The 573,209-nt window shown below is 39.4% G+C and overlaps 8 protein-coding genes and 2 long non-coding RNA genes across 18 annotated transcripts; 6 read left to right on the top strand and 4 right to left on the bottom strand.

Annotated features, from left to right (window-relative positions):
- The first annotated feature begins 4,838 nt into the window (after positions 1–4,838).
- LOC146432738 (tropomodulin-2) lies at positions 4,839–38,358 on the top strand. Of its 2 annotated transcripts, none has more exons than XM_085070638.1 (10): positions 4,839–5,083; positions 15,409–15,617; positions 16,697–16,853; positions 27,044–27,166; positions 28,263–28,349; positions 31,031–31,161; positions 31,780–31,887; positions 32,155–32,298; positions 32,625–32,769; positions 34,893–38,358. In XM_085070638.1, the coding sequence occupies exons 2-10, from the start codon at positions 15,492–15,494 to the stop codon at positions 34,925–34,927; spliced, it is 1,056 nt and encodes a 351-aa protein (XP_084926764.1). In that variant the 5' UTR covers positions 4,839–5,083; positions 15,409–15,491; the 3' UTR covers positions 34,928–38,358. The 2 variants fall into 2 exon arrangements, with proteins under 2 accessions (XP_084926764.1, XP_084926763.1); XM_085070637.1 differs by lacking the exon at positions 4,839–5,083 and adding an exon at positions 5,382–5,502.
- A 20,242-nt stretch (positions 38,359–58,600) lies between these two features.
- LYSMD2 (LysM domain containing 2) lies at positions 58,601–70,148 on the top strand. 2 transcript variants are annotated; one of them, XM_085070636.1, is made up of 4 exons: positions 58,601–58,937; positions 62,545–62,873; positions 63,831–63,833; positions 69,383–70,148. In XM_085070636.1, exons 1-4 carry the CDS (start codon positions 58,740–58,742, stop codon positions 69,438–69,440), a joined length of 588 nt encoding a protein of 195 aa, XP_084926762.1. In that variant the 5' UTR covers positions 58,601–58,739; the 3' UTR covers positions 69,441–70,148. The 2 variants fall into 2 exon arrangements, with proteins under 2 accessions (XP_084926762.1, XP_084926761.1); XM_085070635.1 differs by lacking the exon at positions 63,831–63,833 and having other exon boundaries at positions 58,608–58,937; positions 69,376–70,148.
- Positions 70,149–73,608: 3,460 nt separating this feature from the next.
- SCG3 (secretogranin III) lies at positions 73,609–102,199 on the bottom strand. Of its 3 annotated transcripts, none has more exons than XM_085070633.1 (12): positions 101,937–102,199; positions 101,187–101,239; positions 100,601–100,646; positions 100,291–100,506; positions 99,096–99,238; positions 97,805–97,966; positions 97,307–97,484; positions 95,216–95,332; positions 83,852–83,935; positions 83,115–83,243; positions 81,020–81,088; positions 73,609–76,939 (listed from the first exon to the last, which is right to left on the bottom strand). In XM_085070633.1, exons 1-12 carry the CDS (start codon positions 102,019–102,021, stop codon positions 76,821–76,823), a joined length of 1,401 nt encoding a protein of 466 aa, XP_084926759.1. In that variant the 5' UTR covers positions 102,022–102,199; the 3' UTR covers positions 73,609–76,820. The 3 variants fall into 3 exon arrangements, with proteins under 3 accessions (XP_084926759.1, XP_084926758.1, XP_084926760.1); XM_085070632.1 differs by having other exon boundaries at positions 81,008–81,088; positions 101,937–102,198; XM_085070634.1 differs by lacking the exons at positions 100,601–100,646; positions 101,187–101,239 and having other exon boundaries at positions 81,008–81,088; positions 101,937–102,198.
- A 4,194-nt stretch (positions 102,200–106,393) lies between these two features.
- On the top strand, positions 106,394–125,973 carry AP4E1 (adaptor related protein complex 4 subunit epsilon 1). Its single transcript, XM_085070626.1, has 21 exons — positions 106,394–106,598; positions 106,898–106,969; positions 107,837–107,960; positions 110,064–110,137; positions 110,912–111,033; positions 111,831–111,990; positions 112,484–112,650; positions 113,222–113,295; positions 115,380–115,502; positions 115,591–115,700; positions 115,969–116,108; positions 117,410–117,522; positions 117,669–117,787; positions 118,492–118,794; positions 119,103–119,217; positions 119,580–119,715; positions 120,346–120,601; positions 121,313–121,888; positions 122,326–122,510; positions 123,198–123,355; positions 123,779–125,973. The coding sequence occupies exons 1-21, from the start codon at positions 106,437–106,439 to the stop codon at positions 123,937–123,939; spliced, it is 3,450 nt and encodes a 1,149-aa protein (XP_084926752.1). The 5' UTR covers positions 106,394–106,436; the 3' UTR covers positions 123,940–125,973.
- Positions 125,974–128,129: 2,156 nt separating this feature from the next.
- On the bottom strand, positions 128,130–173,046 carry TIPE3 (TNF alpha induced protein 8 like 3). Its single transcript, XM_085070630.1, has 2 exons — positions 172,829–173,046; positions 128,130–131,161 (listed from the first exon to the last, which is right to left on the bottom strand). Exons 1-2 carry the CDS (start codon positions 173,022–173,024, stop codon positions 130,599–130,601), a joined length of 759 nt encoding a protein of 252 aa, XP_084926756.1. The 5' UTR covers positions 173,025–173,046; the 3' UTR covers positions 128,130–130,598.
- LOC146432734 (uncharacterized) lies at positions 135,558–151,938 on the top strand. 3 transcript variants are annotated; one of them, XR_014854302.1, is made up of 6 exons: positions 135,558–135,858; positions 141,584–141,746; positions 142,856–143,005; positions 143,874–143,958; positions 144,043–144,676; positions 148,447–151,938. It is a non-coding gene; the product is annotated as an uncharacterized LOC146432734 (long non-coding RNA). The 3 variants fall into 3 exon arrangements; XR_014854303.1 differs by lacking the exon at positions 148,447–151,938 and having other exon boundaries at positions 143,874–143,934; positions 144,043–146,896; XR_014854301.1 differs by lacking the exon at positions 148,447–151,938 and having other exon boundaries at positions 144,043–146,896.
- A 25,525-nt stretch (positions 173,047–198,571) lies between the features above and the next one.
- On the bottom strand, positions 198,572–218,510 carry CYP19A1 (cytochrome P450 family 19 subfamily A member 1). Of its 2 annotated transcripts, XM_085070628.1 has the most exons (11): positions 218,400–218,510; positions 216,354–216,435; positions 211,556–211,723; positions 210,449–210,599; positions 207,879–208,033; positions 207,452–207,628; positions 206,675–206,789; positions 204,678–204,792; positions 203,916–204,078; positions 202,656–202,897; positions 198,572–200,262 (listed from the first exon to the last, which is right to left on the bottom strand). In XM_085070628.1, exons 3-11 carry the CDS (start codon positions 211,698–211,700, stop codon positions 199,996–199,998), a joined length of 1,530 nt encoding a protein of 509 aa, XP_084926754.1. In that variant the 5' UTR covers positions 211,701–211,723; positions 216,354–216,435; positions 218,400–218,510; the 3' UTR covers positions 198,572–199,995. The 2 variants fall into 2 exon arrangements, with proteins under 2 accessions (XP_084926754.1, XP_084926753.1); XM_085070627.1 differs by lacking the exons at positions 216,354–216,435; positions 218,400–218,510 and having other exon boundaries at positions 211,556–212,115.
- Positions 218,511–234,578: 16,068 nt separating this feature from the next.
- GLDN (gliomedin) lies at positions 234,579–250,945 on the top strand. Its single transcript, XM_085070631.1, has 10 exons — positions 234,579–234,897; positions 238,777–238,828; positions 241,012–241,029; positions 241,666–241,773; positions 241,957–242,103; positions 242,756–242,881; positions 245,553–245,633; positions 245,716–245,841; positions 246,602–246,752; positions 249,829–250,945. Exons 1-10 carry the CDS (start codon positions 234,604–234,606, stop codon positions 250,286–250,288), a joined length of 1,563 nt encoding a protein of 520 aa, XP_084926757.1. The 5' UTR covers positions 234,579–234,603; the 3' UTR covers positions 250,289–250,945.
- A 392-nt stretch (positions 250,946–251,337) lies between these two features.
- Positions 251,338–298,806, bottom strand: DMXL2 (Dmx like 2). 2 transcript variants are annotated; one of them, XM_085070623.1, is made up of 44 exons: positions 298,634–298,806; positions 290,410–290,535; positions 289,025–289,096; positions 288,241–288,319; positions 287,456–287,612; positions 286,981–287,047; positions 286,057–286,235; positions 285,574–285,757; positions 284,433–284,607; positions 283,411–283,644; positions 283,007–283,284; positions 282,135–282,828; positions 280,373–280,494; positions 279,221–279,310; positions 277,767–277,884; positions 276,865–276,984; positions 276,174–276,401; positions 273,771–275,450; positions 273,365–273,475; positions 272,462–272,631; positions 271,807–271,904; positions 271,479–271,644; positions 270,246–270,510; positions 268,546–269,624; positions 267,275–267,466; positions 266,474–266,550; positions 266,060–266,190; positions 265,154–265,402; positions 263,393–263,574; positions 262,905–263,035; positions 262,336–262,421; positions 261,903–262,104; positions 260,640–260,757; positions 259,806–259,868; positions 259,325–259,411; positions 259,124–259,245; positions 258,373–258,511; positions 257,923–257,983; positions 257,719–257,846; positions 256,042–256,119; positions 255,371–255,462; positions 254,750–254,802; positions 253,934–254,151; positions 251,338–252,805 (listed from the first exon to the last, which is right to left on the bottom strand). In XM_085070623.1, the coding sequence occupies exons 1-44, from the start codon at positions 298,718–298,720 to the stop codon at positions 252,596–252,598; spliced, it is 9,198 nt and encodes a 3,065-aa protein (XP_084926749.1). In that variant the 5' UTR covers positions 298,721–298,806; the 3' UTR covers positions 251,338–252,595. The 2 variants fall into 2 exon arrangements, with proteins under 2 accessions (XP_084926749.1, XP_084926750.1); XM_085070624.1 differs by lacking the exon at positions 259,806–259,868.
- Positions 298,807–298,988: 182 nt separating this feature from the next.
- Positions 298,989–549,676, top strand: LOC146432729 (uncharacterized). Its single transcript, XR_014854300.1, has 10 exons — positions 298,989–299,074; positions 358,820–359,008; positions 408,879–408,983; positions 410,927–411,056; positions 499,409–499,465; positions 527,746–527,905; positions 542,912–542,952; positions 547,572–547,638; positions 548,958–549,218; positions 549,588–549,676. It is a non-coding gene; the product is annotated as an uncharacterized LOC146432729 (long non-coding RNA).
- Positions 549,677–573,209: the final 23,533 nt, after the last annotated feature.

Here is a 573,209-nt window from a genome sequence, read left to right as displayed (position 1 = left end):
TTTCGGCGCTCCACGGCCTTGCAGATCTCTCTGGTAGCTTCTCCCTTCCTTTGGCCCCTTCAGGCTGCTCGTCTTCACCTCTGCCCACATTTTGTTTCTTCTCTATTCAAAACGTGCAGCTTCCCCCTCTGGGCTGTCGGGCAGTTCACCGCGCAGAGGAGTCCCGTGCTCTGTCACTGCCTGAGGCACCCAGGGAGCAATTGCAGGGACACAGCGGCTTCTCCTGGGAAGCTCTGGGCCAGAGCTCCTTCAGCGCTCCTGTTGACACAGAGCAGGTGGAATCCAAGCGCCAATGTGCCCTATGTGCTGGTGTGTGCCTAATCAACATGGTATTTTGGGCGTTTCAGCTACCTACTAAACACCACATGTTAGTAAACAATATTCTGTATGCAATTTCTTCAAGGTTTATAATGTGAATAGAACACCTCGCCAGCAGTGGAAGTTCCACTGGTGCTGAAACAATGCACATGCACAGCGAGAGCAGATGCAGCATGGAGCTTCTCACTGCTGGTCACTGAGCTGAGCACAGCAGGAAAGGAGCAGCCAAAGCCTCCAACATAATCCTAAACTGATTAAAACATAATATATTTACTTTCTACAATGCTGATGTGGTAAAAATTATTAATGTTCATTTTTATACTCAAAGTATATGGCTTGAGACAGAAATATCCTCCTGTCTGGGGAATTCACAAGAGATATAGACAGGAAGGACATTGTCAGTAAAGTAAATCATAACAAAAAGTGATGCCTGACCCTCTATCCTATATATCTTCTTTTTTATGAGCGTGGCCACACGCAGACTGAACAAAGTGTGGGTGAGGAAATCATATTTCTTCCAGTGGCAGCAAAGAGGGACACGGTTCAGTCCTGGTTCTCTTGAGACACAGCTCTAACATTTTGAGAACTTTATGTTCTGAAGCAAAGGGTTAAGCACATCCCCATGAGCAGGCTGGCTTACACAGCTTTTGGTAGGAGGCCACAGGGGTAGCTACTACACGTGTGTGGGAATTTTCCCCTTTCCTTGTGGATAGCTGCCTTGCAGCCAGCCCAGGGCCCACCTGCCAAGGCGTGTCTGGAGACAAGCTCAAGCACCAACCATCAGACTCGCAGCATTCTCGGCCCCATCTGCAGGAGCCCACACTGCCTGATGTGCTCTGCCCACCATCTGGGACCTCCCCTCACAGGGCTTTGTTTCTCGAGTAGACAGTTAAGATAGTTTAGACATATCCTAAATGACACAATGCCCTGGAGACTGGCTGTATGAAAGAAAAAAGTGGTACAAGAAGCATGTCCAGTGCATACTGGTCAGCTCTAGAAGGTCTTTGTCTGACCTTGGACCTCAGACTCTTTAGAAAAAGAGAGAAATTCAATGCTGAAGAAGTTGTCCTGCAGATCCATTCATTGAGAAGGATCTGGACAAGAAAGGTCTTCACCATTAGCAGATCCTGTCCAGAGACCCTGCACAGTATCCCTTGGCTCCTATGTGAGGAGCAAACCACTTTAAATGGGAGAATGTGAAAAAGATGGGGAGTTGGCCAAAATCTACTTATTCTCATCCCAGGGCAGCCAGCAGAGCTGGGGTGGGTGGAGGAGGAACCACATCTCCATGGATGGAGCAGAGTCATGTTGCCTTTACTCCAGAGTGTCTCCAGGGAAGAGTGAACTAACCTGAGGCCCTTCTGAGCAGGCTGCCTGGAGCAGAGCAGGGATGCAGAGCCCTGTGAGGGGGCACAGAGGATGCTGAGGTGCTGGGGTCTGGCCCCAGGGTCAGTAGTGGTCGTCTTATATCCTGTGGGCAATGCCTTCTACCTTTCAGCCTTCTGCTGTGTTCCTGTCCCCAGTGGCACACCTGCCAAGTGGGCCCCAGACTTCAAATAGCCATCTGTTCTATGTCTCACTTTCCACACCTGCAAAATGAAGATTGAGGTTCAATTTGATTCAAATTAACTGGTACAGATAAGATACTTATCATTACTGTTACTACCAAGGCAAATGCAATGTCCAAATCTAAATGCATTTCTTCAGTATTTATAGTGCCAATGATACAGAAGAGTTCACAGAAATCAAGTTTATGTGAAATAACAGAGGACTTGAAATTTAGTGTTACTAAAGTATTACTGTACTTGGCCTTATAAAACAATGCAAGAAAATCCTATTATCTGTGCAATGCAATTAAAAAATTCCAGCCTAAATGTAGCTGGGGACTGATCAGTTGAAATACTGCTGGCCAACATTTTAAGGCCTGAGCCATCAAGGTCTTATGAATTGAGGCTAAGTACATACATTGGTTTTCCTTCAAGGCCATTTCAGAAGTGTCTCCCCAATTCAGTGATTTGACATGAAAGAAGAGTCAAATTGTATCTCTACCATAGGTCTGAAAATTTCTGGTCAGGCATTGAACCAGGGGGTTTTATATACAGGTCACTGAATTTGATCAACAGCTGGTCTTTAAGGGAAGAGATCAAAACATGCACAGCACAGTAATCAAGTCCAGATGTTGTCTAAAAGACAAGCTCCAGTTCTAGCAGGAATTAATTAAGCAAAGTCTTACAAGCTGTGTCAGAAGGAAACCAGATGAAAACAACAGCCCCTCTGCTTTTTTTATTAAAAAAAAAAATGCAACAAACATTTTGAAACAACTGACCACATTTTGGCTACAAATAGTTCAGTGAAATAAAACATGCTTTTGGTTGCCCCAGTTAATGATTTACTGGTACAACCTGCTGGCAGTAAGCCCAGCTTAGACAGAGTTGGAAAAATGCCAAACCTCTACACTGCATTCAACATAGAGCCTCCGAAACAAACTGTCACTGGGTATAGGGGAGGCTGAGCTAGGAAATACATTGTTTTGGGATCCACAGGACCCCAGCTCTCAAAGGCATCCCCCAGAGTGGAGGGAATTTTTTTTCCTGGAGTAGTTGTTCCCTTATATGTTATACCCTTAGGGTGTTTGCTCTGCCACTATTTTTTCAACAGGTCAAATACATAAATAAAAATAAAATTAAAAGCCTAGATGGGAAAAATGTTATGCAAAGGTTCTTCTAGGGAAAAAAAGAACTACTTGGGAGCCTTACCTTGCCCTCTCAGATGTGCTTGCAGGGTGCTAGCCTGGGAAATCCCACATGTGGAAATGTGGTCAGTGCAGGTGGCCACAGTCATTTGGTGTAAATGTACCACAGCAGGCTCAGCCCACAAACGGGATGTCATGCAGCCCAGATGTGGGATATAGCTCAGATTCATGAACTGTAGTGAATGTGTTTGTCTTTTAATGTTGCAGTTTGGGAAGAATGAAAGATTGTTTAGAACACACTGTACACACACAGTACATCTGCATTTAATCTGTTTAGCTTGTACGTTTTTATAAGTGTCTCATGAAAACAGGTGACCTGCACCTTTTCTTAAACACAGACTGATCATATTGCTATTTTTTTGATTGCAAATTCCATGCATGAGGTATAAGGAAGAAAGAAACATGAAACCACAGCCAAAGAAGAGCAGAATGTTGACTTCAGTCAAACTCTACGCTCCTTGCACAGGTCTTAGATTGTTACATTTTTAACAGAAAGCAATATTAAATGATTTTGTCATCAGATATAAGGCAACTGCATCATGGAAGGATTTCTTTCCCTTCATATTAACTGAGAAAGAGTTTGAACTTAGTAAATATATTTTAAGGTGTGACGGGAAATCTGAGTGAAAAAACTTGAAGGAGTTTATCAAAAACAAACACCCCAAAGCTAACTTTTGCTCTGTGTAGATAGTGTATTTTCCTTTGCCAGTATTTGTATAATTATGAGTGACTCATTCAAGCCCTGATTCTACAGACCAAGATTAAATCCCAAAAGAGGGTTTAATCCATGTCAATAATTACATCCACATTTCTGTCTCATGGTTGAATGAGTCCTGTTTGCAGGGAAGCTTCAACCCCACCACCAAACCATCAAATAGCTCTTCAGCCTGAGCCACGAAGTTACAGAGCAGCAGATTTCAAAGCAAATTTGTTTCAGCTTCCCTGATGCTTCTGGGTCCAAACAAGCAAAACCACAGCTGCACACCCTGTTTCCATTGAATGCTTCAAGGCAGGAAAGGAAAGGGAAAGACTGAAACAAATGGATCTGACTATATTCCATTTCTGTTGATCTGATAACATCTTACATGTCTGGCAAAAAAGTTGTTAACTTATGGCTGGATATCCCATTTTGTAAGAAGTTTGAGGCAAGGAGGCTCCAAGCAGGTAACTGCAGCTTTGGAGCATTTTCCTACGCTCTGCACATTACTGTGGATACAGGTGTTTTCCTTAGCAGCAGTGGCAAAACACCCATGGTAACCCTTCAGCCCCTGGTATTAGTCTGAGTTTTCTGCTGTAAGTCTTGCTACAGAGGCCGGAGGTGCCTGGCAGGGTAAGGCGTTTCCTAGTTGTACTTTTTTTTTCCATGGGAAAATTCAACTCTAGTGCAGCATCTGCTTCTTAACAAGGCAATGTCTTCTTTTCCTGCCAATGTGAAATGAAACTTAAAGATGTCCCAATCATTGGAATAGCTTTTCTGTTGCTTGTGACTCATTACTTGGTGCTCAGAACCAAGGGCCTCTGTTCAACTAAGTCACAACATCCAGTGAAAGCGTTCTGATAAATTAAATTATGGACGTGCTTATTGAAAGGGGTACACTCAAATGTTACATGTAATTTCAACCAACGGTTAACCTTACCATGGAATAATAGAACAAATATACATTGAATTGTCAAGACTAATTAACAGAAGAAAGGTAAAACATCAAAATGGTCTCAGGGGCCAGCGTCCTCCACTCCAAAACTGGCTCCCTGGGGTGAAACATCTTGGTTGATGGTGAGGGCCAGTAGACTTCTGCTGCAGGACCTGTTTGGCTGGCTCAGTTTGCAGCAGGTTTTGAGAGAAGCAAAGCGTGTTCTTTGGGATCAGCTGCCGACGCGTGTGCCCAGAGCTGAGCAGCACGTCTGCCGCGGAGCCCGAAAGGAGTGCGGACAGAGCTGCGCATGGGGCAGGGCCGGTGGCCGCGGCTGGCAGAGCATCCGAACCACAGCAGTCTATTTTCATGAGCCACACAGGTGAGGGGGAAGGCTGAGGCTGCACCATGCCCAGCCAAAAGCGGCGGGGAATATGGGGATTAGGTGGGACTTCACCTGCAGGCTTGGGGCAGACAGCAGCAGAGCGGGCTGAGGGGCAGGGAGCCAGGAGGGTGGCCTGGCCGGGGGCGGGAGGGCAGCTGCCGCTGCTGGAGCCGCTGCTGGAGCCGCAGCCGCCGGGCCGGTGCCGGTGCCCACTGGCGGCTGCCGGACTACGAGTCCCAGCGTGCCCGGCAGGGCTGGGGCCGCGCTGCGCAGCCGCCGCGCCGGGCACCCACCTGCAGCCGGCGGCGCTGGGCTCGGGGCGCGGAGGGGCGCGCAGGCGGCGGGCGGCGCCGGGCTCGGGCTCGGGCGCGGAGCGGCGCGCAGGCGGCGGCGGCCAGGCCCGGCCCCGCGGCGGGGTAAGGCGGCGGCCGGGCCGGGCGGGGCGCGGGGCAGCATCTCCCGCGCGGCTCCGCGCGGAGAGGAGCGGAGCGGGCGGCGCGGGGGCGCGGCGGGTGTGGCGGAGCATCCCCGGCGCGGGGCGCGTATGCGGGGCGGCTCCGGTCGGACCGCAGCCGCGCCCCGGGATGGCCGCGGGAGCCGTGCGGGGCTCGGCCGGGCGGCCCCGCCACGCCCGGGCTCGGCGGCGAGCGCAGCGCCTGCCCCGGCCGCCCCCGGCGCCTCCGCAGCTTTGACAAGCGGGTGCGCGTGTTTATTGCGGAGCGCTCGCATCCTCGGGGCGGGCGTGGGAGGATAGCAATTAGATGGGGCAGTGTAATAAAATGCGAAATGCAGGTGTTTGTGTCAATGAAGATGAGCTGTCCCTCCCTGGAGATCTCCTGTCCTTTGTATGTCACACATAGAGCAGCCCCGGCGGAGGGTGGCTCTGCTCTGTCGCTGGGGAGCGGGTCAGAGCAAACGAACCAATGACACGTTCAGCAACACAAGGCTGATTTAGGAAATTTAGTAGCGTTTCCAAGGTCTTGAGGAGCAAAGTGTACCCTCAAAACCTGCACAGTGGCTTTAGATATCACATACTCTCTGTTCTGTCATATTCTAATTAAAAAACTATCAGGGTGCCCTAATTCAAGGGGATTTGCTTTGATGGAAACTTTGGGGGAATTTCTTCTGCCAGAGTAAAAATCCACAGTTGAACATTGAGAAACATGTAGAGATAACTGAGGGCTATAAACAGCAAAAAATAAATAACTGGTTAGATCCATGTAACCATTCTGAGCTTAGCAGTGGCATAAACTTCTGAAAAAAACCCTAACATCATTACTAATGAAACAAATTCAGAAATTTATGAATATCAAATATAAATTTAAAAGTAATTGGATGAAGTGATTACATTTTTATACCATGAATGATAAACTGTGTAGATCTATGCCTATTTGTAGTAAATAGATACAGTCTTTCAATTCCTTATCATATGAAAGCTTTTCCTTAACTGATTATTCTGAAATTGTCCTTGAACTTCCTCTGTTCTGCCCTTCACTCTTGGAGATAGGAATGTGTAGTGGGAAAGAAACACCTGGGACCAACTGGCCTAGTACTGTAGGCATCACATCCTCTAATTCTTTGCAAGGGATACAAAGTTACTAGAAAACAGAACTCAAACCGAGGGATGCAGGGTGATGTCTCACTGAATTATACTGACAATATTACAGTCCTTTCCGTGTTATTCTGCACTCATTTGCTGTCTGACAGCCTGCCTGCCTTTGCTCTGGTGTTCTTTGCTGTGCAGATCTTAACTGGTTTCCGCCATGGATATATTTAAATTTTTACCACTGTATAAGAAAAATGAAGACAGTTATGTGACTCATTTTAGTGACTTCACCAACCTAAATTCCTAATGTGTCTTTTTTCGCATTCATCCAGCTTGATTGTATGTCTGATTTTAGCCAGTAGCCTCTTTCATCTTGATAATCTAAGTAATTTTGTTCAAAATGGTGTGCTTTGCTTTTTCATTGCATACCTTTTCTTCCCCAAATTATTATTATTTCCAGTATTTTACAACTTCTGGCAAGCAATGTTTATGCATTTCTGCTGCCAGTAATCGGTTTTAGGGATTTTTTTGGTAGCATTCCTATATTATTGAATGTCCTAGCTGGATGGCTTCTTGTGATTGAGTGTCCTTTTGACTGAGGCTGAGATTGCTGTGCAGAATTTTGTACTGAGAGGCCCCAGGTAGCATCCTGTAACCACAGGTATTTGCACGTGGTGGTTAATAGTGAGGTAAATGCCTATGTTCTGTTTGACCACAGGAAATAAGTGTAGTGGTGGCTTCTGTTTAACAGGGGAGCTTGATCATCAGTATTTGGCACCACAGAAATCTGTAGTTTTTAAATCCTTTCAAAGAGCAGCTGGGACTGAATGTCCAGCTGCTGTGCTAAAGAAGGGAAATCTGAGAACAGTGGTGACAAAAAAGTAGCACTTGGTTTGCTATCTGTTGGCAGCACAGGTGGAACAATGCTCGTGTTAATGTTACCCAGTGTCCTTTTTCTCCTATTGATGCTTCCAACATGTGGAAAACAAACACTGGTGTTGTCATTTCCAGGGCTGGTCTGATCTATCCCGTTGTAAAAATAAGAAGTCAATTTCCAGGTAATTCCTTCTCCTGTTTGTTGTTTCAGCTGCCAGGATGTGCACATCATGCGTGGTTGCTGGCTTTGGTTTGCAGATAAAATGCAAAAAATGTTGGTAGTTATGATGGCTGTGTACATTATAAGGAGAAAAAGCAGCTTAGGAAAGATGCAAAAAGAGGTTTATTTAGGAGGTACCTAGCAGTGGTCATTATTGTCCCAGTTGTGCACTCAGTATCCAGCCTTTGGGTCTCTCTGCTGTGTTTTCATTTGACATATGGTGTTTGTTTGTAATATCCACTTAAATGAACAAGACTGTCCATGGAAGGAGGGACCCATTGCCAAAGGAAAAGCTGTCCAATGCTTTTGGACATTTGGAAGATTGTTCAGTTCCTTATCTTGCCACAGACTTCCCATTTGACCTCGAGCAAGGCATTTCTTTCTCCTGACAGGGCAGTGGAGAGGCTCTTGTGTGGCTGATGGTGTTTAGGGCTCCACAGCAGTTGGTTCCATGTAAATATGATCAGCCAAGGATACCAGAACCTGGCCTTGGGCTTCCCAAGTTTGCCTCTGTGGAAAGCTGCAGGTTCTTCATAGCCCAGTGTGTGCTGTGCTTTGCATTCATGGTAGATATGCTGATTGGAAGGACCACAGTTCTTTACACAACACAAAATCTGGGACACTGAACTGGATGAAGACACCACCTTGTAAACATCACAGCTCTTCCTGTCATGTGCATGATCTGTGTCCTCCTGGGGACCACAGAGCCATGGGCTGCTGTGTCACAGGACTGGGAGTGTGTCAGCAGTGCTGACCAGAGGTACAGACCTTTGCCTGTTCCAAGTAAATCAGCACCTGCCTGCTGCAGAATCAAACCTGCACATCTGGTTAAAGGTTAAAATATCATTGGTGCCCCACTGAAGATACTGAGGCCATTTTCTTCCACTTGCTGTCAAATGGGCACTTGTGGTCTTATCTAAGGGACCATCAGTGAGCCATCACCAGTACAGCTCAGCAGGAGGAGTTTCTGTTCACGTCAGAGTGAAGCTTACAGATGACAAATTGTGGGTGGAGCTGCCACTTCATAGTCTATTTTGCCTGTATAAAAAGACTCTGTCCTCCACGATGCTCAGCCTTGCATTTCACACCGCCCTCAGTTTCAGACAGTAACTATGTTACATTTTTTATCTCATAGCTAATTACTCTTGGTCCGACTTTCGACTCATCGCTTAAGTTCTATAAACAGAAGAGCCCTACCTTCCAGTTCTACACAGTTACCAGTTGCAGTGAGCAGAAACATTGTTTCATTAGTTTATAACTAGACTTTACCCCTCTAAAAGCCAAGGGGAGTGTTCAGCTGCAGGAGACAGGGCAGACAAACAGGTCTCTGGTCTTTTCCATTTCCTATACTTGATGCATCACTGAAATGTCAGACCATCATACACACAGTCCCACCAATGTCTGCAAGTCGTAGGTTTGTTCTGTCATCCTCTTCTTGGAGATAGGAATTGAGTGATTTAAAGGTTGTTTTTTTAAGTAAGATTTAAATCATCATATGGTCACTGTATAATTAGTCATCATATTTTTTGTCGGGAAACAATTCTAATGGCTATGATCTAAAAATATAATGATACCCAGAAACAAGCTATAAATTCATCACACATTATAAAGAAATACTTCCTTTCCAGGACTCAGTTTCATGTTTTGAATGGTTGTGAGTAATACCACTAATGGTATTTTAGAAACAATCAGAAATTGGTCATTATGTAACATTATTCTGCATCAGTGGGAGAAGAATCAATGTTTCATCTTTCTTTAGTCACCAGGGAAAAACCTTTCATGTTATCTGAATCAGAGGGAGAAAATCCCTTTATGATAATGGTGCTTTCATATGGCTAATTTTGCAGTATACGTGGTGGTTATTTTTTTATAAAGGGCATGACTGAAGTCCCATTACAGTGAATTGATGTCTCACATTTTATTTGCGTAGAAGTTATCAATCCCCCATTTAAGCAGCCAGCTGTGATCTGAACTGCAGAGTAGCATAAACATTAGCAAGGTTCAGAATGCCACATCCAATTATGAAGTGGAGTTTCTGATCATTGAATGATTATCCTGAAGTTTCAGGCCTAGTCTAATATTAGGACAATGTAATTGTTAATTATTCACTGCTCTCTATATAGGACTAAACCAGTTGCTGGGAACAGAACATGAAGTAGCCCTACATTAGCTCTGGAGAAAAATAGCATTTTAAATATCCAGGGATTTTGAGGGATTCTTTGCTGCAGTGTGGCAAAGGATGGCAGCTGGGCTGGGAATAGAAGAGGCCATGCTGTGACTGTCCCAGAGCCAGCCCTGAGTCAGTGCCAAGTGCAGCTGAGCTCCCTCCCTGCCAGCCCCAGAGACACCCTCTGAAGGATCCAGTTCTGCAAGTCCTCAAACAGGTGATGTGCTCTGATCCACCAAGTGACCATGCTGTGTCATGAGTGGAAAAGGGTTAGAAATGGTGACTAAACTGGAGCAGTTCAGTACTCCTTATGTTCCGAAGTCTTTCTGAAGTTTTTTTGGGAAACAGGCAGAAAAGTTAGGAGATTCCAGAAGATGAAATACATTTCTACAGATCTCTCTTCCATTTTCTACCTATGTTTCTTTGATATGTCTACTGTATCTACATCAGGACCTGTAGCAAATACTATTCTCATCATGCACACATAAACCCCAGTTTCATAATGCTGTGTCCCTGTCACACTTGTGTTCTGTGCTGGCCCTAATGCATTTCTTCTAACCTTTCAGGGATTTCTGAACCTCCTACTGCAAAACATGTTCTCCCAGTATACATCCATCATATGTTCATGGTTAGAAAGTACATTGGTACATTGGTCTTGCTTCCTAAGTGTAAAGATTAGAAAGGAACCTTATTTATATGTCAAACAACAGAGTATTTCTGAATTATTTTTGGTTTAAGTTTGAGCTTTCAACAGCCTAGCCTTATTTTCCACAGCCAATCCCCGACAGCAGAGAGGATCCCTGTCTGGCACTGCATTCAGTGCGTTGGTGAGGACAGTCCCTTGCCTGGACAGCATGGGACAATCATCCTCCTTCTACTGAACATCTGCTTGTGTTGCACAAATACGGCTCTTAATCATAATGGCCCCAATCCTATTTATTTGGTCCAGTATCAATTTAACTTGGGATTAATTCCACCTGGTTCTTATTCTCATGTTTGGATACATGAGTCTATTTAAAGAAAGGGAAGATTTTTTTTCCACATTTACAGAGCAATTTCACAACTGTTTTTCAAAACACAAATATCCACCACTGTGGATATGGAGATAGTTTAAAATAGGTCATGGATCAGGATTTCCTTTCTAAAGATCAGTTGCCATGGTTTGCAAAAATAAGAACAATTTCTCAAATCTGATTATATAAAAAATACCTTTTTTCCCCATAAAAATGCAAAGAACTCTGTTAGATTATTTCCCATTCCTCACTTCTCTCTATACTCCATAATGCACATTGTCATGCAGCTTCATCCTTAGTTTGTACACACTATCAAACCTGGAAATTCACATCCTCTGTGTCACAGTATTCTCATCTCTACAGGACCCCAGAGACAGATGTTTCTCTAAGTGTGTAGTTTGTGTTTTAGACAGCAAGGGTGACCTGAAGTGCCTTTGAAGCTGCTGGTCCATAGGAGATTCTACAGTTCAGGTTGTTCCAACACTTCCAAAGGGGTCCAAGCAAATGCAAGTGGGACCTCTGACATTCAACCTTAACTCAGCAGAGGAGTCATTCACTCTCAGAAAGAAACATCTGTATCAGCAGTAGAAGATTACAACAGTGTTATGGTATCAGCAGAAACCACAGCCTGGCTCCTCTAGAAAGCCCTTTCAGAAGTGTATAAGCATAACAAAAAAGTACTTATGGGACGTGGCAAAGTATAGAGGGGTTATATCACAGCAGGTGTTAACTACATAGAGCAATAATGCTTTCATGTAGGCTGACTTAATGACACCCTTTTTCTCTTTGAAAACATATTTTGAATCCTGATGTTGACAGGAATGGGTGAAAAGCTGCCCCAAATAAAGCTGTATGTATTTCTTTCTTTAGAAGGAATCAGAAATGCAAATATAGCAAGCAGCTCTTTGAAGCTGACTGTGTACCCTCTGTGCTCCACAAAGATTTAAAAGTAGCACTTGGGTAGCAGAAATGCTTCTTATGGTTCTGCCCAATCCAGAATGAACACGGAACTCACCTGTTGGGCTTTGTGTTTAACAGAGGGGGCTTAGGCCCATGAGAAACTATGATGCTTCATACTGAAACTCAGTGGAGAAAAACAGATGGGATTTGTGTTCCCCCATTCCTTAACCTCCTCTTTCACTCTTCCCAGTAAGTTTGATGGGAAACTCCAGAGTTATCCATGGTTCCTCATCCTGCTTCCTTCAGTGTCCCTGATGCTGTGTAACATTCAAGAGTGTCTTGCCTCTGTGGTCAGATTGGACATCTTCCTTCTGCTGTATGACACCTGATCTGCTTTTATCTGCTCAAAATAACAGCAGCAGGGAGCTCTTGGTTAGGACTGCTTTTTTAACTAATTAAAGTTTTCATACAGTAATCATAACAAAACAAATCCGATGGATGTAGTATGCAAGAAATAAATAGTTGTGCACTCTCAGAAAGGCCACAGTAAGGAGCTGCACAGACAGCGTATGGCTCTGTTTACATACACAAAATTAACAGTATGAAATCCAATTAGGAAGGTGGAGATCACTATCATCACATTAGACAGCGGTTTCCAGAGTGTGTGAATCAAGACTTCAGCATTTCCTTCCCAGACTGACTGATGCTGAATTGCTGGATTTGTCTCTTTCCTTTAGTTTCTCATGCTGTGACTCTGGTGAAAGGTCAATAGAGAGCATAAACCCAGGACATGAGCAATGGGCGTTTCAGCCCAGCTGGCAGCAGCCTGTACAGCAGAGTGAAAGCTCCAGAAAAGCTTTGCTGCTTTCAGGGATTATGGACAAAGAAATTCCCTAAGCAGTGTCTTCTGCTTTTGTTCAGTCACAAAAGAGTAGGATTCTGTTGTGAAAGGGAAACTATCAAGGGAATTTCTGTTGCAGATATATGCAAGAAAAGCGTGATTTCAGGCTCTTCCATGCACTGCCAATCTAATAAGGGTTATTCAACACAGTCCTTCATGCCATAAGAGAAGTTAGGCTGATACATCTGTAACATCTGGGTTTGTATTTCTCTTTGGGGTATCCCTGCTGCACATGGTCAAACATCTTCTTCATAATTAAGAGGTAACAGTTAGAATATTGAGAGCTGTCACCTGTTTGAAGTGTCTCCTGTCATGTCTTCCCATTATGGCTGAGCACTTGGGCAATTCACAAAGAAATTTGGTGCACACAAATCATACCCTGCAGTGCCTCCCCAGGAGCACCTGGGTTCAGCTTTGCAGACCTTTTCACAAAAGCTCTCAGATCCATGTCCCCACTGACACCAGTGAAACAATTCCAGGCTGTAATCCTGCAGTGCTGCACATCCAAAGGAGAGGACCAGGTCCTGCACAACTGGACTGACCCTCAGCCAAGAAAACTGTCCTCAACTCCTACAAGCTGCTTTTCCTACAATATTTAATTACCCTAACCTTGGGATTACATTTCTGTCTTTTCCACAGATGTGATTAAACTCTAATAAAACAACCATTTCAACTTAAATAGTTTTAAAAAGCTGTAATCCCCTCAAAGAAAATTTTAGCTCAGTTAATGACTGCTAGCTGAAATGTTGTTTGTAATGAGTTTATCCAAAGAAACTTTGAGAAGGCACCTGATGCCTTAGTGCAGAATTTTGTACTGCAGCTCAATTTGTTTTTACAGTTTAAACAAATAAATATACTTATAATTTTTAAATAAAATGCTTTCATTATTTAACAAGTAATTTTCATAAAAAATTGCATGGATTAAACACATATTGAAATAGTGTTCTTCTTAATCACCAAGTACATGGAAACATTAGCTCTTTTGTACTATATTGTGCCAAAATATCCCCCGCACTCATGGCATATGGTGAAATTTTGGTATTGTAAGAAAATTTTGAATGGTGGTAACTTTGTGAACCATCAGATGCCGACTACCTCCCTAAAACATTGTTTAAAGAATGGTTTAAAGCTCCCAGTTTAAAGAATGGTTGAATTCTATAATGACATTTGGAATGGCTTGTTGATGATGTCATGCTAGGAGAACAGAAGCAACAAACAGAGCAGAAATAATGAAAAAAAGTGAGTGTGTAGGCAAAATATTGATTTTTCTTGGAATAGGATGTTTAGGTGTTTCAAGTCAAGGCTTATTGTGCCTTGCAGTAGTCATAGAATTCCAGATACCTCAAATTTGTGAGTCTACTGATTATTCCCTTCCCTTTCTATAGGCTGCTGATTTCTAGTCTTTTTGATAAACAGAAAAATGAGATATGTTTTAATATTTAGTATTTAAATAGTGAAACTCTTAAGTAAAGGAAATATTTACATTTGGATTTGGAATAAAAGAAAAATAAAAATCAGGCTTCCAGTTCATATGAAGAGCAACAGAACCCACATGGATTTTATCAGCTTATGACAACTAAAGACCTGGCCAAAGGAAATTAGAGTTGGGGTTGATATATAAGCCAGTGGTAGGTGCCAGTTGGCTGCTTTCCATATCAACCATAACTTTGAAATTTGTGAATGCAAAAACTCAGCTGTCAAACTGCACAGCTAACTGTGTAATTTGAAGAGTGCTGGTGCTGCTGTGGGAAACTGGGCAGACTTGGGAAGGCCTGGAGCACACTTAAAGTCCCCAGTTAATGCTGTTTCTGATAATAAATTAGTTCTCTTTCAGTCCATCCTTTTACAGGCTGATTCTGGTTCTAGAATTTGCTCTGGACACAAAAAAAGAGAGCAAGTAAAGACAGAGAGTCCTTTGTCACATTGTCATATGACAGACAATATGACAATGACTGTTGTGGTCATGCAAATGAGATCTTCTTGTTCCTGGTCAGTTGGAATCATCTGACAAGGAATCATATTCAAATTTTAAAACGAAATGAATCTGTGAAATACTAAGTCCATATTTTTTCATGACTGTTTGCAGGTCCCCCATGTAGCAGACTGAATAACAGATAATACTTTGAGCTATAACTAGCATATCCTCACTCCAAAAATTTTGATAAGTGCTATCATTTGTAGCCAAACGTGCTGAAATAAGACTAAAAACCAGTGTAACTGAAAGATGCTTAGGTAACCAGAATGTACCAAAAAGTCAGCCAAGATGATGTGATTTAGCTTTCAGCCATCAGCAAAGCTGGGATAAGATAGAATACCTCAAGATATATAAGATAGAATACCTCATTCTGATTTTTGTTTGTCAGTGTTGGCCTGTTGTCTGTGACTCTACTACTTTCCTCTGCTTTTGGCCAAAAGAGCAAACTGCTCCCATGCAAGTGAAATAAACCAGATATATTTCTATGAAAAAGGAAAAGTTCCTACTACTTTCCTTATCTATGTCTCAAAGTTTCTGTTTGCTGCTGTACCCGTCCTCGCTACTCCTTGGCTGCTGCTGCCCAGGGCGTCCCACACCCCCTGTGCTGTGCCAGGACATCTTGCTGCTTTGTTTTCATTAATAAGTGTCAATGTGACCCTCAGCACGTGGGCTTTTCAGGACTCTCAGCTAAATGGAGATCCTCATAATGCTTTATTGTTAACAGTGAGTGAGGCCACAAGGAGCTCAGCACCCCTGAATGGTTGAAATCTCGAGCAGCAGCAGCAGCAGAGCAGTGCAGCAGGAGCCATGTCTCTGCCCTTCCGAAAAGAGCTGGAGAAGTACAAGAATATCAATGAAGATGAAATACTCAGCAAACTCTCAGAGGATGAACTGAAACAGCTAGAGCATGTTCTCGATGACCTTGATCCTGAGGTTAGTGATAACTCAAACGCTGCCTGTTAGAAATGCCACATACTGCAGATTTTATATTTATATTCTGTTACAGTAGAGACAGCATACCTTAACATATGAGCAGCTCAGCTACAGACATTTTGGTTGTATTCCTGCTGTGATGTGCAACTTGCTTTTCTACAAGTCACTGTGCTCTTTGTCTATTCCACATCTATGTGGACATGAGCTTGTCTGCAGTCTAAATCTTTAATCATGTTGGCTCACTGCAACACAATGAGAAGCTTTTTATGGCTGCTGTTTGTGGGCACAGCAATAAACAAACATAACCTATGTTTATGGAGACCAGGTCTTTTGGACTTCTGAAATCTGTTGGCCATGGATCAGATTTGCTGTGCACATTCTGCCCAGTGATGAAGTGTTTCTGAAGTACTCTGGGGCACCTTCAACATGTTGACTTTACTGCACCTGCACTGCAAGGTCCACCTACCTGTATTCCTTTCTGGGATGTTGTGGACTGAAATGTGGGGGCCTTTTGTGTATTCCTAGGTTACAGGGTGCAGAGGAAATCACATGATCCCACAGCTACAGGTTGAAAGTGGGAATTATCTGCTTGCTTCCTCATACTCTGAATAGCTGAAGTCTACCTCATTCATTAGTCTCTTTAGTGCATGCCATTCATTTCTGAAGTCTGAGAGGCATCTGCCTTAGAATGAAAGGAATTTTTTTTTTTAATGAGGGAGAGAAAAATGGTCAGGAAAAAGTGTAAAGGAATAGAAGGAAATACATAGAAAATTTATCCTAGTCTATATACCTGGACTGCAAACTCTGGTTATAATATGTGTAACACAAAGGAAGCTGATCTTAGTTCTTTAGTGCTGTGATTAAAAATAAGGTTAGTAAAAACATTAATAGATAGTTAATCAAGAAGACTGAATGATATACTGGGTTTCATGGTTGCATTTAGGTAATGGGTGTTACTGCTGTCACCAAAGAGCATTATGCAAAGAATGATTTCACTTAAAAACCAACAACACTGAGATGAGATTTGGAACACTGTGTGAAGCTGCCTGCTGCCCTTTCTGTGCCTCCCTCTCTCACAGAATGCCCTGCTTCCAGCGGGATTTCGGCAAAAGGACCAGACCACCAAACCTGCCACAGGCCCCTTCGACAGGGAGCGCCTGCTCTCCTACCTGGAGAAGCAAGCGCTGGAGCACAAGGACAGAGAAGACTTCGTACCATTTACAGGGGAAAAGAAAGGTACTGTCCGTGCTCGTGGTAACACTGAATAATGGACTGCTTGGGTGCAGGCATGCACTGCTGCCTGGCTTTTTTGTGCAGTATGCTGGGACACAGTACAGGGTGAGGCTCAGGAGTAGCTCCAGAACTGCTGGAGGAGAAGATGAAGCGATGGTTTATCTGTTGTGAGTGTCTGTCTCACTGCTCTGGAGTGCCAGTGGCAGTTCCATGGCCTGTCCCAGTGGCAGATTAATGGCCTGGTGAGGGGTACAGGAGCACAGGAGCACCAGCCCAGCAAAGGGCTCAGTCAGCAGCTCCCTGGTCAGCCAGTGCCTCTGGGTGCACCCAAGCATGGACAAAGGTGCCCTCGCCAACCCAACAGGGATTTCCCTTGTTAAGCATTCAGCCCATGCAGAGGTGTTGCAGTGGGGAAGGCATTCAGGAGGAAACATATAAATGCCTTTCTGAGTAAATCATGCCTACAATTGCTGTAAGTAACAGCCCAGGGAGTACAGTTACAAAAAATAAGTATTTTTCCACTTGTTTACTAGCACATCTGGCAATGCTATTCACACAGACAGTTTCTCTGCTACCCTTGTCCTACAGCTACAGGAAAAAAAAGGGGGAAAAACAGGAAAACCTAATTCTAATAATTTAAACACTGGTAGGATAACCTTAGGGCAGGAACAGTCATAATTTAAGCAAACAATATTCCTTTAGCACCACTAGCTCCTTTTCCTTGTTTATAAGAAGTGGACAAAAATGCTGGCCGCAGGCGACCCCTTCATTCAAGAGGGAACTTCCTATGTCTGGGTCCATTTCTGCCCATGTAATGGATTTGCTATTATTTCAATGGGATTTGCTTAAGGGAAAGCAGATACTTCAAGAAACTCTAGGGCAGCATTTTTTACTTTATGTACCATTGCCAAAGATGTAAAACATTATTTATACAACATTTCATAGGCCAGGAGTTGTTACTATCATTATATTGTGTTCTCAGTCTTTGAAACAATGATTTCAGGCAAACGAGACATTTTTCAGCTCAATCTGATCAGCTAAATGTGTTATTTTACTATGCAACATATGTTTTAACCTACTTCTTCCCCCATCAAAATGTCTGCATACTGCTCTTCACAGGGCTGATTCTGAGCCCACTGACCTGCAGTGACAGGGCAGAGATGCTGCCAATAGCAGGAGTGGTCAAGCACATATTGTGCAGGAAAAAAAGCAGTTTATTGTAGTATGGATTTATTACCAATTGTTTCCAGTCTCCTACACACTGCTGTGTCAGAGCAGTACAGATTACTGCTTGCAGGTCTCTACAATTTTATAGCAAACCTTCAATCAGGTCTTACCTTACTGATATTTACTAGGACTAAGAGTTTGCATTTTTCATTGTAGTTATGTCTGAGCTCTCCAAATGAGCCTGAAACATAAGTGCACAACACCCAGCAGTGTGTGGAATTGCGTATACCCACAGGACTGGCCCTTGATCTGTACAAAATGAGTCTCTGTATTGTCTCTGACAGTGGTACTGTATGGACTGGTCTGTTTATTCCATTTCAGTATTCTTTTGATGAAGCTGAAGCAATATTATTCCTACATTTGCTTCCAGATGCCTTTTAAGTGCTTATTAGTGCTGCTTATTAGTTCCTGGTGCCTCTGGTGTGGAAATACCACTGCTTTGCAAACACAACCAACCACACATTTCACTTCCCCCTGAGCACAGAGTGAATGCAGCCCTCCTAGCATTTAAAGCTGTTCTTAATTTGGCTTTTGATTCACTGTGTTCAATTGCTTCAAAATTACAATTTGAAGAATTATCACAATTATGAAGCAATGACAGCATTTTTAGGCTAAAGGAATTATTCCCTTAATTTCCTCTGTTCTTTGTACAATGCAAATTCATGACAAAATCCTCAGTATCAGCTTTAGCAGATTAAGTCAAATGAAAACAACCATGTGTTCTGTGATTTCAGCAGTCATTTTACAATTATAGTTTAAACACAAAGAATTATACTACATTTTCTTTGAAGTCAGAGGCCAAATGCTATGAAAATACCCTTTGTTCCTTTGTTAGTTAGAAATAACTGAATTAATCCGAGATCTGATGAAGTCCAGTACCTTGACAATTGAGAACTGACGGGCTGCACAGTGTCATTTTTGTGCTGCTTTAAGGGAACTGGCTTTGAGAACAAAGTTGTTTATTCTGAGATTGGCATATCCTGAATTGGTACTTGAGTGTCAGTCCTGCTGCCCCTCTGGCTTGGCAGGAGGTGTCTTACAGAAACACCACCAGACTTCCAGCACTGGACTTCACTGCCTCCTTTTCTTGTTCTCCTTCCCCTTTGCCCTGCACTGCAAAGACTTCATGCAGAATCTGAGCCCTATAAACCATACAGCTGAAATCTCCATCTGCCAAATGTACTGAAATCTTCCCATGGATTGTATGATAATCCTGCTAATTGGTTGAAACGCGATGAATGTTGTACAAAATCCACGTGTGGCTATTTCTGGATCTTAGAATCCATGCTTGTAACTGCAGTTTTACTTATTTTGACATTCAGTTGAAAAAAAATAACAGCAGGAGGGCTGTGTTAAAATATAAATTACTTATCAATTATAAGAAGGTATTTTCCATACAAGGAAACAAAGCAATCCTGCAAAGACATTTTCAAGATCTGATACTACATGCTGGACTTAAAGTTGCTTTAATTAGAAAATAATTAATATTTTATTAGAGAGTTCTTGACCAGGAAGCAACACCAAGCAGCTGCAGAAGGCCAAGACTCAGTTGCCTGTGTTGGTCTCTATATGCTGAGCAGCCATAAGGTTTTGATTGTCCTAGAAAACAAGCCAAAACAAATTCCAGAGCTGACAGGGATATCCAGAGTGGTTAAAACACAGGAAGTGTTAAATATGATCCCAAAATGGGGGGGCTGATTTTGCAGGGAATTGTCTTGTTTTTGTAATTGTGGTTTCAAGAGGTTGGAGATATTTGGCAAAAAACAATCAAACGTATGGAATGCATTAGGGTTTTGGCTCTCTGCCATATTGCAGCTTGGAAATGTACTTCATTAATTGCTGTGCAAAAAGGTTTTGAGCCTGCATGGGGTAGATCTCAGATTTCAATGGAGACTCAAGTTTTGTCTCAACCTGGGCTGAAATGGTCACAGGCACACACCCAAAACTGGCCACTGAGAAATGTTTTCAGACTGCTTTACCCACATACTCCCTAATACAAGTCAGGTCTGGGTGCTTCATTTGAATGCCCCCTTGTGTGGTAGGAAATGATCTGGTGGCTTTCAGGAACCCTTGTGCAACACAGATGTTTGTTAGTGATGAGCAGTAGAGGTGAAGAGCTAGGACTGATAACTGGGGCCATGGTGATGGGCAGTTTGTAAGTGTTTGTTTTGTGTATTTTTGGATTACGTCCTACTTACGATAGATATTCTAGAAATCCTTACACAGAACCTGATGGTCTGTGGAAGTTACTCAGAGGGACCCACTGCACTTAACATACATAGCTGGAACAGGTGGTAATCAGCCCTCCATCACTTCCATGTGAAGCCTTTTCTCTATCATTTTCAAGCTATTGAATGATCCAGGAATAAAAAGTGGGGAACATAAGGGGCACTGCAGGCACAAAATATTCCAGAGCTCTGTCAGTGCTGCGTGTTTTCTCTACAGTCCTTACGTCTGGCCTCAGTGAAGAGCTGAGTCCTGCTGTAATACAGACAGAAACTGGTATCATCTCTGTTTCTGCTTTGTTGCAGGGCTTCTCTGAACTGCATAGTAGTAATGAAATATAATTATAGAAAGTTCTTCTGTTGTAAAGTATTATTAGATATGAAGGGTTGCTTTAAGGATTGCTGTTTCAACCCTTCACCACTGTCCCTGTTCTCTACAAGGTCTTCCGCTCCTTGCCAAACCATTTCATTTTGGATCTGATCCAGTTCTCATCAAAGTCATGGAAAAACTCCAGTGGATTGGGCTATTATTATTTGTGGCTGGAAAGGGAAGGGGAACATGCTTGTATGTGATTAAATACTAACATTTTCAGCTGATTGATTAAAGGGAAAGGGAAGAAAGTAAGGAACACTAAACCAGAGAACTTTTGTCCAAACCCATGTTTTCAGCTCTGTCAGAGAGCATCTATGTTGCATGTGGTGCTATGCCAAGCAGAGTATCAATACACAGCACCAGTAATAAGGACAGTCATTTTCAGAAGGTCAGAGTATTAGAGTAGATGCTAATGAGTTCCAATTCCACTGAGTCTAAGAGACTGCTTTCAAAAGTTAGAGTTTAGTATAGAGACACAGTATCTTGGATTGACATGGCAGTGTTTCACCCCCAGTCCTTTAAGGGTTTGTTTAAATTTTTGCCACCTTTTTCCTATTCTTTAGGGCTTAAATTTAGAGCTGATGTTTGTCTCTTAAGGCATTGAAAGCATTGCAGTTGCTGACAGTAATGCCTCTAGCCAGTGCCTTTCACTGCTTGCTTTTGTAAGACTCTCTTTTAGTTGCTCATGACTTTGCCAAACTTGCACAGTTCACAGTGAAATTTCCCATGCTGAGAGGCTGCCTAAAGTTGAATTTTTGGAAAGTGTCAGCAAAAAGGACTTAGCTGCTTCCAAGAACAAGATTAGGAGCAAACACATTGTTTTATCCATCTAGAGTAAATTTTTCCAGCTGGTTTTTTTAATGATCTGCAGTGCCTCCATGCTTTGAAGAGGGGACTTGAAATGTATGCCCTTTGGAATCCCCAGGGAAATACACTCAAGTTTGGCATCTTCAAAATATTGTGCTTTCTTGTACATCCAGTTCGTTATAGCATTCTCCAAACATTCCCCCTGCAGTGAGTGTCAGTCAGAGCTTCTCCCTGCCTGTGCAGACAGCACATGTGACAGCAGAGCAGTGCCCACAGGGACCTGGCCTGGCTGGGCTCCTGGCATGTTCTTGAAATTGCTCATCTCAGAGGCCACTGTCACACCAGGGCCAAGGGCAGGGAGAGTGCCTCCTGCTCTGCCAGAGCTCCCCTCCCTTCATAGGGGCACTCTGAAGGAGAAAGAAGAGTAAACAGCCAGCAGAGAGGCCAGGGCAGAGAGGTGGAGGGGAGTTTTGAGCAGCTGTATGAATATTTCAGGATGAAGGACTAATGTGGCAGCTCTGGGGAAAGGAGCTGTAGAGGAGAATAGTGGTAAGGAAGGGAGGGCAGAAGGAAAGAGATGGTGGGAAGGGTCAGGATTCAATGATTTTTTAAAACCAGAAGACACAGGGGATGGGGAAAGCACAGGGGACAATGAGGGAAGGAAAAGAGAAGAATGTGTTGGATGGGAGTAAAGAGGCCAGAAAGGAACATAACTAGTGTGCCATTCAGCTCTGTTCATGTTTCAAGGGTCTTTGACGTCCATGAGAACTTCAAGTGTAGTGGCACAGTTTGGTTTTCTTCCTCCTCTGCCATCATTCCACAGCAGACATAAGAGCCTTCTGATCACTTGGTGGAGAGGGTGATCCAGGAGGTAATCCAGGTGGCAATCCAGACAACTGCTTTAGGACTGCACCCTAACTTGTAATAATCTGTGTGAGAGTCTGAAGAAATTCTGAGCTCCCTTCTGTTTTAAAAAATACAGGCTGGGCTTTTGTTTATTTTTGTTTGAGGAAGCACCCTTTCCAGCAGAATTCTTTGAAGGGCATTGCTGCAGTGGCAGGATCACAGCATGCTGATCAAAGCCAAGGATACTGGTGCAACTTAAGTTCACTTTTTGTGTTTATGCACAATAGATTTAATAACTTTGAAATGCTTATCTTTGCAACCTTCCTATTCCATTGTCATAATTTCTAAGGCATAGAATATGCTGACGCTAATCCAAGAGCAACAGAACAGCAACAATTCCAATACTGCGTTTTTATTACCACTGGCGTTCAGCTTCACGCTTGCTTGAACTTGGCCTGTTTTCTTCTTCATAATGCAAATTTATTTTTGGGAAGAACTAATTTAGTTCCATTTTTATAGAATATTCGTAGGGAGGTGTTTAAGCAAGTCTCAACAGAAAAGAATAGTGTAAAATGGAAAAAGTGAATCAGGTGCCTGTGATTTATGCAAGGCAGATTTCCAGGATTATTCAATTTCACTCCCAAGGTCAGTGTAGCATTCTATAATTGAGAACAAACAGGCACTCACTGTAGTCAGTGATTCATTGAGAATTAAGAAGTACTAAGTGTAACCAGGTACTTTCCTGAAATTACAATAATCTGAGCTACAGTTTATAGGAAAAGAAAGTACACAATTGTTTCACAATTATGACAGAAAATGCATTTGTGTTATAAAATTAAGTAAATATCCTTAAAAAAATTATGTTAAATAAAAGGACATTTTTTACAGCTAATATAAATGAGCTTATTTCCCATTGCTCTGTGCTTTATTGAGTTTTGGCTTGTACAGTTTTGACTTGTACAAGATGGGAATAAATACTAAGTATATCCTAAATATAAACAAACACTAAAATAAAAATGTTGGCAATTTCTATCCATAAAATCTAATGACACAAGAGGAAAGGAATAGAGAAAACATACCAGAAATGATGTTCCAAATGCTGCAAACTATAAATGAAGGTGAAATCCTCAAAATGTTTTTTAGGCTGGACTAGCTAGTAAAATCCTGCCAACTGCACTATCCAAATTCCTTTCTTTCCCCTTCCCTATATAACAATAAACAAATAAACTTACTTCAGGAAAATACACTTGAAGCAGTTCCCTGCTCAGTTAATAAATCTTCCTATAGCTGTGCACATGGTAGTTAACTCTTACTGTATAAAGAGATGAAGTGAGAGATGTATCTCATTTCCTTGTTTACTCTGACATTGCTTTAAGGGGCATTTGCACAATGATGGCAAAGAGACCTGGCCGAACCAAGTGGCAAAATTACATCTATGGTTTCATGACTCCTCCCAGTGCAATTCTTTTTTTTATAGAGAATTTGCTTTCCTTTTACCTTGGTCCACATTTCTGTATCTCACTGTGGTCCTTTTCTCTGAATCCTCCTTCCCTCTGGTTGTCAATGGATTTTGTTTCCCGTAGCCTCTTTTGAGGAAAACATGGACCATATCATATTTCAGTATCAATAGAAGCTTTGTTTTTGCAGTGGGTGAAAAGGAGTAGGTCTGCTGTTAAACTGAGGCAGGACAACACTCTCCTCACTGTACTGCCAGTGAGTCAGAAAGTGGGTTGTATTAAGCTGCCTCAGTTGTCACCCAGCTCACCCCAGACACTTATCCCAGTTTGACCAAAGGAAAGGGAGAATTGCACTGATGTACACTTAAAATTTCACATTGAAAGAAAGCACCTGGGATTCCACACACTTTGGGTTTCTATGCTTATGTGAAAGTGAAATGATACTTTACTACAAATGAATTTTGTTTTGCAGTTAAACAAAGAATATATTATCTTTATCCAGAAGTGTGGTTATTTTTGTCTTGTTAGCACTGAAATAGCTCAAGTTATGTATAAACAGAACTTTTGTCACCATGTTTTTTGCTGGTAGAAAATTAAGATATTACCATTAAGACTTAGCACAGAACATTAGCATATTCTGGAAGCAAAAGATAACACAACCAACATTAATTACACCACATAAAATAAAGTAATAATAAAGTACTTTCTAAAAACAACGTGAATATAAAGAACACCAAGAGCAGCAGCCTTTCTTCATAAATCTCACTTTAAAATAATAAAATGTCACTATTCCTCCAAGGCTTCTTCCAAATAATAAATTTTAAGTTGGACCATTGAATCAAGGAAGCCACAATCCATATTTTATTTTGTCAGTGAATTCCATGATGCACTGGATAATGAATTTACAATGTACAGAAGTGGGACTAGGAGAGACCTCCTGAATCTTTAAACTGTCCTTAAATAATGAAGGAAAACTGGTTGATAGCTGTTTATAAACAGACACACAGTTTTGCAGTTGGTGGACAGGTAATAAATTCCTAATAACATGTTAAATACATAAGCTTTTCTAACCTTCATCTGCTATGCTGCAGCATCTCTTCAAAGTGGAATGTTCTTATCTAGATAGCAGTAAAGAGAATATTTTTAAAACACCACTGTATGCCAGCAAGGCCCACATACATTAAAGATATATATTACTGTCTTTGACATGACCTTGCCCCTTTAAATACTTCATATAACCAATAATAGAATTTTTTTTCTAAAACATTTGCCAAGAATGCTTTAAATGAAACTATCATTGGGAATCATATACACATTTAAGGAGATTTGGGCTGTCATCCAAGAATTACATATGCCTGAAACAAATGTTTAAAATTGTATTCCTATATACGTGAACTGTACAGAAAAGGTATGAGTGTGTACTGGTTTCCATTACCACTTGATTTCTTGCCATGCAAGATACTTGGCCTACACAAAGTCCTTAGAGAGAGACCAGCTATACCACATATTGTGTCCAGTTTAGTCCAAACTCAAGGTCCTGTGCCCCTTAAAATGTTATATATGAAAGTACAGACTTTGAGCAATATTTGTTAAAAGTGTGACTTTTATCTTCTTGAAGCCTTTTCTTAAAAGATTACTTACTTAAAATATCACATGGAAAATAAATCATAACATGATACTGCTTTGTCTTCCTACATAACTTTCTGTCCAGTTTTGTACTCAGAATTTGTTTAGCCTTCGTAGAAATATCTCTAAGGTAAATAATTTGAATCATATATCAATAAACCTTGCCAGAGTTTCAGAAATTTCCATTAAACTTCTTTTCTGAACTCATTCAGTGTCTTGAGTCATGGAAGTTGACAGCATAAAAATGGCTGTAGACAAACTTGTATAAAAGATATAAACGAATTGGAAATTACTACATAAAAATGATGCTTTGGGCCATAATAGGGAAAAACAAAGCCACAAAAGGATGACAGTGTTGAAAAACCAGAGCCAAAGCATTTGTAATTCAACACTAAATATCAGAATTATGTTTATGAATGGTAGCCATATCACTAATACAGTTAAAATTAAATTATTTTAGAGACATTTCAGGATGTCACAGGATATGCTTCAAGCATTTCATCTGGAGTGCACAAAGCTGCACTAAAAGAAAATTTGAAGCTGACAGTGGACCAAAACCACCTGCACCAAGGATCATCACAGCTTCATTACAACAGAATTAATTAAAACCTGCTTGAGAAGTAGTTGTTAGGGACAAGATGAGGGGAACTATCCCACAGTGGACAGCAGACCATGGGAATTCACCCAGTTCCTGCAGCAATGGCACTGCCTGTTGCATGTGGCATCTTGCAGAGCAGCACTGACTGCAGGGTTTGCTTCAGGGAAGCTGAGTGGGAGGGAAGCCCAGCAGTGCTGTGACTCAAGTGCAGCTCGAGCTCTGCCTCAAAGGGCCTCACTCCAAGCGTTTGCAGTTACATCATCAGTGCTGAGGTTAACCATCATAGCAGCCTCAAGGAGTAGTGGAACTTGTTGTGCTGTTCCTGGATTTCTCCTGCAGTTTCCTCATTTCAGCAGACAGGCCGATGACCTCAGTCTTGGGGGAATATTGCATGGAAACACAACTGCTAACCCAAAGGTATCAGCAGGATACAGAGGGAGACAAATACGTCAGGAGTCTTTCTTGGGCAACATGTGATTCAGCTCAGACTTTTCAGGCCTGCAGAGATGATCAGCATAAGTCTATTTATGTGAATGATCATCAGCAGACGCAGAGGGGAAATACTCTGGAGAGGCTGGGAATTGAACTGAGTTACTAGAAGAGAACAGGTTTGCTGAGCTTTCAGGGTCATGTATGGAAGTTCATGAACTGAAAGATTCTTGCAGTAGGATGGTTTTAACTGCTCCTAATGCCTCATTTAAATATGAGGATGAAATTTCTGCAAGTTTTTATGTAGACCTGATTCTGCCTATTTTAGGACAAAGGATCTTCAGAAAAACCCCAGCTGGGACTGCTCCTAAGAACACATTCCCTAAAATAACAATCACCAACACAGAGCAGAAATCTGCACCTTTTATTTTTAGACTTATTAAGATCCTGGTATGGAGGATAATATCAAGTAAGAAAGAGAAAAACATGCATGTGATAATATTTCCAAGCTGTTCCACTGTCACAGACCTATTCCCCTGCTGCCAGGAGGCAAAGGAGTTGTTCCAATAATTCATTACTCACTCTGGCTTTTTTTCTTCTCTTAGGAAAAATATTTATCCCTAAAGAAAAGCCCGTAGAAACCCGCACAGAAGAGAAAGTGACCCTGGATCCAGAACTAGAAGAGGCCCTGGCCAGTGCTTCAGATACTGAGCTCTATGACCTCGCAGGTTAGATAATATATAGATATATAGATATATAGATATATATCATCCAGCTACATGTCCAGCTCTTCTCTGCCCAACCTGCATCAGGAGTGTCTCATGATGACCCCTCAAGCAGCTGGTGTTTCTCAGACAGATGGCCAGGCTGTGGGACACACATTGCCCATGATGGTTGAAGTGTGACTCAACAGCTGCTGCACTTCAGACTTCTCTCTCTCCTAACAATGGATGTGTCAGACCAGAGGGGAAATGAAGCAGCTCATGTGCTTTGGGAAGGGAAGGGTGGACAGTGGACTGCAGGCTGAGCTGCTGGCACTGTAATGGATGTGACTGGTCTTATTGTATCCACATTGTTTGTAGCATACCTTGCTACCTGCTCTCAACTCTGACATCCCAAACAGCAGGATAAACTTGTTACAGAATGCAGTAGATAAAGATCCTGAATCCATGAGGAAATACGGAATCTAACCCCTTGAATGAGAAAATTGGTTGCCAGGTGATTAGACTTGGGTATCTTCACCTCTTCTAATTCTTTTCCAAGAATTTTAATATCAATGTGCTTCCATAAGAAACCGTGGTGGGAATGCCAATGCATTAAGCTCATGTACAGTAAAATTCTCAGATATACCAAACAATAGAACAAAGAATAATAAGAAGTTCAGGTTGTATATTAGGGAAGAAAAGCTATTAGGAGTGTGGCACTGAAACAAGTTACCCAAAGAGATTGTGGGATTTCCATCCCTGAAGGTTTTCAGGCTCCAGCTAGACAAAGCCATGGCTGACCTCATTAATGCTGGCAACACTCCTGCCTGTGGGAGAGGCTGGACAAGATGACCCACAGTGCTTCCTTCCAGCTGGCACTTCTGTGATGTGTATTCTCCATTGACTCACTTGTTCAAAAATCTATATTGAAAATGTCTGTATGCCCAGAATTTGGAGCCCCAAAGACTCTCCCTACAAGCAGGCATGACGCACACAGTTAACATTTTATAAAGGGGGCTTTGTTTGGGGCACTAAACTGCAATTTGTAGCAGATACTTTTCTGCAGTCTGTGTTCCTGCCATTAACATTGTAACCTCTTGTTGGTGTTTACACATTTCAGCTGTTCTTGGAGTGCACAACATGGTCAACAACCCAAAATTTGATGAAGCAGGAGCCCGCAGTAAGGATGGAAAAGGAATCGTGAGAAGTAAGCAAGCAGATTTCTCTTGTGGGGCTGCATGTCATCTTTAGGGACTTCTACACCTGTAGATCAGGTCTGTTGGTATTATTGAGTGTAATGTAACTGGGTCTAACTTTGATTGATCAAATTAATCATGAGACGTAGTTTTTTAAAAGTAAATACAATCTTAAAATTCATTATAATGACAACAGTAGTATACAAACAGATAGCAGGAAATTTGTTTTCCTAGAGAGCAGTATCTGTCTCTGCAGAGGTACTTGGAAGAGTGGGAGTATTTAAGAGGCCAAGACGTATAAAATTCCATTCCAGTTCAGTTTAGGCAGCAGGCAGAAAGCAGAGTGAGCTGTAGCTAAGAGCTGGTCTCAGTTCAGGCCAGGCCATCTTGCCCCAGGTATCTACATTTACACAACTGAAAAACTACTTGTAACCACTGGGCTCAAATGAGGCAGAACCCCTGTCAGAGTCACATCTGAGACCAGAGTCACCTCAAGGTGCATTCACAGGGAGGCAAAGACTGCATGGATGTGCTCCTGCCCCAGCTGCTCCCTCTGATCTACCACCTCCACCTGGCTCCTGTGGCAGGGTGGGTAAACAGTGCCTGTTCTATGGTTCATTAGGGACATGGGAATTGGAATTGTTCAGGAAATCCCCCAAGAGAAACAGCTGTAGTTACTGAAAACAAATCCAGAAATGTTTGCACTAAATAAACAGACCTTTGGTGAATCAGATCCTAGCTCAGCAGCCCTTACAGTGGGAGAAGGCTGGATGGAGGGAGAAATGGGTGCATCTGAATTCCAAGCTTTTCATGAGAGCTGCCAAGCCTTAATCCAGAGCTTGTCACCTCCAGGCTCTGGGATATCAAGTGGGCTAAATTTTGCTTTTTAAGGCAGAGCTGTGGAATGCCCTTTCCTAGGGAAACAGTACTAAAAATTGGTTTTTTCTTCTTCTAAGGCCATGAGAACAGCTTTACCAAGGGCTTTCCTTTCCATCTTCCATTACTAAAGGGGAGGTGGGAAAGTAGACAGGACACCATGTCACTTCATTTTTCTCAGGATTAAGCTGCTCTGCAAGCCTCCCCAGTGGGGCCCTGTGTGAGCTGCCATCTATCTCATAACAGGCAACTGCATGCATTACTAATCCTCATAGATTTCAGAATATTTTTGTTGTACTGAGTCAAAAAGTCAGCTATGTGAGTCAGCTAAACTATGCTCCAATCACAGACTTACAAACCAGAAAATCACCGTCACATCACTCTATTCTTTGGTCCAAAAGCAATACCTTTCCTTAGCCAAGTGAAATGCTTCAGTAAAAATTTGCTCACCAATGTGGCAAAACAGCCCCATGATTAAAGAAATAAGAAAAACTCATGGGAAGCAACAAGAAGTAGAAAATGAAAATTGCTCCTTACTCTAGACTGAGTACACTGTGATGTCTAACCTGAGGACAGGGTGCTTGTGTCTCTTGTGCTCCCAGTCTGACAGGGTGTTGCCACAAATGCAAAAAATGTTTTGCTTTTTTTGTTTACTTTCTATCCTTGCATCCAAGGTGAATTCTCTATATGCATTTTACCTGTAGTTTTCAATTTTTGGCTCCCTAGGAAGGCTGAAGTGTTATTCAGGGATATGTGAGGTCTCTCAGGGAATTAGTAAAAAAAAAAGTTTGGCATCAAAGGGAGCAGAGTGAAAACCAGCTCAAGGTTTGTGTATGATCACCTCTATTAAGAGTAGGAGTTCTAAAAATGGCTGTGGTTTTCTTTAGGCCCATGACATGGCATCAACTTTTATCCATTGCAATGAACAGCAGTGTGTAGTACACTGACATTTGAGCACAAGTCTTCAAAATCTCTCCCTGTCTGCAGCATAAAAGAAAAGGATTTAAACATACTTGTGGTCAGCAACATATTCCTATCTCGCTTCTAGTGGCTTGGGTGGTCAGGGTTTATAAATTAATCTCCACAATTATATGCGTGGGAATTAGAAGCACTAATTGTGTTCTAAACTATGATTTTTATGCATCTCTGAGAATATTTATAGCTCATAGCTTCCAGCACTAAATACCATAGTGCTTTGGAACATGACTACTCAAAGATTTCATAAATCTTGGTGCTGGCAGACAGACTTACTTTTCATGCTTTGATAGTTTTATTATTTAGAAAGTGCAGATGTTGCAATTTTACAAGAGTTAATTGAGTTTATAGTAAGGCTGATAGTATCAGCTGAGAGAAGGAAACTGAGGGGCCTCCTGCTCATGTTGCTTTATGTAGCACAGTCTTTTCATAGGTGCAGGACATTTTCTTACTAATGCAAGGGCAAGTTCTGAGCACACCTTTCTTTACAGATATTAAACAAAGTACAAAGCAGCCCTTGCATCCCAAACAATATATCACATCCCAAACAATAGTTTTCAAAGCTGCTTTGGCTCAAATTAATTGTACAGGGATTTTGTATATAATGGAGGAATTTGTCCATGATGGTGCTGCACATCCTCTGTGACCACAGCCTCCAGTGACAGCTCTGGGTGCACAGGAGGGGCAAAGGGCATGGCAGGGATAATGGGATAATACGCCTGCTTGCAGGTTTTGTGATTCTCATAAACCCTTCCTCGATTGCTGCAGTACAGACCTAAATGCGAATTGATCATCAACAAGCTGTGCCTCGGTTGACATTTCATGAGGTCTTGTGTTGCAGATGTGGTGAAAGGTGAAAAGGTCAAGCCCATCTTTGAGGAGCCACCTAATCCGACCAACGTGGAAGCAAGTTTACAAAGGATAAAAGCAAATGATCCTAATCTCACAGAAATTAATCTCAACAACATAAAGGTAGGTGCTGTGATTTTGTTTATGTCACCATAGGAGGATTTATTCAAATGTTTCCAGAGCCTGTGCCTTTTATCTCCAAATTTTGTCTCTCTTTACTGTTCAGAAAAAGCAGGACACTCAGGGAAGGGATGTGGAGAGGACTCTTGTAGAACCTCCAGGGGCATCAATTCCTGACACTGAATTGAAATCCAATTAAAAGCCCAAGGGGTGACTCCCTTTGGCTGCCTCTCTTCAGCAGATTGTAAAGGAAGATATCTCATGGGTCCTATGTAATCATCACTGGCCAAACTCAATTAGCCCACACAGGCAACTGGAGGAGGAGCCAGTGGGTGGAGACTGAACAACTGGAACAAAATGGGAAAGTAGCTCAGCTCTGTCATGTGCTGGCCTCAGCCTGACCCAGTTCCAGGCAGTGCTGACATTGCAGCATGGCACAGGCACCACGAGCCTCTGGGGGCCACTGTGCCCACAGCATGCTCTGGCCATGCTGACACTCTCCAAAGCATCAGGGATCTTTAAATTGCACAGACTGTGCTTGTTAATCAATCTGTTTGATAATAAGTAAAAGCAGCACTGTGACTGGCTTTCCTAATTACTGGATTTGTCTTCTTACTGTAGAATATTCCTATTCCAACACTGAAAGAATTTGCAAAAGCTCTGGAAACCAACACACATGTGAAGACATTCAGCCTTGCAGCTACTCGAAGCAATGACCCTGTAGCTATTGTAAGTTTAAACCTTACTGGGAAAAAAACCCCAAAAAACAAACAACAAATTTTAAGTAGGTCCATGTCTGCTTTAGGTTACATTCTTTATTTTCCCTTGCAGGAATTCCCTGTGGCTATGCAAAGCAAAAGTATAACCTCTTCTCATCTACCTCTATGTTCTTCTAAGCATATTTATGTTTTATTTCTTGTTGGTACTAAGCTATGTTTTGCAGATTCCCTAAAACTTTCAAGATGTTATCTCGTGTTCCTCTTTTTGACGCTTCAGGCATTTGCAGATATGTTGAAAGTGAACAAAACACTGAAGAGTCTGAATGTAGAATCCAACTTCATCACTGGGACAGGGATTTTGGCACTGATTGAGGCACTGAAAAAGAATGAATCCCTAACAGAGATTAAAATTGACAACCAGGTAAACAGAGACCATTGGGGAAGTCCATTTTTGTTTCTCCTTTATAAGGATTCCCAGAGGGTTCTCAGAGGGGATTCTGGCAAAGGCAGCTTCTGTGGCTCAGTCATTCTGTAGCTCACATCCCAAGTCAGTGTAACCAAGGACTGGAAAACTTCTTGGTAAAACTAGTCAAAGCCAAATACAGAACCCAGGGCAAAATCTCCAGCCCAGATGGAATTCTCTTTGTAATTTGCAGCCCAGTACTTAAATACAACCACGGACTTCTCTCTCATATGAAAATAAATGTTTCCTTTTCTTTTGGGGACACTTCACTACATCGCCAACAGAGGCAGCAGCTTGGGACAGCTGTAGAGATGGAGATTGCCAAGATGCTGGAGGAGAACTCCAGGATTCTCAAATTTGGATACCAGTTCACAAAACAAGGTCCAAGAACCAGGGTAGCAGCAGCTATCACTAAAAACAACGATCTGGGTAAGATGCCACTACATTTACTCATCATTTGTGTGAGCCAAACCCTCACCTTCCCAGGCACAACTCTTCCTGTCTGTACATTCAGATTGAATTTTGAGTACAATATTCAAGCTGCTCTATGTGAGGGGAGATGCAAAGCTCCTTGGGCTCTAGAGTAGACAACAGCAAAGATCTTACTGTGATTAGGACCCACTATTCTTCTCCTGCTCCTTCTGGGAAGGGGAGTTATTTCAGCCTTTTCCCTGGAGTGTCCTGGATTTCTCACTGCTCTATCAGCTGTTCTGGCCAGTAAACAAGGAGTCAAACCCATCTTGTTTTCTCAGAGGACACAGAAGTCCTGGCTTTGTTGCCCACCCCATGATGTACCAGGCCTGCCCAGCCCAGGGAACAAACCAGACCCTCCTGCCTGTGTGACCTAGTACAGCAAAGACAACAAAGCTCTGCAAGGGTCACCTGAGTGTGGCATGCTCTGCCCTGTGTGCTCACCACACAGAATATGAAGATGATGACTGGGCAGAAGAAGTTTAGAGTAAGAAGGGGGAAAAAAAATTAAGCTTTGTGATTTTAATTAGTTCTGCTTCAGAGTGGGCCATTAAACCATGGTGTCTTTATGGGTTTCAGCCTGGATTTCTCTCTGTGGGAACTAAGATAAAAGTTGAGATAAAACCTTTTTCTTTCACACATACTTTTGGGGTTTTGAAATTTTTATTTTTAGCAATACCTAAGCATTCCAACTATATACTGTTTTTCCTGAAACTAGGGATGTCCCAGAATGATATTTGAAACATCCCACCTACAAAGAGAGAAAAACCCTTTTCCCCCACTATTTTACCAGTTGCCATTAGACTTACCCCCTAATCTTTGTTTTCCTGTGTTTGTATTGTATGGTTTTGTTCAAGATTTTGTGGGACAGAATTCTTAAAGGAATTCAATAAAATAAAATAAATGAAGGAACAAAACACTGAAAGCAGACACAAATGACTGATGTTGCACTGCAGGCTTTGGAATAATGCAGTCTGTTTGCCAAGAAGGCATGATTTAAAAAAAACCTCCTCTTAGTAAAGTAATGGGATATTTAGCAATATATTGTTGTTATTGACTTTCTGTGGTGAAAAGCATTCATTAATTCATTCATCCAGTTCTACTGCTTTGTTCTCTACTTCAGCTGTTCAATATCAGAAACAGGACATGACACTTTGACATAATACTAAATTTTGTAGCACACAAACAGGAGAACCTCACAAATCTTATCTGGCCAGGTCAGAAAAGACTCAGTGCATTTTACTAGAATGTGGAGTTGCAAATGCTCCCAACTAAACCTGCTCTGTACCAGGTGTAATATCTCTTAAGTGCTGTAAAAATTCACATGGGACTGCTCATCAAAATAATCCTGGCCATAGCACAATGTTTACCACTCTGCTTTGCTAAATGGCAACTTCAATCTATGTGGTTTCCAGGGAAAAACCAGAGTTAATTAACTTATTATCAAATGGCTGATGCAGTCAAAATATGTGAAGTTTAAACAGGTAATTGAAGGTCCAATATATTTCTCTTGTTGCCAATATTCACTGATATCTGTACTTAAGCATACTTCAAATTCTTTTCTAAAAGAATATGATTATTGCTTACCTATAGTATACATCGTGCAATTACAGAAGTTATTAATTTTTGATGCCTAAAGCTTAAATAATCCAGAACTCTGTCATGCAGACTAGAGCAGACCAATATCATTTCAGCCACACAGTGGCTTTTAAAAGAACAATAAAAGCATAATAAAAATCTAAATGGAATCACTGGAAGGAAGTGCAGGAAATGGTGAATTCTTTATCATCTAATACCTTTACCTCAGAATCTGATTTTTGTGGAAAATGTATTGACGTGGTCACTTGGTGAAATTCCACAGTCTGTTTTATAGAAAAAGGCAGTTTAGATACAATTGTTTTGTTGGGCATTAAGATCTATTAATTATGGTATTTATCGACATAATGCTTCTGAGTATTTCTTGGAAGCTCCCTCCTTCTGTGCTGGTGTCATGTTACTGGGAAGGGAGAGTGTCTGTGAGAAAAGTCCTTGTGTTGTCAGGAAGGCAATAATGACTCTCTTCCCTTGCTTTGTCGGTGCAGTTCGGAAGAAGAGGGTGGAAGGGGAGCGGCAGTAGCCACAGCACTGAGGACACAAGGCAAGACTGGAGGCCACCAACTGCAGTCTCAGAGTGCTCACTGCTCAGAAGGGAAGGCACTGGAAAATGATCACAATGGGAGTTGCTGATTTCTGTTCGTGTCTCCTTATAACCTTGAAAACAGAGCCTGTTCATTTTCAATTTTCATGGTTAATTTAATTCTTATGAGAAAGGTTCATAGTTGGTTTGATTTTAATGAAGAAAATGGTTTGCAATATCTGAAGCCAATATGCAGCATCTTAACTGTGTTACTGAGCATAACATATAGTGACTCTGACCCTTATTTTAGACACTTTTTGAGATGTTAAAATATGACCTTGTGTATGGATAAGGGATTCTCTGCTGAAAATAGAAATGTTAGGGCCAAGTTCTGCAATGCCTTATGTTTGTGAATAATCCTTACTTATGTGTATAGTCCTGCTGAACTGAATCCTGCAACGGGCTGCTCCCAGGAGTAGAACTAGTGCTGCCAGTACAGGTTTGCAGGTTCACACCCTTGAGCCTCTCCTGCAGTGGGATCTGGGCAGCTGGAACCACCTTGGAGTGGCACTCATCACCCTGCTTGGGTCTCCACCCGTCCAGCTCCCAGTGCAGGATCACGCCTAGACGTATAAACATTGTCAAAGCGTACTTGTTTACATAAGCTTAGGTTAGGTGAATCATTTTGCAATGTTACACTGATGTTTTTTATCCTCACTCCACATTGTAAAGTAATATTAGTGCTGCCAATCCTGTAGACGTTGAATGTTTTGGGTTTTTTTCTAGGCCAACAAGTTTTTGTTTGCTACTAGAATGCACAGTTTACAGCTATTAATCTTAACCTAAACAAGTATTCTGAGCAATATTTGTTTTGCTTTGAGCCATGAGTTTGACTTTTTTTTAGTTCTGGTATTTATGTACATTTGTTAGCTTTATAGGACTGTTCTCAGGACCTTTTAGATGAAGATTAATTAAATACTTAATCCAGGAGAGCCACTGTGCTACCAGGAACAGACATTAAAGGGGTAGTTTTGACAGCTACATAACTGACATTTATATGCTGCAGTTGAGGTTTGTCCATGTATCACAAGGCATGTGGGTATTCATGCCAGTGTTTATCTGAATAAGGGCAGATTTAAGCACATGCACAAATGCTTTGCTAAATCATGACCTTAACTTAGATGCTGGACATAATCTTAAACCAGTGGAAAACACTCATGAAGCAGCAGCTAACCCCAATGCTCAACAGCGTTGAAATTTTAGTAAGAATTCAGTCTGATGTTTCATTTTGTTTATTTTACAGTCTAAAACGATTCTCTACCACAGTTTTATCACTGCCAACAGCTGACCAAGAGCCAGAGGTTCATTTTGGTTACACATGTGCATGCTGTAAAGAGCTAAGGGACACTCAAGTCATGTGTGCCACACACCCGAAAGCTGCAGAAACGCTCCTGGGGCCAGTGCTGTTACCTGAGGCACACTGGCCTCTCCTCTGAGAGCAGGGATGGAGCACTGCTTCCTTGGGGCAGTGCTGGAGGCCACAGCTCCTCAGGAGACTCCTGACCCAGCAGGTTCTGCTGGGGGTCACTGAGCAGCTGGCACTCAGGGGTGAGATCTGGGGAGCCCCAGGAGCAGCCAGGATGGTTGGCACACATCCCTGAGCGATGTTTTCATCTTGCTGGGGTGCAAGCTAACAGGATGAACCCTCCCTCTGTGCCTTTCATCATGGAAATGAGTAGGTCCAAGGCAATGCTCTTCCTCTTGGATACTGGTCTTTGTAGTGGGGTCCAAAGTGAATAACAGTCACTTAAATCCCACTTAAAATACTTGGCTAAAGTGGTTTGCTGAGCTGGGATATAAAGTGCAGTAGCCACAGTTTACTTCCCTGAGAGCTCCCAGTCTCTACAATTTCCTCTTTTTCCTTTCCTCAGAATAAACTGAAACCTTTGATTTGCAAGTAAAAAAATATAACACGAGAGTCTTGCTTAGGTTTTCCCTGGATCCATGCAGAATTTTTTGTGAAAAACTTTGATATCACATTTAAAAAAATTACAAGTTCTGTAATACAGTCATAACTCTGCATGGGCTTAGATAGAATACTTAAAAAACATTTAGATTACCAGGGGAGCACTGACCTTTGCACCATGAAGTTTCATGGGTGGGAAGAATCCTCATTCACAAAACTTAAAGATTATGTTACTGGTAACTTTCAGTGACAGGAATCACACTGCCCCTAATTTCTTGTTCTTGTCCTTTGATCCAACCAAGGGAATCCCAATTATCAATGAATTCTATGAAGATTTTTTTTTTAAAAGAGTGGTACGTATCTGTGTTTAAGGGAAACAAGTGCAATCCATTTCTAGGCTTAATTGCCATTGACAGTGTTGGTATTTGCATGCAGCAGTTTCACGAGGATGGGTTGGTCTGGCTGCTCCATTGTGTCTGCAACATGTCCTGTATAGCTTTGCTCAGAGCCACATGTGGGTACACAGTCAGGTGGCTCCAGCTGTGTTTTGCAGCCCCAGTTTGCACCATGGACCAAGGTACCTGGCTGGGGAAAGCCCTGTGGGCTCTCCATCCCTCACCTGCCATGCCCTTTGCACAGCTATGGTTCCTGTGGAGGGAGGATCCTCAGGCTCTCCAGGGATCATCTCAAAGCCCATCCCCACCACATGTGAGCACACAGGGCTGGAGCTGTGCACCCTATGGCCAGGACCTGGGAGTCTGGCTCCTTCCAGCATGTCTCAGAACTCCCAAGCCCTGGCCTTTTTCTCCAGGCAGCTGCTGCCAGCCCCTGCCAGGGGCTCAGTGACCAAGGATATCATTGTCCTGCCTCTTCTGTGTGCTCCATCCAAGGTCTTGGTTGTCACTGGCCTTGAGTATCACAGGTCAGAGATTGAAAAAATGTAAAGATCTGTTGGATGGAACAGCAGCACACAATGGTGATGCTTGAAGGCAGATTTTCATACTACTGTAGGGTTATTTAGCTGGTTAAAAATCTCTGCAATTAACATGAAGGGGGGCAGGATGTGACTAGTTATTTCATATCCTACTTTCAGACAACATCTGGCATTGTCAATGCTGAATGGGGAACAGGGACAGAAGAGTCCTTTTTTCTTAAGCAAACATTCAGGAGTAACTTTTGTCTATTTTTGCACATTGCTTCTCATGATGACTGCTTCAGTTTGGTTTGTATTTTTGTACAGTTTTTTCATGGAAAAGCTCAACTTTGTGCGTGTCCTAACATCCATGTGAAGTGTAGAGTGCACTGAGGACCATATGTGTACATGTATAAATGACGATGTTATCTCCGGAACAAAAGTAATTGCATGCGCACAGTGTGGTGCATATTACTCGAGAGGAAGAGAATTACCACATTATGTAACAGTGACTCCCCAGCATTGTGGTTTTTCTAAATAAACCTTCACAAAGGATTTGTGTCGCTGTTGAGCAGCTAGCAGAGTAATGAATGCATCGGTTCTCAGTGGCAAGAAGGAATGACCTTTATTGTTTTGATTTCATCACATTTATAGAGTTCTCAAAAGTCACCCAGATTGGTCAGTTAGAAGCCTTCCCCCAGGCCTGATTGGCCAGGCCTGCACTGTCCAAGTTCTGGGACACTGTTCCAAAACATCCAAACTTTATCTTTATTTACAAAAACACAAGAAAACTTCCCATGGGAAAAACTGTGCTAGCCACAGATTTGGGTTTTGTAATTTCTCATGGGTTTGTGCCTTGAGTCAAGCCTCAGCCAAGATATCAGAGCCTTGGTGCTCTGATATCAGTTGAGCAACTTTCTCCACTGCAGCTCTTGCAGCTTTCACTTTCCTGGATTACCTGCTAGGTTTCACCTTCTCAGGTGGAGAGATGTGTATTTCCTGCCCTCTGTTCTCCACACAGTGTGTCAGCAATTTCCATAAGGAACCTCATTAGAATTTGATACCAAGACACACCAATTTCTTCCACATTATACACAGCTCTAAATTTCAAGGGGCTCAAGGCATTGTAAAGTGCCTAAAGGCATGGGCTGAGTTAATGACATGGTAAATGTGGCCCTTAGAACTTGTGCTGCATGATAAAAAAATCTACAAAATACACATAACTGCACAGTGCATAAGGACCATTGAAAAGGAAATGTCAGAACATCTGAAACACAGTTTGCTTTCCACAATCCCAGAGAAGCTCACAGTTAACCCACAAAGAAATAAAACATCTTCTTTACCTATTTTAAGTCTGCCTTTACTTATGTCAGTACTTTAACTCTGAAATTTCACAGTATCTTTCTTCTTTTCCTCTTCTCAATGTAACTAAGTGGATGAGACTCTTCAAGAAAATGAGGAAATCTCATACTGAAAGAAGAGGAGCTATCTGTGTCCCAGTATGTGGTTCTGCTAGGATTTGCAGAACCTAAGTCAGAGGGGTGTTCATGGGAACTATGCAGCACAATTCCCAGATCCCCAGTCATAAGGGAATCAGAGAATACAGCTGCAGAGAAGCTCATGAGGTCATGCACTCCATTTCCTATCTCCAAGACAGGGTTTTATTTCTACATATTTCATAGCTTTCACAAAAAGAGCAGTTTTGGTCCTGCATCCCTTTCACTAGAGGAGTTGTGTTCAATTCCCTTGGGATTTTTAATATAAATGCAGTATATGCCAAAGAACACAGATACTGTATCTCACCTTATCACTCTGCACCTTTATTTTAGGAATGAGCTTCTTCCCTTGCACTCATTTTTTTCAGAATTAAAGTTTCACATACAATTGAAAAATAATGACTTTACAATGAGAGAATTGATAATATTCTTAGTCTCTGAGCATGCATCTTTATATCTTTCCTTTTCCAATCACTTCAGTCCTCTCCCAAGGCTGAGCAACAGCAGTGCAAACCCCAGTGCTTCATATTCTACAAGGAATGCCAGGTCACTTTCCTCATGAATACAATATATGGAGTGACAGCCTGAACTGCAGGAAGCTGCATTTCCCACTGCCCATCCACCCCCTGCTGCTGCCATGCAGAAGGTCCCTTGCTTGTGTTCTTTTGATGTATCTACCCAAAAGTAAAATCTCTATTTTGGATGAAACAGAAACTCTAGGGAGTTTGAATACAGCATCAAAGAATGAGGTGCAAGCTGACTAAATCTTGTGCCCTATTGCAGTAGCTCAGAGCTGTTGGCAGGTGTGTTTCTCTAGCCACAGGCAGGAGCTCTGGGCTCTCTGCCCAGCACAAGCTGCTGCCAAACCTGCAGCAGGCTGGCACCCAAATGCAGCTCGAGGAGAGCACAGACTGCTGGGGAGAGGAACCACAGGGCAAATACTCTGCTGGACATGAGGCTGTTGGACAGGAACCACGAAACCATGCAGTTCTCAAATCAACTTTTTGGATATTTTAAGAGAGGACAGCATTTGCACATTAAACCCAACAATCTCTTTCAGCCATGGCAAATGTACATCTGTCTGAATGGAGCACAATGGTCAATGGCTTTTGAGGCTTCCTATTTGAGGAAGTGGCAGAGGGGGAAAAAACCATCCGAATTGTGTTCAGCTGGTTCCCAGCCACAGCAAAGTGCTTTAAATATTCATGCTTTTCTCGTCCATTCCCATAAAGCAGATGAGCACAAACAAAAGCAGCACAAGAGGCGTCCCTTAATGAGGGTCTGTCTGCTTCTTATAACCAGCTGCCTGACTTTATTGAGGCTGACATTAGGTAGACTCATTCAATGAGCAAGGGAGGAGGAAACAAGGCACTCACATAAAGCAATATTATGTATTGTTTCACACTCAATCTTTTCTGATAAAGACTGCATTGATAATAAATTGAAGAGAATCTGGAAGCAACATTTCCTAGTTGCAGAACCGTTTATTTCCCAGGTGTCACCACAGATGCAGGTTACCTAAAAGCTGCTTAGATCTCAATCTCTGTTGGTGAACACTATAAAGAATTCCCCAGGCCTGAGAATCTTGCATTAATTCTGCCACTTGTCTAGGAAAAGGTTGTATACTCATCCTTCATCTAAATCAGCTTTAAAAGCTTTCAGATGATGATGGTAGAAAAAGAGGTCACTGTGCACTGTGACACAGTCTGGTGAACTGGTGTTGGCATTCATGGTTAGTTTGTACTCAGCATGCTGGCACCCTGCACACACTGGTGTTCATCATCCACATCAACCAGATTGCTTAGAGATCTGATGTGTTTTTGTGTTAAAACAGTTTATGGGACACTGCATTCAGGAGCAGGAAGAACAGAGCCATTGACAGCAGCTGCTGTGGAGGCTCCCCCACCCTGTGGCCAGTGGGCAACACCAGGCAGCACACACAGTCACTCTATTCCATCCCTGTATTATTTCCTGCATGCTTTTAGGCTGTCTGGGGTGAGGGAGAAAGGAAGAAAAAGAAAAAAAAAAAGTGTCATTAAATATGTCAACTTGTGGCTAGCACAGTTTTTCCCATGAGAAGTTTTCTTGTGTTTTGTAAATAAAGATAAAGTTTGGATGTTATTGGAACAGTGTCCCAGAACTTGGGCAGTGCAGGCCTGGCCAATCAGGCCTGGGGGAAGGCTTCTGACTGACCAATCTGGGTGACTTTTGAGAACTCTATAAATGTGATGAAATCAAAACAATAAAGGTCATTCCTTCTTGCCACTGAGAACCGATGCATTCATTACTCTGCTAGCTGCTCAACAGCGACATCAACTCACTTGAAAATAAGAATAAACCCTCAAAAGCATCTCCTTAAAATTTTGTTCTGCAGAACCAATTGCTCTGTGGCTGCTGATTAAAGCTTCAGTTAAGCTCTCTCTGCCTTCACACTTCAAATGTGCTGGTTGATCCATGTGAACTACTGTGACATCTTAAATGCACTACAGGGAAGTTTATGGCATCTCTTCTATGCCTGGAATAAAGTCAAGAGCACTTTTACTGAACCTGGAGCTGGTTACCTCACATTTAAGTTGCCCTCCTTTTTTGCAGAGTACTGATATCATATGCATTTGTGGAAAAAACTAGAGAGCCTGACAGAAGGGAAATGGAAGTTTGATTGTCACAAGTGGACAGAAGCACTCAGCAGCTGTGACAAACCCAGCCAGCAGGAACATAAGTGGTTATGCCACCTGCCAAGAGCTGGGGTCCCTTCCAGCACTAGAGATTCATGGGGTTTGAAAGATCATTTCCATGATGAGAAAGACTGAAGGTTTAAACAAAGATATGTGATGACATTTAAATAAAAATACATTTGCTTTCATTTCAGATACTTTCATTAAAATTAGACAGCTGTACTTAATATTTTCTAGATATTTCCTGTTCTATTTCTGTACCATGAGAAAATCCAATTTAAAATATTATTTCCCTTCATTCTTCTGAAGCTTTCAAACTGACTCCATAATTAAATGAACAAGTCATAACAAGTTACTTTTAATATTTGCACAATGGTGATTTGCACTGTTTCCAAGGAGAAACAGCATGAGCCTGCATGCTGAGAAGTCAGCAGGCACTCCAACCTGCACACAGCCTGTGCTGGAAGGGCAGCAACCCCCAGAGACATTGGCTGAGGCATCAGCTGCTCCTGTGAAGGACTCACTGGGCTGTCTGGATAGCTTGGAGTCATAATGAATCACTGCAAGAATATCCAAGGAGACCTGGTGTTAGGAGGGGACTTGCAAAAGGTTTTGTTTATCGTTTTTCCACCAGTGCACAGTCATTGTAGCATTGAGCTGTGCCACTCATAGCACTGTCATATAAGTCAAAGGCCACATGGGTACTTAAATCACCTGGTGGCACAGGTCACAGCATTGTCCATGAGTTGCTCTCAGTGCCTGCTGCTTTGAAATTGCTTGGTGCTTCGTAGTGATTCCACCGGGTCTCATTTTTCCATGAGAGGGACTATGAGGCCACCTAGTCTGCCCTCTTGTGTGTCTGACATCCTTAAATTGCATGCTAGTACCCAGCCTATCATTTAACCAGGCCAAATACTTGCATCATATAGAATAAAAGAAAATTGTCGACACCAGAACTGGGTTCCAGAGAGTAAGTGATGCAATGGTAGGAATGAATTAGCTGTGACATATGCAGATATTTTCATGTGCTGAAGGTAAAAGCAACCTGCAGAGGAAGTGAAAAGCCTGATGTCTCCATCAGCTCAGCTGGGTGGAGAGAATCCGCTCAGAGCTGGTGATTAAGTTTACCTCTGGACACATGAGCAGTTTGGCACACAAGATCTGCCAGAGATACTAAAAAAGCATTGGCACCAACATTCTGCATCCTTTTCCGGATGTTCCCATTGAGCCTAATCATTTGCTCTGCTTGGAACCTAACAAAGAAATCTCACCAGGCTAATTTACTTGAAACTGTTTAAACCCATGCCAACCTAATTAGCCCTCTGGATGACCCTTTGAATCTCCTTGCCCTGGATAAAGCTGCCCTGAATTAAAGAGAGATTTGCCCCCAGAAGGTTTTAGATACAACAAAGGTGCATAGAAGGGGTGGCTATCAACTGCACTTGCCCTGTAACTGGTACAGGTGACATTTCAGTTTTTGGACCATCTTGATATCATTAATAAATCACAGTTTTCTGCATTCTGCCAAGCAGTTTGGGTGTAAACATTAAAAAGGACTCAGAGACTATTGCACATATCCTTCACACACTACAAAGGTGGAAACTGAGGCACAGATACATTCAGTGGTTTTTTTCCCATTTACCCAACAAAATGTTGAAAACAGATGTCCCCTCGATATTCATTGTAGGAGTTCCTACAGACCCTGATGCCCTAGCCTGTCAGTGAAGATTTATCTGCTGGCCATGCATTTGTTTTCCAGTGCTCTCCAAGAGCTCATTGGGGCTGCAGTAATGCTTCTTCCCCTCTGATCTGTGAGTCACCAAAGCCATTGGGGAGCAGTGTCACCCTCTCGGCACAGGGACAGCCAGGCACCCCAGCACAGCAGAGGGGAGCATGAGGAGCATGACTCAGGCTGGAGCATCCAGGGGCAGTGATACCATGGCAACTGTGCTTCAACCACTGCGTTACTCAGACTAGGCAGCCTTTAATTAATGGCTTGATTCTCTCTCCCTCCTTTCTCCCACATTCGTAATATTTACTGCACTCCCAAGGCAAGCCACTGGAAGACTCCAAACAGACAGCAATGAGCAGAGACTACAGCTGGTCCAAACAGCATATGGGAGAAAGCCCCGAGCTCCTTGGTGAATCAGGGCTGCGTACAGCTGCTGGCTGCCTCAAGGAAGGGCAGTACCAGGGCAGGGGACACCAGCTGGATCTGCCTAGAGCCAGTGTGCTCAGCACTGGAGGAACTGAGATTCACTGCCAGCACCTGTCAGCATTAACACTGAGAAAGCTCCTCCAGCATCAGAGCAAGGAAGCAAAACATATACTCAGAATTAGAAGCTCCCAAGCATGACCTAATGCTGGTCATGGGAGGAAGAGGTCAGGGTTTGTCCCCTCTCCTCACTGTGGGATGACTGAGACCTACCATAAATAGGTCTATGTCTTATGGTAGATGGACTGGAAGCCAGTGACCTTCGGGAATCCAAAGTCCATGGACTAGAAATAAGTTCAAAACTGAACACATAGTTGGAAATGTTGAGGGGTTTTTGCTGCTTCATTATTAGGTGAAAGTCTATACTAGCAATCACTCAGGAAAAAGTTCAAAATCAGAGACAAAAAGAAATCTAAACACGCATGCTTGTAATTTTTAGCATTGACACTTGTGAAATGCTTCCCCCCTACCACACTCCTCAGATGTCATTGACTCTCCCTCAGAAGACACCTCAGGTTCAGGGCTCCTGATGAACTTGCCTTACAAGGGCAAAATGACTGAACTACCCAGAAGAAATTCCTGAGGATAAGAGGTTTAAAGAGCTGAGGACTCATTTTGGCTCAGGGAGAAGCAGGACACATTTTTTCTCTAGAACATCATTTTCTCTTTAATAAACTCTAGAGAGAAACCTGTGTAAGTACAGAGTAGAAACGTGACTAACAAAATGTTCTCTCCAATTAGAGGACAATTTCTTGTCCTGTACTTCATACCCGAGACACAGAAAGTTTTTATGCTAACAAGGTAGAACAGACCTATTTACAGGTTTTGTTTCCAGGATGACATAGGGAAGAGCAAGCCTGCATTTCAAAATGTCCAGTCCAGTTGTAATAAAGAACATGGAGCTTTGTTGTTTTGACCTAATCCAATTCACATATGCAAACTGAGAGAAGAATAATTATTTGAATTTGAATCCACTTCAGACTGACTCAAAAGATTTGTTATGTGTTACATCAAAGAATAATCAGGGTTCATGCTCTTGTCAGGAGATGAAATAGTAAAATAGGTATAAACTGATGTTGTTTGTGGTTACAGACTGGCCTGAGTCTCCTGAAACTCTGTGTGAAACAGTAATTGCCATCCAGGAGCATCTATGCTGCTCTGTGTAATGGCACAGCTGAAATAACAGCAGCCTCATCCCCAAACCAGATGTAAAAACCCAAACCAAACCCACATGCAGGGAATACTGAGGTCTCCATAAAGAAATGCTGCTACTCTGCCAAGATCTGGGTTTGTGAGGACTAGAGAGCCTGAGAATACAGACAACACAAAAGACCAACATGGAAATACTGATGTAACAGACTGTCAGTGAAGCTAAGGTAGATTTTGTGCACAGATGATATGCTAGCAATAGAGATGATGAGGAGAAATTCTTGCAAGCAAAAACATTTGCTAAGAGAACTCCCAATTAGTGGCTGCAGCTAGGAAAGTGACTAAATTACCAGAATGGCATGATGTTTTCCACTGGAAATAGGTTTTGGTGTAACCAGTTTTGGGGGAAAAAAATCACTCCTAGTCTAATCTTGATAGGCTTCACCTTTGAAATGTCATCTCTGAGTACACATTCCAGTTGATTTACTTGTGTGCTAGATTTAACATTCAACAACAGCAGCCTGCCTGTTTACAGAACCAGGTCAGGAGCTGGTCACAGGACTACAGGATGTTACAAAATGCACCTAGGGATATGATCCAAGTGAGGATGAATAATGGCATCTGCTTCTTCAGACGTGCGTCAAAAGCAGCCATCATTAAGAGGGTCGGACTGTTAATCTTAAGATTTGCAATGCTGTTAGATTTTAAGTTATTCAAGGACAGAGGGGGTTATGATTCATAAAAAGGCTTTTAAGAAGATGAGTCTAAGCCCTGCACTTCAACAGCTGATGTAGTGCTCTCACTCTGTAGCTTAGATAATCACTTGGGTCAATTAAAAGCTACAAAACTAGCGCTAAAGATGCATGTGCGTTTGTAACAGCTATTTGTAATTTACAGAACTTAGCAACCTCAGCTGAGTGGGAGGCCCCAGTGTGCCATGCACAGATCACATATCTAGCAAAAGCATAGTCACTACTGCAAAAAGATTAGAAACTAAACCAGCAGGATTATTGTTTCTATTTTGGCATTCAAAATTACAAACACACATCTGGCTCCACTGCACCTAGAAGCCCAGCTGCATTTAACTTCATGTATTCTGGTATCTCCAGTGACCTCAAGCCAAGGTCCCTCTGAAAGCCAGACTGGACCAGCCCAGGCATGACTGAGCGCCCAGGGACCTCATTCTGCAGCAGAGCAAGGAATTGTCACCTCCTGGGCCTCCACCCTCTGCTCTCCACAGAAACTCCTCTGTGTTTGCAAATGTTTTCCCCACAGAAATCCCCTATAGATGATCAGCACCGTAACAACCACTGAACTGCAACTCATAAGCAGCTGCAGTCCTACTGAGGAGAAAGATCTGCCCAAAAGAACTTGAGTTTCTTGTTTCCACTTACAGATTTAATGTAAATACCAAAGGAAAACACCAAGTCCTTTTAATTGAGAAGAAAGAAAAGGAAGTTTACTAGTTTTTAAACAAAAGCTGAAAACTGCTATTTTTTCAAAACACCAAGGCACTGGAGAACACCATATGTATTCAGGTGTGGATTATACAAAAAAATAGAAAATTGTTTACTAGAAAGTAGATTTTTTTGGGAAAAGTACTCATTTTTGGACAGAAACATTTTACCTATTTCCAAAAGGTCCACAGCTAAAAGTGCTTTTTGACTCCTACTTTGAAACAACTCTAATAGCTGCAAACAACCATTGATTTTAAAGGTCACTGCATAATCCAATCTCAGTGATTAACATTTTCCTTTTTAGTTATGACTACACTAAAATAATGATCTCAATTCACAGGATGATTAAACACCTATTAATTTATTTCAGTAAAACAGGCTGAGAAATCTTGGTATAACCAAGCTAGCTGACGTGTACTTCACACCACTTTTTCATTCAAGGATGCCAGTGAAAAAAAAAACCAACTAGTTTTTTTTTTTAACTCGGATTTTTCCTACTCAAAACTGTGAAATAAGATTCCAATTTTAGTATCTACTTCAGAGCCAGCATCTCAGATATACTGCTGAACACTACCCTGCTAATTTTAAGCATTCATTATTGCCCTAGGAGGCATATAATTGTTTACTATGAGAGTTCCCCTGCTGGTTGAGCCATTTGTACAAATGTTCACTGTGATGAGGAACTGCACTTGATATGTGAAAAGCCTGCAACTTCACAGAAATTGTGCCCTCAGATCCACTTGATATCCACAGTTAGATCTCTCTGTAAGAAACATGGTTTTAGCAGACTTCTCTTGTTTTTTCTTCGATTTCATGTATTTCTCAGCACTAACTTGGACATGAACAGACATCTCCATCAAGCAAAAGAGCAAAAAATATGTAATATTCTACTCCAAAGAAGTTGTTTCTTTCTTGCATATTTTATACTTTACATTTCATACTAAGGAATTGCATGGGTGAGCAGAAATATGCTGATAGTAAAAAATGCTGCTTTTAATGAAGGAAAATTAACCTCTTACTCTGGAAGGCAATTAAACCAGTAAGCAATGAAAGCAGATGGCAACTATGTCACATCGCTTAAGAGAGTAACAGACTCAGTACTTCTTGTTTCTCGGTTCATGCATTAAATACTGCTGTTCAGCTTGCTGAGTTTAATCTATACCACTAAATACATGGAAGTGGGGTGAGGAGGAAAGGAGTCTGGCCAGCTCTTTATGCAGCTTCATGTTGTCTCACATGATGCTGCAGAAGGGGACAGAGGCAACACATGGGTCTGAATACCCATCCCACACTGCCATCCTAATCCCTGGGGACCCATGCACAGTGAGGCCCAAATCTTGACAATAAAATATTTTTTTTCTTTACAAAGTCATTGGAGAGGCACAGACATAGCTTTACACAGACCCTGGCTCCAGAGGGCTGCTCTGACTCTACTCCTGATGTGCACTTGAAGCCCCTGAGCTTCTGCTCCCAACTATGGAGCTGTGGAGGTGAGTGTGCTTCATGTTTTGTATATACAAGGTCAGGACACAACTCCTGATCACTTTGCTCTTCTGATGGGATTCCTTTACCCCTTCTTTTGTCTCCTTCACCTTCTCTTTCCTTTTTTTATGTGGCATGCTTCTCTAGAAGCAAGGTACTGAGCAATACATAATAAACAAAGGCATCTCTTCGTGGTGCCATGTTGGTGATCCCACTGCATTTTGTGGTGGACAAATGCACCCTGGCAGCTGTAACCGGTGTAACAAACAAATATGCCTCAGGGTTTTACATGATTTTACAACAAAGTCAATCTTGAAACGAAATGCTAATTAATTCCATGATTGCTTCCTAATGAAAAACCTACCAGGGATTCCCACCAGGAAGCAGCAGCAGATTGATCCTGAGAAACTGAAGATACCATTTCAGGTTCTTCACATGGATGGAGTTAGGAAATGATTCAGAGCATCTTGAAAGTACTGCTTAACAGGAAAGAAGATGTGAGGCAAGTTCCAGCAAATTTGTGTGACTAAGAAACAGCACAGGTATTTGCATAAAATGTTTGTGCTCTTTCAGGTAATTGGCTCACTTGCCACCTTGAAAATATTTGTTCAGCTGCTACAGCTGACAGGACTCTCACAGGACAAGGTAGGTCTCACACACAGCTCTGTTCAGGTGAATTAGCTGATGGCAGCAGTTTGTTCTGCAGTTCTTCCACTCCATCAGGCTGATGGCCAGCAGTGGAGTTCATCTCAGGAAAAAAATCCTGGTGCCAAAGAATAAAGTGACAGATTGGAATGGTCTATTTTAAAAAAGAGCTGCCATGTCTAGTTAGTATCATACAGAAATTCACTGCACAGTAACAAATGGATGTTGGACTGAGCTTGGAAAATAAAGCCAAAACTATATGGAGTATTTCAGCCAGAAAAAGGAAGAAAAAAATGCTTCTCTGCACAGAATGGCTGGGAGCAAATGTTCCTATTTTACTGATTTTTCTATTTTCCTCCCTTAATTTTCTTTTGTTATCTTTTTAAGGACACAAGACAAAATTTGAAATTCAAGGGAAGAGGATTTGATGTAAGCCGCAAGCAAGTTAATGGGTTCAATTCCGGTTTCACTGGAATGGATTAAATGTATCAAAATGTATCAATGATTATTATAAACAAATGTGAAATACATGTAACCAGTACAGTCTAGCTGAAAGGGAGAGTCTGCCTCCTTGTGCTGCAGCACTGGCCTGTTAACTACTTCCATTTGCAAGTCCTGTGAAAAGCAACTACCAGGAACTTCCATTGTCCAGACCTCTATATACATACAGCCTAGGCACTGCCATTAACATCTCACCTATCACTGGTTTAATATTAGACACAACCACTGCTTCAAGCATGCCAAGTGACTAACTTCCACTCTAGAACTAGCTGCCCGTAACATCAGCTTGCAAGTCTGGAATTCATGTTTGCAAATTAGGAGCATGAACTATGTACCTGGTTTCTACCAGAATATTCTGGGCATTTCCTTTCTATATTCTTCCCTGTGGTGATAATGCCCCAGACAGTCTTCCCATACTTTACTGTGTTTTAATGGGATTTCAGAAGTGCTGGGTAAAAAAAGATGAGGTGCTAGTATAATCATTTGAAAAAAACACATTTTATGGTTAATTAAGGAGCTCTCAGCAACGAGAAGTAGAGATGTAAATCATTTATGAGAGAGCTTTTCACTACAAGAAGTCTTTAGCTAAGCCAAATCATCAAGGAAATAATTTTACTGACAATATTTGACACAGATACTTCACACAGAGGCTCTCAGAGGCCTTCATATACTCATACATGCCATATATTCATACACACATAGGCACAACTATTGCCAAGAACAATCACTCAGAGGGTGGTGAGCAAAATTAGCTGGTCATTGCAGCAAACACCTAAATAATCAGTCCTGAAGGACTCCCTAGAAGGGATTCTGCATCTGAAATTATCTGACTTTACATCTTCACTTTGAGTCCCCAAACCCTTCTGATGCTTGAAAAAACAAGTTAGTCCCTAATTAGGTGTGCTAATGCAGGAAGAAATTATGGTATTTGCATATTGTGCAGGATGATAGAAATTTACAATACATAAGAAATGCACTATCTTCTGTGTTTATGAAAAGATGAGAACATGAGAGTATTCCCAATAGGACACACTTGGTACTTGCCAGAAGAATAAATTACATACAGGTAGGATTATATATCCCTTTGCACAATTGGTCTTCAGTGAAGCATGGAAACATGGAGTGCTCTTCAAATCCCCTGGGAATGTTAAGAACAAAGTCCTCCCCAAAGACACCGCTCCCTTCACATAAAAACCCTTCCTCATTTTTGTTTTTGCTTTTTACCTTGCAGGTAAAACAAGTCACATGCTGACACAGTTTTCAGTAGCCCAGAAAAACAACCATCTGAGTAAAACCAGTACACTAAGCCATGACTTACTGGCTGAGGAGTCAGCGTCCCCATGCTTCCAGCAACACTGCTGCAAAGGCTGTGACCTCTGGCAGAGAGACACAGAATAAAGCTCAAAGCAGTAATGCCTCAAGTCGCTTTACCACAAGCCACCTTTATGCTTTTATTAACTCCTCATGTATTAAGACATTCCAGCTTAATACACTGTTGGGGTGCTTTGGAGCTCATTCAGGACCTTCATACAGGACCTTTGCTGCATGACATTCTGACATGTCTCTGACAGTTTGGCACTTTGCTAAGTGCCACACTGTCAGAGACTAACTTGAGCCTGCTCAGAATTTAGCAAAGGTAGTTATAAAGCACAGTGGGGAGACCCAGAGAGCACAGTGGAGGTACTGCTTAGACAAGCTCAGAGATCTTTACCCTGTCACAGAAAAACACTCTTCTACAAACACTTTCTGTGTTGAAACCTTGAACTCATGTAAAGAAACGGTACAACAGATTGGAAGAAATAATAATATAAATTAAATTTAGAGGGCTTGTGATCAGCTAAACGTATCAAAACATTACATTTCCTTCACAATTACAGCTCCATTTTCTTGTGAAAGCTGAGGACACCATTGGTGTCAGGCAGTTCAAGCTGCTCTGCCATAGCACTGCTTGGAAACTTCCAGTCGGCTCTTGCACAGAACAGGCTGAGCAGCTGCTCCAGCTGGCTGCTGACTCTGGAGCCTCGCTGTGCTCGGGGCTACCTGGGCACCAGGAACATTCACCTCCCAAAGGGGCATCAGGGCACAGGCCAGGCAGGAGGAACAGCTCCATCGCCAGCTGGGATCAATCAGCTGGTCGCCACTCGAGGGCAGCATTTCAGTAAAATAAAAAAGACGTAGGAACAAAAATTAAGGACACCAAACTGCTGGACTGTGTTAGCTCACCATGAGGATTTTGTTTGCAGGCTGATCTCCAAGCTTTCTGTGGCTATTTAAACAGAGTGGCAATATTAGCAGAGTATTGAAGTGTAAGCAGTGAAGGAATACGAGATCAATAGCAGGTAAATCTGAGCAGAGATTTTACAGTCACTTTAGTTTACATACGTCTTAGCTACCTAAAAGAAAAGCAGATGCACCCACATCAGAATCTCCCACCCTCCTCTGACTGAAACAATTTATCTGAGAAAGGGAAGAAGTTTTCACTCAGAGCAGCCAGCTCTCTCTGACCAGATCTCAGAAAGTTCTTGTACAACAGTGACTTTAAAAGCTAAGGAATAGCACCCAGTAACTGTCAGGATACAAAATAACAACCCACTTGGACCATCATCACCTTCTCACTTCTAATAACACCATGGCACTTCTAAGGCCAACTGCCCAAAGCAAGAAGCCTGTAATAAAAGGCATGAATGCTGCTGTTTAGTGCTCTACTTACACCAGCTAAAAATAGTCACAGGCCAAAAACATACTCCAGTTTTGGACACTGAATGACAACATGGGCTACAAGGCCAATTAGGTCAAATTAAAATATACCAACAGTAAGAAAATAAACACTGGTAAACTTTGTCTGGGAGGCAAAGAGAGCTCTCAGAATAGCAACTTGCTACACAGCTTCAAATGCACCCATGTCATTGTTTTGCCTTCTTATTCCAGAGTAGCTTTCCTTCATACAAGAAAGGCTGCTCTCACAGGAGTGTCACAAGGGCCATCACCTTCAGGCCTGGAGTGCTGTAGTCTGAGGCATCCTCTGCACTCAATAAAGACAGGTGATTTCATAAGTGACTCACAACAAAAACCTCCTTGGAGTTTCTCTTCCCCAGGCAAGAGTTAAATTTTGTTTTTCCTTGAATTCAGCAGGAAAAGGAAGACACTATTGTTGGCTTGGCACCACAAGGCTCAGCAGTGATGGCAGAGTGGGATAATGGTAAGGATCCTGCACATTCAGCTTTAGCTGTGGATAGAGGAAGCTTATGGAAAGCAGCTGTTAGCATGGACCACCCAGGCAATGTGAATAGAAACATACAGAAGCTAAATGAAAAACATGTTTAAACTCAGAAGTAGTCTGCAATGGCTAATTGGCAAGTTGACATTCATTTCACTCCAGAAACTGAAATCAAAAATCCCATCATGAGGTCCAATGATAAAGGAATAACTCAGAAGGTTCACTGTTCTTCACACATACTTACCTCCATGTTTTCAGAACTATTTCTGCCCTCCTCCCCTTCCAAAATGAGCATGATGTGCTACCATCATCCTGCAGCAGGGTTTACATGGAGAGCAACAGAGAAGTAACATAAAGCAATTGCACCTGCAAATCTCTAAGCCAGCTTGGGAGGTAAAAGGTGTGTTGCCAATGTCTCCTGTCACTAACATGCTACACAGTGCAAAAGGAAATGTACTATTGGGGCGTTATGAAGTTAGTCAACATCGAGCCATCTGCTACTCATAATCTCAGGTTGCACATCATCAGTGAGGCATGAATTTAAAAGAAGGCTCTAGCCTGGCACTTTAGTTCTAAATTGAGTACATTAAATCCAGTAGTCATTGAAGCAGAGCAGGTACTGTTCCAGGGCACCTTCCTAACAATTGCTTTTTAGTGCAGAAGAGTGTTCTTTGTAGTTTATGATGTTAAAGGATATGGATGATGATGATGATGATGCAAATGTCTCCTCCTTCTGTACTGTTGACTTCACTGCATGATAACTTATTAACCAGAAAGAGCTGTAAACAATTTGATTTCAAGGATTTTGTGTTTTCAAGGAAAAGCTGATAAACCATAAAAAGGATAAAACCAAAACAGGAGCAAAAAGAAAGCCCACAGGCCAGAGGCTGTTCCCTGAAGAGCCACTGGAGAGCTTGTCCCACATTCCTCCAAAGCACTGTCAGCAGAAACTGCCTGCCTGCCAAGTCCCTCACACTGTACTGGGTACTGCCTGTTGGCCTCATGTCCCAAGGGCTAATACAGCCATGGATTAGCTGTATTAGCTAATCTGTCCTCTCAGATGGAGATGTGCAGAACATGGTGATTCCATCTCACATATTCAGCCCACCTACTTTCAGTGAAAATAACCATGAAATGTCCTAGAACTGCCTGTCCTTTCAACATGCACAGGTAGAAAACAAGTATCTGTCAAAAGGTGCAGTTAGGCAGGAAAGGCTGACTGGTATCATTGCTCTCCAGGAGGTCACACCAAAAACCACACAGCTGGAGGAAACAGAATATATCTGTGATAGCACAAGCCAGTCCTCACCATGGGACCCAAACAGGTTTCATCCTTTCCCATGCAATGTTGCTCCTACCAGAATGGGACTTGCAATGCTCACATTACCAAGCAGCAGATGATAGACTAGTAAAGCTGGAGGCAATGAAGAATGAATAATCATGCACCACAATCTAGCTTAGAAAAATATCCAGCTTCTGCAAATGGTAGGGAAGGGAAATTAATAAAACTTCACCAGAACTTCACACAAAGCCAAAAATGCTCTAAGAATGCAAACACACAGTATTTGACATTGCAACACTGTCTTGTAACCTTAATACAGAAACCCACAGTAGCCCCTGCTAAGAGCGTTAAATATTAATAATGGCTCCCAGCTGCTACAGCTACATAATGGGCTTATTTTGATGAGGAAGATGTGCACAGCTTAAGTAATGTGCACCAGTTCAGCTGATCCTACTTTCCTTTTGAAATTCATGCAAGACCCTCTCTCCTTCCTGCAATTAATTGAAGAACCCAGGGCTACTATTCTGAAAAGGCAGGATTTGTCTCTGATCTTTGTCCTACATTACATCTTTTTTTCTGTCAGAGGTTGCAACATGAGCAGAGGTGGACGGTTTAGCTTGATACACGACTCATTACCAGAGGGCAGCCTTCTTTTCCTCTGTACTGTCCTAATTAGTGTGACTCTGCCCACACAAATAGCCCACAAGAATAGGGTTTTATATTGTTCCTGAAATGAAAACATCTCTGTCCTACATCAGCACAACTATTATAAATGGTAATGTCCCTGGCTTTCATCATCATAAACATCAAAGTTCGGAAATGCTCACTGTTTCCTTTTATCCTTTACTAAGCAAGCTTGAGTTTCTTTACTGGCAAAGTAGGTGATGAATAGCTGACCACTAACGGAGTGATTAATTAGCCAGAAGGCATTCTCTCCTCTGCTTACTTTGCCATTAAATTATATGGCCACCTTCACTAGACTGAGTTAAAACTGATCTCTATTTTAGAAGATTTCTGACTGTAGTCTGTTGACCCATATAATATTTAAAACAAATCAAGATCGCTGTGCACTTACTGATCTAGGTATGAATGGTTTTCAATGATAAAATGGCAACTAGATATCCAATACCAACTGGAATTAACACAGACTTAAATACAGTTGGTTATTTAGAAGATTCATCACAAAGCATTACTAAAAATAAAGCCTTCATCCTCGGAAATGCAGAAAGACAGAAGAGGCAGCAAGAGTTCCTAGACTTAATGATTCACTAGAATTACCATTAAGTACTGCTGCATGAGTAAATATAGAAGTATATATTTTCTGGCCTTAACCAATTCCTGTCCAAAGATTTTACGTAAGAATGCAAAACTAGTATTATCTAGGTCTGAACATGTCCCTGAGGAAAAAAATGCAGAAAGAGACTTTGTCTTTTTCAGACTCAGCTCTAAGTAAGCCTTAGGTCAGGAAGACACTCCACTAATCTTGGCTGAACTTTATGAAATTAAAACTTTCATTTCTAAAAGTGTGTTTCTAGCTCCTATAGCTGCAGCAATAACCTCCCAAAGGTGAAATGAGTAGCAGATGTAACAATGTCTGCAGCCACCCTTGGGACAATGATTCAGAGGAGTGAACTCCTCTGTCCCATGTTAGTCCAATGAGAATGTCAAGTCCAATCCTCAATGAGCAAGAAATGGTTTTGGGCAAGTACAGCTCCTTGAAACTGGAAGCTGCTGTGGGGAAAGAGATCACAAATGCAGTAATAAGGAAACAGCAAAGACAGAAGAGAACAAGGGGAAAGGAAGTGGAGTCAGCAGTGCCATGAGGCTCCCTGAACAGAGAAGGTCATGATCAGACAGTAAACCAATAGATTCAAACTAATTGCCATGTATCCCCTGCCCATCAGCAAATACCCATGGATATCAATAAGCTGCCGATTCAGAGATCAGGAGGGGGAACTGGGGAACTGAGATTCCCAAGGCTACAGCAGGGAACCTTTCTAATGTGGCAAGTTTGGTGTCCTGACATTGAATGCTCACACCCTGAGGGGCAGGAAAGCAGTGGGAACCCTTCGCTCTTTCTGCCTGCCAGAGAAGCCCCACTCCTCTGGGGTCAGCCACAGGGTAACCAACAACCAGCAGTGCCAGCACAAGGCCAGTCTGCACGACAGTCAGTCAGACAGGGCTGGCTCCAGCCACACTCAGCAGGACATTGTGGAGCTGTGAACTCCAGCCTTGACCAAGCTCACCCAGGGGGCTGACAACTAACAGCCTCTCAGGACCCAGACACCAGGGCAAGCTAATATCTCCCTTTGCTTCCACAGGATGATAGACCAATGCATGAAGATATTTCAGTAGCCCAAACACCACATTTTCACTGTTAACACAATTTTCTTCCTTAAAAATGAAGTGCCATTAGCAAGACACTTCTAGTTTCTCCTGTAACTTGCTTTGAATACAAATTAAAGATACAGGTAAAAATAGGTTGTCTAAGGGAAGCTCCTGCAAATTTCTAACTCAATTGTTGGTTTAGAGGGTATTCACTTCATGTAGAAAGAAGGCAGACAACTAATCAGACCAAATATCTTGGCAAAAGCCCAGATTCAAATGTTCCTCTGCCTATAATATGGACTTTGAGATAAGAAAAAAACATTTCCACAAATTGCTGACACAAAGAAAGGACAATCCAGCAAGTCTAGAAGAAAAAAGTCATCTATCCTTGTAAAGGTTTATTACTAAGACAATGCTTTTAATATTAAAATATCTGTGGTATCTTTTTATGATTGCAAGGAAGGGATGCTTCTGCTGTTCTGAGTTGTGACAGCTGATTTAAAGGGTATTGTGCACACCTTCCATACAAATAGAATTTAAGATACAATTAGAGGGAATAATACTGTCTAATATTAGTGTACCTGTCAAGCACATTTCCAAATTAATTGATATTGCATGTTCAGCTCATTATATCGCTAACGTTAAACAACACTTCCATTTTATTGAGCTGCAGCTGCCCTTTACTAAAAGCCACTTTAGCTGAAGTAACTGGTCTGAGTAATTCCAGCTCCAGGCAGGCATCCAGATGTTTGTAACTTCCATTAATCAGCCTTAGGAGCTGCAGCTGATCGATGGCTCCACACTGCACACACAGTAGACACTTCTAATAAATGCTGACCTGCAGTTCAGCTCTTTTGCTAGGTGGGTCATGGCTGAAGTGCTGATGCAGTTCAGCAGCTCATGCTGTTTCACAAGGAATTGAAAGCACTGAGATGTCACGATCTGGTGCTCGCTTTCTACAGCTGGTATAAACTCAATCGGACATCCCTAGGGGAGCCTCCAACTTCCCAAATATATTGTAGACCTCAGAAAAATGAAACTGAACCTTTTCTTGCCATCAGTTTATAGTCTCTTGAACTGCTCTGTCCTGTCTATGCATTGCCTATAGTTCCTCTGTTCACACTGGCTTCTCATGTGATGGTGAGGTGCTGATGTGTCATTCCTCATCAGCAACTTGTGCATCTTGCAGGGCAACTTTTGTATTTTCCTAATTTACGTCTGGAAACTCATGGCCAGATTAACAATGTTTGTGAGATCTGCCTTGTCTTTTGTACTGTATTCCTTAAAGAGACTCCAGGACCATCACTGGGGTTTTTTGTTTGTTTTTTTGGTTTTGGTTGGTTGTTTTGGTTTTTTTTCCCCAACACGTGTGTGAATTCATTCTGGGCTGAGGAATGCTGAGGTTATAACATGTATGTATGACATGTATGCCTTTTTTGCTTAGGTTTAAGATACAGCATCTATCTTTCTGGACTTCCCAGAAAAAAGAATTTGCACTACATTAGGTTTTACACACACACACTTCCCAGAATCTCAGCCCATATGTGACATACAGTTTTTATTAGAAAGCCCCAGTTCAGAAATAACGGATCAGCTTTCCAAGCCCATAGACAAGTTTCTTGGTGAGAAGTATTCAGTACACTGTAATTACAATTAATTTTAATATAACATGGTATTCCAATACCTGAAGGGAACTGACAGGGAAGATGGGGCAAGACTATTTGCAAGAGCATGTAGTGGTAGGACAATGGGGAATGAGCTCAAATTGAACGAGGGTAGGTTTAGATTAGATCTTAGAAAAAACTTTTCTACTGTGAGGGTAGAGAGGCACCGGAACAGATTCCCAGGTAAATTGTGGATGCTCCATGTCTGGAGGTGCTCAAGGCCAGATTGCATAGGGCTTTGATCAGGCTGGTCTAGTGGGAAGTGTCCTTGACCGTGGCAGGGGCTGGAACTAGGTGATCTTTAAGGTTCCTTCCAACACAGGCCATTCCAGGGATTCTATCATTCGAAGACATAAGTTATTTTCCTCGAATGAATTTTCCCATGTCTTACTGTTTCAATAAATCTGGCACAATTACACCTAGTCACTGCTTACTACACTCTCCCAGACGGTCAGCACTACTGAGAGTCCAGCTGCCAAACGGACTGGAGTCTCAACAGCCAAGGGCACTCCGTGCTCCCTCCTTCAGTAACGGAAAGCACAAACGGTGAGTTTCGGCGGAGCTCTGCGGACAGGCCCGAGCCCAGCGCATCCCCACCGCAGGTCACACGAGCTGCTGCGGCGCGGCCGTGCGGCGCTGGGCGGGCGCTCCCCGCGCATGCGGGCTCTCCGCGCCGGGCGGGGCTGCCGGGCCGAGCCGAGCCGGGGCTTCCGCCGGGGCCGGGCCCGTGTCCGGCGCGGGCCGGTGCGGGTGCCGGGGCGATGCCCGGAGCGCGGCCCGGGGCGGCGGCGCGGGGCCGCGGGCGCTGAGCGCGGCGGGAGCATGGCCGAGGCGCTGCGCCAGGAGCCGCCGGGCGGGCCCGAGTCGGAGGCCGAGCTGTCGCAGCGGCTCGCTCGCACCAAGGCCCGCTCGTACGGCAGCACGGCGAGCGTGGCCGCGCCGCTGGCCGAGCGCTACGTGGAGCACCGGCTGAGCGCCGGGGACACGCTGCAGGGCATCGCCCTCAAGTACGGCGTCACGGTAAGGGAGCACCGCCGGCGGGCCGGGAGCGGCGCTTAGAACCGGAGGATGGCCTGGGTTGGAAGAGACCTTAAGGATCATCCAGTTCCAAACCCCTGCCGTAGGCAGGGACTCCTTCCGCTAGACCGGCTTGCTCAGAGCTCCATCCATCCTTGAACGCCTGCAGGGCTGGGGCATCCACAGCTTCCGTGGGCAGCCACTACCTCCATAGCCTGGCTCCGAGCGGCGGCAATAGCTGTTGGGCCCGGAGCCGGGAGATGACAGCAAGAAGTTGTCCCATAGAGCATTTCCTACACACACAGGGCAGGTGTGGGTACGGTGTCAGTTTTAGTTTCAGTATTTAAAATGCTGACATCAGAGCTTACCGCCTGCCCGGAGGGGTCAGCACCCAGGGCTGGTGGCACTGCCAGGGACTGACACGGCCTGGGAAGTGACAGCGCTGGGTTCCCGGGATGGGCTGGGGAAGGGACACACAGCTGCTCCCACCGAATAAACCTGTGTCACACAACTGCTCACCACTGCACCCACTCCAGGTTAAAAAAGAAAATCAGTGTCATTAAACTCATCTTGAAAAGAAGTGTTAGTTTGAGCTTGACTCACAGGCTGTGATAAGAAGGAATTTCTCCCAGTAGCTTCAGGGCTAAACATTCTCCCATTGTGATCTCCCTGCCAGCCCAGAGGTGAGGCACCCATACTACTGATTTGAAAGGTGCTGCTTTTCTGCTCGCTTGCTGTGGAGAAAGAAAGTTTATTTCTGTGAAAAATGTTGAAAGACTTGTGCCAGCCTAGGACATGCAGAGTCCAATAGACTCTACCAGCAGGCCCTTCTACTATAATTCCAGACAGAGCAGAACTCACCTACCCTGCCTCATTCCCACTTATTTGGAGCCCATATTCCAATATACAGCTTCAGTAGTCCCAACATGCAGAATTGCTTGGGGCCAAGCAGCTGATGAGAGTGGCAGTGGTACAGTCAGTGTCACTTTGACATCAGCTGCAAACAGCACCCTCCAGTTGGGCTTTTTAAAGAAAAGAGCCACAGTGTAGTCTCAAACTATTAGGTTCTGACTGGAGTGGTTTCTTGTCCTTCTCTTGGTCTGCAAGATCTACTAAAGCCTTCCATCACCTTTAACAGCATTCAGCCTTCATTGTGAAAAGTGTTGAAAGTCCATTTCTCTTTTGAAAGATTACACTTTTGATTGATTCTTGTTGGCAGCAGGATTAATGGCACTGGTCCACAATTAAGTAAATTTTTGTTCCCTAAGAGGGCAAAGCATTGGATGTTACATATTTTTGTTTGTTTTTTGCAGAACTTTCCATAATGGACAGAGTCTCTGGTCTAAATGTTTTAGCCATGTTATTCTTCTTCAGAAGTGTGTTTGCTTGCTACAATAAGTGAAAAATACAGACAGATCACTAAAAGAGTAGTTTTCTAGAAAAAAAGACGGTTTTAAGCAATTTACAATTCCCTTTCAGCTAAAGTGATGTTGTGGGTGGATCAAACCTGTGCAAACAGCTTTAAGTTATGAACCATAAACTTTGTTTATAATATAAGTTTAGTAAGCTTTTGCTATGCTGACGATGTAAAATATATATGTTGGGGTTTTTTTTCCCAACATCTCATTGGTTATTTGATTTAATAAGTGTTCTGCTTAAAAAGCCAGAGCTGCATCATTATAGGCTTCAGCTGAGAGAGGTTAAACTGACATGAAATGCCTCTAAGGGCAATGACAAGTTCAGCGAAATCAGCCATTGTGTTTTTGTTTTAATGGGTTTCAGCCCAGGGTAGGAATGTATGCAAACATGTTTGCTTTTAGCAAAATGAAGAATGTTGTGTGTTCACACAATGACAAGGACTGACTTCCCCTAAAGAGTCACTCTGTTTGCTTACTGCATCATGTATTCTTGGCTGGAAGTGAGAGTTGTAATGGAAACATCAGAATTATCTTTGGCTGCCATTGCTTCCAGTATTACTGCCTTTAGAACTTTCCCCTGTGGTTTTCCTCACTGGGAGTTACTTTGCAGCAAGAGACATCATGTGCAGTGCCTGCCTTTGCATGACTTGGCATAGGCAGTTCAAGATAGATAAAAATACCATGCTGGGGGAGAGAGATCAGTGTGCTTTGTTTGGCCTCATCCTCTGCCCTTCATCCCCTCAGATACTGTCTATTAATCTTACAACTTGCATTTGTTAGATCTTCCTCTTGTATAAATTAACACTGGAATTCATGTTTATGATTCAGTGCAAGTGCTATATCTCTTATGAGGGGAGAAGGAAGAGGACTATATTCTATGTCAGTAGAAGCAGTTTTGATTAATTAGTTCATCACCAGTTTACGTGTCAGTGCAGCTTCAGTTAAAATAGTTAAATATTATTTAAAATATCAAGCATCTGCTGACGCTTTTGTTCTTTCACTGTGATGGATCTGTAGCTAACAGGCATTACTTCAGTCTTCCTAACATTAAAAAGAGAAAACTCTTGTTAAATCCTGCTCTCCATACACCTCTGAATGTACAGAGTCACACTGTGTTGTAGGAGTTTTATTGCATGTGCAAAGTAACCTGGTGAGGGCTGAGAGATGTTCTTTTTATAAGCAAGTACTTTCCTTTTCATTATTACTCAGTGCAGAGGTACAGTCTTCCAAATGCCATGAGATGGTATTTTAGGAAGAAATAACCAGAGGTAGAGTTACAGTGAAATAGGAGAGAGAATGGTAGTGCAGTGCATTATTTATCAGCTATTGGAGCATCACCTTCCAACTCCCCTGCAGCAGGATCTCAGTTTTCAGCTTCTCTATTGTATTTTTAGAGAAAAGCTCCAGCTAGTATATTAAACATTTTTTATACCCATCAAGACAGACAACTTACAGAGATTTTAAATCTTGACATTTACACTGGGGCCATTACAAGCCTTATAACTAAGTCAGGTAAAACTTCCTTTTTATGCCCTTCAGATGGTGCTGAGCTTGGGAGAGAACTTGCACTCTTCTACTCTTTGAGCCTAACTAAAAACAGTTTCCAAGCTTGAGGAGCTGGAAGAGTAGTGATCTTCTCTGACTTGTGACACTGGATATTAGCTATTCAGTTTTTGAAAGGGATTATTAAATCTAAGCATTTCACCATCTTAGCCATCTGCATCAACAGGTTGAATTCTCGTGGTAACTTTATCACTGCTTGTTTGGATTCTGCAGGATTTTTACCAGAGTTCACCTACAGGATTTCCAAGCAGTTCCAAGCCTTATTCTAATATAAATTCAAATTAACAGTACTTTTGCAATAGGATTTTTGTTCTTTGGAAAGCTGTTCATATGAGCCTGCATAGAGACTGGAAGAGACTGTTCAAGGAAAGCATCTTTAGGTAGTGCAAGACTTTGGAAAAAGCAGTATTGTGGAGTCAAGTGTACATAAAAGCTAAGATGTTAACAAGGCTAAAACAGAACATGCACTCTGAAATCACTTTGAATGCAAACAAATTCTTTCCTAAAATAATTGCTGCTGCAAAGAAGGTATAGATTTATTTTAACTAAAAGTTGTGTACTACTTCAGAAAGTTACTGCTTTATACTTTGCCAAAATCTAATAACTTACATTTTTCTTGTCTTTTTCAGATGGAACAAATAAAGAGGGCAAATAAACTGTTCACTAATGACTGTATATTTCTGAGGAAAACTCTGAATATTCCTGTTATATCAGAGAAACCATTACTGTTCAATGGACTTAATTCTCCTGAGAATGAAACTGTTGACAGCTCCCCTTCTTGTGATGAAGGACTAGTGGCATCTCAGGAAGAAAGTAGTTCTTCTCCCAGTCCTCAAGAGCCTGACAATCAGCCCACTGCACCAGAAGAATTATCTGCCAAAGATTTCCTACAGAGATTGGACTTGCAGATTAAGTTATCCAAACAAGCAGCCAGAAAACTAAAAGATGACAGTGTCAGGTAAATGCCGCTTTTGGTGTTAAGCATCATAATCTCACCCTGAAGGTGTTTTAGTCTAAGCTGACCCCCTCCTTGTGGGGTCTCTCAGACAGCAGCTGTAGCTTTAATTTGTCAACATCAAGTGCCTGCTATTCTCATGCACCAGATACAGTCAGAGCACAGCATTAGCAAGTGCCTTGCTGTGGCAGTTAGAAAGGTTGTCTCACAATCCATTGTTTAGAGAATACAAATACTATTTCATAAAAGCCAGAAGGCCAGGATTCTCCAAGATGTCTTGCTGTGTAAGTAGGCAACTATTTAAGCAAAGGCATAGTTTTTGGTAGAGTACTAAGCCAAGGCCTATGTGGAAGCTGATTGTGTACAGCAAGACACAATTCTGTTTTTCTTAAGTCCCAAATTGCCTCATTCTGTAATTATTTTCCATGATGCAGTTTCAGGTAAGCTCTCCTATCTCCTTTCCCTACTTAGTCCCCTGCTTTGTGGATCCACATATGCACACTTCATCTTTTCTTCAGTATTTCCACAGCCAGTAGCTCCCACATATTTACTCATAGAAAAAGCAGTACTTTCTGACCTCTGTGCCACAGTAGTCATCCCCTCACATGTGTAGGTATCCCATGGAGAGTACAGAAAGATGCAGAGCAGGAATGGACTTCAGTAGTATTATTTTCCATGTCCTTGGGACAAGCTTCCTCAGCTTGCTCACAATCAGTCTCTTGGGCTGGCTCTCTGCCTGTTTATTCCCTGCAGAAATCAGCTCAGTGAGCAATGCTGAGGTGGCCTTTCTCATGACAATAAAAGGTATGACTGCAGGGGACTGGTACTGCTTCTCTTACCAGAGAGCTGGAGAGAAGTTACGCCTGCAGATACATACTTTGCTTTTGTAAATTTGTTCAATGCAAAACTTCATCCATCATCTTGGTTCACTTCACATACTCTGATTTTGAGAGCAAGCAGAAGGTAACCTTGGAGGACCAAATTTATTGAGTATAGAATCCCATCATTTCTTTAAACTATGAAATTATTTCAGCAACTTTAAAACTTCATTCAATGGACAAAATTTGAAGGACAGGAGTATATTGCATTTAGCAATTGAACAAGCCCCCTTTGGAGAAATATCTCCGCATACAACTCTCCATTGCCAGGACACCTGTTTAGAGTCTCAGGGAAGGCTGGAATGCTTTCACATCTTGTTAACACACTTGTCAGTTACTTTCTTTGGAATTGATTGCATGAAAGGAAAAATAGCTGCTGGAACTCAGAACTTTCTCTGTGCAAACTTCCATTGTTATATTTGAAGCAATGTAGAGCATCTATCAAGATGTGCTGCTGCTGACTTTCAGATCATTAGATGTATGTACCTAACACAATTAGAGTACGTGTTGACCCAGCAGTTAAACTGCTTAACAGGAAACCACAGTCCCTGCCAGAGGAGGGCAATTATTTTAACATCCCTTCAACAAAATGGCATGCTAATTTACAGAAGGAGATTCACTTAAACCTTGCTGAACCATGAGCAGAACTAATACAGTGGAAGTGACACTGCACAAATAGTACACTGCTGCTACTAATACCCATTTTGTATATTGCTTTAGTTAGAGATTGGGAAATGGGGACCTGGTACCAAGTTTCCTCCCAAGAAATAATGTTTTTAGGAGGATGAGTTACTTTCCCACCTCCTATTCAGATTTAGCAGGTACTTCTGTTAATGATGTGTAGAGCTCTGATTTTTATTGGTCAGGATGCTACAGGAAGCATGAAGTGCTGAGGTGCAGCCAGTCTGCTGAGCAGGATGTTATCCAAAGCTTCTGAAGAGAAACAGCTTCCTGTGCATCTGATAGTCTTTGTAATGTTCCCTTCTACATCACTGCCCCAGGCTTTCAGTCATGGCTCACAAAAGCCATCCTTGCCTTGTTCACTCCAACACAGTTGGAAAGGACAGACCCCTTTGCAGTCTGGCAGGAAGGGGCAAAAGACCAAAGTCAATGTTTACTCTTCACAGAGAACAGGAGTAGAAAGAGACCATTGCAAAAAATCTCAGAGATATTTTTTTGGTATGTCTGGAGATACACCAGACGGGAAGGTGGCAACATTCCTTACTGAGCTCCAGCAGCTCCCCAGAAGGCACCTGTTCTCTCTCCTGTCCTGACCTTTCATGTCCCTTGCTTGGAGCAGGAAGCCTTTGGAAATTGGACAGCCATGATAATAAACAAGCTTCATGAATATGCAAGTTTTCTATTCTTAGAGTGAAAACCATTTATGAAATTGGAGTGCTGTTTCCAGCTGCTCTGGCCTGTATTTAGGTTGCCTTGTCAAAGCCTGTTTAGAATTTGATGTGCCAACAGTACTTCCACGCCTGTTTGAGAGTAACAAAAGAGCACCTGGAGTTAATCCACTACCACCAAAAGGAGCATTGGAACTCACAAAACTTCAGGCAGAAGCAGACTATCAGTTCGAGAATTTAAGGAGCCATAACTTCTCACCATACCATGAGCCTGATTTGACAGATGGTGAGAACCACATCTATTAATTTGCTCTTTGCTTTAGCCTCCTTTAAGGTGCCAAGAATGCATGTGCACACATGCACTGATTTGGATTAAACCACACACGGCAATTTCATGGTCAGAAACTGCCTTGTGCTACAAAGGCAGCTTAGAGTGAATTGCATTGTTTAGTCAGAGCTCTTGAAGAGACTCTGTGAAGTGCTCTTAAAGGAATAAAGTTTAGGTAGAAAAATTGAGGAGCACACAGTTGCAGATTAAGACTAGATATTGAACTATAATACCTGTGCAAGTAGATGAGCATTGAAGGTTATAGAATGTGATCCACTCAGTTTATGCCAACTGCCTTTCACTATTAGAGCTTATATAAGCACACAGCTAGATCTACATGAATACTACTTTTACCAGAGTCTCATTGAGCAAGAAATCATGAGTTAATGAATCATTAATCAGGCGTATTCACCCAAGATGCAGCTCAAGGCAATAAGACCTTTTTGTTTTGAGCAATGTTTTTATAGCATGAAAGAAATGCAAAATGATTAATACAGTTGTCTGTAGCATATGCTATTAAGTAACATATTTGCATATTAGGGAAGAATACTCATTATTAGTTTTATCCACAGATGAAATAAAAGCAATTGTGATAGTTTTAGGAAATATGGTGGTGCTTCACTTGGCCCAAAATGCTGTTATGCTGAAACTGAAAATAACTGAAAATAAAGTAATGCTTTTTGTATCAGTTGAATATGAGATAGTTGAACACCAGATGTCTAATGGCAAGCTCTTTATAGAGTCCTTAAGATATACTTAAGCCATTTACTGTGCTTCTGGAACAGGTCACATCTTTCTGCATTTCCTTTTAGCGTCTAATTCTGAAAACCTTGTAACTGAATAGAGTCTCTAATCACTGCTGGTTATACGAGCCAATGGAAGTGCTGTCAGCACAGGAACAGAACCTTATACTGTTGTCTGCTCGGTTGCCTTGACCTGAAACTAGGAAAGAGTATGGTCTTGAAACCTTCAGAACTAATAACTAATTGAGATAATTTGCCCAATAATTTTTCATCCTCATTGGCTGTCAGCTGAGAGAAGAGATGCCTTAATAAAGGTGGCTGTCTGGAGATTCCTTTCAGACTTCCCAAAACTTAACAACTCAGATTACTGCCTTGGTTAATTGCGGATTCTGGAAGCATCCAAGCATTTGAGTTTCCTTGCTCACAGTCAGGTGTCCTTGCTCTTACAGAAGAGGTTATTTGTGGCCTGATGCACACCATAGCTTGCAGGAGACTTCTTTCAGTTCCTGTAACCCACTGGGCAAAGTGGCGACAGCAAACGGGAAGAGACAGCACTACAGAGTGTTGTAATGCTGTGCTGTTCCTTTTCCATCCCCTGAAGCAGAATGTTGCAATGACTTACTACTTTGTTATTTTAGGCTTCTTAAAAGTGAAGTAAATTGTTTGGTCATTAAACATACACACACTGCCACGTTGGTGCTTGTTGGCCATGGACTAGGGCTACTACTGGATAATTTTATTTCACATAAAGCTCAGCTTGTTTTTAAGCCATTAGAACAGACTTGTACTTGCTATGTATTGTTCTAAGATCAACATTAGTATTATTTCCTGGTCGTTATCCTGGTTTGGGGTAGTGTTGCAGATCTCACAGAGCCTGGCACTGCAGCCTGGGACAGAAGGGCAGAATCTGTTCTTGCTGAGCAGTTCCAAGCCTTGGTCACAAGTGTATTTTGCACATTACACTGGTCACTGCTTTGCTTCAGTTCCAGCATGACAAGCTGTTTTATAGTTCTTCTGTCCCTGCCCTGTTCAGAAGCCCCTCAAAGCTGGCCATAACCCCAGTGCTGGCCTTGTGCCCTTTGCTGACAAGTGCCATCCATATCTGAGTGCACATTGCTCAAGGGAGTAGAGACAACAGTCTGAAGACCTGCTAATACAACATCATTATTTCAGCTCTTCATTTGTCTGTATTCACCCATAATCAACTGCAGATCATTTCAGTCCAGTGTTTGGCTGTTGCCATGTCAGAATGGATGTTATTCCTATATTAAGACTTTCAAGAAGAATAACTGAAAATCTGATTGTGGGAGCCTTTGATTAGAAGGGAGGTCTTTTTGCTGTAACTCTGCCACATTTTATTCTCCTAAAAGGGGAAATAAAACTAAGCAGTATAAAGTAATTTCCAGTGTAGAGCACAGACAGTGAGTTTCTCCCCCACTGGACAGTCTTAGCTCTGAAAATAGAAAAGTTCTCTTTCAACCTCACACAAGCCATCAGGACAATGCTATTTGCAATGAAGTTCTGCATGTGTGGCTAGAAAGTGATTGCCCCAGAAGGGCATATGTAGGAGCTTCAGAATATACTTCTTGAAATATTTAAGTTTGGCCAAGTAGTTAGGGTTGAATTTTACAGTCCTGCAGTCCAATCTTACAAGTTTGGTATGTTGGTACATTTCAATTCTGAAAAAAGTTTTAAAATGTGTTGTCTTGAGAGGATTGATAAGTAAAAGTGGTTTAGTACTTATTTGACTAAACATGAATTGTTTGCTTCCTTACTTTAATGTCATGCCATGTATCATGGAAAGCTTCTGCAAATTGTGGTATTTCATGGCAGTTTTGGATGCAGAACTGAGGATATAAGGAAGGATACTATTTAAATGTACACAGATCATCTGCATCTTAGGAATCCTCTTTGGTACTGGATCTGTAGCATCATGGATGGGAATAGATGTAGATTTGTAAAGAAGGTTAAAAATCTGTTCTCAGTACTACTGTAACCACACATCCCTGCAATATCTACCAGTTTCATACAAAACTTGTTTTTTTGAGGTTTCCTTTTTGACAAGATTATTTCAAGGCAAAAGATATTATGCTTTTGGTTTAAGATGATAATTTTGCTGGGAAGACAAGTGTCAGTTGTTCTGCTGTTTGGATAGTTTGTAGGGTTCTTCAATTCTGTTTTGAGGGCTTGTGTGAAATTTAAATTGTAGATAAATAATCATGTTTATTATGGAAAACTCTTAACGGTTTTGATACTGAAATATTTAATTTTTACCTTATACCATTATTAGACTCTTTGAATAACTGTACCTTTGTATGAAGGTGCATGCAGTATTAAAAGTAAACCTTTCACAGTGTAGGAACTGTAAAGTCCTGTTCTTACCAAAACACTAAAATTGGCAGGAGCTTTAAGGCTGGACTCTCAGGAACAAAACTTTGAAGCTACAGTAGTACAAAGCCATGACCTCTGGGGAACTTGGCTTGCTTCACTTATTACTGGACACTGCACTGCAATAGGTTTACATAACCCCTTTTTTTTTCAAGGCAATATTGTCAGGTAAACAGCAGGCAGACTGATTTTTCCTGAGGATGTTTTAATAGCAACATTGCTTTGCTTTATCCAGTTATTGCATTAACCGTAGCACTTGGGAGGAATTGTTTTTTCCTGAGAAAATCCGAGTGATCAGTCTCAGTGGGGATTGATGCACAGAAAGTGTACATCAGGAATGGCCTTGCGACATCAGGACACAGATTCACCCCCAGCTGTGATGGACTGCTCCTGTTCTTGCTTCATTTTTTGCTCTGTCTGTCCCCCCTGCCATTCAAAATGTTGAAACAAACCTCTAACTAAGCTTTACTCTTTTAAAAGAAGAAATTAAAAGCAACAATGCAGGAATTCCAGTATGCCCTCCACTTTGTTATCCTTTAAGTTTTTCTTACTTATTTGATCAAGAATGGTTTTTAAATACGTTCTGATGTTGTTGAACTTATACAGCTTTACTTGCTTTCAGCATTGTGTTCTTGATGTCTCAGGAGCTGCAGAGATGTGTAATTACAGTATTATACTCAAGTATTCCTGTTAGGCCAGGCAGGCATTGCCTACTTTGATCCATTAGGAAAACTGCTCACCTTCATTTTCATTACAGTTTTACTGTTGAGACATGGTTTGTTCCTGACCTGATGATTATGATCATTTTTTTCTTTTTAGAGATGAGGAGAATGAGGAAGGTCCCTATGCAACTTCTTCGTATCACCAGTAGAGGACAGATGTGATGGCCTGAAAACTTTCCATGAAATCAGTTCTTACAGAACTAAACAGTCAATAATTCAAAACCCAAGTCTTTTGGACTCATCCTCTTGATGTTCTTAAAAGAAGTCACGAATGGGTAATTGCACTGAAATTATGACCTCTTCTGCCTTCCATAGGTTAACGTCCTTATGCTATATCAATAAAAGGTTTAAGCCTTCCAAAACTAGCAATGGCCTTTTTACCCCTTCTGTGCAAACTGTAGCATGGTAGCAACTATATATCCCTGAGGTCACCTTTATGCAGGATGTTGATCTTTAGTAAAGATTTTGTAAATACTTGTTAAAGTGAAATTTGTTTTAAGTATTTAAAAGTATTAAATAAGTTTGCTTGTAAATGACAAACGATGAAAGTAATAGAAATTTACTTATTCTGCAAACATAGGCAAGTTTGCTGTGAAAGTTTCATCTACTTCAGGCTGCAGAACTTGCCTGTGAACCTTGTGTGTGTCTGTGTGTGGTTATGATGTATTCCTAGAAAGGGGAGTTCAGCTTGTTTTGATCAGTTAAAGCCTTTATGGTTAAAGAACTGTTTGCATATTGGATTTCTACTAATAAAAGGGACGAGTTACAGCAAGAGATTTTTTTGTGAGATATGACATTGGAATATCAGATGTGTGTTCTTGTGTGCAGTTATATTTTGTGTGGTTTTAATTTAATAAAATACAAAAAATACTGATGTGTATGTTCTTAATGAAGTCAGCTTGCTTCTAGCCTGTTTTTTGGGAAGAAATGCTTGCCTAGAGCTATTAGGTACTAATTTCAGGGTAAATAATGTCTTTATCCTTCCCATATAACTCACCTTTCTAAGTGTCAGAGCTATTTGCCCTAGTTGTGCAGTTGGTTAAGCTGAATAAGAGCCTCATTGGCAAGCCTTCCCTGTTCTGACAAGAGGTGCCAGTATTCAGTTCTGCAAGTGGAACCCCTCTGAAGCTCAGGGAGGCAGAGTGCAGCCTCCAATCACTGTTTGCCCTGAAATTAGGGTATTAACAACTTCTTGTTAAGTATATTTTTTCCTCAAGTATTCCATAAACTTCACAAAACTCTCATCATGAAACATTTTCTGGATCCTCACTGCAAGAGATGCAGTTTCCTATCTTTCCTATCAGCTCACCAGTAAGTATGACTGCCTCAAAGCAAAACTTTTCTGCAGTATTTTAAGAGGGAAACAATATGGGAAGTTTCAATAATTTACTAAAACCAGAAGTAAAAATTCAAAGCTCAGCAGGAATTGTTGTTTTCCTAGAGCTGGCAGGAACTCAGAGCCAGCAGGCTCATTCAAATCAACTCTAGCTTGTCCTAAAGAGAAGGTCTGCAGTGGCACACAAATTAACAAGAACAGTAAAAGCTCAGAGTGAAGAAAAGGAATGACTGATTTTTCTTGAAGAGACTGGTGAATTAGCTTTAGGTCTTGTATCTTTATTAAATTGGGATTGTATCTATTCCTTACAGGATAACTTCTGTTGCTAGTTCATTTCACTAGGACATTACAAAGCCAGAATGAACTACTTTTCCAAAGGGAATCCTAGCTTCAAGCCCAGTTATATTTTATAATTCTACAGAAAAATTTCATCCTTTTTCACCAAAGGCCTGCTGTTGTGCTATCCCTGGTGAGCAGTGAGAAGCACAGCTCCCTGGCCAGGAGCACTGCACTGCACCTCCTGTCTCCTGGGCTGGACAGACCAGCCTCTGGGAAGCCACATTTCGTTCGGGCCTTTCCAAGAGCTGGGCTATGCCTGTGGGCTGCAGGACCTGCAGGACAAACAGCATTTTCACCTTTTCACCCTGACAGAAAGCCGTACAGAAGCACGAGGCATGAAGCAACTCTGCCAGCCTGAACACTCCAGAGTCCCAAGGCTGCACAGCTGTCCCCTCAGACAGCAGCAGCACACTGCAGATGATATATGAGATTACACAGATGCCCCTGATAACCCACAGACCCTCTCCACCTGCACACAGCATGGCACTCAGTGTAAAACCCACAGAGACACCAAAGCCATCTGCGCCACACAAGCATCTTCCCTCAGGGATGCACTTAGGGCTGCCGCTGCCCAGCACAAAGGCCCTACCTTGCCAGAGCAGGCCTCTCCTCCTCTCCTGCCATTCTTCGTGCTGCCCCTAGGGCTGGGGGCCAGGGAGAAAGGCCTCAGCTCTTCCACTCCATCTTCTTTGGCTCTCCGAGCCCTGCTTAGCAGAGCCTGCAGCAGGCACTGCCCTACCCTGGGGCTGGGTGTTGGCCATGGCCCCTGGCCTGGCCGGGCTGGGGCTGAGGAGCCCTGAGGAGCCCCGAGGAGCCTTGAGGAGCCCTGAGTAGCCCTGAGTAGCCCTGAGGAGCCTTGAGGAGCCCTGAGGAGCCCTGAGGAGCTTGAGGAGCACTGAGGAGCTTGAGGAGCTCTGAGGAGCCCTGAGGAGTCCTGAGGAGCTCTGAGGAGCCCTGAAAAGCTCTGAGGAGCCCTGAGGAGCCCTGAGGAACCCTGAGGAGGCCGGGCTGGCTGGGGCTCCTGGCCTCTGTCCTGGCAGCTCCTGAGGGCAAAGAGCTGCATTTCCTTGTGTTTAATTAAAGCCTGTTCCTGGTGTTTGGGCAGATAAGATGTATTGTGTCACAATCCTTAGGGTGAAGCCAGAGACGGGCTGTCTGGGTTGTATGTAGAGGTAAAATGCTTCTAGGAATTGCTTTGCTGTGCCTCTGCCAGCTCCCTGCAGCCCTTCTCTGCCCTGTGGCCATCACCCCTGTGGGTGTCACACACAGTGACACCCCTAGGGCACCCCAGGCACCCTCGAACTGAGCAGGTGAGAGGAAGCAGTGCCTGGAAATTGTCTGTAAAGCACAGAGTGAGTCAAGTGGGGCTTTACTACTCCTGAATGTGTTCTTAAGACTCTGGAATAACTAACGTTTTAGTATCTTAATTCACATTTTCATACTATTACTTAGCAAAGTGACACATATTCCTGTATATTTCATGTATTTTTATTCATTACCATGTATATTTTGCTTCCCACTCTGCCTCTATTCTTTGTACACTTGTAATTTCATTCTTTGTTTACATAGTTTTACCAATCCTGAAAGGCAGGGTTTAGGGCTGGTATGGGGCAATGTCAGGCTGAGGCGAAGCAGATAAAATTCCATGTTTTGCAGCTATTTTGTGGTGAGGAACCTGCATGTTTGAACTTTAGTTTTTACAAATTTCTTCAGTCAAAGCTTGAAAAGTCAAAACCTGGGCAGTCTTGGACTAGGATCTTTTTAAATGAAATATGTGGGACACATCTGATAAAAAATTTACATTTGGGACTCAGTTGTAATGTGGCTGGAGGCTACTAAAGCCCTGTGAATCCAGCTAACTCAGCCACCAGGTGCTGTGGTTTCATCTAACATTCTCAGAAAGGCATCCCTCTGGCATCCCACCCCTTCCTGCATTGCAGTGAACTGCTATTGCTCCGTGGTGCAGGATAGCCTCAAAAAGCTGGGCAGTGGATAGAAAGGATGCACTCTCTTTGACACACAACAGCAGCCTTGTGCTGCTTCTTGTGGTTTAACCCCAGCTGGCAACTCAGCCCCTCACAGCCACTCACTGCTCCCACCCCCATGGGATGGGGCAGAGCATCACAAGGATGAAAGCCAGAAAACTCACAGGTTGAGATAAAGCCAGTTTAATAGGTAATGCAAAAGCTGTTCAAGCAAGCAAAGGAAAGGCAAACAAGGAATTAATTCACCATTTCCCATGGGCAGCCAGGTGTTTGGCCATCTCCAAGAAAGCAGGGCTCCATCATAAGTAATGGTTATTTGGGAAAACAAACATGATGGCTGTGAACATCCCCCTTCCTGAACATCCCCCTTCCTCCTTCCCCAGCTTTATACACTGCACATGGCACCACATGGTCTGGGACATCCCTTGGGCCAGCTGGGATCAGCTGTCCCCTGTGTCCCCTCCCAGCTTCTTGGGCACCCCCAGCCTCCTCAGTGCTGGGGTGAGGAGCAGGAAAGGCCTTGGCTCTGTGCAAGCTCTGCTCAGCAGAAACTGAAATGTCTCTGTGTTATCAACACATTTGTGTTCCCAGCACAGATCCAAAACACAGCCCTGTATTGGCTACTGTGGAGAAAATAAACTCTACCCCAGCCAAAAGCAGCACACTAATGTAGCTTGTAGTAAAGTGTTTAATAAAGTACAGTATCAGAAACAATAGTCTATTAGAAAAGCTCAAAAGGTGAATACCATATATATTGTACTTGTTACATTTTCAGTGATAATTTAGAAGTGAAGGATTTCTGAAGGATCCAGCAGAGATAGAAACAACACAGAAACCAATTTTTGTCAGTTTTGAAACAGAGATGTGCAGTTGTTGAAAAAACCTTTCTCACTAGGAAGAAAGCAAGCGCAGAGACTATGATTTACTAATTATGACTAAACACACAGCAGTGCATGTCCAGTCCTAATGTGCTCCAAGCATTCCCTGCAAAATAAGGACTGATCTGTAGTGCGGGTTGAAACTTGCGTCACTCCGTTTGATTTTATTTTAAGTAAGTCACAGCCCTTCAGAAATGCAGGGTGATTCATCAGGCTGGCTGTGTTTTACTGTCTGCTTCTGAAAGGTGTGATGTACTGATAGATACTCATTCCATGTACCAGCAATGGAACCAGCATTGGAAACATTGAAATAATGAGTTTCGTGGGCTTGGGCAGGATGGAAAGTGAATTTAGTTTGAGGAATCGTAGCTGTGATTTCTGGTTGATGTGTCAGAGGCTTGCTCTGTTCCCAGCTACCCATCAGGCCGCTCCAATGATCTCCATGTGTACCCCAAGGGATGCACAGCAGCAGGGTAAGCATTGAACAGGCCCAAGAATGTGCATACTCTGAAATACAATCAGTTCAAACTCATTGTTGGGACTTTTTTCCCCCCTAAATTGTGTCACTGATACTTCATTGAAGCTATGAAATTTGCAGAACTGAGAGGTTGACAAATATCACACCAATCTTTTTGTGGACATGTACTGTTCATAATCACTGGTCACTAGTTGATGACATCTTCTCTTTAGTACCAGACTCGTGAGAGGCCAAAGTAAGAAACTAACTTCTAATGCAAATTGAAATTATTATTACACTACTCATCATATTGACAGGAGAAGAAAATCTGGGGTCTTTTTAAAAGTAGTCATTAGGGAAGTAAAGACTTCCCTAATTTCTTTCTAATTCCCTGCACTTTTCAAGTGCAGATCCTAGGTCACTACCTCTTCCCCAGCTGTAAAGGTCTGTGGTTAGTTACCATCCTCCTGATTTCTTTCATAAATCCAAATCTGAGAAACAGTCTGCTTTTCCCATGAGATGGTCACATAAGGAAGGAAGTCACGAGCTGTTGCAGAAGGCAACTGAGATCTATAGGGACACAAAGAAATTTGGATCTTTGGGAGCATAAGCAAACAATAACAAACAAATGAGAGGGTTTAGATGAGAACAAATACACTGATTCAAAATAACATGAATTCTTTTGTCCGAATTATTTTCTCTATGGAGTTGCTAAGGGACTGTTTTTCAAAGAGGAATCTTACATTGACTACATTTTTGGATACAGTTTTTATCTAAAAAAAAAAAAAAAAAAAAAAAATCACCATTAGTGACTGATACTGCAATTCAATGATTCACATCAGGATGTGTCTGAGCAGGCAGTGATGTATTTTGTGGATGCTAGAAGACATTCACCAGCTTATGTATCATCAGTTTGCAAGGAGTTATGCTGTTACACCTCAGTGCTTTCACATTCACTTAATGTTGATTATCAGTAATGCTCAGGTGACAATTTACGTTTTGCAGGGATTCCAGACTTTACTTTAGTTGGCTGAGAAACATTGCTCAAATCTCCTCCTCTTTAATCTCCAGCTGTGAGGAAGGAAATGGCCCAAGGAGTGATTTAACACCCTCAGAACTTTGTGCTGTGCAGGCAGTGTTGCAAGTCAGTATCTCCATCCTCTAGCAGGCAAATTCCAACCTCTGCATCAGGTAACATCTTTTAATTTTATCAATCTTAGAGATATCATGAGGTGGGTTTTTTTTGTTTTTTGTTTTTTTTTAATCAGAGAAGGGATAACCTCAATTATGAATGAAGAATCTGTAGGGCTTTCTGCAAGTTTCTCTACACAAATGACTGCTGCACGTGATAGGTCTTAGGACTTACACCTTCTGGAACTCTGTCTGAAATTTACCTTTCTAAAAACTACTTTACCTTTGATCTTGCTTCATGAGTTCCTCATACATGCTATTATCCATTCACTTGAAGATAAAACACCTCATTAACCATTCTTCCAAAACTCCGTTAGTTGAGGAAGAATGAGGATAACACTTTTGTTTTCCTTTTTCATTCTTTGGGAAGTACCAAATTCTTGACTAATGCTAGCATATAAGGAAAAAAAAAAAGAAAAGAAAAGTTCTCCAAGATAATACTGCTAAGCACACAACAGAGGTCAGTAGTCCAACCACAGCCTTGATATTCAGAGATACTGAGATACAGCAGATTCTTTAAGTCCTTCTGAAAAGCAGGGCCCATGTTCCTAAAAACATCTCTAGCTGCAAACTTCCCTTTCCATACAAAATGACTTGAATTGCTTTCTTTTTTTTTCTTTAGAGAAAGCAATGGCTATTTACACTTGCTATCATGATATTCACATCAGGAATTCAACTAATTATGCATGCACCAAAGAGAATGTTCACACATGCTGAAGAAGAGAATACAGCTCTGTAATATGAAAGGCAATTGTATTGTCAAAGATTTATCAGTTAGTTAAGGACACTACAGTCCAAGTTACAGAATACTACATAAAGAAATAAAAAAGGATCAAAGAAAAAGGTATTTGTACTTAAAACTAAAATTAATGAATATAAAATAATATTAAGATTAATGAAAACTTTAATAGGTAAATTATTTTCAAATATTTTATTTAGAGAACTATGAACTATTTTCTAATAATGCCCTTTACATTGTGGTATCTATAGAAAGCTTGTTGAGTGAGAGCAAAATAATGTAGCATTAAAAGAAATTTCCATCATAAATGATTGGTTTAGCTACAAAAGTAAACCAAACAGAAACAATAAATCAAAGAGAGCATTACAGAAATATTTACCCTATCAAACAGAAATGCAGTGTTAGAATTTGGTGTTTAGGATTGATTTGTGAATGTAGGAAAATACAGTATGCAGAAAGTGAATGGAGCACTACAGCTCTTCATTTCTGTCTAGAGTTGTCAGTACAATGTAAACAGAGCATTTCTAATGATATCCTCAAATTAACAGATCATAATTCATTGAGCCAGGAGTGGGGGAAACTAGACTAGATTTCTACATTTGGCAGTCACTAACTTTTTACAGGCTGCCATAGATGCGTTTAATTACATCAGCCTCTTCCTTGTCCAGGATGCCCTTGTCCACATAAGCATCAGCTTGCTGATCAATGAAATCTCTCAGCTTTGACAGATCATAGTCTGAAAAATAAGAATTCATTTGCACAATGAGTCATTGCCATTTACTGCTTCACCTAAGAAACAATGTCATTGCACAGCTTATCCAACCAATGCACTTTATCAAACATGAAGAGAATTCCACTTTAAGTGCAACTTGTGAAAACATTAAAAAACCAAAAAGGTCTGCACAAAGTCTTTATACACACCACAATGCTTTTATATCCAAGAGGAATAATCATCTCTTGCTCTTGATTGATTGCTGTCAAATGCTAAAGCAAGAATATTTTCTGGTCCAGAGATTTGATGTTCTATCTGCACAGCAAAAGCTGTTGTGCCCTATTATTTTCATAGCTGTCAGGGAATCAAAAGAAAGTATTAAATGGACTATTTCCTATTGAAATCCCAGTAAAATTCCCACTTACTACAAACACTGTAGCGAAAATTCATGAAAGCAACTCCCTGAAAATAGATCAAAATAATACAATTATTTACCTTGATACAGAACATAATATTCTGGTTTGAAAAATACTGCAGTGAGCAGCCTTTGTGACATTGTTAGTGTCAGTTTTTGACAATCTTCCTCTGTCAATCTGCAATAGAGTGCTGAAAGATCTTTCCTCCTTTGCCAATAGATGAGTGCATCTATGCAGCCTTATTCACACCATATGCATTAAATAGACTTTTCCTATGCTGGAAAACATCACTATTTTCCATTAAAAGAATTCTACTGCAAAGCAATTTTCCAAATAACATAAAAAGGTAACCTATTGTGTATCTGTGGCAACAGATTCAGTATATTCACACATAAACACCGTAAAGTTTCAGTGAGATAATTTGCTGCATAAATGTAAAGCTTAATTTGTTAGAATCAGAAGAACATCAATGTTTTAAGGGCTCATACTAAGTCAAACGAATTAGTATCTTTCACAAGAATGAATACATTCTGAATTTTTCAGTATAAATTACTGATTCCAAAGACAGAGCCTTCAGAAGACATTAATACTGATTTTGCAATGTGCAATGTAGAACATCACACAGCAATATGTGGAAGAACCTTCTTTCAAACTGTGCATTTTAGGGTTCAAAAACTGACGACAATTGGCTAGAAATAGAAAGCTATTAAAAAGCAAATTGATGCCTGCAATTATTTTTATAACAGTATAAGGCAATTTCAAATGAGTAATACAGCAAATTGATATTCAGCGCTCCTGACTCCTGCAGAGGTGTCCTCTCCATATCTGAGTTAGCAGGAATTTTGCCATTTGTTGTACTGAGGCCAGGATTTCTTGTTACCATCATTACTTTAAAAAATGTAACCTGCTTGTCTCCATCCTGTGTGAGTAATAGGGACAAATAGTATCGAGCAATTTTGTAATTGGGATGTGAGATTTCATTCATGTTGACAGAATGAGGGTCTCCAGTGAAAGATACCAAGGAAGGGAAATGAATGAAGAACAAGTGCTAAATTAATTTAATATCCAAATTCTTCACATTAAAATCTCTTGTGCTTATTTTACTTCTAGAATATTAATTATAACTCTAAGATTGTTATGTGGAGATGTGAAGGTTTAATTACTAAACATTCTGTATGGGACTACAACCATTACAACATTATCCAATTCAGGCTAATTTGTATATCTCACAGTGATTTAAATTGATTATTTTTCCTAGAAATTGATAACTGCTAATTTCTAATACTTATTTAGAATCTATTGTAATTAGAAAAATCAGCTTTGGGTTTATATTCACTGCAACAGCTGCAGCATTACATGGAGCTGTGAAACTGCAACAGTAAATGAAGTGAGCTCTTATTTGCATATTCAGATCAAGCCATTTGCTGTTGAGATTAATGACAGAATTTACTTTCATTTCTAAATAGCTGCTGTTAGTGTTATGAAGCTCTGAACTACCTAAGTAATTGTTGAACAATCCACACGTGCTCTTTGCATGCATCAGTTCAATGCCTCAGCTCTGCAATGGTTTCAAACACCAAGCCAGGTCTGGGAGATTTGAAGGACAGGCCCACAGAGCCTGCAGATTGTAAACAGGAAAAACAAACTCTGGGTACAAATCAGCCAATCAGCCCAAAATCCAGGCTTTTGATGTGTTTATCTTTAAATCACATCAGCCACTCAAGCTTACCAGCATCCTTAATAGGCAATTGATAAACTTCAGAAAGGCAAATCAACATGTCCAGGGTCATTAGTCATTGAATGAATAATACTATCTACTGAAATTCATACAAAGTTAAGGACCCACAAACATCTGAAGAAAACCTAAACCTCTTCAAGGATATTCGGTGAGTAAACCAATTCATGAGTAGGGCTAGGAAAGTCTGGCCATTTTAATACATGAATTACTTTGAGATTCACTTTTCTGCCAGCTCCCTGGTGCCAGCTGGAAGTGGAGAAATGATTGATGAGCACACCAACAGCACCTAATCTTGCAATGAAGTCACACCGCAATGCATTCACAGTTAGATAAGCTCACCCTGAGCGTACTTCTTTTAACATCATCCCAGGGGAACTGAATTAGCATTTTACAAAAATAAAAGAGTATGAAAAGGCACAATAAAGATGATGTATCAGAAGAGTAAGAGTACTGTTCTAATTTTGTCATAACTTACACTCACTTTAAGGCCTATTTCCATTGCCAGAGGACAATAAAGATATTTTAGTCCAAATGAAAATCCATCTACACAGAAATGTGTATCTTAATGCATTCACTGGGAGATAAAATGCTATTGATCTGCAGTCACAGCCATTTTCAGACTGCAGCAGTGCAGAAGAAAGATTACTACAAAGAGGAGTCAGGGGTTGCCCAGGCAGTATGTGTGATATGCAGATATAATCACACATGACGGAAATATAATTACTATAATGAGTACATTGCTAAACTGAACCATTAATTGGAATTGGCAGGAAAACTCCCAGGCAAATATGTAGGTCTGCTGCTAACTGCCACTGCTGCCATTGTGTGGAAATGATTTGAGAGATAGGAATTTTTTTTTATGGTCTTTCCTATTACAATTTCTGTACAGGAAAATGAATGTGTTGGGCTGTAGGCACGCACTCATCTCTGAAATGTAATTCATACACACTTCAACTCACAGAGAAGATGGATAGATTACCTAGGGCTAATCTCATTTCAGATCACTCTCTGCTTGGCTGGTGCAAGAACGATCCTTCTTGCCAGGCGCCAGTTGTAGCCCAGGGATGGATCCCTTGGCTAGGAACCTTCACTTCCAGAGTGGGGGATGGCAGAGCACACAGCCATGGCAGAGAGTAGGGATAGGAGGATGGTTTTATGTAGGAACTTGAGGGCAAAAATGGTATGGATAAATAAAGATCTGTGAAAAATGAATAAGAAATCCTGCTGCTGTTCTGTCCCTGCCGCCAGCTCTCACACAGCCCTGCCTCCGAGCAAGAGGCAAATGGTGGGACAGCTGGTGAGCAAAGCCTGTGCAGCTGCTTCAGTCACTGCTCCCTTCTACACAGCTTTGCATGTGAGAGCTACAAGTCATTCGAGTTGATTTGGGCTGTAATCCAACCTATTACAGTGCTACTGACAGAAGTTTATATCTTAACTATTCCTGGTTATGCAACAAGACTCATTGCTATTGGTGCCGGCAAGACACACCGAGCTTCTCCAGACACATCCAGACATTTCAGAGGCATCTATCTCATGTACAAAGTCATAATTAAAAAAACATGATGAGCTAAGAAATGAAGCACTAGACAAAACTGACCCAGGTACCTGGTGACAGGCAGACAGACCACCATGACTGTGTGGACAGCACATGACTAACTGCCCACTGGTCAGTCTCTGTGTGTTTTGTGGCCAGTGGCCATTCAACCCAGTTTACATTAATATACCTTAGTTCACTATTTATGTTCACTGGTTTGACTGTTACATGACCTGTATTGTTTAACTCTAACACCACTAATGGTCACTATAATCCAGACAAGCACAGTTTCACATTACTATTATTTAAGTTATAATACGATGTTAAGTTATACAACACAATATAAGCTTCTTGCTTTTTCATGCATATGGTGCCCACCGATACCAAGGCCTTTTACTTCATACCTTCTTTGTTACCTTGTTTATTGTGTTTTTTCAGCCATTCTATGTTCTTCCTGATTGCTTCCAAATATGCCTCAGATTTCCCTGGAGGAAAGAATGAGAGAGAAATCAGGCACTTACATCAATGATTGATGCAGCTTCCTTAACTGGGTGAAGTTGGTCACAGCAAAGGCAGATTAAAACTATTCTTAGTTTCTGTTTTAAAACCTGAGTCCTGTCAAACTTAGTCAAGCAGAATTCCCACAGATGGCTAGCAGGTTTTGCCTGTGCAAGATTAGTCATACGCAAACTTGGGATCATGGCTGGTTTTGATCTTTATACATGACTTTTGGTGGTATCCACAGAAACTGTATATGTGGATTAAAAACAACCTGTAGCTTTTTGATCATCATTGTTCAGCAAAGAAGCAGCTGTTGAGATGGCAAGGAATGACTTAATTAGGACTGAGAGCTTTCAGTATCAAAATTCCTCCATATAATAGTATTAGCAGCGTACAGCAAACCTAAAATTGTGATATTTTGGAAAGACAAGTCGAAATATAGCTACTATATTTACTGAGAAAAAGGCTGTATTAAAATTACCATGATAACTTCTTGTAATAGCTGAATTTTTAAAGTGATGGCTATTTTTGGACCAGAAAGCACACAGGACAGAATTAGTTCAAGGATTACCTAATAGGGCCCCTAAGGAAATATTCCAGCTAATGGATTTTGAATTCTTAACTTGGCTGGAGCTTTATTGATGTAATGTTCTTACATTCGTCAGGAATAAAAACTTAGTGTGATTAGTATGTAGAAAGTTACTCCTGCCAACTATGCATGTTTGCTCCTGTTAGTAGGTGGATACAGTATTAGATATGCCCTCATTTTTGAGCTGGGAGTGCAGTAACTTTATAGTAAGCTACTCTGTGAAAGAGCAAGGGCACTGCATGATGAGACAAAGAACTCAACACCGATGCAAATTAAATTTCTAAAAAGCTATTGGGCTGAAGATAAAGGAAAAGAACCTGAACCAAACTGAAAACACAAATCTGCAAGAGATGAGCAAAATATGTTATTTATCACTTCCCACGGGTATTGAGATAACTTTTCTTTACTGTGAAATCAGACAGCCATCTTGAATTATTTTCTTCTTCCATGTTCAAATAAATAAGCTGCTGGAAAAAAATGCTACCTTCCGTCTGTGAGTGGCTGCTCACAGGGCTGAACCAGGTGCCCAAGGGACTACAATCTACTGCAGTCCTGCTTTCTGCAATTCATTACTGAGCAGGCTGAATGAAAACACTGCATTCCAAAAAGAATGAGCATTGGACAGCACTGGTGCAAACGAAGCAATTTTGTTTAACCAACTGATTACAAAAGATAGATACTTCTGCAGGATCCTTAGCAAGAAGAACTCACTGAAATCTTTGTGCACCAACAAACATTTTCCTTCAAGAGCTCAGCACAATAAGGAGGAACAATGTCCCCTGCAGATTTGTTTTGAGATAGAGTAGCTGATTTGCACCCAGGTGACTTCAACCAGCACAGTCTAATTTAGCACATGGCATTATTTGTCATGTTGAGGCATGACAAAAATAACTGTGCTATTGTGCCACATTTGATTAGGGAGACACTAACTTACTGTAATGTTTTCAAAGTTATGTAAAACAGGTTAACTACTGATAACCTTTAACCTCTGGCAGTGGGCAACGTGAATTGTGTCACTGCAGAACATTCCACTGCCTTTCAGTACCAGCTTGTCCTACCATGAACTATAGAAATCAATGGGCCTGTTTAGATTATTGAATATTCTGGCCATCTGATTTCGCTGAAGAGCCACAGATACAAAGAAACAAAATCTGTCCGCACTTCTGTGTCAAAATGCATTTCATATTGTTCTCAAAAGGGGCTATGAATTCTATGAAAGACTGCTCAGCAAGGGATATAGTGTCATATGGTTAAAATCTGGCAGAGAAGTACAGCTCTGAATCAAGCTGTTGTGTGCTGACTCCCAGTGACTACAGAATGAAGATATTTATGCTAACACAATGGAAATCAATACCAAGGAGAGAAAAAGACTCCATCCATTTGGAGCACACACAGTAGGAAAAGCAATGGCTATTCTGTACCTCCAGATTCTTCACTGTTTCCTGCTGCATTTTGTCCTTCATTTTTGGTAGAATCCTTTGAAACTTCATATTCCTTTTCCATTTTAGCTGCTTCTTCCTTTGTACTGTCTGCTTCTTCACTACTCTTGTCTAAAGAAATAACAAGAGCGAACAATTTCATATCAAATGTACCAAGAGCATTTGTCAATCACATCAATACAATCTTTGGCAAGTAAAGCATTCTGACTGATGGTTGAGGAAGAGCCTCATTGGAGCCTGCCTTAAAGTGGTTTCTAGAGGTCATCTCTACTCCAGACCTCTGGGAAAAAGGAATGTCTGTCCCTGATCTTACAAACAGTAACTGAATACAGGTGACTGCAATGCAAAGGCACATTCCTTTGTGCATTCTCTTTGTGCAGAGAAAAATTATAGGAAATTTGCATTCACTAGATCCAAAGTTGACAAAGAATGGGTTTTCTTTGTTATTTAAGTATTAAAAAGCACGAATACACCTTGCTTTTGTATATGTGTAATGTCTGGACTCCTGAAGAAAAAAACTGAATAGCCTTCTCAAAGACTGGGCAATTCAGTGAAGATTTCTCCTTTGTTGTGTGTTTAGACAACCAAGCTGTGACTACAGGTTCTTGAGGGACTTTAGCTTTAACAAGCAGTATGGCTGCTAAAGCAATTAGCATACTTTTAACTGAATAGGTTAAAAAAAAGTGTTATTCCAGAAGAGAAAATTGTAGAATAAGTACCTGCTGTTAGTTTTGTCCTGGTTTTAGTGGAAGGGTTCTCAAGCTTCTTCTTTGTCTGCTCAGCTATCATTGTATCTAAATTTTCTAGAAATCAAGGCAAAACAAAACCAAACCCCAGTTATTCTTCAATGGATAAGACACAGAATCTATATTATATTCTCCCCAACACCAGTCTGAAGGGTAAATAGAAATCTAAAAGAACAGTCTTCATTCTTGCCTCTGAAGAATTAATGCAGAGCCAATGCTAAAAGAACAAAAAAATTGCTATTTGGAATATTGATCAATCTGATTTAGAAAAATTAACAACTGAATCATGACAACAAGAGTACCAAAGAGAGCCAACATGCATAAAGCCAGTAAAAGTGTGCATCTATACTTCATATTTCAGTCACGTAAGTCACAAAATACAGATAACTATCTGTAGCAATTTATTCTGATGAAAGCAATGAAAGGCTTTAATTAACTTCACAAAGAACACATGACTATGAAATATGTGCTTCATCCTGGTGAGAAAACACTATCCCAAACTGCCTATGTGTCTGGATTTTATATGGTCTCGTTAGAAAAGAAGTCTAGTAAAAGGTTTAAAATTATATTTAGATGAAATAAACATGTAAATTGAAGAGATGAAAACAAATACTTTCAAAATTTGCTGAAGTCAAGCATTTACCTGAAAACCAACTAGACAGCTGTGGCCATGTATGCAGCTCTAGAAGACTAGAAAATGTATTTCTATGCAAATTTCAGGGCTGAATTAATCTAATTTGAAAGTAAAAGCACCTCTTCATAAAGATGGATATTTCAGATATAAACATTGTATGCTTATGTGGGAAAGAAGTCCTTTTGATACAACACTTGGTAGATATTCAAAATACAGATCACTAAGTAATCTGCCATATTTCCTCACTCATATTATGGACATGGTATAGAATTTTCCTTCCCTTTATCAGCTTTTCAAAGGTTCAGTTACACACAGATTCAGAATTTCATACATACTATCTAGTTGGTGGATATTTTTGAGAGACTTAATTTTGAAATTTGTCAAAATTTCTTTTATATGAACAGCTGAAATATTCAGTATGCAATGTGGGAACTGTGGCAGAATAGATATAAAAAAGTTAATAATATTTAATATAATATTTTCTGTATAACGCCAGTATTTTATCCATCAGCTGGGAGATTTTTTCCATCAGAAAGATACTCAGCACTGAAACGTAAAGACTAGTTTTTTAGCAAGCACATTTCTCTTTGTGAAAGATCACCACAAGCAATTGTGCCTGCCATCTGATGAGAAATCACCTAATCCTGTCTGCCTGAATCCTCTGTATTTTGCTATTTACATAAAATTAAAATGTAAGCAGTATTTGTTGGCACCCTGCCTGATTGCACCCTCTCAATTCTACACCACATCATGGTTTTTGTAAATATTTTCATTTGGTACATATCCCTTTAATGTGATTTCTGACCTTGCCCCATATGCCCTAAACAAAACAGGTCTGGGCTGTGTTACAAGCTGGATCAGACATCCTGATGAAATAAAGCACAAGCTAGAATTATAGTGGTGGTATTGATGCCTCACTAATCACTTGATCCAAAGCTTATTGAAAGGACTGTAAACATTCTTTTCAGTTGAATTTAAGATTCTATTTTTTATCCTGAATCAGTACTATACTAGTATTTCAACAGGAATATAAGGATTTCTCTGTTGCGAGAGGCACAGTTTTCAGGATAAGATTACAGTTAACAACCTAAAAACCCTTTGTAAACTCAAGTGAATAGATTATTCTCCTTCACTAATTCATGCAAATGCAAAAATGTCACCGATTTTGAAGCTTAATTCAGCATATTCTATTAAATTAGGCTTAATTTTGAGTCTAAACACAGTATTTTAAAAAATAAAAATATTTAAAAATCCAAAATATCCCACATATGTAAATACATTGATTCCTAAGTACCTTTCATGTTCTTCCTTAAAAGTGTCTGCATTTAGGCGGTAAGTTTCCATTAGCAGGAAACAAAAAGACACCACCACAAGATAGATTTATAACCTGCCAAGACATCTTTCGATTTAAATGTCCAAAAGTTTTTGTTTTGTTGATAAATATAATATTTAAAAGTTGTACACACATCCACATACAGCATGTGCTACTGAAGGCAATGGGATTTATACTCCTCCATTATTTATTCACTTCTTTAAATAGCATCAGAAATTCTACAGTTTCTCCGAGTCCTTTGATTTTGGTAACAATTTCATGTGAGATCACTATCACTCCTTTGTGAGTACAGAATTGCTTTCCAGCCACATGAAGTGTAATAAGGCAATGCTGACCACTGAAGACAGGAGCTAAAGCCAGACTGAGTATGATAAACACTGTGTTCCATTTTCAAAGCTTTGTTTACTCAGTAAGGATGCGAACAAACAAGACTGGCCTTTTAACAAGGACTACATTTTACAGAAGTGGTGAAGCTACCTTGCCAGCTGGGTGGCACATCAACATGGATCTGAACATTCATTATCAGCCACATTTCCTGAGTGACAGAGTCCATGTTTGTGGGGCTTGTCTAGTGCACCAACATATGTACCCTGGAGAGAATATTACCAGATAATCCCAATTCTTCCTGAACAGGATTTATTGCCCTTGCTCCGCTTCAAAATTAACGTTTTAACAGCTGGTATTGTTTCAAAACATGTTTGTACTTGCCATGCGTGGCTAGGCCAGGGCTGAACAGTGTTTGCTCTGAGTTACACTGATGGAGTGAATCATCCTCTCGAGTGAGATGTGCCTGGCCAGCAGCTAAGCAACCGCTGGTCTAGCGCGGGGCTAACAAGGATTGATTACTTTTCCGGTGTCGTTTCCTTAGAAACCTAATTTGCACAGAGGAAGAGTTTAGAAAGGTACTGACCTTTCCACAGAGCTGGCCACTTATTTGAAATGGCACTAATTAAAACAACAGAACAATAACTACTGAGCTAATGGAAGTGACCTCGGTTGGTAAATAGGTCAGTGCCCTGGCGGCAGCTTTGCGCGGAGCAGGATAATCTCATCATCCAACCAGACACCCGGAGTCACAAGATCTGCTTTCTGCCTTGCCTCACTTTCTAACTTGCTCTTTGATCTGGGATGACTCACTGAAGCATTCATGCTGCAGGAGGGCTTCTGTTTTGAGTAGGCATTCTGAGACATCCTAGGCCCAGTTCCTATACACTGATACATCCTCTTAAGTCCACCTGAAAAGGCAAATTCCCAGCACTTTTGAAACCCTGAAGTCCTTCAAGTTGGGCATCCAAAAATCTGAACTGCATAGAACCAGAATGTTTATCTTTACTCTGGGATAATGCACTGTGGTAACACCCTCTAAATCCATGAAAAAAGATAAAATGATAAAAACATGAGTAACTATTACAAATTAAATTACCTTGTTATTATTAGAGAGACAGAAACTAATGTATCCATCTGATAATGGAATTAGTAATGGAAGCCTGAAATGGACCTTTCTCAATAGACAGGTTCATGGTATTTTCCAGACTCTTGCAAATTTTCCTGCAAAGTGTTTTTTCTTCTACATAATTGTCTTGTACCCAGGAGGCAGTTTCACATTCTATCCTCATCAAATTGACTGAAGCTGAGATTCTATGTCATTAAACTTCCACAGAAAGACCTGCTTTGCTGTTCTGTTTCATACAGCATAAAAAGACTGTTTATTAAAGGAGAAAAGGGATCATCAAGGTACCTGAGATCACTTTTAACACTAGCTAAAAAATTAGTTTACTTAATGAGTTCATACACTCCAACTGCTTCAGCTAGAAAGCTTTGTGCTGACAACTGCTTGTGTGAGATGCACAGATTTCAGGCATTAAAAAACACAGTTCTCCCAGGGCTTTTCTGCCTCCTGCAGTAGATGATCCTTAAGAGTTTGCCAGGCAGTTTTCCATCTGTGAAAAATCTCAGGACATCTCAGCATTTGCTTGGGACTATTCTGTGGGAAGAGCATATCTAATTAATTCTTTGGACAAGTGCATATCCAAGAACTGTCAATATCTGCTGGATTTTCCCCAAGGTAGCCAAAAGCAGAGTTTGACCTTTGGTCAGCTCTATGTGTATCAAGCATATGTCACATAAACTGCTCAAACTGTGACGAACTAAAGAAATCCCTCCATTGTGGAATTACAGATGGATCTCAGCCTTGCAAATCTCCCGCTCCTCTCTAACTCCTTGCCTTACATGTCAAGATACAGTGTTTTCTTTCTGAATCTTCCTGTTTGACTAATTTGTTGTGATGGTGTGTCTGAAGCCTAAATGCTGTCATGAGGAATGACATGTCAGGTGACAAATGGCATCACTTGTAAAGGGATTACAGGCAAGATGGTCAGAGTGATTTGAAATTAAAACAGCATCAGTATCACTTGGCAATCAGGTTAAAAGCAACTCCAAAAGTAAAACACAATTAAATAGATGTGCTTTGAGGTAAACATAGCTCTGACCAAGTCTCCTTTATTACCCTTATTAAATTCCCTACCTAACAGTCTATTTCTCAGATTTATCCTTTTAATATTCTACAGGCTTTTCTTTTGCATTACTCCAGGTCTCTTAGAGCTGTGTGGTGCAGTCCTTTGCTAATCCTTTCCCATCGTGGAGCTGCTCCATGGCCTGTGCACACATTTTATGTGTTTTCACAGAATGCCCTTTTCAAGCATGATGGTTTGGGACTGAAGCAGCACAGAGCTGCCTCTCCTGCAGGAGTGGGATGGAGCTCATTTTTGAATGTTCAGTGACACCTTCTTTACCCCACACCCACATAATCATCTCAAATCACAACTTACAGTCTCAGTGTTCAACTGTCAACAGAGAGACACTGAATTCAGAAAGTGGGGGGAAGGGGGGTTTATGGAGCTATTAAATACAGTGGGAAAAAATAAAAGCAACTGCCCTCCTTTAGAAACACAAACCACTTGGTAGGATGCAAAACCTAGATTTTCAGGAACCAAGCAATATATTTGTCAAATAATACACTATAAGAAGATGAAGACTTTCATCCAGTTGGGAAAGCATAGAAGAGGCAGTGAAGGAAAATGGAAGAATAGGCAATATATTTTCAAGAAATAACTGCAAATTTGAATGGTAGGTAGTGATAAGCAAAGGAATTAACTATAAAGTACTTGTCTGGGTTCTTGAACACATGATTTGATAGTCATGTAATGTGATGGGAAAAGCAATTAGTGATACTAAAACTACAGTGTCTCACTCAAAACATATCTGAGAAGATTTAGATCCTGTGGATACTGAAAATACTATGCCTTCACACATACTGTCACTCTCAGGTGATGCCCAGTTTCCTGCAGTGTGTAGTGGTCCTGGTTCTTGAGAACTGTGAGATCAGCTGTCATAGACTTTTCAAACAATAGTAACCCATTTGTTTTACTATGCACTGAGAGTCTGACTGGGGGAAAATAGGAGATAAGAGCTCAGTGGTGGGGGGACAAAACACATTTATGTGTTTGTGCAAATGCAGAAGTAGCAGGGGACAGACTCCTGGAGGCTACAGAAAGAAAAGCTGTAACATTGCAGCAGGGTCTGCAATCAACATACTTCCTTAAATTCCAGTCTCAGCTGGGATCTTTGCACGCTCTCTGTCACTGCATCCTTTTATCTTACGTCCATGTAAATTCATCTTGGGTTTAACTATTCATATATACTTTACATAATCACTGCTGCTCCTCAGTATTCACCCCACTCTCACCATCTGAGGTGTCCCTGATTTCTACTTTTCAGTTATAGTACAGTATACTGGCATCTCTGTGACCTTAGTTCATCAGATACAAAATAAATAGCACAGAAAAGAGTTGCCTGAAATTAAATTACTCCTACTGGCAGCTGTATGCATCATTCATATCATAAATACCGGGTCAGGAAAATCACCAAAAGGAAAATTCTAATAGTAAAAAAATTGTTAAATATTTTAATGTTTATGAAGAAAATCTACAGTAGAAACAAAGAGATCTTTGAAAAGAAAGGATTTAAAAAAAGCAAAATATGGTATTATGTATGAATGGTTCCCCGTATGAAATACTGTCAGTGCCCTTTTATCACCCAGGTCAAAATGAACAGAAGGTCCTCATGATACTGTCTATATTCCACTTGTAGCCTCTGGTCCTGCTTTAGCCACACCTTCCCTCACCCCTCTGAAATCACAGTCTGCATCAGGGAGCATCAGCTTATGGTCACAGCGAGGAGAGGAAAGATGATGCCAGTGTGGGCTGTGATCTGCACTTTGCCTCACACTCTTGGCTCTCTGCCTGCTCTTGGCTAACAAAACAAATGTCAGATCAGATCTTTGGCCTGCAGCATCTGTGCTGATGAGAACTTCAGGCATTAGTCACATTATTCCAACAAGTTCTCCTCTCCCAGGAAAAGGCCAGATTGTGTCTACTGTGCACTGGCCTACAATGGGGAAATCACAGAGATTTGCCTTCATCAGAAGTGGAGCTGTGGAGGTACCAAGAACGAAAGTGAGAGGCACAACAGCTATTTCATATTCCTCAGCATGGAGAGGCAGGGACATGTCAAAAATCAACACAGGAGACTTTCTGCCTCTTCTCCTTCCCCTGACTATTTTATGCAGCCTCAGTCTGCCTAAAAGACAGTATTATAGTAAAACTATCCCACCAGTTCTCTAGGAAAGGACCAAACTAATGAGTGTTCCTATTGCTCGGCACTAGTTTCCACCAAACTATCCACCACCTTATTGCTCGTGCGTCCCGCAGCTTGGTCTTCTTTCCTGTTGTCCATGAAGAACAAATGATATGGGGGTGGAAAAGGTAAACAGAGACATCTGTTCATGCCCATTTCTAACTAACACAATCTCCTACTCAGTCACGGGGGACAGTGTGGATTCAGTGTGAGTCAGAGCCAAGGGGAGGAGGTGTTAGAGGTGGCTTTGCTTTGGTCTATGGAGGAAGGCAGTTGTGACTCAAACACTGCACACTGATCAGCTGGAATGATTTCTTTATTTCCCTCCCAAATAAAGGGGGGTTTGCTCCCCAACCAGTCTGCTGTGGGCAGTGTGTTGTACACTGTAGCTCCAGCAGTCTAAATGCTTTACTACAAGGAGGTAAAAAGCGGGATCCCTTTTAGAGAGAGCAAAGATAAAGAGTTCTTAAACTTAATTTTCTTCCCAGTCCTTTGCTACTTTTTTTTCTCCAGCTGTGGAAGATACAGAAGCCCTTTAGAAACTGAAAAAAAATTACTATCCATTATAAGATGCAATAAAATATGCATCATATGCAGTATCACGTGGAGCTTCTATGTATCTGTGAGATAGAGAAGGTACTGATGGCAAAAGTTTGTGCTACATGTGCTAGTCAATTACTGAGAACACATAACTGATTTGCATTTTAGAGTAACAGTTTATTGGGTAATATATCTTTCACTTGATTGGGGTGGCAGTGGATAAATTTGCTACAAATCTACTCTTGTACACGGTACACAGCAGGAGGACATAATTAATCTACTATGTAAAAAGAATTCATCTATACACACTGGTGCCTCTTAAGAATTTGTCTGTCATCTCTGAAAGCTCTATTTTTTTATGGCCCCAATCCTCTAATTGCAAATATTTCCTAGCATGGTTCTAAAAATCACTCATTATTTTGGTCTTATTAGTGGGAGATTTACAAATGTATCTGAACAAACTGACAGAAACCATTTGTTCCTATTTCTAAGCTGACAACAATCTTACAAAACTATAGTTTACATAATTACTATAAATAAAGCCTTTATAAGGATAGTAGTGGACAGATAACCTTTCATTTTAAAACTAGGTAGACACCCTGGCATATTCAGGAAAAGTCACTTGTCATACAAAACATTCTTTGTGTGGTATAGATGAAGCTTTTCCTTAATATTTATCTGGTCTATGATAGATGGTTTTGGTGGAAAAGCTGGAGTGAATCTCCACCATCACATTACTCAACAGAGAGAAGGAAAATGAGGGAAAGTGTGATATTACCCACAAACTAATATTCACAGTTGCACAAGTGTCTGTGCAATGCTTGTCTTGCTCTGCCCTGCTGAAATCAAAGTGAGTTTTGCTATTGGCTCAAACAGGTCTTTTTCTCTTGAAGCACCAAGGAATGTGAAGGATATTGTCCCTTCAGTTGTGCATGGAGTATCAGCTACTTACACATCAGTATCAGCTACTTATGCAATATAAAAATATTTTGTGCTGAATCAGTCACAACTTATCTGAAAGCCTCTTGCTGCTTTCCGCTGGTCACTATGTGGAAGCGTTCCAACACTTCCATTCCCCTCTGTCACTGCACCCTTGCCAACAGCAACATCATTTCAGTAACTGTCCCAAGTCCTTCCCAAAACAGCCTGTTCAGGGATAGCAGCCTGTGCTTCTGGCAGGCTGGGGCAAGTGAGGGGAGTTCAGCTGTTTGGGCAGCATCTGCTGGATGCTGACAAAAAACCCCAAGGTGGATAAGTTGATATCACAATTGGATCTAATTCACAAACAACCTGTGTTCCTGAGATCCTGTGTCATCATTTATTACCTTATGCTTTCTGTACCAACAACGTTTGTCCATTCTTTTAATTGCAAAAATTATTTTAAAGCAGCTTTTAAAAGGGCAGATGGTCTTTCTGTAAAGATTTCTGAAAGCCTTTGGACAGGCTACAAACACATCGTGAGGCTTTCACTCCACGGAAGAATTTGCTCCCTGTAACAGCATTCATAGCTAAGAAAGTAGAGTGATACAAGATGGTGGCATTTTGCCACAACAGGGTAATTATCAAATAAGATGCATTTCAGCTGAACACACATTTTGTATCAGTTTGTTACAGGCTCTCTTTAATGCTTCCAGAGCTATACTTTCTGAACACATATTATAAAATATAGGCATCACTTTTTCTCCTCTTTCATATATATGAATATATATATATGTTCTTTCTGTATTCTGTTGCAGATTACATTTAGTATATTGAAAGCTTTTAAATATATATTACATAATGTTGAATATATATATTAAAAAAATAAACTTATTCCTTTTGTTTCCATGTTTGTGCATCTGTGTTTTTCTTGCATCACACTGCAGCTAGACCCTTTGTAACTTAAAGCTAAACCTAATGACATCAGTCACTGCTGCAGCAAAATACTTTCCCCTAGAGTAAGACAATGATGATGACATAATGCTGTGGTTTCCAAATCCCAAGCCAGCTGTTACTGGTATATGCATTCAAATTCACTGTCTCTGCACCCTTGTGACAGGCAAAAAAAGCTTGTGACTTGATTCAGTAAATGATTTATTATTTTGAATGTATAATTCAGAGGCATATCTTACGCATGGCTTCAGTCACAGGGTGCGGAAAATTAATTTAGGCAGTTTCCTACTGTAATAAAATGGAGAGAAGACGTAATCCATCTGCACAGACCCAGTAGGTATTTTCCACCAACTAGCACAGAATCTGCTCACTGATTTTGGACTGAGGAAACCACAAAAAGCTGCCAAGTTTTTACATTGATTCTTCACTCTGACAGATATTCATACTAATTTCTTTATCTGCTGCAAACAAGCACACCTGGGTATCAATCCCCTAAGCCAAACTGCACCAAGATACACAATACCTATCCGATCTTACTGACTATAGAACTTTTAGATAAATAAGAGTGGCAATAAAACTGCTGCCATGCTTAAGGATAGCACAAGAAGCTAACATGCTCCTGTGTATGCTCTTCTTCAGTATTTAAGAGTATTAGCTCAATAAATGAAGGTCAGCTATAATGCAATTTCTCAACAGCAAGACTAAAAAAAGAATACCACAGAAGCAACTTGACAATCTATGAGAAAGCTTTTTCCACTACAGTAAGTTGCTTTGATGGAGCACAAAATCCATCAATGCATAAATCAGTCATTTGCAAGACAGAGTCTGGATACACCAGTTGATAGCCTTACTTTAAATCCAGACTAAATCAGACCTCTGAAACTCTTAACCTAATCCTTGCCTTCTGTACTATGTCATCATGACAATTTGTTTCCAGGGTTACAGTATCTATTTGCTCAAAAAAGCCAGTGTAAAGTCAAGTCAGTGTGAACAACTGCCCTGAATTTTAGCAGGAAAAATGCATCCCTAGTGTAATTCCATTATCTGCATGGTCTTGCATCAGGGATGAATTTAGCCTATTAAGTTTTGGCAATATCTGATCAAGCCATACTATCTTCATTGGTAGAATGACATGGAAACCACTGTGCTTAAAATCAACCATTTCTTTATGTGCATCTTTCTTTAAATGTACTGGCAGACAGAGAAATAAAGAGCTGAACTGGTGCATAAGTTGTCCAAATATTCAAAAATTCAAGGACTTCCTACAGCAAATAAAGGGATAGCCTTAGCCTTGGTCAGATATATCATTAATTCCTTAGAGAGGAGGTGCAATCATGCACTGAATGTGAGTCATGATTCACTGGATCTTTTGTAGCCAAGGAACTGACAGTCAATCCATACAGTTACAGTCGCATCAATCAATAATGTATCTGCAACACAGAAAGATCATTGCCAGTCCTCTCTCCATGACAAGCTGACTTATGAAGCTGACACATTGCCCTGATGCAAACAAAAACTTTTCAGATGATTCCAGACCAGGAACATTTCAGAAAAATGAAAGGGTTGTGCAGAGTTTGTATAGATGAACCCTTCTTCCGCAGGTGAGCTTTTTTTACTTGAAAGGCTACCAACAGTGAATGGAAGAAAGTTTGTCAAAGCCAGGAAAGGTGTATGAGACACAAACCAGGCCACTCCAAATTTCCTCTTCAGGAAATGATAACGATTTTACAAAACCTACACAGCCACAGACTCTAAAATGGATCCAGGAAAGAATGCTTCAAAATCTACTCCTATGCCAAGATGTAACACTTTTCATAGATGGAAGAAGTATTACTTGGTAGACAGCATTAGGTTCCATCTATTCCAGCTTCCTACAGGTGGAAGATTAAAGGGGCTGAAGTGCTGGATTATTTTTGGCAAATGCAAAAATAATGTCTTCTTTAATAGAAGAGAGAAAGCCCTAATCTTCCCCTGACATGATGTCATGGAAATCAATTGTGCTTCAAAGATGTGAAAGTGTAATAATACTGTAAATGCATATCTGATAAATTACCTTTCCTTCATTAGATGGAAATATTAAATCAGTATGGAACTGAACATTGCTATAGGGAATGATCAATCATTTAGAAGTGCATTAGCATTTTCAATGAACAAATCTGAAACAGGTTTCATAAGAGCAAGGAAGATGAGAAGATAATTATCACTGTTGGTAGAGGAAGAACACAGCACTAATAAAACTGTTGTATAGAGCATGTACTCTCACCAAGATAGGAAACTCCTTCTTCTGGTGTGATTGTTCCATATTTAACCATCATCTTCACAAAATCAATCAGCGTTTTCATGATAGTTATCAAGGTCTCTTTCTCTTTTGTCTCTTTTTCTGTGTGAGGGGATGAAGCAAAACTAGTCAGACTTCAGGCAACTTGGAAAAACTGTTCTGCAAAACGTGCAAACTTCATGCATAAAGAATGACCTACTCATTGAAAGAGAAAATGCTGTGCTGGATTAGCAAAGAGAACATATATATATATATATGTATATGTGTGTGTATATATATATATATGTATATGTGTATATATATATATGTGTGTATATATATGTGTATATATATATGTATATGTGTATATATATATATATGTACATATATATATATGTTTCCTTTTAAACTCTTCATGCAAAGTACAGCTGAATATACTTTAAAACATCAGGGTTTGGTTCTTCTTTGTAGCTTTTTGTCTTGAAGGGCTGTGTTATGGAATGCCAGTGGTATTAATTCTATTTTACACTGAAGAACACTAAACACACAGAGATGAAGTAACCTGGCAGTTCAAACTGATGGTCAGAGGGCAGATATAGGCAGAGTTTTCTACAGCCTCTGTAATTTTTCTTTTATTTCTTTGTGAACTATTTAGTAGATCAGTTTAGCCCTTTATGAAAAAGAGATCCTTTCTGCTACAAGATCCATGGGTTCAATGACAAAAATATAAAGTGTCTCAAATGAGATTGTTACTGGGAACAAGTCCATGACTCACATACTGGGACAACATAATACATGGCTGGGAGGATCATGACTTCAGAATAGGATATAATTTTTTTTTAATTGAAAAAATCAATTTGTGCCCACACTTATCTGCTTCTTAGCTTTTGTTTTCCCACTGTGTTTACATGCTGAACAATATTACTGCTATTTCTGCATTAGCAGTGTGAAACTCCCCCATGACACAGTCACACAAGCTCTCCCCACTCCCCAGGCTGTCACTGAAGGATCCAACAGAGCCAGGGGCACTGTCAGTCAGGGACAGCCAGAAACACACTCCCAGCCTTGGCAGAGGGCCAGCCACTCTGCAGAGCTGCTGAACAGGCTTTTTATTGCTGCCTGCAATTTAACACACAGCTGTAGCATGCAACTGAACCCCTCTCCTCCAGCTTGATGCAACCTGACAGGTGAATACATAAAGCAGGAGATGTGCAGCCAGTGGACCTGGTTCTATTTGCTTGATAACCTGTTAAACCCAAAATGCCTTCCTGCTTTGTGAGTGGAAAAAGGAGAAGAATTGGCATGCAAAACTAGCAGGGGAAAATGAAAAAGAACAGGAAGAAGAATATAAAATTTGTAGACTGGACTTGAGCAAAATACGGCCTAGGGTTTTTCATTTTAGCTCTCCACTCAGGTGCTTATGGGGACATTTTAAAGCAATATTAAGGTTTCTGTAGGACAAGGGATCTCCAGAACAACATCCCCCTGCAAAAGTCAGAGTGTGTTTGTGGCTGCAGAGAGTGGGTGTGTGCAGAAGGTGCTGACACAGGGCTGTGGCAAGGAGCCACAATCCTGCCTGCACTAACTGGAAGGCAGTGATGTCCAGCACCGGAATAGGAAGAGACGTGCAGGGCTTTCACTGCGATAAACAGGGAACCTGTGGTTTGTGGAAAGGCTGGGAGGCTCAGACTCATTTACTGGTACCATCAGTGGGAGGATTCTACTGTGGCTTACTCTGCTGGCTTCGAAAACACGGATGTTACTGGAAAGATCTCAGGAGAAAACAATTTGCCAGTTTTTCATCATGTCCTTACGGGAATGAAAAGAATTCAGGATTCCTGAATCACACAGCACAAGATGGGAAGGGCTGTCTAGGTCACACCCTTTGCACTTCTAAGTGCTGTTCTTCCCAGTGCTCTGCCATCAAAATCACTAATTGAATTAGTTTCTGCTATACATCTTACAGAACATTTTCAAACCACATGGTCTCTTGCAACTAGGGGAGTTGGGGGGATGAGAAAAGAGCAGGAGAAAACAGAGGATCTTAATTTTTTACATTTTTTTCTAAGTATTTCTATATACACATGACAAGCTCACCTGAGTTAAGACTTTTTAATAATGCATAAAAATTTGGAAAATATTGGAGGTCTTCAAAATTATCTTCAGAAGGCAGCTCATTTCTTCTTTCCAAGACATTAGATGATGACCATGTGTTATCCAATGTATCATCAACTTCTCCATTAATGAAACTATCCTGATCAGATTTGCCTGGAGTCTCCATATGATATAATATAAAAAAAAAACTGTAAGCACATTGCTTTTGTTGACAGAGTTAATAGAGCAAAAATTTCTATCACAACTTCATGCCGACATTGTCCTAATTGCAAGGTGAAGACTATACTGTTTTCTCAAAGTTACTCCGATTGGACATCTGGCTTAAACCTCAAAGTAACTCATGATTCTTTTTTCTATCTGACAGAATTTCTTTAAGAACACTTCTTTCCAGATTGAATTAATTATTCCCTAAAGAAAGCAGTCCATTGGTCTACTAGTACCATTTGGCAAGCAAGACAAAATTATTAGCTAAGAAATTACCATTCTTTCCTGTTGCTTTTCTTTTGTATCACTGTCTGCTCTGCTTGCAGGGTAATCAAAATCTTCAGACTCCTTCTCACGATCCTTTGCTTCATTTGCAATTAGCTGTTGTAAAACCTCTGCCACTTCATCTTCCAGGGTATAGGCCTGACTCTCTGTGATCTGTTAAAATATTTGTGCAGAGTACTTATAAGGATACTGTGTTTTTCTAGATCAAACATCAGTATGAAACCTGATATTGATATGAAAGTAGGTTGCTGTAAATATGTTTGCTCCAAAGCTGAGCACAGCCAAATTAGGTGTAATACCTGTGTGTGCACACATATACATGTCTACATTTATAACACACATATATATACACACACATAGAAATACACATCACATATGTGTGTATACATAAACCCCACCCATCCACACATACAGCCTCCAAACCAAACCCCTTTAGGGCTTTACAAAGTGGAGTGCAGCTTGAAAGATGGAGCTGCAAGTGTGGTACCTCCATATATGTGTGTCCATGCATGTGCATGTAGAAATACATATGCTCTGCAACACATCGATGGACAGTTGAATAATTACAACAGAATACAGTAATATAGAAAGCAGGAAAAAAGCAAACAGCTTTCTATGGTATCATCAAAATGTTTTTTCCTTGCTTCATAACAGCTGTCACTCGAACAAGAACTCTCCCATGCAGCTGTCCCCCAGCTCCCTCTGTAATCAGCAGGGTGCAATACCGAACTGAAAATCGAGTGCTCAAAAGATAAGGTAAGTAATTTAAAATATGAGGACCCCAAATGGCAATGGCTAAAGCCATTGAGACATCCAGAGGTCAGAGACAAACCCAGTCTTCCTAAAAATCAGTAACATAATATATCCTCAACTAGCCAGCAACGTGATGTGTTTGCTGACAACACTAATTAGCATTAGGTGGATAGGAATGAGCTCAGACCTTTCCCCCTTAAGTATAGAAAGAAATTAATAATGGAAAAGCACTGAGTGAAAATCAGAAGAGAAATTAAAGGAAAAAGGAGGGCAGACATGGGAGGAGTACCATCAGTGGATGTTTTTTCAACATCAGAAACATTCTGCAGTTTGGCCTATTTTGTTGCAAAGACATCACAGGAACAACAGTGTTATTGCAGAGCTTAACCAGCGTGCCCAAATAGCTCTAGAAATTTGCTTCAAGCCTGAGTCCCATTCACTTCAGACAAAGTGTTCATCTGAATTGTTTTTTGAAAGAGCAGTAAAGCAACCCACAAAACAGCTAAATGATGATTACCGAGATACTTACTAGCCCCAGATTTAGAAGTTTTGAAACAATCTTGTCAAACACTCCTCTGTCGTTTTCCTCATAAATTCTTGCAGCAATTTTTTGAACAATGTCTTCAGCAGTCAAAGGAGTGCCATCTAATTGATGGAGGCCATCTGGATCGTCTGAAAGGATTACAGTTTAACTGTGTGCTGACTGTCCTAACTCATTTGGATTAAACATCTTGTAAAATATATCTGCTCACATCTTTTTCTCTTGAGAACAAAGCTGCACTTTTTAGACACATTAGGAATATACTTTGATACACACTTTGCAAGCTGTTAAATAAGTCACAGAGAAAAGTTCTTTGTGTCTGCTTTCCACATGTGAAAAATGTTTTTCTGACTGGCTCTTTTGAAAGAGCAGAGATGAATGTTTGGAGTTTACTCTCCTGTTTATAGAAAAAATTGGTAGAATGAGAGAGCACTGCTCTCATATCCACTTATTTGCGTCTTCCTGGTTTCTACTTTGATTGTACGGCCACTTAGATCAAACTAGATCATGACAAATGACACACAATCTTGTTTGAATTTCAGCAAATTAACTTTTAATTATGTAATTGTTACCTATGGCAAATAACATCATCATGACAATGGGAAAGAGAATATGATGAGCGAGCTTTGGTCTGTGATCAGCATACTTTGATATAATTAAAAATATCCTGAGCTGAATGCTGCTTACAATTCTCAGAGGACTCACTTAAACTACAAGTCAATTAACTCCTCCTGTAGCAAAGGCAAGTGTTCTTTGGCCTTTGGTAGTTTCTTCTAGGTTTGTGATAATGAGAATTATCTAACACTGCCCATAACATTTGGAATAAATATATGTGATTTCACTGCACGTAGAAATGCTTCTTCCCGACAAACCAGAACAAATAGATTTTAATTTAAAAATATGTGCCAATTTCCTTCCATCAAATCTAAATTCCTAAAAACCATTACAAATTACACAATTAGACTTTCCTCCACAGAAGACTGTTAAAATCAAGAGCAATTCTTTGGTACTGTGTTTCAAAACCTAACTGTAATACAACAAGCTTCCACAATTGGAAATAATTGAAACTGCACTCCAGTAACATATAGAGCTCATGTTTAGTGGTGAATACAACCTTCATGAAGGCAATCAGTTCACAAGAGAAATCTAACCTAGAAGTCACTGAAAGATGATTATGGAATACCTTGGAATTTATAATCCAGCCCGCTTTTAGTGGAGTCATACTCATCCACAAGCCTGCGGTTCTTGGTGGAGTCTGCATCATCAATGGCCAGTTGCTGTTCATACAAAGAGCTTCTAATTGACTCCCTCTCCTTTTCATTCCTCTCTCTTTCTGCTACTGATTTTAGCAGGTTCAGGTCATCAACAAAGGAATAATTCCTGAACTCTGGCTTATTTTCTGGAAAATATATCAATGCAGACATAACATAAAATCTTACACCTCTTTGAATACCATTATGAATATTGCTATAAAACCAGAAAAGATATTTTACCTGTGGGAGCTATTTTCCTATTCTTGTCTGCCTCAGCTTCAGCAATCTAATATACAAAAATAAAGCAAACACAACAGCAAACAGGTAGAAGGAATAACATGTGTGATCTCTTAATTTATCAGTATCAGCAGAAGGCTTAATACTTGATTTTCACTCTTAGTAAGAAGTTTGCCTGAATAAGTAGAACAGGCATAAGCGCTTGATACTTTTGATCAGAATCAGGCATTACGAGAAGCTGCAATAGACTTTGAATTTTAAGGTAAATGCCAGTTACATTTTCCTTCTTCATTCCAAACTCATGCTATATTCTCACAGGATGTCGATACAAAGGGTGGCATATCTGTGAGCTGTTGGAGCTAACAACCTGCTTTTAAAATGTTGGACAGTGAAACTCTATATGCCAGTTGTTAAAAATTATTGAAACCTTATTTTGTATCTGACCCCATCAATAATTACTTTACTGATAAATCTGTTTTTACTCATTTGCTAGCCATTAGGGTACTCATGGATCCAGTACCTGAGAGGCTAAAAATATTTATAGGAATACCGTAACAAAAATATTGTAATTTTTTTTTATTTCACTCACCTGCTCCTCCAAAGGTCTTTCTACACTTAATTGTCTGTTGTGTATAGCTTTATCTGGAATAAACACACACACACACACACATACATATATACACTCAGTTATGTGATATGTGCAACTACAAAGAGACAGCACATTTTTTCTTAATTTATAGTTTTCTGCCATAAAACATGGTGTCTTAAATAGCATGTCAACTTCTAGTTCTTGCAAAAAAAACCCCTCAATCTTCCCAGAAGAATGAGAACACAATAAAAAAAAGTCAAACCTTTAAACAAAGCATGAGTGGGGCAGAGGGAGAGGTTCTGCAGAAGACAGAAACACAGATATAGACTCGGCAACCTCTTTCTGATCAGAAAACTCACGAATCGGGGAAAAAAGTGCTGGAAGAGAGTGACTAAAATAGCAATAATCGGATTGGCACAACCAAAAGATTAAAAATCTCTTCCATCCAGAATACCACGGGAGACAGGGAGCAAGAAAGATTTGTGCCGACACTGCTGTAGAATGGATAAAAACATTACCCAGAAAAGACTGAAAAAATTCAGAGCTTTTCCCTCTACCAGCACCTATCCCTTCACTTTAATATTATATTGTAACTTCAGTGATCGGTGTCTCGCATCAGGAATATTGTTCCTTTAGAATCTCATTGCTTTTAGCGAAGTGGAAGGAAAGTTTTCCCACCCTCAACCTCTACCCTGCAGAACTTGCCCCGTGGGCAGCCAGCGGCGAGAAGGCACGGCGGTGGGCGCTTACCTGTGCCCGCGGGTTTGGGGAAGCAGTGTCCCCGGCTCGCCAGCAGCGCCAGCAGCTGCAGCGCGACCGCCAGCCCGAGGAACATGGTGCGGCCGCGCAGCCCCGCGCCGGGGCCTCACAGGCACCTCCGCCCGGGGAGCCGCCCGGCCCGGGCGCTGTCCGGCCCGCGGTGCTGAACCTCGGGAAGCCGCTGCCCGGGGCTCGGCCCCGCGTCCCCGCGCCCGCAGAAATGGTCGAGCCCGGCCCCGCCGCCGGCCCCGGGCACGGGGAGGAGCCGGGGGCGGGCCGGCCGCGGAGCATGCGCGGCCCCTCGCTCCGCCGGCGGGGAGCAGCGCTGCGGCCGCGGGGGCTGCTCGGGAAGGGCTCGGGAGCGGCTCTGGAGCGGCTCTGGAACAGCCCCGGAGCAGCCCCGGAGCAGCCCCGGCAGAGCCGCCCTGCTCCGCCAGCCCTGCTCCGCCAGCCCTGCTCCGCCAGCCCTGGCCGCACCGTCCGGCGCCGAGCCACTGCGCCGCACACGCAGGATGAGTGCAGAGGGGAAATTGGGTCCTGCACAGGAGGAATCACTGTGAATCACTGCCATCTATTTAAACACTTTCCACGGCGCTGAATTACACGGCAAAGGCGCAGTCGTCAGAGACCCTCTTTACGACAAAGAGAGAACATGAAAAGTTTAATTATAGCACATCCTGCTCTTTAAAATTTACGAATTAAAAAAGCAGTATCACAAATGACAATGAGCACGTAAGCGATTTCTGACGTTTTCAATATTAAAATTTAGCCTTTGACACAGAACACCAACAAATCCCATGGGATCGGAGGAAGACATTTTCACCGGTTCGCGGCAGAACAAAGGATTGCAGTGGTAGCTCTTTTCAGAACTACAGAAGCAGCTTCCAAAATAAATCACAGTGTTTTTTCTTCAAAAAAGACATAATTTTGTAGTCACAAATGCATACATTCCGGGAGCAGATGAAAACACTTTAACATTAGAAATCTCAGTGCTTGCTGACTGCTAAAAATGACTAAAATCTCTTATTTGAAGAGATGAAAAGGACCAGTGCTTTCACAACTGAAAACCAGGAATACAGCTGAACTGTTTATTCCCACAAGCACTAAGAAAAATTGCCGTTTTTTCCTGTTAGCAACCACTGTATATCATAGTCAAGCCTTTCCATATAATTTGATAAAACAGTGATAAAAACAGATGCTCTAGTTTACATCAGATTCACTTCCACAAATTGGTCTTCCACATCCAGAGTAATGAAAATAACTTTCAGAAATGTACTGATAACCCCAGAATCCTATAACCAGGCTCAGACTCTTGGAGCTGAGCCGGAGTTAGGAATTTTAGGCTATTTTGGATAAAAACCTTCCAAGCACAGTTGTATGTAAGAACAAAAGAGCCTTATTTACACATTGCTTGGTGACCTACAAGGAAAACAATTATAATAAACGGATCCTTCCCACATTTTAGAAGCACAGAAGACAAGCAGCTTCCAGAAGGAAGCATAACCTCCTTCCCTGCCATCTTCAGCAGATGTGTGTGTACTGCAACAGGAACCTCAAAACTACAAAATATTGCTAATAAAGAAAAATTAAAAGATCAGTTCTTACTTCAGTGTGGCTTTATATTTTATCCCCATCTGGCATTAATTCAACAGTTCATTGCCTGTGCAATGGTCTCAGTGTCACAAAAATGTGTACTCTCTCTCCAGGTACCCTTCCAAAAATTTACTTCCATTCCACTCAAACATTTCCCACTATGCATTGTAAATGTGCATCCATTTCTAGGACTCTACACATTTGTCATTCAGTCAAAAGCACTGTACAATAGAAAAGCAGTGGATGTATTTTAAACTTGCTGAAATGAAGGTGTGTGTAAAGCAGCGAGACCAGAAAAGGAGCTCTAATTAGAGACAACAGCGTGAAGAAGGTGCAGGTCAACAATATGCCTATTTACGTGATATGTCCACATGTGTCTTTTTGTGTATAAGTATACATCTAATTGTGTTTAAATGTGTTTATTTTACAGGATATCCTTCTGTTTATGTGATAAATGTTTCTATTTCTGTGAAATCTTTTCTGTCCTATTTCCCAGATCCATTTCCTTAGTGCTAAACTGTCTCCTGCTTTGGCAAGCCTCTCTAACAAGGAATGATGAGAAGGACTATGGAGGGGCTGGGACTGATGGTGGGGAGAGAAGAGGATTCAAAACCTGCCATCACTAAAAGTTCAGACACAAACCCTTTCCCTGTTCATGGGCACTGACAGCCAGTGCTGCAGCTGTGAGCACAGAGCACACTGGCACTGCCCAGCTCAGCTTTGGCACACTGGGCCCCTTGCTCCTCACTGGTGCCCTGGTGAGCTTGTGTGACAAGTGACAGATAATACATAATCTCTGCTAACTATGACAAAATAGGTTTAATCCTCATAGAAAAATGACTGGGTAAGGGTGCTCTATTTGTTTCTCATTACACCTGCATTCATTTGGCACCATTTACAGCATCTACTACTACACACTCCTCTGCCCAGTGCAGAGCCAACATGGTGAAGAGCATAAGCTCTTCTATTTTGGATTCTATTTTGGCTCATACACAATCAACGCATTTTCTATTCTGGAACTATTTGTTTCCAGTGATGTGAAATGAGCCAGAAAGAATACCACTTGCCTATCAGATGCCAAGGAGAACTTAGAGGAATGACAATTAGTATGTTTCTTGCTGTGGTGAGAGCAGTTGATACGAAGCCTAGAGAAATAACTGAAATGCAGCCTTTCAATGTTATTTTTGCAGTTGTTTTATAACCACACTTCAAAGTTTTTCCTCTAGCTGATGAAAAAAGAAGGCAGATGAAAGCAGGAAGAAAGCACAACAACCTACCTTGCCAAGTTTATGCCTAGATGGTAGACATTCCTTACTTCTGTGTATTTGCTTTTTCTACTTTATCTCATATAATGCAAATTGTATACTAAATAACACAGTGCTTCAAAGGAAAAGAAAATTGTTGGAAGAGTTACTGGTGATCTTTATGCAAGGCATTTGGAGTATCTATAATCATCTGACAGTAAGTCATGCATTTTGCACATATGTGTGCACTATGAATAGTCCTCTTGATTTCAATGCAATCATCAAGAATTAACCATGCACAAGCCTGAAGGTTTGTGTGCTATGAATCATTTCACACACAGCATTTATTTATAAACCACCTGAAGCAAAGAGAAGGATTTAAGACCGTAATCACTAAAAATAAAAAAGTCAAAGGTAGTGAGTTTGAGCATTTATCCAAGTTCCATCAGCTTTACCAGCAGCTTTTCCTATGCTCATTAAACTTACATTTTTGCTCTGCAAAGCTTATGAGCTTTTCATGCTTCTACAACATAATGTGATGTTTTTACATAAGCAGTTCTTAACTGGGATATTCTTAACCAACTCATTTTGTAAAATGAACTTAAAACAATACCAGTCCCTATCTTTCACCTTAACTTCAAGGAAATTCCCACCTTTAATACTTTTAAAAGTATTGACCTCAGTTTGTTCCTATTTGGCTTTTCTTTTTTTCTGATAATAAATCAATTTATAGCTTCGAAATTCAGGATTTTCTGTCCAGATGTACGTAGGAGATGGTGGGATACCTTTCCATTGGAAACACATAGCTCAGAGTGGATTATTTAAGTTTCTTCTGCACCCATTCTAGGAAAAAAAAACCAAAAAAAACCCCAACCAAAAATTACCTTTGAACTGAAATACAAGGTCCCTGGTGAAAACCTTCCCAAGAGGACAAACTGCTGCCAGGGTTGCGGGAATCACCTCAGGAACAGCGCTCTGGGAGCCTCTGGGCCACAACAGGCCTCCCCATGTTCCCACCTACACTTTAGTATTTTTCGTAATTAGGAGGTTTAGATTGGACATTTGGAAGGATTTCCTCACAGCAAGGGTGGTTAGGTGTTGGGATGGGCTGCCCAGGGAGCTGGTGGAGTCACAGCCCGAGGTGTTCAAGGCAAACTGCATGTAGCACTTGGTGCCACGGTCTAGTGGACACGGTGCTGTCTGGTCACAGCTTGGGCCCAGTGGTCTCCGAGGTCTGAATCGAACGAATTCTCGGACAAGCTGCTCTTTTGCAACCCACCCTGCAATGCCTTTGTTCAGCGATGCTGCCAACGGGAGTCCCGCGGGCGGGCCGGCGCTCAGCCTGCTGCTCCCGCCGCGGGCCGAGCCGTGCCGTGCCGTACCGCGCCGCCTCAGGGAGCGCTGCTGGCCGTGGCTCCGTGCCCAGCACACCCTCAGCACGCCGAGCCCGCAGCGGCTGCCGCTCTGCCCGCGGGGCTCCAGCTCCACCTCCCGGCCCAGCCGGCCCGATGGAGCGCCTCCGCCCCGCCCGGCCCAGCGCCCCTCACGGCCGGCACCGCCTCACGGCCGGCACCGCCTCACGGCCGGCACCGCCTCCCGCCCGCCCCGGAAAGGGCCGCCCGGGCCCGTCTCTTCCGGGGGCGGCGGGGTCGGCATGAGCGACGTGGTGGAGCGGACGCTGAGCGCCCTGCCCGGGCTGCTGGGGCAGCATGACCCGGCAGCCGGCCCGGGCGGTGCCGGCGGCGCAGGCAGGGTGTCGGCCTCCTCCCGGCTCGGGAGCCTCATCCGGAGCATCACGGCGCTCACCTCCAAGCACGTACGGGCTGCGGGGCCGTGCTGCTCTCCCTGCGCGCCCCCGGGCCGGGCCGGGCTGGGGTCCCTGGGGCCGGTGTGGCTGAGCTCGGGAGCCCGTGATAACCCGGGTCGGTGGGTGGCCGCGTTGCGCTGCTCGGGGCCGGGCTGGGCCGGCTGTGCTGGGAGCAAGCGGCCCGAGTGAGGCACGCTGTGCCCGGAGGACACTGTGGGCGCTGCTCTGTTACCGTGTCTCCTCGGAGTCTGCTTGCACATTTGGCCTGTGGAATCTATGCCAGGTTGAAATAAGTTTAATTTTTCTAGGAAGAAGAAAAATTAATCCAGCAGGAGCTAACCAGTTTGAAAGCAACAGTTTCAGCGCCCACCACAACACTTGTAAGTTGTGTTCGTGCTTGCAGGCATTGGAGCAGCACTCGGTGGTGAAGGACAGCAGTGTTCTCACTCTTTCGGACAGCTGCATGTGCAGGTTATCCGCAGTATAGATAATTAATCATCAGCGTTAAATGGACCAACACATGCCGCTTTGCAGCATGGTTAAAATAGTGGGAACACTGTGATTCTGTGTGATGTGCATAAAGTGTAACAATACAGCACCCAGGCCTTGTCATTCTGTAGTTTCTGAAATAATGCAGACAGCAAAGCTGTGTGATGAGCTGATTTCACCAAATAATGCTCTTTGCAGGCTGGCATTGTTCTCACAGTTTGTTCTCTATAAGAAGCTGTGCTTTGTTGTATGCACTGTTGCCATGTCTGAGTTTCAGGAGATGATATATTGTGGTCTGAGTTAATTATTGCATATCTCAGTCCCCTGAGTGAGGATTTTTGAAGGGAAAAATAAAATTTTATCTCACACATAGTGAGAAATGACCTACTACCCTAGGTCAGGGTAGTAGTTGGTAAAATAATAATTTGTGTTAACAGTGTGATGATCTTAATGCTTCAGATAATTAATATTTTTTATGTTGGTCATAGTTAATCTGTTGATCACCTGCATGCTAATTGAAATAGGAACTATTTTAGGGGTAGTATGGGGGAGTGCTGCTTTAACAGCAGAAATTTAATATTGGTTTGCAGAAGAGGTTAATGGCAAAGAAAAAGCTACAAATACCCAGATTTTAGAAAACATTTGTGAATGGACATGTGTTTCTATGAGATAAAGCTCTCTGTTTCAGTGGAGCAGTAAAGAAGAGCACAGAACATGGCGGACTTAAAATTTTCAATAATTTGTTTCTGGTGTTTCAGAGACTGATGAAAGAATGCATGGTGAGACTCATCTATTGTGAAATGCTGGGATATGAATCTTCCTTTGGATACATCCACGCAATCAAGCTTGCACAGCAAGGGAATCTTCTGGAGAAGAGAGTTGGTATGTGCATGGAGCTGTAGCCTTTATGATGTTCTCAAACTCCTATTTGTAAAGTCTCTCAGGATTTATAATTCCTGTAAAAATACAACCTACTTAAAATGTTGCTGTTTTCTTGGTCTTATTTCATGGTCTGTTACTTCTTGAAATTATCTAAATCCTTAGCTTGTGAGGTGCTCTGTATGTGCTTGCAGCACAGAAGGCAGGGGAAATTAATTTATTTTGAGTCATCAGTTCTTTCATTATTTTGAGTTGTGGCACCAGTAAACAAATAATTTAAGAGAATATTTGTTAAACACATCAAGTGGAAAATGAATTTCTGTCAGGATCTGGTTTCTTTTCCAAGCAGTAGCACGAGATTAGATGTAGATGGTCAGACAAATATTTTCTGTTTTGGTGCTTGTAGGACTTTTTTTTATTTATTTTGGAAATAGGGAGGCCCTTATAGCACAGAGGCAGAAGTTCCTGAGACAATCTCAAAGGCTGGTTCAGATTTCTTTGTAATTTCACAGGATTAATTTCCTTTCCTGCCAGTGTGGCTATTAACCTGTTTCCAGTAGATGTAGCCTGAAGTATCTGTCAGCCTGTCTCATCTGGAGAATTTCCTTGCAGTTGCTGATTCAACTGCCTAGTGAAGACATTTCTTCTTGTTTGCAGAGCAAATGGTTTAACTCCAAGCAATACCATGTCTGCATGCACAGAAGGAAGGCAATGTCTTGCGGGATATGCTTGTTTGATATCCTTTGTTTGAATTTCATCTGGATCATCCACTCAAGTATTGGAGTTTCTGAGAGAATCCATTACAAGTGATGAGATAAAGTTGCTTTTCCCTGAGTAATGAAAGCCAGTGTGGTAGATGCTCTGGAAGGGATTAAAAATTTTTTTCTTCACCAAACTGAAGGCAGGTGATAAGCTGTTCTGAAGAAAACTTTTTGACTTCTATAAGTGTCAAGAGCCAATGTGTCTTGTTATTAATCAGATTGAGACCTTTCCATACTAGGGCTCTTTTTGAGAAAGGTTTGGTGGAGCAGCACTTCTAAAAAAAAGTTTTTAATGTAGGTTGCTTAAAATTCTGTGGACACAAAGACCCCTTAAGCTTTGATCTGATTGATGTTATCAAGATTGATGTTATCAAGAGTGTGTGTTCTGGGTTTTTTGTTGTTGCTCTGCAGTTACATTTGATATTTGAGGGTAATATTTTCTTGGTGCAATGTACCAGAGTTTGTATTGAGGAACTGTCAGTTGAGCTGGTCAAGATGAGTGACTTGTTCACCCAATGTGAACCTCAATTCATGAGAGTGACCTCTGTGTGTGTGCTGAGCTGATTGTGGCCATGGCTTCACAACCAGAGAGATCAATCTCATAGCCCAGCCAATACAGTTATTTATTTTCAGGTTGTTCATTTTGATCCCTAAGCCCTGAATGACTTAAGAATTCTTTAAGATCTGTCTCTGAAGTACAGTTCTTGCTATAAGTTGTAGCACACTCTCCCTATCCTGCACTTAAGTCCTTTAGTTTAAAAGGAAAGAAGGGTCTTGAAGAAAAAGGTTTCTGGCAGAGTTTCTTCTCTGGGGTTCTGGAATGGTTTCCTCATTGTTAAGAAATAACAAAGGAGTTCTTGGCTTAGGATGATGGATTTACTTTTCTATATTCTAAGTTGAATATAAAATTTTTTTGAAGAGAAATTTTATAATTTGGGAAAAAAGTCAAACAGATATAAGGAAGTGCACTTGTGTTGTGTAGTCTAAAAGCAATATACTTTTCTCTGTGCAGAGAAGATACTAGTTTTCTAGGAAGTGATTTGTAGTATAATGGTGCTCTTGACTGCTCTGTAGCTACAAAAGTATTGTAATGTCTGTTATTTCTCACCACTTATGAATTCCTAGCTGTTATTTGTTAAGCTTTACTGCAACTTAAATATAACTGATTTGCTTGGAAATAAGAGAGTCTTGATATTTAAAACATGAGCAACTGTTATCCAACAGGGTTTTTTGTTGGGTTTTTTGTAGTTGTTTAACTCTTCTTGCGTTACAGACAATCTTAAGGTTTCTATCTTCAGGTTGCTTATTGCTTGAAAGTAGTAATGGAGGCTGCTTTCTTTTATAGGTTACTTGGCAGTTTCTCTATTTCTACATGAAAATCATGAACTGCTACTTCTGCTTGTGAACACAGTTGTGAAGGTACAGTGTTTTAAAAAAAAAAAAGGGAAATCTTACAGGCACAGGAGAAGCTATACTCCTAAAAGAATGAGCCAGTGGGGAAGAAGACCTGTCTGGGAGAGATGAACAGAGCAAGTTAAATCAGCTGGAAATCTTAAAAATTTAATTTGTTTTGAAAAGTAATTGTGATCTTGTATTCATAAATTCATCCATCCTTTTTTGGTTTAAGGTTACAGTGAGCTATAACTACTATTTTTAATTGTATTTAGGACAGACTGAGATTTTATTCTTAGTTTTGTAGACTGTTACTTGTAATTTGCATTTGCTTCTTAGGAAGTAGGTAATATTTGAGTGTACAGATATGTAATTGGCAGTATTATTGAGCTTGCTTTTTTTTTTTAAATTCTTTTGGCTAGATCAAAAGCAGTAGAGAGAGTACTGTTGAATTCTGTGGGAAGTGACTCATCTCCCTGATCCAAATAGGGACTCAACATATTTTTGCAGTAAACAAAAATTGATTGTAGCTCTGTGTGTTAATCTTGCATACATTTAAAATACGAATGTAGTTCTAAAACATGAGAGTGAGGAGCTGCCTGTTCCCTCTTCCTGTGTAAGAGAAGGAGCTGATGAGCTCAGTGAGAGCTGACACCTCTCAAACACGAGCAGGATGCTGGCTGTGGGTGGGCTCTGTAGGTGGGGTAGGTCCAGCCTGCTTGTGGAAGATTCTGGGGTATGTCTGTGCAGAATTTTAAAGTCTAAAAAAAAATTACTGTCATATATTTATGATTGTAACAGGACTTACAGAGCACTAATCTAGTAGAGGTCTGCATGGCATTAACTGTTGTCAGCCAGATCTTTCCACGGGAGATGATTCCAGCTGTTCTTCCCCTAATAGAAGACAAGCTTCAGCATTCTAAGTATGTATTCATCTACAGAATTTCAAATGGCCTTGTACAGCTGAATGCCTTAATTTTGTAGGTAGCTTTAATAAACTGGTGTTTCTTCTCTCAGTCTTTCTAATCATCACCTTTAGAAACTAATCCTCTCCTTGTTTTTTCCTCTTGGATTCTTGTCTCATTTACTTGCAGCCTTGACTGAGTATTGAATAGGTAGCTGGTTTTTTCATTGCCAGTTTTGATAGGTAGATGTAATTGAATTTATTTGCTGGAGTCCTTTTAACAAACCTGCTTGAATAAGTGTTTGTAGAGTAGGTGGAGAAACAGATCAGGATCCTTGAACTTCACTGATACTTTTTTCATGAAGTTCCTTATAGGAACTGTAATAAAGGTGTATCTGTAGATATCCTTGAGTTGTTTGAACTGTAGTTCATAATATCCCATAAACAGAGAAAAATACTATAATTGTTGTTGATTAAGAAGAGAATTGCAGAATGAATTAATTCAGTAACTTCTACACAGGTATATTTTGGAGCTGCATATATGACCCCAGCAGATTAGTCATGGCCTATTTCATTTTTTATTTGGTGGACATTGTTTTCAATCATCAATCTGACATCAAGCCCTACTAGGCTTTAAAATTTGCTTTGTCACTTCCTCACTTAGGTGGTATTTGCAAAGTCATTTGTTACCAGTAAGTAAAACATGGGTTCTCATCTCTACAAATCATGATGCTCTGGTGGCTGGCAAGTTTTTTTTATGAAGTACTTAAAAGTATACAAGCAGCTTCATTGTGTTAAGTGTAAATCTCATTTCAGGGAAATTATCCGAAGAAAAGCTGTTCAAGCTTTGTATAAATTCTATCTCATTGCTCCTAACCAAGTTCAGCACATCCACGATAAGTTCCGGAAAGCCTTATGTGACAGGGATGCTGGAGTCATGGCTGCTTCTTTGCATATTTATCTACAGATGATTAAGGTAGGCAAAGAATTAAAAGCACAACCCAATTTGGGAGATGTTTTTATATGTTTTTTGTTTTAAATACACAGTGTGCTATTAAAAAGTTTTGCAGAAAGAGCTCACTTTTAATAGTTAGAAAAGTTAATTTACGTGATCATGTGTTACGTTTGTTTCTGCTAGCTCTCCATTTAGCTTGACAGATCCACTTCTTGACAGATCCACTTCTGAATGCTCAGCATTGCTGGGTCATTAGCTAGAAGATCTAAGTTCTACAGTGGGTTAAAGGGAAATTTCTTTGTAAATATGTTACACCCGCTGCCTTTGCAAATGTGTGACAAAAGAGCACAGGTTTAAAAATGAAGAGCTTACGGGTTGTGAGGGTTGAGAGTAGAAGTCTGATTTAAAGACATAAAGGCATCACTGCAGGTATTTTGATTTACTCAACTTGTAGAATATTTTTACTTCTGAGTTGCTGTATCAAAACATTTGAATTGTATTTTTCATTATCTAGGAAAACTCATCTGATTACAAGGACTTGACTGGGAGTTTTGTAACCATCCTGAAGCAGGTGGTAGGAGGAAAGCTCTCTGCTGACTTCAACTATCACAGTGTGCCAGCACCATGGTTACAAATTCAGCTCTTAAGAATATTGGGGCTGTTGGGAAAAGATGATCCAAGGTAACCAGATTTCTCTGCAATTAAAAAATTGAATGTGCAGAGTACAGTCATAGCCTGCACCTCACAGACTGTAAAAGGCTTTCAGTGTTGAAATTCTTGCAGATTTGTTTTTAACCAAGACAGTGAGCAGAGCAGTTTCTGCAAAAGTTTATTAGCTTCTGGATTGTCTAAACAATTGATTGTTGTGGAATATGCTTAAAATCTACTTGGACTTCTGTTACAGTGTTCCCAAATAAATGGGAAAATCTGGAGTAAAGTTATTTTAAAAAAGTGCTGCCATTTTGTGAGGACCTAGTTGTCTGTGGTCCTTTTCCTATTGATCTTTTTTATTTATGCAAGCAGTGAGGGAAGTGTTTTTATTCTTGTAATATGGTAAATGTTTCTTTTGAAAGCTGCAAGCATCTTGTTAAATGCCATTTAGGATCATGTTGTAGAGCTCTGCTGTATTAAAGCAAATTTTTGGATCTGAATAATATGTTACAGGTGTCAATAACAGTGTTTGAACTGTTTGGCAAAATAAGACTACATGCTTATTAGGGCTGCAATTAATTGTAAGTATTTTCTTAAACAGGACAAGTGAATTGATGTATGATGTTCTAGATGAATCTTTAAGAAGAGCAGAGATTAATCATAATATTACATATGGTGGGTAAGGTTATTTTATGTAATTCTCAACATTTGAAAAGCTTGAAAATGAGTAGTTGATTGTGCTAAAATACACAATACTTTTGAAAAATCTAATTATAGTCTTAACATTAAGTGTATTCCTAAGTGTTCAACTAGTAAATAGTGGCACAAGTGATACATTGCTGTACAGTACAAATTTTTTATCATTGAAGTAAAACACATCTATGTACAGGGAATTCAGTTTGACTCAAAAGCCTTTATCCTGTGTTTGCATTGACATTGCCCTTAAGTACAGAAAGTCAGCTGCTTCATGAAAGCCCTTACTGGACATTGCTTAAATTGAAATAAACAATAAAAGAAAATCCTGCTGGTATATCTCTGTGTATTAGAAATGCTTAGATCTTCTTTTCACACTGTCCTGAGAAAGGCAATGGATGGTGTGCAAGAAGGACAGTGGTAGTTCTTGGCAGCTGAGTAGGGCTTCTCCTTTCCTCTGGGCCCTGTTAATAAACATTACACATCCAGAGTTCAGTGATAGTGCTGCCTGTGAGAGGATGTCTTTGGCACATGTCTTGGTTAAAAATTTCTAAAAGATAGCAGAAGGTTCGTTTTGGTAGAAGTTCATTATCTTCTCAGTGGAGAAAGCTGGTTTTGCTGCTAGTGCAAAGCAAAAGGAATAGTTACATTGCTAACTTTTTTCTGCTAAAAAGTTGAGCAGTTAGTCTTTTTTGTTTGTCTTCTCCTCCCCAGGTCTTAATACCTCCCCAAAGTCCCAGTTCTGATGCCCTAAAACCCTACTTTAAGAGCTGTTTCACTACTAAAAAAACCTACCACCTGCAATTGTTTTTGTTAAATAAAGCCCTGCAGATGTGCCAAAGTCCCTGTGCTAATGGAATGGAAAGCAAATTGAGACTTTCTTAAAACACTGAGGGGTTAAAAAAAGAGGAACATGGCTCAAAGCTGTTGATGTCTAACACCTACATGATACATATGTTGTAAAGCATTGTGTAAGCTTCACTTCCATGGAAAGGGGAGCTTTGGGGAAGTATTCTCTTTTAGTAAATAATAAATGAGGAAGCATCTGTCAGATGTTTAGAGTATTCAGCTGATTGCTTCTGTTCTGTTAGGCAAGAACATAAGTTATTGGGAGGTGTGTTGCCTTGTAATACAAACTATTTGCACATGCCAAGAGTTAAACATTAAATTTGTTTTAAGCGCTTAAAGGGACAAAGTGGGCAGTTCATTATGATTTGTACAAGGACACAGAATTTAGGTATGTAGTTTTTGTTCATCTATGGTACTAAGCATTTTATAAAACTATAGTTGATAATCCCACACAAAAGAAAAATAATTCTGAGTGATTGCTCCTATAAAAAGTCATTGGTTATGGCATGTTTCTTGTAGGCAGTTGTGTTGTGTGCTAGTCTTTCTCAGCTTTAGTTTGTCATGGCTAAGGAAGAGAGGGGGTTGTCTAGTGGACAGTTCAGTTAGTGACTGAATTGCAAGAACAGCTGAAAAGTACATCATCATTTTAAACCCTAATTAATTTTGGAGACTAACTCAGTCTGAATCTTTGCCCAAAATTTTGCCGCAAAGGATTAATTACATTTGTGTGGTTTTCAGTTTACATCTAGATTTTTCTCAAACAGCTGTGCAAAGCTGTTGCAGTTTTGTTTGTTGTGTTCTGATTTTTTTTTTTAATAGCAAGAATGTCCTTGGGATGATTTCAGCTGTTGGTAGCTATGAAATCGTATGAATTATCAAAAAATAATTTGTCTCAAATCCTTTATAGTTGCTTATTGGCTTCCTGAAGACCACCCCACTCCACTGCCTTGAGCAGCTATAGGAGACTTAAAGGTTGGAAGAATTTAAAGACAAAAAGTTGTGTGCACAGTGGCAAGGGCTAATTAAAGCATGTATGTACTAAAGGAGATAGACTTTTTATCTTGCTTTTCCTTATGTCAGATGGTACTCTCTGGTTAGATGCAGTGGGAGTAGGACAGCACTGCCGTTCCTTGAGGCAGTCATTGACCTTGTTTGTTAAATTTTTTTGAATTATAGAAGTATTCAATACACATTAATTATGTCTTCTCTTCCTGCAGCCATCTTGTTTGAATGTGTCCAAACAATTTATACAATTCATCCCAAATCTGAATTACTTGAAAAGGCTGCCAAGTGCATTGGAAAATTTGTGTTGTCACCCAAAATTAATTTGAAATACTTAGGTAAGCATGCTTCATTTCATTACACTGTTTTTAATTTGTCCATAGTAGTAGCATTGGCTCATATCATTTGCAATCATTCACATTCCAGGTTTAAAGGCTCTGACCTATGTTATCCAGCAGGATCCCAATCTGGCACTTCAGCACCAGATGACAATAATTGAATGTCTGGACCATCCAGATCCCATTATTAAAAGGGAGGTCAGTGAATTTCTAAACGTCAAAAATTCTTCGTTGTTAAGATGTGTGATAGATTTTCTAAAGTGAGTAGTGTAAAAGGAGTGTTATGTTTCCATAATTGTGAGAGAGCAGTTACAAACAGTATTAATGTGGCAAATTCTGTAGATAATCAGTGTATTAATTTCAGAATGGTTGCTCAGTTTGGCAATATACTCAAGCTGCTGTTTGCCTGCTTCTGCTTTTGAGTCATCAGAACCAATTAATTTTTTTTTTTTGCTTTCTCTTTCAGACTTTAGAGCTTCTCTATAGGATTACAAATGGACAAAATGTAATTGTCATAGTTCAGAAGATGCTTGACTACTTAAAAGAAAGCAAAGAAGAATATGCTATCATCAACTTAGTTGGCAAAATAGCAGAACTAGCTGAAAAATATCCTTTTATTTTTCTGAACTAGCTGTGAAATATCCTTTTATTTTTCTGAAACTTTGAAATCAGAGCTCAGGCACAGGTAGCATTTATACCTATCAAAGCATCTTTCATAATCTTTGTGAAGTAGAAGTGTTAGAGCTGTGCTTTCCACCCTTTCAAATGCAAAGGAAGTATCCAAAAGAAAGCACATACAAAAATGACTACAGTGTTTTTTCTGTTTCACTGAGAGAAACTAATTGCACTCAAATTTTGGCTTTGGAGTTGAGCATTAAAACCTTGTGTTATTAAATTCAAACTTTGAAGTCTTACAGCACTGCATGGGGAGAGATGTCTCAGTGCTACATAATTTACTGTTCTGTGATTGTGGGATTGATCTTCCCTGATAGAACTCTTCATTGGTGTGTGGGTTTTAAGAATAGCATACTTTGATAGAAGTAAAGAAAATAATTTTTTTAAATGCCAAAAAAGATGGAAGTGATGACTAGGGATTTGGCTTATGATGGTTATTACTGTGAGACCTGCCATTGCCTGCCATTTTCTGTATGTGTTTTTGTCTGATAACTTGAGCTGTAAGCTCTTGCAGAGCAGAGAGCTGCCTTATCATCCAATTTGTACACTGCTTGCTATGGAGTAGTGTACCAAGCTGCTGATGTCCTGCAGTATGCAAAAATAAGGCAATAACACTCAAGCTTCTGTACTGTTTTCCATTCAGTAACTGTGTGTTTTCAGAACTTGCTTGAGAGAATGCAGAAGTTAACTTTCAACGTTAGCAAAGGCTGATCGAATGTTAGATAAAAAAAGCAATTATTATTTCTGTGGAGTACTTCAAAATGTTTTTGTAGAATTGGTAAATCAACAGCAAAGCCCTGCTGAAAATAATAGTTTATTTATCATTGATTAGGTGATGCTGGGTAAGCAAAAGATTATGCTGGGTAAGCAAAAGATTATGCTGGGTAAGCAAAAGATTATGCTGGAAGCCTCGCACAGGACAAGTGTGAACTTAAAATAGAGTGGGACATATGTGAACATACTTGTTCCTGGAGTGTGAGGTCTGCATAAACTCAACTTCTTCAACAAGGCAGTAACCTAAGACTTTTCTAACTGACCACCAGTTTTCATGACATTTACAGGAAACACTTTCTAAAACATACAGGAATATTTCCTCTTTAGTTAGATGGAGCTGTTAGTTGACCATCAGATCCCCAACTTATTGGGGAGATTAGGATGGGTGTTCCTTAGGAAACACACTAAATAAGAAAGAAAGTTATGCCTTAGCACTTCATTCCTTAACATCTGGACACGTATGCCCCTAACAATGAGTGGTTCATCCAGACAATGAATGCTGTGTTTTCAGTTGGAGGTGATGTTGTGCATTCTGATATCCCAAACAACTTTCTGAGGCTGTTGGCTGAAGGTAACTCCCTGCATGCTCTGAAGAATTAGATGTGTTTCTTAATAATTTGGATTGTTTTGTTTTGTTTTTTTTTTCTTAAAACGTACTTTGAAATATTTGGTAGGACATGTTACTTGTGTTTCAGGGAAACTGTGTTTTCTGTCTAGGATTTGATGATGGAAAAGAAGATCATCAGTTACGGATGTATGCAGTAAAGTCTTACTTAGCATTACTTGAAGAGGAAGATAAATTGTATCCACAGAAATTCCTTCAAGTTATGAGTTGGGTAAGGTAGACACATGGTCAGAATTCCATAAACAGATTTAAGGAAGCTCTCAAAGGTGATAATGTTTTAAATATATATTTATTAAATGTTTCTTTTTAGACATTTTTACTTGTTGTCAAGCTAATACGCTGAAATCTATTTTTGTGACCTCTTGCATGACTGAGGACTATTTAACTTGTGGTTTGTGGAAAAGCTGACTTGCTCCCTTTAAGGCAGGTGACTGTTGGCATGGCTTAGCAGCCACCTGAGTCTGACTGCATGCTGAGAGCTTTCTGTCTTCATTAGAATTAGCCAGATGTGGTTATGAAATGCACTTGTAGCCTTGCAAGTGACTGGCAAAGTACTGTGCTGATATTATCTGATACCTGGGGAAGCTTCAGCTTCTGCCCAAGGGAGAGGCTGCAGTATGAGGAAATGGTGTTTTGTCAGGGCCTAGTTATGTTTAGCTTTCGTTTCAAGACAGTAATTTGATTTTTTTAAAAAACTAGAAGTTGGAGTCTGACTTAAACACAAAGATCACTTCAACCTTTTGACATTTAAAGCACAAAATGGTAAAGAAGTAATTTAGAATATGTTAATGTAATAGTTTCTTGAATGTGAGGTGGATTATATTATCTTATTATTTAGGACTATATTCTAATTTCAGAACTGAAAGCACTTCTCTGTGTGACTAAATGCATATTTTGTCTGTTCTTTGTGAATAGGTGTTGGGAGAATATTTCAGTCTTGTTACAGATGTCGATCCAGAAGTTACTTTGACAAAGCTACACAACCTGTTGAAAAAGACTTTTATTACATCTGAAACTAAAGCATGGATAATGGCTGCAGTCACCAAGATAGCATCACACACCTCCTGCTCACAAACAGTGAATGAACTAATCCAAGAACTCAGCAGCTCTCTGGATACATGCCTGAGACAATATGCCTTTGAACTGAAAAATCTGTGTGAAGACAAAGCACTGATGAAAAACTTGCTTCCATTTGATGCTAGTTGCAATGACCTAGTGGTAAGACACATACCATGCGTGTTCTTCATGAACCTCTTTGTAGTTCAGGGCGCTGAGTATTTTGGTAAAAAGATGTTTTAATTCAAAGGGTTTGCCTCCTATTTAAAAACTACGGATTTTGACCATGAAATTTCCTTAGTAAATGATGGAAAAGATTCTGTCCATACAGCATCTTTACTGGTAGATATGGGAGATGTGAGACTGAAGATCCTGATTTTGCTGATAAGATGCAATATTCTTTTGGTAACATCAGGCTCACATAGAGCAAATATTTTCGTTGCCTTTTCACTCCTTTTAATTCTCTGTAGGTAGATGCTTCCTTATCTTTTCTGGATGGGTTTGTGGCTGAGGGACTTGGTCGTGGTGCAGCACCATATAAACCTCATCACCAGAGACAAGAGGAGAAACTTTCTCAGGAAAAAGGTGACACTTTACTGCATTTATTTAATACTGGTAAATTACCTGATAAATATTAACAATTTAAGTGTACAGTTAATTTATCTTCCTAAAATAATAGTACCTTAATGCACCTCTTGTCTGTAGACAAGAGCTAAGTTTGACTTGAATTTTAGTTCCACCTCTGTCTAGCTGATATATATAGACTTCTGCAGGTGAGAAAGTCTTACTGTAATCCTTTGGGGCCCATAGGATTTGAAATTAATGGGATTATTAAAGCAAAAGCCTGCGAAGTCCAGCAGTACAGGTCTATCTATTTTCAGAAAATAGATTTCTTCCTTACTTCTTTTTTATGCCTCTGTATAATTTTAAGATTGTCTGTCTTGCAGCTTTGAATTTTGAACCTTACGGATTGTCCTTTGCTTCAAGTGTGTCCTCATCTGGAGTCACTGGCAGACAATCCCCCACTGGTCTATCTCTTGGTTCTGATACATCTGGGAATAGTGCTGAGACAGGGCACAAAGAGTAAGTTAATTTGTGTTTGAAACAAAGAGCATTTAAGCTTCTTGTCAGTATTGTGTGTCTTTGTTGCTTCATTGTATGGAACCAGAAGGAATGCAGTTGAACTCAGAAACCTCTATCACATAAGAAGACCATCAGATGGGAGCATCTTTGTAATAGCTAGGAAAACAGCTGATGTGGTCAGACTCTGCCTCCGCTTTCTTCACAGACTATAGTTTGGGTGATAGTGAATGCAGTAAAATTGGGACAGGACTGCCTGATGAATACATGAACTACTTTTTCTGTCTTCATCCTTTTTCTTACAGGGTGCACTTACTTTTAATGGCATTACAATAAAGTGTCTTTTAGGATACTTCTTTCAGATAAAAGTGAGGCTAAGATTTGCAGTGTAAGATGCTCCTTTTATTTTCAGGGCACTATATATTAATTCCATATCCGTAGTTTCATACAAATTAATTACTTTGTTTATACTCTGGTAAAGTGGTATGCAGGAAACCTTTCCAGAATCTTTATATTTTACTGCTCACTCTTGTCTATCAAATAACCAAAGTAGTGAATGGTGTTTGAGTATTGGCATGTTTTTATGAACATGATGTTCTTATGGCTGATCCTGCTTTTTGTTTACCTTTTTAGGACAAATACTCTGAAACTTGAGGGAATACGCAAGCTGTGGGGAAAAGAAGGCTACCTGCCAAAGAAAGAAAGCAAAGTGGGGAAAGGAAACGAGCCACAAACAGTGCCTTGTGGCAGCTTATTAGCAGGGCAGGTGGGGGAGCCTCCTGCATTGCAGCCTGATCAAGGTGCCAGCCTCTCTGAGGAGGACAAAGAGAAGCAGCAGTTAGCATCAACTTTGTTCGTTGGGCTGGGATCGAGTGCTGGTGTCAGCCTGGTAAGTGATTCTTTTGTGACTTTACAGTTTAAAGTTTACATGTAGTCTTACTGAAAAGTATAGATACTTGTATGCAAATGGAGATCAAATTAGTGGTAAGATAACCACCCCCCCCAGTCACTGAACACCTATTGAGAATTGCTTTTGTAATGTGATAATTTATTAAAACCTGAGACAACTTGAGGAAGTAACCTCTGGAGCAGATCTGATTTGCTAACTAGAACTTGCCTCTGTTTACATGTTGTGCTTCAGGTTTTTGTGTCAGTTCTTGACCAACTGTTCCTTGATCCAGCTTTGTACCATTCATTTGGATGTAAAGCTAGAATTTGACACCCTATGTCAAGACCACTTTTAATTTATGTGTGGTAATATGTGGAACATAAAAGAATTCACTATTGGATAATATTTTTAAGACTGGCATTATGTTAGCCAGCTCAAATCTTTGGCATTTATCACTGATTAATCAGAAACTTTACCTGTGCTTAGTTTTTAATAAGAACTTTTAGTTTAAGAGAAGCTGGAGTCATTCTTGCATTATAGGCTAATTCAGTACTCTGTAAGAGATAAAGCAAAAGCCTGGATCCATTAAAATGGTTGGAATCTATTTGTCATTTGTTTGCATTCTTTGGTCCTTGCTTGATGTTTTGTGGTACTAACAGTAACACAATTAGTTGCTAGAAACTTTTTCACCCATTTTTCTTTACTTTTCAGATGGGGAAAGCAGACACAGCTACTCAGAAGTTCAAAAGGAAATCAAAGATAAATGAAACTCAACTGAGTGAGGAGGTATCAGACTTCCCAAACAGTGCTGCTTCAGTTTTTGGTCCAGTACTTGATACAGTACCTATTAACGTGGAAGACTGTGAGGAAGGTACACACACAAGGTTGAGGAAAGCTTCCCCTTGTCCTTCAGATATTGTAGAAGATAATTTAGCATTTGAAACACCTCAGTCCCTCAGGAAATCTGTGGTGGATGACAGACTTTCAGCTAGCAGGCTGTCACAGTCATCTTTGTTTGCCGATAGTAATATTGAAATTTTTCAGCCTTCTCCAAGTGCTCAGTGTGAAAGTGCCAGTGAAACACCATTGGTCCCTTCCTTACCAGAAGAACTTGAAGAGCTTCCTCACTCTGAGCTAGTGGGACTTTGTCAGAGTGATGCCTTAGCTCTGCACTTATGTAAGGTGTGGACAGATGACTCTCTGTTGCTCATTGTTTTTGTTTCAAATAAAACCACTTCTCCACTTGCTGCTGTGAGCTTAGTGTTTGAAGAAACAGAACACTTTCAGGTAAGAAACTTTGTTTCCATTGTGTTTTAAGTTCACTTGGAGCTTCTTGCTTTTTGCTTGCATTTAACTGTGCAGTGTTTAGTTTAATGTGATAGCCATGCCTTTTTCCAAGGTATTTCCTTAAAACCTGTGGCATGTTTATTTTGGGATTGAGCTACAGAATTCAGGTTCTTGGTGCAGTTATTTGGAGTTGGGAGAAGCCAATTGTCAGAGACCAATTTCACTGGTATTATGCATCATATAGAATGTTTGTAGATGTTAATGATTGATTTATCCTTCATGAGGGCTGAGAGATGGTAGCTCTGTTCACTTGTCAAATACTCCAAGAAAAATCAATGGAAATAAAATGCACTTACAGTTTTATCTCTGCATCTGAATCACTTGCACAACTTGACAGCAAGACTTAAATTCTGTGTTCCTTTTATAACATTATATAGATTTTGGAGAGTGCCACCTTCCAGTTTCCTGTAATTGAAGCTCAAAGTGTGGAACATTGCCAGAAATGCTTGAGGATGGACAAAGTCTGTACACAGGGAATTCTTTCTGGATCTGTTAATTACCAGTCAGAGATGGAAACTCTCCTTGAATTTTCAGTAGCTTTGTCATTGATGGACTTCATCAGGTAAATAAAATAAACTGCAGTTTTTAAAAATATGTACTCAACTCAGTATTAGACAAGGGTAGGATGATTTGGGTATATTCACTGTGAAAATAGAAAGCTTTATCTTGAGCAGCTAATTTTAATGTGAGATGGCTGTTAAAGATAATAAAGGGTTATTTTACATTTGCAAAAAAAGGGCAAAGCTCCAGCAAGAAGTACAAATGCAGGGAGAATATTGACAGTAGCTGTTTTTGAGGAGGCTAACAGAACTGAGAGGACAGAAGGCATGCTGCTTTAAAATATGGCATAATGTAAACAAGGGGAAACAAGTGGTTTGAGTGCAGAGACCAGAACATTGTATGAAAAGGCTGACAAGTCTTGCAGAGGAAGAAAACTCATGCTTTTCATTTTTGAACATTACATTCATTTCAGGACCCGGAAAAAGCAAGTGTCCCTTTTCCAGCAGACTTTTCTTTTGAAGTGAAATTCATAAATTAATTTTTTTAAATTTAGAAATGTAAAGCAAGGAATTGAAACATTTTTAAATGTTAAAGTGAAAAGAGGAGGGAGTTGTTTATACTTATATGTATTTACTTACTGCATGCACTATTTTCCTGTTGCTTCCAGATACAGATGTTTTTTGAGACCAAATATATTCTGACTTTATATATATTATTTGGCTAAAAAATGTGGTGAACTTCCTTTTAGGCCAATGAAAATGACCACAGAAGACTTTGGGAAGCTGTGGTTGTCCCTTTCCAATGATGTGAAACAGAATATAAAAATGTCATCTTGCCAAGATTCGCTTTCAGCAGCCCTGGATACACTGCAACAGAAGCTGAAACTCCATGTAGTTGACATTATAGGTAAGTGAAAGGATACTGTAGTGTTGCTCACAGCCTGTAATTTGTCCCAGGAAAACAAGTGCATGGAAGTGAGAATCTGACAGGTTAAGGCAGGTTATGGATTGATGTGCAATGGACTTTGTTTGCCTCGCTCAGGGGTCAGTGGGAAGGTGGTGTGAAGGTACAAGTGTTCAGCAAACTGAATTTTACAAAGGACAAGACTTGCACTGTGTAAAGGTTTGGATAGGACAAAACGGGATCAAGCTGTTTGACAAACATGATTTTGGGATTTTGGCATGACTTGTGGTGATGTGTTCCATGAGTCAGGGGTAAGAGTAGGGCAAAACAGCAGACACGGAGAGTGAAAGATGCGTTTTCTGTGAAGTCTGCTATAGCAATTATTACTTGTTAGTTGTTACTTCATTTTTTTCTGTGGCCTCTCAGGTAATGAGGGAATCCTGGCCTGCCAGCTCCTTCCATCTGTGCCCTGTCTGCTGCACTGCCGTACTCACTCAGGGATGCTGGCCCTGTGGTTCAGATCCCCTTGTGCTGCTCTTCCAGATGGTTTGCTCTATCAGTGTCAGAAGGTGATGGAGGAATCCTAATAACAATAGTGCCTGCCTTAATCTGTTTGGCGTGTGAAAACAAATCAAAGATTTATCCAGTTGCACAGATAATTACCAAAGCTAAGCTAAGATACTGCTTCTTGAAGCATTGAAAGCTTTCTTCCAGCTTGGCAATGTCCACGTGGACTTGTGGGGGAAGAATGATGACCTAAATTACACCTGCAAAAACATGCTCAGGACTGTACAGTACATTAAAGTATTGTTACCTGTGTAAGTGAAATGTATATTAATTTTGTTGTAAATGACTGAAAGTATTTATTTTTATTACGCAGCTTTTATAGATGCCAACACTTATTTCTCATGGCAACTACTTAAATATGATTTTGAAGAAAACGTATTTCCATTATGAGGTCAGACTTGATCAGTTATTTTATTTTGATAATTTTTCTAAAGCTATTTTTAAGCACTGCTGGCAACAAGACCCATATTGGTGGTTGTATAAAATGACTTATGTAGCAACAAACACATGGTTTAAAAACAGTTAAAAGATTCTAGGGAGTAAAACACTTCCCATGATCTTTGATACTTACCATGGAAGTGGTAAATCTTTTACATGATGACATCTAACCAGGTTTTGGTAGGAGTCAGGAATGTGAAATTGTGTGGAAGCACTTCCTGGGGGATTATCTAAGGCCCTTCAGGTTAGTTCCTGTTTGCAGTTCTTCCTGCCCCATGTTTCAGCCTCATTCCCTTTCCACAGGGGTCTGTGACAGTCACTGAGTGTTTTTGAATGTCAAAAGAAGTTCCATGTGGATCCAGTCTGAGGTGACTGGGCTGGGAGGACTTGGCTGTGGATGTGTTGACTCCTTGATTGTTGGGTAGTGAACATGTTCATTTTTTTTCAGTCCATCCTGTAAATTTAATCTGGCCAAAATCCCTGTCTGTAAAAACTCACAAGGGGAAAACTTCAATTTATTTTCACTTCTAATTATTTATAGCCTCAGTATGACTCATCAAATGTCTGACTTTAGAGATGTGGCTGTGTTGTGTGTGCATGGCTGGGAACTGCAGCAAGGCATGAGATTAAATCAGAGCAGCAAATGTGGAAAATGTCTGTGCACACAGGTTCCTGAAGTAACCTCACAATCTTGAAAATCCAGCAATCTTAATTTATTTAGATGCTAAATGAAAAATAGTCCTGGTTAATATGATTTATAGCTGGTCATGCTTTTTATTTAAGCATCCAAGATTGTATACACAGTTCAGACATGGTGTAAAGGGATACTATAGTGGAATTCTCTCCTTTGTGTGTTTAATAGTAACAAGGAAACTTATATTTCAACATTACTGATTCTCACCTGGTGAGCACTGGTTGTAAAGGAAAATAAAGTATTCTTTTACTTTGCGGATGTTTTGGTAAATGTTCATGAAATTGTTGTAAGAATGTTAATGTGCTGATAGCTTTTTTTTTTTTGTCAAGGTACTTGTGTTATCACAAGTATAATCATCCAAGCAAAGCTCCTTTTCTATTGTTGCTTCAGTACCCTCTTACTGAGGAATTTAAAGTGCACTGAACCTGTAAATATATTTAATGTTCTGCATACTTTAATGTTTACTTGGCACTTCAAGACAGTTTATATAAATGAAAACTGATTTATAATGGGATAATTTCCAGCAGATGATTTCCCTGCTGGTAAATCAGACTTGTGTTATGCAATTGGACTTCTGTAATCATAGGAACTCTAATACAAGTATCTGTTTGTGGCCTATGCATTTAAACCATTTCAGCAATGAGATGTTCAATGTCCTGGTGTTTGAAGAACAGCAAAGATAACAATGCCTTCAGTTGTTTATGTAATGTTCTCTGTAACCTTTTTCACTGTATGAATAGTGTATGTTAAGGTGTCAGTATTCTGATTCTAATTGCTTTGTGGTAACATCACTTAAAGGAGTTTGCAGGGAATTGTACCTGTGTCAGTCTTTGTTTTTGGATTGCCCAACAAATATTGTTCTGAATCTATCACCATATTTGCATTTCTTGCAGTTTAATAAAATTCAGTTTTATTAAAAAAATTAGTTTGATACTTGTTAAATGTTCTACTGCATGTAGCAGTGTTTCTGCATATTAAGAACTAGTTTCTATTTTAATTGTTTCTCTTTGCATCTGAACAGTGATGAAGAATGGAAAATCACAGAAGTCTTGAATCCATTAGTAATTTAAATGTCCCGTGTCTCAGTTGGAGATGGATATCAAAACAGTGAAGGACTACACTGTTTAAACAGCATTCTGTGTGCCAGCTCACATTACCCAATCCTTTTTTTGGAATACTGCCAGACTGTGATTTTGTTTTTAGGCATCACAGGAGACTTCAGTGTCTCTTGTAATTCATAGCTGACAGGAATAGCATATTTTTAAGTTCAATGCAAACATAAGAAGCCATTGCTGTAGAGCTGGGGGCTTGGGAAGTGTGACATTGGCTGAATTGAAGGTGGCTGCAGCCCTGAGCTAAGCCATGAGGCTGTTTGGTGTAACAAAGCTGCTGGTGTGTGACAGGAGTCCTGGCTGAGGTGGGGATCTCAGGCCCTGCAGAACCTCAGCAATCAGTGCTGGGAATCCCTCTGATCTCCATCCATCATCCAGAGCTGCAGAGGTAACTACAAAAGAATATTAGTCCATCTAGTTCTGTGTTGAAAATTCTGTCATGAGTATCCTCATCTGCCCTAGTGTTGCAATTACTTTCCCTTGTGACTTGGTCAGTCTTGAAGGATCAACCTGTTTTCCAGGAATGGAAATAAGGTGCAGGCTGGAAGGAGGAGAGTACAGAATGTGTTTGCCTGAAGGAGTTTAAGAGGCAACCAGAGGGCAGTCAGTCTGTGCTGACCTTGCTGAACTGGCAGGTTAACAGACTGGACCAAACCCTTAGGTTTGGAGGCCTCCGTGTTCTACTGCTGTGTGTCCTGGGCAGCTTGGAGTTCTGGACATTTGGGAGTCAACAGGAAAGAGGTTGTACTGGATCAGTATTTCAACTGTTTTGTCAGCCTCTACCTCCTTACCCCAAGTATTTTTAGGTATTTTTATTGAAAGAAACTTTGGTAGGAAAATGGGAGGAAGTGCAACACAGCAGTATGATGCAGGATGTTTTTCTGAATGCAGACTAAATCTCCTTTTGGGTTGTATTACTTTCTGCTAAGTATTCCCAAACACTCCTGATCCTATAAGGACCCAAAAGAGTAAATTTATGTAATGAATGGCACTTTATTTAGGTTTTCCTGTACATGCAAGTACAGCTCATAAATGACAGTGATGTTTTTTAAATATCAGAAAAGTGTTTCTCTCCTATATAGTCCCACCAGTAGTTTTTCAGCTTAAAATGCTGTATTACCTTTTTCTGTGTGGGTAAGACTATGCATGGTCTTTTTCTGGCATTGATTTATGTAAAAAGAAAAATAGGCCTGCTTAAGTCATCCAGTTGAAACTTGCTTTTTGCATTTCTGTTGCTGTGGTGAAAGTTAATTGTGCTTTACTGCTCGGTTGTCTTCAGAGCCAGCTATTCAATCTGTGAGAACGTTTCTCTAGCACAAACCAGATCTTGATTCAGGGGGATGTGCAGCTCTGTGGTACAGGCACATTTCATTAGGATGTCAGAAGTGGTCACTCCCATGAGACTTTCTTGAACATTAACATTTTCGTCTTTATGTAATAAAGTTGGCAGTGATGAAGCAAAGAATATTGTGTCCTGCCATGACATGATTCATAAAATTAACCTGACAGCAATGTTTTACCAGCAGGAAGGCTCAAAGCAGCACTTAGGAAGATTGCTTTAAACTTTTGATTTCAAGGTAGTTGTCAGTTTTCTCTTTGTGCCAGTATTTAATTGCTTTCAGTATAATTGCTGTGTGAGTTGTTTGCAAATCCTGAGCTTTCCCAGCCAAAACAGTTTGCCTTTTCTGGGAATAAGGATAGGAGAATATATGCTTGCTGTTAAAACATTCTGGCAGGTTCCAGCATCTCCATGTTCAGGGCAGGGCTGTGAAATCTCTCAGGGATGTGTCTTCCATCTACCTTCAATCACACTGAGCTAAACTGGGCTGAATAAATCGCAGAAAACTTGCAATAAGGTCTTTGGGAAAGTGAGATTTTGGGTTGGGGTATCTGCTCTTTTGCTGCTGACATGGGCTTGTGATTCAATAGAGGTGGTAGGATAAATAAATCGAAAGGAAACAAAAAGGGCAGTAATCACACATTTTTAATCCACAAATGTGATAATACATAATATATTTAAGGTGACCTGAACATTGCCCATATTTTAGCAATGTTATTACATACCAAGCTACAAGTACAAAAGTAAACAATGAATATACAGGATATGCAAGTATGAGAAATACTTGAAAACATTTTTCCTTAAGGCTACTCAGATTATTTTTAAATAAAACAACAGATGTTCAGCTGGTGTGTCTAAAATACCAGAAATTGAATATTGATACTTGCAACACACAAAAAGTCACAAATTACAGGATATCCCTTTCCTTGAGACATCTTGAATTTGAATAATCTCTTTTTCTGGCTTTAAAAGAAGAACCTAAATTTGTTTGCCACAAATGAAACACACAAAATCTGACATGTGCACTGGGACAGGAGCATTGGATACAATAAATACTGTTCAAAAGCATCAGTTGACAAGTACATGCTTGGAAGAAATGCAGGTAATGGTGCATGTAAATATGGCTCTGCAACTGGCTGAACCTGCAACCCCAAATGTTGCTGTTTCCTTACTGTGTTGCAAAGGAGTTGTCCATCTTCACTGCTGCTAAATATACTTTTAATGGTTACAGGAAATATGTGGGGGAAATTTACACCATTTAAAAACTGTTCTGCCAATGTCTTCCATTTTTACTGTGCTTCAGATGAGTTCTCCTGGGAACAGGTAAAAATCTATCTAGGATAACCCAAGTGAATACATGACCTGGGTATGTGTATTCTCAACTGTATAAAGGTGTGACAGTAAAAACTGTTGTGGCAAGAGATAAAATACAGTTATTCTGGGGTGAGAAAAGAGAAGGATAGTAAGATTTTTGAACAGTTTTGTCTTAACACCATAGTATTCAAGAGTTTATTCAAATGAGAAACATGTTTTTTTCTTATCCTAAAGTAATGAGTGATCAACCCTGTAAGCTTCCCTTAGGGAGGAATGGCTTTCAAATATTTTTGCTTGTCTTTGTCCATTTTCAAATACATGCATCTCTCTATTATAGCATACATGATATGGAAGGTATTTACCCCCAGATGATGGCACTGTCTGCTCTCTGTCAGCTGAAAGGAGAGGGTTCCTGATACTGCAGTGTCAGGAGATAGAGATGAGTCTGGAGGATAAGATGGAGAGGACAAGGAGAGGAGAGATTGCTGGACATGTGGTTTTTGCTCTGGTCAGTCTGCACCTACCCAGCTTCTGCAGGTGGCAGCCAGAGCATCCACTCTGCTCCTGGACTCCCTGTGTCCAACCAGGACTGCACAAAACGCACTCTTTCTTTGCAAAATGTTTTCAGTTTAAAGACATCAGTATATTTTTTTTAAAAAATAAAAAAAAAAAAGGAAAAGTCACTGAAAACATTCTGAACAAAAACTCACTCCAGAAACTCACCAGAGTCACTAAGGCTGTTCTCTTTTGACTGCTGTGGATATGCTACACTCGGAGGCACGGCAAGAATAGTGGATGGGTTCCTTTGTATCCCACCTCTGATTGACTGTAGGCACAAATGTCATGGGCACATTAGACCAAAAGTAGTACCTAGGCTGAGTATTTTGAGGATCATGGATGTAAATGTTGGCGTCTCAGTCATGCTGTTCCTCTCAAGGGCAATTTCAAAATCTTCACAAAGAGTATTTTGTTCCTTCGGGCAGAGCAGTAAGAGCAGCACCACCTTCAGCCTAAACTCACCTGATGTTACCCAATGCACAAACCCTGAGAGTGGAGGAACTGCTGTACTATTTGTCTGGTTTTCTGGTTATCTTTAAGTTTGAACCACTGAGCTGCTTTTCAAATTAAAATGAATCATTCTCTGTTGTTTGCAGGTATAAAACAAAACTCATGGAACTGTTGCTTCATAGAGCAGTTCTTTAGATTTTCTCCCACTTCGGTTTGTATGATTTGTTATTTTCCTATTAGATTTATACACCATGTAAAATCAGATATTTTCTCATACTGATTGCTGATCCTTTTGAAAGGAGTGAACTTAATCCATCACAGCCCTGCTTTCTGTCAAAGCTTTTTCATTTTGCGTGGAAATAATAAAAATATATGCACCAAGGGCCTTGGGGGTCAATTCCATGCATTGCTCTTGCCTTCATCTGTCTATTTTTACATAGCCATGCATCTGAGTTTACTTTCTTTTCGCATGTTCAGCCTTGAACACAAAGCTAGCAAGATCATGGTGAATAGAAATCTGTTTCTGAACAATAGATATCAGCAGCCTCGTTCATTCTGCTCCTTGAAAAAGACTGAATTATCTGAACATTAAAATCCATAGCTTTCTGATCTAAGTTTCCCACTTCATCATGAGCCTGTTGAGCACTTTCTGGGCCCTGCTGTGGACTGCAGTAAGACTGATGGGAAGGAAGCTTGCTTGCCTACCATGGCTTATGAAGGGTGGCCAGTTCTAGAGAGAAGTTTTTGGTTGGTTCCTCGCCTCTGAGCGCAGCCTCAAAGCACCTTCTCGTCGAGCAGTTTGTTGATGCCGTTGCAGATCTTTGTGAGGTACGGCCGGCAATCCCCGTCCAGGCTGTAGAGCGCAGATAGAAACTCCACATCAGCAAAGTGGTTGAAGACGTGGTTGATGCGGCCGTGGGAGCGCGCCGTCAGGTGCCGCCCCACCAGTTCGTGCACCAGCTCTTTGCACTCGTGCAGCAGTTCTGCCAGCACGTTCCTGTCAAACGTGTACTCCACCTCGTAGAAGCTGACGATTGTCATGGCAGTTTGGTTCAGCTTCTTCCTGAACTTGTCCACGATCTCCAGCTCTTCCTGGTTGAACTGGTTGTTTCGGTAGAGGATGCCGATTTTTATTGCCACTTTGATCAGGTCTTTCATGATTTTGTGGGCTTCCTTTTTGTTTCTGGTGTGCTCCTTTGTTACTTTGTACAGCTCATCGAAGATTTCACTGCTTGTGTCATCGATTAGCATGTTAGCCATGGTTTTGGTTGCCATCTTACTCAGGATCTTTTTCTGGGCTTGCAGTGCAAGGTTCTTGGAGCTGAAATAATCGGGACCTGGTTTGGGATAGAAAAAAGGGGAAATGTTAATTTTACTCAGTGAGTTATTTTTGCAATCAGTTAGGAAATGTGGTGCCTGCATGCTTAAGTGGGACCTTGCATGTGTCACTGACCAGAACAGATAGCCATGACTGCAGGAACACTCCCAACACACTACTGCCAGCTATTCCTGGGGCTTCACACATCCCTGTCTCAGGTCTTGCTGTCACTGAAGGCTCTTGCTTGCAAATAAAGAACAGAATATTCTGGCAGGGGATATGCATGCTGATTCTTTGATAGTCTTTTAATTTTGTAGTTCAGTATGAAAGCTTTCTTGGCAGAGAGATCTGCTGAGATGTTGTGGTTGAAATAATACATAAAATATCAGTGACAAGCGAAATGAGATAGTGACAGGCAATAGATGAACCTTCAGAGTGACACTCTGGTCATTGGGAGGCACTGTTGTTCCATGGTTAGGCTAAGCAGTGGCTCAGATAAAGGCTAATAAAGCAGCTTCACAAGCATGGCTTTATTTTGCCTTAATCTTTAGTAGTAATGCCTTTCCCTTTTGTTACTAATTTGCAAAATTACAGAATGTGATTTTTATAAAATGTTGGTGCTTCAGTGCATGTGGTTCCTGCCAGACAAAAATATCTGAGCTATCTGCTCTACATTTATCAAACAAATACTTTGGATTTTTTATCTTTTACTCATATCTGCACATTTCAGTCAGCAGAGCACCTGAGCACATGGCTACTCCTGCTGGGCTTTATCCCATGAGCTTCTGTAATTCTTGGTAGAGATTAATTTGACCTTCCTCAGTTCTTCCCATTAATGTTGGCTTCTAACTGACCCTCGGTGGACAAAGTAAAGGAAATACGGATATGAGATAATTATCCAAGTTAATAGTGGTGCAGCAAAGTCTGTGTTGGATCAAAGGGTGTATCCTTTATCCTTTTATCATTGTATCCAGGTGGTGATTGTGTGTGTACCTGGGGAGGACAGCCAGAGAGCTCTGAGTGATGGCAGAGTGGCCTCTTGGTTCTGAGACACCTTCCTTGCCTTTCCCTCACATCTCCCCTCAGTCTCTGCTCCTGCAAGGGAGGTGCCCATGTGTCCCTGCCTGCTGGGGACCTCGCTCTGCTCTCTGGGACATCAGAGCCTTGGCTGCTCCCAGGGGTAGCTAACCATGTCCTTCACCAGCTGCTGGGAAATCAAACTAAGAGATTAAAAATGACAACAAAAATCAAACCTTCCAGTGCTTATTTGATTGTGGAGCTTGAGTGAATTCTAAGTTGGTGGGGTGAGCTCTGAGGCCCTTTCCAGCCTTCAGCACATGAGGGTTGTCACTCCTCCTTGTCCTCCCTACACTCTCCCAGGAGGAAAAAGGGTTGCTGGCTTGCCAATGCTCACTTGAAGTAAGTAACACTCTGATTTTAAAGTCCTCTGTTTAAATTCTGATTTTTAAGTTGGCTGGAATATTAAAGTTGTCATCTTTGTGTGCCACAGCTGTACTGCTGAGCAATATTAAAGAGTAACATTTAATTTCAACTGAACCACCACCTGGAAAAAATAATTCAATGTGCTTAAAAGAATTGCCTGTCATTTGGAGAGAAAATTGTGGGGCTGAGCTGCTGTCTGGAGGAAATAGAAAAACTGTGATTTAATCTAGAAATGATAAAACCAGGATGAAAGCATTCTTTCACTTAGCAGTACGTGGTTATATAAATAGTATCCGTGATGAGTAATTATGTGCTTTTGACACACTGAAATGGTAGATTGTTAGTGTCTGTTTCTGTAGTAAGTGTTTGCTATTAATCAAGTGGATGCAGTTGTTCAGTATCTGGATTGATCAAAAACTGAAAATAATTGCAGTAGATTTTTAGAATGTTAATTTTGCTGAAGTTCACGACACTTCAGCCTTGTGTCCCTTTGGCCAGGTGAGAGCCCAGCTGGCTCCTGCCGTGCCCAGCTCTGCTGCAGGGACAGCTCTGCAGAGCTGCTGCAGTTCTGTGGCTCAAAGCAAAGCCAGCAGTTGGGGTGAGCAAAACCTCCTGTCCCCATCACATCCTGGAGGGCAGCTGGGACAGCAGAGCCACCAGCACCTTCTCAAGCACAGACACATCCAGCTGCCCTCCCTCCCACCTGTGTGATCTCTGAGACAAAACTGGATGCTAAATTAGCACACAAAACCTTATAATGAACGTGTGAGAAGTGAGGGTTGTCTGGCACAGTGTGATGTGTGGTCATGTACCCAAAGTCCTGTCTCTCATCCACAAAATTGAACAGTGTGACCTTCCAACACAGGTCATTTCCCGGGACACCCCTGGGTTTGGTGGCTCAGACAACGACAGCACAGCTCCCAGTGAGAGGTGCAGACTGTGAAAGGCACAGCACAGCCAGAAAGCAGCAGGCCAAGTTTAACTGAATGCTAAGGCTGGAGTGTCTTTCCATGGTGAGTCCCAAGTGTGGAATCTGCTATTTAACAGCCTGAGACTGAGCTCCAGATCGTCCTTCTAAAAGTAGAATAAAGAACTATATTATTGCCTTGCTGCTGTGGCTCCCTCCCTGCTTTGTGCTCCTGTCTCTCCAGCCTATCCTACCATGGCATCTGTGGCTCCTCAGCCACGCCAGCCCTCAGAAACCAGCAGATCCAAATCCTTTGTGCATGCTCCTTTGCCCTGATTCCGTGATCTGTGCTGCTCTCTGTGCTGCACAATCTGGACTAGCTGCTCATTAGTTTCACCCCCGTGGCTGCCATGTGCTTTATCCCAATCAGCTGTAGCAGCAGAACAGGTTCCAGTGGGCAGGGACAGAGCTTGGTGGGGCACAACTGTTGTGCACTGTGGTGTCTGTTAAACACCAAAGCTGCAGCTGCTGCCACAGTCCCTGCACCATGTCAGGAACCTGCTGCCAAGCTCAGGAGGAGGTGAAGGGCAGCATTCCTGCCTGGACACTGGGCTGGGCACTCTGCAGAGCCTCAGCCACGGCCTCCACTGCCCCAGCTCCTGCTGCTGGAGTCAGACAATGTGTGTGGGATGGGAAGAAGGCAGACAGCAGCCATCAGCCCACTTGTGCATCCAGACAACAGCGTGGGGACTCTTCACAAAGGGCTGTGCTCGCCTCTGCTAAATTCAGGGTGTGCACAGCTCTGCAGCAGTGTGTGCTGGAGAGCCAGAGAGGCTGTTTGGATTGATTGTTTGGATTCCTGCCTCCAAAATCACGTTGTGCTCAGACACCCAGGTGACGCCTTGCCTTTCAAGGATCACAAGTGGTTAGCCACATGATTACATTCAGGCTTTTGTGGGGACAGCATGTTTACCGTGGCAGCCTTTTCTTACTGCGGCACATTGCTCACTACACAAAATACATCTTCACCTCCTACATACAGCAATTCTATTTTCTGCTTTCTTTCATACAGCAAAACAAATCAGCAACGACATTTTAGATGCTATTAGCTTTCAGGAACATTACACCAAAGCTAAAAATGAAAAACCACCCTCCAAGCACACTGCTTTGTTGGGTAGTGATTAGCTTCCTTTATAGAAAATCTGACATCTTAGGTTTTGCCGAAGAAAGGGCCAGTTCTGCTTCAGATCTCCTCTCACCCTCTCTCTGTCATCTAGAGAGCTGTGTATGCTAAAAGCTGTTAAAAAAGCCCCTTGTGATGGGATTGATCCCACAGCAATCTTCCATCCTTCAGGAAATGCAACTCTTCAGCCCCGTGTTTCCCCTGCTGTGGTGCTCAGGGAGGGATGGTGAGTGCCCAGCAGTGGGCAGTGGGATGGAGAGGCTCCCAGGGAGGCCCATGGTCAGGACTCAGCACCACTCCCTACCAGAGACTGCCCAGCTCCTGGCACACAGTGCTGATCACGACAAAGATGTCTCACATCCACTAAACTTAATAACATGATTGCTTAATAACAGAGTTGCTTAATAACAGAAGTGCAGAAAAAGTTTGGCAACTCCAGTGAGCGGATGTAAGAGTTTTGTATTTTAGGAGTTTTTGAGACTAAAATGCAAGAACATCTGTAATATTCTCCAAATATTTTGATTGCAGATGGCTGTACCAAGTACAAAATGGTCAGAACGAAATGCTCAGCAATACTATTTTTATGTAAATCCCCATTCAGCCACTCTGTACAAAACACATGGCAAAACCAGTCAACCAGAAGATGCTCCCACTATGCCGAGGAGGGAGAATGGTCAACGTTTGCTGGAAGCAATTATGAGGATATGGAAAGCAGCCTCCTGAGCACACAAATCCATTTCCCTCCCAGTCAGCCACTTAGTCAAAGCTGTAATACCATTTTGCAGCCAGGATATTTTCTCCTCTGGCTAATGACTGAAAGTTGAGTTGAAGTGAACTCTGGGGGAGCGCGGCTCCACCGCAAAAATGGAGAGAGGAGTTGATCTGAAGGGTTTCTGTAGAGTTGTCCAGGGCATTTTTAATAGTATCAGCAGGCTGGTTTGGAGAAAGGAGCTTCACCTGACACTGGAGCTGTTACCCAATGCCTGCTGCAGCTTGTCCTGGGCAATCAGTTACCTCAGCCATGGGCTTCACTGGCTGCAAAGCCAGACACACCTGGAGCCTTTGCCTGATTCCCACTGCCCTGAGCACAACCCCAGCTCTGGGCAGCCAGGGCTGGCTGTGTTTTTCAGCCAATGAGTCCATGTGGGGGGGTACTGAGTAGGCTTGAAAGCATCCTGGAGAGGTGAGTTGAGCTGTTTTAAATTAAAGGTCTGAGCTAAAATCATGAAGAGGCTGCAGGTCTGCAGTGGGTTCCTGCAGCTGGGCAGGAATGGGAGGTGATGGGAACCACAAAAGGTTCCCTGCATCTGTGCTCCAGCTGTACTGAAAGGAAGCAAAGGGCTGGATCTTAACTGAACGAGATGGAAATGCACAAGAAAACAAAGATGATGAAGAGGCTGAAATATTTTTAATACTCCTGAATCTTCACTTTTAAAATGCAGCACAACAGCTTCTGCAGCAAAAGACGGGCTTTAAGGAGTCAGCAGTGCTGCTGGAAACGTGGGCATCCCTCCAGCTGCTAGCAGTTGCTCAGGCTTGTGGGAGATGGACCAAGCCAAGGGCCAGGCATGCTCTCAGAGCCTGCCACAGTGTGAGATAGCTGGGTTGTGAAAATTATTGTTGCAATATGCTGTTTTAATGACTGGTGTGAGCCAGTTTGAATGCATCTGTGTGTTTTAACCTTGTGATATACCTGTCTCTGAGCCTGGAGAGTCTGGGAATGGCAAGGAGGCAGTTGGACTGTAAAGCTCTGACAGTGGATATTTGAATGGTTAATCTAGTGTTGCTGCTCATGTTGATAATTTAGTGTTTTGCAGCTTGTTTCTTTATAACCTGAAGAGTTGCCTGTAATGGCTCCTTTTCTTGACATAAATACAAAAAATCCTAGTTGCTTAATTTGCATCATTCAGGCAAAATGTTAGAGGAAATGAGCTGCAAACGTGTGTGTTTTATTTATCCATCAAGTCTCACTTGCATGTTATATGACTGATTAGAAACATGAACCACAGGATTAAGGATTTCAAATAGCTCTAATAGCAGACAGGAAAAAAAAGTCCACTAAAACCACTTGTCCTGTAGTGTTTTAGTCCTGAGCAGCCCAGGCACGAGCTCTGAGTGTATTACTCTTGGACAGCTACAGGATCACTGCAGAAGAAACATTCAGTGTTTCCAGTAACTTTAAGCCAAGAAATCCACTAGACCAGATGGAATACATCAGCTCTCAGGGAGGGCCAATTTAAACATGTATAAGCACCGGGGGCCCAGTGCTCAAACTTTAACACTTCTAAATTGTTACTGTGAGCATAAAAGGGTTGCTCATATCCGCAGTGGAACAGGAGATTACAGACTGATAATTATATGATCCTGGGAGAATGTACCAGCACTGAAATGTCTGAAAGCAAAACCTGGACACGCTGGAAATGGCAGCAACAGCCCTGTGTGGAGGAAATATGACTGAATGGAAAAAAAGACCATTTTTCCTTTCAGTGCTTTAGATGTACAGCAACTATGCCACAAAAAAAGTGCTGTCTGGTAACCTGGGGACTGGAGATTCCAAGGGATAGTCTTATTTTTGCAGCTGATTTGTATCTGGCATTTACTTTCCTTGTACTATATTGTTGTTACATACTGGAGTTGCCTTTCAATACCTGGAGGAGGTGGTGGAAGGCTGGGGGCCCCTTCTGGAAAGAGAAGAGGAGCAGTGCAGAGTGAGCAGATCAAGAGTTGTCCTGTGGGTAATGCCTGCAGGAGCCTGTCCAGGGGAGAGGAGCTCAGCTGCAGTTTCCATCAGCTCTGATGGAGCTGCCAAGGGCCTGGCTGAGCTCTCCTCCTGCTGCCCCTGGTAGCTGGCTGGGAGCTGCACTGCTGTGCTCTTCTCCTGTGTCTGAGAGCAGTAGCTGGCAAGTGGAGTGTGGATGACAGCACTGTCCCGGGGCTGAGCCTGGCTCACAGCATGGAAACCCTCCCAGGCACTCCCTGGAATATATGGCACAGCTGGCAGCACGCTGGGGTTTTGTATGGCTGCTATTTGACATTACAAATGAGACACTGCACTTGGTCATATCCTGCACACTCGCATCCAGCTGGTGGAGAGGAAACCACTCCCTGCCAAAGGGGCTCAGGGAAATCATCTCTGCATTGTGTCCCACAAACCACAGGGCAGCAGCTGCTTTGGGCAGGACCCAGCCCTGATCCAGCCTGCCAGGGACCAGCTGGGCACATGCAAGCAGCAGTCACCTCTCTCAAAGTGGCTACTGAAGCCTTTGATTTTATTTGCCTGATAATGTAAATCAGAACCAAAGCCTAAACCAGGCTGCAGCTCAGGGAATGGTACCTTTGCAGAGTGACTTCCAAGTGTTCATTTTCAACTTTGCACCTTGCGTTTTGCAGCATGGGGAAAGCTCTGCCAAGGCAGCAAACACATCTGGGCAGCTGCTGGCAGTGAGTGTAAGTCCTGCAGAGCTTGCACAGCACCCTGAGCTACACCCAGAGTGAGCAAGGCTTTGCTCTTACCTGAAACTGCTCAGGAGTTAAAGTCTGTCTGCCAGGAGTGATAGTAGGAGAGTGTGGTGTTTGGGTTTTTAAGCTTTACTATACAACTAAAAGAGGTTTTGATAAACTGACCACTGTATTTTAGAAACAGCTTTAAAGTCTTTCAGTGTCAGTTCATTAGGTTCATGGCAAAATATTTTGAAAAGGGTGAACATCCCTATTCCAGAAAAACCTTGTTTAGCTCTGCTTGACACTGCCAGACAAAAAGCTTCCCCCCTGAGAGCAGAGTTTTGACAAGGGAGGATTGGTTACTACCCCTTGCAATGACCTATTGATCCTGTTATTGTATTTTGAGACAGGTGGTTATGGTTATATTAGTTTTGGTTTGGTTTGTTTGGGTTTTTTTTTTAATGCTAGCTTTACTCTAAAAGACTCCTTTTGATCAGAGAGGCATGGTGGCAAACCCAAAACACTGCAGCCTGATCTTACCTAAGCACGAATAGCTCACAAACCCTAGCAGCCCATGCTTTGGTGGCACTCAGGGACATCTTTTATCGCTCAGGAGTTTTTTGCCTTCAAATTGTCTGTGACTTTTTTCCCCCCAATATATGCTCTGTAGAAAATCCTGCACAGTAACTATTGAAGAGTTTAACTTCAGTCACTGAAGCATTTTGTGTTTAATGTGCTTTCCCTTTTCCACAATTACCACATTTCTTACACTGTCCTTTCAAGAAGACACTGCATGGAAAAAAGAAGCGATCATGGGGACTGTGTGGCAAAAATACCCAATTAGTCAAATAATTATTAGCTCCATAGGAAAATTATGCTTGTTTTAATGTCTGGCCATGTAATTTTCACAACAGGACAGTAACGAGTTCTTTGGTATGTGCTAAGGGGTTGTTTATTGCCTAGAAGGGACAGAGGCTCTTGGGGAGCACCAGGCACTGAATGATAAACAATTATCTTGTTAAAGAATGAAGGCTTGTGGGCTTCTTTGAAAGGATTCAGCCATCATGTTCTTCCACACTAAAGTAACAATTATCCAGGAAAGAAAGGATTTTCTTGCCCAAGTATTGTTTGTCACAGAGACTTAAAAGCCATGTGAAACCTTTCAAGATCCTGCAGCTGTCCTGTTTTATCCAGATGCAATTGTTGTAGCAGCTTCTCTTTGTCAATGATCTATAGAACTTGCTAGCAGTGTTTCCAGACTGGTAGATTCTGCTCTGAACAAAAACTTGAAAAGCTGTTTGAACATTGTGACACTTGCACAGGTCTCGGGGGCTTTCAGCCCAGTTTCATGAATGACTTGGACTCTTGATCAGGATGTGTAAGATTTTCCACATATTCTTTTATCCTCTCCTCTGGCAGGGTGAGGGAGAGAGGAAAGCTAGGGAGGCATCTGTGCCTTTGTGGGCTCAGTGCTTGGCAGTCACCACAGGCACCACTCCTGGTTACAGGGAGGGTCAGCTTTCCCTGTGCTTCTGCAGCTCAAACGCTTTCTATTCCTTCCAAAAAAGTCTCTTTAGCATGCAGGAGCTGGTCGTTCCCAGTGGGAACAAAATAATATGCTGTTAGTAAAGCAAGGCCCAGCAATATCAGCCCTAAATATTAAACAAGGCCTCTGTGCAATCTGTGTGCTTTAAATAGTTAAAGTGCGGCTATGAAACAGGCTATTGGCTACTGCTTCACCAATTTCTATTTTTGCCCCCACCCATTTCTCATCCTCTCAGGAAGAAAATTTTCAGGGTTTATTTTTGTGCCTTCAAATTGCTTGCTGTGGCACTACACTGCTCTTTCTCCGGAGATAAAATGTCCTTGCCTTTTACATAGAATAATTCTATTTTTGACTCTAATATATTAAGGATGGCATGAAAAATAACCACGTCTGTGCTCTAGGGATATACAAAATTCCATGAGAAAGCAAGCAACTGGGAACCCAAGGGTAGCTGGTCTGAAGATGCTCTGAAACTGAGATGCTATTTCTCTGTATCTTAACATGAGGCTGAAAGAGAATGGGGATGGGGAAGTATTTCTGCTAAACCAGGTCAAGGTGAATAAAGTGCAGAGAAGCCACACTAGGGTGCAGCTGCAGCAGGTGTCCAGCTGCTGCTGAGCCAGTGGCTGTGTGAGCTGAGCTCTGCCTGTCCTGGGCAGAGGATGGGGGTCAGCAGCTCCAGCCCTGCATCCCTGCAGAGCCATCCCAGCCCTGCTGCTCAGGTCCTCCCTCTGGGGGACAGGGCAGCCTGTGTGGGGTGGGAGGAGCACAGCTGTCATTCACTCTCCTTGTGTGGGTTCTGGTTTGGTTTCTAAAAACAAGCAAAGCCCCTGACGACAGCACAGGATCTTGTCTGCTTGCAGTGCTCTGAGTGCACTGACACTGCGAGGGCTGGGTGACTCCTAACAGGGAGTGTGGGAATGGGAAGGGGGTGGAGGGGAAAGACAGGCTGTTGGAGCTTGATTTAAGTTGATGGCATCTGTGTATCTGGCAAATGAGGGAGATATTTTTTATGGACAGACACTGTGTGCTATTGCTTTCCTAATTTGGTACTTGGTTGCTTGACCACTTGGTTTTGAATTAAGAAGGTGATGCATAGGAGGAGAATAAAACAATGCCAGATAACAGGTACAATTGGAAAAAAATTGGACAATTGGACTGTTGGTCCCTAAATAAAACACCAGAGGAGGTGGTAATTTCCACATTTAATTCCAGCCATGCTTCCAAACTCTGTTTATACCAGAGAACAAAGTCAAATGAGGGGAAGGTGAAGAGGACAATAATGGCAAGAAATGTCTGACAGCAGTTCACTTTCCTAAGGCAGGAGCAGACACTGCAGACTGATCACAATATATTTAAAACTGTTAATGAGAGAAGGTTTCCTTAACCTTTTGCATAGACTATTGTCTAATTTTTATTATTTGCATACGTGTTTTGGGGGAGTCAATTAAACAAAAAAAAATATTTTGGAGATGCTAATTAGTGCTTGCAGCCCTGGAAGATGAGGGCTGACAGGTTCTAACCCATTTGGACCTGCTGTTTGCCTGATGCAACATGAGGGCCTGGTAGGAGCATAAGGGAGCTTCAAGTGAGGCTTATCCTGTGATGGATTGATGTTCTTTAACAAGAATTAAAAAAAGATTAAAAAAACTCCAAACCAACAAAAAACCCCAAAACCCAACTCTCCCCCTCAAAAAACCCAAGCAAAACAAACAAAAACCCCTAGCTAAACAGAAAATCCCACTAAACCCCCAACCCAAAACTGGTGCTAGAAGAGGCTCTGCAGGTGTGTGTGTGTCAATTACTAAGGAAATAATTTTCTGAACCCTCCCTCGAGTCATGCTTGGTTATATTGTCTGTGTCACAGAATCATTACTTACAAGGAATGTGGGTGCTGCTTCTCTCTGTGTATTTATAACAGTTTTCACTCCCTCCATGAATGCAAAGGCCTGGATTTGTAAAGACATCTAATGTATCGCTGACTGCAGTCCAAAATTTTAGCTCCTATTCTGAGAATGTGCAGGAGGCAGAAAAGGACTTAAACAGATCTGGAAGAGTTGCTGCAACTTGTGAAGTCTTTTGGGGTAAGGAAAATGCTCAGGATTAATCCATGGCTCTGCCAGTGACCCTCCTTGTTCCTTCCAGAGCAAGCATCCCTTGCTCCCTCTGCCCCACATCCTCCTCCCCAGGCTGTGTCCTGCTGCAGGTGGAGAGAGCAGCAGCATTTCTGAGCCAGGTGCTGAACTGTTGCACTTCCAGCAGGTTTGGATGCAGATCTGTGCTCCAGTGTGGCAGAGAGGGTTTCAGGCTGCTGGAAGCAGTTTTCTTTCACCCAGCCCCAATTAGCTGTTGACTGTGCTGCAGCTTTACGAGCCCAGCACAATACCAGATGGGAATGTTGCTTGTGCAAGTTCTTAAAAGACCTAAGGGCATCCTTTCTTTCTGAGCAAGAGCTGCTGATAATATCAGTTTCTGAGTGGTGCCTGCTCTGGTTTCTTTTAACTCATTTGAAGTTTTTTTTTTTTTTTTTTTTTACAATTTCCTTACAGACTTCTAACAGACAATCCCATTGTGGCCTTACTGAAACAAACCCTGCTTGCTGTTTGATTATAACCCTCAGGACTGATATTGTAGAATCCACCAACAGTGAGCTAGTTCAATGGTATAGTTATAAAAGAACTAGTGGTGTTACAAGTTTCAAAGAGAAAATTTATTTTAAAATGTCATTGGCTTCTCCTTGCTGACAAGCACATGAATAAATTCCTTTTCCTTGTAGTTTAGGGGTTTTTCCCCTTCCAATACTGAAATAGATGCCCACATGAGCACTGGAGCTCTGCACACCTTTACAAGAAAAATCTAAACTCAATGTGTCAATATCCTCGATGCAGGGTGAAACCAATGCCTTGTTTTCAGTCTCAAAGTGCTAGAAACTTTCTTAGCAACAGCAAAGCTGAGACTGAAAAGACAAAAGACATGAATACTCAGAAAGAAAAGGTTTTGCTGTTTAGTGTTGTTCCCCAAAGAGGACAAAACTAGAAGAGTCTCCATTTGCTTATTGTTTTAAACAATGCTTTACTGTTTGCCTGGTTATTCTAAAGAAAAGGAAAGACATTATTACAGTTGCAGAACATAAGGCCGTGTGGAGTCCTTGAGTAACTATTTTTTCCTTTTTTTTTCCTCCCCCTGTCCCTAGAGAAAGATTAGCTGTTGGGGAGATGGCCAACCAAGATTCTGAATGGAAAACTCCTGACCAAAGGAAAAATTAATGCTGGTCAATGCAGCTGGGATTCATCACACTCTCCATCTCTTACAAGTTTTTGTGCATCTGATTGGGGATTTATTGGTAGGAACACGTTGCCTTATGCCTCAGATGTGATCTATAACCCTGTTTTCCTTTAAAATGAAGTCTGATTTGGACTTTAATATATCCTTTGGGTGAACTGCTCTGCACTGCTTGTCTACAGTGTCAGGTCAAGCATCTGATCAAGATGCACAAAACAGAAGGAATGAATATGTGATGCCTTCCAGCCCTGTGGAAAAAGAGACACAGGCTAATATACCTATCTATTCCACATGAACCTGACCACCTGCTGTGCTCTCCATACTTGTCCTCTGCAATCCTGCCATAAAGAATGACCACTCTGGAAACCTCAGTCTAGGCTAATGAAAGCTGAGCCTTACATAGTGCAAGTGAAAGGTTATTTCCTTTGGAGGGACAAAAAACCTGGGAAGGTGAAATTGCAGGTCAATTCTGTTCCTCCTTGGTTCAAAATCTGCAGAAATATTATCTGCCAAAACTTACAGTGTCTTAGTGTCTTGCACTAATGAAAGAAACAATCCCAAGTTTATATTGGGAAAAAAAAAAGGAGGAGAAGCCTGACTAGAGATGATGGTTTCCTTGTTATGGGTTTAAAGCAAACTGCTAAGCATGGCATCAATATCTTCACAGTGAGGACACTGACCCAGGCAGCATAAATAACACCTGACAGTCAGAGCTCCTGGAGAGGATAAACACTAATGAAGATAATCTGGTTTTGTAGTTTTACCTTGCTCACTGTGTGTATACATACTGCAAAACAAATCATGCCAGGAGGAATATCCTGATACCAGGGATGCTTTTGCTGTCATCAGTCTCTAATAACACTGTAACAGCAGTGGCTGTAACCACCCATGGTGCTGAAGTTCACTCTGAGTGCAACTCTTTATTTCAGGAAAGCAGAAATGGAAAAGATGCTGGAAAAGTGTTGGAATGGTCAAGACAGTTCTTAGAAGGTCTGTTTCATTATTCTGAGGCATGTGAGTAACTGCAATGTGTTGTGTGGGGGTTTCTTTTATATATATATCTATGTATGCACATATTCTCATTATATAACATTGCAGCTCGAAGGAGTCAGGATAGAATTTGCATAGGAAAAAACCAAAAATCACCGCCTTTGCATCACCTACAGAAAAGCCTGAAAGGACAAGCCTCAACAACAAACAGATAAACAGAATGTGCCATCCCTCATGGTATCAGTTCTGTGAAATCTCTGAGTACATACACGCTGAGCTGATTTGTGATGATGCCCACACGTGTACTGAGAGCATCCAGCTGGGGCTATGCAGAAATGTACCCTCTGAATGCAGAGCAACATCAGTGTCTGCAGAGACTCCACAAGAACTGGATGTGGCCCAGCCTGATAGCAAGAGAAAGAAATGCAGCACAGCCCACACGCTGCTATCACCTCGCTGTTCCAGCTGCCAGCAAAGCTGCTGCCTTTGGCTCTGGCTGTTGGTCATGGAACAGCAGACAGTGCCATGGTTCTGTGCTCAGAACAGACACCCATCCCACCCAAACAGCTGCTGCTGCTGAAGGGAATTTGGGCAGTGTTGCCCTTTCTTGATCTCGAGCATGAATTTCCAGAGTATCTGTGGTACCTGCTGAAGAAGCAGAGGCACTGGCCTGTTACTTCTCCTTCTGGAGCCACTCTGAGCACAGGCAGCATCTCAAAGCTGACCTAGAAAGTTTCCAAAGGTGAGTTTAGACCCATCTTATCTCTCCTGGATTTGACATGGTATTCAAAGACTGAACACTCTGTGGGACTTTCTCAGACCAGCAGACATCTGAAGGGGAATACTACTTAGCTTCCTCTCACTGCTTTGTAGTTTTTGGTAAATCCTTCTTTTCTAGAGAACTAATCTTGCACTTCTTAGTCCTGCTCGAGGGCTCCACTGGGTTCAGCGCTCTTTCTGCCTGAAAAAATGTGAAAAAACCCACTTCTTGCTCAGCTCTCATTGGTCCTGTAGGAAAAAAATGGATTTTTGCCTGATCTTACGTTTCCCATTCAACTTTTTATACAACAAGGAAAAGTGTTAATTCCTTTCTTGAAGAGGGACAGGAGCAGCTCTGGCATGTACTGCTGAGGGTGAGCAATCCCCAGGGAGGATTTTGTCAGGGAAGGATGGGCCAGATCGCTGGGACCCCAGTTCTGATTCCTGCTCCAATTTCCTTCAGCAGGGGCATCTAACAACCCCTATCACACACTTCTTTAGAGAAATAAGATTCCTATGCTCATGCTTTTGTAGGGTTTAGATTTCCCTGCAGCAAGGTCTAGCTGTAGTTCCTGCTCGTGCTTCTGCCGTTGCCATAGCATAACCCAGGGACATTCACATCTAAGCACACAAGGAAGGAGCAGAAAGCCTTTGATCAAATGAGACATTTCTATGCTTTTAAATGGAGATGGGAGACTTAAAAAGGAACGACTGTATATGTGTCATTCATTACTATTATTTCAAAAGCCAAAATAATCTTGAGATTCCTATGGGTTTGCACCAGAAAGCCTAGAGTGATAATCCAGTGTTTGTGCTCTGAATACAGGTATTGCTCATAGGGAATAAACTGCTGGCAGGAACACTTCAATAAACTCTATCATCAAGCTGAATGACACTCTAAAATAACTGTTTAACTTTTACTAACAGTCATTATTAATTTAATGAAGTTTCCCAGGATGCTTTAAGCCAAAAGAGAGAATGTTTGCAGTCCTCTGCATAGAAACATCACACATTACATATTCAACAGGAAAGGTCTGGAAGAGGAACCCTTTTGTTTTTCTTATTTCCTTTTAACTAATGCTAATCTGGGCTGCTCGTCTCATGCTGTTAAGCCTTACACTTCAGTATAGCTGAAATTCCCCTTGGCAAAAAACTGAGCAGCAGCTTAACCCAGTGGGCCTCACCTTAGTGGAGCTGGGTTTGCTGCCAAACAGAGCTGGCCTGCTTTTCTTTCTCGGGCTTTTTTCCCCCTTTTCCCCACCCAAGTCTATTCAAATAGTTTCCTTTGCAGCAATCTGTTCTCTTCCTCTGGGCCTGATGCTGTTGCTGAGGCATGGCATGGTGCACTTCAGGCCTGCCTTTGCTATCTGCATTTCTTCAGCTTCTGGCAGCACTGCTCCCTCCCTTCCCACAGCACTCTCGAGGTTTGTTGCAGGAGCAGCACCTCCCCATCACTCAGATGTCTGTCTTTTCTTCACTCCTAAAGCCAGAAGATGATTTGCCACTTGCTACTTTTCAGTGTTTTCTCCCCAAATATTACTCTCACGCTTACAGAGAAAGCACATGCAGCTTTACCCTTTCAGCCTGCTTAACAACCATCCCTCCATCCAATACAAAATATGCCTGTGATAAAATTGCATTTTCTTATGGCAAATGGGCTCCCCAATGAGCCTCTCAGACTCACTCCCCACTGTGAGAGCTCTCATTAAGTGCAGCCCAGTGGTGGTAGTGTAATGTTGTTTCAGTGGACATTTATTTGACATTAATATACAGAGAAATTGCTTGTGGAAAGCTTTTATCAAAGAAATAAAACTCCAGATACAAGAACTCTGTCTCTTATTTAGGGAAAGACAGCCTACAAATCCAAGCAGCGTGTTGGAGTTTGCAAGATTTCTGACAAATGGGAAGAGTGGGGTAAAAATAAGAAAATCAGCTGTCATTGTGTGTGTTCTGCTCCCATGTTCATGCTCAGGGCTGCCTGATGCATCTTCTTGGAACTCACACAAAGGATATGTCCTAAGACAGCAGCTGAAGAGAGATTTGTACCCAGTGACTTTTGGTTAAGTAAGACTATTAATGCTGTGAGCACAAGACTATAAATGTGACGAGATGCTGCAGTTTATTCAGGGCAGCACTGAGTTTCCTAATCAGGATGGTTATAATAACGATACTGCTTTGTAAACTGGTCAAAGGGAACCTGATTAATCTCATTAGTTTTATAATCTGATTGGTATGGTTTGTAAAATCCTAGGGATGCTTGACAATCCTAGAGCAATCTTCTTTATTCCAGAATAAAACTCAATCCAACACTATGAAAGGAATTTAGCATATTTCAATAGTCTAAAAGTGTACACGTGGATGTCTTAGTTTGGATGCTCCTGTAATGGCTTCTTCTAGTATCATTTAATTGCCTTCTTATTTTACAATAAATAAAAGTTCTTTACTTGACAATCAATGAAACTGCATACATTTGGAGGCAGCTTTTTCTTTCATTTTCCTTCAAAAGAGAAATTTACAAAGATTGAAACATATGGCCAAGATGTTGTGGCAAGAAAAAGTTATCTAGATACCTGCTCAGATAAACTACAGAAAACAAAATGTTGGAAGAAAATACTTGCCCTTTTATTCTTCACAAAAGTGGAGAAAATACTGCTTTGTGGAGGAGCATTTGCTGTGTGAAGATCTGCCTCTGAAATAGCTGGAGATCCTAAGGTTGCATATAAAGAAGATTTAGGACTTGATTCTCCTTCCTTTTGCATAGATAAGAATTCTTTTGCTATACTCAGAGTTTCAGGAAAGAAAGTCTTTACTGGTATCAGTGATAATGGTCTAAACTGGCCTTGTAGAATAATGATGTCATCTATGATGACACAGAGTTTGACTACTTCTCATCCAAAACTGACTTACTCTCCAGCAGGTCCTCTTTCCTAATTCTTTTAGAGAGAACTCACTATTTGAAGGGGACGTATCCCAGTCAACCACATGTATTTTTGGATGCACTTCACCACATTTCTCAGAATGCATTGTCTCTGTACAAGACCCTTGGTGTTATCCTTCTGATTTCCAAGAAAATCAGAATGCTAAAGCTACCAGGGAATAACCCTGCATTGCACAGTGGCTACAGCCTGTATTAATGTCCTGAATTTAAAAAGTATGTCTGTCTCATACTCAGGCTCTCATCCTCCTCACTGGGGACTGAACCAGCAAACAAAGAGAAGGACTATTTTCTGATTTCTTTTAGTTGTGTTTATTTTTCACTATGACAACTTTTCAAACAGAGAACAAACTGAAATCTTAATTTGTCTGCTCTTGCCTCATTCCTCCTTTTTTTTTTCCCCTCACCACAGAATAATACAAATCATCTGGAATACGGGGATATAAATTACTTGTGTCAATGACTAGACTTAGGAGTGATTTTTAATTTTTAATCTCTATTTGCTTCAGAAATGAATAGACCACAGGCATAGGTCAGCAAAGCAGTAAATTAAAAAAACAGCTTCAGAGATAGGAACAGAGAAATGTGTGCAGTGGCTGCTAAAAAAACCCTGAAGTTTTGAAATATAATAGGCTAATTGTACCAAACTCTCATGATTTATAAGGTATCTGAAACTCCTAGTTCTATGTCATTTCTTGGCTATCATTTTTATCACGGAGGCTAGTTAATGTATTTTGGTTTAATATAGGCAACTATAACCACACTCTGTTCCTCAAGTCCTGCTTGTGTAATCTTTTCCCCTTTCTTTGTCATACAAGGAAAATGGACTTCCGTCTTCAAAGGCTTACGTGGGACCTTTAAAAGATTCCGTGAAAAAAGTTTCCTCTGATTCCCTGGAGAGTTTGCAAGATCACATTGCAGCACTCTCATGAATGAGTTCCAGAGAGTAAAGCTGCTGGCTCTGCTTCCCCTAACTGAGATGTGCAGAAATGAACTGAACTATCTGAGTGCAAGTGGAGCAAAGTGATCCTTCTGAGCTCCTGTAACAGACTGTGAGGGGTTGGTAACACCAGCAAAGCCACCTCCACGGAAAAATATCAAATCCTTATCCTTTGAACAGCTGCCATAATGAGCCTTTTCTCCTCGGTTAGTCCTGACTAACCCACTGGAGTGGGAAGAAGTGAATGAAAAGACGTTTCATTCTCCACTGCCAGAGAACAGCTCTCAAAACAGTGCTTTTCAGCAGTACCCTGATTAGAATGGCTGGAGGCTCAGGGGACTCCCTGTTGCCAGCCTTGGCACCTTGCTGATTTTCAGCACTATTTGTTGCTTTTTTTAAACCCAAAGCCAGTTGAAACTAATGAAAACACGCTTCTTTAACAGCCAGGGATTTCGCAGCCAAGCCCTGCTTAAACTGACTAATGTAAATAGCTTTGTCATTTTATAGGGTATGTTCGGAGTTCAATGAGCAGACCTAACTGGGAAATTGAATTAAAAAAATATTAATTTCCCCCCTTCCGTATATCTTTCCAAACACATCCTAAATTTCTGCCAGTTCTAAGGTGACCCTGTTCATGCCATCTAATGTTTAATAGCTATATTGAATAATATCTCAAAGATGAGTCAGAGCATGGCTGAAATTTGCACTGAAGTCATAGAAAATCATAACCCCTGAATCAAAACGAATTTGTGGTCTTTCCTATATCCTCTGTCCCGAGGTATGGCAATAGCCTCTGAAACTGTTTGCTTTTCTTTAAAATAAGAAGCTAAATCCTCTGGTGTGCACCAGCAGAGCTCCACCTGCACTGACAAACTGGTATAGCTCTACACCCAGTGAGGGAGCACTCCCCTCATCCGATTTATTTTTAATAGATTGAATGAACAATAACCACTCTGCATCTAGTGAGAGTTAAGACTGGCTGAATACTATGTCTGTACCTACTTATGCAGTTGAGGATAAGGAAAACCACAAGTTATGGGCTGTCTCCACCATTCATATAAACTGGAATTATTAAGCTATTTTGATGGAAAATGCTGGCTGGTTGAAATATTGTTGGAAGTGTCTGTATTTTATTCTAAAATTCCTAGTGACTTCCTGTCAATCTCCCAGGCTGTCAGCCCTTTCTTCTAGTGTCTGCCATTTGAGTTAGCTTTGCTGCACAGATTTTGGCTGAAAAAGTGAGTTGTTCCCCTGTGCAGTAGGGAACCCAGCTTAATGCTTCTCTTCATACTAACAGAGCTGATCATGAGCTTAATCATGTAGACTTGGCGTCCTTTTGGAAAAAAATCCCAAACAAAACCATCAAAACAAACAAAAAACCCCAGCAAATGTGTGTGTGTGTGTGTGTGTGTGTGTGTGTGTTTGTGTATATATATATATGTATACATATGTATGTTTATGTGTGTATGTATGTATATGCATAGATATGCTACACACATTTTTTTTTTTCAGGAAATTTTTCATTCTCTGTGACAACATAGCACCACTAGATTTTGCAGTGCAAAGGCTGCCTTTTAATCAAGTCTAATCTTGCAAACACTTATGTAGATTTCCCTAATGATAATTTCATCTCTGTGACACCATAGGACTGGCAATACTAATTGTTTCAGCATTTATTATTACCTACTATCCAAAGTCTTTGTCATTTCATAGAACACCAAGTGCATTTTTTGTGACATCCTACTTCTAAAATATCCAACAGAAAAATTACTGTTGTCATAAAATGTTCTAAATGTATGAAGCATGAAGGGAACAACTCTATTTCTCATAAATGTTGAAGGGTTAAATCACATACTTTTGGAGCACTCTTGCTTATTAAAAAATTATTTATGAGTTGAATTGTATCACTTCTAAATATATAAAGAGTTGGGATGCCTTCCAACAATTACTAAAGAAGCCAGCCAAGTGATGCTTTCCAATTAAATCAGGCTGAGTTGTTTGTTTGTTTGTTTTTTTTTAAACTTCTCAGTGTCCTGTGTTCTTGCTTCTGATTTTTTCACGATTCAAACAGACAATGCATTAACCTCATACAATGAAGTCTCACACATCTCCTCTTTGGTATCCTTTCATGTGCTGGTGAGCAGCAGGAGTCTCTCTGTAGGTGCTCACGACATGAAAGGTGTCTTTCTTGTCCATCTAAGTGCTGCTGCTGGCGCTTCAGTTCTTGCTTTTGTTTAGAACCAGTTGTTATACAAAGCTTCAAAGCTTATAACTTCTGATAGCTTATTTATATTTGTCATGTTCAATCTTTGATAACAACCGTGTTAAAAAACCTGAGTAAAGAGTGCAGAGCTGAAAGCATTGACTTCCATGGCAGTGCCTGTGCTGTTCACATTATGCAAAGAGACAGATGAAAGTCCATGATGTCTAATTTATTAGCAGGGAAATAAAGACAAATTAATTAAAAAGAAAAATGCTGAACAAAAAAAATCACTAAGCCATAAAGTACTCCCCCTCTTGCTTTGGATGAAGCTCAGATGTTTACAGGGAGGTCATGCACCACTACTCACGTGTGGTATCACACCCGTACCAGCTCTTGAGAGAGAAAACATTCCACAATTCTCCACAGGTTTATTTCCTGAGTGAAGCATATTATAGAAAGTTACCTATCTAGGCTGAGTCCCAGACTGTAGACCTAGAGGACATACCCAGACCAGAGCAGCCCATGAACTTTTTCCAAGATGTCTGTGAAAAAGGTAATTATGAAAACCTAGTTAAGTCTTTATAAACTTAAATTTACTGTAAGCACTCTGAGCTGATGAAAAGTTATGTAATCTGCAAAATTAAACTGAAAACACTGCAGTAGACTATGGAGTGCTTATTCCTTAGGAAATCAGCCTTTCCATAGCTGGCTCTAGTCATCGCTGCTGCAGAGTTCACTTTGTTCTATGCTGAAGAAATATGTCAGCTCCAGAGTACATAGGGCCTGCCTTTATTGCTGGGGTTGGAAGTTTGCCACTCAGAGATCTAATCAGAATTGTTTATTTTTTTCCAGCACTCTGGAGTAGATAACAAGCTCGTTTGGGTATCTGGCATATTTATTTAACTCTGTTACAGGTTCAGCTAGTCACCCATGATCGTTTACAAGATTTAAATAAAGGTTTCTCCTCGATTAGTGCTGGAAAATGAAACAGCTTGTGTAACTTGGAAAAATGATTTAAAATGATGGAAATTATTCTTGTGCGAGGAAGACAGAAATAGCCCAACACAAGTGCATTCCGCAGTTGCCAGTTGAAACAGCAGCCTATTTTGTGCTGTGCCTTTTACTGATTCATTTCTAGGGTTGTTCTCTAAAAAGAATCTACAGTTAGTGGGGCTGAACTGCTGCTTTCTGTCAAGTGGAAACTGAGTGGCTGTTCCATAGCCTTTTTCCAAAAGCTTCCTTTGAAAGCTGGAACACTGGAGCACATAGATCTGCCAGAGCCTGCCACTGGGAATGCAGGAATGCAGTCCTTGCCCAGTGTCTGTAGGTCCTGCCAGCTCCTCCCTCTCTGCTGTGACAATTCACATGCTGCAAGAGTGGCTTTCGCTGCCCGTGCCATACTCAGGAGTTTCAGCCAGAGGATTTGGGAAGCCAAATCCATTTGCCACATGCCTGCATCTCCACCAGCCTTTCCAGGAGCATCCCAGAAACAACGTGCAGCAGTCCTTGGATTGCAGGTAGAGTGAGGTTTGATGCACACTCTCCCTCCCACAGGCTGGAATTACCCTGCCATGCTGCTCTGTGTGCCTCTGTTAAGGGATTGGCACTTAGACAGACCTGGCTGCTGTTTTTGATAAACATTTCTTTGGGTTGGTTTCAGAACATCAAAACTCACCATCTCATTGACTTACACACCTCACTACATTTTCACGACAACATTCAAAGAGCAACAAAACACTAAATTGCTTATTTATGCACTTTAAACACAATGTCTTTAACAGATTTCTGTGGAATGTCCACAGTGCTTTTGGAAACTGAATTCTCACGAGCCAGCAAGCTTCTGTAAAACTCTTACCAACCATGATCAACCATGGACAATCTTTCATGACTAGAATGGAAGATTTGCTTTATACTGTATTATCTGGGGGCAATAGGATATATAAAGAATCCCTGCAAAACTCTTCAAATTGCTTAAGACCAACACAAGCCCTTTGCAATATGCATACTTCAGTTCCTCATTGAAGTGTATTTTATGGGTATCTTTATTACCATATGAATTTCACAGTCTGAGCTGGGAGCGACAGATGAAGGAGTGGGAGAAAGGAAAGTCTTATCCCACTTTCACCCCCATTTCTGTTCAGTTCATTCATTTCATTATGTGCTTCTGGCTGAACAGTGTATTCTCCTCTCCTGGGCCAGGCTGCATCCACCCCTGCTTTAAGCTCTTTCCACCCCTGTGACAACAGCTGGTTGTTCAGCTCAATTCCAAAATAGCACTGGGCTGCTCCAAAAATTACCATAGCTTCTCCTTCGGGGCACAGCCAATGTGGCCTCAGTCAAACTATTTATTTACAATACATCTTAAAAGCCCTCTGACATCCCAATTAGTAGTAAAAGCAAATAAACATTGATCTCTTACAAGATGTATGAATCTTTCTACCATTAGGGAGAGGGAGGAAAATAGAGACTTTAGAGTAATGACTTTTGAATCCTAGTCTGGAAATAGCAACACTTACAAAAAGACATATATTTTTAACATATAGAGACCCAAAGTGTATTTTATACATTTTTATGATTTGAAAGATCTCAAAGCATAATGAACACAAATATCTTTTTGTTTGCAGAGTATATCCTGCTTAATAAACCATTACACAAATAATTTTGGCTCCTATAACTAACCACTAAAATGAAGGCTGTCTAACAGAGCATAGATCTAGAGGGTTATTAATGTTAACACTTAGCACCTAGATAGTCTATCAGAGTCTCTGCTCAGCAAGAACTGAGAAGTTCATTGCACTTGTCTTAGAAATGTCTTCCCATAACATCCATATTTGGAAAAGAAATAGGAAAAGACACTGAAGCAAATTATTCTTTTCCTCTCCAAGCAGAATTTAAGAAAATTGTGTATTATCTAAAATGGTAAAAAGAGAAAAAATTGCTTTCACGGCAATCAGTTTCTGAGGTCTCTAGAATTCCCTTAATTGCCTTAGTTAAAAAACAGAATTGCTGCTACCTCAAATTTGCTAAAAAGAGAATGACAGATCTGTCCTTAGCTTCAAATATCAGGCATTTGTTCATTGTTCTTTCCTAATGAAATACCAAATTTTCACTCCTGTTTGGAAATCAAGTGACAAAATCGTTTGACTACAGCTATGTACAACAAAGGCACTAATGAGAAAATTCCCTGGCAAATGACACAGACAACTTATTTCTGTTTAAGACCATGATGTTTACACCTGTTTGGGTAAATGAGAAATACAAAAGACAAGGATAATCAGCTATTTTTGTGTATACTAAACATTTTAGTACCAAATAATTTGTACCTGGTTCTTTTTTTCTAATTTTCACATTAAAAATATACCTTCAAATTTTCTGAAGAATCCCAGTAGCATCTTTTACTTCCCACCTTCTCCCAAGCTGTAAACCTTGTCCTGCTGTATATGTTTTCCACGTCAGAAAACAAATCCCTTTTGTTTTACTTTATCCAATCACATCATCTTTGGTTTTGTACCCATCAGATTTCACACTCAAGCTGAGAATTTTCATTAAGGTCTGCAAAGGGACAGATTTTGGGACACAGCTAATCATGATTCCTTTACCCATGTAGTACAAACCACTCCAAAAAATGTAAACTTTCCAAAGCTTTTTACCATTTGAACATTTTGATTTTGAGCGAATCCTCAGCTTGTCAGTTGTGTTGGTTTGTGCTTTTAAACATGATCGGTATCTCTTTCTTCTCATGGCAGGGATCCCACTTCACACATCAGCTAATTAACTACAATTTAGACTGAAGTAGGAATGATTACTCTGCTGTAATGCTGCTGTTTCTTAGCAACCACCAAAGATATGGTAAAGGATGTGAGACAGAGACCCAAATAACATCATTTCCAGATCAAGAACTTCCACCTAGACTAACCTATGAGTGGGACAGTAAATTAATGTTAAATTTCTATTCGCCTACTTCAGGGCTATGTCCCTTGCAGGCTCTTAACAGTGTGATTTTCACAGTCCATGATTGCACTTAAGCATTTAACTTCCCCAGAGCTGATGATACCTGCTAGCTACTCAAAAAAACCCTTGTAAAATCTAATTAGAAAAATATTTTCCTGCATTCTTCCCACGTAACGACTTATGTCTAGCACTAATTCCTCATTTGATGGGAGTTCTACCAAAGTAAAGCTGCAAGGTTAGACTTTGCTTCAGTGTTACACAATAAACAAAAATCTATTTTATTAGTAGTAAATTGCTAATTATGTTTTCCCCCATAATCCTAGCAAGATATTTTGAGCATTTCATTTGTATAATTGCCTTACTCTGATCTGAAGATACTTACTTTATATATTAACCAAAATTTACACTGCAAGGAAAACAATTCTGTCAAAGCTTTTCAAAAATATTGACAGAATTTTAAAAGGTCTGACAGCTGAAAGTTCAATTAAAAATCAAATTCCTTTAATACTTGATGAATCATTTTATGACTTGCTAGTTCTACTCTGTGATTGCTGCTTGCATATGATGATGTCAATAATGCAGATTTAATTTTTATGCCAGAAAAAACGGAAGATTGCTTTCTATGATCCTATTTATATTCTGATTTTGAAGACAGGAATGACTGAAGTAGAACACCAAAAAGCAGACTTTGAAGTAGTAAAGTGAGGACAAAAACCGATGGCTCAGATGAGCCATGGAGCCACATTTTGGTCTGTGCATCTGAGACACACAGCAGCACTGCTTCTCCAGTCCCTGGGAGCTGGGAAAGCTCCAGCTGGAAGGGATGAGCTCTATGGAGAGTACTGATGGTCTCATGGCTCCCTGAGGGTCACAACCCCTGCCAGGGTGCAAACCTCCAATGTGTGCACCTGCAGGGCTGCAGCTGCCCTGGCAAACCCCCTGGGGCAGGAGCAGGGGCAGAGCAGGGCGGCCAGGAGGCACCGAGGTGATCTGACTGAGCAGTGGGGCTGGCTGGGAGGCAGCCCTGGCTCAGCAGGGTGCTGCTGTTCCCACACGGCCCAGGTGACCCTGGTCAGCACAGCCAGGCCTCTGACCACCGGCACCTGGGGCTGGAAAGGCAGAGAGGCAGGCAGGGGGTGATGAGAATCCTTCTGTGAGGAGCCTGCAGGAGAAGGTGGCTGAGGAAGGGTGGAACATGGCAGACACAGCTTGCAGGTGAGTGTGCAGCTCCTGGGCCCTGCTGGCTCTGGGCCTTCCCGCTCGGGGCTGTTTGCTGTGGAGGCTGTGAGAAGTTGTTTTGGTGCTATCAAAATGTACTCGGTGGTTGTCTGGGGTTTTGGTGCTGTGGGACCAAAAACTGTGTGCTGGGCTGCAAGGAGCCTTAGTCCCACTTGGGGATTGTTTGTCCAACAGTGCTTGGGGCCTGCAGGCACAATCTGTGAGGGACAGTGGCTTTCCACTTTTCACCTAAAAAGTGTACCTTCAAATTTTCTGAAAAACCCCAGTAGAATCTTTTACTTCCCCCATTCTCCTAAGGTGTAAACCTTGTCCTGCTGTACATGTTATCCATGTCAGACAACAAATCCCTCTGAGGGACTTGGGGATGAGGGACACAGTGCTGGGGCTGCACAGGGCAGGGCTTTGTGCTCTTTTCTGTGGCTCTGCCAGCAGGTACAGGTGGAACCTGGGGTTGCTATAGTCTTGTTTCACTATCTCACAGAATTAAGAATGGATCCAACTACTTGTGTAAATTTTTGGAAAGAACCTAACCATAAAAACTTGCCATTTTAATTGTTCAGTCACACACTTATAGTGGTGTCTGGCAGGGAATTTGGTAAAGTCCTGCATGAACCAAGGAGTCAACTCCACTGGCACTGCGTGTGTAACACATCCACCAGCCTGACTATGGCTTTAAAGGACACCTCTTCACTCTGTGACTTTAGAAGTAAGGCTGGTTTGGCAAGGTTTGGATTTTTGCTTGTTTAGGTTGTGTGGTTTTCTTTTTTGTTGTGTTTGTTTTGGGCTCTTTTTTTGTTGGTTGGTTTGGTGCTTTTTTAAAGCAGAGATATTAATTAGTAGTCTGGAAGAAAGAGAGAAAACTATTGGATTAATCAGTATAAATAAGTACATTCTCCATGCTCAAGAGGAGTTCACAGAAAGGGTATTTTCTTGCAGTGCAAGTTCACATGGTCCTTGGGAATACTGTTCTATTATAATTTTAGCTTTCTGTTGAGGTGTTTTATTTTCATCTGAGAGAGCAATGAATGTGTAACTCCTTTAATATTCAAATGAATATCATCAAGGCTTGATAAGTTTATTTCTGGCAGCAGCACAGCTGAACGTGATGCCGATCGCTTTGTTATAGGTGTCTTGTTCACGCACTGCACTTGAGTAATTTCACTCTGCTGTGCTTTCCTTGCACAGCTCAGAGTGACTTTTTAGCTCCTTCCGTGAGAGGAAAAATGACTGCTCCCCTTGTCTTCCCCCAAAGCAATAAAACTTTAGAAAACTATTTTCCCCCCCTCTTTCAGTCTGTTTATATTTTTCCAGGGGAAAGTCAGAGCACTATGAAAAAAGGACTAAGGCTAACTATAACTCATAGGTTCTAACATTCCTTTTTTATTTCTGGTTAAAAATCAGATTGCTAAGACAGATGGTCTGTTTAGCCTATCTTAGGTCACTTCAGGAACAGTTCTACTTCAGTAAGACTTTTTTTCCCTGCTATATATGGCTTTGTTATTACAAGATTAAAATAAAACCCCAGATGTTTAATGTATAAAATTACACTGTCCGGTTTGACAGAAAGTGTGTCGGCTCCTCAGCACCTACACTTGGTATTAATTTGTCTCCTGGCCTCACTGCACTGCTGAGCTGTAAAACAATGTATAGTCAGTCTGCAGTCTGGGAATAGATGGTATATTTTTAATTAAAATCCACCTGCCTTTTTTCCAGATGTAATTTATACCCACTAAGTGCTTCTAGTAGGCATTAGGCAAGTTGCACCTTCAACGATCTATGGGAGATATATTTTAGTACTAATTAAGACAGGGAAGTTTGCCATTAGGTATCAATAGTGGCTTTAAGGTATGGAAGTATAAATAACATTGACAGACCTCCAGGTATAATCTGCTGATGATCTGGACTGGGTGTTTTCTCTGCTTTCAAAGCCAGCTGGCACAGAAGGTAGCTGCACCTGGCTCTAGGAGGAACATTGACTTCCAGACAGGTGAGGCCAATCCAGGCTACAGGGCAGTGCCTGCTGAAGCAATTAAGGATCAGCAATACCTGAGGTGATGCTGGGAGGAATCAATCTGAGGTGAATCAGGGGAGATGAGAATGGATTGTGAAAGTGATCTGACAGCATGGGATACACACAAGTGCTGCACCTGATCTCATGATTTAAAGCAATCTGTGGTTTTTCAGCTTGCTGCAGATTGGAGGATAAGAATATTCAAGTGTGTTTTTAAAACTTTTTTTCAGCTATCTTTATGAGTCCTGCAACTGGACTGTCTGCATTTACACTTTGGAAAGCAATGTTTGTGTGAAAAGCCACCTGCAACTTGGTGATTAGATTACTGATCAATGAACAAGGTGCAGCTGGCAAGGGCTGTTTGGCTGATGTTAGGAGGGGACAATCTACACAGATATTAACTGAAGGAATGACACCCTCCAGAAAGATTGGAGGCTCTATCTAAAAGACTATCAGTGTTTAAAATGAGATGGAGTTAAGGATTGAGTTTTGGCATGGATTATTCTATCTGTTCACATGGAAAGTGAGTCAGAGTTGGTGTAAAAAATTGTTGTTTACATCAGTGAGCTAAGCTTCAAATTGCTGTGTATTGTTTCAGCACCATAGAAACCTGGGGTTGAAGGAAAAAAGCTTTTTATCAATCATCTAATCCATTCCTTTCTCTGAGATAAGACTAGCAGGCTAGAAGAGATAGTTGTCTGATCTGTTCCTAAAGACCAACATTCCTTCTCAGTGCTTGAAACTCTGACAGAAAGATTTTCCTCATGCCAGGCTAAATCTCCCTGGCTGCAAATATGCAGAGGACCTCTTGTTGTGCCTCCAGCAGACATCAATCCCTGTGTGCATTAAGAGGGTTCAGCATTCTTCCAGTATGTGTGAGTGTGGAAAAGGTTGTCTTGCCATGATTTAATTTCTAGATTAAATAAACTGATCCTGAGAAGTGAGAGAATGAAAACAACATTATCCACTACAGCTGTTTACTAATAAATCTTCAAACTGTGTTTCTACAGGCAAGATGACTGTCAGAGCTTTATTAATGAAAAGCTATGTTTTGGCTGGACCTGATTTTGGAGTTTGTTTTATTTCAGGCCAGGTTTCATCTGGCTTTCTAGAATTTGAGGGTTAGGGCAAGGTTACCAGACCTTGTCACCTTTGAACAGGATTTATTATTTCTTCCACTAAGGCATTGCTTGAGATGAAGCAGCACAGGGCAGATGGTTTTAAAGCACAAATTCACACCCTAGGAAGCCAGCTTCCTGCAGAGAAGTCGTAACAGACAGGACTGGAAAATGTCCATATTCCTTGGCCTGCACACAAACGAGCTTGGCAGCAGGCAACCTCTTGAGAAGATTATTGTGTAGGTGGGTTATGTATGTAAAGTCCACGCAAACTCTTTCTTGAGCAAGAATTGAACCTTGGGCTGTCAAGAAAGCAGTGGCTCTACATGCTGTGGGAATTCTTTTCACTCTGATTTAAGTAGCTTTCTTATGGCTTATGCAGTGTTATATCATGGTCTGTGTATAATGGTCATGGAAAAATGTGTGCGTCCTATCACTTGATTGGGATCTTCTTTTGTGCTTGATCCCACCCTGCAAAGACCTGTATCAAAGAATACACCAGCAGCCATCAGTAGGTTAGGTTAACTCTGCCAAACTCTTTCTGGTAAATTCTCTTTGGGTGAATGGCTTTCCTCGTTTCAGTAAGAATATATTAAAGGGAAAAGCAAAACAAAGCAACACATGATAACTTCAAATTGTGGGGTCTATTTTTATTCCAAACATATTTTCACTGCCAGAAAGCTAAACAGTTGGAATCAGAAGCAAATGGAAAAATGGAGGATAAAAACATAAGTGTGTTCTCTTTAGCTCAATTGCTAAAAATACGAATTTTCTACTTTTGCTTGCAACATTCCTTTGTCTTATGATGTGCAGTAGCACTGCTTATTGAAAAAAAAAAATAATTGCAGTCATCTGTTTAGTATGACAAGAAGTCAAGTCTGGTTAAGGTAAAGTAGTGCAAAAACTGCAGTCTTTTTCATAAAAAACTTCTGAAAGTCCTTACTGAATGCATAAGTATCTTTCCCATTTAAGATGATGTGTGAACTGCAGAAGTGCAGATTTTTTTCTCTGGTATGGAAGTGCTCTCATAATATACCTATAAAAGTACCATCAGTGACCATGCCCTGCGTTGGTATTAGTATTTACAAGCTTTTCATTAAACATCTTAGGCTTCTTACTGCAAAAAGGTAATGAAAAACATTCCTGACCTAAAAGTGGTAAGGGTAAAAACAGACAAAGAAGACTGGGAATGGGAGGAGAAATAGATACAACTGAAAAACTTGCTTAAGGCTGTCATTAAGAGCCTGCTGTCAGCCCAGTACTTCATCCACCAGATTTTGAAAGGTTATCATATGGGAGGCTGCACAAAGAAATTAGCCCAGTATCTTTATAACGTCCTTAAATTTCCAATTTTATTTGCTTGGAAATTCAGGAAGGTCTTACTTAATAGAAATCTAAAGTGGCAAAGTGTATTTTGAAAGATATACAGATGCCTTTTCCAATGTACTAAATCAGTGGAAAAACTGTCAATATGGAACTGAAGGTTTAATATGAATATAGTATTATTAGTGCACATGCCTAACTGGGATATCACACAAAGAAAGGATTCCTGCCACTGTAGTTCTTTGTTTTTTCCTGTTGTTTTTTAATATGTTTGAGGGTTTTTTTATGAAGGAAGAACTTATTTGGATATTTTTTGTCTTTTTCCAAAAGAGCATGTGAAAACATAGCCAGGCTTCTTAAATACTGCCATTCTCTGTTCCTCTGCATGTCTGTCCCTGAGTACTCTGTTAGAACAGCTCTGAATTACATAAACCCCAAATCAGCTTTCCATCTGTTGAAATCTGACACATCCATGCACATCCTAGTCGCCTTCCTAAACCCCTTCACTGCAGCCATCTAACATTTCCTCTGTGATGTCTGGTCTGCCAAAATAACTGTGCTACTGCAGAATCAGTCACCCTGCTTTCAGTGGCTCAGGTAGTACTCTCCTGAGACTCATTTTTATTTGCTATAAACAAGCTGGCTTCTGGTTCCCCTTTGTCATTGTGAAAGCTGGCTGTATATATGAGTCCAAGGGAAAGTAACTGTAAATATCCATTTTGTATGTTTGTGTTAATATTAACTCTTCTATGGTCTATCTGGTTTAAAAAAAAGAGAGAAAGAAGGGAAAAAAACCAAATAAGAGTATCTAGTCCAACTCCTACCCCAATCCAGGTCTGCTGTCCTCAAGGATGGAGAAAAAGTTGCAGAAGGCCAAGATGCAGGTTTTTTCCCCTTAGCAGCAGCAGCACTGTGCAGGTCCCCTAGGGATGCAGTTTGCTGGCCATGGTGCTCCCTGGGGCAGCTCTGGAGGGCAGAGGCTGCTGTATCCCCAGCAAGTCTGCAATTCTGATGGCACAATAATGCCCTGTAGCATTCTTTCTTCCCCAGAGCTGCTATTCCACACTGTACCTCTCAAGAGTTGTGGAGTCTACACTTTTTCCAGCTTGTTCAGGTCGTGACATTTGTTAAAAATATTTAACAAATATTTTTATTACAAATATTTTTATTATAACAAATATTTTTATTACACATAGTGTTACCTACTGATGTGTGTGCACCTCCCATTCATGGTAACAGGGAATGACATTAGTAGAGTGAAAAACTTGAACCAACAGGATAAGGGACTTCCCCTCTGCACAACACTGTCCTTTACCTGCTGTTTCGGATGTTCTGTATGCTCTTGTGAAGGAAATTGCTTTTTTATTGTTTGTATTTTTGCCTCCCCGGGGATGGTGTTAAAAAACCTACTGAAGTCTGTGACTTGAAAGTCTTTAGCTTTTCTTCTATATATAGCATTTCCTTACTTAGGGAAAATGATTTTTGTCCACTTTACATACGTATAAAAAAAGCTAAGTTATATTCAATCATATGCTGTTTGTATAAAAAATGTTTTCAACTCCAAAAAATGCTAGACCAAGGCAAGTTTCAAACCAAATGAATTCAAGTAGGTAGCTGTAAAACTTCTTCAGCAACAAAATTACTGTGAGTTTTATGATCTCATGCGTATTTTTATCACTTTATCATGGTAAAGAAACCACATTGCTTTAAAAGCAAGCTAAGTGCTTATTTAAAGATTTGTTTTCAATCTCTTTAATAGCATATGAGCAGAGTTTGTATTTTAGTCAGTGATGAAGTGACTAAGCATAGGCCTTAACTGTCCCTGAAATAATCCCTACTAAGAAGTGTAACTACTGTTTTAATGCCTGTAAAAGAGAGGAAAGAAGTGAAGTATTCCAGAATTGGTTGTTTAACATAATGGCATGTGTGCTGTCTGAATTCCATCAGACGAGGCTATGAGGAAAATGGAGCTACAAATATAGAAAAGCTTCTACTGTGACAAGTATATAATTATTTTTTAAACAACCTCTTGCAGTCTGCATGGGTGATTTGGTATGTCTAGTCATGCTTTATTTCAGTGCTCAGCCAGAGGTATTTCACGTGCACACTTCTGCTTGTCATTGACTGCAGTAACTCCAAGGAAATTAAATTCTGTTATATGAAAATATGGAAAACATTGAATAATCACTCCCCCACCATCGCCCTAAATTCTCTTCCTACACGTCACTAGTCTCTTTTTTTAATACTACTGGGCTGTTGCTAAGGCACTGCTTCCCTTGTGAAGTTCTAAAAGGTAAATACCCAGAGCTCCAAACAGTGCAAGAGCAACTGTTACTCATCCTCCCTACGTGGATGGGCAAGTGTAGACACAGCTCTTGCAAATCTGAAAGCTGCACAGATATTTTGGCTGCAAAATCGTGTGGTGTGAGATTGTCCTGCTGCACCAGGCAAAAGGGGAAGCGCAGAGCTGTGCCCTCCCTGTCTGCTGGGCAGGACTGTGTGTCCTCTCCTGGAGTGGCTGGGCACACATGAGATGCTGCTGGCCAAGGACACACGAGGTGGATCTGACAGAGCCAGCGATCCAGAGGGAGATGCTGTGGTGGAAAATGGGGTCCTGGCTCTGGGAGCCTTGCTCCTCTTCCCCAGTGATGGAAGACAAAACCTGAGTGTCAGGGTGGCTGCTGATCTTCCAAAGGCAGACTTGGCCCAATTTTAGTTTGATTCAGGTCAGTAGCAGAGTAGAAAGGTGGATGTGGATGCTGTGCTGGTGTTCTGGAGAGTCTGTACATGGCAGTTCCTGTGCTTCAGACCTTTCCCTGAAGCCTCCCTTTGGGTATTTTTGTGCTCTCATGCTTGCCTCATTGGCAGAAGAAAATTGAATTCTTGTCCCAAGAAAATTCATTCTTGTCCCAAGTGGAGAAGAGTTTAGTTCACAGAAGCATCTTTTGCCTTTACTGCCTCTTCATAGCTGTTTAAAGCTTCTGATAGCTTTCTAGAGGCACCTTCTGTGAATTCTCTTCTAATATTTTTTTAATGAAAGTATATTGTCACTTTTTAAGAAATAAATACTTGTAAACTCAGGTGAGAGAGATCTGCATGCTGTGGTTCAACACGATACTCAGCAAAATCACAAGGCTCTCCTTTCCTTTATTCCATGTAATTAAGCTATGTGACCAGAAAACAGTGTCCTCCTCTGACCTCGTTTGATCAGTGACAGTCACAGACTGCTGTGTCTGGTGGCAGATGCAATTCTCCCCTGGATCTGCTATTCAAGCCCAATGGTTTGAACACACACAGGTGAGGATGTACTGTTTCTTCAAGGAGTTGTTTGTTCAGGAATGTATTCTGGAAATAGCTGGGAAGCTCTCGTTAATCTGTGAAGATGCTGTTGTGTTCTCACTTTCTAGCAAATATTTCATCTACCTGTTTCAGTATTTCAAAATCAAATTAACTTTCCTGTTCCCTATTTTCAAGCTCACTGTCAGTATTTTTTGTTTGCCAGAAGAGACAGGTTAGTTCCTGCTTCTAGAACTTTGAATTATAAAGCCAAGTCAATATCTTACTTCCCTCAATTTCCCATTTCTTGAAATATAACCTGACAGAATTTACTCCCTTTTGTAGTAGTAGAAATCATAAACCCAAGAGCATTTGAGAAGAAATGAGTTAAAGAAGAAGAATCAGATCAATACTGGAAGAATTGAGGCTTGGAGAAGAATAGCATATTGGCTGAGGCACAGAGAAATGAGAGATTAGTCATATGCTAGAAAGATGTGGGTATCTGGAGAAGGAACACAAATTGTTAGTGTAAGATATGAGGATGGATATGAAAAGAGAGAATTCAAAAGTATTCTAAAAGTTAGAAGTTGGAGGATATAGCCAAAATCTTGGCACCTGCCTTCCTGCAAGGGCCTGAGCCTCTTTGGTGCCAGGGGCAGGCAAAGTGAGGGTGCAAGGAGACTATGGACCTTCCTTCTGCACACAGCAGTGCTCTGCATGTGCCTTTTCCCAGAGCAGTTTCTGCCCCTCCCAGGGTGCAGTGACACTGCTCCTGATGGAGTGGAAACATCCATCTTTACCAGCACAAGCATGTGGCAACGTAACAGTGAAACTGGCTGCTTTCTGGCTCTTCATAACTAGGCTTTCAAACACCTAGCACAGGGTAAAATCAACAAGTTCAAGAGAAAGTTGTGCAGAAGTGAGTGATACCAACTAGTTAAGAGCCCTAGCTCACAGTTTGGCTTCAAAACAGCAGCAGATATCCTGGTCTGGAGGATAAACGGATGCCAGCTGATTAACAACTAAGGATTGGACTGCTGTAAGCCCTCCGGCATCTGATTTAATCCAACGTATGAAGTTAAATCATGGAATCGTGGAAAACATTGGTATTCATCTGTCCTTAAGACAATTTGTTCTTGGCTTTCCATCAATTCTGTATGATTTCTGTAAGGGGAAGTGCTTTGTGGAGAAATGCCAGTGGTGACTGTTCTGGATGAATGTACTGGTCTGGGGGTTTTCAGTGGTTGTTTTTTCTTGTGGTTGCTTTTGTGTTTGGTTGTGGGTTTGTTTTGTTTTGGGGGAGAGGAGTGGACAGGACTGCAGGCAAGAGTAAACTCTTGGCTGTATCTGCCCCAAGGATGCAAAGTGTTACATCCTTCCTTCTTATGCAGGATAATCTGACACTGACCTTTAAGAACTGGTATAGAAATAGACTCTTAAAAACAAATGCAGGTAAGAGAGAAGCCAGAGAAACCTCAGCTGAGGTCAGGCTAGGTTTATACAATAGAAGGTAGCTGCTGATGCAGGTGAGGTTTAATCACTGAACAGAAACTCCTCTCTTGGTTATATGGACCCTGGTATATTTAAAGGGCACCAGTTAGTCCAGGTGGGTAAGAAGGGGACATACTGGCACTGTACAAAGTTTGTGGAAGTGATCTTTACACATAGGTTTGAACCTTTTATCCCATTCTTAAACCTGTAATTCCAGTCAATGTTTTTGCTCACCAATCCTTTATCACCTTCTAATGAATCCAGTAGCTGTGCATCATAATGACTGTACTGATTAGTTTTGTATCTACTAGTAAACATTTCTCCTAACAGTGGAGATGATTAATAATGTATAAAAATAGTGAGGCACCAACTATAACTTGCTTTGAAGTGAACATGAAGGTCACTCTTGATACCTTTAGCCTATTTCCCTCTCACTTCTGGGAGCTAGAGGGAAATAAAGCACAAAACCACAAAGCTAAAATTAAATACAAGTAAACAAAAGCTACAGACATTCACCTGGCATAACATTATATGGCACAGAGCTTTTGTTGGAAAAATCATCTGAAAGATGGTTATCTTAATTTAAAAAAAAAACCATAAAAATACCCCTGACTTTGAAAAGTCTAAAAAACTTGTGTTTGTTTGATCTGCATGTGTCAGTGATTTGAACGTGTAAACTATATGCTATAAAAGTAAATGGAAAATTCTTTGGAAAGGAAACACTAACACAATAATAGTGCTAATACATTTCTTCAAAGAGAAAGAAGGAAAGAATTGTTTTTCCTGCGACACAAACTGCTTAGATAAACAGAGTTAATGCCAGAAATGAGATGTTGGTGAGGTATTCTGCTGATTTTTACTACTAGTGTTTCAGATCACCGTTCATATTAAACTAGCACTAGTAAGAAGACCTAAGAGAGTGTCTCCGTGGTGAAGTGTTTGTTTCATATCATAGATCTTCCTGCTCTATTTTGTGTTGTTACATCAACAGATGTTAGCCAAAATCTACACCTGTACAGAGGCACTGGTCAGTCTGTTCCTCTGCAGGAAGGCTGAACAGAGCCAAATGCTAAAACCTGACATAAAGCAGTATCTGTACCAAGGAGGGATTAGTGACCACTGGAAAAGGCATCGAAGTGACTCTTGCGCTTTCTCAGCCTTTTTAATTAAAGATGTTTGTCTCAAAGAGCAGAAAAACTCACTGGCTACCAGCCAGAGTCTGAGCTCAGCTTGGCTTCTCAAGATGACGTTTGAAGCTTGGGTATAAAGTCGTGGTTATTGCAACAGGTTAGTGTCAGCCTGCCATGAGTCTCCTCCAGCTTGTCAGCTCCTCCAGCTTCAAGGCCTTGAAACTGTCAGCCTTGAAATGACCTCCCACTATGGGACTGGCAGAGAGATTTCTGCAGACAAACAGCAAATAGCACACTTTTACCTGGGCAAGGCTCCAAAGCCAGGTCTCGGGCCAGGGAAGCTGCCCTGAGCAGTCCAACAGCCTGGACAGCCTCAAGCAGGGCACCAGAAGCCACAGTAATGGTGACGAACCTCTGCACCCTGCTCTGACTGCAGGGTCTCTGTCTGTAAATAAACCAGCACACAACCTGTTGTCCATGCATTGTACTGCCATCTGGATCCAGGCTGAACTCTTTCCCACACTCCAAATGTTGTTTAATTCATCGTGGCCACCGTTATCCTCTGTCTCATGCCAGGACATTTTGTGGGAGGCTATCTGGCATGGGCTGACAGAGTGCCAGGAAGTGTATTAATAGATAAACAGTTGAGAGGATTGTGTTGGGCTCACAGCCAGGTCCTGCTTAGTTTACCAGATAAGACAGTGAGGTCTCCTAGAAAGTTACAGGGTTCTCCTGCTCTCCTGGGAGCTGGCAGGGCTTGTCACCCTAAGGCTGATGCTGTGGGTAGAATGCAAGCACCAAAGGCTTCTCAGACAGGCCAGGTCTTCAGGAAAACTTTCTCATCTGTCTGGCCTACTGTTGTCCTTTTTACCTGCAATTTATAGCTTGATTGTTCTGGTACCAGCAAAATAAGGTGACTTACTCTCCCCATCATGACTTTTTAGTCTTTGCTGTAGATGAAATGAAAGGCTAAAAGATTTATTTCTTCAAAGGGGAAGTGTGAGTTTTTTGAGGCAGTGCACTCATTGCTTTGTACAGGTCATTCACTACTGCCAAAATACCACATTAAATGGAACTCAGTCTCATCCCAGACCTTTGGCAAGGCTAACAGGAATGGTCAATAATTGCTGTGTGGCAGGATATTTCTTCATATTCCTACTTCTGAACTTAATCTGCCATCACAAATTCCTTGCCCATATCCACACATTGGAAAAAGTGGAGGCTTTCTGCTCACTGGCTGCTAGCAGTACAACCATTTCAGGTTGGTGGAAGAGCTTGGTCATCATCTTGCACAAGCAGCTGAGCTTGGGCTTCCATCCAGTGCTTCATGAAGTTCATATTTCCACTTGATTTTAAGAACAGAAGCCTGAACAAATCAACTTGTTCAACTTAATTATTTATTCTGTTTGTCCAAGGTGTCTAACCAATGTGATAAAAGTGGGATTATTTATGGTCTTTACCATCATCACAGTGTGATTAGAATTTTTCCCTTTCAAAGTTTTTACTCTTTTTTTTCCCCCTGCTGGACAAGACTCCCTAACTGACAGCTGCTGTGCCAATGAGGGGTCTGCATGTGAATCAGCAGCCCAGGTGTTTCCTGGAGGGAACACTAAAGATTAAAAAAAAATCCACCCAAGCAGGCTCTTGGCTCACATCCTTGCCCTGGCTGCTGCTCTTGCAGGCAGTTGCTGCCTGCTCATCCCAGAGCCTCCCTTGCCCACTCTCTTGGCAGAGAAGCCCGGACATGTGTTTGCCTCAGTTTGCAGTGAGATCCAGAAAGCCCTGCAACAGTTTGGTGCATGGGCTCCCATGGCATGTTGGTTCATGCCTGTTGTCTGTACATCTATTTTCCAATTAGCGTTGTTTTCCCTCTGTTTTCCAGCAGAAAGGGGAGAGCCCTTTACTAGACAGTTGCTAGAAAGAACTTCATAAAAAAATCTCTTGCTTTTTAAATTTTTTCTAGTTTTCATACCTAGAACATTACCTACCACCTCTTCTGGCTTGTCTGAAGTCTAATAAATGTTATTGTAGATGTGATTTGGAGCATTCTATGTAGAATCAAAACAAGGCTTTGATAAACCAACCCCCTCCTTGTTCACACAAGTACTCCTTGGGGCAAAGTATACCTTTTATTGTGATAAATATTTTTCAAATGTGGGATACTGCAAAAGGTTAAACAATGCCTACTTGCACTGTATATCACATAAGCACGTTACTGATGCCTCAAATAATACTTGTTAAATGTCTTCATTACACTTTCTAATTCATTCTGTATTTACAAGAATATATTAGCTCTTGAATGGCATTTAACTCTGTAAAACAGTGATTAAAATATGTAAGAGGCTTCAAAGATTAACATCACAAAACTACAGACAGTTCACATAGCATGATAAATAATTTGCAGAAAAAAATACTTGCTAAACATTGCAAATCAAATAATAGTACAGCCCTAGAAAAATAATGCACGTCTGTAGAGGCTGTTTTACAACACTAAATAATGCTTAAATCCATTGGGTTTTTTTTACTAAGTATATATTTATTGTCCAGGGTAGAGCTCAGATAATTTATCAAATAATTTTAAATACATTAGCATTTTTGTGCTAAGAGCTCCAGGGTAAGATCTTGGCCCTACTGAAGATGTATTGAAGTCATAATCAGGCTCCCACTGCCCTTATGGATGCAAGCCTGCTGATAAGGTCATCCTCATTTTGTTATCCTTGGCATTATACATGTTGTAGGCTTCACACTGTCAATTCTTGGAAAAAACCCCAAAACAAAACCCCTGTCACCAGTTTAGAACTCTACTTGGAGTACAAGCTGCTCTCTTTCCTAGGCCAAATGTCTTTTGACTTATTTTGAAGGAAACCCAGAGAAGGGACCAGCAACAGTTTGTTCTCCACACTATGTTAAACTTCACGAGGATAATCTGTATTGTTTCAAAGACCATACAGGCAATTCAGCCTCTGGTTATCATATGTTCACACTGTAACATAATAGTTCCATTAAAATAAGCATGGAAATCCATGCTGTGACTTAGTGGTTTGTATAAAGGCTGAAATCAGTATCACATAAAAGCTGTATAGCCAAATTCCTGCCTATTTTGCCCAGGGAACCTAGGACAAGACACACCAAATGAAGGTCTGACACCTTTTTTCTCCCATATGCAGAATTTTCAAACCCACTGCAAAATCATTTCTGTTGGTGATGACCTGAATTTTTGTGAAATGTTACTCTGGGAGATGACATGGAGGATCATTCTTTCATGTAGCAGGATGCCCATGAAAGAGCTGAGGAAAAGGAGACCATTACTCTATTGAAGAGGTCTTTTTAAAACCCAACCTCTCAATAGGTGGACATTAAAAAATGAGAACAATGTTCTATTTTAAGATTACCTGTTCAGTTCTCAAAGCTCTTCTACAGGACAAGAAAAAGAATGTGAGTAGTCGCCTCTACAGTAAAACTAGAAAATTCACTAGGGTAGAGCTAGCAAGCATGTAACTTTTTTCCTTTGCACCACAATATATAATTTTTTCAGAATCATGATGACCTGTTTAATGTTCTTAATAGGAGTCTGTCTCATGAGTAACCTTTTCTGAAAACCAAAGCTTTTTGACCCTTTAGACAGTTCAAGTGCAAAGCAGTAATAGGTGGGTGTGGGAGACTTGTGGGAGCCAAGGCCGTGGAGCTGAGTGTTCTTAGAGGTGTGGTGGTTTTTGCTGTTTGTTTGCTTTAAAGTACAGCTAACATCTTGCACTGCTCACATACAAGGAGCTTTTTGTTTGCACCAAAGGAATATGAAGATGCTATTGTGACAACATGTTCAGAATAAATACGGAAAAAATATTTCTTCCTCCTTCGAGACTCGAGTTTTAAGTGGGCTATTAAAGGAAATGAGGCTGCTGGGATCTTGGAGCAAGATTCCAGCTGGTTCTGGGAAGCCACGTTTGTATGGCAGATGGTGGGGGTGCACTAGGTAGCCTCCTGCACAGCCATGTGAGCCCCAGGAATGGCAGGGGTGCTGTTCCATCGGGACAGAGCCAACGGCTGATAAGTACTGCCCGAGTGGTGCAAACCCTGAAATGGGCTCTGCTTTAACCACCTGTGTTGCATCATGGAGCCCTGGAGATAAAATAAACTGCATCACACTGGGCTGGAACAATCAGACAGCCTAAGCAGTGGGCAGTGGCTGCAGGGAGTGTGAACTGTGCCAGCTGAAGCCTTGGGAAGTCTGAGGAGTGATGATGAGGTGAGTAAGCCAAACACCCCAGTTGCTGTCACTTGCAATACAAAATTCTCGCTGTTCTAAAATCAGTGGCCAAAATCAAACCATTACCAGCACTTAATCCCAAATTTTCCTCCAAGACACTGTGCTTGCCCTGTGAACTGTGGGCACAGCCCTGGTCACTGGGATCTGTGGGGTGTGCACCTCCCTGATCAAGGTGGTGACTGCATCCCACACTAAAATCCCTCAGCTGCTGTGCCTGCAGCAGTGACTGACAGCCTGACTGCTGAACACCCACGTACAGAGAGAGGCTGCACTATACATATGGCAGAGTACAGAAAAAAGACCAAAGGAAATCTAGCAAAAAAAAATAAATCTATTTTTCAGAAGAGGATGGGGGACACAAAGAGCAAATAATTCTTTAGTGCAGAAAAAAAGATTGCAGCTGGTTAAGACAAAACATCCAAGTTTTCTCTCTGTTCCATTTTATTCTACTGCATAGGCATCTCCCATGTATGGCCAAAATAACAGATTTTTCTTCTCTTAAATAGTACAAAGAAGGAATATAAAAGAGGAGAGGAGACTGATGAACATCAACTCTTGGCAGCTAGCAAGTGATGACATGAAAAACACTTATGGCAATCTCTAAGCATGGTTATTTTTAATTTATTTAAAAGAAAGTCCTATTCAGAACAGGAGTAAGTTGTTGGCAGGAGCTCTATTATATTAATTTGTCTATAAATGTAATGTTTGTAACTTGCTCTTCATGCACGGCTTGGAAGATTTATTTGGACAAAAAATTGTAGCTGTTGGTGGTCTGCTAGAAAGCTCAGCCTAACAGAGCTCTGGGAATATAAGGAGCTCTGTGACCTGTTGCTAGTCATCTTTAATTCTTGAGAGCTCAAGAAAACACAAAGGAAGACGTCAAGAGTAAACACCCCTAATATTTAAAACTGAATTAGATTTAAGGTTATGCTATAAAATGTTCTGCTGGGAGACTAGACAAGATAACACATATTTATCTTATGACTTTCTACTGTTGTTTATCCCTGCTATATTAATAGGACAGGTGAACTATTTCACAAGATATATGGTGCTTTTTTGCCTTTGTAGTTAGAACGTTGTTTGACGTTGAAATCTTTCTTTTTTTGGGATGCAGGGAGGTGTTAGCTGTGATAAAGTACATGTCTAAACTGGGCTGATCAGGGTGAAAAGGTTTTTCTAGAAGATCTCATAACATAACACGGCAACTTTCTATTTGGATTTATTACAATCACTAGGACTATTTCAGGCATCATTCCAATTTCACTTACTTGCATCTGATGCCAGTTAAATGGCTTCAGAGATGATGTCTGTGACTTCCACCATGGGAAGCTGGAGGTCAAACAGGTCCTTTCTGCACCTGGTGTCAGTGACAGCCCAGCATCTGCTGCGTGCCAGCCGTGAGTGTGACACCCCTGCAGCCCAGATTGGTGTGCGTGTGTGACACCCCTGGAGCCCAGTCCTGTGTGTGTGTGAGTGTGAGACACCCCTGCTGCCCCAAGGGTCGGACACCCAGAGGTGTGCCCGGAGCAGAGGGTGACCGTGAGGTGACAGCGCATCTCTGCGCCACGTGCTGTGCTGGTAGAGCGAGCCTACCTCTGCGTATTTCACACAAGTTTGCTGTCCCTGGTTTTACCATGTGTGCAGGACAGTCTTCGGCAACGGCACATGAACCACCATTTGTTCCGCGTAAGGCACGAGAACGTGAAGGTTTGGAAAGGGCAGAAGATAGATTTTTTTCCCCCCTTCTGTCTCATCTAAGAACTATGCGGGTTGCAGCAACCAGACAGCATGGGTTTTGGTGACAAGTTAAGACTTGCAAACAAAAGCCCAGCGGCGCCCCGGAGCGGGGCTGTCCCCTTCTGTCCGTGCGCCAGGCTCCCGGAGCGACAGCGGAATAGCCACGACCAAACCCCCGAAAACTTTGCAGCCTCTGGATATAAAGCGTGAGCTTGCGCCAGCAGTGCGATTCAAGCAGCTGTCACGTTCCAGCCCCTGAGGGCAGCTCTCCCGCACCCCGGGCAGCAGCGGAGCGGGGCCGCACCCCCGAGCCCGCGGGCTCCGGACCCGAGAGCCGCCGGAGGGACGGCCGGGCCGGGGGGAGCTGCTCGGCTCTGCCGGTGCCCGCCGAGTGCCGCGATCGCGCTCCGTTGTCCCCCGAGGCTCGCAGCGCTGCCCGGAGCTGCCGCCAGCAGCGGGACCCGAGCCCTTCCCCGCCCGCCCGCAGCGCCCGCCGCCGCGCAGCCCCGCTCACCTGCGGGCGAGACCAGCTCGCCTTCGCTGAGCTCCGCGGAGTCCGAGTCCATGCTGCGGGCACCGGGGGGCAGCTCGGGCCGCCGCTGGCAGGAGCAGTGCCCGGAGCGGCGGAGCGCAGCCCGCTGCCTTCTCCTGCGCTCGCAGCCGGGCGCTGGGTCCGCGCCACCACATGCAGCCACCTCGCCGAGTGCCATTGGCTGCGGGCGGAGCGGGGCCGGGCGGGCGCGCCGAGGGCGGAGGCAGCGGGGGCGCGGCGGAGGAGCGGCTCTGCCCCGCGCTCCGGCACGAGTTGGGCTGCCCGACCCTCGCCGCCCCGCACGGCTCGGGGCTGCTCCTGAGGAAGGGCTGCTGAGCGCAAAAATGACCGAAATGACAGTCCTGTGCACTGCTATCGCATCTCCCGTCTGGCTTTTCCATCGATCTTCTTGTGGACGTCTCCCTCGAGCTTCAGTTGCCTTCTCTCTTTTGACCGGTTCTGTCTCTTTCATTATAAGTGTCCACAAAAATTAGAGCAGTGGAGGCCAGTGGGGAAGGGCCAGTTCTTGTTGAGTATTAGTGCCCAGAAGAAAAATGAAGGTCTGAATACTGTTGCTTCCTGTTTGTACATTTTTCTGAGGGAGATAGTGCAATATCTGGTAAATGGCCATGTCATTAAATGGTTTTGAACCGAAAAATTTGTAAGTTGGATTCCCCAGGCTTTGCTCCTGTCCTACAAGCTACTATAGTCATGAGCCATTCCTTAATTCAGATGGCTGAGGTCACTTGTTCAGCTCTGAGGTTAGGCAGATCATTGCTTTTGTTCCTTTCTAGTTTTTCTTGCTGTCATACACCAAAGGTGACTTGAATTCTAGCACAAAAATCTCAGGAAAATCGTAGCAAAAGGTACTTTTCTAACTGGGAATGAAATACTATCCCAAAAGACTGTGGAGGTCTAACTGACCCATGGATATGTCACATCCTAAAGCCAGCCAGTGTCTTCAGCAGTCACCTGCAGTGTACTGCCATCTCCAGCCAGAAGGTTATGCCTGTGGCTGTAGACCACAGCTTTATTCTGGAACTCTCTCCCCCAGAATCATGCACCCTTGCTGCTGGAAACAGCAATGTATGCATGTTGCTTTCAGGCTGCATCTAGCAAATTATCTATTGCATCAGATTAAGCCTGACACTCCTGACAAGTGTGAAGATGTTTCTTAACATAGAGCATGAGATTAAAAAAAAAAAAAGGTCTTTTTTTTAAACTCAAAGGGCCCTGTCAAATTCTTTCCAGTGATGGCTTATCCTGTGCAATGCTACAATACTAAAAATGAAGCCAGTTTGGCTTACGTTCCAAGGTTGTTTCTCTGCCTTCAAACCAGGTTGAGCCTGAAGAGAGAGAAGACCTCAAGCTTTCTGGCTCTGGAATGCATACATTCTATGGTCAATTTAGACAGAAAAATCTTCAACCTCTAAAGTGAAAAGTTGGTTGTTAAGTAATTTGGAACATTGCTGTCATAACCTGACCCTGTACTGTTAAGACACTTACGGGTTTTATTCCATAAAAACAAATTCTGAATTTTGTTTGTAGATGTTTACACCACATTTAAAATGATATTCCAAATACTGCTAATTGTAATCTCCAAAATTAGTATCATGTAAGGAAAAGCATCTAAACTGAAGTGATTCTGGGATTCTGTTGTGAAAAGTCAATGCAAAATTTGACTGCAGAATATTCAGGGAATCTACAGTCATGATATAAACAGCGTAGCAACAGAAACAACGTAGCAACAGAAAAATCCCAATATTAAGTCACAGAAATATTCCCAGATAACACAGCAAGCATAGAATCTGAGACCTGAAAGGATTTTAGTCTCTCTCTCTTTTTGTTGTTCTTGTTCGCTTTTAACAAGCATAAATGCAACCAAAACCACCTCCCTAATAAGAGCACAGTTTAGTAGGAAAAGTGAATTTGTATTTGAGTGCAATTAATTAATTTTCTGGACTGTCTTTAATTGCTTGAAACACTAACGATAATTTCTAATCGGGACAAATTCCGACTTTTTAATGGTAGTGGCTATAATTGGATAAGCAAAGGAACAGGGTTTTTTTAAGGAACACACAGCAGAACTGTTCCAGCTCCCTCAGTGGCAGAGGGGTCTGCCTCTACAGTGAATTTTGGGTCATACACTGGGCTGATACAGTGCAGCTGTGGATGCCTCTCCAAGGTTGTTCTGGGCACTGGCCTTACTCTATTTTCTGTGTGGCATTTTTTCTTTTCTGAGTGTATAGCTTTTGCTTTAATTGCAATTAAATGTTAAACTCTTGAATAGTTCTACATCTCTGCTGCTGATCATAGTTCAGTTAGTAGAAGGAAAAGTTATTTTTCATGATCCTCTGAAAGTCGTAGCATGGAATAGTTAAAAGGAAAACCAAGCCCCACTTATTTTAATTCTTGTCAGTTTTTTTATCCTTGTATAACCACACTAATAAATATAATGATGGAAATGGTATAACTCAATCAATATTGTATTGCGTCATGCTTATGATATACACATTGGATATTCTCATTACTCTGCTGTAATTACTTGCTATTTGACAGTAAATGCTGCCTCAAGATTACTTTCCCTTTTTATTGCTGCTAACTGTAAAGCAGTTATAAAAGTTTTCAGCTGTAACAGAATGAGCATATTGTTTCATTTCAAAACATATGGTTAGAATTCAGGATTTTCTTTCCTCTCAATGTTCTCTGCCCAGCACAGTCCCTCACTTGGTTTAACATGTGACCTGGAAAATTCCATATGCTTAGAGCTCTGAACTTCATAGTTTCCACTCGTTACAATACTGGTGCAGAGAAAACCACAAAAAGTTTATTAACAGCAATATAGGCACTTATCTAGGTGCCTATCAAATGAAACTCCACATGGAGAAGGTTGGCATTTCATGATTTATTTTTTGCATTAGGTACAAAGAGTGCAATCAAATTTTCATTGTCATGAGTGAAATCTCTGTGACTGTAGCTCTGTAACCATTTCCCTTATTTCTTCCTAAAGATTGAGATGTTTAGAATGTGGAGTGTTTTTTCTCAAGGCTCAGTTACTATATTTGTCTGTAAATCTCTACCACTCTGACATAGCAGGGGAGCTGGTAACACTGGAACTGCCCCATGGATTCCTAGTTATATGATTCTGTATCACTGTGTGGCTCCTCCATTCACATTTCAGCTGCATCTGGTCTTGATCTTCATTCCATATGGAACTGAGCTGAAACCCTCCTCTGCCCACTCATTGTGTGAGTGCTGGAGATCTGCCTATGACAGCTTTTAGGACTCAAGCTTTTGCACTGTTCTACTGGCAAATCACGCTTGTGTGTTCACCCAAATACAATTTCATTGTATTCTAAATGCTTGAGTAGCCCAGCTACCATTCCATCTATGTCTTACCTTTATCCTCACAGGTCTGCTGGGAAATAAAGGTAGTAGTATTTTTTGTTTTCAGAGAGAGGGAAATGAGGTACTGAGAAGCTGTGAGTTAAAGTCAGATGTGGAGCACAGACATGTGCTGAATCCCATGAGCTGTACCTGAACTGTTCAGTTATCCATTTCTGTTGAATAAAAGCTTGGTAAGCTGCCTCTGGTTTGCTACTCGAGCTTTCCTCCTTCAAACCTATAATAGGAACCAGTCTCTCTTTTCTTTCCATCGTTACATTTAACAGAACCCCCACTACCATCTCTGTGTTTGACTTGTCTCTTTTAGTCTGTCCAGACAGGTGGGTAGGATTATATCTTCCTCTCAGTTTTAAATGTAAAAATGTAAGGTTATATTTTTCCCTCACAAATTATTTCTTAACTTTAGTCTACCCTAGGATGTACTGTTGCTAAACTTGTTGCCTGATACTTTGTTTAACTATTTATGATATTATGTTTTTCATACTTGTTAAGGAAGCTTCCAAATGTGACCATTTTTGAGACTCTCTGGCAGTCACACTCTTCCCCAACAATATCCAAGCACCATTGCTACTGAATGTATTTAACAGAGAAGTGTCTCCCACAGGCTGATATACTCATGAAATGTACTTTTGTAGATTTTAGATTTTTTTCTCCCAATTTCTTTGTGGTGTATGGGTATATATTTCATGAAGAGAACTACCCTGCACCATTTTTGCCAAAACATGAACAATTGGTATCAGTAGATTCTCTGTCAAAAATTTTGTCATGCTGGCAGCTTAGACTTTGCTGGTGTCTGGAAGCCAATCAGCATGCATTGCATAAATACTTTTCACATGCATTGCTAGGAGGTTTTCGTTGCAATAATGCATCTACTGTGATCTGCAAGCAATCTTGTGATTTAGAGTTCAAATAATGAATATCTATGTTACTTTAATTCCTCCTCATGTGCCAGTAGATATTCAAAGATCTAGCTTTTTTGTAACACATAATGTAGGCAGTGCTTGTACATCCTGTGTTGGGAGGATAAATATGGAAGAGTTCAGTATTTTCTGTTCCCTCCCCTCTTTTTTAAGTAACTGTAAGGGATGGAGAGCATCAGTTCTGAATACCTCCCATGGCATGGGTGTATTTTTAGCCATTGGTCTTGCTGAATGATGTTCTGCCTTTGGTGCTGACTTCTTAAAGAAGAGCTGGGGAAGGAGTGAGAGGCTGAGACTGCAGCCTGGCACTGGTGTGAGCTATGCTGGGATGTTTGGAATACCAGATTTAAAAACTGAAGCTGAATTTTCATCCTTTCACCTCCATGCCTTGTAAGCTGCTCTTACAAGATTTTGATTCAAATGAAATAAAGTGAAAAAATAAAGTAGTAACTTGTCCCATTTCCTCTTAGCTTGTGGAAACAAGACTCCCATGAGAACTGAGCAGCAAAAATGTTCACGTTCATTTTTGGCCATTTTCTGTTCAGTTTTAGTAGGATTTTGCCGGTAGAATAAGGCTTCCTGTATTACACTTTAAATTGGATTGCCGGGGTATTTCATAGTTTTCTACTACTTTAGTGATATTGGGTTTTATTTTCTTAAAGGTACTTTATCATTCCTTGGTGTGAGGTGGTGATTTATTCTGTGCTTAGAAAGATATCAATCTTGTAAGTTATAGATGCAATTACCTGTAGATTGGCAAACTCTTGAATTCATAACCTTGCTTTCTAAGTGATTAAGGAAATGAAAGCTACTTTTCCAAATTGAAAAAGCACCTGTTAATTCTGTTGGTGGGAAATTGCTTTTGAGGAATTTCTGCATGGAAATTTTATTGCTTAAACCATAACCAACATTTTTTTATTTTTTATTTTTTATGAGGAGTAATTTAGGCATTATAAGTAGCTATCAGGGTATTAAAATAATTTTACTTGTAACTTTAAATTTCATTAAAGATGGGTTACTGGTAATATTAAAGGCTTAAACTGATCAACTGAAATAAATTTTTGCTTTCTCCATTCTGGAGGTGGGAAAATAAACTTTAAAGAATTTTTCTCAAGGGAATCAATGTGAAATACAGGATAAAACAGGGGATTTTCCTGTGTTTTATACCTATTCTGATGCTGTCTAGGGAAATCAAGGGGACAGCTGCAGTCTAAACCTTTTTCCTTTCTGCCACTTTCTTTGGGAATTATTTTTAATTCTTGTGGTGGTCACTGAAGTTATTTTAAAATATGCCACACATGTTACTTTCCATATATGATTGAATTATGCTCTTCATTGCAGGGGTTGATTACCTGATGGCTAAATTTAAGGTTTTGACCATGCCTAATATGCAAATTAAACACAGTTAAGCAGCAGTGCTTGGTACTGAGCTGAGTTTCAGGATGCTTTGAGGCAGTTTTCTGCTTCTAGTCTGGAAGATGGGTCATCCTCATTTTCATCCCTGATTTCAAATTGTGTGTAGGAGGACTCCACAACTTCACCATACTCTGAGAAAGCAGAGAAAATTTTGTTGCTAGGAAACCATGGAGGACCTATACTGTACTGTCTTTCCAGAATGTTTATAGGTAGCATCAGTTATTTAATTAACTTCTCTAATCCTGTTCTTTATGCAAGCACCCACTTTTTTATAGTCATGATGTTTGCTGCATGCTTCTGTATACTAGAAAGTGCATTCTCTCTGTGGTTATTTCTGTACTGCTTTGTACTTCAACATGCAAAAACCAACCTACCAAACATTTCCAATTAGGTTGTGTTTGGAAAGCTATTATTTATTCACATCATAGTGATGCCTATACATCCTGATTTATTAGAACAGGTAGATCACACTTTCCCCTAAAAGACATGTGCTGAGATCCACAGAATTGCACACCTTGTGTAGAAATTTAATAGATTGGATATTATCAGGAAAAGTCTTAAAGCATTAAATATTTTGCAGCTGCTTAGGTCTGGATACCTCTTTATATTTGGTGCTGTGACTCTGACTGTGCAGCCACAAGATGTACCTGCACATTGGAAAAATGACAGAATCAATGATGTGGATTTCAGCCCAGGAGTGATAAAGCTGTGACTGAAAGAGTGATGCAGCAGCTGGGATTGGTCTTGGGGTAGAGTTTCTGCTAAGAAGTGCAGCATCCTTTGGACTAAAGGGAATCATGATGTCTGAGAGGCAATCACACGGGCAAGAATCAATATTTTGTGGAGCAATTCACTACCATCCACAAATGGATCAGAATGCTCAAATGGCAGAATGTTAATACACTCATTTGTGGTTTCTGCAGAGCTTGATGTGATTTTTGGAACAGCATGGAAACATCATCTTCATCTGACAGTGTGTGGGCATTACTTCATGACCATTTCTAATAGCATGGCAAAAAACACTCTGCTGCCCACCTATCTATAAATAACTAAATATCATCAACCCAGGAATAAAATTGCATTTTATGGGTAGTCTTGGGAACATGCAACATAGGCAATTAGATTACATGTATTCCTACAACAATCCCACTAAAGGGAATGAAATTACTTAGAAACTTGCTGTCCAGGCCACTTTCAGGTGAATTATTTTTCTTGCACACACGGAGGGGCTCAGAGTACCCATAAATACAATATATGAAGGACTTGGGTTCAACTTGGACAATGTAAATTTGTCTTCAGATTAAATCCAGAGCCTTTATTTTGTGTAACTAAATTTTTGGGTTGTAGATCGTGGGTTCTTTTTGCAGCTAAGACAAAAGACCATCTTCTTTTAATATTGCTGTGGTCAGTACTGTGGGATGTGTCTGCCTAATAATGTCTACTCAACAATTTCATGTGAGTTCTACCTCTTTCCAGCGTAGAATGCCAGAACCATTAAGGTTGGGAAATGACCTCCGAGATCTCCAGTCTTTGGCCAAACACCACCTTACAGCTAAACTGTAGCACTAAAGTGCCACATCTGGCTGTTTCCCTGCTTCTATGACTGTTTGAGGGATCATGGTTACTCCTTCAAGAAAAAGAAATACTAATTTGCTTCCTGAAGGAAGGAAAAAAATACCTTGAATTTCTGGCTTTCATCACTTCCCCATGTCGAGGACCTAGAATAGAGAGTGGGAGTTTGGGACAGAGATGCTGTGGGGAGAGTGAGCATTGAAATTCTTGAAGTCTCAGGCTGCTTTCATTGCATTATGGACTCCCTTTGCTCTTTCAGTGCTTTATTTGTGAAGATGTGCAGAGAAAAGGACCTGGGAAAAACAAGATATGCAACGCATAATGCAGTGGTACTGCATTTAACTAGTGTAATGGGTATGGCTGCCAATCAAGCTGTAAAAAATGTACCTGGGATCATAGGATAGTCCAGGTGGGAAGGCATCTCAGGGCATTAACCAGTCAAACCTCACAGGATACAACTCCTGTCAGCAGGGCATGTTCTCTCTTGGTTTGTTATGCACCTGTAAAATATAAAAATTGAAGAATTAAATCAGAAATTGTAGGTAGGAGAGAATCAGATCCATTATCTGAAAGCAATTTAGAGCCAAAGATGAAAACCCAGCCATTACTATAACAACTGTTTCTTCCAAGGCTTTTGTCATATTAAAATTGCAATGTCTGGTGTATTTGAAAAGAATGGCAAGTAAAGATTGAGTCATGGGGGAGGCTGAACATTTCCCATTTTCAGACAAGCAGGTGGAAGTAGAGGCTCAGCATCTCCCAGGAAGTGCTGAGCACCGCAAAGGATTGGAGACTGACAGGGAAACTGAGTGTTGATATGAAGGGTGCTAGAGTGGGATGATCAGATCAGCAGCAGGCAGTGCAAAACCTGAGGAGGAGACAGCACTAGGTGTTTTGGAATGTGAGAATCCAACCCCTCTCTCCCTGTGCATGGCTAAGAGGCCCAGCTCCTCACTGAGAGCAAAAGGAAAGGAGCAGATTTGTGATGGTGTCCATGGGTGGGTTGTGTAACACCACTCAGCTCCCCATCAGCAGTGCCAGGGAGCAGCTGACTCACTGCAGAGACTCATTATGAGAGCACAAGCCCAAGGGCAGATCAGTGGCTGCAGCAGGTGTTAAAATAAAAGAGTCTGAAGAAGGATAGAAAGTCATCCCAAAGTCTGTGAACTGAAATGCTGCAGGAGATCATCAGGGTACTGAAGAAAGAGTGCTGCTTCCTTAAAGAAATACATCTCCCACCATTTTGAAGGACATTGAACCCCTATTGTGCCCCATAATTGGCAAGAAACCATGCCCAGCAAACACCAGTATTATTAAATGATACCACATATCCATAAAAAGAGTTTCAGAGCCTGGTTAGGGTCAGCCATGTGCCATGAAGTTATAAGTGTACTGAGAATTTAGAGAGAAGGATCTAAAGCAGTAGCTGATGTCATTCCAGAGATAAAAATATCTTCTCTGGAGTAAAACTGAGCCTGGCTACTCATGTTTTTACTGAAGGACAGCATTCTTTGTTCTGATGATTTCTGGGAGTTTAAGAGGACTAATAAGCAAAGTTTAACACCTGAGGAGACAAGGAGCCTGTGCTGTTGCTGTCATCTCAGAGCATCATACAGTAGGAAGGACTGAGTCCAAGATCCACAGCTGGGGTACAGTTGCAAGTAAATTTTGATACTGGACTGTTAGGAGAGGAAATACTTAGTAAACTTATAATGTAACTAGTTAAAGTTTTTAAATTAGGCATAGATTTAAGAGGTAGAAATGAAAATAAATATAAGAAGTAAAAGGATATCTACAATTATTACTACAAAATATACAGTATCACACTGTCCACTAACCAAACCTGCTATGGGATAACTGCCTCAGTTTCAGAAATGGACTTTAATTGTTTAAAGTGAGATGCTCTTGTTATTGAAAAATACTGTGTGAAAAGACAATCTTACACAGCCTTGGACAAAGCATATATGGGTTGGATTTAAGCAGTCCATTTTTTGTATCCCTCTAACATGCCATGATAAAATGAATCCTGAAATACCTTGGGTTATGACTCATCTGATATTAAGATGTGTCAGTGTTCATAAACAATGCTGTTCATCTTCGGTGTGTATGTGCATGTGTAAGAGGTGTAGGTGGAAGCTGAAGTTTTAGTTGTGATGACTCAGCCTTTATTCACTCTTATTTCTGATTTATGAAGAAATTCTCTTCTTTCCTGTGCACTTATATGGGTGAAGTTCAAGGGCTCAGTGAGGAATGTAATATGTTCATTTCCTGGAACAAGCCTGAGATTTTTATGTCTCAGATATTTGACTGTTAAGAATTCAATCTCCTGTCCCAGGCAGCAATCTGGATTTTTGGCCCTCATTTCTTCCCTGCCTTTCATTGTGATCCACTTAAGTTAATGGAGAAATTTCACCTACCTTCTTTTCTGTTGGATTTTATTTGCTATTGCTAAAGTGTTTTTGTGGGTAAAGATTTTAAAAAGAAATATGCCTTTTATGGATTTCATATTCTTAATCATTCTCATTTTGTTATCTTGCCAGACTATTTGATAAGCAGTGGTCAGTTAGAGTACAAGGCAGAATGTTTATGCAAAAATTAGGGAAAGAAAGTTTTGATTGTGATTTAGGTCTTGGTTGGTAAAGAGGTTAAATAATCTGTTCAGCTTTCCAGCATGGTGGGGTTTTTTATTTAGTTTTTAAATGAGGATTTGTATCATTATGAATTTTAGATTTTCTAATTTGTATAATCTATCAGCTGATAAAATCCCCTAGAACAAAGGATGAAAAAGGTGACTTATCTTGCAACAGGGCTAAGTTCAGCCAGTTCCCACTCTGATTTTGTACCAGTGCCTCAGGAGGCACATGCACTCAGTGCCGCCGGCAGATGGAGGGCTGGGCTAGCTGCTTGCAGCCCTTCTTGCCTGGCTGTGCCCGGCAGGCAACTCCGACTGCAAAAAACGCTGTTGCACTTTCGGTGCTTCATGCTTCTCACAAAGCAAGAACCTGGGCTTCAAAACATGGACCCTATTGTAACTATTTGAACTATCTTTTCTCCACAACTATGATTTGCTCCATTTGTGACTTTTAAACTTTTGTGGATGGTGATGATATGTAGAAATCAGGTGATCATTACAAAGACAGGACATAAATATATATATATGGGGGGAAGGGGGGGGTGGAATTTGAATACATTTCTTTTTAGCATCATGAAAACTCAAAGGTCCATATAGAAATATAACTGCCAGTCTCGCTATATGGCAATGGTGTGTTAGTGATGTGTTATGGGGTTGCAGGAGCAGTATAAGTACTTAAATATACACAGTGGTTGCAGCTTTTCCATAACTGTTGACTGCAGACATTGTTCTGGAACTTCTCAAGAGCCTTGTTGCGCCAAATGGATGCAATATTGTTGATGCAGTAATCCCTTCATTTAAGGCTATTCAACCTGAGACTTTCTCGTATGTCTTTATTTTGTTATGTGCTTACTCCTTTGAAAGGCTGAAGCCATTTCAGTTCAAAACCTGCTGGAAGCTGTGCCAGCCTAAGGAGTCACAGCAGCAGAAAGGAAAGAGGTGGCTGTGCCAAGTGGTCTTGGTATGGTATGGCATATTCTTTGCCAAGTTCTACTTTGTTCTGATCCCCTGCACTTCAGGGAATAGGGGCACCAGCAACAGAAGCAAGCTGTTTGTGATCCCCCAAGCTTTCCCCTTGTCTACTCCACAATGGATTTGCTGGACCATCTCCCTCTGTTTCTTTGGAGCTGGTCAGCCAACACAGCACGACTTTTCCCCGGCTGCCTACCATCTGCCTGTAGCCTCTCTTCTCCTTTTGTCTCTCTTTAAAAGCTCCCTCCTGAGAGGCACTGAGGGTCTGCCATGAAATCCTAAACATTCATATTTCCTGCTGATGGTTAGGAAAAATCATTGCTGGCAATCAGTTAAGAGAGTTTAGCATCTAGAGAGGAGGGATAGTGACTTGTAAAGCCAGCAATGGCAGCTCTGCTTGAGCCATGTTTCTCACAGCCTTGTAATGATGTCCTAATGAATATTTATCATTATTTGTGATACCCTATTTTCAGCAGTTGGGTATTATAGTAACAGCTGACAAAATGTTCGTTTTGGTTTGTAATGAAATTGTCTCTGTTTTAGCTGTTTATTATGGTGGGGATGTCACTCCCCTTCCATTGTGTCTGCCATTATAACACAGCTGGATTATTGGCAGGCTAGCAAGATTAAAGGCAAATCTATCTGAGTAGTTTGTTTCTCCTCAGGATGAGGATCTCTGGGTGGAAATGTTAACTCTTTGCACTGGGTATTTATCTTTTAGCAGTGGTTTTTGTTGTTGTTGTTGTTTTGTTTTGGTTTTTTTATTAAGAGAAGTCTTCCAAAACTTCCCAAGCTTTTAAGTGGCAACCACTAAAAGAAAACTCCTTCAGTAAGAAGCAATACGGAAGTGTTCACTGATAAAGTAAATTAAATTAATGTAGACTCTTACCAACTTTGTCAGTTGAAGATGACAATACTGTAAGTATTAGAGTAAGGAACACTTGTTAGGTGTGAGGTGTTTGGTGTTAGGTGTGTGCCACAAGAAAGCTGTGCATGCTGTTAGGCACAGTGCAATTAGGTGGAGCTTTATTTTGCACAATCACCAAGCCCTTGGCTCATGGTCAGGCGTTGCACATCCTTTCCTGTATCCTTTTATCAGGCCAACACAGTCATCCAGAGACTGATTCCTGTAACGTGGGCACTGCAGGCATATTGGATGGGTTTTTATGCATGTGTTCCTTCTCTCACTGCATGGAGCAAGCTGACCCTGAAGCTAGGCATCTGGGAAATCCAAAGAAAGCTGTTTTGGAAGCTAAGACCTTGATTTTTTTCCCTGCCCAATACCACTGACCCGCTGGTCCAAGTGATGCATTAATAATAAACTCTGAACCTATTTAAAGTGGAACACAGCCTTGGGTTTCAGCAACCAACGCAGTTATTCCAGATCTCATCAGTGAAAATCATTTATAATTTTACAATTACATTTAGGAATCTGGTCCAAATGTTTTTGGATTGTTTTCCCAGACTTAAGTTTTAGCACAGCCCATGTTGGTCTGGAAACCTTTTTAAGCTGTCCTTTTTTTAGCTATGAAACATACAAGAAAATGCTTATTAGGTTGAAAGACTAAACTTTTGCCAACAGAGAGAACAGCTTTAAATAAACAGTGTTTTGGGATTTCTGTCTCCTTTTTCTCAAATAATGCTGCAGTCCTGAGGATGCTCAGTTCAGGCAAATGACATTTTTTGATTAAAAAAAAATTAAAAATTGACATCCAGCTCTAAATTAATGTTGTGTGATGGATTAAACCATAAGGTTGTCTTTGCAGTGTTAATTTTGAAGCTGCAGAAAAATTTGGGCTTCGCCATAATTATATAAACTGAAGTTCATTTACATTGGAGTGCTGAAGGAATCTGGCTGATTGATTCTCCCTTTGGGAAATCTCCCTTTCACTAAAAATTGATAACAAATGGGGCTGATCTTGCTGTAGGAAAGTGTACTGCAGTTGGGTTTTCACTCTTAAAAAGAAAATGGAGTGATTTGGAGCTGCATTGTTCACAAATTCCAAGGACTTAGCAGGAGAAAGTATCTCTCCTTTGCACGGTACAGCGCAGACCATTAGGGAACAAAGTTTGTCATGCAGTTCATATCACACTACATCTGGGTTCTTCCTACATCCTCAGCTTAGCAATAGATGTTCAGCTGTTACCATAATGAGGGAGCTGTGCTGGCATTTTAATTTTTAAAAAGCACATTCTAGAATTCTTGAGTTAAAGCAGGAACATCCTTTCAAAATTGTTGTCCATGTTCTCGTAACGGAGTGTAGAAAGTGTTAATAATATAACACAGAACACAAGAACAGATGTCCCGTGGCAAAGTTGAAATTTAATTGGAAGAAATTAACACCCAGTTTGATAATGCAATGGAAACTTTGCTCTGCATGAGGGGGCTCAAGCGTGGATGCTTACAACCCCTCCCCTTCATTATTGAACAAAGGGAAAATAGGAACACAATAAAAATAGAAACTGATAAAAAAAGCTCAATCAATGTATTCATTTTTATCCTGTAGCAGAATTGCTTTTGCTGATCCATTTTCTTTGCACAGTTGCCAATGAATTGAACTCACCTTTAATCTCTGAAGCATAACTCTTAATCACGTAAATCCAATCTATAAAAGGCATGCAACTTCATCCCAGTTCTGGAACATTGCTGCTCTGATCTTCTCCCGAGCCATTATGTCAAGAAAATTTTACCCCTATGAGGTTGTTTGAACTCAACAAACTTGGAAATTTAAGGTGTTTAGATAAATGATTTCAGGTTTGACTTGTCATGTTTCAAGTATAGTTAAAGAAATGCTGTGAGTAGAGTTGAGTACCCAGTTCTGAAAAATTGCATGTGAATTTTACATGTGGTAGCTTTTTAAATTTACAGGTTTTTGCCTTCTTCACAGTTCAGAAATCTGTATACATATTTAATATCCAAACCTCCTCTTCCTTATTTGACTTGGAACTCTTGAGTCAGAAATATCCCAGGACAGTGCTTAAGAGAAGGTTCCACAATCAGCTCTTTTTATGTTGAGATCTTTGGTAACTTGTTGAGGTGTTTTTGTTTTGTTTTGTGTTTTTACACTCTTTATCATTCTAAAGAGACAATGAGCCAGTGACCACTCCCAGGTGAAGGCTGGCTTTGAAATGCAAGAAAACCTTCTCACATAAATGTTATTTAATCACATGAATGAACCAAATATATATTGCTGAATTTTTCCCACTTCAGCAATCATTTTGCTGCCCAGTAAGGACTGACAGTTGCCTTATTATTTTTGGCTTCTTTATTGAGGTGATTGTTGAATATTGCTCCTTTTTAACATTTACAGAGTCAAGGAAAGGTGATTAGTAAATATATTTACCTTTGACAGTCCAGGACATCAGAATTTTACACTTTGATTTACAGTTTATGGATTGTCTGACTCTGTTAGTCTGAGCAGCTGGCATTTCCACTGGGTTGGTAGATGGGAAGGTGCTGTGGTGACTGCATCATGATGACTGACCCAGAAGCGCATTAGGATTATTCAGAATGGAATATACAGCTTTTATTACCTCTTTTTTTCTTCTTCTTTTTTTTAAATTTTTTATAGACTTTAGAAAGATTTTTGTCTTTTAACAAGGTTTGTTAGAGTTTTACCTTTCAGTCTCTCAAAAACTGATTCTTTTTGTGACTGCCAAGGATTAGCTATTGTTTGTTTTCATCCAGAAAACAATAGATCAATTTAATCAATTCCATGCCTCTGTTTCTCCATTTCTGTTAAAACTCAATTATAGAAAAATGCAATACTCTTTTATAGCAGTTGCATTAATTAGACTTTCTCCTCCATATAATCATCCTGAGTACATAAATGATTTCAGTCTGACAATTCACTGCAGTCACGCAGATATTGTGGAGCTATGTCAGCATCATTTTGTATGTTTTACATTGTCACAAAGAAGTTTCAAATTTTACCTTTTCAGCACTTTAGAAAATTAGCCTGGAAAAAAAATACTGCCCATTATTGAAACTCTCTTTGACTGCAGGGAAAAGTACTTCAATATCATGACAGAAATACATGGACAGGTGACAGAGAGAAACTCTTGCTGGCTATACATCAGCAAGATTTCCTGTAGTCTAATCAATCAGTGTTGTGTATTTTACTGGTCTTGTCAACTGGGTTGTATAGAATTTTACATCCATTTTGAGCAACTATACCTGAGATTTATGAGAAATATAATTTATATCACATGCTGCTGTGGTGGGACAAGTGTCTGAAGTTGGATGTGAGACAAAAGATTTTTGGCCTGTCAAAGAGCAGCTTAGTTGAAAAGCAGGAGGAAGGAGAAGTTTGTGAAAACTCAAGAAGGGACAGACCAAAACCAGGCAGTCAGAAGGGATTTTAGTTTTTAGTTTGGTTTTTTTTTAGTGTCGTTTCAGTAGGAGTCATAAAAGTTCTCTTTAATTTGATAAAATAACCTTTCACAACTTGCTGTGGTGATACAATGTCTCTGAGTGCCATCTGACTTTGAGATCTGTACAAAATGTCCTATTTAATACCCAGCTCTGAGAATTATGGTGTCTGAAATGTCTGAGCAGCAAAAGGGAGAACTTGGATTAGAGGAGAGAGAGAGCCCTCCACGAGATTTCCTAGTACTGCTGAAAGACAGACATTGTCTGCCTGAGCTGAACAAAGCTATATAATTCTTTATGTCCCAGCTAGAGACTCTGGGATTTCTGTGTGTCAATATGTGTTAAATAGGAAAATATTCTGATTTCTGAGACTGGAGGCAGGCAAGACAGACAGCCTCACACTTCCAGGTAGAAAGGCAAGGACACTCTTACAAGACTTTTTCAAAGGAAAAACCATAAGCTACTACTTGGTTCCATCACAGTGGACCAATCTCATTTGATTAAGATAACATTTCTGCTTAATTTTTTTACTATTCAGAAGCATGGTGAAGCTGCTAAAATTCTAGAATAAAACCACACTCTTTCCAAAACATATTATTAAAGCTCTATTGGTTTAACATTGGCCTGGCTTGTGAGGGGGGCCTGTGTGTCCTGGGGATCCAGAGAGCAATGCATAACCACGTTATAACTCTTAATAAATGCTCCTTTAGAGAAGTCAACACGCCGAGAGGAGATGGCAGTTCGACTGCTGGCTGACAAAACCAAGAGATGAGCAATAGCAGAGCTCCTGGAATGAGCTGTGCTGTGATCTGCTCCTGCAAGCAGCGTGGCAGTCCTGGTGGAACCTTGTTCAGCCTTTCTAAGCAGCATTTGGCAGTGTAGCAAACGTCTGTAATCTGAGATGATGTTTCTCCACTGTTCCTTCACCCTGTCACTCATCAGTCTTCTTATTTTTATAAAACACACAGAGCTTGAGCTGAAGTTTGCAAAAGGGAAATCTTCTTGTGCCTTCAGTGGGCTGTGTGAAAGCCCTGTTGTGATTTCCCTTTTTTTCTTTTCCCAGTCTTGATCTCAAATCTTTATCTTTCACTCAGACCTCTATGAGCAGGATTTGATAATCATGTGGGGGTTTTTTTGTCATAACCACTAAGATCAACGATTTAGGATGAAATTACTGAACTTAACATAGCCTGCAGTACCAGGCACTATGTACCAAAAAAGAAATGCAAATTCATCTAACTTTTCATCCTTACAGGCTGAAAAAGGATCCTACATGTATTTTCTTGTGCACTGTGGCTATGGTAAATGTTGTCATCTAATGTTACTTTTTCTCTTTTAAAATGAATGTGCCTTTTTATCTTCAAAATCCATCTCAACGCACAACTCAAAATATGTTCTAGTGGTGGTTAGATTTACAGTTTGAGTTTGTGTAGCTGTATTTACAACAAATAAATCTTGTCTTGTGCATGGGCTAATTGAACTCCTGCTGCACAGAAAGGAAAAAGAAAAAACCCCAGACAAACCACCAAACAACCAAAAAACCTGAGGTACAGTGTGTAACATTACCCCATTTGAGCAATACAAAATCTGTCTTGTTCTGTTTTCTTTCTCTTCCCTCTCACATATTAGTCATCAAAATGTTTATAACTTCATATAAAACATTTTTACCTGCTTTGAGTTAGCAGCATAAAAATATCAAAAGGCATTTCACTGGTGTGAAGGAGAGGTCTATAAGATGATGTACTTCTCTATCATGGATATTGTGAGAAGATATTGCTGCAGGGGTGACTGAGAACAAAAGGCTTTCTTGTTGCTAAAGAGTAAATGTAGCATATCCTTAATAAAGGTACTGACAAAATCTCTTTTGGTTAAAATGGGAGCAGGATAAAGTCTGGCTAGGCTTTTGTATTGCCTTTTACTTTTTTAAAGAATTAAATACAGCCAAGATATCTTTGGTGATCTGCCTTAGGTGAAGCAAAAATATTACATCTTTTCATACATGTTCGGTGACCTTTTGATTTCTTTACTAGTGTTTTTGTGTAAAATTGAATGGGAATTTTTTTTACCCAAAAAGTGTTTTTGTTGAGAGTCCTGACCAGTGAAGTCTGATGGGGTTTTGCCATTGACTGTAATGGATAATTTAAAAGTGTTCAGCTTTTTATATACATACATGTACTTGATATAATCACCCCTGTAATAATCAGTCCTTTGGCATTCTTTAATAACAGCCTGACATATAGTTGTGATGGATAACTCTGTTGCTTATCAGCTGTTTATCTTGTGCACAAGCATCAGTCTAATAAAAGGTAATTATTTCAGTGAGTCATTGCTCTAGGCCCAAAGGTGATATACCCACTCGGTAAAAAAATATTGCTATTAATGAATGACACCTGAAAAGTAATTTAAATCAGTTTGCAATGTATGTTTCATTCTTGCTGTTTGTCTTCAAAAGATAATTAATTCTAAAGAGATATTGGAGGCAACCTATTCCCTAATTAATTTTAAAAAGTCCCGATGTAACTTCTTTTGTACATTTAATTTTGAAAGGACAATAGACTTGACTTTAGAGTCCAGACTTATTGACTCATATTTTTACTCCTGAGAAATAATTAAACTGATAATTGTTTGGGAATTGTACTGTCTAAGCTCAACTTTTGATGTCTATATTTCAACAGCATGGTGCTCTGTCATCTTCTAAGGGATAATAGCTGAGTTCAAGTGTTCACCCAGTTTGTTCTCAATAGAAGCAATTTCTTTTGCTCAAGAAGTTCAGTGGTTTGGATCCAGTGATCCTATTTCAGTCCTTGTGGTTTGTGGTTTCAAAGGCATTTCTCTCCCTGGTACATGATTCACCAAGAGCTGGGAGGAAGACAAAAAAGTTTTGTTTGGCGAATACGGATAGAAAGCTCAGTGCAACCAGGATTAGGAAAGTCCAATTTATTTCTTGAGCTTACTTTTGTTTAATGAGCTGTAAGCACCAAATTTGGGTCTTTGTAAGAAAGCTCCATCACATCTAATAAATTAGGAGTGTGGTTTTCTTTTCCTCAGATACAGTGTTTTTTTGTTGCTGCATGTTTTAGAAAACTGGTGGGATTGAAAGTGTTTTGAAAATTTTCTTCCTTTCCTCTTTTATTTACGTTAAGTGCAAAAGTTTTTGGGATGAGAACACACAAAGAGATTGCACTATTGTATAAGCTTTATTTTTTGAGTAAATGGGATTAACAATGTACATGTTATTCTTTGATTTCTGCATATCCATGCATGTAGTAGGTGAAACAAACCTTGTTCCTCCATTTCCATTCTAGGTTACATACAAAAGATGTGATGCATAAAATTTCTTTTAATAACTGAGCAGAAATATCATTAGCAAGGGCAGGGCAATTATTTCTCTTCATTAAACTTCTCAGTGCTTGTTTTACAGTAATCAGGAGACCATATGCTTTATAGTCTTGTGCAGTTAATGTATATCCATTTCTGCATGTTCTGTACCACCAACACCCAAAATTATACTGAAGGGGTAAAAAATACTTGTGGTCATATGGTAATTTTAGAATTGGCTCTCAAGAGGTTTTAATTAAATCTATAGTTTTCCTAGATAAATTTTCTAACTTTTATACAGAAATTAATATGTATGTTTGGCTACTGTAAGAACCTGTGAAAACTCGTCACTGAATGTAACATGAAGTTAAATCTCCAAGAGTTGAAAAGGTTTAAATATTTTTTTTCTATCCACTGGAAAGGACTTAAAGACAATATCAGATATGAGTGGTTTTTTTGTTCTCCAAGGCAATTCAGAATCTGAACACATTTTGCATGCACAAAACCAGATTGTGGCACAAAGTGCAACCTTAATATTTCAGAATTAAAATACTATAAAAAATAATAGTGGTAGTTCTCTGCAGATGAGGTAAACTATACAGTATCTCATAGGACAGACTGAAGGAAGACAATCTAGGATTTATGTTGTACATAGGTACTGCTGTTTATTGCTAATCAATTAGAAGAACATGGGGTCTTTGCTATTAATTTTAAATTATGTTTAGAACTAAATTTTCCTTGCTTTCAGGAGCAATCATAACACTTATGCTTCTAAATTCCACTGACTTTACATGACATTTCATTAGACTTGCTCAGAATACTGAAATGAACCCCTACAAACCCCACGTTGTAAGTTCTCTGAAGGCTTGGTGAATAAATGTCACACTTCAGTTTATTTTTTAACTTTTCAAACTGTGGACCAATATATAAATAGTCATGGGATTTGCAAAAGCTCCACTGCAGTAATATTCATTGAGGGTTTTTACTCTGATCCAAGTCCAGTCTGGGGTATTTTGTTTGAAAGATGATGGTGTCACAGAAACACCATGCTAATTAGTCAGCCTCTTCAGAAGTCAAGCACTGAAGTGATGTTTTGGATTGCTTTACTCTCCTATTGCTCTATTCATGTTCTGTTCCTATGCTCTGTTCTACAGAGAACTCCTTGAATTGTCAGAGGAGATTTGGGAATTTAATAATTTAATGATAAAAATCAGTGTGGAAACAGATACATGTTAGCATCTTGAACAGAAAATTTCACAAATATTTTGAACTTTAAGAAGCTCCAATATTATGCTTGAATCTGCTCAAAAATTTATGATCCATAGCTTGACAACTTTAAAGTGTAAATTGGGCTTTCGATAATTTGTAAAGTTTGGAGCTTCATTCCTGCATATCAGTGTTGCACACAGCATTATTGCCCTTCTTTCAGGAAGTGTGATGGGTTGTGGGTTAGTATGGTGGAGGTTTTGAGGGTTTTTTTTGCCAATACCTATACTTGGATTCTCCTGTTGGCAGTTGTAGCAAATTTCAGAGCCTTGGCCATCTGAAACTCGAGTTCTTCCACAGGGCTTTTTGAGCACAGTAACCAAAGATCACAGGGAGAGCCCAGGTGAGAATAATCACTAGGGAGTACAACTTCTTTGTGTCATCTGCAAAAACTTCCTTATCTTGTGAATCCCAAACCTCACCAGCTTGTGCCAATGTTTTGTTCTGCAGCATTGCAGGAAAACCTTTAACCCTCTAAGATGCAGTTCTCCAAAACAATTTATCCTTTGTTGAGTTGTGTCACAGTTTCCATGGCATATTCAGAAATGAGTAGTAATAAGAGACTAATTTCAGAGAATTTCAACAGACTTTTGTATTTGCCTGGTGACATGCAGCTATTGTGACAAAGAGCTGTAGTGTGTAGCTGGAACCGAAAATGGGGAGCTGTCATTCCTTGATATAATTTTAAGTAGCTGTTAAAAAACCAACCAACCAAAATTTGAGGTTCTTGCACTTGTTATTTAAAGTGGGATATTTGCAACAAAGGGAAACACATAGTATAGGGGCAATAATTTACTCGTAACTTGTTTAATAACAATAAGGAAGCGATAATAAATCACAACTGGCACATTTTAACAAGATGTATAGATCCTTCTTGTGTTCTTCTTGCACCTTGATTATGTGCCAACTCCCAATGCCAGTGGCTGTTCCTTCCTAGGTGGGGTGTCCCAACAAAAAAGTGTGTCCCCAGTTCTGACAAGGTGTTATTCCTGATAGGGATGTTATCATCTTCACCTGTAGGTTCTCTGGAGCCACATTTACAGTAACAGCTCACTCACCTTCCCATTTCCCTTCACTCTGAAACTTTCTGCTGTCACAGAGATTTGCTGGAGGCTGGAGACAAAGTATTGTCTGTGATAGTTCCTGCTCCACAGCCTTTGGTTCAACTGCTAATCACATGATTTATGCAGTGTTAGGCAAATGTTTACTATGTAAATAATCTTGTTTACTCACACCATCCTCATAGATGCAGACTCAAATGTATCCTGGCATCTGAGCAAAGATATTTAAAATTGATTATGGTCCCAATGTCCTGGGTTCTTGACCGATCATTGTCTGGAGTGAAGGGACTCACAAACAAATAGTTCCAGAGCTACACAGTTACATTGTTTTTTACTGTAACCTTTCCTTGGGGCAGAAGTTTACCAAATCAGCTTCATTTCAGAGACTTAATTGACACTCATAATGTGCTTTGAGATCCTTAGGTGAAATAATATAATGGATTGATAACGTTTCTGTGGAATGAATTTATCTTCTTTGCATTGTCCTTCATGTAAGAGGGAAGACAAAATCAATGAATACAGTTTCATTTATATTTATACATCTGAGCTGGTGATATTCCACTTGAAAACATTTCACATCAAACAGACAAAGATCCATTTGCAGCTGCTTTAGTATTCATTCAGTAGCTGGATCGAATTCTTTTGCAAAATTTAATTATGTGCTTTCTGAAATGGCAGTAAGTGGCAATTTTCTTAATGCAGTTAGCACCATACTTAATATTATAATAATACTGATTTATACTCTTCTCATGTCTCTCTTGAACTATTGTTTAATGCTGAAAAATATCCTCCAACATCTGTTGGAATTAAAAAAGGATGAATATAAATACAAATATGTGTATAGGTGTTGGAAGGTGCAGTTTCTGAATATAAAAATTTTGATCCATAATTACTTGCCAAGAATCTTTCAATGGCTGCTACATGGAGAATGAAATTCAACTCCATCTACATATCATTACAAGGTAAGTTTGTAAAGCATTGAGTGAAATGCTAATCAGCCCTTCTAAAATTAAAGAGGAATTAAAGGATTGAAATCCAGTGGGAGGTATTTCAGCTCCAATCAGGTGGTTTAATGGAATTGTGCACATAGTGCCAAACACATCCTATTTTGCATCTGACTTAGCTTTGACCAGCAATTATTTAAAGAATAAAGAGTTTTTATGAATATCTGCTCAATTCTTGGACTGATAAGTTGGTACCTACTGTAGAACTGTAGTGAGGCTGCAGGAGGTGTTGGGACCTGTGTAATTCATAAAAATCTTACTTAAAGACCATAACGTTTCCTTAGTGACTACTATGTCCTTAGTGTTCTACTATGGATTATGGAATAATGCCACAGAGGCACTAAATTAAATTAAGCCAGCAACAGGGAAAATATTATATTAAAATACTGTATTAAGAGAGAGTGTGTTAGTATCAATGCATCAAATTAATTGTTAGGTTGAATTATACTTAAAATACCAGCAAAGCCCTACAGTTTCTCAGAAATCATTTTGAGCCCATTTTGAAAACCTACCAAGCAAGGTTCTGCTGATCTTGATGCCAAATGATACAGAAAGATTCCACTTGACTAGAATGGGAAAATACTTTTAGCAAAAGGTGATATCAGAAAATGCTGTATGCCAGTACTAATTGGAATAATAAACAGATGGAATAATAAATAAATGGAATAATAAATAAGTGGAATAATTTATTGCCAATAAATTCTGTCCACGGGCTGGTTTTCTCTCCATCTCTACGCTTTGAATGACTCCAAGTCTTCCTGAAGCAGTGCTTAATAACTGAGCCAGACCAGGAGTCTCTTGGCTTTTAGCTCTCGACCACCAGCAGGGATTTGGCCAAACCCGAGCTGTGCTTGTGGCAGGAAGAATTCGCCATCTGCTGGGCCCTGCCAGAGCTTCATTCCAGATCCTGACAGCGGCTGTACCGAAATAAAGCTATCTGCAGCCAAAGAGGTGGCAGCAGAAACCTCTGTGCAGAGCAGAGCATCCTCTCCGTTCGTGAGGGCAGTGGGGTTTGTGAGTGACTGAGGTTCCTTTTTGATGCATTTGAAGGGAATGAGGGCTGCAGGAGAGCAGATTTGTGGAATCCAGTGCTTGCCTGTACTGTAAAATTAGAGACCTGTGTTTGGAAAAGGTGCAATTATAACAGCATGCAAACCCAGCACTTTTATAAATAGGTATCATAAATGTGAAGGCTTACAATAATGGTGGGTAGGGCTCAACACAACATCACCTAACAGTCTTAACCTCTGAGTCCTGGGTAACTGCCTGTTTAAAATTGTATGTCGGGACCAAATTCCAGTTTTAAATTACAAAGAATTTATGTCAAGCAGACTTGGCCCAAATTCTGAACTATTTACCTCTATTAAATATATTCTCTTTGCTGGAAACTGTCAATTGGAATTTTCTTTGGAGGTTAGAGTTGAATTTAATGTGCTGTTAACTGGGGCTATAACACTGGATGGTATTGGAGAATACAGAAAGTGAACAATCTATAACACAAAAATTGTTTATTAATGTTTAAAAATTACTAATAAAGGTTGTAAAATTCTAGGATAAATATTTTCACTGGGAGCAGCTCAAGATCAGGTTGCTGTCTGAAAAATCTGTCTATTTGCAGCTATGTTAAAGAGCTCTTGTGATTTAAAAAATTTTTTTAGCGTGTCATTAACTACCTTCCACTTCTCTGTCACTTAGCCAGATGTAATGATTATCACTCTGAAAGCTTTTATTTGACAGTGAAATAAAATAGGCATTGGATACAAATTGAATTTGTCATGCCATCTTGCTGTGACTAGAAAATGAGATGAAATTTACTTTGAACTGTATAGTCAGTTTAATTATTGCCTTTGTTTAATTTTTTTTTAATTTAGATACTTTTCTCACAGATAGCTGAGCCCTTTATTTGTATCATCAAGCTGATGTTTTTGGTTATATTTACAAATCCTTGTTATTGTAAGAAAAACCAAAACCTACCTCTTCTCCCTTCTTTTAAAACTTTGATAAAGTGCATTCCTAGGCAAGTAGTCTCATATGAACTTAAATTATTTTAATGATGTTTCTTTACTATTATAAAAATATCTTGGCAGTAAAAATATCCTCTGAAATCAGTGGGAATTTTGATTTTAGAACATCCCAGATTTCATCCTTGTATCTAGTGTGTTAATAATCAGTTCATGCATGCAGACACACCCATACACTTTTTAATCCTATCCTGTGATTCTCAGACTGGGAAAACATGATGAAACATGACTTTAAACTCTTTTGCATACAACTTTTATTTGATGTTTATTTTATTTTCTAACAACATCCACATCCATGTCCCGTGAGCAGCCCATAATCACAGTGATGTATAAAACATAGTCAAGTTTGTTCTGTGTTGATGCATTCAACATTAATGGAATATTCACCTGATGACAGTGGACTCGATGTGGTTTCAAAGTCTCTCCAATTTTCACAGTCCTTGGTAGTAAAACACGGTTTAAAATCAGAGCTCTGTCCTGTACAGTGGAAAGGTTGAAACTGTTGATATCCACATGGCAAGTTTGAAATGCTGCTTCCCCAGCTGTGTGAGATTCTGGGATGGGGAAATGGACCTGGCAGTGCAAATATTCATGCAAACGGAGCACTGAGGAACAGCAGTAATAAAGTCAGGGAGAGCAGGACTCAGATGAGCTGAGGGCTCAGATTAATTACAGCTCTGCTGTCCAAATGGGGACAAAACTAAATACTGTAGAAACCAGAGGACCAGAAACACAGTGTTCAAAACATATCAGAAAGAATATACTTAAAACACAATGGGAAATAGTTCTGTTGCCTTGCTGAAAAAAAGTAAAAAATGATACTGCTTTATTTTGTCCAGAGAATAATTATGGTAATCATGTTTCTGGAGTTCCAGCCTACGAATTCAACAATATGTAATACATTCAAGAAATCAGAACAACATGCATTTTTTGTCTATTTGATTTCATAAAATTATTTCAACATTTTAATAATTATTTATTAATTTCAAGCTTGTGAAAAACTTTACTTGGAGGTGGCCTATACTTATGAGGTGGGAAAATCAGAGAGTAAATTATCACTACAAAATTGGTTTTGTGCGTGAAAAAAGCAAAGATATGTATCCTGTGTATAAAGTAGTTTATTTGTAAGAAAAAGACCCTTCAGTGGATTTCTTTTCAGAGTTTTTATATGAATAAGAAATGCTTGCCCACTGAAGTGCCCTGAAATGTTTTATGATACAGAATGAGTAAAAATGGGTTTTAAACCTGGTTGGGTTTTTTTTTTGTCTTTTCTTCTCCCAGCTGCTCTAACAATTTCCTAGTTTAAAGGGTACAAAGAATGGAGAAACAGAGGTTACATTAGATATTCTGAAGATTCATGGCATTATGTCATTTCAGTAGTTAAAAAATAGAAGACCTAGAAACATAGAATCCTTTAATTTGGAAAAAACCATCAAGTCTAACCATAAAATCCTATTTCTATGTGTTTTCAACCACCCAATTTTGTCTGTATGTACAGAACATACAGCCAGGTGGTACAGGACTGCACTTCACTATTGTAATTTTTGGTATAATGCAAATGTTAAGGAAAAGGTTTTAAAAGTAACCTAGCTGCAATAAACTTCTGCTTTCAAGTTTGATTTTATTCTTTAATTACTGTAGAAAATTTATACGTTGTTTTGAGAACTACCCTAAATATGCAGCTCCTCTTCTTTGTCACAATTCCCTAATCCATTACCTGTGGTTTGGACCCATGATAATTTGTTGGGTTTCTGCTGTTTTGCTGGAATTGTGCCTGAGATCAATGGTCTGAAGGAATAGATTAATTAATTATAATTGTATTTTCAAAATAAAGACAATTTTTCTCTTACAACTCCCCCCCCCCCATTTTCCCCCCTTCTATCATAGTTTAAATGACTTGGAAGGAAAAGGTTAATATAAAGCCTATTGTACATTGGTTGGTTGTCTTTATCCAGGCACTTCATCTGGAAAATCCCTTTCTTTGTGTTACACAGTATGAAAACTCAAGCTTAATGAAAATGGAAAGTCTCTGTCAAGGAATGTTGTCATTAAGCCAGGAAGATTTTTTTTCTTCTTGACACAACTAGCAACTCCTCATTAGGCTAGTAGAGATATCAATGTCCAGATTGTTGTACAGATTTCAAGATGGGTCAATTCTGAACAAAAATGTTGAGTAGTTGCCACTTCCTCCTTTTAAGGATTAAGTATAAACCTCAGCCTGGTTTGTAGCTAAAATAAAAACCTGTGTATGCAAAACACCTCGAAAAACATTTTCTAGAAATCTGCTTGTTACTTTAGAACTTTTCTCCTTTGTCACTACAGGTGACCAGGTCAAAAAAGGAGTTAGCACAACTTAGGCAGCTTAGAGGGAATTTGACCTTCTTCACCAAACTGAGGTGAGGTGGGAAATTTCTACAGTTGATCAGGGGAGGAGGTGGGGCTGAGTGTTGCCCCACGCATGTAATACTGGTGGTTAATGTTTCATATTCATGAGCTCATTCTCCCCTGGCCTTTACTAAGATGTTTACTGGTCCCCTGCAGCAGGACACTGGGTTTTAAAAACATAGAACAGTTATCCCAATTATACTGCCATTATTATCTGGTACTCTGAAAATTACTGCTATTGGTAAAATCTGTGTGGCACTGTAAATCTTTGGTTTCTCTTAATAGGACAGCAAAACAGTAAAGAAAAATGTTTGAATGCCTTTTCATTCAAACATTTCTTTACAACTTATAGATGTTTTAAATATTTTAAATTGTTTCTTAGTCTTGAAATTAACTAATATTCATTCAGATCTTATCAAAAACATAATTAGAGCTTTTGCAGTAGTCAGAAACTGCTAGATCCAGCTTTGGGGAGGTAGGAGACAAGGGACTCATGTAGTCCTGGAATTAAATGCCCATCAGGTATGTTCTTCTGTTGGCCCTCAAAGCTCTGAACTGGCAGTGTTTGAAAGGGAAGGCATAACTTTGAACTCTATGATTTTAAAATGTAGTCAGAAATGGTATAGCATGGCATCATCTGCAACAGGACAATTTTGCACTTTTAGTCTTTCCAGCTGTGGCCTGTGGCTCTGCTGTACAGGCAGCACAAGTTGTCACCTGCAGCTGTACTCATTTAGGGGCAACAAGACATTTTACTTTATATGTTTCACTAGGAATGATGAGTGTTTGAGAAAGCCCTGTAACTTTAGTGCTGATCCATCTCATCCCCCTGGCTCTCATTTGTGTTTCTTCGGGGTGTAAAAACCATCTCCAGCAGAGGCTGCCTTTCTATGGGGTGCATGGACAAGTCATTGTTTTTCTGGATGTTGTTGAGGCCTCTTCCTTTCATGGTCTGTACTCTGCAGCGCCTCAGAAGAGTCACTAGGATTGCCTTCATCATTACCATGGCAATGAATTTCCCCACACAGCTCCGAGGGCCAAATCCAAACGGCTGGAAATAGCGTGAGGGAACCTGCAGGGGAGAGCATGAGCAATCAGCTCTGAGACAGATTGTTCTCCAGGAAAGTAGTGACAATGATGACGGAAATTGGTAGTAGATATACGCTGAAAAATTTGTAGGAACTTTTAGGAGCAATCATTCATTTCAGAGTGGAAATCCCACCCAAGCCAGGCCCAGCTATAAACACTGCCAGCAGCATGGAACAGCCTTTTGGAATGCTGAGGTGGCAGGGATTGTGCAGTTCAGCAGTTGAATTCTGTTCATGTGTTTCTCTGTTTGTCCTGGGAACTACAGGGGTTTTACCACAAGCTGTGGAATGGAGTGAAGCTTCTGATTTTCAAATGCATTGAAGCTCATTAAAAAGTTTTTCAGAAAATGTTCATTATAAAGCTCATAAATATCTGAAACACAGGCTGATGCCTTGTCTAAAGATAATCACAAAGTCACACATCTACTACATTTGTAATGAGATAGCTAATGTTCCTGAGAACTAATTTGTCATAAAATTAAATGTTTAAAATTTTATTTTTATGTCTAATAGAGAGATAACACTTATAAAATTATTGTCTTCTGTCCCGTCAGCTGAAATACAAAATGCAGGGTTCCCAGAGCTATTGAAGATTGCACAGCCAGTTTCTGTTACTTGTATTGACATTGAAGAAAATAGTTAAAAAGACAGTCTGGTTATAAATACATTATTTTTCTTCATCTGTATAACTTCCTTTTAAAAATGTGAGGTATTAACTCTGTTCTGATTTCCTATTTAACAAGAACAGAGTGGAAGAGATTGCTTTATATCAAATAATCTGGGAAAAAAAGTCCCTTTTTTCTTATTTTCAGACAGACAGAACTGTCTCCTGTTCATTTTTTTTCCAGATAAACTGAGCTGTGCTTTTTGAAAAATAATATGTAAATACAAGTGTTTATAACACAGAGCAAGTACAGCAGCTGGCAGTACAGCACAATGGCAAATGCACAGCCTGTGAAAATGGAAAAATGTTTAGATTCTAACAATGGCATCTTATCATAAATAATGCTGTGGATTGCTATTCCTTTAGAGAACTGGAGGAAAATTGTGCCTCCCAGCATAATTATGCGGCAAACAGAATGCATCAAGTCAGATAGAAAATGTGCAGTTAAATATTTGGTCAAGGGGAAATATTTTTAGTAGCAAAATATACTTGTAAATTAAGCAAGATATCATTTTTTGATAGAAATACTTGGAATGAAAATAGTGGGTGGCAAAATGGAATCTATTCACAATGAATTGTAATTTTGATAAACTTAATTACTCTCTTCTTGAATTTTCTACAAAGACTTTTTTTGAGCTGTTGTTTTTATTACACTGTGCAGAGTTTGCTCTGGTTAACTAAACAGTTCAGAAATATTAACCAGATTGATTAATGCTCCTATTTGTATGTGGCATACATGGTACCCTTAGCTTTCTGATAAGAAGTAGGAAAACCTTAAAGGCTTTCTTCTGGCTTGAACCCTCATATCTCATTTCTTTGTTTTCTTAGCTATTTCTTCAGGTGTTTTTAGTGCTGAGTCCATTTTCAGTGTATCAAAGTAGGCTGTTAGTTCTTTACAGCTGGAGTTGCTGCTGTGGGTGTTGATGTGTGCAGCTGCTAACCTGTCAGTACAGTTTCAACCTCTCCAGATGATTATTGCTGAACAAACACAGTTTCACAAAACCAATTGTTTCATCAGTGACCAGAAGAGCAGAGGTCTAAGTAAATAATCTGAAGCATAATTTGAATAGTAGGGGATTACAAGTAGGAGAAATGTTCATGTATTGCTTTTGATTCTAGTTATTCTGGTAGTTAGAATGTATCTACAATTGAAGTTCAATGCTGAATGGCAACTGAATCACTCAACATCTGCAGTATTGAGTTAGTTAAAACTCAATTTTTTCATTATGGTCTATAAAATATTTTTATTTAGAAATAATAATTAAAAAAAAAATAACGTGGCCACCAGATCTTCAGTCTCCCAGAAGTTACTGTGCTGCTCCACCTCTCCAGAGAATGCTCAGGCAGGCTCAGCTCTGTGTTGGCTGCTGGCATGGCTCTCACCCCTAAAGCCTCTATTCTGTCCAGTGTCAGGGGATACCATGTGTGTCTGACAAATCTGATCAGAGATTTTTAACCAAAACTATTATGTCTGGAAAAACTGCTTTGTGTATTATAATGATTTTTTATTTGAAAGGCAGCTTGACAGGAAAATATCTGCTCAGCTCTGATAAAAATATTAACAACTGTTATAAGCAGGTTGTGTAGCTAACTAGGCATCAAACAAAGGGAAAACAGTCCTATAGTCACACAGCCCTTGAGCAAAGTAAGAGGAAGAGACATTAACAATAAGCAATATCCAAATTTCCGTAAGAAATAAGATAGACAACTTACATTTTTCTCAAAATTTTCGAGGGAAAACTCATTTGGCTTTGGGAAGAACTCGAGCTTATGCATCCGGCCGATGTTGAGAATGATGTTTGTGCCCTTTTTCACAGGGTAGCCATCGATCACATCGTCCTGTAATGCTTTCCTCATGATCAGGTCCACCACTGGCTGGTATCTCATGCTCTCATAAATAAAATTCTCCACGATTTTTAAGTTTGGCATGTCATCACTTTGTATGTCTCTGTCACCTTGTGGAATAAAGCAGATGGTGAAGAGATTAGCTGGTTAGGAATTTAACAGCTTCCCTATACAAATATCAGAATATTTTTTGAAGATTCTCAGGTTCTGAAATTGTAGGAAGAATCCAACAGTTACTGAGGAGTTTTGTGAAGCCTTACTTAGTGAGGAAATCTGGTGTATTTTTCATCAGCATAAACCCCAGTTTATTAATTAATGATCTTCTCAAAGACAATATTCTACTGCCTTGGAGGGTAAGGCTTCAGAAAGAAATAGGGAAAAGGAATAAGTGAATACTCTCATGAGGACAGTAAAAGAAGGATTATTAAAAGTACCTTAGAAAAAAAAGTAAAAGACTTGTGATAAATTTTCCAGTGTTTAACAGACCAGAAGTAAGTCTTAAATAAGAGTGGATAAAATTAGTTTCTATATTGGTTCAGTGTCAGGCTTTGAATGAAGTCTAGAGAAGGGGAAGAATACAAATTTGGAATATCTTGGTTGATTGTGTTTTGAATAGTTAGTAATTAGTACTTAGAGGAGGCCAAATTGAAACCAAAATGTATGACAGCAGAATATAATTTTAATTTTATCTAGTCTTTCCCTTCTATAGTCACAGTGAAACTTAGAGAAGTTCTGTATTGTATGACAGAGAAGTATTGGTGATTAGAAGTATTTGAAACAAGTGCCTCTTTTTGCTATTTCAAGGTAAATGGAAAATAATTTCAATGAAACTTGAGGTGAATGCTGATTTGCACTGTGGTTGCTGAGGAGAGAATATGTCACATTCTTCCTAATAGATTATCAATTCTGATGATTCCTATTTTATTTTATTTTACAGATTGCTCATATTTTTGTTTTCATTTGCTCTTGAATATGATTCTTTACATATAATAGTAGTTCGTGTGTTTTACAGCAAACACTTCTAGTGGAAGAAAAAGTTTAAAATTTTCAGGTTTAGATAAACAAAATTAGATCACTGCTGAAGCACAATTATATTCCCCCATCACTGACTTTGCAGCTCCTGCTTACCCACAACAGTTTCAATTTCTCTCATCATCTCCTCTTCCACTGTGGGGTGCTCTGCAATCAGGATTAGCATAAAGAAGAGAGTCACAGACAGAGTATCAGGAGCAGCAATCATCATCTCCAGCACACACTGGTTCACGTTCTCAGCAGTCAGATCCCCTCTGTTCTGAAAAAAATTAGGAAATTTTGGAGAAAATATTGATTGCTGACCTCTGATGCCAACAAAGGTCCTGTAGACTGTACAAATTCTTGACAAAAATATGCTAAATAAAGTTTATTTTTTTTGTCCTTCAGAGAAAAATAGAAAGCTCATCTTTTGATGGGTGTGTATCATCTTACAGAAAAGCAGGAATGTGTGTTCTTAGCTCAGATTCTTATTAGTTTATTGCATTTCCTCACAGAGTTGTGAGCTGTCAGAGATTATTCAAGATAGGCTATACACAGCATTTGGAATCTTTGCAAACAAAAGGCAATACATTAAGTAAAACACACAGGTTAGGGAAAGAGTGCAGGACACTCAGGGATAGATGCAAGAGTTTTAGGGATGTTGTTTAAGCCATGAAATACATATGACAAGCACTGATCCAGAAATACAAATATTCCTATTGGAGTCACTGTCAGGAACTCCACAGCACCAACTCATCAGCATCCCTTTTTGATGACATGACTTTTAGGGAGGCATGTGAAGTTTAGATTGCAAATCCTGTGCTCAGGAGAAGGACAGAAAAATCAAAATTGGCCATATTTGGAGTACAGTCCCAATACCTGTGCAAAAATCAACTGGGATGCAAAATCCATGTGTTCATCCAGCTTCTCGACAGTGGAAAGCTTTTGTCGTTTCTGCTCTATTAAGATTTCCATCGCTCCTTTAAGGTCCTTGCTGAAAACAGATGAAATCCCACATGTTGATAAATATCTGCACTAAAGTATGACTAGAAACACAGAGAAAAGCAGCTAAGAATGGCAGAAATTAAGTATTCCTAAGAATGGTTGTATGGTTCTCTCAAAAGTAGTTATACCAAGACAAGGTATGTTTTCTTATTATTCTTAAATAATTGCTTCTCAATCTGAAATGAAATCTTATTCTCTTTTTATAGAATAGACTGACAAGGAAAAAAAGGTGTCTATATATATATTATCAAAGAATAGAGTTTCTAAAGATTTATCAGCATTTCCAAAGAATTTTTTTATTTCCTTGTATTTTATGCTCTATTTTATCAGGGAGTAAAATGAATTTAAGGAACATAAGGGATGATTTTTAGAAAAACTAAAAAAAATTTAGAAAAAGTGATAGAAAAATCTGTCTTGAAGGTAGAATTAATTTAAACTTTTCATATTTAAATAGTAATACTGTGTCAACAGTTTGTATTTCAGTGGTGGAAAAAGCAATGTTCAACAAATGTAATAAATTTGGGGGGATTCAATTTATTATAGATTTGAAGGCAATTCTTTTTAAAATTTCAAAAATTAAAGCTTCAAAAGCTTTTGAATGAAATCTTCAGGCTTTTCGAGTGTGTTTTTGTTACTGTTGAGATAGATAATTTGACTGTGTTTGTAGGGTAAATGCATTTAAAACTTCAATCCCTATAAAGATCTCAATATTTATCAATATTTTATGTATTAGAAATAGCAAATGGTCCTTTTTACAAAGTTTATCAGAAGAATATTAGATGTCTTCATGTTCTCTGCTGGTTCTTTGCATTGCTTTCAGTCAAGAAATCTTAACCTTTTTTTTTCTTCGCAGTAGAAATTTGTTAATAAGTCCTTTTTTGCCAGACTGCTATTGAAATATCAATATTCACTTGCAGACACTTTCTGGTAATAACTGGACCATAATTGCTGGGTATTAGCATCACAGAATAAAGCCTAAAATCAGTGCCATGACAAAACTAGCAAGCAATTAGAGAAGGTAAATCGTGTGTTGTCCTCAAGAGCTGTCAGTTAGTTTGGATGAACCTGATCTTCCCCTTCAAACCTTTGCGTTATACAGCACTGTCAAAGCAATTTATTACACGTGCTTCCTGAGGAGTGATTTCTCTCACTATATGGAAAACATATCCAAAATGAAGATAGTGATTGTCAGTTCTTTGCAAAGCCCAGCCCTCTTTTGGCAGAAGACAGAAAACAAGATCATAAAACTGGAAGACGCATTTTGTATTTTCACAAAGAGGAAGATGGTAAAATGTGTTTGTTCCTTACAGAGGAATAGAAACCTCAACCTTGAAATGGATTATCATACTAAGCACCAAGTTTTAACTCAAAAGTTGCATCAGAAATGCATGTTGAGAGAGCCAAAGAACAGACACCTGCTCACAGGTTAACTCTCCTGGGGCTGTGCCCTGAATGTAGATGAGTTTCCTTGTTTTGAGGAGCTGTTACCTACTCTGACTGTCCTCAGCTAGATAGCAAATAGAACTCCATCCATACGATGGCTTTTCTTTGTCTGAACTGAACCAGTGATCTCAATTTAGTTCCATATTTCAGTGTGCATAAACTGATAGTTTGGTGAATAAATTGGGACTGGACAGACAAAGATTTAAACTGCCCCAGTAGATCAGCTCCTTGTAGCATCAGTGACAAATCTTGTTCTGTCAGTGACAAATCTGGCTCTGTCTTGGCTCTGGGGACAGAGGACTCCAGCAGCCACCTTTGCTAGTGTCACAGTTTAGTTTCTAAAAGGCAGAGGAAAGCATCAAGGAAAATGTTCCTTCATAGAAAGAAAGACCCTTATGCAAACACTTTGTAGAACTGTTGATACTCACACTGCGTCTTCGTACTTCTTGCACAGCCAGGAAATCTTAAAAAATATGTCAGGCTTTAAGAGAAGTGCTTGCCAGGCATCAAAGTAGTTTTGAATCTTAAGCACAATGGCATTTTCTGAAAATAAATGTTAACAAAAAAAACGTCAATAGCAAAGTAACAAAAATCCCTCAGAAAAATTAATAGTAAGGTCCTGTTCCAAGTTCATAGGAATTTGATAAACAACTGCTAGGTAACATTTGTAGCACAGTGTAGGAAAGATCTTGGTCTTTGTAGAAACTCTTGGTAAATTCCACAGGGACACAGTGGTGTCAGCCAGAGCCAAAGAGTTTCCCACACGAGAGCAGAAGCAGAGCTAGGGCAGAACATTGAAATGGGGCAATTTAGACATCCTGACAATATTATTTCTGTCATAGGGTTTGAGGCTGAAGGAATCATAGAAAACATAAATTTTTAGGTGAACTTTTCAGGGCAATCATTTAGTTTGGTGGAAACATTTCAGAGTCATGAATATAATACAATACTGGTATTGGTGCATAAAAATCCCTTTAAATGGTACTATTCATTAAAGTGAGCGACGACTAATGTATACTTTTGGTCATATAAAACACTCTATTATAACTAGCACAATAAGAAATTGATTTCAATTAATTATATGGTGGTACAAGGGTCTGTTCTTGCTCTGCTTTTGAGACAAAACTGCTGAGTGATAGCAATGAATTTTCCTTTGATATGCACTTCAGATCCATCATAAGGCACAAAAATGAAGCTGTCAGTACCATCCAGAGGGACCCCAAGGAAAAGCTTGTTAGATGTGTCCAGCATGATCCTTCTCATGAGGTTCAGCACGTTGATGTTCCCTAATTCAGTGGTTACTTCCTGCAGTTTGTCCAGGTGGTCAATGGTTGACTCCACACAAATCGCGATCATCCTCACCAGCCCAGGGCCAGACAGAGCTGAAACAGAGGTGCAAAATGAGCAAAAGCTTCGAAATAAGTATTGTACCTCATTTATAACCTCTCAGTAGGTGTAACAGCGTCAATAACATGGCAAACGTTATTGTGTCAGTGACTGCTATAAAACCACCCTGGAACTCAACTGGTTTATCATCCTTCGAAAGGAAAATATAAGGATTTCAGATGAGCACAATGGCATTTCAGGCAAGATGGACTGGGTACTGCAGGGTGTCAGTGCAGACTGAATTACCTTTGGTGAAAAAGGGTCGAATTTCTTTCCAGTGTGCTGGGTTGTTGTTGAAGATGATCCCATTTTCATACATGCCAATGCACTGTAATCCCAGCTTACTCCCAAATCGAGACACGTAATGCCAGTGCTTCATTACATGGAACACACTGGAGGATCTGGGAAAGGAGGGAGGAAAAAGCCTCAAATAAAAAAACTGTTTGATAGGCTGAATATAGCATTTGTATTCTGACATTTTACAGTTGCTCCCAAGTGCTGACTTGCATTCTTAATTTAGCAGGAAGTACAATGCTTAACACGAAATGTTGTTCCTTTTACATGATTAAAAATCTTGACGATCAATGCCTTCAGAATTTATATTAGAGCAATAATGTATTCTGTTCAGATTTAAACTATTTTTCAATTAGAATGCAAATAGTTAATGGAGGATTTTAAACTGAATAGTCTGTCTGTGTAGAATGTGTAGCTATTACACTCAGGCAGTAACCAATGTCAAATATTTCAGAGGATAAGGTAAAATATTTGCTGTGTACAAAATTAGAGGTTTACTTGTGTCTAGTCAATACTATGTATGCTTTTGTAGCTCTTTGGTTATTTCCAGACACATACTGAAGCATAAATATACATGGATCACTTAAATATACATCATCATAGCATGATGGTATGTGTGGCATAAATAATAAATATTCTTAAGTAGACATGTAAGGGAAATCCATGATATGTATCATTCTTTTTACAGTCAAAAAGGTAATTTGCAGCTGCTGGCAGACGGCATTTCTGCTTTAAGATATCATTTCCTTTAGAGGGAGCCAGCATTTCAGAAATGTGGATGTGATGAAAATCTGATCAAACAGAATCCAACAAAAAGAAAGAAAATCAGAAAAAATATTTGAAATGAAACAATATGTTTCTTTCTTTACCATGTATAGTCCGCAGGCCAAATCCCACACTTCTTACATGGGTTTAGTTAATTTTTTCAGTCAAATAATGTGAATGTGACTTTCTCTATTGACTGCAAATGTGCTGGATTTTATAGTTTTGCATGACCTAGAGGTAAAGTTTGCTTTAAGGATTTTCCCATGTCAGGGCACACCATCTGTATTTCCCTGAACATGGAAAGGTGTCATTGAATTCTACAGCTGTCCCCAGAAAGGAAAAGGTGCAGCAGGCTCATTTTTCCTCTTCCCATCCCATGTATCTCCATGCAGGAGACACTTGGTAATGTTTCAAGGAAGGGTTTTGTCAGATGACCTTGGATAAGCAGGTTTTCCTTACAAAATGAAGTCCTTCAAAAGACATCAGCTATTGTAACCAAGACTGCAAATCCTTCTCTCTGCACATCAGCACCTCAGTATTAGATTTGATGCTAAAAGTTCAGATGACATGGGTTAAGAAAGATGACATTGGTTTTCTTTTACAGAAGCCAGGTTGTGTTTAGTTTCACGATGGATTTAGCAGCCGCTGAAAACTTTATTCTATATCCTTGCTTTAAAAAGAAATTAAATACTTGTTTTCTTTGTACAGTCAATGATTTAAAGCAAAATATGTCTGAAGAGAAGCAATGCACTGAGTGTAAATCTGGCATTGTTTAGCAGCACTCCTGGTTTGTTTCTGGTGAATTGGTAGCACAGACAGGGAAAGACAGCAAGAAGAGTTCACAATATTTTCAAAGCATTTATAGCATTATCAGAACATTTCACTGCATTAGTTGATTTTTGCAACACCTATGGAAGATAGGAATGTAAACAATTCCTCTGTCGTGATTACTTCATTCTACAGAGGTTAAAACAGAGATGAAGCTGACTGGCACTGCATGGCAAATTCTGTGATGAGTCTCTATGCTGCACTGTCTTTTAAAAGCTTTTACATAATGAAAGTATGAATTGATTGACATTGTTACTAAAGAGGTTCTGATTCTTTAGCAATTTCACGTGGTAAACATTTTACTGCTCTTTTTTTTTCTTTTCTTTTTCATGGCATGACTTACAATAATCCAATGTAAGAAGAAAGCAATCGTCCACTGGAGCTAATAAAATGATAGACTGCAGTTTATTATTATGTTTAATACTGTGTATAATTGAAGCCTATGAATAATCCCATTAATGGGAGTGGAATTACTCATAATACTATAATGCTGTATTTGTTTAATTAAATTGCTGAATTGGAGTAATAACCTTCAAGCATTTACTACCACTTTAAGGAGAAACTTAAGAGCACAGAAAATTAAATTTTACTTAATCTCACACTGCAGTCAGTCTAGATTCCTGAACTGAATGTAATCCTAATATGAAATGGAATAGTAAAATAGATGGTAAATTATTTGGAGGAGAGAGCCACAGTGCTTCCCTTTCCACAAAAAAATACTAAGAGAATTCATCAAAAGTGCAATAGCAGATTTTTTAAACAAATACAAAGTTAAAAAAAAGTCTGTGAATAGCAGTAAGTAAAAGGTTTTTGTTAGGACAATTTTTGAAAATAATAACTTCAGTTCTACTTTAGAAAAAAGTAACGAAGAGGTTATAAAGATGTGATAAGGCTTTTCAAGGTATTAAGCATAGAAAATAAGGATTTACTTGCTAATTATAAATGTTTCTTCACCGCTGATCCAAACTCTGACAAATTCTCCATATGTCTTATTGTAGTAGTTGCAGGCATTCCCCACTCCCATCCAGAGAAATCTGCCGTGTGAGAGGAGAGGCCCAATTCCCATACAGTATCCTGGCCCTAGGAAACAGGGGAACAGAGGGTTGGTCTCAGCAGTGCTCATGGACAAGAAAACACCTCTGAGCATCTCCTTTTGAAAGGAGACTTTCAGCAAGACAGTCACAGTCTGAGCTTCACACAAACAATGCTGGTCTGACACTGTCACAGAAATGCCATCTGTGCTGGGGAAGTCTCGCTTGATATCTAAAGGGAGCCTTTCAGTGGTGCCTCCAACAAAAGACATTCATTGCTTCCTTGTACAACTTCCACCTGCTGCTCACATTAGGAGGGACAATGGCTACATCCTGGAAAGAAGAAATTATCTTTCTGGCAAGGGTCATTTCTCAGAGTTTAATTCAGGAGTCACTGTTCTGGTTTAGGTTATTCCTGTCCAACTCTTGTGAGAGATGTGTGCACTGCTCTCCTTCATTGCAGTGCATCTGGTGAAAGATAAACTGATTCAGTCATGTCTAAACAAGCCCCAAAACATTACAGAATATAAATGCAAAGGAAATTTGATGGTCTGTTCTGGAGGGTTCTCCAATATTAAAGATGGAGAAAAAGATTGATTACCTACTAAAATCTGAATAGCTTTGTAGGTAATTGTTTAGAGTAAAAGTAATTTAGAAATATTTAAACTTTAAAAGATGTTTAAAGTTTAAAATGCACATGAAAATGGGAACATCTAGAGTTTGTAAAATAGTATTATGTCTTTCTAGCATGCACATAATAAAGCTGAAAACTGAATGTCATATACTTACATGGCCAAGAAACAATTATAAGGAAGTTCTGAGGTTAGAATAAGCCTGATTTCCTTTATCAGGAATTTTCAAAAATCGGTATTATTTAAACTGATTCATAATAAATTTTGTTGTCGTACAATCATCATTCAGCATTACCTTCTCACTTAAATTTGAGAAACAAACAGAAATTACTCTGACAGCATTTCTGTGGCACTATAGCTAAAGTTAACTTACCTGGTATTGATGAAGTTTCCTCGTGATTCCATATCAGAAAGAGAAAGCACATGAGGATGAGGATGGGCACTGTGGCCACTGGCATTGTGTCTGGGACCAGGCTGGTGATGTTGTAGTGCATTGGATTCAGGGTTTCCAGGACCATCTTTTCCAAGAGATTCTGCTTTGCTTCAGAGGGGGAGAGAGAGAGAGAGAGAGAAAGAGGGAGACAGGCAGAGGTTGTCAAAGCTCAGATGTGTTCAGCTTTTCTTGGTTCCTCTCAAGCCCTTTGTGGTTCCTACAGATGAGCAAATGAGCTCTTGCTGAAGCTTTATAGGCAGAGAGGCTGCCTGCAGGGCCTGCCAGGACAGGCTTCAGCACCAGTCAGGAGAGACATGAAGCAGACACTCGTTTTGCTTGGGAATAACAAAGGTTTGCTGACCTTGATGTTGAAGCATAGTTTTGGATACTTTGGCTGACAGACATTTTATCTCTGATATTGACTTGGCTGGCCAAACATAAGGTTTACTCCTTGCGAATCTCTAACCAAAACACAAGAAATTAAACTTTCAGCACATGTGGAAGAATTGAATGACTTCACTTGCCAGCTTTTGTCTCTCTTAGCTGTTCCCTTCCTGCATGCCTGTAGTGCCAGTATTCCTGAATTTCCAGAAAAACTATGGTAGTTTTCAATGATGTTGATAAAGTACACCAGTACTGCAGTTTTTTGTTTGAAACACGTATTACAGCTTTTTTTCTTTATTGCCACCTTTTGAGTATAACATAATGTAATATAATGTATTGCATTTCTTTATGGTTCTTCTGCTAAATTATTTGAAAAATATAATATATGCCATAGCAAACAGGATCATAGATTGTCTGTTACCTTATTTTTACTCCGACTATAACCAGAACTCAGTGCAGGAAAGAAAACCCTAAGACAGCAGACAGGTGCATAAAGAGAATAGAAGTATTCAGTCAAAGTTTTTTGGTGTGTTTTTGAATTAAAATATAAGCAGCAATTTTACCTGAGAAGGAATAAGAGTGAGAAGTCATTTAACTGTGGAAAGGTACTGCTTGAGTTTGCACAGGATTTTCTTAATAAAACATTTTAATTCTACTCTGGCAATAACTAAGAATAGATTTCCTTTTGTTTCTTCCTGCAACAATATTTCAAAATTGAAGGATCTATTTACTAACAGGAAGCCTTTGGATACAATTTGCTTTCAGCAAGCGCTTTCTTGTTTGTCTTGTGCTTTGGTCCCATTGCAGAGCAAATGAGAGCTTGCTTTGTAGTGCCCATCAGTGCTGTAATTATGGTAAACTAAGCCAAGGATGGGATAGATATTTTCTAGACAGGGAGAAGCCTGGTGCTTATGGTGGAGGTAGAAAATGTATGGAGCATAGGAAGAGAGTGTGGGGAAGGGACCAAATAGTGGCTTAAAACTTTGTAGGTGCCTGCAGTGCTCCAGCATTTCGGATGATTTCTGTGCCAGGTTTCTGGGGTTTTGTGATCCAAAATGACCAATCTGCCAGGTGACCATTTAGAAACATGCCTGCTGTTGAAACAGAGAGCAGCACTCCTCTTCTGAGAGTGTCCACAGACAGATCACATTCTGGACACATCCAGCTGTTGTTTTGTGTGTTGTGAAAAGAAGTTTTGTAATCACAAGAATTTTTATCATGGTTTTTTAAATTAGTTTAAATTTCCTTGAATGCTATTCATTACCAGAGCAAAAGCATGCCTGTGGGTTTGTGTAAATACTTTTATCAGCTTCAGTCCCTTTCACTAATATGAGTTTACAGCACTGTAGAGGGAAACAGCCATGCTTGAGCCATATAACTCCACTTTGTTGTTGCTTTCTCTCTGGATCTGCATAAACTTCATGTTTGTACTCCATTGCCACAGATAGGCTCTGATGTACATTGTCATTTCTGGTTTTTTTTTCATCTTCAAGACCTTCTGATGTGTATACAGTAATTTCACTGCCTCGTATTCACTGTGAGGAAAAGCATGGAGCTGGTTATGCATTTGGGTGCTGTGAAATAACCAATTTCATACCTCCAAAAGTGTATCTAGGAATAATATATCTGCAGGGTGAGCCCTGGCAGAGTTCAAGGTCCTGAGATGTTTGCACAGTGTACTTTGCAAGAATGAGTCTCTCCCTTTTATTTTCTAAAAATCCACCCTGAGTTTTGATCTTGCTCAGTTCTTAAATACTCACAGCTAAAGCTTATCTTTGTTTTGACAGAGGAATGGAGGCAGATTTCAGTTTTTTCAAAATACAGAGATAGCAATGGACTGGGTTTTAGACTCTTGATTTCCCCAGCTTCATAATTTTGTAATTTTTATTGAAAGAAAAGTTTTGTTTTTCTGTGATAAGTCCAATCCATCAGTGTGCAACTTGCTGTTATGTTTATAATTTTTATATAGTGGATTGTGCTGCCATTTAGATAAAATTATAAAAGGCAGAGTCTTAGGTTTGGATCCTTTTTACACTTTTGAAGTGATCTGAAAAAGTCTGATTTTAGTTAAAGAGGCTTCTCAAGACCTTAAAAAGTTGGTATTTCCTGTATTGAGAAGCTCTTTGCTTCATTTCACTGAGTATGATCCAAGCAGACTTTCAGGGATTGCATTTTGAACCACTTTTTTCATTGCAAAAACCAACTGGGACATGAAAAATTCACCTTAAAAATATTTCAACTGAACTGCTTATCCTACTTATATCCATTGCATTTTTAAAAAACTGTCCATGAGTTAAGTCTCTCCTCATAAAATCCAGCCAAAGCCATTTTAACAGACAGAAAACGTTAGAACTGGAGCTGAGCTGGAGTGGCCACTGGGCAGGAAAGGTTCCACCAGCCTGGCTCATTTTGGGCTCTCAGTAATTTTCCCTCCCTTGCAGCTGGGTGAGGTGTGCCTCAGAGCAGAGGCTTCTCATTGTTGCACGGCAGAGGAGGGATGGGGCAGAAAAGGCTTTTAAAATCCAACTCTCTAGTGGGGGAAAAGAGACTTATAATAAGAGAGTCTTTTTGTGAGAGAACAGATGGATGTGAGAGGTTGTGTGACCTGACAGCAACTATGGATCTCAACCCCTGGGGAAGCAGCTGCCAGCAGAGGGCCCTTCACATTGCTGATTCTTGAGTTTTGGCTACAAAGCACCAGGAGAAAATTCTAGGTTGTGTTAAACATTTTCTTGCTAAAGGTGATATAAGGAATGATGACAAGGTCCCCAGTAAAGAGAAAAGCCCATATGTCTGAAGGATGGCTGTATTGACACCTCTTATTCCAGTTGGAGCTTTGTACCTAAGGACTCTGTCAGTAAAAGGGCAAATTCATAAAATCATAGTATAGAATTGGAGCTGAAAATCTCTGTTAATTTTGAGAAGGAGGAGCTCATAAAACTTCTTGAAAGCTCTTGAAGTACCATTCTTACATCCTGGAGTTGTTTCCTTTGGAGTGGTTTATCTGTCAGGACAGAAAAAAATCTGCTACTTGTTATAAATTCCCAGGTATTAGTAACCAGTATTAGCAGCATCTGAAGCAACTTACCTAGGTTTAAACAGTTTGGAAAAATAGACTTATTTCACTCAAAACACCATTTTGTTTTACAAATCTGCTCCCATTGTACCACAATGTTTGCCTAAGTTGATACAGACTGAAGGCACAGCATCTCTGAAAAATAAAGTAGTAGGTTTTAACTGATTTGAAGGGGATAATTATCTCTAGGTGTACAGCATTTGCACATCCTTGACAGAGGGATTCTCTTGTTTCCTTGAAAAGCTGTGGGGTTTAAATTTGAGAACACATCAGAAGACTTTTTAAACCTTACCATTCCTTATAACGTGAGAGGTAAATTACTCTGTAAGCATCAGACTGCATTTAGTGTCACCCTGGAAATTGCCACCTGGAATTCTCATGCTGCAATTCTCTCAGGATGCAATGAGGATAGCACTGAGAGTTTTCCATCACAATTTATTGGTTATATGACGTTGCATTCCTCTTGTGACATTTTATGTCTTTGATTCATAGTACATTTTCTCAATTATTTTTCACTTTTTTATTACTTATTTTTATCACTTAATTATTTTGCACTGTGTTTTAGTGATCTGATCCTTTGATTTGATCTGATCAGACATCTCATCATAGATGGGTTTGCAATCACAATATGCAGAGCAGACATTTCAGAGTTAGGTGTCTTCATTACTCTGTTTCTAAAGCACTCTGCCTCATTTAGGACTAATTTCTACTTCTAACTCAATTCCCTGCATCTCAAAAGGAAGATAAATGTGGTAAAATGTGAAAATGAGGGGGAAAAATCCCTTTTTCAGTAATTTCTAGAGTTTGAGTAAGTGGGCTAGAATTTGTGTAGCTGTAGAGGTCAAGCATATCTAATTGCTATGGAAATGTATTCTAGCAGTGCTGAATGATTATTATAGCCTTGTAGAATAATCCTGTACCACTTGATTACTGTGAAATCTAATCTAAATAGCACTTACAACTTCATCTGTTGTTTAGGTTAGAGGAGGAGGAAAAGAGAAGCAAGAGATGACAGCTTTCAGCAGAAGCTTGGAAGGGGGAATTCAGTAATGATCATCCTGGCAATCTGAAGGGGCTCTTGACAAGGAAATGAGGAGGTAGGAGACTAACATTGTGTCAGAGGGCAAAGGAAAGAGAAATGCAGAACACATCCATGATTTTGCAGTGTTGAAAACATGTCTGTACCATGAGATAAGAAAGATTGTTACACGTGATGTGTCTGCTATTATTTGGAATTTTGTTTTTTAATTTTAGTGAGTGTTCTTACGACGGGGTTACCTTGTTTCACAGCTGGATAGGATCTCTCCCTAGAGCCTGTTTCTCGAGGGTTTTCAGTTCTCTCAGCTGCCTTTGATGGCACCTGTAAAATGCATTGCATTGTTTCAGTGCTGCTGGTGGCCACAGCTCTGTCTTCAGTGTCCACAAAACTCCATTTCTTGTCACCCCTTCTACTCAAAGTGTACAGCGAGTTCCAAGGGGCAGAGAAGTTTGGAACTGCAACCTTACAATTACTGTGGTTAATGTTGACATTCCTGCTGTCTGGAGTCAGTTTGGACAATCAGTTTTCTTAGCACCACCCAGTGCTGGCATATGACTGGAACTTAACTGGTCAGTGCAGACTAAACCCATTGCCAGGGAAGCAAATACATTAAAAATAACTTCTGTCAATGTAAGACCCCATTCGAATATTGATATTTATTTGGATTACTATAGCAAGACCAGTGCCTCTTTTTTTGTGTTTTTATTCGGTGGTTGATGTGTGATTTGGAAAAATAACTTGCCAGTTTTAGTACTTTCACAAAAGGTCACATTGTGGCTAATGAACCACCATAATGTCCATGAAAAGTACCATCCACATTAGATGGTTCAAGGGTTTAATCTGAAACAAACCTTCTCCTGAGGCACAATAGCTGTGTCAGTGCTTGTAAGCCATCCAAAAGAGCTGGGGGATTGTGCAAACTTCTGCAGCAGCAGCAGGACTGTGTTTTACTGCCTGCCTACCTCAAAGTTTCACTAGAACACCAGAAACTCTAATTAACTCAAAACTAACCAGAAAATGAGTTGTGGATAGGCAACTGAAATATCTCTGAGGTGCATTTTCTCACACTTCCTTGTTATGAGTGTGGCAGAGCAGACCTGGATGAGCAGGGTTTTCTGTAGGTAGCTGCTATTATTTCTATCACTGCTGGGCAGGTGTTTTGTTTCAGATTTGTCAGACAAAAAACTGCTCTCTCTGCCAAGGCTGTATTTCTGCTGTTGTGTTACTGCTAGCAAATACCTTGATCAATTTCAACAAAAAATTAGTTGACACAGAAGGGATGTCTCTCTAAGAAATGTGAATTAATTTTTTGACTTTTTTTCCTCTGGCTATAATTATCAAGTATTCTATCAAAGTATGTACATTAATCCTAAAGAAAAGTTTACCTGGGTTTTTGAAAACACAAGACTAAGAAATAATGCATGACTATTATCAAATAATTCTTTTTGCAAATGACTTTATTAATTAGATACACTTGTTAACTGAGATGTAGCAGCTAGACGAAAGACAGCACTTTTCCACAGCAAGCACTAGCTGAGAGGAATCAAGTCATGGTAGAATAAAAAAATTCTCTGGGTCAGTTCCAGACTTGTTATACCTGATTTTTATCCTCACTTCTTTTTTTTTACCTCACTTTTTTAACCTCACAATCCATTTTTCCCTGCTGTGACAACGACGCTTGGAAATGTCAGTTTGTCCAAAATTCACACACTTCCCAACGAATTCTACATTGCTGTGCAGCAACAGCTGGCAGTGTCTGTCCCATGCTGTGTGTTATACCTTAACTTTGTCGTGGTACACATGAACAAAAGCCACTTGAGTCAAAAGAATTAAATCAGACACCGCAGAAACACTGAACAGGTTTCTTTGTTTAATCTGAGGAGCCTGTATCTATAAAAACTGAAATGATTTAATATTTTTGATGTTATCTAAACAGCTTGAAAGGTTGCACGAAGTGAACACACTTTCTTAGGATAACTATTCTGCAAGAACACTGTGCCAGTATTTAGAAAAGAAACTTTGTAGAATACTTGCAAAATATATAACATATTACTGTTGCTTTAACACCAAGAATTTGGCCAAAGACCTGCATATTTTCTACTAAGAAAACCCCGACTCTGTTTAAATAGTGACAGCATATAATTTACACAAAGATAATTACAGTAGCAGATCAAAGCAGCTCCAGAAGGCATACTTCCCACTCAAAACAAAAATAAATCCCATTTATGTAATGTCCTACCCATACTGTTTAAAGAAAAATGCTAGAATATGAATTGAAAATTTACCTGTGTCTTCTTGTTACTTCTGGGTTTTTGCCTGTGGAGAGTGCTGTCCTGGCTGCTGATGTGCTCCTCCTAAAGATCTGGATAGGTTTTCTGGTGATCACTCTCTGTAGCATCTTTTATGCAGGTGCTTCTTGTTGCTAAGAGATCAGTTGCTTGGAGATGGAAGTTTGTTTATTGTAATAGATCAGGGGCTGTTGCTTTGAAAAGAAAATTTTGTAATTTTACCTCTACAGCTCAGTGTATTTGCTGCAAAATAGCCAATGACAGAGTTCCACATGCCTAGTGCTGATTAGAATTGTGACTGCAGAGTAAAACAGAAAATTAACAAAGTTTATGATTTGTGTTTGGTGACAAGGAAAGAGATTTGTCATTTGACTAGAGATACAACTAGCAGAAATTACACTAACTCTTTGCCTAGTGTATCTAAAGGTGTTTTCAATTTCCAACAGCAAGGAAGTCCAAAAGTTTTATGCTAAAATTGGGATGTATAAAGTTATCAATAGCATTGTGTAGGATAATGTCCTTCACTGGCATTGGAGAGGACTTACTGGCTATGATATATATTTTTGCATGTGCTCTTTCCTCTGTGTTCCCCTTTGGCTTGATAACTCTTCAGAATGACCATACAAACTAAAGGAGGTTTCTCTGCTTTGTGATACTTCTGCTTTTTCCTGTAGTTTTGGGCAACTCAAAGAAACTCAACTTCCAATTGTTTTGAAGGAGTGCATTAAGGGATTACAGGAAACATTAATGTCCAAAGATTTATCGGAAAAGGTGTTGATGTTATTAAAAGTGTCTAACACAGAAGCATGAATAAGGTACTTGTGTCTGTTACTGGTTTGAAGCAGAAGTCCAAATTGTCTCAATGTCTGCTATGGGAAATCCGTAGCTGGCTCAGCTGCCTCTTCTGTAGGTTTACCACTATGAGTCCAAACAGATTTTTTTGTGAAATAGGTAAAAATCATCTTTTTTTGCTTAGTACTCTCAAGTTTAGAAAATTCAGTGCCTCAATTCTGTTTCCAGCAAGGCTGTGTTATATCCTGTGGCAGTAGGACACCGTACATCCTTGTCTTTCACTGTCAGGCCACAAATGTAAAAGATTCTCATAAAATGTTTTCATTCTTCTTTTTCTGAATTTACTCAAAGCTTTAGCATTAACATTTCTTTAATAAGAAAACCAATCTAGTGGGGAAAAGGGTCTTACATTTAAAGAACTGTGATCTCACTTGGAACAGAAGGTATTTAAGGGTTATGTACAATAGCTCCAGTGATGGAATATTTTTAACTCAGGGAAGGATGAAAGAGACCTAAAATTTTCTTGAATTTAAAATCTCTCTTGAGAAGCCTTTCTTTAAGTAAATAAATAAATAATGCAGAGACTTTGGGGGAGAATAAGGACTGAATTCATGCAGAAATTCTTGTGGCATTACTGCAACCCCGTGGAAGAGACTCAGCTTACACAACCAGAAACCAACATGACTTCAATCTGAGAACTGAACTGTTGTTCTTTTTCCATGTGCACACACTCTTCCATATCTATTTATTATGCACAGACTTGTTTACAGTACAAGCAAAACCAGGCAGAACTTCAGTTCTATTGTGTCCTGTGTTTAGAGCTGGACACAATAATGGTTGCAACCTGTGGCATAGTATCTGATATTCTGAAAGTGGTAAAATTACTTGGTTTTCTTTTAAGAAGAGATGATAGCTGGTTTTAACTTTTGAGCCTATCTAAAAGTAGAGGGGGAAATCTGCATTAATTTTTTGTTTGTTTGTTTGTTTTTGCTAGCCAAATGTATAATCTTAATGCTTGTAGATTAGGGATATTTACATTCTGGGGTTTGGGGCTGGTTTTGGTCCATTTTGTGGTCTATTTGTTACAGATTGTTATTGTGGACAAGTTAATATAAGTGATCAGTTCTGAAGCAGGTGGATAATTGTTCCATAGACACCAAATTAAGAAAGCTTTGTGTACAGCTGTGTAAGAAATCTATCACAGAAAGTTTCCAGCTCTTTTCTATGGCTTGGAACTGGTTCATGGCATTTAATGTTGTGGTTTCAGCTGCTGAGAAGAACAACAGCTTGTGTTGAACTTTCTGTGATGGATTTCTGGTTGTGTTTTTCCCTTGTGTTCCCCACGTATCTTTTCAGAAGCCAGACTTGGTATTTGTTGCCACTGCAAGCACATCATTGCTTTTGTGTTCTGCCTAGGAAGGATGAGAAGGGAAGTTCTGATGTTCCAAATGTTCATGTGGTTGCAACCACCCCTCACTGACTCTGGAGATTGTGTTTTGTTTTACTGGTGATGGGTCAGGCTTTAGCAATAGAGAGTAACTTGGCTATTGGTCAAAGAGCTCTAGGAGGCATTACTTGCATTATTGCTAAATTGAAATTTAAACAAATATTAGTTTTATTTGGAAGCACCTGAATCCTTGGATATTTTTATTATACATGCCCAAAATAAACTACTTAAATACTCATTTTTAAAAGCTCATCAGAATGATGAGTTTAGTAAAATAAGAAGTTAATATAACCAATGTGAAACCAATTTTTTTCTTTACCAGCAAGTGTTGCTTGAGGTTTAGGGAAGACCAAGAATGGCCAGTTTCTCACACAAACACTTTTTTATTCCTTGCTCCATGGTAACCTATTTAACCAAAAGTGCATGTCAAAAAATGAAAATCTGTTACAGTTTTTGTTGGAGCTCCTTCTTCTGTGAGTACTATGCATCCACTTACTGATAGAATTTGTTCATGAATTCAGGGCTAGGAAGCAGATTGAGTTGGTCATGAAGAAGTCTCAAAATGGGTTAAATAGGTTAAATAGCATGAAAATGATTGTTTCTATTTAAACTATGTTTTGTCAAGGCTGACTTCTGTGGGATACATCTTAAAATCAAATAATATTTCCATATACCAGAGAAAATGTATCTAAGTTCTTTCATGCCAAAGAATTTCTGGAACTTTGCATAACGCAACCAGAATGATTGGACTTATTGTTCACTACAAAGGTCTGTGGTTGAATACTGCAAATTCTTCAGAGCCTGGGTAGGCATTCACTGAATTAACAAAGTTGGGTTTTATACCATTAAACAAAAATAAAGCAGGTTTTTTTTTGTTGTTGTTCTAAATATTTCACAATAGGCTGTTGAGGGGAAAGGATTCAAAATGCTCTTCATAGCTGAGCAGAAGAGTATGTAACCTTCTAGGGACCCAGTGGCTCATATGATAACATTGATAAGAACTGGGTTTTAGTAATAAGGGCTTATTATTAGTAACTATGTAGAAAGAAAATAGCTTACATTAAATCAGCAGCAATGGAATCACTACTGTAAGAATTATGAAGCAGGTAGGATGGGATAAAAATAAAGATTCTTTTTATGTCCTGATGGTTCCACTGCAGTCTGGAGGGTATGAGGGAAATGCTTGCTTTACCCCAAGGATGGGTAGCCAATGGTGCATCTGTCCCTAATATCCTCCCTGTTGTGGGGGAAACAAAGGGAAGAGGAAGCAGAGACATCTGTGGGAACATGGACTGTCAGCACAAGGTTACACTGGAGATCCATGGAGATTGCTGCTCCCTCTTGGTTGTTGGCCAAAATCAGTTGCCAAGAGGGAGTTTAAACACTGGACAAATATATATATTTTCCTCTCTGTGCCTTTCCTTCCCCATATAAAAATACAGGAATTTAAAGTGGCACTGTTAGACATCCCTATGTTTGCAGTAATGCCTACCTATCTTTCCTGTGAAGTGAAAGACATTGTAGTAATTAAACCAGCCATTTTATTCCTGCTTTTTAACTTGCCATATGTGCTGTTTTCCTGCTACCCTTAACAAGTCAGTTATCAAGTACTGAGCGAGCTGAGACTACTGCAAGTACCTCTCTTCAAATACTTCCAGTTCTACTTTATAATTCAGCCAGTGAAACAGGTGATGTTCAACCTGTCAGCTTCTCTCACCAGCGAGCAAAATTGTCCAACAGAACATACACTGTGTATATAAAAGCTTATAAATCCCTTCAAATTGTGCCAGTGAACTGCTTGCTATTTTTGTTTGAGTCTGTTTCAGTCTACTGTTGAACTAATTGGAATTAGTAAAGCACAAAGTGCTGCAGAATGTTTGCAGGCAATCTGCTTTTAGCCATTGTCTGCATTTCCAGCCACCCTTCCAGTGCTGCCTTGGGGGTGCCTGAGAGCTGTTCTTAAACAGCTCCTTCCTTTGGCAGCACCCACTGCTCTCCGAAAAATGTTCATATCCCCTCCATGACTGTTTCTGTGAGTTATTTTTTCATCCATTTACAGGATTATATCTATTCATTGTCACAAATGCACCCTTTCATAGAGCAGTGTGTGCATAGGCAGGTGTGTTTTGTGTAGATGTGCAGGTGTGTTTTGTGTACATAGGCAGGTGTATTTTGTGTAGATGTGCAGGTGTGTTTTGAGGGAATTAGTAGCACACTAACATTGGAAATCACTCATTTCACATTTTGTATGTGGATTTTCTTGTGCAGTGTCTTTTAAGGAGCTGTCTTGTTTGGTCTTTCTAACATTATATTCAGAGCAGAGATTAACTTTTTGGGCCTCCCCAGCAGAATTTTCCTGATACAAACTAGGTTTTGGCTTTTCTAGCTAACACCATTTTAAAAACATCACCTAAGTGTTCTCATATCAGTGTAGTTGGTTGAACCCATTTAAACTGCCCACATTTTTTCCTACATGCCTGGCTTCAGAAGGTTTATACTGCTTGCAGTTCTAACAACAGGCAGATTTGACAATTCTGTTTCACAAATTTTCGCAATTCTTTTTTTGCTTATCACCCAAACCCCCTAATTTTAGAGAGTATTGGAAAGTGTGGGTACTCAATATCTAGAGTGTCATGGTCATCTGAGTTTCAGTAAAGAACATTAGCTCTTGTTCTGGAAGGAAGAAAAGCTTTAGGAGAAACTCATCATCCTGTCAGGTACAAACCAGTCCATAAGTGCCTCTTGAAGTTCTGTCTGCCTATACTGCCTGGAGACAGGCACAAGTCTTCAGACATCACCTTTGGGTACTTGGGGTTTGGTGTTTATGTTTTTGGTAGGTTTGTTTTTTTTTTTTTTTTTTGGTTGTAACTGTTGTTGATGGAGGGAACTTTATAAGAGATGTTCCATGTGGGCTTGAGCACTCAAAAAGATCTCTTCAGTGATTTCTTTTATCTGGAACAAATGCAGGCAAAACTGCCAGTGGAATGAAAAAATGCAGCTCCTTTATTTGTGTATACGTGTTTTAATTTTCTTAAAAACGGGTCTCGTGATGTTTGTGTGCTCTAGGCTTTATTACAGCTATTCTTCCCCTGAACAATCCATCTGTGAGGAGGTGCACAGGAGCCACTGGGCTGGTTCAGCTGGTCTTTTGAGGGTCACTTTCACACCAAATCTGTAAGGAAGGACCTCCTAATCTTAGGTAAGGAAGCTCAGACCTTGAGAGGGGTCCCTGCTCAAGGAGAGAGTCACCTGGAGGGCAGTCCAGTTGTGATTTAGAGAGAGCTTGAGTAAGATTCATCCAGAGATCTGTCATTAGCAGAAGGTCTCTGTATCATGAAGAGCCACCTTGGGAAGTGTCCCAGCTCCAGGGGAGATCTGTGCCCTGCAGCCCAGCAGGGAGGGCTCAAAGGCAGCTCACTAGGCTCCACCTTGTTTTCTTAAGCAGTCAAGTGCAGCATTCACATTTCCCCCCCAAAATCACTCCTTCCATTTTGTCCATATCAGATTGGTAGAACAGCATTAAAAACTCCTAATGAAAGCCAAAGTGGAAAGAGTTAACAGTACAGATATTTTTCTCCTATTAGTCTGCCTCCATAAATTCAAATCTTCAGACTCTTGTAGACCACACTCGTTAATTCAAGAAGTACTGCCTATTCTGAAGATGGGGACAGCGTGTTCTTGTCACAGGCAGCAGCAGCTGTAATGGTGCATTATGGGCACAGGTCATGGATGCACTGTCTAAAACTAACTCTGGATTTATTAAGTGCCTGAGCAGCTACACTTTCAGCTTGTTAGCTGGTCAACTTGTTTTCATTTTATTCCTTCTCCTGAACTGGCATTTCAGCTGGTGAGAAAAAGAAAGAGGTGTGTGAAGATTTTTGTCCTTGATGAGCAAGAACTGGTGAGGACAATCTTCGAGTTTCTGTCTTTGTCTGTGGGCATAAGACTAATTTGAGAGCAACACCTCATGGAGTGGAGAAAGGTGCTTTGAGAGACAATCTGTTCCCTTGTCATGGAAAAATGTGCAAGCTATTCAGAGTACTTTAGGATGAGTCTTCAGACTGGTACAAGGTTCTTTGTCAGTTAAATACTCTGTATTTTTTCTCTCCCCCCCACCCCCTTTTTTTTAGAGTAAGTGCTGCTGCCCCAGTGATGTATCTGCAACTCTCATGCAGCTTTCTTTTATGTGATGTCTGCAAAAAAGGCAATATCAAACTTGTAAACTTTCAAACTACTTCCTCCATTTTTCCCCACTTGCTGTCTACTGGTGCCACATTTAGAAAGATGCTCCAGTATCCACTTTTTTCCTAAGATAAAATTCTGTTATTTGGCAGTTATAATTGGAAATATGAGTCCACTTCACTTTCTAATGGTCACTTGGATATATTGTGGGATGATTCAGGCAACCTTTTTTAACAAGTAGGGATACTTCCCATGGAAAGTTCAAACTTTTGCTAAAATGAAAGTATAGCCAAACCACCCAGCCAGTCAAAGCAGCCCTGCTTAGAGTGCTTGCAGAATAAGAGCTTTTCCTCAGTAGAATTAAAACTCTGAATACAATACTAAAGTTTAGCTTGGAAAGAATGTAGGTGGCAATCAGGTGAAAATGCTGGCAACCACTTGTAGTTGTTCTCAATCCTCTAATCTGCTTCTTCAAGTGCTGTTAGTGATTTTGTTAATGACATCAATTTGTCTGCTCAGACAGCCTTGGCTGCACAAGCTCTGAAGTGAAGAGGCTCCAGTGAAGCCTCTCTGCTCCTGCTTTGACCCATCCAGAGTGTGCTGCTTGCAGGCACAGCAGTTTTGCAGAAGCATTTGCTGTGCACTGGGCTTGTGGTTTATACAAGAGGGTTTTTCAGTGGTTTTTGTAGTGCTATATAATTTTGCCTGTATATCAGACCAACTTATGAAGTATTTTGAGGCTCATCAGATTCTCATAAAATGCTATTTTGTCAATTTGTGCTGTTTTGGCAAATACAAGTAACAAGTTTTTTGAAATGATCTACGGAGAAAAAGGTATCATAACCATTGATGAATCCTACTGAAAGTTGTGCAGAATTTCAGGTTGAAAATGCTCTTTCAAAATAATTCCCTCTCTGTTGAAAAATATTCTTTTAACCTCCTGTATTTTTATGGCTTCACCTTGTAAAAGCTTGAAGTCAGTTTTGTAGAAACATGTGTTTTATGCTTTGTCCCTGTCATGTTAGAGTTTGATGGAATATTATATTTTTGAGCTACACAACACAGTGTGATAATTGTACTCATCTGCAGAAGAAGCTGTTGGCAAAACCAAAATAGTTACCTGTGATTTTGTAGCCTAATGACCAAAATTGCTCTTTGGTTGTGACCTCAGAATTCATGACCCAGAATGTATCCCAAATGCTGTGATCTATAGAAAACTTATCTTTCAATCTGTATGTAAATATGCTTAGTCCAGGTCCTTTCTGATAAGCTCTGAAATGCAAACAAAGGCAAATGTCTCATAACCTGCACAGGTAAGAATTACCTGTAATTATGTTTATCAGCCAATCATACAGTGAAATGTTTACTTGTCCATTGCAAAATTGCTCACAGTTACTGGTGTGTGTACACAAGTAAAACAATCCATTTTCTAAAACCTACTTGTAACAAGATAAACTCAAATTGAAGAAGCAGGACTGAAATTTATTCACCTGAAGACACATATTTGCTGAAGATTATGTGTAAGAGATCAGCATGATGGAAATAGTGCAAAATCCTCTTCAGTGTTTGGTGCAATCCAGTCAATTTTAGTACCTGAAATGCTCAAAGTTATTAGCAATTCTGAATTAAGCTTTTGTAAAGAGCCTCAAAATATCACTGCACAGGGTAGTATTCCACAGTAATAGTTGAACTAACTCTGAAGAAAACACCTTGGCAGCAGAATGTGCCAAGGTACTTTATTCAGTTTTAGTTTGGTCTCTGCCTGTGATAATTCCCTCTGCTTCTTAGTAAATGTTCGCCAATGGAAGTTTCTCTGCCATGGTTGGGTGACTGAAACCCCTGGCTGGTGAATCTAACCAAGAGAAAATCTCCTGGTCTATATTTTTCTTAAGGATTCAGATTGTATTTCTAGGCTCAGGAGAGGCCAGGTCCAGTAGATGTTCTGTAAAAACAATATAAATAATTGATTCAAGGCATGAGTGACAAGCAGTAAAAATCAGGTTAGAGTGTTCTAGATTATGAATATTCATTTTAAAAAATGAACAACCAAACCCAGCATTGTAGCTTTGCTTTATGTATTTATATATTAAATAATCCTCATCTCTATTTGTCAGACTCCCTGCATACCTGTAATAAATCCTGACCTAATTATGTAACATGTAAATGGCAATTCCTCACGCATATGAGCATGAATTTTAAAGTTAGTATCTAAATAGAGAAATGAGGTAGCCTTGCATAGTTAGTTAGCTATGCAAGGATTCTCATCAGCATCCAAATTGCATCAGAAGTAGAATATTAAAAAAAAAATCCTAGGATTAGCCCACAATCAAGCTGCATCTCATCTCTGCTGGAAGAGTTGTGAATCACTCTACAATTCTCAATTTTTCTGTTTAGTTTGGTTTTGGGTTGTTTTTTTTTTTTAGTAGCTGATCTGGCTGGACAAATGCTGCAGTTCTCCCTCACTGCAACAATTTCCTTATCTGGTAGCTTAAGCACAAATATCCAGCTTTCCCACCTGAAGGAGCTGCATAATCATATTTAATTGCATTGATACTAAACCTATCCTAATGTTACTTATAACCTCTACATAAAGAAAACAAATACATTGCTTACACTAAATGTTGTGCTCATTTATATTATTATCACATCCAACCTATTCTTTATAGAAGGACCTCTGCACCCACAGAAAGTGCAGATGCTCAGCACCTTTGAGAATGCAGTGCTATAGCATCCAGTCATCCATGTTCAAGAATACAAAATGACTCTTTTCTCAAAAGTCTTTCTGACTTGATCTACTTGTTTAGAAAATTACGATTTTTTTTTTTTTTTTAGTCATGAGTTGTGGCATTTCTCATCCTTTTGTGGTATCTTCCCATCTTTCACTGTGGAGACAAGAGCCCTAAATTCAGACAGTGCAATCTGAGAGGATTCTTCCCAGACATGGAATGCGCCCAATTGCTAGCTGGCGTGGGCTGCAGCTACAATGCCTGCAAAGGAACTGAGTATTCTGCCAGAGTGCCCCCTCCATCCTGTATTCCCAGAACAATTGGAATGTTGTGTCACAGCCATGTGCCATTTCCAGATCTGCACAGACTTGCACATTTTCTGCTCTGCAAATTGAGGCACACACAGCTCTGAAACGAGGGTGCTTGGGGGGAGGGAATATATCCCTTCTTTCACCTGGAAAAACCTGAGTGCCTTCCACACTTTCTCTCTAAATAGGGCAAAATAGTCAAAATTGAGTTTTATGTCTGTACATTCTGTTATTGTACATTCAGATTTTCTGAAAGCTGTGCTTCTAGATAAGTTGTTTTTAGAAAACCCTACATAAAGTCTAAGCTCATAATAAAAGTCTTACATATATAGTCTCCTGTTTCTTGCCTTGGTTCCTATTTCTGTTATGACTTGATATGATATTATAAAATCACTGGAACAGAGAGAGTCTTTTAGGAAATGTGTCTGAATAAGGTTTGTTTTAGTATCAGACTTTCCCTGAGTGGTAATACTTCTCTGAATATGTTTAATTTTCCTTAACTCCAGACATGTAGGTCAAAACCTGTTTTCTGGCCTTGCTTGGTTAATAGTAGAGGAAAAAGCAGATCTTTCTAGGATGTGACTCACCTTGTTCTTGCTTTAATACAGTTGTGTTTAATGTAATTCTAATGCACAGTTTTACTGTTTAATTGTCTTTGGTACCTCACTGTGTCTTCAAAATTGCAATGGGTTTTCCTATCAGGACCTCAAAGAACATGTTCTGTGGTTTGATATGAGTTGACATATAGTATCTATAATAATCTGCCTAATATAGCCAGCAGTTGTCTTGTGAATGTTCTGAGATCACCCTGTCATTTCTCCATTGATAAATAATCCCAGTGCAGTTGGTGCATTTCTTTCTCAGCTGTGTTTATGGCTATGACTGTGTTCAGTTTTCTGAAAGTCAAAGATACCGGCAGTAAATCCAGTATTTGACATTTCTTCTGTATGACACATTAAACAGTGCTATTATACAGTGCTTGCTTTCTCTTGGCTTTATAAAAAAATCTTACAATGTATATTTATGGTGTGTATAGTTATATATCAAATAGGCAAAACTGTGTTTAGTCAAAACTATGTTTAATCCTCTATGGATCACAAGGGTAAATATGAATGACAAGAAGTTGAGGGGGAAAAAAGCTGAAATACTACTTGTATTCCATGCTTCCTGACTGAAAATTACCAGGAGCTACAGAGAGTGGATTCTAACAAAGAACTGATGAAAGCTCTGTGCAATAATGACTGTGAGGGGATGAATGCCATGGATGTGAGCTATAATGTGAGGAAAAGTATTTGAAGTAGAGATGCAATCTTAATTCTGCTCCACTTTGTATCCAGCTATTCTATTTCTTCCAGTCTGTCATACCTGGGCGACACAGACATCCACACTTTCTCCTTGGACAGAATTCTTAAAAGTGGATGCTGTAAGAGAGTTGCCAGAGTCTACAAACTCCAAATTTTTTTCTGTTGTTAGAATATCTTTACCAAAAAGTGTTCTTTGTTGTTTTGTCTCAATATGGAAATAATTTAAGTTTGATGATTTGATATAGACTATTTAATATTTAATTCCTGGCTGTGTTTCAAGGTAGTTGAGGAATGTCCTCTTCTTCCTTTGATTCCTCACTGAACTGCAGGATCCTCTGCAAAAAGCAGGGATTATTTTTCAAGGGTAGCTATCTGGATTTCCCCAGTTCTCCTCATCATTTTCGGATTTCAATGGTGGTACATAGTTGTCATAGATCTTTTAAGCTACTTAATATTTGTCATGTGTTTTAATCAGTTGCTTTTATTCTCATGGTTTAGATTATGAATGGGTGATTGTAGCTGTGGTGTCTGAATTGTTCTCTTTCTTTGCTCCTTAAGTCATCTTTGTCTATGGTGCAGCTCTGATTATTTTTTCTAATGTGTGTTGGAGGAATTCTGAGCAGTTTTCTGGGAAATTAGTCTTTAGCTGCCAGTGCCCTGATGATGCATCTCTAAGGCATCTTCCTCCGATTTATTGAATGTTCATTCAAAGACCATGAGACATTCTGCTGGTGCCATTGAATAGTATTCTTTGTGTTGCAACACTTGCAAATATATATGGGTTTTATTTTGAACTTTAAAAACCAACTGGGCTTACCTAGTAAGAAAAACCTTTTCAGTGAGTCTTAATTTATGATTTATCTTAAGACCGGATATTCCAAAGTAACAGCTGGCATAGCCTTTTCTCTGCATAAATTTGTTTATTCTTGCAGCTCTGTAGTAAGTAGGAATTTCCTGAAATCAGAAGTAATTTTTGAGGTATCGCTTGACAATTCCTTGAGGAGCTTTTACATACTTGTGCCACTGAAAGGCACAATACAAACTTTAAGGTGTTGGGGTAAAACTCCAGCTTTTCCACACCTCCTCTGTCTTAAAATAATGAGAATTATAGTATTTTTTTTAATCTTCTTCCAACAATTATTTCTTTTCCTTGTAAAGCAAGCCTGTATCCCATGTGCCATAATATGTGCAGAAATGGAGTGGGTGGCACTCTGGTGTGTGTCACTGATGGATGCCTAAATTAATTCTGTGGGGTGAGGTTGATCACAGCTTAGTGTGCTCTGAATCACTAAATCTGCTATTGTGGCTGACCTACAACTACTGCAGACATTTCAAACCTACGTGTTCCAGTTTTGCCCAACATGAATATGCCAGGACCTAATATGAATTTCAAAATCAAACCTCGCTTTTTGCATGTAGTCAGAAGCCTTTTAATATTTTAAAGCCAAGTCTTTGCTGTAGAAACAATGTTGGCTTCAGTGCCAATATTAAAGTGCAACTGTGATTTGGATGGAGGAGCTCTGCAGCTGCTCAGCTGCTGGTGCATCTCAGGGTTTGAGCAATGGGAACAGGGATGAGGAGGAAGAGCATTTTCAGCTCTAACTGTGACTTCTTTCCTCACTGCATCCATTCGGAGTACATAGCTGTAGCAGTTACCAGCAGCAGCTGCTGCAGAGGAAAGCACCAGAACTTTACTGAAAAGCCTTAACTGTTCATCAGTTTGACAGTCCAAAGAATCGTCTTCCTCTTCTACTTTGTGGGTTTGGAGAGTATAGTAGCTTTGGAATTGTAAAATGAATGTATTAAACCTCTGTTATATTTCTTGAAAATGAGGGAGATTCAGTATAATCTGTCATTTATCATGGGAGGTTATTAAAGCTTTAAAAGATCTTTTTTTCACTTTAACTAGTTCAGGAAAAGAGATTACCTTCTTTCCAATAGCATTCACAAAGACTATAACCTGTCTAATGTTTTCATGGCATGAACAGAGTCAGTTTGGTTAACTGCCTCATAAGAGCATCATCCTCAGTAACTTGGTCCATCTTCCAGCATTAGTTACCCAAATAATGTTATGTTCCAATCTCCAATGTGCTTTTTCACTGGGACAGCTGCCCAAATAGATGAGATTTCAGTAATAACAACTTCTACAAAGTAAAACATCAGTGGGAGCATTAGTTAAGTGTGACACCATCTGAATACATTCTCAGCTTGAGAATAATCAAGCGATATTTTTATTATACACATAGTGAGTAATTTGGATACAAAAATACCTCTTGTGGTAAAGCTATGCTTTATTTCCTAAAAATTTATTTCAACTCTGCAAAGCTGGAATTCTAAAAAGCATAAAACATGGTGTTGCATCTGCAGTTTGAGTATTGATAGTTTCTTTCTAGCCTCAGTATTCCTTGGACAGATTTAGGTGACCTTCATATGCCCTGTCAGCTGTGATCCACAGTCGTGTTAGGACTTGCTTTAGAGACACAGATTCTGAAATGCCAGGGAATAATTGAAGTGCTGCTTGCTGGCATTCTACCTAACTGAGAAAATGATGGATAGAGGGCATAACAGTTTTACCACGTGGGTTTAAATTGCTACTGAGCAATTTTTTCTGTCTTTTTGGTAAGAAAATGAGAGTGAGGTTTCTAGAACTTACCAGCAACATTCCTGAGCCTCCATTCTGCTTTGCTGATCACCATTGGGACCATTGATTTTTATCATGGAGAAAGAACAGAGGCATTGAGCATGAAGTGCATTGCAGCTGATGACAGGTGCTGTACAGGTGAACCAAAATCTCAGCTGTGTCACACAGGGACAGGAGATCCAGAAGGAGACACAGGATTATCAGGTGGTAGCAGAGGATGAGGTGACATGGAGACGTTTGAATGAGCTGCTGTTTATATTGGATGGGAGAACACTCAGTAGGAAGCAGGGACAGGAATGTCCACAACCCAGTCAGCTGCTTCTGCCACTGAAGTAGCTAATAGAACTTCCAGAGCAGTCTTGGGGACACTGTTGTCACAAAATTGTGCTTCCAAAAACTGGGCAGTTTCTTGCCAGAGGTGTAACTGTGTGCCCTAGCAAGCCAAGTGCAGTGCTGCACACTCTGCCATACAACCTGTGGTACAGGCAGGAGCCTGGGCAGGAATCCTGCTGCTCTGCCATCCAAACAGCTTCTAGACAGCAGCCTTGGGCAGGATGTCTATAGTGCTCCAACAGCCAGTTTTTTAAATGAACAATTTTTAATTACTTTTTGATTGTAATGCAAAGAAAACCTTGTAAGATTAGGCAGATGGGGACGCAAGAGTGCTGTATTGTTTTGGTTATTCTCCAAATTGTAGCTCATTATTATTATACTCTTTTTTTACTCAATCAATACGTTCTGAAATGGACAATAAAGATGAAGAATTGCTGTTTGTTATGCTGTCTGGTCTCTGGGGTGCAGTCCTACTTGTTCTTGAAAAGAAAGTTTTAGTTTCTGCTGTGATAAACTCTTACTCATTTTGTTATATGTGTGAATTATTAACTAAGCCTGCTTAAGATATACTGTCCTCTGGGGATTTCTATGCAAGGTCTTATTTCTTTCTCTTCTTTCCCCTTTACAAGATTAATACCATAAACAAAACTCAAATATGCACTTCTATGCTAAGCTACGACATCAGCTGCACAGTCTTCTGGTTTTGGCCAGGATAAAGTTATTTGTCCTCCTAGCAGCTGGTGCAGTGGTGCACTTTGGAGTCATGAGAATAATGCTGACACCTCAGCTGAGGCTGAGCAGGGCTTACCTGGAGTCAGGAACCTGTCAGATTCTCCTGCTCTGCCAGGGAGCTGAGAGGGAGCACAGCCAGGACAGCTGACCTGGACTGGCCAAAGGGATTTTCCACACCAAGGAAAGCCCTGCTCAGTGTAAATATATTGGGGAAGAAATTATTCTTTTAACCCTCACTGATGTCAGAAAGGCTTCTGAAGAGTTTCCCAAGACCCAAAGCCTCAAATGATTTTCAGGATGTTTTTGCATATTTGGTTTTGTTATTATTCCTTAGAACATCTTCAAGTAGATTTAGACTAGATGCAAGGAAACATTATTTTACAGTGAAGGTGGTGAAACACTGAGACAGGTTGTCCAGAGAGGTGATAGATGCTCCATCCCTGGGAACATCCAAGGCCAGGTTGGATGGGACTCTCAGCCTGCTCTGTTTGAAAGTGCTGCTCATTGCAGGGAGGTTGGATTAGGTGACATTTAAAGGTGCCTTTCAACCCAAACTATTCTTTGTCTCTGTGCTGGTGCGCCTTACGCCTTTGGGTGTATGATGATTTTCCTCTGTCTCATCTGCCATCATGGGATGAGATGAAATGATTTTTCCCTCTTCTTTCATCTTGCACTACCTATACCTATCATGGCAGTTTCATAAGGAAAGAGTCTCCAGTGCAATGCCTGAGGACACCAGCACTTTTAGCAGTAATTTTTTATGTCAGAGAGATGAGAAATTTAATATGGTGGAGTTGTTTTCCTACCTCTGCTTCTCTACTGTGCTTAAGCAGCTGTGGCAGAACTGAGTGTATTAAGTTCAGATTTGGTTTGACCTAATAGTTCATCCATCAATGAACTGTGGGATTAGCATGAATTACAGGCCAATGGCATAGTCAGAATGGAGACAAAATGTATGTGATCAGTTGCAGAGAACTGTCACCGTGACAAAGGATCAAAGCCTTCTCTTCTAGGGAACTTGATGTTCAAAAGCTGGGAATTTCTTGAGGTCAATTTGAAATGGTATCAATGTAGGAAACTGCATGGCTTTGATATGAAATGTCAGCTTTAAAAATAACTTATTTGAAAAGTGCTCTGTGTTCAACAGCTTCCACATTTTTCATGAGGTCTTCGTACTTAGATTCTGCTATATAACTGTAACAGTGAAATTCTGGACAATTCATTTGTCTATCTTGGCTACGAATTAACTGGTAACAAAATTTGTTATATTAAAGATATCCAATGTCACAGAAGGCTTAGCAGGAGTAATTTGGGAAAAGTCTCTGCTTGAACAGCTAAAGCAACAGGTCAAGTGTTATTAGTGAACGACGTATGATATTCTTAAAAGAGCAAAGTGATGGTATGAGCTGCAGGATCTGTGAGACGGCAGGATCTGTGTCACGGAGGGGTTTTTATTATGCAGTCTTGCTGCCTGACGCGTGGAAATAGCCATGTACAATGCCACTGGTTTGCAAGCCCGCCCGGTTACAGGCTGTCCCAGGCGCATCCCCTCAGGCAGCGACCGACAGTAGCTCCCCCGTCCTGGCGGCTTTGGGGGACGATGCCCAGCCCGGCTGCGGGAGGGGTCGGCGGCCCCCGTGCCCTGCCGTGCCCTGCCCTGCCCTGCCTGCCCCCGGCGCTCCCTCCGCCCTCGGGCTCTCCGGATAAAGCGGCGGCGCGGCGGGCGCGGCGGGGCGATGGAGGCGGCGGGCGGGCGGGCGCTGCTGGCCGCTGTGGGGCTGCTGTCGGCGCTCAGCGCCGCGGGCACGCTGTTCCTGCTGGCGCAGTGGCGGGAGCTCGGCGCGGCGCTGCGGGAGCTGGAGGCGGCGGGTAACGGCTCGGTGCGGAACGGCTCGCTGCGGGGGCTGCCCGGGCCCGGCCCCGCTCCCGCCGCCCGAGCCAGGCGCTCCCGCCGCGGGGAACGCGCCCGCGCACACCTGCGCGCCGACAGCGAGGAGATGATGATGATGCTCACCTACTCGATGGTGCCGGTACGGCCCGCCGGGGCTGCGCTCGGGCCGGGGGGCGGGAGAGCCGCGCTGGGCTCAGCTCAGTCCCGGGAGCGCCGGGCCGTGCCGGGCGGACAGCACAGCTCGCGTTCGCCGGGTCCCGCCGCTGCTGCCTGCGGCGAGCGCACCTGATGCTGTGCCCAGCGCCTCCTCTGAGAGTGCTGCAGTGCCAGAGCTGCTGGGACACGGAGTTTGCCGTTCAGCTTTGCCGTCAGACTTTACCGTTAAACTTCACCAGTGAGAGCTGCAAAGCAAAGGGAGAGAAGTTGTGGATTTCGCGGAAATCCTACAATTTCGTTGCAATAACAAGCCTTCCAGTTTCCGAGGTTTCTGCTTTTTAAAACTAACGCCACTAACAGAACCCCCCGTGTGTTTTCTGCTGTTCAGCATCTCAGCATGAGGCACTGGCTGTCACTTTAGCTAACATCTCTTTGAAGTTGATAATGCCCTTTTAATAAGTGTTAAACTCAAGACGATACTTGATGAATCAGGAGAACTGTATGTCCTTTCTCCAGCAAAACTGCATAGGTTTTTGCACATCAGTGAAAAGATGTTCTTGCTCAATATGAACTATGTCATGTAGTTGAAAAATTACACAGGTTGTATAGTTGAAAAATTTTGAATATATTGAAAAGCTTTTAAGTTTTGAGCCAGAAGAAAGACAAGAAAACTATTACTGTTGAGGGAATCTTAGCAGAAATTGCCCTAGTAAGGATTGCAGGTCTAGGCTCCCAAAAAAATCAGGAAAGTAACTCAGGCTCTTACTCATATATTAATACTGCTGGGTTTAAAATTTACTTACAGAAAATACCTCTTCAGTGAAGTTCTGATGGCATTTTTTGTTAAGAAACTATTTCAGTCTTCATTTTACAGTGATAACATCTCCATTAATATTAGGGCTAGGGAGATGGTCGAGCACAAGTGTTCAAAGCATAGAGTTTTGATAATGTCATTGTTTGGATTTTAGAATAATTTTTTTTTGCTAGGCCCTTTAAGTCCTTGGGCTTTGAGCTTAGAATTTGCAGTACAAGACTTCTGCAAAAAGAAAAAAATCTGTAAAATCACAAGGTTTTGTACTTAAAATCTTTTTAAAAACTTTCTTTAAGAAGTTATCCCTGAGTTTGGCAGCTGCAGTTTGTTTTGCACTATCTGAAATGAATCCCTTCTTTGAGTCCAAGGGATCCACAAATGAAATTATTGGATAGGGGATTCTGATCCTGACAGGGCTTGAATACTGTCATTTACTGCTAGCTGCTCAGACTTGAATCCTTAGTTGCAGTTGGGTGTCTGGATAATGCTGACAGTGCCCATTGAACGTGTTACTCTGCTGTCCATGGCTGCCACATGTGGACTACATGAATTTTATTGCCCTCTCCAAACAGCATGGAGCACGTGGTGTGTATCTGAACAGCATGTGGCCAGACTGTGCACTTGTGCCCCTAAACGTCCCCTGGGGTTATTGCTGTGTGTGATGGGCTTCAGTTAAATCTATCTTGCAGGGAGTTGCTCGGGAGGGTTTTGTGGTGTTTTGTCCTCACAAATCTCCCATCAAACATTTTGAATTGTGGCTGCTGCTCAGAAGAGTGTGTAACTGTGTGCAGAATCACTTGCTCAAGGGGAAAAAAGTCCTTAGAAAAATATTCAAGCACCCCCTCCTCCCACTTCTGCATTTCTGTATTTTGAATCTAGCTCCCACTAATGTAATTTGAAGACTTGGCTACTTTTGTAGTGTGAGACAAAGTTCCTTAGAGCTGGTGAGGTGACCCCTGCTATGCTGGTGGGCCTTGGAACGACACTCCAGCCTTTGTTGGATGTGGCCCTGAGTGGAGGTTTGGCCTGAGCAGGTTCTCTGAGCAGGGGAGGCTTTTCTGCAAGTGGCACTGCAGGGATCAGAGTCCCCCTGCTCTGCACAGATCTGCTGTGGCCACTGTTCAATCTTTGAAATAACCACAGGCATCAAAACTTTTATGTTAGCTCTAATGACATGAGTATATTGTTTTGTTCAGGGCTTGTTTATGTGTTTATGTATATGTGTATTTATTTTGTAAGAGAGTAAAAAGGACATTGGCAAATCTGCTGCTGTGGAAAGAGTGATGGGAGTGTAAGAGGCCAGTAAGGTTCAAAGTATGATTCAAGACAGTGCAAGAGGTGGTGGCTTATGGTGGCTACCAATTATCTGAGTAGTTATTTCATAGTTTTGGGTTTGTTTTGGCTTTTTTCTCCCACCAATTCTCCATGAGAAAACCAAGCTTTTAGCATTTCAATAAGATATTTTTATCTGTATCTTGTCTTAGTGATGATGCTGGCTGTGAATGGTCTGCTCATCTTTCATAGCTAAGCTGGAGGTTCTGTCACAGGCTATTTGCAATTCCTGAGTGCCATAGTTTTTAATTGTCACCTGAGTTGCACTGATTGGTAAAAGTAGTGCTGCTGAGATAATTGGAGGGCCCCAAACCAAGTTGCAATCACTTCAACAACCTCAGCAGAACTATTTGAATTGAAATGCAGTTAGAATTAGAGTGCATATGGACAATGTGTATTTTACAAATTACAGGGTAGGAGCCAGCCAAGTGTTTTTGAGGAGTGTGAGGGGGAAGGGAACAAGCATCTTCTGATATTCAAAACCAGTTCGCACTTCTCAGGTAATTTAAATTGAGTCTAAAATTTTATATGTAAGTGCTGTTCCGGTACAGTTTGGACTCACTACATTCTCAGTAGGTATCAGACAGAACAGGAACTCATTGTCAAATATGGTTTGGTTTTGCAGCAAAAGAACACTTGCCTTCGAACTAATTGTCCTCTATTTGAGTCCATTAGATTTGGCAGTTGAAATTAATGATGCATTGATTTAAAAAATAATAATTGACAGCAGCAAATAACCTTGCTAGGATTAAACTTCAGTCTGCCTTTCAGATTGCCTAGCAATTGTTTGTTCTGTCTTTTGGGACTGGAGCATTCCATTAATTGTAAATAGAGTAATTGTTCAAAGATGAATAAATGTGCAACTCTGGGTGAATTGTTCATAAAGTATCACATATTGCACAGCCCTGAAATAGTCACCCTTTATTTTCTGGCTATAAACATTAGACTTTCCCATAGAGAGTTGAGGGACTTCCAGAGTTCATGGTCATAATATTTTTATTTCTGCTGTTTGTTTTGATGAGTTGCAAAATGTTTTAGTGTTGACTGTCATTATGCAGGACATGTAAGGTGAATGTTTGCCCCAGAGCCAAGACCTGTGCATTTTGTAAAGATGGCTCCTCTATTGATAAGTTTTAGTCTACTCTAGATTAAAAACATCTTTCAGCTTGGTTTTATAAAGTCTTGTCTTTTTGCTTGAATTAATTTGAGTGGACAAAGGACCCTTTCAAATTTGCAGATCTTGATTATTCAAAGGTAAGAAATTGCTTACTTGGAACAGAGGACATCTTTCTCCCTGGATATGCTACATTAGAAAAGCTTCCATCACTTAATACAAATATAAAATAAAACTGAATGTAAATTTTATTGGCTGATGTTGCATTTTAAAACCTTCCACTGATAAAGTCCATGCTTGGACGACCACATGTGTTACAGTAATGTGTGAAATTAAATGACTAGATGATGTATGGAGTTCACTGCCCAATATTTTATTCATATTTTCACTGAGGATTAAAATGAAGTCTATTGAAGAGATTCCTATGAGAGAAACAATGGCCAAAACGATGGGTGGTGTCACAGTGTTAAAGTAAATATAAATAGCTTTTCCTAACAAGCCTAGAGGTCCAGCTGTATCTTTGTTTTTGGAATTATTTGTGTAGGTAAAGGAAACCAAATACTTTCATGGAATTGTTTTCAACTTTACTTTCTTTGCAAAATTAGGTCCGAGTGATGGTGGATTTGTGTAACAGCACAAAAGGAATATGCTTAACAGGTATGTTTGTGACCTTAAACATTTCACCTATGTTACCACCAGGAACACACTCTTTTCAAAGAATCTGAGGTCAACAACTCTGTCCAAAACCTATTCTATTTATCAGAATTTTAGAAAATATTAATAGGTGCCACTTTGGGACTTATCTGTACCCTCTTAATGTCAATGCTGGAATTTAAGCAGCTCAGTTGATGCTATTTGGAGCCATTTCTTTTAAATGAAATTTTCACCGACAAATTTTTTGGACTTGCATGTTTAAGATCTGAGTTGAGGTTTAGTTATGATATTTTTGTGTATGTCCCACTTCAAGTCTAACAGGGGAGGAACATGCAGGGTGTAGGAATTTGCTCCCATTGGTACAACTGCATGGAGCAGTGGCACTTGGTGAACAACTTGCTTTCCTCAGCTGTGTTGCACCACAGCTGCAGGATGTCTCACCTGTCACTGGGGAGGACCTGCAGCTGCTGAGGGCTGAGACAAGGGAAAGTGTGAAAAGTTCTTTGGTGAAGAGTGTCAGGTAGTGGCTGACTGAAGAGCTGCAGTCCAGCTTTGAGGTCACTGACAAAATGAGCTGTGTTCCTTTTGGAAATGAGAAGATTAGAAAAAAGCCAGGTTTTATGAGTTAAAGAAAACCCCTCACTTACTGTCTGGTTTGAGTTTTCAAATGGCAATAGCGTCCATTTGATTCAACTGTTTGAACATAAACCAGAATTACCATTGTACACACAGATGTTAAATACTTCTGAAGTTGTAGATCAGTTCTGATGGCAACAGTGGCCGAACCACAGACAAACTAAGTTTGTTCCTTTGGGCTTCAGACTTGAGAATTCATGTTACTTGGTGCCTTCTGCACCTTTTTCTTTTATAACACCATTAAATGACTGGCTTTCTCTGTTGTAGACCTCAATGACATTCATTGCTTTTCAAGTACCTTTTTAAGCATCTTATGCTTGTGCAAAGAGCCTCAGATTTTGAGATGAGGAAGTAATTGAATGCACTAATGGATGTAACTTAGTGTGGAAGAAATGGCCATTTGCTGGAAAACTGGGAGAAAGATGCTAACTGATATTACTGCCTGTACTGATTAAAAGGGATAATTCCTGTAATGGTATTGTGGAATGGTTTTCACTTTACTCATAATGCTTTGTAATTATGCTGAAAATTGTCATCTTTAGGGAAATCTAGTAATCACCATTATCTTCTGACGTAGAGAGTTTGGTTGAAACAAGACAGTACTTTGGCTGGATAAAAATGTTCACAGAGCTAATTTGGTTCTTTTTTCGTAACTGTCACCTTTGTATTCTCCTAGTGGTTTTCCTTTTTTTTTTTTTTTTTAATGTGTATTGGGGATCACAGATGATAAATCACAAACATGTTCTGGTTAATCTTGCTTTAATCTTGCCTGCTGTGCTTGCTTCTCATTAACGCCCTACATCTGAGCTATGTAAGAGAGTGAGACAGATTGCACTGTATTTATTACATGTTGCTGAAAAACAGAAGCAAATCCAATTTCTAATGTACCAACCAGTTTCTGTGGGAAGCTGGATCCAGGCTGGAGAACTGTCACATGTGAAAAGCCTGATTTTGATTTAGATGTAGTTGATAGGAGTGACAAGACTTCAACCCCCCATTTAAATAATCTGAATCCTGAACTGCAATGAAATATCTGTAAAACACAGGGAAGTGTGGCATGTATTTTTAGTGTGCATTTTCAACAGGATTTTTAATTCATCAGAACTGTATTGGCATTCATATACTGGCATTCATCAGAACTGTAAAGCTATTATTCTTCTACTGGAACAGGTATTTGGAGAACATTTACATAAAGGAACTATAGTGACTGAGGTGTCTCACATCCAAGGCTTTATGAGGGCACCAAAGCCCTGACAGCGACATTACAGTGTAGAGGTTGATGTCAAACCTTTATCAATTGAAATTTGAACAAAGCAAAACATGTGTATGTAAATGTGTTGAAAGATACTCATTTGGTAATTCTGAGTTACTACTAATGCTCAGATAGTTATGTATAAGGTAAAGCAGCTAAATAGGTGTTAATTTTGAAGTTTGTGGGGTTTTCTTCCCCTTTTCTGTTCTGATCTAGTTCAGCCTGCAATTGCTTTGTTTTCTTGCTGGGTTAAACTCACCATTTCTTCTTTCTTGTGTTCTTTTTTTTCTTGTTATAGGCCCCCCCGGCCCCCCAGGTAAGATACTTGGGACAATTGCAGTAATATTTTGGGGTAATTGACACAGTTATTGGTACAAAATATTGAAATACAAAAATGTATATTTCATAAAATTGTCTTCCTTTGCTAATTAGACTAAGGGAGGGTTGGATGACTGCCTGTGTTTACAATGCTTGTATTTAAGTCAGCTCATGCCCCTTCTGGTAGGGGGAAGGTTTTAGACATCTTAATTTTCTAGTGGAGGGAGGAGAACATTTGATCAAAACCAAATTAAGATGTTTAAGTAGCATTTAGGTGAAGAGATGAGTCTATATATTAACCCCCCAGGAAAACAGATACTGTAATTTAACCCTAAAACCATCTTTAGGAAAAATATTGGTTACTGATGACACCTTCTCACCTCCCCCATAACTTTTTCTCCTTTCTTACTTAATTCTGTCTCAGTTCTCACTCAGGTGGTTGCAAGGCTATTTTATGAATGGTTACTTGTTTTTCTGGGCCTGCTTGGAGTAATTCTCTGTATCAGAAAAGTATGAGTTCTGTTTTTGCCAGGGTTCAAATATAGATATAAACAAACTAGGTGGAAATGTAGGAGAATGAGGGATAAATTGCATTTGGCAGTGAAAATTCAGTTATGCTGTTTGGTTTGATCAGGGCCCCCTGGACGTGATGGAATGCCTGGCTACAATGGATCAGATGGAGCCCCAGGCACACCAGGGCAAAAGGGAGAACCAGGAATAACTGGAAAAAGAGGAAAAATAGGTACTGTTGCCCTTCATGTTAGCTTACATTGCTGCTTTTAAATCCAAACTAATTGCAGCTACCCAGCTAAATACAGGTGAAAAAAAATAACTAAAGTGAATATGGTTTTTAGTAAAAATATGTATTAATTGGTGCATAATACTGGAGCAGTGTTCTTGTTATTGAGGTGCTTTTCATTTCTAGGCGTGCCAGGACCAAAAGGGGATCAAGGACAGAAAGGAGAACCAGGAGAAATGGGTTTGCCTGGCAAGGATGGTATGCCAGGAGGAAAAGGTGCAAGAGGAGCCAAGGGAGAAAAGGGGGATGCAAACAATGATGTGATATTAGAAGGTACGGAGAAGTGCTCTCGGGAGTTCTCTTGCAAGAGTGTGCTTGACAGAAAGAGATATGCTCCATTCTGCAGCAGGAATGTGATCTGCAAGGGCAGGACCAAGCTGTATAAATCTGGGCTATATATCCATAGTGAACTCTGAGTATTGCTGTGAACAAAGCTTGTTCTTTTGCAAGGCAAGTCTTCACAAAAGCTTTCTTCTTGGCCTTTGGGTACAGGTGTGTGTGAATTTCCCCCTTTCCAAAATGCTTTCATGCAGTTAACCTCCTCCTGCTCTGTATTTCAGCATGGTTTTTTTTTTCTATTAGAAAATGAGAGGCAGATTTCCATTCAGGAATACCAAATATAAGCTGTGTAAAATTCTAGCAGTGGAGCATCTGAAACTGAGGTCTTAAATACAGAAAGTAAAAGGCACCAGTACTTTGCAACTCTCTAATGGGCCTGTAATCCAGACAGATAAAATGCATTGATGTTCTACACCTTGTGAAGCCCTGTATGGTTCACCTTCCAACAAACAGCATTTCAATGAGTTTTTTGCACCATATTTCTGTACTCAGAAACCTCTTACAAAGAGAGAGGCTGTTCTGTGGCTGTCCTGTGGACATGCACAGCTCTCTGGGGCTGTGTCCTGACCCTGTGGTTTGTCCACAGGTGCAAAAGGTGAGCCTGGACCACCTGGGCCCCCTGGACCTCCTGGACCCCCAGGGCCTCCAGGCAAACGTAAAGGTAAAGCCAAAGCCCAGCCTGAGGAGAACATCTACAGCAGCAAATGCACAGGTCAGTGATTTCCAGTGTTCTTTTCCATGTTGTGAACAGGTTCAAGATTAAACCATTGTTTCAATGCTCACAAACCAGTAAGCATGGGTTTAGTTTTCATTCCAACTGCACAAGGTTAAAAACTGAATGTGTGCTTAGGTGCTTTGCTGAAATATAGCTTGAATAAGGCGGTAGGTAGTCTTTTATGTTAGTCTTTTAATTGTGTTTTGGTAATGCTCAGGTATAGTATTTACAAATGGCATTTTCTGTTAGATGGGATAAATTTGGAAAGTAAGAGAAATGCAGTTGAAATTTTAGGCTTTTTTAAAATGAAAAAAATGCTGATTTTTAAATTTTACATGTAAATATAACAGTCTGATTCTGCACATAGAAGTGTCAGAGCCCAGAGAGCCTCCCTACAATGGAAAGGAGAGAGCTGGAATAGAAATCTCATCCTATTTGAAATTCAGAAATGCATGAATTGTTGTACAAGATATTTGGGCCATTTGCTCAGGTGGCCTCTTCTCAAGTGTTGAAGCAAACTGAAATGCTTTGTAGGGTGAGATATCTGATGGATTTCTAATGAATTTTAAATCACAGTGTGAAAATGGGAGTTACACTCAAATAACTCTGCAAAGATGAGATCTTCCTCGCAGAGCTTTTATGTTTTATGACTCAGTAAACCATAAGATCTTATTACCAAAATTCAACGAATAATCCAATGTTTGTAATTAATTCTCTTTCAAGGACAGAGAATACATATGCTGATTTACAACTGTAATTAACTTATTGCATAAGAATTCAAGACTGGCTTTTGCAAATTAAATTTTGAATTAGGTAAAACTTCATTTCTTCAAGAGAAGAGAATAATTAGTTGGAAGCTCAGGTATATTTTTTCTCTATGGTACTGTTAGTGAATTCTGACAGAAATAAAACATCTCTGCTCCATCCTCCCCACCTTCCCCCAACAGACCAAATGAATAGTTTTAATGTCTTATAAACTCCATTAACTCTCAACCAAATGTTTTATGGTAGGAATCAGTAGGATATTTATCTTGTTTTTTGATGGAAAGAAAGTAGTGAAAATCTCCCATAAGAATCTCAGATTGAAAACTGTCTTTTTAATTTTAATTGCTTTCTAATTCCTACAGCTGAAAGTACTGCAAATACTCTCAAATGCAAATGGTGCACTCAGCTTTGCTACAAACACTGACCTGGTCTTTGACTATCCTATAGTCTCAGATAAACTACTGTCCAGGGAGCTGCTCCTTCACTGCACCTATTAGAGTCAGCCCAAGAAAATTAACTTGTGCATTGCAATTTATAATTCCTGCTGAGGGATTTTGTTTTTTGAAATACTCTGACAATATTGGGATCAGAAGCTGGAAGGGGATCTCGAGGGATTGGTAAATTCCAGCTGTAGGCATTCAGGTTACCATGGCTGGGTGCACTGTTTGTGCCTTACTTGGAGATACACTGAACTTTCAATGTCATCTCCCAAATGCTCCAGATAATGGATGGGAGAAATACACATTGTTCTTGCTCCATCTTGGAGTAGTTTTCTCTGCATGAACAAAGGGAGGAGATGACCTAAAGGAGAAAACAACAATGCAGTATAATCTGTGCTTTCTTTCCTGAATGTCATGATACCCTTTCAGCATTACTTTATAGTTTTTTCCTATTTTACCATCTTTGTCCCTTGAACTTCATCACAGACATGTAAATCCCAGAAATATACTAGAAGGCAACAATAAAAATGCACATCTAAAAAAATTTGCAGCGTGTGTGTCAAGCAGTGGGAAATGCTGGAGATGAAAATTAAGAATGGAATTAGAAAAGAAAGCTATAATGAAATCAGGAAAAAACCTCAGCAAAAAGCTGAGAACTCTGTGGTTATTCATTCTAAGCAAACTGAAATCTCATATTGTTTTTAGGGCAGAAGAGATACCTGGCTTTATTTGAAAGGGTCCATAAATAATTTAATTCAGGCATTGTTTTAACAGTGAATGCTAAGAGAAAATCCAACCAATTGCTTCTTAAATTGTTGCGGCATGGGGGAAAAATGTTTCCAGGTGTTTGGTTCTAAAGTAAACCATTTCTAGGTGTGTAAGAATTATAATGTGGCATTTCCCTTAGTATGCCCTCCTGCATCTTCAGTGCCATGGATGTCAACCTCATGCATTATGTACTCAGTGTGTGTGTTAGTGATTTATTGCTCTCTCAGGCACTAACAGCATAACAGAGAGAGCATCCCTTTCTGGGCTGGTGTGTGGGATTTGGCCATGAAGCTGTTGAGTTTGGCAACCACTCATTCCCAAGAAAATGCTTTTGGTATTACTGCTAATGCAGCCATTTGCCAGCTACCTCAGCTGAAGTTATCTCATGAAAGGGGCAACTCTCTCTTCCTAAGTGGCTACTCAGCAATTCACAGCTAAGGAACTAAATTTGTTCATTTAATTAGTTATTCCTCAAAGTTGCCTGTCAGCCTGAACACTTCATTTCCTTGGCAGAAGTGAGAGCAAGTCTTTTCTTATCTCATTTTTGACCAGACCAACCTAAGCACTTTTCTTTTCCCAGATGAAGCAAAATCCCACTTGTCATTCCTTCAGTTTTAGTGGAGTCACTGATATGCCCATCTGACATGTCAAACAGGGTAAAACAAGTCACTTTTCTCTTTCTCCCTCCACTCCAGGTGAGACATGTGCTGTCCCAAATGATGATACCCTGGCTGGAAAAGCTGAAGACAGAACCCCTGGACCCTCAAAAAAACCTGGTAAACTGCTACAAAGCATGCCTGAGGTGCTACTTTCTCTCTTAGTGTCACAGATCATGGTCATGTACTTTTTTCCCACTAGAATGTGTCATAACGTCTGTGGGCAGTCCTGTTCACTTTGTCACTGTACAGCAAACGTTTGGAACTTGGATGAGGGAACCTGCAAACATAAGTGATGAAAGGATTTGGCTCACCATGCATTTTTCAGGTATTTTTAGTAGTAGTCACTGATTAAAAATCTGTTGTTATACTGACATTGCTTTCTTAGTCCCATCAACCTAAACTCATAAGTATGATGAGTTTTTACCCACATCTTTTCCAGAATCTTTTCCATATTACCTGTATAATACTTGACTATACATATGGTTGTAGGCATTTGTAGTATCTTTAGACCTTTTCAGAGTCAACATCAGATTTTGAAAATAGCTTGATGTTTGTTTCTGGTTTTTTGGGGTTTTTTGATTTTTTTTTTTTGTTAACAAATCCAAGTTTTAATGTCTATTGTTCTTGGCTTTTTCTCCTTTTCTTTCAAGAGTTTCTGTTTCCTATGGCTTTACTTCCCTAAATTATAGCTCAGAGTCTTGCCTTTTCATTTATCTAGGCATGAAAATGAGTCAGATGCTGCATAAGCTACATTTAGAGCAGGAAAATGTCCAGTACCCAAGTGGAAAAAGGAAATATTTCTGCATACACATCCACTGTGTTCAGATTGAGGGCCCATTAAGTCTGTGGGAAGCAGGCTCTTGATCATCTCCTCTATAGATTTTTTTTGTGTGTCTCTGAATTATTTTTCCACATTCCAGCAAGTTGAATCACAATTGAAAATGCAAGCACAATTATAGTCTGTCAGATAGTTGGTTGAGGTGGACTTTCAGTAGAGACTGAACTTTAGGGTAGAGATTTCAAAATTAAATTAACCAAATAATAATTCTTTTTTTTCCCTTTGATATGTTTTCCCCTTTCTTTAGGAAACTATATAAAAGAATATGAGAATTCCAATGCCTTGCTGAATGACAGCTACAGGATCATTAACATCACAGGATTCTTCTACGGATGTGGTCATGCAGTACAAAACAATCATCTCTACTACCAGAAGGGAGGAACCAATGTCATTCTGAAGTAAGTCAAAGCCTAAGGAAGGGATGTTGTGGAAGGAGGAGTGATGGGTTAGAGTGGCACAGGTGAACCTCAGAAAAGCAGACAATTCTCCTTGTAGCATTTTGTGTCTCTTTTTGGCCCTAACTAAATAGGAAGAATGGAGAATGGTTCAGAGCACTTTCCAGAACAGAGCAGCTCATTCTTCCCAATCTGTAAGTGGAGTGCAGGCAGCAGCCTCCCATTGGTGTGTGCAGATGCTGTGGGAGGAGGGAAGTCGGGAGAGTGGCCCAGGAGCACCTCTGTGCTGTGACAGGCATTGTTCAGCTCTGCAGTTACCATGTCGCAGGGCAATGGGGCCCCAGGATGAGCAAGATGCCTCATGCAGAGAGGACAAGAGATTTTCCTCTTGGCTATGCTGGGATCCAGCAGGTTCTAGTGTACATTACATTGCTGTGGGCATTCTTCAGCTTGGATTGTTTGCTGTGTTCATAATCACAAGAAAGAAATGAGGACTAAGGAATTTTGGGTATCAAAAGAGAGGATTAGATTTAGAAGAATAAGCTGTGCATCTACCTGCATCTGAGTCAGAAGTGGTTCAGCTGCAGTGTGGGAGGCCCAGGTGGGTGTTTGGTGACTGTGGCCCACTGATGAAATTCGGCTTTGCAGAGCCCTGGCTGTGCTCTGCTCTGGCTGGCGGCAGCAGGGAATGCTGCTGGCACTGAGGGATGGATGGACTGAGGCACCTGCTGAGGACAGGGCGACCTGGAGAATTGCACATTCCTCTGGGGAGGAGTGGCTCCACTGATTTCTTCCTAATAAGAAGTTTCTACTACTTTCCTGATGTATCTCCCTGAACTGGAACTGGGAATTACATCTCGTTTCAGTTTACACTGAGGACAGAGACAGACAGTACAAATCAACCCTGAAATCTCACCTTGTGGGAAGAGCCAGAGACAGTCCAAGGGCAAGGGAAAGATTGTGTGTGCTTTCAAGTTCTTACATGACTCTGATGTCTGAGCCAAGAACATTTACCATACTTTGATGTCTGCTCCCAAGCAGGTGTGAGTGCTGCCTTCCTATATTCATGTGGATGCCAAGGAATGTGAGCAAGCTGCAAAGATTCTATAATATTTATTCTGCCAAGCACAAACTCACATTTTGGCAGTCTCCTTTAAATATCTTTAGGCTTTTTCTCTGGTGGTCTCTAAGAGACCATCACTGTCTAAGCAATGCACAGTGATGGGGCAGAGGTTCCTCACCTTTGCTTGGATCCTGTTAATTGGGAAATGCCTTCACATACAGATGAACACAAACTGTTTGTGGAATTTTCAAATCCTCTCAAGGAGCAGCTGAGAAACGGCCTTTCTGTTCTGTTATTAACTCTGAGATTCTTTGCCTTCAGCACAGACAGAATGAGGCACTATGGATTCTGTACAGTGAACTTCTTGATTTTGGGCTCCGTAAAAGCTTCTAGGAGTTTTTTTATTGTTTTAATGGAAAGTATAGGTGAGGCTCTGGTTAGTCCATTTTGCAAATGTTGAAAAAACATTCAAAAGGAGCTCTTTTGAATTTTTAAAAGCTGGTAAATCTAGGTTTGTCTGACCTTTGGCAGGTTTGCTCATGATGGGCAGACCCCCAACATTGTGATAATTTCATTATTTTTACTTTGTTTCATAATGTGCTTTAATATCTCTGTTATTTTTGGTTGACTTCATTGATACTAGTGATCAGAAAAGTGTTAGTAGCTTGAGTTCTGGTGGTTGATGAAACTATTATACTATATCTTGTCATTTACCCCAAGCTGTCAGAAGATGAAAGGATTTCAAAACCACTTGGAGTTCCAGGCTAGACTGTAATTGACTGGGGAGCCCAAGGGAACCTGGGAATGAAATCTCCCTTTTTTGCTGCCTTTAGGATTTTTACATAAAACAGGAAAAGACAGGGTGTTGTGTGCTGCAGAATTTGTGTATTTGTAATGAATCTTGAGATGCTTGCTATTTTGTTGGCTCTTTATAGAAATCCTGGAGAAAATCTGCATTTCTGACCACCCAGTCCTGTTAAGGGCTATCCTTCTACCCCTTACATGAGGATGATTTTTCCAATATATTCTATCAACACCGCTTAAACTGAAAAATTATTTTTCCAGTATAGTATGTTCCTGGATCTGAAATGTTCCTGTGATTAAGCCTGTCTTTTCAGAAAAATTACTTGTAAGTGTAGCAGATTCCTGTATTGAGTAGTGTTTTTCCTTCCTCTATTTGCAGAATGGAGCTATAGCATTTGAGAAGTCAGACACTAAAATGTGCTTCTTTGCAGAGGGCATTATTTAAAATGATAAAGCCAAGCTCTCCCTGCCTTTGATGAAGCACAGTCTCATTGGGTGATCAAATGCTGACTGCAGATGTGTCTTGAGAGGAGCTGATTACCCTCCTAAACCAGTAGATGAACATGGTTTAGCTGCTCACTGCTCCTGCCCTCAGGTTATCAACCTATTAAGGAATTTCAAGGAATAAAAACAATTTTATACATCAGAGATGGAAGTATCCAGGCTGTCCCATGGAGGACAGCACAAGGTCACAATTTTGGCTCTGCAAAAGTAGAATTTTTATTCCTTTGATGTCTACTTGAGATAATCACTGCATTATCTGAACTGTTTTCAGAAGAACTCCAAGACTAGGTGAACCTGCCCAGAATTCCTGCTGCTTTGGTCAGTCACATTTTCTCCCTTTAGTTCCCACCTAGACAAAAGCAAACTTTTGTACAGATTCCATTTCCCAATTTTGGGCCTTCACCTGGTATCCAATTAATTTTCATACCCATTCCTTTAAGTTGCCTCTTTCATCCTAGTGATAACAAAGCTCATAGACTAAATAAAGTGAAACTTACCAAAGCAAGTCCATGCTCTTGTGTCCCTTTCAGACTGGTTATTACTTTGGAATTTTCTCCCCGTGTTTTGGAAGGTTCTCTGAGATTTTAATCTTACAAGACATCAGAACAGTCCTTGAACAAGAATTTTCAACACCACCCCTATCAGTGATTCACCCACGCTGTGTGTGTGGAAAGGAGCTTTGATCACCCTTGCTGTATCTCATTCCAGGCTCGGGCTGGATAAAGCCTCGCTGGGCACACTGCTCATTGAAAATGCCTTACACCAAGGCCGGAACTACCTCTTCTCTAACTCCAAGACGTATTTCAACATAGCAGTGGATGAGAAAGGTCTTTGGATTATATATGCCTCAAGCACTGATGAAAATATAATGGTAGCACACATTGACGAGGAAACGTTCTCAGTCCTTCGGCACATCAATACCACCTATCCTAAGTCCAAGGCTGGTAACGCATTCATAGCTTGTGGCATTCTGTATGTTACTGACACTAAGGACATGACAGTAAGTTTTGCTTTTGATTTACTGAAAGGGCAGCAGATTGATGCAAGGTTTGAGTTACGCTCTTCACAGTCCGTTCTTGCTATGCTTTCGTACAGCCTGCGAGACAAGAATTTGTACACGTGGGAGAATGGGAGCTTAATGGTGTACCCTGTACATTTTGGCAGATGAGAAGATATTCACATGGCACCTTTGACTAAAGCATCTGTTTAAAGCTCTATGACTTACACATGGGGGTCTCTTCACTTGGTATCATTTTCTCTTCACTGATGGTGGTTTGTGAGTGTGTATAAAAGGGAGAAGAGTGCCTTTGTATAAATACACTTCAATTACATAGGCCATCCTCATCTTCTTAAACAATAGTTATTCACTATTGAAGCTGGCATACAGCATAGACTTGGATTAATAAATTTGGGAATGTCTGTGCCTGTAAAACCTTGTTTAGCAAATATGCTAGAATTCCTCTGCTGCAGCTAAGCTCCAGTGTGTAATGCAGGGCTGGCTGGGCTCTTCTCAGGATGGACATAACTTGCTGTTATCACTAAGGCCTTGCATGCTAAGGAGAAACATGCAGAAGGGAACAAAAAATTGTAATTAATACTTTGAACTAGTATATGCATTGAAACTCACAGACTAATAATTCTATCTATACCTGTATAAAGAGTGTGACACTTCACACTCCAGAGCTACAGTTCTGTGGGCTGCTTTTGACTTTTGTGGGGGGTGTGGGGCTTTTGGTTGGTAGGGTTTTTCATGTTTGTTTGATTGTAGCATTGTTTTACAAATTGAATTGTGGTACTAATAAAGTAAACTTTTTCAGCTAAAATACCCCCAAAGTCAGCAATATACTTGGGCAAACACAGTTCAAGTCAGGTGTGATATTTTCTAGATAATAAGTCAGGTGTGATATTTTCTAGATAATGTGCCTATCTTAAAGCCTGGTAAACTTCTGCATAACATTATTGAAGCACTTGGATCAACCTCTTGGAGAAGGAAGGCCAGGAATTTCTACCTCTTTTCTCTGCTTCTTCCAGCTGTGGAACTTAATTCTGTTGACCTTGTGCTTTTCTAGAACAGCTGAAAGTGATGTAAACAGCTAATATTTTTTATTTCAGCACAGTCTGAGTTCAAGTTAAAGCTAACTCGGGAAGTATCCAGTCCATTTACTGGAGATTCAGATAGATCTGTTTAAATATAAGGAAGAGTTCTAGAATGGGCTGTTCCATGAAATAAAAGTAATTTATTTAACTTACAAAGGGAAAACTAAACAGTGACATTTACCCTTCCTTCTTTTCATACTTCTCCTACTTCACAGGCTGCAATTTAAAATCACCTTTGGAGAAAGGTGCTTTTTATTCTAGTATATCTTACAATACAGCACAGACATCAAAATTTTCATTGGAGGAATAAGACAGTTTGTTAACATTTAAATACACAGACATCCATTCCAGTCCTTGAAGAACATGTTTTTTGTTTACAACAGAAAAATACATCTGACAACAGTAGCTAGTTATATTACAAGCAAACAATATTGAACTCTGCATAGTTTATACAATATACTCTGGTAATAGTTTAATTACCAGTTTTATCCACTATTTACTAGCTGGCCACATAAAGCCTGACATTCATCTGAAATCTGGCATTATATGTTCCATTGGTATTCTCTTAACAGCTTCATTTAATGAAGTATTTTCCGGACAAATGATTTTCAAAACTAAAAGCTGACTAGAAAGATGGATGTCTTCACTACAAACATTTAGTGCTTACAATACATTCCTAAAGTAAAGGCAGGTGTCCAATAGAAAACATAGCTCAGAAAGAAAGGAAAGTAGTGTGCAAATTAAAACTCATCGCATTTAAAAATGTGTTGATGTGCAAGTTACAGTATCAACTGTGCAATAATACTAACTGGGAAAAAATCTCAGCATAAAATGATACATCTCTCACAGTACGTCCTTGATTGCACATGTTCCACGGCGTTTGCATCCATTACACTTTCTGCAGAAATCAAATACACTGAGTACCCTTAATTAAAACTAAACTATTTTACAATGAGAAGTTGTACACATGCTTCATTTAGTGGGAAAAACTGGAGTAAAAGTAATCAGAATCACGTCAGAAATGCTTACTGACCTGTAGAGCCACAGTGCTTGTTAAAGTGACTGACAACTGTCAGAATCTTTACAACACTTAGTAAATGCAGCTTGTGGGTTACTGAGCAATAACCTCCCCATGACCAACAGTACTGGGTTGAATTCCCTGCTTTTACAATCCAGTACATGCATTTCCACCTCAGGGACACGTATGGGCATATTCAAAATACACCAGTTGTAAAAGTGTTGGTTTTCTCCCCATAATACTAAATGCTGCAGTAACTGCTTTGAAAGGAAACACAATGTTTTCTTTCCACAGTGCATATCACTGTGCTTTTAGCTACTTAAAGGGACATTATAGAAACCAGGATTAGCTCACAGAACGCTACAGAATGTCAAAAATGCCTGAAGGTACATTGAAAGCATTGGGAAGAACCCTCATTTTCAGTGTGCCATCTGCTCCACAGGAGAAGATCCGATTGCCTTGCACAGTCTCAATCTGGGTGACACCAGCACCAATATTTCTGAAAAGGGATTGCTTAGCATGTTCGTTTTTAAATGAATGAATTAAATTGTAGCCAGTCAGTCTCCACACCTGTATCAAAAGAATGACAAATAACAACAGAAATGAATATTAGAGGATTTGTATTCCTCCCCCGCCCCCCCAGTGTTTCAGATTCCTGGCTGTTCTAAACCCTATTCAGCAAAGATAAAGGACATTTTTTTGTTGCCTCATTGCAAACAATTACTACAAGTCCAAGAGTGTTGAGAGACTCCTGATGCAGTGTAAGGCTGCCTTACTGTGGATCAGCAGGTTCTTGGGCAGGGTGAAGCTTCCCTGCCTGATCAGAGTCCTCCTCCCAGCTTCCCCCAGTGAAAGCTGCAGAAATGGACAGGTTCTGTTTTCATCCAAGATGACTATTGCCACCTTTCCAGCAGCTGGAAATGCTTTCCTGCTGAGGAATGCTGCAGAGAGCAAGCTGCACAATGAATAAGCATGCAGAGTGGTAGGAAACACAGCTGCCTGTTGTGTCCTAAGGAGCAGGAGTCTGATCAAGGCCAGGCCATGAAAGTCCCTGTAAACAGTCCTCCAGCTAAAAGGAAAGAAACTGTATTTGCCTTTTCCTTACCATGTTGTATTTCCTTCCTTTAGATTTCAGGTAAAAAGCCCCTTAAAACAGGGGGACTGCATTTCTGCTTTTTTGTTTTGGTTTTTTTTGGTTTTTTTTTGTTTTTGTTTTTATTTTTGTTTGTTTTCATGTTGGTGTTTGTTTCTTGCGACTCTGGCATCTCAGTAGCCATCTCAGGCTACAGCATCAGGAGAAAGAAATAGAACTTGGTGATACAGAAACTTTTCACAATGTTGAAGTTGCTGAGCGCCCCCTGTGTTAGAAGGAAATGTTCAAATGCAAAGCCAGAACATTTTCAAGAGAAAAATGAAGGTAAGATTCCAGAATCATTCACTTTGTTTTATCCACTAGAATTTAGTCTCACAACCTTAAAAAGACTAATCTTCTTCAGTGGAGGACAAAACCTACTTGCTTTAGAAGTCTACCAGCATATTTCAGTTTACATTATAAATATAAAGCAAGCAGGCTGTACATCAGATGTAGGTTTGGGGTTTGTTTTTGATTTGCTACTGCATTTACCTGGCTGTTTACATGTGATAATACACTACTTCAGCTGAACACTATCCTACAGAACCCAGCTCCTCATCCCTTACCTTCATGTTGCCTTCAGCTGAGCCTGTCACAAAGTAGTCCTCGGAAGGATCCAGTGCAAGGGCCTTGACAGCTGACTCGTGGGCTTGGAAGGTGAAAAGGATTTGCCTCTGCCTGATGTCAAAGATGCAGACATATCCCTTCCTACCTCCAGAAATGAGCAGCTGATGCTTGGGTGCATACTGAAGTACTGTGGCACCGTGGTCATGACAAGTGAAGGCTGAAGAAGGATGTCAGGATTTAATAGATTTGAAACTGTAAGTAGCTCTCAATCTTAAAATGCATTTCTTCTAGAAATTGCTATCTGAATATTTTTTAACTTTACAGACACATTCCTTCATATGGGTAATGTCTTATCAGCTGACAGCTTTTTGCTGTCATAAGAGATACCTAGACCTAATGCACAAGAAAGCATGATATGTAGTCCAATTTACTTTCGAATACAGGATCGTACCTGAATTTAAAATTTGAGAAAATATAAAATTCACCATATGAATTTCAGTTAAATTCCTGATTTAAAAAAAGTACAGCTGACCTTGAGCAGCCTGGTCTAGTGAAGTGTTCCTGCCCATCGCAAGGGGAGTGGAAAGAGATGATTTTTAAGGTCCCTTCCAACCCAAACCATTCTGTGATGTTCCTTCTTCACACTTTTCTACATAGACCAGATTAATATCATGCTAGAGACTATACAGAACCAATCTGGTGCATGTATTAGTGTGAAACAAACTTATCCTGGGGAACAGGTCTAAGGTACTGCCCTTGCCCCAAATGGTTTCCTTAGTAAGAAGCAGAGGTTTAATTTTCACTGCAGTACTTACCATGTATAAGACTGTTACCAGATGAAACCAAGGTGTCCCAGAGGCACACATTTCTGAGGGAGATAAAACCAAGTCATTATGGCTTATTGCTAGGTGACGCCAAAAGTGTTCACATTTTAAGTCCATCTAGAAGGTAGAACTGAACAAGGAGCCCTTGACACTCTCTAGTCATTACAGAGTATAAGCAAAAGACTGTGAGTTTTAATTCTTTTCTTTGCTCATTTATGCTTCTTACTAGAACTATATCTTCTACCTTTAAAATGTGAATTAACCATAGGTTGTGTCAAAAAATTATAGAAGTTGTTCTTTTCAGAGAAAAAGAATTATCCTGCTTTTCTGAACCTATTCCTCACCCCAGCAACAGCATCATGTCAAAGTAGTTGCATTTGGAATACAACTTGTAAAAACTGGTTAGCTATTGACCACTCCCCACACAAACTAAACTCAGGAAACAAGAGACTGAAGAAATGTTCAAAGAAATCATCTGGCAAGTTCAAGCTGTAACAAAACTTAGAACACTGAGCCTTAAAATGTCAGCCACACATTAATGCCCAAAAGCTTAGCAAGGTAAGAGAGATGAATAGGCAGTTTTGAAATTCTTCATTGCTTTTTTAAACACACCTGTTATCATTGGACTGTCCCGATGTAGCAACTAGACTTGAAGAGGTTATAAATGCAAAGTCACTTGTGGTTTTACTGTGGCACTGCCAACTCTATTAAAAACAAAACAGAAAAGATGCAATCTTAGCAGTTGTTTGCATCAAAAGTAACTACTGTCAGTCTGATGGCAGTGATAGCAAAATACAAAGAGTCTTTTAAACAAAGCTTAAAAACTGACCATTTGAGAATGGAATGATGGATTAAAATCCAGTATAAAATGCAAAGATACTACAATAAGGGACAAAGAACAAATCTACGGTATTGTGTATGACAACACCCTGAATTTTAAATTAAGCATGCTCTTCGTGTACTGTTAAGAAGCAGTAAAATGTATTGAAGAGTGTATTTTTACTAGGTTTTGGGGTTGTAAAGTCAATAGCTGTGGCTCTGATTTTTAATTTAAACAAGGGTAATGTTGAAGTAGTATTTATAATTACACTCTAGCTTATGGTTATCATGCAGTTAGTTTTCCAAAGATGTAAAACTGAAACTCTGCAGCTGTTTTGATAAAGTATGCCAAGCAAAATCAAATATGTCTCAGTAAAGTTGCATGCTCTGGGCCTGTCTCAAGTTTCAAAGACTTTGTTTTCCTCTACAATAATAATTATTAAAAAAAAATTCTGTTTACTTACCAGGTAGGGCTTAGGATTTGAGGTGGTTTGGTTCACTTGCCAAATGCTTAGAAAACCTTCACCATCAGCAACACCACACTGCAAGGAACAAACTGCATTTATTAGCATAATACAGTGGCTGCTGGATGCTTTATTTCCTGATAGTAAACTGCTGACTTCAGAAAAAACCCCCCTGAACCACCAAACCTGTGCCTGCAAATTGAGTATCAATAAAAATGATCATCAAGTAAAAAAAAACTAGTTTAGAAGCCAAGTGAGCTCAGTGCTGTTTGTTTAATGATTATTTAATGATTCATGCTCTCCTGCACACTCAGTTCTTTTCTGGAAATGGAGAAAGCTTGGAACTTTGTCTTTCAAATCCTAATGTTAGATGCCAAAGCTAACAAAGGCATCATTACTCCATGACTCTACTTGAAAATGCTTAAAAAAGTAAGAGGCATGACAGCATGCAATAAAAGCATGGTAAGAACAATTGTGGAAAGACTGTATTCTATCATGAATGGTAAAATGACTGAGCTATATTTATTAACTAAAATGAGTAACAATTAATATTGTATAGTCTATGCAGCATATCCTGTAAGTATTTTACAAAATAATTTTCAAAATACTTAGAACTATTTTTTGTATTTTCTCTTTTTAGTTGTTTCATGAGTCCTGTCTGAGTGACCTTCATGTGAAACACACCAATAATTACATCTTAATTTCTGACTTAAGATTCATTCCCATGTAATGGTAAGATTTCAATATCTCAAAACATAATCAAAACATTTTTAGAATAAGGTTATATGATGTTTTATGACACCTGAAAATAGATATTCTAAGAGATACTTTATATTTCCAGCTATTTCACCTTTGCTGTTTTATAGCTATGTACAGTCATGCCCAAACTCCTTTAATTCACTATTTGTGGCTTTTAACTATAATGAAGTTAAATATTTTGTCACTGAAAATGCAGACAAGACCTGCTAAAATAATAGAATGGGAAACACGAAGAACTGAAGAGGTGGTTATTCCTCCCACTTTCTTCCTTTGTCCACTCTTTTTTCTGCATCTCATATCCCTCAGAGTCACTTCTGGCCAAAGCACATGGCTATCTTGTACTCCTTCTGCTCTCCACTGTAGTGGAGTACACTCACAGCCTTCAACTCAGCTGAATCATCTATATCTTCCAGGTTCTTCTAGGTAATGCATTCTGTGAAAATTTTATCTTGGCCAGAATGCCAAGTGTGAGGTGCTTTTTGAAGACCTGTGCCTATACTGATTGACAGCTGGACCTGATGATCTTGGGTGTCTTTTCCAGCCTTAATGATTCTATGTTTGATACAAGCGTGTGTCTATAAAATAAAGAATCTCAGTTTTTTTAAATGTTTAATTTGAAAAGGTCACCACATGGGAACACAGATTTCTGAAGAGGGAGAACAAATAGCATGAAAATGCAGCAAATAGGATATGGGACAGCAGTGTGAAGCTGAGAGAAGAGAAAGGAAATAAAGGCTCAGGGTTCATTACAAAGCTCCCACGTGCAGCCAAAATGCACAGTATGATACCATCATTCTAGGGCATCCTAACAGCTCTGCATGTCACCAGTTAAAACTGTTTTAGAGGTGACAGCACAACCAAATGTTTCCTTGTAAATAAAAAAACCCAACCCCAAAAGCCCCTACATGTTGTCCTCACCTTATTTCCCTGGGCGTTGAAATACATCCTGGTGACTCTGGCATTCCCAGCCTGCCGGAAACACACCAGCTGCTGGGGCCTTGTCCATTCAAACATCCTGACACTTCCATCCTGTGCTCCTGTAAGATCTAAGATCAAAAGGTGATCATTAATAGTACAGTATTTTGTAGAAAATGATCAATTCCATACTAGTGATTCACTTACAGTACTGATGGACTGGATGTGAAGCCATTCTCTTGACGTTATTCAGATTTCTTTTAATCAGCTTTATATGAAACAAAGAAAAATTAAAATCATTTTGAAAAACATATAACATACACTTTTTAATTTTGCTTATGCTATTACACGGTGAGTGTCCCCTAGTTAAAAAAAAAATCTTTCAAGCTAACATTATTTGCATGGTCCTACATTAAAGTTCCCTTAAGAAAGAAAACCACCCAGATTGTCCCATTATTTTCTATATCACAATAATTCTGTGCCACAGTATATGAGAAAATGCTTGTTTTGGCCTGCTTTTTGGCCAGGTCTTAGTCACTGTTGGGCTTTTATGCCAATACTGGATTTACAGAATGATGACTTATGCACACTAGGTGTCTCTACTAAATAACACAAAAAAGCCACACTCTCCTGAGCTGCACACACAGAAACACTCACCACACCAGCTCCAGTGCTGGTTTGCCCAGTGCCTAACCAGGGCATGGATGGAGATGGCTGTATCTGACTCACTCCAAAGGCTGGGGCAGTGGAAGGAGCCAGTGTTGTGGTAGAACCACGGAAGTCAACGTCATCGGAACTGGAAAAGAACAGTTCTGCTTTTAACAAATGCTTCTTTGCTCCTAATGATCTTTGCTCATTGGTCAAGAGTCTAATGGCAGTCGGTAGAGGAAGTGACAATAATGAGACTATAAATTGATAATTCTTGCACTTATGGAGTACAAACTTTCCACATGCTCCAAATCTATCCATGTTTAATCTCAAGAGATGATCCCAATATAAGAATACAAGCTCCCTTGAGAAGAATCTTGTTGGGCTGTTCCTGAGCTGTGTGTGCAGAGAGCTGGTACAGAGGAGTGCATTCCCAGCTCTCAGAACATTAAGGGAGGGGACAGGAACAGCATCAGATGCCCTGCACACTGCACTGAAGCAAGGGAACTGCAGGGTGTCCAAGGTAGCACTTCCTTTATTAGCTTATTCCCCACATGAGGTTGTGCTTCACTGTGCACTGCAGACATGCCTAAAGACAGTAACTATTCCCTTCCCTCACTTGCAAAGCAACCTGAAACCCACTGAAGAAGAGTAATTAAGGTTTTTTGTATGCTCCATTTGTGCTTACAGAGGTATTATAGATGCAGCTTCACAGAAAATCAACAGTCTTATTAACATAAGCACAGAAAAACAATCCTACCTTTTAGACTCTCTGTCATATTCTTCCCCAATCCATATAAATGACTGAGCAGCCAGTAGAGCTGAAATATCAAGTTCTTGAACATCATGTGTAGATGCCAAAACAATTTCATTGCTGTTTGCCTATGCAGCACAAATACAAAATTTATACTAACTATAATTAAGATCTTTTATTACACTTCTTGTACTATTTGAGGCTTACCTTGTTAACTGCAAATGCCATTATCATATCTGATTCTTTGTGAATGATTTTTGCTTTTCCTCCAGGGTAGCCAAGATCTGCTTCAACCTACAAAACATTTATAAAAAACTTCAATTAGCATGAAAATCCATTTTGCAGTGGTACATTCAGAGTGCAAAAATCTATACAAAATTCATGCAAGAAAAGTTCAGTGGCCTTAGCATTGTTTCGGTAGCTAAACTTTAGACTTCTCATACTCTTTGGTGTTCTAGAAGCCAAAAGTGGTACTTGAGTGCAAGAAACACGAAGTTGTGTGTGCAACACTATTTACAAGGTGTTGGCTCATCCCAATTATCAGGACATCCGAAGTTAGTTCACTGATTAAAAGCCTGTCACACAGACTACACAGAACACACAGCTTCTGTTAGTCACATTAGAAAAGAAAAGCCAGTTCCACAGAACTTTTAAGAATGTGCTAGAGGTTTGGGAGAAGGGATACTACCTTGTTTTTGTGATCTTCTGCTACGCAGTTTTGTTTGACCTGCTCCACACGATCTTCTACAGACTACATAACATCACACAGTCACAAACACAAAACACATGCACAAACAAATATAAAAAAAGAATGAAACATTCCAAACTAGATTTTAAAGGCCACTCTGTCAGTAAATGATGACAAATGTATTTTTAACTTTTCATAAAAGGCACAGAAACTGACAGGAATCTAAACAAACTCACTTAAAATGCAATGCTTCCTAGATGAACACAAAATGCATGATATAGCAAATAAATGGAGTAATACACACACAAACTCCATACTTACAGGAATTCTAAAAGATATTAAATAATATACTTATTTCCCATGATATTTATGTGTTGGCTTAAGTTTTCAGTTAGAACACAGCAGTTGTAACTGGTACAATTTGTAAAGCCCCATATTATATATTACTATATAATATTACTTTTATATGTATATATTACTCATGCATATATACATATACAGAAATGAATAGCACACTTAATTTTTTTTTCAGTATGACACACCAAAAAAAAAAAGAATATTCAAATTTCTGTACTTATTACTGTTATTGTAAATGTTCTGTTTATTAGGACAGGGCTCAAATGCAGAAAGGTGAGATACATCTTGTCTAAAAATATTTGGTTCTGTTGATATCCCAATCAACAACATGATAGTTGTTGAAAAAAATCCAAACACTGTTAAATGAGAGAAACTGAAATGTCAGTGAAAAATGGGAAGAAAAATTAAATACTGAGGAGACTGAGGAACAGTTATAATTGAGCTTTCTTTTTTAAAAAAGTTACATCCTTTGTTTACCTCACTCTGCTTTCTTTTCTTTGTGAATATATATCTTATGAAAGTCTCCTGAAGAAGTTCTTGCTTCACAAGAAAATGCCAGAGCCGTTTTGCTGGAAGAGCTGAGTAATCCTTTGATCTGGATAAAACAGAAGAAGGAAAGAAACACAGAATACCCTGAGTTGGAAGAGACCCACAAGGTCATTGAAGTCCAGCTCAAGGCCCTGCACAATTGGACAGGGCACCCCGAGAATTCCACTGTGTGTCTGAGAGTGTTGACCAAACACTGCTGGAACTTGGCTGGTGGAGCTGTGCCCACTGCCCTGGGGAGCTCTTCCAGTGCCCAACCACCCTCTGGGTGAAGAACCTTTATTTAATGCCCAACCTAAGCCTCTCCCAACACAACTTCAGGCCATTCCCTTGGGTCCTGTCACTGTGACACAGAGCAGAGATCACTGCCTGCCCCTCCTCTTCCCCTCATGAGGAAGCTGGAACTGCAATGAGGTCTCCCCTCAGTCTCCTCTCCTCCAGGCTGAACAGACCCAGTGCCCTCAGCTGCTCCTCACACAGCTTCACCTCCAGGCCCTTCACCATCCTCACTGCTCTCCTTTGGATGCTCCCTAATAGCTTTACATCATTATTACGTTGTGGTGGCCTGAGCTGCCCCCAGCACTCGAGGTGAGGCTGCTTCAGGTCAGAGCAGAGCAGGACAATCCCCTCCCTTGCCCGGCTGGTGATGCTGTGCCTGATGCCCCCAGGACAGGGTTGGCCCGCCTGGCTGCCAGGGCACAACTGAGTCACAACTGTTGACTCAGTTGTATTTTAATGTACTGAGAAAAGCAAGCTATTTTTGAGTTGAAAACACAGCTCCCTATCTGCATTTACAGATACCTCCAGGCACGACACTGTCTAAACACAGGAGGATTAGCCTGAAAAGGACCTTAGTACAACTGTCTGTCTCCTCCCCCAGACATCTGCATGTATTATATAACTCATTGCTGAGCTAGGGCGAGAGACAACTGCTGCTGATGGAATAGTAAAACAGGTTGAATCTGCTGTTCCCAGCAGCAGCCACTGCTCTTGATTCCTCCAACCTCTGCTCTTTCCTCATTTTTCCTTTCTTGCAACTGTGAAAGGTGCAGCACAGTAAGTAAAGGCTGTGGCAGAAGAATGAACAAAGGGATGTGGGAAAGCGGTTTCTGTAAAACCTAACAGCTAGAAAACCTTTAGCTGTTTAACATGAGGAGGAAATACTCTTCAGAATTTCTGTGATCAAAGACTTACTTGAATGGTGTGTTTTCAGGTTCAATCATTGCTTTATTGCGCAGAATAGCTGGTCCTGCCCCTACACTGAGGTCACTGGGGTAAGTATTGATGTAGTTGGGAGGTGGGCCTTCAAACTGGTCCATTCTATCTTGAAGAATCTGCTCCCAGTGTTCTAAATTTTTTATTACAGCAATGCCCAGTGGAGATGTTACAGGCAGATCTAAACAGAAAAATTAATAAAGTAAGGCTTAGAGAAAAAAAATTATTTAAGTTACAGTGTGTATAAAAACTCTATAATAACAGCCATCAAAAAAAATCTTGAAAGGAAATGTACGTCAGTGATTGTAATAAATATTTAATTATATAAATTTTAAAGTTAGAATTAAAAAGCAAAGTCTGACAGAAAGACACATATACAGAAAAATAAAATGTAAAGCAGAATTTAGCATACCAGTGAATTCCAGACCAGCAATGGGAAAGAAGTTCTTAATGTTGTGCAGAACTAATTTTACCATTGTCAGATGGAGAAGAGCCCAGCTGTATAAAAAGAATAGATTTAGTAGTGTTAAAAAAGACATTAAGAGTTATCTATGGAGTATTTTTCTTCTTTAAGCAAATACACAGGTTAGAAAAACACTGTAGAAGGGCTCTATTTAATCTGCACCTCATTCAAAAACTAAATGCTTGAATTAGTAGTCTAAACCATTATTCTAAAGCTGGCATTGTGGTACCTTATGCTGAGTCTTAAAAATGAAGATGCTTCTCATTTGTTTTCCCCTCCCCCAAAAACTGCAAGCCACACAACTTTAACTTCCTAATGCCTTTTTTTGGCAAGGAAATGGGGAACTGTTAGTGTGATGAGAATTCATGACTTCCGTAATACCACTGCCACAGATAAATCTACCCACAAGATTGAAATTGTTTGACTTATATTGGATGGTGCAGAAGACCCCTATTTTTTTGGAAGCAGAGGAAAGCATATGACATAATTATTCTAAAATAGTGGCAATTTCTGCTGACCTGTAAGAATTGGCATCTGTGTGTTCCTGGATCTGCACATCTGAGAGGAAAGCGTCATCCTCTTCCTCATCACTGTGAATGCTTTCATCAGAATCGTATATAACACCACTGTCTGATAAAGGGAGAAAGGGCTGCAATGCAAAGGAAAAGTCTGCTATAAAAGCAATATTCTCATCTCTTAATAGTCTCTTACTTCACTTATGACTCTCATAGAGTTTAAAGTATAGCAATTTAAGCTATAAATCAATTTCCCTAAAATATAAATAATCAGCAAGGGGAAAAGCATTAATCACTATTATTGACAAGAGGTGTCTTTTCAAAGTGAATAATAGACTTGTATAGGCTTTTTGTGTTTTATTGTGAGGATAATATTCTGCATCCTGCTACAAAGAATGCTCAAAATTTTCACTTGATTTTTGTCCTTTAAATCTTAAACAGAAGAAACAATCTTTTATGACCTGTAAGTTGCATTTTCCATTTGAAATTACCTTTGCCATAAAATAGTCCCACATGCTGAGTTCTGGAGGAATAAACTTTTCTTTGTAAGAAGGTCTTTCTGCAGGTACAGGTGGTGGTACATTGCTATCTTTTACTGGTCTGCCTGGCACCAGCATTCTCATATTGAACCGACGGCGGTGTTTATCCATTTCTTCTGATGGAAGAGGAGGTGCTAAATTCAGGTAATTAAAAGAGCTGATATTAATATTGCATCTTTAAAATGTCTGTATTTTATAACTGAAGAAACTAACACCACTCTTATCAGTACTAATTTCTACTGATTTAGAATCAAAGCCAGTCTAAATAAAGTAAGTGTAATCATAAAAAAAATCACTTAGGATAAATTCAATAATTGTGGCATTTAGACATTGGATATATTATGAAAAATACATTTTACTTTACTTTTACATCCTGGATTAAGTTCTCAGGAGATGTAGCTTTAAAAAGACTTTTAGCTGAAAAATTCCTCAAGACAGAAATAAAGAAACTCAGAAGCTTTGTTGAGTAATAAAATAATACATAAAATATTACTAAACAGTAAGCTGCACAATTAGCAGTTACTCAAATATAAGCCAAGGAATTCCTAGGGTAGTGAAGAAAATTTGGATAGAAAGACTTTTTGACAGCTGAAGTCTACTTTCAAGTGTTATGATTTAAAATGCCTTAAAAGTTACGAAAATATTAATGTGGAATTTGTTTTTCAAAGTGTTATCGGCCAGGCAACATAGAAGATCACACTTACTTTATTACAAGGGAGCTAAGTGTTTAAAAACTATTCTTTTTGTCCAAAAAAGCCACTACCAACACTCATCTACACTGCAAGTCTTTACAAACCTTCGTTACCATCCTCTGAAACATCAGAAGCTGTAGCAGCTTGAAGGTTAAAGGAAAACAGAATACATCTCAAATGAACATGACTTGTATAAGTTATTCATATTTTCACCTTATGAAAATAACTGCCCTAAATGAGTTTAAGTTATTCCATGAATGACAAATATCTGCTGTGCATACTTGTAATGGTGCAATGCCTTATTACTGTTCTGTCTTACATTCTGGATAGGGAATGTCTAATTTTTACATAAGTTTCAGCCTATTGGTAATTTAAAAGTCTGTGTGATGTGATTTTTGATATTGCTGAAGTTTATCACAAATGGTTGTATTTGTCTTTGTCTTCAGAGCCTGAATTCAGTTTCCACTTTTGCTTTTCCTCATGCAGCATATTAACACTTGGTCATCTGTCTTTGTAAAAATCCTGGGTTTAGTTGGAGCTTACATATGCATGAGCTGTTTTTCTGACAGATGAAGTTGATATTTCTGCTCTGTGGTCTTGTGCTAGGTGCAATCCTACCTTGCAACAGAAACTCATTTCAGAAATAATGTTTCCAAGTTACTGCAGTTGTTAAATAACAATGCTTATCTCATGTATAAAGCCCATTAGTATTATGGTGTAACACTGATTTATATCACCTGTTTTTCACCCCTAAAAATAATGGCTGAAAGTCCTGAAAAATGTTTATAAGCAAGCACCTAATATTACTATTATTAATGTAATAACTATACAGTTTTTATGGCAAATTCAAAATGCGCTGGGTGCCATTACCAAGAACAACTGCAAGGCTACAATTTATTTCTGTTTTTAATATAACTGCTTTCTTGCCAGTAGATTCTTCAAAAGGAAGAAAGCTTCTCCTACTAGGTTACTATAAAGTCTAAACTGCAATTCACTGGTGTGCCCTTTAGAGAAGGCGTACCTGGGATGTTTTCTGACTGGCGGCGGGGTTTGACGAGCAGCTTGACGCCCCCGCCGAAGACAGCAGCCCACATGCGGCTGTTGAGAGGGTGAGCTGCCAGCCGGAACAGCTCGTTACACGAGTTGGTGGCCAGGGCGTGGATGAGCAGGCTCAGGTACACTGCCACCACAGCTTCACACAGCAGGATGTTCAGCTTGGGCTGGTCTTCGTCCTGAGCTGAGCTTAACAGGTTGATAAGTGAACTCACACCTGCGAGAGGAAAGGTTTTGGAATTAAATGAGTAGGAGGACAAATGGACAAAAATCCCCCACGTTTTACCTCCACATTTTATGGTAAAAACTAGTAGCATTATGATGCTTTTTTTCAGACAAAAAATTCTGTTAACAGTTTTCTTAAAATCATAAAGACCAAAATTACAAAAAGCCTTTTTGGGTCTGGACTTTTGCATTATACTTGTCTGCAAATAGTGTGGGCAGTTCAGTGTGCCTATGAAATTCCTGCACCATTTCCACCCTTTATGCTCATACATCAGAATGAGCTGCTTTGATAGCTACATCAGGTACAGAGCACATCTAAGACAGCACTGCAGAGAAAATTTATAGAGGTAGCATTGCTAGGGGGTTAGGCAGACAAGAGGAAAATATTCTAGGATGACAAATTATCATTAAGTTTATCCTAAAGATCATGGTTTCTTCTTCAAGCAAGATATTTGCTATATAGAAAGTTTATTTTTATTTGTTCTGATACATGAAAAAGTGAAAGGCTGTTACTATTTCAAGAACTAAGCTAGAAACACTTATCCATCATTGATTTTTCACTATTTCATCCATCATACAGGACAGTGAAATAACGCTGGTACATGAAGCTGGTCCAGTGGAGCTATAAGTAATCTTATTTTAGTCTCACCAGGCCACTGAGCAGGAGATGAGTTTGGAGTTGCGTGCTCTTCAATGCTTTCTGTCCTCAGTCTGCGGCGATCACTCAGAAGCAGTCCTTGATAAACCATCCCAGTAAACTGATTTGCCTCTGTTTGACTGCTACATAAAAATAAATTTTTTTCTGATGAGAATGTGAGCACCCCAAGTGAGAGTGACATCATATTTTCCTACAGTTTATTGAAGAACCCCAAGTGGTTGGTGTTATTTTATCTGTGTAAAATTGATAGGGCACATCAAAGTTAGCAATGCGTAATGTGTATAAGTATCCCTACCCATACACAGACATTTAATCTCTTTTTAAGTCACATGCAGGAAGAATTTCCATTTAGGATTCACAAAGATAACTGCAAATGTAGGACTGTATGAAAACTTCCCTCTTTACCTGTAGCTGTGGCTGTCACATAGTGCTTGATAAATGGATGCAGAAAGTGAAGCTGCTAAAGAATGAAGTGTGTACACCTAAAATAAAGAGAACGAATAAGCTAAATGTTTTATATAAAAGGTGAGTAAACTACACTTATTTCTAAAGAATATTGGAGATGTGTTCTGCAGGACTGTCCTAGTTTTAAACCAAGTGCATGAAATAGGAACTGAATGTTACCTTAAATTTACAATACAGTGCTTAGAAAATCACAACTGTTTGTTCAAGACAATTTGATGGCAGTCAACACCTTCTAATATTATGTCAATATAATTAACTTGATTCTAATACAGAACAGCCACGGTAAATGAGCATACTGAAGCAGTGATTAAGCATGTCCTGTTATGATAATGAATCTGATGGAATGGTTCCTGGAAGTTGTACTATATAACACTGCAGTTCAATGTAGTAATAGCTGCTCAATATGCATAAAATACAAAAAGTTTGTGTAGTCATTACATAGTAGTTTTATCTAAAACCTCTTTTTTTACCTCAGTTATGTACTTGTAAATTCCCTTAGTCACCAGGAGTAACAAAATAACTCTGGTTCTGCCTCACAATGCAACAAAAACAGTCCAGTTCTTAAAGAGTGGAAATACAAAGATTTCTTGGAAAGTTCAGTGAAATCCAGTGTGAAGAAAATGTACTGTCTAACTGTAGAAAAGCAAACTTACTTAAACTCATACTGTGCTCATTCCTATCTTTCCCTACTATCTTTCCATTTCATCAAACATTAGGTCTTAGATTAAAGCAATGAATTACCTTGACATCTTCAACATTAGGATGTGGTGGCGATTTCATCTGCACAATAGTGTAAAGTATATCATGGATGTGGTTGTTTAAGTACAGCACAGGATTAGCTATCACAGTTTTCGTGGATGCTATGCTTGCAGAAAGCAATGGGAGTGTTGTGGGTAGTGGAAGTGGAGACTGAAGTTGCTTTACAGTAGTTTCCTGTTTAAAAGAAAACATTGCATTTAAAATTATTGCTTTGAAAAAAATGTTTAAAAATGGAGATAATTTTACATAATAAATATATTTCCCAGGTTGTTTATCCTCTTCCACTGCTGTCTACTCAGTACAGATGAGATTTTACTGTCAAAAGAAAGTTCTTATTTACTATAATAACAAGGTTCAGACCCAACAGGCAAGTTTGCAGAAACATGTTTTGATTTTGTGCAGGAAGAGCATTTTCATGTAGTTCATTAGGAAGTGTTGAGACTGTCTAATAAGAAACACTAACTAAAAATATACTTGCAGTAGCACAAGTTGATATAACAGTCACTGGTCAGAGTTTAGTAACAAAGTCAAATTTGCACTCATCTGAGGTTCTCAAGGGCAAACAAACAGAATGTACATTTAAGGATTTTTAAAAGTTCTAATTTGAGTAGCACCATATCAGCTGTTGTTCCTTTTTTGAAACAGGAGGAATCTAGGACTAGAGCATGTTAGAAGTCTTGCCCAGTATCAGATTATCTGCTGTAGCTCAGCTTAGTAAATAACATTTGCTGTAAAGTATTATTTTGTATGAAATGTAGAAAATGCCATAACATAGTAAAAGAGAGCAGTACCCTGTCTGACTTTACATTATTTGTTGAGCCTTGAACCTGAGACCCCATTCCTTGTAGCTCCCTTGCATGATTTGCAGAGGTCTAGGAATGAGATTTTATTTCAGTAACTGTGAATTCAATTTATTATATAAGTACCTAGAATATTGTGACCAAAATTATGTCATAGTAACAGACGTACAATGCTGTCGGTGTAATAAAACCAGCAACATTTATATTCCATAATCACAAGTAGCCTGAGCCTCAGTGTCACATAGCAGATTCTTAAGAATCAAATAATCTGTGTGTGGAAAAGCAGCACACTTGAATTCCAAGTTCTTTCTCCAAGAACATTGAAATGATCTTGACCATTAGCCTTGCGGAACATTAGCAACATCTGTCTAAACACAAAGGTATGCATTTGACATACCTGACAGTCTAGAACTGCTCACATTCATCAACAGAGATGAGCTGAATTTGCTTTACCTGCTGTGACTCCTGCAGCAAGAACTTCAGCTCCATTCTTACAGATGCTAAACCTCCACCTTGTGCCCCATGAAGACTGCAATAACTTAGAAAAACTCTGAGAAGAGCTTGGTTCTTCTGCAGCCACCACTTCCGTCTTTCCGCGTGTTCTCGCTTTGCCTGTAGCCTCCGTCTTTCGATCTGGTGCCGTTCATACGAGCCAATGTCTGGCTTATCCATAATATCTTCGGGGTCAAGCAGATCCCCGTTTACTTTGGTATATGTTTTACAGTAGTCTTTGTCCCCTGCCTCGTGGTTGCATATTTCATGCATAGCAGCAATCTCTTTTTCCAGCCAGTTGTACAGCTGAAATCTGAGCTTTCCTCCATCCACTTCATAACCTGTAGCCAAAGTCCTCAGTTCAGTCATAAGGATTTTCAAACAGGCTCTGAACTTCAGTTGCTCAGCAATAACATCAACCTCAGTGTCTCCTGCCTCAGAAACCTCTCCATGTGGTGTTTGTGCCACGCTGGTGTCTGAGGTCCTCTCATCTTCGCTCTTAGAATCAGACTTTTTCATCATTATCCCAACATCCTTGTCTTCTTCATCTGACCCATTTTTGTCTTCACCCCAGTCAAGAGTAAGAGGCTCATCATCAAACTTTACTGCTGGTTGACTCCAGTCAAACTGTGCTGAAGATTCAGCAGTACTGTCCAAAGCGAAGGAAGTTGAAATGGGCTTTGACCAGTCTATATCACCACTTCCAGCACCATCCTGCAGGGCTTTGGAATCTGGAACATCAGCCTGGATTGAAGGAGTGGATGAGTCTTTTTCTCCAGACTTTTTTCTTATTTTTGGAATTTTGGAAAGGACTTCAAGAGCTAGTACGGGGCAGCCCACTTTAAAATGAGCATTTGCAGTAGTGAAGAATAATTTTCTTTCAATAAGATTAATTTTATCAACAAAGCTTTTCTCAGTTGTTAGACCCAAGGTGGCCAGAGTTCCTTCTGGTGAGCTGAAGTATCTTCGGATGAGCAGAGGGTGGGTCCGAAGATAGTTGTAGAAACTGAACACCACAGGATTGCAGGATTTGACAATAACTGAAGAATTAAACAGATATGACATCTATTGAAAATGGCTTTCAGATGGTATTATTCTGTTTTGCTATTGTTTCCTGCATCAGAGGTTTTTCAAAGCACTAAACCAATTTTGTGTCCAGTTACCAAAAGAAAATTAATTACTTTTTCCCCACAAATACGAGCTGGGTGAGTAGAAAGATACTAAATTCTCTCATTTGCCTCGCAGTTACATTGCACTCAGCTAAGCTAAAAAGCAGCTGAGATGATCATCCAGGTAGAGATTTCCTCAAGTAAATTTCCATAGGGAATTTGAAACCTATGTAGCCACCTATCACTTAACATTAATCTTGAAGAGATGGCATAAGAAATCCAGCTACAATACTGCTAATTCCTAAAACCAAGAATGAGAATTTAAGTCTACTGGAAAAAAGACAAGCCAGCATTTGGTACTAGAGAAGTATTGTAAGGAAGTGCCAAACAAAGCTCTCCTGAGCTTAGCTGACAGCAGGAACTAACTTTGGTGTTAGGGGGCTGGAGTCAACCCTTGGAAAAAATTTGAAATAGATATTTATAATGTTTTAAAGCATTTCTCACACTCTTCTTAATAAATGTGTCCCATCAGAGAAATATTTTTTCCCCTACCTGGGTTTTCATCATCTTCTTTAGGTGTTTGTTCCAATAACGTGTCCAGTGCTCGTGTGTAATCCTTCATTATCCAGTAGGCAATGCTTCTCAGAAATGGATCAGAATGCAACTTAGTACAGCTGAATCCACTTCCATCCTTCTGGCAACCCAAAATCTTTTCATAGAGAATGGAGGTGTACGTGACAGAGGTTTCAAACTCTGATTCATACAAACGAGCAATGACCATAGCCAACTGGATGTCTTCCATTTTCTCAAGGCACACCTATAACAAGCAGTGGGGAAAAGGTTGTTTTACGAGGGAAAGGGAGTTCTATAAAATAAAGTGAATGGCAATATATGTTTACAGAACAGATAACTTTTTTCTCATCCTGTCTGTTCTTTGAAGTATAAATTAATCTTCAGGTAAAAAACGTGGTAAGTGACATATATCCAAGTAACATTTTCTTCTGTTTGGAAAGAGGTGTACTTTTCTCTGTTTTAGGAATTTTAATGTGCATAGCAGTATATAGCATTAAAAAATTAATATGGCAGAAGATAAAGATGTCTATTTTTTTCTATTGTACCCTCCAACTTTAATGTTATTACATCACTGATGAGATATTTTTCACACCATCTCGTGCAGAATTACATCTCTGAGGAAAATACATTCTCAGGTGAAGACAAACATACTGTAAATAAATAGGCAGGGTTACTAAAGGTTCTCTAACTCCCGTCCTCTCCTGAGAGATACTGCTAGCTTATGATCCTCCCCACAGCTCCCACCTCCCTTGTGGCAAGCAGCATAGCAGCTCCACTAAAAAGGGATCCCAGGGCTGCTTCAGAAGTCTTGACTTCTTTTTTTTACCTAATGTTGTATCAACAGGTCATGCAGAATAGCTGGAGGCTGAACAGGGTGCTGCGACTTAATTGTGCAGTTCAGAGTTTTGCCAGAATTGAGTTCAGTTCAGACCCTTTGCCAGAAGGGTCACAGCTGGTATTCCCAAGAGTGCTTCCACTGAGGAATGGTGTATTTGAACAATTATTCTGGCCTTCAAATCAGCTTCCAAGCTGCTTTTCACAGTAGTGTGGAGGTGGATGGTATGTCTGCAGGGCACAAGGGGGTCCTGTGTGGACATACCATCCCATTTGTGCTGCCACAATTTGTGAAAACATCATCAGAGAACAGCTTGCAAGGATGCAATAACATAGGTCAAATTAGAAACTGAAACTTAATTTCTCAAAAGCGGATACCTCTATAGCATCTTTTAGTGAACCTGCTAGCAAGAAAAATGCAGCTGACTGCTCAAAACGTTGTTTTCCCAACAAAGCAAAAGCATTTTTTAAAGCAGCTTTGCGCCATCGATCTTCATTGAAGTTGTGGCTGAAAAAGGCAGTCATCTTTTCATCATGCTGGGACCTGTATAAAGAAATGCAATGTATAGAGCTATTTATTATGTAATCTTTGCATACTATCACTTGAACAATATTACTTGAAATTAAACTCTACTCTTGAATGAGTTCTGCTTTGCATTCCTGGTTCAATTAAGATTTAATCAAACTTAAAGTTAGCAGAACTCACCTAAACAGACCCCACACCACTGCCTTTTTCTTCATAGCAAGGTAAAAAAGTGCAGCATCTAAGGCATCATTGTTCCTCTGGAATGAAGCTTTTGCAACCTGTAGTGAACAAAGCCTACTATTATCAATGAAAATATAAAAGCTGCTTTTAGCTAACTAACCTGTGTTCTTTGTCACAGAGGATGGCGAGGTGACTGTATTATGTCTACAAAGCAGCAAAGTAATTTCTGTGAGAATATTTTATTTCTGTGTAACAGACCTCTACACTCTAATGCTTTTAAGAGTCAGAGAAACAGCACTATTGCAGATAGCAACCCCTCAAGCACAGTGGGACATTAGGAATGTACAAATAAAAATATTTTCTTTAAAATTGTTACAGTAACTCATACTATTGGGTGAAATTCCTCTGGCAACCCATTATGTAAAAATACTTAAGCTAATAACAGTATAGCTTGAATGAACACTGTTTGGGTTTTATATAGGACTCTGATGTAATTGTATTTGATCTGGAGTACTAGGACAATTGTTTTGCTCCTGGATTTTTTGATTAAACTGTAGCTTTTAAAAATATATTTTTACATTCGATGACTTGGAAATTTAATACAGTAGGCACACCTAACAGCATGGAGCCAGAATTTGTAACCAGTAAAAAGTACCTTCTCGATGCACCTCCGGAGAGTGTTGATATTCCTGACCCACCAACCAATACCCATAGCTCTCAGTTCAGACCACTGTGGGTCTCCCTTCTGGATAGCAGGAATCATATTGATCAACTCCTCCTCAGCCTCGGAATGGAAAGCCCATGCAAAATGGCAAGTTGACAGGCCTAAACAATAACATAAACCAAAACAATTCAGAAGACTAAGAGTTGTTAATAAGCAAATGGAATATGTCAGAGATGCAAAATGGGATCTTCAGCCCAAGAGTTTGGGACATCTGAGAGAGACTGATTCCCTCAAGAGGAAGTAGAGCTGTTAAAGGAACAACTGAAATATCTTTTTGCTTGTTAGGGATGTTGTCTCCTCAGTACTTTAATAATTTTCCAGTGCCTCATTCATATACGAGAACTACATGTTGAAAGACTGAAGGAAAAATATTCTGTTATCACAGAAGCAGACCCATTCTGGACCAGAAACCCTTCTCTCTGCTCTTTAGGTCGTAACTTCTTTTCAGTATTTCACAACAGTATTTACTCAGATTGAGCAAAGAAAAAACCCGCCTGCTGTAAATGATAAAATATTCTTTACGGTAACATAAACCCATGCTCAGGTAAGGAAATGTCTTAATTCTCCCAGCAGAAACAATGAATTACATATACAATCAGTATTTTACCTGATTGGGGAACTTATTCGTGCCTCAAACTGGACAGGTTGTAATCTTCTACTCTAGAGCTATACTTTTTTGCTATTTACAGTGCACGTAGGGAAGGCTATACTAAGCCTTTGCAAGATAACAGCCTTGATGAAATAGAAAATGAATATGCAGATACCAGAAGTCTGACAGTACAAATGAAAGGTAAGCAGATGCTGTGAGCGAGGCGATCCTCCCTGCGGGGTTACCTTGGTGCAGCAGCTGGACGCGGTACAGAGGAGGCAGCGATGTCAGAAGGCAGGTGTGCAAGCGCATGGCCAGCAAGTACCGGAGGCCACATTCATCCAAGGTGTCTCTTCCTGCGCAATGTAAAATACACTTTGGAACATGCAGCTGGCTACAGTAGACATATATACAAGTTATCATATGCAGCGTGTGAGGAATGTATGTTTCTAAGTCTGCTGAGAACCTGAAATACAAGTTATTTATTATGTATGAACTATAAGTAGATACTTATGTTTTTCTTTCTTACTGTATCTAATCTGAATAACTGATGCTAGCATTCAGCTTCGTAACCCCAAAATACCCAAGGACTAAGTTTACCTTTGCTGAGAAAAACAAGAATGTCAATTCAATAATATGTCATTTACTAACCTGAGTAATTCTTATCTCTGTTCTCATCTAGTTCAGTGCTTGTCATGGCCACAGTGTCTGCCAAAGCTACAAGGAACATCTGCTCCAGTCGAGTGAGGCCTGGCAGACTGGAGTGCATCAGGTGGCTTGAAAGGACACTGGCGTGCTCTCGGCCAAAGTAAGTTGGCCCATACTGTGACAGATTAATAACTTTGGATTTACTCTCCCTCTTTTCAGGCTCAAAATCTATAAAGTCTTCGGTTGTAACAGGTTGAATCTGGAACAGATCCGAATACTGATCCTCTGTTTTTCTCTTTGCGTGGTCTTCAGAGCCCTGAGGTATTTTAGAAGTTTCTTCAGAAACATAGGTGGCATCCTGATCTGCAGCAAGCAGTGCATACAGTGGCAGAGGGGGAATTGAGTCTATCTCTGTGTAGTCTCGAGTACCATCTTTGCCAGCAGTGATGGTATCCTTTGCAGTGCTGCCACTCACGCTGATGGTGCGAGAAAGGTGACGTTTAGGGCCAGTCCCTTCTCCAGCTTCTGTGTCTTTGACTATTGCAACTTCTCCTGCAATGCATTTAACTAAATGTGCTAGAATGGCTTTGGCTCGGCGAACTTTACCCAGGTCCATGAGTTCTAATAACTGGGTTGGATGATATTGGGGTAGAGTAGGCGAAAGAACATGAGCAGCTTCAAAGAGGCCCCCATCCTGAATTACAGTTGGAGTGCCAAAAACATCATCCACAATCCCTGCCCCATCAATCACACTGGTCTTCTTCACTACGGCACTTGTTTTGAATGGGTCCTGTGTTGTTGAGTCTTCAGAAGTAAAAACATCACTTTCTCCATTGCCAAACTTGACCGCGTGTTTCCACTGAGCATAAACGTGCATTTCACAGTCCATTCCCACCACCAGGATTCCATCTCTCACCCAGGACAGAGAGACAGGCAGGGAAGGAGTGCCATCCACGGATGATACCAAATCAATGGACCTCAGCAACACCCACTTGGACTTTACGCCTTGCTTTATGCTCCCTCCCAGTGGCAAGGTGATGACAGCTACTCCCTCTTTGCTGCTGGTTTGATCTGTTACAATCCCTGAAAGCCTTCCATACATGAAGATGTTGGCACCCACTCCAACTGTCAGTATATGTGAACCATCTTCTTTTGAAACCCAGTCCAAATGCACCAGATGTTTGATACTGGGCACCAGGTATTTGTCCTTATTCAAAAAAGCATCTGACTTACTGTAAACAAATAAATTACTATCTACGCTGACCCTTGAGTCAAGTACACTTCCAACCTTAACTAAATCATCCAGATGAATTGTCTGCTCCAAAACCCACTCCGATCCTCCAGTAGACTCACATTCAAGTATACAAACATGCATGGAAAATTCTTTGGAAACAAGCCCATTATGCTGTATGGGCTGTTTGTATGCTACTGCCAGACGTCCCGTGTAAGAACAGCTAACAGCAACTGGCCTTCCTACTATGCCCACTGTACTGCTGTTGTCTTCCCCTTCGTCGTTCATCAAAGGCCATTTTCTCCAGTGGTACGTTTCCTTCTCCTCGTTTTTGCTGTTCAGGTCTGTCTCTACAGTGCATCTCCAGAAGCGCACTCTGTTGTCCGAACAGGACGTCACTATCAAATAAGGTGCGAGGCAGACTGGGTAGATGGATGAGGAACTCAAGTGACCTGAAGTTAGAACAAACATATTTACTTTTAGTAATAGATAACAGAATGATTAAGGCAGACATAACACAGAGTCCAGCTACTGCTAGAGAACTTTACAACCTGGTGTTATTTTTTTAATTTGGAGTTGGAAAGAGGCAAATAATATCAGGGCCGGTAAGTCTTGCAGCTTGGACATTACTTATCATCTGCATTTCTGGTCCCTATTGAAAGAAGATAAACTGGAACTCAACTAATTCAGAGAAGGGCTGTTAGAACAACCAGAGGAATACAAAGCTTTAATCAGATGAGATAAGGAAGTTAGGATTGGGTTCATATAGCCTACCAAAAGGAAACCTAAGAGGGAAAGGGAAAATAACCCCAACAACCAGACAGACAAAAAGACAAACAAACAGAAGAAGGTATAAGTGCATTGGATTAAAAAAAACTATATACCAAGCAGTAATGCTGACAAATGGGCAGGTGGGTATAAACTGTTCATTAATAAATTAAAAGGTACATTTCCAACTCTTAGAGCAGTAAGTCTGAGGAACAGCTTTCCTGCAGGGACTCCATACATTTATGGGACAGTAACATGACATGGGCACAATGATTTGAAAGCACCTTTTCAGTCGTGTGTTTCCAGTATTAGTAAATCAGAGTCTTATAGGCTGGGGAGATACAATCCTATAAACTAGGAGATAAATCAGTGGACCAATCAGTACAGAAAAAAACTGCTAGTGTTACCTGCTGAAGGAGTTGCTCTCACTACTTCTACACCAACAGGAAGATCCAGAGGCTGGCTGTACACAAGTCTGGAGCTCAGAATGAGTTTACTAGCAGTCTGAAGATTAGCAATTGATGAAGATCGGGGAATGGGACTTATGCCAGGTGATACATCTGGAGAAGAATCCCCAGTCTTTTGCTCAGGTACACTAAGCTTATTATCTGCTGAAGATGCTTCAGTTGGTTTTGCTATATAAAAAAAATTGCCAACAGCGTTAAAAAATTGTTTATAAGGACAAGGCATGAATATCTGATAATCAAATTTATTTGCTTTTACAAGAGCTCAAGTTGCACAGAAAATAATTATATGATGTGTGCAGGCTGTGTCAGTTTTATTGCATGCTGTGACTATTCATTTAAGACATCCATAACGTTCTGAAATACTGACAGTTTGAAATAAAGAAGCCACTGCTTAAGTAAATTACTCTCCCTATCAACACGTTTCTATATTTTATTGGTATAGAATGCAACCAATGTTTGTAAGGAATCTTACTGCGTCTATTGCATTGATATATTATTCTGAAGATTCTTGATTTTTAGGCTTCTCCTTGACAAAGGTGGCACAAATTGTTTTACAATAAACCACCAATGTTTATTTTAAATAATATGATAGAAATGTCTATCTCTAAGAAAATTACGATCACTTACTCACCTAAACAGGCTTGCACAGATTTGAGATGAAGATGCCACATGTGAAGAACAGAACAGCCACTGCTATCTTTTTCAATTACTACCAGGTAGAACTTCTCTGAGAAAGGTGGTGGACGATACCCTGCAATTTAAACATATTATATATATGTGTATATATATAAACACACAATATATAAACACATATATTTATATATGTTCATGAAATTTGTATTCAACCTAAATAATTTTTCCATAGCAGAAGATTCTCTAAAAACTTTTGACAATAAAAACCCCGTTTTCATCTTTGAAAGAAATTGTTTGATTATAAAACAAAATATTCAAACAGTATCATTAATAGCATGCTTTAATTGACATTTTGTTTGCTTGTGACAACAGAAGAATTACAAAATAGACACTTATAGACAATCTGAGTATTTGTGGCAAATCTAATTTATTAGATATTTGTCTTCCAATTCAGTTTGAACTATTTTGCCAGATTATAAAGATTCTTCTACCTGCCTGCTTTCTTCCTTCCTTTTTCTTTTGAAGTTTTAAGTCTATGACCAAATTCTCCAGTGACTTTCCATTGTATTAAGTTGAAAGCCAGATATATTCACTTCATCACCTGGAACTACCTATTGATGCAGAAAATGTGCTTCTGTTCTGTTCACATTTTTATATGTAACATAAGCACTTTGAAAAATGTACTTTGTCAAATAAGTTGTTTCACTCTAAGCAATTAGAATGTCTTAGTTTAACACCATTTAGCAACAATTCCTATGACCAATACATAGCAACCATTCCACTGAATTCTACAGATTCTCATTTGAAAGTAAATTACCACATGCCAGCTAGGTTTTAGTATTACTTAAGAACATTTTTTGGTACCCAATAAATCTATATTAGTTATAGTTTATGTTATACCTTGTGATGGCTGGAAAAATATCTCAGTTTCCTTTCCTTCCACATCTTCCTTATGTGGTTTGTATCCCAAAATGAAGTCTTCTTGGAAGACATGAAGCAATTGTGTGTTTGAGCCACACTGAAACATTGAGCAACCATTAAGCTTCCAGAACAGTACAGCAAAATGTGGTATTTATGGAATTATATGCTTTGTGCAATCTAGCTACCAGTGAGGAACACTTTCACTTATAATGTCTAAAATTATAATTAGAAAACCAAAATATTTTCCCTTCTTATTAAGAATAGCATGTTCTAGAACCCATCATTTGTATATTCAAGTAATTTCACCGAAGTCTACCAGGAGAGACAAATTCTATAATAACACTTCTGCTGCAGTTATTGACAGATGAATTAGTATCTGATTTGTTTTTATTTCTTTGGTGTTGAACATATGACAGTGGCAGAAACATGGGAAGACATGTCTACAGTGAATTGCTTGGGAAATCTAAAAAAGGGAACAAATTGCAGATTTTCCTTCTCTCAGATATCTTAACATCTGTCTTTTCTGACAGCAACATATTTCTTTGCAGTCACTCTACCTCACGACCAAGAAGGCTGCTCATGGTGAAATCCTCCCCTGCTGGCAAGGAAAAATATGTCCCCCAAATACAGTGATGGCAAAGATATCGTGCTGCAAAAAACCACCTTTTTTCCAGAAAAATAAGGTAAGATAGTATTCCCTGTACTCATTTATAAAAATTCTAGGAAAATATTTTGTAAATCTAAACTTAAATTTGAAGATTCTATGTTATTGATACTTAAAAGACATAGAACTTTGTTGACAGTAGAGAAATACTTATTTATACATATCAAAAACCCAGAGTTTTCTAATTAAGAATGATAAAACTCACTGTTTGCACAGGCTGTTAACAGAAAACAGCACTGCAACATGTATGATCAAAATAACTGAGTAAGAACAAGGTTTAATTAAACCTGCTCATTGATTGAAAAATATAGCTGTGTTAATTAAAAGATATAAATTTGGTTTACAATACAGACACAAAGAACTCAAAGTCATACCTGTCTATCATTCTTACATTTTGGATAATTAGATCTAGTTTTAAAGTTTGGGCTTCTTAATGTTGTTTGTTTGGTTTTGAGGGGGTTGTAATTTTTTTTACTTTACATTTTGATGCCTTGGAAACCAGTCTTTATTAAGGTGTGTTTTCATCAAGAATTATGCTTAGAAAATAAAGCAATACTCTAAACATGAGCTTTGAGCTCTTAGCAACTAACAGAAAGTTGGTTTAGTAAAATGCTTAAGGTATCTCAATAGTCACAAAAATTCAAGGCAGCCATTGTCACCATAGAGAAATGTCATCTCTTTTACCTCTTTTCAACAGGTTAGGCTAATTAAAAAAGCAAATTATTAAACACCTTTATGTGGTACCCTAAAGAATTAACCATTTATTTACTTTGTTAGTTATTGCATCGAGCTCAATGATACATCCTGGTCGAGCAGTAGATTGTTGGCTCACAATATTAAACACTTCTCCAATAAGTTTCTGAAACAGAGAAAAATGAGTAGAATTAGTGTATTTTTCCTTTGGACAGAAGAAAATTGCAGTTGCTTATGATAAACTGATGCTTCAATTTTTCTTGTTGGCACAAACCATAACAGAGTTCTTGCAGTTGTCACTTTGGCACTCATGAATAATGTGTTTATCAAATCATTTGCACTGTTGTGGGTGGGCAGCTCTTCATGAGGATGATACACCAGTTTTTATGGAAGCTAAATATTGTTAATTTAAAGATTTATCCTTGCATAATGCAATATAATGTATCTGTGCAATGAGAAACAATACAGTGATTCACTTTTTTTTCAAGCCTCAGGTTTTGTCACAACATGTAGAAAAAAAAATCAGTACAACTTATATATAAGCTGAAAGCTCTACTAATTTTTGCTGGAATGTTCACAGTCATTGCTCTTAGAACAGATTCCTCTGACTGATCTGAATACTGGCAGGCCCTGTCTTGCAGGATGGTTTATAAAATAACAGAAGAATGGAAAAAAAGGAAAGATGTGTTTCTTTATACAATAACAGCACAAGGTCAGGCTTTACTTTTCTGAAATTCACAGAAAGTTAAAAAGAATGAAAAATTCAGTTATTGGGAAAAAAAAAAAAGCTAATATGACCCTTAGCTGATTCCCTTATATCCCACGATCTATGCCCTTCCCCACATATAGATGTAACTTAGGTGGATACACCTCAGGCTTGCTCTTTGTATTCACCTTCTCCTTTTCTCTTGATTCCCCTCTTCTGAGATTCAAGCTAAGAAATCCTGTTTTTCGCTTTCCCACCTGCCACAGTTTGGGGAAACTCGTCTGGGAAATTTTGGTTCAATGCAGACACTTTTAGTAGTAATGCTGCATTTGTTCTGCTAATGCTTACAGACAGTGGCAAAACATGCAAGTATGCAAGATGAAATGCAAAAGATTCTATACCTGGAATGGCACAAAAATCACACAGAACTAAAGGAAGAAAAACCACTGGAAGGGGTAAAAGTAAGTTATGTTAGGGTATTTTTAACAGTTTCCAACCAAACCATTGCTACATAAAACTTACAGATGATTCAGGATCAGATAATTCATCCAGAAGTTTTCGTGCATCTACGACAGCTTGATAGAGCCTCAGGTTTTTGCCATCTGATGCAACAAAGCAAGCACTAGCAGAGTTGCAATAGGTACCTAGCAGAAGACACAAAAAAAGTCATAAAGAAAAAAATGGCAATCACTGGCATCAGGCAGTCCATGACAGTCCTCAGTATATGAATAAGCTTCAAACATAATTTTCATAAAGCGTTGAAGCAAAAAACCTAAGTGAATGTGTGCATTAATATACCATTATTTGAACTTTGAAATAATTCCCTTTCTGTTAATTTATGTAATTGAACCACCTCAAAAAGGTTCAATAATCTAAGCTGAATTCATGTATGTTTACAAACACTATTCACACATGCCAAGCCCAGTCTGTAGTACACCTAAGGGAATGCTGCCATTCCCTACAACTGTGATGTTTGATTCACTGGCACCTTCAGGGCATTGCTTGGAAGAGCCAACTCCAGATTCCTGCGGTTGTCAGAGACAGTTCAGAGTAGGAGTCTAAGGGGAAACTGTTCAGCCATATCCTTCTTCCTTGTTTATTGTCTCTAGGCTCTTTGCATAAAATTAACCTCTCTAAGTATTCCCTTCTGCCCTGCAGTTAGGAGTGCAGATATATAAGTGGAGGGAGAAATAGATCTGTCTGCAGTTCTGAATAAAATATGAAAAACTGTAAGAGTGGGTTTTTTTGCTTCTCAGTGGTATAAACAACAGGCTTGACACGAGATTTTCTGTTCTGAAATACATTTTCCTCTAAACTGCAAGAATGCAGCTCGTTATTTGTGTTTAGAACACAAATATCTTTGTGGGATACAGACAGCCCAAAATGTTACTATGAAAGCAGAGAAAATGGATTTGTTTTATTTTAAATCAAAAATATTATGTATTTTTAACCTGGCATTAGTATAAAATTTAATGTAACACCCACAGTACAAATGGCATTCAGTACTGCATATAAAGATGACAACTACTATAACAGCATCTTTGTCCTAATTAAAAAAATAAGTATCTGTGTGGCTGGATAGAAGTAGAAGTAGTTTGTAGAAGTAGTTTTCTTAACTGCAATGGAAAACCCTAAAATTAAAAACAAATACTGAAGAATTGTTTAAGGGCATCATACACCAGATGTTGTACTGTCTGATCTCTGAAAAGAGTGTTGTTTGCAGTTCTGTAAAGTTAATGCAGCCTATTTATTTAGAAGTATCCTGTGTTCCAACTGGGTTTTTGTAAGCCTCTGATGATCTGAAGAATTTCAGTATTGTTTCAGGATCTTTTAAGCAGTTTTTAGCCAGCATGTTAAAGGAATTTGGTAACACTGATTTTGGCTGCAAATCTTCCCCAATAATTCTGATGCTCAAGTGGTCCAAACACTAGTTCTGTTCAGCCCTGCACAACTGTATTTGCACACACGTCAGTGCAGAGAGTGCTGAAGGAAGCTGCCTGAAGGCATCACCTTGTTCTCTGTGGGAGAAAGGAGTGCTTACTCACACAAAGGAGTTCCTGAGTGTCAGCCGAGCCACAGGCACTGCAGATGCACTCAGACCACAGAAAATGTTTTGCAGTAGCTTAGCCACAAAGGAAATAAAAATGCTTGATTTGCATAATACAAGGAAATCTTTGGAAAGTTAATGTAAATATACTCCAAATAAAACAGCAATTTATTTTAACAAATTAGTTCTACAACTCATGGTGTTTACTCTATATGAAAACATGCCAAGCATACTCACCAAGGCAATAGCTGGGAATTAGTGTTGGAAGCCAGGCTACATTAGAGAAAGCAGAGGTGTGAAGAGAGTTAATCCGAGCCAATTCAGACACTCCTCCAGTGTAGGATAAAGGTCCTATGGGGTCTACTCGCCACAGAATCAGCTCACTGTAGATTGCATTTGGGTCATGGAATGTACGAGTTGCTGCATTTTTCAGTTGCTGCTTAGAAGAACCTTTCCTGTGTTTAAGAGGATCCATCATCCTGCTTATCCTGTCAGAGTCCCAGGAGCTGTCTGATTCAGGAGTCAACAGAGCATTGTGGTGGGAGGATGTCAGCAGCAGTGGTAACACAGAATGGCAGGCTAGATCATTGAGGTGAAAGCGGTGTCCACAGTACCTAAACTTATGGGATACAGTGAGCACAGTAGTGAAAGCTGATTTATCAGCAAAAGTAACTGCCCACTGATTGAGAGAGCCATCTATGTGTTTGGAAATCATCATTACTACAGGAGAAATGATATTCACATTTGCACTGTCCTGGGCAAAGCTTGGTCCTTTATTCGCTAGAGTATTATCTGGAAAGTCCATTGCCTTCTGCTGTGCAGCACTGCTGTCTTTTACAAAGACAGGGCAGGCATACATCATTATATTTTTGCTAAGGGAATTAGCATCTCCAGACGGAAATGCAACAGGAATCCTAGAAGAAAATGAAACCTAAAAAAAGAAAAAAATAAAAAAATTAGAATATACAAACCCAGTTTGACCCGAATAAATGCTAGCTGTTTTACAGGGAGTAATTAAAATTAAATTCCTACTGGTATTCAGCTCTAAAGGAAAGGACACAATTTTTATTCACATCATAAATAATAAAACTATTACAAATATACAATACCTGAACTTGTCGAAAGATGCCAGGAGTGTATTCATCTAAATACTTCACATGCCACACCAGAAAGGTCCCATCAACAGGATGGATAGTAAAAAGCATATCTGGATTCTTGTTCCATTCCGTTAGGAGCAAGTCGATTTTCCGGTCTAACAAAACTGTTGGAAGAGGCAGGCGTGGCCCTGCCAGCAGAGATGTTTTGGGGCTTCCCTCTCTTTCTCCATCTTCATGTTCTGATGAGCCTGTTCCAGTCCCTGTCTCTGATTCTCTGTCTATAGACAAATCTGCAACACGAAAGAAATGTGCCATTTTATCCATTGCAAAGATTTCCCTATCAGTTTCCATTCAAAACACAGGATTTTTTAATCTGCTAGTAGTAGGATCTGATAAGAACTAACCAGACTACTAACCATGATCTAACTTCATATGTAAGCCTTTCTCTTTTTCTTCCATTTCTTCTTCCTCTTCAACTTCAACATCAAAATCTTGTTCTAGCTGTTGTTCAGAAATTTTTCTTAGATGCTCCATGAATACTTCAATAGAGGATGTAAAATGAAATTCTTTGTTGTTCAACCAGTGGACAACGAAGCCTCCACTTCCTTCATCTATATTAAAAGCTGTTCCAGCCAAGACTGATGGAATGTCTGTGGATATTTTTAAAAAAATAAAAAAACTATATATTAAACTATATAAAATACATATAAAGCTATATATTAAGCTATATATTAACCACTCATCTTTTTATATATATGTACATATGTACACACACATGTTCAACTTATTTTAGGTATAACATAATTTGTGTCTGCAAGATTAGAAAAGGTAAGATGCAGATCAAGTTTCTACATCCAATTGTAATAAAAACAGTAAAGACATTTTAAGGTCAATAAATTTACAGGAAAATTTATTCTTATGTGAATGGTAAATGATACTCAGTGGTTCTAACCACTCAGTTTCATAAGTTGCAGTGTGGACTTTCATGTACAATTTTTAATTAAAGCACATCACTGCTCTTTAATATTTTCCTTCTTTAAAAACATTGTGCATTATTCTATAAAACACAGCTGGTTTCCCACCAAAAAGCTCTGGTACAGCTTTTTTTCAATCACTATGTATTCTGTAGGATGCAGTTCTATTCATCATATACCATGGCCCCCCAAACCCAAGAATCAAACACCAAGCAGACTGGAAATTTAGGCTTATTTTGCCTTCTGATCTGCAAAGATTAATTTAATTTGCTTGTAAATGCGCTGAAAGTACTCAGAATAAATTCAGCTTCATTTGTCTTATAAAACTCTATGCTAAATAACAGACTTCCTACAAGTTCCCTGTATTCAATTAGGCAAAGCTAAGAATGTGCATCTCATCCCCCTTTATTTTTTTCATGTTGTCTAAATATATAATTGTGGTCTAATAAATGGTTGTATTTCACCTGTGTTAGGGTTGATGCTTGCTGCTATGTGGAAGTGACCAAGTGCATTTGCTTGATGTGAAATGTGCCGCTGAACTTCATGAGTGCCCTGCTGATCTGGCAGTACATCTGTGTGGGTAACAAGAACTGAAGATCTCCTTTGTCCTTTTCTCATATTTTTCAAATGATGGATTGTCTGTTGTAGTTATAAAAATGAATTAATAAATATTAAAACCACTGTAAGGTAAATAGTCACACTTATATAAAGCCTATAGCTTCTTTCTACCAAAGAAATGAAGACTAATTTCTAAAGGATTATTTTAAATGGATTTCAACAGAGATTAGTAACACCTATGTACAGCAGATCTGCCCAAAAGCAAAGCTCTTTTAACAGTCTTCTAAAAGTTCCTTTAATATTTGCTCAACAAGAACACAAAAATACATAGCATTTTGCACAACATTCATGAACAAGATTAGAACAATCTAAACCCAGCAACTTTTGTGATATAATTTTATAATTAATTACTTTTGTATGACTGAAAATTTCTGAGAGCACGTGGAGAGCACAACTGATTTAACAGCCCACAGTGTAATTAGTCCCAATTTCCCTCTTTGTTGATGGCCATGATATGTAAGAAGTAAAAACTTAGTCTGATTGTAATAGTTTACAAATAAGTGGTGGGATGTATTTTTGTTTTCTTATCTTTTCTTTTTATATTCATAGGTTTTATCTTACTGCAAACTTAACAGACTTGATAAGAATATAAGCCTGTCGCTAAAACAAAATTGTCAAATGAAGTAACTAAAAATTAGAAGTTTATTTATTCCTTTCATTGTCTTTATAATTACAGACTTTCAGACCCAATCAGAACGAAACCATTATTACTATTCCATATTAAACATTGTCTCTTCCCATCACTGTTAGTTAACTACAGAAAATTAAACTGAGTTGTAAAAACATGGTGCTTGGATGCAGAGCTGCAGTCCCTGACTTTTTCAGTGTTTAGTAATAGACCTCGAAACCTGAAGTGAAATAATTCAGACTATTCTGTTATGCTTTAAGGACTACATAATATACATTCTTAGAGCTTTATATCCTTATATATTTAAAGTTTTAGGAATAATAAAATAAAAATGTGACAAATTAATCATTTACTAGTACCTCTAGTGCATGCTGTATTGTGTCCTTTTGCTTTCCAGACTGGGAGATGGTGCTGCTGATGCTGGAGGTGGTGGTTTCACAGATCTGCTCCCCGAGGAGAGTATCTTCGGGTAGCAGCGTCTCTGCCCACAGCCGGCAGATGCCATCCAGGCATGACGTGAGTAACACATTACAGACCAAACCCCTGATGGCAGACATGGCAAAATTACTGCCTGGGTAATCCAATTAGCTCTACAGACACAGCAGAAATTAGGGGAGTGTACAAGCATTACATAGTTTTTATCAAAATTTCTGCTTCTCCCCTCACTGAAGGTTAATGTGACTATCATTATTAAACTCAGTGATGCACAATGATACAGAAATTTATGAGAAGATGTTGGTGTGCTTTGCTTCTTGAAAGTATAAGAAGAGAAGTCTCATGTTCTTGATGGCAAAACATTAAGCAGAGTAAAAAAAACACCTGATCAAAGAAAGCTTTCGAACCTGGGCATGTACTTGCTGATGTTCCGCCAGGAAAATCCTGTCACTGCTCGGGGATGCGCCAAGTAAACAAAGGCAAACTGCACATCCTCTGAGCACTTCTTCTTTTCCTCATTCTCTTGGGGCAGGAGAGATGACTTCCAACCAGTCATAGGATACCAAACCTTCAAGAGACAGTCATCCTAGGTAAAGCAATAAACAGCAGGGGGTTAGGCAGCTATCATTAAAAATGTAACAAAAAGAAAATCCCAAGTAATAAGGAAACTGCTGTGCTGGTATTGTTACTGAAAACTTGGCCCAGAACTAAGATCCATATCACTGTTAACTAACAGTAAGGGCAAGCAAAAAATGCTTACCTATTCAGACTTGTAAACCAAAGGGAATCATTCAAATCAGATGGTGACATTAAAGAGAATTATTAATTGAAAACTTAGCTTGAATAATGATTTAACAAAAAGTCTTGCAGGCTGAAATAGAACTGATAATTGAACCCAGAATTCACTAAATAGAGATCCTGCTCTAATTTATCCAGACATGTGCATATTATACCAGTTTAAATGTGAGTTTTCTATCATAATGATCTCATTACTTCCAACAGAAGTAGAAAAATTTATATATATCTCAAATCCATCTAAGCATACTTCATTAAAAAACATATCTATCTATCTATCTATCTGTATACACACACATACATACAAATCTGTATCACTGTCATTCAAGCATTCAGTAAGAGTACATAGCTAACTCCAATTTCTTGTTGCTGAAATTCATGGAACTACACAAAAATACAGCATTAAATGAGAGCATAATTTACCTTTGCTTAGACTGCAATAGAGTATATGGCCCAGGGCTATTCATATTACTTACTTTTGTCAAACAAATGCAAAATATTACAAAAACTTACTAGTTATTCTTTTTTGTCCTTACCTTCCCAGCTGTTGCAAAATATTCACCATCAGGAGACCATGACATCAAATGTACTGATGTTGCAGTCCTACAGAACACCAGAGCAACTTAAGTAAGGTCTATCTATTCTAAAATATTATTCCATAGGTATTCAGTAGATTCAGTGTTACTATTCATCATTTAAATTAAGTGTTAAATAAAGTAAAAATTAAATTATTTTACCGTTGTTTTTAAGCATAGTTTACAAATAGCAGAAGCATAAAAATATTTGCTACAATGAAACAAAATTGTATTTTCACACTTTTATAAAAAAAAGCTCATAAAAATTTGGTTTAAGCAAATTTTTTATAGCAAGCCTAGGTTAGTGTCAACAGGAGTGAGGATTTCTTATTTGGAATAACTTACATTGTTTGAATTTTATGATATTTAAAAGCACAATTTAAAATATGGGTGAGAGGTAGCATTGCAATTTCTCTTAAAATAAAAATTATCTCACTTGCACTGCCAGACACATTTCCAGTCATTTAGAACCGGGAGAACTTTATCATCCTTCATCTGACTGCTGGCATCATCATCTTCATCCTCCTCTAGAATGTCATCAGACGGAGGAGCCCACAGCTGCAAAAAGTCTGTTGCTGTCAGTAACCTGTTACCTGAAAGGGAGCAATAACAAAGCTATGGCACCAGCATGATGAAGGGATATTGAAAGGTTAAGCCTCTCAGCATATTTTGTTGTGAATTATTCAGAACGAGTTGAAAGCTAAACTTTTTCAAGTCCATTGTAAATATGACAGGGTATTCTATCATCTTACACAGCTGGTTTAATTAAAACACTTTGAATTTACAGTATCTTTTAGGAAAGAACACCAAGGTTTTTGAGTGACTTTGAATCATAGAACCATATTTAGTAATGGATGTTGCAGATGCTTAACAGCTATTCACATCTCAAAGAAATACACAGACATCTTACAAAGATCCATGTCTAGGTACACTGCTGACTATAATTGTGCTAAAGTTCTATTTAAATTATTATTAGCAATAATTTAAGTCAGTTAACAACACTGTGATTCCCAAACTAAGATCTTGCATAAGAGACTCAAACACTTGGCACAGCATCTTAACAAATGCTAACTGTAGTCTCTCATTTTATGCAACAATACCTGAGAAAACGTAATTTAAAATTTTCATATTCAAGCTCTCACTTTATTACAATAAAAATATTTATGCTCAAGACATTCCAACTGCAAGTCTTGAACAAATACTTCACAAACAGTGCATTACCTTGAGGATCCCAGGCCAGGTTGTAAGTCATAGAACTGAGGAAGAATTGCCCAGTTTTTAGCCACTGACACTTCAGTTGCTGTAGTTTAAAAACAGTAAAGGATTAATTCTCACATCAACAGCAAAACATAAAGGTATTTGGGATTTCACAGAATCACAGAATCATTTCTTTCTATGTGAAATTGCTATTAAGCCTGTTGCAAAAATATTCAGTGGTACCTTGCTAAATCTAGCATTAATATACTTTTAAATTGTTTTGTAAAATGTATATGCATCCCAGGGTGCCCTGCAAACCAGATCTGGACCTGTCCCACATACAAATACATCTGTAGATTACTTTGTATTTCTGTGATCATAGATGTGCAGGAACATATGGGAGGGCAGTAGAGATGCCACAGAGATGATGAAAACTGCTTGAGAACATCCTTAATGCTCGAGTGCTTGGCCACAGCTGTGCTGTTCAAACAAGTCTGGGTGCACTAAACAAGTCTGTGTCGTATTTCTGTACTGCATCTCTAACAAGCTCTCAAATAAGAAATACCAACTTGCCACCATGTCATTCTAGTATGAGACTCAAGAACAAGGTGTAGTGAACCTAGGAGAAGTGCAGTCCACAGTTCAGTTCACGCAGAGGAGGAATCTACCCATCCAATTTTATTGTGAATGCTGGAAGATATTTGTCCATTAGTCTTTTGTGTGCCAACATAATATAATAACTGGCAGACAGACTTTTGCTTCTTCTAAGAGCCTAAAATGGAATTACAATTATGAAATACATACTTACACAATTTCTTTTATGAGAATTTATACCCAGTGGTTCAAAAATGCAAACAGCATTTCCATAGGATGCTGCAATCTGGGGAAAAAGAAAAAATTGAATAGTCAAAATGTCAGGTTAGGAGGTAAGTGGAGTAAGTGCTCCTTAGTATTCCAAACTATCTAAAGAATTTCCAGTACCTCTTCTATGTGCCAGTGCTCTTGAAAAGTGGAATTAACACAAGTGTAATTAACTGTGTTATAAAGTATATTTTCTTAAGGCAATTGAGAAAAACATATTTCTGGACAGGTGCACCTTTCAGATTTTAACTCTAAGCAGGGCAGACATCTCGTTCAATGGCACAAACACTGTCAGTCAGACGTAGAAAATTCTTCTAGGGCAACTACTCTTAATGCATAAGGGAAAGCTGATGCCTTCACTGCTTCTGCTCATGTTCTGAGTAGTTCACAGCTAACTGATGCATTAATTATTAGTGTCTGTGTCTCTAGATTCCATTTTGTATCACTAAATCACTAAATAATAGTTACAAGAAGCAGGAAGAAATGCAATTATATATTTAACATTCAAACATCCTTTGAGAAGAGAGAAATGGTAAATAAAAAAATTGAAGTATATAATGCAATTGAACCCCTCAGTTTCATTCACCCACTTATTTTACAGAAACCTCTAAACAAAAAATAGTCTTTATTAGGTATTTTGCCGGGCCTGTTCCTAATACTCATGACTATCTTTAAAATTCCTCTTTCTTCTTTGAAAGGTTTTTAAAAGAAAAACTGCTGAAGTCCTTCCCATTCAGGATCTGGTTTCCTCCATATAGAAATTACGCAAAAGTCACCATATTTATTATGAAATCTTATTTCTTCCTTAGGGGGAGGGGGAGAGAGGGTTGCACCAACACGGTCAGTCCAAAGTAAAGAACAGTCTGTGAGCACTGAACGCAGAACCACCCTGCAGGGGTGTGTATATTTATGTACATATAAATGATTTATCCATTTCTGCTTTAGTTGGATGGAAATATACAAAATGGAGACAGTGACCATAATTTCAGTACCATTCCTGTTCTGATACTATGTGGTAACTAATATATTTGTCCACATTTTGTGACACCCTTACTGCAGGGCCAAAAAAGGAATTAAAACAATTATTACAAGATGTCTCCAGCTTCCTCTATCTTCATTCCTTCCCCAAATCACTAATAAATTGAAAGAATTCTCGGAGTAATGTAAGACTGACACAAGAGGTGTTACTCAGAAAGTCCCAGAGCAGTAAACCATGATCTTTGCTGTGAAATTAACTCTTCCATTCCATCAACGCATTACATTGTCATTTAATTATTTAATTTAGAGTATTCAAATTTTTAAAATTCTATACAGATTTATTAAAATCCTTACCCTGCCTTGTCGTTGGGAGCACTCCACACAACTGACCTGGATGTTGCCATGTTTAGCACCAGGAATGATTTGCACACATTCAAAGTCATTTGCCAGAATAACAATGTCACAGCCAGAGCCATATGCCTGAAATAATTGTCAAAAGAAACAACAGTAAATGTTTGCTTTAAAATCTAAGGCAACACTTGTTGCAGGAGCGATGTTTTTGGAAGCTGTGAAAATCCCCATTGCACAGGAATTTACAATGTAGCAGGTTTGTTCCTCACTAATGCAATGAGCAACAAGTAGAAACAAAGTAGCAGAGGAGACTGTAACTCTACCAGCTTTAAATCAGGCAAACAGAAACAGTAAAATTAACAACCAAACCCCCCACTTAAATCTACAACTTGAACTCTCAGTGTACATTTTCTTTTGACTCTTTTAGGTTTTGGTTGATTTTTTTCCTCCCCTCCAATTACTGTTGCCTCTTAAGAGCAAGGCAGCCAAGCCAGGAGCATTTATTAATGATTTTGCATGTATGTTTCTTAAATAAGTGTGTGTTGTGCCTCCCTGCCTATCTTTTTTTATTATTATGACATTTTTATAAAGATTGTTAAAGTGATTTGATTATTTTCTATAAGAATCCAATTGCTGGGCTTTTCCGAGTTTCAAGTGCACATTACTATTAGACTATGAAACAAGAAAGAAATCTCTTGGATATACTGTGGTGCAATACACACTATATTCTAAATAATTTGTTTACAAACTAGCTATAGAACAGTGACAGCTTGCAGCACTCTGTATTGGCAAGACAAATATATATCTGTCTGCCAACCTTTCACCTGTTCTAAAAAGTTTAATCACTGCAGATTATCTGTCCCACTGAGCTCCCACATTCAGGCACTGAAATCTCTCCCTAGGATCAATCTACTACTAAGCCTTTTACAGTAACCAGTTAGAGCTGGAAGTCTCTTTCCTTAAAGTAAGTTTTCCACTGATTCCAATACCGTAGGCAGAAATTTTATAACAGCCGAGTTAGGCAGAGAGTGGAAGTCCTCCACAGTGAATTTCAGATAGTACAAAATTACTTGTAATTTTAACTTGTCCACTGTTTTTTTCACAATAATTTCCAAAATACTGAGTCAGTCCTTGCCCTTTCCTTTGAGATCAATCAGTGTAAAGGCTACTTGTACTGTGAGTCCCTGAGAGCTCTGAGTATTTCTATTGATTTACATGATCAGTGCCCCTTGATGGTGGCACTAAGATAATGGTGCAAGACATGCAAGACAACCACTGGAACCAGAACAGACAGTTTAGGTCTCATGACTTTGCATGTCTACTTCTAATCCTCCTGGGAAGGAGCAACAAGTGAGAAAGGCTGAAAAAAAAGGGCTTAATTTAGTGAAAGTACGTCACTGCATGAAACAGAAAGGAACAGCAATGCGAGCAACAGAACAGAAACTCAGTCCCCAGAAATTAACACAGCATACAACTGCACACACAAAAATGAAAACTGCAGATAAGACAGATTGTGTAAAAGATTTCCAAGGTCATCTCACAAAAATAAAGTGACACAGTGTTGTCTGAGACGTCCAACCCACACTGCTGTTCTGGGAAGCTCTGAGGAACTGATACTGGAGTGATTCACAATGTAAGCAGGATTGCTAAAAGGTTGTTGGAGGGAGATTATCTGTGTAACAGAATATCCCAGCTCCTTGATGACTAGGCTATGTGATTATTAGACCCAGTCTGGAAGGGAATAAGTTACTATTAAAATTGAATAGGATTATTTCCAGAACGTAAGAGAATGAAAGATGAGATTCTGAAATAAGTTCTGTCATTGAACAGAAAGTCTTTGTTTTGTTGCTTTCCTATTTTTATAATGGAATTTTTTATAACACAAACTTCACCAGCAGCTGTGTTGAATGCTGGACAAAACAGTACAGGCTCCTCAGCAGGAAGGCAGAGGATTGAGACCAGGATGTGAATGCCCAGAAGTAGACAGGAAAATAAAAGTACATCCTCTTGTTCCCATAATTTATTCCAAATTATAATATTCACAAGAAATTTATTCTCCTACTTAAACTTCAAAGGGTGAGCAATTAAAAAAGAAAAGAGTTGACTCATCTTCTTTTCAACAGTCTTACTACTAATACAAAGCTACTAAAAGATGTGATTTAAATTGTTATCTAAGAGTAAAATGAGGTGCTGATACACTTTAAACAAGGACTTCAACCTTTCAAAACCTCTATTTTTTCACTGTTGGTATTGATAACTTGAGTTGCAAATTTCAAACTGCATTATACACAACTTATCACTAGCTGCAATTTTATCAGCAGGAGACATATGTGTATCTCAGAAATTATAAAAGGAAGACTTCTCAGCTTCAATTTCTTTATGCTTACTGTTCTTAAACATGCACATTTGTGTATGTGTGTATAGCTCATAATGCATGAAACAGAAAATATTTTACACTTGGCTATATCTATTAATTCTGTGAAGCAAAGTAATTTTGTGTCTTTCTCTTTTATTAGTTTTTCATCTCTCCTGTCCCTTACCTGCACTTATTCCAGCAACAAAGCATTAAATTCCCAGCTAATTATACTATTTCGCATATTTTTACAAACCTAAGTAAAAGGGTGGTTGTGAATTAGAAGTGTGGTTTACAGTAGAACTTTTATTTTCCAGAAAGAATCCCCAAGGTACAGAGATCTCTTTCCTGTGTGACATCTTATTTCTGTCACTTGTACCCTCCTCTCTTTGCCTGTGTTTGCTGCTGCACCAACAAGTGACTCAGCAGCCCAAGGTGTCTCTGCCAACAGAGGGGATCCTTCTGTCATGGACCTTTGCCTGAGCACATTCCCAGCAGCACACCAGGATAGCAGCCTGCAGCTCCAGGTTCTTACAGCAAGTGCTCTCTCTTGTTTCTGGGCTCATTTTCTGAGTGTAGATATTTATTCTGAGAATGTGCCGTATTTCTTGAAAGTATATTAAAGTATATTTACCTTAGATCTTTACATTGTTTTATGAGGTAAATTCATTAGAACACACCTTTGAAAAACGTCCATATACTTTTATGTACTGAAAGATATTTTCATCTTTCATGTCATATGTCTAAATATGAGTTTTTAATTTGATTACTTCTACACAGCTTTTCTAGTGCCTTCATTATATTAACATGTTTATACTTGAAGAGAACACTTTTCTGTTAAATCCTTTTCTCTTTTGTCCTGTCACTCCTTAAGATGGCAATGCAGCAGAAACACCCCACAGTGACAAAGAACAGGGAAGTGTCATAATATTTAACATCAGTAGTTCCTTCTTAAGGATTCAGCTGACAACATCTTCATGAGGTCATTTATGCCACCACAGGTCTCTCCTGCCAGAAAAACAGTGGCCACAGTATTGGTGATAGTGGACTGACAATCTGCATGGCCTGATAAAAGAATGGAAAATTAGTAAGCCATAGAGACAGGAAAGATGGAAAGTAAGACACTGAGATATTGTAATGGATGAGAACAGCATGGAGCTCTTAAATAAACAGAATTATGAGCAGTGACTGAACAAAACAAGTGCTGTAAGAACCACCCACATGGAGTATCTGCCAACCTCCATTTCTAATGTCACTGATAACTTCAAGGAGAAAATTAAATGGAGTTGCAAAACCTCCAGAATGCAAGGATGACTTGCAGGATCCATAAGCAACTAATAAGGTTTAGTTTGCCAATGTCTGCTCTATCTGTCAAGATCTGGGACCACTGAAATGAACAATGCCAAAGCTTTAATTGAATGCAGGAGCACCACACAGAAATAGGACATTGTGTCCTACTGTAAGAGTTTATGCTATATCCTCAATTTTCAGATAACATGAAAGCAAAACATGCATCTGTCTTTTTCAGCTGCTCATGTTTTCCAGTTTGCTTCTGGAACTAACAGACAGGGAAACAATTACTCCTTCACATTCTCATCTTGGGTTTTTTTATATAAATATGTTTCTTTGCATAAAAAAAATTCTTCTCTTTCTATAACCTTCAACTCTACAAATTTGGCATATGTGTAATAAAACACAAGTGCTCAAGCTCCTGTGTGTACTATTAGGGGTACAGAGGCATTTCAAGATGCTAAATGATGTGGAAGAAACTGAATCAGCCCACAGTGGTATTAAAAAAATAAATTCATACACATCTAAAATTACATAAACATCTATTGAAACCTGAATTAAAGTGTGTATTGGGCTAAAAGGACTCCTCTAGTAAAACAACACTCACCCTTAAGTTTCTAGCTATAGATAGTAAACATAAGATGCAGAAATTCCTCCACCTTCCGCTTAGTGATGAAGACACCTGAATTCTGAACCCTTTCCAAACTCACATCAATGGACACAACACTCACACTTCCTCCTCCTCCTCCTTCCAAGTACTACTAGAATTGCAGACACTTAATGCAAACTAGCAAAATAACTGAGAAACAACTTCTAACTTCCTACTAGCCCATGGCCTGTAAAACAGGCTTTCCTAAATTGACAAATTCCTAAATTGAGACAAATTTATGATTAAATACTTTACAATATGCTTATACATACTATTTCCGAGATAAAAGAACTTAGTAAGGATTCAGATATTAAGCATCTCTAATCCAGTTTACATAAAAACAGTGCAGAACATATAGATATATGTAAATAGTAATAAATGACTGAGAGGGATTTGCAAGTAAGTGTTTTAAGAAGGATAAAGTCATGAAGTAGGGTTCTCACACAGCAGAGAAAACCTATTCTCAATTGCTGTATCTCGTGCATATCTGTCTGAATGAAGAGTTTGCTGTTTTCAATGAGGTAAAGACATTTACATGGGTGTGGAAGACTCATCTGCAACAGCCTCTGAAATTCACCACACACAGCTCCAGGCCAAGTGTCAGTACTGGCATGGAATATTTTAAGAAGCTTGTTCTTTTCAAAAATGAAAAATAATAAATTTTTTCTCACTTTTATCAGAAAAGTTCTTAGATACCCCTAAAATCTGACATTCTGATTTTTTTCATTAGGAATATTTATAGTTTTGTATTTTTGCAGTTAGTGTAGCAGTAAATATTATTTCCTGTCTGTTTGACACTTGAAATTTTTATACTTGTAGAATCTAGCCTCTAGGTAAATGACATAGCTATTTTTATCTATTTATTTTTAAACCCAGACTAACCTTAAGAAACAGTTACATTCTGTTCTAGCTGCTTAACCAGCTCTTTAAGAACAAAAGCTAAGTGAAATCAACGATGGTTTGAAAAATGCACTTTACTACCTTTACAAGGTTATTAGCAATCAGTCAGACTGTGAGGTCCAAACACCTCTTCTGTCAAGGCAGGATGTGTGCTGTAAGGCCTTTCTGCTTAAAGCTCCACTCTAAACCTTCTGTAAACTCACTTGTGGAGCACAGTTAACAATACCTGCTAAAACGAGAACAAGAATTAACAGCAAGGTGGAAAGTACACAGAATTATTTCCAGAACTTCCATCATTTAGTACTTCAACCCTTTGCTTAAGCAGTGTTCTTTTTGGAGCTCAGATGAAGGAGGCTGAAGAGACTGCCTGCTACAAGTCAGCATTATGGAGCTGTTTTGCTGCTAATCACCCTTCCAACAGTTTTTCCTGTGTATCACCCGCTCTGCCAGGCTGGCCACAATACAGCTACAGCACCCACAAGGCAGTTTGCTAACCACACATCTCTGTGCCTCATCCCTTCCTTGGGAAAGGCTGGATTAAATGTCAGGATTGCTGCAGGCAGATGTGGGAGCAGAGGGAGGAAAGAACACTACTCATTTCAGATTAAGCACTGATGAAAACTTTGTACCAAACCTATAGCAACTGTCTCTGTTTCTTTGGATCTGTATAGTTTTATGGAGTTGCTAATACTTGTTTTTAGCAGGCAAAGAAAAAAAAAGTGGAAAAATTATATATTTTCCTTGTCTTTTTTTCAGAATAACTAGATGACTTTTAACAAAGCTTTAAAAAAGTTGAGACAGATTGTGTAATCATCCTAGCTCTAGCTACACCGACTTGGAAATTAGAAGCTTACCTTTATCCCCAGCAAGGAGTCATGTAAACAAGCCAAGGACAAACCACAGAAGAAAGGTAGAATGAAGAACCTGAGAATTGCAATGTCCCTAATCAGATTAGAAGAAAACGTGTTTCTTCTCTCAGAATCCTAAGATTGCTGGACTTAGGCATCTTAAAGCACATTCATCTTAAGTTTCTTCTACTCCCCCTCAAAAAAAAAGGGAAATAACTTCAAAACTATTAACTAGTGGGTACATATATATTTGTACCCAAGCCATTATTCTGCTGTGGAGTATTTTTAACAGGAATGATTCATTTCTGCACACAAAAAGGCAGTATTTTCAAGTGGCTGTGATGAATCAGTTGTAGCAATTTTGAACTGTTCTCACGCATTTTCAGTGCCCAAACACCAACCACACCGTGCGTGGCACATGCGCACAGCAGCAGCAGCTCCTCCGCCACAGCCCCAGGGATTCCCACAGACACCCATGGATTCACACCGTGCTGAGCACATCTCCTGCCCTTCCCTGCCCTGCTGGCGCTGTGTGCCAGTGCCTGACAGGTGCTGGGGCTGCAGGGCAGGACTGCAGCCAGGCTCTGTCACCAACACCCAGGGCCTCTGGCCTGAACTGCAAAACCTGCCTCAGGATGTGAGCTGAAGTGACGACTCCAAACAGCTCAGGGGTTTGGGGGCACAAAGCTGTGTTCACACAGGGGATGTCGACTGACACAGTTTGAGGTTAGGCACTAATGAACTGGCCACCTGCAGTGGTAGACTATGATTCTACTAAGTCAGGCAGGTAGCTAATTTCCCAAGAATCTGGAAATAAGACCCCAAACTGTCTGCAGGCATATAGTAAACCATACAGTTTACCATAGGATCAAGGTCTAAAAGAGCAGGAAATAATATCATGAACACAGTGAATGAACAAAAAGCAATGAAGAAAGTTACAGCTATGCAAGTCCAGAAGATACATTTATTAAAACACACTTATCTCTTTAATTCCTTGTTTACTGTATTATAAAAAATTGGATGCAGCAGCCAGAGAAGACAGTGGGGTCTGTTATATGCAGCTCCACATTTAACATGTTACCAAGCAAGTCTGCATCTTTTTAAAAGATGTTGCATTTGCTTTTAGAAAATCCTTGTATAAACCACAATATACATTATAATTCATTATTAATGCTATCAAAACTATGACAAGAATTAGCATAAAGTTGTGTTGCATAATACCACTTGATTGACTTTTCAAATTGTCACAGTACAAAGAAACACATTAGAATGTGAATATGAGTAAATGACTTCTTATATAAATATCAAAAGTAATAGAGGTCCCTTTAATAGCAGTATGGCTGCATAGCAGCAGAACCAGGAAAATAAAGACAAACATGGCACCTTTTATTTCTTAAGACTCTCCAGCATTCATTACTGAATTAAGACATCTGTGATAATCTATTGTAAGCTTTAAATGTTTCACGAGTCTCCTGACATTTATCTTACACCCAAAAGGATGCTCTGCATCATTTTCCTTGGAATTGGTTTGTGTCTGGGATATAATCTTGTTAATATAAAATGTAATGAGACGATTGATTCCCAAAGAATAAGATACTGATTAGATGGCAGCAGGAAAACGCTGCAGAAGCTGGTAATTCACTAAAATCAAAGCACACAAAACATACATAACCTAAGGAAGTGAAATTGACAATAAACAAAAATAGCCTGTGCATGAGGAACAGATTGTTTTATAAACTACTGGGCTCTTAAAATGTACTCAGTGTATCTGTCTAACGTCCCTTGCTGTTTCTTTTCCAGTTTGAGAGGAGCATTTGCCAAATTAGTGTTTTATCACCCTCAGCAATGGAAGGCAGACGCTCATCAGTCGCGGGCAGGCTTCGTCAGAACCCCAGCGCAACTGACCGTGTGCGCCTTGCGGATGAGACATAAACACACACACAAACACATTAAAATAGAAATAAATCTAAAAAGGCAGACGGCAGCACGCAGCGGAACGCGAGGACACACGGCCGGGGGTTTCCCCGGCAGGATGCAGAGGACGGAGCGCTGGCCAGAGGTGACAGCGATCCCCGGCTGTCCCCAGAGCCCGTTCCGCTCCGCCCGCAGCGCCCCCCGCCCGGCAGCTCCCCTCCCCGGGCCTACGGCCGCCGTGCCCAGGCCGCCCCCGGCCGCCGTGCCCGTTACCGTGAAGGGGGTGTCGTGCACGCTGCCCACGGAGTAGCCGTTGTCGCCGGGGTTGACGGCGCCGGTGAGCACCTGGTGCAGATGCATGTTGGCCCGGCAGCGGCCGGCAGCGGCAGCGGCACCGCCGCGCCACCGGGACCCGGATGGCTCCGCGGGCGCGCGCCACGGGCGGGCGGGGGGAGCGCGCGCGGCGCACGCGCCGGGCAGCGCCCGGATCAGGTGAGGCGCGCGCGCGCGGGCACCGCCCCTCTGCGCGAGCGGCGGGGAGGGGCCGGCCGTGCACGCGCCCGCGCGCGGGGCGGGGGGGTATAAAGGGCGCGCGCGGGGGCCGTGAGGGGGACGGGAGCTGAGGGGAGCGGCAGCGCCCCCCGGCGGCGGAGCGCGGGCGGTGCCGTGAGGCGGGAGGGCCGACCGGGAGCGGGGCTGCGGCGGCGCCGGGAGGTGAGCGGGCGGGACACGGCTCACGGGGCGGGACACGGCTCGCGGGGCGGCGGGGACGGCAGCGGGAACGGCAGCGCGGCTGCGGGGTTTGGCTGCCGCGGCGGCGGCGCTTCGCCAGGGGCGGCGGGAGGCGTGTCCCGGCAGCGCGGCGGGCGGGGCGCTGAGGGGAGCGCTGTCCTCTGCCCGGCAGGTGCGGCCGCGCTGCCCCCCGGCTCGCAAGTCTGCCTCTCGCTAGTTAAAAACACACACCTATATATGTCTGTGTATATATATAGTGCTTCTGAGGGTGGATTGGGTCTTCTTCGTTAAGGCTCCTCTCGTTCGCTCATATCCCAGAGAGCTTAGGATGCTCTCGGCAATGTACCGGTGTCGCTCCAGCGGTGCCCGCAGCGGGGCAGAGAGCTGCCCGCAGTGTGGGGACTTGGAATGAAAGAAAAAAAGTGTTCAGTTGAATTTCATGCACAGCAAGTGGCCCCACAGAAAGTATGGAGAGGCTTTTACTGCTTTACTTTCAATTATGACCAAGCACTCTTGAAAGCTAAAGCCTTTAAGTATGCTTGTCCTTCTCTGTCTCAGAAGTGTGGAGAAAACTGGATACTAAAAATTGTTTGGAAGGGATTCCAAACTCTCAGTGCGGGGATAATAATACTCTACATGCAATGTGTCATGAGATAAGGAAAATCCTCAATGTTCTTGCCCTAGGTCAATAGAGTGGTCTCACTGTTGCTAACAATTGAAGCTGCAAAGCTCACACTCCTTTAAAGTCTATGGCAGTGTTGCCTGAGCCAAGACTGCAAGATTGATCTTACCTTGTACTCCTTCTTAAAAGTGTGCATCTCATACTGAATAAATGAGTGCTACTGAAAACGTAGACGTAAATAAACAGCAAGTCAAGTTACATTTGAATGGGAAAGACGTTGTCATGAAAAAACTTCAGGTTTTGTCTACTCCAATGCTTGTTAGAGGAAGTCCCTATTTAAAGGGAGCAGTGTCTCTAGCTGGGGTGAAAGAAAAAACCCAACATTTTGATCTGCAGTTGACCTGCTTCCATGTGAAACCACTATGTGATACTCATGTACTTCCACTCACTATTTCGTAACTTTTCTGATTGAAGGCTCTCCCACATAAAAAGTGTAATAAATTACACCTGATTTTTGAAAAAGATTTTTTTTATAAAGGCATGCAACCCAACTTAAAGGCAAAAACAGCACGGTGAGACTTTTTGTTTTGGTAGGAGTTTTTGTTTGTTTGTTTCGGAGGTTTCTTTTGTTTGATTGATTTAATGAGTGGAACAAAGTCCAACAAATGCCTGTAAAGGGCAGCTGACTTTGGGTTGGCTGTAAAGAGAATAAACGGTATGATCTAAAGGAAAGTGTTTTCCTGGTTGTGGTGGCACAAAATCTTCAGAGAAAGCAGAGTACCTGCAGGATTGGTTCAGTCTTGCTGGGTACAGACTTGATGAGGCTAAGTTTTGGTTTTCAGCTCAGTGTTCTGTCACCTAATGAGAGCAAGACTGACTATAGCTCTTGTGTAAAATACTCTGTTTGTGGCTGTGGAAACCTATAGATGTGGCTTCCTCTGTGCACAGAACTTTGAGCAAGAATCATTCTGCAGGTATCTGCAGATAAGGCCTTCACATTCTTCCTGAAAGCAAATATTTTCACCTGACTTTTGCTGACAGAATGTTTTACTCACCTGAAGGAATTCTTGCTTATTAGTGACTTAAATACCTCACTTTAAAGTAATTTTTAGTGCATGTAACAGTGATTTCTACACCTGAGACCATAAAACAATCTCTCTCTTTCATGTGTATAGATATATGTATATATATATGCACACATGTATATATAAAACATGAAATAATAGTAAAAATATGTAAGGAGCCTTCAGTCTTTTAATTTCCCCTTTAATTCCTGGCCATCTTGTTGCTTTATTCTATTACTTTACTTTCTTTTTAACTCTAAACAAAAGTTCCTACAGTCCCTCCACTGGAGTCTGTTTGCCCAGAAATTCCCTGTCTTGAATTAACTTTGTGAGAAGGGAACTTCCAGCACCTCAGGAGAGTAGCTGCTATATAGACTCAAAAGCTCTATTTAATTAATGCTAATAAGCTGCAGGTGGAGCTGCCTTAGGTGGTGTTTTAAGAATGCAGTAGAAATGCTGAGAGTACTTTGCTCCTGGCTTGGTCTGGCAGGGTGGATTAGATGACCTCTTAGGGCTGTCTGCATCATTTGCTTCTCCAGCTAGAGATCCAGAGGTGTTTAAAGACATCAGTCCTCTTTTCTGCTGCTTCCAGGGACAGAAGGGTGCAGGGAAAAGGGATCCAAATTTAGAGAACAAACACTGAACTACACAGATGCTATGGAGAAATAACTTGGTTCCATTTGCTGCAGGAAGTAGTATTTTCACGTAGCTAAAGAAAGTGGTATTATGCAAAATTATCAGAAGTAAATATGATGTTTCTATATAGAAACCATCATTATGTATAAAAAAAGCTATTTTGTCTGGTTTTTCTTAGGGCTAAGAGAGAGAATTGTTTTGCTTTTGGCAAAAGGTGGTGTGTTTAATGGGAAGGCAGAAAATTCAAAAAGTTTTACTGTGACATCAGCCTAGAGAAAGACAACACACATAAGAGTCATTATGCCAGATAAATATGTATGCTAGATTGCCTTTAATTTCAAAGGTGAAATGCTGCACTCCAGCCTTGGTATCTTGACACTTGAAGAACACCCCGTTTCAGCCACTTTGTTGGTTTTTTGTGCTTCTGAAGGCCTTCACCATTCTATAAGAAAGAGAGCTGCTGAGCACCATGTTTTTGTGCTTCTGTGAATATTTTCCTTGTGATTCTTAATGGTTGTCTCAGAACTTGTCTGTTTTTCTGTAGAACCTAAATTTGGTGTTAACATGGAGAAAATCATGTTCTTCAATCTGTAAGATGCAACATCTGTTCTCTGCTATTAATTTCTGAGCTGTAATATGGGTTTTTTCTCTACCTTGCTCTTACCATTTGAACAAGATTGTGCCCAGAATGATCTGAATTTGTAAACTCTTGTTCACTTCTGTTGTTCATTCTCTGTGTATTTCTTTAGAAGACCTTAAAGGGTCTCATTCACTTGTGAGGGATGGGCACTTCTTCCATTTTCCTGAAAAGACCTTGCTACAGCACAACTTTTGCTTGTGCTTTTCTTAAAAGATCATGTACATGGTAACTGATAGTCTTGCTTCCCCAGAGGTATCTAAATGCTGAACACTCTGGCAGTACATAGGTGTCTAAACATTTCCCATGGCCTCTTACTCTCCACAATTCCCATAATATCACCTATTTTAATTTTAAAGAACAAAAAAAATTAGCATTGGATTGTTCAGCAATTGTTCAAATGTTAAGAAAACAGAGACAGAATAAACATAAGCTACTTCTAGTGCTGATATATGGCATGCCATTGGACTTTAATGACATAGGGTTAAGTGTTAACTAGTTCTGTTGGCTGAATTTATTTGCATTGTGCTCTGTTAAATGCTTATCCTGTGGAGATATTTAGTAAACCTTTTACTGAGTGAATGTGCTCAGAATAATTTTTTGAGTGTTTGGATCCTAATATACAGTAGGAGACACTGTTATTGTAATGCAAATATTTTTCTTCACATGGAAGAATTAGTGCTCTGTACCTTTTCAGTTCTGATCCTTTGTGTATCCTGCCTTTCTATATGTCTTTCAAACATCTGGAAAATAGAATCCCTCCAGTGAAGTCACAAATGAGCACATGCAATTAATTCAAGTGCATTAGTTCATGCATGGACACGTTCTTTAGCCTCCACTCTAGAAGATGACTTAATAGAACAACAACTTTTGTTGTCAATTGCACACAAATAACATTCCAAATATACGAGCAAACATTCAGACTGAATGTTCTGATGGCACTAAGTATATACAAAAGATGTTCTGGGAATTTTCCCTGGTCCTTTCATTGAGAAAAAACCCCAAACAAATCCCAGATGCATGCTTCAGTCATATTCTACTAAGGAGTTCAGCACTTCATTTCAGAGGCAGACATTTCTGTCCTTAAGGAGGTAAAGAAAGGTGTTGCATGAATTTACAGAACAAATTCCTATCCAGGAGCTGGAAGACACCAGAAGAAGATTCCAGTTATAAACTTCTCATGACTGATTTCAAGCACAACCAGATCTTCAACACCAACAGTTTAACAAGCACCATGGGAAAAATCGTGCAGTGGAGGCTGAGGAAGACCTGAATTTAAAAGCCCTTCTGTGAAACCTAAGCCAAAATATTTTGGACTGACATTTGAAAAGCTTCTTATTAGTTTAGGTTTGTGTTGCTTTTCTGGTAGTGCTTATATTGGGTATTTCTTCAGCTTCAAGGTGCCCTGTTGCTAATACATCCTCACTCTATAAGAGTTAAGATTCTGTAAGGGAGTAAATTTTCTCTTGTGCTCTTTTCTTTTAGCTTTCCTTATGGTACCATTCTTGAATTTTCTTGGCACCTAGGTAGGCTGTTTATAAAACAACATGCAGAACTGCATGTTACATCCTGTGTGCTTTTTGCCTAACATTTTCTGCAGGTACCTGAATGCATCCTAATCCAACACATTTTTAATACTCACTTGCTTTTGGTAAGACCTGAACTACCTAAAGGCTGTTGTGATCCTATCCATGCTTCCAAAGATTCTAGTATGGGTTTTTAAGTTGTAAATAAAAGAACCAAGCTTTTAACATTATAGCTGTAAGTTTTGCTTCCTTTGAACTGCAGTATGCAAATAAAATATGCAAACGTGTGCATTTAGCTGCTGAAAGACACCATGAACCTTTTATTATATTCTTCTGTTTGCAATATTAAAACCTAATACAAACTGTCTTTTAATCTAAAGGTGTATTTGCAGTAGGTGAGGAAGAAGAGTGGAAAGAGCATCCACACTGTTTGTTTTGTTGTTTATATGTTCAGCAGAGGCTTTGGAAAGCATATGTGAGCAACACCTCATGTAGAGCACCTAGCTAGGTCTTCCAAAGTGCTCTCTGGAAGATCTCACTGTGTTCTTGTTTGTACAGGGAATGCATTACGAAAAGAAATGTGCAAAGACTGAATTTGCCACCTGTGCAACGTCTCAGTTGGGTGTAATCGATGCACTGTGTGCCAGTTGCTGGGGTTTAGTCTGGTTTTTTGAGGCTCTAATCATTAACTCTTAAGTACTCCTGTCTCTTGCATAAACACCCAAGCTGAACCATTGCTAATTAACCCAATGGATTTTTCTTGTGCTGAGCTCAACAGTGCAATTTATCTCCATGGGCTGTGGCTTGGGCAGAATGAATGTGTTTATTGTGGGTAATTTTGAGACCACAAGTATTTTATTTACTTTATGCATTTCCAGGCAGCCTGTCAGGACAGATATGAATCACTTGAAGTGAAGTAAAGTAGTTATCAATATTCCATCTTACTATCATAACTCTGAGGCATCTCTTCAACAGCTTAGTGTGGAAATTTATTTTTAGATGTTGAGGGAGTTTCTTATGTCTAATTGACTTTTAAAAAGCTGAGGATATAAAACACACCCCATAGTTAATAATAACTGGGATTGTATGAAAGTCAGATATTCTCCTCCACTTCTTCTGCCTCCCAATCAGAGTAAAAATTTGAAAATAGAAAAATCTTCTGAGAAATGGAAAATTAAAATAAATGAAAAAAATTTTTTTAATTCCATACACCCTCCAATTTGGCTGACTTGTAGCAGATCTTGGTTTAACACCTGTTCATAATTTGTGTACACAGAAAAGCCTTTGAAAGTTTCTTGCAGTATTACATCAAGAGCATTAATATTTAGGGCATATGCAGTATTCTTTGTAAATTACATTCTAAAAGTGGCATTTATGGAGGATATCTCAAGAACAAAGTACTATCTATGTATTCAGTTGCTAAAATAATGACTCATGTAAGGTTTCTAAAAGTTAGCAGTAAGTTTATGGATAACTTGATATGCAAAGCTCTATGGACTTCATAATTTCAAACTGGTGACTGCATTATTTGGGATTTGTATTATTTGTAATAAATAATTAAAAGCAAGTAACTGTTGACAATAAATACTTTCCCAAGAGTATTATATACAGAACAACTCAGTTCTTTGTACCTTCTCTCCAGGGCACATGAGACCTCTGTAGAGCTTTCTAACTGGAGCTTCTCAATGCAGACAGTTGAGGATTGCTGGTTTCTGTGTCAACACATTGGTGAGGAACATGTGGATTTTCTCTGGTCTTCAAACTGCTCTGCAGGATGCTGCAGTACATGTTAAAGTGAAATTTGCCTGACTCCTCATTTATGTAGTGCTGAGAATCTCTAGGGTTATTCTGGGATGTGAACTGTGTGTTCTGATCTTGCAGACAATCCTGAGATTGTAATAAAGATGTATGCCTGTGAAAGACATCCTCTTCATCCTACAGCTGCGCACAGGATATGAGAAATGAACGTAATGCTGGCCATGGTTAACTGAGCTGTGCAACAAATACACTGAAAGTGCACTCTGGCTATCCAGCCATGTACCTTAGCGCAAGATAAAGGGTGAAATTTTGGCCTAAGTAAACAAATAGTTTTACCAGTGACCTGGTTGCTGGGAAGAGTGCAGGTTTTCTTTAATTTGCATATGATTCCTTGTTTGGTTTGGTTGTGCTTGCTTTCTTCACATCCCACCCACCCATTGGTTTCCCTTTTCCCCTCTCCATCTCCCTGCACTCCTGAATTCCCTAACTCAGTTTAAACAAATCCTGAAGTCTCTTGTACACATGGAAGTTCTGAACAGCATAGAGAAGAGATTTTACTTGAACTCCCACTGATGGAAAAACTGTGGTGAAAGTTTGGCACAGGAGAGAAATGGGTGTCAGTACCTTCAGTTAGTGGAAGTGATGCTGTTAGAAAGAAGGTTGATGCCACAAGGGCCATGACAGGGCAGTAAGAAGGGGTCTGAGGAGGTGGCAGCCATGGACAGGCTTTATTCAATGTACTGCTCATGTAACACATCTTACAGAAGGGACTCTTCTTGTGTTATCAGCTTAAAGCACAGAGCAGCTATTTTTTTGACCTTAGTTGTTTTTGTCTAAATTAGAATGGCTGAATTTGGGTTATCTGCTTTTGCCTGAAAAGCAGAGGGCAATGTTAATTTTGTAGTTGTTTAAGGAGTGTGAAGAAACTGTTCATTGGGTACAATACAGGGAGAAGCCAGAACTGAGCACTAATTACTCTCGAGTGGTAAGCGCTGAGCACCTCTGACAGGTAGCAGTGTGCCCATGTGTTCTGAGGGTGTGCACAGGAATAAATGAGTTAAATGGTGGTGATATTTGCCAGCAGCATGATATGGAAATGCTGCCCACTGCATCACACTGATCTGCTGCCATCTGTTCACAAAGGTTTGCTACATTAGGAAAAGCAGAAAATTATATCATTTTGCTTATGTTAAAAATTGTGGAGAAACTTGCTTTTGTTTTTCTCTGGATGTTTATTATCTCTGAATTCAGGTCAAGTGTCTTTATTTGCAATACTTTGACATTCCATGGATACTGCAAGTTCAGGTAAAGGAGCCTCAGCTAAGTAAATAATACTTCTATATATCAACATCGATTTTTCTTTTTGTCAATTCCAGCAAATACATAATTGCAGTAATTAAAGCAGCAGGACAAGCAGTCTGTTTTGTGGATCACAGATTATTTTTTATATCTTATCAATAAAGTCACCGCAAGGGATCATTTCTGAATGACCTTATAGTCATTGTTATCAGACAGTCTATATTTTGATATTTAGAGTTAAGCAGATCAAATAGAATAATTACAATTGCTGTCATATTTGTTACTGATGGGTGTTTGCCATTATTCTTGGCCAAACAACCTATTTAAAACATTTTTATTGAGTACTGACTCTGCAACCAACTCAGTCTGTGGGATGGTCTGTTTGTAGAGGGTCTCAGACTGCAAGCCATTAGTGTCAGATACTCTATTGCAAGGAGCTCTCTGAGCACCAGCTGTGCTGGGCTGCTGAACTGTGCTAAAAGATCTCATTCACAGCATATGATATCTGTAGGTTATATTCTGATATTCAAATGCTCTCTGACTTTCTCTGTCCTAACATTTCTTTGTGCCTCATTAATTTGTTTTGGAGTCATCACCTTTCACTTAGCTAAAGACTCTCTCAGTGTTTTGCTGGTGATGAGAAGAATATTTGCTGCCTTTTACCTTCTGCCTCTTCTTTCTGGGGATCCATGGAGCAGGAGACATCCAGCATGAATTTGTGTCTCTTCCAACAGTTTTTTACCAGTAGCACCACAGTACAACTCAGCTGTTGCTGAAAGCAGTGGATTAAGTAAATCTTGAATTTGGCCTGCTCTGTATCAAAGAGTCAAAGTAATGCTCACAGGCTCAAAAGCAGCAAAGTGGTTTCCATTTGATTCTTGAACAGGGCCCAGTTCCAGCACAAAGATTAATTATTTCCATTATGTCGTGGTCCTAAATAAATGAATACAGTGTTGAAAAAGAGAGATGCTTAGGAGAATTGGGTCACCATTGCAAATGATTGGATTGTTTGGTCTTGTCATCACCAAGAAATGCAGTAGATATAAATCATCTACTCTGCAGTCTATTTATTATGGTTTATGCAGCTTAATTTGATGCTTGGGTGCTTAGACCTCTAGCACCAGTGTAAATTCTCCATCTGTGCAGCTGTAGTATTGTAAAGAACCCAGATAAATTTATAGAGTTGGCTGTTGAGCAGGATCTCTGTTCTGAAGAAAAAATGAAACATTTTACTGAAAAATAAACCAGAACAACTATTGAACAGGAATTTAAAAAAAATCAAAGGAATGTGAAATAATAATTATTTTTATTATTTGTGAGTATCAGATACTGAACTCTGACATGTAGTTTCCCCACCACCACCACTTAAAGGGGGGTAACTTGGGAAGCCTGGGAGCTGATGCTGGAAAAGCACCAGGAATTCCTTCTGCTTCCAACTAGAGACTAAAATGGATGATAATATTTTTTTAATTAATAAAGGATATTTATGGGTTTATATATTTTCCATTATAAAACCCAAAGGCCTAAGGGAATTATGTTATCTGCATTTTTGTTCAATCATTTTACACTCATGTTCACCTGGCAATAAAATTTATTTTTTTGGTGGTAAAAGACATATATCCAATATATGTACAATTTGCCAGTGCATTTAAAAAAACATATCTACAGCATGAATCCATTTTTAAACTCTAGTCTCTTGACTGCTCCAAATCCCAAGGAACAGAGTGGCTGAATGTTGCTGGCTTTTTCTCTTGTTTCCAGCTGAGTGAAATTGAACAGATGGGAGTGGGAGAAAAAATGACGAGCCAGTGCAGACAGTGTGAATAATTTGTTGGGTTTTGGTGTGTTTGCTTTTTTTTTTTTTTTTTTTTTTTTTTTAATTTGCCAGGGCAGTGCATTTACTGCAAAAAAGGGCAGCAAAATTATAATATGCAGGTGTGTTTTGAGTGTTGGTTGTGCCTCGGAAACTTCTTCAATTGCTACCTGGATGTAGGGGGAAGGAAAATAATCTTTGCTAGTTTATTTAGAAATGGTTATATCCATAAGGTAATACAACCACCAGTGTTTCAGAACTCTGCCAGATGGCGTTAGCTGTGAGTAAGTTTTGTGATTCATTTGGTAAAATATTTGTCATGGCAACTGAGGAGCCTCCGACTCATTGGTCCAGTCAGTAGTAGAAACCACCACTGGTCTCACCAGATGTGAGGCTGGACATAAGAAATGTCTCAGGATGCTGCTTTTCAGGCTGGTTACTTTGCCCAGGGAGATGTAATTGTAAATTCTTTTTACTTGTATTGCCATCTCAGGGTTCAGCAGACCTTCCATTTTCTGTTTCAAAAACCTAACATATATCTTAAAAAATATCAAAATATTCACTAAATTTGTCTTTATCTTATGATTGCAGAAACTGATCAAAGGAGAATTTCACTTTCGTTAAATCTTCTCCTCCCCATTTTTGAACAAGCAGTAGGAAGATTAGCCCAGGAATGAAATATGTAGTAGAAGAACCAAAAAGAAGGGGTGTAGGCCAGAAAAATGCTGAATCCTTATCCTCTACTAATTCTTTGGGGGCAAGATCAGCAAGGTGGTATTCTAACAATCTGTGCTATCCAAAAAACCTACAAACCAACCTCTTCGTATGCTTAGTTCTCAGTTTTTCTGTTCTCAAATGTTTATTCTTCAGTTTCTGGGTTAGTGTCCCAGAATTCTTATCTGTGCATCCTTGCAAGTAATTAGTAAGTAGCAATATTTTAAAATAGATCAAAATAATTTCCCAAGGAATACTCTGATAGCTGCCTTGGAAAAATGACTAAGCATCCTCAGAGGCAACATCACATAACATTATGTTTCAGGAAGGATATTTAGTGACAGAATGGATGTCTAGAGAGACACAACAGAAGCCTTTCAGACATTTTATAAGCTTTTATAACTTAAATGAAATGTCTAGGGACATAGATGTCTGCAAACGTACTCCCCTCCCACCTGTAAAACTGAGAGTACAGAAACCATAGAATATAAGAGCATTCCAACTTAAATAGTCAGAATCACCTGTTTAGGATTAGGGCTTCCTATGTCAAGAACTGATTATTCTCAGCAGGGAGACATCTTCAGCTTTCTCTGTTATTATCAGTCAGGCTTTTAGCTCTCCTTTCCAGAAGTATGTGGTTTTTGCTCTTTTGGAATGGACTGATGCCAGAGAACCTTCAGTTATGAAGTCTTTTTTCTGATCCCAGAATATATTTCTCCACACTCTAATGAAGAAAAATGTATTTAGAAAGAACCTGTACCAAAGAGCTACTTAGGACTTCAGTTAATGTGCAGTGGTACCACTTTGTTGTATTTGATTGACCTCTATCTGCTTACATTATTTTGGGATTGATCTCATAGAAATATCATTCAAATATATATCTGTATTTTCTTTATACGTACATATGTATCCCTTTCTTTTTCATAGGAACATAACCAACATTTTAGTAGCTAATGAAAAACATAATCTGGAGAAAAATTGCAGTATAATTTTGCTTGCTTATCTGTACTTTCTTTTGACCAGTCTGTTTCTGTTTGTGTCACCTTGCAAGGTTTCTTGGAGTGAGTGACCTGTTCTGGATGTTGCAGTGACATGGCACGTGGGAAGAGATGCAGTAACATACATAAATGGTTGATGTACACATACTTTACATTTGTCTTGCTCTGGCCCTATTGAGTTGCATATTAGCTATCTGATGTTAAAATTAAATCACAGGATAGGAGAGGAAAAGGAAATAAACATTTTGTCTTCTGTCAGTCGGCTTTCATACCACTTTCACGTGGATGTATTTCACTTTGGAATAATGTGTGAAAGAAATGGAGCTGCTGGTGATGGCATAAAGCTACACTGAGGTGGACTGTTGTGAGCATAACTTTTTTTATTCCTTATACTTAATGTATTCTAGGATGATGGGGAAAAGAAGTAAAAAATTGATTAATTTTAAATAATAATAAATTGTCAAGAATCAAGAGTGGGTAATGCTCTATTTTTTACAGACTGAAAAGATCAAAGTGAAAGAAAATCAGAATTACTAATGAGAAAACAAAGTGCTTAAACTGCAATGATAAACTTGATCTCAGTAGTTTTATATTTGAAGTGACATTTTCACAGCTGATCCTTCCAGTACAGAATCAAAGGAGCTATATAGTATTGCACTTGGAAAACTGAATGTTAAACACAGGTCTACTCTGGCAGAAGCCATATACTATTTTGTAGTGAAAACACTTTAAAACCCTTGAAAGAGGTTGATTTTTTTTTTTTTTTTTTGTCCTGAGTGATTTATCATTTAAGTGGTTAGAAAGCTGACAACCTGACACTTGACAAAGCCCTTTCCTAAACCTGATGAAAGGAAATCCTTTTAATTAATTTGCTTTATTCAGGCTAAAATAGAGCATTGCTAGTGGGAAGTTAATTTACTGGCAGCAAAAAAAAAGAACTAGTTTATAGAACCTCACCTCTAAACCTCACTTAAATCAAATCCACAGTGATACAAAACCCCACAGTGATTAATGCACAATGAATAGTTCTTTTCAGTGCTGGATTTTAGTATCAGTTGATAAAAAATGATAAAAAAAGATCTGTTGATTTCTACCCTAGGAGCACATTGGCTTTGTTGTTGTATTTGACACCTATTAATTAGGTTGTTCTGTTCTCAGAATGACTGCATAGAAACAGTTGCTTTCATGTATTGTTGTTCCATGGCAGGATTTTGTTGCTTGCTAAATTGACTCCTATTCAGTCAGAGTTGAGGCAGAGATAGTATTGATTCTTAGGAAAACACAGACCTCCTGAGAGTCTGTACTCCCACTTAGTCATCTGTTTAAATTTAATGCTGGTCCTAAATATGTGGATATTTCATGAAGGCTCGAGGATTGCCAAAGCATGAGGCAGTAATTCTGCCAGAAAATACGTGTGAAATGCAATAACTCGTTGCCTTTTTTATAGAGCATTAGTGACACCCAGTGGTCATATTCGGTTATGGACTAATAGACATCAAAAAGTTTATCCTAAACTTTATCCTAAACTTATAAAAGCTTACAAAAACTGGAGGGCAGAGGACCCATGAAAAGGCTGTTTGAATCTGTGGGTCTTTTATAGTATATATAATGCCTGTATACAAAATTTGAGTAAGCCTAAATAATGGGAATGAAGGGGGAAAAGGCACTTCAAACTTGTTATTAAATGGTTCTCGTTTTATCACGGACTTAATGACAATGGAGAAAGTAAAGATTTTGTGCTGTAAGGAATACACTCTTTTTCCTTCTTTCTTTCTTTCTCTTTGCTACCCTGTTTATCTGACATTATTTTAAAGTAGTACACTGTCTTAACATGTGATTTATTCTTTTCTGCTGCAGTTCAGGTAACTCTTTACAGAAAGCTTGTTTACTGTTTTAGTGTATTTTCATTCCCACTTTGTACCTTGATTTTTTTTGCTAGGATTTGATTTGTTGTTTTGCAAATACATTTAGTTACTGATTAATGTTTGCAAGGTGCTTTGAAATTATAGATCATAAACTCTTTGTCTTGTGTCAACTGTTGCCTAATTCACAAGCAAAACCTGCTCCTGAAGCCAGTCCTGTGAAGTACCTTAGGATTAATTATTTTGTTTCAACTTGTAACAGGAGGTCTGAGCATTTGTCCAAAAACTCAAAATAACTCTCCAAAATATGGATGGTCACCAGGACAGTTATTCCATCAGGTGATATGGAAAGGCCAGACAGCAGGACTTCATACCACAGTGACACAAAGGTGACACATTCTTACTACTACCCTTCTGGCCTTTGGAAAGTTGACGGAAAAAAGAAAAAGATGAGTTGGGTTTGGGTTGTGGGGTGAAAGGTAATCTAATGTATATAGAAATGCAGCTTATGAGCCTGTCTGTGTACAGCTAGGGGATGGTGTAAACTTCAGGCTTGATGAGGGAAATTTGAGTTCAGTTTCTTACTTTTAGATGCAAGCTGTATAGTTCTAAGTATATCTGGTCATCATGTGTAAAATGGTGATATCAGTGTCTCCATGGCTTTGAGAATAAATATATTAAAGCCTGGAGACAGTATTTTTAGTGGGAGCCAGGGAAGTGCAGTAAATGGGAGCCAGGGAAGTACAGTATGCATGTGCTTGATTTGGAGGACCTAAACTGTGCCTTCTCTCTCACTGAGAAAGTAAAATAAATATTTTACTGATGGGGGATAGGGAGTGCCTTTATGGATGAGAAAGTATGTTTCATTGATCAGGATAAAATCCTACCATTGTTGGGGAAGAGTTGCCTGGCAGTGTGTTAATCCCTTTTTAGGAGATGCAAGGGTATTCTCAGAGACTATGGCTGCATCTTTCAGCATCTGTTTCACAAGAGATGATGTTGTTGTGAAGGGGTTGATTTTTCAGTCTCGGAATGGGCAGCAAAATGCACTGACCACAAACTAGAAAGCCACTGAGATCTCAAAGTTTGTCCCTCAAGCACCTAGTAGCTATAGCCCCTACTGTCCATTTCTGTATAATATTGATCAATTTAGAACAGGTGATATTTCCATTCAGATTGGCTAGTACTCTGCTTTATGATTGCAGAGGAGAATCCATGAAATTGAAATGAGACCAGTGGGGGATTGATTTTTCTTATATCTGTCTTGCTTTATCAAGGCTTGAGTTGAAATATTCAAATATCATGTTTTTTTCAGATTCATACCTTTAAGTACAGAATATATTTATCATATCTCCCAGAGAAATGAATAATACCATGAGGAGCTATTTAATCATGAGCATGGAGATTGCTCTGCAGATTGCAGTGCTCTGACAGTGCCAGTCAACATGGAATAAGAAAAATAATGCTGGGAAACAAGGTGTCAGATTCATGGTTACTTACGAAGCAGTAAACATAGCCTGTACTTTCCAAACACCACAAAAAGAGATATGAATAGAAAGAAGTAACACTATCTGTTCATATTAACTAAATTTCAAAATAAAAAATTTAGAGCTTTACCTTGTAGTTGTGATGTCTGATACATCTCATATATTATCAATACTGGGATCCAGCCTTGTCAAGGAGGCTGGAATTAAGAATATTCTGAAGGTGACTGAGTTATTTAATCCTCTTTTACGTTGAAAGAACATATCCTCAGTTAGGCTGTGCAGCTTGATAAACAGTCACAGTCAGCTCCAAACCTCTAAAACCTCACTATCTTAAGCCTATTCTGTGTTTTAGCAGTTGTTGGTATAGTTGCACAATGTGTTTTGTTTTGCTGTCATGTAAGATCCAGCTGGTATCAGCTGCACTTGTGAGGGTGTGACATGTCTGTGTTCAGGTGTGGCAGCATTAGCGCAGCTGTGATGGAGCCTTCCTTTCACACAGACATGGCCTTAGGCTATCAGCCCGTAGCTTACAAATGCGAGAACTCCTATGCTCAACAGGAATTTCAGTGAAAGAGATGGTGCTGTGTGAGAGATGGCTAAAGACAAGAGATAAGGCAAGGAGAGATCAAGTGTAACAACATGGCTGTGCACCTCAGCAAGATGAAGCAACGATGCTTTGCAGTGACAGCTACAGGACTCTGTCGCTCAGTGTGACATTTCTCAGTGTTACAAAGGCAGCCATTGTACTGGTTGTGTACACATTTCATCTGACTGCCAGATCTTTCAAGGGACATCTTTCTAAGTGAAATATCTGCTTCCTGTTGATCACTTGACATCACCTGAAGTGTGTATGGAGTGTGGAGGCCCACCAGTTTTGTGGGAATAAATGTTTTTGCCTTATCCAAAGGCTGAGTACAGGTTTGTGCTGACAGAGTTCATCTGCAAGGCAGAGCTTGGACAGGAACACAGGTCTCAGTTCAGGCAGCACAGACTTACTGCCATTAATGAAATAACATGTTTGCTCTGGCTGATTGTGTGTGCACTTCCTAAGTTTAAATTGGATTTTAATGCCTCTAAATAAGAACTTTTCTCAAATCATGACTGATAAGAAAAATTTAAATAAATTGACGAGGGAATTTCTTCTGCTTTTGCATGAAAAACCTTCAGCTGAGATGTATTTAAAATTCTTGGCTGGCTTCAGCTATTTGGAAGAATGGAATGTGGGTAAGAGACTTTTGGCGACAGAATCTACACTCACAGAAGTGGTACGAAATACAGGAACATGAGTGAGAAGAGGAACAACTGTGAGGAGGAACAGGCATCTTCAACAGCACCTCTGCAGCAACCACTTTCTGTTTAAAATAGAAACACATCTGAGTGGTGAGGTCTGAATAACTTTTTATAAGGAGCTGGTGGGTTATTTCAATAACTTTTTAGGCTCTACCAATATTTTAAGTCTTAACTAATGAGCTGTCAGAACATGGTTTTAAGTGTTGTTGCTTTTTTTGGAGCACAAATCAGACACAGACCAGCCAGCAGAGATGATGACGTTGGTACCAAGGACCCAGTTTTCAAGCAGTGACATCTTTCCATAGAGAAGTGTTTACAGTTTCTTGGCACTAGCAGGCAGATAAGGAAAATGGCTGAGGCAGTGAGGTGGGCTTTTTTTGCCAGACTTCATTTTTGGATATAGAGAATGTCTAAAAAATCTCAGCCCCATGCTTAAAAAATTGCGCATATAAGAAATGTGGTATGTAAATCAAATGGGTGGAGTTGTTCTGCAGGGTTGGAACCAATACAACACAGTCATTTCAACTTGAATTCTAAACAGCTGTTTGCTTTGCTCTTGCATAGGACATTTCTGTTTATTTCTGCCTTCAGATACACCAGTTTCCAGTCCTTATTGTATGAAAAAGAAACACATGTGCATGGAACATGGATTGGTTACCTTGATTTGGAACCGTTTTTCTTATTATTATTCTGAACTCAGAAGAATAAATCATAGTGTCAAGAGGCAGGTTAGGTAACAATCACACCCTATTAGAGAAAAGAATGAAAAGTACACAATTCTTGATCAGTCTTTTGGCTCACATATACATTCATTCAAATATTCATTCATTATTAACAATTAATAGTTGCTCAATAACATTCAACATTGAGAATTCAGGAAAAGAATTGTTTAAATTTAGTAACATTTTTATTTATTATAAATAATACTATCTCTAATTACTGATGTACAGAAAATGTTTCCAAACAAAGCAGTCACTACTAGAGGCTTCTGAAGGATTTATTTACACCTAATACATATTTCTCAAAATGAATCAGCATGGTAAGTTACAAAATTACAGGTTTATATATTTTTAAAAGAAATATTGGCATTTATAAGACACAACACTAATTTCAAACTAAATATACTGTGATGAAATTAAAAATAGAAACCAACCTCAAGACTTAATGTGAAATAGTCCTTAAAAAAATAAATTTCAAAGCTGCTTCATACATACACAATCTCCTACTGGAGCTAATAATTATGCAATAAGCCCTACTGCTTGTTCTGAATTTCTTCTGTGCACATTATGAAATGAAAATATATGAGATTTAGACAAGTGCATAGTCACAGATTTACCCAGCATGGGAGTAGGAGCTGAATGCACAGGTACCTTTATGGAGAAAAAAATGTCCAGATCTGAAAATGTAACATAAAAAGCAAAATGATGGTACTTGCAGCTAAGGTATCATTTATAAATATTCTGCTACTAAATAACAGAGATTCAGCAAATTTGTTTCATATATTGTATTTTAAAATATTTACTGAAACTCTTGAAAAGGACTTATTGATAGCACAAAATCCATTAATGTAATGTATTTTTATGGTACATTCTACCACATCTTACAGTGATAGTAGGAAAAAGCTCAGCAGCTTTTTTTATGTTGGACCTTGATCCAAAGCCTATTTAAATTAAAAATATTGATCAGTCATTTGGTAGGACTGTGTCTTTTATACTTTAATTTCTGGCATCACTCCAGAAACTTTTAAAAGCTGTAAAAATATTGTTTCACAAAAGCTGTAACTGAGATGCACATTTGAATTATTACTTCTTTGAATGGCAGGACAGTCCACCATAATATTCCCTTGAGAAGAATCATACTTGCAATAGAGTACTTATATAGGTATACTAAATGGGTTAAACTGCAAATAACTGATGGCTATTTTATGTTCTCCAAAAAAGAATCTTTGGAAAAAAGAGCCCAAGTTAAAAGTGACCATTTCTTCTTGATTTGGAAGTCAGCTGGCCATGCTTTAAGGTAAAATCCTAAAAAAAAGGTTGTCTACAAGAAACAGTTCAGATTACTTGGGTGGATATCTGTGCTATTTATGCAATCTGAAAAAGATTGGTTTAAAGGAAAATTGATTTCAGTTTTTAAAATAACAATTTTGAAGCAAATAGGGGAATAAGCAGAGGAATGACAAGGAAATGAAAATCAGTGTTCATTTGAAGAAGTAGCTTGTTGGGTTTTGGTTTTTTTCTTGTGAAAATAGTTAGGTCAGTGTAGCTGACAGACTTCACGTGGTGACTTAGTGGGAAATGCAGACAATGCGTAGAGCAGTCCTGTTTCCCAGGTACTGTTTTAGGTACCCTTTTTGTTCTTGGGTTAATTCACGTTTTGGTCAAAGATGTGTGGCAGTATAATGCAGGCTGCCAAAATACATTGTTTAATGTATTTTGATTCCTGGTCTAACACCTTGTTTGAGCAAGTCTGAGGTGATTTTGGAAAAGAAGACTGCCCTGAAGAGCAGCTATAAAAACTTCTTCTGTGATCACATTTTATAGTGGCAGAAAAGACTGTATTGTCTTATATTCTTTAAATTAAATCTATATAATTCTAACCCCCAAACTGCTGCATTTCAGAGCTGGGACTTACTCTGAAGCAGTTCTGCAGAAGTATCCTCTCCTCTGAGGTTTCTGTTTTTAACATTGTGCAGCTGTGTGTGAAACTTGCAGGGCAATTTGTTCCCTATTCCTCTCTGGTTTGGTTTATTTTGCATATTTCTGTTGATGTTATCTCAGTTTTCAGATCTCTTTCACTAATTTTTAAGTTCCCCTACCTATTGCTTCTGAGGGGAATGAGTCTGAATGCTAGACTGCAAGCTTTTTCCTTCTAAGGCTTCTGGAGCAGAGATGAGATGTTTTACCTTGCTTCATTTGAAGAGGATTTCTACACTAAATACTGATTGTCATTCTTCATGGATCCACACAGTCTGTAATGGAAAACTGTTGACATGGGCTGGCACAGTGGGCTGAGTTGGTCCATCCTGTCTGGCTGTTGGATGCTTATTGCCATGGTCCTTGGCAGCTGAACTCAACCCTGTTTGGGGGCAGCTCAGTGAGTGCCAGGCCCAGTGGGCAGTGCTGACCAAGCCCAGCAGGGTGGACACAGCAGTGCCTGCTGAAGAGCTCAGCACCTTGTGCATGCTAGATACCTCATACACTGAGCCGTGCTTGGGGGACACAGAGAGATTTGGGCTCCCAAAGTATGACAGTTTTGTCTTACAAATGATTTTCAGGTTCATCCCTAGACCCGAGTCTTGACATTGCCACAAGACTTGTGTTGATCCAGATTGAATTTGTCTGGTGTCTTTTTTCTTTTTTTTTTGTGAAAAGCATACAATATTGAGACTAGAGAAAAGTGAAAATATTTGAAAGTGTTTGTCCCTTAGGGCTGAAGTCCTCCGGCTCTTTTAACCTCCCAGCAACAGACCTGGTAGAAGGTGGGCTTTATCTCAGCTGGCTACCGACCGGTGACTCATGGCTGCTAACCAGAGATTTTAAAGGACTGGAGAGCTGGAAGGATAATATTTTTTCTCTTAGTTTTTTTTGTCCACAAGAGACATAACACAGGAAGGTGTCTGAATTGGGCCTTGCTAATTGGAAGCAATTCTCAGAATTTCTTTGGGGCCTATTCCTCCATTTAATAAGATCTTATCTTTTTGACTTGCAAGTAGGCAATGGTTAGTGAAGCTCATTGCAGTTTGTTCTTTTCAGAAAATGGGTTCAATCATAATGCAATTTAGATAACTAAGTTGAAGACTGTCATCCTAAAGTGTGTTATGTAGCTATTAAACAAAACAAGTGCACATTTAAGGAATTGCTTTTTGATGTGTTGTTTTTTTCCTTCTCTGATAGTTCTTCTTATGAGTTGAATGAAGTGTTGTAATTGTTTTTGGGAAACACTGGAATGGTTTGAAATCTGGATGTGTATCCAACCCAAATTCATCACTATCTGGATTTTGGCAGCAGACACTTCCAGTAGCATAGATGTGTCTTAAAAATTTAATGTATGCATATGCTTTTCCTCCATTAAGAGGTTTGCTTGCAAGTGCTTACCCCAGAACCTCTGTGTGTTAATAAGTTAGGGAAGCCTCTTTGCATTGTTAAATAGTGACATGAGTTATGCTAGTTGTGAAAAATTTCCACAGAGCAACTAATTCCAACCATTCTTCATCTTAGTAAACAGTTTTATCCAAATTAGTTTCATTACTTGATGCACTTGTACTTGTTCCAAACATCAGCTGGCACCTAAGCATGTTTCGACATCTCTAGAAGCTAAAATTATGAGTTTATCTACTATGTATATATATGTGGAAGTTCTTAGAAAATAACTGCATACCAATTCATATTTGGCTTATAGAATTTTGCTCAGATACAGCATTCCTTCCCTTCTTTCTGAAAAAATCTGTCTGGAAGAAGAAAATTTAACCATGAAAATTCAAGCATGATAATTTTTTAAGTTGTCATCAAGTAAGAGTTTGAGTAGTAACAGTTACAATCCCCTGACTTCGGATTGCAAGTCATTCACAAAAATGAAGCACTTACCCAAATATATTACTGAGGCAATGCAGCATTCATTAGAAAAACAGTGAGCTGTGTTTAGATTGAAGTCTTTGCCTCTCCCAGCAGGAGGAGTCAGAGAAGTATGTTATAATAATACTTCATCTTTATACATTTTTGGATTGTGTAGTAGGATCGATTTTCCAGCAGAGGGAGAAGTATACTGTATTATTGGGAACTGAGCTATAATTTTGCAACCTTTAGTTTAATGAAAATTCCTAGTACTTTGCTTAGAAGACATATTTATTTGTTCTGACTGCTGTTATTTTGAAATGTCAATTTGTCTTTCTTCCAAATTTGTTATCAGTAATTTTTATATAATCATAGTTTTGGTATTTTTAAAAACATAATCAAATAGCTAAGTGCCTGTTTTATAAGGGTTTTTTCCACATCCATAATAGTCTGGTCTAATGAGTTGTACTTCTCACTGATTGCAGTGATAGCTGTTTCTTAATTCTTAATTAAACTATGTTAAAATATGCGTTAAGGGACATATGTGTGATAACATTGTTTGTCTAGTCATTATCAGAGTAATCTATGGATAACAGCTGTAAAAAACCCAAACCACCAAAACCCTGAGCTGTGTTATTGGAAGAAAAATGTGGATAAAGAGCACAGCATGTTCCAGATGAAGAGCAAGTCCCTGGATGTGCCAGACTTGGTGTATATGTTTTGTCATCACTGTTCTTCCTATAGTGGCCTCAGATCTGTTCTTTTCCTTGCTCCTTGCTCAGTGAAGCACTTTAGCCATGTGCTGTTACTGGTGGTTAGTGATTTGTTGGCAGTGTGTGGTTTACAGGATGTGTTTTAGTCTGGGGAGCAACTGTATGAAGTATTTTAGGTGCTATTTTATGAGAAAGAGTAGTGTCATCCCCAAAGACTTTTCAGCAATAGAACATTCTGTTGCAGAACATGATCAATTTTGATCACTGCTGTCTCAGCAGTTTCAGCTTTGTTTTAGGAGACTGTCAGAGAGAGGGGGTGATGGAGGCTGTTTAAGCTTTAGTGAGGCCATTTTTACTCTCTGTAACAAAATTAACCAATATGGAAATAATTATTCTGCAATAACTACATCCTCTGTCCTTCTTATGAAAGTGGCCATGCTCAGCAGTGAAACTAACGGCACTGGGAATATTACTGGATAACTTGTCCTCAGAGAGCAATTCATGTAACACTGTCAAATTACACAATGTCAGTGCAAGGTATTGAAGAACACATTACAATGACAAATTAGAAGTGCAAGGTCCTTTGAATAATGTAGTTCCTGTGAAGGTGGAAACTCATTTCAGAGCAGCTCTTGGGATTCATAGGCTATCTGGGATTTATGAATATAGCAGATATTTTGCTTTTTGAGTCTGGGGGGGACTGTAGCTCTGTAATAAGGCTCTTGTTTATGTAAGATGAACTTGCCTGTTCATACAAAATGGCAATATATCCCAATGCCTCCCTTCTGCAGGGAATTTGCATATAACAACTGTTGAGGTAATTCCAGGCCTTTCCAGGGATATAGCCTGCTTTGGCAGATACTGAGTGTAGTAGTACAGAGCAGGTATTGTATCTCCCTTGGAGGACACTGAAAACTTTCTTAAAAGAATACTGAGGGCTGGGAATGAGCAAAATAAAGCTAAAAATATGGATATATAAAAGGATTTGGGAGTCCAGTCCTAAACTGTGGTCCTTAAAAAAAAACCCAAATAACAAACCACATTTGCTTCCCAAGCTCAGAACAGTCTGCTTAAAACCCAGACAAATACCATTTTTCTCAGTAATGTTTCTCAGGCATCCTTGGTCAGGTTTGTAGTTCAGTGTTCTTGATAAAGAAAAGCAGTCTGGTGCCTATTTCTAGTGGCATCCCATCATTTGGGCCTTTTGAGGCTTATTTCAAGTTATAGTTCAGGCCATATCTAACAGATCATGCTTCTCAGTGTTTTAGGAATATTTTCCTGGATAATAATTTCCCTAGTGAGTTAGCATTTGCTACACACACACCAAATTAGGAAGAAACTAAAGTCCAACTGTTGGATGTGTACAGTACCAGAATCACTTTCTCTCTGAATTCTTGTTAGTATTTGACAACTTATTTTAGAAAGAAATCCCTGTATTGTTTTATGTAAAGAAACAACTGACTGAATTCTAGTGACATTATCACCCTCAATGTGTGGGCAGTTCATATATTTTATAAAAGAAGTTGTACAGCCTTTTGGGTTTTGTCTGCTATGTTCCAACATTAACTTGCAACGTTCACTTGTGGAAAGTAGAAGGTTTTGTTAGTGGACAAGTATAAAACTGAAAGATTTAAAATTGCTTTAGTCAACAACAGTGTTTTGTTTTATGTAATTATACTTTTAAAATATAATGTTTAAAATACTAGATCAATTTAAATATTTGACATAATATTTTCATTCTTAGTTCATGCAGAATGTTTTTCTTTGGCCAAAAACATTTGCTCTATTCATGAATAGTTTTGATTGACTTGAAACTGGCTTTACCAGTGATTCTTTTTCTTTGTGCAATGAGTATTTTTTCTGATTTCACTCAGCCTTCTCAGCAAGATGATAGACTCATGCAGAGTCAAGCTCAGCCTAAATGTTCTTTGGCAAGGCAATTCCCTCTAGGAACAGTCTACACTACTGTAAATTTAAAGGGAAAGTGAAACAATAGGTGAAAACAGTGAAATAGCAATCATTTGAGACAAAATGGGGAAAGGAAGGAAGTAAAGGGGAAATGTACTTTTTAGCATCCTTAGTGCTTCCTTAAATATTTGGTAGGCATTGCCAGGAAGCACAAGGGGCCTGAATGCCTTGGTAACACTTGAAGAAGATAGATAGCCCTGCCTTTCTGAACTCCTTCTCTTTTCTTTTCTCACCTCCAAGATTTTATTTAAGCCCAGGAACTCATGCCAGGGCTTGCTGAGCTCATCATTTGATCTCACAATCTCTCTCTTTCCTTACACACAGCTCCACTAAATCTAGAATAAAATCCCAGCTGCACTGCATATGTTGGCATGCATGGCAGGATGTTGTGTGAAGGTGTGACTGCATTGTCACTCTCTTACCCTGCTGTGCTATGAGAGGGAAAAATACTGATGTCAGAGTAAGGTTTTGTTAGTCTTTGTCTGGCATTACCTGGTTTCCTCTGAATTTTCAGTACCTTGTCATTTTTGGTATTAAAATTGTTATCATTCAGTTAATTTCTTTGCTGTTACTAATAAATTACTGTATCCAGATTTACAGTTGTGGCTGGAAATGTTGCTGTGCTTTCATTTTGTAAATCTGCTTTTATATATTTAGTTTTCTGCTTTCATTTCTTGCACAATATAGAACAATCTGCAGCTATTTCTGCCTAGAGTCACACTGACTGCCAACCAATTAAACTCTGGCAATTTTATTCTATTTAGCATCTGCATGTGTTTTCATGTTTCGTGTGCTTCATCCGTACATATAAATCTGCATTGTAGCCTGATCTAGAATTTTCTTAGGTATTTTGGCTGTGTAATACATGGAGAGATGCATTTTCCAGCTTGATCTGCTGTGAGATATAGCACCTGGCATTTGCATTTTGAAGTCTTGGCTAAAAAGGCATAATGAACATTTAGCCAAATGTCCACCAGTCACATCAAATCCTGCTCCAGAGAGGTTACATGTAGCCTGTGCTGTCTCTGTTATCAGGAGACACAAAGACCTCTGACACTGCCAGACTGCCTGACTGCCAGCTGGCAGTGCAAACCCATCACCTCAATTCAAGTGAACTTCAATGTGCTTTATTAATGCTTTGTGCCTTCCCTGCTCTGTATCTATTATGTAACTGATTTTTCATCCTGCAAAAAGGAAATGCACCCACAGGCACCTCCTTTTAAAAATGTATGTTATACAGGAATTCTGTAAATAATCCCAGGAGCAGTTTTCCCCTCTATTAGTGTCCATTCCTGCTCTTCCAGAGGGAGCGAAGGGTAGGGCTGCAGAATGGGGAAATGTGAATGGTTCCTGTGGCCAGCATGGTGGGGCAGAAGGGGCTGTGCACCAGCACCCAAGGCTGGCAGCTGGGAGTGAGAGAAGGCTTTTTGTGGAGGGTCCTTGGCTAGAGCAGATAGCAAAGGACCTGTTCCCTCCGGGAAAGATCAGAGCCTAGATGAAGGCAGTGAGGTCAGGGTTGAAAGGTCTCCTGAAGTCCATGGTATTTTAGTTAGACCTCAGCCTCTGCTCTTGTGTGCTGAGTGATTCTTGACAGGACCACATATGGACTGGAAAAGGCTTATGCCATGTGCTAGTCTAGACTGACTTCTGAACAATTAAATAGCTCTTCATTTGATGCATTTGTGGGTACTTTGGATCAAAAGAATCCAATTTGTGTACGTATGGCTGTGGTGACTGCAATGTGTATTAATTTATCCGAATTATCTGTCACAGCTATGTGGCAGCACAGAGCTCAAGACAGGCTGCGTGCTCCATAACCAGTTTTATTGCCTGTTTTCTTGCTAATTCTGCCCTTGCACTGAGGCTCTTGGCAACTGCAGAAACTGCACTCCAGCTATCTCCCAAGCTACCACATGTGCTGGCTGCAGAAGTGGCTCTGGCCAGCCAGGGGTTTCTTCTGTGCTACATGAATGCTCAGGGTTGAGAAGGTTGAACACATTTCTAGCTGCTTTTTTGCCATTTGGAAAAGGGTAAAACTCTTGGAACCAACTGAGCCTTGTTCTCATGGGCTCTCATTACGTTTTTGTGAGCAGAGCAATTTTTCTTAGCTTAAATTCAAACTGGACAAGATTTTACAGTGAGGGTGAGGTAAGTTTTTCAGTAGAATTGCTTCGTCATATTTTTAATGGGATATTTCATTCTTGCATGTGGCTGAAAAGGTATTAAGAGCTGAGAGGTATTAAAGTATGAGTGGAGTAATTTTGACTGCAAGAGCTATGTTGGGGCAGGCTATCAAGTTGTGTTCCTTGAGAAAAGGATTAACTTTGTGAGAAATGCTAGGCATGATCTCAGTAATAAAAATGTGTTTGCTGGTGCTAAACTTCCTGCATCAGTTACTCTTGCAGGTTTTCTCTCCTTAGAGTGCTGGATTACCTCTACAGCAGCCTCTTTGTTCATACAAGCTGTGACTATGTTATATACATGGTGTAGAAGGAAAGAGATTTCAGAGAAGTTTAAAGATATGACAAGCTTTTTTTTTTTTTTTTTGGTGTTTCCCTCACCGACCTAACACTTTTGGTTAATGAGCAAATTAGTACTCATCAGTTGTCTAGGGCACTAGTTACCATGTGAAATTGTTCACACCTTGCATATGGCAAAATAAAGACAAACTAATCTTTGAAATAGCAGCTATTGGGATTTATGTTGAATTGTCACTGGAGTAATAACTTACTCCCTGGTACTTGTTGCAAAATGAACTTGTATAGTTTCCTATTTTTGAGAGGGCCCACTCCTTGTTCGTCTGAGGGGGAATACCTCTGAATCAAACCGGATTGTTCTTTCTCATGTTCCTCAGTCAGCATGTTGAGAAGAGAAGCGAGTGATAGCTGAAGGAAAAATGTGGGAGAGAGATGAATAAGGGTAAAAAACAAAGTTTGCTTATGACAAATGGACTACTTAAGTTCATTTCTCACTGACACCTCAGAAAGAACAGATCTCCTGGGGCCTTGATTTTTCTCTTGGGCTTATATAGAGTTCACAGACTGAATGCTTAACTAGTGTAAATCAGCATAATGCAGCCTAAGATGAGAGATGTGGCTGAGGAATGGCTCTGGGAGGAATTATTCCTGTGCTTTTGTAGTTTAAGTAAGATGAAAATGATGGGTGCCTTTATTTAGATCAGGTCCTTGAACAAAGGGATGGACAACAGATGAATAATGTTTAGTAATGCCTTCAGCACTCCTCGCCTGAAAGACAATGTGAGTAATCAAAAGAGCAGAAACATGGAAATAGAAGCAGGCAATGATTGGGGCAGAATCACTAAGCAAGAAACACTTTGGTGAAAGAAATCAATACCTTAAGGTAAATTACAGTTAATGTAAAGGAGCTGGAAATGCAGGAAATACCTGGCTGTGTTCTTAGTCTGATGGTGTCTCTGAAGAAGTTGTTCTTTTGTTTATCCCAGAGTTTGTAATGTGAGCTGCCTGTGTTGAAAAAAGGTTCCCCACACAACTATGTATCACGAACCAATTTTCATATAACAAGATCTACATTTCAAGTGCATCTGAAGGGCTAACTCTGCTGTTTGAATGTATTCAAATGATCCTTCAGCTATAATTTATGTACATTGCTTGTGTCAGGTGTGTATTGATTACCATTCTATTGGGTGTCAGTTCACTCTCTCCAGAGATGCATGGAGCAAAGCAGAGAGCTGCTCCTTCTGTTAGAGCTCTATTAAGCTGTAATGATTTGCAGTCTTCCATGCCACAGAAGCTGTGTAAGGTCATGGAACTCAGGACTAGAGCAGGCTGACCTCTGCAGTCTGGAGTTCAGCCTCTCTGTGGAAATGCTTTGCTATTCCTTTTCACACACGGTGGACACTCAGACCTGGGGGGACATTTTGCTACAGAAGTGCAGTTGTTGTGCATACCTGTGTTACTCAAAGATTTCAAATGTGGGCAGCTACTCCTTGGAGTTACGGCGTGCAGTATATTCCCATATCTGGCTAGGCAGGTTTATGACCTGGATCATGTCTCTTAAAGAATCATAGAATGCACATCATTTCCACTTCCCTTCCCTGGTCACAAGATGTGAAATCAACAGTCTTAGGCTGGGTTTGTTTTTTGCATTTTCCTTCATAAGCAGGAAAGGTTAAATATCTTCAAGACATCATTTGTTAAACTTAAAAATTTTTGCTGTGTCTCCAGTTGTTTTTACTGGCCCTTATTATATGCAGTAGCACTGAGGGCTTACATAAAATCAGAAATCCAATGTGCAAAATTGTGTGTAAACACAAAGCAAAACTCAGCTGATTGGCTTTAAGGCGTTTATTGTCTGGACAGAATGACTAGCTGACATTGTAGGTGCTCTCCCTGAAATGCCACAAACCTGTCTGTTGCTAGCTGCACATAAGCAATGCTGTATAATCCATAGCTGTGGTAGGTGACTGCAGGTCCAGTTTTCCCTGCACTGTTTGGTATATACATCACCTAAGAGGAAGCAAGATGATCCTTCTGTGTCACACATGCCAAAATTGAAGGGGGGGGCTTATGACAGAAATTTGGGAGGGTGCAGTAGTTTGCCATCTCCCTTGGGACACAACATTTTTGGATGGCTTTTTTACACTCTTTAGCCAAGCTAGGTAAATATCTCTGGACTGTGTGAAGCAGATTTCTCTTGCAGTGGGCAGTTGTGTAGCTGATGCATCCTGCAGAGTTTAGCAGGACCTGTTACCCTGAGCGCTACACTAGGTAGAAGTGCTGCTTGGATCAGCTCCCATCCAAATGTATCTTTACCTCCCTGCTCCTCACTGCTATGAGTCCATAAAGAGTTTTTCAGGCTCAGCTTGTCAAGTCAGAAAAGCAGGTCTTGTCAGGCATTTGGGAGCACTTTGTGCTTTTCCATGGATGAATTTTTAGTATCTGAAGTGCTGAGTCATGCAACTTGGTAGCTCAAGTACAATTAGAGTTAATTTTGTTTTGCCTCCAGTCTTGACTGCAATCCTGAAAAGAAAGCTTGGATTAAAAGAATTTTTCAAAAACATATCCAGAGGGAACAAATACCCCTGATTAACTTAATAGGTGAATGAACATCATTTCAATACAGAAATATACCTCTAAAGTGGATTCTCAGTGCTAGAAATCCAAGGGAAGGAGTTTGACAATGACAGATATTTTCTCTGTGGGGTTTATTTGTAGACAATGAAGCACTTGTGGGTTTTGGGATTTTTTTTGGATGGGGTTGTTGGTTGTTTTTGGTGTTTGTTTTTTAATTTGGCCTTTTTTTCCTTAATTCTTTCCTAAAAATAAGGAAAGCCTGGGTATTTTTATCTTTCTTTTTTATATGGTTATTTATACTTTATATATTCAAAGTCAGGAAGACTGTATTTAAATAGAAATGGAATCATGTAAGAAGCTGGGTGTGGGAAAAGTGGGGAAAATGCCAATTTTTCTTTGGTGCCTTTTTTGCTGTTTGAGACCCACATCATTCCCTGCAGCATGCCAGCTAGGGTTGGTTTGTGTTAAAATTCCTCTTCTATCTGGCTTCTCTGTCTGTCACACCAGGCAGCAGACCTGATGCTTAGACTTCCCTGGGCCTATTTGAGAAGCCACCCAAGGATGCCACAGTCAGGTTTGCCAATGCCAGCCTGTGCTGTACTTACAGCTGGGTAACATGAACACACATCATGCTTCTGGCAGTATATTTGTCATGAAACCTTCACAGGAAAAGAGCTCGAACTTCCTAAAGTTGCTTGGTGGCTTCCTAAGACAAAGGGATGCTTAATTTCTGTGTTCCAGAAGGCTTCTAGCAGGTGTCTGTCTCATGTGCCCTGATACTGGGGCAGAAAACATTAAGTGAAACAGACTATTATAGGATTATGTACTAAGTTAAAATGTGGCTTCTGAGCTTGTGTCCTTTACTGCATCTAGCCCTCCATCTCCTGCAAACAACAAATTATATGCTCCGAGACATGTTAGAATTTCTTAATTTTCAATACCTTTTACCTTAACTGATAGACTACTGAATTATTTCAGAGATAGGTTAGCTCTCCATCAAATATCTGTTGGTTTCCCCCCTGCCAGATATGAATATGAAATATAGTGAATAATATAGAAATTTGTTTCTCATAACCTGTAATGAAGTATCACTGCTTGTTACTGTGCTCAACAAACCCTTTTTCATGCCTGAACGACGCCTGGGACAACTCACATGAGAAATGCTAACACAGTTCTAACTTGTTCGAGATTTGCCCTTGACTTTTTGTTGTACATCTACAGGCATTTTTCTCTGCTTCAGGGAACTCAGGCAAGTGGCTTGTAGAAATCAAAGGTATCTTTTTTCCCTTTCACACTGAGCTTTTGGGATAATATACCTTGTACTTGTGGAAACCCAGTGAAGAATTTCCTTTTTTGCCACATAAGATTTATCTGAAGCCTACCTGAGCAAAGATGTATGTTGATAATTTCTGGTCTTTCTGCACCAGTAAACACCCTAGTTAATGTTGCACACAGTCTTTTATTAAAGCCCTCTTTTTGTCCCATCAACTACATTTTTAAAAAATTCTGCTGTCTCAAAACTGCTGTCATTAGTTTCAGCTCAAAAGTTTTAAGGAAAGTTTCAATTAAATGCAGTCAGCTATTATGCAAGTGGGAGGAGGATACAAAATTTCCATTACTTTTGTTTTGCACACAATCTCCTGAAATAGTTACTTATGTACTTAAACTGTGGTGAAGCAGGATTTACACACGCAGAGCTGTTCATCCTTTCAAAGATTATAGGTGGATTTTCTTTCTTCCTATCATAGTAATTAAAAACTAAGCTAACCTAAAATCCTATCAAGTTCCTTTCCCCCCCTTTTAGAAGCATTGTTACGTAATGGAAATGGGTTGTTCTTTCTATTGTATGGGTGAATTAGAAAGGCATTCTGGTGTATATCAATCTATTTTTCCATGGTGTCCTACTAAGTTAGTATTATTGGGAGATCACATACCTGATCATGTTTTCCATGATTTCCTGACATGTCAGTAGTATTGGCAGAGGAGAAGATATACCTGGGATATTGCACTGGGATATATGATGTCCTTTTGCTGACATTCCATGACAACGAAACAGACAAGCTATTAAAAAAAAAAAAAAAAATTCTGATATCCACATCTCAGCACTCACTGCAGCATCCTGTAATTAAATCAAGATCTCACATGTGAATTTGCAATGACAAAATCTGATATTTTGACACTTGATGACAAAATAGAAACTGAACTAGAGGCAAGAGGCAAAGCTGTCTTCAAAACCTTTGTGTTAGCTCACAATATTCTAAATTTTTTGAAAACTGTTTTGGTTTTTTTTTGTTTTTTTTTAATTTTCCTGAAAAGACTATGATTCATATGAAACTTTTAGTTTATTTTGGAAGGGGCATTTTTCCCCCAGACTTACTTTGGGAAATTTTTCAGTTCTGTCTTCTTTTGGTGGGGAAGCAAAATTGGCAAGCTTTGATGAACTCTTTTTGTAACACTAATCTGGAGAAAAGAGATATTCTGTGGTTTGTTTTAATTGCTTTACCTATAATACAACTAAAGAATTCTTGATCCTTGGACTTTACAAAGGTCACACTAGTATTTGAGCCCTTTCAGTGGTACATTAGGATGACAGCAAGTGAAAGGTGGATTAATTTTATGATTTTTAATATATCAGTGTTGATGATGATAGTGGAGTATTCAATTTACTGCTTTAAAATTATTATTTACATTACTGTAGGTGTTGGGTTCTTTTTTGAGGAAGCGAGTTTTCAGTAAACGTTAAAACCTTTAGCTCATCTTGGACATTTTTTGATGTTATTAATATATAATGTATACTGATATAACAAATACACCTGTTTTTAAATCTGGCAGTGTTTTCTATGGTGCCCAAAACTTTTTCTGCAAGAATGGCCTGGTAGTCAAATGAGTGAAGGAACCTCTGTCAATCTCTGCAACATGTGAGACATAACTTGTTCAGGATAGTAAAGAGTGGAAACACCTCCTTCAGGTGAAAGCTAAACCTGTTTGCAGAGCAGATCTTCCCCCTTTTCAGCGCCTGCCTGCCTCTTTCTTTGCTTCAAGTCATGGTCAGTCGGTATCTTCTGCGAAGGCAATTTTTCTTACTAATCTGTGCATGGTCCTGCATTCAATTTTCAGTCCCCTAAACTCTCAAACCCTTTTTAATGAGTTGCTGTCCTTGGGCTGGTAAGTGACAGCAAATATTCCCTGTGTGCCCTTTCCTCAGTGCCAGCAGTGCGTTTCCTCAGGACGCGCTGGAGAAATCTGCCAAGTGGCCCAAGCAGTCGGCACTGGCAGTGTCCAGAGGCTCAGCTGGGACTCCTGAGGGAGCAGGACTTTTCCTCCCTTGGTGCTGCTGTAGCCCCAAGTGGCCCAAATGCCACTGGCACTTGGCTGGCAAGGCACATTTCCTCAGTGCCTCCATCAACCTGCCCAATGTTACAAACACTGGGCCCTGCCCACATAAAACATGCGTGGAGTTGGTTCCCTTGTTGTTTAAAAGAATGACAGTCCCTTCTCACTACTAGGCTTTGAGCTTCAGTTCATATAAATAACAATTCTGCTGGTTCAGAGTGTTTGCACATGTTTGTTCTTTTGCTACAGAACTTTGAGAAGCAATGCTGTTGGCAGTTTCATGTGATTCCTGCCCTCTCTTTTAGAGTTTCCTGATAAAATTTGACTAACAAAAGTAAAATTGTACTTTATTAACCTATGACCTTCAAAAGAATCTCCATTTCAAGTACACCTATTGAGAAAGTGTTTTCCAGATGCAGTACATTTCTGCAGATCAGAGTCCATAGCTTTACTGCTGAAATAGCTGCCACTTGCTGCGACTGGAGTAGGTGTTTCTCTCATGACTCAAAGCCACCCACTTGACATCTGATTTCCAGATGCTCTTAAACGGTACCTTGGAACAGGCTGTTTTGTGCAGTCCTGCTTACGTTCTTGTCTTTTATTCACTGTTTTCAGGACATAGATTAGCTCCCTCTCACAAAAAATAAAAAAAGTTTGTATTTGAAATGAGCCCATACACCTTTTTAAGATGTTATAGGATGTATATGATGGCATTTACATTAAGCTACAATTTTTGAAGCTTATTTCTGAGGCTACAAATGATTATACTCATGGGTGGGCATCTCAGCAGTGCTTATCTGCAAGCTTTTAATTTCATCTGTCTGATTAGCACTGTTTATTTTTTCACTTGGCACCCTGTTACTTTTCAAGCTTTCACCTGTGTTTGTCCTCTGAGGTGTCCCTAATTTCTCTCAATTTTCTTGACATCTACAGCAGGTGTCTTTGGCCTGAAAGCTCCTCAACACCTGCTACCTTCTTGCTGATTTGCTTTTAATACATATCTCAATTGCTACATACTGGGGAGGGGAAGAGTAAGATAACTGTTTTTATGCTATGTGAAAAGTTGCTGTGTTTTTTTTTTTTTAATAGACAAGCTAATCTTCCAGTGGAAAAGGATAGATTCCTTCCCCACCTCATTTTCACTGGGTTTATTCTTTTTTTCCCCCTCTGTCTGTGTGTGAAAAAAACCCAGTGCTTTCCACTTTTATCCTAGTAAACAAATGGGAAATGACCAATGAGAAATAAGATAAGATGCTGAGAAAGACTCTTTCACCTTCTTCTGCAGGAATGAAATGTCAGTATTACTTTGTTTTGCCTTTTCTTGTTTAAGAGATAAGATGTAAAATATACAGGTTTTCGAAATTACCTTTTCCTTGCATTGCAGTAGGTGAAGAAACAAAACCTTGAGGCATTGGTTTTCTATGTGCTTCACCAAAAATAAACAATGCAGTCATGTAACATTGGGTGGATTCTACTACCCTGAGATTCTGAATATATAGTTGTTCCTCTGTGAAACAGTGAGATATCAAAAGAAAGTTACTGCAGGTTCTAGACACGGCAGTAATGTTGTGTCAGTGATGGCCTAGGATTTAAGAATTGCAATGTTCATAGGGACAGATAAAGCCTTTTATGAGATCAGCTAGAATATTTGCCTTTCCAGCCTCTCATGACTGATCTAATAAAAAATAGCTTGTTATTACAAGTCTCCAGACGTTGGCCTTTTCCCAATTTTTTTTTTCCATCAACCTCCTTCATTCAACAAGTGTCATGAAGCCTTTCTCTCAGAGCAGTGTTTTTCAGAGAAAGGGCAGTGATGACTCCCATGGATTTCAGTGAAAACTGTTTATGTCCATCACCTCTGAAAAGTAGTTCTGTCCCTTCTGTCCCAGGCCGGTCCCATGGGAACCCAGAGCTTATTCACCTCAGTTTGAGAAGAGTTATGACATTCCTCTCTATTGGAAAACTTCCATCACATAGGAATTTCATGTACCACCCCACCTCCCCACCCCCCCAGGATACCCTCAGACTGTGAATCTGGGTCTCAAATAAAGAATGGGGCCAGTCAGTTCCCAGGTAAACTTGATCTGAAGTTAATTGTAATGGTAGATTTATACAAATAATTGCAGCTATTTTCAGTTTATTTACTTTAAGAGTTCTCACTTCTGGGTCCTTTGGCTTTGGGGGCCATGTGCTTGTTTAAAGCTGGGGTATATAAATATAGCTGCAACCACAAAAAAGAATTTTTTACTTAAAAAAAAAGTTTTTACATTTTAAAAACTTGGATTTTTTGTTGTTTACTGAAGCTTGCAAAATCCTTTGAATAATAAATCCATAATCTGTGCCCAATCCCTTTTCTTTCAAAGTTGGCAGACATATGAGATAGTAGTTTCAACAATCAATGGTGAATGAGAATCATTAAAGGTCTGCTCCTAAAGAGTAATTTCATGGTATGTAGACTTTTTATTGAAACAAAAATAAAACCGAAAACAAGCAAAAAAAGAGAGAGAGAGAAAAGCAATCGTTTTAGAACAAGCTGACCTTTCTTCCCCAAACCAGAGTTGGAAAAGGGGAGATGGGCACCATTTATTTTTATCTGACACAGCCAGCTCTGTGCAAACCTTGCTACAGTTTTTTGCGCCCTCTGTTTTCTCACAGGGAATATTTTGATTCACAGCAATAGATGCACTACTAGTACAGCAGTAGAGAGAAATAAAAGGGAAAAGTATGGGAAATCTCTGCTTTGTGACAGTGTTGTGGTTTGAGCAACATGTCTGACTGGTACCCATGTGGTAAATAAACACTTTGTCTCCTCTATGTTTACAGAGAGGTAACATGGCTGATTTACTTTGTGAAGCCACTGTGGTTGCTCTACCTTGTCATCAGAGTCCTCATGGCCATGCAATACTAGGTCATAAACGAAGAGTGTTTTCTGATGGGTCTTGAAGGAAAACATAACAAACAAAAAAGCCAGCAGTGTGTGATTTGCACCCTTGGAAGTTTTAAACTCTGAGAGATGTCATTTAAAAATATTTCCTGTTTTCTCTTACTTAGTCTCAATACGTCAGGCTCAGCTAAACGAAGAACTAAATTAAAACTGTCATTTCAGCTCATAAATAACAGATGTCTCACCCATTTAATTATTTATAGTCTTGAATCTTTCAAAAATGAAAATGGCTATACACATTTTTAATGTAGTTCTTGGTAATTTGCTGCATGAATGATAAGATTCCAGATAATCCCAGCACACAAACATGAAAAATAAAACTTTGACTGACTCGCTTATCTTATGTGACTGCTTCTTCAATCCCCTGTGACTTTTTTTAAATTAAAATTTAAGTGAAATCTAATCACAACAAAATGATGTTCATACACTTGCATTAATAATTTATCTGCTAGAGATCACAGTGAAGGTAGTATGGACATTAGAGATTCATTTGCTGCCTGAAAATCAATGCTTTCTCTTTTTGCTAAGATTTATCTTTTCATCTCTGTGAACTGTGTTTGGATGGATCACAAGTCTGAAATAACAATGGTGAAAGAAATTAAGACTGTGCCAGCATCAAAAAACCAATACCCTACCCCCAGGAAAACCACCAAACCTCACTCTCCTGCATTCCTTGGCTGATGATAAAATTATGTCACTTGCCTTAATGACTTCATCTCTCTTTATGAACATAGCTGATGTAGTGAAAGATGAACTTAGTGGGTTAACAAGGATTCCCTGGCAGAGCACAGTGTGCTGTGTGTGAGCTGAAAGAGGAAACATGTGGGTGTGGAGTGACTACAAAAAATGCAACCTGAGCACTCTGGGGAAGGTGGGATTGCCAAGGACAGGAGAAAGATGTCAAGTCAACGAGCTGAGGAGAGCTGCTGGGCCTGGCTTGTGGATGTAAAAGACAGCTTATATTTTGAATATGAGTGACTGGAATACCCACATAAACTGATTAAAGCTTCCTTGGTGCTTAATCAGCTGAACCAATATTGGTGAATAAATGTATAAAAGCATTTTTATGCATGCCAGGTGACAGAGCCAGAAAAATCAATCTTTTGCAAACACCACCCATACAAACTTGGCTTTCAGCTCAGTGCGTTTTGTAAATATTATGTCAACATGATACTGCATAACAAAGGAAAAATAATATACTGGCATCCATTTTCTCAGCTGCAGGGAGATCTAGCTGGCTATTGTAATTGAAGAATGACAAACCAGGATTACAAACAGATTTCTGTTCTCAGAAATGTTTGTGTAAGGATTGACAAAGGTAAGTAAAATAATGATTTTAAAAATCTGATTCAATTTGTGGCAGTGTCCCTTTAATGATGTTTTGCACTAGTGCAGAATTACATATCACAGCTTTTTACTAGATACTGCCCTTTGCAACTTTCTAGAAAATATTTTCCATCATTTTGACATTTCATTTAAAATGAAATATAGAAGATATTAGAAATTCATGTTCATGACAGGTATTATTTGTTTGACTTTGAAATATACAGAGAACACACATTAATGCACAGTGACTGAAGTGCTACAGGGGTGTGCGTCTGCATATTCATGGGACTCTTCTTTACTTCACAAGAAAGTGTTGTGGAATCAAGAGAAGACTGACCTTTTATAGAACTAAAAATATGTGTGTGCAACAATGAATAATTTAAAAAGGAGCCAGCTGAAATGCCCTCCTTCCCTATATATGTGTGTATAACTGAGAAAGAATGTTGTTTTTCCTTGCAAAGGTGCACAGTTTCACTGTGTTTTCTAAGTTGCTTCTGTTTACACATTCAGCTCAAAAATTCGTATCCAAACTGTTTTGTCATAAAGGTATATCTGCTCTTTTTGGAGCTCCACGTGGGGAATATGAAGGTATCATAGTTTTGGGCTGGAAAATGGGTCATTTTAAGCTTATACTGAAGTATAAGCTGAGGGTTACTAAAGTGGAAGTTTCTGTTGACTTTTGTACTTTAAAAAAAAAGTTCTTTGAGAAACATTATTTGGTTAGGAGTCCTTTTAACATGGGGCAAATTGTATTTCTTTTATTCTAGAGATGAGACAGGGACACTGGAGTTTTATTAAAATACATATATATACATATATGATCAGAGCAGTGAATAAGTTGGCTGAATGTAACATGTAAAAGAGTTTTGATTGACAAACCCTGTTTGTTGACCAGAAGAAGAAAAAGCCTGTTTGGATTTGAATTGACAGTTGCCTTCCTTTTTTATTTAACTGCTGTGTGAACAGCTACTCTTCACAGTTTTGATGGTCTGATCAACTGTTTTACAAATCCGAGACACATTGCAGGGTGGAGAGGGAGACATTTCCATCTTTCCCTTTCTTCATAGCAATCATTTAATAAAATCTATATTGTTACTGAGGAAAGTTATTTTGATTTATACAGCTTCTTAACTGAGGTGGAGTTTTTCAACAATTTGTATTGAACCTTGAGCTCAGCTGAGTTCCACATTTAACACAGTCACAAAATTTAGTGTATAAATGTAAAGCTTTCATAATTCTGATCCTGAGCTTGCACCTGTGAGTGTTGAACTGTGTGGCATAGCATCTGTAGTCTTTGTAAAACTTAGAATGGGAAGTTTGTTTATACAGCTGGAAGAATCACAGGCTTTCCTCCTTTGCTGAGGTGTTACTACTTTTTCCTCCAGCACTACCAAAAAAAAAAAATCTGTTTCTCCTTAACTATTTAACTATTAACACTAGAACTTTGTTAGTTGCCAGAAAAGGTGCAAGAAGTTGTTGCTTGGGAATTGACTCAACCTGATGATACTTCTTGTTCTTTGGTCTTAAAAATGTCTGTTTAATCATTGGGATTGCTGTATTATTAATGAGGCCAGGTTTCATTCTTTTTTGTGTATCCCTATGCAGTCATTGCAAGTGCACATGAGTATCAAAAAATTACTAAAGTCAATTATTAACTGCTTATATGCAATCACTGAATTTACATTTGCAGTTGTACAGTTAGGCAATGCCCTGCTTTTGGTAATGTAGATAGCATTTGTTGGCTCATCCTAGGAGAGACCACATGAACTAATGCAGAATAACTGACTGTATCATTACAACCATGTAAAATCCTCAAACAGCTTTAATGAGTAGATATCTTTTTAACTGAAATACACTTTTTAAAATGTTTGATGGAGAAGGAGCTGGGCTGTTTCCCAGCTTGACTGTTACCATCTGGAACAGATGTCTGTCTTTAGCTCTGACATCATACTTGTAGGGTCCCCAAGAACTGCTGAATAAAACAGAGTCAGTAGGGAAGAGACTGCATCTGTCTGATGGGTTGGTAGAAGTCAAAGATGATAAATCTATTCAGTGAATTTGTAACAAACACCCATAGACCAGACCACCTGATTAAGTCAATAATTCCTTCTCAGTCTGAAGCTTATAAAGCTCATGTGATTGTGTTGTTTTGTTCAAATAGTATAATTTTCCAACTTTCCTTTGATATTTTCCTCATAACTTTAGTTTCCAGTTGCAATTGTCACAGACCTTACACTTTTGAAAGCTAGTGCTAGATTTTTTTCCCAGGCAAAATGGTCTGTGATCAAGAGCAACTGATTATGTACTCTCCCTGCATGCATCAACATCTTGATTATGTGAAATCTCATGAAGAATTACAGTCAATGCCAATCACTGTCTAGCTGAAGGTCAAATTTTACATTCCTCTACTGATGTCATTTTTTTTCCTATGGTAATCTATAAACCATGTAAGGAAGCCTTGGATAGATGTTCTTAACAAAATGTATTTATGCTTTCAACTACTGTTTTAGCATGCAAAACCAGAGTTCCGTTCTTGTTCAGCATGCTATTGCTCTAATGTTTATTGATACGGGAGAAATGAAACACAAAGAGGAGCCTTAGGGCAAGGAGTGCTTAAAGCTGAAGAGTGATGCTCAGCTATTAGGCCTGTTTTGTGCAAGGTCTGCACGTGGGTACTGCAGAGGGATGGATCCCTGCTCAGTGCAATTCCCGTGTCATTATTCACACTCATGGTGACTCAGCTTCTGCTGGAGCATCTGGATTGTGTCACCACTGCAGATGATACTTTGATGATACTAGTGCCATGTTTGTGCCCTAAAAGTCCCAGGAGCTCACTGGCTCAAAAGAGATGGGCCAAGAAAATATATTGTTGGAATGGACTTAGTGCTGTATGTTTTCTGATTTAATTTACATTTAACATATCTGATTAGTTGCTACCTAGCAATTGCTTTGTATTAGGCTCCCACACAAAGCAGTCATGTCTCTGGCAGATTGAGGCAGTCAACAAACACTTTAATACATTTGATCAATAGAAGGGTATCTTTGTGAAAATAGCCATGCAGGATAGCGAGTCACTGTTAGCTCATTACATGTTTGCCCACTTAAGCTTGTAGAAAAATTGGAAAGCAAAAAACAAACCAGAATAACACTCCATACACCCCCCTGCAAAAGGCAAGGGTACCAGAGTGTTCATGTCCATTCCCTGCATTTGAAATGTCAAGGCTAGAGATTTTGAGAGGCAGTTAAGCTGTACCATATATGTGATGTCTACATTGTAAATGGCTTACTTTACATTAATATTGTTTAATATGGGGGTTTTAAATGTAGAATAGAAAGACTTCCCTATGACACTTTATTTTTGTTAATTTGAAATAAAAGGCTGTTCTGTCCCCCATCCCCATTCCCAGTTATCACCTGCATAAGGACTAAACTTTCACCTCAAGTTTCTAATGTAATAATATCTACCAGTTTTCAGAATACAAAATAAGTAGTAAATCAATTCTGCACTCTTTTTCATGATGTTATAGTAACCCCACTGTGTCTACATGGTAGAAGTGCAACATTTTCCCTGGCAAAATGGATATGCTTTTATTTTGCTTTCTGTCCTCAAGTACAGCTGTGTACAATGGGAAGCTCACTTATAGGGCTGGCGGGAAACCTTGTCCTAACAAGATTACGTAAGGCTTTGTGCTCTGAATCACATCTCTGCATGTACAGGGTCATACACATTGAAGGAGTTGGATTCAAAAGGTAACAATCAATTTTTGCAGTGGGATATGCAAAATTCAGCATTCAGAATTCAGCAACTTGGAGAGGAGAGGTGAATAAAGATTGCTATGCAACACATCTCAGTCAGAAATGGAATTTTATTTCAGCCTTTGTCTTTCCTTAGATGAGATATATATGAAAGAGATATATACGTAACGACTTGATCAGTATTTCTCTAGCAGATCACGGGCAAATATTTTTGTGTTAGATGCTTTAATGTTGCTAGTAAGGAGGAAGCTTGGAGTATTTGAAACATCTGCTTTGAAATCACTCTTAATGGAAGAATAGGTTTTATTATTCTGTACTTTTAGATAATTTTCAGTATGTGCTGGAAATACCTTTTCAAAAAAACCCCAAAACCTACCAAAATGGAAATCAGTTTGAATTCTGACTGCTGCTCTGATGTATAGAAATTCTAAGTTGGATAGTTTTTCCATCCACGGTAGATTTTATTCCTCAGATTTCAGTGTGAGCTCAGTTGATTAGAGCATGGTACTAATAACATCAAGTCATGGATCCAATCCCTGTAAGGGCCATTTCCTCAAGAGCTGGATTTAATGATCCAAGTGGATCCCCTCCAACTCAGACTATTCTGTGGTTCTGTGAGCAGATTCTCAGTCACTAATTCCCTTTATTAGAAGGGAAAGTGGTGTAATGTGGGAGGTAAAATCCATCTGGAGGTACCATTTCATGTTTGCTTACACATCCTCACAGCCTGTAGTACATCAGCAGTCATGCTCTAATAAATATTTTTCCTGTGCTCAGTAGTGGAGATGAACGTGTATTTTACTGACCAGTCAAGATTTCATGAAGCAGATACATTTTCTTACAAGTTCTACATATACCAGATTGTATGGTGTTACTTAAAGGAGGATGTGGTGAGTGAAATAAGTATTTTTTATGCGCAAAGTCCACAGAAATACAGATTCTGTTATGTGTCAGCAGTCATGGTCAGATTAAACCCAATGCTGTTTTCCTGCAATTTTAGAAGTAAAGCAGGATTTTATCTACACAAAACATTTATCCACTAATAGAGGTTTTACCTGGTGTGATTTATGCCAATGTGATTCTTAGCATTGAACAGATTTTCAGTGCAGAATCTCTTTTCTTGTTAATGTTTAATGCTAGTATGAAAGGAAGGCAGAAATAGTATTTCCATTTATTAAGTTGTATGGTCAAATAGATGCCACTCTAAGAGAGATGGCATTTCTCACTTAATTTCTTGATTTGCATAGTTTAGATATAAGAAGTCAATGTGGTAAAGAGTGTGGTACCTTAGTGTGGTTTCTTTTGGGACTGCTCTGTCCAGTGTCAGTCAGCAGGATGATGGATATGTCTGTTCAGTCCACAACTGGGAATTCAGGATTATGGATTTCTTTCAATTTAACCATTCCCAGGATTACGTTGTACCTAGTCCCGGTATCATAGCTTCATGATTTGAAAAATTATATTTGAATTCTTAGTCTTTGTATGGAGACAGTATTGTTGAAATAATTATTTTCTTGACCTTGGGGGAAATATCCAAGATCACAGCTGGAGGAACTCATATCTTTAAGACAAGCTTAGAGAAGAAAAAAATCCCAAAATACCCACAAAGCTTAAAAAATTCCAGGATATGTGAAAATTTTCATTGTATGTTTCAATTTTAACCTGAATTCTGCATATAATATTTGCGTAGTAAATTTGGATATGATAGAACACAATCTATCATAGTTCCCTATCTTGACAAGAACTAACAAATGCATTTTGTGTATGTAATAAAGTTTATAGGAAGCTCTCATCTATTTTTTGAGATTTGAAAATATTCTTTAACTTTTGTAAAAGAACCTGCCTGGCTCATGAAGTTGATCTGAGCCAGCCAGATTCAAGACACCTCTGAACCCAGGCCTGGGAAAGATTCCACAGCAGGAATCTGCAGCCTCACCCTAAATTAATCTCTTCTGAGTCCCTACCCTTAGAAAACTTGAAAAATTTGAAGCATCTCTACATTTTCCACTTAGATCCATGTCTAGCAGGTTTATTTACTTTTGTGTTCTGGCACAGGTAGTTTTGTTGTCAAGCAATAACCTGTGCAAACCTGCTTCACAATGGGCCAGACTTTACTTCACAAAATCCATTTTGCTTATGTAAGTTTTCTTTGGTCCTTTATGATGTTTGTTTAGATTCATTGTAGACCTTTTTTTGTTGGTGGTTTTTTTCCCGCTTTATTAAAGGGAATTGTCTCATGAGTGCATATAAATAAAACATCTTGTATAAGCTTCTGGAAAAATCAAACTGTGAATATGCAATGAATATACTTTTTTACAGGATTAAGCAAGTCACAATAAAAATATTGACTGTTAGGAAAAAAAGACGATCAAAATACAGAAGTAGGAACAGTCTGTGCATAGTACTCCTGTAAGCAACTCAATAAGACAGTTGAATTGTTTAGTAGGTTATTTAATCAAAAATTATTTCTTGGTTGGAATTTAAAATTTCTGCTTCTGTACTGAAAACAAGCATGCATATACCTTGTGGCTTTAAAAGTATACTCATCAATTCAACCTAAAATAAAGTGATTATGGCAGATGGCAAATCAAAAGCTCTCAATGATATTCCAGTATTACTCACAGAAGATGGATAAGATAAGAAAAATGTCACTAGGTCAGACCAAAGATCTATCTAGTCCAACAGCAGATTTTTAAGAAAAGTATTGAAAGATCCTTTTGGGAAAAGGGTCATTTAATATTCCTACAGCTAATGGCAATGACAGACTTATCCTTCAGGAGTTTGTCTCAAACTTTTTGAAGACATTTATAGCTTAGCCTTTGCAACAGCTGTGGCACAGATGCAATTTTTCACAGTTCATTTGTATGTTATATGAAGAAATATTTCTCTTGGAATATTCTATGCTTAATATATGATAATCCATCTACAGAGTCCTGTTTGTGCTGCCTGTGCTCATTTCCTTGCCCTGCTCCAGAGTCAGCCAGCCTGACACTCGACAGGTTCATGTGGTTTTAGCTGCTCAGCCGACAGTGGTGAACATTTGAGCTTGACTTACATCATGGGTGAAGTCTTGCTGCGCAACTTTCTCCTTCCTCCTAGATACACCTGTTGTTGCTGGGTTGTGACACTGGTCTTCATTGGGGTTATCAAGGATGAAGGTCTGAAAATTCTGAGACTGAAAACAGTGCCTGTGATTTGCATATTGTTCAATATGCAGAAATCCACTGCATTGAAAACACTGAGCTGCATATTTGCAGCACAAGCACTCTGTGAGATTGTCCCCTGGGTCACTTCATCCCCACAACCCATCAGATCTCTTTGACTGGACAGGCTTTCCCCTTAAGCATTTAGTTTTCCAGATATGCAAGTTTTGCCTCCGAAGGCATTATTTCTCTTGAGGTTGCTTTCCCTCCCAGAGAAAATCATTAATGGCTACAATAGCTTTGATGATTATTAATGGCATATACTGCTTTTATAAAATGCTTTCCATGCTCTCCTCTCCCCCAGAATATTTCAGGATCAATTGTTCATAGCTCCAGAACTCCCTACCAATTCTTTCTGTGCCAGGAAGACTCAGAAGAGTCAGTGTTTCTCACTAGCAGCTTTGTGTGAAGCTGAGGATGAGAGAGGATAATGTGCCTGTTTCTAGTTTGGCAACTCTGGGCTGCCATACAGATTTAAGCAGCTGCACAAAATCCTTACTCAAGCCACTTTGGGTTTGACTCAAATCCTGCTAGAGAATGATTTCACAATTTAGGTGATTTTTTAAAGTCATCCTTGCTCTTCCTTATTTCATCACGTATTTGTTTTGGCCCAGTTTTTCCATCTCCAGACAGTCAGGTTCATTCCAGGAAAACGTTGTCTCACAAGTGAAAGCACCCAGTGCAGGCCAAGAATACTGATATTAAGATGAGTTGCTATCTCAGTATTTAGCCAGAGGAGGATTATCTGTTGAAGTGTCAATTGGTTTTTGCTGCTGGCTGCACAGGAATTCTGTTGCTCTGCTCTCCACAGAGACCTCTGAGGAGTCTTACTCCTTTTAGAGCATTGAAAGGGAACTTAAGCATGAGTCTACCAAAATAATGCCACACAAGGAATATGTAGTAAATACCTGAGTGGACAAAACAGTGTTCATCTTTAAAATTCAAAGCTTTCATCAAATTTTTTCCATTTTCTTATTTCAGGTGAAATGCTTCTGCTTCTAATTTGAAAATGTTTCATTTCTAGTATCTGAGATGTAAACAGTCACTGGTTTTTGGAATATATTGTTTAAAATTTCAATTTCAGTGTCATTGGATTTATCTCTGTGTTGTTTTGGATTTTTTTTTTGTGTTTTGTTGTTGATCATTCCATAAATATCTTCATTCCGTAAATTCATAATCCAGTCAATTTGAGAGACAGTTAAAGTTAACATAATCTCTAGAGTTTGGAAAATTGCAGATAAGAACTGTATAATGCTATTGTGGCAGCATGAAATAAGAAGTGAACTGGAAAATCTGAATTTAAAATAAGTAAATTGGTCATATCTGTGCTTTGCTAGTGGGTAATTTGCAACATTACTTATTTATTGCCATAATAATTTATTAATAAAAACGTTATTTATTTATGACATATCCATGAATTTGCTAGGCAACTCATAAAATAAGACTCATATTTACCAAGAAGACCTTACATGCTTAGATCGCATAAAATCTCATAGTAATAAATGGCAATATATCACCAATAAATCCAGAATTTTGGTGATGGAAGACTGTTGTAAAGTGTAGGAAAAATGTAATTTTTTTCCTTAATAGTGGAATTCTATTAATTTACTTTTGGATTTCTGCTTCATCACTTGGGTATTCTACCTCTTATTTGATCTGTTTTGACATTTTTTCCTAATACAATACCTGATTCTCATCTTTATTCTCTACATTGTGGAGGCTGTATGAAAGAGGGACAGTCATTTTTGTATTCAAAGCTATAAATGCCTTAAAAATTGCTAATTATTTTAATGAAAATTGAGTTCAAATGATGTTATATCCAATACTTCTGAAAATAAGCACTTTGGATGCAAATTTGAGACAAAAAGTGTTGAAAAGCTGTCAGGTTGGGAGTTTTTTGCTTGGTTGGTTTTGTTCTATGTGGGGTTTTGCTGTTTTTGTTTGTTTGGGGTTTTTTGCACATGCTGTAATGTTTATTTTGGGCCAAAGACTAGAAAAGTGGAAGCAGATGCATATGGTGATGATTCTTTTGTATTTCAGTACATATAGGTTTGGGTTTTTTTTTTTTTTGGTTTTGTTGTTGTTGTTAAGGTAGCTTTGGCCCAGTGAAATGAATGCTGTGAGAATTTACTGTACATATCCGTTTTTCAACTGATAAGAACACTGGGACTTCTAAAATCAGACTTCCCTTCCTGTGGCTCAAAAAAAATCACATAACAGATCTCTGCCTTGATAGTTAGATGATTAATTTTTTTGTGTTTCAAAAATTACAGTTAAAATGCTGTATGTTTTAAACTAAGGTTTTTAGTAAGAATCTAAGGTTTTTTTCAGAAGAATTTCTTAAACCCACAGTGCAACTGTTGGTGAGAAGCAGAGGGAAATGGTAGTTCCCAGGTCAAGCACCTGGTGGTTTTCATTTAGGATGCTCATTTACAGGCTCTGGAACCAAACCATATTCTTTCTGCCTTGTTTAAAATTGTTTAACACAAATCTTTACATTCTAGGTAAATCCTACAAGTCTGATCAGTTTCTGTGTTTATATAGGCACTGACAGAATGTTCCATCTGGGCTACTCTTAAATGTTTACTTTAGCATGAATTACTAAACTCCATTGACTTTTAACTAGATTTCTGTTTATTTTGAAGGGTGCCCAGGGTGCGAAAAACCCACAACATGTTTACATAATGTTAAAGGTATTCTTAAGTCACCCTAACGGTGACCTGTAAGTCTCAAATGGTGAGTTTTATTGCCTTATTTATTTTAGACTGTATAAAGCTCCAATTTCCTTTGGATTCATAACCATGTAAGAATCTAGGGATATATTTTACGTATTGAAGCATTTTTAATTCAGGTGTGGCCACCTGATGATCTATTGACTGAATTAACCCTTCCTGTTTGGTATGGAGAGCCCTTCATGGTGAGACAATTGGGAGGCCTGAGGATCTTCAGCTGTGAGTGCCCCAGTGTTTGCTCATACCCTGCACCATGAGCTGACCTGGCAGCTGATGGGACCTTCCCTTCAGTCAGTGCAGTTAGTAGGAAACCTTGTGATCAGCCCTGGTAGGGGAACAGGAGACATTTTGATTTTTGGAAAAGACTGGAGGATGGAGGTTGCTGAATCAGTACTGGACTGTCCTTTAGTAGATATATCTTCATGATATGGCAATTGTTTGCACTGGTTTTTATCTGCCATTATGCCCAATAGCTTTTAATTTTTTATTTTATTCAAATTAAATTACAAAACTAATTTAAATCCACAGAATATGCCCTTGCTCTTTTTCTTTCCTAAAGTTGAATTGATGAAGAACCAAAGAGATAAACAGTTAAATGCATTCTTATTCTAAATGCTTTTACAAATAGGTATTTGTTTCCATGACCAAAGTGGTTGCCTGAAGCCCAAGATAATCATAATCTAAAATGAAAGAGTAGTTAGCTCCTTTCTTGCCGAGATGGGAATTCATTAACACTGTTAACAGATTTTGCTGCCTGCTAACATTACTCTAAAATTATAAAGTCATTTAAATGCCTTCCTCAACTCATAAATTCATGACACAATCTGACTTTAAAGGCATTCTAGTGAAAGAAAATTCGTCTTCACTAGGTTGTATCTTGTGAACAGGTGGCTCTAATAAATTGATATATTGCATATTGCATGGCTTTAAATAACTGCACCTTTATGAAATAGTTACAACTCAAATGAAGAAGACAGAAAGGATAGAAAAAGAATAGAATCACCCATGTCAGAGAGAGAAATAATGTGCATTCTGTGTAGCTCTTTTAATATATGACATAGATTTTGATTGTTTTCTGACACTTTTGCAGCTTCTAGCCATCTCAAATTAATTACAATGTAGCACTCGATACAGAATTTATTTAATAAATGCAATTCATTTAATCATTGACTATGCTAATGCCAAAACAAATCCACCTTACAACTGTGAATCACAAACCCACTGGGATGTATCAGTCTATCTCTGCCACAAAAGCTCACAGAAAAGATGGCCTTTGCAAAGTGCCTTGAGTATTAATGAATCAAGCCCTAAATTTTACAAAGCTGGTGCAGTTGGAAATGAACATCATCCTTGATTGACATTATTCTGTTCAGCCTTAGAAGTCAGTTCTCACCAGATGAGAATTTGACTCACTGAACGATAGGTTTGTGATCTAACATCTTATCTGCTGCATGAAAATGTTTACATTCTTGCCCTGCTGAAGCTAGGATCTACCTGTGTATCCTCTCCTGATGTAATTCCAGCCTTCAAATATTTGTATGCAGGCTTGAATAATCTCATTTTTTTCTAAAGACATTGTGGAATCCTCCCCTGGCAATTGCCAAAGCCAGTACATGTTTTGATCTTAAACAGCACTGGGGAAGTTAAATGGGAGGAATGGGATGTCCTGGTCTGGTGTGCTGGGCTTGGTGTGCTGCTCCAGTGTGTGCCTGGGAAGAGATTGATAGAGAATGGAAGAAATGCAATGCCTCTTTCAAGGTATCAAAGAACTGCAGATAAAAAAGAATGTAAGAGATTTCTGCCCCATCCTCATAAGATGTAAAGCTCATTAAATGGCAGCACAATTCAGTGTTCTGTTTCCAAAGCATGTTTCACTTTGATGTTGCTTTTGTGAACAGAATTGTTCCTTACTGCCAAAATCACAATGGTACTTCAGCTGTGGCAGTGCTGTGTGATGAGCTTGACCAAAGCATGCCCAGGGTGAAGGAACCTGCACCCCTCATTACACGCTGAATTTCACACTGCAGAATTGTTTCCTGGTGGTTTTCAATCTTCCTTCCTACAATCAGCATAGGGTCATAAAGTTGTTTTTAGAGGTGGTAGTTTGTGAGGGGGTTTCAATTTGAAGAATTTTTGTGTATTTAAAAACAGCTACCTTAATAATAGTGTATACTTTATTGGTGTTCTTGCAGCACATCTTTTCTTTCCCTTGATTGTTCACTTTTTTATTAGAATGACAGCCCTGTCTGAGATGTAAATTAGATGCAAAGGAAGCAAAGCATAATTTCTGAAATCCTGACTGGTAAGCAGAGTGATAATGCAGAGGGTAGAGAAGTTTTGAGGGCCATGACATTGAGTCTTCTGGGGCATCTGTCAGTACTTCACAGCTGACGAGACTGCAAATCTGAATGTCTTAGCTTTTGGTCCTGAATATGGACAGGACTGGGTTGTACAGGGGGATAGAACCAGCCAGCATCTCTGTGGTTAAGTCATGGCAGTATTAAAAAATCTTTGGTCTCGCTGCTCTCTGTAAGGTTTTCTGTTGCATTCATCCCTGTTTGGTCTGAGTACAGAGCAGACACATGCACATGGAGATCACACACTCGGGTCACAGGTGACAAAAGTGCCTGATGAGAATGTGTGCTACTAAAACGCAAGATGTAATTAAAACAAATCTGCCCTCACTGAAGTCATAGAAAATGCAAAATAAAAGCTGCTAATGAAAATATTTTATCTTTAAATTGTTCATTCATGACCAAAGGCTAATGTAGCAGAGCCAGGGACAAGGGGCAGGGTACAGGAAGGCAGAATGATAACGAAGATATTGCAAAGCCTTTTCTTCCCCCTTCATTTTTGCACAGTGACACTACAAGGCTGGGCCTTGTTTATAGGCAGGAAGAAAGATATTTTGCCATCGGAGCATAAACATGTTCAATTTTCCGGTTATCATAAAATTGCCAACTGTTCTTTCTGGAAATTCTTTGCTTGTTTTTATCTGCAAGACATGCATTTTGAATGTTTCCATTGGTGATCATGCTGTGGTAACAAGATGCCTCCACCGCAAGGTGCTCAGAGTTACCCACAGTAACAAACATCAGCATAATTACTCTCAAGACACTTGGAGCTTCCTCTGTTTTCAGGCCCTATGCAAGGACAGAAAGGCAAACTAAGCACTGCTTATCTCTGCTTTCTCACACAAATGAATGACATCTCTAATGTGAGCAACAAACACAATGTTAAAATTATTACAATTAATCAGTCATTCATTCTGTGATGAAGCACTGAAGGCAATTCAGAGGAAAAAGGAGAAGGCAGAATGTGTGGGTGTCAAGAATTGAGGACAGATTTATTGAATGAACTTAGCTAAGAATCACATGTATAGTGGAAATGTACCCCACTGCATGAGAGGCAGTATCTGAAGTTTTCCTGATCAGCAGTTACCTCATAAGGAAGCTGCACCTCTAGCTGGTCAGAATGTTGAACGGGGAGATCAAGTTTTTCTGCCCATAACCGCTCTCCTTCCCACCTCTTTTATCTACTTATAGTGGAGTGGCTACAATAAATATTCAGAGTATTTGGAAATATTCCAACATAGGGCTAAGGATAAAAAAGAAGCTCTATCTGTCTAGACAGCCATCCAATTTATGAAGCTGCTTTCTGCATTCCTCATTCTTGGTTTCTTCCCTCAGCTCAAAGCTCTTCTGAGATCACACAATTTGTTTATCTTTATTTCATGAACTAGATATTATTTTTATAAACACAATATAGAGCAAGCTGCTGCTGTATATTTTGAAGCATAGTTCTCTGGCCTTGTGAGTGGTTTCTTAGATAATTCTATAATTATGTAATGAGTGTTTGGGAATGTCCTGCAAAAAACAGTGTCAGCATAAAGGAAGATTGTTAGTTTATTTAAATTTCACCAGAGTCCCACTACATAACTACAGACAGGGGGAGAGTCTTAGATTCAATCTGTAATTGCTTATGAGTTTGTTGGGGGAAGACAAAGGAAAATGAGTGTTTTTGTTAGTTTACCAAGAACAGCCTTGTGTCTACCAGATTAATAATATAATTTCTGAACATTAGAAAAATCTGAGATAACATTCAGTTTTTTACAGATTTTTCTAGTGTTTCAGTGTCACCTTCAGTCACTGATTTCAGGGAAAATGCCAGATGCCCAGCAAGTAAATAATTTAGCTCAGGCTATGATTGTTAATTACAATCAGTACTAAAGAATTTGGTAGAGATGATGATCTCTTTAACCCATGAGGAAAAGAAATAAATCAAGGGGACTATACAAAGAATGTTCAGAAAAGGAGAATAAAAGAAAAAATCCAAAAACTTTCATCGGTGAAAAATTATTGCAATGAACTTTTTATTATGAAGTACTGAGGTACAAGTGTTAAGGGGTAATTTCCTGGAGGACTGTTCCCAAACTCTTAAATTCTTTATGCAAAAGAAAGTGCTAAAAGGTAATAATTAATCATTCCCATTCAAATCTTCCAGGCATTGCATGAACAAGATTTAGCTGCATAAGACCTTTGGCTGAATCCCATGCCATGTTGAAAAGGTATATGATATTATCTCCATCAAAAAACCCAGTGCCATGGCAGAAATATGGGCACCAGTTCCTGTGGGAAAATGGTCATGATCTAAGGGCTGTCAACTGCTCCAAGATATTGTTCTCATTTTTGTGTCTTCTCGTTACTCTCAGGGTTTAACTACAGCACAGTGTGGTTCATTATTTCTGTTTAGTGTGCAGCATTTGATCACACAGGAAAAGGATGGAACCAGTAAGGATATGATGGACCCTTTCCTGTGTAGACCCTTAGTATAGGGTAATACCATCAAGAATTATTATTTCATCATGTGACTACCTGAAAGATTGATGTCATGGGACCTCAGAAATGACTACAATTCCATAACATTAAAATGTTTGTGCTCTCGCTTTTTTTTTTTTTTTGGTGCATTCGAAGGCAAATCTGCAATATAATATTGTGATTCAAATATCTGTAAGTCATGTTACTGGTATGTTTCTGGGATATTGCTACTACAGTAGAATAATGTAATGCTGCTTTTATTTGTCAAAATGTCTTATTCTATTCGCAAGAGAAAAACCTATTCTTTCCTGCTGCTGGAACTTCACTATCCCCATGGACCCATGTGGAAGATGGTAGTGTCTCCAGAGAGAAAACAGAGAATTCTCTTCTGGTTCACTCTCTCTCACTTGCTCTCACAAAATATCTTTGGATATTTGGAGTTTGAATTAATAAGGAGAAGGAGTAATTGTACATTGCTAACATTCACGCAGGCGTGGTGGGAAGGCAACCTTGGCTAGCACCCTTAAGACAGTGCTTAATCTGGTTTTATTAGAGAGGGCCCTTTGAAAAGTGTTCCGGTAAATCTGAGCTGTGGAGTTCCTGTCAGGAGATGGGGACAATTCTCTGCAAGTGATATATTTAGTCTTTTGAAATTGTGGTTTTACACCACCAAATTAGGCAGGAAATCTTTTGATATTTAAAAAAAATAATGGACACAGTTAATGGATATACAGGCTGAACTCTGGGTCCAGAGTACCTTAAAATCCCTATGAAATGTCAGCTTAATATTAGTGTCTGACTGCTAGTTGCTTATTTAGTATTGCAGTATGACCTTGATAATAGCTTTCAGTATTTAAAATGGCATAAATATTAGAGAAATAATACTGAGGCTAGTAATGGTGAACAGGACAGATAACTAACCAAGGGTAGATGCCTTATCTTGGTGAGGTATTAAACTGAGAAAAAATTTCCTCACCATACTTAAACCATTTCTTCCTCTTTGAAGCAATTATTAGCTTCCTTTCTAGTTGTTCTTACGTTTCTATATACTGCTCTGTCTTTTCTTTGACATTATGTAGCTCATTTTTTATGAAGGAAATACATAATCCAGGTTATTTTTGCGTGGTCTCTAAGTATGCTAATCTGTTTGACTGTATTCCTCTGCCCAGGCAGGACTAAATTCACATGCAGTGTGAGTTTGGAGTGACAGAGGGCCCTGGTTTGAACTGAATTTGGTTGTAGAGCACTGCAATGACTTAATTCTCTGTGTTGCTGTCCTTAGTGAGCACGGTCAGGTGGGAGTCAATATACTGAGAAATTACTGTGTCAGTGGTGTTTGCATGGTTGCTTAACAGCCTTCAAACAAAGCTTCCCATCCCATGAGGACTGAGGGGCTTCATGGCTGTGTGTCCTTTTCTGCTTGGGGCTGAGAACAGCATCCCACACTTCACTGCTCAAGTGCTGGTGGGCAGCACTAACTGGTCCCTTTGTCATTGTCCTCTTGGAGGTGGCACCAGCTAACAGTGCTCTGTAAGTTGTGTTTAGCAGCCACCCGGGGGGCTGCTGAGGTGTTCTGGGAGCTTTTGAAACGAATGTTATAGAGGCTTTTACAAAAGAGATGAATGAGTAGTGAACAGTACTGGTGGGGCTGGGATTCTTGTACAAAGAAGCAAACTGGATCTGTAGCAGTCAAAGAACTCAGATAATTGGTGACAGTGCATCCTGTCCCTCATCTGCTGCTGCCGGAGTGCAGCTCGTGCTGTCATCTACTCGAAGCAGATTGCAGTGTCCTGGAAGTCTGACCAAGCTTCAAAGCTTTGACTATCACAGTGGAGAGTGCTGCCCTCAGCAGACATCCTCAGCTTCTAATGTGGAATACACAGTCTGCAAAGTTAGTTTGTTCTTTTTTACACAGTTCTGGTCTACAGACATGTTCTCTAAAGAAGTGCCATGAAGTGTGATGATAGCTGCTGGCACAGCAAGAGAAGAGAGAGTTCAGAATAAAGTCATCAAATAAAACAATTTAGTAGAATTTTTTAAATGGTGCTTTTAAATTCATTAGAAGAAAAGCACTGGGTCAGCCCTTCTAAATTTTTTTTGAAAGGGTGGCAGAAAACAGTCTAGTATTTTTTTCTGGTGGTTCTTTCAGAGTGGACATCCTTTGAATAGATAAAAGAAATGCATCTCCATTGTCTGAATATTGTTAAAATATGGGGCTGAAGTTTTGCAATTGATTTCTCATGCAGTGCTTTAAATGGGGAAGAAAGCATTCTAAAGTAAAAGCAGTGTGATGGGTTGTGACTTCAAACCTTGAATACCTGGAGACTGGCTTAACTAATCCCCTGGAGTTTTGTGCTAAGATACTCTCTGTCCTTTTGGTACCTCCTATCTTCTTCTGTTTGAAAAACAGCAGCTTAATCTATGATATTCTGTACTCCTGAATTATTTAAAACCACATAATTATGTAGGCAAGGAAAATAATTGAGTCCAACTGTTCATCTTAAGGAAGTTCTGTCAGGTCTTCTGTTTGATGCTTTTTCATACTCTTTCAAAAGAAGGAGTATGTATGAGAAGGGATCTACCTCAGACCCTGCGCTGGTGAGATGCTGCTCTGGAAAGCAGAGCCTTGGTTTTAAAGATGTTATGACTCCACAAATTCTGTGGGCATCAGCTTCTGTTGCTGTGTTTCAAGACCAAATTGTATTTGGAGACAAGAAAATGCTCTGAAACCATGTGAATTGCATTCAGCCCTGGAATTACTGAAAGCCAGAAGTTATTGCTTGCATCAGCCATGACGTATCTGTTTCTTCTTTTCACCTTCACCAGCTTTATCAACCTAGATAAATAAGAAAAATCTCACTTTATTGCTCATCCATGGCAAATCGAGGCTTTCTGAAAATTCAAACTTGTGGTTTTCTATTGCTAGATGGTTAGCTAGTTCTCATTTATGCCTCTGAAAACCTAGAAAGACCATAGAATATTTGGTTGGACTTTCTAATATGTTACTTCTGTTTAAAGGAGACAATTCAGGTAATGAGGGCTGTAAACCAGTGCAGAGATACATGATGGTAATTTCAACATACCCACTGGTCTTTTGAGATTGCTTTTATCTTTGTGTTCTAAGCTTCACTCTTTTTTCAAAAAAATAATGCCTTCAGATTCTCAATTTCCAGTAATTTAAATAACCAGTTTATGTAAACAAAAAAAAAAACCAAACAAAAAACCCCCCCAAAAAAAACAAACCCCAAAACCCAAAAAACCAAAACAAAAAAGTGTCAAGTAATTATTTCATTTGTAATCACTTAGCTGAGCATTATTAGATGTCAATCATTTTGGGTCTAAGTTTGTTGTACCCCAAAGACTAATTATATATAATTTAGACTTGTGAATCACAGGTTCTTTTGGAAAGTTGAACTAAAAATCAGACTGTGGATTTGCCACAAAACTTTCAGTTATTGAGAGAATTCTGACATTGCTAGTGTTAAGAGTGCAAAAGTACTGAGGATATTATTGATTTAAGTTCATATTCAATACAATGGGACTTTCCGATGTGACTGAGTGATTTTTATTACCCAGGCATTTTTTTTAAAGCATATCTTTCATGTAGTCAAGTACCCCAATAAAATCCATGATATCAGTAGAGCAAATGTTAGAAAGTTTCTGTGCTTTTCAGAGCGGTGATTTCAGTTGGAATGGCCAAGACCATTTCCATTGCGTTCTGTGTATTTTTACTTTTGGATTTCATTGTCCTACACTGAGAACACCTTGAATTGCAAAGATAATGGCATTGAAATAAATGTTATTGAAGTGCTTTAAGAGCTTCTGGTAAACTGATTTATATGCAGCAGCTGTGGGGTAAACTGAAACAGTAATTGACCCTATTGCCCTTTTCTGGTTGTTCAAGGTGGAGTAATCTCAGGGGGATCTGTTAATCTCTGCCCCACAGTGCGAGATGACTGCAGTCATTGCAAGGAATTCAGGTTTAGGCTTATAAAGATTTGTCACTAGCCACTGGATATCATTGGGCTCAATAAAATCAACAAGCTTATAATTAGTCTGAACTATCTAACAGTAACCTAATTTAAAAATGCAAATAATAAAAACATCTACCATAACATTAAAAATGTCTTAAAATATTACAGATTCAAGTCACAGGAAAGAGTGCTGATCTTGAAAAGCTTGATGCCAATTATGTGCTTCACTGAATTAAAATGAACTCATGTTATTAATAAAGACTCAAATGATCTAGTCTGCTAGTCCAACCTTTCATCACCTCATACTTTCATTAGAAATGAACTTTTCAATTAAGAACTGTCTTCCAAAACTTAGTACTGAGTTCCAAAATTAAGTTTTCCAGAATGTGATTCAGTCATATGAACTTAAGTAATACAGAAAAATCTTGCAGAATTTGACACTGTTACATGTCATTCTCTCTTGCTGCTTCATGGGTCTTTTCATATTAAGTGATCATCTTGTTCGGGCCACTGACAGTGAAAACTAAATCCAACTGAGCAGGGACTTTTAGAAGAATAAGGCTCAGAAATAATCCACATATATACAAAGAATAACATCTATCAAAGGCAATATTGAAATCCGAAAATTGAAATGCAGCTGTCAGCTCTTCTGATGACTGCCAGAAGCAATGGAAGAAAGAAAAAATATTTGAGAAAGCTTTGTGAATTTTTTTTTAATAGTTCTAAGGACATTTTCTTATTGGAATATTTTATTCCGATAATCCTAAAGGAAATCCCATTGATTAAGTTGAGAACACTTGACATGTGAGCAATTCCTGGACTTAGAGGTGTTGTGCTGGGAATTGGTAGATGAGGGTTCTGCAGCTAATTTTGTACTGGAATTTTTGTTCAATGTTGAACCAAATCTCTGAAGATTTATGTAGCTATTCAAGCTATCTGCAACACTCCTCATGACTTTTAATGTCTATTTTTTATCAGAGTACTTTAATGTTACATATCAAACTTAGTGGGATTTGTTTTAGGTGGGTCAGATACTGTTAATCTGGGAGTTGCTTTAGTTATAACCAAACTATAGAAAATAAAAAAGGTCATCAACTAATTATCACATAAATTTACACTCATATCTGCTATGATGCTTAAGGAATTATAAAAAAGAATGGAAATACTGGAGTGCTTTGCAAAGAGCTTCTCTATAGAAAATGGCTCTGCAGAAGCAGTTGCATTTTGTCTCCCAAAGCAATTTTAACATAGCATTTGAGCTAAATAGATTTACTGTAAAATTAATGGTGATCTATAAAGGAGAAAACCAAAAAGTTTAATTTGGTATGTTCCTGGAAGTTCCTTTGAGCTCAGTTCACGTACACTCATGAAAGTCAAAATTTTTATTGAAAGCTTACTTTTTAATTTGAAAGTTGTATTTTTATTTTAAAAAAAGAGTCAAAAATTTTAAATGTCAGAAAACAGTGAAGGACTTTGGAAAATAAATAACCGTTTCCTTAAAAGGTAAGCCAAAAATACAAATGCTATTTGCCTCAGAGGAAAGTAGTAAAATTATGTAAATAATGAATGTAATAGGAAATTAGAGAAAGGAAGGAAAAAAACCACCTTAGAACAAAAGCTTTAGTATTATACAATGACATTAAACTGCAGGATGTTTTGGTTGGGAGTGGAGGGGTACTGCTCCTGCCTCATTCCCAGATATCTTCTAACTGGGAGTTGTTTTCAACAGCATTTTGTCTTCCTTCTCCTGGATTATACTCTAGTCTCTCTGCCCAGCAGTCTACATTTGGTCTCCATCTTCTTTCTTCTGGCCCAAGTTTTCTGGGCCTCAATCTGTCTTTGTCCTACACTTACCTAGTTTCTTTTTCATTCCTCAAGCTCTTCTTCCTAGTCTGTTCCCCTGCAGGATTGATGCTCTCGCTAGATGCTTGAGTTTGAGAGCTGCTGCTTGTGCATTGCTCGGGCTTAGTAAGGAGAGTATTGAAATGGCAGCAGAGACCTCTTGCCTTAGCTCAGCTTGTTCAACTCAGATTTGGCACCGAGCTGTAATTGCAGAGAAAAACCTTCTCAGGCCCCTGGAGCACATCCAGGACAGACAGAAAGACTGGGAAGTGAAGCAGCTGAAGTCCAGGAAGTACTGGCTGTGCACAAACCACAAGGCTTGAAGTTGGACATTTTGAGCTGCTTTTCATTGAGGGAGCAAAAGGCACAAGATTTCTGCCAACCTGTAAGTCCTTATTCTAAAGCATGGGACTTTTTAAAGAAAGCTCTTCAAAATCTTTAAACTTTCTAAGCAAATGCTGTTTCCTATTGCCTTTTTCTCAGGAATGGCTGCAGTATTTTGAATGAAATTTTCCAGGAAAATCCAGGCCAAGAGAGGCACATCACCCAGGTGATCATAGCTTTCTTAATGGTGCAAGTGATTGAGGACAGGGTCTTTACTAGGGGCACTGTGTCAACCTTGATTGAATTATATTCTGTTAGTGAAAGTTTTTTCACAGGTGTTTATTCCTTAATACTTCTGCTTTTAGTACCTGTTCCCTAAAGCTTGTTATTCTCTTCATCTTTCAGTAAGCAAGCATGACATGAGAACACTTGACATCTTAAATGAAGTCTGACTCTCGGTGTTCCATTTGAAATCCATCAGAGGAAACTTTGTTATCAGAGTTCGTTCAAGTAAAAATTATTATTATGTGGGAGGAGTTCAACTTGGTTGTTTGATTGCCAAGCTTTGTGCAAAATTGTTTACATTTGCAAGCCAGCAAAATTGATGTGGAACACTGAACCAAGAACTGTTTTTTTTTCCCCCCCAATACTTTTCAACATAGAATTTTTCCTGTTGTCTGTTTTTCATTAAAAGCCAAATGACTGCCATTATTTATCAGTTATTTCAGAAAACATTAAAGGTTATATTGGAGAAGATTTTTTTGATCTGAATTTTGGGTTTGTTTATAGCACCTTGGTTCAGAATTGCTGTTTTAATCCTAGGAACACTTGAAATCACCCCTAGATACAGTTGCATTGAAAATATCTATGTATACATGTTTAAATTAGCATGTTTTTTTCTACTGTGGTAAACACAACTGAGTACAGCAAGCTGGTGTGGCATGTGCTGTTCCACGTGTGGCTGTGCAAAATATTCAGTGCTCCTCTACCTATGTGAAATACTTGAAACACTTTTACAGAAAGATATTAAATGCAGTCAGTTTCTAGTTCACAGTTTAAAAGTTTTGATTTTTTTTTCTGTATAACCTTGTCTTTCCCTGGGCTTGGAATAACAAGAAAGACTGGGTAAGCACAAAGAATTTGGAGGCACAGTAGGGACTGAAAAATCCTTCATTTGTAAGTACAGATTGAAGATTTGGCAATGGAGTATATAGGCATCTGTTCCTAGGCACAGCCTTGTGTTAGGCAGGGCTGATAGTGACTGAGTTTGGTAACACCTCTGGTCTGCAGTTTGTGTAGAGACAGCCTATGAAGAGCAGATCACCTGGCACTGATGGACCCTTCAAGTTTAACTGGAACGGCGAGGAATGAAAGGATGTGGAGGCTGACAGATCTCCCCACAGGGCCCATATCTTTGAGCTTTTTGATTTGTTCATATCAAAAACATTGAAGACAATGCATAACCGTTGTCTATTCTATACTCCCTATCTACCTAAATGAAGTATTTTGTCCTTCAGATTTATTACTAAAACCTTGTTCCTCTGCTTTATTGGTTGTTACATCATGAGAAGATCTGCTTTGTCCTGTCTGCATTCTGTGTTTTCCAATTATCAAAATGTACCTTAACATCATTTTAAATGGAAGATAAAGACTGAAAATGTAACTTTCTTTATTATATATTTCCCAACTTTATAGTGTGGTTTTCTAAAATGCTGAAGGCATTTGGTGACATTTACTATGTGTGGAAGAAGTTGGAACTGGTAAAAGATGTTAACAGAGGATTGAGAGCATATCTGCATCATAAACTTTTTCATAATTTAAAGTTTGTCATTTTGGGGCAGTCCATCATATAATTTAATGTCATGATGACACCAGCAGTGAAAATGCTTCAGTTTTCATTATTAAATTTTTTGAGCTTTAATAGCAAGTGGCTGTGCTGACAATTTCTGGATCTCCTGGTAAAGTATGGTATGATTCAGGAACATTTGTCACCCACTGCTGTCTTGCTTATGGTGTGGGTATTTTTTTCTGAGTGGCAACGCTTGTCCGGAATGGCTATGTGAATTACCCCTTAAGAAAAGACATAAAATATTTCTATCATTTATTTGCAATTACTTGTACTAAAAGCCTTTATTGCAGCATTTACCATTTCAAAGGCACTAAATGGAATTATCTGGGAAAAAGTTCATTATTCACAAAAACTATTTTTGGAGATGTTTATGGTCAATCAATATTTTTTTTTCTGTATCATTTACATTAGAAATGAATACATGCCTGAAAGAGAAAATGTCATGTAAACTGATGACTTCTAACAGCTGTTAGTGGAAAAAGGAGCATATAAAGTTTGTGTCACACCCCTGCCTCCATTGGGAACTACTCCTGCGTACTTGTTTTTTCATTCTGGACACATAATTCTGAACCTGCAGACTGATTCTTTAGATTGGAACTGCCAGCTGATGGGCAGGGGGAAGGGAGTTTATCCATCCATATGAAATATCAAATAACATCCCAAGATGTCACCTCGTAACATTTTGCTTAAATGCCATGATATTCTAAACAGTTGCCTGAAAAGCATGTTGAAATGGAGCTATTGGCAAGTTTGCAGACATCTATTAATGGTTACTGCTGATAAATGACAATGAATAAATTACTTGATGAATTGCAACTTTTTCTTGTATATTCTAAGGCCTGCAACTTTCTCCGACAAAAGTTTTTTCTGTAAGAAGTGTTTGTGTGCTTTGAGCTGAGTGCAGGCACTCCTTTACTGCTCTGAAGTGGGTATTTATGAGGAGTTTACATATTGCCACAGGAGTTTGACCTGCTGATTTGTGCAGGAAAAAAGGCCTTTTATCATGGGGTACGAGCTTATGGGCAGGGCCCTCTGAGAAAATTATCACTTTGTTTGCTACATGGGAAACATTCTTGTGCTTGTTCATACCCTGATATACCCAACAAGATAAATTACATTTTTTTAACTGAGAGATGAGCAACCTCACCTGTTTATGAGCTGAAAACAAGCCCAGTTACTATGGAATAAGTGACACAAATTAGTTTTCTCTTTAGCAAAGTGTCTATTGTCTCTCTGATAAAATTGCTTCAGAATATAGTACCATCAGGCAATTATGGAACTAATATAGGAAGAAAAGTTTCTCTTCAATCTCCGTCAAATGCTATTTATACAGAAAAGAGATATCAGTTCTAGATTTATCTTTGTAATGATTTGAAGCATGAGGATGCATACTTTTTATTCAGTTCTCACTAATAAACTTGTACCTCTCCTCATTATTTGTAGATATCTAACCTGTCTAGTGTCTCATATAAATACCTGAAAGAAGGAAACTAAAAATTCACTTTCTATGTTCTTTCATGCTGATGAAACTCAATGTAATGAAGACTTAATTAAGGAAAATTTTAAAAAAAGTAAATTTAACAGAGTTCAAATGTATTTAATATTTCAAACCCTATAATTTTTCCTTTTGCAGTATTTGCTGTCTCAGAAATCCAAAGAGAACATATGGATTATGAGGAAATGGATGAATCAGTACGCTCCAGAGGCAGAGTTCAGTTGGGGAAAATCTCCAAGATATGGAGAAGAACTATCAATGAGCAAAAACAATACTGCTGTGAGAAGTGGGAGTTGGGACTACTCAAGGCTCACGTGAATTCATGCAGTAAGTACAGCTTGAAGGTTAAAGGGTTCTCCTTTGGGCAAAAAACCTTTGAATAGTGTATTTTTAAACAAAGTCATTTTCATAAGTATTGAATCTGAATCTCAAAGCCACCTTGATCTATGTAAAATTCAGCCAGAGGATATCCTAGGAAGTTCAAAGTGAGGCTTAATGGAATTGCACCTTGATGCAGAAACCTTTGGCATTTTTGTGGCTAACAGTATTTTAGGAGCAATATGGCATTTAGATAAAATCATTAGGAAGGAAATGAATAGTGTGAATTGTGAAATATTTTGTTATTTGGCAATACTGAAAACAGATGTGAAACACATGGCTGAGACAGATATTAAGCAGGGTTTTTGGGGGGAATTTTTTTATTTAAATAAAAAGAAATTCAGCTTTTTTCTTGAGGGTCAAATCTGTAAAGAAATACAAATATGAGATGTGTTTTTTGGAACAAGTGATACATTTAAATAAATTTTCTATTTACAAATGTTAGAAATCAATTTAACATTGTTTTGATATTTCCTTTTTTTTTTCTTTTTTTTTTTTTCCTGGCAGAGCCACACTTTTTCAGTCAAATCACTGTCCACTGAGTGTTGGGGTTTTTTTTTCCATGTAGGTTAAAATCTGAATGAGGCTTAAATTTACAGCTGGATCTGTGAATCTCTGTGATATGAGCCCAAGTTCCAGTAGCTAAACATGATTTCAGTTTTTGTTGATTGGCATATAAGGGGCAGGTGTAATGCTAGTAACAGTTATAAAAAAACCCCTTCCTTTGCTTCTAGATCTGTTACCCATACTCAGTAGTACAGATCTCTGCATTTCTGTTTGAAAAGCTCTGGTCTGTGACCTTGTACTCTGTAGGTGATTTAAACCAGCTTTGTGCTATATGTTCTTTTAAACTTCTATTTATTTTAAAACTCTAGAGGGACAAAACATCTGTTTTCAGCCTCTTGAACACAGTGAACTCTCTATGTTCTCTTTAACAATTTTTCATCAGGGCTGCTGTGATGTCAAATCAGTGAGAGCTCAATAAGGTGTGATAATATATGATAAAATCACTGAGAGTAGAAAGTGCCAGATAAGTTGATTTTTTGCAGTATTTTGTGTCACAACTGTTATTTGAAGGTCTAAAGTACTATTTGTTTTCCATTAGGTGCTCATGTTTTGTTTGTTTCTGATGGGATCTGGATTCAGTTTTTATAATCTATTTGCATCTGTTATAAAGTGATTATGTACTTAGGACCTCAGGATAAACCAGTAATTATCCTAAAGGTGTCATTGACCTGTTCTGATAGGTACAGTGGGTAATCTGCTGCCTTTCTATTGAAGAACCTCAGGCTTTTGTATTGCCTTTTTAACAGTCATATATGTTTGGAAAACATTTTTTGCCTCATGGTTAGCTATTATAATTAAAAGATGGAAATAACAATGCAGAACATATCTCCTGTGTATGCTCTCCTGTGCAACTGCAGCACTGTTCCTGCTTTAGATCCCTCCAGTTACAAACACAGGAAGATGCTTTTGGAAGGCAGTTATACCTTAGGATGTCCATTAGCATTTCCCAAAGCAATTTGTGTCCTTTCTTGTGTGACAGAGATATCGATCAAACGCCTGGTGAGTTAAGTGGTCGCAGCTTAATCATGTAAACTTGTGGATTGTGGATTCTACTGCTGGCAGTCAATGCTGTAATATTTCTTTACCTCTGACAGAGAAATCAGCATCCTGATTTCTGCCTGCTTTCCACTTGGTTTTTCCATGCTCTGTGCCATAGAACACTATACAGTTAAGGAATTCTTAAGAAATTTTGTTGCTGCAATTTTTCTGGCTGCTGTAGCTTCTGTAGCATTTACAGTCTTGCCTTTCCCCTCTTTTCTGTTAGCTGCTCTGAGAAGGGAGAAAACCTTCCTGCTGCTAAGTGTGTTATCTGCACAGATGATCTATCCGTGGTGTTCTGACGAAAAGTCAAATGACAATATGTCAGCTTTTCAGTTTTGGAGAAATTATCCCACATTACCTTGGCAGTGGTAATAGTTTACAATGTTCATGGTCTGTAATGGGCTGTTTGCCTTAAAGAGCTTTGACAGTTTTGCTGAACTTAACATGTACTCAGCTAAGGGATGATCTTTCTTCGCTACCTCACTTGCAGTTTGAATAGGTCATATTTTGATAAGGTATGTTTGATTCACTAACTGTGAAACTGCTGTATAAAACCTCCTTTTCACTTACACATTTCTCAAAAGATTCACTGTATTATTGTGAGAGCAAATACCTAATTATTTGCTGCTGAAAGCTGTGTATGAACACCCCTTTCTCTTTTTGAAATCCTTTGGTGACATCTGTCACAGTAAGTTTATATCCAAAATGAATAATGCAATGGAAAGTGACTTCATTTTGTGGGTTTGTTGAGCTGTAGTCTAGCTTTGTCATAAGACAAAAAAGAAACCCCAAAAAACAAGGTCAGTGCCTGGTGGGGGAGTTGTTTTGGGGCCTGTGGTCAGTGGCTTGACTCCATTCTATCCAGGTCTGGAACTGAGCATTTGTTGATGCCACTGATATCAGGTCAAGCTGTACAAGTACTTCTACACCTTCCTAACACAGGCCTCCTGAGAGAGCGCCTCTGAAATGGTTTCTTCTTGCAATGATATTTCTTCCAATTACATATAGCAGAAAATAATATTTAGAAGTAAAAACACTGCTGGCATGATGGATGGAGCTTGCCTGTGCTCTTCTGACCAGTATCATCAGATCCTAATTGTAGGGCTGCTGAGAAGAAGTGGTTTTGGTAAGTCTTGCACTGCAGAATGGTCTGGGCTTTTCTGCAGAATTTGGACATCTCTTACAGTTGTGTTCAGGGAGAAAGTGTTGCTTATGACGGGGCAGGGCAGCACAATGAGGTGAGGAATCATCAGTGCCATAATGGCTGTGATTTTAACACCTGTTACTAGAATCCTTGCATAGAGTTTAAGGCCTATAAAAGTTCGTGCAAAGAGAAAAAAGTAAAATGAAGAAAGTATGTTTGAGAACATCTACTGTCATGTAAGATTTCTCTGATGGTGGATATAAGGTAAATATGAGGCTGACTCTTCAAACACAGCATTTGAAGCCTCCCCTGGAGCTGCAGCAAAGTTGTCTGAAGCTGTCATGACAACATGAAGCTCCAGAATGGCTTTGTTTGCCATTTTGAAGATTATCTTAACTGGGCAGCACCATACTGGGAACATGAATGATGAAAAATAATGCTGCATGAACATACTGCACTAGAGAAGGTAATGACTCTTTTAATGCTCAAGGAAAGGTTAATGAACAAGGTAATGAAAAAGCTTTATGACAGAGAGTAAACTGTTTCCCTGAGTTTGTATCTGAATCCCATGCATAGCTCTTTGGCTGTGTCTTTGGCTATCCTCCAACTGGCAAAGCTACCTGTGAGTCGTAGCTCTTTGTTTTTAAATGCATGTAAAGTCCATATCCCAACTCCTGTGTCTGCAAGCAGAGTAGCTGAACAGATTAGTTCCATTGTCTGAGCATCTGACAATGCCCATAAAGTATAGTAAGAAAATTATGCTAATTCTATTCCACCTGTTGTTTGGATCTAAAAGGGGAATTTTCTTAGATTGGGCCTTCAGCCATCCGTGCTTATGTTTGAGAAATGGTAACAGACATTCTGTTTATCACTTGTAATGGTTGCCCATATGCTGTGTGTTAGGTGTCAGGTGGAAGCTCCTTACTTCTCCGTATCATAGCAAGAAATACCGTGAATTTCAACCTGGCTGAATTCAGAACCCACAGAGTATGTTCATTTGGCCAGAGGGCATCCCATTATGTGGCATAAGGAAAGTCTCTTTCAATCATTAAAGACCTTTCTTGCTGTAATCCCTGCTGCTCCTGGGAATTTGAGGTGGGAAGTGAAACCAAACCTTTCCCTGGCAGTTCTGTGACAATGCCTCCAGGGCTGCTAATGTATTAGGGAAAAATTCTGCCAAGCTTTCCACAATGTAACATTTTTGTTCATAAATATACCAGCTGGTTTTAATGACACTTGTGAGATATTGATGCAGAAAGTCAGGGTGGCAGAATCTTTGTTCATGAGTGGCAGCTCATGAACAGCTTTAATTCCAGCTGCTTAGAAAGGAACCAGAAATGTCCAAAGTTAGGATCAAAGTAGAAAGTTTTTGCAGATAAATAAAACACCTGACTTTCCCTTCAACTTCCATGACACCCCTAATGGTCTGACACTTGCTGTACCTGGCAGATCATCCCTGTGAAATGATGGGTGAATTGTTTATATGTATGTCCATTCACAGTTCTACACCTGTTTCAGTTTTGGACATAACTAGTCTTGATATTTCCTCTTGTTGGGCTGTTTTATTCCTTATCAGTCTAGCACTTCTGTAGTCATGAGGAGTATCTTTACCCTTGGTGAGAGCCCATTTAGCTGTTCCATGATAAATAATTAGTAAAGAACACATCAGCTGCTGACATCTTGCTTTATACTGTTGAGTCATATAGGGAAAACTTGAAATGTAGCAAACATTAATTAATGGATGACTTTGCTAGGTTTATTATCCATTTCAATTTCCATAATAAGTCTGCATCTGAGTGAACAGAATATTTCCATTCTGAAAATTACTAATGACATTCATGTGTTTGCTTTTATTCCCCCTCTGTTTCTGCCTCTGCTCACCATTCTTTCGTAACAGAGCTGTCCCCTAGCTTGGTTTTTAGTGTTTCAGATCACACAAAGGTGCTGACATTCAACACAGAGATAGCACATTTGTTTATTTTTCAGTTTACTGAATGCATCTCCCAACATAAATTTCAGTAAGTGAAAAAGATAACAGAGAATATTGAGCACAACAGAAACAGCGTTGCAGCAAGTGAGCTCACAAAATCACTTGTACCATAGCTAATGGGATGCCCTTGCAGATATGCTGACAAAAGGATGGTTTTAAGTCCTGCCCTAGTTGTGCTATCACAAGCCCTGCTGGCTGTGGGGTGATGGCCTCCAGACTCTGCAGGCAAATGCTCAAAGGGCAAGGGCAAACCACAGTTACCTACTGCAGAGACTTGCAGCTGCAGCCATTGATTTCCTAGTGCACAAATGAGAAATGACATCAGATGAGCTTTCTGAGAGAGACTTGATTAAATTGAGTGCTGCACCAGACAGAAAGGATTACAGTGATGTTTGATTTCTAAGAAAATGTAGCACAAGTCTAGGCTGTACCTCTGTCAGTTGAATCTGACAGCATTGGTCTGCCAGAAAAACTTTTGAAGGTAAAGACTCCAGTCTGATATACTTTGTTTACATCAAGCTTATGGTTGTTTAAAATCTGGGTTTGGTGCTGCATATGTTTGGATAGAGCAATCAGACTGACTTCTGGTATTTCAGATCTTAACACTGATTTAGCTTCTTATTACATATGCACAATCCACCAAGTGCACATTCCTGTCTAGGTGCTGTAAATTAGCTACACTATATGAATCTCAGCATGTAATGTGATAGCATTTTATTCATGTTGGAAGTAATGACTGCATTATGTATTTCATGCCCAAAGAGAAATAGCATGACTTCAGGCAACAGAAATTAACAGTATGAAGCATTATTGTTTGTGATGTTGTTGATGTTTTAATTGCTGATCATTAATCTGTGTTCTTCAACTCCAGTGTTGGTGAAATTATAATTAGTCCAGTGTGTTTTGCTGAAATGTAGAAAACAATCAGTCTGCCACTAATGATAGGGCACGTGGGACTCTGAAACTGAGTATCGAGTCAGTACTTCTGTTCCACTGTGCATAATTTTTTTTTTTTAATATTTATATTTCTTGAGTAAAAAGTACTTATTGGGAGAATAACCTACACTAAAGACAACTTACAGGACAGAAAAAAAAATCAGAAAACCTTGTACATTTTATTTATTTCCATTTATATGCTAATAACATAATAATGTAATTCCTGTGTTATGGTACAGTGAAAAAAACTTTGGACATACATGTTTGTGGAAATGTAAATAATGTCATAGCTGATCCTACGTGTGGCCTTTACTCTCTGATATGCATTTGCCTAGCCAATCAGAAGTACATACACTCCACCTATTGTGTTACTTTTTCATTCAGGCAAAGATCAATTTCATCACAAGTTGACTCTCATCATAATGCATGTGCACATGTGCATTCCTGAAATTAAAAAACTGTGTATGTGTTTTAGGATTACTTATGTTGTCAATCCAAATATAGCTCTGCTCTAACACATCACATTCACTTACGTCAATGTAAAAGGAGTTGAAAAACTGTAAATTACTCGTGTGCCTGTACAGCTTGCTCAATATGCAAGATGTTCACAGAGGAAATAGCTTAGTGCTATAAAGCACCCATTATGATTCTGCATTGTCTGCAGAGGTTTTGCCCATGTGGGAAAGATGCTCCAGCAAACCAAGGTATGACTGTAAACTTCCCAAAGTGAGTGGATGTAAATCCAAGTGTGGAAGATCCTTATTTCATTCAGTTTAGCTGAAATCAACTGGAAACAGGTTTTAATTAAACAAAAGAGCCCTTCAGAGGTGACTGATGAGTGTCCCACTGAGGGTTTTTCACACTGTAAATACAATGCTTCAACTGCACGGAGCTCACACTGCTACATTTTTCCTTTAAAGCATCTATAACCTGATCTGGGTCTAGAAGTCAGTGAGATATTGCCACCTGCTACAAGACAGAGGCTTGAACCATTCTTTTAATGAGGCAGGGGCCAGTTCTTATTGGGCATAAACCTGTGCTTAAATAATTTATCCTGACTAGAAATCCATCCCCTTCTGTTTAAAGAATAAACTTATTTCCTATTTAATACCAGCCCTGCGAAATTCCATTAACGTACTTTCTCCAGTAAAAAAAAAAAAATGTATTCAGGTTGAGCACAGAAGCAAACAAGTGTTTAGTGAGAAATAATTTGGTATAATTCTAAACCCAGATGTTTCCACACTAATCTCTATAATCAGTGATGATATTGGTATTGTCAGAAGACACACAAATATCAAGCTCTTAATGACTGATGTGTTCTGGTTGGAAATGTCAAGGGAGGGCAGCAAATAGCCTTGGCTACTCTGTGACTTAGGGATTGTTAAAAGCTGCCCGCTGTTGGTGTTAATCCATCCCAACTGCAAAGAAGATTGAGACTGGGAGGCTCTTCAAATGAAAATTGTTGTTGTAATAAACCTTGACAGGTGTATGTCTTTTGCTGGTAATGTTAAGACAACACTCATTTCATTGATTCATTCAGTATTATCGCGCTGATTATAGATCCTGTAGAACATCTACACAACCTAATCAGTTCTTTCCTTCTTTGGCAAGTACATTTTTTGTGTTTCTGTGAGATTACCCAGGTCCCTGAGTGCTGAGCAGTGGCATTTCTTGGCAGGATGTGACATTGCTTTTAATAAGATACGCTTCAAAGCATTGTGCCACACCACACCAAATATCACTTGAAAACAGCATAAAACCTTTCACTTTCATTTCTTTGCTTTTCAGTTTTTACACCTTATCTTGGAAGCATTAAAGGCAACCAGCTTTTTGGCTTTTCATGCCTGCCTGAAGATGTAAGTACAACAATCCTAATGCCAAAAATGACTAAAGAATCAGAATGAAAAAGTCCCTGAATAGAGAAAGGGTGGGAGGGAAGCAGGAAAATGAGCAAAGAAGAAGATGAAAGAGGAGCACTGAGGAGAAAAACTATTTCTTAATTACACTATGAACTTTCTCTTGTGAATCTTGGATCTCACCCTAATTAAAGTAATTGGCATGTAGCAGTGTGATACAGATGGAATTCAGACACATTCTGTACTGGGCAAAGAGGCTTTAAATTTGCATTTGCTAGCTAGCTTGCAAAAAAGCTCTTTTTATTTTTTTCTCTTTTGTTCCATTATGTGCAAAAGGAAGAGGGGGATTACATGGCTGTTAAGAAAGAGAAGGCATGTGAATGCAAATATCTGAATTTTTCTTTAGGTTCAGTATGTTCACCTTTCATTCAGGAGTTGGAGCTCCTGCAGGGATGCTCCTTGGGTAAGTCCTCAGAATATCTTAGAGACTAGTTAGTTGTTCAGGAGAGCTTATGCCTAGTATGGAAGCATTGAAATAAAGTACCATGAAAAGGTTAAAAATTTACTGTAGTCCAGGACAAATAAAAGAATTTATGAAAAATGAGATCTAACCAAACCTGCAGGAAACAAGAGCCATGACCCAAGAATTAATAGGAGGACATGATAAATCAAACTACAAAGCCAAAGAACAACTTTGCTTGAACTTTGTGCTCATTATCATAAGATCCCTTCCAATTCAACGTGTTCTGTGGTTCTGTGAGAATACCCACCCACAGGTTGCCCCTTAGTTACATAAACCCCTTCCTCATCGAATGTGTGTAATAAAATAAGTGTGCATTGTATCTTTAAACAGATGAGGGACTGCAAAGACAATGACCAGAGCTTTAGGTTGTTGTGTACATGGGAAACACCAAATTTTTATTGTTCCAAGAGTGTAAAAATGAGCACCTGGCATAATGGAGGTATGCTAGCTTTGTGGATTGTCCACTCAACACCCATTTCTGTGCAGTTGTGAATGAAATCAAATATCTCAGTCCTGTATGTGGATGAGCTTATTGCACAGGGTGAAAGAACCCTTATTTGGGAAAACAGAAGCAGACAGAAATCTCTGGGGACTAACATACTGAGGTCATCTCTGTCCGTGAGTTAAAGAAATTGTGATCAAAACCACAGACAGTTTCTTGGTAAAAGAGGATCATTCTCACAAGTGACAGAACCCTTTTTCTTCCCCTTTTAATAAGTTAGAACAACACAGTGAATCCTTTGAAAGGTAAGGAATTTAAATATGGGAGTCCTCCCTTAATTCCATCCTGTCACCTGTGCAGGGGGAGAAATGCCAGGAAGTGCAATGTTGTCTCCTGTCCTTGTCAGCTCTTCTGTCTCTGCAAGCAAAGAAAACCTTAGCTTTTTCTTCTTCCTGTGAGTCATTGTCAGTTTTTAATTTCCCTGAACCTGTTGTGAGATCAAAGGAAGGGGTCATTGGATGGGAGAGCTGCTGCAGTGCAAGCTCAGTGATGGAAAACCAGCAGAGTAGTGCAGCTTCCCTGTGCTCAGTGACCCTTCTGCCAGAGGTGAGGTCAAAAAACTTGACCCCGCCATAGATGTACAAAGCTGAAAGGAGAGCTTGCCCTGGAGTGCCTGGAAGGAGACAGCTCTCGCCCCTTCTCACTGGGAGCAAGAGCTCTGATCAAACCTAGTGCAGCTAACCAGGGGTTTAATTAAAATTACACTAATTTAACGAACTACAAACTCTGACTAAGAGGTAAAACACTGTGTGTAAATCACTATAAAACTTATTGTCTCAGGCACTATTCCTTATTAAATGTTTTCCAGACTTTCTTTTTGATGAAGCAGAACCAATGGTGATTAGTGGTAGAGGTCGAACATGCTCTGCATAAGTTTAGCATATTTCCTAGGTCTAACTACTTGTTAGAACTGCAGATAGGTATAAACTCAGTTGGAACCAGGGAGAAATACACTCAGGTGTACTTCCATATGTTTTTTCCTGGCCTGGAACTGTATATACAGGTGAGATTTTTCTCCTGGTCATGCTGTGCAGATTTTTGTAATTTCATTAAAAGGCATCCATGGTTGGCACTGGAAATTGTTTTGTTTTTATAAAGCTTGGAGTGAGTAGAATAGCTGTTACTAGAATGTTCCATGCTACTTAGAGGAAGTAGTTACTGACTGATTTGGGATCTGTAGCAGTGTGCCTCGGCTTGAGCATATGCAGGGGTAACCAAACACTTATTATGTGCAAAGTGAATGTGTAACATTTGCTAGGCTGGGTCTGGTGGGTTTTGGAATGTTTGGGTTTTTGTTTTGTTGCTTTTTAAAAATGCTGTTTTTTATGGCACTCAGAGTTCTTAATATAAGCAGAAAGCTGTGAGGTGAATAGATGGTGCTCTTGGTGCATAGAGCAGCATTTCCTGTTGGCCTTTTGTGTGTCTGACAGGTCTAGTATTTTATGGGAGAAAAAGTTATAATTTTTTTTTTAGTTAGGAAAATAAGTCCAATGAATCCTGCTAAAAGGCAGCCTCATACTGTTGTCATTAATGGCTTCCCCTGAGAAACTGGCAAATTGATAAATTAAGCTTTCCCTCTGTGACAGCCTTTCACACACTCAAGATGTAGCCCTACTTTAGTCTTCAGCAGCAGTAAATCAATCTACTATAGAAATACTTTGCTTTCCTACCCAGGTAGAAAATATATCTGGAGACTTGGTGCGTCAGTTCTCTATGTTTAGCTCTAAGTCATTTTGGCAATCACAGGAGGCATAAATTTTGTATTTATGTTGAAATGCATCCCTAATTGAGATGTCTATATTGCTTCAAGCCTCTCTTCTTGAAAACCAATTAATAAATTTCACACTAGAACACAGTCTTTTTATTAAGACTCAATTAAGGAAGATATAATGAGGCCAAACAAGGTGAAGCTTTTAGTGTGTATTATACACAGCAGATCTTGAAAGATAGATACAAAGTCAAATCTCACTTTGAACCTGCTTTCATCTAGCAGCAGTAAAATATCCTATATGGTGCCTGCACCAACAAGAAATTCATAAATAAAAATAACTAAGCAAACTGAAATTACCATTCACAAATAGGAGATGAATTTTAGTTATATCCCCTGTGAACAAGGGAAACTGATCTTTTTGTGTAGTGTAATCTATTATGATGTCATGAACATTTTCAGGCAGAACGTGTCTGTATTAAACACAGGTTTATGTATTATAATTGGGTTACAGTATATGTTTTATCAATCTAGGCTATGAATAAGTAGAGTAAGAAATGTGATGAAAAACTTAAAAAGAGAAGATAGGGTAAAAGGAAAATTGCACAGGTAATCCCTACAAATCATAGAAGTGTGGACTCACAGCAACTCTGGGTTTACTGGGAGTTGTAGATCCAAATCTAGTAAGTTTTTGTGAGGTCTGAACCTCACAATATAAGACCAGAATATTGCTGGAATGGGGATTTTGGAGATCTTGGAAATGTCTATTAAATTTTATAACAAAAAATATTTTTTTCCGAGGCTGTGGTAGCAAGTTTCATTGTAGTGGGAAACATCTCTCACTGTAAGATAGATTCCTTTCCAGGAATTCTGAAGTTGTACATAGAGAATTCTTACTTGTTTCCATTTAAAATATATAATAATCTCTGTGTAGCCTTGGCAGATGCTCACTATTTCTCCTTATGGATAAGTGGTGGGGTGATCCCTTACACCAGTCACTTGTTCTAAGGGGATTCATTCCTCCCAAAAGTGTGGTCTTTTTGAAGACATGACATTAAACATTAGCCCAAGCACAGGAAAAGGTGACATTGTCAGAAGTGTAAAGAACTTGAGCCTACAGGACACCAGGTGCCAGAATAACTTGAAATTTTCAAAGGACTTATGAATATGTGTTAGCTTATTGATCTTGGCATCTAGGATGCAGTGATAATTATGTTTGATTATAGTTCTTTGATAATTAATGGGAGATTTTAGGTGCAAAAGTCCTTCTTGTGTATATCAGTGGGATTGTTGCCTTAAATGTATTTGAAGATGTGTTTCTTCATTTTTCTTATTTGCAGAAAAAGTAAAATGACACACATGAAAAAAAATCTTTTGAAAATATGTAATGCATATGTGCATTGCTAATGAGGATCACCGGAGTGAAACTTGTATGGCTGTAAATCTGTTTGCAAGTATTTAACTTAACAGAATTTGCTTTTAGGATACTATTAAAAGTAATTAAAAATAAATAAAAATATTAAGGAAAGTTCTGAAAATTCTCAGCTAAATGAGTTCTGTTGATAAATACAGAATACAGGGATATAGAAGGAGTAGAAAAAAATCATCACAGCTTTCTGACAATGTCTAATAATCTATTTAGCAAGATTTGAAAGAAAGCACTTTAGCCAGATTCCTGAGCTGTAGCTGTTTTTCCTGTTCTATGATACATTTTAGAAAGTTTAATTATTTTACCAAAGTCCTGATTTGGTATTGACTTGTTGTTAGAACTCTTGATGACATATGTCTCACTATCATGAGATTTTGGGCCATTTTTAGAGAGGTGAACCCAGACTGAAGCAGTTATTTCAAGGATCATTATGGAAGAAGGACACTCCAAGACAACGTGTGTGGCTGCAAAGAAACAGGGAACCAGGATTTTGGAGTTCATCATTAAATAACTTTGAGTTCTCAAGTGTATGTTCATATATTTGTTTGATTTAGCTAGAGTTTAGAACTCTAAGAACAGGGCGTTAGACCTTCACCCAGCAAGGCACTTAAACACATTCATAACTTTAAATCCATGAGTGACTGGATTCAAACCATGATGTTAAGAGTTTTGTTTGACTGGGGATCCACTTATTGCTTTTTGGCACCAATCTCATTCTTTCTTTAAATGAAGTTAGCCAAGAAATTAGAAGCCTTAGTTCACTTCTTTGTTCAGAGAACAATGCCACATGTAGAGCTCTGCTGTCAAAGCTTTGAGAGGCTGAGCAAGACCTTTTTTATTGAAGAAAACAGTATTGTTCATGACTTCTGTTAATTAGTCCTTGCTCTGAAGATCTTTATGGTTTGCTCAGCTTGAACTGGCCCCAAACATCATCCCATCAAGACCAATACAGCCATTTAAGGTTCTTATTTTCAAATTCAATAGAGCAGTTACTCCTTATCTTTTGAGACTGTGTAGGCTGTGGATGGCAAACAGTTCTTGTGTTTCTGGCTGCAGATGTCAATAGATAGTTTTGTAACTGGGGCCAGGAAGTCATTTTGAGGCAGTAAGTGGCTTTTTACAGCTGCAAAAATTGTAGCAAAAAATGGGCTGTTGTGGACAAGGTTTCATCTTGCGTCAGCCAAGCTCCAGATTTTTTGGGGGGCTGTGGTGGTGAGGTACCTCAGCTCCTCTGCAGCAGAGGTGAGGAGAGACAGCTCTTGTTGCGGGGAAGGTCCTGCAGCCTTTCCTCTGTTCCAGAGCTTTCCATGATGGTGAAATGAAGGTTTCTTCCAGCCCCTGAGCTCCACCCAGCTTCTACCCTGATCATCATTACCGTAATGTCTCCTTTGGTGATTGCAGGAGGAATGATGTAGCTGCTGTATCTGTGAGCTTCTTGGCTTCCTTTTCTGATATTCCCTCTTTAGCTTTCTTTAAACAGCTTTAGTTAATTACCTAAATAGCCCATGTGAATCAGATTAGAGAATTTGAGAATCTTTCCATATGGCAGAATGTCTGGGTTTGTTTTCTGGTTAGATTAGACAGTTTTTCTCTAAATACTTCATTTTTTGGAAAAAAAAGTAAAAAGAATATATTCCTGGCCCACCTCAGGATTCTTATTTTCAAAAATCCAACTAAATACAGGAAATCAAACTGAGTTTACACTATTATCTTCCTTCACTTTCTTTGCTTTTAGGACAGAGTTAGGGTTCCCCAGGTGCTGTGAGTGTAGATTGGTTTGTATCCCTTTGCTGTTCCTTAGCTATCCAGCACTGCCTCCTGCAAATGTGCAGAGGTGGGAGCTGTTGGTAGTGATGACTAAACCACACAGGGTGCAAGACCCTTGAGAGGGAGGCAAAGTGAAAGATCAATTTTTCCTTGCAGCACACATTGTTGAAGAAGAAATAGAAGGGTTTGTTAAATCTTCTTCTATATTAAGGTAGATATACAAAAACCAATACTGGACAAGTAAAAGCAACATTTTTCATTGGCAGAACATTAGAATGTTTTGTATGTTATTAAATATGTCTTTGCTGGTTTTACCACTTTCGGTTCTGAAGCTGAAAATCCAAAAGGCAGTTTCATCAAGTTTCATTACAGGAAACTAATTTAATGATTGTATATATTTCTTGTGACTATTCCCAGTTTTTCTCCTAGCAGTGCATCACTTGACAGAAAACTGCTCATGACTGTGTCAAGAATAAGCAGAAAATGGAGTGAAGACACAGACTTTGATCTGAAACACCAAGACATCAATTAAAAGGCAGAAGCCCTTGTGGGAAAAATTTCCTCTGGGATATATTTCCCATAAGGGCTCTTGCCCTTGTTGGAAATGTATCCCAGAGGAAACACTATAATAGCCAATTTCTGCTGCAGATTTCCCAATGAGAATCTGTTCTATTTAGATAGATGGTTTCACTAGATTACTGAAGAATGATTGTAAAGAAAACTTCCCATGAGAAGGTCACATTTATGTCTTTAAAATTAAACACATCATTAAAAGGTCTTGGCTGAATCAAGGCTAGGGAAACACAGATCAGTGGCTTCACATTCACACCTGAATACTTATGAAACAATATATGTGAGGCTTCTGAAGCTTTATTCCTAATTTTTCCATTCAGTGCACTGGTTGGTAGATAACTAAATTCTCTCTCAAGATCATTGCTTTTTTAATGTGGCAGCAACCTGACTGAACAAACTCGCCATACTTATTAATCCATTTCCCTTTTTGTGTGTTTTGATTTATTTTTTTTATAGATTTAGCAGTGTTTGCCAAAAATGTTTCCTTAAACAGACAAATGGGAGAACACAGGAGCTAAAGAAGCTGTGCTCACTGAATGTCTTTGCCAAATGAGTTAGAATAGCACATTTGGAAGACAGGGATCAGTGCCTTATTGGCCTGACTGGGAACTTATGGAGAAATAATTACAAACTGTAAAGAATGGGAGGTGGTGGGCATTGGAGCGCTATAAGAGTTCAGGAAGTTGTGTAAAATTGTGGCTATAACCCTTTATGTTTCAGTCAGTGGCTCAGTCACTCTGAATGATCTGGATACTTACCTGCTTCCTCGAGCTGTTTTCAGATAAACTATACACATCTGCCTAGGCTGAAAGTTGAAACAGATTGATTTTGACTGGATAGAAAAAACCAAAAAACCTTATTACTTTGAGGACAGTCAAACATTGGGACAGGCTGCCTGGAACATTGTCTAGTCCCAGATTATGTGGATTCCTCAGGGTTTTTAAAACCTGGCTGGGAAAAAGCCTGAGAAGCCTGGTTTGAGCTTATAGTTGACCCTGCTTTCAGCAGGGCATTGGACTTGGGCCCTTCAGTGAGGTCCTTGCCAGCCTGAACAAATGTGTGATCTCTATATTTTGCCTGTGCTCATGGTAAAGAGAATTCTCAGCCATGGGTACTTTTAATGAAAAAAATTAAAGTCAAAGAAGAAACTCCAAAATCTTGACAAGATATCGTAATTTGTCCCTCTATGTAGAGAGCTTAACAAGTGTTTATTCTTGAATTGTTGTGCTTTGTCACACCATTTGATCCTTGAAATGTTCTTCGTAAAATTGCTAAAACTATCCCAGCACTAAGCCAGAGGACTCAAGTTCGGTTCTGATACTTGCTCAAAGATGGAAAACATTAAGACTGAAGAGATTACTGGAGCTAAGATAATTATCTTTGGGTAATGAGATCTCAAGACACTCACAGAGGACTGCTAAGTAAGTTAAATTTCCCTGCATTTGAACATAGCCAGAATCCCTTCTCAGTATGTGAAACCAGCCTGGGGAAAAGAAAAAAGAAATAAAAAAGAAAAAAAAAATCTAAAAAAGTATATTTGGCTAAGTTGGACAGTTATGAAAAATTTACTTCCATTTATTTTCTGATTGGTCATGGGGGTGGAAAGTAATTGCAGACATTTCAACAATAAGTTGCCATTTAGGCTCTGGACATTGGACCAGCTACTCGGTCCCACTTCTGCACATCAAAATTGTGTTAGAAGGGGGCAGTCAATGTTATGAGTCACTCTGGGCTCTTATGTAGAAGAAACAACAAAAGAAAATATTTTTCCTTTTACCCCCTACTTCTCTTCCCTTCATGCTGCCTGCTGAGAGGTTTTTAAAAGCCTATCTCCATCACAGGCACATGGTTGGGTTTTACCTTTATCAGGCACAGAGGAGGCAGCCCAGCCTTTTGAAATTTCTCAGCAGTCAGCAAGAATAAAGTGGGCATCCTAGTGGTAGGAGTAATTTTCGGCTTCCTGACAACAATTGGCAGAATGCTGGGAAAAGCTATTAAAAATGAGGTTCGATCACCAAGGTCTATTTTGGCCTATATTTAATGAGATGTGTCAGCTAGAATTTACAGTAAGTGGCTAATTGTTAATAATGTGCCTGTCTAAGACCCTCTGTGACTTCAGCAGATCTGCACAATACAACCCCATGTGCTTGCTAGGTTTTTCTTTATTGGGTATCACAGGTCAGTTTATCACTGTAGTGAAGGAACAGGATGTGACAGGAAAAAAAGCATTGTTAACTCTACAAAAGTTTATTTATTATATATTATTGAATCTACTCTATGGGTAAATTGCAACAAATAAGTTAAAAATTAAAAATGAAGATGTGACCTCAATATAGCAGTGGCATTTCATGTCCCTTCTTAATTATTCTCAGGATCAAAGGGATGTTTGTATTTAAGGCACTGAATGGCTTGGTTGCAAAGGTTTCCTGTTGCTCTGGGCAAGTTACCACATATTTTCTGCTTCAGTTTTTTAACAGTGTAAAGCTTCTTTCCCTAGCAAAAGTGAAATGTATATGCACACTGAAGTGGCTGAAGGACGGTCATAAGATCCTATAAAAAGGATTTATGACAAAATGCCTTGATATGAACCAATCTAAACCTCACTTTCTTAATCTTTTGAACACTAACGTTTTGAAGACAGCTATGCCTATTAAATTAAAAAATGTCCAAACTCTACAAAGAAAAACCAAACCCAAACCATTTGAGAACATTTTGTGCCAACATGTTTGTAGCTCTGTGTGTGTTAAGCCAGCACTCAGTGCTCTGCATCCCCCTGTAATGTGTGCATGTAGAGCCACTCAGGACTGCTGTGCTAAGGCTGCCTCCTGACTGTGCCACGTTCTCAGGGAATTCGCTGTCGGAGATATTTCATGCTTCAAGTTTGCTTTTAGAAGGATTCCAGAGCTTTCCTTTCCTTTTCTTTAGCCCTTGTCTAGTTCACTAAGGTTTTCAGTCATGATATCTTTCATTAAACTAACTGATATAGTCCAAGAAAGCAGAAAAACTTTAAGATATAAAAAATCTTTTTCTTTGGATTTGAAAAAAAACAGGCCTTGTTTAAATCCATTCACCAACATACAAAATTGGCTACTGTTTCTGGCTGTGCTTCTTGACAAAGGTTTTCCTCTTGTGAAAACAGAAATTGCATATAAATGTTATTTACTTCCCAATTTTCTTTATCAGGGTTTTGCAGTTTCTGATAATGAACACAACCTGAGAGACTATTTTCCTCATGTTTCCAAAATGCATTCTAAGGGTCTAGTGTAGCTTCTATAATCCCATACATTGTGGCTTACGTCAGAGAACAGAGTGCAAATGGTCTAACACAAGTTATAGGAATAGAGGAAATAGGAATTGAAAACAAAGATTCACTTCAGTTTTCATTTTTTAAAGGAATCAGAACTGTATGTTTAAATGGTTGGAAAACAGATGGGATCTGTAGGCATTTTTTTCCATGAGGTAAATGGTACCTCATGGCAACACTAGTGGGCACTGGTCTAGCACTGCATTTGTCAAATAGGTACCCAAACATGAAGGATGCTGGGAAATCACCAACAATGTGAATGAGCTTCTGCGGGCTGTGGAGGCCAAATAAAGTGCTTGAATTAAACATTGAGATTGGGAGATAGATGGCACATTGTTATGGAGAGCTGCACATGGTAATGGACCTTGCTAGTTGAGCATGAGGTACAGTACTTCTGTCCTTTTTTTGACTGTAAGAGATTTTTCTTGCTAAGTTATGTAATTTCTGAGCAATAGGTTTTTACCCCTCTTTCCACCTTCTCCAACCACCAGCTTCCCTTAAACATGAAACGTTTATAAACCTGTGAAAGGCAGAAGAAAGGAAAAGAGTAAAATATAAAAATGGAAACAGAAGGGAAGGTGGCCAGTCCTGGAGCCAGTCTCCCTGAGTGTCACTTGGCAGCTGCTCTCATGCTCTGTCCCTTTCTGTTGATTGCTCAGCCCTCAGTGTGAGAGGGCACAGGTGCCTGACTGTGCTCTACAGAATAAAGCAAGAGACTCAAGGGCATTGCTGCTTCTGTAGCTGTTATTCTCCTTGCAAGTGATACATTCTAAGTACTTTTTAATGCTTTATTTACTTCCTTAGTTTTAATTATTTATATTCTTATCACATCCATCTTTTTAAACATCTGACTAAAATAATCAACCATCCTCCAGGTTTAAAATGCTAAAATTAAATCTGATTCCTTGGACTATCATCTTGGGTTTGTGTATTGAGCATTTTATTTCTTATTGCAGAAACAGATGTTCAGTTGTTTATTCATTCACCACCTGTCTTTAAAAACTATTTTGTTAGTTTATGAATGTCATTGGAGGAAATATCCAGGAATACTTTACCATCCTTCTGAAAGCATCATTCTCAGCTTCACAATTAATTTATTTTTGTAAAGCAGTCTAGATATTACCCAAGAAATCTTCTTTCTTTTGAGCTTAAAAAAGTCGTTGTATGCTTATTGTGTGAGAAAGGTCTACGTGAAGATTCTGGTCGACTTTATGCCTTCTCATCATAAGTACCTTCATGGGAATATAATGAATCTCTCACCTCCAAAAGTAGTTAAATGAAACAATTCTAGCAAAGATAATGGTAGCCTAAATTGTTTTGGTTTTGTGACCCAGCAGCTGGTGCAGATAGGCAGATGTTCCACAGGGATCCCAATAGTTTTAGACCCTAATAAATAGATTTATTTTTCAGAAGATCTTCTGTTGTAGTAGGCAAGGTTATTTGCTGGCTTAGCACTTGGTACAACATCATATCACATGGTGGTGAACTAAGAAAGTGCATTTGAAAAGCAGTTAAATGATAATGCCAGGACAAAAGTCATATTGTCAGTATTTTCATACATTGAAATTTCTGTGGTGACATTTTTTTCAAGTTTGTTTCCTAACAGCTGGTGTTGTAGCATGCTCCTGTGATGGTGGCTAAACTCATATTGTTTTTTTAATTAGTTGGAAAAATTTCTAATAATGCATATGGAGCCAATATCCATGGTGTCAGTACATCTTAGGGACGTCATGAACCATTAGTAGAAACTGATGATAGTCTTTTTTTCCTTGTCAATTTTTGTCATGAAGAAAGCAATAACATGTACTGCTCATATATAAAAAATATTAGGTAGAGAGCATAGATGAGCTTTCTTTTTAGCCAAGACCATTTTAGTGTGAAGGATAATGTAAATGTCATCTACTTAAAGGAAAAGACAGTGATTCTCCTTAATAGTGATCTCTAAATGTGTAATCCCTGTATTGCAATCCAGTCATGTGAAACTGGGGCACACTTTTATTCTAAACTGCTGTGAATTTGTGGTGGATATCTGGCTAATTTCCAAGTCAAGCATGATTACAATGCTGTGCCTTCAATAAATTTCGCAGAACTAATTTAGTCTTCAAAGGCATGAGAGGTTAAAGCTAGGTCAGCTGACATCCCTCTTGCACAACAGCATGTCTTCAGTTAATTATGTTGCATCTATATGTGTATTCTGTGTTGTCATACTGACTAAACTAAGCCTAAAAATACTCTAAAAGAAAAAATGTAATTGATGAAGATGAACGCACAGGCTGCCAGCATGGCTTATTTAATAGCTTCTTCAAATGTATTAGTGAGGAGTTTCAGCTCAGAGCCCATTGTCCAATGCTGCAACAGATCTGTCCTGCACACAAAATCATACCAGGTGTTAATAAAGATAATAATGTTTTTTCAGGCTAAGCTCTACTGACACATGCATGAAACCATTAGAATGTATCAATTCAGCTTGAGTTAGACTTCTAACAGTAAGAAGTGTCTACAGAATTACATATTCATTTTTTTACCACATCAAATAGATTATAGTGGGAATCACAGAGCTTTTTGTTAGCAATTAATCCAGTACATAGACAGTTCTAAACTGCAGCAATGCTGCATCATTTAAATGACACTGTTGAGCCCTCCAGAAGTAGAAGGTAGTGCCATAAATTGTCTTGGTGATGTAAGGAAGGATGTAGGAAAGTAACAATATAGGTAATGCTATATGGATGTATATATAGTAAAAATAAAAGCTTGCAGTCCAGGCAAACCTGTGACACTGTTGACTTTTTTGTGTGAATCCTGTTTATGCTCATACTGGTCTGAATGTGCACAAACACAGCAGTGTCTGCTCAAGAGCGTCAGATTATCTGATCTCTCTACCCATTTGTACTTTAGGTAATATGCTCACAGCAATCATTAAGTGCTTGCTCAGGTTTGAACAGGATATCCTTTCATGCCAATGAACTCAGCTGTATCCCTGCACACTTTCTATTTATGGATTTGTGTCACTCATCATCTGCTTTTCTGCCTGATCAGTTCACAACCTCATTGCAGCATAGCTGAACATCGTGGGACAGGATTGCAGAACTCCTGCACAGCTAATCCTATAATTTCCCCTTTCCATGTTTGCCATCCTGGCTGTAGCTCTATCCTGCGTACCTCACTGCCAGCAGTGGTCCTGCTGAGATTGTTATCCAGCTTTGCTTTTCAGTTCAGCAGTATCATCCCAATGTCAGTCAGGTGAGCACAGTCCTGGAGCAAGGACTGCAAGGCAAATGATTCAGCAGCCGCAGTTTCCTCACCTGCAGAAACACTGAACTATATTGCATTGTTAAGACGAGATGAATATGATCCAGAAATTTTCTAGCTGTATTTTGCTGCTGTGACAAGCTGGACATTTCTTGTCAGGGTTTCAGATATTCCTGGTTAGAACTCCAAACACAGAGCAGCCTGCCTGACATAACCCTGTTTACAAAGAAGGTGAATTTTAAATACAAGGAAATGGAAAAAATTCCACGGTTGAGATGTCCAAGAATATAAAATAAAACAAATAATAAAACCTGTGGTGTCAGGTGATGCTGCATGGCATGTTGTTTCTCTCAGTATTCTGGGAAGGAATTTCAAAAGACTTGTTTACTAGTGGGTCCAGGGTTGCCCTCACAGCAGAAGACTTTGAGTAGCTGGAATGTCAGTCCAGTAAATACTGCTTGATATTTCTAGTTTTGTGGAACATTTCTGTGTTAAGGACTCTTCTGGTGTAATGCAATGAGAAATTCTGGCCTTTTGGGGAAGAATTAGCTAATTCAGGGCAAAAGCCATATGAAGGTTTTGTCCAGGGGTTGTTTCCAACTGTGCCCCTGCTCTCTGCTTGTCAAGCTGGAATCCTGCCGTGGGGCTTGGTGCAGAGAAATACATTTGGCAATACTGTATTTCTGGTTCTGATTATATTGCATGGCCTAAAGGATTTTTCTAAAGCATTGAGTAGTGTCTCAGTATATTAGCTCTAAGTTTCTTATGTTAATTTAATTATTTACATGTAAGTAGGCATTGTTTGAAATTCCATAAATACAATTTATTACCAACCACAAACAGATTACCATTGTGAATTAGCACATAATGAGCTATTTATTATTTAACAAAAGTGTAGAACTATAAAATAGCCTATTAAAATATTTGTGCACGTCTCTGTTTGGATATTTGATTAATGAAAACATCTCATAGACTAACTAAAGTGAAAGAGCTACTTGCTCATCCAGAGGTGTTTCTAACACTCAATAGCCATGTAGGCCCTGAGAGCTGGATGAACCCACGTCCATGACGTGAGCAAAGAGTACACAAGTGCTTCTGTTGCTTCTCCCAGAAATGGAGCTCGTGCTTGCATTTTGTTTTGAGACTGTGCCAACAAAAAGAGGTGCAGGTTGAAACCAAGTTAATGCTCAACATTACTTCAGCATCCTAGAAGATGTGTGAAGTCATTCAGTCCATTTTGCTGTAATGAGATAATTGCTTTCCATAACAGAAATGACCACATCTGTGTTTTTGGTTGAATCTTTTACTGCAAATTCAGATTAATCTTTTTGATGCTTGAGTCCAAAAATAATCCTGAAAAAGAATCCTAATAGCAACTTTTTTGGCGTTTGTAAACCAAGCTCTAATTTTGTTAATTCTTTTTTTTTTTTTTTCTCCTCAAAATGTATTTTAACGTTTATTACTATTTATTTATTTTCTGTCTGCTGATATTTCTTCTTCCTGAATCATTGGCTGAGCCAATAACTGAATGAGTAAGAAAGTTAAAATCCTGGATAGTTTGGAGCAAGAACCTGCTTTGGTATTGCAGGAGGAGCTGCGCCAACAAGCTACAGATGCTGAGTTAATGAGGGTGGTTTTGGTAAGCAGATGGGGGGTGGGGGTGGTTTTTCCTCTGCTTATGGAGCAAAGAGAGGCCTCGGAAAGGCAGAGAGTAGGGGGGCTGTGGTTGGTGTTGATTGTGATGTTGGTATGTGCTATTACTTTGGATTGAGTAATTTACCATTATGTGAGCTTTTTTTAATTGTTTCATTAAGAATCCTATCCTTGTTTAGTTTTTATGTTGTAATGAGTGTGCTTTTGGGATGTATTTAGGAGATTACGATAAAGTAATTTGAAAATTATGAAATGATTCTCAGTGGAAAGGCTTGGGATTGAATAGAGCCTAGAGACTGAGTGATCCTTCAAATTGAAATAATGCCTTGAACTTGTACTGAATGAACTTTGTTATCCAGGGAGCTTTGGTAGAAGAGATTTTAGGAGGAAGTCTTGCTGAAGAGAATAGGGATGGTGGATTTTCATTTGCTACTTCAAGAGAAGATGATGACAAAGTTCTTGGTGCTGTACCTTGTAAAAGCTCTACTGCTAATGTCCAGAAGGTCTTTAATTGATGATGAGTCTGACTGCCTGCCTGAAACCAAAATGTAGGATTTGTCACCTGTCAGACAGAATCTCTCTTCCTATAACAATTACCCTCTCCTACAAACTGGTGTGTAGGACCCCTTCAGGTATCTGCCCCTGTAACTAGGAAATTGGAGTGGTTTTGAAATTTTAGCGGTATTTATTTCATGTTGGACAGTAAAAGCTTTTTATTTTTCTATATTTGGATCAGTATTTGGAAAATGATAGTACAAACCTAAGAAGCCATTCAGTGAAGATGTACTTCTGTTCAAATACATATATCTACTGCTATTAACTGCTTTTCTTCTGATAGTCTTGAAAACTTTCTTTTTCCCCTCAAGGGAAAACAGGTCCCTGAGGTAGCTGGGGTACTTAATAGGCATCTGTAATAGTTTGTAGAAGCTTATTAAAAGGTATTTACTGAAATGTTGCCCTACTTGAGCCACTGCAAGCAGCTCCATCAGGATCTTGGTATGGGGGGAGTAAGGACATCTCTAACCAATGGACATTTGAAAGGGAGGATCTGCCTCAGGAAAGGCACACACACAAGTTTCTAATTTTTTGTTTTGTTACATAAAGGTGGTTTTGGATTTTTTTTAACCTTTAGGGTGGTTTTTTTGAGGAGGGGAGTTATATAAAGAAAGAAGGAATAATGCAGAGGCAGAATAAATGGTAGAAGAAAGACACAATCACTTCATTCAGCAGTGCCATTGCTTTGTAGTTAGGAGAAAAATGCAATATCTGTAATTAGTGTAATTATTTAAATTAAGAAGGAAGAAATGAATTTTACCTTAAGAGAGGGAATTTCTACCAAAGCATTCATATTTTGCAAGCTCTTTGGATTTTTCATTTTGTAATTTATTTCCCTATCACAAGTGATGACTGAAGCATGGAATATTTAGTCTGTATTTCCTGATAAAAGTCATTCCAGGCAGGGAAAGGGCTTTCATCCATCCAAGAGAAGGGATGTGATTTTAAAAACAAACAAAAATGTAACTGTAAGAACTCCAAGTGTTGGCTTTGATTTGTACATTGTAGTTCCAAATAGAAGACAAAGATGGGCTTTTTTTTTTTTTTAATACTGCTGCCTTGTCTCTTCATAAAGCAAATCGATTTGTGGAAGAGCAATATTTGTACCAACAACACACATCAAATAACCTTAGAACAAGGCTGCATTTTGTGTTTTGAATAAGGAAACAGGTTGGATTCCTTGACTGTGCTTTTAATGCCACTATTGAAGGGGTAAAATGTGCAGTTAGTCACCTCTTTGCTACTTCCTTCTTAATCTATAATTGGACAATACTGTTATTAAATTTATGCTGTTGCAAACACCAAATATTTTTGGATGCTACTTGTTAGATTCATGCGGTTTACTTGGCTGAATCAAAGATGGTAGAACAGTATGTGGCTCTGATGGACTGCAACTGGCTGAGACTCCCATGGAACATCATCTACCCTGAAAATAAGTCTTTTAAAGAAAAATAATTTTCTTTTTTCTTCAAAATTATAGATGGTATAACAGCAGTTCTGCAAAATTCATATTCTGCTGTGGAGGGACAAGCCATACAAATGGGTGCTTAGAAAGAAGCACAGATTAAAAGATTCAGGATACCATTTCTGTAAACTATAATTTAGAGAGCTGCAAGCTGTGTTCTGTAATCAGTGAAATTATAAGCATGCAATTACTGTTTTCTTTATTAAGGCTTATATTTCAATATAGTGTTGCAAATCATCTTGTTCTCAAAATAATATCAACAGTTCCTCCAACTCATCAGGGCAGTATTCAAATTCACTTCTGCCAAGGTCCTCTGGCAGGTTTGTCTAGGGAGATGTGAGTAGCCACAGAAAAAGTGGAGCATTGCAGAAATTGTATTACAATGTCCAGTGGTTATAAATTCAACCCATCATGGCAGGAGGTGCAGATACAATTATTCTTCAATTAGGCTGCAGTCATGCATCTTCCCTGGGTCTGCCTGAAGTGGTTGAATATGTTTGTTTTCACAGCCCAGACTGGGAAAGCACCTGAATCTGCTGTAATCAGTGCCAGTTTCTTTAGCTCAAACCATCTTCAGTGGGGCACTCAAATAGCTACGTGCAGAAGAAAGTTGCTGCACTTGGCTGATCATCACCACTCTCTGCTGCCTCTTCAAAACTGCCTGCAAATCTTTGTGCTTGTGCTCCATAACGAGTTTCCACAAAAGTGATTTAGCAGATGCAGGGACTTTAATCTGTTCAATAAATTGGTTGACCTAACCTGAAGTAAATTAGAAAGTTGTTCTGCTTGCAAATTGAAAGCAAGTTTGAAATAACACTTCTGTTCACAACCTGGGGGATTGTATTCCTAAGAAAGATTTTTGTCCTCTAAGAAGTTATGTAGATCGAGCCTTAATGCCCAGCACAAAATCTTCCTGACTTCCCAGAGAAGGTGGCACTGAATAGTACCTTTTGGGGAATTCAGAGCAGATCTGAAGTTTTGTAATCACTGTCACAAGCAGTCATTTACTATTGGTCAAGACATAAGGTCTAAGGCACTCCTGGAAATTAGTTAGAAGATGGTCTGAGCTGAGCAACTAATAAATGAGACCTACTCTTTCAGTTAATGAATGCTTTTAAATACTCAGTGGTTTGTATCCTCCGGAAAGACTGCAAGGCCTGCCAAAGGCTGAGGCTGCTCCAGGATGCCTGGCATACACAGCACATGTAGTATTTCCTAAGAATTATGCACACCAGCAACTTGGACTAACGCTGCTTTTACCAAATGCCGATGTGGTTCGATTTTGTTAGCTGAAGTCTTTTAAAAATGCTATTGAAATCCTGATCTACAGGAGTCAGTGCTTTCAATTTCTTCCGCATACATTAGTCACTAGAGTGTTGCTGCAAATTTCCAAAGGACGACTCTTATTCATATGCAAACTAAGTTAGGGGTTGAGGCATGAGAACATACCACTCCTTTTTGCATTGAACTTCCAGGCCTGAGAAATCCTAATGTGCACAAGAATATCTCGGAAGTACTCCGAACTGCACCCGCTGGGAGAATGGGTACTTGGAGATTCATCAGCAATAAACTCTTCTGCCATCACCATTTGCTTTAGAAGACTCATTTTAACAGAATGGTGGCAGAGTTCCAAGTGTAGTTAAAATCTAAAATAAAATCTAAAATATATATATAATGCTACAGGTTTAAGGAAACCTGGAAAAGATTCCATTAGGTTTAGCAATTTTATTGTCATTCTGCCTTTCAATCCAAAATTATCATTTTCTCTTTAGATAAATGTGCTGCCGTTGTGATGCAAATGAATATAGGTGTTTGCAGCCCTAGATAATATTTATCAGTTGGTGTCCAGTGGGGAGCTTCTGGCTTTGAATGGCAGCAGTAAAAATACTTGGTATTGCATCAGACTATTCACTGAAGGACTGTGATGATACAAATGCAGACTTTGAAATAAAAGGAAGGAGGAAATGCTGATGTGAGTTTAAAAATTAGATAGGCTTGCTGCCCTGCCAGGCTTTACATTGCTGAGTAGGAATGACTTCGTTTAGAGTAATATTCACTTGAAAATATATGTTTAGGCAAGTTTTGAAATTTTGGATATATTGATCAAATGCTAGGGTCTGTTAACTTGCTCTCGGTTTTGTAAGGATGTATTTAGTTCTTTGGAATCTATGTTTATGTTTAGATGTTGCATTGTCATGTTCTACCTGACACCTGCTGATACTCTTATTTATACTTTCAGTTTGTGGCTTGGTGGTCCTGATTCTAAATAGGTGGTAGGATGATCAAAACAAGGCTCCCAAAATCACTTAATTCAAACTGTTTGCTTTAGGTGTGACAACAACCTGATCCCAACAGTCCCGTATCCGAGAGGTTAGGTTTATTTTTCAAGAATGCCACATGGCTTTTTTTGGCTTTCTAAGCACTTGTCAATGTTTCATTTCATAAAAATACATTTCTCAAGTTCTGATTCTCTCCTTTGAAATAAGTTTCCATTGTTTATCATCCTTCATGAAAATTTTCAGGTGATAGTATTTATAAATGTACAATCTGGACTCATTAAATTATATTTTTGATGGGTGTCAGTGGCATTTAAAAATATTAGTATGTCACTCAGGGTAGTTGCTTTGTGGTCAAGGCAAACATCTGTGCTTTGATTGTGTGTCTGCAAAATCTTGTTTGTTCTTGAGTTTTGAGGACACTCACAAGAGTGACCAGAAGTTTTGAATGCTAATGAAATTGTGGCCTTAATTTAATGTCCTTCTCAAGCTTTGTCCTTAGAAATGGTTCTCAGGGTTTTTTTTTTTTTGTTTTGTTCCTTCATTTGGTTGTTTCTGTTTCATTTCCTTCACTCCTCTGTGTGTAATATAACCTTTGCCTGCTTTTTTCCAGAATGGAAATAATTCAAGATTGTTTCATTGTGACCATTTTTAGGTAGGGAGGCAAAAAGAATGACTTTTTCTAAACAGAATTAGAAAATGTGCTCAGGTTTGGTGGTATGCAATTGTTGTTATAACATGTCTTTGTTTCCTTGGTTAAAACCCGTTGAGGAATGGAGAAAATGCTCTCCCATTACAGATTTAGTCCTGAGATAGCTTAGTTACATTATATAATTTCTTTGTGAGTTAAAACTTATTTCAATCCAGTAGAAAATGGTGAAACAGTGAGTGCTTGAGAGATGAAACTAGACAGGGTTAGGTTGGATGTTAAATGTGAAATACATATGGGAGAGGGAGCTATTAACTAACTGGAACATACAATTGAAGCTCTGGGGTGTGGTGGATTCTCCACTGGTGTTTGTGAAGTTAAGGTTGAAAAGAATGCTTTAATCACATACAAGTTATTTGGCCCAGTGCAGGAATAACTGGGTGAGATATAATGGTCTGTGAAAAACACAAGCTCAGTATGATCTTATGGATCTTTCTGGCTTTAAATCCTGGAAATGAGAGTTGTAAAAATGTATTACTTCAAGTTCCTCTATATCAAAATAAGGTAACTCTTTATTCTATGTTTGGTTCAAAGTTGAAGTGGCTTTGCTTTTTTTCACCCCTCCCCTGCAGGGCCAGCACTGCTCTCAGATTCATATATCTGCAAGATGTGTATTGAACACAGAAGCAGCCCCAGGCCAGTAGCTTTTGTAATTTCTTCTGGGCCCTGGTGGTCCATACAGCAGGCAACTGAGACCTTAATAGACTTAACAGGCTTGACCCAAGCATGAAATGCAACTTCTGGCATCAAAGGCTTTATTAACCAGTGGATCACATAGTTAGAAACCTATACAAGCTACCATAAAATACCTGCCGGGATTTATTTCTGTGATTATATCAGGTATTGGGTTGAACCAGTAAACTTGAGAGAAAATTCTTCCTCCATCCTTACCAAATTCTTGAGCAATGAAGTGACCCCTAGTAAAATGATCTCTAGCCACTTTAAGGCTTTATGTGTTTTTTGCTGCTACTAACTTTCTCACTTTGAATGGAATAGGCACTGACAAAATAATTGGTAGTAATTGTTGTACTGGTGTCAGTTTTAATAAACCATTCAAGTATAAAATATTTTACAGATCCAGCCATTTCCTATGTGTCACCAGATAAAACTTTCACATCCTTTAGCACCTGGATCTTAGAGCTAGTACTTGGATTTTTCTTTCATGCTATTTTTTTTTTTCTTGTTAATAATAGAGCTGTCATTTCTAATAAAATATGAAACAGCCATCCAGGGAAATAACACTGGTGATAGATAGAGCAGGCTGAAACACCAGACTGAGTGAACACAAATGCTCAATAGCTTGGAATATAATTCTGTCATTAAATGGAACCTGTGGAGGGACTAGAACTGAATGCACCGGGGTGAAAATGCTTTGCACTGGGGAGGCTCATTCAGCTTCTGTTGGAACTGTTCTGGTCATTGGCATCAAAACAGCCTTCTGGGATTTGAAGGAAGAAGTGCTGACAAAAATCAGACACCGTTAAGCTGACCGAAGGGAGAGCCATAGCAACATGCACCAAAAATGGAGTTATTTCAACAGCCTCTCTACCAAAAGATTTGCTTTACTTGTCACCCACCTTTTTGAAGAAAAGGATGTCAAGTCCAATCGGAAAATTTGCACACAAAGGCATCACGGGGAGGTCTGTAGATCTTGTGGTTTTTGCTGTTAGTAACTGGGATGCAAGGCAGAGGGAACAGTGCATTGGAGAGACCCCCATCTCCCTATTCTGCTTTAAATGAATGTGACCTACGTAGGAAAAATTTCTTTTCCACGTGGATCTGAAAACTCTGTGTTCTCTCTATTTCAGCTCTCTGTTGTAAGGTTTGTCCAGTAACTCAAGACGTACCCTGTCAGCCACATGGTGAATTGTTTCTCCTCTGTGTGTTTGTTTCCTCCTCTCCAAAAATGGACATGAATATATTTCTTTTTTATCTTTGCAAAACACTGTGACGGTTCTGGACGGACAATCCATTAGGAGACTTCAGTATCACTGTTATTGTAAACAATGTTGTTTCTTTGTCCCCAAATATTGAACACAAGTATTTTTTTGGGGGGTTTCTGAGTGGAAAGGAAAAGTAAAACTGCCTATTTAAATGATAATTATGCTCTTCTCATCCTCCAAATAACAGCTAAAATGTCTGTGTTTTTCTCATCGAGCAGTCTGGTTGGCTAATGGACGATGTCTATTTGCAGTTAAAGCTATTGCAATGGTGACAATTAAGCATATACGTGGAACAGGGTAATCAGTAGAATGCAGTTTTATCACCAGTGTTAATTATCTAATATTTTACAGCTTACAATTATGTGAAAATTCCTTAGGCATAAATGAAAATGAACCCATCAGTTACAATTTTTCTCAATATAATGGCTGATGGAACATTTGTTGCCCCACAAGAAATAGAAGCAAAAGCAAAATTAAGAAGTCAGTTGTTCAGGCTCTATAATATATAAATGTAGTCATATGTTACATCATGTGCATTCTTATCCTCATGGGGGGAAATTTCCAAGTTGGTGACTGGAATTACTCAAGGAAATTTTTCTTTTCAAGAGGTCTCTTTGTGCAGCTATTTCTAAATTTCTAAAGAAAATGCTTTTAAAAGGAGCAGAACAAACCCTGATCTTGAATACAGATTATGAATGAGAACAGAATTGATCTAAAAGCTATTGTTTACTATAATAATTATCAGAGATTCACTACACCAGTGCCTAGGAGAGTATGTGCTGCTTTATGCAGAAACAAGGCAACTCCTCTCTGGCTTGTCTCCTTTATATTCCTGAGCAACTTAACCTTTTCATTTTATTTCTTATCAGCTGAAGACTAATCTCAGTTACAATCATTCCAATCAGACACTCTCAAATGCCCTTTAAATGCTTAGAAGAGCCATTGAAGATTATTTGTTAACCTTCATCCTCCAAACTTGAATAGGCATACTAAGTTAACAGGGAGTGAGAGAAACCATGAATAAGCAACATTTTTCAGGAAAATGTATCTTGGCAGTTTTACAAGCCCTGCTATCAATTTTTGTTTGGAAGTTTATCTTCAAATGAAAACTGGAAGAAACTAAATTACTCTCTTAAAAAAAAAAAAAAAGAAAAGCTGGGATTATCAATGACTTTTTAAAAGCATTTGAGAAACTGAGGCACAAAAAGCTGAGCTCGAAAGGGAGGTGTAGGACTATATACACTATATTGCATTATATAAATGTTTGGATTTTAATTTATCCCTGCGTACTCTCACCAAACGTCCCAGGCAGTGAGCTCTTTCTGCTCCTGAAACTGGTTTTAGGTACTACAGGTATAGGTCTTGCCTTCACTGTGTGATGATGCAAGTTGAAATATAAATGTCTGAAATACGTTCCTTCAGTTTCAGATGAGGGGGTTAAGATTACACAAGGGTTGTGGCAGAAGGAATGTAGGAATGCTTTCTCTGTCCTGTCTGATAATCCACAGGTCAGGCTTAGCTCCATTTGTGACTGACGTAGAAATTCCACGACTTTTCTGTGTATGGAACAGAGGGATAGTTATTACATCTAATACCAGTAACAAAGCAGGTTAAAGCTACTACCAGCTAGTAACTGGTAATGCCAACTGTTGATGTAGGTCATTATGACACTCTGACTGGGATCAAAGCAAGAAATTATATTTACTCTGTTCACTATGAGGCATTTAATGATTCTGAACGATCTTAGCTGACAGAGCAGGCTGAACAGACAGTGATTCTCCAGTAGGTACAATATATTGTTTTCTTTTGCTGGCAAGCATGCAAATATGGTTTTTGCAAGTAAACTCTGAACAAGAGTGGTACAGAAGCAACATACCCGATCAGAGATGGTTTGGTTTCACCCTCTGCATTCTCCCAGAAAGCACATTAGCAATCATGGTCTCTGGAAGATAATGTTTTATCTTCACTAGAGGAATAGCAGCACATACTAAAGCTTGCCAAAAAAGTCTCATGGCCTTAACGTGGAAGTGAAGCTGGTTCTTAATAGAGTTTGAAGATCCTAGTTTTGATGGAGATGCTGTCAGTGTGCTACAGAGCAGCATGGCCTTGGCAGAGCTCTGGTGCTAACTAAGGTTGCTGACACATGAAATGGAGATTTGATGAAGGCATTCCTTGCAGTTTCTCAGCGTAAAACTTGATTGTCTTAATTCCTTTAATCAAATTTTAATCAAGTTATCATGTGTCAGCACTGTGGCTGTAATTGCATATATGGATTTATATGCAACACATTAAAAGCCCTGCAACAAAACCAACAATTTAAAATCTTTCTTTTCATATAGGAGTAGTCTTCCAGCTCTTTGCTATTACACAATTGGATGTAATTGCTTGTCAGTAGGTGACTGCTTAGGAGATGTTTTGCCCTGATTCCAAGAAAAGAAAAAGGAAAAAATTACGACTTGCATTGAGCATAGAAAATGAGCAAGCCAGGCAGAACTCTGACTTAAAAATGTTGCCAGCTTCCAAGTAAGTATGCTGATGACTACATGGGGCATGTCAAAGATTTAATTACATTGTGTGATAAAATAAAAATATATTGTGTTTATATTTTGTTTATCCTCACTGCAAACAGGAATTCTTTCACATAAGTTCTAGATCTTAATAGGCAGGTGTTTCTGTAATGTATCATCATTATGCCTGTGTGTTTCACAAGACTGTGTTCCATTTTCTGTCCTGTTGAATGAAGTTGTACTTTTATATAAAAATAAATAGATAAAATAGATAAATAGAATTGTTAGATACTTTTCAGTGTCTGCCAAAACTAAATAATTGCCTTCCAAGAAGGGGATCTTTTGGCCTTTCCCTTATCACATTCCGCATCATATAAAAGAAATTTGGTGTTATCTTTCTAAAGTTTTTTTCCCATTTTTTGTATTTAAAAACCAAAACCACTCCCAATCTTATTTCTGTTGTAAAGAAGTATTAACAGTTCAGCAGAATCAGAAAATACTTTGTGTAACTTCTCATTTTCAAATTTCATGTAATTTGACTCATCTTCTGGACATGAAACAGCCTTAAGAGATAATGTAGTTGATGTTCCTGTAAGCATAGGCTTATCCCCATGGAATATTTTCTTAAGTTTTATGCATCCTACCTTTAAATATCTCAAGCAGTAGATACATTTCCCTTGGAGACCAATTTACAGGCAGAAATATTTAGTAAACAAGTCAGTTGTGTCTTATTAACTATTCCGAGTATGATTTGCACTATGCTAGTTAATAAGGCTTGTTGTGCTAGTCAATGTACAGAAATTGAATAGAGCTGGTCCATGGTTTCCCTGAGCCAAGTGGCCCCTAAAGCATCAGCTTTTCTGGGTGGTGTGAGTGCTGCTCAGCCTCCCCGTGCTGTGCTGGGGGGACAAGGCTGACAGCCACAGCTCTGCCCTGCCCTGCTGCAGGGGGAGCTCTGCCTCTGCAGCATCAGGTGCCTTCTGCAGCCACCGCTCTGCTTGCCACACCATCTTTGCACACAGTAAAATCATGCTTGCGTAGCTCTGGGCAATGCTGTGCAGCCTTTTGGGTTTCCACTGCTCTTTTGGGTTGATTTCCCTCCAGTATATTGAATTATCTTTTTGAAGTCTCTCTCGTTTTTTTCCTGAAATATTGGCAGGTAACATGCCCATGACTATTAAATAAAAAGTCTGCAAACTTTTCAATAATTCAAAGATACTTTTCCAGCTAATTTATTGCTTCTTTTGCTTTGGAACCTACTTGGCTAATAGCACAGATAGTAGCAATCAAAAAGATTCAAGGAATCTTTTAAAAACAAAAATAAAAAGAGCCATAAATGCATCTACAATTGAGCAGGGCCAGGGATGTTATAGCACCATTTATATAATATGGCACCATTTTGCCCTATTATATAAATTTACTTATATTAACACTGAAAAAGACCTATTAAACTTGGCAAGGCTCTGATTTTCATCAGTGTCAATTATAGGACATGATAGTCAAATGAAGGTAAATAAATATGATTTTTATTAATAGGTTAGTATGATTTTATGAAGAAAAATAATAAACCTGTAGTGTTTTAAAATAAGACACAGTTTTCAGCAGAAATATCAAAGTTCAAAGGAATTTAATACACGTTGATTTGTTTGGAGACAGGTTGATGTTTCTTCTACACAGAGATCTGTCCCTTGAAGTGCAAAATTTTTCAATACATCAGAATAAAAAGGCACTGAACAAAAGTAGTTTGGGCTGTCTTCTTTGAAAAACAGTTCCTTAATCCCTTTTTGAGTTTTCAGCTCATGTTTTAGTCAGCAAAACAAACACACCGCTCAACGTTGTAGGCAATGATAACACCAGGGTAAACACAGGAAATGCTTTTATTAATGTGATCTAAGCATTTAATTGCCTTCCTTGTAGTTTAATCTTATCTTTACACATTGAAGCAGTGTATATTGTACATTTCTGATCCTCAAAGGACAGCTATTCATATGACATTGTAGAATAAGACATTATCACCAAAAACCTGACAGGCCTGTAATGTTGCATGTCAGCTGAGGGGCTAGGAAGTTTGTTATAATTATGAAGGAGATGTACAAAAGATCATGGTTTGCAAAATGCAATGCTGAATACCATGTTATAATTAAAGAGAAGGGGTAAAGTCAAGATGTGCCAGGAGTGCAGGGTTCTGGAGAGAAATGAAGTGTCAGAATTCAGTAAGCCCCAAAGCAAAGTTCAGTTTCCAAATGATGCATTTACAATTAGGTTAAAATGAAAGAAAAAAGGCTTTAAATTATGAGTGATCAAGGGACTATAAAATAATACCACAATTTAGGAGCCATGTTTATGATAAGCCAATTATCAAAAGCTATGGTTCTCATGTTCAATTTAAAACTTTTCAGATTATAGCCACGTCTCTGTACTTGCATAGGTAAAAGAACATACCTCAAACTAAGAAGAGAAGCTTGTTTGATTTTTTAACCAGTTATTTTAGTTTCCTCTCTTAAGGCAAGCAATATAACACCAGGATCCCCTTCTCTCTTCCAGACCTAGATTATGTTTTTCTTGCTTAAGTGTGTGTAGGTAGAATTGCAGATAGGCTGGATTTCAGATCTGGTTTTACCCATGTTTAATATGTTAATTTTTTTTTCTCTATAGAGTGACTATATCTCCTAACATACTTTAGAACGATGCTAACATTTTTTTTTTTTATGGTATCACCATACTAGTGCCTGAATTTCAAATGTCTCACTGCCTGGAGCGAGGGTCTGCCATAATTACAGAATCTATTCCCTTAACACAGAATCTGTTAGGACTTCCTGTCACTCATATGGTCTATTTCCATAAATATGGCCAGCATTTTATCCCATTTTTCCTTTATTTATTTTTACTACTCCCATTCCTTCTTTTAAAATGTGCTATAAAGCACTGGATGTTGTACAGAACTCAGAAAAAAAAAGGCACAGAAATGTGTAGGCTTATATTTTCACTCTGCCATTAGGCTGTACAGCTTCCCTTGGGATGTGCTGCAATTTCAGCTGCTAAATCCAAGGAGCCAAGGCTGCATTGCTGCACCCCTGTATAAACTCCCACAGAATGTTCTGTCTCAATATGCATTTCCTTGCTAATGTATTAGGAATCATGAATGCAGTTATATGTATGTGTCCTGAATTAGTATGCCAATATGCAGAAAAATAGTTAAATAACTAAATAAAATTTCTCTCTGCTCTCCAAACTTTGAAATAAAATAAAAGTATTCATTTTAAGTTTTGTGAGCATATTTGTTTCAAAACACAATGTCTTTGCCAATCCCCTAAGCACCATTTTCCAGTTTGTCATAGAAATACTGTTCTAGGCAGCTAAAAACTATCTAAGAGAATTTGAATTATGTATGTCTTGGCCTCTTCATCCATAATTTTCATGCAAAGGCAAAGCTGTATAGCACATTTGTTTCAACTTAAATCTGCTACAGGCCAATATCCTAAATTTAGACCACTGACAAAGTACGTTTTAACCATGTGTAATAATTCATTTGACGTAACCATAAACTTGTATTGTCTCAGAACAGGAGCATGTCAGAGAAATTTCTGCAAAGCTTCTGATGTGTGACACTAAAGTTCAGAGGGAATCTTGTTTTATCCTTTTACTATTTTTAACAAATAACTGAGAATTGGAATCTCCTTTTCCATCTTGAGTTTTCCAGGGTTTATTGTATTTGAAAGTATAATCCCTTGGATAGCCTTAAATGTTACTCTGTTTTCTTGTAGCTGTTGAAGCTGACCATCAGTTGGCTTGTGTAATTTGTAACACCAACCATTTATCATTTTATTTTGGACTTTTATGTATGCTGTGTTCTGCATGATTATTTTTTTCCAGCAGGTCTGCAGTTGGGCTCTCATTAACGTTTATAAAAGCAAATGATATAAAATAATATGACTTCAGAACCATATAGGCATGTTCCCCTTAAACTTTCCTCAAGGCCAGGAGCCTGCCATGCTTTTTTCTTTTTCAGATTTATGTGAGCATGGCACCTGTTGCTTTTAGTGGAATAACTGCTGATTTACAGTGGTTGAAATCAGGCTTAGGGTAGAATAATTGACTTGGTAACAATGTAAAACAATAAGCATCTGCTTGGATCCCTTCTGTGTAGATTTATATATGATAAGAGTGAGCACTTGGGAAAGGTGAAGACAGCATTAATATTATTGTGTGTGTTTTTCTGTATGCCTTCTGCTTGGTTTTTGAACTTGAGAGGTCTATTGGGAAATTTAAGAACTCTTATCATTTACTCTAATAATAAATTCGTCAAGACACAGCTCTTGTAATACTTCATTCATGGTTTTGATTCAATTATTTTGACATTACTGAAATGAACCTAGAAATGTCTCTCCGCTGGGGAATAGGAAGGCAAAAAGAACAACATAATAAAGAAGCCATGAGGGAAGCTGTGAGAAGAGGCAAGTGATGCAAGAAGCAGACAGGTAGAATGTTTCTCATTTCCTGCTGGCCCATCTCAATATACTTCAACAAGTGAACCGTGTTTTACCATCAACGTCTTTCATACAACTACAGCAGTTTTGCTCTGATCAGTGATCCTTTGCCTTTTACTGAGCTGAGAATAAAGGATTTTGAAAACTGGTTGGGGGAAAGGAAAGCTGTGAATTTCTTCAGGGAAAAATCACCTTAAAAACCTCTCTACCTTAGAGGATTACTGGAAAGGCCTGTCTGCTTTTACCTGCTTTTCATGCCATTCAGTGGAATGTAAAGAAATTATATTGGAATGAAATAGGGATGACAAAAAAGTTAAGGGGAGGTGAGGATGTTTGGTCACTTCTGATTGTGGGAGTGAAAAGCCTCATATAACCTTTCACATGATTAATAGAATTAAGTTGTATTACTGCTATTGTTAAGTATCAGTTTCTTGTAGTCTGTCTTCTATTTTACATCACAGCCTGAGTTGAAATCCTAAATACGTTAATTTAACAGACAGATGACAGCCAGGGGAATTCGTTTGCATAACAAAATAATTATCAGTACTTGTTCCATCTCAACAGAGAACTCTGAAGCTTTTGCTAATGATCTGAAAAACTGACTCCATATTTAGATATTTAGATTGTGTGCTAATTTTATTGTGCATGGTCCATTGCAACTTGGCTTCTTGGAGGAAGGAAAATCTGCTCTAGCTCATCTGCATTTCCTGTCTTTAGATTGTTGCATGATAATGAAATGCTGGTACTCAGTTATTATATGGTACTGTAATTGTGTCATGGGCTTTTCTTATGTTAGTGGCAGAATTTCTTGCAGCAGCTTTGGTTTGGATTATTTGTCCAATTTTTACAATTGTCTTATATTGACTTTTTTAGTTCTGACAACAGGCCTGAACTGCTTTGAGCAAGGCTATTGCACTGCCAGCTTTCCTGGGCGTGTTGTCTTTCTTGACAAGGAATTCTGCTGCCAAGGGATTTTCTGTTAGAAAATATTTGACCAGGATTTCTGAGAATCTTGGACCATGGTCCATTTCTCTGTGGCCATAGTTTAGGGAAAGTCTGGAAGTCTTGGAGTTGTGTGGTTTGTGCTCAAGTGCCTTCTGCTGTTGGTGGAGCAGAGCTGGGCTCCTCCGTGCAGCCCTGCAGAGCTGCTGCTGTGCTGGGGCTCTGCCAAGCCCAGACTCTCGCAGCCTTCACTGAAACATACCCAGAGTGCATGGCAATGAATTTCCCTAGGGCATTTGGAGTTATTTGATAAACAAGAATTTTAGGTTCTAATGTGTTTTGAAGTGCACATCTCACTTATTATAAAAGTTGGTGACTTCTTGGATCGTGTGAATTGTTAATGTGTATGGGAGAAAAGACAACTCTTCTCGGGTTTGCTGCTGTACTTCAGTCAGGGTATCTAATATGATTATTTTATGCCTGCAGATAAATGATTTAAAAAAAAAAAACAGCACGCTTTTAATTTTTCAAATTAATTAAGAACATATTGACAAAAACATTTCCTACTAGCTGGACTGTACTTCTACAGGTAAGTTGGTCAGTGAAAGGAATATGTTTAAAAAACAACTGTAACTGAAAAGACAGTATTGTCAGGAGTCTGTAGCATGGTGAAAATAATAAAATTAGGAAAAAATCTATGTCCATGGAGAAAAATGCTTCCAATCACAAACCTATTATGTATAACTCAGTATAGCTTGGCACTGCTGTAAAGCTGTTCTGTGGTGTTTTACTTGGTTGCCATTTTTTTTTTTTTAACAGTGTTCAAGCACTGAGCTCTCAAATATATAAAATTCTTTCTCTCTTCTCTTCATGTCATCCTTGTATCAGTTTAAGGTCACTTCAGAGACAGCCCCAGGGACCTTGCATTGTGCCTCTGTGCTCACAGAGCCGACCTATCGATAAACAGGGGAGTTTGGTGCTTAGATGGGCCAGTCAGTGGTTCTACAAATATTTACTCAGAAGTGAAAATCAAAACAATACATGAAAACTGAGCTTTCATTTCTTGTGTTATTTGCTTCTTGTCTTATTTTGGAAAACTCCATTAAAAGCTTTTGTTCCATGGGATATACTGATGATGCAGTGGATAAGTCAGATCTGAGTGTGCATCTAACAACTGGAAAAAATTATTCTGGCTGACAGCTGAGAATTGTAAGAGTGCTGGTGAGATATGGTTGGTGTCACAGCAAACCTTCAGAGCATCTGCAGCAAATGTAAATGAACACGTGGAGGGAGCTGCTGTTCCACCACGTGTCTGCTGTGAGAGGTGCCTGCCCTGTTCAGCACTGCGTGGGGCATGGAGACAGCAGAAATCACTGTCTGGGTAGCAGTGATCTGCTTTCAGATGGGACAAGACTTTTGCATTTCCAACTCAATAAAGGGTAGGACCCCATGGCCCTGCAGCTGGGACCCTGAACACTGCTGGGTGTTCTGTGGTACAGCATCAATCACTGAGTGAGAGCAGTTACATATTTTAGACTTGGCCAGTTTCTGGCAAAGCAGCTTAATTCCATATAACCTTCTATTTGTTGCTGTTACTAATTTAAAAATTGTTCTTCTTATTTTTCTAAATAAATACAAATAAGGATTTTTAACTTGTTGAAGCTGGTTTGTGTGACATCTATCAAGGTGGTTCTATCAAATCTGTATAATTTCATGGATAATGTCTGACCCAAAGATGTGCAAATATTGCAAAACTGGAGACTTTTTTTATATTCTTCTGATTTGCACTCTCAACCACCTTCTTCCTCCCTGTTATAATTGAAAAAATTAGGATGTATAGAATCAGAAAGATAAAGTATATTCTCTGACAGATGCACAAGTATTTTATGCAGGGTACTTGTGTGTGACTGAATGTGTGGTGTAACTTTTTTCTCACTGAAGTAATTGCAGACAACACTGAAGTCTATAAATTATTCCAAAGCCAAATCCTGTTGTAAACAAGCTCATAAGAAGTCAGGAGCTTCTTAGATTATTTCTGTCCTTAGATGTTTAGCATAATGACTCGTTTCCAATGAACCATTACTTGTGCCTCTGGAGTTCCCATAGAGGAAATTAAGCATTAAATTTTAAGTGCTATTTTTTTTATTTTCCACCTGCCATACTAATTCAAATTTTCAAAATTTGCTTCCAGTGACAATGGAAACATAGAATAAAATAGAAAAATAAATAAAACTAAGGGTCAAAACACTAAGCAGGAGACGTTAGAGCTGAAGCAGTTAGGTCTGAAGCCCAGTGCCTGTGGCAGGGCAGGGCTGGAGTTTGACTGAGCCTCTTGCTTGAATGTACATGATGCTTTACCTGGTATTTAAATTGATTGGGATTTGGTTTATTTTTCTCACTCAACTGGTTATTCTTGAGGTAATACAATTCTGTATGAATTATTTCATTTTTTCTTTGTTTCTCATAGCACTTTTGAGCCCTAACTGCTATATCAATGGATGTTTTACTCCTCAAGCCCTGTGTACTACTGCAGATCTATAATTGGTAATAGTTGAATTTGTCAGTTCTCTTCATCTGTTACAAAGAAAATCCCTTTGTTCCTTGAAATGAAGTATAAACTCGTTCTTGCCTCACTGTGGTGTTGTGGTGAAATTTTGTGCTGGATATTTTAAGCAAGACACAGATTTATTAGGGTACTTTGTTTGGCTTGGGTCTAGAGGATGGGCAAGATGAATCAGAGATGTGCAGTTCCAAGTTCTGCTGTCTGCTGTTGGGTTGTGTCCTGTAAGGATGTATTTTAAGGCACTCTCCTAATGGGTCATTCCTTATGCACCAGTTGCCAGCAGTTCTCCTGCTGATCTCACTTCACATTCAGAGGGGCCTTTGTAGATGATGGGTGACCCTCAAAACAGCTCTGTAAAACAGGAAACCACAGGTACCATTAGTCAAACGTCGAATGAAAAGGGGCCCTGGGGCACCTGGTGCTGCACCTGGGAGTTCCATTTAAAGCAGGTTGTGGTTGTAGAGTTTTGCTTTCTATGAAGTTAGCTGGGTTTTCACTTGGTCTCTTGAAATCTGGAGACATTAGAAGAAAGAAAAAACGGAAAAGCTCATTAAAATAAAGGGAAACAAACAATTCAAATTTTCTCCTGTAAATTCTGAGGATGAAATATATTTGAGGGAACTCTGGGGTGTAGAGAAAAAAAAAAAAGTCTTTTAAAATTCAATCTTAAAGTAATCATTTTTTTCCCCTTTCACTAAATCAGCATTATTCCAGCAATCTCTGTGCTTCCAGCAGTAGATGTAATCTGCCTTTCCAGGTACATCTCTCAGTTCCAATGCAAGCCTGCGCTGGCGGGTCTGAAGCCCAGGCAAGGAGCACTGTGGGAGCCTGGGCCATGTGGCTCACTGAATGGAGAGCTGCTCCAGGGAAAGGGACAGGGACTCACCCTGTTTGCCCAGGGCCCTGGGAGACCACTTGAGACACTTGGACACCTTAATACAGCCCAGGGCTCTCTGAGGCTTTCTTTGTTTCTTCCTGCATTAGGCACTGCAGAGCTAACTGAACAACAGTAAATTTGCCTGAATATGTTGTGGAATTAGTTGGCCTGTTTAGAAAATTATTTTGCCCATTCTCTGTCTTATTGTCCAAATTTCTGGGGGATTTGGCCAATCTGCAGTTCAAGTGAACTATGTTCACACTGTAGGTGTTAATTTTAATATGCATGTCATGTTTGAAAGTGTCAGCAGAAAAGACTGAATGATACTTGTTGCGTATAAATCTGAAGTACATAATTGCTCCAGCTGACATGTATGAATGCACTTTCATTATCGTGTCAAGAGGACACTTTGTGCTTGCAAATGAACAATGTTTGGGGTTGGCAATAAAACGGGAAGTACTTGCTTAAATAAAGTTTATTACAGCTTTTAAGAAAAATGTAATTATGAAGTGTTCATACTGAATTAGAAAACTGGTTTTGAAGTGTTAACCTTAATATGAAGTGGAGTTATGGTTTAAAGGGGAAGAGTGCATGGTGCTGAGGGTTTTGTAAGGCGAGCCCAATATAAATGTGAAATGCTGCTATTTGATTTGCATGGCCACACAATATTCAGTGGGTATGTGAGCTGGTTTCACAACATAATGAGTGGCTGACAACCCCTGGCACTTTCTTAAATCAGTTCACTTGATTTAGTGACCAAAGGTGAAAAATACAGTGTAAATGTAGAGATTCAATCTGAGAGTCCAAGGTTGCGTCTTGTGTTGGTTAAAACCAACCAGTAACCCTAACTTTATCTGCAGAAGAGATTCTCTGTTTAAAAACTGAAACCAACCCAACAACAAAGAGCCAACAAAACAATCAAAAAACCCCAAAAAACCAACCAAACGAAAAACCAAAACAAAGCAAAATAACCCAAAAACCCATACCACCAAAACCACATTTATTGAATAAGGATGAAAATCAGTAACATTAAAAGTTTCATTCAGTATCCAAACAGCACCTTATTCTACAGGGAAACTAAGCAGGTGTAGTAAGGCAAGGGCTGTTGTGTTGAGGTGCTCATTAGAAGTTGTTTGGAAACTTCTTATGTTCATTGGTACTGTTAGACCACTGGCCTGTTGTGGGTCTCTGTAGATGTGACACATTACAGAGAACTAAATATGGATTTCTATGTCTAGCATAATCCAAAAAAGAAAATTATTTGGGTTCTAAGCATAGCTTTTCAGCTTGGACAAGGAAAACTCAACCAAAACTGTTGTAAATCCCAAGGGATCAGAGGTGGTACTCAAATTTATGAGCTGCTGGCTACCAGCCATGTGCCTAGTGTGTTTATTATACAGAACACATGAGTTAGGTGTGATTCTGACCTGTGTGTTGCTCTGGGTTTAAATCAAGGACTGTTGAATTATGGGTTGTAATCTCTGGAGAAGCACTGGATAAATCTCTGTGCAATCTGAAATGTCACCCCTCTTGTAGAGTTAGGCAGTGCAGGGAAATGTGGGATATGCAGCAAGCAGGAGAAGTTCTGCAGGGTGTAGTCTCAGATGGTGGTGAACACAGCCAGCAGCAGCTGGCAGGAGCTGGAGATGCACCCATTGAGGGGCTGGAGGCAGAGTTTAGCCCGGGAAGATGGAAAATTTATTGACTCATCACCTCCACAAAACAATCTCTGCCAGCAAGGTTGTGTAGAAGCCTCTGTGATCCAATGAGAGCTGAAGCTCAGAGGGAGTGTGATGGCAGTGGTGATGTTCACTGTGCTAATTCCTCCTTGTATGTGCTTTGCACACCCCTGTGCTACAGGAGTGAATCTGACCCACCTGGCATTCAGGAGTTTGTAGGAACTTGTTAATGTCTTTTGTGATTATTCAGTATTTCTAGTGGTCTGAAAAGATAAGCTATTTCTCTTAAGAGAAGGTTTTCTGCAGAAGAGTTCCCCAATTCCATGCTTTCCTTTGCTCTTTAAGAAATTTTTCAGAAACTCCATCTGTGATGCTGTGTTTAAAAGTATAGTGATTTTCCCAGCAGTGAGGGAGATTTTGCAGAAAGGAGGTAATAATTGCAATCATATGAAAGCTTTGCTGTCCATCAACAGCGAGAGTCTAGATGTGTTTCCCTGTGTGACTTTAGTGTCTCCTACTTGCCTACAGAGGCATTTCTGCTGTTTATTTTCTCTCTCTCTTTCCCCCCACTTTAGGAAATAAAAATAAAATAAAACCACTTTAAAAGTCTTCCTTTTGGACAGGAACCTCTCAATGAAATCTTGTCTGCTCCCCAGCTTCCCTCTAATGTTCTTTCTCCAAAGGTTTTGATAACCTATTGTAGGGCTAGAGATGCTCATAGAAGTCTGTTCTGGCAATCCTCATGCCTGCAAAGTGGCACTTGTAGCATAAGTGCTGCCATTCAGTGAAGGTTCTCATAAGAGAAGATTACTTGTGATGTCCCTGCAACTGCATATCTTCCAATAGCTTCAAACCTGTAGGGCACTGAGGGGTTGTGGAAAGGTGAGACACTGCCTGTAGCTGTCTGAGATCATCCTCCAGTTTTCAAGCTGTTAAACTAACAGCGAAAAATTCTGATTCGTGTCTCTTTTTCTGCTGTTTATTTCCGGAATGCCTAAGCATCACTCTCTCTAGTGAGAGCTCATCAGGAAAAAATTGTTGAAAATGACTTAAAAATTATTATGGTTTTTTTTTTTTTTCTTTTGTACTCCATTACACGTGCAACTGGAGAGAGGCACTCCTCTTACACAGCTAATTTTATTTCCCTGGCTGAATCAAGCAATAGCTGCAGAGATGGACAATACAATAACCCCCTCAATGGAAGTTGCTGTCTATTGCAAAATGTAGTGTTTTCCAAGATTGTGTATTAGATATGTAACTTAAAGTGGTTGAAGCACAGTTATGTAGCACTGGAGCTCTCTGCCCATCCTTAACTTGCATGGTATATGTGCAGTACCTTGTCCCTGACATCCGAGATGCTATTTAGGCTCTGGGGTTTAAGCATAGTAATGAGAAACGAAGATAGAGCCCCACTCAGTTCTTTGTATTATTGGTATTATTAGATTAGCTAGCATTTCTGTAAACTGCTGGGGTTTGTGTGCACTGCCAACTATTCCATGTTAACTTAAATCAAAATAAGAGACAATAGAATGGGCCTCTATTGATGCAGCAATACCAGTGTGCTTTGTAAGACCAAGGAACTGGTGGAAAAAAAATCTATTGGCCTCCTAATGTTCCTACCGTCTGGAACAAAAGCTGTCCTCCCCCAAGATATTGCACTGCTGCTTACAGGAAAGATTTAAGACTGCTTGGAAATATAATAGTAATGGAGAAAGAATGGGTGCAACACTAGGTATTAGCCTAATGCTTGTTTGTGTGCTTCATTATTTCATTATTAGCCCCCACTGTGCACTTGGTCAAGTGAGAGGTTCATGGGTAGAAGCTTTCACTTCCCACTAATGAAGAAAGATTATTCATTCTCAGAAGTTAGTTTTCTGCACGGAAAATGAAGCTTCTCACATACAATTCTCCATTGGCAGAAAAGGGAGAGGGGAAATTAATATTTTGCTTTGGGACAGAAGAAACTGGAAGAACAAAATCTCTATAGATTTTGTGAATAATCTGTTTATTTCCATTGCAAGAACACAATAGCAAAGCCTGACTAAATTATAAGCATAACTAAATTACAGCTGGTAAAGGTATATGGATTTATTTACAAACTGATCAAGAGTTTGCAATTGATCCAGAGTAGCTCAATTATTTATACTTTAATTCCTTTTTTTAGCTTGTTTTAATAAGTTCTGCCCTGGCAAAAGCAGACGTGAAAACATCAGTCATAACTCAGCTTTTTGCAAAATCACATGTGTATTGATGTCTTTTAAAGGTGAATTAGCACATCCCTATAGTTAATCTCACTATTAGATACTATTTTATATAAACCTAAGGAAAAGACGATTAAAAAAGGTTAAAATTGAAGTGGAACAAGTAATATCCAAACAAGACTGTTTTAAGAAGGGAGCCAGGTAGTTGCTACAGCTTCTTTCAAATTCCAAAGAGAACGAGACCACTATGATTTCATAGCTGTAGTGTCAATCCTGGTCATTTTACCCTCAGTAGTTTGTGTCCAGTACTGATGCACAGTTTCTGCAAAAGGGGATATCTTGCTTTCTGAAATGGGCAGCAGGTGTGGAATAATTAATTTCCTTTGTATTTTATTGTTTGGAGGAGGGAAGTTCATTTGTTTGGTTTTTTTTTGTGGTTTTCTTATTTTAAGTTATTATTATTATTCAGGCATTTTGATTAGTTTTATTTGGCTGCAAATTGAAGAAATAAAACATGCCAGATTTCTATTCCATCAAGAATATAAAACCATGTAGTTATCAGTTTAGCTTTTCACCACCACCACCTCCCTCTCCCCCCTTCATGAAGCTTCTGATTTTAAAAGTGTTGAATCTTAGAAGGTGATGATGATAAATTCTGAACTGACCAAGCAAACTGAAGAAATACTTTAATTCCACATATTGGTTCTGCTGTTCTTCTGGTCAGATTTTTCATAGTTTATCCATAACCCCAGTTAGCCTTGACCATCAATTCTGGTATTGCACTACTGGACGATGTCAGCATCAATGAAACATGGTAATAGTGGTCAGTGAAATTGATCTTTTGAATCTGGACAGAGTGAAGGAATGATGTGGGATGTGCTGTGGTTGTGGTCAGATAAAGATGTTAGGCAAGAGGCATTAACGTGTGCTTCAGTAATTGAGCCAAAAAAAAGAAGAAAGAAATGGCTTCTAGATTTCAGCACTGTGGGAAAAGGGCAGCCAAGAGAAAGCAGGTCTACGTATTTTGGAGGATGGAGGCAAACAGGGATTTTCCAGTATCCATTTTGGGGTATTAGAAGGTTGCCAGCCATGAGGCTGATGTGGCAAGCAGGTGATGTTAGAGAAGTACAAGTCTGAATAGGACAGGCGTGATGTAGAAAAGTCTATTATTAACTTAAAACAGCCACTCTATATTAAAACAATTACTGGTGACTGCTGGGCAGACTTTCTTTGTTCTGTGCTGCCTGTCTAAAGCTGATCTATCTTGTTTTTAAAGTGCACTTGTCTCCATTGACTGTTATCACCATACTGGAATAATGTGTGCTGTAAAGTGACATTAGTGACAGCACTGCCAAATTAGGGTGTTTTCTCTTTTAAGGTACATATCTAACATATAAAGGGAGTATGACAAATGCTTGGTCCCTTTCTGATTTGGGATTTTTCGACAAAATACGCTTTTGCTATCAACTGACTGATCAAAGTAAAGCAATTTTTTGAAAGAGAATGAGAGGTATTGAAATTCTGTCTCAATGCTGAGTGCTTTCTGTCAGAAATCTGCATGGTTTTCTTGAGGTTTTCTATAGGGCCAAAATGTCCAGGAATGTTCTTTGCCAATGGGATGGAAAGCTTTAATAGGACAAAAATAAAAAATCAAGTAAATCTAGTGTTTATGAAATAAGAATTACAGTTTCTGAAAAAATCAGAAAAGGACATTTCATATTCAATGAGCATGAGATTAAATTCCAAGTGTTGAATAGTACTGTGAATCAGAAAATAATAGGTCAGGTTTTTGATCTTTTGTTTATTTATACGCAGAAAAGATACTCCCTGACTTCTAAAGTCCTTAATGCTTTCTTATCATTGTTTCATGTGGCATTTGGGCTCCTTTCCTTTGCTGACTTGGTTGAAATGATGAGTTAAATCTGGTATATTGCGGTTTTTATTTCTAATTAGCTGGGATGTAATCAGTCCTCGAATAAATCTCATAAATGACTTGGGGCTGAATTGCATTTAGCTTGAACAAATAGAGACTAAATCTGCATCTCTGATTTCACTCATTCATTTTGATCATCCCATTTACCTGAATTCAATGTCAACTTTCTCATATTGAAGTATTCTTTCATTTCTCAGTGAAAGCCTGCTCAGCTCAAGTGTGATGGAAAAAAAAGCACTGAAGTAGACATGGGTAGGAATTCAAAACTTATTCACCCCTGAAGTCTCTGAGGTTAGAAAAACATTTGAATTTAGTTGAGTAATTTCCCCCATATGTGTAGAGATGCCAAACTGTTACTTCAGTGTGTCCTCAAGTTACCACTGGGAATGAGGCCTCTGACACTTTACATGAGCCTCAGCCTGATGCGTCATAATCAGAGATTTATTCAGTCCTTTAAGGAAAACACTTCCATTCCCAGTGTCCTGTGCCCTGCCAATGAATATCCCTGGGCAGTTTGTAATCACAGCAGTGGCTCTGATGAAGTACCAAACCCCGAAGGAGCAGTGACAGGGACTTGGCTTACCCACAACATTAATGACGGCGCACAACGGCACAAACACATGAATGTTTGACTCACAGTGTTGGCTCTCTTCAGCGCTGTGAAAATACTGTCCCACTGCATGTATTTGTCTTAAAAGCACTTAGAAATTCTAACTGTACCAGGATGTGTATCTGTTCTCAGACTTTTGTGTATGAGACTGCTTTGTCCTCGCCAAATGAATGAACAATTATGGTCTCTAAAGACGATTTAGAGAGAGAGGTACAGTATTAGATGAGATTGGAAATAATATATTGGTAGTGAAGGATATTGAATTACTCAGGTTGACTCCCAGAGTGTATTCCTGTATTTATGCATAATGATTTTGGCTATTATAATGAAATAGTGTATTAAGGGAATAAAAGATTGTCAATAAAGTATTTAGGCTTCCACTGCTGGACGTAAAATACTTATATTTTATCATTTAATAGCAACTAAGATGGTCATGTTATCAAACTGCAATAGGTTGAGAGAAGAACTGTTCTTTCAGTGTTGTATATCAGCTCTGGGGTGAAGGGAGGGTTAAATTTCACTGCCTAATGCACATTTGTTCTCATCGCAAAGCTAATCTTGTAATTTCTCACAAGACTGGCAATCTTGGGAGAAATGAGCTAGTACTGAGGTTAAATTACCTCTTACCCTGAAGGAGGCAAAGGATATTCTTGGATGAATGGCTCAGCATGATACACATTATAGATAACTAAGGTGTTGCATAGTACAAGTCTTGGCTTTTGGCTGTGGAAAGAGCTTTAGGCCTGTTTTTAGCAGCATATCTGTCTGGAAAATAATTCAAGGCTTTTTGGAATAATTCCGTTTTACTGAAAGTCTTTTAAATGGTGTTATCTCATTTTATATTGTCTGTTGACTACTGATCTCAGAATTGTCAGTATTGGCTGGAGCCATTAATGCAGTCACTTTCTAGCAGAAAAATGTACACTTCTGACTTTTTTGATGAAATGTGAAGGATACTGGAATTTAAGTAGTGTGGGTTTTTTTAATGTATGTAACAATAAGTGGTAAACCACCTTTTTCTTATCATAGCAATGGAGCTAACATTTTTAAAGCCTTTATGTCGATGCTTACATATTTAAAGGCAAGAAACTGTAATGCTTTCAGCAATTACTTTAATGTTAATTATTGAAATGAATGAATCTAAGAAGAGGTAGATAGAACTCACAGATTTGTTCAAAACAGATTTTGCAGTCTGTATTTGATTTTTCCTGACAGCACTGATTCTTCTTTTCTGAAACAGAGTAAATTATTATATAGTATAGAGTCATAGAAGGAGTTGAAAAATAATCCTATAATAACTTTTTTCATGCTGATTACACAATTACTTTTATCTCATGATAAATGATTTTTAATAATTTTCGCTCGATCCATGTGAAAGTAATAGGAAATGGCAAGCTCAGCAGAAAGTAGGGATATTATAATATATGAGTGGCTATTAAAAGCATCAAGAAAGGGAAATATTCAGAGGAAAAGACTGAATTGAAAGAAATAAAAGTGCCTATTAAGAGTATTAATATAGGATTGCTGTGGCTCATAGTTCAAAAGTCGAGTGTTTCTTGAGTGTGCAATATCCCTTCATTTGCTAGCAGTGCAGAGTTAAGGGGAGAGATTCACTTTGCTCAGTGCGTTTCAATACATCTGTGAAGAATTCAGACAAATTCAGTGCATTTTTTGGACATGTTTTGGTTGGAGATTCAAGACACGGCGCTCAAAATGGCAGAGAATTCAATAGAGAGGCAAGAGGAATGGGGTAGATAACCAGTGAAATTATAAGTTCATAAAATGGGCTGTAGCTGATATCAAGGTCTTACATTGTGGCAATCACAGAAATTAACAACTTCTGTAGAAATGTGAAGAAATTTTCAATAGAAATAATGGTTTGTGGGAGTAGGTAAACAAAGGAGCTGGAATATATTCATAGAATATTCTGTGTTGGAAGTGACCCACAAAGATCATCAAAGCTAAACTCTTGAAATCAGTTCAGTTTGATTTTAATCTCTTCGTTAGTTCTGAATCCCTTTTGGAAAATCCTTGACTGCAGATATGCATTAAAGCTGATGCTGATCTGTGGTTTTATGTTGATGTGAGACTTTGATACTTCTTGAGAAGTCACAGAAAAAACAAATCCATTGCAGAATGTAATTTTGAGATGAATTTTGGGACTAGTAACAGCCCATGTAAAATTTAGAGCTGAATTTTTTTTGTTAAGAAAAATAGAATTGTAATGGTACTGAAATGGCAACAAATTCAGTGAAGATAAATAGATATTTGTTTGTGTGCACCTTGCAGTTACCCAGAAAAGATGATAGAATAACTTATTTTAGACAAGAGACGAGCTGTCAGTATGAATTTTCAGCAGTAGGAAAAAAAGCCTTTAACAGGAGAATTGCCATTCAGCATACAAGGAAAGAATGTAGAAGGCAAAATCCAAAGAGAGAGCAAGGGGAGAAAGCAGGAGGTTTCTGCCCTGCATCCCTTGGTGATCCCCATTCCCTCTGAGCTGGGGGGGAAAGAGAGGGGGTGATGGGAAGGATCAACCCCAAGTGCATGATTTCCTTCTTTGTACATTTTGAATGACAATGACAGGCTTTTCTCCATGATTTATTTTGCAAGAATCTGCTTCTAAAGAATAAATACTGCAATAGTAAATATTGGCACGAGTTCCAGTGCAAGTTACAAAATATCATTTACATTCTGAGATAGAATCATTAGCACCTAATTTTCCAATAGTATTCTGAGACTGAAAAAGACTGAGCTTGGGTCTTACAGCCCTTTTTGATTGTATTTTTGAAATAATTTATTTTAATCAGTGCTCTTTCTTCCTGTATAGGGAGAAGTTGGCTTCTGTGGCATCTGTTATAGGTGAAACTGAATTTCATACATCACTTCCAGCATCTGGGCTTCATGTAGATGTGTGAATAGACATCTGAGCTAGGTAAAGAATACATTCAACTGACTTTCTTAATTGCTTTATTTCGGTGCTCAAAGCTATTAAGAGAAATGGCTGAAGGATGAATTTTGGATAATATATGGACAAAGATAGATATAGTTGGATGGTGATAAAAGATAATAACAGTGATCATAAATCAAGAAATTATTGCCCTCAAGAAGAATAGGTTTTATGGAGATGCTAGCATCATTATTCTTATTCTGACAGTTGTTTGTGTCATTGTGAGCTGTTAATATAAGTAAGTAAAAACTCCTTCAGTAGAGTCTCCATCTGTGCTGTGTGAACAAACCATCCATGAACAAAACATGAACAAACCATCCAAATTCTACATTATCAAACTTGGAATCAATTTCATACTATTTCCACTTTTACTTCTCCACTTTTTAATAACTTCAGGGACGTTTCTGATTTCTGCCACCTGCAGCAGCAGAACTGCAGCACAGGGAAGTGACAGGGACCCCCCATCACAATGCTCATGCCTTCAGACATGAGAAGGACTGTTAAAGTTAAAGCTCCTCCACACCTGCTTTAGATGTGTCACCTCTTGAACTGCCTGATACGGTGACTGTGTGGGCAATTCAGAAACAGCTGCCCTACCCTGCAACCCCATTTCCAGAGGAGCCATGTTTTCAGAACAGTTTCCCTTACTCTCTGCAAATCTCTGCCTTGCTCTCTAATTTAAAAAGATGCTCTTTGTGTCTGCCACCTCCCTGCTAAATGTAGATTGTGTGCCAGGGGGCTGACACACAAAAGGCCTCAATCTCTTAAGAAGCTGCCACCAGCACACCTAATAGACTGTCAGTTTGAATGTTTAAATGAGACACAGCAAGTGAAGGAATAATGCTTTTAACAAAAGAGTGGTGGGTAGACTAGGAAAAAAAGCTCAGCTCCACTGACAAGGTGACTGGAAATGTAGTACTTGCAGTGGAAGGGAGATATTGATGAAAGCATCAGTAACAGGTGAAAAATGGTGCTCAGATTTGGGCTGCTAATGGGAAGCAGAGCAAGCATTTATGGCTGTAGATAGAAGCAAGTAAGGAGTCAGGTTAGGACTAGAAGATTGGCTCCTTTGTAGGATGCAGTGCTGTCATCTCCCCCATGATGAGCAGTATTTTTAAGCTACATCTCTGTGTTTAATACAGATTTGGGCATGACTGAGCATGGAAAATTAGTGTTTGTACATCCTGTTAATGTTTTAAACCACTGCACATAGCTACATGTTTCAAACTATCCATGATGTTATTTGGGTTAGGGATTCAAAACTGGATTCCTCCATGTCAGCAACATCTCAAATTACCTCCTTCATAAGTGGAACATGGAAAGGTAGAAATTACAGGAATTTTGCTCTATGTTGGGCAAGTGTTGCATTTGAACACTGCCACTGTGAAAGCACTTTTACTTTGGTATGCAGTCTAACCAAAGACTCCTTTGCTTTCTTCAAGAGCTCTGTTCCTTACTGCAACAGTAAAATAACTTTCTGGTGTTTGGATTTGTTCCATGATGATCTTCCATGGAAGTTTGTCTGTCTTTTCAAAGTTGAGTGATACAAAAAGAAGGCATTACAAGTCAGTCACTGTCTTTCTTCCTCACTAGTCCTGAATGCTGGATCCACTCATGCCTTTGGCTACCTGTTTCGCTGATAATTTTCCAGTTAACAGGTGGCAAGTCCTATGTTTCTGGATGTTATTAAATAAATGCTTTTCCAGATGGCTATAATATTATATCTTTAAATAAAAGTACAGAAGCTTAGTGTCAGCATCTTATTTATGGAATGCTTTTGGCTCCTGAACTGCTTGTTGAAATTGTTGTAAGCCATTTGGTCACTGAGAAGTAATTGTGTATTACTGTAGACAACAAGCTGTTTGCATTAATTAGCAATCAAAGCATATTGCCAAATGGGGAATAACATGTCTTTGACATCTCTGCAGATCCTGGTTACTGAAGCAGTGCAAACCCATGGATTGTCCTTTGCTGCGTATTTATAAACTTCCAGTCCATCTGCCTATACAGTTATCTGCAAAACCACCAGGGACACAGCTGGGAGAAATAACAGCTAAGGTAGGAGAAACAGTGTGGGAAGGTACATGGGAGTTTGTAAACTGACACTGGTTTTTGCAACAAAAGAAACTTTTGTCATCATTTCATGTGGCTTCCAAAAAATGGAAAATGGTGAAGGTTGTCTTGTTCATGTGTGCTCTTTTCATGAGCTGAGGAGCTGTGTAAGTGTGATCACAGTACCTTGAAGCAGCTTTAGGGAAGTACAGCACAGTGTGATAGAAGGAAAACCACCTGAACACAGCATGGTAATCCACCTTGGATGAGGCAATGGATGGTCCAGATCTCATGGAATTAACCTCAGAAAGAATTCTAGCCATTCTCTGTCTCTTCCATTGTACTTTTGAAGGCATAGGAGTTAGAACTGTTTCTCTGGACAGCAAAGCCTCCACAGAAGCACATTTGTATGTAGAAGCTGCCCTTGGCTAAACAGCTAGATAGGATATACTTGTATCCTCTTTTGGTTTTTTTTGTTTGGCTGGTTGGTTTTGGTTTTGTTCGTGGCTTTTTTATCTTTGTTTTGTTTTGGTTTTTTTTTTTTTGTTGTTGCTGTTTTTGTTGTTGTTAAAAATAGTTGAAAGATGATTAAAAGATAGAAAAAACTGCAAGAGATCAGGAACTTTGTTCCATGTGGAAAAAGAAGGGTGAAGATAAAAAAGATATCTCTAGAATTGACACGAAAAATAATGCTGTGGGGATTTTCCCCTTTAGCCAGTCAACTTGCACCTTCTCTTGTAAAATAGTAATATTATGCAATGTCAGCTGCATCCTAAACAGCAATTGTTGTGATATGCGCTCAGAAAACCTTGAGATTCATAGTATTTCCTGTGTAGCACTGCTTTGCTTCCTCAAGGTTTTTGAATATTTTCTTAGTAGGAAAGTTTCATCTAACAAATTAGTAGTAAAAGAACCCACAGTAGTCTGGACTCAGGGGCAAAAACATTCGTAGGGAGAGTGGGAACTGTGGGTTTAAAATTTTAGAACTCTGGCTCTTTGCATTCCTCCTGGCTTGGGAGTCCCAGCTTCATTTTTGATGACCTGTGAAGTCTTTGTTGACAAAGGTGGTCAGGATTTACATATTTTCAAGAAAAATTAACTGCGTGCTGCATCTGTTTTTCTTTTAAAATCAAATTAATTGTGTAAGCATAAGGAGGTTTTAAGAATTACCTTCCTGGACCTAAGCAAATAAGTGCATGTGTCTCTGAGAAGCCTTGTGCTGCTGTGGTGGGTTAGGATCACTTTCTCTGTGTGTTTTGTAGTGCAAGTGATAAAACCAGTTCTGACTCCAGTGTGCAGATTTGTACTCCTGAGCTAGGAAATGTGGGTGTTTGAAATCCAGCAGTGGATCCTGCTTCTTTTGTGTTGTGTAGAGAGCAAAGGCTTGCTGAGAGAGGGGAAGGAAAAATGTATTCAAGTGCAGGTCAGTGCTTTGCATTTTGACTTTTTTGCAGGAATGGTAAATGCATTTATTCATTTATCCTGTGCTTAAGAATTAGAGATGTTTGCTACTGAAATGCCAGGTTCTCTGAGTTATTAAGCACAGTATAATGAACCCTTTGCAGAAAATAACAAGAATGTGATCTATGTCTGCAGAGGAAGGAAAGGAGCAAAACACATTAAAAAATAAATTAATGTAATGCAAAATAACCTTAGTTCCACTGCACAGAAATTTATAATTGCACTGATCTTATTAAGCTGCTCTTCCTGGAGATGCTGTACATTCTATGCAGAACTGCAGTATGATGATGAGTGTCATTCAAAATTAGGATCTTTCATATTCAGAGTGTTTCACGCACACATTTGGCATGTACAGGTGGAGACATTTCAATGAAGCAAGATATCATCTAGACAGGAACCCTTAGCAAACAATTCCCACCAGGGGCTTGGGGGTGTAGTTTTCTAGTGCTTCTGGATTTGGGCTTTTTCATTTCTTTTTCTCTTCTCTAAGATGTATTGCTTTTTGTTTACTCTCAAAAGGCAGTGAACTGACATAATCTTTTAGGATCTCATTCATACCTCCAGGGTTACATTGGAGGTCAGGGCTGCATTCTCAGCTTCTAGAGGCTTGATATGAATAAATTGATTTTGAAATAACCAAATAAATTTCTGTGATAGAATAAGCAAAGATAAAGCATCTTCACCAAAAGGTTCAAAGCCAGCATAATTGGCCAATAAATATATAAGAAAAATCTCATTGCTGTCTTTCAGAATAGCATCTCTCATGCCATGTTTTTCACAACTGCAGAGTTCACTGGCCTCAGCCACATGTGACTTTAGTTACTGAGTCAAGATTTGTGACTCTTTCTTAGAGAGTTTCCAGGGGAAGCTGATGTCCTGTGTGCTCCCTCAGGAAAATGTGAGTGTGAGCAGAGGAACAGCATAGGGTGATGGAAGACATTTAACAGGAGATTGTCTGAGGGGCCTTTGTGCCAACAGTGGAAACACCTGAAAGAAGACTGGACTCTTAGTTTTGGTCAAAGCAAAAGTTTTAGGCTGTGTTTCACTAAATCTGACTGCACTCTTTTTTCCCTGAAGCCATGTTTATTTGCATGGAGGCTGAGCTGTGAAGGGGGAAGAGGTGTGCCTGAGAATGAAATTGAGCAAGATGCTTTCAGCTTGCCTGGCTTTGATTACTTGTCAGGAGCAAGTGTTGCTCTGTTACTGAACCTGTTAGTTTTATGCAGTTCTGGTTTTCCTCAAAGACCTCCATCAGATGTATTTACATGTCCCCTTGGATGAAAACCCCAGAGCTAGGCAGGGGTGCCCCTGCTGCCCCTTGTACTGTGAAGTGCTTGCAATTTTGCTTTTGAACCTGGAATGATCTTTTAGTCTTTTATCAGTGTAGTGTATTAATCCCATATAAATCTCTTGGTATGGTTCCTCAGACATGAAGACTTAGCCTTAAAAAATTCATTTAATAGTTATTTCCTAAAACCAATGCCTGAATACTTTAGTTCCCCTTTGTGTTTTTCTTGTCACACTTCATTGAGGTGAAAACAATTTATTTGCTTCTCTTGCCAGGATATGTCGGTCTGACAGTGAAAATAAGATGTCATTTTCAGTGTCTCATCTGATCAACAACATAGACAGCCATCAACAAAATATTTACATTTTTCAGTGATGATTATGGATGAGAATGCATAAATCAAGGTTGTTTTACATTTTATAACCTAAATTGACACATGTGAATTGATTCTGAAGTTTTGTTAGGACTAGAAAGTGCCAAAATGATTCAGTGAACTCTAAGCATGGCAATAACCATTGAGAACAGTCAAAATCAGGGCTTTTTCTCCCTATACTAATTTACTTCCTCTGCTTTTCAGTTCATTCTTGCCAGTAGCTCCCACTGATATTAGGTGTAAAAGAAGGCAAAATGTACCAGTTTTTGTGGGCTTGGTTCTAACTTCTTTTTCTTATAATCTAGTTTTCTGCATTGCGCATATTATGAGAGATTTACTAATAGGCAAAGTTAAATCTGCTTTTAGTTTTCCAACATTATTTTTTATTAAAGTCTAGCCAATTCATATATTACCTACAATTTTGCATAGTTCTGTAATTTCCAGTAAGTTAAGTCATGCTCTTAGTTATTTTACCTGATACCTTCTTGCCTCCCAAAAAGCTACACTGGAAATTTTATTTGAGACCAATTGCCTCTTTAACTGTATACTCTAAAGCTATTGAGTCACTGGACACTTGTGAGAACTTTGGTGATTGCAATGCTGTCAACTGCCTTTAATCTTTATCTATGCTTTTATAATTATTTCATGTTTTCTCACAGGTGTTCTAATAGCATCCTTAAAGCCTTGGGTCCTTTTTTAATGACCTATAAATACATAATTGTAGAATAGTCAAAAGGAACATAAGAAAAGAAAGTTAAATACCATATATATGTCTTAAAAATGCTTTAGGGACTGTTCAGTCACTCTCCCATTCTGCAATTCTGTTAATGTATGGAAACAAACAAGCTGCCTCATAAGCCAGCTCAGTTTTTCAATTTGAGGATGGAAGTTCTTTCCCGCAATTGAAGAATGAAGTTTTCAAGTGCAGATGTTTTTAATGGCAATGTGGTGCAGGAAACACAGACAGTAAGGAGTGCCCATCCATCATTTGACACACTAATCTGTTGGTCTTGCAGGGGTTGTAGAAAAGCAAACCAAGGTGGGGAATAGTAATTATTTTCTACATTAAAGGTGCCAGTTTGTTTCATTCTGCTGTTGGGTCTCTTTACCCTCTATTTTGATGCCTGAGTAGAAATTGCTGTGCAAATAGCCAGCTAAGACAGAGCAGCAGCTCCTTGTTCCTGCTGACAGACAGGAAAGCCCAGATATTGCAATTCCTCTGGTGCTGAACCCATGAGCAATCCAGGACATGGGTGTAAGGTCTCACTCCGGAGTGATTTGGGGAATTCTACTAAAGTGCTGTCATCTCTGCTTTATATACCCAATGCAGTGGGCTGAGACTTGCATGGATTTGGAGCAGCTTCCTGGATGCAGATGTCCATCTGCATAAATGGATCCCAGCTTGGTTTCTGTAAATGTTTTTAGTGTTTCTCTGGAAAGGGCATAGTCTGTATGCTCCTAGATGCTCTAAAATGCCTTGAGCATGTGTTGTTTTAACACCTCTTCTGAACAGAGACCCTTTCCTATGCTGGAAACTTAGAAAGCAAATGCCTGGGATCTGAATTTGGAATTCTCAGTGTCCAAATATGTGGTACACACAGTGAACAGAAAAGTGCAAATTTCTGAGGGCAACACGCTTGTGTACAGCATGAAATGAGGTATTAAACTTTTTTCAGGCTGGTGGTGACCTTTTACATTGGGGAGGGAGGATGTAAAACCTGACATTTTTTCACTGATCACCTTTCACAAGAATAAAAAAACCCCACCTTTAATCAGTGAGTAATAAATGCTCTTTTTCATTTTGAAATGTTCTACGGTTGATTGCACACACTTAGAAAAATTGCTGCAAACTCAGAATAACAGGATTTATCTAAAATTATGTAAAATTGGTTTCAGTATTTTTTTAAAAAATAAGAGGTTGTATAAAGGTTTCACTGTCTTTAGGTAGGAGTGAGTTACTCCTCAGTGTGAGTAATTATACCTGGTAGTCATGGTTAAGGAAAGAAAAAATGTCTTCAGTGTCTTTTGGTGCCTTCCAAGATGCCCCCTCAATGCTTCTTTTTTCCAGCAGAGCTATGTTTAGCATGGAAGCACAGCCACAGTTCCAGGATGCCCAACATGTGTCAGTTTTATAAAGTGTGTAATTCATGAGCTGTGCTGAAACCCAAGTTGTTGAAGGGCATAAACACAGAGAGCTAATATTCTTCAGGCAAAACCAAAGTTATTTTGATATAAGATAACTTCTGGCAGGTTACCTTCTGTCCTTCCTGCAGTAAAAGAATGGATTTTGTCACTTGTTTTTAATTTCAAACTGATGTGCTGGAAGTATCTATTTCAAAGATGAAGGAAAAGTAAGACAAAAAGAGATTGTTACTTTCCCCAAATCAGTTTGATTTCTGTCATTACAAAACAATACCTTTCCAGCAGATGTCTTTGAAAGCCAGCCAGCACTATGACAGATAACTTATAGCTGCTCTGATTATTCATGCAGATATCAGCAGGTTATTCCAAAAGGGCTTCATTTCATATTGTTAAAGCTATTCTCTAAAAGAAACAGTAATCTTTCTGATGAGCATGGGGAACAATTTCTTCAATACCAGTCCAATTTATTTGGACCCTCTGATTGGTGCTTTCAGCAAGATCTCTAAGCACAATATTAATTATTCATTAAGGTACTTGAAGGGAGAATATTTGCATAGCCATACTGTCAAAATTGATGAGGCTTTGCGTATGCACCATAGGAACAGCTTTCAACTTAGTGCTAAAACTAGAGATGATACTAATAAAATTGTTTAAAAAAATTATCTAAAAAGCCAACAATAATTTGAACTTTCTCATAAGCACAGTACATTTATTTTTATAGCACCCACATGTCCTATTGAGAGATCATGAAAATATTCCTCCTTCAGCCGGTCATGTGGGTATAGAATAAAAAAAGAATAATCCTCAAGAACCTTTGTATAATAAAAGGTCATAATGGGGATAATAGATAGTAAAAAGGGAGAAAGAGGTTTTCTGTGAGTGGGAGGAAAGAGTAAGCCTGACATTTAATGTACTTATCTCCCCTGAAAACACACAGGCTGGGTTTATGGGAAATTGTAGTGTTCTGTCTTTAAATGCATGGATGGGCAGAAGGTCATCTGGTTACTAACAGCTCCATACTCCTCTTTGTGTGTGCGTGTTAATGTGCAGTTACTTCTAAAATGGTAAATTAAAAAAATCAGAACATTTAAATTCAAGCTTTTTAAAAAACAGTAAAAATTGAAAAAGATCTTGTTGATTGGGAAAGCTGCAAAGTGGCTGCACTGTGGCCTGGCTGCAGTTCCCACAGCTCTTTTGAGGACAAGGGAACCAGGCTGGAACGTGTCTGAGCTTTTAATCATCCCTTATTCCTTTTTCCCTGACCCCGAGCTGTGCAGGGGGGAAGCTCTTCCTTCACACCACACAGAAAAATGGAGTGACTTGAGGAGCTGTTGCCTGAGTCTCAGTATTTCCATTCGCTTTGTCAGTATCCAGTCCCAGTAATGTTCACTTTGTGTGAGATACTGACTGCTTCATACTCCCTAATCTGGCATCGTTTTTAGCAGAGAAGGAAGGAATGTTCCAAGTTCTTGAACATGGAAAATCAAATCAAGTACTTTTCATCATAAAAATGAAATTAATTAAACAGAAAATAATATGCTTAAGTAATTTTGTAATTCAGGAGCACACCCAGAAATCCAAGTAATTCCTTGTTGAGTGTCACAGGGTTTTTTACCTCCAATTTGTTGTGTCTCAGGAGCTGCAGAGAAAATATATTTGGTGATGCACTGATGATGCAAGGTTTGGAAATGTCTTAATATGCCAAGATGGAAAAGGTACTGCAGCAGGTCATCTTTAATTTCAAGTCTTTTTCTTTTGTACATGAGTAAAATATTTTTGCTCTCACAGAAGGAATTTGGATGTTCAATTTGCATTGTAACTAAGGGCAATTCAGCAACCCAAGCTCCTGAGAGTCTTTTAAAATATGATAATCTTATCTAAAATCTCATTTGTTTTGTTTTTACCTTTAATGATTCTATACACAACCTGAGTATTATTAAAATGCCCTTTAAAATGAGCCTGAAAATATGGGGATTCCATTTTGAAACAAGGGCTGAATATAATTCAAGGCATTAGGAGGGGAAAAGACTGTAATGAATGGCAGAAAAGCAAGTACTGTGCTAGAGTTGGAGGCACCTAACAATGGAATTGGAAAAACGCAGTCCTACATTATAAGAGAATATGAATTTCATCAGTATTCATAACATATGTAGATATTCCATCAGTGAAACACTGCTGTAAGCATCAGCCCATTTGCATGCACAGCAATGCTCTCTTAAATAGGAAAATAAATGAGGAGTTAGTCTAGATATGGGGAATGTTTCGGACTATTTCCTTACATTCAAAATTCAGCAGCCCTCATATGATTGCTGATTTCTAAATTTTTTAAGAAATAACCATGAGCTATAAGAAGTAACCACAACTGAAATAAAAACAAATATTTAAAGGCAATTGTGAAAGCCTTTGGGATTTAATGTGAATGTAGTATTAGACCTCAGTGTTGTTGCACTTCATGCCCTCTTTTGCTTTCCCCAACTCATTTCTCTCAATGGGGTTTTTAGAAAACATGCCCCACAAGCTATAGCAATCAGTCCACAATATCCAAAATGTTTTGGGTTGCATCTACTTGAGTCAGATAACTTAAGCTGAATTTTCCTCCCTGATTCTCATGAATTAAACTGTACAAACCAGTGGTATTTCTGCTGCTTGTACAGATAGCACTGCCTACATGCCTGTACTTTTCCGAAAAGAAATTATTTTGCACATTTCTTCACGCTTACTTTGGTTTTATGTGTGTTTTTTTTGTGGCTAAACCATACAGGTATCTCAGGCTGTGTGCAGACATTAGGGCAGAGTCATCCTCAGCTTGTACTCAGTGAACACTTTAGGATTAGTGACCAGCAGTTGAAGGCAGGGGTTGCTACACCTTCTAATAGTGTGGTTTTACATTCAGTCTGAGCTTAGCCTGCAGAGCTGGTGTCACCTATTGAATGAGCTCCAACTGCTACAACTGAAATTCAATCTGACATCAAAAGCCACCCAGATGCCCATTAGGTAATAGGAAAGTGTGAACTGAGTTTGCCAGTGAGTAAAAGACACATGCCTACACACAGGCCTGTCCTTCAGGTTTAATGAGATGGTGTGTTAGGACAAAATTCATCAGAGGTATCTAAGACATGTCTGTAACAGTAGTGAGCAACAATTCCAATGTTCTTTTTTGGCTGTGTAATAGCCAAAGCCATAAAACAACTGGTGTAGTTTAACAGGGAAAAGGAATCTGTGCACTTTTGCGCATTGTTGTTCATTCCACTCAATAGAGTGCACCTAATGGGCAGCAGATGAACCAAGGACATGGATATTATCCTTTGGTGAGACATTTTGTTGAAAAGAATTCAGATTCTTTTAAAATAGTGTCTATTTGCTTTAATATGCTTTCCCCTTGGGAAAATTAGGTACATCATTTTTTTTAACCAGTGAAGTTAATGATTGTGTGCATGGAATGAAAGAGCTCTAAGTTCTGCTATCAGTCTAGGCAAAACAGGGATCATTTGACTTAAGATCAATTGGATATTTCTGCACAATTCTATACTGTGTCTCCAAAGCCTGCACTCAGAGCCTGGAACTTCAGAAGAGGAAATCTCCACATTTATGGAAATAATGTGAATTTTGGTACATCTGCATATTTTGTAGTCATGGTTTGGTGAAATGTCAGTGTCCAGAAGGGTAAACATTCTGGATCATAGGATGATTAATATTGGAAAAGACCTTCAAGATCATCAAATTCAACTTTTAACTGAAAACCACCATTCCCACTGAACTGTGGTGATTTAGTGTGATTTAGTGGGTATGGTGAACCCACAAGTGGGCATGAAGAAGCCCCAGAGACTTGTCCTACCTGCCTGTGAGGGTTTTTCCTTCCATCTTTCTTCTGAAATATCTTTTCAAAGACAGATCACTTCCCACACTCCCTCCAATGACCCCCACACTGGGGTTCATACAACCAAACTTTAGAATGTTGCTACTACTTTAATTTGTAAATAATTTTCAAAATTAACTGTAGCCTCAAGTACGCTTCAAATCTAAATTGTCATTTAAATCTTACTTTCTCTTTAATATAACCACCAAGTGTGGCTCAAACATTTCATGTTTAAAAGTACTTTGATTTGAAGGAAAAACATGTGCAACTTTAGGGGGAAATACCTGCATTGAGCAGATTTCCTTTTTAAAACAAAAGATTTTCATTTAAATAAATCTGGAGGAAAATATGTCTGGGTAGACTGTACTTTGCTATTTCCTCTAAGGATATAGTGGTCATTATAATTAACAAATACCTAGTAACCAAAGATGGAGAGTTAACCTCTGGAAATAGCATGGCCTGTTTTCACACAGATGCTTGGGAATTGCTGGAAAAAAAGAAAGGTTAAAATAGTTGAGTCTGCAATTCCAATAGTCTGCGTTTCCTTCCAGATGACCTACACTTTCTAAACAACCCTATTTTCCCTTTTCCTTAGCAAAAGCTGAAGCAAAGCACACATTATTTAACTGAACATTCTAGAGAGCTTGGTTGTGATCTTTTAAATGAGTTTTTTCATCAAAAGCATCCGAGTCACATCCTGAAAGCATGTTCCCTTAATAACTTTGAATAATAGTGCTGCTGTGATGGTCTCTGCTGATGGCTGAATCTATCTTGATGTTGTTCCCAAAGCCAGTGCTGCTTTGGAACGTTCAGATAACATTTCCATGGCCAATTGACTTTATGCCATGATGCAGTATCAAGTTAAATAGGTTAATTATTTTCTTCTTTTATTGTTATTGCTTTACAAGTACTTATCAGTATTTGAACAGAAGGGTATTAAAAGTCACAAATGCAGCTAGGAGTCAAAATATAGGTGGGAAAATAATGATCTTCAGGAAGGCTTCTCTTGTTTTTAGTACTGACTGGTACTCCCAAATAAAGTGTATCTAAAAGTCATCTTTAATGCTGCTGGCTCGAAGACTGACTGTGTAGTTTGGTAGACATGCAGCAGCAGTATGGTGGTGTTTCAAGAGCCTGTTTTACTGGTTCTCTGCAGTGGTAAAAACAGAGTCAGTTCTTTTATATTCTTTAATCCACACTCTCTTTGCAAGTTATCTACTTGGTAGTAATGGAGCCTTTCTTTATCAAGGTCGTTGTGACATCCACGAGACTGGGGTTGTGCATTTGCCTAGGTTACAGGACTCAGATTTTATATAAATCTCCCAAGCCAATAATACTGAATTAGATAATATTTTAGCTGCCATGGGAGATTATTCCCTATTCCCTAAATCTTTTTTATTCAAGCAAAATGACCATGATAAGGATCTCACTCAGCTGCTGGAAATTAGAAGACATTATGAAGAAATAGGAATTAGGAATAGGAATTAATGTAACAACATCAGTTTGCTGTAACAATAGTAAACCCCAAATGGGAATCATGCATGCTGTGCCTTTTGCAATATATATAAATTTTCAAAGTTATATGTGAGTTGGAAGTAATGAATACTTAAAAAAAGAAGTTTGGGGATTTTTAATGTACAAGTAGCAATATGTCATTAAAAGTCTCTCTATAAAAGATGTTGAGCTTTATCTCTTCCAGACTTTTCTGTTGAAGCCGTTTGATGTTCTATAAATAATAATCTCTGGAGTCAGGTCTCTGCTCACCTGCAGCACAGATGAACTCCCAGAAAATCTTCACTTTTCTCTGTGGTCCACTAAATGTCTTATTAATTTCATCCTCTCAGAGATGATAGGTCTGGGTTTGCTTTCTGTCTTGAGCATCAGAAGAAAGGAACTTTTGTTACGAAGAGTTTGGAAATAGGAAGAATATAGGCAGTGGGTTACAAAAGGCTGCTTGCCTAATGGATGTGGCCCTGCAGGGAAGCAGGATGGTGGATAACCTGACCTATGAATACTGTTCTCATCCTTGGCATGGGAGAAGCAATAACCAGCTCAGTTTTGAGCAGCCTCAGGCTCTCTGTGCTCGTTCAGCGGCTGAAATGTAAAGGACTTTATTGGCAGACACTAAAGTGCAGTAAGTGTGCCCCCAGGAAGTAGTCAGGGTGTCAAGGGACTGAGTTCTGCTCCTGCACCTGAGCACTGCAGGTGAGGGAAGCAGTGTCTGCTGTGAAATAATGGGATTGGCTCATAGGGGAAAATGTGTCCAGGTTTGTAGTGCTTTGTCAGGGCTTGGTGGGCATGATACTGTCTGGGGTTATTTTCTGCAGCCTGTCCTACTGCATCACATCTGAATGTGGTGTCTGAAAACACTGTTGTGGTGCCAGGAGGCATTTTATCTCCAGATTCTGTGCAAACTTTTCTGGAAATATATTCTGCCAAACAGTAATTAACACACAGGCAATCTACTGTACACATCAGCGCATGTACAGTTTGCTGTATTCATTTCCCTGATTTAATGGCTCAGCCCCAAACCCCTGCAGGGTGGTGGAAATAGCTGCCTTTTGCGCCTGGCTCTCAGCATAAATCCTTAGTGGACTGACTTTGTGTTCAGTACTGCCTTCTCCTGGAAAAATTTAACAAACCAGACCTTGGGAGAAGCCAAGGTATGACCAAATAAGCCATCAGCTGATTTGCAATGAATCATCTTTTCAGACAAAAAGTTATGTGAGGAGTAAACCCATTTTCTCTCACTTCAATTTTTATTTTCTTTTTACTTTCTTTGAAGCATGAGAGCTTGTCCACAGGTCTGAAAAAATGAATGGGTTTTACATCCGTTATCAGCCTAATCTGGAGTTTCTTGTCCATATGTCCACACCAGCAAGTGCATATTGATTACTGATGGTTTAAAAATTACTCAAGCAAAAGAAATCACATGGTATTTATAAATAGAACCATTTCTAGAAAGTGTTTACTCTCTTCTTTTGCAGAATACCTACTGCACTGGGAATTTGGAGAAAAGTATATGTGATCTGAACTAAATACAGGAAACCTAGACACAAGGTTAACCAAGAAGCAAAATAGTTGGAGCATAACATACAGGTCCTGGCCTGCTTACATTTAAAAAGAAAATTTTTTATCTTAGTTTTTGGGTAATTTGTAGCTTCACTAACATTCTTTTTTAATATATATATAATTTATTATATTTTTCCTTGCCTAGAAAAATGTTGTGACAGAATCTCTGATTTTTCATGAACAAGTGGAAAATACAGAGACATGATGACATGTTTTTACATTAACCACTTGCCTGAAAGGTCTCCTCTGTAATCCTGCTTTAGTCAATTTAAGACTGTGTGGCCATTTAGATGGGAAATCCTCTCCTGTCCTATCATCCATCTCTGGCTGCAGATTCCTGTCCACTTCCCTTGCATTAGCTCAGTCTGTCAAACTGGCACTCTGTGGGCATCCAAAAGTCAAATAAGGAAAACCAATCAGTCAGTCAGTTATGATGCTACATCCTGAACGATCTGTATTTTGTCTTCATCCCATCTACAGGAAATCTGCAGTTGCTCACACCTCATTCTTAATTGAAAAGGCAGAGAAACCTCCAGGTACTGAGTATCTGCCTTAGTCAGCATCTTTCTCTTTGCCTTGAAATCCTTTAAATGCAAAGCAACATCAGCATCATAACCTCAGGTGTGATTTGAGCTGAGAGAAACTTTTGGTGTGATTGTGCTGAAACTGCATTTTGAACACAATAAATGTATGGGACAGGATATGAGCCCTGAAATGCAACTGACAATTGAATTTGTATCTTAAATATATATTGCTGAGATTTCTAATGGCACATCACTGTCTTGTGAGCCTGTGATGCAACAACTGAGACTTGGCTGGATCTGTGTGTAAGTTGCTCTGTTGACTGTGTCAAATGCCTGTGGTTTGGAATTGAGGGAGCTGTGTCATTTGGGGGCACTCCCTTAGTATTCTCAGCTTCGGTTTGGTCCATGTAAGAAATTTCTCACTGCCACTCTTACAGTAAATGAAAAATGAAATTTTAGTTTCTTACAAACTCAGGTGCACTGAAGGATGACCTGAGTGAGTAACTAGCAGTATGTGATGCCACTAACAGTGTGTGGTAAGTGTGCACAACTTTCTAATTTAGAAAGGATTGTCAACAATATTTGGAAAAAGAGTTCCTTTGCTGTTAAATTGCAACTTTTCATAAATGTTTTCTTTCAAGAAAAATGTAGAAATAAAAAAACAAAAGACAAAACAAAACAAAAAAAATTTTTTTTCTTTAACTAAGTTCTTCCTTTATTAAATCAATGGACACCACTGCAGCAGGTGACAAATAGACTGCAGTTTGAATCTAAAAAGGTCAGTTTGAATGTAAAAACGACATAAGTGCTGAAGTCAAATGCTGTGCCAGGAACTATGTTGTTGAAATTCTGAAGAAGAAAGTACATCAGAAATTGAATTAATAAAACCCAAGATGGGGACCTTGACTACTAAGACAGTAATGAACGAAATGTGTGAGGAAAATGTAAAAAAAAAAAAACAAAACTAGGAAAGAAAGCATTTTTATAGCACCCTATTGGCTAAAAATATGCAGAGAAACTTGGTGTGATCACAACAGCGGAGTCTTTGGAACAGAGAGGGGCAGGACAGTTGAATGTGTCAGAGAACACTTTCAGAGAAGCTTTTGCAGTGTAGGAGGGATTGACATAAGTCTATTCCACATTTCATTCTTTTAACAGGGGTGAAAATACCTTGAAAAACTCATATAAGGGGAGTCGAATGAGGAATGAAAGGAAAAACCCTAACTTTCTAGGAAAACCATAGTAGAACGTGTGCCCCATCAATTATCTGAGTGCTGATTAATTAGTGAACATCATGGTTGTCACTTTTACCTCTGTACTGTGCTCCATTTGATAGATGAAAGAATAAAGGACAGCCTTGAGCCTTTATGCTAAGATTCTATTGGCCTTTTAAGCAGGAGAATTTGATAAATGCCTCGGCATCCTGTCTTTTTGGAAACCAGCAATCAGAGCTGTAAAATCTTTATTACCAGCAAAGCACTGGAGCAAGTCCTCTTAATTCCCTGCATCTCCACAAGATACTGCCATGATACGGCTGCCTTTTCAGCTGAGCTCTTGGACAGAAAATAGGAAGCTGGAAGATGAAGTATTTATATCTCCTTGTCCTTAAAAAAGACAAATTAGTTATAGCTATTTTGCTATCATGTGATAGACAGCCATTGGCTCTTTGGGTTCCTGCTGTCCTATCTTAGACATGTGTCTGGAAAATGTCTTTCTCATTATGTTGGTTATGTGTCCTTATAATAGACACATTAATTGCCAGGACATCTCAATATTTAGTCTTTGAATTTTGTTTTTATTTCTTTTTCTTTCCAAACCAGTAGGAATCTGTTCTTGCTTGGCTACAGGTGAAATGATTAAACATTATTTATGCAGTTTGACCTCCCTCTGTAGGATGCTCTGACATCCAGAACAGTACTTTGAATGTGCTTCAGATTGAGCAATGCAGAAGTGTCCCTTCATTCTGCAGCTGGAGCTATGGCTTCTCATTACTTTGTAAGTCTCCATGTGGTAGCAAAATGTTGTCTAACTGGTGACTGCTCATATCTTTGGCCACCTGGATCTGGGCAACACACAGAACCATGAACATTTTCTTTGCAATCTGAACATTACTTTGAAGAATATTCTCTGCCATGAAGAATTACAAACTTAATGTTTCTCTGTAATAAGCTAAGAAGTAATTTTGTATATATCTCTGTATAATCTTTCTTGGCAATATTTGCATACAGACAATGTTTTTTTATTAACATGCACTTAGGGGAGGTATCTGCATGAAATCTAGATTTATAATAAATTTAAGTTGTGCATCTCTGAATATTTCTTTCTGTGCATCAATTGATATATTTTCTTCATGTATATTAGGGAGGTTTTTCAGTTGTGTGATCAAAATTTGCTGAACTGTGGTTTATAGCAGACAATTAACAGCTGTTAAATAGGATTATTGCAGGCTGTTATCTTCACGTAGCATCGATTCAAATGCTAATTTCACTCAATTTACTTTTCATAAGGCCACCCTACTGCCAGGTACACTGTACTCCTGATGAATGACAAAATATATATATTTCCTCCTATAATTTCCTCCTATCAACCTTTTCTTCTCATCTTTCAGGTATGGCTTCACAACCAATGCTTCCCTCTTTCCAGGTTAACTTGAGGATGCAATAATTTTCTGGGCTTTGCTGTTGGGATGATGATGTTGTCATGGGAAGACAATATTTGCCTTCCTGCCCTTTACCTTCTATTTCCCCTGTCAGGCTGGGGCTGGCAGTAACAATTATACATGTTGCTCCAACCAGACAGGAAAACGATGCCTCGGAAAGGCATTTCTGGTGAATTAGGTCCCTGCCTTGGGTCTGTGTAGCCACAACTCAGTCAACAAGAGCGTGTGGTGCTTGGACACTGGGTTTGCTGTTTGGGGACTGCTTGGGCTTAGAGTGGCCCCTCAGACCCAGCTGGAAAGCTGCACCCTTGAGCTCTGATCTGTCAGTAAATCCTGTTTCAAGTTTACAGCTGCTGTATGTGATCCCTTGCTGCCCACACTGCAGCTTCGCAATGGGGCTTTGAATGCTCTGCGCAACACAGCACTGGGTGTTTGAAAGGAGAGTTTGCTAATTCTGCACAGAAATGCTCTACATAAACAATTCTTATTCTAACCTCTAATGCTTATGAGAACAGCAAGATACTGTTAAAGGTATTTCTGTTAGGTTTGAATTCTGTGCTGTTGTCTCTGTTGTTTGGTAAATTTTTACATATACAGGTTAGTAAATACTTTCAAATGTCATATGAGGACAACTTTAATTGGTCTCTGGTTAGGAATGAAAGAAAGGAAAAGATTTTCTTGCATGTTCAGTTTTACTGTTGTCTCACAATGTCTTTCATATTTAAACAAAAAATTATATAAAGCAATAATTTTACTGCTACTGCAGTGAAAGGACTTGTAATATAATTGCATATACATTCTATTCAGTCAAATTATTTATCTGATCAGCAACTTGTTAGCTATATGTTGCATATCCTACAGTTAATTTTTAGACTTGGCTTTCCAAATAAATCCTTCAAAATAGTGTTATAGTGAGTGAAAATAATAAACCTAATTTAATTTTTAATAGTCCTATAGTCCAGAGATCCACAAAAATACAGCAATAATCTTTCATGCAATGCTTCTCAGATTCTTCCCCAGTTTTGTTTAAGTGGGTTGCAACAGAGAAAATTAGGAGCCTATCTTGATAAAATAATAATAAAAATGGAATGAAGTATCACTGGAAAGTGTTGGCCATCTCCACTTTAAATAAACGTAATCAATCACATCAGCATGACATTTTCTTCACCAAATAGGCAGCAACATGTTGTTCTTAATTACATCCAGACTTGTAACATAGGAAAATTAATGACTAAGGGATTAGAATTGCTATTAATGCTCAGAAGGACTTATTAGGATAAAGGGTTTAAAACCTTCTTGTTTTCGTTTGGGTCGATATTTATTGTCGTCTTCTGCCAGCGTGTCTTACACTTGCATTACAAATGTTACCATGTTCATCCATTTTCAGGACAATGATAAAGTAGAACATATGTTGGTTTGTGGGCTTTCAACAGTTAAGAACTGAAACATAACACAGAATGATGAATATATGGCTGTTTGACTATTAAATACTATAAAAGGAATACATTCGATGAAGAATTTTGCAGAAATAAATTTTTTTTCTCCCTTGCTCTGCAGAGTAACAAACAATTATGTTAAGTAAAAATTATTCTTAAGTAATCTGTAGTTTAGGGTACATAAATAATCATATGTTTTAGGATTGTGCCACCTGTTAGCCATAAGAGGTAAGTAAATCATTATTAAACCATCAATTTTCTGATAAATTAAGTCTGTTTTCTATTCATGACATATCCAAGCAGACTTAGAGTGTTCACAATGATTTGAAAACCACTTTCTTCTCTCTGTATTGATTTTAAGTATTTGCTTTATTTAGAAACTATGTTTTGCTCATAACAAGTTGTCGTAATGGTTATGATAAAGCTCAATTATTTTCCTCTGCTGGCAGAAGACAGAAACCTTTTACACTAATGAGCAAAATTATTACTAATGACAGATAACCATGTTCTTCTCAAAGTTCCTCTTTCATGTCTGAAATACAAAATGAAAAATAGCTACTCCCCAATGTTTAGAACCACAACTCACATCTGCACTCCTGCAAAACAAATATGTCAAAGATCAGGTACAGTTGAAAAAAATAAATGTTTTGGAACTGACCATAACACTGGTACATAATTAATTAGTCTTGCTGTTACCTCCACAGGGCTTATTAATGTTCCCATTGAAGTAATCTGAACTTTAATTTCAGAGAAATCTTTGCAAACAGAACCTCCAGAGTGTCTCAGGCCTGACCAAGTGTCTCTTGGAGATGACGAAAGTGCTGCAGAGACCTTTGGCAAAGGCTGTGTTTGGGGCAGTAGCATGTGGCACTTATCCCATTTTGACACATGCAACAACCACATACCTGGTTTGGAATAGTTTGTTCTTTGTTTTTGAGTGAAATCTTGCCCACAGCTGCTTTTGGAGCTCAGTGCAAAATTCTGATGAAAATTTGAGGGCCTGGAGCTTGCCTTGAAATGTTTGCTCATTGGTCCCCTTGACTTAGCAGCCTTTGAAACTTTATCCTTTCTTATAATGCAAATCAGACTTTATTAATGGGATAAGCAAAAATAAATTCTAGCAGCAAAGACTTGTAGAGAAAATACTGTGTGTTTTAGCGTTACAAAAAGCTCTAAAACATTTCTGAGCCAATGGAGACAGTAATAAATACAGCTCCACAAGGCTTTAGCTGCCTCTTCAATCTGCAAGCAGACACCTTTCACTCAGGCAAGTCATGGAGATGCATTGCAATAAGCTTTTGCTCAGTCCTACATTCCATGGTGGCTAAGAGCTGGAGCTGTGCCACAGACAAAACAGGTGGGGGGTGAGGGAGTCATCTTTTGATCTGCACTAATCAGAAGAGCAGCAATAGGATCCTGTCAGCACTAATTGTAAGTGTAATTGGAAACTTTACAATCTGTGGCTGCGTTAGGTGGGCTATGGCCCAGTGTGAAAATACCAACTGGAAATGCAGTGTGAGTACTGAGACACAGGGGAGGAGCAATGCTGGCAGCGAGGGCATCAGAAAAGCTGCTTGAAATCTGGATTTGTGTAATTAAAAAAACAAATAGTAAAAGAGTAATATCCAGGTTTTTAATATGTAATTAATGAGAATGATTAATGTTTTCAGAACAGTGGTTGTTTCTATTAAATGTTCACAGAGATCTGAAAAGAGGGTCATATTACTGTAATATCAAAATTAGAAGTCATTCTTTGTTAAAGACACTAAACAGAATCCTTGGAAGGATGCATATTGCATGTTATAGTGATAGTAGGCAGAGTAGAGATTAAGGATGAAATTCCAACTCGGCTGACTTTATTGTCATAGCTCTCAGTGATTTCAAGGTTGCTGAGATTTCAGTCTGCATATTTCAGAGTGTCCTGAAGAACACCTCAGACTCTTATCACTGAATTGATAGTGGTGTTTGTTTGTCCTACTGGGGAAGGAAGGCTGCAGACACAATTGCTTTTATTTCTGTTTATGTGATAAAAGTGCATATTGTATAGATGAGTCATTACTAAGATTAATCAATTTATCTTTGTTATCTGTGCCTGGCAGTGTGGAATTCAAAGTAAAAGTGAAGTTAAGCAAAAAAGGACATGATTTGACTGCAATCGTAGTGAAAACACACCATAATTTATGAGCAAAACATCTCTGTGCCAGGTTCTGGGCCATTTGTATTGATATTGATGAATATAGTGGAGTTGATATGGCAGTATAACCATCATGTAATATATACATTCAGGCTCATGCTTATTTTGAAAACAGCCAATAAAAAAAAATGGAGCAGTAAAAAAGCATTTTTTGTTGGTTAAAGAATTTTATAATACCAATATTTATAAGTGGGTTTGTCTGGTTTTATGGTGTTTGGAGTTGGATAATGCAGAGACATTTTGTTTAGGAAAAAATCCCTCTTTACCAGAAATTTTTCTAAAAGCTAAACAACAGACACCTGTCTCCAACACATCCAGGAAATCTTATCAGTACTCTTAATTGCTTGTATCTATGGCTCTTGTTCTGTATGTGTTGTGCATCAGTTTGGAGTCAGAAATGCAGTGTTTGTTCCCAGGGCTTTGGGCTGTACGTGCAGGACTGGCAGGTGCTGAGGCCAGAAGCTACTTAATGTAAACCAACCAGACTTTAAATCACTAAAACCTAAAAAAATTACTCACAGAGGTTTCTGACCTCTGGGCAACCCTTTGACTGGTTTTTGAGAGATAAGGCAGAAGCCAGGTTGGAATTTGAACTCTGAGCTATCATCTCATCAGAGTTCAGTGCTGCTGTGATAGCACAGAGAAAGGAAATGATATTGGAAAAACAGGAATTAGAAACAAGAATGCACTGAAACAAGTTAAGCATAATTTGTTAGTAGTATTGTGGGTTTTTCTCTTCCTTCTGGATGTATTCACACCCAATAAAGCAAATGCCATATGGGAGGATCAGCAGTGACTCACACGGCATTGTACAGAGCTGGTTTGAGAGTGCCAGATGATGTATTTGCTATTTATGTAGTCAACAGACAGTTCTAGGAAGCTTCTAAAGTGGTTCAGAGACAAAGAATGATTTGTCACTGACAATCAGTGTCTTATGTAGCAGCTTCAGAGCTGGGACAAATGGACTAATCTCATTCATTCCTTTCAGAGTCTTATTAGTTTGTCTGGAAAGTATGAACTATTCTTATGCATTAAGACCCTTGAAAAATAAACTAAGGGCTAAAATTACTTTTTTAGTGTGGAAAAATAGGCAAAAAAGTGTCAGGAGAGGCTGGCAATTCAGATGTCATGACAAAAATTCAAGCTTCAAATTAATTCAAAATTTACAAAAATTTGTATTCAAATATTACGATTTGAGCTCACCGTCAGCCACCTGCATAGTTGCTCAAATAACTAAGAACAATCTAGAACTTAATGACTGTTTAAAAGCCCCACAAAACCACAAAAATAAATTAACAAAAGACTTCAAAACATACCATGCAAAGCCAAACTATTTATTTCTATTTTTTCACTGAAGTAGAGGTATTTATTTATGTTGTCTATTGATTTCTAAAATTTAAACTTTCAATGGTTTTTTGAATTTAAAATGTTCAGATTTTCAGTGTATAAAATTATACTACACTTCGTAATTTTTTCCTATTTTGTCTAATTTGCATCTTTAATGTTTGAAAGCTAATTCACTGCTTTTAGAGAAAGTCCATCATTTCTCTGCTTGTCATTCTCACTTTTCAAAGATGATGTTTTCAAAAATTGCACAGTAAGGAAAAAAGAGGAAAAGAAAGATAAGTTTTAATTTTTGGCATGTTCAAAGAAACCTTTTTGACAGATCTGGTCAGATCATTAATCTTCACTGGTTATTGCTTTTAAGCTCTAGAAATAATGAAGCTTGTCCTTGTGTCTTGGGAGAAAAATCACCCTCAAATTTTTTTGTCTGTCGTTCTTGTTCTGGTAGGTGAAACAGCTTCTTTTTGTGCTTTCACTAGCTTGTATTTCAGTCATCTCAGGGTTTGTGAGAAGCAGAATGTGTGATGAGTAGTTGTCTGGTAAAAGAGAATAAAGTAAAGCCCTAAGCCTTGCTTTTAAGTCTTGAAAACTTAGAAATTTTTCTGTCTCAGAATAGTCCATTCCAAAGCATCATTACTTTACTTTGCAAGTTGCATTTTGCTACAGACATCTTCTAAATTGAAGATGTTTATTTGAGGAAGATCAGTGTACTTACTGGGGAAAAAAATAGTAACTGAAACCTGAAGATTCAGGTTTAAATTGATAGGTTATTAAAAAATAAATTAATAGAGGATGGAATGTCCTCTTTTCTAAATGTACTGGTTTATTTTGAAAAACTTGAAAACATTACAACTTTTATGAAAGACTTTACAAATCTTTTAGTAGTGGAACTGACTTTTCTTTGAAAGTGGCAACTTTGGCAGAGAGAAAAGAGAACAGGGGCTTTTATTGTCTTATATCTCTTTAGAAGTTCTCCCCCGAAACAAAAATCCCAAACAAGTGAGTAGTCAACCTGAAATGGCTTTATTTCTAAAAGCCTGCAAGTTTCTTTGCTGCTTTGGGGTGATCTGATTTTTCTAATTGTTTGTGTTGAAGATGAGGATTCACCCTGAAACTGAAACCTCTTGGCTGTAAGGTTCTCCCCTTTGTGTGCTCTTGCCCTTCATTAGGCACTTGTTTATCTGTCTGAGGGTCACAGGTGAGTTCCTCAAGAGCACCTGAAAACTTCCAGCAATGCTTTTTTTACCTTTGAGAAATCAATTATCCTCAAAGCTTCTTGGGATGCTGCCCTGTTCTGTCCAACTGGGAAAACTAATTTCCACAGCAAATTATGTGTCTGCTGAACTGCATTACATATTGGAAGGAGACTGCATGAGATTCTGCCCTTTAGGTGGATTGAACTTGTCTTTAATTTGTTGGGTTTTCTTTTGCTGCAGTGTAATGATGGACCTTTCCTAAAATGATGAAATGCTGGTTCCTGGCCAAAAATTTAAAGCGACATGTGTATTTTCTGCTAGGGAAGTTGATATTAGCTCATTAGCATCTTTCACAGCTGAAATAACACAGTGAGCCAACGTGAATCAAACGTTCCCAGGGGGCTAATTTCCTGCCACTGATTGGAGAGTGATGAAAACAAAGAATAAGAGGTCAGACTGCATCTAATTTCAAAAAGTGCCCTGTTGGTGGGGAAAAAATCTGAGATCAAAAGGCCATCATTCAAGTGTAATCCATACCGACCTGGTCTGTGATAAACAGTGAAATCAGCCATTATAACAATACCACCATTCATTATTTTAATGCATCTAATAATTTTCCCTCCATGGCCTTTTTCTGCACACTGCAAAAAATCCATACTTGTATTGTTACATTTCTATTGATATTTGAATGGATGAACACCCTCCTTGGCAGTTGCTTTGCAGCTGAACTGACAACGTGTGCTGTCACCAGAGTCACCACCACTGGGGTGTCTGGCTGATAAACACAGGGAGTGTCTTCACATTTCAGGTTCCCAAATAAAGCTCTTCCTCCTAAAGCCCAGACCCTCTCTATCATACATTTTTGGTGCATTTCCTCAGCTGTTCAACTACCTCTGATATCAGAAGAAAAAAAATAATTAAAGACTAAAATTCAGCACAACAGATGCACAAATGAATGTTGGGATGAATATAGCAGGGGCTCAGAAGTTAACTGTCATCACTCCCCATTGCATTTTGTCTGTTCCATGTGCTGTGCACCTGTGGCTTGCAGACAATGGCTTTGATTACACTGTAGAAAACTGGCAGTCGAGTTAAAGCTGCTGCTGCCTGTTGCTGTGTCTTTGTTCTCTCCTGTGAGCTCCTTGTAGGCTTCTTTCCTGTTCTTTTTTGAATTACTATTATTTTTATGTTACCTCTGTGTGGTCTTTTAATTATTATATTGATGTCATTTGCTGCCCCTTTTGAGATAATCTAAAGGCAGTGAAGAGGAAAAGCAAGGTTAAGTGAAGGCAATGTGGACTGTAGGCAAAAGAAAACATATTCAGCAATCTGCAAAGTGCTCAAATACAGGGCCAGTGTTGTACTCACTTGAGTCCACCAGGCAGCAGAAATAAATTAACAGCCTATCCCCTCCCCCAGATCCTATCATCAAAATTAAGTGAGCACCTGCACTAAATAAAATCGAGCTGAACCAGCATGAATACACAATTCTGGGCTTGATTTACTGCCACAATACTCCAGTTTTATGCTGGCATAAATTCCCTTTAAACTAATAGAGTTACATGGTTATGAATTGGGAGTAATGTGGTTGTGAATTAAATAGTTCAGGTTCTTTCCTATGATGTCAGGTCTTGTTTGTTTTGGAGTATTAATAAAGATTCCACTTAATGTCCTTTCTGATGGAACATAGTGTTGGAGGAGTACAGATGACTGTCAGACTGCATAATATGTGAGAAATATTTTATGTGAAATTTTCCGTTGCTTTGTTTCATAAGGTTCTCACTCATACATCCATTGGTATGGTGGAAGGGCTGGCTTGGGCCTGGTTGGGCACTGTGTCCTCATGCAGCCATTTGTACTCAGTTTTTTCATGGACCATGGTCCAAGATGACAATGGAATTTGCACGGAATTGAGTACAAAGTTAAAGCCATAGAGCATGGAGGGTATATACAGCACTGTACCTGTAGCTCCTATGCTTTTCCTCAGCTTGACTAGGTCAGATGTGCTGGAGAGCCCAGGGTACTCACTGGGAGACAAAATCCCGTTTTGGACTCATCTGGTTTGAGACATTAAAGGAGTTTGGGCTAATTGTTTTATAAGAACTATTTTGTCCCTCCTAATGGTGAATTGTGTAATTTTCCATGTTGTTGCATCCAGCCTAGCCACTTGATCTACAGTACACATCCTATTTTCCTATATTTTCTTCCCTATGATAGAGCTAAGTGTTTTTAAGGAGACAAGTGTTAAAAAATAGGGCAGTGGGGAAGATGCAAGCAGATACAGAAAGAGGTGTGCAGCTGCAAATAGAAATGCTACCAGATAAATAAGCTGAGACTCTCCCCCCAGTCCCTTGTCTCCAAGGGCTTAGTCTAAGACCTTAGGAGGACTTCCATGGACTTCAGCAGGCATTGGGTTAAGCCCTTAATCCTTTATTTTAAACTTACATTGACCTGGATGCTTATTTAGTTTTTCAGGAAATCTGTGTGGTGTTTTATTTGCCTTTTTCTGTCTGGGTGCTATGTAAATAAGTTCTTCTTTTCTGGATTATCAAGACTACCTTATCTTCTTATTGAGTTATATATTTATTGGTGATTTCTCTATTTTTTATGAGTTGCATGCTACCCTTGGCAACTTATAGCAAGATAATACTTTCTAAGTTCAGCGAAGAACCCATTTCCTTTTGTAGTTTACTGTTCTGCCATGGTTTGCATTCCAATCTTTCTTTATTTTTTTTTGGCTGCCTGATCGATTGTAATTTAAAAGTTCTCCAGCAAATTCTTTCTGTACTAGTCTAGGGAAAATTTTACTAAACCATCTTGTCAGTAGCATTGAGCTTTCTGCTGATATTTCAGATGCTGGTAGACAGAATGCTGCAATAATCAGTCTGCCATGTCTCACCAATCTTCTATTCAAAATTCCTCTTTTTCACACATACTGCTGAGTCTATGTTCAGGTTTCTGTCAGTACCTGTTGTATCAGACACAATAATTTTTTAGGGTAAAAGATACTTTTCCCACAGATGTTATCTTTGTCTCTACATACCCAGTTCTGTGTCTTGTATTTGAAAGGCCTTGGAGTTCTTCCTTTGGAATATAAAAAGTGTCTTAGTAAGATACGTGTGTAAGAGACTGAAGTTTTTAATGTGGAAAATTAAATGTGAGATTGGTAAAAGTCAATTGGAAATTCAAACTTGAAGTAAAAATAGCATCAGCTAAATAGCAAATATAAGAAAGTAACAAAAAAATTATTTAACTTTTAGTTTTTTATATTTTGAAACAAATTAAGATTTTTATTGAAACAGATTTAGTTTTGAAACTGGGCTTCAAAAGATGAAAGTATATGAAAATAGTTGCTTTCATACTTTTTAAATTTATTGTGCGCACACACATACCTTTAAAGTATTTGAAAACTTTTAAGAATTATTTAAGACTTTCTTTTAAGCTTTTCAAACAAATTCTCTAAAAATAATATTTAATAGGTGGCCTAGGCAGTTCACCCTTAGCTGTTCCTGCTATTGATTAAACTGATATAAAAGGAACAAGGAATACAAGTATTGCACCCCGATTTGTGCAAAGCCATGATCAGAAGCATGGCAGAGTCATTGACCATGGTGCTAAGCTAGAAGATTATTTTCTAAATACTAACATGTTACCAAAGAGATAAATGTGAGCAGCAGATGATATGAAGACAATCTGTCCTCTAATGAAAGGGTTTAATGGGGTAGATAAATCACTGCACAATAACAAGCTTTTACTACTCAGCCAGGGATGTTTAGAGCTGTAGAGACGGCGTGCTTTCAAAGGCAGCTTTCATTTGTTCTGGAGGTTCACCAGTTGTTCATTCCAGTTGCTGTATGTGTTTTTTCTGTATTTGAGGTTGGCTCTTCTATTTCCTTCTGCATTTGCTTTGCATCCTCCAGCTGTTACAGTCCCTGCTTTAGTCCTCTTTGAGGAGTCTTCAGTTGGGCAGTGGCAGCTGCTCACTCCTTGTTGGGGTTGTTTTGGGATCAAGGAGAGATTCCTTACACTCTCTGATACAGCTCTGGGTTTCCTGTCAGGCACTTTGGCCTCTGTCTTCCAGCCCCATAGATTCTTATGACTGTACTAGGGAGGAGCAAAGGGAAAAGGATTTCCAGAACCAAGCTGGGAACTGTAGCAGGATAGGGTGTGCCCATGTGCCCAGATATGTCAGTGTAAGATGATTCTCAGTTTCTGTCCAGACACTGTGTTTGTCTGTGAGACTGAGTTTTGAAAGATGTATTGGGCTGTGTGGCTTTATAATTTTACTAGCCAAGCAAAGGATAAAGAGTATAAAGCTAATAATCAAACTTCTGTTCTTGCCAAGATCAATGTTTTTCTGAGGGCAGAATAGTAGGATGTAGTTATGGAGTTCCTTTATTCATTAACAGAAATATAATTGGGGTCATCTGTGTATCAGCTGTATTCTTTCATCTAGTGAATAATTATGTACAAGTGAATTTGAAATGACCTAATTCTTTAACACATACTTCTCACATAGATGGTTAGGTGTGATGGGACTGCAGCAATCTGCCAGAGATGGGCATTTGGGCTTGTAATGTTACCCAAAATCCAGGTGTGATCTGTGAGGAGTGGCTTAAAGTTGGAAAGGTGTCCCATGCAGGACTTTAGCTGAGAAAATGTAATGGAGCAGCTTTTTTGCTACTCTTCATATGCTCTTTCTTGTCCCTAACTAAAGGACCTTACTCCTTGGAGCTGTCAATCCTGAGCACTTGCTAAGCACTAGTTTACAGATAAACTTCTTTTTTTTTTCCCCTAAAGAAAGAGAAGTGGTGAACATAATGGAAATTTCATCATTGTATAGGAAATATTTAGGATTTTAATTTCAACAATGCTGATTTAATGAAAATTGGCTCATGCTGCTGGGAACTTGTTAAGAGGCCCTCCTTCTTGACTGCAGGTGGGTTTTAACTTGCTGGTTTCAAAGCAGGCACTAATACAGACTGTCAATTTCTACTTAAAAGGAAATTGTTATCAGTCCCCTTGATACTTTCTGCCTGACAGCTAAACTTCTTCCTCAAAGAGGTTAGATATACATAACTAAGCAGTAAATACCCCAATGACACATCACAGTGCTTTACAAAAAATAGCAAAGAGAAGGAAAGACATAATCTACAATACACTGAAAATTATTTCCTTGAGCTGCATATTTTTGTTCCACACAGAATGTCCAGAGAAGTGAACCAGGGAAATGTCATATAAGTTGCAATCTGCAGAAGGTAGTGCCTTGGTTTGAAATGGCTGAAAAAAATGCAGCTCTCGGCCTTGAAAATGTTATTTTTACTTGATTAACACATGAGCAAAGTTGTGAAATGGGCTCACGTTGTGGTTTGACCCCAACTAAGCCTGACACTCCTTTCCTATCTCCCATGGGAAAGGGTAGAGAATTGGAAGGGTAAGAATGAAAAAACTTGTGGATTGAGATAAAACCAGTTTAATAGGGAAAGGAATAGCCACTCCCAGAAGCAAAGGAAAACAAGGAATTCACCCACCACTCCCTGTGGGCAGTCAAGTGTTCAGCCATCCCCAGGAGGGCAGGTCCCCATCACACCTAATGGTGACCCAGAAAGACAAATGCCATCACTTTGAGCATCTGCCCTTCCTCCTTCTTCCCCAGCTTTACACACTGCACATGGCACCACATGGTCTGGGACATCCCTTGGGCCAGCTGGGATCAGCTGTCCCCTGTGTCCCCTCCCAGCTTCTTGTGCACCCCCAGCCTCCTCAGTGCTGGGGTGAGGAGCAGGAAAGGCCTTGGCTCTGTGCAAGCTCTGCTCAGCAGAAACTGAAATGTCTCTGTGTTATCAACACATTTGTGTTCCCAGCACAGATCCAAAACACAGCCCTGTATTGGCTACTGTGGAGAAAATAAACTCTACCCAACCCAAAAGCAGCACAGCCTCCATTAACAAAACTGTTTTCTTTATTCTTATTTTAAAAATGTAAACAAGTTTATGTGAACAATATGAGATTACTAGAAGGTAAATTAAATAGGAGAAAACGACATTTAGTTATAGGGATCTCCAGCTTCATTTTCACTTTGAAAATGTAGTTGGATGACTAGAGGCAGTGTGCTAATCCAGTCACAGTACAGATGGGAGAGGTATCCTGGGCTGCTTTAGACCTGGAAGTTATCTGATGCAGAGTCCCTCTATTGTCAGTGGAAGGAGATAGGCTTCTGACATGGTTCTTCTCTTCTAGTAGTAGGATAATATTGGTAGGATTATTTCTCCCATCCTTTGCTAATTATACTGGTAAGCTTTATGCTAAATGTTGCTTCCATGCCCTCTGGATCCTTAATATCTGCTATGATTTTTAGATGATACCAAAATACCAGAAATGCAAATGGTCATTGGCTGGTAGAGAGCTAGAGTTTTTACAGTACTTTAATAGTTCCATAATGTCAGTGATGTCAGACCAGGGATGTCTCTCAAGGTTCACTTGTTGGCACATTTTCAGCTGGGGATGTTGGTCATACCCAGTTCTGTACTTGTCTCTATTACACATACCATGATCTGCAGAGAGTACAGCAAGAAAACATCCCAGCTTTTCTTGCTTAGAATACCAACGTGAACTGAATCTTGCTATTCACATGTTAAGCCTTCTTCTCATCCCTCCTCAGTTTCAATTTATAGTAAATTCATGTAATTTAAGATCATATAGAGCCTTTGAAGAATGACTTTTAACCTGCCTATTAAGTTAGAATCTAATTTTGTCTAAAATGGCATTTCACAATGTCATAGCATTCCTGAGAGACACACATTTCAGTCTAATGTTTTACATTAATACCTATGTTTTTCATAAGTGTAGAACACTGTTATATGCAATTCTGGAAGTGAAAGATCATAATTATATGGACATATTCTCAATGAACATAATTTTTTTCAAAGCCATATGAACCATATTCATTGTCATCTATGCAGGATGGTTCCCTACAAGGTGCACATACCCTCCTCATTTTCCAGTTTTGAAACAACACACACTGTTACACTGTTACACTGTTACATACACTGTGTAATCCTTTCCCGACTGGCAAGAAAAAGAATGGTTCTTTATTCCTTTTGAACCTTTTCTAATTCAGTAGGCTTTAACTTAATTTCAAAATGTGTAGATGGCTTTAAAATATTGCAAACTCATGTTCATCTAATCCCAGAACAAACAAGTTTAAAAAATTCATCTGCCTGCACTAATAGAATATAATCCCTAGAATATAAGTGTTGCTCTGCTTAGAAAATAGAATGGGCATGTAACATCTCTAAACTAGGATAGCTATTCAGTAAAAAGCAACCTGTGCAATCCTGTAAGCTGTATGAAAATGAGAAATGCTCAACCAAGAAGCAGTCTGTGTTCACACATCATGTTGTTCTTAATCACATTTTTCTCAACTATGCATTGATGGGTTTTGTATTTAAGGCTGCTGCTGTTGTTTATTTTTCAATTTCTTCATTAATGCCAGATTCATATGGCATTAGGCAATAATTTGCTGAAGTACTGGCATATATTTTATTGCAAAATTGCAATCATGCTTGTCAATTATAAAACTGATTGCATTATATGTCCAAGTTACTTTTGCTTCATATAATTTGAAAGAAAAAGAGGGTCTCTAAATCTTCCTGCAGCAGAATAGCTGAAAAAAATGTTTCAATTATTCATTAGTCACACAACGATTAATAGCATCCAGTCACTGACAAAACTGTGTCCTGTAACAATGTGCAATTGTTCATTACTGAAAAGGATGCAGTTCTGAGAAACCCATCATTTGGTTAATAAAACTTTATGTGTCTTGAATCCAAGTTAGCAAGTTTCTGCTCTGTTCCTTAAAACCCTCACAATGTGATAAAAATATTTCACTGTGTATGCTGGGAATGATGCAGCCACTCCAAAGAGAGGATCATTGTCCAGTCATTTCAAACAACTAATGTACATGGTATATCATGGTGCATTATGCTGTGTTAGACAGAAAATCCAGTTTATTAAATTTTTTAGGATATTTTCAGTTAATAGATTTGAGAAGTTTCACCCATTGTTCTTATTCTTCCAGTGTTATTGTACAAGGCTCACTGAGGTGAACATTGAAAGGCTGAGCTTTGTATTGTGAATTCTCTGGAGCAGCATGAGCATTCCCAGTAAAAAACTGGAAATCTTTACTGTGTGAGACTGAATTCCCCAGAAGGCACTCTCAAGGTTAGCTACAAGACATCAGATTTCTGAGCTCAGGTTTGAATGTTGTTTGTGGCAGGTCTCAGACTATGTTTGTTTTGGTTAGGTAGTGAGTGGAATGAGCAGGTTCTGCTTGTGGGGGCAGCAGATGGGAGAAGAAAATACTCCTGGGAGAAGGCAGCAGCAGAAATAGTCCCTATTTAAATTTGCTGTACTTATGCAGTTGATTAGTGGGCAAAGAGCAGAGTAAAACACAGAGGAAAGATTTGCAATCCAGAACACACAGGTAACACATGTCAGAAGTGTCCCTAAAGTTGTATGGCTCTGGAATAGTCCTGTGAAAAAATGAAGCTTAATTTACGCGGAAAACCCTTTGTTGCGAGAGATCTTGTTCCATTCTGATATGTACCAGACCTAGAAAGGCAGCTGGAAACGAAGCAGGTGTCACCTTTCTTGGTCTTGTCATTTAGAATTTATGAACTGTATTTTGAATCACAGTTCCATCCCTCAGAGAACAGGCAAAGAATAATGGAGGAATAACTTAAACATTCCTGATGACTTAACGAGGAAAATATTTGAAGAGATGGATGTTAATATGTTGATCTCAAAACCTGTGTCGTTAGTTCCTGTGTAGTGTTTAACATGTTACCCAGTGCTGTAGAAAGTGAAAACAGGCAGTCTGGTAGGGATTTTGAACTGGAACTGGGATTGATCCTGCTGCTTTGAGAAACTATAATTGTTTATGGCTGTGGTTTTTTGTGTTGTAACAAGATGTTCCTTCCCAACCTCACATGGGGTTTTTTAGAAATGATGGGCTATGTATTTACCAGCGGGAGAACACCTGAGATGGCTTGTACTGAATGTGTTCCTTTTCTCAGGAGATCGATCCACAAGATAAAGAATAAAAAGAGAAACAAAAAACTTGCAGCTGTACATTTTTTGATGTGTAAATTTTACAGAGAAGCATGGGGAGAGGACTTGTGCTCTGTGACTTGGGGTCAGCTGCAGATGAGTATTTTGGCTACATCTTCCTAAAGACTGAAAAAGGAAGAGGCAGTTCTGAGCGAGTGGTTATGATACACATGTTTACACAAAATGGGGAAATTATCCTTGCAGTCTCATCCTTCCTACTGCTAGCTTGCTGCTGGCAAAGCAGATGTTTCTCACAGGGTATTGCTTGGCTGTTTGCAACCAGCTTCTCCCAGAGATGTTCCCAAGAGCGTGTGGGTCCTGTACAGCAGTGTCTTTCTCCAGAAGTCCTTGACACCTTTTGTCACCCCAACTCTTCCCAGGCCTTATTTGAAAGTTTCATTTCTCCTGAGTGCCTGTCAAGTTTAATTCTGATAATTAGCTCTGCAACACGAGTTCCTCTATTTAAAACTATTTAAAATTATTTCTTGAGATATCTATAGCAGTAATGTTTAGTTACTGGCAACATGAGATTCACTACAACACCAACAGAAAAATATTCAGTATATATTAGGAGGTAGCTGCTTTTGTGGACCCAAAGCAATAAAAACTGAGGGCATGTCATATCATTATACCAAGACAGTGCTACTAAAAGATGGGAGTTAAAATTTAAATACAATTTCATGAAATGTATTAAAGTTCTTAGGCTTTTGGGAAGTAGAGTGGGACAGGATTTATCATTATTATCTAAATTAATAAAAACTTGAAGTTTCTGTGTGTACTGGGAATTGCAGGTTTTAGCAAGCCTTTTAACTAGGAGATCTGGATTCTTTTCAAGTTTCATCACTTTTACAGCATCCTGTTTAATGTCCTGCTTTGTCTCTGTCCAAGATCAGGATAGAATCTCACTGTCTTGCTGGCACTGTGAGACATTTACTGGGATGATGAGATATTTTACTAGGATAGTGAGCAATTAGGTGTGACAAATTAAGCTCTGCAAGTACTTTGAGATTCTCAAGTGAAAGCTCCTGTTGAAATACGGGCATTGTTTTTTCTGAGGTGGGATAGACGACTGCTGGAATTTTGAAGCTCTTTAGCAAGGACAACCAGTTCTTAACAGCACCTTTTCTATCAGCTACTTGTTAGAAAGCTTGGAACAATAGCCATATTATGGATTTTCTGTAGGACCCCTGACTTTAAGGGTGTATCATGAGATTTCAGCCCTCTGTTCTCGCTGTGTTCAGTCTCAGAAATAATGGCCTCTGTACGGTTTCCCTAAAGTCTGTATTAGAACAAAGTGTAATAACATCAGTGCTCAATTCAGAAGGTGGTAAGGCATCAGTGCCTGCAGCATTATTCACAGTATGAGCACTATATCTGGTGCTGGCTGGCTCCTACTATATCACAAAGTGACAGCAAACTTGCTCAGCTAGGGTTCATCTAAAAAAGCTCTCTTGAGCAGAGTCCTACAGGAAAGCGTAGAAAATTGTGGTTTCTGATTTCTATTAATCCAGTTTTGGTTGATGATCTATATAACTAAATTCTGTATCAGCTACTTTTAGGAATCAACTATTATTTTTCAAATTACCTCACCTATTTTGCAGTGTGCCTTCAGCTAAACTGCTAAGAAACAAGTGTCAGACTGTGTAGAACACAATCCCTTTCTGCCTTGTTTGTTTACTGGGACTATGGTAGAATCAAATCTAAATGATCCAGGGAAAATCAATTCATGACTCAAGTCCATCAAAATTAGTTGAAACATTGGACCCACAGTACCAGACATAGGATACAGTTTGGCATGGCTGAGGAATGAGGGAGCTGTTGAGGAGAGCTACAAGAAGCAGCTGGAGGAGCTATAGGAATGTTTTCTCTCTCACACAAGTTAATTGAACAAGTTTATAGAAATCTTTTTCTTCAGTAGGAAAAAACCTCAAATACTCTAAAAAAATGACATTTCTAATTTTCTTCAGTAAGAAACAATTGCTTCTGTGTGTGTTTGTGTCCCAGTAGTCCCAAAGTCTCTATAGACAGCCAGAAGATTTATATTTGAGTGAAAGCCAGTGCATCACACACAGGAGCTTGCAAAAGTACAGTAAACATCCTTCAAACAAATTCTCATGTGCCCTGACTACAAAGTAAATGAAAAGCAATACACAGGGTTGGAAAGAAACCACATTTCTAGGTTGGTTTCAATAGACTCTTAGTTTTCCCAGTGTATTAGTACTCACTCCGAGTCTGCTGCATCCTGCTTTCTCCCCCACAACACAGCTGAACTGCACTTTGTCTACCACTGTGACATTTTATGGAAAACCAGCATATCAAGGTTTATCTTCAAAACAGTAAAAATAATAACTGTTGGTACTTGTGTGAGGTCTGGTTAATTTAATATCTTTAAATGTAGTCAATAGAGACATAAAAATAACAGTTTTCTTGCCATGCTAAAGAAGCAGGGAAGAAAGTAGAGTAAAGCAGAGTCCAGGGTGAGTTTAAATCGGCTGAGCTATATCGTGCCATTGATTTTTGAACAGAAATCCCCATTGAGCTCAGTGGGGATTTCTGCTTAAAAATCAATGGTGTGAAACAGCACCCTCAGATTAAGATACAAAGATGGAGGATGATGCTTAATTGGTGCCTCCTTGTCGGGATGGGTTTCCCCTATAGATGGAGTTGCTGCTCTTTCCATTAAACAATAGTAAAATCTGGAGGAACTTCTGTGCAAGAGGATGGTTATTCTGTCCTTATTCTTACTGCAAATCTTAACATGTATTAGATTTCATTATTTTAATTAAAACAAACACAGAGACATATTAAATTACTTTTTTTTACTTTTTTTTCTTTTTATTTTTTTTTTCCAGATTTGAGGTAATGTCACAAATCTCTTTTGGGAGCTAGAGTGTCCTGCCTGGGCAGAGGGAGGCATAACATCACAGCCCATTCAGTAGTGCTCTACACACCTTATAAACTGAGGAAAAAGCTCAGATTTTTCTGTGGTGGTTTCTGCAATTAGAGTCACTTCACACCCTTTAGTGAATGTATATTGGGATCTGTAAGAAGAAGGCACAGATGGGGGAATAAACCCCAGCAGCACTGTCTGACTTGCCTGTGTTGTTTCAGGAAAGGGATGGCAGTGGTGGTGGCTGAAAACTGTGTCCCCTTCTCCAAAGTCTGTTTTCTTCTCCTTGGAGGAATGCAGAGTTGCTTCTTAAGAGGGCATATTTCGCGTAAAGAAGAGAGATGGCCACAGCATACATTTTAGGAAAGCTAATTGCAACTTTTGTTGATAAAAAGTGGATTAGATGATGAAAGGTCTTTCTGAAAATTCTACAGCCAAAGAGGAGAAAATGGGTCGTGTTTGAAGAAAAAAGTTCCTGTAAATGACTGACAAGAAATGAGATAAAAGCCAACAGTAGGATTCCAGAGAGAATTCTTATGACTTTTTGCCTATTCTTATTTGCTTGTGATTAAGGAAGCAATGGTGTTTTGAATTAGAGCTGTAATTCATCTTATTGGTCCACAGGCCAAACAAAAAGTTTGGTGACTTATTGCCATTACAAGAAGCAGTTCTGGGCATTGCTCAGAAGAGAAATCTATTGTGGTAATGTAAATAAAAGAGAGCTTACAGATTCTGAGAAAAATTTTGACTGGAGGCTGGCTCTGCTGAAACAGATAATGTAATCTAACTACCCTTGATTTAAAAAAAACAAAACAGTAAATTACTGTTCTCCTGAAAAGAAATTACAATAAATTTGATAGGAATCATGCAGTTTTTACAAGCCAGTGATGGACACCTTGAGACATAACTTCAGTGGTTCTTGCATAGCCTCGTCAGATCTATTCAGGATTAATTTCCATTAGAAATGTCAATCTTCTTTTCTTAAAAGAAAACATCTCACAATAAAAAGTACCTTTCTGTCTCATTTCTGCAACTTGAATGTAAAAATTCAAAATTTTTGTTTCCTGAAAAGAATAGAGGAAAGAAATCCGTCTTAATATAAAACTTAACAAAAAATAGGTATAGGTAAAAATAAAGTTTTTTATTTTTTCTTTTGGTTTTATCCATACTCTAATGCTTCAAAGCATCTGTAGGGTGCATATATTGTTTAATTTATTAATACCAAGAAATGCATGTCTCAGGTAGTTTTTTGCTCTGGGGGCATCTTGTCTTTCCCATGAGCAGCTTTGCCTGAGGTGTGCCTGTGCTGCAGGGAGAAGCTGTTCTAGTCTTGGCCGTATGGTTTCGTTTACATTGTGTCCCATGTTGTGTAGATTCGTTTTTAACTGGTAATTGAAGAGGAACTCATTCAATGGGAAAAAAATGACTTCTTAACGATGATTTTGACATTGGCTCTGGTGCATCCCAGTTCAGCCCAAGTGAGGTGACGATTATTTGGCAGGTCTGCAAATAGCTCAGCAGTGGCTGATGCAGCTGTGCCCATTTGGCACACAGGTTTTTAATTTAGCAATTGGTAGCTGGCCAATAACCATAAGTTCTGTACTTTTTTCTTGCAAATTGGTGGGGAAGGAGTGACCCATGGCTGCTGTACATGCAGAGAACATGGAGCAATCCTGGGGCTCTGTTCTTCCCACTGATGGTCCTCAGGATTATAGCAGGTAGAAGATCTGTAGCCAGGGAATAGGCAGCTCTAAGGGTTGGAATACTTGCCTGAGTTCTCTTATTTCCCTCTGTAAAGAGTTGCAGTGTTACTTTGGCTTTAACAGCTGACTGAAGAAACTGCAAGATATGATAGCACATATGTGGGGATTTAGTTTTTTCCAAGGTCTTTTGACAAACCAGATGTTTTCCAGACAGTTTTCTTACGAAATTGCATTAAATTTCAAGAACACAGCATTTGTTACTTTTGGAAATCTACTAGAAGAATCTGAAGAGTGACAAGGCTATGTTGTGATAATATCCAAACAATGTGTTTGAGATCTGGTATTTAGGATTTGTCAGTCTTGTTGGAGGCTCTAGAACAGGTCTCTAGAGTGTGGTATAGACATTATTGAGCTTTTTCTGTGCTTCTGTAGACAACAAATTCTCCACATCCTCTGAACAGGGACATCTTTTCATCTTGCTCAGTATCTCAGCAGGGCATTGCTACTAACAGAAGCATGCACTGGACATCAGGAGGCATTTCTTCATGGAAAGGGTTGTTAAACATGGGAATGGACCCACCAGGGAGATGGTGGAGTCATTGATTCCGGAGGTGTTCAAGAAATGACTGGATGTGGCACTCAGTGCTCTGGTCCATTTGACAAAGTGGTGATCAGTCAGAAGGTGGACTTGATCTCAGAGGTCTTTTCCAACCTAAATGATGCTCGGATCATGAAAAAGAGAAAAAGGTTACTGATGCAAGCCAGTTGATTCCTCTCATATGAGATGTCATGACTTGAAGTATGTCTGAAACTGCCTCTCTCCAAAAGTGTGGGTAGGCAGCCACTGTGCCAGAAGAAGGACACAACTGTTGTGGCACAAAGTCTTCATCAAAAGATGATGAGTTGTCAGTAAGAGGCAAAGAGTCAAAATCTAGAGATCTGGATACCCCATTCTGTCTGCTGCAGTTTGTGCATTAGAGAAAGATGTATATCCTTTATGTTTCAAAGGTTGAGCACTGATGATCTTGTGATTGTTATTTATTGCTATTGTCAGGTTGGATTAATGTCTGAAGGTACAGCATCTTTTCTACACCTTTGTTTTATTGGAAAGAAAAGTTCCTCCAGTGACTTTGCTCTGTTCATGTTCTTTTCTCAGACTTGCTGATGCTCATAAAAAGACCTGAAGCTGTGAAAATGCTCTTTTTAAAGTTAATTCCATTCTGAGCCATCATGTCTTTTCAAGGCTCCTCAGCACTTGAGCCCCAGGTCACAGTGCAGTGATAAAAAATATGTATGTTCATAATTAGCTTATAAATAATGCAGTGTTCTCATTCAGACTTCATCCTTTCAACATGCCCATGGATTATTGTTCTCTCTGCAGTTTAAATTTCTGAGCACTCCATGGCCCAATTTTTCTACCATTTGGTGGGTTAACTCTCTGTTACAACGTGCTCAAAGCCCCAAGCAGTGGTGGAGAGTCTGGGCAGGCATCGTGCTTGGTTTTCATTTGTTTTTCTGTCAGGAATGTAACAGATAAATGATATGGTTCTTGTCTTCAGGTATGAGTTTGTGTAGCTGGAGTCTGAACTGTTGATGCAGTTAGACTCATGCTTCACTTCTCTAATCTCAAAGGTTTTATATTATAGATGGAACTAGATTGAGGTTGTTTGAGGCTGAGATGCTCTAATAGGTAGTTTAATAGAATAAAGAGTGTGAAAGGGGTACAGAGTTCACATGAAATATTTGGACATAAAAATGAAAGCACCCTTCAGTTTCTTGGTAAACAACCTCCAGTGCCTCTTAAAAGCCCTGAAAGGTTAGCCCATTTGAGAGTAAAATAAAAAAAGCCAAACCAAACTTAACAACATTTATTAGAGGGATAGCTTTTCTTTGACAGATGTTTGCTAGTCAGATTTAACAAACCAGAATTCTCAATGGCTGCTGCTAACTTGCGCAGAGAAAGAGAGAATACATGGCAAAATTCACCCTAATTACCACTCAGCTTATATTTTTTGTTGAATAGGTGCTGCTGTTGCTCACTGAACATGGATCATGCTGTCATTTTCAATGGAAATTTCTGTGGCAAAAGGGCAGAGGGACAGAAAAACTCCTTGATGAAATGCCTGGAGTGTTTTACACATCCTCCCAAAGGCAATGCAATCAGAAGGAGGAAGGAAACAGGAAGGAATGTCCTATCAAAAGTAAAAACTTGTAGTCTCTCTCTCTGCCTCCACTCAACACCTCCCACGTAACTCTGCAGTGCCCTGTTCCCCTGGAACTCAGTATCACAGGGATCCAGAAACCATTCTATAAATACAGGAGCTCTCCTTGTGCTCTGGTGTGTTTACAGAACTGGTGAACACCATTGCTAGTTTTCTGTCTCCTATCAACACTTAAATGCCTTTTCCTTTCCTTTTGTGTAGTTAAGAGAAGTGTGAGATCCAGACTGGAACAGGAATGCTACTGCAGACTCAGGTTGTTACTTGACTTTGAAGGGTTACAGAGCACGAGTTTGGAACCAGAACACTGGAGAAAAAATGTAAAACCTCTCATGAAAATAAAAGGGGCAGACAGGGAAAGAATCCCATAAGCAATGTTCTATTCCTGTTATATAAGTATCTGAAGTAGAAAAATCGTTGAAAAACTGCTCAGATAACCACAGCATAGTTAACAAAGGAGAGTTCCTGGTAAAAATTAAGGAGGTATTGGACGAAATCCCGTCTCATGCTGCCTTGATTTGGTTTTATGCACTAAACATTATGAATAATGATGTAACAAAATGAAAATTCAGAATTGTCTTGGTTGAATAAAGGCTGGTCTAAAAAGGTAGGATGAAATTTAACAGGGATATATATATTGCTGTGTTATCCCATTTGCACAGAAGTAACTAGCACAAATAGAAGAGGAGAAGCTGCTGATTTTGGTGGATTTGTTGGTTTGGGTTGGTTTCTTGATCCTTTTAGAAAAATGTGATAGGATTATGGTGGTCCATAAACTTTTCAAGAATGCTCTTGTACCTTTGCAAAAACATCAAAGACAAATCTGGAATGAAAAGAGCATCTCTAAACCACACATTTCACGAGTGATGAAAGGAGAGATTGTAGCTATCCTACACATTATAAACCTTCTGCTGTTCTCCAGCTTGGGGACAAAAAATGTAAAAATAAATTTCAACTGTCATTTATAGAGAGCCAAAAGAGAAACAAGATTTGTCTAAAAACAGGACATGTGCAGAAAGATTTAAAAATTTCAGGATTTTTAAGCTGGCCAATCATCTGAGGGGGACATGTACATAAGCATTATTGTAAAATGAATGTTTAAGTAGGTATTTATGGTGATCATAATAAACAATAGACTTAGATCAGAGCAAGAAAGATTCTTTAGGGAGTACTTTCTAAAGCAAAGTTAATGCCCTCTCTGGGGAGTTTTAAAGTTTCAGTTGTTGGAGCTCTCTAGGAAAGGGATGGGAAGGTGATTTAGAAATAACAGAAGTATAATCGATCCTGCCTTGGGCAGCACAGCCATCAGTACTGTGCAGTGACCTCCCCAAGCCCCCTGAAGCTCTCTGCTTTTTAGGTTTTATGCAGTGGTGTGGTGAGAAGAAGTGTTTCAGTCAGAGCAGCTCATCCATTTCTCTAAGAGAATCTGCATTGTTCAGAAAATATGTAAGTATCTCTTATTCCAGCACTGGAATTACTAGCCAAGGGTTCATTGCACTGTTCAGCATAATCGTCATTGTTTTTGATAAAACATTTCATATCAGAGTTCCTTTGAATTTATTATTATATGATGAAAGACCAGTTTGTGGCTTAATTCACAGATTAGACAGCAGTGTGTAATGGAGTTCCTTCAATGTGTGAGTGACACTAATGTGTTTGCTGTGCTGGTGTAAATATTCATAGGGAGATCTTTTGCATTATCTAGTCTGTGCACAGAGTATATTGTGGTCTTGCAGAGATTTCATAGGGATAAACAGACTGAATGCTCCAGCAGTAGAAAGTGATGGTGAATAAGAAATGAAAACATTCCACTTTCTTTGGTTTGATAAAAAATGCTTTGAATTTTTTTTCTCTGTTGTTTTGGATGATTTGAAGGTCTTTGTTAAAGTTTATTTCATCTTTAATTAAGTGACCAACTGCAAACATAAGACAAAAGCTTTCTGTTTTTTCACAGGGAAAATTAATTCTTTCATAAAATTGACAAAATGCATTAAAGTTAATGCAAATATTAAGTTGGATTGTACAGATATTCAAGGCAGAGTGATATGGAGTTCCTAAGGTATGGCCATTACAAACTATAGGAAACTGCTTTAGATTGCATTGTGGACAATTTAGACTTTCAGTGATTTTCTGTTTCTGTGCAGGAGAAACACAGAATCATTGTGCCTGTGTTTGAGATGATGTTAAGGATTTGTGTGTTCCCAGGAAGTCTTGATTGTGGTTTAAAAAAAATCTTAAGCAGTGAAATTCAAAACTTAGTAAACTCTCAATAAACACTGATTTAAACCTTTCATGTTTAGATGCATCAGATGATCAGGGAATTTTGGGTGGCATTATGTAGTCAGGTTTTGGCTTTTTCTTGTTGCTTTTATGGGAAAAAACCACTATTGGGCTCCTCATGTGCTCCATAGAAGAACAAATGTCAAACGCTGATCTCCCCCTGGCTGCATGACTCCTTCCCCTGGTTGAGACAGACAAATCATTTCATAGAGTGCTTCGTTCAGATGGAGTTAAGAACAATGAGAACAGGGGAGAAAACCCAATAACAAAGCACTGCTGGCCAGCCTTTGTGAACAGCAAATGTGCAATAATTCTGATTCTCTAAGATGGTATTTACTGCTGAGTTCTTTGATCTGTCTTCATTTTTTAATTGCACTTTTTTATTTCTGAAAGGGCTTTCACAGGCAGAAACCTCCATAGGAAGTTTATTTTCTTCAGCCATCCTCAAAGGTTCTTTTGTCAATTTATTATCACAATAGCAAGATATGCACATGCAGTAAATCAATGTAGGTTAACTTTTTAATAGGAAAGGCATTCTACTTTTTTGGCATCAGTCTGTATCCTTTTTTCAATTATAAAGTCTCTCACTGGGCTAAGCATTTGTCTGGTAGGTGTGTGTATCAGCGACAACTTAATATTCAAAGGTCAGACTGCAAAGATCTGGCCAGTGTGATGGCATCTTTGCACTTTAATAATCAGATGGGATGTCTGTGATCTCTTGAAGTGCTTCTTCTAGGTGGCAGTGTACCACTGCAGCAGTTAATTGCCTGTTAGCTTCTTGGATCAATGTAAAAGAGAGAGATGTGAAGATTTTTCCAAAGTCTCTTTTTTTGCCTTCCAACACAGCTCTATTTGAGCACTTTCCTCTGATTTATCCAAGAATAACCTGAGTATGTGAAAGGAAACTTCAATACTCAATTTAAGCAGCTGCCTAGGAGTTTTTTTCCTAGAGGTTGGTAAAGGAAAAGGGGAAATTTTGTCTTCTCTACACTGGAGGTTGATGTTTATTCATTACATAGGGTCACTGGGAAGAGGTTTTGCATTTTCTCAGCTGCTCCGATGTGCCTTGGTGCTGTGTCTCCAGTGGGGTCAGTGATTCTACATAACTTTTAAGCTTTTTCCCATGGGGAGCTGAATTAGCTACTAATGTATTGTGCAAATATTTTGGACTTAATGGAACCTATATAGGCATGTTTCCCTGTCCACTCCTTCCTGCTTTTTTCTTCATTCCTTTCTCCTTTACCTCATACATTGACAGGTTCCATTTGTTTACACCTGAGATGAGCAAGCTTACTTATTGGACTTTTAGAACAGGCTTACTAAACCAGCCTTGGCCTTAAAGGCTATTAAGGAGGTTATGATTCAATGCTCAGCCACATCCTATAGGAATAATTTGTATGGATGCAAATTTCTGCCAATGTGGGTACAACATGAGCTGCCCACAGTTTGTATCTGGGGACACATTACACCCATTTTGGATAGATATTGTAGAGTCATGGAATAGCCTGGGTTGGAAGGGACATTTAAAAGTCAATTTGTCCAATGCCTCTGCTATAGGCAGTGATGTCTTCAGCTAGAGCAGGCCACTCAAAGCCACATCCAACCTGACTCTGAATGTCTGCAGGGAAGGGTTGAATCAAATCCACCTCAAGTCCAGAGAGAAAACACCTGTAACTCTTGCCTTGTCCACTAATGCAGTCACTCCATCACAGAAGGCCAATGAGATGGTCAGGCAGGACTTACCTAGGTGAAGCTGTGCTGGCAGTTCCCAAATCACCTCCCTGTCCTCCTTGTGCCTAGCACAGCTTCCAAGAGGATCTGTTCCGTGATGTTCCTGGGCACAGAGGTCAGAGGGCCCAGGGTCCTTCTTTCTACCTGTTTTCAAAATACGGCAATATTTCCCCTTTTCCAGTCATTAGAGACTTCACCTGACAGCTGTGATTTTTCAGATATGTAGCCAATTCCCTCAGAGCTCTGGGATGCATTTCAGGTCCCACAGACTTGCATAAGCTCAGGTTCCCCAGGTGTCAGAAATCTGGACTGGTGTATGTAGCTTATATAGTTGAGTTATACCTCCCTGAAAAATCTAAGAACTGTCAGATCGCAGCATTTTAACAACTCTTATCTCTTTAAGTTCTTTTCTTGATGTGAACTTCAATCTTGAAATAAAAAAGAATTTAGAAGAACAATAAAACTAGTAAAAAATGTATCCTGGCCTCCCTCTCTGTAAAGATCTTCTTCTGTCACAGTCACAATTCCCAGGAGGCTGTAAAAAAGAATTTCACTTGTCAACTTCCACCCTGTTGTGTGTTTTGGCCACAGTCATGTCATAACATCTAGTTAGATTGGGAGAGTCCCAATAACTCACAGCTGTTCTACGTTGCTGCAGAAGGAGGAGCTCTGAAGCACAAGAAATGAAACACTGGGATTTGCTAATTTGGGGATGTATTTCACCACTTCAACATTATAAGGTAAAAGGTAATCATTTGCTCACAATTTTGCATTTTTGTCACAAGCTGCCAGAATGCTATGACACACCTAATACTGGTTAGTATTGCAACAGTAGTTTTACCAGGATGCCTTTGAAAGCCTTTCCATCCTAGATGACCATATATTTCCGAATACAGAAGACTCAGGGGAAAAGGAAGAATTTAAAATGAATCCAGTGTATGTGTAAGGATATGCTATGCTTATAAAAATAGAGTAACTTTTGGTTATCTTATCATTGTGAAACTGATCAAGTACTTTCAGCAAAAGACTCCAGACACATCAATGTACCTATGTGAAAGCTTTTGAAAAATTAAGGCTGATGTGTTGACAGCTGTAATACCACTAGCTTTTAATCCTTGGTTTCTTTTTTCATTATTAGGGATTCCAGAACATGGGTAGGGGAAGATTAGGTTTATCCACTAACAATATAAAATCCTGTAATCCCTTGAAAGTTTAAAATCTTCCTTGGGCTGGAGAAGGAACACTTTATCAATATGTACAGCTATGGCCTCTTTAAAGGATAAAAAACACATCTCCTAGCTTAAGGGAAGAAGAATCATTTTATATTGGCCTAAGGAATTTCAGTTTTGAACATGTGCTTCAATTCATGAAAAAGGCTTGAGTGAAGCTGCTATTATTATAGTGTTATTTTGATTCAGGGAAATACCAGAGTTTTGACTGGTATACTGCTTCCCATCTGTAGCTTTCTAAGAGCTTTACAAGGGTCAATAAATGCATTGTAACTCTTCGTGGGAAGCTCTGCAGGTCCTTACCAAATAAGAACCCATAAAGACAGAAGGACCATCTAGAAACATGGGAAGTTGAATTGAATGGTCTCAGTGTCGTCTGAGTGACAGTTTCTTTCTTGTAGGGGTTAACAAATGCACTTAAGCCAAAGGAACTCCTTTTGCCATGGGAAATGCCATGAAGAGTTGCCACAAGACAAACACCCACGTAAGGCACTAGTCAGCTAGCTGCCCTCTTTTGAGGGATGGCACTCACAGATTGCCTCTGAGGGGGATGTTGAGTTTCTGCGACCTTTCAAAGACTGGCAAGGGAGGTGGGACCTGACTTGGAATCAGTTGGAACATGGAGGTACAGCTCTCTGGTGTTCCTGCTTAGAGTGGAGCTCAAATCAGCAGGACTGTCAGGTCTCTAAAATGGTGTTTCATGACAGATATGCTGTACTGAACGTCAGCTTGGCTGAGTCAGAGGAAAATAAAAGCTTCTTAAATGGTTTTCCTCCTACCTTTTCTCAATAAGAGTCCTGTCCTCTGACATTCTGGGGTGGTGTCCCACTTTCCTTCCTAAACTGGAAGCCTTTTGATGTTTGCATGCACTGCAACAAACTCTCCATGGTCCCTTATGGGTCTCTAGCAGAAGACTTTGTTTTGCTCCTCTCAGTTTTTGGCCCTTTCTGCTCTTTCCGGTTAATTTACTGTATTCCCTGCCCCTTCACCACCTGAGCTGCTTTGTGCTCTAGAGGATCTCAAGGCAGTTGTACATGCTGGAGTTCTCTCTAGGAAGACAGAGTGCATCCTTCCTCTCCCTGTCCTTTCCTAAAGGACAGCAGTCAGCTGCAGGTGACCAAGCAGCCTTCCTGTTGGTGACCAGACACCTGATATTGATAAACCGTGCAGATTGAAACAGTACACAGCAAAACCCAAGTAAAAGGCATAGCAGGAGCCTCTCCAGACTTTCCAGTCCTGGGATTTCTCATTAGCCAGTGTCCCTTGCTGCCTCTCATCACCATTCCCATCAGTGGGCAGCAGATGAGCTTGTTGCCCACTGCTCCCACTCCTGGCTGGTTCCCTCACAGTGCTCCCACTGACTGCACTCCTTGCTGGGATTCCCCACTGCTTTCTCCATCAGCTGCTTCCATCCTGCTCTCTGCAGGGCTCTCTCAGTCACTGTGAGGGCAGGGAATCTGCCTTCCCACAGCTCAGGCAGCCCCAGAAAAGTGCAATGTTCTGCAGAAAAGTCCACATTTCTTGTCACAAAGCAGAGGCTTTTAGTATGGAGCTGTCTGATAAATCCTGGGACCTTTGCCACAGTTATTTGTCACTAAGTTGCAAGATGCAGCATTAAATCCAAGTGACTCCTTCCCCTGAAGCACATCTGGCATCACTGAGGTTTTATGCCTTGCACAATGTGATTACAAATGAAATCATTCCTTCAAATTCTCAGTTTAGACATTTCTAACATGAAATTCTCAAAATATGGTATATAAATAGGTAAGTACAATGCTCCTATTAGTACAGTTTTATTTTGTTTCTGCTAAAGGCCCAAAATTAATCCTATCCACAACCTCCACCCTCTGGACTTGCATTTCCTGCTAACATATTCGTTTTGCTCTAAGAGAAATAGAAGTCATTTGTCCAGTGAACATAGTTAAGAGCCAAATACACAAGAGATACCAAATCTTATGACTCTTCAGCATCTCTTTTTAGCTGAAATACTTGGAGGCAGATCTGGGAAGCATTCATCAGTTTAATCCATATAGTGGAAAAGTGTAACTAGCAGCCAGTGCTGCTGGGCTCCCAGTGCTGTATAAAACAGGAGCAGGGAGCCATCAGCAGTGTGAGAGCCAAACACATCCCTTGTGCAGCACAGCCTCACTGCCCTGTGCCCAAGGCCGGCTGAGCCCGCTGAGCTGCCTGCTCTCCTTGAACCGACCTTTATTCTTTATGGAAACCAATTTGTCAGGGCAATGTACTGAAAATGCTCTGATAACCTAATTTGTATATATTTTGCTGTTTGCTTTATTAAAGTTATCCCTCATGCTTTCTAACCAAGAGCTGACCCTATTTATGCAATGCAGAATGCTAAGTTAATTAACTGAAAACTAATGGGGAATCCATGTTTAACGCCATTTTCCAGTGAGGAAGAAAAGGTATACACTGCCTGATTAGCGAAGAAATGAACTTAATAATTATTTTCTTTTTGAAATATGGTTTCATTTAAAAATATAGTTTAAAATATATTTTAAAGTATAAATAGGTTTTTATGTTTAAATGATCAAACCCAAAACACAGTTGTATGTTCTCTTAGCTTTGCCAGTTACTTATTAGGAAAACAGTCATTGGGGCAGGAGAGCCAAGGATGTGTAATTCCCTCCATGGAACAATTTGTCTCTTGATTACTTATGAAGTTTAAACTGAGATTTTTCAGGAAAGCAAGTCAGTCTTAATACCTAGAATAGGCTTCTAGAACAGGGGGATTAAAGTATTTACTTCAAACCTAGACTCACTGCAGCAATAAATTTATGTGCACATCAAAACTTAATTCTCTTATTCTCCTGGATAAGTATGTGGTTATTTTGCTAAAACAATGCCTATGGCCTGAAATTGCTACTGCATTGTGTGAGTTTAAATGTTTTTTCATTGAAACTTTCTGACAAAGTTAAGCTTTGGGAAGAAAAAAACCTTCTAAGATCCTTTATACCTGAGCTCCTACAAATAGAGGTGACATGTATATACTTCTCTGCCTAAGAAGAGTCTAGAAGCCTCAAAGTTTCCATTGTAGTTTTTGTGGGTTTGTATTTATCATCAAAGGAACAATAGCTACAGACTGAGGTGTCAGAGAAAATATAATGTCAGCTTAAAAAGAAGTGGTAGAATTTGTTTTGGGATCTGGACATTTTAATTTGCGTCAATATTCATTATATTCATAAACAAAACAATAGGGGTTTTTTCATGTTAGAGAAAACAATTATTTTATGGATTATAATTTAAATGGAAAAGTTTTCTGGTGCCCTAACACAAATTGGTGAATCTGTCTTTAGAAGTCAGTAATTTATTTTTATTTTCAAACCTGTACAATTTTTGAGACACTTGGAAACATGATCCCAATAAATATCTGTTGGACTCCATGGCAGTATTTCCAATAACTGCAGTGGGCAGAGAGACAATTTCATTTAAATCTCCCTGCTTTTCAGCCCATTGTTTCTTTATTCAATATAGTGAATGAACCATTCTCAGTTTCTCGGTAATAATGAGCCAAGCCTGCAAATGCTTATTTGCAAATGTCCCTTCAGCCATGGGAACAGTTCTGCTGAGTGCTGGGAGTTGTGTAGGCACTGACATCAGCGTGTGCACTGTCCTTCCTGAGGGATTGGGACCATGGGTACAGAAGTGGATCAGGAGGAAGTTATTTAGCAACTCTATTGCTTCATTTTCTCCTCTGAGATACAGCTCTAATGGCCAGCTCAGAAGAAAATTTCTGAGGTAGTAAGTAGGGAAACCACAGGGAAACCAAAGGGAAACCACACTGCACATCTAAATAAAGTTGAGCAGTAGAACCATTCCAAGAATCCTTTTAATGCATTTGGATCATACCTGAAGATTCAGTGTGAATGTCCTGAATCCTTTTCCCTGTAAGGCTCTGCCATTTACATTTTTAAAGCTTTGTGAATTTTCTGTGGTTCTACCCTGTGTGTTTGGAAGAAATAAACCACTTAGGTATGTTATAATTGCCTCGAAATAGTACTTTGTGAATTAAAAAAAAGAAGGGTATATATAGCTATTCCTTCAAGTTTTTAGAATCCTCAGACATTAGGAGTCTGGGTGAGACTGCAATCTGTGCTTTGTCTTTGTTTTCCTAGGTATGGATACAATAAAATTTATTCTTATGTTCTGCCCTTCACAGAGAAAATCATCACCAGAAGAATTGCTTGAGGCTCAGCAGGACTGTGCTACTGAAGATATTTCTAAATATATTGTCCTCTCAAAATCAGTGTTTTGTCCGGTTCTGCCTCTCCCAGTCAGGAAATAATTGGGTTGTGCCACTGATTCTGGCTCTAGAATAAAAACCTGAATAAAAAAATATTGCAATTTCTAGGGAATAATGACATCTTTCTCTATCTTTGTCATTGTAGGTGATACTATTAACTATACTGCCAAAAATGTTAGGCCTTTTGTACCGTTTAAAGTTCTGGCAAACAGACATTGCCTTTTCAGTTGCAGAGGAAACCCTCACTTATTTTCATTTCTTAATTTCTTGTTGCTCAACTTGGCATGCATGACATTATTTTCATATAGATAACATGTGATGTATGTATGTACATACATATAACACACATGCAGGTGTTTACATGTTCTCTCATTCCAGCAGTTCCTGCTGCCATTGAAAGCCTTGGTGGTAGTTTGGCAGCACATGCAGTTTCTGGGCATTTTCCAAATGCAGGTTAAAAGTTTCTGTATGGCCTTCAGGCATTGAAGTCATGAGGCCAAGGTCCACAGTTTCCATGTCAAGAAATATTCTTGTCTTAGCTGAGTAGGAAGAAGGCAGAGAGATATTTTTTAATTATCTTGCTTTTTTGTAGTTTATCCTAAGCAAATGTTTGAGCATCTGAGACATTTCTATTTTTGGTGAGTAATAATGTCAGTCTTTTTTGCTTCATTTGCTTTTCATGTGAGATTCTTGCCAGGCAAGAGTAAAATATTCAGGTCTCATTTACATTGAAAATTACTCTCTCATGGTTTAGGGGAAAAGATAGAGTTGTTTTTTTTGACAGGTGTTCTTTTGTTGATGATGGTACATGCAGCCATAAAGTGATGTTCTATAAGGCTTTAATGCTTTTCATAAGTGCACTGCTAGTCTTTAAAGACTGTAAATGTTAAAGACCTCTTCTGCAGAAGAGAAAAAAAATGAGTGTCTGTCTTTGGGGAAGAAAATGACCTATGATAGCAGAGCATTTTGATTGTGCATGTTCAAATCCTTGACAGATTCAATCATACGAGAAATATAAGGAGCAGCTATAGGTGAATTTTGTAATCTTTTCAGGATGAGCATCTAAAAATTCAGATGATTATCTGCTACTTCTTGACCTGTGGGTTTCATAAGAGAAAACTTTACTGGTATCACTTCAGGTAGTAATGCAAGAGAATTAAGGTTTCAAGTACTTTTTGAAGATATTTCAATGACTGATTGTGGCCAAAATAATAGAAAGTTTTCTAATAATATTTTAAATTTTGAGCTGTTTCAGATCTTGATGATTGGTTTGACTGGCTCAAATTTTGTGTTTGGCATATTTATCTGTTATTTCAGAATGACAGATGTTTGTATATTTTTTTTTTTATTCTTTAAACACCATCCTGCCATGTAGAATTTTTTTCTTCAAAAGAATTTCCAAAACTTTACAGAACAAACATAGGGAAATCTTCAGTGATAGGAATGCATTCAAGTATCATTTAGGTGATTTTCCAGACAAGCAGTACAGCAAGTTTCACAGCTTCTGGAGTCCTCAAATGTGTCGTTTCCTGGTTGTCAGATCTTGATACCAAGAACCAGCTAGTGGGAGACAGAAATGGTAAAACAAGTTGAAGAATATCAATGCACAGAGCTCTTTAGGAAGTTCACAAGCTCTGGAGAACCTTGATTGGCATGTGGATTGATTTTATGGGTAGGAAAGGTTTGATACTGAGTACCAGAAAATGCCAGGGAGATGTTTGACAAATGCAAATCCTTTGGGACTGGAGCACAGGAGTGGAGATAGATCATGAAGCACTATCTTTAGTTGTAGTTTAAAACTGTGAACTTTCGTCACTACCTATTGATTGCAGTGCTTGAAGTTCCCCTGTTGTGCTGCCATCAGCTGCTCACATCTTCCTGTATGATCCTGCTTGTCACATAAATTGTTTGATCTCTTCTTGTACTTTTGTCACGAAAGCTGCTCTGAGCTGGACTGAACACGTGCAGTGATCTTGCCAAGCTGTGTACTGATGACAAGGCTGACGAGTGACAAAGCTCACTTGATTTGGTCCCTGTGCAACCTTACAGAAGTTTGGTCTGGAGAAATTTATTGGATCTTAAAATGCTTGAACAGAGATGATAAGCAGACAGTTGTATCTGGATCCATAAGCTATAAACAAACTGGTCTTATTGGATTCATTCATATCACCTTTGTCTGTTGAATAGGTGAAGCTGTTATGTGGTACTGAAATTAATAATGGCTAATGATGATGATTATGAAAAAATTACAGACCCACCCAGGGCCTGAAGCTTTGTTGTGATGTGAACAGCTTTGTCCTTTCACATGAAGGAAAGTCTTATACTCCAAATTACAGCCTTTTTTATGACCTTAACAACAACATATTGTTTTTGAAAGAGAAATCATGTTTAAATGGGTCTTATCAGCTACCACCAGGCTCTACTAATTTCCTTCATCTCTGTTCAAAAAACAGAACAGTAAAAGCTGAATTGACTTAGAAGCAAAGGGGGCTTCTCACCTGTGAATCAACTAAAGGGTGGGAGGGGGCACTTCCAGTGACTTGTAACACTACTCCTATTTCAGCTACTGTAAATATGATGTCCTTACCTGCTCAGCAGCAGGTGTTTTGTACTGTCAGTGCAGAAGCAAAGCACACATATGGGGTATGAAATCAGATCACTCACATGTGCTGTGGAACCACAGGATTTATCCTACTTAACCAGTACCTGCAGTTTCACTCAGGATCTGTAATGCCTCTGAACTCACTGGCTAGGTCTGTGGTTTTATTCCTAGATAAAATGCTAAGCTCACTGCATATTTGTATTTTCAGGTTTTCTCTGTGTGTTTGAAACATTTCCATGAGCTGTTGATACCTAATGTATAGTAAGATGTCATTAATAATCAGGTAGTTATGGCAAACCACTGGGTTTTATGCACTTCTTCCACCTTATCAATGTATTTTATAATGTGCTCTATGACATTCTCTCCCCAGCTCTGACTACTGAGGAAAGTGATGCACCCACTGCACTCAGGCCTGGGGGAGCACAGCTAAGGGCTTAAGTAGCTGCAAAATGAAGTGGCACCTGTGATGCTCAGGCAGTCTTTCTACCCATGGGTGATAGGCACTTCACAGATAAGGGGTCTTTAGATAAAATCCTGGAATGAGCACTGATAGCTAACACAGGGCAGTACTCAGGCAATAAAAAGGACCTGGGTGAATCTCACTGTTGGTTCCCAGTATTTTGACAACAGACCACTAAACAAAAGTTGCCTGTGAGGGGATTTTACTTGTATAAATGCCTTTTCCAACAATTTATTTCTGTTTTAGTGTCCTGTTTAGGAGAATGAAGTGGCATCTTTTTAGGGTCTGATTTCAGGATGAACCAGGCTCTAACACTAATACTTCTATGTGTTCCTGCCTGTGCTCAACTATTATTCGGAGACCTAACTGTTGGCCCTTGAGACACTGATATATTTAATTGGATTGTGAAACATGACAGAAGCTCATATTTTAGACTTTAATCTTGGGGAGTTTCCAATGTGCATGCAGGCAGAGTTGTAATTCTCAGTAGTTCCAGAGGCCTAACAGATTTTAAGATCATTAACATTATGTTCTTTATGGCAGAGGGTGTGACCATAAATTATGTCGGTGTGAGCTTGAATAGAACTTTATGAGCTGAATTCTGCTGAGGCCCTCAAACCTTGTGCTGTTACAATTGTAAGCAAGGATGCAGGAACTAATAAAAAGGAGAAATTTCAACACTAGTGCAATTTGTCAATAGGATCTGGTAGTTCAGTGGAATTAAAGCTCCGTCAAATTACTTTTTGCTCTGATTCTGTTTGATGGAACTTTAACCTTTTTTAGTATTGTGGTTTTATTTGTGCTTATTTTCTTTGGCCTGTGAATGTTTGTATGTCACATGAATTTCTGGTGATACTATGCATGACTAGAAAAATTTGTGATTCTAATTGCTCTTTGAAAAATAGATCATTCTTAGTCATATGTAGTATAATTATCATTTCCCTCTTCAAGGTGGAGTCTGATTTCAGATTGTTTTTCACAGAGGGTAAGGATTAGTGCCTACTTATTGGTGCTTCCCATATCCTTGCTCTGTATACTTTATTGTAACTGCTAGAAGATGCTTCTCATAGACTGAGTTCTGGAGCTGTAAAATCAGGCTTCCATAAGCTGAGGGAAATTGAAATGCCACACCCTCCATGGAGTCCTAGGAGTTAGATGATGCATTTGCCTTGACCCAGACCACCCATTCTCATGCCTAGTTTCAAAATTTTCAAAATCAGTTTAAAAATCTTTTATTTATAGGTTTTATATCCTTCAGTCTCATTTTTTTATTACTAGTACTGAATTGCCATGACCAGAGGAACGTTTGTGATAATCTCTTGGTTATCTGCAGTGATGGCTTTTATCCCTTCCTGTGCTGTACCTCACCAAGTGGGATGCAGAACTTCATGTTGTGCCAGGTGCATTAGGCTGTTGTCTGTCAGACACTTCCTCAGATCCACCGAACTAGGAACACTCTGCAAGGCCAAATTAGATTTGTGTGAAGTGGTAGCTGAGCCAGCAGCACTGTGTAGCTCCAAGTGACTACGTTAATTAGGAGCCAAACCATAAAGAGCAGCATCTCTGCAAGGAGAATGCTGGCATGCTAAATACATCTGTGGCAAATCGAATTAAGAGAAATCCCATTATCCTGCTTGGGATTCTGCTTGCTACTGACAACATGTTTCAGTGTTACTGCAGGTCAGTTACTGCTGAGATGTTTCATTAATATAACAGGTTCTCTTAAAACAATGCAGAGAGACATAAAAACTAAACACAACTAGTCTGAATGATAGTAAGAATATTATTTAAAGTTAAACTAAAGAAATGGTTTATGTTTTTCCTCTCTGTATTGCTCAGGTGAGATGATAGTCATCAAAGCACATGGAATGTTCATAATTTTGATGCTCTATCTAAACACCTTTGCTAACATGCTGTTGTCAAGCTAATACCAGTGAGGTCTTTCAGAGACAAATATTTGTCATAGTACTTATAACTTTGTCTTGCTCTGGGGCTTGTTTTTAGCAGTTTATAAATATGTTCATATGAACCAAGTATATTTAGCCATATGGACATCTCTTATTTTATAATATTTCATGATATTCTACAAAGAATATAGAAACCATTAAATTTTCAGTTCCATAAGTGAATCATTGTTTCAGTTTGGTGGGCAAGATTGGAATATAGAGTTGCATTTTTAGCTAGGCTTTGGCACTGACTTTTTCCTATAGGGAATAAGAGAATGATTATGTTTTAAGTGTGTAGAATTGATATTTTAAACATTAAAGATCAGGTACTTTTTTAACATTAAACGCATTTGAAGCAAAATATCCTAATAGAATATAAACTTGGATATCAAGTAATTTGTGTCACCAAATTTTAATTAAGAAAGCCTTCCCCCTTTTCATTAAAACTTTATCAATGAGAAAGAGCTTGATATACAACTTGCATTTTTGCATTAAAATAATTAAGGAGTCTAGTAAACCAGTCATACTATTTCAGATATTCTAAGTTTGCAAACTTCTGGGGATACCTTCTTCACAGATCTTCAGCTGAGTTAATGACATAAACTTAAGCAGTTACACTCTGTTCTGATCCAGATCTTAATTATATTCAAATGTGCTCTGGTGTTTTACTTCTTTCACTTTTGATTTAAAGGAGAAAAATTATAATAACTTTTGAAGGGGAATGTATTTATCCATGAGAAAGCAAACCCTCTCCACCATGCAGGTATGAGCTGCTGACTGAATCAATGTGGTTGGTGTTCCATTTTGGTTGTGTCGCTTCAACCCCAGCATGGAGTCACAACTTGGGCAAACCTATCATCGACATTCTCCAGCCACCATAAGTGTCATTATATTGATTTCCCATTATTTTCAGGGAATATTTCATTTTCACAAAAACTAAAACTCACAACACCAGAACAAAGCCCCTCCTTTTAAGTCTGGTTCTGAGTTGAAAATTGCTGGTACCAACTGTTCTGATTATAGCAATTTACCATCACCTTTCTATAAATGAAACAGTGATCAGTCTGTGCTGCACCTCACCAGGTGCACAGGCTTTGCCAGAGCAGGAGAAGTGTGTTCTGCTCCCCTGCATTCCTTCTGCAGTGGTGTGTGAAGGTCTCACTCTCAGGGCACATGTGCAGTGCAGCCAAGGGGAAAACTTCCATAGAATCAGAGATAGTGTAGGTTGTGACGAGACATCAGGGATCATCTGGTTCAACCTTTCCTGGCAAAATCAAGGTCTAGACAAGACAACCCAGCACCCTCTTCAGCTGGATCTTAAATGTATCCAGTGTTGGGGAACCTACCACTTCCCCAGGAAAATTATTCCAGTTGCTAATTGTCTTAATAGTGAAAAATGTTCCTTTTGTGCCAGTCTTAATCTCCCCAGTAATCTGTACCTATTACCCTTATTACTTTGATAAGAAATAGCCAAGCAATGCACTTTTGTGTCCCAAAATGTGGAACTCACCCTTTGCAGGAGCAGAAGGACAGATTTTGGTTGTGAGCAGTAACCACACACTGCACAGAGTAGTTGTCTTGGTTGCTTTTTGGCTTCTAGTTGAGTACCCTCTGGTCTTGGAAATTTTTAGATTTAACCTCCCAGAATTTAAGCTTTTTATCTGTATGCATTTACATAAGGTTTTTACTTGTTTAGATTAACTTTCTTTTACTACTAATAATGCCCCTTAATCAGCTATTAAAATGTTTGTTTAGTTTGGTAGTCCTTTTACTCTTTACCACCAGATATACTTTTCCTTGGAAGCTCTAATATCACGCTATTAAACAATATTGCTGTTTGCAATAATTTTACTTTCAGATATTCTCATTAATGAGCCTTCTCTCTGTTATAAAACTTTTAAAGAGATGATGTGTCACTGATAAAGATTTTTTTTTTCTTTTGGCTTTTCAATCTGCATATGATGCCATTTAGTTGTCATTATACAGCTAATTTCTGCATTTAGCTTGTAAATCATGGGGTTTTTTTTCCCTTGATCAGGACTAAATAAAAAGTTCTTTCTTCAAGACCTTCCCTAAATGGATCAGATTCTTCCTATCATCAATCCCCCAGGTCCTCTAGACAGATAATGTCTTCTCCAAACCTTGTTTGCTTTTTATGGAATATTTGAAAAAAAATTCAAAATCCATCTCTGTCCTTTCAAATATTTGGATGGGATGTTTCAAGAGAACATTGTCAACCTGTGTGTACTGAAGGTTGACTGAGATTTATTGCTCATCTTGAAAGCGCTGCTAAAAATACATCTAAGCACAACATAACTTGTATCGGCTGCTGCACTATTGGTCATGTCCCAACTGATCTTGCACTAAGCAAGACTCCAGCAGCCTGGGGAAGTGGCTGGGCCTCAGTCACCCCCAGGGCAGCAGGTTCCTGCACTCTGCACTGGGGCTGGGGAGAGCAGCTCCCTGCAGGGCCCAGGGAAGGCTCTCATGGGTTGATAATCCCTGCTCTTGCCCAGCCAGGGCTCTGCCTTCCCCTCGAGCTCTTGGTGCAGGAGTGTTCATCGACCACACAGACTCCTGCACTGGAGCAATGTCCTCCTCAAAGTACCAAGGGAAAAAGGCCAGGGGAGCCTGCAAGGGGAATGTATTTTAAACAGCTCTGTAATGCTTGCTTATATCAGATAGTGTTCAGTCTCATGAAGCACTGCTGGAAGTACTAGAAATTATATTGGACATGATGTATGTGTGTATATATGCAGGTTCACAATAATCAGCCTGGTACCTACAGGAAACCCAATTTCCCAAGACCAGCCAGGAGTACTCTGCAAGTGGCAGGAGTCATAACCTTTGCACATCTGAACTATGTAAAGGTTAATTATATTCCACTCTACTGCAACTATGGTTACATTCATGGGGCTTTGTGCTTAATGCTGCTCTTTAACTGATGTGTCACTGTAGAGACGAATTACATGAATGCAGAACTGAGATTATTCACATCAATTACAGTAAGCTATTATACTTAAAAAGTAGAGATAGAAAACATATTTGTTGTAAATTATTATTAATAGAGTACTTTCTGGCTTGCAAATATTTCAAAAAAAGATCTTTTTCCTGATCATGCATTTGTTACTTTTTAATATTTCCTTGCTTTGTCTGGACAGCTAATTCTCAGCCTATGGATTGTGATCAGTAAACTTCAGCTGTTTCTTACAGTCCAAACAGGACTGTTTCCTTTTTATGCTGTGACCCCAGAGCTGGATGCAGCACTGCAGGTGGGGGTCTCAGCAGAGCAGAGCAGAGGGGCAGAATCATCTCCCCTGTTGCCCACGCTGCTTTAGATGCAGCCCAGGACATGTTTGGCTTTCTGGGCTGTAGGTCATGTTGAGCTTCTGGTCAACCAACCAAGTCCTTCTCTTCAGGGCTGCCCCTAATCCATTCTCTTCCCAGCATGTATTTGTGCTTTTTGTGAATACTTTCTTTTATTGTACCAACTGTCTCAAAACCCTACCTGTCTGAGAATGTATTTCAGTGGTATAGTATGGAAAATCATGAAGGCAAAAGAGCAGCTACCTGTGGAGATAATAACCATGATCAGAAGGAGCTGTACTTATAGCTAAGGCAGGTGCTATTGTTAAGTGTGCGTGTGGCTCTGCCTTCCAGAATCTGTATGTGCTTTTCCCTAAGGAAAGGTTGTCTTTTGTCTTAGTCGCTGCATTGATAATTACCAGGCATCGAGTTATGTGATGTGAAATATCAGAGCTCACTCCTGAGATCATGCTGCTGCTACACGTTCACTTGGACACTTAAATTACCCCAGGCTGGGTCATGACTGCTGTAAGTTTCTGTATATTAGGGACAATATATACATGAACAGGGAACGAGCAGCATCGGCTGGCAGCGGTGAGAGGCCTTGGAGCATCTGTACAGGGAGCAGCTGTTTGTGACTTTGTTCATTTACAATTCTGCTACCAGAATTCCCCTCTCTGTTTCTGTCACTGATTGGAAAGAGTTATTGTTGCTAAGGTCATTACAGAATCATTGTGAGTGAGAACGGGAGCCAGGTCCAAGCCATCTAATTGTGTGGTAGTGCTGAAGAGATGAGCCCTGAGGCCCTGCTGAATCTGTTCTTAGTTACCAAACAGCTGCTGGTATTCCCAGCAGCTCAATGAGAAACCCTGCACAAGCCCCAGAGCTTAGGGGAGCAGTAGCTCTCAGGACTCAGGGTGCACCCTGGTTCTTCTGCTGCAGTATTTCTGTTACTGACACTGCAGTGGGATCTAAACTGGAATGAAAACCAGATGAGAAATTCCTAACTATTAAAGTATGTTTCATTATTATGTGAGACAGTAGTACTGTGTGGTTTTGCATAAGGAGATTTCTGTATTGCTTCAGTCCAAAACATCTGTCTTTTTTGTATTTGCTAATATACAGGAAATACTTCCGGTTTTTCCATAGTAGATTTATTTATAATTATTTAGAGGTATATAGCTTCTAAAAAATCAACCAGTTAGACTGTTAGAAAGAATAATTTCCCAAATATAAAAGAAACAGATTCTTCTATGATGAGATGGTAGTTTTTGCTTCTCTGTGCCTTGAAGATCATAAGAAAAGCCCTTCAGGAAAAGCCCTTCTCTGTGCCTTGAAGATCGTAAGAAAAGCCCCTTTTCCTATCAAAGCACAGACTTACCTCACATTTTATGGGCCAGCTTAAACTCAGAACCCTCCCCATTCTGCAGTTGAATTTGTTACATTTCTGGAAGGATGGTGGTGACTGCTCTACTGCAAGCCATGCCTCCAAACTTTATGGAGTTTGCCCCTCAGCTTTCTTCATAGGCTTGTGTACTCCTCACGAACAAAGGATTTGTTAGAAAGAGCAATGTTCCCTTGTCAGAAAGCTACAATGTCAACAAATATTAAATCTTTCAAGTGCTGCTTTTCAAAAACACACTAGAGAGAATGAGGAGTGTGTAACAAAACCAAACAAGCTGTCAAACTGATATGAATCTTAAGAATTAAAGTTCCTGCCTTGAAATGGTGCATAAAATCTGCCAGGTATTCTCTGCCCTCATTTTGTTACCTACACAGTCTAATTATGAAGGAATCTGAACTCAGTGGTGACACCACAGTTTGAGACTCAGGACCATCGTTCATTGTCGCTGTTGAGCAGCTAGCAGGGTAATGAATGCATCGGTTCTCGGTGGCAAGAAGGAATGACCTTTATTGTTTTGATTTCATCACATTTATAGAGTTCTCAAAAGTCACCCAGATTGGTCAGTCAGAAGCCTTCCCCCAGGCCTGATTGGCCAGGCCTGCACTGTCCAAGTTCTGGGACACTGTTCCAAAACATCCAAACTTTATCTTTATTTACAAAAACACAAGAAAACTTCCCATGGGAAAAACTGTGCTAGCCACAGTTCATCCTGTAGCACTGAGGGAAAAACTTTGATGTCAGCTTAGTTAGTCCTGCATTCCAGTAGCAGGAATATGTTCTTGCAGGATACCTTATTGCAATAGAGTGTGGAGTTTGCCATTGTGCTGGAAACACACATTGCTGGTGATCTTCCAAAGGATTTTAAATGGTGCAGTCACTATAATGCAGTATCATCATATGCCATGTCCTGTATGAGATGCAGCTTGGATGCTATGAAACATTGTAGGTTTGTGCATGGAGTGAGTGTAGAGCCATAAGGTGTTTAATTAGGTGAGCTAAATCCCCAACTCTCCTTAGTTTTCTTAAATGCATTCACATCCTATCTATAGTAGATCAAAAGTAATTTCCTTGGATTTGATTACACCCCTCTCAGTCTAGGAGCACTGAAACAGATTTTTGCAGAGATGAGAAAAGGCTGAATGCAGCAAGTTGCTTCTGATTTTTGTTTAACTGTCAAATCTCCAAAGGATCCAATTCTGACCTCAGCTGCTGCAGATTTCAACTCATGCACCACCATTGGTTCCCCTGGATTTTGTCCTGCTTATCACAGGTGTGCATGAGAGCAGCCAGAGCCTTTGTGTGTTCGATGTGGCTCTGTTGGTGTGGTTTGTGCAGTTTAAAATGGCTGATGGCTCACCATTCATTTTCTGTATCAGGCAATCCGGGATTCTGTGGCATTCTAGTCACGACATGTAACAGAACCCCAAAGACAGATTATGCAGTCACACCGATGAAAATTGATTACTAAGCACTCAATGAGTCATCTGCCTCAGGAAGTAACTACTTCAATCTATTATTGTCGATGTCCTGATGGGTCAACCAGGACGTGAAAAGGAATTTGCATTAAATTGATTTGAGTGTTTTTTCTAGAAATAACATCACTCAATCAAAGGAAACATTCAGACAGAGCTAGGGAGAGCTGACTGAATTTGATTTGGGAAGGCAAAGCAGCAAGGGATGAGCAGGCTGATTCAGATAAAAATATAAATGGGATTTAGAGCACCATAAATCTCACAGTTCAGAATGAAGAGTTGGAACAATTCTTAGCAATTTCTGCAATGCAGACTGTGCGGCACATTTTGGAAATCCTTTATTTGCTTATTGATCTGTGTGTGCACATATCTATATACCCACATCACCCAGTTATGGGAACAGTGTGTTTATGCAAATCCTGTGCTTATATATGCACTCACCATGCCCAGGTGCCAGCAGGTAACAGAACAGCATGGCCAGTTTCCAGTTCTCTCAGGTGACTTTGCTGTACTGAGCTCATATAAAAACTGCAGAGTAGAATGTTTCTCTTCAAATATTTTTTCCTTCTCAGAGCTGAAGACGTTCTGGGTGAGCAGCCCACCACTCAATAGAATTCAATAAGGGATGAATCACAGTGAAATGTCACTTCCTTCTCATCAGTCTTAGTCTTAAAGTGATTCATCCTCTCTCTCATGCTTGTAGTATGGGGTGGGTGTTCTGGCATCTAAAATTGTAGTGAGTTTCTGATCTTATGTTATTCCCAGTAGTTTTGTATCTTCTTCCAAGATTACTGCTCATCATTTGAGGGTCCAATTAAAAATTCACACTTTAAAGAACTTGCTCCTTACTGGATACATGATTTGTGAATTCCTCTCTTATTGATTTTTATACAATCAATCTTTATGTCAATTCCAATAAGTTCTATCTGAGTAATGATTTTGTGATTTGGCCTAAGGAATTACAAGAAGATCTCTTCAAAAAATGACTAGTGACTTGATTTGTTTCAGTTTTTGGCTTTCCACCATGAGGCATTTATAAGGCTGTGATGGCTGAGGGCATATATAATTATAACTATTTCGGAGTCAGGGCTCTTGGAAATGTCTCAATCTGGAACCCCCAAAATTGTGGGATTCACAATCATTGTTGTAGTTGAAACACACTGGCTTTAATAAATGAGGCTTAACCCTGAAGCAAGGAGGAAAAGGACAGGCAAGGATGTTTGGAAAGGCATATGCTAATCCACTATTGAAACTGCACAAGAACCAGCTCAGTGTGCTGGACACAGAATGAGCAAAATCTCCCAGAGAATAGAGGAAGGACCACAGTCACAGTTTCCTCTCAATAATCTATAAATGTCATCTCCTTCTTTAGTGGACTTATCCTTATCCTGCCTGTTTCAGACAGGCCCAAAGAAAGCAGAGAAACTGCGCAGTAAGGGAGGGAATTACAGAGCTGCCCACTCTTTCAATTCACTATTTGCTCCAAAGACCAAACCATATCACGTTTCTCATTAAAAACCTGAAGAGGTTTTGCAAAGAATTATACCATCTGTATATATTACATAACTAAATAGCAAGGTTTTCCTGTCTGACTCATGTTGTGCATATACTGAATAGAGAGAAATATGCACTTTATTGAACAAAACCTATATTACTTTAGCAGTCAGGAGCCTAGGAGGTAGCAAAAAGTGATTATGCTGTTGCCAGATAAACCCTCCAGCAGAAATAGTCACTTTTTGTCTGACAAAACCAAAACATACCAATTTGAAAAATTGATGCCTTGATGGCATATATTGCTATTCAGTAAGGAAGAAAAAAAGAAAGTGTAAATTTAAATGCATTTTCTTCTGTTCTTGCTTTATTTCACCCATCATTTGTTCTGGTAATAGAATAAACGTGCTCTTCTCTCCCCCTTTCCAACTGCAGGTGCTTATGTTTCTCCTTCAGGCAGTTAATTGGTTGATATTGATGAAGATGCAACATTAACAGAATCTTTATATTTCCTTCTGATGCACACATCTGTGAGATTAAGATTCAGTCCTGGGCATGTGCATGGGGAATTGGAGTTATGTGTTTTGACAACACTGTGAGCATACCCAACAGTAATTAAATATTTGGGATAAATGGAAAGTCAGTGTCAAGCAGCTCACAATGTGTGGTGGGTCAGTGATTACTGGGTAGTTCTGCAAAGATTAACATTGCTGCTCTGAACTGCCACATCTGCAAGACTTCATTTCCCCTAGACTATGACATGTTACATGAGCTGAAGTTCCTCTCCTAATGGTGCATCCAAATAGCCAATTCTGCAGTGTCTATTAGATATAAATAGTAGCTAGTGAAGGAAGATCCTGGAGAGAGAAGGCCTTGTAATTTCATTTTGTGCTAAGTGTTTTAGCAATTGGTAAATGGAGACAGTGTCTCTCTGGCATTGCCTTACATATGTTAAAAACAGCCCATGAGCCTAAGAGCCCAATAGCTGTATGAAGTTAACAGGATAATAATCACTCCTGAAACCCTCACCTGCATGGAGTAAATCTGGGAAAACAGGAAAAGGAAATAATAATGGTTCTTTCCTACTCCGGAGATCTCCAAAGTGCATCTGCATTAATGTTTCAGGTTGGCTCAGAAGAGATATCTCCTGAGTGTCCCTTTTTATCATGCTTAGGTTTGCACTGGAGAGTGGCCTCGGAGTGAACTCTGATTTCACTCCAATGAAGCTGGACTGAAAGAATGATCTAGAAATGTACCTAATTCACTCCAAATGCTGATGAGCATTAAATCCATGGGACCAGCATAATTTATCCAATGTAAATCTCTGAGATCTGCAGTGCAATGTTGACTCCTGGGAGCAGCTGTTCCACTCCTCAGCAGCATTTCTGCTGGCCTGCAGTACCTGCTCATTGAGGGACACCATGGGCTTGCACAGCAACTTATGCCCCAGCTCAGTAAAAGAATTAAGTGCATGTCTAATGTTAGATTTTTTTGATGTACAGTGGTTGCTGGTTTAGGTTCCTGGCAAGAATCAGAATGTACAAGAGGCAAAATGAAAAATTATTAAATTTTACCAGAGAATGATAGAGGATCAAGGCAGACAGTAATCTAAGACTGAGCTCAAGCTCCAAAATGGAACATTGGCATTGATCTGTTCCTATAAATAACAAGGATGAGAGGCCTGAAGTACTTTGAACATAATAGTAAAACTTTTAAATTATATCCCTGATCTCAAAAAAGAAGGAAAAAAACCCACCAGGAAAATGGTCGATGAAGCTTCTTAATCCAATAGGTAACATGACCAAAATGAATTTCAGGACAGCTAAGTTAGGCCACAAGGTTACAAATAGCTTGAGTCTGACAGACTGAAATGCAAGTAGGTCAAGCAGGAGGACTGAGGTACAGGGAAGGGAGAGTTCTCACTGAGGTTTGGACCCGGAATTTTGATTTTTCTGTATTTTCTGAGTTTAAAAAGCTGAAGAGATAAAGTTTGGTTTGTGGGAGAATTTACAGCTATTCAAATACCTTTGTGAAAGCATTGTCTTGCCACCTTTACACGAGTTCTGATACAAAACAGAATCCTGTAAGAACTATGTGAATAAGGGCACAGGGCAGGGCAGGCAGATCTCTGCCCTCCTCAGCCAGAGATGGAAAATGAGATAACTTCCCAAAGTCAAGGAGGTTCACCCCTGCCACTGCAGTGTGTGAGAAGGAATTGCAAACTGCCTTAAGATCAGCCACCATCTGAAAGGTCTGCTCCTCAGTAAGGCCAGAGGCTGAGGACAGCATGAAGGCAGCCAGAGCCTCTCTCTCCCCGAAACAGTGTTTGGTTGTAAATCAGGTTCTCGTAACTCATTTACTCTCAATTCCTTTAGGATGCTGTCCAGCTTGTACTTGTGGGAGCATAACTTAAATCAGAACCCTCTGCCTGCACACTGGTTTTGTGGCTGGCACATCCCTTAATGCAACAGACATCCTTAATGAAGAGTGAGTGAAATGTGCACAGAAACAAATCTGTCATGCAAGAATTGATACTTCAAAATTATGCTCACTTGTATTTACAAGTATAACGTTGCCCATGGATAAGTGAAGATTGTTAGCTGAATATTGGACTGATAAATCACAAGAATTAATATTTTTGTTTTGATTATTTTAAAATAAGTAATTGGTTGGGAAAGAGTCTGGCTTCCAAGAAGGCAATTCTTCATTAAAAAATGGGCTACAAGGGGTTTTTGTGGCATATTCTTTGTGGAAAATGTTGTTTTCCAGTTATCTAGACTGAAACACAACTGAAACCAACCAGAATAATCTCATGCACCATCTCTGCAGATTCCGTCCCACTGAAGGGTTATAATTCTATTAGCATCAGGGTCAAAGAAATTGAAAAAAAGAGAAACTTCATTAATACCAAAAGTGTTAGAACTGAATGTATACAAACTGTGGCAGTTAGTTTTGACACAAAGAGTTTGATAATGTTTGAGCAATAAATTACTCAAAACAAATGGATTTATTGTTCCCTGACACAAGCAATGTAATTAGAAGAGCATAACCATGACTTTGTAATGGCTAGAGTATGAGCTGGGATAGGAATGCTGATGAATTTTAAATTATGTAATTCAAACCCAGCAAGCAGGGGTATGACTTTACATGATTCCTGAAATAAAACATTATTTAGATTCTGTCATTAAGTGTGCACAGGTTCTGTCCAGTCAAGTTAATAAAATCATCAGCTACCTGATGTCAGTAATTACATTGCATTTGTAAGCAGAAAAAAGTAGGGAAGGCAGACTGGAGATATAAAATAGGATGATACAAACTATCCTAAATTTGCTTGTCCTCTGGCTTATATAAAAGTGTGGCCAACCTTTATGTAGCCTCATTTACTGTCCCTGATTTACTCAACCCCCTGAGAACCTGCCAGCAGGGACAGGGGAGCAGAACAGCTAAAAAAATGAATGCAAATTATTATGAAATAGTTCACATATTACCTCATTTCCAAATAGCTGAAGGTTTTCTTTATCAATTTATATAATACTTTTTCACAGATTAAAGTTTTCTGAGTATTTTTGCTATTATGTGCCCAGAGACTGTCATATTGTGGTTTTGGGTTTGTTTTTTTCCCACCCCCACCTTAATGCTGAATTATCAGGTTCAATATTGTCTTACATGTTCAATTTCCTGTTTCAGTAACTCACAGATTGATATATCTTTTTCAGTCCTCTTTCTCCAGGAGGTGGAATTCTGAAGTTCTAGGCAAGCTGGTTTTGCAGCTCTGTTCCCTAACGTATGGGGAGGTTCATCCAGTACCTCATTGTGATCTTACAGAACTATATTTAATGCCTGACCTGAGTCTGATAACAGGTGACAATTGCCAATTTACATGAAAGGAGACAATTTAATCTATTGGGGAGACCACTGCAAATTCAGCAGGTCACAGTAATTTGCTGTTTGTTGTTTCACAGAAAAACTATGAAAAATACCTTGAAAATAAAAAATAGGTCTCCAAGGTCATGTTGTACTTCAGCAAGGAGGATAAAAAATGATAAATTATATGTCTTATTAGAGGTAATGTAGGGCTTGGTACTGGCTTGATTTTAGCAGATGTTTTTCTTATTAAAATCTAGAATATATGGCTCCAGTAAACATATGGAAGTATTTCATTTACTCTCTTCATACAGAAAGAAATCTGTGAATGTCTCTAATGCATTCACTGCATTGTTTTAGAACAATCCCACAACCTTTTGGGTATACAGCTATTCTAGTAAATATTCTAGTAAGTAAACATTTACAGTAAATAAACATCTACTAAATTCTAGTAAATAAACAAATAACACAGGAATAATAGACTTAATAGTGCTGTGATAAAGGAAGAAAAGGAAATATTCATTTAAACTTCCATAAAAATTTTCATAAATTGTATACAAACTTTTTTACATTAAATTTTCCCTAAAAATGTTCTTTTTTTGCCTTAAATGTCCTCTGAAATGTCTGCTTTTTACAGGTCCCTTCAGCAATATTCCATTCTGGCCATCATACTTGGAAAATTCTGCTTTGCTAACACAGTTACTGAGGCAAGGAGCAGAAAGCGACCGGAGGGCTTGACCATGCCAAACTGCCCAAATGGCAAATACATTCAATCATTTTTTAAATTAAATTATTAGAATCTTCCATTGATAGTCTAAAAAAAGAAAAAGTGACACAAAGTTCCTTAACTGAAACGTTTCTGTGGAATATTCATTCCACTTCAGTTATAAATAGATTGCCCTGTGGGTTTCAGAGCATACAGATGTCACTGTCTATGTGGAAGAGAGCTGCAAGAGCTCTGTAACACAGGAAGAAAGGAGATGTTTATAGCACTCTTGACTCTCATGGATACACAAAAGACACATATAGGTAAAAAATTAAAAGGAGATTAAATCAAACTTTTTTAACAATATAGGCATCTGCTTGAAATACTAAATTTGCCTTAATGTGAAATAATGGGCATTTTTCTGTGGTCTTATAATTTAAGGCTTTCTTATTTAGTGCCTGTGTGCCTTGCAATATCCTCATGAGCAAAGCTGAAAGGAAGCAAGGCAAAACACAATATTGTCAAGGGAAGGGCTGCTCCAGAGTAGCTAAACTGGAGGAGTGTTGGTGATATTGTCACCACCCCCAGAATACTGGACGAGATGAAATCAGGGCTCAAATCACCGTCCTGTACTACTATCTTAACCATATCAGTAAAAATGGTTCACCTGCTATTTATGAGCTTGCAGGGTTACTTGCAACGATTAATGGTGAGCAGCTGATTCCCTTTCCCTTCCAACCACTCATTAAGCATCTGAGGCAGATGAGAGTAAGTTTCTGCAAAGATGTGGCTGTTAATAACCTCACAGCTTTTAGCCCTTCAGGCTTAGAAATATTGTCTACAGATTATGAGGTAATCTTAAAATTTAAGTACTGGTAGATGAGGTTTTGTTTTCATGAGGCCTCTGGCTGTACATCCAGCTTCCTTTCCCTGATTATGCAGGTTCAGAATTTTCAAAATTTTGTTCAAACTGTATGGAATTACCAGCATTTTACTTTCAAACAGGGATGCTTGTAGTGTTCTCTAGGTAGTTTAAAAAAAGTCATTAGTACATATGAATATCAAAAGTTCAGATCTGTGTGGATGTTACTGATACTGAGAATAAAACGTGGATATGATTTTCTCTTTCGATGTTGCTCTTAAAAGGAATAATTTTGCTGTTCACTAAAAAGGTCTGCATTTGCCCAAATTTTGAAGGGATTAGTTTGCACTGGCAAAATATCAGGGTGAAGTTAGTTTAGATGGCTAAATAAATTAAAATCCTTTCAAGGCTGTACTTCTGCTAAATGATCTTAGTATTAATAAGGTACTATGGCAGATAATGCAACTTAATTCATTAAGCTAGGAAGCAAACTGGTCTTGGCTGATTTCCTAAATATTCTTTCATCTCACTGATGCTTCAGCTCAGGTAGTTTATCTCTGCATAGAATTCAAAGGGATGCTTTTAATTTTGGTGAGAAAGGTGCTTTTTTGCAGTCAGAAGAGGCAGTGGGAAATGGAAATGTACCAGTGTAGTTAATCTGTCTCAGCAGATTTGTTCATGTAACATACGAGATTGTCAAATGTCATCCTTTGGGCTAAAACACTTAATAGGTGAGTCTAGACCTATTAAGGTGATGAGGTAACTCTGGATTTCACAGTGGGGTGCTGTGGATCCTGAGGGGAGGGAATATGTGCAGAGATGCCCAGAGGACATGTGAAACAAAGGAGATGAATAAAGATATCAATATGCTGGTATCGAGCCAAAGTCCCTTAGCTTTTGTGTTCATTGAAACTTCACAGAAAACTCTCTTCTAAAGAATCTCATGTTAACATTGTCTCCCTTGATAGAGGCAGGAATCTCCACAATCTGCAGCCTGCTGAGGCTGTCAGAGAGAAGTGTGGCAGCAACACTGCTCCCCTTTGGTTGCTGTGAAGGCAATGGGTGTTTATCCAGCTTTGTGAGAGTCCATTGTCCCCTCTGGCAATAAGGTAATTTTGCTAAAACAAAATTCAGAGACAAACACTGCAAGTCAGTTGATGTTACTGTTTGTGGTATGGCTCTGATGAAACAAGGATTATTTACACTTCATCTGCACCCTTGCATTTTAATACAGCATTTTATTGTAGATCTTACTGACTGGGTTTTCAGTAGCCAGTTGAAATTGAGAGAGAATATTTTTAGCTCTGGTCAGAGTGAAGAGGAAGAAATAGATGAGGACAAAAACTTGAAATTGTGTGAGTTATCATATGTTCCTGAGGTTTTCTCTGTTAGCAGTAGCAAATATTTCATCAAGGGATGTAATGCCTCTTTAGCAAGTCCTGTCAAAAAGTTCTCAATTTAATTTCTTTGCTGGAATATAAATAGACTGAAGATTATATGCAGTGGCAATGCTAATACATATGCCACAGGTAAAAATAGATTCCAGGTTATGTTGGTGTGTTTATGCATAGAGTGGACTGGGAAAACTGTTAGTCTTCTCCATTTATTTATTGAATATTTATTGTAAGCACAGAAAAGATATGTAATTTGAAAACCAATTACTGGATTGCTCAATATTCTTGATAAACATTTAAAAATCCTATGGCTTCAAGGTTGTTGTTCATTATTTTTAAAATATTTTCTTTTCTAATAGAAGAGAGATTATTAACCCTTATTAAGATTTTCATATCTTGTAGGGCTTTGACACATATTCCAAAATTAAATAAGTACAGTGTGATTTATGTCCTCTGCTGTGGTATTCCTCCTGCAAGAAAAGCTTGAGATAACTAAATGAAATGTTGGAAAAGCATTGCTGAAAAAGGAATACTGGAACTATCTATCTCTATCTCTGTACTCTGGAATTCACAGAATATGATATACTTCTGCTGAATTATTTGAAAATCTCTGTGGAAGAGGATAATGGCATCTTTCATAGCTCTACTTTTTGGTCTTTATTTTTAATCTATTTTGTTCTTCCAGAGCTTTTCAATATCCTTATTTTCTTGTGGGTTATGAGAAAACCCTGGACTACAGTGGTGTCCAGGGTGGGATTCATGTGGTCCAAAGTAGCTGTCCAGATTCCATTTACAGTCAATAGGGTCATTAGGGGCATGAGTTTTCCTCACTTTGGAGAGGACGTGTAAAAGATGTGAGATGAATTGATCCTTTAACAAGTGCAGATATTTCCAAGCTGAGCTGTAAAGATCTCGTGTTCTGATTAGCTGAGCTGTCGATGCCTGCACAGGTCGTGTCTAATGCTAATGAAACAAATCGTAGCCCTGCTCAAGCAATAGCTCTGTTATCTTCCTCCAGGAAGCTCTCTGGAGATGAACTTCAGCCTCATGTGGGTGGCCAGAAGAGGCTTTCTAGGGTGTCTTGAAGGGCAGGGATTTATTTCTGCTCTTTTCCTAGAATATGCATTTCACTCCCTCTATCTTTTGGCTGGTGATTACTACACCTGGAAAAGGTTAATCCATATAGTTTCAGATTATGTTAACTTTAAGAGTTTATTTTCAAGCTTTGCAAAGAAATGAGAAATATGGTGCTATGTTCATTTAGCAATGCATTCTTGTTATCAAAAAAGGATGAGGTACTCTTCTATTTCATTTTGTATTCTCTCTCTCATAGATCCATAATTTTAATCCTCTCCATAAAAAAATCAGATCCCTTAGGAAAAGTGATTATTTAATTTGTGCTTTTCCTTCATTTTGCTGCCATCCCCTTTAAAATGCTAAAGATTTTTAATGGCATAAATTACTTAACTGGTATTGTATAAGGAGAATAGTAAAAATACCAAGTTGCAGTGGGATTTGGTTTTTTTCTTTTTCAAGAACTGATTACAGATAATCCAAAAGTATGGTTGAACAGTCTTCATTAGAGTCTCTCAGCAATCTGAACTTAGGCAACAGACTGTGATTCTTAAATTGTTTTCATCAGTTTAGGACTGTTAGTTGTTTTTAGCTCTTTTCCTTTGGCATCCATCTGTCAGTAACATTCTCCTTCTGGCTAGCCACAGCAAAGCACCATTATCATTTCATTATATGCTAGGACAGAGGGGAAAATTGAGCCTGTGGTACTTATTTTTAAGATATCCTTCAAATCCTTGGTGCTTCTGATAGCCATTGTGTCATATGTCAAAGATGTTTGTGTCTTGGGTACTGCAATGCAAGGGGTATGGAAGTGAAGGGGAGGAATTGAAGTTTTAACATATATCATAATAGTAATATAAATAAACATCGATTGTTCAGGAGGAAAGATGAAGTTTTATCATGTATATCAAAGAGGATATATTACAAAATGAGGCAAGGAAATGAACTATTGCGGAGAAATGGAAATGCTGGTTAATTGTTTCTGGATATTTAGAATACACTGCTTTGATGAGCAGACTGTAGCAAGAGAGAAATACAGAGACTTCCATTAGGTGTCTGAGTGTCTTATAGTTCTAATGAACAAAAGAAGAGCAGCCAAAGGTGCTGGCAATGCTGCTGTGCAGCCACGTGGTTCATGAGCTCCCCACCTATCTGCTGGGAAGGAATCCAGAGGGCCCAATAGCTGCTTAAAACATTTTGCAGTCAGTTTTCAGAATTTCAGCAATAAAGAGTTAAAGGGAAGCTTGTGGATTGCCTTGTGGTGATTAAAGGTGAACAGGTGAAATATAAAAAGTAAAAAGTGGGGTTCATGACAAAGTTTCTGCAATATTGACATTTCTGATATGGAAAAGAAAGATAAGAACAAATTAAAAATACTGGACTTAATAAAGGAATACTTAATAGCCTTGGGTTACTGACATGGGTACTGTGTGAGAGCAAGAGAAAAGACTTTCAAGAATTGGCAATTCCCAAGAGACTTTCTAGCAAGGCCACCGACACTGGCTGTCCTCATGAGAAGGTCAGCTAAATCGTGAACTCCTCAAGGACTTAAATCACAAGCAGGAATTGTATAGGAAGTGGAAAGTAGGTCAAACGGCTAAGAATAACTGTCAAAGAGTAGAAAAACTAAGTGAGGAAAATATGAGAAAAGTTAAGAAGAACCAATGAACCAGGAGCATAAAATACTAGAAGAAAACACTCTGCATGCCAATAACAAGGAATCAGTTATTTTTCTCATGGCAGGGAAGGAGAGAGGGCAGCAGACCCTACCCAAAGGGCTGAAATCTACTTTTTGCCTTGGTTTTCAGCAAAATGTGTTTTAAACACATGGTCAAAGGCAATATGAAAGAAGTCATGATCCTAACCTGATCTGCATGGCTTCTATCTAGTGGATATTTTAAAAACACTTAAGCTGGGTAGACATCTTCTCTAGAGCATTTAGAGCACCAGCTGGAAAACCTTGGAACCACTTGCAGTTGTGTGTGGAAACTTAGAGAGAGTGACTGAGGTTCCAGCAGCCACACAGAGTTCTAGAGCAGCTTTATGGAAAGCAACTGAAAGATTTCTTTCACACTATTGATGATGATCTGCTTGGCTGTAGATATGCATGTTTATTCCACCTGCAGAAATTAGTGGTTTTATTCTCCTTCCCCCTGCTCCATCATTCTGTGCTGGTCAGGATGATACACAGCAATGATCTTTACAGAAACTTCTTGCAATGTTCCCTGTCTTAAAAGCTGATGTAATTACAGTTCTTCATCAGCCAGAAAGGGGCATGTTTAGAGTGTGTTTGGTATTTCTGGTGTTGGTAACCTACTGTCTCAAAGTGCTTCCTAACACCTCCTGGCAGAGTCAGTAAACTCCTTTAAATTCAGTAACAAAAATAATTTCATTTTTAGATTGAATGGTGCTTTTGAGAAAAGAATGTGGAGGCAAGAAGAATAAACATGCAGGGAAAATAATGAATTTTAGCCTAATCCTGGAAACAGAGAGTACTGGAGCTATTGAGATCTTTCAGCACCTTGGGACTCACCTATCTCTGCCTGTTGGATTTTTTCAAGGAGGCTTTTAGCAGGTGAATGCTGCCAATTTACATCAGCAGGGAGGGCATCCTTTTGTTCTTGGGAATGCAAAAGTTGTATGTGTAAAAGCTTCTGTTCTTTTCAAAAACAAAACCCAGACTCATCCCCAAAACTGTCATATTTCATGTTTGTTTGGTTCTTTAGAATATTTTCATTATAAAATTCCCCCAAAGTATTCTGTTATCAAAATTAAATTGCGTTTGATTGTCATCAGGTTACGTCCTGAGGGAGAAACACCAATCTGAAAGTACCCTGTTAAAGCACTGTAATGGGCCTATAATGTAGATCCTGCTGGTTTTACCTGCAATAAGTCAAATTACTTCTTTTATTGTTCTATCTAGCAAATGTTTTATGTAAAAAATGTTGCCTTTATATTGCTTTTTTAATTTAATTTGTTTTTATGTTTTAACCCTTAAGAGCTCCTGCCCCAGGAAGCATATCTTGTTCACAATTACTTGATTGGCAGAGTGATAAATGCAAATGTTTTTCCATTGGAGCCAGACCAAGATACATTTGTATATATCTATTGTCCATCTTTTTTCATTGGTGTAGCTGAAATACAGACAAATAGCGAATAAAACATTTTCTCTGTAAGAATGTTAGTGAAGACTTCAGAATTAAAATAACATTCTTGGCAACTGTTTTTTCCAAAAAACTATTTTGAGAATGAGTTACTGAGTGATAATTAGATATTGAAATGCGCCCAGTTTCACATTTCAGTGCTCCTTTCCAATTAGAATGGCATTAGAGTGAAAGTGTAGCTATATAATTGTATGAAGAATAGATCCAATTTTCTCAATGTCACTGCAATATCACCTTTCAGTAGTAATGGTACTGAATGATTACGCATATCATTTAGTAATAGTATTTTATCCATTTCACAGAGGGATCTTTTTATTAATTTTTTTTTTAAGTGGACATGCGATCAGATTGTAAATGAGCATACAGAGAAGAGGCCATGCTATGTAGGAATGTGTCAGTGCAAATGGTGCTGCTCTGAGCTGCTGGCAGTAATGTGACTCTGTGTTTGCTAACATGCAGCATCTGCAGGCAGAGTACATCTGAATGGCTTTTTATTGGTCAAAAAAAGCAATCACAAAAATCTCTTCGCCCACAAGTTAAGAAAAAGATCTTTACGATTTTGTTTTGGTCTGCTGTTGTATGTAAGTGCAAAATGAGTTCTGATACAGGTTTAGGGATAAATAGTACCATTAGCCTTGCTGGTTAGCAGGCATTTGGTATTCATCCTTCCCTCTTGGTCTCTATCGTTCCATCTTCCTGTGCAGCAAAGCAGGCTGCAAAATGGATAATCCCTGGGAGAAGGCAGTGCTGCAGAACTCAAATCAATCATGCCAAACGCTACTGGAAATATTTCTTATAGGTCATGATTGGAAATTTATCCAGCAATTTCCATTTAAATGGCAGCTGCTAGAAGCAGACTGTATAGAAATATTGTGTTCAGGCTTTAAGGTATGTCCCTCAGGACTCTGGGAAAACATGGGCTCTTTAGTTTGACACCATAAATATTAGTCCAGCAGTGTACTGCAGAGTTGTAGGTACATTATCAGTTTAATCAGAGGCACCAGAGCAGGTTAAACTTGATGCAATGTTTGTTTGGTGGTACTTCCAAGATCTGGACAGCCAGGGATAGTTTGCTTTAACAACTGCTGCAGAAGCATATTGAGATTCAACTTTGTGCCTAAGCTTTTAGATAAGAGTTTTTCACATTTCTGTGGTATTTATTTCTCTCTCTGGTCTCATCTCCTTCTCACGCCTTCCTTATAAATGCACAGATTTACTTGAGGCAGAAACAGTCTCTAATTACTTGTGTGCTTGTTCCTGGAACTGCCATGACCCTTCTGAATTTGTTCTATCTCACTGTTAATTCCTATTCTTCTGTTGGATCTCAAATGCCACTGAAATAAGCCAGGTGTGAAGGTTGCCCTGGCTGCACCCCAAATTTCTAAAATAATCCTTTGGCTAGTCCTGCATATGCTTTATTCATTTAAAAGTTCCCTAAAGTCATATCCTGTGTTATCAGTACAAAACAAATGGACCATTTCTGGTAGCATTTTGATAAACCAAATTTTAAATTGAAAAAAGGTCATGTTACAGTTTTAAGCAAAGACCTCCAAAAAGTGGCTTTTGCCTGTGTCTGGTGGATTGTTTGAAAGGCCTAAGCATGCCTAATGGGTCTTCTGGTGGTTCAGTTCATCTGTAAATGATATGTCATTATTTTCTCTAAACACGAATGTAATAAGCTAAGAGGATTCTGAAGGATGTTTTCAGAAAATAATGGTACTTAGTTTTTGAGAAGCTGAAATAATTAAAAAGAAGATAGTTCTTAGCTCTAGGGTGTAATGATATAACACCAGGAAGAAAATTAGGTGAAAAAAAAAGAATGCTAGGTGTTTGTTTATAAAATACATTTTAAAAATCCAAGGAATTAAAACAAAATTGACACTACATTTTAACTGCAGCTGCTGTTGGTGCTTTGCAGAATAGTGGATTGAGAGCAAAAGATGTATTGTCTAACTTGAACAAATTTTCTACGTTTTCTATTGTTGACTAGTGCTTTCCTTTATCTATCCGGTTTGGGTTTTCTTTGTTTTAACTGTGATCATTACAGAGAAAAATGTAGTCTATCCAATTGGAAATATCAGCAGGGTTCTGACATCATTAATGTTTTATTTGCTTATGGTATTGAGAAACAACACATTTTCAAAGAAAAGTGTACTCAGACTGTTATAAATTACAAAAGAAAATATTTTGATTATGGAAATCTTCCACGTTGATGTCTAACTGAAACCTGGTGTATGATTTTGCCAAATTCATATTAAATACCACACAGTACATACTTCAATTTTTATTCTTGCAGTCACTGAAAAATTATAATGGAGCCCTGCTAGAGATTCCTTTTATTTGTGGAAATAAATTTGCAGTTTGTTTCAGTCAGGTCAAGCTTGGTACTTCTCTGCCTCTTTGGAAATGCTGTGTCAGAAGCAAGGACTCCAAAGTGTGTCATTGTGTTGCTGCCAGAAGTAATTCTTGTACTTATCATTCTAGATGTCCTTGAACTCAGCAGCAAAAAGGACAGATGGCCAGTGAAGGGGTCTGACTGACTTGAACAAATTGAAACCTTTCAAGACTCTCTGTGTTGATCTCATTTTTATTTTTATGGTCATATTTTCTGTCATTTGAGATGGAAATGAGTAATGCAAACCAGCCAGAATACAGTGATGTATCATGAGCCACTAGGGTAATGGAGTTTACAGTGCATAAATTGTCCTTCGTGTAACAAGGGATTTTCCCAGATAAAGAATAGGTGTGGGTGTGTTATCGGGCTTTGCATGCTGCTGTTGTTGTTTGCCAGAGTTAATATGGGCTTGGAAATTCTATTCATCAGCATTTCCCCCCAGTGGAGCCTGTCCAATGTGCTTTACCTTAATGTATTCCAAACATCTGCATTCAAATAATTTATTCATAGGCTGAACTCTCTAATCCCAGTCCGAGGCACAGCAATGTTTCCTTGGTCACTTTACGCCGTTAATCTGGGGCAGTGACAGGTCACACAACGCCGTCCTTCCGCATGCAACTTTTGGAACAATGGCTTGTTAGTCATTTTCTCCAAGAGCAGGCAGAGGCAGCAGTGTGTGTGGATGTTCTGCGAATCAGCTAATGGACAGAAAGTACCTGCTCCAACACATTAATTCCCTTCCCTGTCAGGCTGCATCATTGTAGAGTGTGCATGACGGGAAGCAAGGTCCCATCGCACTATGGCACCTGCTGCTTTTCCATCTGCCGAGCGCAATAGCTCCTTTGATTGCCCATTTTTCAGCCTAATGACTTTATTCCTTTTCTTTTTGCGAAGTTTTTACATTTTTATTGTTATTTTGATAGCCACGGTTTGTACAGGTTTTTTTAATTTCCTTTTCTCCAGTGGGCACTTGGAGCATTGTTAAAAGAATAACTAACAAAATAATATTCCGAACCTGTGCCCACATTCTGCGTGCCCCAAGTGTTGTGTTTCATAATTTATTCTGATAAAGTTGTCATGGTGATAATGTCTCTTGAGAATGAAAGTGCCATGTGCCTGGCTGATTACAGGAAACAGCTCAGATGGTACATAAACTGGTAAATATTGAACCCATGGGCAATAACATTAGCTGTATTTTGTCCATTTATTTATTTATTCAGTGCTGGTCAGCTTGATGATGGAAAGAGTGTGACAATTCGTATTTTACTTTCTGTGCACTTAGATTATTGAGGATGGAAGACAGGCTTCTGCTGTGTGTTTAGTTTTCTTTTTTTTTAAACACAGTGACATAAATGTTGGCGGAGATCCCTGAAATAGCCTTTGAATTCCATCTAAAGCTGTTGATTTGGCTGGATTAGTCAAAGCACCAGATCATTAATACATATCGAACATCTGTCAAAAATAGAACTTCCAATTAACAGATGTATCATCTGTAAATCGTGACTGCAGATTTTGTGGGAGAGAAGTGCCTGTAGGATTCCTGATAAATGCTGATTTTATTAATTTCAAATATGAAGATAAAAGGCTCTTTTAAATATGATTCTCATCCTTCAAGAAGAAAACAGAATAATGTTTTTTTCATTAAAAACATTGATTATGATATTATCAAAGCATACTAGTGTACTCCTTGGCATTCCTCTAGGAAAAATATTTCAGTGGTGAAGTTTAAAATTATTTCAACAGGGAAAGTTTGGATTATGATATGCTTTTTCTCTTTTTTTTCTTTTTTTTTGTGTATTTGTTGCATGGTGTAGTCTTCTATCTGCATTTGAGAAATTCCAGGGAATAGTCTGCAATTTTTATACAAATATGAACTATAAGTTACTGAAATATTTCAGTTCTTTATGTCTTTTTCCATGATCCTTTTGTTTATTTCTTTAAAGTGATTTAGAAAGGCATCAACTACAGTTAAGTGTACTGGTTTTGGTGGTGGGGGTCTGCTGCACCTGACTTCCTCTGGAGTTTTTAAAATTATTTCTCACTTCTAATAGTACATAGAGAATTTTTCAGATAGTCCTAGAGCACTTAGGTGAGTGAGCTTTCCATAGTGCCCTTTAAACACCTTGGGAAGAACCTGTCCTTGCATACAGACATATAAGGTCTGACACATCTATTTGAATGATGTATGTAAATGTACTGATCAGCACAGTTTTAAACAAGAGCCATAATTTACCCAAGCCAAGATGGGATTATGTGGGGACATGGAAGTGGTTGGAGTTTCCCCAGAGCAGATGGAAAGTGGTATTAGGGCAGTGTTTTAACCAGTATCGTGTGCAGGAGCCAAGAAGCGAGCTGCTGGCCAAACGCAGGGGAGGTGGTGGCCTTGCAGGGGGTGAGGAGCAGCTTCTGAGCAGCCTGTTCAGCCAGGATCCCCCTTGGCACCAGCAGGGATGTGCAGGGAGCAGGGGTCACTCAGGGACACGCCTGATGCGGGACCAGACCTGGGCCTGCACTTGCTTTTTGTGTGTGTTGGACAAAACAGAGCAGAACAACAGTTCCTCTAGGTAATTTCTGTCTAGCGGGGCAGCAGCAGGGGTGCCACAGATGTGGCACCAAAGCCTTTCAAGGTCACTTCAGTATGAGCACAAACTGCAGCATTGTGTGATTGCCATCCCAGAGGCAGCAGCTCCCTGTTTCTGATAGATCCTGAATTTCCAGGAAGGGTCTAGATTGAGAGCTTTCTGCAACTTTCATGAATAAGGAGCCCTCTCCTGGTGAGCAATAAGTGCTTTATCGGTGTAAGATCAGCACCAGGGGCCCTGTCCCAGTCACGGTTGGAGTGTGTATCTGTTTAGCATGGCCTCTTGCCCACGGGGCCTGCTGACAAGAGGAGCTCTGGAATGCACGAAGCCAGCTGATCCCTGTATGATTTGCATCTCTGTGCGCAGTTTTGGTTACGTGGACTGGATGTCCTGGGCTGTACCCACCTGCTTCTGTGCAGCTGAGTGACTGAGATGTCACAGCAATCACGGCGCTGAGGCGTTCAGCAGTGCCTGCAGGATCACAGAGCTGATGCAGAGCAGGAGGTGCCTGCCCTGGAACAGAAACAGCCGTGCTGTGCTCAGGGCTTGGAGCAGCTCGGAGCTCCAGGAGACACGTTTGCTGTGACACGACAGGTGGTGCCAGGCAGGCACATGCTCCTCATCCAGCGCCGTATCCTCCAGTGCTCTCACTCAGCTGCTGCACGATCCCATCAGTTCTGAGGGGAGCCAGCTCCTTGCTCCTGTTTCAGAGTTCTGAAACTCTGTTCTGGGCATGGCTGCTGCTCCACAGCACAGATGTATCGCACAAGGAGCAGAGATTGCCTTATGTGTGACTACGTAGCTCAAATGCAAATTCCTTGCAACACTGTGGCAGGATTGTATTGCAGAATTATGTGAGAAGATAATGAAGAAGAGAGGAGGAGCAAGGAACTGAGTTTAGGAAATAGAAGACTTCTCTAGTAAATGTGAAATGTGACTTCATATTAGGAATGTGAGGCTTGACCTTAAAAACTCTGCTACCCATGTTTTCCTTTGTTTTGATCATGGGCCTAAGAGGGTTCACTTCTCTACCACCAGCTCTGGCACTGGAACACATATATGGAACAAGGAATTTTCCCCTACTTTACTGTGCAGAGCCAGGTTTTATAAACCCCTCATATCATCCAATATTGTCTCTTTCCCACATCTCATTCCCTGCTGAGTCAGGAGACTCACCTGACTGTACGCTGCAAATGCTAATTTCTAATCCTTAATTTGAAGGGAAAAACATGCAGTTTGGTGCATCATTGTGGGAGCAGCTGGGTATCATGGTTGCAAGCTACATCTCTGTCAGGCAATGCAGAGCTTCCCACCTCTGCTGCTGGGAGTCTGAAGGGCTGACAGATCCTCAGGCCTCTTGTTATTTCCCAGAGTTCCTACTATACAGGCATGGGAGCATGGGAGGCTCAGTTTAACAATCTCTTAATTCCTCGTATAAAAATTCACCATCATTTTGCCAGGACTGTGGGTGAAAAGCAGGTATTTAGGATACTGATTACAACTTTGTTTATGTTTTGTTTAAATTAATAAATTTCCCTTTTTAAAAACCAAAATATTGCCTTCTAATGTATAACTCACTTCTTGATCTATGACATAACTATGAATTTCTCCCTAGAAATTTGGAATTTTTATCTTGAAGATCCCCCAGTTTTCAACAGTCCTTTCCTATCATTGGTCAGGTCAGTAAACCTTTCATGAATGGCAAGGTTTTTCACCCATTTGGAATTCAAACAAATCCTCTCATATTTTAATGTTCAAGGGAAGTCACAGCTTCTGCCCTCCCAAGATGTCAGTCACAAACTCCCAGTGGAGTAGGATTTTTCAGCAGGGCTATTATTTCACCTATGTCTGTGCAAGAACAAATTGATTCACAACCCTGAGCTACTGTACAAGAGGGGAAAATTAACTGCTTCTGCAAGTCATGAAATTGTTATAAAAAACCCCCCCAAAAACGGAAACTTATTATAAAGTCAGTGTGAAAAGATTCAGTCCCTGACACTTCCCTGTTTCTTGTGAGAACTTGCAGTATATTTAGCTCTTTGACAAGGTTATACATTACACCTAAAAAGAAAGGGGAAGGAAATACTCCACACTGCAGACAAAGCCTGGAATTATCTTTAATAGGTGAAAGACAGCTGTGACCTCAGCTCAGTGCTGTGATGGAGAGCTGCTGGTGTGACAGCTCCTTTCTGCACTCTCAGATACAATGAGGCAGATGGAAGCAGAGTGACATTCTCCTACTTCCCATTCTGCAGGAATCACAGAGAGATTCAAACTTGGTAAAAGCGGAATGAGATGCTTTCAATGTACTTTCAAGTCACTTGCAGCATTTGAAAGGCTTGAGTTTCTATGTTATCTGAACACCATTGACAGGAAAACGAAAAAAAGGGGAGAAGCTGATACATTTCTTCCTACAAATGCTTCAAAATGCTGGAGTTCACATATTTTTATTTTTTGTGCTCAGCTGAAAGTTTGAGGATAGCTCTGTACACAGTTTTTCCAGGGAGAAATGGAGGGAGGGGAATATTCACTGAAGATCCAGAAGATATATGAAGTAAAAATATACCAAACGCATCATCCTCTTTCAGCCTTTATTTCAGTGGCCCTTCAATGAAACCCCTTCCCACCTTCCCCAGCCTTTAAATGCATTGTGTTGGAAGTCCTAACCAAGAACTCTGATCAGTAGAACAGAGATGCCAAACAGGCTGGTCAAGCAAACAGCCCAGCTGCCAAAACACACCATCTGGGTTTTTAAAGACCTGTGGAAATGTTAACAACATTTGTAAGAGCTCTGTAACATGCTAATTGCAAAGCCATGAAATCAGTTTGGACCAAGTTGTTATTTAAGGCTCTTGTAGATGTTAAAATCAGTGAAAGTTTGATCAGTTTGAAATTAAAATCAGAAAGTTTTGAGGGTTTAAATTTATTTTAAGCAGAAATTAAAGTAAATGGTCCTGAACTGATGTGTATGTGACAATAGAATCAAAGAATCCTAGGCAGTGCTTAGTTCCACACCACGTACTTAGTTCAAGTGGCACCTCTCCTGTGGGCTGCTTTATGAGCTGAGGTTTCAGCTCTCTGTAGTTTAAACCTTTTGGTCCTGAAGCTCTCATTGGTGTTTGAAGCAATTCAGTCAGTGTTGTAGACTTGCACACACTGTTCCCAGCAAGTTTCTAGGAGATTTTGAAACCCAGAGCAGATGTCCCCTTCCTCTAATAAGACATTTTGATTTTAAGTGGTCATAGCAACAAAATGACCTCCTTGGCCTTTTTGAAGAATACCTCGATAGGAAAAGCATTTTAATTAAGAAAATATACTAATTAGCTACCACCTGAAGTGAAGATAGAAGTTTCACTTCATTAGCAAGGCTGGGTGTGTTGGAGAAACTCACCTGGCAACATGGGGACTCATTTTTTCAGGCTATTTTCAGTATTTCTCTTCCTGCGGGGAGAAAGCAATCTTAATTAAAACCTGTGAAAAGCAGGGCATTTTTAGCTGTTAATTTACAGAAGTTTGAATAAGTCAAAGGAGGAAAAGGCTCCTTTTGGCAAATAGTGCATATAGATGGCTGCCAGCAAGCCTGCACTTAGCAACAGGAGCATTTTTATAAGCCTCAGGGAGGCTGCTGTACTGCTGGAGCTCCAGGGTCCTTCTGAGCTGAAGCCTAGGGTCAGTGGTGTTCATGAGCTCTGTCCCCTAACCCAGACAGGGCCTTTAAACCCTTCTATCCCATGCAATTTGCACTACAGACTATTTGTATGCCTGTCAGAAATAATCTGTGCAGCTAAACCCAGAATTTCATGGTCCCATGTGCAGTCTATGCATGCATCTCAGGGCTTTTCTGCCTAATTCCAACAACTTTCTGCCTTTGCCCACAGCTTTTTTTTTTGTTTGTTTCTTTCTTTCCAGCTATTTTCAGAGATTCATGAAAGATGGAGGAAGAAAAGAAGTTTGTTGTCAGTATTTAATGCTTGATTTGTGGCCTTTGCTCTGAGTCTCTTGCAGTGACATGCAGACCCAGCCTGGGGCATGGCTCAAACATGCACCACTCAGCATCCTGCCTCTGAGCAGACAGAGCACTGTGAGCTCATTGGGGCCATTCTTTCATCTCAATAGCTCTCTTTGCTGCCTGCTCCCACAGCAGCTCAAAATTCTTCACTTGTGGGTTTCAGTAATTTGTGTTTGTGGGATTTCTCTGCCTCCCCCTTTTTTTTCAATTAGAAGTCCTTGGTCACCCTTGCCAGCCAAATAAACCCATTCCAGTGCACCATGGGGGTTTTTCGGTTCAAAGTTACCATGTTTTGACAAGACTTGCTGGATTAGAAGGCCTGGCAGCATTTCAGGGGCTTGTTAAGAAGCCCAGTTGAAAATCTGCATTTTGTTAATGCTGAATTGAGGGATGGTCTTCAAACAGTGACTTCCTGTTGCAGATAAGGAGGGTTGTACAGACAAGGGCTGCTTGTCAGGCACAAGCTAAAGGTGGGCATTTAATGGAAGAGTCCTGAACTGACAAGACTGGAGCTTCCTGGAGGAGCTCAGGAGCAGCCAAGTTGGGTGGCCTTGATGTGAGTCCATTACAGGCTTAGTGAACCTTGAGATTTCACTGTAGGAGAAGCAGAATTCCCCTGTGTTCTGCCCGATTTAAATTAATTGCAAAGCTTCCAAATTAATCATTTTCTAATAGGATATAGTGATGTTGTCGTTGATGTACGTCTAACACAACCCTTTCCTTTTCCTCTTTTCATTAGTATTACTTTCAGAATTGGCAGCAATTTAGATGTCTGGAAAAAATATAAATAAGAACATCCTTATTATGTGGGTGACAACTGAGTCAGATTATTTTGGCAATGCTATTTATAGTAAAGCTCTTTTTAAAATTGTTCAATTAACGTAAATACTTCAAATTGCTGGTCTGATGCATTCTTTCTATTTAAAGAAGAAAAAATAGGATTTTTTTTTTTTAAAGCATCAGTCAAATGAAGCCAGATGCATAGGCACTGCAGAAAAAAACAGTGATGACATTTCTTTGTGCATTGTGGATTCTGTCTTGAACAAATATCTGCTTTGGCCCCTAGCCAGCCAACCCTCAATCCTTTCAAATCAAACGCAGTATACATTCAGTAGCAGCATACAGCAACTTCTCCATGGTTCCTATTGAAGGTGCCTACATGATATTTATTGTAAATGCTAAATCTGCCTAGGCTGTGAAGTTCTTTTTGCTTCCAGAAGTGTGTTGCTGCTTTAACTTCACCATTGTTCTGTATTTGAGGGTGATGTAAAAATATTGTGCTATTCATTCATCTGTGTTTGTAGCTCAGTCATTGTGAGGAGTGCTCGGAGAGATCCAATATTTAATGGTGTTAACATCCAAGTTGCCATCCTTCACAGTAACTCAAATACTTTGGAACATTTCATGTCGATGATTCTTGGAAGAGCAGAGTCTGTACCTGGTGGAACAGACAAGTGCTGTGCTGCTTTCTTCCTTCAGAGGAACTTAGGTACATCCCCATTGCTGAACAGGAATAAACAACAATTTTGAATAATTGCCTAAGTATTATAGACAGGGCTGGCTGGGTGATACACTGTGCCCTTAAATCAGCTGTTTTTACTTACCAGGCAATTGAAATCTTTTACAGGCATAAAATACAAAGCCTGTTGGAAATAAGCAAGTCACTGAATTTGCTTAGTCTCCACATGAGTAATTTTGTTTCACTGAAAATAATACAGCTTTGCTAGCTCATGTTGGAATTTAGGAGAATATTATCATAAATTGTTTGAAAAATATCCCCACTCTTAACCTTATTTCTTCTCTCTGTTCTTGCCATTTCCATATCTTAGCATAAACCCATGTGAGCACAATTTTTCAGTATTTTAAGTGAAGCAAGGTTTATGAGGCAGGTTAATATCTTTTATTTGCCTAACTGATATAGTTAGGGAAGATCAGACAGTTTTTTTGGCATACAATTCCTCAGATCATTGGAGATGGTCTTGAGCTCCTGAAATCTTGTTTGTTTTCTTCTAAATCTGTTGGTCTAATAAAAAGATATTAAATCTTCCTACATACTTTCTTTGTTTAGATCCTTAGACTCTAACAACAGTATCATTTTAATACATCATAATTGTATATGAATAATACATTCTAGACAAATTATCCTCCATTTTCTTGTAGAACATATTGTCTGGAAGGCAGAGAAAGTGCAAACTAACCTAATTTATTCTCCCTCAGTGGAAAAGCAATGCTATGTGCTATGTATATTCTTACCCAAATTCTTCTCTATAGCTGATGACCAGCCTATTTTCCCTATCTATGAGAGTCTTCGGAAGTTAAATAAAATTTAAGTATCCATTCAGAAATACCCTAGCTGGGGGTGCCTCATGATTCTCCAGCTGGCCCTAAACAAGACTTTTATCTGGTAAGATTCTATGTCATGTTGTGTTGTGCCACAAACCACAAGCCAGGCCACAGTAAGAAAAGATGGGATAAACTGCAGGTGGCATTGTTTCCAAATCCATTTTTGTTCAGACTCTTCTTAAAGTTTCAACAAATGATGGTGAACCACAGCCAAAGAGAGCATGCAGCAAGATTCCAACAGTTCCATTATTTCCAATGGCTCCTCTGCCCCCACAATGAAAAAAATAAGGTAGTCAGAAAGTAGAATTTTTGTTCTAAACAGAAAAGTGAGAGAAAAACAGTGTTGTGCAAAAACTGAAATTTTGTCTGGGGATAAACTGAAATGATACTTTCATTCATTCATATCAAAAAGTCTAAACAAAGTCAAACAATACTGTCTGATTCAACTTCTAAAACTGCATTCTGTTACAAGGAGTTGTAATCACAGTGTTTCAATCCTGTATTAGTAACCATAACCCACAAAATACTTTAATATTCTTTAAACATCAGACAACTGAACTTCTCTTAATGAAAAGTTTCAGTGATTTGCCAATACAGTTAATGAAAAAACCTTGTAGAATTCCTGAAATTTTTAATTTACTCTCTTGGAGAAAATCTTTCATTCTAGAATTTTATCTACCTCTGTCTCCAGTGTAATGGACTTCTGGCTCCAAATATTTTTACAGAATGTGCTAGTGAAGTGCTTTGAGCAATATTTGGTTGCTGTTTTTCACATCTGTGAGGTTTGGGTGGATCCAGTTTAAAGCCTGGTTGATACTGAAAACTAATGGGCTGATTTTCAAATCTCTTTGCATTCAGTCAATTATACTGGTTAGATATTAGTTTTGTTTAGTTTGGTTGTGGTTGTGACTCAGTCTGGTTTTACATTAAATCTCTGTATTTAAGATGCCCACTGCATGCTCAGTGGTTAGGATGCATGACAGCTTCTAGGAACATTAAACCCTAATCCAGCAATATGTGTAAGGATCTTTATAATTTTAAGCATATGAGAAATTCAGTTAAATTCTCAGTGTTGTTCATATGATCCAAGGCATGGGGGCATTAAAATTAAACCCAATATCTTCAGGAATAGAGAAAATGCACTGATAATGTTGCACTTTGGAAAAAGGCAGATGTGTTACCCAATTTTATCCGTTTCATTCTGCCATTTTCCCTGTTTGCAAGAGGTTTGCTACGGTTTTTTTGAAGGTAAATACCCTAGGTTGTTAGTTTTACCATCACTGTTCATGTAAGTGCAATGATTTGTATCTGGATGTCACCACACTGACCTTTGCTCTGGTCACAGAAATGCTCTCATCATGAAATCTAAGTGTGGTGTTATGAAGAGACTTGGTAGTTTTTTGTCTAAACATTGCTGAGATTATTGACTGTTGTAAAATGGGACCATTTGAAAAGATCCTGTTCTTTTAGGGTGACTACTGAATTAAAAATCTTGTAGAGAGACGCAGAAATACACTTTTCTGTATTTGTCCAAGTCCAAGTCTTTTTGTGATGGCAGGTGAAGGCAGAGTGAGCACCTCTCTCACTGAGGGGTGAGCCCAGTGAGCATTTCCCTCTCATTGCCTCAAACTTGCCATGATAAATTTTTTTTCCTTATACCTAAAGCTCAAAGAAATAATGTGGTCATCCTGAGGGCAGAGAAAGTGTCATTAAACTAAACATTATTATGAAAGATATTGTATCAAAATTCAGTATGCAAGATAACTACTAATCAGCTAGCTGCTAACTGTGTGAGAACGCCAGGACTTTGAGGCAGAAAACAATCTTTTTTAAAATTAAAAATTGTTCCACTGATTGGACTGATTGCTGTGAGTAGAGTGATGTAATTGGGACAGGTTTTAAATGGACAATGCCTTCTTAAATTCTATAGGAGAGTATTTGCAGGTTTGTAAGAACTGACTGTGCTGTACGGTAATTTTATTTGGTGACTGGTTGTATTAATTTGGTGAATCAGCTAGATGGTGATTCAGTTCAGGATCACTGTTAATCTAATGATTTTTATTGACTCCATTTCAATTTTGACCTTTACTTGTATCATCTAATTTAATTTTAGTAAAAGTTTACAGTGGAGACTGTAGCAATATATTAGATATTAAGTTTTCTCCTTTTTCAGCTTTTAAAAAAGCCTGTGGGAAAAAAAACAACACAGAACCAGTTATTCTTCCAACACAGAACTGATGAATTTCATTCAGCAGCTTGAATGAAAACTTCAAGTATCTAAACAAATGAGTCAAGGAGTCTGAGGGCCACTTGGATTATTGTCACAGGATGTATAAGTTGGTGTAACTGGGTTATCATATTAGAGACTTTCTGCCAAAATCCAGTGTGGTAGAAAATGCCTTCTGTGGCAATAGAGCTAAATCAGAAGAGCTTAGGCTGTTATGAACTTATGGAGGTTTTGGAAGGATGTAAATCAGGTTTGCAAAACTTATTTCCAGCTGTAATTACTTCATAAAACCAAGTGATACAGTACTGCACCTGGGAAACAATGCCAAACTAACAGGGCAGAATAAACATGCAAAAGAGAATGACACATAGGAGATAAGTAGGAATAATTTGTTTGCAGACTTTGTTTCATGATTCTGTAACATATTTATCGTGGAAAAAGCAGAGGGATTTCAAAGCAGCAATTCTGGGCACTCCTCCAGAATTAAGTGCAGCTGTTTATGCCTTAAAGTCAATTATTTTTCTTGTTTGTGCTCTAATCATTCATTATTTGTAGATGCCACAAAACAATCTGTGAAGAGCTGACAGAACAAACATTATTCCCTGTAGAGTTTTTTTTTAAAAATTTATTGTGTGCTAAAGTTTGTATGAGGTAGTTCTATGAACTCAGCAGTGCTGAAGGTGGAGAGGGCAGCAATGTGTGAATTTAAAGCCTTTTAGCACTATTAAAAATCAAAGCCTTATTTATTTTTAAAATCACTTGGTTAATGTTTCCCCTTTTCTTCTGGCATGTTACTGTTGGGATAAATCTATTAGCTATGGGCTGAATCAGTATGAATCTGTGGCACTGTGAGCCACGTGGAGAATTTTCTTGTGTCACTGTAATGGTACAAGTTCCTTTGTCCATCTGATGCTCACTTGCCTGCCACTCAATCCTCATCTTGAGGATTTCAGGGGTGGGTTAATTATTCATTCAGGGCAGATATGATCCTTGGCTACAATGGAAGAATGCTCACAGCAATCACGATGGTTTTCAATTTAGTATTGTGAGCTTTGGGTAGCCTGAGTAAAAGCCCAAGAAATCCACATTTTTAAAAGCATTAATTCCAGAAAGTTGTGTTAGAGTTGTTGCCTGAAATATGTATCCAAGTGGCTCACGAAGGTCCCTGTGGGTCCAGCCCAGTTCAGTAAAATGCACCAGACAAGAGCAAATGGGTGCCACTGGATGAGCAGTCAGTACTGCAGCAGCACCTCTGTTCAGTAATCACAGCAGGGTGTTTGGAGCTGGGATGTCAAACTCTCCATGTGGGATCCTGTAGGCCTGGCTAGCTGAAGGATGCAAATGATGAAAGCCCTCTGGTTTGTTTCCTGCTGCCTCTAGTTCTGGAAAAGCAGAGAGAAACGGGGAATAAACAGTCTAGTTATGCTGTGCCTGTTAAAATTTACAGCTCTTTGTACTAGAAGAGAGAAGAAATTCACAGACTAGGTGCAGAGCCTCTAGTGGGACAGGAACAGCTTTGCATTGTAGAAGAAAGGAAAAGAGGAGGGGATAGTACAAGAATAAAACAAAAAAAAAATCATGGGGAGAGGAAGGAAAGATGTTCAGTAATTGAGAGATGTGCAAGAGAAAAAGGGTGAAAGCAGGGAAAGACCTGCAAAATACGTGTTTTCTACTCAACTGCCCATGTTTTGGGTGCAGAGTGCTTTTGTGCAGTAAGGCCCTGGCATTTAGAAATAGAATTTAATAGGACTTCAAAGGTAGCTCATATTTGAAAAGCTTTATTATGAATCCAGTCCTTTCCTATTCCAGTTTGATTATTCCAAAAGTGAGACTGATCCTGCTTTTCATTTGGGTCTGAGACAAGCAGAAATTTTTACTGGAGTAATCAGTTCATCAGCAGCGCTGACAGAATCTTATTCGACTTCTATTTTTCAATGTAAATCAGGGAAGATGCAGATGAAAGGAAATGAGTGTGAGAGAGAAATAAGAGCCTGGACTCTGCCCTTGTGGAGGCAGAGAATGGGAGAGGTCTTACCCTCACCTCTGCCACTGCCTAAAGCCAAGGGACTTCCCTGTGACGTGTGAGATGGACAGCCCCTGGCCACAGCTTTGGGTCTTCTTCTGGGGTTTTAGTCTCCTGAGTCTGTTTTTAAGAGAAGGCTGGTGTTTGCTTTTGAAAGGGGCAGCAAAAGGCTAAATTCCTTGCAAAGAACAGTGCCTGGGACACACAAGGACTGACCCAGGACAGGCAGCTCTGGCTCCCAATGCAAACTGTGCCATATCTTGGTCCTTTAGGCTCTGCTGCACAACAGGATATCTAGGACAGATGTCCGAGGTGCTTTATTTTGTATCTCTTACTATTAAAGTAGATAAAACTGGGAAATGTACCAAAACGATAAAAAAGGCGAATTGCATGTTTTCTGGAGTATTATTCTGTTAGCAACCAGAATATTTAGCTTTGAAAATAAGCTGCTGCACGGGGATAGCTACAGCCCCTGGGAATTTTCTTGCAGTTGAAACTGGCTAACTTTTGTATTGATTAAAATGTTGTTTAAGGCATTTTGGAAAGATGAGTATTCAGAGGACAGTTTAATAATTTAACCACCCAGCTTAGTCCTCTCTATCCCTCACAAATTCCAAAAAAGAAATACCCATAAAATACAAGTCTGAGAAATGTCATTACAGCATTGGCTAATATAAATTGCTTGATGCAGCAGTGTCAGTCTAAGGATGAGTGATTGCTCTGTGGACAAGTGTTTTCATGACTGAAATAAAGAGCTGCTAGGGGCTGAAGCACCTGCAAAGTGATGGGTGGATTGAGGACTTCGATGCCAGCCTGAGTCTGCTACATGCTCAGGATCATAAATGATGTTGCCATGTAAAGTGAAGAATTACAGCAGCACTCAACCTTTGCAAGCCATGGACAGGGATCCATTTATTGTAATAATTCTCATTAAAAATGTGTTTCTACTTTTCACCCACTATGAACATTAATGTGGGTGTGAAAACACAACAAATTAACACACAATGAAATGTAATTCAAAGCAGAGTCTGTGGGGAGGGCAGTGCTGCTGCCTTCTCTCTACCTGTAGCATAGAGTTAAATTTGAATCCTGTTTTGATCCAGAACTATGAACCTATCACCTTTTATAAGTGCTAGTTTAATTTAAAAGTAACTGCTTTGGAGGAAAAAAACCAAAAAAGAAAAAGAGACCACCAAAAAAAAAGCCACTATCAATTAATCCAAATGTTTGGTTGAGATATTAGCAATGCTCATCAAGCACAAATAGTGATTTTCTTTTCTGACAAGTTAAAAGCACAGAGACTGTGGATAATTCTGTTTATGCTTTAGTTTCAAATAAAGTATAATCCAAATAACTTCTATGAATCAAATGCTGGCCTCAGTCCACTCAATGTGGATATCTTCAGCAATTTAAGGAGAGCAATTACAGGTATGCTGTGTGAGGGGAGATTTTGGCCATGTACATCTGTAGAAATATTTTTAAAAGAGTATAAAAGTGATTTAAATCATGTTCAGCATTTACTGCAGTGTTTAGGTAAGCTCATCCCATAGTTTCTCTACACACTCCTAAGGTTCCAAGCACAAAAGATAACGCACAGAATACCAGTTTTAACTCTGAATTTCTCTGATTTGGCTGGCAGGTGTCATAATGACTTGAAGATCATTTAGGCTGAAAAGAGGCAAGTTTTGTGTATGTTAGTCTCTTGTGGCATTATATAATGTATTAGATACAACATTCTAGATGTGAAGCAATATATCTATTTTTATAGAGGTGGTAACATTAATTTTAATGTTAGCCTTTGGTATGACATAGACTTTGTCTTCATTATTCTGAAATATTGTTGGAACCCCCCCCACAAATCCATTTATGTTTTCAATTTGCTTTGAACTATTTTTCAACAACTCAGGTCAAGACCTAATTTCTATAGCAATCTTCAGTGTATTTTATTGTTCACCAGTGACTTGTACGTGATTAAGGAATCCATCAGGAAAATTCTCTTTTTTATTTTTTCTGTAACATCTCTTCCCAATGCCTAACTTGCAGTGTTTTTATTTTTTTCTTTAGTATGGCACCTGAAAGAAAATTTGAGGATGAAAAATGGGTGCTACACTTCAGAAATCAGTAAGTTCATTTCAAATATCTCCTTTGTAACTTTGCATATTGTTACACAGCATGATATTTCAATCTTTTGCATATGCAGAAACTCATTCAAGTGTTTGCAATACAGTGTCTGCTGGAGTTCTAATAAGGCACTACTGTTTGTTTTCAAGCCTAAGAATCCTGCCAAAACTGTTCAATCTGGCAAACATCCAAGTGACCTGATTCACAAATTCATCTGTTCACAAATACACTTATTTAAAGAAATACTTATATATATATATATACACACATGTATTTATGTCCGCATATGCACATGTGCATGTCTCAAATGCAGAAGCCAATCAGTTTCTTGAGGCTTACAATGGAATACCTCTGCCATAAGGAATGGACTGTGTGCTGATTTCAGCTCTCTCGATCCCATCATACCTGTTCAGTCCAAAGAAATCTCACTGCAAGGTTGTTACCCAGGAATCAGCCTGCACAGACCAACTGCTGACTCGTTTGATGACATGAGCAAGCAGGAGTGTCATTAGACTGATGCCTCAGTCAGGGAAATTATGATTGTAAAAGTTTTTTCATAGGCTAAGACCCAGCAAAAAGCCCCAGGAAATTTATTTAGGGATTGCTTACTTTTGGTAGTAGGAGTGTTTCAGGAATTCAGGAACCGTAATTACTCGTTAAAGCAATTAGTACATTTTGGACCCTACTTAGGAGGTTGTTGAATCCTTGTGGGAAAAGGCACGGCAGTTTTGGGAAAGGCGGCAGGCAAAGCAAGCAGGAAGCAGTGCCACACACAGCCAGGAACAAGGCTCAGCGTTGCCGTAGGAACGCTGGCACTGCTGAGACACCAGAGACATTTGTCATCACCCTCTCTTCTCCAAGCTCCAGCAGATTTTATATGGTTGTGGCTTCATGGTGTCACAATCAGTTTTAGCAGCCTTTTTCCTCTCCCTCTCTTTTGGAGCTCTTGTTACCCAGGCACTTTCCAGCTGACTTCCACCACTTGCATATCTCCGAGGGGCTGTGTTTCACTCAGTGCTCCCAGGCTGATTCCTTCTCAAAATTGCATATCATGCAAAGAGTTGGTACCAGCACAGCACTTAGCAAGGTTAAGATGAAAAATCCCTTCTTGGGATTTCTCTGAGAATACACCAGGTGGTGCCACGGATGTTTGCTGAGACAGTGTGTAATTACTTTTCTTGTTCTGCCAGAAAAGCTTAAAAAGGCCACGAGTTCTACTTTATCACTTGCCCCCCTCTTTTCACTCATGCTGCCTGTGACTCACTTGGATGCTGTTCTGGAAATGCCTCTGTGCTCAGTGGATGTGACCCCAATTACTCCTTCTTGTTTTTTCTCCTTTTCTTTCCCTCCCTAAATGCTACTGGATTGTCTTCTTTACATTTACATTATGACTAAGAGAAATAACCCTCTGCCCTCCCCAATAACTCGATCCATGAATCTGCAATCTGCCATCTGATATTGAACATTTTGAGCCATATGGAACTACTCTATATCCTGTTGTCTGTTAATAGAACTGAGTGGACAAGATTAAAAATAGATCTGCCTTTTAAAGCAACAATAGTTTAATTTTAAATGAAAAAGTGGTTTCCATTGATTCTGCCCTTATCATGCTGGAGCCTTCTGATTCTGTACATGTCTAAATTAATGCAGGCAAAAGGCTTTTGTGAATAGTAATGTGTTTTCCACAGTTTCTCCTTGTCTAGCTCATATTTGGTTTTCATGAGGATCCTGTAGGGTCCCTGTCCAGCCTGGCTTTGTCCCTCTCCCCTGCAGTAAATGTGAAATTGCAGTCTTCTGCACTCGAGGTGTGAGTGCTAAAGCAAGCATTGGAGTGTGCAATGGCAATGGCCATGGAAAGGGAGCTTCAGCAAATCTCCCTGTGCACGAGCTGTGGGATAAGGTCATTGTAGGGCTGATGTTGGAGTGAAGTTACAATTTCCATGTAAGAAATATTTTGTCAGACTCAAGGCTGCAAGTGACAGCTGTTCCTTTGTCAAAGTTCTTCACCAGGTAGGGTAGAGATCATGTTCATATTGATCACATCTTGATTGATGATCTAAATATCAATGATATATATTTCACACTATACTTCTGTGCATCTGGCCAAGTAGCTATGACTTCCTCTAATGCAAATGTCAACCATAACAGACTCACCATATGCAGAAGTTTTTTAGGCTGGAATTACCATCTCATTGCAAAGGTATTCAGTAAGAGCTGGTTTGGGTTAGCTTACTTAAATGTTTTACGTTTCCAAATTCTTGTTTGTGAGAAAGATGTTTAAGTTTCAAGATCAGTTAAAGCTTCTGCTAAATAGCACTCTGACAGCAAGAAAGATCTGAAAAGAAAATTGGGCAAAAGGCCATCCCCTCAGCACTTGGTCACAAATGCTGAAGGACATTCCCCTATTTCTATGATTTTCTGGAACATTCTATCTTTTTTGAAGTATTTCCTTTTGGAGAAAAAAAAAAAAAACGAAAAACCAACAGCAAAACAACCAAACCCAAACCCTGCTTTTGATTCTGCATTTCCTATTTTAAAGACCACAATAGTGCTCAGCGAGTTGATTTCTTTGTAAAACTTTTCAGGAAGTCTTTTTGTATGGTATGAAAACAGCTGTGTAGTATTTTTTCCACAAGTCTTTTCTCTCTAACTTGTTTTTAAAACCTGTTTTCCTTTATTATTGTTCTTTCTCTGATTCTCTCCCAGTATTCTCTTCCAAATGGAGCTCAAACCAAGGATATTTACTTAGAAATCAAACCTTCAAATTCACAGACTCACAGAAGCTTTTAACTTCAGTTTAAATGAGCTCACATATCCCTAACAAGAAATATTTTGTACTGGCACGTAAGCCTCATGCACTATTCAGCCTGGTCATGAGGACTAAAATACAGTTTTAAAGTTTTATAAAACCAGCCCCATAACCAGGACACGATTCAGCAAAATGCAGGCTAAGGACCAGCTGGAGCCACTGTCTGCTGCAGTAAACAGTGTAAATGAATGGGTCCTAGCCTGTCAGTGAATCCATCCATAGCTGTAAAAATATAAGCTTATGAGCAGGTTGGCAGAAGAGAAGGAAAGGAGGTATGAATGTACTTCGAATGACATGTGTCTGTGCTGTGTGAGGACAGAGGAGGTGTCTGTACTGCACGGGGGGCTCTGTGTATTTTCCCAGGTATATCCACTCACTCGGCTGACAGCACAGAATTACATACAGGTGTGGTGGTAGAAAAGGGGAGCTGACACCTCATGGACAATGAAAAACAAAGCAATAACTCTGAGGGTGATACCAGTGTCCTTGCAATAACCTGTAGATGGGATGATAGTGTTTGAATGTCATGTTTGATGAAAACAGATACGATATTCACTACATACTTTATTGTGAAATACAGATGCTTGTTTAGAGAATAAGAACTGAATTTTTTGTCTTCTCTGCTGCTAATAACCTTCTCAGATCACACCACAATCTAGGTCTTCAAGGAGCATTCCTGCTCAGCACAAGTCTTAGAGTTCACCTGCGTCCAGGCAATCTTGGTCAGTTGACACCAAAATGACAGTCATCAATCTCTGGGACAGATCTGCTCATATGGAGCCAAATACTGAGTTCAAAACAGCATGAAACTCCTTTGCCAAGGTGCCCTGTGCTGCTGCAGCCCGTGCTGCATGGCATGGAATGGGTGGATCACATTCCCTACCATGCCCTAGTGAAACAGGGGAGTGTGAGCACTTAGAAACCTGGAGGGTTCAGCAGGGCTGGGCAGCCGAGGCAGAGGCTGCTGCAGAGTGTGTGTGACAGAGAGAATCTTTCCTCAATTTGGGCAGAAAGGGCCAGGGACAGGCCATTCAGAAGGATGTTGCAAGTACTTATTCCCAGATTCTGTGTTTATTTGCACAATAATGTGCTGCAAAGGGTTTTTCTGAATTTCGGAATGAGTTTCTAGTCCCAGGCAGTTGAATTCCCTCTGTTAACATGGTGTAACAAAGTGAGGTACAACAGCTTCATCCAGAGAGAGATCCCATTAATGGGACATGCCACCTGGGATTTCATAAGGGAAAATGGGAAGCTAGTGACTCTTTAACTGCAGGAGGATGCTAAAAAGCCCAAGTAGAGACCTCTAATGTGAAAGGAGCACGGTGTGAAGGAGCTCAGGTGCAGCATTTGTGTGTCAGTCCTTGCACACAGACATTGTGTACACTCCCTGTAGCCCAGACACATTGCACCTGCTTGTACACAAGATGACCTTTTTTGGCTCATCACAGGAAATGTGACTCAGAGATACTGCTGCAGTTATACAGACTCATAGTTTCTTCTTTTGTGAGTTTTCTTATCAGCTTGTATGATCTCATTTTGGTATTTTTAGTGGATTCTTTGCTCACAGGGCCAAGGGAGGGAAGAAGAAAACCTTCCTGTTGCACATACATTGGCATATAGATAAAGCCCCACATTCTTCAATCAGATTTTTAAAATTGGAATTTTGCTGCTGCTATAGTTTAGCCTCAGGCTGGTAATTTGGCGCTTGATTTCAGTCACTGGGGCTCCTAATTGGAAAATGTACAGAACAGAAAAGAGTCAGGAGGGAAGTGGGAAGGGGGGAAGTGGATCACATTTATACCAAATAACCATGTCCCCCAGCACACAAATTCAACCAAACTTTAAATATCCATTTATTCCCCTGAAGAGAGCGGAAGAGAAACAAAGTTATTAGGCTCCAGTGACAGTGTCTCTAGAAAAGTATAAAATCTAATAACACTGACTTTCCATCCAACCTCTCACATACACATCAGAGGAAAACGTCCCTTGCTAAATACGAAGAAAGTTCAGTTGGGCAAGGTTATTTATTTTCTTTTTAACACTGCCATTCCCACACATATGAGTATACTTGTTCTTTCCATACACATATCTAAGTAGATGATGAATCACTGGTGTAAGTCCCATAACAATTCACAGAGGCTCAGTGCAAAAACTAAAGAATTTTCTCAATTTTGGCCCAGTTTTCAAAACTGAAAATGAGCCACACCAGGTCTCCCTACAAACTTTTTCTCTTGATGTGCGTGGATGTCAGTAGGCTCTAAACTTCTTTGGATGCTGTTAGAAGGCTGCAAGGTTTCCTTTCCGTCTGTGAAAGCTGTCTTGTGGAATAATACACCCTGAGGAGCCCAGCATTATGGGAACAGGACTGCTGGGATGCAAGGAGTGAGGCAATCCTGCATCAGTGGTCTCTCACATTGTGCCCTTCAGGTGAGAAGCTTCTATGTGGGCTGCTTAAATAGGCTGCAGGCAGCTTCTCTGGAGACTGCTTTGCTGTTCATGTCATTCTGGCCCTGAATTCCTCACCTTTCCAAGGTGATGAAGCTGTTGCTGTGGTGCAGGAGCAGCATCTCTGTGCTGCATATGTATAGATGATATCCTGCATCTGCTTTAGTGAGGAGGAGAATTTGTCCCACAGTATTCACCAGTGTAGGTTTAATAGAATATGTAGTATAGTAAATCAGATTTTCATAATATACTGCTGTGAGCAGGTGCCTTTAAGATCCAAGTCTGTTGTGGTTTTTGTTGTATTTGTAAGTTTACTTAGAAACTTGTATTAATTGAAAGGAATGCTTTTACTTAACCAGGAGTTATTGACCACTTTGCAAAAATGTGTACTCTACAAAGCTTAAATTACATAATTGTTCAACAAGGACTAGTACCTCCTGTGGCATCTTCAGTTAGAGGAAAGAGATTGTTGCATTAATCACAACTTCTGAGGATGCTGATAAAGATAATTCTTTTCTAATGTATTGATATAACTCTCAATTGTTTCATATTAAACTGAGAAAACGGGAAGAGTTAGAAGATGGTACATGTTTTAATAGAAGCAATAATTCTACTTGAAGGGCTTTCTGGATGCTGTGCTGGGGAAATGAAACCAATAGATCTCATTTTACAGAATGCAGCTGTATAGGAAGAAAAGGTCATAATCCTGGGCCTAATACTGTTACTGATTTAAAGCTGATGTTAGTATTTTTCAATTTATTTTATGAATTTAAAACAGGGGTCAAGCATATAAATGTAATAATTACTGCAAACTACAAGAGATTTGTTTGGATCATATTCCATAAGCTTATTAGCCAGCATGACTCAGCTGCCTTCTGCTGTCCTCTCGTCCATCAGCTTGCACCAGGTGTATGTCCAGCTCATGGTATTTCAATCCTGCTGCTGATTATTTGGTGCTGATGGGCTGTTAGCTATTATGGGCTACTCAGCCATCTAACACAGCCTGCATTCTGACCCAGAACCCTTGCTAAGCGAGTAGTAACACAGAACTGCCTCTGAATGTCCATGAGCTAAACATCGTGGGTCAGCTTCCCATTCAGTGCAAGGCACCTTTGGATCCATGCATTATAGAGCAGCATTATTGTGGGTATAAAACACCCTGTGCCTTTGGAGGAGCAGTGCCACGTGATTCCTCATGGCACTTGGATCTGCCATAAGCACTCTGCAGCCCCTTTCCCTTTATGTTGTCTCCTTCTGGGAAGGCTGAGTGGTGCAATCCTCAGCACAGCCCGTGGCTGGTGCCTCTGAGCCTGGAGCAGAGTGATCCCTGCCAAAGCTCATTAGCACTGCCTGTCAGCAGGAACTGTGTCATCAGGTTGTCATTGTTGCCACAAGATCTGCACCTCTCTTAGCGCTGTGCCAACTTGCAGGGGTGTTAATAAATAATACATTATTGGTTAAACTGCTAGTTGAGGAGATGCTTACAGCTTTTAATTAGTGTCTTCTATTAAATTTCACCTTAATTAAAAAGGAGTCCAGAGCTTGATTACCATTTATAGAATACAATAATTAAAAACCCCATAAACACCTCAAATTATCAATATTTTCATGCAAATAAAAATCTGTCCACCTTAGATAATATGAAGCCATAAGTGTGTGAAATCATCACAACCAGTAACTGGAATGATTTTGACTGACAATATCCTACTCTCTGATTTTCAAATATTTCTCTATTCTCATTGTTAGAGCGGCACACTGTAGAGAACAATCTGAACGGTGTGTTAATAGGGTTAATATACCTGGTGTGGTGCATGTAACTCCTTAAAGAAATCTTCTCCGCTAATTCTGGAGCAGTGCTGTTGCATACCTTTCTCCAGTTATAAGGCACTGTTGTCTAATTGTTTTCCATGAGAACAGAACTCAAGAACTCTCGACTTCAAATCCCTTGTCTATTCCTAGCCCATTTTGTGTCCCGGGAAAAACTCAGTTGGCTCCATTTTACCTCAGAAAAACTAATAACTAATTATCCCAATTCACGAGGCTTTGTAAAAATTGTGCTAGAAAATAGAAGTACTAAATGTTCTATATTAGTATCTGCAACAGTGCTACAAACTTAGATAGGAAAAAAAGTATAATCAGACCTTGTATTTCCCAATAACTGAGAATGAGGTTTCTTTTTAAAGTTTTGCTTTTTTTGGGTATTTTTTTTTAATATTCCTACATTTTTCTTTTAGACGACTTTCTCCCCCCATGCCCTCAATGCTCCCTAGATATTTACATTATTCTAGAGGTATACCACCTAGTTTCCCCAGGATTCTAGGACCTCCTGATGAAAAAAAAATTGTGCTGCCACTACCTTTTCTGTATCTCTTTCTGTGACTGAACAGAGGGCTATATTCTTCTGGAATATTAGTCTACTTCATTTCATAAACATCAAAATGAAATGAATATTTGCAAAGGTCAAGTTACAGTATATGGCAGGAAAAACATGCCAAAAACAATTAAAATTACTAGGCCTGCATGAGAAAGTCACACACAGCACATATTGCTCACAGGTGCTCCATGTGAAGCCCAATCCAATAAATGTCAGTCCAGTCACTTACATTAGGAGAGTGCCAGTCATGTAAAAAGAAACAGAAGAACAGATGCTTTATGAGAAACAAACCCAATACAAATAAACTCAAAACTGATTATAAAAAAAAAAAATCATCACACTAAACAAGTATTAAAACGCATGTGAACTACACTTGGGACTCTGTGAATGTTTTGTCTACTATTGGGATTCAGTGAATGGTTTGTAAAGCAAGAGGCAAATAATTTTTAATGCTTTCTTAGTCTTTTGAAGCCTCTCCTTTGCGGTTCTCTTTATGTTTTTTATTTTATTTTAATTGCACTGGCTTTCTTTCCAAGTTGCTTAAACTTTGGTTTTCAAAAGGGCAAAATGTCCACAAAAGTGGGGAAAAGTTAAAAAATTTAATTGGGGGGGAGGGTGTTTGTTTTTGTTAAAGTGCTGAGGAGTAAAGGTTTGACTTTTTCATGCATTCTGAAAAGCTTACACACCCATGAATCTTTGGGAACTAGGGCTGGCTTTAAAATCTGCTAAAAAAAGCAAGTCCTGTGGGCTTAGTGTTTATTGTAAACATTTTTGCGGTTAAAGCTGTTATCACTGACAGGGGAGAGCCAGGTTCATCTCTGCCCACGCTCACCTTCCCTCTTGGCAAGAGCTGTGTGTGCTGCAGGCAGTGCTGGGGAATCTCACTCAGGTGGAGAACTGCTTGAGTACGAGGCTGTCACATCCTGCTCCAGTGGGAGAGTTTGTAACTCTTAGATCATTGTTTGTGGAGTCAATTCTTCTTTCCCTTTTCCCTTTTATTTCCCCTTTTCCTTTTTCCCTTTCCCCTTTCCTTTCATCTTCTCTTCCTATAAGCCAAAGATCTCATAGCAGGCTATGGATTTTGCTCCAGTGACATTTTCAGTAGTGCAGTTTAATATAAGGCATGTGGATATAGGCACCTCAATAGGTCCAGTCTGCTGTGCTGCTGCCACTTCTGGCCTGCTGAGATTTTTAAAAAACTAGAACCAAATGGAGCTGAGCTGAACAAATTTTTAAAGCAAAGTCAGATGTTGATTTTATTTTTCTTTATTCTATGCAAAATAAATGTAGGGGCCCTAAAGATTCTGAAATATGTAGACCTCAAGCTTGAAATTTTATATTCCTAAAGACTACTGCAGAGCAAGCAGCGGTAAAAACTCACCAGATAAATTGTCTCAACTCTGACCAAAGAGACCACCCTTCTGGAGAAAAAACTAACTTGTGTTCCAAACTCATTTAATCCCCTACTTCTCTGCTGAAAGAGTCGGCAAGGGACTCATTCTCACTAGCAACTGGGCTGAAGCCACACATTCATTTCATATATGCCACGAGCAGGTCTGTGATACTAATGATTTTCAGACTCTATGAACTGGAGCTGGATCTAACCCTGTGACCTGGAGGTTAAAGGCTCCAAATCCAATTACTGCACCCCAGAAATACCAAGTCACTTTTGCTTAACCATTACCCCAGCACAGATGAAAGCTGTAGTGAGCTATTGTACTCAGCCAGGTAGACCAGCACCACGAGGGCGAGTTGCTAGGATATGCCCCTTTCAGACAACACATTTCATTCCTTCTCCTTTTCCAGACAGAGGATTCATCTTTCTTCAGAAAGGAAGTGTCGAGCAGTTGAGAGGGATCCTGTGAACATAAAATCTACAAGCCCATCCTTGGCACTGTGCTTGTGTTAAGTATTTGAAGATACTGGGTGATTCCCAAGAGAGAGTGACGACTGCACATCGTTTATTCATGGTCTCTCTACAGCTGACATTTGATATTCAGGATTCAGGCTTAGCAGCTGGCTCATGCCATCTCTTGCCAGTCATCCTTTTGCTGGTGCTGCTGTGCTGTCACCATCAAGAGTGACTGACAAAATGTAAATGCACAGGGCAAGAACAGCAACAGTTCTGCTTCTGACTCATCCCTGGTGCCCTCCTTCCCTGTTCACGTGGCTCTGTGCTGGCAAAGGCCCATTTTAGGGCTGAGGAAGACTTCAGTTGTAGGCAAGTTCATGACAGTAGTAGGCAAGGAGATGTTTTGCTGGAAGTAGACTTTGACTCACAATTTGGGAATAGCAGAGAGAGTTAAATGGGGAAAATTAAGAGAAACAAAGCAAGGCAGGAAAAAGTAGAAGCTTAACATCAGCAGAACCAGTGAACTGAAATATTATTTTGCTCTGTCTGATGGAGAAGTTGGAAAGACCTGGGGCTCAGTCACACTTTGTACATAGTTAGGGCTTTTCTTGAGGCTCTCCTATAGACCTGTTATGTTGCTATAATTTTTTGGAGGTTTTGGTGGTAGACTAAAGTCCCATCAAATTAACTAATAATGTTGGCTGTTCCAACTGAGAGGCAATATTGTGCAAATCCTGCTGAAGAGCCCAGTCCTGGGTGCAATACTTGAGACCTCAGCAGTGCCAAGCAGAGTGGAAGGATCCCCTCCCTTGGCTTCCCTCTGTGCTTTCCAAAGGCAGCCAGGATAAAAACTTGCTGAGGGTGTGCTCTGCAGGTCGTTAATGAAGTTGTTAGACAATATTGATTGACTCTGGGAGTCTTGATTCCAGCTGAACTTTCTTTAGTTGATCACAAGAATCTGAGCCTGGTCATTCACTCAGTTTTCACTTGAATTCACAACACACTAGAATTGGTGTGGAATTGGACAAGGGACTATTGGCTCATGTGATCTCAGAGTCGAACATATTCAGAATGCAAAAGCATTTTTCTTTTTTTTTAAAGATGGTTTTTTAACTAGATGACCTCCCCAGAAAACTATAAAAAAAAAACCAAATACTAAATTTTTTGAACTCTGAGAAATGTCTAAGAAATTACATTTCATGATTGTTGAGCACATTCTCTTTGCTGAGACATACAATGTAAATATCAGTAATTACTTTTTACTGCCATAAATGGTACTGTTCTGAGTTTCGTTTTATAAAATAATTTTAGTCTCTGTGAACACAGGAAAAAAATATGTCTGTTTACAATCAAATGTTTTACTGTGTTCAAGTCTTTGGAGTTGATTCTGTTCTTACAGGCATTACTTCCCTTCATGTTCTCTATGATTTCATAGACCAGGACATAGACTCATAGAATTGTTAAGGTTGAAAAATACCTTTAAAGGCTTTGAGTCCAACCCTTGAGCCAGCACTGCCAAGTCCACCAGTAAATAATGTCCCCAGGTGCCACATCTACAGGTCTTTCAACTGCCTGATGTTCCCAGGAGCTGAGGGCTCTCAAAGCAGCAAAATTGCTACAAGTGTGTGCAGCACTTGTCAGAGCAGAGTGCTGTGTGATGGGAAACACTGCTGTAGCCAATTAAACACCTCTGAAATAAACTACCTGAACTGAGGAACTTCATTGTTGGCTGTTCATAGCAAATATTACACACAGAATCACCTATTCTTACTTCGTGGTGTTTAAAAGAATGGCATGCCCTTGTCAAAGGCTCTTTTTTAAACAAACTAGAAAACAGATCTTGATCTTCTTTTAATTATTTCCTGGGACTAAATGCCCATTTGCAGAAGAGAAAGGTGTAAGTTTCATAGATGGTATATATGTGTGTGTCTATTTTATACTGGTACAGATTTCAACCAAAAGAAACAAAAAAATCCCAAATATATTTGTTTAAAAAAGCTGCATGAAGGTGGAGTCTAGAATGGGAAGTGAACATATCTTGTCTTGGTTTCTTGTTTTGAGGGTTTAATGTTACATACATCCTAGAGACTCCTGGGGATTACAAAAAAATTGAATTTTTGTGATGAAGGATTTTATGGCATTTCTGAATTATGAAATGTTCTCAACCATTGCTGCAAGCTCAGGCAAGCTTAACATCACCTCCTCAGCATGATTGGCTATTTCATTATGCAATAGAAAAGCAGTGAAATTTGCTTAAGATTTAAAAAGAAAGCTTCATATGCAAGGGGCAATTTATGAGGATTTAAATGTCTCTAAAGAAAAGATTTGAACATGTATAGGAAAATATAGGTACATTTTCCCTTTTACCATTTATAACTCTTCATGTATACACTGTAAATCTCCAGAGGAATATGTGCAGGATTTCATTCCAGAGAGGTGTACACTGTGGGTTAGTATTTTAGCTTTTGCCCATGAGAAAAAGTGGAAAGAACACTGTTGCCTTCAAAAGGAATTGTGTTGCATTAATGACTTTAGTGTTCTTTCAAATGCTGGTGCAAACAGTGAAAATAGAAAATTGTATTTATTTGTTTGACATGTTCTCTCTAGACTGTAATATAAAAATAAATCCATGGTACCAATGTTTAAATTTTCATCACCAGGTGCCAGCTTGTGCATCTGTCTCCACTGTAATTTGCACCTTGTGGGGCAGTCTCAGCACCCAAGGCAGGTTTCAAGGAGCAAACTGTTCCTGAGATCCCCTGGACCTTGTGGGTTGCACTGTGTCTGCCCAGCCACAGCAAGGCATCCTGCTGGACTCGGCAGTACCAAGTACAACATTGCAGGTATAGAGGGCAGAGGGCTCTCAGTTGGTACCAGAGCCTCAAGGTTGCTCTAATTTATACCAGATGGACAGGCAAATACACAACTTGTGTGGATCTGGGAAGTGCAGGATTAGCCTAAGGTCATCCTTGTGCTGTTGATCCTTTCTATCCCCTCCATTTCCATACTGGAAGATGCTCATCTCTGTTACTAGCAACCTCTGTGGTTTGGTTTTACAACATGCAGACAAATAAATCCATTTGAATACCAAATTTCATGCAGTTGGACTGAAGGGTCAAAACCTTCTCCTTTGGCATGTAGAGTGCAGACTGAAAAATTCAAATGCAGCCCAGTGTTTCTGTCTTCTCTTCCCCCAGTGTTGGGATACTGAGACATGTCTGAGCCCCACTGGTGATAAGCTGCAAGCTGCTGAGCATGAGTCAGGGGTCATTGCTGTGCTTTGTGATAGAGTCACACTGATGAGCAATTAGCAAATCCACTTTCATGCCCAGGACTTTAAACATGTAACAGGCTTACACATAACAAGATCACGGCAAAATCTCCACCCCCTTGGGTGGGAAATACCACCACTGGTTAGGTTCCAATCCCAAGCACAGGCATTTGAGAGTCTGAGACAGGAAGGACTGTTGGGTTTGATTAGATGCACACAGAGAAAGGGATGACCTGAGCTGGAAACCAGGATGACTTAAATGTCTCCCAATGTGGGATCCTTCTGCCGATGCTTGGTGATGCCAGAGCCCTGCGTAGGGCAGGTGGCACCTCCAGGTGCAGCTTTTAGAGACATTGAATCCCTGTGGAATTCAAGTAGTGGAGCTGTGGGATTAAGATTTGGAACCAACACTGAGATTGTCCTTTTTTGTTAATATAAATTACTATGGGGAAAACAGTGGGGTTTTTAATATGAAATGGTGCAGGATGATGGAAAAGGCTACATAATTAGCATAGAATTCTCACTGAGAAATTATTCTGTACCTGTTTCTTTTTTTTTTCTCTTTCCTCTCCACTTTTGTACACCTAGCTGATGAAAAAGGCTCCTTTTACTCTGCATGAACTGTGGGGTTTAAGGTTGTTAATTAAAACCAGTGTTTTGATGCAATTGCGCAGGCTACTTAATCAATTAGCTGTGTTTGCAAAGCACTTTTAAGGACTAATTATGGCTAAATAATAAGTGGATTTCTTTTATTAACCTTCAGAAATGGAGGATGCCACGAGGAGAGGAGCCATGTGTCAGAGCTCAGCAGGCAGTTTCTGATGCTCTCTCATTCTGATTCAAGAGCAGCCAGGGCAGAGCCCTGACACAGCAGCAGGTTTTGTGCAGAGCAGGGCAGTCAGGCACAGAGCAGCTGTCAGGCTCTATGTTTGGGGTTTGCTTTATTTATTCTGTGTGGATGTGGTTTGGGGTGGGAGGGATGGGAGCCTCAGTTCTGCTCCTGGGACTGTGTGGTTCAGGCACTTTGGGCTGGGGTTAGGTGTGTGTGTGATGCTCTGTGGGATCAGCTCTGCACTGCTGAGGCTGTGGAGCGATGCTCACTGACTGATGTGAGCAAACAGGAGGATTCCTGAGGGCTCCAAGCACCATTCCCTGCTCCTTCCACTCAACACTCCAACTGCAGTGGTGACAGGCCAGGGGAAGTAGACCTGACAGGCTCCAGTTACACTCTAATATCCTTTCTGGAAAAAGACAATAAAGTTTTGTGGTGCATGAAATGCAAACTGATGCACATTGGAGAAGAGGGTGCTCTACATTTAGGTACTAATATCAACACTGATGTCCAACAAGAATAATTTCTGGGCAGTCAGGCTGTTGAGCCATTGAAAGCAGCATTAGAAGCAGAGGCATAATAAGAGGACTGGTGAAAAGAATGGAGAAATGACATGACATGTCGTGTTTAAGACAGGAAAAAAACCCAGGATAGATGTTTTGATTGAATAATATTTATTTGACTTATCCGTACTAAGGTCATGGAGTTTCCTTCTTGAAAGGAATGAAGTAGAAAGTTCCTAGGGATGTAGATGGTGGATGCCTTTGCAATGTAAAGCAAGCAGCTGCAGAGAGAAACATTTCAGATCTCAAAGGACAATGATGTTTTCATTGTCAGCAGTTCTGCATTGTGGAGAGCATGTACCAAAGGAGTTCTGTTCTTAAAAACTTCCCTGAATAGAAATTAAGTCATTGAATTAAGGCCTAAAGATCCAGTCCTGTCTTTGGTTGATGCAACAGCAGAAAGCTGAATAGTACTTAAAGTCCTAAATAGTTGTATTCTCTTCAGTGGGACTCCTTGGGAATTGAAGGACTGGACTCCAACCGTGCTGGAGGTGCAGAATGAAGAGACTGTAATTGTTGGTACCCTGTGATTCTGGTGTCATCCACAATGGCATTTAGGAAAAAGAGGTTTGGGGAGAATCTTAGAAATAGAAATAGAAATAAAGACTTAAGAATCTCCCTTTTTTAAATATTGTCTGTGCAATGTAAAAAAGGAATATGAACTTGAGAATGCTGCTTTCACTTCTCTGATGTTATTTACATGCATAACTCTATATCTGTAGCTCAGGTTTTTAATATTAATGTGCAGGTTTTTGGCTTTTGGGACAGTTAGTAGGAAGTTTAACATCTCTCAGATGCATCTGTTGTGTGTGTTAGTCTATTACCTCTTCCAAGGCATAAAGAAAAATATAAAATAATATGAAAAGGACAATATACCTTGTGGTGGAAATTAGGGTCATGTGTTTCCATGTAGATGCAATTAGGTTATCCCATTCAATAGTGCAAAACTTCTGCAGACGGCTGGTGGACTGGTTGCTGTGATCTGTTACATCCCTTTGCACTATTCCAGCTGCACAACAGAGCAAGCAAAACACCTGGGAATATGATTAGAATGGTTTTTTTTCTTATTCCCTAGACTTTTATAGTCTTCAGCACACTAGTTACTCCCAATGTCTGAATGGCATGCTAGGGTTTTAATCAGCAGTAATTCTGAGCAACTGTGCTCCTTCTCCAGTTTACCTCACAGTTTCATTTTAGCAAGTCATATTCAGATATTGACAATTTACTTTTGAAACTTTCTTATTTCAGTAATTCTACTGTTTCATGGCTGGAAGTGCTGCTTAGTCCAAGTCTAGAGCCCCCTGCTCTCCTGTTCATTAATAGTGTGCCTGGGGCTATTGCCTTCCACATGAATATGAACTCAATTTCTGTTAATGGATATTGTGTGTGCTAGACAGTAATCACTTTGCAAAAAAATGTTAACTTGCAAAGCTGGTGTTTCTGTCTGGGTAAGCAGACACCCACTACTTGTTTCAGCTAATTGTCCTCATAGAGAACCGCAGATTTCCATTTTTGTGAAATCCACACATGCCAGATTTCAGCCTGAAACACAGTTTTGCACACAGGTTACACAGCCTTAGAGGAATATTCCCATTGAGTACAGCACTGTGAATTGTGCTTATCTTGGATTTAAGTGCTGCTATTTATAAAAGTCTTGGCGTTAGATGCATTCTTCCATTAAGACAGATGTAAAGCAAAAGTAGATGAATGGCTCAGAGAGAATCAGTCCCACAGGCTTGTGAGGCTGGATGTGAGGAAATGCACAAAAAGTCCTTGCATTGAAATTCAGCTGATTTGTTCCCATCTCTTATGAACTTTGAGAGTCCATAAAAACAGGGCTGATATTTGATCTCCTTATGAATCAGTTTGCTTTGTCATGGTCTCCTGCAATAGCTTTGCTGAGGAGAATTTTAAAATCCTCGTTCAGTGTCTTGGATTTGACTTGTGTTAATCAAGATTTTATACTGCCCTTGGAAAATGAATATTTAGAACTCCCTTTCTTTCTTTGGAGAGAAAATGGGGTCTAAATATTTTCAGGTGCTGGTCATCTTTTTTCCTCTCTTATTTTCCTTTTGGTGACAAAATGGTGACTTCTGACAAGTTCACAGTAGCTTTTCTTTGTACTTTCTAACTAGAAAAATGAAGCTATCGCCTTCAAGTAGAAAAGGGATCTTCCCCAGACTCCCCTTGACTACAGTTCAAACAACAAAAATATTTTAAAGCCATGAACACTTTTAATGAACACACACAAAAAAGGAAATGTTGACTTCAACATTATGCTTGTTACAGAGATCATTGTGGAAGATGTCTCAACTGAGCATCATCCAACGGAAAAATATTTGTCAAGTTCTGCAACTTTTTTCATGCCTTTGACCCTCCTCAGAGGTGTTCTACAATATCTAACATTTGAATTCTCTCCCATTTGTTTGAACAAGTGCCCCTCGTTGGAATTCATTCAGTTAGCTTTTTAATATGGCAACAGTGAAGAGAAAAAGCTTTTTAAAATGTCAGGGGACAATGTGGGAGGAACAGTACCTGAAATTGCTCTTTAACGTATTGACTTTGAAAGCCATGTCATCTTGACTAACAATTAAATAAAGAGCAGATGAGGTAAATAAATCAAATACTTTGAATATGCAGTATGACCTCCTCTGCAATGCACATGGTCGGCATTTGCCCTTCACTCTCTGAATTCAAAGGAAAAAGTAAGGAAGGCCAATGGCAAAAGACTGATCCTGAGATCAAATTAATCAAAATGGGATATTTGGTGACAACTTGCTTGTGCCTTATCATAAAGCATTTTACTTGGGAAAAACAGGGAAAAAAATCCAACATAAAGTGATGCAATTGAAGGATGTATATTTCTGAAAGGTACCAAGCTTCATACTTCTCTTTCACACCATAGCAGTCCAACTTCCTTTGGTATTTAGAGAATTCACATTCATGGTTAATGTCCATTGCTTACCATTAGATAGTACAGAACAACCAGGGCTATGTCCTAATACAGAGGTAAACCCATTGTTCTTCGACCAGAGAAAAAAGCTGATTTTTTATTATAATGCAGTACTTTTGAGGATATTGCATTGTTGGTTGGCTCTCCAAATACAAAGATATTTATTTAGAATTGCAGCTCTCTATTTTATTTTTTTTTCTTCATTCACAAAGTAGCTTGGTAAAAACCATGAAATTTCTGAATTTCTCTTTATAGAAAGCCTAACACTTACCTTGGGAAGAGATGAATTAATTGTTTGCATCATTGACTCACTGGAAAAAAATATGGTTTCTGATAAACTTGTCTTTAGTGAAAACAGTCACTATAGGTTGGAAAACTGGCAGTGTCCTGCCATTTAAAGACCAGATGATTTCACTTTATCTGTTTCTTTATCTTCTGCTAAGGTTTTATTAAAAATGTAAAGTTGCAAACTGCTGTTATTTTTGTTCCAACCTAACTAGCAGCATTAATAACAGAACCTCATTTACATGATCACTTGGTTACTGGCAATCTGTGCTTTGGAAAACTTGGACTCTGAACAGCACTAATTAACAGCAAAATGGAGCTGGAAATTAATTGGCATCAGACTAGGTGGAGAATAGAACTGTCTTGCAGTCCAGTTCCTGACTCCCAAATCTGTATGCACAGCAAATATTCCTCTCTTACCTAGATTAGAATAAAATTTCCACCTGCAGTGTGGATTTTTCCTATTTTTAATTTATTATGAACTTTTTACTAACATTTTGGTATTTAGTAACCTTTAAGCATAGCCAATAGTGTTTTCTATATTTGATTAAAAAGTACCTTACAGTAATAAGAGGAAAACTGGCTGGGATCTATTTGTTCTTTTTAATTTCTCAAAGTTCTGTTTGGTGTTTGCTTCTTTCCTGCATGTATGCTAGCATTAATTTCAAGGCAAGGAAAGAAGCTGGAAAAGCTGTGGTACAATGTTTCGAGTGGCAGTCATATCTATGAGATGAAATTCAAACCCAAACACTGTGCTGTGACTGTTGATTGTTTAGCTAAAGGCAGTAAGGACTAATCTTCATTGTTTACTGAGGCCAAAGATTTATCATGGAATTGGTTCCAATTATTTTCTTGGGACACCTGGGAACTTATTTTCTAACCAACACTTCCGAGTCCTAGAAATCTGTGGCTTGGCATCTATTTGAAGTATGATTTCCATCGGGTTGGTTTGCATCATTTAGATGGTGGTGTGGTCTGACATCAGGCACTGGGGGATTGCTGGAGCTACAGAGATCAGGGCTCTGAGTTTAGGTCTTACTTTCAGCCAGTGATCATCAGATCAAAATTGTTTTGTGTTTGCTTGTTTGGGCATTTTTCAGACTTGTCTGGATGCTGCCATTTTGGTTGCTTCCTGTCACATCTAACCCTTAACCCTGTTCTCTTCACTGAAAAAATGTATAGCTGGGAGATTGACATAATTTAATGTAAAAGCAGTTTTAATAAAATTCCTAAAGTGCAGCATTACTTTGCTGCTTTGTATAAAACCCCAATACTTTTGAGTTTCTCCACGTAAGCACAATTTGAAAATTAGTAGGAAGTGGAATTATTGAAAAATTAGTTACAAATCTGGCAGCCTAATACAATCTTGTTTTAAAATTTATAGTATTTCCAGTGATCAAATGGACTTTTAGCATTGCCTGGGGTGCTTAATTCATAGGGAATGATTGAGGAAGTAATTACAGTGAGCTACCTCTTTGACAGTGTCTGCAAAGCCTAGATTAAAATTACATATATATCCCAGAAATTTTTACCATTTTAGAAGAAAAGTAAAAGCTATAAATTATGGGAGGAAAACACTACAAGCCAACGTACATGTTAAGTATAACTTTCTGTGTTGTTTTTGGGGTTTTTTTTAATTATAGTCATTTATGTATAATGATATAAGAAGTATCAATGTATTTTCTCAGTATATCATTATCTCAATCTATTTCAACAGAGATATTAGCTACAGAACAATCCTGCCTGTTGTAAGGAAGGAGCTGTCAGTCTGGAGATTATTTTAAAAACTTTTCTCAGGTGTTTTTAGTCCATGTTTTCGTTATTAGAAAGCACCCATACCTTGAGGAGTCTGCTTTTGGGCAGCAGAAGGGAGAAACAGCATCAAGGTTATTGGAAACTAAAACAACGCACACAAATTTTGTAACTTTATCCTCCTCAGCTCCCCTGAACATTGTGAGATACTCACTTTTCTCTCTTATCAGAGGCAGAGCTGGTGCTGATGCCAGTAAGACTCAGCAGTAATCACCATTTATTTGAATATAGGGATTATTCAGGAGCTGAGAGCAGAGGGGCTTAGCAGGGAAATCAGTATTGCTGTGCCAGGCTGGTTTGGTGCAAACACACGCTTGCTGAAGAAACAAATACTATTTTATCCATTTAAACACAAGCAAGCAGTTTTGGATGTCAGTCTTGCTTTTACATCAGAAATATCCAATCTTATCTGTATGTGGGCAAAGTGGATATTTAAAGGCAAGAAAAGACCTTCTGGGATGTTGAGTCATGCAGATTTGCTGTGACTGATGAAATCACTCCTTTCCTGAGTACAGGAACTCTGCTCTCTTTACTGCATAAATGGCGGATGCAGCTGAGCACCTTAATGCAAAAATGGGCTGTTAAATAAGGTACTTCCAAAAAGGTAATTTTTTTCCAAATCACTATGCTTTCACTGTGGGGAAAAATAATTGTAATAAATACAGTGGCCATAAATTTGTTTTTATAACCCTTGTCTTCAATCTAGAATAAATTAGTCATCATCATAACAGGCTAGGATATTAAGATGTATGGTCTGACTTTATGCCTGGTGTTATTTCAGCCTTACAGCAGGAGTGACTCAGATCAAAGTGTCCATCCTGTGAGTTAGAGAAGGTGAGGAGCTTCCTTCTCCCTTTCCATTATTAATCACACTGCATTGCCTCTACCTGGAGAAAATCTGCCTTTTTACTGTGGTTGCTCTTATTCTTTCAGCATTCTTTCCACTGTGCTTCTGAACTTTCCCACTGTGCCATGCCATTTTGTCTTTAAGGTGAAGGCCCTGTGATAAAAAATTGATATCCCTCAGCTTTGTCTGCAAAGTAACTCAGCAGTAGAAGTTTGAGGCGCACTGCTGGACTATACATAGCTGAATTCTTCCTACCTGTCACCTGCAAAAGTGTCAGCACACCCAGGCCTTTGGTGCTTGTTTGACAGAACTCTTTGTCCCCTTTTGCTGTACCAAAAAAGCTTTCCACTGATCTTCGAGAGCAGGAGACAGAAGAAAAATGACCTCCTAACCTGCCTGAGAGCAGATTGCTTTGGAGCAGTCAGGATTGCAGGTGGTTAGCTCTGTGTTGAGCTCTTTCTGTGACTCAGCACCTTGCAGAAATCGTGCTCCACACAGGCTCAGGTGAGTGGTGAGTGCTTCAGATAGTGGCATGCAAGATTCAACTTTTTTTAAAATTCAAAATGGATCACCCTGGCTGTAGAATCTGCTGTCCTTCGTGAGGAAGAGGACTTGTTTTATATTTCCACTGATTCCTTTTAAGTGCATCTGGTTAGGAAGGAGTATTTCCTAAGAACATTTTCAAGGACTGTTTCCTTTTCTTTTCTTTTTTTTAAAAATCTGGTTTCTTAAACCAAGTTTTAGGGTTTGTTTTTGTTTTTAAATGGAAAAATTCCTTATGAAACAGAGTTTTTATGAAGGTTTCCTTGTCCACAAAGAGGTTTGAATAGAAACATTCTATTACCTCTGCATCTAAAGTACCTGCTTTAATCTGAATTGGTGTAGATCAGAAGAGCAAAGCAGTTGATAGGGCTAAATTGCATTTGTGTTATTGTTATCAATTATATAATGCTAGCTGTCAGTTTTGAACAATGTAAAAGAACTTACAGCAGTCTAACAGCCCTAAAAAAAAGAAATTTGATAGTTAAGGATCCTGGGTGAATCTCTGCTCTGTAACAATAGTATAACCAATTTAGAGTCATTACAGTGAACTGCAGGAAAATTATTCCTTTTTAGGTTTCCTAATCCAGGTATTATAATAAATGTGGATATAACAGAGCCATCTTAAATCCTTCTTTTCTGCTAATATCCAGACTTTTGTAATAAATCTGTCTTCTCGGCAAAGAATCAATAGTGCTAAACATACTTTTAATAATTAATGCATGCTTGCACCAAAGCAAAAAATATATAGATTTATAGGATTCTCCAACGTGGAGGAAATGCTGAAGTAATTTATTTATTCCTTGCATTGAAAACCTATGAAGAAGTAGGAGTATTTTGGTTTAATTATCTATTTAGCCCAGCCTACCCTACATGGCCAAATTAACTCTGCTTGTGCCTCTTGCTGAACATTTGCACTCCTTTCATAATTTTTTGGGACCGTTGCAACCATGTGAGTGAATCTTTTCCTTGCTGCCTGGAGTATGAGACATGCTGGCACAAAATGAGCTTTAAAATTCAGATGGTTTATTAGTGGGGGTTTTTTTGTTGTTTTTTGGGGTTTTGTTTTTTTGTTGGTTTTTTTTTTTGTGAAAGTGAAGTAGCAAGATGAGTTGAAGACAAAGAGACATATTTGATTAAATTATCTTTCAGCCAATGCTGGGCAAGAAGCTGCCCCACCGATGAGAGTCACTGCTAATATGAATGTTAAGCCTATCATTGTAAGTAGCACAGAAGAAAATCCAATGGGAAATAGACCTTAATGTACAGAACTGGAGTTAAGGTCTTTTAATTAAATTTAAAGATTTTCATCCTCATGGGAAAGGATATAATTAGCTAATTTCTGACAACTATTTGACCTGTAGATGCTTGGATCAGCAGTCAGAGGAGTGCATTGAGAAGCAGCAGATTATAATTATGAGAATTTTGGGAACTAGTAATTATTCATGTGACATCTTGTTTACTAACTGCTGGGGAAATAAGTTAGTAAACAAGAATCAACATATTATGTAATAATGAAGATGTGTTTTAAATTGGTGGTCAGACTCCAGGGCTGGCTGGAACAGAGTGGCTGCCAAGTGTTGGGATCACTGTAACTGTCCTTGTAACTGGTACCAAGTGCACTAAAATAAGAAAGCAGCTAAAATTAGTACTATGAAGTCATGCAGTGAAGAAAAGTCTGCATTGACCTTTAGGAGACCCTAACTATAAGAATATGGCAAATACATTGCTGTTTATGTCTCTTCTAAATCCAGTGAAGTTAAAGCAGAAGCGATTTTGGTCCCTGAGCTTTGTGCACCTAAGTCACATTCTAATTCTGTCCAGTTTAGAAAGAAGCGTTTTATTTCATTTCAAATTGTGTTCAATACACTCCATGATAATCACCTCAGTCTTTTCATGGTGTAGACATCACAGTTACTGATATAGGGAGGTGCCAAGAGCTACATCCCAATTGCTGAGCAGTTCTGAGGGACAGAATGTAGATAAATAGGTAAATACCTGTCCCTCAGCACAACAGGACAGGGTGTTCTCCTATTTATGGATAGGAGATTTTTATCAAACTCATTAATTTGTACATACCTTCATCATGTCTCAGTAGGTCTCAGCTGCCATTTGGCCATCAGCATAACTACAGGGCTGATATATTCATCCAGTGTGGAGGGGAAAAATCCCAAAGCCATTCTGAATTATTCTTAGAGGAAGTGCTATATGGGAGAGAGAATCATTATAAAGATTGTGCTCCATAGAAATTAAAACTGTGTTTCGTCATCTCTGCACTACCCACTTTAGAGACACAGAAAAGTACAGTGCACTCAGAGAATGCCAAAAGGAATTGTATTCCAAGGCAGGATATATTCCAAGAAATCAAATGATTAATGTAGTTGCTGTTGCTCTTCACTCCTGTGTGTGTTAGAAATGAGCAACATTTAAGCAAGTATACTGATGGTTTTATTCTAACTGCTCAAAAAAAAAGAAAGAAAAAGAGGAGATAGTTTGTTTATTGAATAAATTTTCAGCTACTGTCATTTTAATCCTGAAAAATTGGTTTGGAAAAGGCACCTGGCACGTCCAATGTGCAGCTATAAAATCTGAAGAAGCAATTACAGAGACCTTCTTTCAGCAGGGATAATCTAAAAGTGAAGCCTCTTTTTGAAAAACTTCTGAAGACAAAAATTTTACAAGAGAAATTTGTTATCCTGTTTTGTTCTAAAATGTCTGGGTAAGGCTATTAGAAGTCTCCTCATCTGGATTCCTAATCTGGTGAGAGTTTTCAAGCTTTCATAATTAATGTTTCTATCAAAGAATAGTTTCTCTTTTTTAAAAAACACTACTATTCAACCTCAGGTAGAAAACTGCAGCAGAACTGCAGCTCTGAAGCTGCACTGGCTGAGCTGTCAGCCACTGCTCCATGGCAGAGCTGAGGAGTTGTGCCCTCTTTGTCAGCTCCTGCACAACTGTGTCTGCCTGATGGGATCAGTGGGATCAGTAATCAGCTGCCAGTGCTGTATTTCCCCTCCCCACTGCCTGTCTGTAACTGGATGGTAAAGAGAAACCATCCTGTGGCTGTGCTGTTCTCTGGCAGTGAGAATGCTACAGGCACCCAAATCAGGAGTGTTCAAATCAGCCAGTGTGAACACATCTATGTTTTTTTTCTGAGCAAACAAATTACTCAAGTTATGCTTTTTTGCCCAAAGTAAGAGATTAGTGTAAAACACATATACATGTATGCAGTTAAGGGATTGTTTTCAATCTCTGCCAGAGGGCTCAGATCAGCACATATTATCTGTGCAGGAACATAATTTCCATTTAATTTGAGCAAGAACTGTGAAACAGATAACTTTTCAGTTAGTTGACTTAGTTTTCATGTATTTGTACTCCAGCAATTTCAGTGTCTGTAAACTTAGGGTAAAGCAATAGGCAGACTAGTGGGAGCAATTAATTCAGTACTATTGGCTTCTCTATGGCCAGACAGAGAACAAAACCGAACATTCATGTCTTTTCTGGGGTTCAGAATAATGTATGTTGCTGGCAAAAGTGCTAAAGGTTGTAATACAAACAAGACCCTATTCTAAGTTCAACAGTTGCATTAGAATTGTAAAACATTATAGATGTTACCTACATGTAATGTTCAAATTGTTTGTGACACTTCCAAGTTAGCTTATGGTGTTTGAATGTATAGTTTTCACTTGCACGAATGCAACCACAATCAAATTCTGAACTGAAGATCCTGAATAGTCTGCAAAAATGCATTTTAAATGAAGATTATTTCTTTTCAAATACTCAGAGCATGCATTTTTTCCTGGTTTCGTGACTACTTCACTCCCTTCCTGATACAGCATCCACCCACAGTACTTTTCTTCTAAAGAGAACAAACAGCTGGAAAACACATGAATATTATTCTGTTTAAAATTCTAGTTAAATTTAACCAGTTGCCTGTGCTCTCAGACAGCTTCAGATGGAGAAATATAATGCTACAGTACAGAAGTGATGCTGAGTTTGAGCAGAAATTTCAAAAGAAAAGAGGTGATTATTTTTTAAGTCAGTATTTGCAGTTGCTTTCTCATTTTCCCACTAAAATAAAGCCTCACAGCTGCTGGCACAATGGTAATAAACATACACATCAGCCATTTGAAATGCTTTACAAACAGTAACACACTGCTGTTCAGAAAACAGAGCCACAAAGAAGCTGAGTGATTTGTCATAGAATCCTGGAATGGCTTGGGTTGGAAGGAACCTTAAAGATTATCAAGTTCCAACCTCCCTGCCATGGGCAAGGACTCCTTCCACTGAACCAGGTGAAACTTTGTCTGAAGCCTCATTTCATATCTTTCATATTTGTCACTGACCACTTCCCTGCTGTGCCCTTACTGGCCACAAAGACTTTTAGTCAAACTGCACAATTTCGGTTTAAGCAGAATTCTGTACTGTATGGGTTGTGCCAGCAAATCCCCACTGCAGCACCTCTGGCTTTGATGTCTGGAGCTGAGAAAGGCTCTCTGTCTCATGGAACTCCACCAGGACAGTAAAACTATGGAGGATGGAAGAAAGGCCAAGTGCACTGCATATTTTGCACCTGATGCTCACCCTAGAAGGCATTTGTGTATCAATGGAATTTTAGGGTGATGTCTCCTATTTTTTTTTTCCAGAGCTAATGTGCAGTGTGTGTACTAAACACTGGGCAGTTTCTGGGTGGGTGATTTTCTTCAACCCACACTCTACTTATCAATCAAGACATTTGTCAGAGAATTTGCTTTGATTTACAGAAGGCCTAAGAAAATTGAATAAATCTGGCAATTCTTCAGTTGCCCCAAAGAGGAGACTATTCCTGGTCTTTCTTAGAAACCCTGTGAGTTAGTAGCTGTATGTGTTAGATTTGCTCAGGCCAGAAAACTCCCAAAAAGCCAAAGTAACTCCTCATAGCACTAGAGAATCAGAATGAAGAGAGAGAGATCTAACTTCATTAATTCAGAAAAAAAGAAAAAAGAAAAAAAAAAAGAAACAAATTGATGCAGTATTTAAACCAGAAAATTGCTATAATGACAAATGACAACCTTGTAGCCTGCAAAATCTGCTAATAAAGTGTCTGCTGTGGCTGTTATTAAAACTAAACTTATGATCCATGATTATCTAACCATTAAACAGAAGTGGGGGCTGGATATAAACTGGGTATCTGTGTCAGATGATATTTCAGTGCTATCTGGACTGAGAAAATTATTCATCAAATTTGATTTCTGATGCCTCCCCTCTCTGAAGATTAGCCCCCTAAGGAGTTTACAGGCATTTAGAAAGATTCCTTCCTCCCTTTGTGTCCTTGTTCTCTTTAGTAATTACACTGTAAGCTTTCTTCAGGTTTAATTTGGAGACTTTTAAAAATGGCTTATGTGGAATAGCTGTGCCATGATGAGGCGTCTGACTGCAGAGCAGCTCTGCATTGCCAGAGGAGCATCACTCCTACTTGTGTGGAATTATTCTTGTCCAGGTGAAACTTCCTGGACCTGTAACAGCAATAGCATAGGTCTCTCCCTCAGTCAGGTTGTTTGGATATTTAAATACTTTTGCCAGAGTTACACCAGCTGAAAAAAAATTAAGCAAAAGGCACATTCAACTGAGGTAGTAGTTGGCACGTTAGACTTTCTTTTTGATTGATGTGTGATACATTTTTTGTTGTCAAGAAAATTGTTTACACCGTTTGACTAATGGGATGGATGGTCTGTTTAGGAAAGAAAATAGACACATATGGCACTGGAAAAAAGCTCTTGTTTTGCTGGATTCCTGCCCACATGCCAACAAAATTCTGCTTCAGTTCCAACCTCCACTGGCTTCCACTGTAGCCAACAGGAATTGAAAATGGTGAAAGTGGTTATGGCAAGAAGGGAGCCTTACTCACTGAGAGCAGCAACCCATGCATTCTGCCTTTATTCCTGTTCTTGGAATGGGGTGAAGATCCATTCATGTGTGTTTTGTTAATTCATGCATGCTCCACACCAGTTGATTTGTTTTTAGAGGCTGACACTTTTTTCCTCTTAGCAAATATCCCACTTGCAAAGATGTCCAGTGCTGACCATCAGGTGATAAAGTTGGTAACAAAAAATCAAATCTCTCTTGCAAGTGTGACATTAAGTACTAATTGCACACTATGAAAGCACTTGCAAGTGACAGGATGGGTAGATTTTCTGCATAGCTCCAGGGTTTGCTGGTATGCTTAATATTGAAAAAAAGTACTGGAAATGATTCCCCCCTCCCTCTGCCCCCCCCCCCCACCCCAATCTGAACCAGGAAAAAAAAATCAGAAATTAGTAACTTCTGTTGCCTGTCTCAGTGAAGTGCCAGCTCTTTGCTGCTCTCAGCCTCCTTTTAATGGGGCAAAGAGGAGACTGGAGAGAGTTCTCACCAAAACAGTCTTGCTCTGCTGCAGACTTTTATCTGCTGAGACTTGAGATGGGTTCACAGTGGATTGACAGCTAACCTGAGTAGTTGTGAGCATGTAACTTGGAGGAGAAAGTATCTGCCTGCATTATATTATACCCTTAAATCACTCAGATTTATTCTCTACTTTCTGTATAGCAATCCTCCAAATTACAGAGCAAAAGGTTTTGTGAATGATGTGCAAAGTACAACCAGGATTCTTTTAAAAATCTAAATAAAAGCCAATAAAGTATTCATGCTTTCTGGAATGAAGCTGGGCCTTTATATATCATTGATCCTTTATTAATTTCATTCTAAATACCGCTATCCTGATTCACTATGGAAGCATTTTCCATTTTCTATTGCTCTTCTGTTAAATATCCAAAGGGAGAATTTTCTGCTTACAGAAAAAGTAATTTCACAGATGACCACAATTGCTGAAGGCCAGATTCAAAAAATTATCATCATCTTCTCTCTTTCTCCAAAAGATCCTGTCTTTGTTCATTAGCCATACACAGCAAGAGATGAAGCAAGCTGTATGAAACATTGTAATTGGGTGTCTCCCACTGATGCCACATTAATATGTCATTAGACTAATATCTTTTACTGACACACTGATATGGTTTTCAGAATAGATCTGAAAACTTGACAGTTTGGATATTGCATTTTAAAAGAATAAAGTTACTTATACATGTTTTATTAAAAAATTTCCTGATTTGCAGGGTGCCTTAAAATCTGGCTCCCATATTATCACATTTCTACAGAGAACATGTTGCCAAAACTACATGTGGAGCTGTGGGGCACTCAGAAATCCAAGCAAAACCAGTGCAAAGACCTTGCACTCCAAGTCCTGGAAGGGAGTGCCCTGCATTCCCTGCAAGTGGGGTGTCCCCATCATGACTGCAGCCCATGCTGCATGAGGACAGACACTGCTGTCCTTGCGTGAGGGCATTCGAGCAGAAAAATGTCACTTTCTCCTTCAAGTCATCAGGCAGCACACACTCCTATGTGATGAAATAACCCAAAATTTAACTGCCTTGTGTTAGTCCATTTTCAGCCCTTCTACCAGAAAGTGGACCAGAGCTGTAGGGTAGGAACTGTGACTGGGCTGGGTTTCTTTCTAGCATGGGAATACTTGCTTTAAGTCTTATATTAGTCAGAAAGGGTATCAGAGCGGGTACTTCAAGGTTTATGTATTCTGCTTGTTTTTCACCAAAAAATCTGAATGGGAAAATGGGAAAATTGGGGTACATTTTTATCTTTTGTTTTTGGTTGTATTTTTTTCATTGTAGATGAAGGGCAGATGGAGAGCCTCTGTTCAAGTGAACTCAGATCATGGACACTGTCTTCATTGTCTTGAAAAAAAGAAAAAACAGAGAGAAGTACAAAGAGAGTTTGAAGAGCCCTGTGCTCCCAAAGGGCTGCCTGCCCCTTCCTTTAGCAGCTTTTGAGGTGAGTCCTGTTTGATTTATTTTGGCATATCTTTATGCTGAAGAGCTGCATTGCTGAGGCACATTTAGCAGAGTGTGAGTGCGTGGAAGTTGCCTTTGGTACTTTACATATCTGTGTCTCCTTTCATCCCAGATTCTGTTAGTAAGATAAAAGGTCCTTGTAGGAGTTGATGCAGGATAAGGGTGTATAGGGGGAATGAACAGAGATCAGAAGCAGAGCTCTTTCAAAGCTAAATGGGCCACAGCAAAGACTACAAACTAAACAAAACACAGGACTCGATCGAAAACCCGTGTAAGTGTTCTCTCTCCTTTAAACTGTGCCTGTCTTCCCTGTTACAACTGTGGCACTGTTTAGTTTTTTCCAGTGACAATGAGAATAAAAACATCTATTTACTGTGTTTATGGGAGTGAATCTCACATTTGAAATAAATGTTTTCATGAAGAGTAACATAGACTTGTTCTGAAAAATGAATTGGGTGAACAGAAAACAGATTGAGAACACAGGTGCATTCTATGTCACTCATGAAATTTTATCCAGAGACCTGCAGCCTGAAAACATTCATGTAACTTTTAGTTTCTGTTCCAGAATGTCATGAAGTATAAACAGGCTATTAGGAGCATGTTAAAATACTTGATTCCAAAAAGAAAATTGGCCATTTCGGAGATAAAAATTGACAGTATGTAATGTCTTTCAGACAATTATTAAATACACTAATTCCAAAGAGTTTTTTGACCTAAACTTAGATCTACTGCATGCATTAGGAGTCATTCATTATAAACTAATTGAGGAACAATTAATTGGTACAAAGGCATTAATTTTTTTATTGTTTAAATTCAGCTATTTTGGTCTATAACATAATACATAAGAGGCAAAGATTATTGCTTTTTAATGTTTTGTACAAATAAATTACAAAATTAATTGCTGGCTGCACTCTAAGAAAGAAGATGTCGATTACAATATTTTATTTTTGGAGGTTTATAAATCAGTTATACAAGTTCTCCCTAAACGCAATAAATAAATTAATTAGCAGACATTGTCTTAGCTAACAAGCATGTTTATTTGCATATTTAATTATCTCAGGAGTCTTAATCATTTAACATTTTCTATGTGCCTTGAGATCCTTGAATGGTGGACTCAAAAAGTGCAAAGTTTTATTAATATTATCTTTAATTCATTCATTTTAACGATATATGCCATGGGGCTATTTCAGCCAGTTGTGTGTGCTAGATCCCACAGTGTATCTGTCAGCAAATGTCTCATGGAAATCATTAAAGAATCAATTGAGATCTGGTGATCACTTAAATTAAGAAACAGAAGTGAAAGCATCCCTTTAAGGAGAAAGATGAGCCACTGGTTCTTGGAGGATGTAAAAATTGAAAGGATTTCTGTTATACACACCATAAACTTGAAAACCATGGTTAAAAACATATTCACATACAGATAAACATCTGTCTTTATAGATACCTAAGAGCTAAATACATAAACACACAGATGGAAACATATGCACACATAGGATCCCTCAATTAGTGGTCATTTGCAATCACAGGGTTAAACCATTAAAGGATATGCCAGTTCATATCATAGTTGTGCTGCTAAATGAGGGTGTTGTTCCCTTCTTTCTCTCTTCTGCCTCCATCTGTGTTCCCAGGTTTACTGTTAGCCTTGGGCTGAGCTTGACATGCTCATTTTGAAGTGGTATGAGCTGGTTCAGGGAGCTAAAGACAGGCAACAGTTCATTTTGGAGGGGAAGATCCATTTTCAACAGGTTTAGCTACCTGAAGCAGCCCCCAGTGGGTCCAGGTGAATAGTGGAGCACTCATGGGAACAGGAGAGGTGTGAAAGTAGATCAGTTGAGTTCTAATGCCAGATTTTACCGTGATTGGGAATAGTCCCTCTGTATTTGAGGGTGGGAGCCAGACCCTTCCAAAAAGTAGGGTGGTCTCAGACTGGGTGCAAGTGCCCTTCATCACTGACCACAGAGGAAGAATAAGGTGAAAACACTTTTTTAGTGCCTAAAGTTAGATCATTCTAACCTAGGATAAACAAAATCTTGATTAAATGAAGAGCATGTATTTTCACGGGGTTTTTAGGATTCAAGTTAAGGAGGAAAATGGCCATTTCTCTTGGGCTTTAAAGCAAAAAATAACATTTAAAATGTTCATCAAGTTTTCTTTGAAAGCTATTTAGACATCTGAATAAAAGGAAGATGTATTGTTATTTAGAGCTCCTTGGAAAATCTCCAAGCTTTAATTGCATTTCACTTTCATTTCAGCAAGAATGAATCTGAATGAAAGTGTCTCTGTCCTGTGGTGCTCTTTCATTCCCCATCTTAGTCTCTGCAAAAACAGTACTCTGGTGAAGCCAAGCTCAGCCAGGGCTGTGGATTTTGACATCTCTTTTGGCTCCTGGCTGATTTTCTCTTGTTTTGAGACTAAATTAAAAGCACATTTGAAAGCAGCAATGTCAATTTTCCTAATTACCTGAGACGTGGTGACTATAAATACCACACTACCTATTAAACAAATATATTCAAGAAAGTTCAGTAGATGATATGGAGACAAATTGACTTTTTACAGTGAATCCAATGGCTTTCTCTGAGATATTCAGGACAGGTGATGTGTGCACACTGAGTGCTACGTGGGGTTTCTGGGTTTTTGGACTTCCCTTTGTGTGTGTGCCCAGAAAACTGACCTTGTTCCCTCAGAACTTGCTGAACGTGTGCTCTGGAGTGTCTGTGCTTTGGTTTGTTCTCTGATACCCCAAATGCCACAATAGTCAAAGAAAAATATGAGTTGAAAGATGATACAGTTGTGGAGAAAGCCAGGCCTGGGTATCATTTCTGTGGGTAATGAGAGGAGGACTCTTTCTCCATCCTATGTTTAAGCACTTTAAACTCAGCCATCAGCTTTCTCACAGAAACTTTTTCTAAGTTATATACACTTGTGTGCTGAGCTACACATGTATTTTAATATAGGTTCAGGAATTCCTCATCAGCTGAGTAAGGATGTTGTGAGCCAGGTTGTTTAGTACTTGTAGGCCACTCAAATTTTGGCTTAAGTTTAAACAGGAACTGTAGGAACAGATTCTGGAGACAGAGTCCAGGTACTTTGTTATACTGGATCCTAAATGTATGTAAAAATTGCAAAGCAGGAGAAAATTTGGCATATCTGTATCTGTCATTTAAACTCATATGAAAAAATTAAAAAGGGCTCATAAGGAATGAGATTCTATTTTCTGAAATTAATCTCCGATCCCAGATATACTGCATTTGAATTTCACCCACTTAAAACACTTTAAAAGTTTTTAATCAAATAAAGAACCTTATTTAAAAATCCATACTGGAGACTTTTGGATTTTTCAAAAGCACAATATTTTCTATATCACTGGTAATATCATAAAAAAGATATTCTATATGGCTGAATTTAAAAGGGAGTAGTATAATAAGTTACTGTTTAAGTTACAGATAGTACACCCATATACTGACAGTGGCCAGTCAACCAAATAGAAATTAGTAAATTCTTGTATTTATTTTCTTGTGTTCCTTCAAAGTCCAGCAACAAATCTCGCATATCTTTGCATGCTGATGTGAGGTTCATAGGTTTCATATGAGGCACTCATATGAAACCTACATGTTTCATATGAGTGCTAGAGGAATCCAGGGAGTATTTCCCATTCTTTTCCCTGGAAAATGTTAATGCATGGAGAGTTAGCAAGAAAATCTGGGCATTTCCTTGGGATTTCTCTTTGAGAGGAAGGAGCAATCTCTGTTCACTGACCTCCAATGATCTGATTTTGTCCAGTGCTGGCTGGCTGGGCTGCTGGTGGTTGGGGTTTTGAACATATGGACTTAATCTGCTCAGAGACGTTTCTTGTGTGTTTTCATTGTGAGCAAGATGGAGTCTGCACCACTGACAAGCTGTGGGACTTGAGTTTATCATTTTGGAAATTTTTAGCTTTTATTTTTAGTGGTATTGATCAAGGTATTCTCACACATGCGAGGAAGTGTTGATGCTGTGGACCTTAAATACTGTGTACAGTTTTTTTCTAACCTTCCCAGGAAAATGGTGTCTGGAATCAAGATGGGCTGCAGGGATTCAGAAGCCTGATGTATGAAAGAAAGCTGAAAGCTCCTTTGCACTAGCAAAACAAAAGCTGAAAGGGCTTAGGTTGCTCTCCCTGACAGCCAGGAGGGTTGAACATGGGGCTCCCCATGAAATTCAATGTACACATCTTTGCATTGAGATGCTGTGAGCCTACAGACCAGATTTGGTTTATGAAACTCTTAATTTTGCAGTTTGCTCATTACAGATTGAAAAACAAAGTTTCTAAAATGCATTTACACTGCCAAATATTTCACAGAGATATTAGTGTGATCTTGAATTAAGGAATGTCTTCCGTATGCCTAGTAGTTTAAACTTAAATATATAAACTGTCAATGTATATAGATTAAACAGATATATTTTGATTTTCTTTATGCAGTTGTTTTTCTAGTACTTTTTCTAATTCTGCTTGCTTCAAAACTAGTGATCTCATTCTTCATTTAGCATTCCTAACTTTATCGCTGTTAAAACTTATTTATAAATGAGATAGATTTGCTGAAGTTTTACATAAAAGATATTTTTTAACCCATGTAACACCTAATGTTTTCATCAACTGTAAAGGAAGTAAATTCATCTTTTTGCAAAATCGAAATGCAAGGCTACAAAGCTGTATATGACAATTCTTTTATGAGCTATGAATGCATTGTTCTGTTCATCTACATGCAGAGCTGGTAGTGATAGTGGTATTCAAGAAGCATATGCGTGGGCTAATTGGATTTTCCATTTTGCATTACTTCTTTGTTGAATATGTGCAAGCTTAAAAGATTCAGGGTAATAAAAACCACCATAATGCTACATGTATATGATTACCTCTGTCTTGTCAATGACTTAATCCCAGAGTTAATGTCATTTATTTTTCAGATGTGAGAATGAGTCATCTTCTATCAAAATATTAAACTGATTCTCACGCTGCAATATTGATTGGCAGAACTGAAAGTGTCCTTAAAGATGTTTTTTTGAGTTTGAAAATTAATGCAACAAGATCTAATTGTGGGTAGTATGTGGCTTTTCTCCTGTGACATATTGTTGGAACAACAAGGATAGGTGATGGTAGTTGGGGAATGTTTTAAGGTTGTCTTTTTTTGCTAAACCCTGTATTAGGTGAACATTAACAGTAGTTTGAACTTCTGATTTGATTCAGATGTTCAGATGGTTCTGATGGGATTCTGATGTGAGACCACTGATTTGCCTTATTTCTCTCTTAATGACAACAAATTGTTAAGATGCATGACTTATGGAGAAGAAAACCAGCTAAACATGAAAAAGAAAAACTGACTATGAGAATTAAGCAAGACTGGGACATTTAGGCACTGATTTTTACTGAAATTCAGTAACCAGGGCTTGGACATCAGAATTTAGTGGAAATCTTTGAAACTTCTTCTCTCCTTTTCACTACTCCCCATTTTGAAGGCAGTGGAAGGATAAGGACTGGATACCAGCATAACAAAGAATCTTATCCAGTTGTGAAAAATGGGTGGAAAATTGTCAGTGTGGGAATAAAACCATTTACTCTGGGTAGAAACAACAATAGGGCAAAGAAGCTGGTTCTGCCTCTAGCATCGTCTGGAGTATGGGACCAAACCTGCATGATTTTCTACATTTTTTCTGTACCTCGTTGTCCCTATTTTCTTTTCCTTTTTGAAGGGGAGCTGTTTACTAGTGGTATAATCATAGGGTTTTTTTATTGTGGTAAGGCTGTCAAGTAACACACCAGCAGAAGTCCAGAAAAATCCCCCAAAGGCCACCCCGAGCATTCGTGCAAGTAATCAACAGTGATAAATTTAGCATGGAACATTTGGCGGTGTAAGCTGCAGATTGAGAACAATGGATTTCTCCAGCTATGATAGTAGGGACTAGCTGCCCCCCATCCACTAATTATCTATGAAAATGAGGGTTGGGACTTGCTAGCAGGATTAATTTCTTGGCAACTGCTGAAAATTATAGTGATTTTGAGAAAGTAGCAATCAAAGAAGATGTCTGTACATGTTTGTTTGCCAAAAATAGCACAGTTAATACTTGGCCGTGTTTTAAAGTCTTGAGCAAAATGCATCCTACCATTTCAGTACTGCTTGAATGCTGAACAAGCTGAACAAGCAACATGAACACTATGGCATCCTGAGGTAGTAAAAGCTTTCAGGAGACATTTGAAGATGTCAAAGCATCTGTTGTTTTCCCCCCTAATTCTGTGCACTGGTGTTAGACAGAGGCCATGACATGAGGTGGGCTTCTGTCTCTGCAGCTGTGAGAGTCTGCCACTGCTCCCTGGAGATGTGCTGGGAAGGGGAACATAGCCAAGGGGAGGTGAACAGTGAAAGTATTGCAGAGATTTGCTTCCCGGGACAGCTTTTCTATGATAGATGATAAAGTGAGCCCATATTCTGTTCTTACATGTGCTAGAATTTTGTTGAGATTATGGATAGTGATAGTGTTAATGGCCTCATTAATTCTAAATTTCACTCCATTGGTTTAAGCAAAGGCTTAGTCATCCCACTGACTGTCTAGAACATGCAATATCTCCAGAAGATATCCAGCTTTACTAATTCAGGGAAAGGCAGATATTGGAAACAGAGTGAGAGTTGTTCAGGTCTTTATGAGCCTGCTCTTCTGGGGAGGCTGCAGACTATAGGACACTCCCTCCAGCTGGCAATTTCCAGGTTTTTCTCCTGCACGTGTATCATTGCACAATTAGTCTAACTGCTTTTAGGAAAGATTTGTGCAAAGCATACTCAGTCCTTTGTTTTATAGATAGTTGTTATTACAAAATGAAAAAGCCGCAGGTACTTAGTAAAAGTATATTTTAAAAAACAATGAAACTCGAAAAAGACACAACTGCAAATATTCATAGCTCCCTTAGCGATGGTCTTGGAAAAAATTTCAACAATATATCTTTATATTACACTGTACATCCTTTGAGTCAGACATCTCCATCACATGCAGACCATGGTATATTAGACAGCACACTGAATTCTGCATTAATGACTTTAAAATAGTCCTCACAACTCATGATATTGCTTGAGCTGTGGGAACAGTTTTCTGTGAGGCTTACTGCCAAATCTTTCACTTTTGTTATTCTGGTATGAAACTGTGACAATTTAGCACAAGCCTGTACTAAAAGCTCACATTTTATATACTCACAAAGTGCAAAAATCAATGCATGAGCAGGCAGAGAAATACTAAAATGCCTGTAATCTGAAAGCAGGCCTACCTGCAATCCTGTTTCATCAGTCTGCCTAAGTACCCAAAGTCAGGAAGCTTATCTGATCCATCCAGACTTCTTGATGATGAAAATCTCACAAAAACAAAGGATTTCTGAGACTTTGTCATTTCAGTCATTCAGAAAATACGAGACACTCATGCGTCTTTCATATTTCATCTTTTGCTGTCTGCAGACAAATCACAAAATGAGAACACTGAACAACTCAAAAAAAAAAAAAAGTAACCTTTCAAAAAATCCTTAACATTTTTGGCTTGTCTAATGACAAAAATGAGGTAATTCTGTTCTCGCTTTTGACACAGCTGATTGATCCCTGCTGGGAGTGCATGTTCACACTTGCTTGCTTGATTAAGTGAGACATGGAAAGGATTCAGGGACTAAATTCCAGGTGTAAATAGGAGTAATTCTAGTCAGATTGAGGGTATTTTTTACCCCAGAGAGTTTTAGAGCTTTTCACAGTTAAAAATTAAGTGACCTTTCCATCGCCACTTTACAAATGTTTTGTAATGAAAACAGAATTTGGTATGAAACGTTATCATTATAGCAAAGCATTTCATGCTGTGACAACCCAGCTCCCTTCAGACAGAATAAATGCAAAACAGTGCCCAAATCAAATGGCAAAAATTCCTATTCCTGAAGGGGCTTCAGCCCTGAAATTCTTGGCTGTAGGATGTTTCCTGGTCTGCCTATCTCCCAATAGGTCCTCAGCTTGTCAATACAAGTGTTTTGGAAATCTGTCATTTTACCAAGAGATATTCAGTCTTTTACATTCCAACTTTACATATATACTGCAGTGTTTAGAGAAACATTTTTCAAAATACGTGCACCAGTGAATCAACAAATATAACAATGACCATATTCAAAATGTACTCCACTTGCAGAGGAATTACTGGTTCTGACTGCTGACCCTGGCATAGGGATATCCTTGAAGTGTCTCACAAAGCTGGTCCTGGATTGCCCAGCAGAGAGAAGCATGAGCACGTGGTATGCTCCTCTGCTCTTCTATCTCCCATCATGGAACAAGTCCTCAGAACTTGAACATCTCAGACTATGAAAGATTACTAAAAGTTATCCACAATTCATTTAACAGATTGTTAGCTAGAACAGTCTCCTCAGTTTGAAACAGCTTCAAAGAGAGAAAAAAATTCCCAAATTTAACTCTCTTGTATTGATATTTATGTGTCCCTGCATGGTTTCAATGGTAATAACTTATATTAACAGCTTAATGATATTAATATGAAAGAATAGCTTGGAAAACAATGCTGTAACAGTCAGTCTTGTTACTATTTTTACTTTTCAGAGAAAGGTTCATGCCAGATCCCAAAGATAAAGTGCCAGAACATTTACAAAAAATGACTCATCACATCCTAAAATAAAGCAGCATGCACTTAATGCCTCCTGACAGAAGTGTGTCCTGCAAATTTCCCAGGCTAGACTTATACATGTACCTTTAAGCCAAAGAAGCATTTGAGCTTCTATTTGCTGATCAAAACCAGGGCAAAGCTCTGTTTTCAGTTCAGCCACCTCTAATCAGTGGAAGTTTAAAGGGCTTTTGAAAGACTGAGCAAAGCACATGTGGCTAAGACGAAGCGCTTGTCAACTGCAGGGAGCAATCCAAGCTTGCCAGCCAGAGCCAATCTGTTCCTTGCATGACAGCACAGACTCAGCCGCCAGCAAAGGCCACTCCAGTGACTGAGAAATGTGGAGTCAGCTTTGACCAGAGTCAGGGAAACGTGATCCTTTGTGTCTGCTAGGTACCTGCTAGGAGAACCTGTGCCATGGCCACGTTTAGTGCTCCAGATGGCAGAGTTTCCCACGGCATGGTGTGCTGTATGCCCTTCACATTCGTCCTGCCATGGATTGCTGGGTTATACATCTCCTGCAGGAATGTTGGCTGCAGCCAGGAAAAGGGCCTTTCTAAATGATGCTACAACTATTAACAAAGAAAGCGTAGATGATTATTTCCTATGCATAATTACATATACTATAACCAAAAACAGATTGCAGAGACAGAAACTCCAGTGCTCAGACTTTCCAGAGCCTGTGTTGCTGTCCAGCTTTAAATCTGTATCTTTCCTGCTCAGGCATATGCATTTTGATTTATTGTAATATTTTTACCACCAGCCACTCTCAGTTCAGTGGATATGATTAGATGTTCAGGGCTTTGTTCTCTCCTTGTGCATGACAATGTGTTCAGACCCTTCTCTGGAGATAAAATTAAGAATTCTTCTATGGGCTTTTCTATGATGCAGATCACCTGGCAAATAAAATTTCAGACCAAATGATTAAAGTTTGGCAGAGTAAAATGGCATTTGAAAATGGGCTGTTAAAATGTGAAACTCCAGCACACAAGAATAGAAGGCACTACCATTCCCATCTGTGTTAAAATTCTGCCTTTGAAATTTATTTAAAGAGTCCTCAACTCTAGCCCATTCCAGTTTTGCCCATTCCAGGGTAGGTCAGCAGGGGTAACAGAACAGCATTAGTGTTACAGATTGCCAAGGACCAGTGGCTAAGGATAACTCTGAACCAAACTGACAACTCACATATACTTGAAAATATCTACCAGCAAATCTAGAGCACTTGATGAGATAAAAATGCATGTTTTCAAGTGAGTTATGGTTGGGAAAGTGGCTGTAGAACAGAAGCAGTTGTTACACCTTTAAGAAGATACAGGCAGATGTATCCTTTGCTGTGAATGCTTGTGCAGTGCCATCAAAATACAAAATTATCTATGGTGACTGTGGTGTGACTGAAGTTATAAATATTGTCAGTAGTATGTACATATATGCAAATATATGTTTTGCATATATATACATACTACAAAAAGTAGTATGTATGTATATGCAAAATGCCAAGGAAGAAAAAATTGCGTGCTTCATGTAATGGTACATAAATAAATGGGGAGTTTTAGTGCCTGTCTGTGCCCATACAGATGAGGAAGTTAATCCCTCCAGTCCAGGGAGGCTGTGGTTTAAAAGTCAGCCTTCCAAAGTCTTGCTGTTAATGGTGCAGCTTAGACAGAGCACTTTGTTCTTCTGCCTTTTTGTCTGTGGTAATTTACCTCCAGAGCAATATTATAGATCAGTCACTCTGAATCAATAATATTTGCATGCATTTATGTGTAGTTCATGCTAAGGAGAGTAAGCCAGAGCTAATTAAGCTAAAATACCATTTGTAGACTTGGCAGCTCCCTGTTAACTTTGAACAGTCCAGTACATAAAAGCACAAGGATCAAAAGATCTAGAACTGAAATAGTGAGGACAGCTGATTTTTAAACAGAACGACTGTAAAAGTCAAGTGCCTCATGAAAGCATCTGGGTTTCTACAAAGCTAAATGACAGATCTTGCTAATACCCAAAGGCAGGCAATAAATTACCCACAACCAGATGATAGTTCTCAGACTTCTTTAACAATATCTGAACACCTCCCATGTATTTAAAAGCCAACATGATTCTTTTTCAGAACAGTAGGAAGAACAGCTTGATGAATATCTATTATTTGTTTGATCACAAGTGAGAGCAAAGATCAGCCTCCATGCTAATCAGGATTTCCTACTCTGGAAAGATATAATTTTTCAGATCCGTTTGATTTATTTTATTTAAGATCCTCAAACCAGGATACCAGATACTTACACCAAGATGCAGCTATATTTTATTTCCCTGTATAAAAAGTGGCAGAATCAACAGTGCTTTGAACTTTGCATCTCATTAATGAAGTAAAATGCATATACAATTATATAGATTCTAGATTTGGGGGAAGGGGATGTACATTCATTGTGCCTGCATTTATACATGGTACACTTACCTGTAAAGAGCTTCTCCTTATCACTTGCAGATATTTAGAACCTATTTGTATGTAAACTATTTAACCCTTCTGAACCTAATTTAAATTTGCTGTCACTCTGTAGAGAACTCACAGCTTTATCTCAGTATTTCAGACCTGTCTCATTCTGCTCAAAATAAAATTGGTCTGTCTTTCCAGCCTTGTTGTTGTCTGACCATCAGCTTGAACTGAACAGGACTAAAACAGAGCTTTTAATCTTTCTTTCCAAGCCACCTCCCTGTCATGTCCTTCAACACAGCAATCCCACTTGCTACTCAGGCCAGTAACTGGAGCATCATTCTTAGCCTGTAATGTTTTCTGGGTCTTCGTAGTCACATTATACCTAAATCCTGCAAGGTTGCTTTGGGCTATAACTAAGATTTTTAAAAAATCTTGGATACAGCCTCTCCAATCCTGCCCACACAGCTGAAAAGCTCATCCAGAAACCATTCATCTCCCATCTTGATTACTGAAACATCCTTTTTACTGGCATCGCAAATGTATTTTGCTCTGTCCACAACCATATGGAACATTGCTGCCAAGACTATTTAACTAGCTTGTTGTTTTAACCATATTCTTGCAGGACAAATGCAGACAGCAGAATTTAATTTGGGCAACACAGAATTCCCTAATATTTCATCTACATCAAATAAACAAAAGTACCTGTTTTATTTGGCTGTACTGGATTTGTTTCCTCCTCCTAAAACACCCAGGACAGTTTAGACTCGCTGCAGCTCTTGCTGCTTTCTGCAGGCTGGCATGTGGTGGTTGGGTCCTTGTGCTCTTCAAAGGAGCAACCAATGTGCTTTTCTAGGTTCTTATATACAAGCAACATTCTCAGAGGGATTTCATAGAGCTGCTTCCTTGTTCTGCTTGGATACCTAAACCGCCATCATCTGAACAAAAATAGATGTTGCTCATGTATGATGCTGCCACTGATCAAACTGACAAATGTTACATCCTGAGCTTCTCTGCTCTGCCTGAGAGCACCTTGGCTCGTGTCTTAACCACAGATTGTGTGCTCCCTGGGGCAAGGGCTGTGTCTGAGACATGATTAATGGCATAGAGCACCCACTTGTGTCTACTGCCTATAACAAAAAAAAAAATAAAATGTGCTTGTATATATGTTACTATTTTGGTGTTCTGTGACCTTCACTAGTGTTTTCAGAACACTTCAGCTGTTACACACATGAAAAATTGGTCATTTTCAACATATATGCTCAGAAGATTGTGTTTACAATTCATGGGTACAGTAGCCATGAATAATAAGGTGTGTGTATGGACAGGTGGAGAAAATATTTGGAAAGAGAAAAAAACCTATTTCTGTTAGTATGTATAAGAGTTCTCTAACCACCTTTATGATTTTCAGTATCAAATACAGTGATAGCAATTATTATGAATCTCAAGAAAACATTTTTTCATTAAGAAGAAGAGAGAAGAGAGACAGAAAACTTAGATCTTTTGCCAGCATTCACTACAATCTTCAACTAATCGGATCTGGGGAAAAATCCAAAATTAATATTGTCAAACTGAGCAACAGATGTTGAAAGAGAATCAGGCACTGTAAGAAAATTGATGTGCCAATGAAAATTAGACAGAGAGGAAATTCTCACTAAGTAAAACCCAGCAGGTTACAGGTGCTCAAAAAAAAAAAAAAGTTATTTTAGATCACCTAACCAGTTCATTTTTGAGTAACCATATTAATAGTGTTTTTCCTTTCTTTCACTTCTTATATGCATATTTGTGTAGTAAAAAGAAATATATATGCTGCTTTAAATTTCTGCAAAACACCTTTTCTCTGTTCACTCAAGACAGATAGGCTTCATCTTACTTGCAAGACTTTCTACATTGTGTTGCAACTTGTCAGCCCTCACTTCTCTTCACCAGCCATTGTTTCCCTTTGTATCTGGCGCAGACAAAGAGGTTTCAGTTGATTGTTTGCAAGAATATGAAATAAATTTACATTCATCAGAGTAATGGGTTTCCATTTCCACAGGCTAAGCCAAGGAACATCTGAATTTAGAAGCAGGCTTGTTTGCAGGGTGGCTGCAGCAGCATCCGTCTATAAGTGGTTATGAACAGCGTAGGCACTTTTAGGGTATAGACTCTGTTATCCCTACACTGCTCAGACAAGAGCCCAAATATTGGAAGGTTGTCTGCAGATTTGGAGATTCTTTTGCCAGCTACAGCTGCCAGGCCTCTCATTTAAGTTGGTGAAACAGATGTGATTAGGTCAAACATTTGTGAGCCAAAAGCTTGACAAACATAATAATTTGAAAAGCAAAAAAAGACTAATCTTCTGTGTCTTCTAACTCGTCTCATGTTTTCTCTCAGATAGCAGCTGCTGCTTTAAGTTGCACACAGCATTATTATTTTTGTTTCCCTGGTTTGACTCATTTCTTTTGGAAAGAGATCTCTTAGCTTTTTTTTGGCAAGCAGAATTCTGGCCTGACTGTGGATTTTTCTCCCTCTCTCACTCACTCACACATGCTTTCCTTCCTTTGCTGCTCTTCCAGCTCTTTAGTTGTTCGTCCCTCTGCTGAACTTGCAACAAGCATGGGGGTTCATGCATTAGCATTAGGAGGTATCTACAGACTGACTGTGTCCTGGTGCCATTGTGCTGCCTCTGTTAACACTTCAACAAATAAAAGCATATTAAGAGATTATTTTGTTTTCAGGGATGCGAAAACTAACTGAAAAAAATTAAAATTCACCATTTTGGGGTATGTGTGTGTTTGTGTGCCAGTGTGTTAGAACTGGAAAACTGGAACTGTGGTGAACTGGAACAGTTACTGGCTTTGGACTGGAGAAATGCCTTTGCTGTGTATAAACCAAGCCCCTTACCAGATGAAAGCTCTTCAGCTGGCATGGATTAGGCTAGGTAAGCAGCAATGTGCAGACTGCTGAGTTTCTGAGCTTTTCTGTTCCCGTTTAACTGATCTCTTGTTTTCTTGGGATCTCTCTGAGTGACTGTGGTGTGCCTTGCCAGAGATGGAGACAGGATTTTACACCGAACTGTGCACAGCTTTCCCTTGGAGGGAGAACAATGGAAAATTTCTGTCAGTGAGACAGGAGTAGGGACTGTGCCTCTGCACCAGAAATTGCATATCAGGATGAGGGCACAGGGAGCTTTTCCTGGATACTTCAGTCCTTTACATATGTATTGTGCCAATAGCGTCCTACTGTCTCTATTACCTGATAATTATCTCCAAGTTTCCCTTCAATGCCAGACATTAGTCCTCTGGACATTCAGCTACATGCTATTCTCTTTTGCCCAGGTCCATCACTTCATTCCATGGAATTCAGAACACTTAGACCAAACTTAAAATGAAGAGGAAGTTAAAATCACTAAAGAGAATCTAATCCCTGGGTTTAAAGTCAAAGGACCTCATAGGAGTAAAAAACAAGTAAAAACCAAGTCCACTGGGGTTCCAAGAATTGTTCTCAATTCTTGTCTACCCCTCTGACTCTGGGTTGCAGCAAAAGCAAACATAGTAGTTTTATTAAAAGGTGATACAATTCAATGGGTCTCATAAAAATAAAGCAAACAAAAAAGTACAGTAGGAACTGTATTTTGATTTTTAAAAAGTGGAGTCCCTTTGAGTTCTATTAAAGCTTAAATGTTGTGAAATTTTCTGCTCAGATCTGAGCCTTCCATTTTGATGAGCCTGGAACAGCAAGCAAAAGAGATGGATGCAAAAACAAAGAACCCCTGGAACGGCTGTAGGTACCCAGAGAGTAAGGCAGACCAAAGTGGCTCATTCTGAAGATTCTTTGCTAGACAATTGGACTCTGAAGTTGCTGTCAGGCTTGGAGAGTGGCAGGTTGAGTGGATGATATCAATACTTTTTCTATTCTTCATTACAGGGTGTTTTCTTGAATTGATTACAACCTGGTGGAGCTGCTGGGTAAGTTAATGAATTTAGCGGGGCAGGGAGAGGCACAGTTTTTATGTATCCAGCTTCAGACACCAAAACAGAACTGATTTTCCCAGTATGAGATTCAGGCCACTGAATGCAAAACAGAGCTGACTGGAAAAGCATATATTTTGCTTCAAGTGTTGCTTTGTGTTAAGAATGTACTTAACTCTCTTCCCAAACTGGTACTTCTCAGGTTTTATTAGCACTCTTAGCATCCTAAATAAGATTGGAGTAAAGAAAGGAAGGAAAATTTCTTTGACAAATATATCAGCTAAATGTCTTTCTTTTTCCCTGAAGAAGGTTGTAATGTGGTTTTTTTATCCAATCTGCAGAGGAACTGAAGTGATACATGAGCACTTAGCAATAAACATTTTTAATGGAGACCCCTATCCCCAGCTTAATTTGTGCCCTCAGTCATATTCCATTAATCAATACTGGTGATGTTCCTAGTGGTTTCACTGCACCCTGTGAACAATTTTGCTGCTTGGAATTAAAGCAACGTGCCTTGAGTGTACTCTGATACTCAGATTTAATAACAGGCGATCCAATATTGATTTTAATGGGAAATGGTTTGTGTATGTGTGTGCACATCTTTGTTTTTCTGTGCACCAGTTTCCCGTGCATGGACTAGTCCTGCTCCAGTCCAGCACTTCTGACTGTTTCAGCCCTGAAAGATTCTCAGAAATGGAACAGACCGTTTGCCAATGGTACAGGCAATAGTGATTAGAGGAAAGTGATTAAGTGCCTAATATGATCTTGCTTCCCGGCAAAAGATGTACAAGTTCCCCATATGTCACACTCAGTGTTACCCACACACAACTAATTTCTATCAAGCATTCTTGGCAGTGTGAATATTCACAAAATTTAGTCTGTAACACTATCTGTCAAATGATAGAGTTACTTTTTGTTAGGTTGAGTTCAGCTCCTAAATCTGGGCTTCTGAGGCCGATATTTGTAGTTACTTGCAATTCCTTTTTTGAATCAAATGCACCCATGGGCAAATGGGGAAGTGGAACCTTAAATGTACAAATAAATCTATGGGCTTAGAATGGGCTTTCTGTGGGTAATATTTACAATTATCCAAAATTGCGTAGTTATATTTGATTTTCAGTGAGATGTACTATTTCACCAGCGGCCAGAGAGAGACAGATCTACTGTTCTAACCCATTTCAAGCCATCTTTTAAGGGTTTACACAATCCATTAGGACTGCTGGGCCGTTCAGTCCATGGAAACAGCCGTTGTATGGTGTCTTGCTCTCACCTTAAAAGAGCAAAGGGCTGGGTCCTAATTTTTACCCGAGCTTCATCAAAACAGAAGTGCAAAGTAATTTAAAAAATTCTTGAAGCTATTTCAGCAGTGTATTTAAGCATGTATTTTAAGTTTTTCTCAGACGGTGCTAAATGCTAGCACAAGCCACACCACAGAAATGTTTATGTGTACTTAGTCACTACTGTGGTCCAAGAGAAAATATGCATTTGACATTCAGAGAAAATTCAGCCTGGACATTTCACAGGCTGATGAGCTGCAGTGTTTAAGGAAAGGTTAGGGGTTCTAGAGTTTAGAGGAAGCCAAATTAAGGAAGAAAATTAAAATGGCTGGTCGACTTTAATTTTTAATTTTTCATAAGTTTCCATATAATAAACACACTTTTTTTTTTTTTAATTGAGAGATAATTCCTTGGCATATGGGATCTGAAGGTTACCACATGTGTTCTTAAAGTAACTTTCCATTAAACAATGTACTTTTGTTGGGACACTTTCACACAGTGCTCCAAAGTCCTGCTCACCAATAAATACCAGGTCAACACCCTTTGCATGGGTCAGGCAAATACCACTGCCTTTCTTTTCCCACATGATGGTGTGAAAGCAGACAAGGAACACTGTACTGAAGCTGATGATCTTTCACAGGGGTATAGCCTTAGACCCTCTCCTTTCTCTGTAGGTTAATAGAAACCTCTTCCTACAGGTAACAGCCTTTTTATGTAAGGGCATTCTTTGTTATTAGTAAAAAAACCAGACATTCCACAGCTCTATCTATATAAATTACTTCCTACTGCTCCTATAAAAAGCACTTAAATTAAAATATAGCATGAATAAGTGTTTGCTTTAATAGCAATACCTTACATTTATTAAGCATGTTTCCAGTTACCAAACCTTCCTGTGACTTTTCTCAACTGTGAGCGTTCAGCAAAAAGGACCATAGCCATAATTTATGTACCACCATCATACAGATAAAGTGTTTGTATTCAATTTAAAAACTGTTTAAAAAATGATTGCACAATGAGGGTGCATAAATTGTTGGAATTTGCAGTATCTCAGTACACATACATAAGATTTGTAAAAGGGCTATACTCAATATTAATGAAATTAAAGAAAGACTTATTAAATCACAGGATCTCTACTACTATGGATATAGAATGCTGTCTTAGGCAATATTTACAGATGAACTATTGTATATAAACTGAGAGGATGAAATTAATCTATAGATTTTTGGCTAGTGTATAGCACAGAGTGACTTCCATGGAATCAACTTTGGCCATTTTGCATGACGCCTATAGAGCAAGTCATATGCATCCCGGGGCTCCCAGGTAGCACTTGTTCTGTATTTGTTGCTGTTTTATTGTGGCAGCAGCAGGAGCTGCCATGGAGAGGGATTTGAGCATTCTTGGCCATGTCAGAGACCCAGCCAGCCTGTACCTGAGCCCATGGGCCTGGCTACCCAAGGTACTCTGGTGGCTGATCACACAGACAACTATTTCATCGTAAGCAGTAAGAGTAAAGCAGCTGAACTCTTCTCCTCAATGCCTGTGAGTTGCACAAGGTCTAATGTGTCATTCTGGCAAGTGAATTTAGACATAGAGAAACATCTTCCAAAAATACAGACAATGAAGTTTTACAACTGGTTACCTGTGGATGCTGCAGGGAATGGAGCAACAGAGGCTTTTAGGATCATGATGGAGAAATGACTCTCAGGCATGGCAGAAGAAGGGGTGGCCTTTAGATTTGGCCAAGGGACAAGATTAGATTGCTCTCAGAGACTTTTTATGGTTCTGTTCTGTGAGTTCTGGCCCAAGAAAGACAAGCACTCAGCTTGCATTGAGAGTCTACTTCCCTTTCTTCTTCTTCATTCCCAGCTCTACTAAACCAACATCTCTACTTGGATAGATGTGTATTTGCATGTACACAAAAGTGGCACAAAAGGATCTGGATCCTCATGTTGTGAAACCCATCTCACAAAAGTTAGGAGAAGAGCAGTGTACTAATGAGACTGATCGTAGGAGACAAGGCAAATTAGTGCTGCTGAGCTTGAAAACCCAGAGTCAGCAGAGCAGATCCAGAGAACAGCCGCTGGTCTGCTGCCAGCAGTAAAACAGGCCCCAGTCGGGGTCACCTTTTCTCCCCAGCCCGGAGCACGTAGGAGAGGTGACTCTCTCCGGGAGCAGCAGCGCTCAGAGCATCTGCTGCCCTCACGCCATCTGGGCGGGCAGCGCTCCGCAGCCGGAGCCGCACGGCAGCTGTCCCACAGAGCCGGCCCGCTGCGAACCCGCACGGCCTCTCCTCACCCGGCACCGCAAACATCCCTGCCCTGCTGCAGGAGCCTGGAAGTGCTGCTGTGCCGATCGGAGCGGAGAGCAGAGAAGGGAGAGCCCGCTCCATCCCGCCGGCTTACGAAGCGGCCCCGCTGCTCCCACACAGCCCCGGTCGGGCTCCGCTGGCCCCGTGAGGCAGGGCTGCCGGAGGAGAGCTCCGGACCCTCCGGTGAGCTTGAAAGAGCAGAGAAAAAGCTGCAAGATGAATTCTCAGGAGGTGGAATGGCCCTGGCAGGTGACACAGGCTCTGTGACAGACTCGAACAACCCGCAGAGCTCCTCTTTACCCACCCATGATGTGGAGTTTGGTCAGTGCCCTCCTGGCTATGGTTTGAGGGCAGGATTTGCCCAGTTTGAGGGCAGGTTTTGCCCCGTTTGAAGGACAGGCTTTGCCCGGTTTGAAGGACAGGCTTTGCCTTTTTTTGAAGGAAAAGCTTTGCCCGGTGTGAGGGACAGACTTTGCTCCATTTGAAGAACAGGCTTTGCCCCATTTGAAGGACAGGCTTTGCCCAGTGTGAAGGACACACTTTGCCTTTTATTGAAGGACAGGCTTTGCCCTGCACACTGCACTGCAGGCGGGAAGGGTTCTGCCCTGCCCTGCCCTGCCCGCAGGCACAGCTGGCTCCTGACGCTGGCCTTTCCTCCTGCTCTTTTGGAAGGCTCTTGAGGCCCTTGGCTCCACCAGGGCAAAGTGGTGACCCTCCTGATCAGGTGGGAAGGGGTGGGAACCTGCCTGCCAAAGCAATGGCTCACTGGAAAGGAAAATTTGGGCCAAGGACACAGTATTAAAGCCAGGATTTTGAGGGTGGAGTTTTGGTGAAACAAGAACCACCCAAACCTTCAGCAAAACAATTCTTTGCTGCTGCTGGCCATCATTTTTCTTGCCGTTATTGACAAAATACTGTGGAATAGGATGTGTTCACAGCCTTTCTACCTGCACACTGAGCATCCTCAGCATTTCATAAGCTCCAAATACCTCTAAATAGTTAGGTGCTTACACAAAGTATTTGACTTCTAGAAATGAGCTTCTGCTGCCATTGGCGCTGTCTACTGAAGCAGAACAGGAAAACCCAAAGTCTACAAAGGTAAAACTCATGTTATTAATCTACTGGTTATATTTCTCAGAATGAAGAGGAAGCATGAATTACAATTATTTCTCTTTTTTTGCATCTGTATCCTTGGCAATTGCTGACCCATCTCTCCCAGTGAGGCCATTTTGGGATATTTCAGGATTTCATGCAAATTAAATGACTGTAATTCTCAGAGTGGTGCTATTATCTAGAATCTATTCTTTGTGTTACATACCTTTTGATTTTCCTAGTAGGTCCTTCTATTCTTTATTGTGAACTATTTTTTCTTGCTGTTATCTACAGTGATGACTACCTTGTATCTACTCTATATGTGGGTTTTGTCTCCCCTCTTATTTCTTGATGCCAGGAGGACTAGCATGTGCCATGTTTGTTAATAGTTTTTTTATAAATCTCTTTCTCTTTTCAATCCTACGCCATGCAATTCCTATCACTGTCATGCCTCCCCAAGGTTTCTTGGTAACAAAATCCAAGTAATTGTTTTCCTTGATGAATAGTAAATTACAGATAGTTGAATATTGAGGAGATCAAACTCTTACCAGTTTTGGATTGAATTCAGAGAATAGTTTAAGCCAGAAACTGATTAGTGTATGGAAAAGAACTATTTTGGGATTTAAAGGTTGGGGTTTAGTTGAAAAATAAGTGCAACTCAAAGTTTAAACAAAGCCTTTAATCACTGCAAAATATTTGGGCTAATGGAACATTCATAGGAACCACAAACAATTCTTCCACACCCCCCCATCCCCAAAATGAGGGATCAACTGGATTGGACACCATTCTGTGTGGGGAAGGTGCCATACATCAAACCAGAAAAGTCTGCAGTGCTTGTCATTCCTGTTTGCCAGGTGGTGTTGCTGGAGAGAGGCTCACCCTCTCACTCCATCTCAATGTCTGATTGATTGTGTAAGTCTACTAATACTGTGTTGCAAAAGATACCATACTCCTTGCCCATGGCTTTGAATGTTTGAAGACATTTACACTGAAGCAAAATCAGGATAAAATGAAACTAAGACTGGTAAATTGGTTTTTTTAGCCTTTTTCTCCAGGTAAAGGTCCTTAGTGGTGTAATGTGGCTGCAATTCATTAGAGCCCAGCTACACAACTATTATGTTAAAGTATATTGAAGTCAGTGAAGTGATGCTGCTATGCTCTGGCAGAGGATCTGCTCTGCTTTTTGCCATCATTTGCTCTGCTGAGCTGAGTAAATATGGCAATTTCTTGGATTGTCAGTAAGAAGGTCACTTTTACTCCTCAGTTCCTCCTCATCCACTCTAATTCAATCATTCAGTTCTAACTTTCAAACTTTTTCTCTTTAGATTGGACTCTATGGCCAGTGAAGGGAAAATAAAGGTCACCAGTACATGTAAAACACACATGTGCCCATGGAAAACATAGGAGCTTCTGGTTTTACTGCCAGTAGCAAAGAAATGCTGCTGCCTTGGACTTCCTAGTCAGACACCTGTGGTCCATGTACAGTCCAATAAAAAGCTTCCTTCAGATCAAGACACAGCCTGCAGACAAGACCAAACCTCATGTCTCTCCATGGGGAGCCACATTGTCTCTCCAAGGCTCCTTGTGTGAGTTTCAGCTGCCTGAATATAGGCTTGCAGTGGTGTTTTCTGAGCCTAGGTGGAGGTGCTTGGCCTCCAGCTTCATCCCAGAAATGTGTGGATTTCCCCTGGGTCTTCTGCCATATCTACTGGCTACTTCCAGATGTTTTGAATACTCTAGGACATTTAAATAACACTGTTGGTCTGAGGGGGGTTTTGTCCTTGAATATTAAGTCTTATGTCTTCACAGGTTTTGATACAATATCCCCTCACCTGTTTGTAATAGCCCCGTGATTTTCACAGGTGCTTACAATCATTTCTGCCCTGACTTCAAAGCCCATGTGCTCTGCAGCCATCCCTCTGCATTTTCACTCACTTCCTTTGCATTCTGTGCAGGGGTAGAGTCTGCCCAGAGCTGCAGGATGCTTGGCAATCTCCATCTGCCCAGCACAGAGGAGGAGCAGGTAGGCTAATCCCTTTCCTCCACTCCTTATTGAGCAATTAGGCCACTAAACAAGATCTTGTTTACTGATACCCGAAGAGGCTGTGATTTACTGGCTCCTGTAATAAATTTACATTCATCAGGAGGCAGCCAGAGGCAAGTCTGGAGTTTCAGCAGTGGCTAATTTGTAGCTTCACTCTTGGGATGGAAACAGAATTTTAAAAGTTCCCAATAATAAAGCAATTTGCTTAAGTCCAAAAAAAAAAAAAAAATGCTTGCTTTAAAAAATGGTATGAAAGGAAAATTCCTCACTATAGGGCCCATCCTAGACGTAATTGGAATCATTATAACAGCATGGCTACAATTTACCCAGAGTGCCTCTGAGTGGGCTGTGCCTTTGAGTGGGGCAGAGACAGGCAGCTGGAGTACCTGAACGGTTAGAACAATGGTCATTCCGCTGCTGCTGCTCCTTTTCGGTAAGAATTTTTGCCTGTTGCTGTGAAATGTTCTATGTTCAGGGCCAAGTTGATTCCTTCACATGTGGTACTCCTATAAGGACCTGGTATACCAGGTAGAAACTAATGACTGACTTATAACTATCTTTGTAATTTTTACAGGTCTCTAAATAGCAGTATTTTGTCATTGTTTTTTTTCAAGTTTCATTGTGTAAAGCTGTGTTCTCTAGAATTATGTTGCATATCTTCTAACAAACACTGACTTTGTCTGCTTTGTTTCAATCCTGTGCACTTTCAGTAGGGAACCTCAAATTGATCTGTTGACTAGCAAGTGGATTTAGTGTCCTATTTGAAGCAGCTGCTTATTCAACTCTGGGACAAGAACAGTAATGACTAAAGGTTGTTATCAGTTGATTGTTACTGAGTGGTTTAAGTGAAATGAGGTTTTGGAGGATCAGTCAATTTTCCTGTGGACTGCTTTCCATGTAGCACTTGGCACCCTTGCTGGCCCCTGCTAGTACAGCGTTCAATGTACCATGGAAAATCAACCTCCTGGGTCAGGTGGGAGCAATATTGGCAAGATGGGGGTGGAGAGGGGAGCTGCATTGTTGTTGCTTATATTTTATCTGTTGTTTCTACGCCTCAAGTCCTTTAGCAAAAACCTCAATGCGTCACTCACAAAGACTACATTAACATAAGGTATTTACAAACCGATTGGACTCTCCTTCCAGAATTGTTTTAGAAGTGTTATCCATGGTGATATGTAAATAAGGAAGCAACCAGAAGAAGAAGAAGCCCAGCTGATTTCAGCTTAATTGGAAGTATTACAAAAAAATTGGGATGGAGCATAGTTATTGAAGGGAAAAGGACAAAATGGGTGAAAAAATAATAGTAGTTGTAAGCAGCTGCAGCAATACGGCCTAAAGAAAATTGCTTTTATTTTTTCTTTTTTGTTTGGCTGGTTTATTGGTTTTATAATGAATTACACAGAAATACAAGAGCGAAAACAACAGCAAAGACCTGCAGTGAAATACTGTGGAGATTTATAATGCTGTGGAAAAGCACAAGTGCTCAAATACATTGTCCCATTTTGATTGGAAGTTCATGGCTATAACCTGGCTTATCTCCTTACATCTCACACCAATGAATTTAAGTTTGCAGAGTATAAAAATGACTGTGCATTTTGCTCAAGCACATTTGCAATCCATCTTGTAAAATGAAAAAAAAAAAGAAAACACCCCTCTCAGCTATGGGAATACTCAACAGTCTCGTTAATTTTCAGAAGTCTCCAGTGGGACATCATTTTCTTTTATCTTCTCACAAATGGCCTGTAGAATCATATGCATCTTGTGCTGGTTTGGTATTGAGCGTGCTATAGTTATATATTATTTAACATTTTGGCCAAGTTTTGGTTTCATGAACAATTTGTCTTCTGCTGTGCATTTCTGCCCTTGTGATTAATGAAGGTTACCAGCCTATGATTGCAAAGTGCCCTGGGTTCTCTCTCCTACCTAATCCTCTTTAAGTGCATTTTGGTCTAATTTTTTCTATTCCTTCCTTTGAGCTAATAATTCTCCTCACAGGTGCTGAATAATGTCTTCATGCTGCATATTGCTATGGTAGTGTCCATGGGGAAGCTACAAAGCTCACTGATGCTGTCATGCCCTTTATTTATTGTCAGGAATTCTGGTAATGCAAAGTGCCTGGGGTCAAAGGGGCTGCGGCTTTTGGTTTATATTTACAGAGATTCTACAGCTTTTCTGATTTATTGACTCTTGTGATCAGTCTGACAAATGAAGACATACTGGAACCATACAAGAGATAATAATTTTTTCAGTCTCATCAAGAACCTTTGCTTGTATTAGGGTGTTGTATAATAGTATGTTATTCAGCTATTCCCCAGTTTCCACAGAAGAAAATAATTAGTGTTTTAAGACTAACCTCCTTAGGCTCTTTTTTAATGGACTATGAAAAGTATATTTGCCTTACTTTCACAGCTCAGATATTTCAAAGGATTAGTCAGAACAAAATAGCATCTACAGTGTGTACTTTATAACCTGTGAAGAATGATGTTGATGTGAGGTTCTTTGTTTTTTCATGTGCAGATGTGGTTTTTTTGGGCTTTCTTGGTTATGGTGTAGGTGGGTTTTTCTCCCCCTTTGATAGAGTGCCCCTGTTACCTCTGTCCCAGTAGGTGTGCAGCTGTGTAGGAGATTTCCGTGAGATTCTTGTGTAAGTTTCTCCCCTTCCAGAATGAAATATCAAGCTGGGGCTAAACAGTAAAATTAGAGTGTAAGCTCCATTAGGATAGAATTCAGCTGGGCCTTATTGGTTAAATGGTAGGAGAGAAATGTCCAGCTTGTATTTCTCTGGAGTGAGCTTCTGCATCTCACTTAAAATGAGTGAAACTACACCGATCTGTGCAGATTGAGAGCTGGGCCTGTGCTTTATCTTGGGAGCTTCCCAGGCCTCGATGAGGCCAAGCTGCCTTCTCTATATGAATCAGCTGCAGAGAGCAGGGATTCATCCTGGCACTGAGTCGTGGCTTGGCAGAGTCCTGGGGCGATGGGGAGCTCTAGATTCAGAGGCCATTGCTTACAGCCCTGACCATGGCAAGTGTAACACTGCATCTGTGTGTTTTTGCTTTGCATTTTTTGTTTTTCTATTAACACACGCACGTGACAACACCCCCACACACTCGTGTGCACATGCAGCATGTGCCTGTTTCATGAAGCCGTAGGAAAATGACTCAGTTGTGGTTTAAAAGTAGGTGGAGATCCATGCATCCACACAAACATCTGTTAGGCAGGTGGGAGTTGCAGCTTTTTCATAAGTAAATTATTACTCTCTCACTTTTTTGAACAGCTTAATAATAAAAAAAAAATCCTGTTCCATCGTGTGAGATGATGTTCAGAGCAGCACAGAGTTCTAATGGCTGATTTCAATAATAAAGACAACAGGGGACTAAAAGGTGCAGTGCAGGGAGCTGGGAAACACATTCCTTTCCCCAGAGGGTGTACTTAGCTTTGTGCCTTTGATCACTTGAGAAGTATCATTAGAGCACAAAATGGCAGGCACTAGGGAACATTATGGCAATTATAATGTGAGAGTTTAAAAAAAAAAATCAAAAGAAGTTTGAACTTATTTAGGAGTTTACTTCCAGGAAGGTCTGATCACAGCTGAAGGATAAAATGCTCTAATAGATAAAATATAGAAGCTCCAGCAGGACTGTTCTTTGGATATTGACTCCCAAGTTAGCTCTGGCACAGAACAGGCTGTATTTACAGGTTCAAGAAATCTAATCTGTGTACACACTTTATCCTTACTTACTATTTGTTCTGCAGTAGCACCTGCAAGCCCTTGTTACTCAACTAGATCCCATTGTGCTAAGAACTGTAAAAATATGGAAGAAAAAAACCACAGGCCATGGGACAAGAAAAGGCCCAGAAAGCCTTTAGACCGTGTGGCTGCAACATAGTAGCTGGCACTTGGAAAATCAAAGTATTTGTCTTGATACCTTGCAAATCACTATACAAATATTGCTGTAGCTTATTATCACATACTGTTACAGAGTGGGTTTGTGTTCTTAGTTCTAGAGAACAGAAGAATTTAAATGACAGTGTTTATTCTAAAGGGTTTTTTTTAATAGTGCCTTGGCAATACAGAAATGGATTTTGCTTTGCTGTGACCTCAAAGAAACCACGTTTTCAGATGGAGGAACTGCTCTTGGTTGGGGCAGCAGGCCAGATGATTAAAAAATTCTGCAGTGCCCCAGGATTTGGACATAAAGTTGACAGAAAAGGCAATATCCATTTTCCCCTTCTTGTGGTGAAAAATGTCTGTTCTAGCAACCAGGAGTCTGTGGTTTGTAGGTGTGAATAGGAACAGGAGCTGGGGATTTTCACACAACTTCAAGCTTTAACTTCAGTGTTCTGAAAACATCTTGTATGGTGTTAAGTAAAAAGTCTAGGTCACTAATAGAGCAAAATGCAAGACTAATGTAAAACAAGACAAATGTGGACTCAGAGGGGCCTTGTGCTTTACCTGTAAAAAAAGGTGTCTAGAGAAACCAGGCACGAGCACCAAACTAATGCAGCACGCTTGTGTCACCTGTGTCCTCCTTGTCTGTACTGCACAAAATCCAATAATAAACACAGCTTTTAAACATGCCTTTTCCTGCCTCAGCACAAGCTGTATCGACTGTGCTCACATGCAACATCCTTAACATAAAATACAGCAGAAATAAAACGAGAGAAATAACCTAATTTGTGTGCACAGACGGTGGGTGGGGGGTGTTAAAGTTCCAATTGGACACATATGGAACAAATCTTGTTGTAACGTAGCTAAAAGAAAGCATTTCAAAGAAACCGTCTTATCATCACCATCAACCAAAACAGGCAGCCCACGCAGCTTTGGCATTTCAATTTTCTGCTCATTTTCTTTTGTTCACATCAGATGTGTTGCCTATTTTCCTTAGTTCATAGATGTCTCACTGTGATAGGAGCTTGGAGAGCAGCAAGCACAGCCCGTTTTTAGAAATAGTAGTTATACTGAAAAAGGAAAATGTAATAAAAATTATCCAGTTGCCCCAGATTCTGCAAATTATTCAATCAAACCTGAGCTGGAATTGTCTCTCCTTTTACTGGTCCTCTACCCTTCCCCTGTCCTTCTGCAGCCCCTCAAACATTATGAAGTTAGTAGCATATATAGCTACATGATGCTTATCTTCTGGCTTACTTATATGACTAAGAAGACTTCCTGCTGGAGAAACAGTTATTTCATAGGGAATGGCTGGAATGTCTTTGAATAGTGGTACTCCATTTGCCAGGATTAGCTTCACTTCTATTTCTTGCCACTTCTAAATGGCAAATAAATGCAGTTGGTTGGTATATAAGAAATGTTAGAGAAGAGATCATTAGTTATGGAGTTATCACACACATCAGTATCTGATAAAGAAGCAGGAGGCTACGGTGTTTTTCCAAAAGAAGTCTCTCCAAACCTTTACTGTAATGACAAGTCACTTGATTCTCTTGGCATTGCTTCTGCCTTCTATGAATGGCATATGATTTCTCTCTTTGCTTTTGGTGGTAGGAACCTATGTGTGCCCCAGTGTCCCTTACTTATTAAAGTATTTGTTCCCATTACCCACAGCTTTTGGATTTTTGCCTTTTACGCATGAGTGGTCTGAGATCCACAGTCTCACTTCACGCTGAGCTCCTGTTTTGGTGTCTAACTTACCATATGTTCCAATGGGGAATTAATTGCTTCTGTATCTTTATGGGCCTGCTACTAAATGATTTGCCAAAGAGACACTGGAAAATACAGCAAGCTATTTCTTCAGGCTCTTATCTCCTAACTGAAGGACTGGATCACACTTCACCACTCACAGTATTATAATAAGTCTTAATTCATTAATGTTTTTGAAAGATCTTGTAAACCTCTTAGGAGCAGAGCTTTGTGAGTACAAAATGCTATTTTATTCATGAACTTCTAAAACCTTTCGTACTTTGAATTTATTAAAAAAAACCCCACAAACGAGACAGAGGATGTAATAGAAGACAAAGCTGGACATTTGCAATCTCAAGATTTCAGTGTAATTAGAGAAAAAAAAGAGCTACTGGAAACAAGGAGTTATTCATGTGACAGGGCAACGGTGAAACCAGACTGAGCAAAAATTGTAAGGATGCTGCAGTGCTGCCCTTACACAAATCCAGGTTATTTCTATCTGAGATATTTTCATGTTAATTCTTTTTCCCTTACCAAATTTTAGGGCCATGAGAGTGAAGGCCAAAGCAGTCTGGTAGTTTCCGTCAGTCCTGAAAACATAACCTTTGCTATTAGCACCTTCCACATTGGAATAATTGAAAGGAAAATATATTGGAGCTCAGGATTGCTGGTTTTAGAGGACCAGAAGAGGGCAAAATAAAGATCATGGGAAAAGCCATCAAAACCAGAGGTTATAGGAAAACAGGAAACAGTAGTAAACACATTGAACATCTTTGGAAGCTGGAGAGGACATAATCCTAAGTCTTGGGAAATGTTTTTGAACAGTATTTCTTACTTGTATATAGTTTGCCATAACCTGTACTTGGGAGCAGTTTCTGTCTCTCAAAAGTGCAAACTGCAGGATGCTCTCTGTAACACAAAAAGAAACTATAAAAGGCCAGAATAAAGTGATCTGATACCCTTCCTGAACCATGGCAGGCTATAAGATTAAGAATTTTTTAGGAAAAAATAAGTGCAACTGGTGGTATCTTGATTTTTTTTTTTTTTTTTTTAAAAGACATTCTTTTTTTAAACCTAATGGGCTACTCTTCAGTGTACGGAACCGTGTGAAGCAGGCTGCTGCAGATTCTCATTTAGAGTACATCAGTACAGTCTGATTTCATGCTGGAATGCTCATTTCCAATAACTGCAGATAGGGACTTTGCTGTGCTGAGATAAAATTGTGGGATTAAATTCAACCTTGGAGTAATATTTTTTCAATACTTTACATTTTGGGAGCAATCAAAAAGGAGTGAACAATCATGGAGTGAAAAGCCAGTAAAAGAAGTGGTTTTCAGGTATGAAAGTCCCCACCTAACACACTGGCATTGGCTCACTCCTATCTATTACTCTGAGGAAAATACTGACTTCAAGGTCACTTCAGCACATGCAGACTCCAGAAAAAAATGCTGGAAGACAGTTTCAGGCAGACTGGTACATTCTCCAATCTGCCAATTGTGCCTTGTCCTTTTCCAAGGTTGGTGTCATTGAGAAGAGTTTAGTTTCATTTATTAAAGGCTTTGAAATAGATCACTTTGCATTTCACTTTAAAACTACCAGCACCTCACGGGAGTGATCTTCATGTCCAAACTTGCTTCTTGGATTCATTTATGTCAGCAAGGTTGAACTTGATGTTTTCAGCATCATCATAAAATGAAAAGTAATGGCAACACTCATTCGTTATACTTTGTAATTTAAACTTTGATGTCTATAACTCCTTGCATCACTCATCATAGAACAAAAATATGCTCCTGGTATCATATGTGAGTTATGGCTGCTTTGACTAATAGCCATAATGGCAGGATGAATTTTCACTGTGAAATGAGGTGCCTGTGGTGGGAGCTCTGCCAACACACCAAATCGAGCGGGAGGTCTGAGTGCAGTGTAAACGGGTGTTCCATATGCTCGAGAGGCTTTTGGAAGCAGCCCAGCCTACATATGCTTCTGTTGGCAAGCTCTTGAATAGAAAGGAAGATATTGTCCTCACCCTACCTAACATACCTCCCACTCATTTGAAATGCTCATTTGCAAATGGAGAGCATGCAGATCTGAGAATGATAATGGCACAACCCCAGTCTTGCTACATCTGGATAGGAGGAAAAAAAAGTAAAAATAATTCAGTAGATTTTTAAGCAGAAAATGTATTGATGTAAAACATGGTAAAAAAGCATCTGAGATGTTCTCCTATCTATGATCTGAGGAGTAGCAGAATGATTTTTACCATTGCTTTAAGGTGCACAGTTTTCACTATCCAGTGTAGGGAACTGTAGTTGGCTGGAAGATGCTTTGATGAACAAAACACTTGAAACAGTAACATCTTCCCCTGCTTTTCTGTGACTGCAGTGAGAAAGCTATGGTACAGAATGGTTCAAGTTAAGGTGAGGAAGAGGATAAAAAATACAGAGAGCGGATTGTAAGCATATTGCAGAGAGGAAAGGGAAGAATCCCTGGATAGAGGGATTTGCAGAGATTAAGCAGAGTGGTGGGTAGAGGAAGAGGTGATGGTGCAAGCTTATTAAGTAAACAGGTTTTCCACCAGGCTGCCATAGCTTGCCATCTGTGTCATGAACCAGGTGTAACTGTTCCATCTTCCTCCCTTTTGAAGATTAGTCTCATGGCTCCCAGCATCACTCTTCCTTTTTTTCTTCAGTATCCTTGTCTGCATCGTTTTGTGTTCTGTGAATGCCAGGCATGCATCGATGTGTGCTCTGACCTTGCTCTGAAAGTCCTCACTTTCCCCTCCCATTGACTAAATCAGTATGTGAAAGAGCTGTGGGGACAACAGTGGGTAGAACTTTGGTGAATAAAGCCATCTTCACCAAGAACTTGATAATTTCTCTTCCTCTGCTGCTCTACTGCCTTGCTCATCATGTGCAGGGGAATGACAGGAAGTTTTCCAGTGCAAGAATTGCAGCAGAAGCCTTTCTGCTCTCACAGGTGTGTTCTCAAGGCTTTTCAGTGCTGACCTCAAGACACTGAATGCAGCTGTTTTTCCCAGCTTCAGCTATGGTGTTCCCTGCCACTGAAAACTTCCATTCTATGTTCTTGGTCCCTGCTTATTCTTGTGCCTTGTAGCCATGACAAAGCCCCTTGCCCTCACCTTCCTTACAGGAGTGTAATTGCCATTTACTAGGAGTTTGACAGTCCTGGGTTTTCTCTAGTAATCTTTCTCAAACCTTTAATTTACCCACCTCTTCTTTCCTACGTCTTTGCAACTGCTTGGTAGTTAAATAGCAAGAGTAGGAAGAATTTTACCATAAAGCCTATGCTGCAATTTCACGTCCTTCAGTCTTTTGATGGTAATTTTGGGTGAATTTAAACAAACCCCTCCATTTCTGTGAAAAGAACATCAAAATATGTAATTTAGTAAAAATATAATAATCTGTTGTCTTAATGGATATTTTGAGAAAATCTTTTAGTACAAAATTTGATTAACATATGAGAAGAACTCCTACAAAGGGCAATTCCAATCATGAAAGGGCTTCAAACGCTGTTGTTATTGCAGGTTTGGTGAAACTTGAATCTTTGATATATCTTCAAAACTCCATAGTATTTATAGCATAAGTGGCAATGTAAGGCATGAAAAGATCAAGGGAGAGGTCTGTAAATCAGGTGAGTTTGCTTTAGATTTTGTTGGTGTGGGGGATAAAGTGATCTTCCACTCACCCTGTGAACCCTCCCAGATATAAATAGTTGTGCTGGAAGAGTGATTCAGAGGAACACCATTAACTGTGTATGTATGTGTTTATGCCACTGGGCTCTGTGCCAGAAGTGCTCCGGGAGGGTTGTGCATTGTGTAAACCACCTTCAGTAACACTTAGATTTTCCTTTAACGGTAGTGGAAAGACCAAAGATGCATTTGTTTGAAACAACTCAAAAATAGTTGTTTAACTGTTTTCATGGGAAAAAAAGACTGTTCATTTTTCCGTGAAGACTCTTTTTTTTTTTTTCCTATTTATCTGCTCTGCCATTGGATTGTATTAGAAACAATGAAGGTTGGTGCATCTAAAATGGCTCTGAGAAAGAAATTAGCTTCTTCTGTGAGTTTACTGCAATCAGCAGTGATTCTGGCTTTCAACCATGTCAACTGCAATTGCTTTTGCTTTGTTTGGTTTTTTATTTTTCTTTTGTTCATACCTGTGTGTCATTTAGGAGTTGGAGAAATCTTGGGTTCCAGAGACTGGCCTCTTGTTCACAGATGGGTGTGTGTGTGTATATATATATATATATGTGTGTGTGTGTGTATATATATATGCGCATATGCATGCACACTCAGATACATATACGAAAAGCCCTCCTACTCACCACTGCCTCTCCCCTCTATTCTTTGCCCTTGTTTATCCTTTTCTTCAAAAACACAAAAATGAAACCATTTGGAGCTTTATAACTCTTCCACTCAAAAGCAGAAGGCTTTGCCCTGCTGTTCCTCCTCCTACCCACTGCCTGAGACTTCCCATTCTGGGAGTGAGACGTCCAAACATATGTCACACAACGCGGCAGAAATACCGTACGCAAACAGATTCTTCTGGGTGGGTGGCAAGTACAAAACCCAGCTTCTGGCAGCAAAACCCACTGCCTTAGAGTGCTCTGGAAAATGCTAAGGAAGAAAAATTGCACCAGGTGAGGGTAGCACCCAATAAAATGCAGCTCTGTCAGTTTTGCCTCCCGAGCAGGACTGAGGGATTCCTGTGGACTTTGGGAGTTTTCAAACCTCCTGAACCATTAACAAATCTCACAGGGTCTGCAAAACCAGTTCAAATCTGTGCTGTATTTGTCTTCCTCTTTCCCTGAACTTATAAACTCTTGTGGTTTCCAAGGACAATTCAATATAAAAGGAAAAGTAATGGGGGAGTTTCACTGAATTGGGATGGAAGGCAAAACCAGAAAAAAAAAAAAAAAGGCTGGCATGAGTTTGTGGCCTATGTATACATGGGATTTATACTGACAAGCAGACTTATCCCTGCTGGCATGAATCCCAGAAACTACAGTGGCTGGCAGGTCTGCCCAGAAATGGATTGCACCAACAGTGTGAAATGCCTGTTCCCCCCATCTCCTGGGGAGAGCTCCAAACATGATAACTGCTGAGTAATGGGATTTGGCTGAAGAAATTAAAAATGACGCCCTCTCAAGGGAGAGGATGGGAGATATTTGCAGGAGAAGATTCAAGCTGTCAAATCTTTTTCTTAATTTGAAAATTTTCTTCACTCTTCCTTACCATCTTTCTGTGCTCTCTATCAGCAGTTTTCATCCTACATGCTCATTGCTAATCTGTTTTCACACTTTACATCTGGTTTTTTCCAGGTCCCTTCCAGGCACCCGAAGTCTCCTAACCCTGACAACAGCCCTGCTAGTAATTAGCTTTGTAGCCCATTACATCAGCAGGTTTAAAATGGATTAATGTTGTTAGGAATGGAAGACTTTTATCATGAGAAATTTCAGGGTATTTTTTTCTCTTTCCCCCGCCTTGTCCATGTCCAAAAGTAGTATCATCTGGGTTTGTAGCTTCAAATTGCATGTGGATTTCTCAGGGTGTAATGTTAAAAAAACCAACAACTAAGCACTGTAGAGGCTACAAACTCTTTTTTTATCCCCTTTTCAGTTAAATTAGGAGAAAATTCTCTTTAGAGGTAAAAATCTGAAAAATCATCATTTTAGTATTGATAATAAAGTTAGAATAAAATTGTCCTTCAATAAATACAGTGTCAGCACTCATAATAAGAGGCAGCATCAGGCAGCCCCCTCCAGTGCTAGATTTGCTCAGGTGAGATGCCAGCATCTTGTGCTGCTTCTGTGTAACTTTGGATTCACCCCATGTATGGGCTCAGTGCTGTCACCCTGCACTGTAGCTTGGCTCTCCCTTCGAGTGCACCCCGAAACTCAGCAGCACCTGCTTGAAAGATCTGTTCCTCTGGCAAGGAGGCAGCGCTGGCATCCTTCCCCTTAGCACCTGGGTAGGAGTTTGCTCAGGCTCTCATTCTGTCACCATCTTTCTGTAAAAGTGAGGTAACTACACCAGCTCTTTATCAGAGGTGAATTTTGCAGCTGGTCCTCATCTACATGAACTGGGGATCAAGCTGCTTAGGTGTGTGACTGTGGACTTTGGAGATTCTAGCAAATGAGAAAGCTCAATTGCAAGCTCTAACATTTTTCTTTGTCCTTCCCACACACTCTTCCCACCACCACAGTTGTAACATTTCAAGTAATTTTTCAATAAATGACATGATGTTCTTTCCTCTGTTTAGACTGAAGAAAAATAGTGTGAGGTCTCTTGTCTTTGCTAGATTTTCAGTACTCAGTGATATTTCCAAAGTTCAGCAGATAACAAGAAGGTAGAATTAATTCTTCCAGGATTTGGACAGCTTGGAAATCTCTCACTGCCCTCTGTCAAGCTTGGCATTGTATGTTCTGTCTTTCCTGCTGCCTTTTATTTCAGACCTATCACTGCTCTTCTGCAACCACGTGAAGCAGCTAAGAGTTAAAAGTTGAGCAGGTGACAGTCATCTTTATTTACAAGCTTCAAATCAGAGCACAGATGATGTTTCTTTGTAGGATATGAAGAAAAGATCTCAGAATCAGGAGTAGGACATGAAGAGTAAGTCAGTCTTATCTCAAATGCATAAAGGGACCTTGCTAATCAAGGGGTGGTCCTTGGATTGACATACATTACACAGGGCAAAATAAAACCTGTTAACACTCTGGAGGCTGAGCTCCAGGTTCTGTTCCTTTCACATGGTTGATACACACAGGCCTTTCAGCAGCACTATGATTGAATCTTAAATCTGTAGTCTAGTCCTGCATACTTGGAAAATGCCAGGGTTTTGTTTATTCTCACCTGTCGGCTCTCTTGGTACTTGTTGAACTTGCCTGTTGCTACAAGAAAATAAATTATTTATTTGTGAGCTTTGTATATGCTGAAGTGAAAGGAATCTACATGCAGAAGCCGTCTGAGAACAAATATTTTCTGAAGAGGTAAAACATTTGTATCAGTCAGTTGAGGCCATTGTTGATCTCCTTTTAGGTGATAAAGGAGACCTTAAACCATGGTGAGAAATGCCTGCTTCCTAGAAGTATTCATTTTACTCACAAGCTTTTACAGTTAGGAGAGAGTAAAAGGAATTAGAGAGCTCTGTTATTCCTGTATTATTTCTATCCTGTTTTTTTAATCCTCCATATATTATTGTATGTTTTGATTATTTTTCCAAGCCAATCTGCATTTTATATTTATTTTCACCTTTTTGCTTATTTTCTTAAATGGTGGGCATTTGATAACTGCTTTAGTCACTTGTGTGTTCTTTTGCCTGAATTGAATGACTTTGGCTCTTCAAATTTCTAATGTGATTGAAAATTCAATTTGGTTCCAAGGACCTCTGTTCATAAAGTGCCTGTTATGGTGAATTTTTAAGCAAGCAATGTTATTCAACTCAAGTGAAGAAACAAACAATCAGTCAATTTATCTATTTGATAATTTTTCATATGAAAGATTATTCCTGGCTGTATGGAAATAAATTGCAACATCCATAAAAGTATGCATGTCTGAAATTAAGGTAACTTCTCCAAAAGCAATAATTAGATGATAATTTTCTTGGAATTAACCTTTTCCTCTTTAGTAATGCTGTCAGGAGATATCTGGAAGAACATGATGGATGTTCCAAAGCTGCAGTTTCACCTAGAGCTGTGAAAATACCGGAGGGAAGAGCTTTCTTCTTCCATTAGATTTTCATCAAGTTTTCAGATGCTCTTATGCCGTTTTTTGCTTGAGTTATGTTTCTAAAAAATCATGTTTTTCTTGATTTTTCCTCTTCCTCATTCCAAAGTTGTTCCATCACAGACCGTGATGGAATGAGGTCCAAGTCATGTTTGCTGATTGTCATGAATGAGTGATTTAGGTCACTCAATCACTGTCAAAGGTATTAGCAAAAGTGGTTTTAATGGGAATTTGTAAAAGTGTGACTAAGTTGGATGGCAAGGTTCACTCTGTTAAAGGATTCTCTATCTAAACTCAAGGCAATCTGTGGTCAGGTTTCTACATTTTACCTTTTGTGATGAGTCAGACATACTTTTCCAACAAATCTTACCTATTTTCAGATGTTTGCTTTTCAATAATGCTTTTTTTTTTTTCCTTCTCTCTTGTTCTTTTTTACTTGTCTCTACCTCCATGTTGTTTCAATTGCTGTTCTCTTTTGCTTTCACGAAAGTTTAGTTAGATTTTTTCCCCCTGGAATTATTATTTAGCTCCTTATATACCTGAAAGAAAGCAAATTTTGAATCTATTCTTACTCAGATCCAAATGCAATTTATAGGAATATGTACAATGTTTGAAAGCTTCTCAAATTTAGAAACTAATAAGTGTAGTTTGAATACACTCTACTCATATGAGAAAAAGGCATATTTTGTGTCTTCTCTTGCTTCCTTGAAGTCAGTAATAGACTTACTATTGATCTAGAGGAGCACAAACAATAAATTTAATGCAATAAGAATATAAAAAAGAGGACAGGACCGACAAGCAACATTCATTGCTTGGCCTAATTTTTCAATGAGAAAATATCTCAGAAAGGCTGTCATAGTTCTGAAATAATTATGATTTTTGTGATTGTTTGGAGAATTTTTATGGGGTTTTTTTGTTTTGTTTTTGGTTTTTGGTTTGTTTTTTTTTTAAGGTATGTGGAGTTTAATTTTTGGGTTTGTTTTGATCTTTGCTTTATATATATTTTTTTTTTTTAGATCCTTGTGATTAAACCTGGTCTATCAGTGCATTATTGCATCTCCTGGCACCACTGAGCAAATAGGCTGACACAGCACAGCTCCCTGCTGACCTCCCAGCAACGGTTGATTGACTTTGCAAGGATTTTTCATTTCAGAAACATTTGCAATTTCCTGAAATGACTCCAAAGAATCACATCATTTTATTTCATATTCATGTTTGCTTGCATCAGTTATTTTGGGGGTACGAGAGGAGGGGATGAAATTGTTTTATATAAATAATTGAATGTATTTCATAGCAAGCAATGTTCTGACCCAGGCAGTGCTGCCTTTCTACCCTTTTATATTGAAGTAGGATTTCATTGTGCTTGGATATCTCAGGTGTCCCAGAATCCCACCTGTTTTATTTGTTTTGCAATGAAGAAGTATCATTATAGCTCACTTATGCCTTTTGTTAAGAATTAGCACTCCTGAGAATCAAAAATTATGAAGATGTGAATGTTCAGACAATTAAATAATTGCAGGTATTACAATGAGTTGTCCACCCACAGGCTCAGCAGGTGCTGGAGCAATTGTCTGGGAAATGGAGTACTTCTGGTACACAATCTGCACGTAGTTGGGTTGCTTATTTTCATTAGAATCTTGTTCAGAAAAGAAATGTAGTAAAAGGACTTTGCTGAGCCCAGCCGGTTGCAATCTGTGAAAGACCTTAGAATTTCCCAAATCATGACTAACTTGAAATACATTCTTCCTCTTTTTCCAGGGAAAAACATTGTACAGAACCATGAAAAACACTCTATAATCTGCAGTGGTCTTGAGCACAGATGTGTCCAGTTGATGTCAGAGCTGTCTCTTCCTAGGTGACAGCTTCCAGAGGGAAATCTGGAGCACATGTAAATGCATGTGTGATTTTTTTCTTTATAGGGCAACTTCTGCTCTCTTTGTTGATTTTAATTACTTTCCAAGTTGTGGTTTTGTTCCATGCTATCGCTGTTATCTCAAAAATTGGTGAGTTTGATTAAGGTACATTGAAAGAAAAGTCAGCATCCATGTTTCAGGGTGTATGAGACTGAAATGGAAGTTGGTTGCTTCTTCTACCTCAGACGGTGATCTCTGTTCTCCCTTTGCTCAGTAGTGCCACAAACATAATCCTGGGAAAATTTAATGAGTTTACATACAGCAGATGGAAAATAAGGTGAGAGCATGATTGGGAAAGGACTTTTTCTCTTCTCCCTTATGACTAAAGATAGAGACATCCTTAGGCGTGTTTTCTTCAGTTCATCACTACCGGCAGTGAATCTTTTTTTCTGATCTGATTATCTTTCTTTGGGTGACAAGTGACCTGTCAATTTGAAGGTGCATTTTCTAGCTAGATGGACCTGTCATCAGACTAGAATTTCCTGTGTTGGATATGGCCTTTCAACCTGAATTTCTGAGCTGAAATAATAGATATGTTGTAGTTATAAAATATGGTTGGAACTGCTTGTTTTCTGTAGATATAAGTGCTGCTGATAGCTTGGATTTAGGTGTTTCTTGCTGCAGAAATTCAAGAGGGCTAAAAAAATTGGATTCCCTCCTTTATTTGTGGAGCTCACAATTCCTCAATGTCACATCCAATAAAATTCCATGTAAAGCACTTGCCATCTGCAAACCTGACAGAAAGCTGGGCCTTGGCTGTAAGGGGATCAGAATGTCCATGTTGATGGGCTTGGCAAAGAGTGATAAAGGTCACACAGCAGACCAGATGCAGAAAAGAGAACCCTATGTCGATCTGAGGATGGAGTGAGAATTACTGCCTAGAGAGAAAATTAATGAGGAATTTCAACTGAACTGAGTTCAGGTTTAGGAACTTGACTGTTTATTAGTCTAGACCCCAGCACAACACAGTCTGACTCTGTACTATCCTTGGACCTGGGCTATGACACATTATATTCCAGGCACTGTGAATACCCAGGTGACAGTGGAACTCTCTCTTGCAGTATTCAAACCAAGAAAGTTATCTATGGCCATTATAACAGTTCTGTATATTACACATATTGCCAGAAGTTATATAAGGTATTTTAATATTCTGGAGTCAGCGAGAGCATAAGAAAAGGAGGCATTTTTCATTTATGATATTAAATCTTTGTGTATTTAGAGTCTATTAAATGGCATGGAACAAGTGCTGAGGAATCCTGCTGCTCTTTATGACAAAGCTCAGATCATTTGGTAGCACCAGGATTTCAAAAGACAGGGTAGGCTCCAAGTACTCCACTGGTTGCTAGCAGTAGGACTGCAGTCACTTTATCCAGGCTGGTTTGGTTTTGTTTTGTTTTTTGACTCATAATCTCTTTTAAAACATACTGATCTTGTCCTTCTTAGGACAAATGCAAAAAGCATCAGTAAGTACAGCAAATAATTGGCACTAACCAGGGAATGCTTATGCCTTCAATCTGAACAGATGTTCAGAAGAGCTTCGCTGGATAACCTTACTAGAAAGCAAATGTGTTCACATTACAGCACAACTAAACACTGCAGCACATATTAAGATTTTTTTAATATATAATCTTGTGTACAAAACCAATGTTTCATAATGCAAACAAGTGTGTTGTTTTTGCTTGGGTTTTTTGTGGTTTTTTTAATGTGCTGTGTTGAGGTTTGGTCAAAAACACAGAATGATCTAAACCTAGACAGTTGACTCAATTTTACTGAAATGCAGGAACTGGATAAAATGTTGAAAATTTAATGGTAATGGCAAAAGTACAGAATTAATAGCTAGAACATGAGAGCTGCCTGCCAGGATACATAAGAAATTTGGGGTCAGAGGATGAGTAAGAAGAGAGTAAGGGAGAAAACCACTGAAATGTTAGCAATAAAACAGCTTTTATGGGCAGGAGTAGAAATGCAGAGTATGTTGGAAGCGGCTCAATCCTGTGTTCCAACTGCTCAAGTTCCAAATGTGTAATGATTTCTGTGGCTAATTCTAGATACTTTATCAACCCTGCACTCATATTCACAGTGAAGATCCAAGCTAGCAGAAGCACCATTTCCTCTGAGCAACAGGCCAGATGAGCTTGGCACCTTTTAAAGCTTTAGGAAGGGTTTTTGGGGTGTCTTCCCGTACATGACTGGCAGAAGGACTGGTGTATACAGGAACTAATTTTACACACAAGGAGAATACAAGCCACTGATTATTCAGATTTTATGACATTTGGCCAGGACGGAGTGTGAAGAGCTGAGAAGGGTCCCTGAGACTACTGAGAAGCAAAAGCTGGAGCATGGCCTATCCACTTTGATAGTAGTGGTCTGGAGTCCCTTCAGATTGAAACCATATCCTGGCAAGTGCTCTAACCACGGTGCCACTGAATGGAGAAGGAAATCCTGCCCTGAGTCCTGCTCAGTCTTTTGCAACAAAGAATGGCTGGTTTATGTGCTGGTGTGGCAAGGGGATTCAGGTCTTGGAATGCCAGTTTGGCACCAGTACCTTGCCAAAGCCTGTATCTCCTTGTGCAGAGAAGGAAGGATTCAGACAAACTCCTCCCTTCAAGGCTCACTGTCTGCTCTCGAGCTGTGCTCTGCAGGGGTTGGACCTCAGGAATTCTGCTCTGGATTCCCTGCACAGGGGGCTACACACATCACCTTGCTCAGACCTTTCTGTTAGACCAAGCTGTAGGCCATAAAGCTCTTAGGTATTGCCTTGGCTGAAGTCTGACCCAGCCTTGGGATGCAGGTGTTCCTGCTCTTACAAAGCCCTATCTCAGAACCACAAATAATGGTCACAGCAAAAAGGTCTCATCTGAAAGAAATAAATTGGCCAGTAATTTTTTATAGAGAAAGGCCAGCTGAATATTAATTGGAATCAATGGCAATTACTGTGCTAGGAAGAAACAACTTAAGATTAAATCAATTAAAGGTAATGCCTTGAAGGAAGGACAGTGATATTTAATTTAAATTGTTTTAAAGGGTATTTCACACTCCTGAGTTATTTCCATTAGGTTATTTTAAACATTTTACATTGAATATTGAGTTGAATTTTCTAAGGCAGAGAGTAAAAGGAATATTCATAGATTTTTATTCCACAATATAGAAATTACACAACCCCCCGTTTATATTAGAGTTCTGTACAAGTTAAAAAGAAATATTTTGGGGGATTTCTAAATGCTAAATTATGTACATGATTTAAAGGGGTATATTTTATGTTCTGACATGTTCTTTCCTTAAATTAGTATTCCAAGAAAAAAAAAATTCCATCAAAGACCAGTTTGTTTTTTGGTGGAGGGGTGGTGGTGGTGGTTTTTTTCCTCTCATGAATGACCTCTTTAGATCCAGTATCTACCAAAGTCTATATAGTCCCTGTATTTTTAATTTTTTGTATTTAGAGCTGGAGTTTATAAAGTTACATATTTTTGTTGTTGTTTAGCTTCTAAACATGGAAACCTGGAATACTTTCACACAGAAATAGTTGTCTACCTTTTTTTTTTTTTTTTTTTCCAAAAAGGGTGAACTGGTGGAGAGAGCAATGTCCTGAAGGAGAGCTGTGCTTTTCATAATTGGTCTTGATTTTGATGAGCTCCAGTCTGGTTTTCAGCATGTGGAAAAAAAGGAGGGGATATTTTCAAAATGTGTTAACTACTGCCATCCCATGGTCCCTTTGCAGAGACTTTAACACTACTTACACAAGCAATATAGATTATTTCATACAGTGTGTCTTGATCCATAATGTAATCTTTCCTGAGTTTCGTGTTTGTACTGATGGAAGGACTTGCCTTGTAGCAATAATTTCAAGGGAAATGTTTGCTGAATGGTATGGTGTTCATGTTGCTTAATATCTTGTGTTCCTTCTCCTCTAATGACAAACCTCTGCCCTCATTCTGTGTGGGACTGACAAGCCAGCCTCCCATTCCCCCACACCTGGTTTAAAACTCATTGACACACAGATACACACAGCAGTACTTTCCCCAGCCCTGTGCTGAGACTGAGCACACTGGAATCATCTATAGTTGGCTGCCTTAGCAGAAACTGCACTGGTTGCAGTGGTTTGACATTGCCTGAAATTCTAATGTGGGAAGGGAGGAAGGAAGCTCCATGCACACCTTGGTTCAGGATTTGCAGCAGCTCAGCCTTCTCTATAGGTTAATGTGAGTACAGCTGGTTGGAGGGCATCACATGCTATCTAGGGCTTTGTCAGGGATGGCATTATATGGAGAAGGTTGGAAAACGTTGTCCCAAGAGCATCTTTATGAGACTTGTTCTGCACAGCACATCAGTCTTCAGTAAAGTAGTCAAAGTAATCATTACACAGCAAAACTATGATTGCAGGTAGCCTTTTTCTGAAGCTTTGCCCCTTCTCTAGATGGTGCTTATTTTGAATGTGTCAGCCCATCTGCTTGGGGGATCACAGCAGCTCAAGCTGCTTCGTTGATTAAATTACTTGAAGTTATTGTTTATACTTTTGCTATTGTCTTGATGTCAGTACCACACCACAGAGGTTTGAAGTTGCCTTTGGAGCAGGTGCTGTGTTTCTGCTGTTTCCTGCCTTTGCTAGCAAGGTAAGGTAGGGAGGTAAGGAACCTCTCCTCTTGCTGTCTCTGCTGAAGCCCAGAGAGCCTTCAGCCAAGTATCACTGCAGGGCCAAAGGAGCTCTGTGCACCATTAACCAACAGTTGTTCTGCCTAATGCAGACAAACTGGTGTTTGGGCTCTGATCAGCTCCAGGACATGGACTGTGCAGATTAGTACTCTGTAATTAGTTGTTTACAGCAGTGCAGCAGCACTGTATAGGTTTTGGCTGCATTCAGGAAAACAGTTTTTTATTTCAGAAGGGAGAAAGAAAGGCTTTCCTGTTGTTTTTACCTTCCTCCTTTTAGATAAGTCTTTAAAAGATATTGATTTTAATTTTTTCTCCATACTGAGTTTCCATCATATTTGTTAACACACAAAGACATTCGTTTCAACAGTTTAAAGGCTTCGTAATTTATTAAGTAGAAAAGTCATTAATTCATTTGGGAAAGTGCCTCCTTGGTTGTGCTTTGAGGTGAAGTCTCTATAATATCCAAATAAACAACTTAGATTTCCAGAAAGACTGAAGGCTACTTCTGGACCTCAGAGCAGATTTTGTTCTGGTGTAACCTCTAAGAACTGACTGAGTTCTTCTGTAGCAATAAAAAATCTGGTCTTTTTGTAACATCACGTACTTGGAGGTTTTCTGCTTCACTTAAAATAGTTTTACAGGGGTGGTAGGTGACTAAATTTCATTGTTATTGCTGACTTAAACATTGCTTAAATGCAAGCATAGTGTCTTACAGAGTGTATGTAAAAATTGCGATGACCTTTCTTTTAATAGATTCAGCAAGGTATTCATCAAACTTTCTCAGTAAACAGCAATTAGATAACAAACCATTTCACAGAATAATATGTCATAAAACTCTTATTGCTGTAAGTTTTGAAGATTTCCCCACACATTTGGTACAACATTTGTAATAGGTCTGAATGGGGTTTGCATTTACTGTGTGTAAGAAAAGTAATGTTTACTGCCTTCACAAGCCTCCAGAGAAACATTCTGTATAGCTCTAATTCCAACTACACCAGCTGGGCACATAAATCATGATGTAAAAATACATCATTTCTATTAGAACATTTTGTAGAAATGAACAAAACTAGGTATGCTTCCCTTCATGAATTTCCCCTAAAAATGCTGAATTTACTATAATTAGTTTTGTTCTCTACAGAAACCGTCATTTAGTAGTAACACTATTAAACAAGTGAAACACAAATTACAAGTGACATTTATATGATCATAATCACTCCTTTCTGGCTGCTAGGAATACTTTTTTCAGAGAGGAACCTGCATTTTTGCAGATGGCATGAAAAAAAATGAAGCTTGCAGAACACACCATTATTCCTGCGAGGCCGTCAGTTCGTTAGTTGAAGCAGCCAAGTCTTGACGAGCTGCAACTGATCAGCAAATGGGAAATGAGCAGGAGTATAAATTCCCAGCAAACTGAATCATTAACATTTGCTGCCTGCATCCTGGAAACACAGTAAATCAAAAGTGTCATGATATATCAAGACAAAATATCATTACTAATTGGGATTAATTTCCTGCTGTGGGATTGCTGACCTTTGCTGAAAGAAAAAAACACCTGCTCATTAACTCCTATTACTTAATTTCTTTTTTTCTTTTTCTTTGAGGCTATAGTAAGATTTTAGGATGCAGGCTCTTCTAGAAAGTACCATTCTTGTTGCAGTTTTCCTTTTTGATGGACAAATATTATATATTCATTTAAGAAATAACCTTTTTGTGGTTGAGAGGGTGCAGAGGAAGAATTGGATAACAAAGATGAGATTTTGTATAACTTTAAGCAATGTTACATGGACTTTATTTCTTTCATTTGTGAAATGGAGGAAGATCCACTGTCAGCTTCATTGAGCACTTGTTAGTGTTTCCCAAAATAGTCATTGATATTTCCAAAAGTTTCTGAAGTGCTCTCATCTGAGAGTGTGCTGCATCTGCAAGCCAGCCCCTGCCTCTGTGACTGGAGCAGGAGTGCCATGGAGGTGCTGGAAGGGCAGCTGGAATCCTCTGCAGCTCTCACCCGGCTGCCCCACGGTGTCCTGGGGACACAGCCGACAGCCTGTGCATGGCTATGGGAAGCACGAGTGTAGAACAGGCTCCCAAAAGTGTCAGTCCTCTGCCCCGTGGTTACTGATGCACTGCTGTAAGGGGTCATGATTTGGGGTTGTTTTTAACTCCTTTGTACTTAAACAAGACAGAGGACATAAGAGACAAGCTGGACCTTGAAGGGGAAAGATGGGACTAGACCAGGTTGATAGATGTTGTGGAAGCACGTTACTGTTCTGAAAAGATGGATCATATGGCTGAGGAGGGGAGATGTGATAGTTGTGTGTGCACAATGGGTGAGGCTGCCCAGTTGCACAGGAATATAGTTGGGGTCAAAAATTGCCCCAACCCAATTGACCTTGCTCCTTTTGCATATTCCATCCCTGTCGCTGTTGAGCAGCTAGCAGAGTAATGAATGCATCGGTTCTCAGTGGCAAGAAGGAATGACCTTTATTGTTTTGATTTCATCACATTTATAGAGTTCTCAAAAGTCACCCAGATTGGTCAGTCAGAAGCCTTCCCCCAGGCCTGATTGGCCAGGCCTGCACTGTCCAAGTTCTGGGACACTGTTCCAAAACATCCAAACTTTATCTTTATTTACAAAAACACAAGAAAACTTCCCATGGGAAAAACTGTGCTAGCCACACATCCCTACTTGTAGGAAAGTGTGGCGAGAAACAGAACAGCATACCTGAGACTGGAGATTCCTAACCCATCTACTATCCCCACTGCTCTCCAAATCCCTTTCCCTCTGGCTGTCACCTCTGTCTGCCCACCTGCAGAAGAGAGCCATGGGACTGACACAGACTGGGCTATTCAGATTTCCCACATCCCATTTTCCATCCTTGTGCTCTTCTGTACTGCTCTGGTGTTGTCCCTATACCTGGTCTTATGCTGGTTCTTTCTGAGAAGGTAGTGCATAGTCAAACTAACAAAATAATCCTCTTGCTCTTGACACCATTAGACATTTTGGTGCTTGTTTCAGTGCAAAGTCACCATATGCTTGAATCCTTTCCTGCTGATGAGTTGCTCCCCAGGTCTTCCTTAATATGTCCCCAAGCTCTCACCAAATTGTAGCTAAGCATCTATTTAGTCTGTCAGGTTTATGCATGTTCTTCATTAATTTCTGATGCTTGCTCCTTTGTAGTGATTTCTTTACTCTCTTACACAGGCTAAATCATATACAGGACAATATGGAATTATTGTAGAGCTTCATGACTGTAATGGAAGTAGAGAATGGTACAGTTGCAATGTATTTCTCATGTGATTTAGGTTTCTAATATTGGTACTCTCTTCCTTTACTGTCTTATAAACTACAGTAACAGAAAAGGTTTTTGCCATTTTCTTCCATTTCTTTTGGTCTGGGGTAATTACCCTGTGTTTATGTCCAAAAAAAGAGGCCACATTTTCCTAGTATGAGCAAACCTTCTCCCCTTCCCCCCACCAGCTTTTTTATTTTTCTTTATAATGGTGGGAGAAGCTGCACTGTATGCAGAGATCAAACAGGAGCACAATAAACTGATATCCCCAGGTTCTCGCATCGCTGAGACAATGTTG

The sequence above is a fragment of the Lichenostomus cassidix genome, chromosome 10 (genome assembly GCF_008360975.1).
Source record: "Lichenostomus cassidix isolate B80296 chromosome 10, HeHo_3.0, whole genome shotgun sequence".
Lineage (NCBI taxonomy): Eukaryota > Metazoa > Chordata > Aves > Passeriformes > Meliphagidae > Lichenostomus > Lichenostomus cassidix.
The sequence above is the reverse complement of the archived record's forward strand: the minus strand, read 5'-3'. Positions and strand labels throughout refer to the sequence as shown.

Excerpts from the sequence above, each read along its gene's own strand:
- LOC146432738 (XM_085070638.1), top strand. The coding sequence starts at position 15,492 with ATGTCTCTGCCCTTCCGAAAAGAGCTGGAGAAGTACAAGAATATCAAT. Across the intron at positions 16,854-27,043 it reads ATTTACAGGGGAAAAGAAAG|GAAAAATATTTATCCCTAAA; the intron begins GTACTGTCCGTG and ends TTCTTCTCTTAG. Across the intron at positions 27,167-28,262 it reads TGAGCTCTATGACCTCGCAG|CTGTTCTTGGAGTGCACAAC; the intron begins GTTAGATAATAT and ends TACACATTTCAG.
- LYSMD2 (XM_085070636.1), top strand. The coding sequence starts at position 58,740 with ATGGCCGAGGCGCTGCGCCAGGAGCCGCCGGGCGGGCCCGAGTCGGAG. Across the intron at positions 58,938-62,544 it reads CCCTCAAGTACGGCGTCACG|ATGGAACAAATAAAGAGGGC; the intron begins GTAAGGGAGCAC and ends TGTCTTTTTCAG.
- SCG3 (XM_085070632.1), bottom strand. The coding sequence starts at position 102,021 with ATGTTCCTCGGGCTGGCGGTCGCGCTGCAGCTGCTGGCGCTGCTGGCG. Across the intron at positions 95,333-97,306 it reads ATTAAAAAGTCTTAACTCAG|AAAAAGAGACAAAAGAGAAA; the intron begins GTGAGCTTGTCA and ends CCCCTCACACAG. Across the intron at positions 81,089-83,114 it reads AAACAGTGAAGAATCTGGAG|GGAAATCTGAGGCATATTTG; the intron begins GTACAGAATAGC and ends TCTTTCCTCCAG.
- AP4E1 (XM_085070626.1), top strand. The coding sequence starts at position 106,437 with ATGAGCGACGTGGTGGAGCGGACGCTGAGCGCCCTGCCCGGGCTGCTG. Across the intron at positions 117,523-117,668 it reads TCTGAGGCTGTTGGCTGAAG|GATTTGATGATGGAAAAGAA; the intron begins GTAACTCCCTGC and ends TTTTCTGTCTAG. Across the intron at positions 117,788-118,491 it reads TCCTTCAAGTTATGAGTTGG|GTGTTGGGAGAATATTTCAG; the intron begins GTAAGGTAGACA and ends CTTTGTGAATAG.
- TIPE3 (XM_085070630.1), bottom strand. The coding sequence starts at position 173,024 with ATGGCACTCGGCGAGGTGGCTGCATGTGGTGGCGCGGACCCAGCGCCC. Across the intron at positions 131,162-172,828 it reads CGAGCTGGTCTCGCCCGCAG|GTCCCGATTATTTCAGCTCC; the intron begins GTGAGCGGGGCT and ends ATCCCAAACCAG.
- CYP19A1 (XM_085070628.1), bottom strand. The coding sequence starts at position 211,700 with ATGGTCCTGGAAACCCTGAATCCAATGCACTACAACATCACCAGCCTG. Across the intron at positions 204,793-206,674 it reads AAGAAGTACGAAGACGCAGT|CAAGGACCTTAAAGGAGCGA; the intron begins GTGAGTATCAAC and ends ATCTGTTTTCAG. Across the intron at positions 204,079-204,677 it reads CCCAGTTGATTTTTGCACAG|AACAGAGGGGATCTGACTGC; the intron begins GTATTGGGACTG and ends AATTTTTTTCAG.
- GLDN (XM_085070631.1), top strand. The coding sequence starts at position 234,604 with ATGGAGGCGGCGGGCGGGCGGGCGCTGCTGGCCGCTGTGGGGCTGCTG. Across the intron at positions 234,898-238,776 it reads TCACCTACTCGATGGTGCCG|GTCCGAGTGATGGTGGATTT; the intron begins GTACGGCCCGCC and ends TTGCAAAATTAG. Across the intron at positions 246,753-249,828 it reads GGAACCAATGTCATTCTGAA|GCTCGGGCTGGATAAAGCCT; the intron begins GTAAGTCAAAGC and ends ATCTCATTCCAG.
- DMXL2 (XM_085070623.1), bottom strand. The coding sequence starts at position 298,720 with ATGCATCTGCACCAGGTGCTCACCGGCGCCGTCAACCCCGGCGACAAC. Across the intron at positions 288,320-289,024 it reads ATTCTCATAAAAGAAATTGT|CAACTGAAGTGTCAGTGGCT; the intron begins GTAAGTATGTAT and ends TTTAAACTACAG. Across the intron at positions 260,758-261,902 it reads CCTGAAAACACACCATTCAA|ATCAAAGGATTACTCAGCTC; the intron begins GTAAGTCTTTGA and ends TGTTTTATCCAG.